At 46.0% G+C, this 520,987-nt stretch overlaps 7 protein-coding genes, 3 long non-coding RNA genes and 1 pseudogene across 26 annotated transcripts; 6 read left to right on the top strand and 5 right to left on the bottom strand.

Annotated features, from left to right (window-relative positions):
• The first annotated feature begins 2,730 nt into the window (after positions 1–2,730).
• On the top strand, positions 2,731–71,960 carry NOL6 (nucleolar protein 6). The gene is made up of 26 exons (XM_083402702.1): positions 2,731–2,951; positions 4,443–4,676; positions 6,302–6,418; positions 8,176–8,355; positions 9,421–9,589; positions 10,502–10,636; positions 12,036–12,199; positions 13,409–13,529; positions 17,713–17,771; positions 19,699–19,800; positions 21,875–21,990; positions 23,233–23,410; positions 25,553–25,675; positions 27,257–27,405; positions 29,859–29,934; positions 32,648–32,788; positions 38,829–38,946; positions 41,146–41,300; positions 43,743–43,906; positions 44,811–44,963; positions 46,615–46,712; positions 55,406–55,530; positions 57,169–57,258; positions 62,657–62,857; positions 69,151–69,252; positions 71,499–71,960. Exons 2-26 carry the CDS (start codon positions 4,443–4,445, stop codon positions 71,646–71,648), a joined length of 3,420 nt encoding a protein of 1,139 aa, XP_083258828.1. The 5' UTR covers positions 2,731–2,951; the 3' UTR covers positions 71,649–71,960.
• A 65,984-nt stretch (positions 71,961–137,944) lies between these two features.
• Positions 137,945–155,354, top strand: AQP3 (aquaporin 3 (Gill blood group)). Its single transcript, XM_083403176.1, has 6 exons — positions 137,945–138,152; positions 149,367–149,493; positions 150,114–150,251; positions 151,262–151,380; positions 151,909–152,126; positions 153,138–155,354. The coding sequence occupies exons 1-6, from the start codon at positions 138,045–138,047 to the stop codon at positions 153,322–153,324; spliced, it is 897 nt and encodes a 298-aa protein (XP_083259302.1). The 5' UTR covers positions 137,945–138,044; the 3' UTR covers positions 153,325–155,354.
• A 13,787-nt stretch (positions 155,355–169,141) lies between these two features.
• On the bottom strand, positions 169,142–170,859 carry LOC310659575 (WD repeat-containing protein 5-like; annotated as a pseudogene). Its single transcript has 2 exons — positions 170,366–170,859; positions 169,142–169,901 (listed from the first exon to the last, which is right to left on the bottom strand). The product of its transcript is annotated as a WD repeat-containing protein 5-like (transcript).
• A 15,852-nt stretch (positions 170,860–186,711) lies between these two features.
• Positions 186,712–188,244, bottom strand: LOC310659590. The gene is made up of 3 exons (XR_014502835.1): positions 188,089–188,244; positions 187,064–187,237; positions 186,712–187,015 (listed from the first exon to the last, which is right to left on the bottom strand). It is a non-coding gene; the product is annotated as an uncharacterized lncRNA (long non-coding RNA).
• A 4,454-nt stretch (positions 188,245–192,698) lies between these two features.
• LOC310660297 (protein hinderin-like) lies at positions 192,699–214,652 on the top strand (the record flags this gene model as incomplete). The annotated part of the gene is made up of 4 exons (XM_083404621.1): positions 192,699–192,912; positions 194,888–195,027; positions 204,044–204,138; positions 212,727–214,652. 4 exons carry the CDS (start codon positions 192,699–192,701, stop codon positions 212,878–212,880), a joined length of 603 nt encoding a protein of 200 aa, XP_083260747.1. The 3' UTR covers positions 212,881–214,652.
• Positions 214,653–220,550: 5,898 nt separating this feature from the next.
• TPGS2 (tubulin polyglutamylase complex subunit 2) lies at positions 220,551–297,791 on the top strand. 3 transcript variants are annotated; one of them, XR_014502800.1, is made up of 8 exons: positions 220,579–220,753; positions 221,681–221,760; positions 223,975–224,062; positions 224,925–225,056; positions 290,660–290,773; positions 292,919–293,500; positions 293,602–295,742; positions 297,124–297,791. XR_014502800.1 is itself a non-coding variant. In XM_083403134.1 (7 exons), the coding sequence occupies exons 1-7, from the start codon at positions 220,663–220,665 to the stop codon at positions 228,945–228,947; spliced, it is 906 nt and encodes a 301-aa protein (XP_083259260.1). In that variant the 5' UTR covers positions 220,551–220,662; the 3' UTR covers positions 228,948–229,320. The 3 variants fall into 3 exon arrangements, 1 of the variants encoding a protein (XP_083259260.1); XM_083403134.1 differs by lacking the exons at positions 290,660–290,773; positions 292,919–293,500; positions 293,602–295,742; positions 297,124–297,791 and adding exons at positions 225,265–225,378; positions 225,841–226,001; positions 228,708–229,320 and having other exon boundaries at positions 220,551–220,753; XR_014502801.1 differs by having other exon boundaries at positions 292,919–295,742.
• LOC310659520 (aquaporin-7-like) lies at positions 229,061–247,703 on the bottom strand. Of its 3 annotated transcripts, none has more exons than XM_083403194.1 (7): positions 247,448–247,703; positions 239,507–239,627; positions 236,982–237,108; positions 234,501–234,638; positions 234,133–234,251; positions 233,347–233,564; positions 229,061–231,046 (listed from the first exon to the last, which is right to left on the bottom strand). In XM_083403194.1, exons 2-7 carry the CDS (start codon positions 239,594–239,596, stop codon positions 230,881–230,883), a joined length of 858 nt encoding a protein of 285 aa, XP_083259320.1. In that variant the 5' UTR covers positions 239,597–239,627; positions 247,448–247,703; the 3' UTR covers positions 229,061–230,880. The 3 variants fall into 3 exon arrangements, with proteins under 3 accessions (XP_083259320.1, XP_083259321.1, XP_083259319.1); XM_083403195.1 differs by lacking the exon at positions 247,448–247,703 and adding an exon at positions 247,359–247,380; XM_083403193.1 differs by lacking the exon at positions 247,448–247,703 and adding an exon at positions 241,657–241,812.
• LOC310659369 (maestro heat-like repeat family member 5) lies at positions 248,148–283,131 on the top strand. Of its 4 annotated transcripts, none has more exons than XM_083402692.1 (27): positions 248,148–248,271; positions 249,642–250,012; positions 251,244–251,383; positions 252,985–253,095; positions 256,130–256,246; positions 257,195–257,305; positions 258,906–259,046; positions 259,566–259,685; positions 260,369–260,448; positions 261,170–261,305; positions 263,526–263,621; positions 264,460–264,564; positions 266,392–266,527; positions 267,398–267,516; positions 269,579–269,728; positions 269,862–270,016; positions 270,844–270,991; positions 271,372–271,553; positions 272,415–272,552; positions 273,897–274,011; positions 274,799–274,942; positions 275,435–275,611; positions 277,459–277,608; positions 278,735–278,860; positions 280,185–280,287; positions 281,080–281,145; positions 282,586–283,131. In XM_083402692.1, exons 1-27 carry the CDS (start codon positions 248,234–248,236, stop codon positions 282,744–282,746), a joined length of 3,636 nt encoding a protein of 1,211 aa, XP_083258818.1. In that variant the 5' UTR covers positions 248,148–248,233; the 3' UTR covers positions 282,747–283,131. The 4 variants fall into 4 exon arrangements, with proteins under 4 accessions (XP_083258818.1, XP_083258817.1, XP_083258820.1 ...); XM_083402691.1 differs by having other exon boundaries at positions 252,982–253,095; XM_083402694.1 differs by having other exon boundaries at positions 248,181–248,888.
• LOC310659581 lies at positions 285,755–287,422 on the bottom strand. Its single transcript, XR_014502824.1, has 2 exons — positions 287,112–287,422; positions 285,755–285,865 (listed from the first exon to the last, which is right to left on the bottom strand). It is a non-coding gene; the product is annotated as an uncharacterized lncRNA (long non-coding RNA).
• KIAA1328 lies at positions 287,549–515,710 on the top strand. 8 transcript variants are annotated; one of them, XM_083402907.1, is made up of 11 exons: positions 317,630–317,747; positions 320,280–320,315; positions 322,515–322,654; positions 330,140–330,234; positions 339,666–339,781; positions 397,029–397,156; positions 451,812–452,467; positions 457,534–457,638; positions 480,979–481,148; positions 487,182–487,290; positions 512,010–515,710. In XM_083402907.1, exons 1-11 carry the CDS (start codon positions 317,690–317,692, stop codon positions 512,218–512,220), a joined length of 1,824 nt encoding a protein of 607 aa, XP_083259033.1. In that variant the 5' UTR covers positions 317,630–317,689; the 3' UTR covers positions 512,221–515,710. The 8 variants fall into 8 exon arrangements, with proteins under 8 accessions (XP_083259036.1, XP_083259033.1, XP_083259034.1 ...); XM_083402908.1 differs by lacking the exon at positions 320,280–320,315 and having other exon boundaries at positions 317,640–317,747; XM_083402909.1 differs by lacking the exon at positions 320,280–320,315 and having other exon boundaries at positions 317,647–317,738.
• On the bottom strand, positions 297,308–317,516 carry LOC310659576. Of its 2 annotated transcripts, XR_014502817.1 has the most exons (5): positions 317,146–317,515; positions 312,720–313,269; positions 311,527–311,785; positions 306,406–306,560; positions 297,308–297,442 (listed from the first exon to the last, which is right to left on the bottom strand). It is a non-coding gene; the product is annotated as an uncharacterized lncRNA (long non-coding RNA). The 2 variants fall into 2 exon arrangements; XR_014502816.1 differs by lacking the exon at positions 306,406–306,560 and having other exon boundaries at positions 317,146–317,516.
• Positions 515,711–520,987: the final 5,277 nt, after the last annotated feature.

The raw sequence follows: 520,987 nt of genomic DNA, 5'->3' as shown, positions 1-520,987 counted from the left end.
CTCCCAATGAGTGTTTATTTTGCTATTGTGGTGTTGTTTTTGTGCTGGTTGTGCCTCCTACTCCCATCAGGTAGCTGATGGGTCTCAAACCCTCCATGAGTTAGGGACTTCCCCTGCATGCGAAGACAGGCTCCAACGGACTTGTCCAACGGTCAAAAATGGCGGATTCATAATGTGCTGTAGAGGGAACTAAGAGGCAGATGGGGATTGTAAACCTGGGAAGGAGGTAAACTTCTAGCAGAAGGAAAACTTTTATCCTAAATCTCTGCTGCCTTGTGGGATAGCTTTGGGAGAAGAAAAGGCTAAGAAGTAAACCCTATGCAAATCCAGAATGGAGTCCCCAAGACAGTGGGATGGCACCTTGTGCGCCTCCTTCTGGCAACTCCTGCAGCCAACAATGTCTAGGCAACACGATGACCATATACCGTATTTTTCACTCTATAAGACGCACCAGACCACAAGACACACCTAGTTTTTGGAGGAGGAAAACAAGGGAAAAAAAATTCTGAATCTCAGAAGCCAGAACAGCAAGCGGGATCGCTGTGCAGTAAAAGCAGCAATCACTCTTGCTGTTCTGGCTTCTGGGATAGCTGCACAGCCTGCATTCGCTCCATAAAACGCACACACATTTCCCTTTACTTTTTAGGAGGGAAAAAGTGAGTCTTATAGAGCAAAAAATACGGTACATACATAATAGACAATCTTTATAGAATTCCTTCAAATCATAACAAGTTCAAAATGAAATCTTTTGTCTCAAAGTCTCTGAAAATCTTTAAATGAAGCAAGGTACCAAACTTTGTAAAAGCTCTGTAAAGCTTTGTGTATTCAACAATGATGTCCAACACTGAACAGTAATTCCGGATATTGACTCCTGTTTCGTAGAATTCTTCATCAGCGTGGTGGGTGGATATAGAATGCTTCATAAACCCATCTTATTTCGAATGAATGTATATAAAGGAAAATTCTGTGGAACATTGCTCATGTCATAATGTAATCACTGCTCTGGTGCCAAACGTCTTGCTCCGCTTTCCTTTGGTTCAAAAAAGGAGAGGAGGATCTTGTGGTCTGGGCAGACCAGGACCTCCATGCACACTGCCCAGCCTTGCGCCTCAGGGAGTTCCCTTTGGTGCTGCTAGCACAGCAGTTTGACCCCGTCCCGGAGGCGCACTCCTTTGTCTTTTGAGACAGATGCAGCCACAAGGTGCCTCCTACCTTCTACCCACAATCCACTTTGAGATTGCCCCATGTTTCTAGTCCTCCATCCTTCCCGGCTGGAGAGGTTACCTCGTTCCCGTCAGGTTCCTAGTACAGTCGTACCTCGGATTACAGACACTTCAGGTGGTGCGTTTTTGGGTTGCACACCGCAAAGCTTACAAATAATAATAGTAATAACAACAATAATAATAATAATTAAGAAAACAACAACAACAACAATAATAATTGTTGTTGTTGTTTAGTCGTTTAGTCATGTCCGCCTCTTCGTAACCCCATGCACCAGAGCACGCCAGGCACTCCTGTCTTCCACTGCCTCCTGCAGTTTGGTCAAACTCATGCTGGTAGCTTTGAGAACATTGTCCAGCCATCTCATCCTCTGTCCCTGTTATGTATTGAAGTTCTCACCCTGGCCACCAGGAGTATCGTGTATATAGTTTTCACTCAGGTCCACGTCAGTTACTTTAGCCGGGAAACCCTGGGTTGTTGTTGCTACAATGTTGACAGCCAGCTGCCTATAAAAGCAGGCCGGCTGAGCTGTATGCTATTCAGTTCTGTTCCAGCTTACAAATAAAGAGCTGCTTTGGAGAAATCGCTGCGTCGTCTGCTATGTCTACCCACTATTTAACAGTCCCCTTCTCCTTGTGCCCTCCATCTTTCCCAACATTAGGGTCTTTTCCAGGGAGTCTTCTCTTCCCCTGAGGTGGCCAAAGTCTTGGAGCCTCAGCTTCACGATCTGTCCTTCCAGTGACCACTCAGGGCTGATTTCCTTCAGAATGGATACGTTTGATCTTCTTGCAGTCCATGGGACTCTCCAGAGTCTCCTCCAGCACCATAATTCAAAAGCATCAATTCTTCAGCGATCAGCCTTCTTTATGGTCCAGCTCTCACTTCCATACATCACTACTGGGGAAACCATAGCTTTTACTACACGGACCTTTGTTGGCAAGGTGATGTCTCTGCTTTTTAAGATGCTGTCTAGGTTAGTGATCCCCTTCATGGATCACTGCCTTGCCCTTTTGAAGGGGCTTGAATAACTCAGAGAAGCTATGAGCTATGCCAAGCAGGGCCACCCAAGATGGACAGGTCGTAGTGGAGAGTTTTGACCAAACGTGATCCACCTGAAGGAGGAACCAACAAGCCACTCCAGTATCCCTGCCAAGAAAACTTCATGGAAAAAGACAACAAGGAAAACCATAACTTTAACTATATGGACCTTTGTTGGCAAGGTGATGTCCCTGCTTTTTAAGATTAAGATTATTTTTAACAATAATAATAGCAACAGCAATAACCGCTCCTTTTAGGGTCTTCTGAACCTGGGCAGACCCTGCCGACGCCTCGTGCGACCCAATCACAGCAATACTAAAAGCATAATTTTTGCTACTGATTTCTGTCCTTTGCGGTGTGGAATGATCTCCTATGCGTACCCGGAATTCCTCCCGCAAGCAGCGAGATGGGCTCCTCTTCATCTTTTCTTATATCTCCGTTCCACAGAGCGGCGCGTCGATAGAGACCGCTGTTCGGAAGGCGCTAGGCGCGTGCGCGTCGACTGTGGGCGTGGCCTCGCGGCCAGCTTTGTTCCAATTGGATGGGGTTTCTTTCCTTTTTTGCCCTCCCTCCTGCGTTTGGGCTGTTTCGTCCAATCAGGAGCCACCCGGAAGTGAGCAGAGGCTGCTCCGGATTCCGCGTGGCTTTGCTTAGTTCCACCCACGTGGAATGCAGGAGGGACCAAGCAGAAGGTGGGTGCCGTGTAATGGGGGGGTTGCGCGTGATCCTGAGGGAGATCCTAAAGCTGTAGAATGGGAAGCAAGAACATTTTGTGTTGTCAGCCGCCCTGTGATCTTCGCGTAAAGGGCGGCGTGCAAAACTGATGAATAAAATAAATTAAGTAATTGAATAACGGAACTTAGACAGCAATCTAAGTGAAGAAGTCGGATAAAAAAATAGGATAACCTGTCCCTGGTTTACTTCGATGGCATTAAAGAGAGAGAGGAGGAAAAAATGATGTCGATTTAGTTTTTATATTGCTTATTATATTAAAACATGGCGTGCTCTGGTCCATGGGGTCACGAAGAGTCGGACACGACTAAACGATTAAACAACAACAACATATTAAAGCATATGTCTAAGGGGTTTACCGAAAACTGAAACAACAACAGACAAGATGAACAAAAATATTACAAAAATGCCCAGTTATGTAGCATTTGGGGTTCAATGTCACTTTTTCGTTGTAGAGAGTGTGAAAGTAGTCCCATAAGCAGTGCCGGATTTACGTACAGTGGTACCTCGGGTTACATACGCTTCAGGTTACAGACACTTCAGGTTACAGACTCCGCTAACCCAGAAATAAGTACCTCGGGTTAAAAACTTTGCTTCAGGATGAGAACAGAAATTGTGCTCCAGTGGTGCGGCAGAAGCGGGAGGCCCCATTAGCTAAAGTAGTGATTCAAGTTAATAACAGTTTCAGGTTAAGAACGGACCTCCAGAACGAATTAAGTACTTAACCCGAGGTACCACTGTATAAGCTAAACAAGCTATAGTTTGAGCCCCACTCTCTTGGGGGCCCCCCAAAAAATGTAAAGGGAAAAAAACCTGGATGTACGTTTCCAGAATATAAGATAAAAACAAATAAAATAAAACCTACATACAGCAACAGTGTTTTTGTGCTGTGTAGGCTCCTGTGTTGTAAGTAATGGGCCCTGCCTGCTAGCCTGCTCCCTAAAATATCACTGGTTTGCTCATTTCTATATTAATTGCTTTGATGAAATACGTATTTTGTTATGTACAAATGGCTTTAGCTACCTATTAGGTCCATAAATTACCATATAGCATATCTTCAACACAAAAAAAACTGCAACAATTTGTTGTTGACAGGGCAGCTGGACATATAAAGGGCCCCATTACCTTCAGTAGCTGAGGGCCTCATCAAACCTAAATCTGGCCCTGCCCATAAGGAAGATCTTCACTCCACATTCTTATCCGGGGACTGATCGCATTTATCTTGAGTAATGGCTATAGTAGTAGGTGTCCCCAGACCCATTCTCGTCTCTTTACCCATCCGTTGGGGAGTTGGAAGTATTCTGACAAGTCGATTCATGAAAACAATTCAATTCAATAAGGTCCTGCTTATTCAAACGAACTTCTTAGCAGGCTTGCACGGATAAATTAAAATAAAATGACACTGGGGTTACTTTCAAGGCTGATCTGTTTTCCCTTTGGCCTCTCTGCAGATGTCTGAAGATGCAGAGAGAGAAGCAGGCGTGGGAGACTCCGAGAGAGAATATGCGGAGGCTCTTGCTAAGGAAGGGAGACCACGAGGGAAGAAAAGGCCTCTTGCTGCTGAGGGCGTCCTGCAACCGGTGAAGCTTTGCAAGGCTGAACTATACAAGCCGCCCACCAACGAGGAGCTGACACGCCTGAAGGAAACAGAGAGCCTGTTTCACTCCAACCTTCTGCGCTTGCAGGTCAGGCTAACTTAGCAGGGTTAGTGCTTTTGTGGGCAGGTGTTGTAGAATCATAGAATCATAGAGTTGGAAGAGACCACAAGGGCCATCGAGTCCAACCCCCTGCCAAGCAGGAAACACCATCAGAGCACTCCTGACATATGGTTGTCAAGCCTCTGCTTAAAGACCTCCAAAGAAGGAGACTCCACCACACTCCTTGGCAGCAAATTCCACTGTCAAACAGCTCTTACTGTCAGGAAGTTCTTCCTAATGTTTAGGTGGAATCTTCTTTCTTGTAGTTTGGATCCATTGCTCCGTGTCCGCTTCTCTGGAGCAGCAGAAAACAACCTTTTCCCCTCCTCTATGTGACATCCTTTTATATATTTGAACATGGCTATCATATCACCCCTTAACCTCCTCTTCTCCAGGCTAAACATGCCCAGCTCCCTTAGCCGAGAAGGGAGAAGGGTTCCTGTAACTAATTATTTGTACTTGCAAGCACCTGCATGGCACCCAGAATTTTGCTTCAGTCTATGGGCTTTCCAATTCTTTCTGTGTGTTCAAAGAATCATTAACTTTCTCCTGTTCAGTGCTTCTAAGATCTTGCCTAGCACTGGCTCCAGTCACTTTCCAGACTCCTCTTTCTCCCTCGGTTCTCCAACTACGCTGTCTTACTGAGCTTCCTGCCCCATTTTGCTTAAATGCCCGGCTTCTAGTCCTCTCCTGTGAAGCTTTCTTTCTGCTGTTCTGTTTTACAGTTGAACCTCTACTCACGACCACAATCTGTTCCAGAGGCCCGTCCTTATGGCGAAGCGGGTTGCTGGTAGAAGCGCCATTGTGCGCAGGCGCATTCAGCGGCAGCCTGCTTCTGCGCATGTGCAGACAGCGACAGTTGCTTCAGCGCGTGTGCAAATCACGGCAAACCCGGTGTTTACTTCTGCGTTTGCTGTGGTTGCGACTTGTAACGGGCCAAAGTAGAGCGGGACATAAGTAGAGGTTCTACTGCACATCCTTTTCATTTCTTCTTAAGGTGTTCTTTCATTCCATCTTGTCTCACCATTAGTTATTGTTTGTTTTATATATTGTATTATGTAATGCCCGGTGGGAAACCCAGCCAGATGAGTGGGGTATAAATAATAAATTGTTGTTGTTGTTGTTATCATCATCATCATCATCATCATCTCACTTTTATAAAGGTAAAGGTACCCCTGCCCGTACGGGCCAGTCTTGCCAGACTCTAGGGTTGTGCGCCCATCTCACTCAAAGAGGCCGGGGGCCAGCGCTGTCCGGAGACACTTCCGGGTCACGTGGCCAGCGTGACAAGCTGCATCTGGCAAGCCAGCGCAGCACACGGAAACGCCGTTTACCTTCCCGCTGGTAAGCGGTCCCTATTTATCTACTTGCACCCGAAGGTGCTTTCGAACTGCTAGGTTGGCAGGCGCTGGGACCGAACGACTGGAGCGCACCCCGCTGCGGGGATTCGAACCGCCGACCTCTCAATCGGCAAGTCCTAGGTGCTGAGGCTTTAACCCACAGCGCCACCCGTGTCCCTATCTCACTTTTAGGTTGTTAGTAAAAGCAATGAAGTTGTATTTTTTTAAAGTGCTAATGTGGTGACTGGCGTCTCTCCTTTCTCCCCTGTGCAGATTGAGGAGCTTTTAAAAGAGGTGACTCTCAAGGAGAAGAGGAAGCAGAAAATCGACTCCTTCCTCCGCGAAATCAATGCCTTGCTGAGCACAGTCCCAGAGACCTCGCAGAGAGACGTATGTCCAAGATGCATGTAGTTTTACAACCCAATCTTATGCATGTTCACCCGGAAGTAATTCATGGGGCTCGCTCCCTAATAAGTGCATTTAGGATGGTGGCCTTTGTGCTTGAGGTGTAAACACTTGCTGCAATCCTAGCAGTTTTGTTTAAACCCAACAAACTGTGATGAATCCTAGCTGTGGTTTGTTTGAAACAAGCTAACTTCAGAGCACAGATCATGGAGCTGGCTTCTTTCAACACATCATACTTAAGATTAGCCGCGGTTTAGGGTATGGATGTAACATGGAACTGTAGCTCCTCAGAAGTAGGAGCTTCCAATCTCCTTGCTGCTACCCCAGTGGAGAAGGAGAGCTTAAACGTACATGTGTGCCTGCGGCAGCAGACTCATTTCCTTCACAGCAAACCATATTTTATCATGGTGTTCAAATGTGGCCACTGAAATGGACCCTAGTCCCAGCATTGTACATCATAACTGTTAGTGTCTTCTTCCCAAGGGTCTCTGGCAAAAAGAGGCTTTTCCTTTTTTTAAAAAAAATAATAATACTTTATTTAGAATTCAACAATAACAAAGGAAAAAACCACAGTAGTTGCTACATCAATTCATTACAATTAACCAATTTTAACAATATATAAATGGTACTAGAAAAATTACACAACATCACTTTTAACTTACTGAAGTTTTCATATTACACTTTTATCTCTTTATCTCCTTCTTAACATATAAAAAAGAGAAAGACCAAGAAAGGAGGCACAAAAAAAAGTGAAGAGGAAGAAGGGGGGGGGGAGGAAAAAAACGAAAAAAAAAACGAAACACATTTATTTTGCTTCCGATAAGACTCATTGTATTATTGTTTCTACAATTTTTTTCACACAGTTCCAAGATATTGTATTGCTTTATTTGTTTTCGTCAGATATCAAAAAACATTATATTTTTAGTTGTACAAGGATCGCTCTATTTCTGCCAGGAGATATTTGTTATTGTAACGCTTTTCCAAATACTCCTTAAAGATTTTACATTCTTTCTGTACTTTCTGTTTTGGACAACATCTAATTCTCCCTGTAATAATAATAATAATAATAATAATAATTAAAAATTTTATTTATATCCCGCCCTCCCCAGCCAAAGCCGGGCTCAGGGCGGCTAACAACAATAAAACAGTACAAAAGTACAGCACAAACAACACTCTAAAATCATTCATTATAAAATTAATTAATTCAAGCCACTGGCAACCATTGGGCCAGAGCTCCGCGAAGATTGCCGAGGGAGGGAGTCAGGCTGTGCCCTGGCCAAAGGCCTGGTGGAACAGTTCTGTCTTGCAGGCCCTGTGGAAAGATGTCAAGTCCCGCAGGGCCCTGGTCTCTTGTGACAGAGCGTTCCACCAGATCGGGGCCACGGCCGAAAAAGCCCTGGCTCTAGTTGAGGCCAGCCTAACCTCTCTGTGGCCCGGGACCTTCAAGATGTTTTTATTTGAAGACGGTAAGTTTCTCTGTGGGGCATACCAGGAGAGGCGGTCCCGTAGGTACGAGGGTCCTAGGCCGTATAGGGCCATCTGTAGATATTCTATCATTTGGACCTGCCACTCATTTATCGTAGGTGTTTCCTCCCTTTTCCAGTTTCTTGCAATTAAGATCCTGGCTGCCAAAAAGAGAGGCTTTTCCTAGCTCTGTTCACTGAGATCCTTTTTCACTGGCGGGTCCCATCCTGTACTCAGGGTGTGCTTTAACCTTTTTCTCCTACCCTGTCTCCTCCTAGATCACCAATCAGTCCTGGCTCCCCAGTGGAGTGAAGGTCCCTCTCCAGCAGCTTCCTTTCTGCGTCAAGGGCCACTTTCGCTTCCTTCCCCCTGCCGAGGTGAAAGTGGTGGGGAGTTACCTGCTGGGCACCTGCATCAAGCCCGAGGTCAATGTGGATGTGGCAGTGACGATGCCCAAGGTGAGTGGCACTGGCACAAGGGAGAGGCAGACCACGAGCTGCTTAGCTTCAGCATTGTCTTCATTCCACAGGGCCTAAATTTGCAATAGGTTTTGTGGTTTGTGTGTTTGTGTGTGTGTATGCCAACAATGGCATAATAATTTCTAGATTCAGGTAGGTAGCCATGTTGGTCTGACGCAGTCAAAATAAATAAAAAAATTGTCCGGTAGCACCTTAGCGACTAACTAAGTTTGTTCTGGGTATAAGCTTTTGTGTGCATGCACACTTCTTCAGATACCAAAAGCTTATACAGTGGTGCCATTTCAAGACGAAAAGAATCCGTTCCGCGAGTCTCTTAGTCTAGCGGTTTTTTCGTCTTGCGAAGCAACCCTATTAGCGGATTAGCGCTATTAGCAGTTTAGCGGCTATTAGCGGCTATTAAAGGCTTAAGGGATTAGCGGATTAGCTGCTAAAAGGCTATTAGCAGCTTAGTGCCTTAGAAAAAGGGGGTGGGGAGCGAACAAGAATCGCAAGACATTTTCGTCTTGCGAAGCAAGCCCATAGAGAAATTCGTCCTGTGAAGCGCATTGAAAAACGGAAAACCCTTTCGTCTAGCGGGTTTTCCGTCTTGCGAGGCATTCGTCTTGCGGGGCACCACTGTACCCAGAACAAACTTAGTTGGTCTTTAAGGTACTACTGGACAATTTTTTAATAATTATGTTGAAGGCAAGTTTCAAAAAAATGTTTTTGTAAAGGTATATATCTTATGAGGCAATCCTTCTTGCTGGCCCTATGGGGCAGTCTCCTTGCTAGCCCTAGTAGGACCAACTTGGCCAGTTAGCCCTGGTGATCATTTGATGTCTACTGACTAGGTCCCCCCCCCCCCCCCGCAAAAAAAAAATGACCGCTGAATTTTTGAATTTTATTGATATTGATGCTGCTTTTTATGTTGTACTTTATGCTGCTTTTAAGTCGCATTTTAATCAGTGTTTTCTTTTGCTGCCAGCCGCCCTGAGCCCGGTTTTTAAACTGGGAAGGGCAGGGTATAAATAAAAATTTATTGTTATTATTATTAATTGCTGTTAGGAGATCTTCCAGGACAAGGACCACCTAAACCAGCGCTACCACCGCAAGAGGGCTCTCTACCTGGCTTGCTTGGCTCAGCACCTGGCCAAGAAGAAGCTCTTCGGGGCCGTGAAGTTTGCCTACGTCAACGGCAACCACCTGAAGCCGGTCGTGCTCCTGCAGCCGCAAGGTGAGGGTGGCTTTCCGCCTGCTCCTTGATCCAGACCCCTTTCCTTTTTCTTGGTCTCCCTGTAATAGAGCACCAGGTTTGGGCAGAAAAATAAGTGATGGGTTCTGGTGGGCTGAGCAGGAGTGTGATGCTGCAATGTAAGAGGCAGGTGCAGTTTTCGATTGCATGAGGCTGCATCTTAAAGCGGGGCAGGCTAGGCTGAGAGGCAGTGAGCATCATGGCCAAGCAGGGATTCAAACCCAGGTCTCATAGGTCCTAGTTTGATGCTCCAACCACTACTCCACACTGTCTCTCTTACTTACATACCTCGCCCATCTCTGAATGGTCAGGCATGAATTCAGAAAACATTACACAAGTGCAAGACTATAATGGAATCATGAAATAAAACCACAAAGCTAACCAATGATGGGGACATGGGTGGTGCTGTGGGTTAAACCACTGAGCCTTGAGCTTGCCGATCAGAAGGTTGGCAGTTCGAATCCCTGCGATGGGGTGAGCTCCCGTTGCTCGGTCCCTGCTCCTGCCAACCTAGCAGTTCGAAAGCACGTCAAAGTGCAAGTAGATAAATAGGTACCGCTACGACGGGAAGGTAAACGGTGTTTCCGTGCGCTGCTCTGGTTCACCAGAAGCAGCTTAGTCCTGCTGGCCACATGACCCGGAAGCTGTACGCCGGCTCCCTCGGCCAATAAAGCGAGATGAGCGCCGCAACCCCAGAGTCGGCCACGACTGGACCTAATGGTCAGGGGCCCCTTTACCTTTTAACCAATGATGAAGTTAGCAGTGTAGCAGGAGGGGAGACGTCCAGTCCACCAATGGAGGGAGATGTTCTTAAAAGTCTTGTCCTGGGTGCCTTCTCCTTATCGATTCTCCTGGCTTGCCTTTTGCTCACCCTGCTTCGTGGGGTTTCCCCAGGGAAAGACATGAAGTTGGTGACTGTCCGCCTCTACGCCTGCCCTGCCCAGGGCGTCTTCAAGACCAGTCGCCTGCACCCCAGCAAGAACAACGTCCGCACGGCTTGGTTCACGGAGAAGCGCTCCCCTGTCGCAGGTATTGTTATTATTCTATACTTATTTATACACCGCCTTTCCCTGCTGATGGGGACTCAAGGAGACTTACACTGTGTGTAACGCTTCCGAGCACAATTCAAAGTGTTGGTGCTGGCCGTTAAAGCCCTAAACAGCCTTGGTCCAGAATACCTGAAGGAGTGTCTCCACCCCCATTGTTCTGCCTGGGCATTGAGGTCCAGCGCCGAGAGTCTTCTGGCGGTTCCCTCATTGCGAGAAGCAAAGCTACAGGGAACCAGGCAGAGGGCCTTCTCGGTGGTGGCGCCCGCCCTGTGAAACACCCTCCCATCAGATGTCAAAGAGATAAACAACTACCTGACATTTAGAAGACATCTGGAAGGCAGCCCTGTTCAGAGAAGTTTTTAATGTGTGACATTTTGATGTATTTCTCATCTTTGTTGGAAGCCGCCCAGAGTGACTGGGGAAACCCAGCCAGATGGGCGGGGTAAAAATAATAAATTATTATTATTATTATTACTGATCTACACGCATAAAACAAATTCACGCACAGGCGTCTTCCAAAAGCCCATCCCAAACCCAAGCCCCAAAAGTCCCATGGTGATCGGCAAATGGTAGCAGGGGCAGGATCGTGAAATCTGGAAGCCCCTAGTCATCAACCGGCTCATGGGCGGTGGATACAGATTCAGTCATTCTGACTCGAGGAACGAGGCAGTGGAGCAGCTCGGCAGCTGTATCCATGACTGAGCAGCCCTTTTTAGGATCCACTCTGCTCACCCCGAAAAGGGGGAGAGGCTAGAAAAGGTGCCCTAAACATAGTCTGCCTCCCTTTTTCCCTGACTGCATTACCGCGCCCAGTGGGGTCACCACCCATTGGTTGCAAAAGACAATTGAACTTTTTTTCAGTCTTCCTCAGCTACGAGTGATTGCAAAAGAAGAAGACGACAAATAAAATGGGAATAGCTAAAAACGTAGGAGAAAAAACAATCACCAAAAAAAGCAATTAAAGCAAGCCAGTTCCCATAAACCTATTGGAACAAAAATGTCTTCACCTGCCTGTGGAAGGAGAGCAAGGAAGAGGCCAATCTTGCTTCTCTAGGGAGGAAATTTTAAAAAATGTTTTTCTGGTTATTGCTGTTTTCCTTTTGTTCCCCCTGTGAACGATGCCATGGCCTTTGGCTTGCGCAATCAAGTTTATGAATGAATATATGAACCTTTGATGAACTTGTGTATTCCTGCCTAATAACCCCCCTTCTAAGCTATACAGAAAGTTAGCCAGAGTGTGTCCATTTTAGACTCGGATGTTGTGTTTCTGTTGTTGGGTTCTGGGCAGTTTTATGCCAGACAAGAAGGCCGCAGCTGACAGCGTCCGCCATATTTGTTCGACATGGACCAGTGGTGATCTCCTGTTCTGCCTTTCCTAGGAGCCTCGGAGCCACCGACGCCACACTACAACAACTCCATTTTGTGGGACCTGGTCCTGGAGTCCAGCCTGCTCTTCCTCTCGGAGGCAGCCCATGACTTCCAAGGCATGCGAGACGGGGTGTCTCTCCTCAAAGTGTGGCTGCGCCAACGTGGACTTCACCAGGTAACTGGGCCTGGGCACAATGGGGGGAGACCTGGGCCTCCTTGCTTCCTCACCCTTGAGCAGCCTGTCTGTTGTGACAAGACCGCGTTGTCAACTGCCCTGAGATCTACAGGTATCGGGCGGTATGCAAATTTAATAGATAAATATTTGGGGTTACAATCAAATATTTGGGGTTACAGTGGTGGTGCCTGTGGAAGTTGTAGTCCCAAGAATTCTGGAGGACACCCGGTTTGCAAAATCTGCTAAATGTTGTGATCCCTTTGCACTATGCTAAAAATGCTAAAAATGTCTCGAGCAGCTGCAGGCTATATTCCTAAACAGGACCGTCTTCACCCAGCTGGGTGCAAGGGGTGCGGGGCACCTGGATGCCAAATTCTGGGGGGCGCCCCTCAATTCTGGGGGGCGCCAGTGGAGGTGAAAAGCAATGGAGCGAAAGTCCCCACCCCCCTCCTCCGTTACTCTGTTGCAGTACTGCACCTAAGAGAGGGGTCTGCAACCTTTAAGACAAAAAGAGCCACTTGGACCCGTTTCTGAAGAAAAAAAACCTGGGAGCCGCAAAACCATTGCGACATTTAAAACAAATATATCTCCGGAGCTGCGATCTGACAGCGGGCGGGAAGGTGACGTCGGGACGGTGCGTGACTAACGCACGCACCGCCCCCATGCGACGTCATAGCCAGTACAGCGCCCGCCACAGTGGGGCGTGTCGGGGCGCACAATGGGCCTCCTCCCCTCGCTAGTATCCGCCCTTGAGCCGCGCCAAAGGTGCAAAAGGGCCACATGCGGCTCCGGAGCCGCGGGTTGCAGACCCCTGGCCTAAGATTTCAGATTAAAAATGCCACTGCTGGAATGAAAGGAGGACCACTTCCAGCCACGCTCTGAAGACTGGAGAAGAGATCCTCTTAAGAATATTAGGGGGGCAGGCAGGGGAAGCATGGCTTTGTTTTTTGCAGTCTTCTGGGGAAGAACTAGACCATGCGAAAAATGAACACAATATTTTAGCTGCGGTTCATTCCATTTCAGATTTGTATTCTTGTTGTAAAAAAGCATGCCTAGACAGTCTGTTCTTGTACCCATAACCTAGGTTTAAAGTGTCGTTTAGCTCCTAGCTTTCTAGCACTGGGTGGCTGGAGGATTTGGGAATCTGCAGCAGAAGAGCACCTTGTGCCAACTTTTGTGTATTGTCCATTTCTTCCCCTTCCCCCCCAGGGCCTTGGGTGCTTCAATGGCTTCATGGCTTCTATGCTGGTGGCGTATCTCTTGGAGAAGCACAAGATCAACAAAGTGATGAGTGGATACCAGGTGTTGAGGAACAGCCTTCAGTTCTTAGGTAAGCCCAGGGCGCTTTGGCTCTGAGGTGGGAGGTGCTTAGATCTGAGCTGGTTTGTGGGGCTCCCTGCCATTCCACCCTCAATCATAGACTGAGCCACCCATTTGGCAGAATAATACTACGATACGATACAATAATCTTTATTGTCATTGTCCCATACAGAACAATGACATTGAAAATCTACATCAGACATTCAGAAACCAAGAAGCCTGCTATCCCAGCCTGGTCAGCCCCTTAAAACTCTGGTACCCCATAATTAAATAGAATATACTCCCATAGAGGGTCCCATAGGGACGCGGGTGGCACTGTGGGTTAAAGCCTCAGTGCCTAGGGCTTGCCGATCGAAAGGTCGGCGGTTCGAATCCCCGCGGCGGGGTGCGCTCCCGTTGTTCGGTCCCAGCGCCTGCCAACCTAGCAGTTCGAAAGCACTCTCGGGTGCAAGTAGATAAATAGGGACCGCTTACTAGCGGGAAGGTAAATGGCGTTTCCGTGTGCGGCTCTGGCTCGCCAGAGCAGCGATGTCACGCTGGCCACGTGACCCGGAAGTGTCTTCGGACAGCGCTGGCCCTTGGCCTCTTTGAGTGAGATGGGCGCACAACCCTAGAGTCTGTCAAGACTGGCCCGTACGGGCAGGGGTACCTTTACCTTTACCTTTACTCCCATAGAGACTACCTTACACTGCGTTTAAAACCAAAATCACATTTGGATAGAAGCTGTTTCTCAGGCAGCTAGTCCTAGTCTTTATAACCCTGTAACTTCTTCCAGAAGGCAGAAGCCGAAAGAGATCATTTCTGGGGTGCGCACTATCCTGCGCTATCTCTGCAGCTTTCTTATGGCACCTGGAAGCGTAGATTTGATCCAAGGTGGGAAGAGTGCACCCAACTATTCTCTCTGCAGTCTCTCTGCACCCTGGACAGCATTGTTTTTTCCCTGACCGTGCAGCTCCCTTACCACACACACAGACCATAATAATAATAAGATCTCCCTTGATTTCAGGCTGGTGGCAGCAACGTAACAGCAATTTTGTACATTTCTCCTGGTAAGGTGTGTCCTGCATTTAGAAAGTGATCGTTATCAGGGAGAGGGCTAGAATCTGCTTTCTTCAATATGCTAGATTTCTACATGGAGGGAGTTTCTTACAAGGAGAAACAGTGAACGGCACAATTCCTTCCTCTGTAGTGACGCATTTTAGGAAGAACGTGACATCCTATGTCTTAGAATCGTAGAGTTGGAAGGGACCCAGGGAAACCATCTAGTCCAGCCTTCTTGAAAAGTGTCGTTTGGCTCTGAATCTCTTCTTCCCGCCCCCACCATTCCCTTGTGTTCCCCATTTTTGAGAGAGAGGGTGTTGCTTCTGCTTGAAGCTTGTGGGCCATCTATGCCTCTGTCCCCCCAAATTTATATACAGTGGTACCTCTGGTTGCATCGGGACGCGGGTGGCGCTATGGGTTAAACAGAGCCTAGGACTTCCCGATCAAAAGGTCGGCGGTTCAAATCTGTGACGGGGTGAGCTCCTGTTGCTCGGTCCCTGCTCCTGCCAACCTAGCAGTTCGAAAGCACGTCAAAGTGCAAGTAGATAAATAGGTCCCGCTCTGGCGGGAAGGTAAACGGCGTTTCCGTGTGCTGCTCTGGTTCGCCAGAAGCGGCTTAGTCTTGCTGGCCACATGACCCGGAAGCTGTATGCCGGCTCCCTCGGCCAGTAAAGCGAGATGAGCGCCGCAACCCCAGAGTTGGTCACAACTGGACCTAATGGTCAGGGGTCCCTTTACCTTTACCTTTTTACCTCTGGTTGTGAACGGGATCCGTTCCGGAGGCCTGTTCGCAACCTGAAAAGAACACAACCTGCGTGTGCACGGGTCGCAATTCGCCACTTCTGACGTCATTTTGCGCGTCTGCGCATGCGTGAGCGGCAAAACCCGGAAGTAACCCTTTCTGGTACTTCCGGTCACCGCGGGACACAACCTGAAAACCCACAACCTGAAGCAAACATAACATGAGGTATGACTGTACCTCACATGCATCTTTGTCTCCTTTAAACATTTTAAAAAATTGCAGTGATTTTTTAAAAAGGAGTGGGATAGGGATGTCTTCTAAAGGCTCTGCAACCAGGAAGTTTTCTTGGGGGAAGATTCCTTCATCCGCCTCTGTGCCAGATGCCCCATCCTTCATTCAGTACAAAAGCGTCCTCCATCTGCCCCCCTCGCTCCGCACCCCAGAGCCAAACGATGGGGTTCACTCCCGCAAGAACTTTCTGAGTGTAAGAGCTGTTCGACGGGAGAACGGACTACCATGGAAGGTGGTGGGCTGTCCTTCCTTGGAGGTTTTTAAGAGGTTGGATGGCCATTTGTCGGGGATGCTTTCGTCAAGATTTCTGCAGTGCAGCGGGTTAGACTAGATGGCCTTCAGGTACCCCTTCCAACTCTGCCATTCCACGATGGCTGCCAACTTGGATGGCTTTGAAAGGGCATTAGGCAAATTCGTGGGAGGATAAGGCAATGTTCTCCCTCCACTGCCAGCATTATACCTCTGAATGCCTGTTGTTGTTTGTTTGATTGAATTTTTAAATTAGTTTTTATTAAATATTACAAGAAAATAAATAGAAAAAGGAGATTAAAACAAAAATCCATGCATAACATTGTAAACACATTTGTGTACGTATTTTCCAAAATGCAGATTAGAATAGAAAGAAAGAAAAGATAAAAGAAAAGGGGAAAAAAAGAAATATGTTTCATAACCAATAATACCAAATTTATATTTTAAACATGACAAAATATAAATCCTAGTTAAAATATTATAAAAGACTTCCACCGCATTCACCACACGTCTCTTAATTTCTAGTTCACCTTTACTTCTGTTCTTCAGTCACTTCCTTTCCTTGAGTTCTTTCATAGTCCATCAAATCTTTGTATTCTTTATATTCTTCACAAGGTGATTGATTGAATTTATATACTGCCCTATACCTGGAGGCCTCAGGGCAATTCACAGAAAATATCAACATAAAAACCACAATGATCCCGGCTTCGGCTGAGGAGGGCGGGATATAAATAAAATTATTATTATTGTTGTTGTTATTATTATTAATATTATTATTATAATTATATAATCAAAACAAACCAACAACCCAAGAACCCCCCCCCCCCCCAAAAAAGAGAGCCACATTTTAAAAGGGCATAGGATGTCAATGACATCAACCAAAGGCCTGGTTAAAAAGCAACGCTTTTGCCTGGCGCCCAATGGTGTGTAATGAAGGCGCCAGGCGAACTTCCCCGGGGAGAGCATTCCACAGACGGGGAGCCACTACAGAGAAGACCCCGTTCTCGTGTTGCTACCCTCTGGACCTCTCGAGGAGGAGGCACACGAAGGAGGGCCTCAGAAGATGATCTCAGGGTCTGGGTAGGTTCATATGGAAACTGCAACTGCTCCTTCCCTCAAGACCTGCTTCTGAGCTTCCTGTTGGGACGTGTTGTTGGGTACCTTGAGGGCAGGATACGGCACTAGACTAGACACTAAGATCACACCTGTTTTCTTTTTTCTTTTTTTTTAAATAATATTTATTAGAAGTTTAAAAGTTACAGAAAATAAGCAAAAGAAAAAAAAAGAAAAAAGAGTCAATACATAAAAAGAGAACAAAAAAACCCACAATACATCAAAACACAAACAAAAACAATTAAAAACACATCCAATATTTATCCTTATCTTTCATTAACTTATTTCCTCGACCTCCTCACACCACCCTTTTTTGTATTCCAGTTATTAACTATATCAGCAAACCCTTTCCATCTTTCGCTGCTTTCTGTCATTTAATTATCTTAATTCGTTTTAACCTTATCTTACCATCAAAACCTTAAAAATTATTTATACTTAACTCCTTATAGTATTTCTACTAAAGTCATGTAATTTCATTCCAACATTTCCTAACATGCATCAATTTTACAATATTTCTCTAAATAGATTTTTAAATTTTTTCCAATCTTCTTCCACCGTCTCTTCTCCCTGGTCTCGGATTCTGTCAGATCACACCTGTTTTCAGCCTGAGAGGTTTGGGGTCAATCAGTGCCCATCTCCACTGCTATTTTGGTTCTCTGTAAAGGTGTCCTCTCCCTTTTCCACCCTCTGCAGTTTCACAATCTCTGAGCAACTGCATGATCTTTTTTCCCCACGTGTCTGTCTTCCTTCCTTCCAGCTGCCACAGACCTCAGTACATCTGGAATCAGCCTTTCAAAGGATGGAGTTTCCTCACTGGTAAGAGTGTGTGCTTTGGGGTACTTGGGATTCCTGGTTAGGGCAGAGGCGGTGGGGAGCTCAACCTCTGGTTTATTATGACAGCCGTATTCCACCTACCTTCCAAGGAGCTCAAGGTGCCTTGCATGGTTATCCCCTCAACCTTGTGAGGTTGTGCATTCACTTTCCCTGCTAGAAGCTGCTACCCCCCCTGCTTTTCAGCCCACGATGCCTTTTGAATCTCTATACTTTATCGAAAGGTTTTCAGTGAACAAATAAAAGGAATGGGGGGGAACGGGACCAAAACAACAAGTTGCTTAAAATGAATACAACACAATGTATAGGTATACACTATAAGTAAGTGTAATGGTTCTAGGGGTTGCTCGTGCGTAAGCTTGTCCCAACGTCTGGCTGGGTTGCCTGAGTGAACCTTTCCTGTCCGGGCAGCCACTCGCCCGTGACCGTCTCAGTCGCTGGCAGAATCCGTCAGTGGGCGTTTCTTAAACTTCTTCCAGCAAAGAAGTTCTTTGACACCAAGTCTCCTCGTACTCTCCCTGCGCGGAAGCCTTCTGCGCAAGGAGGGCGTAGGCAGCGGAGGACCCCTTCTCTCCCCGCTGGTCCCCGGCAAGGAGTCATGGGATCGCCTCGCCGATTCCCCCATCTCCCCCCCTTCTCCACTGGAGCTACGCTGATTCTCTCCCCCAGAAGATGGGCTGCCCCTCCCACTCCCGGGACGCTCTCTGGGATCCCTTCGGAGCTTGCTCTCTCCCTCGGACACTGATGGCAGTTCCCTGACAGTAAGGTTATCATCCATCGAGCATACAGTTATTAACATGTCACTAACACGTCACTATAGTTTTTCTAAATGCACTTGTACTGTCATCATATTTATCCATACACAATCTGTGTCCAAAAGCAATCCCTTTGTATAAGAGTTGTTGTATTTTCTATCTATTGATCAAAGAAAAGTAGTAGTAGTAATAACATAAATAATAATTATTATTAATAATAATATAATTTATTTATACCCCACCCATCTGGCTGGGTTTCCCCAGCCACTCTGGGCAGCTCCCAACAGAATATTAAAACACTATAAAACATCAGACATTAAAAACTTCCCTAAACAGGGCTGCCTTCAGATGTCTTCAGATGGGAGGGCATTCCACAGGGTGGGTGCCACCACCGAGAAGGCCCCCTGCCTTCTTCCCTGTAACTTCACTTCTCGCAGGGAGGGAACTGCCAGAAGACCCTCAGAGCTGGACCTCTGTTGTCTGGGCTGAATGATGGGGGTGGAGACACTCCTTCAGGTATAGATAGAAAGATTATCTTTCCAGTGAACCAGTATCAAGTCTTTTGGCAGACCTGAGGGTGCAAAGAGCCCATCTATGTTGACCAGGTGTCAAACCCCGTATCTGGGTGCACACGAAAGCTCATACCAATAACAAACTTTAGTCTCTAAGGTGCTACTGGAATGGAATTTTTTTATTTTTTCCCGTATAATGGGTATGTGGTTTAGAATAATATGATCATCTGGCATTTTTAATTTCTCCCCCAAAATTTATTTATACATCCCGATTCTTCTTTTCTCCAGAATTTTGCAGGCATCAGCCATTGCATAAACCTAAGTTTCAAAGGAGCATTTTCCTTGTTATGCCTTTTGAATCTCAGTTTTGTCCCCTTTGTCCGAGAGCCAGTGTGGTGTAGTAGTTTAGAGCGATAGACTCGTAATCTGGTGAACCGGGTTCGCTTCCCTGCTCCTCCACATGCAGCTGCTGGGTGACCTTGGGCCAGTCACACTTCTCTGAGGTCTCTCAGCCCCACTCACCTCACAGAGTGTTTGTTGTGGGGGAGGAAGGGAAAGGAGAATGTGAGCCGCTTTGAGACTTCTTCAGGTAGTGATAAAGTGGGATATCAAATCCAAACTCTTCTTCTTCTTCTCTTCCTCTAGCCTACCCTGGCGGACTTCCACGCAGCATTCCAGGTTGTCTTTGTGGACCCTTCTGGGTTGGTCAACCTGTGCGCAGACATGACGGCCTCCACATATAAGCAGGTAAATGAGGTCGTGGTTTGGCCCAGCTTTCCCCAACGTGGCACCCTCCAAATGTTTCCTATCAGCCCCAGCCAGTTCAGGTTTACTGAAGGAGAGGAGAGGAAGTTTCTCTGTAGAGCTAAAAGGCCTTGTTTCTAGCAGACGAAATTCATTGGAAAACCGTCCCTTGTATTCATGTCACTTATAACCAGCTCTTCGCGTTTGCATAATCCTGGAGTGAGAAACAGAATTAAAAATATAACAAAGCAATATTTCACCGAAATTGAACACCCTCAAAGGAAGAACGGTTGATAAAAACAAGGGTTTTTTTCAGTGATGGCAAAACTGATGGCAATGATAAGAGACATAAATTTAGAATCCTTTAAAGAATTCTGGAAACTCACTCTAATCTGTTTAAAAACTTATTTCCCCTATGCAAAGGCCAAAGCAGGGTTTGAAGCGTAAGAAAATAGCAGGATATATTAAGAAACGGGTTAAAGAGCATGAAATTAGATAAGACAGAACCTTAAAAAGCAATTTTATGTAATTTGAGTTAGAAATATTGATCTTGGGTGAGCGGAAGTCACTAGTTTTGTTGAATTGGAATGTAACTGTTGAGTAACAGATTTAACTTTCAATATGGAAAAATAATAAAATATATATAAGAAATTCAACCTAGTGTAAATACAAATGGCATGCCAGTGTTTTCACTGTTGTTGGAACTGCAGGCTTGTGGGAGAGGCTGAGAACGAGAGAGTGACTTGGGTGAACGGGGAATTCGAACCCTGGTTTCGTGTTATTGTCTACCTGCTGCTCTGCTTTGCTCTTTGCAAATGGACCAGGGAAGCGAACGAGCCAAGAGTGTTTGCACCGGCCGCTGGCGGGGTGGGTGGAGCGGTTTTGTAGGGTACCCCCAACCAAGATGAGTCGATGCCTCGAGAGAGAGAAGGAGGCAACTACCGTATTTTTCGCTCCATAAGACGCACCCGACCATAAGACGCACCTAGTTTTTAGGGGAGGAAAACCAGAAAAAAAATATTTTGAATCAAATGTTGTACTAAACTATTTAATAAGCAACCGGTATATCTGAATCATACAACCACGTAAAGTGAACAGCAGTCAACAGTGGCATTAAGAGATCACAGCCGTTCTCAACCTGTGGGTCCCCAGATGTTGTTGGACTACAACTCCCATCATCCCTCAACTCCCATCACCCCTGAGCTCTGGCCTTGCTAGCTAGGGGCGATGGGAGTTGTAGTTCAACAACATCTGGGGACCCACAGGTTGAGAACGGCTGAATTGCGGTATGTGAGGTGGGGCTTACCTGCCCCCCCCCCAATACAGTGGTGCCTCGCAAGACAAAATTAATTCGTTCCGCGAGTCTCTTCATCTAGCGGTTTTTCGTCTTGCGAAGCAACCCTATTAGCGGATTAGCGCTATTAGGGGTTTAGCGGCTATTAGCGGCTCTGGCTGTGGAGACATCCCTCAGCTCGTAACTGCAGCGGCAGTTTCCCCTTACATTGGTACCTCGGGTTAAGTACAGTGGTACCTCGGGTTACATACGCTACAGGTTACAGACTCCGCTAACCCAGAAATAGTACCTTGGCTTAAGAACTTTGCTTCAGGATGAGAACAGAAATCGTGCTCTGGCGGTGCAGCAGCAGTGGGAGGCCCCATTAGCTAAAGTGGTGCTTCAGGTTAAGAACAGTTTCAGGTTAAGTACAGACCTCCGGAACGAATTAAGTACTTAACCCGACGTACCACTGTACTTCATTCTTTCTGGAGGTCCATTCTTAACCTGAAATTGTTCTTAACCTGAAGCACCACTTTAGCTAATGGGGCCTGCCGCTGCGCTGCCAGAGCACAATTTCTGTTCTTATCCTGAAGCAAAGTTCTTAACCCGAGGTACTATTTCTGGGTTAGCGGAGTCTGTAACCTGAAACGTATGTAACCCGAGGTACCACTGTACTTTTTAGGAGGAAAAAAGTGTGTCTTATGGAGCGAAAAATACGGTACATTGTGGCCTGGAATTGACTCTTGGGGGTTGGCTTATCTCTCCGCTTGCCTAAATATGTGTAGTTTTGCTCTCTCTTAGATCCAGTTCGAAGCCAAGCACTCCATGGAGATTCTGGATGACAAAACGATGGATGGGTTCCATTTGCTGCTCATGACCCCCAAGCCTCTGATCCGAGCCTTTGACCACGTGTTCCAGTACGTTCTCTCCATGAGAATATGTCTTTCTTTCTTACGTTTACACACTACTTTTTCTTCGAAGGAGCACAAGGGGACTTGCCTGGTTCTTCTCTTCCTCCTCATTTCCTCTTTACAACAAGCGTGTGAGAGAAGTTGGGCTGAGATACGGTGACTGGCCGAAGGTCACCCAGTGAGTTTTGTGGCCGCATGACTATTCAAACCTCAAGCCTCCCAGGTCCTAGTCCATCACTCTTTTTTGAAAAAATGTATTTTACTAAAAACCAGAGCACTTGGGGGGGGGGGGGATAATTCAGATGGAAATTCCCAGGTGTCAAAAAAAAAAAAAAAAGGTTATTTATGTATGCCACTACGACTGCCTATGTTTTGTTAGCACAAAAATGGAAAACGAGCGAGGTCCCAACCGAAGAAGAATGGCAACGTAAACTGATGGAATTTGTGCAGCTTGCAGATCTAACTTACAGAATAAGAGAACAAGAATAACATTCGTTTAAAGAAGATTGGAAAATGTTTCTTGAATATATGGGGGGAATTGTGTACACTTGAAAACGTCGGCAGCATTAAGATAAATTCAACAGTTTTGATGGAAGTAATAATGGAATACTGAATGGTTTAGTTTATATAAAATATGCGGGGACTTACGCTATGCAAAATGAGCCATGGAAAGAGAATAAGGGAAGTCATTGATATTTTAAGGTTGTTTAAATGAATATTCTAAATTGTGAAACAAGATTTAATAAAAATTATATACAGTCATACCTCGGGTTACAGATGCTTCAGGTTGAGTTTTTTCAGGTTATGGACGCTCCAAAACCCGGAAGTACCAGAACGGCTTACTTCCGGGTTTCAGAGGTTGCGCATGCACAGAAGCGCCGAATCACAACCCGCGTGTGCGCAGATGCGCCGCTGCAGGTTGCAAACGTTGCAGGTTGCGAACGTGCATCCCACACGGATCACGTTCGCAACCCGAGCGTCCACTGTATAAAAAAAGAAAATAAGTAATACGTAACTAACTAAATAAATAAGAATTAATAATCTGACTTGACCCTATATATAAACATTCGAGAAATCGGTCGACTTGCTCATTCTGGGCTGCCAAATCCTGCCTTTTTTGGAGCAGAACTTGAGTTGGTTCAGCACCAGTAATTTATTTCTCCTCCACTGCTGTGTTTGCCCAGCCTGGGCACAGTTGCTTATTTGTGGACCCAGAAGTGACTGCATTTCTCTCTCCCGGTTCCTCAGCCTCAAGCACGTCTCCAAGCTGCAGGCGGCCTGCAGGAAGATGCAGCTGCTCAACGAGCTGATGGATCGCGGCGGGAATTATGTGGCGGCGACTCTGCCTTTCCTCATCGGCTTGCTGGAACGAGGGCTGTCTCGGAGGATCCTGCTGCTGACGCATGCGCTGCCCCAGACTCAACCAGTAAGTTTTATTTCAGACCGTGGTGGTGATGTTGATATTTATATTATATTTACATTCAAAACCTGACAGTACCAAATTATTGAAGGGTATTCACCCAAGCCAGACTAAACGTCTTTCCTTCTGCAGTGTTGGATGGCAGGTTGAGAGGAGTTTCCTACCAGGACAGACTTTGCTCGTGTGCTCAAGACGTTGATTCTATAAAACATATTTTGCTGCACTGTGCGAAATGTGAGCAAGCCAGGGCTGAACTGATATTACCCTTGCTGGTACCTTTCCCAGGAAAATCAGAGGCTCACTATGTCAGGTTCCTATTGGAAGACCGGACAAACTCTAGAACATTAGCAGGGGCGAAGTTTTTATTGGTGGTTGCAAGAACCAATGATCCCTATCCTTAAGTCTGAACAAAATGCTAGTTTAACCTGGAGGTAGGCTGTCTGAATTGTGCATTGCTTTGTAATGATTTGTTGGGTCTTTGGACCGTAATAAATATGATTGATTGATTGATTGATTGATTGATAGATATTTATTTAGACCCCGCCTTTTCACCTGGCAAGGACTCAAGGCGGCTTACAGATTAAATGAGAACAGCTCAAAACAGCTCAAAACATTTTGCGGTGGGGTGGGGGACAACTGAACATTCAGAAGATTATTAAAGGCATACCAGTGTACTGTTGGCACCTGTCTATCTAGGGAAACATTTATACACACAACAACCCTGTCAGGTGGATTAGGAAAAGAGAAAAGAGAGAGTTTCCGTGCGCTGCTCTGGTTTGCCAGAAGTGGCTTAGTCATGCTGGCCACATGACCTGGAAGCTGTACCCCGGTTCCCTCGGCCAGTAAAGCGAGATGAGTGCCGCAACCCCAGAGTCGGCCACAACTGGACCTAATGGTCAGGGGTCCCTTTACCTTTTACCTTCCAGGCCCTAGACCAGCACTCTAACCACTGTGCCACACTGGTTAACTGTGTGGTTAGCCTGCATATCTTTCCAGTGTGGGAGAGGTTTTACCCCAGCAATATATCTGTGCGAACAACATATATTTAAATATAGACGGTCATTCACCCTCGCTAGATTCAACATGCTTTACTGCAGGGCAGATATGTGGGTAAACCATTTGCGGAGCGAGTCTGCCCCGTGGCCTGATAGAGGTGGAAATCGTCTTTAATAATAATAATAATAATAATAATAATAATCTATTATTTGTACCCCGCCCATCTGGCTGGGTTTCCCCAGCCACTCTGGGCGGCTTCAAACAGAATATTAAAGTACAGAACCTATTAAATATTAAAAGCTTCCCTTTTACAAAGCTGCCTTCAGATGTCTTCTAAAAGTCTGGTAGTAGTTTGTCTCTTTGACATCTGGTGGGAGGGCGTTCCACAGGGCTGGTGCCACCACCGAGAAGGCCCTTTGCCTGGTTCCCTGTATCTTGGCCTCTCACAGCAAGGGAACCGCCAGAAGGCCCTCACCACTGGACCTCAGTGTCCGGGCAGAACGATGGGGGTGGAGATGCTCCTTCAGGTATACTGTCTTAATAATGGCTTACTATTAATAATAATACCTTTATTGTCATTGTATAGGCTGTACAATGAAATTAAACGAGCCTCCCTCCCCAAACACTCAATCTCTTATCAAACAACACACCACCTCGCAAGTCAATTTCGCGATGTTATTTATGTTATGTCTTGCTTCAATGTTGTTTTTATGAGGATATATGCTCGGTCTTTATTACCCCTGTTATACAGAAAATTCCAAGTGGGTTTGAACCTAAATGCTTAAAATCCCTGTTAGAGGACAAGGATCCAGAGATCACGCTAAGGGTGGCCAAATTTTGTGCCATAAAACTCCAGGAACAAGCTGTGCAATTACAAAGACTTAAGACCTCAGATGCAAATCCTAGATAATAACTTAGAATCTTAAGACCTAAACCACATTTCTAATTGCTGCCATATTCGTATTGTTTATTGTTCTATTTGATTGTTAATCCAAACTTAGTTCTATTGTGTTTTATGCTCGTTTGGTATGGTGTGTAAAACTGGTCTGGGACCATAATAATTATTTTAATCTTTTATATCCTTTTTATATCTTTTTTATATCTTTTTATATATTTCCATCTAATTTTGTTTCTCTCATCTTTTTCGCCCAGTGGCCAATTGACGCTGATCCCCCAAAACACAAAGACATCGGGTCCCTGTCATTTGGACTTCTGCTGAACCTTGAATTTGCAGGCAGCATCCTAGAGAGGGGACCTGGAGGAGACAGACCGGAGGTGAGACTGGAAGAGTTCTCTGGTCCCCATTATTGGGTGCCTAAGAGATTTTCTGGCTACGCTTTTGGCAAGCTAAGCTAAGCAGTTGGCTCCTTACCTCTCTCGCCCTGATCTGACCACTGTGATCCACACGACAGTCACCTCCAGACTGGATTATTGTAACTCAATCTACGTGGGGCTGCCCTTGAGACTGACCCAGAAACTCCAGTGGGTGCAGAATGCCGCTGCAAGACTCCTTACGGGGTCCTCGCCGTGGGATCCCATTCACCCAGTGCTATACCAGCTGCACTGGCTCCCAGCGGAGTACAGGATCAGGTTTAAGGTGCTGGTTTTAACCTTTAACCTTTAAAGCCCTATACGGCCTAGGACCCTCGTCCCACGGAGGATCTTATGGTCTTCAAACAAAAACATCTTGGAGGTCCCGGGCCACAGGGAGGTTAGGCTGGCCTCAACCAGAGCCAGTGCCTTTTTGGCTGTGGCCCCGATCTGGTGGAACTCTCTGTCACAAGGGACTAGGGCCCTGTGGGACTTGACATCTTTCCACAAGGCCTGCAAGACAGAGCTGTTCCACCAGGCCTTTGGCCAGGGCACAGCCTGACCCCCTCCTTTGGTAATCCTCACAGAACTCTAGCCCAGTGGTTGCCATTAATTTGATTTGAACTGATTTTATAATGAATGGATTTGAATGCTGTATTACTTTACTGTTGTTAGCCGCTCTGAGACCGGCTTTGGCTGGGGAGGGCGGGATATAAATGAAATATTATTATTATTATTATTATTATTAGGCACAACCCATTGGTGGTGAAAGTGCTCACTTTGATTTCATTGGGACTTTTTCAAGGCACATTATTCAGGAAAGAAACTTCCTTGTCCTGTTTTGCACACCTCTTTTTCTTGCTGAAAAAATGATATTTTGGACCCATGGAACTCTCCGCCACTGGAGATTCAGCAGGCAGCTTCTGTGCCAAATTTTAGCACCTGCTCAAAGCTTTTATATTCTGCCAGGCCTATGCAGGCGATTAAGTAGACATTCACAGTGGCTAATGGATGCCTGTTTTTAGATTTTTCATGGTTTTATTGTATTCTTTTATGTTTTTATTGCTGTAAACCACTTTTATGTATTTTTATGACATAGTGGTATACAATTTTTAAAAATAAATGAATTAAATAAACCTATTTAGGGCCGATTTTGCTTTCTTGCTAATTTCTGAAAAGTTAAAACTCTTTAAAGCAATTTATTTTTAAAGAATGATGGTCAGAATCACTTTCTTTTTTCTTCATCCTTTGCAAACAGGATTAGAGTTACCTGTGAAGACAAATTGGCACCTAATGCCCCATTTATATTTGTTTTAGTTCTGCTTTAATTGTTTGGCAATGGTTGAAAAACACAAACCAAACCCATAGAAGTTAACTTGTACTTGTATCTGTGCAAATCCAGGAATTGTGGACCTGGCCTGCAGAACTTTATGAGTATATAAAAAATGAATCAAATTATGTTCGTTTTACTATAAACAAAGCAAGCCTATGAGAAAGAGAGAGAAATGCCTTTCATTTCCCCTCTCTCGGGGTTTCATCCTGCAGGCGCTGGAGTTTCGGCAGTTTTGGGGGAAGCGATCGGAGCTGAGGCGTTTCCAAGATGGCGCCATCTGCGAGGCCGTTGTGTGGGACGCACCAAACATGAGCCAGAAGCGACTCATTTCTGAGCAGATCATTCGCCACCTCTTGCAGTTGTGAGTAGCATGCGGGGACTCGGTTTTGGGGGACCCAGAGAAGGCGAAAACAGGGGTTTGTGTGTGTAAGACCATTGGTCACTGGAACACAACCGGAGTGTTGCTGTTGGAGCACCTCTTCTTTCTCCAGGCAGATCAAGAGGAGAAGATGACTGCAAAGGTTGCAAGGTTTCTAGCTGGGGCAATCAGAATAAGGTCCACTATTTGACTGCTGATTCAGGACCCTAAACTGTGTTTTATATAATGGACTTTTTATTTTGTTCTGTGTATATCGCCATGTTTTTTGTGTCGCTATGGCCGACGGCTGACGCAAATAAAGCTTCATTCATACATTCTTTGGGGAGAAGCCAAAACGCTTGGAGATTTCTAACTTCGAAAAAAGACAGGTGGGCAGTGGACCTATAAAATTATGGACAGCATGGAGAGAGGAGATAGAGGAAAATATTTTGCATCTGCCATGCTTGTTAAGCACGTAAGAACAGGGGTCAGCAAACTTACTACGCCTCGGGCCGATGTCTCCAGTGCCGATTGTGCGGAGGGTGGGGGAGTGCGTGCACACACTCTATTTCCGGCGCACTTCCCTGTCGGAGGAGCACCAGAAATAACTTGTGCGCATGTGCACGGGCCTCCGACCCGGATGTGCACCGGAAATAACGCTTGCACATGCGCAAATAACGCTTGCGCATGTGCACAAGCTATTTCCGGTGCTCCTCTGACCCAGAAGTGGGCAGCCGCACAGTGCAGCGCTGGTAAGAGTGGGTGGCGGGGGTTGCTGCGGGCCAGATAAATGAGTCCCTCGGGCCTTATCCAGCCCACGGGCCTTAGCTTGGGGACCCCTGCATAAGAAGATCCTGCTGGTTAGGGTGAACAATAAATAATGATATCACCGGTAACTAGCCACGATGGAGGCAATGCACTGCCTCTGCGGTCAGAGGCAAGATGCTTCTGAATACCAGTTGCTGAAAAATGGAGGGAAGGGTGGTCTTGGGTTCAAGTTCTGCTTACAGGTTCCCACAGGTGGGAACAGGATGCTGAACTAGAGAGGCCATTGGCCCGTTCCAGCAGGCTCTACTTACTTTCTTACCACGTTCTCGTGTTACGAATGCAAAATATATTTCCTCGTTCTCCTCTTTTCATACTATTCATAAAACATAAAAGCGGGTGGCGCTGTGGTCTAAACCACTGAGCCTTTTGGGCTTGCCGATCAGAAGGTCAGCGGTTTGAAACCCTGTAATGGAGTGAGCTCCCATTGCTCCATCCCAGCTCCTGCCAACCTAGAAGTTCAAAAGCATACCAGTGCAAGTAGATAAATAAGTACCACTGCGGCGGGAAGGTAAACGGTGTTTCCGTGCACTCTGGTTTCCGTCACGGTGTCCCGTTGCTCCAGAAGCGGTTTAGTCATGCTGGCCACATGACCCGGAAAGCTGTCTGTGGACAAACGCCGGCTCCCTTGGCCTGAAAGTGAGATCAGTGCCGCAACCCCATAGTTGCCTTTGACTGGGCTTAACCGTCCGGGGTCCCTTGCCTTTACCTTTATCCTATACTACAGTCATACCTTGGGTTTACAGACGCTTCGGGTTGTGCATTTTCGGATTGCGCACCGCACCAAACCGAACCCAGAAGTACCAGAACAGGTTACTTCTGGGTTTCAGCACTCGTCCATGCGCAGAAGTGCTGAATCGCAACCCGTGTGTGCACAGATGCGGTGCTGCAGGTTGCGAACGTGCCTCCCGCACGGATCACGTTCGCAACACGAGCGTCCACTGTATCCATAATTTTATAGATCCACTAACTTCCCCCAAACTAGCCGTGGCAATGGAACAAAAGTTTTTTTCTGAAGCAGTGTACCATTAGTATCGGACAAACCACAGGGTGGGCCAGTTGCTTTGAGCGGCTGTACTCGGGGCTATTCTTCTAGAAAAGGAGGTGCCAGGACTCACCGCGAACGCCCCCTTTGTTTTATTATAATGGCGCCCACCTGAAAGGTGCTAGCACTGAGGTCCTGTAAGTTCTGGCGGGGAAAAAGCCCCGGCTGTACTCATAGGCTGTCCCCTGTTGGCAACAGGATACTGGGCCAAACGGTCTGAGCCCACCAAAGCAATTCAGGCGGCAGCCTTGGCTGGTCCCAGAGGAAGCTGGTCTCATTTTCCTGTGCCACCGCAACAGTTGCTGATGCCACCATCATCCTGTGAAGGCTGGTGAATTATCTGTCCTAACAGAACGTTGCGTAAAGAAACCCCCATGTTCTGCAGGCTCTCCTCACTGGGTACATTTATGACTTTTGTGGTTTCACCAGGCATTGAGCCCACGTAGGCTCTCCCAAGCTTTTATCGACGTCTTTGAAAAAGCATTAGAAACTTCGTTTAAAAAAAGAAAAGAGTCAATTAGAAGAAAGGAGCGCGTTCCCTGTTTAAAAGCCTTTCATGGTTTGGCACTCTCTTATCTCTCTGCAGACACATGGACATTCCGGAAACTTCCATCTGCTACACAGGTGCCCTGCTGGAGCCTGTGATCAAGATGGGGCGTGAAGTAAGCAGCCTCTTTCTCCTCTGTGAATTCATGTCCTTTGAAATGCGGTGGAACTTCCCCTTCCTCTCCTCTCCCCTTGTCCCCACCCCCAGGAAATCTGTTCCATAGGGCACAGGGAAAGCTGAGAAAGTCTGTTTTGGAAGCACAATGGCAAAGTATGTATTCATGTATGTATGTATGTACAGTCATACCTTGGGTTCCAGACGCTTCAGGTTGCGTTTTTTTGGGTTACGGAGCACCGAAACCCAGAAGTACAGTGGTGCCTCGCAAGATGAAATTAATCCGTTCCGCGAGTCTCTTCGTCTTGCGGTTTTTTCGTCTTGCAAAGCACAGCTATTAGCGGCTTAGTGGCTATTAACAGCTTAGCGGCTTTAAGAAAAAGGAAACAAACTCGCAAGAACCATGGGGAAATTCATCTTGTGGAACGACTCAAAAAACGGAAAACTCTTTCGTCTAGCGAGTTTTTCGTCTTGCGAGGCATTCGTCTTGCGGGGCACCACTGTACCGGAATGGGTTACTTCTGGGGGTTTTGGCGGTCGTGCATGCACAGAAGCGCTAAATCGCACTTTGCGCATGCGCAGAAGCGCCGAATCACAACCCATGCGTGCGCTGCTGCAGGTTGCGAACGCTGTGGGTTGCGAACGTGCATCCCACACGGATCACGTTCGCAACCCGAGCGTCCACTGTATGTATGGATGGATGTATTAAATGTGCATACTGACTTTCATCTGAAGATCACAGAGGGCTTCCCAACACAAAAATGCAACATGAAAACACAAAATACATAATGAAACAAAATTAAATTGATCACCCCCCCTCCTCAAACACTTTTAAAAAGCCATAGATTGTTGTGCCTTTCAAAAAATGGGAATGCAGGTTCCATTGATCGCCGCCTCCTCTGCCCTCTTACGTCACATCCGCACCGTATGTTTAAAGTGCATTGATACCACCTGTGCCTTCCCCCAAAGTATTCTGGGAGCTGTAGTTAAGGGTGTTGAGAGATGTTTAGCAGATTCCACAGAACTACAATTCCCAGAGTTCCCTGTGCAGAGAGACTGACTGTTACAGCACTATTGAGAATGGCAACTCTCAACTCTGTGTTGTTGTTGTTGTTTTCCTGGTGTCTGCCTTTTTTTGGTCAAGGACAGCTATGAGAGCAACTTCCCAGAATCACTAATTGCAGGGTAGTTCTCCTCGTGCCGTGGTCCTTATCCTGATCAGAGAGGCCCATGCAGCTGCTGTTTCAGGAAAACTCAGAAACCAGACATGTTAAATTCATTCACAGATTGAACATACAGTCGTACCTCTACTTTCGTATCCCTCTGGATACAGAATCTTGTGTACTTCTGGGTTTCGCCATGCGTGCATGCGCAGAAGCGCTCAATTGCGGCGTGCACAGAAGTGTGTCTCTATTTACGTAATTTTCAGGGTGCAAATGGACCCCTGGAATGAATTAAGTTCATATCTGGAGGGTCCACTGTATTCTCTAATTTGGTAGTTATCCTCCGGTAAAGGGCAGTGTCTATTGTGCCAAAATAAAAAGGTCTGGTAGTTATGTCACATGGCTGTGTCCAGGCTGGTCTGCAGGTGGCACCCTTCAGCTGCGATATTTCGGACGGGAGTGCGTTGCAATCTCCTTTAGATCTGCTTTCTTTAAGGGAGCGTCAAACCAACTGCCAAAATCCAGTTTCTCCTAAGAAACCCGTGGTCTCACGCTGCAAGCACGCATGGGAGACAGACTCTTTCCACATGTGTTGTGCATGGTCTCCCCACACATCTGGGCACTCCCTGTGGGACTGGCAGGCTTTTCCAGATCTCCCCCCCCCCAAAAAAAAGTGGAAGGGTGAGTTTCGGACTGTCTATTCCTGCCTATTCACACTTCTCCAGATTTTCCCCAGCCAAGAAATGCAGATTTTGTATGCCATGTTTTATATATTCATGTTCTCCCAACTAGGCCCTTTTGAAAGATATCCTGCTGCAGATTGAGAGGCACAGACAAGATGGATCTTTTGCTATGAGCTGGATGAATATAACTAGTCTTAAATGTTTTGGACTACAGCTCCTGCCTCCCCACCCTCAGCCAGCTATCTCTCTTTAATTTAGTAGCATGTAAGGGTCAGGATGCGGGTGGCGCTGTGGGTAAAAGCCTCAGCGCCTAGGGCTTGCCGATCGAAAGGTCGTCGGTTCGAATCCCCGCGGCGGGGTGCGCTCCCATTGTTCGGTCCCAGCGCCTGCCAACCTAGCAGTTCGAAAGCACTCCCGGGTGCAAGTAGATAAATAGGGACCGCTTACTAGCGGGAAGGTAAACGCCGTTTCCGTGTGCTGCGCTGGCTCGCCAGAGCAGCGATGTCACGCTGGCCACATGACCCGGAAGTGTCTGCGGACAGCGCTGGCCCCCGGCCTCTTGAGTGAGATGGGCGCACAACCCTAGAGTCTGTCAAGACTAGCCCCTACGGGCAGGGGTACCTTTACCTTTAAGGGTCAGGAGGGGACGCTGGTGGTGCTCTTTATTGGATGGATTTCCCCCCTAAATTGATTTCTGAATTCTGAATTTATTGTTATTCACATTTTATACTGTCTTTTATGCTATTTTTGTTGTTGCATCAATTAAGTGTTTTAAATTTGTTGTTAGCCACCCTGAGCCTGGTTTTCTGAACCGGGAAGGGCGGAGTATAAATAAAAAAAATAATATTATTATTATTGTCTTGAACAGCCGGCAGGTACTGGTGAGGAGGCCATGCTGAGTGTCGTCCGCTCGTACGACGACTTGAGCCGCAAGCTGTGGAAACTGGAGGGGCTGCCGCTGACGGTGACGTCCGTGCAGGGGGCTCACCCTGCCCTCCGGTACACTGATGTGAGTTTGAGTCCACGAAGGGGGGCTGTCGGAGGACATGCTCCGCCTGTTTAGACGGGTTTCCTGTGCCAGAATGCACGCTTCCGTGGCAACGGTTTTCGTGGCAGGGCAGATTGCGAGGGAGGCAGGTGCATAAGGAATATTGTGCATTAGGATTTGGCCACCCTGGGGGTGGGAATCTGTTGGGATACTGCCAGGGAGACGGGGGCTTCAGGCAGGCCCCCAGCTGGCTCTGGACAATCACCGGTCTCCCGTGGAACATCATGGAACTTTGAAGTGTCAGGCATAGCTCTAATGGCTTTAGCCCAAACGTAGCAGAGTTTTCCTGCACAGCGAAGAAGCCAGTTGAGGTGGAAATAACTAGTCAGCTAGACTCAGAGTAACTATTTACAGGATTTATTAAAAGGGAAAAAGAAACCAGCAGAGTTTCTGCATACAAAACAAAGCAAAATAAATCCTTTCTTTCTCTCTCTCTCTCAACCATACACAGCACTCCTACTCCTACCACACCCAACACACACTGTGCTAGCATTCCCAGATAACAGAGTTGAGTGCTGGTCGTTAACCAATCAGAGTAAGTAGTTTCTAGGTCAAGCAGACCTTGGCTTTCTGCCAAGAGTAAATTGACACTGCCTTGAGTTAATTGTGTGAAGCCAGAATCTGTAAGTTTCCATGAGAATCAATTAACAGAAACTGAACACCCCCTCACAGATTCTGCTGGACAATTAACATCAAATAACACCTATGTAGGAGATTATTTTTCCAGCAAACCTAAACTCTTGCACATTTGCTTGTTCTTTATCTTTGCCAATGGTTTAGTTAATACATCTGCTACATTTTCTTCACTTGATACATAAGTACATGTGATTATATTGTCTTGTACACAGCAACGTACATTTTGGTATTTTACAGAGATATGTTTGGAATGCGATTTGAAACCCTCTGTTTTACTTAAGGTTATACAAGCCTGATTATCAATATAAACTCGTACTGGTTCTCCACAATTTACATTTAAATCTGCTAACAAATGCTTGAAATAAATCACCTCGTTGCACAATTCACTCAATGCGGCGTACTCGGATTCCGTTGATGACACACTTACAATGTCTTGCTTGCGTGACCGCCAGCTGATTAAAGCTCCACTGACCATTAAGACTAGTCCTGTGACAGATTTTCTATCTGGCAAATTTCCCCAGTCACTATCACAGTAACATTTCAACATTTCATCCTCTGAAGAATTTAATTGTAACATATAGCCAATTGTCTGTTTGAGGTATCTCAGAACTTGTTTTACCCCTTTCCAGGCATTTAGTGTGGGTTTTGAGACCAATCTACTTAATATGCCTACGGCATAGCTAATATCAGGTCTGGACCACTGTGCTAGATACAATAAACTTCCAATTACAGAATGATATACATCAGGATGTTCAAATTCAGGACTCTCATCTATATGAAGTGTTTTTATGAAACCTGGATCCATAGGCACCACTGCCCCTTTGCAATCCTGCATCCTGTATGTAGTCAGTAGTTGTTTAACTTTGTTCTGCTGACTAATTAAGCAGCTGCCATCTTGGGCCCAGCACACTTCCAACCCTAGATATGTCCTAACCGGGCCTAAGTCTTTCATTTTGAATTTACTGGACAATTGCTTGGCAAACCTTTTAGTTTGTTTATCAGTTTTGCAAGCATACAATACATCATCTACATAAATCAGACAAAACTCTTGATCACTGCCTGTACCACGTACATAAACACAATTGTCAGCTGTACTTTGCTTGAAACCAAATGACACTAAGGCCTCATGGAAACATTTGTTCCAAGATCTTGCAGCCTGTTTGAGACCATATAGAGCTTTGTTTAATTTCAACACTCTATTGGAACCTGTTTCATAACCAGGCGGTTCGGCTAGATACAGGTCTTCTGATATTGATGCATGTAAATATGCAGTCTGGATATCAAAATGGTTTAACAGAAGTTTTCTCTTTGCTCCAAGCGTTAGAATCAACCTTACACTTTCCGCCTTAGCAGTAGGGGAAAAAAATCTCGTCATAATCTTTTCCAGGCCTCTGAGAGTATCCTTGAGCCACTAAACGAGCTTTGTATTTGTACTTTCCTGTCACCAGAGGTTTAAGTTTGTACACCCACCTGCAGCCTACAATCTTTGCCCCCTCAGGCGCTGCTACTGGTGTAAAGACCTTGTGCTCATTCAGAGAGGACATCTCTTCCTCCATTGCCTGTTTCCAGAGCTCTGCTTCCTCTTTTGGTAACTTTAACACCTCCTGAAAACTCTTAGGCTCTGCAATTACACTAAACACATTTGCAGTATCCGGAGAAAAACGCACCGGAGGCACTCCTTTGTTTTGTCTTTTAGATCTTCTGGGAGAAAATTTTTCTTCTGACCCACTTTCCTCCTCAGAACTACGACCTCTCTTTTGTTGCTTAGCAACTGGTCTCTGGCTAATTCCACTTTCTTGAGAGCTCTTATCTGAACTTTCCTCCCCCTCAGACTCTGATTCTCTATGTTTACCTTCAGAGTCATGAAGCTCCTGAGAAGGTTCAAACCAAACCTCAGTATTGGCATGTAGTCTCTCCCAGCCACTATGTTCACAAAAATTGGCATTCCTGGAGATCACAATGCCATTTGTCCCTTCAGCAAAGCGGAAACCTTTTCCCAGCTCCTGGTAACCCACAAACACTAACTGTTTGGTCTTAGGATCTCCCTTCTTTCTCATTTGTTTTGGAATTAATACCCAGGCTTTTGATCCAAACACATGCAAATGGTCAATTTTGGGTTTTTTGTGAAACAATTTAAAGTACGGAGTTGTACCTATTGTTTGATGAAAGAGCCTATTTTGGAGATAACACGCGGTGAGCATGCTCTCCCCCCAATAAGACATGGGCAAATCAGCATCATCAAGCATGGCAAACATCATATCTTGTAAAGATCTATGTTTTCGCTCTGCAACGCCATTCTCCTCTGGGGAAAAAGCGTTCGTTTTTCTATGCCCAATGCCACGCTTTTGTAACCAATCTCTAAAAGCATTTGACATAAATTCGCCACCTCTGTCCGTCTGAATCCTTTTGAGTTTAGTGGACAGAAATCTTTCCACAGATGCCACCCAGCCTTTAAACTTAGTGAACACATCACCCTTATTCTTCATGGGAAAAACCCAAGAGTAACGCGTGGCGTCATCCACAATTGTTAATGAAAAACGTGATCCACCCCTGCTTACAGGAAATGGACCAATTACGTCCATGTGAACCAGCTGTAGCGGTGACTCACTAACTCTGTCACTTCTGGGGTAAGAGACTCTGTGAGTTTTAACCTTTTTACAAACATTACAATCAAGGTACTTGTTACAACTCTTTAAATCACCCCCATCAGCCAATTCAGACATTTTTAGTACACTTTTCCAGCCAGCATGCCCCATTTTCCTATGCAATAAGTGCACACAGTTGTCATGTATAGCTTTGTTATTCACTGCAGGCTGAGATTTACTGACTACTGCTGCAACTTGAGATCCTGCTTTAAGCCAAAACAAGCCTCCCTCTGACTTAGCAGTGCCTAAAATCTCACCAGCCTTCTTAATAATGCAACTGTCTCCTTCAAAATGCACTTTAAACCCAGCTTTTAGCAAACAATCTACAGACATCAGATTGCTCCTTAATGAAGGTACATAAAGCACATTTTGCAGGCATTCACGAAGACAAGGAACAAAAACTGCACCCCCCGAAATCACTTCGGAAGTACTTCCGTCTGCTAGAGCCACCTGGCTGCGCTGTGCTGAGTTCTTGGAAACAAACAATTCATCTGAATTTACGATGTGCCGAGACGCTCCCGAATCGACCACCCAGACAACTTGTTTCTCATCAGCAATCTTGACCTCTGCGGTCACCAGCTGAGCCGACTGTTTTTGTTTGAAGAATTTCTTTTTACGCTGCTGCTGCTGCTGATCTCGTCTCTGCTCCTGCACCGGCCACTGAGACTTGACCAACTCCGGACATTGTCGTTTTAGATGTGCTGAAGACCCACATCGGAAACAACGCCTAACAGCAAACGCTGACTCCTCACCGGTACGCTGCTTTTGCGTCACCTCTGGCACGGCATGAGAACTCCTTCCAAACCGCCCGCCTGTAGAAGCCTCTGCAGCAAACGACCTTTCTTGCCTCTTCTGCCATTCTTCAATCAAACGCCCAGTAACATAGCTGACTGATAAATCACGCTCCTGTAAACCTTCTAGAGACAAAACTAAATTATCCCAGCTTTCCGGGAGAGAACTCAAAATAATAGCCACCTTCTCCTGCTGGTCTAACGCACAGTCTCTTTCCTGTAGCGCAGTAAACTTTAACTGTAAACTGTGTAGGTGTTCCTGCATTGTAACCCCAGGCTGTAACATTGCCTTGTACAATGCCTTGCGAATGAACAGCTTGGAAACCGCTGTCTCACGCACATGGAGTTCTTTAAGTGCTTGCCACACACCTCTAGCTGTCTTGATTCCCCTCACATACGGCAACTGGGAATCTTCCAGCCCCAAGACAATTGTGGCCCTTGCTCTTTGGTCTTTATCGAGGTCTCCATCATCAGGCTTTGCAGGAAACTTACTCACCACTTGCCAGAGACGATCCCTCTGCAGCACTGCCTGCATGCGTTCCGACCACAGCAAGTAATTGGAGTCATTCAGACGCTCAAAAGCCATCTGAACTGGTTGTGAGGCCATCTTGAGAGCGATGTCCCTGGAACCCGGAACCAGCTACTCACGACCACCAAGAGAGAGAACAGGAACCACAGCAACCAGCATTCACACGCTGCGTCTGTTGTCCTTGTGTCCACTGCGTCACCAGCTCACAACAGTCAGGAACCAGCCAGTGTCCATCTGCTGCACCAACAGGAACAACAACTTCTGGAACTACTGGAACCAACACCGTTGATGCTGACACCACCACAACTCAGGCTGGCAGCACAATACCCATAACCTCATGGAACTTTGAAGTGTCAGGCATAGCTCTAATGGCTTTAGCCCAAACGTAGCAGAGTTTTCCTGCACAGCGAAGAAGCCAGTTGAGGTGGAAATAACTAGTCAGCTAGACTCAGAATAACTATTTACAGGATTTATTAAAAGGGAAAAAGAAACCAGCAGAGTTTCTGCATACAAAACAAAGCAAAATAAATCCTTTCTTTCTCTCTCTCTCTCAACCATACACAGCACTCCTACTCCTACCACACCCAACACACACTGTGCTAGCATTCCCAGATAACAGAGTTGAGTGCTGGTCGTTAACCAATCAGAGTAAGTAGTTTCTAGGTCAAGCAGACCTTGGCTTTCTGCCAAGAGTAAATTGACACTGCCTTGAGTTAATTGTGTGAAGCCAGAATCTGTAAGTTTCCATGAGAATCAATTAACAGAAACTGAACAGAACAGCACCAGTCAGTTAGCAACACGAGCCTCAGATACGTTCCAAGACCCATGCTCAACCTTTCCGCAGAGGGTTTAATCATCCACGATGGAAAATTCAGACAGAGAGAGCATATTTACAGCTTTATTCAGCGTAGTCAGGAACAAAGGGAAAAACATGACTGCATCCCTTCGTCTCCAGCGAAAACAGGTGGAGACCAAAGGTGGCCAAAGTACTGGAGCCTCAGCTTCAGGATCTGTCCTTCCAGTGAGAGCTCAGGGCTGATTTCCTTCAGAATGGAGAGGTTTGATCTTCTTGCAGTCCATGGGACTCTCAAGATTCTCCTCCAGCACCAGAATTCAAAAGCATCCATTCTTCAGCAATCAGCCTTCTTTATGGTCCATTATTATTATTATCATCAGCCCCCGGTGAATTCTGCCTTTTAAATGTCTAACAAAGGTGTCCCAGAGAGCCATTGGCCACCCAGCATCCTTGCAGCCCCTTGCAATTGGAGACTGGGCATTTTCTGCCAGGGTGTGTGTGTGTGTGTGTGTGTGTACCCTGAGGATGTGCTGCTACCTTGAGATCATGCGTGGGTTCCCCTTTTTCTTGCTCCTCTTAACGTGCCTTCCTGGTTCTTTCTCAGGTCTTCCCTCCGGTGCCCGTGAAACCAGATTACGCCTACCACGCCAGGATCGAGGGCCGGGAGTCTCTTCTGCCCTTGGCAGAGAAGCCGTGCCCGGCGTATTTAGCACCAATGAAAGGCAAGGATGGGTAACGTGGGTGACACTGTCTCAAAGTGGGCAAGGGGCATTGTGAGTCCCCCTTACTGCTACTTCATTTTGTAGTAACCAAACAAACCCCTGTGTTGCAAAGAGAACGTCAGCAATGTCTAGGCAACGCAATGACCATGTACATACGCATTAGACAATCTTTTTTAAAAATCTTTTTTATTTTTAATGCAAAATTACAACAAAAATTACAAACATTAAATCCAAAATAAAACTATACAAACAAGAAAGAAAAACACAAAAAAGGAAAAAAGAAAGAAAAGCACACATCTACAAATAAAACCATATCTTCATTCTAATCTAGTTATTACATACATATACACATACTGATTTCCTTCTTTTGTTCTAAGACCTCAACAATTTTACTCTTTCTAAATTGTTGTGTCTAATGTAGATTACCTCTATCTTTATACTTTTTACATCGTTTTTCTTTAACCCTGCAAAGCATCATTCATTACATAGACAATCTTTATAGAATTCCTTCAAACCGTGACAGGTCCAAAATGAAATCTTTAGTCTCAAAGTCTCTGGAAATCTTTAAATGAAGTGAGGTATCAGACTGTGTAGTGTGACAGACAAGCTGTGAAGCTTTCTGTATTCAGCAGATATGGCGTCCAACACTGAACAGTGATTCCGGATATAGACTACTGTTCCATAGAATTCTTCATCAGCGTGGTGGGAGGATATAGAATTGCTTCATAAACCCATCTTATTTCAAATGAATGTATGTAAATGAAAATATCAAATGCTGTGGAACAGTGCTCATGTAATAATGGCACTGTTCCACAGCATTTAATATTTTCATTTACAGTGGTACCTCTGGTTGTGATCTGGATCCGTTCTGGAGCCCCGTTCGCAACCTGAAAGGAACGCAACCCGCATCTGCACGTGCGGGTCGCGATTTGCCGCTTCTGCGCTTGCGTGTGACGTCATTTTGCATGTCTGCGCATGCGTGAGCGGCAAAACCCAGAAGTAACCCTTTCCAGTACTTCGGGACGCAACCTGAAAAGACATATCCCGCAGCGTTCACAACCTGAGGTATAACTGTACATACATTCATTTAAAATGAATCAGAGAGCGGGAAGACCAAAATTTTAATAAGGAATGGGGAAAATTTATAACTTACCTTAAGAACCACTGTAAACAATTAAAATTGTTAGTAGGATTAGAATATCATTTGTAATCTATTGGTGAGTTTTGGACACAATGGCGAGGTAAAAGATTTGGATTATTATAAAAGATGCGAGAGGAAATGATTACAATAATAATAATTTATTATTTATACCCCACCCATCTGGCTGGGTTTCCCCAGCCACTCTGGGTGGCTTCCAACAAAATATTAAAATACAATAGTCCACCAGACATTAAAAGCATTCCTAAACAAGGCTGTGAAGGCAAGTTTATTTAGTCATTTATTCTACTTAATGAAAATGATGATGATAATAATAATAATAATAATAATTGTTTGTACCCCGTCTATCTGGCTGGGTCTCCCCATCTGCTCTGGGAGGCTTCCAACAAAGATTAAAAATACATTAAAATGTCACACATTAAAAACTTCCCTGAACAGGGCTGCCTTCAGATGTTTTCTAAAAGTCTGGTAGTTCTTCTTCTCTTTGACATCTGGTGGGAGGACGTTCCACAGGGCGGGCGCCACTACCGAGAAGGCCCTCTGCCTGGTTCCCTGTAACTTGGCTTCTCGCAGTGAGGGAACTGATTCACAATCGGACCCACAAAGGGGAGGAGGGGGAAGTCCGAGAAATTCCTTGGGATCTTGTTTTTATGTTGTAAGTTGGATAATGTGAATGGAAAGTTTCAGTTTGAAAAACCAAAGAAATGAATTGAAAAAAAGAGAAGAAGTTAGGTTATCCCTGTCCAGACTGGGGCGCAGCTGGGCCACCAACCGAAGCTGATGGAAGTCACCCCACGCTTCCAAGGCCACCTGGGCTTCTGGCAACAGCAAGGGGTCCAGGAGTAGCCACAAGCTACATACTTGCTCCTTCAGAGGAAGTGTAACCCCATCAACCTCCCGGCCATCTGCTCTAGGGAACACTGCTTCAGTCTTATCTGAATGGAGCCTTATCAGGATCTTCGCCTGCCCTCTTCCTGCTTCCACGCTGCTCCTTGTTCCTTCCGTTAACTCTTTTGCCTCCTCCTTCCCTCTTGCACCAGTGATCTGCCACATGGAGGGGAGCGGCCAGTGGCCTCAGAGCAAGGAAGCCATCCGGCGAGTCAAGGCCGCCTTCCAGCTGCGGCTGGCAGAACTTCTCCACCAGCAGCACCATCTGCTCTGCAGGGCTTCGCCCACCTACACGGACGTCTATAAGGTAAATGTGCCGGAGGGTGGGTGGGTTCGTGCACATTTGGCCCCCGCAGATACGCAGGAAGGTGGAAGCCGTTGCGTTGCGAAATATGACCAGGGGCCTGCTAGCTTGAGAGAGAAAGAGAGAGAGAGATGGGAAGCAGGACTCACTCCATCAGTTCCGCTGTGACAGGCCAGCTCCATCAAGTCTCCTTTCCTGTCACCTGGGGGCAGCCATGACATCCGGCTGCCTCGCTGGGAGAGATGGAAAGCAGAAGGCTCAGCCGGTCCACCAGGCTCCTCCTATGCCTGAACTATGCAAGCTGGCTGTTATAAGAACAAATGTTTATACATTCGTGCTTGAGTTTGATTTCTTCCTCTGCCCTCTTCGCACCTTTTCCCTTGTGTGTCGTGTTTCTTTAGAGCATAAGCCTGTGGGCATGGGCTAATGATAATAATAATTTATTATTTACCGTATTTTTTGCTCTATAAGACTCACTTTTCCCCTCCTCGAAAGTAAGGGGACATGTGTGTGCATCTTATGGGGCGAATAAAGGCTGCGCAGCTATCCCAGAAGCCAGAACAGCAAGAGGGATTGCTGCTTTTACTGTGCAGCGATCCCTCTTGCTGTTCTCGCTTCTGAGATTCAGAATATTTTTTTTCTTGTTTTCCTCCTCCAAAAACTAGGTGCGTCTTGTGGTCTGGTGCGTCTTATAGAGCGAAAAATACGGTATACGCCGCCCATCTGGCTGGATTTCCCCAGCCACTCTGGGTGGCTTACAACAGAATACAGTCATAGCTCGGGTTACAGACACTTGAGGTTGCGTTTTTTTGGGTTACGGACTGCCAAAATCCGGAAGTACCGGAATGGGTTACTTCTGGGTTTCGGCAGCCACGCATGCACAGAAGCGGCAAATCACAATCTGCATGTGCGCAGGCGCGCCGCTGTGGGTTGCGAACGTGCATCCCGCACAGATCACATTCACAACCCGAGCATCCACTGTATTAAAAACACAATAAAATATCAAACATTAAAAACTTCTCTGAACAGGGCTGCCTTCAGATGTCTTCCAAAAGTCAGATAGTTGTTTATTTCCTTGACATCTGGTGGGAGGGCATACCGCAGGGAATTCCGTTCAGGGCTTTAAAGGTCAGCTGAATTGTTTTAACGTCATTTTGGGAGCAGGGCTGAAGGTGTTCTCAATACACAGGTGTACAGGGCTGAGATTAAGGACTTCTGGCTTTCTGGTGTGCATCTCTCACGACCCTTGTGTAAAGTTCAACATCAGGTGCAGAAAGGCCACCTTACCCTGACTTTTTGGTGCAAATTGGTCTCTTGCCTCCTGCCTTTGCGCCCTAATTGTATTTATTTATTAAATTTGTATACCCATCATAGCTGTCAACTTTCCCTTTTCTTGCGAGGAATCCTATTTTGAGAAGGAAATGTCCCTTAAAAAAAGGGAAACGTTGACAGCTATGATACCCATAGGTCTCGGGGCAGTTCACAACATAAAATTACAATATAAAAAACACAGAAGACATAATAAAAACACAGAATATATAACAAAAACAAAAAGCAAAGACAACTCAATGATCTTCCCTTCCACAACACATTCATAAGCCGAAGGCCTGGTTGAAGGGGAATGTTTTTGCCTTGAACTGCTGCTGCTCCTGCAATTTTCTTTACTTTTGCACTTTTAATTTAACATTTCTAATTTACTGCACATGGCTCTGAATTGTGATGTTTTGTGGAACTCACCCTGGGGTCATTGGGTGAAGAGCAGGCTTTCGGCATGGACCCAAGGCTGAAGTTGAATGTTGGAAGATTCAGGACAAATAAATGAAAGTGCTTCTTCGCTCAGCACATAGTTAAACTGCGGAACTCCCTCCCACAGGAGGCAGTGATGATCACAAACTTAGATTAGGGAAATGTATGGAGAAGAAGGCCAGGAATGGCTGCTAGCCAGAGGCTGAATTAGCTAATTTGAACTAGAATACAAAAAAGGGAGGTGTGAGGAAGTCGAGGAAATAAGTAAATGAAAGATAAAGATATGGAATTTGGATGTGTTTTTAAATGTTTTTGTTTTTTCTTGTCTTGATGTACGGTTTTTCTTTCTATTTTTGATGTATTGTTTGTTAAAAAAAAATTTTATTGGTTTTCCCCCCCTCTCATACTTACTTTCTGTAACTATAAAACTTCTAATAAATATTATTATTATTTTTTTTTTTAAAAACAGAATGGCTGCTAGCCATGATGGCTGTGCCCTGCTCTCCAGGGTCAGAGGCATCAATGCTTCAGAATCCCGGTTGTTGGAAACTGCAGGATGGGAAGGGAGCTCTTGCGTTCGAATCCTGCTCGCTGGTTTCCCACAGGCATCGGGTTTGCCCCTGTGAGACCAGGATGCTGGGCTAATGAGCCATTGGCCTGATCCAAATAATTTCCCCTCCTCTTCCTCCTCTTTCTCAGGACGGCTATGTCTTCCGCCTCCAAGTGGCCTACCACCGAGAGCCCCAAATCCTGAAGGAGGTGGTCACCCCCACAGGCATGCTGAAACACGAGGTGACGGAAGAATCCGTGCAGCTGGAAGTGGAGATGCTGCACCTGCCGTTCTTGACCAGCTCACTTCACGGGTAAGCGGGGAGAGGTATCGCCTTCTGAGAATGATGCCTGAGAGACACAACAGCAGTGGTGTTCCCCTGAATCCCAATTGATGGGAATCACAAGGGCAGAGAGCATGGCTTGCGCAGTCCAGTCCTTCTTGCGGGCTTCCACAATGCACACTTAATAATAATAAATAAATAATTAATAATAATGCCATCCATCTATCTTGGGAGACAATGGAGGAATGTGCCTTTGGGGGTGAAGTCAAACTATTGGGAGGTTGCAGAGCCTGCTGTGGCTGTAGAGACCGATGTGGGAGAGACATGTTTTGTTGCAGCTGGGGCAGATTAAGGCGTCCAGTTGTCCATGGCATTTCTTCTCTCTGCATCCATCCCAGCGGTCAGTCCTCCTCTGGTCATTGCACCACCACCAGCAGCAGCAGCAGCAGCAACAACAAATTTATTACTTATAACCCGCCCACCTGGCTGGGTCTCCCCAGCCACTCTGGGTGGCTCCCAACAGAGTATTAAAAACACGATAAAACAGCAAACAATAAAAACTTCCCTAAACAGGGCTGCTTTCAGGTGTCTTCTAAAAGTCAGATAGTTGTTTATTTCCTTGACATCTGATGGGAGGGCATTCCACAGGGCGGGCGCCACCACCGTGAAGGCCCTCTGCATGGTTCCCTGTAACCTCGCTTCTTGCAGGGAGGGAACCGCCAGAAGGCCCTCGGAGCTGGACCTCAGTGTCTGGGCTGAACGATGGGGGTGGAGACGCTCCTGCAGGTATAGAGGGATTCCCACTTGGCAGAGTTGATGTCGCCAGTCATCATAATAATAGCTTTTTTTGTTTGCTTTCTGTTGCCTTCGGATTATGGTGACGTTGCCGGCAGATTTGGCAACGGGTCTCAAATTGTTTGCTTCCTCCCCGCAGCCTCCAGCAGCAACATTCTGCTTTCAGCGGCTGCTGCCGTCTCGCCAAGCGCTGGATCAGCGCTCAACTGCTGAGCGACAGCGTCTCGGAGGAATGCGTGGACTTACTGGTGGCCTCCCTCTTCCTGTCCCCAGCACCCTTCACTGTGCCCAGGTAAGGGCCCAGCCAGCAGGACACCTGCTTCACAGCCTCCTGAGTCTGTTACACTCCTTTTTAAATTGCTCCTTGGCCAGGTTTTGACGTCCCTTCCATGAATAGGAGCAGTCTACCTGTGAGTGCTGGGGGCACCACCACCTTGCGTTTATGGTGTTCCCAAAATATGAACCTACCCTGAACATGCTCCTTGCTGGATCAGACCCCACAGCACTTTTTATCCTAAAAGGCAACGGGTTCGACGGGATGACCCTTTGGTCATGTGGCTTAGGGCCCTCGTATTTACGGGACCATATGAATTACCATAGTTTAGAGGTCCCGGGCCCTAAGGAAGTCAGATTATCCTCCACCAGTGCCAGGGCCTTCTCAGTGATGGCTCCCACCTGGTGGAATGCTCTCTCCCATGAGACTAGGGCCCTTCAGGATTTAACCTCCCAAAGGGAAGGAAACTGCTGAAAAGGTTTGCTGACCCCTGGTCTAAACCACGGAGCCTCTTGATCAGAAGGTTGGTGGTTCAAATTCCCGCAACAGGGTGAGCTTCCATTGCTCTGTCCCAGCTCCTGCCAACCTAGCAGTTCGAAAGCACACCAGTGCAAGTAGATAAATAAGTGCTACTGCAATGGGAAGGTAAACGGCATTTCCGTGTGCTCTGGTTTCCGTCACGGTGTCCCGTTGCACCAGAAGCGGTTTAGTCCTGCTGGCCACATGACTCGCAAAGCTATCTGTGGACAAACGCCGGCTCCCTCGGCCTGAAAGCGAGATGAGCGCCGCAACCCCATAGTTGCCTTTGACTGGACTTAACTGTCCAGGGGTCCTTTATCTTTTTTTAAAAAACCTTTTAAGTCAGTTTTGTTTCAACAAACTTTCCCGGTTAGGTGAACAGACCTCCTCTGCCTGGGCTGTTCGTTTCGTGTTCTTTTTAAACATCTGCTGTTGGACTGCTTTTAAAATTATTCTATCTCTTTATAAGAATACAGTCATGCCTCATGTTACAGATGCTTCAGGTTGCGTCCTGCGGCAACCCGGAAGTACTGGAAAGGGTTACTTCCTGGTTTCGCTGCTCATGCATGTGCAGAAGCGCTAAATTGCACCGCGCACCTGAGCAGATACGGTGCTTCAGGTTGCGCTCTTTTCAGGCCGCAAATGGGCCTCCGGAACGGATCCCGTTCGCAACCAGAGGTACCACTGTGTGTCTTTCAGCTGGCTTGAGACCTGTATGTGAAATGAATATAATACACAATAAAGGTAAAGGGACCCCTGACCATTAGGTCCAGTCGTGGCCAACTCCGGGGTTGCAGCACTCATCTCTCTTTATTGGCTGAGGGAGCCAGCGTACAGCTTCCGGGTCATGTGGCCAGCATGACTAAGCCGCTTCTGGCAAACCAGAGCAGTGCACAGAAACGCCGTTTACCTTCCCGCGGGAGCGGTACCTATTTATCTACTTGCACTTTGACGTGCTTTTGAACTGCTAGGTTGACAGGGGCAGGGACCGAGCAACGGGAGCTCACCCCGTCGCAGGGATTCGAACCGCCGACCTTCTGATCGGCAAGTCCTAGGCTCTGTGGTTTAAGCCACAGTGCCACCCGCCTCCCTATAATACACAATACAGCTAGAATAATGCTTGCCTTTTGTGACTCTTCTCTCCCTGCAGCTCCCCACAAGTGGGATTCCTTCGGTTTCTTTTCCTGCTCACCACTTTTGACTGGAAGAACAGCCCCCTCATCGTCAACCTGAATGCCGAGCTGAACGGTGAGAGAGGTGGAGGGAGGGACAGTAGAAACCGAGGAGAGCCTTCAGGATCAGGCCAGTGGTTCCTCTTGTCCAGCACCCTGTTCTCACAGTGGCTGACGAGATGCCGGTGGGAAACCTGCAACAGGATCCGAGGACAAGAGCAACAATCTCTCCTTCAGTGGTTTCTAGCACCTGGCATCCATAGAATCATAGAATTATAATAAATAAATAAATAATAATAATAATAATAATAATAAAATAATAATAATAATATTTTTTTTATTTATACCCCGCCCTTCCCGGTTCAAAAACCGGGCTTAGGGCGGCTAACAACAAATTTAAAACAGCATAAAATACAATATAAAAACATGAATAACAATAAAATTCAAAAATCAAAAAGATAATCCCCAGGGCTAGCTGGCTGAATTGGTCCTACTTGGGCCAGTGAGGAGGCCTGAGGAGAATTAGCTATGGGGTCTCAGAGTGGGTGATCTTCATAAAAGGGGAGGGGGAGGGATGAGAAGGGAAATAAAAGATCAGGCTGAATTCAAATTAAAGGCCAGGTGGAACAGCTCTGTCTTACAGGCCTGATGGAAGGAGGTTAAATCCTGAAAGGCCCTGGTCTCCTGGGACAGAGCATTCCACCAGGTTGGAGCCATTACTGAAAAGGCCCTGGCCCTGGTGGAAGATAATCTGGCTTCCTTAGGGCCTGGGACCTCTAAACTATGGTTATTCATGGACCTTAAGGTCCTCTGCAGGCAGACCAGGAGAGGCGGTCCTGTCGATACGAGGGTCCCGTAGATACTTGTAGAGTTGGAAGGGACCAGTGGGGGGGGGGGATAATCTACTCCAACCCCTTGCAATGCATTTTGCAATGCCCAGTGTGAGTCTTGAATGCACAACCCTGAGATTAAGAGTCTCATGCTCTATCGACCCAGCTGTTCCATCATATTGTAAAATTAACAGGATGAAGAACTAATGCATAGCCTGGTCATGTAGAATCTTATTTGGAAGGGACGCTGAGGCCCATCTAGTTCAGAAGCATCTTTTCCTCTGACTGTGGAGGCAGAACTGAGGAGCCACTGATAGCCTTTCTTCCTCCATGAATTCGTCTTAACTGTCCTTTCAAGCCGTCCAAGTTGGTGGCTTCCTGTGGCAGTGAGTTCCATAGTTTAGGTGCTGCGTACTTCCTTTTATCTCTCCGGAATCTCCCAACTTCCAGCTTCCCCGAGTCTTCCTTTCCTTAGGGAAGCCTCTTCCATGCTGAGCATTCCCTGAGGTTTCCTTGCCATAGGGCTCGTCTTGAAGAGTTAAGAGGCCAAACCTCCCTTGTTAGGATTAGTACGATGATTTCCTGGTTTCCTTTTGCCTTCCTTCCAAGGAGGGCTTAGCAACCTGATCCCTGCGGTCCAGAAGCCAGGTGCTTTTGCAATTGCAATCCAGCTTGCCAAACCTCCCTGCTCCTTTTGTTGCAAAGAACATTCGACTTTGCTGTGTTAACATCGCCCTGAGCGTGCTAAATCGCTCTTTTCTTCTCGTTGTTTGGAACATGAGAAATGACTTGGCCGGGTCCTGCATTCCATCTCCTGCCAGTACCCCAGAGAGATGCCTCTGGGAGGTTGCAGGCAGAGCAGGAAAGGAGTTGCTCTCGTTGTTGGTGGCCCCAGAACCTGCTATTCAGAGGTATACTTCCCTTATATAAGGAGGTTTCATTTTCTTGCTGCGGTAATGGCGGCAGATAGACCTCCTCGTTGAATTTACCTTGGCTTTTTTCCTTCATATATATTTTTTTTAAGGGAGGATCTTGGAGTCCAGCAAGAGATGGGTTGAATTTCTCGTGGCTTTTTAAAGAGATGTCTGATTTGGCCACAGTGATACACGCCTTAATTGCTTCCTATTTGGATTACAATAACATGCTCTTCCTGGGCTGCCTTTAAAAAGTGCTACGAAACATCAACAGGCCCAAAGGGCTTCAGCCTGATGATTGATTGGGGCTGGTTATACGGAGCAGGCAACTTCCTTGTTACAACCATTCCAGTAGCTTGTTGTTGTGTAGTCGTTTAGTTGTGTCCGACTCTTTGTGACCCCCCTGGACCAGAGCACGCCAGGCACTCCTGTCTTCCACTGCCCCCGCAGTTTGGTCAAACTCATGCTGGTAGCTTCGAGAACACTGTCCCACCATCTCGTCCTCTGTCGTCCCCTTCTCCTTGGGCCCTCCATCTTTCCCAGCACCAGGGTCTTTTCCAGGGAGTCTTCTCTTCTCATGAGGTGGCCAAAGTCTTGGAGCCTCAGCTTCACGATCTGGCCTTCCAGTCAGCACTCAGGGCTGATTTCCTTCAGAATGGAGAGGTTTGATCTTCTTGCAGTCCATGGGACTCTCAAGAGTCTCCTCCAGCACCATAATTCAAAAGCGTCAATTCTTCGGCGATCAGCTTTCTTTATGGTCCAGCTCTCACTTCCATACATCACTACTGGGAAAACCATACCAGTCCTGTAGCTACCCATCTGTTTTTGGCTCCTCATTCATCTGCAAATCGGTTCCTGTAAGAACTGCCACCCCTTTCTGGCTAATTTAAATGCTGGAGGAACCTTTGCAAGGACACTGGCCAATTTAGACAGTTTCCGCATTCCTTGCAAAAATAAGATACTCAATCTTGGCTTTCTGTTGAGTTCTTTGCAAAGACATTTCCATCCTTAGTATTTTACCTTTCCCACCACCTGCTTCTGTCCACACACGGCTCACGAAACCAGTTAGCTCCCTCATTTAGAAGTCTTGTCTAGATAAGCTTGGTTTGCACCTAGTACCTATTTTTGACCATCATTCTTTTTTAAATGACATTAGTAAATGTCAACAGTTCAGAAACCGGGAGGGGGAGACCAGGCTGTCCACTGATTCAAAGGTCTAGTTGAAGGAGGTACAGTGGTACCTCGGGTTGCATACGCTTCACGTTTCAGACTCTGCTAACCCAGAAATAGTGCTTCAGGTTAAGAACTTTGCTTCAGGATGAGAACAGAAATCGTGCTCTAGTGGCACGGCGGCACAGGAGGCCCCATTAGCTTAAGTGGTGCTTCAGGTTAAGAACTGTTTCAGGTTAAGAACAGACCTCCAGAACGAATTAAGTACTTAACCGGAGGCACCACTGTATAATTCTCTGTCTGCTGACCCAAACCACCTCCTTATTCCAAGGCAAAAATAATTCCAACCCCATGGAGTTGAGACAACTTCTATCATTTACCTACTGTGCAGTTCTGCAATAGGCGTTCTGTTCGCTTGCCGAGTTTGAAAAGTAGCACATGCGTCGAAGCTCGTAAACGTCTCAAGAGTGAGTGCCTGTTATCTATAATATTTGGATCATTCAGCCTTGTGGAAACACAGATGGCTCATTAATGATATGGGAAGCAGATCTGAGCTTTGATGTGCCATATGTCATAAAGCCTCGCTTAAGACTGTCTCCACCAGAATTAAAGCTTTCCCATGACTGGTGCCTTCTCCCACTTAATCTCCGCTGCACATATAAAACACTCTCAGCATGCTTTTGGCAAGAGGGTGGAATGAAAACGCTGACATGTCAGAGATTTGTGAGGGCATCCCCAGATTTTGGACACAGGAACGCTAAGCAATAAGCCAGATAACAGGGTTCTCCTCTGCCAGTGCTGCCTTCCATGGGCACATTCCCCAAAGAACTGAAAATTTTAGCATGCGGACAGTAGACAATACCTTGCTTTACTGCCTAGCCACGGAAAACTGGGGGTCTGTTTGCTCTCGTTACAATACGATAATCTTTATTGTCATTGTCCCATACAGAACAACGAAATTGAAAAATCTACATAAGACATTCAAAAACCAACAAGCCTGCTATCCCAGCTATCCCAACCTGGTTAGCCCCCTAAAAACTCTGATACCCCATTTTAAAATTCAATATACTCCCACAAAGACTACCTTAAAGGTAAAGTGACCCCCTGACCATTAGGTCCAGTCGTGGCCGACTCTGGGGTTGCGGTGCTCATCTCGCTTTATTGGCGGAGGGAGCCGGCGTACAGCTTCCGGGTCATGTGGCCAGCATGACTAAGCCGCTTCTGGCGAACCAGAGCAGCGCATGGAAACGCCGTTTACCTTCCCGCCAGAGCGTTACCTATTTATCTACTTGCACATTGACGTATTTTCGAACTGCTAGGTTGGCAGGAGCAAGGACCGAACAACGGGAGCTCACCCCGTCGCGGGGATTTGAACCACCAACCTTCTGATTGGCAAGTCCTAGGCTCTGTGGTTTAACCGACAGCGCCACCCGTGTCCCTAAAGAGTACCTTACACTGTATTTAAAACCAAAATCACATTTGGATAGAAACTGTTTCTCAGGCGGCTAGTCCTAGTCTTTATAACCCTGTACCTTCTTCCAGAAGGCAGGAGCTGAAAGAGATAATTTCCGGGGTGCGCACTATCCTGCGCTATCTCTGCAGCTTTCTTATGGCACCTGGAAGCGTAGATTTGATCCAAGGTGGGAAGAGTGCACCCAGTTATTCTCTCCGCAGTCTTTACAACCCTGGACAGCATGGTTTTTCCCCTGACCGTGCAGCTCCCAAACCACACACAGAGACTTAAGAACGTAAGAAGGGCTGCAGGAACAGGCCAATGGCCCATCTAGTCCAGCATCCTTGATCCCACAGTGGCCAGTCAGATGTGTGTGGGAAATTCGCAAGCAGGATTCAAGCACAAGAGCAACTCTCCCCTGATGTGACTTCCAGCAACAGGTACAGTGGTACCTTGGTTCTCGGAACTCCATTCCAAAACCAAAACGTTCCAAAACCAAGGCGTGCTTTCCCATAGAAAGTAATGCAAAATGGATTAATCTGTTCGAAACGTTTAAAAACAACCCCTAAAACAGTAATTTAACAATTCACCTCTATTGTTGTTCTGTTAATGGTTCTCTTGGCCTTGCAGCTTTTATCCATTTCCGCAGTCACACAATCAATCAGTCGCTGAACTGGGTTCCACACAGTCACAAAAACAAAACCAAAAGCAACAAAAATGCAAAATTAATAGCAAAGACAGACAGACCTCAGCGTAGCACTTAGAATGGAAGCGTTGCACTCAAAACAGAGCATGTTTGGCTTCTGAAGAAAGATCGCAAATTGGAACACTTACTTCCGGGTTTGAAGGCAGGGGTCAGCAAACCTTTTCAGCAGGGGGCCGGTCCATTGTCCCTCAGACCTTGTGGGTATTGGCTATTTGCAGATTAGTTGCGCTGCAGAGAGCTTGCTGGGGAGACCACACATTACAAGGAATGCAAAATAACCTTTTGCCAGGTTTTAATAACAAAAACAAAAACTCCTTTTACATTAATTATAATATATCAGAGAGCTAGGTGCTTCTCTTTATATACTATACCCAACAGCTTAATTATCACACCTTAACAGCACCTGCTATACTGCTTCACAGCTGTAAAACTAGGTCACGTTATTTGCTCTGGCCCTTAAAGAAATACACATCTTGTGGAACAATAATGAACCTTCAAATTTAAAGAGACCATTCAACAGTGTGTGTGGGGATGTCGGACTATATTTTTTTTTGGGGGGGGGGGGGAAATGAACGAATTCCTATGCCCCACAAATAGCTCAGAGATGCATTTTAAATAAAAGCACAAATTCTACTCATGTAAAAACACCAGGCAGGCCCCACAAATAACCCAGACGTGCATTTTAAATAAAAGGGCACATTCTACTCATGTAAAAACACGCTGATTCCCAGACCATCTGTGGGCCGAATTGAGAAGGCGATTGGTCGGATCCTGCCCCCAGGCCTTAGTTTGCCTAACCCATGGACTAAGCTGTTCGAAAACCAAGGTACCACTGTACAGTGGTGCCCCGCAAGACGAATGCCTCACAAGACGGAAATCCCGCAAGACGAAAGGGTTTTCCGTCTGCAGAGGCGCTTCGCAAGACGAATTTCCCTATGGGCTTGCTTCGCAAGACGAAAAATGATGAAAAAATTTGAATTTTTTTTTTGCTCCAAAACCCCTTATTCTGAATCGCTAAGCTGCTAAAAGCATTTTAGCAGCAAAACCGCTAATCCCCCACCCCTAAAAAAGCCGTTTTTAGCCCTTAAAGTGCCAACAGCGCTAATAGCGCTACTCCGTCAATGGGCTTGCTTCGCAAGACGAAAAAACCGCAAGACGAAAAGACTCCCGGAACGGATTCTTTTCGTCTTGCGAGTCACCACTGTATTCAGAAGCATTGCCTCCTCTGGCTGTGTATGTTTTGACTAACTACAAGAGCGGAGCGTGTCCCCAGTTTTAACCCGAAATAAATGAATATTCCAAAGCAATATAGGACAGAATATTTCTATGCCTAATGAACAGTGTGGTCAAATGAGCAAATACTGGGCTCAGATAGGCAGCTTCATCTTCCATCGCCCGCCCCAACCTCTTCCAACCCCTTATTCAGACAATCCACTCTCTGCCTCTCCAGCAGCGTAGATCTGCTCCTGTAATCCGCCTCCACGAGCCTAATTGAGGGGCAGCTAGATGATGGGAAGAGAGTTGGTTTAATTTTTATCGTGGCATTTGGAGGAGAGTCTCTCTCTCTCTGCCTTGTGTGTTGATCAGAGGCTCAGGAAGCAGCATCACTGCCTTTTTTCAGATTTGCAGATCCTGAGGCAGACAGGAGCAAAGGTTATCTCGTTCACCTCCTGACTCAGAGAAGGATTGTCTCCTCTCGGTGCTCCAGAGCCTGACCTCTGCATGCATGAAACCAGAAGCCTGGGCACCATTTTGCTAGAGAGGCCTGCAGTCCAAATATTTCCTCGTGAAACAACTCGACAAGATTAATCCTCTCTTTTCTAGGAGCTTGTAATTGCCTGCCTTAAAGGACCATTAAAGTGTAGCACAGCAGGAACACCCCCCCACACACCTTATCTTGGTGCAGTACATTGTTGTTGTTTAGTCGTTTAGTCATGTCCAACTCTTCCTGACCCCATGGACCAGAGCAAGCCAGGCACTCCTGTCTTCCACTGTCTCCTGCAGTTTGGTCAAACTCATGCTGGTAGCTTCGAGAACACTGTCCCACCATCTTGTCCTCTGTCGTCCCCTTCTCCTTGTGCCCTCCATCTTTCCCAACATCAGGGTCTTTTCCAGGGAGTCTTCTCTTCTCATGAGGTGGCCAAAGTCTTGGAGCCTCAGCTTCAGGATCTGTCCTTCCAGTGAGCACTCAGGGCTGATTTCCTTCAGAATGGAGAGGTTTGATCTTCTTGCAGTCCATGGGACTCTCAAGAGTCTCCTCCAGGACCAGAATTCACAAGCATCCATTCTTTGGCAATCAGCCTTCTTTATGGTCCAGCTCTCACTTCCATACATCACTACTGGGAAAATCATAGCTTTAACTATACGGACCTTTGTTGGCAAGGTGATGTCTTTGCCTGCCTTAAAGGACCATTAAAGTGTAGCACAGCTCTCCTTATCTTGGTGCAGAGCAGAGCATCCTGAAAAAATTCAGCTTTCCTTTTTTTAAAAAATAAATCTATGTGGCAGGTTTCTAGCTCTCATGGCTGTGAAGATGTGTTTTCAAAGTGTGTGTGTGCAATAGGCAGCGAGGTGTCCAACTCAGATTTCTAGACCTTGGGTTGGAGTGGGGCTCAGTGCTCAGTTTTTCTCCATGTCTGGAAAAATCTGGATAAAGAATTCCGGTATGCAGATGTGATCTATTTGCACCTTTGATGCAGATTGCAGAATTCATCCTGTTCTCCAAAAATTCACTCCATTATTTTTTTTAAAAAAACTGCTTCATTTCCAAGATGAAAAGACCCTGGGTTGGCTGGTAGTGGGGCTCTGTAGGTTTCTTTTTTCGTCATATTAATTTTATTAAAAGTTTTCAGCATACAGTCATACCTCGGGTTGAATGTGCTTCATGTTGAGCGCATTTGAGTTGTTCTCCGCGGCAACCTGGAAGTAACAGAGCACGTTACTTCTGGGTTTTGCCGCATGCGCGGATGCACAGATCCTTGGAATCTTGTTTCTATGTGATATAAGGTAAAGGTAAAGGGACCCCTGACTATTAGGTCCAGTCGTGGCCGCCTCTGGGGTTGCGGCGCTCATCTCACTTTACTGGCCGAGGGAGCCGGCGTACAGCTTCCGGGTCATGTGGCCAGCATGACTAAGCCGCTTCTGGCGAACCAGAGCAGCGCACGGAAACGCCGTTTACCTTCCCGCCGGAGCAGTACCTATTTATCTACTTGCACTTTGAGGTGCTTTCGAACTGCTTGGTTGGCAGGAGCAGGGACCGAGCAATGGGAGCTCACCCCGTCACAGGGATTCAAACCGCCAACCTTCTTATCGGCAAATCCTAGGCTCTGTGGTTTAACCCACAGCGCCACCCTATGCGGTATATGTGACTGTAAAATTTTAATCTGAAAAGCCAAATAAGTACATTTATTAAAAAATAATAATAATCGTGACCTGGGAACACGAGGAACTGTCTAGTTTAGAATCTAGCCCTGTTAATGTCTACACTAGTAGACAGTTTCAGCTTCCCAGGCAGGGGACATGCCTGACCAGCCCTTCCTGAAGAGGCGGTGATTGAACCGGAGTCTTCCAGTGAGATGGTCCTTCTTGTCTCTTGTCTCTTGCATCGAGTGTTGAAAGGGCACCAGAGAAACTTTGTCCGCTTCCCCCTGTTACAGCGACTTCTGTTCTCTGACGCCGTGATGTTTTTGCATCCAGATGCAGATTACGTGGAGATCAGGAACCATTTTGTGGCCGCCCGGCCGCGCCTCCCCGTCATGTTCATCGCCACCCCCAGGGACCGCCGGGACTCGGTGTGGACCAAGGAGAAGCCTTCTGCCCAGGTGAGCTCAGCTGCAGCCTTTGTCCCCTGGTTGGCCAGGTCAAACCTTTCCTTCTCGGCCTGTTTCGATCTGTCCTCTCTCACTGAAGCCTTTTCAACACTGCTAAAATTGAACAGAGCAAAGGATGTTGGAGGTGGCAGTGCGTGGGTTCTCCCCAGTGCTTTTTATCTGGGGGGGCTGCAGGGGTATGCATACGCTTAAACATTTTGTGAATCTAAGCTTGGCCTCATTGAGGGGGCAGTATTTCACAATGAGTAAGAAAATGAGTGTATCCCTAAACATTTTTTTAGGAAAAGTAGCACTGGTTCTCCCCTTCCTCATCTTTTTTAAAAAAAATATATATAATTTTTTATTAGTTTTTTTAACATACCATTTTCAACAATAAGTAAACATACTTCTATATATTATACAATTTTTTTACACATCTGAATTTTTTTCCAATCTGTTCATTTAATATACATTTCTAGGTTAGGCTGACTGGTGCAAGGTCACCCATTGAGTTTCGTGACGGAGTGGAGATTTGAACCCTGATCTCACAGGTCCTAGTCTAGCCCAGTGGCTCCCAAGCTTTTTCAAGCCACTGCCCTCTTGGTTCTATAAACTCACGCCCAGTGCCCCCTGCCGCACCCTATAAAAAAAGCCTTTATTCATAATGGCACACCCCACTCAGGAAGGTAAAAGGTAAAGGTAAAGCGACCCCTGACCATTAGGTCCAGTTGTGGCTGACTGGGGTTGTGACACTCATCTCGCTTTATTGGCTGAGGCAGCCAGCGTTTGTCCACAGCTAGCTTCTGGGTCATGTGGCCAGCAGGACTAAGCTGCTTCTGGTGAACCAGAGCAGCACACAGAAACGCCTTACTGCCAGAGCGGTACCTATTTATCTACTTGCACTGGCATGCTTTCGAACTCCTCGGTTGGCAGGAGCAGGGACTGAGCAACGGGAGCTCACCCCGTTGCGGGGATTCGAACCGCTGACCTTCTGATCAGCAAGTCCTAGGCTCTGTGGTTTAACCCACAGTGCCACCCGCGTCCCACTCAGGAAGGTAGTAACACAATAAAATTCAAAACAGTAGCAGTTACACCTTCATTTGGAATCCAATTTAATTCAGCTTTTTAAATATTATTGTTTTATGGAAAGAATTTCCGTGATAAAGAAATAAAGCGGTACAGAGGAAAGGAGGGGGAAAAGAATAAAGATGTTAGACACACACACACACACACAATGTAGTTTCTTTAATTCAACTCGATGATCCAGTGCTATCAGCTTTTCAGAGTCTGATGGTCATTTACACCTCCTCCACCTCCTTGCCGCCTCCTTGCGTCTTGGCGCCCCTCTAGGTTATCCCCCGCCCCGCCACAGGACGGTACACCCCACGTTGGGAACCCTGCTCTGACCTCTCCACCACACTGGGCCTCTCCTTTTGAGGAAGGGTCTGGAGGCAAAGGCCGTCTGCCTCCGAATGTCCTTCTCTCTCCTGCAGAATCGAGCCAGGCCTTGCAAAGGTGGTGGTGGGGGGGTCCTTCCAGACACACCAGCTCTTGCCAAGTGCCCTCGTGTGCCCACCGGCGGCGCTGGCTGTGAACGGTTCTTAAAACCTCTCCCTCTCTTCTGCCTCTTCTTCTCACCCCCCCCACCAGGTCCTGCAGCGCCTCTTGGTTTTGGCTCAGGAATCTCTTCAGGTTTTGGAGAAGCAGCTCATGGACCCTCTGGGAAGCCAGGATGTGAAGGCAAGTTTATTTAGTCATTTATTCTATGTAATGAAAATAATAATAATAATAATTTATTATTTGTACCCTGCCCATCTGGCTGGGTCTCCCCAGCCACTCTGGGCAGCTTCCAACAAAGATTAAAAATACATTAAAATGTCATACATTAAAAACTTCCCTGAACAGGGCTGCCTTCAGACGTCTTCTAAATGTCTGGTAGTTGTTGTTCCACATGGCGGGCGCCACTACCGAGAAGGCCCTCTGTCTGGTTCCCTGTAGCTTTAAAACATTAGACATTGTAAAACATTAGACATAAAAAAATTCCTGATACAGGGCTGCCTTCAGATGTCTTCTAAATGTCAGGTAGTTGTTTATCTCTTTGACATCTGATGGGAGGGCGTTCCACAGGGCGGGTGCCACTACCAAGAAGGCCCTCGGCGCTGGACCTCAGTGTCCGGGCAGAACGATGGGGGTGGAGATGCTCCTTCGGGTATACTGGTATTGATTAATATAACACTGTGTCTGTCTGTCTATCTATCTATCTATCTATCATCTATCATTTATCTATCCATTAAATCATAGAATTGTAGAGTTGGTTGTCTATTCCAACCCCCTGCAATGCAGTCAACAAAATAGCCTATTCAAAACTGTTCTGTATGCTTGTTGGCAGACCTGGACCTGCCAAGGAGTGACAGACTTGATTGGGAGGGGGTTGGCCAGTGAAGCAAGCGGCAGGAGGGGCTGATAACCCTCCTAATGTTTAGTGAAAATCTACCCTCTTGTTGCTTGTCCATGAGATCTAGTCAGCAGAGAAGACGCCTTTGCCCTCTTCCATTCAGCCATTCAGGTTTCTGAACCCTCCCTCGTCCTTCTCTTTCCCATGGCAAACACACCCAGTTCCTTCAACCTTTCCTCTTGGGACTTGAGTTCCTCCTTTCATTTCATGTTTTTAAAGGTAAGTTTCTAGTCCTCGTGACAGAAGGTTTGTAAATGACTGAATAAGAGTCCCAGTAGAGGGCTTGGACGTGGGGCTTCAGTGCCTTGCAATAGCTGCTCCTGCTTCCCTGTCACTAACCAAGCCGGTTTAAATGCACCATGGATGCGTTAGCAGAGTTTCCTGCATTGCCAGGGGGGTTGGACTTGATGACCTTTGGTGTCCCTTCCAAATCTACGATTCTGTGTACCACGTTTTTCGCTCTATAGGACACACCGGACCATAGGAGGGGGAGAACAGGGGAAAAAAATTATCCCCCTCTCCGCTCAGCGCCCCTTCAGCGAAGCGGGAGGAGAAACGGAGCCCCTTCCAATTCTCCTCCCGCTTCGCTGAAGAGGCGCTGCGCAGAGAGGGAAAACTGTGCAGCGCCTCTCCAGCGAAGAGTGTGCACCGACCCCTCTCGCTCTCCAGGCTTCAGGCGGCTATCTGCAAGCCTTCAGAGCGCAGCGGGAACTCCTGCTGCGCTCCGAAGGCTTGCGGATAGCTGCCTGTAGCCCCTGGAGCGCAGCGGGAGTTCCCTGCGCTCCAGGGGCTTCAGGCGGCTTCAGCAAAAGCAACGCAAAGCCTCCGGAGCGCAGGGGGAGCTCTCCCTCTGCGCTTCGGAGGCTTCGCGTTGCTATCGCTGAAGCCAAGGAGCCTGCATTCGCTCCATAGGACGCACATACATTTCCCCTTCATTTTTGGAGGGGGAAATGTGCCTCCTACAGAGCGAAAAATACGGTAATTACTCAAAACGATTTTAAAACTGCAGAATGAAATGTCACAAGTCATCATTCTCTTCATCTTTCATAGTCGATTTGGTTTCCAAAGGGGCAGCTGTATCAGTTAGTCTCTGTGACTGCTGCAAATCAAAGACCATTTGTGGCTCCTTAAAACATTTAACAATTTTTTGTGACACAATTTTTTGAGGACTTGAGGCCACTTTGTCAGGTTGACGGTGGCTACGGAATTGAGTTTATCTTAGCTTTGCACATCTGTGGCTTTCGTCATCAAATTTCAATTCGTCATTTTTTGGGGGAGAGAACAAAGAGTCAATTCAGATTCCACCCCCAACCGGCTAAGTCTCTTCTGCTGTGTTGCCAGTTTGTTTTTGCAAAGCTCAGGCGTGTCACCATAGCTGCCCAGAGTACCGCACTCATGATGCATGATATTGCGCACGATACGGTTGTTGTAGAGCCGGGCGTTTTTGGAGGCCCACGTGAGAGTGACAACCACTTCCTGAAGCTGCCATGCCGTTGCAGCACCTCTTCCAGAGCTCTCTGTTGTTCTTATTTTGCGGTTTGCATTGCAAGCTGGTGAAAGTTGGTGTTGTGGGTTCCTCCTTGGCAGGGAGAAAGCTGGTGAGCAAACCCAAGAAACTCAACTCACGGTGATTCAGCATCTCTGCAGATGCAGAAGTGGGGCACTGTGCTTGCATGACTTTCAGCTGCTGAGATCTGATATTATATATATATATATATATATATATATATATATATATATATATATATAAAATTTTCCAAAAGACCAGCTTACTGCAGACATGGCCAGCTTGAGGCCTGCAAGCCAGAGGCATCTCCCACAACCCTCATAGCTTTATGTCCTGAATAACCATAGTTTAGAGGTCCCGGCCCTAAGGAAGTCAGACTATAATAATAATAATAATAATAATAATAATAATAATAATAATAATAATAATAATTTATTATTTATACCCCGCCCATCTGGCTGGGTTTCCCCAGCCACTCTGGGCGGCTTCCAAAATAATATTAAAATACTGTGATACATCAAACATTAAAAGCTTCCCTAAACAGGGCTGCCTTCAGATGTCTTCTAAAAGTCTGGTAGTTGTTGTTCTCTTTGACATCTGGTGGGAGGGCGTTCCACAGGGAGGGCGCCACTACCGAGAAGGCCCTCTGCCTGGTTCCCTGTAACTTGGCTTCTCGCAGTGAGGGAACCGCCAGAAGGCCCTCGGTGCTGGACCTCAGTGTCCGGGTAGAGCGATGGGGGTGGAGACGCTCCTTCAGGTATACTGGACCGAGGCCGTTTAGGGCTTTAAAGGTCAGCACCAACACTTTGAATTGTGCTCGGAAACGTACTGGGAGCCAATGTAGGTCTTTCAAGACCGGTGTTATATGGTCTCGGCGGCTGCTCCCAGTCACCAGTCTGGCCGCTGCATTCTGGATTAGTTGTAGTTTCCGGGTCACCTTCAAAGGTAGCCCCACGTAGAGCGCATTGCAGTAGTCCAAGCGGGAGATAACCAGAGCATGCACCACTCTGGCAAGGCAGTCCGTGGGCAGATAGGGTCTCAGCCTACGTACCAGATGGAGCTGGTACACAGCTGCCCTGGACACGGATTTAACCTGTGCCTCCATGGACAGCTGTGAGTCCAAAATGACTCCCAGGCTGCGCACCTGGTCCTTCAGGGGCACAGTTACCCCATTCAGGACCAGGGAATCCTCCACACCTGCCCGCCTCCTGTCCCCCAGAAACAGTACTTCTGTCTTGTCAGGATTCAATCTCAATCTCAATCTATCCTCCACCAGGGCTAGGGCCTTCTCAATGGTGGCTCCAACCTGATGGAATGCTCTGTCCCATGAAACTAGGGTCCTTCAGGATATAACCTCCTCCCGTTGGGCCTGTAAGACAGAGCTATTCCTCCTGGCCTTTAATTTGAATTCAGCCTGATCTTTTATTTCCCTTCTCTTCCCCCCCCCCTCCCCTTTTATGAAGATCACCCGCTCTGGAACCCCACAACTAATTCTCCCCTGGTTTCCTCGCTGGCCCAAGTAGGACCAATTCAGCCAGCTAGCCCTGGGGATTATCTAACTGATTTTTGAATTTTATTGTTATTCATGTTTTTATACTGTATTTTATGCTGCTTTTATAATTAAGTGGTTTAAAGTGTTTGAAATTTGTTATTAGCTCCCCTGAGCCTGGTTTTTGAACTGGGAAAGGAGGGGTACAAATAAAATTATTATTATTATTATTATTATTATTATTATTATTATTATTATCATCTGGAGATTATCTTCAGTCACAGTGCTAGGCATCACAGCACCGAGATCGGATCTAAAGCAGGGACGTTATCTTTAATTCGTTCCCTAGTGCTGGGCAAGTTAACCGTGGGACCCTCTAATCTCTCGCAGTGCCACGAAAAATAAACAAGCACCTGACTGTCAGCCACATGCAACCCAGTGAAGGTGCCCGGGTGCCAGGATGGTGCCTGACGTCTCCACCATCTGGAGGTTTATGTCCGAGGAACCCAAAAGTCGTCTGGTCCAAAAATGGCACCTAGGCATTCCGTTTTGGCGACTGTAACCCTGGTTTAGGGAGGCACCTGGCTTATATATTTGAGTTTCTTTCTTTTTTTTTATACATTTTTATTAATTTTTAACATATTAATTAACATTCATACAACAGAACTTCTCATCTTATACAATATTTTTTGGACTTCCATCAACACCTCTGATGATTTTCCGTACTTATCACTTATTATGCATTTCTTAATTTCATATTACCTTTAGATATCTTTAACTAATAATTCTCCTCATTATCTTTTTTTTTTTTTTTTACAATATTACTAATAATTCACCTTACAAAACTTCTTGCAAACCTACTAGCGTAATCTGTTCATCACAATTGCTTTTCAAATAGCCTGTAAATTTACTCCAGTCTTCTGAGAATCTCTGGTCCCGCAGGTTTCGAATCCTTCCTGTTAGTTTATCTAATTCTTTGTAGTCCATCAGTTTCATCCTCCGTTCTTCTTTCGTCGGTAATTCTTCTTGCTTCCAGTTTTGTACCAATAGTATTCTTGCTGCAGTCATTGCATAGAAAAACAACTTACAACCCTTTCTATTTATATCATCTCCTACAATGCCAAGTAAAAATGCTTTTGGTTTCTTAATAAATATATATTTCAACATGTTTTTTTCATCTCATTGTAAATCATTTCCCAGAAGTTTTTCACTTTTTTACATTCCCACCACATGTGATAAAATGTTCCTTCTTTTTCTTTACATTTCCAACATTTATTACTAACTTTATACATTTTAGCTAGTTTCACAGGCGTAATATACCATCTATACATCATTTTCACCACATTTTCTTTTAGGGCATTGCATGCAGTAAATTTTAACCCTTCTTTCCACAGTTTTCCCCAATCTTTTAACTGTATATTATACCCAAAATCTTTGGCCCAAGGTATCATAACCGACTTTACCTATATATCTGAGTTTGATACATATCTGCAGGAATCACAGCTCAGTCCGTCACTCTTGCATTGCTAACCAGAACGCGATGTGCAGCTGTGGTTTCTGAGACCCTGGTTGGGCCTGGGTGAGATGATGCTAGCTGGCAAAACTTCCTTCTCCCCATCCTTTGGGACTCGGCTCCACATTTCCCTTGCCGCTGAGCCCCATTTTGACGTGGCTTCCCCCTTGGCAGATGGTCTTCCGCCCTCCTCTGGACTTCTACGACGTCCTCATCCACCTGAACCCCAAGCAGATCCCGAGGCACCTGGAGGCAGTGGACCGACCAGCCAAGTCCTTCTTCCGGGGAACGTTGAAAAACGGTGCGGCTGTCAAAACCTTAGCTTTCCCGGTGGTGGATTACGACCCGGCTCAGCTGTACCTCCGAGAGCTGCAGGTAAGCAGGAGCTGGGAACAAATAACGCAAGCAGATGTTCCATGCTTACTATAATCATACAAAAGAGCTGCACCAAATTGTTATACGTTTGCCAGGACTGAGTTCGTATCAGAAGCATAGCTGTCAAGTGTCCCTTATTTGGCGGGACAGTCCCTTATCCCAGCGCCATGTCCTGCTGCTGTCCCTTATTGATGATGCCCCCTAAATTTCCCGGGTTTCAAAGGAAGCAGCTCCTCTCCCTCCCTCCCTGCCGGCCAGGGAGGAGGGAGGCTCCAGCTGTGTTGCTTGGCTGTGTTGCTCACCCAATAAGGAGTCTAGGAACGACTGGGGGGTGGAGCTTGCATGCCTTGTGCCAATCAAATTGGCCACCTTGCCTGGGGACTCGCCTTTGCTCAGCGCTTCCCAGCAGAGAGGTGACGGTGGTTTTCCTTGCTGCATCCCCTTTGCCGGGTTGCTGCGCTATGGGAACCACCACTTGAGGCTTCGTTTGGCTGCTGGTTGACTAAAATTTTGGCTGCTGATCCCTTATTTTCTAGGCTGCTGGTCTCTTATTTTCAAATCTGTAAGTTGACAACTATGATCAGAAGAGAGGGATCATACAAGCCTAGAGTTAGTAAGGGACAATGAGGATCATCTGGTCCAACCCTCCTGCAATGCAGAAATCTTTCACCCAGAGCGGAACTCGAACCCACCACCCTGTGATTTAGAGTCACATGCTCTACTGACTGAGCTATGTCTGGCCTGGAGTGCTTCTATATTCTGTTGGAAGCCGCCCAGAGTGGCTGGGGAAACCCAGCCAGATGAGTGGGGTATAAATAAATTATGATGATGATGATGATGATGATGATGTTTGGTGTGCCTGCTGGCCATCTCCTCCTGCAGGATACTCCATTCCGCCCCCATCCCCATGCAGTTTTCTCCTTCACAAGAGTTGGCCAGAGTTCTGTTGCCACTGAGCACCCTCAGCCTGGTTTTACTCAAGAGTAGACCTGTTGAAATGAATGGACCTTACTTGGTCATGTATTTTATTGGATGCACTCTGAGCAAAATTTAGTTGACTCTCGCCTTCAGTCCTTGTTGGGCTGCCTGGCACCTTCATTATACAGCTTCTGGGAAATACTAAATGCACCTTATTTAACATGGCTTTTGACTCTTGAGCTGTGTGTGGGTTTTTATTTGTTTAATGTTTTTTATTTTCAATGCAAAATTACAACAAAAATAAATCCAAAATAAAGCAGTACAAACAATCACGCTGCGGTTCCGAGCTAGTGGCCATGCCTGCCTGCTGTGGCAGCGAGTTCCGCAGTTTAACAGTTCAAAGGTTTCCTTTGCTCGCTGTAGTGGTTCTAGGGGTTGCTCGTGCATAAGCCGGTGCAAACACCTGGCTGGGTTGCCTAAGTGAACCTTTTCTGTCCGGACAGCCACTCACCTGTGGCTGTCTCAATCGCTGGCAGAATCCGTCAGTGGGCGTTTCTTAAACTTCTTCCAGCAAAGAAGCTCTTTGACGCCTAGTCCTCTCCTACTCTCTCTGTGCGAAAGCCTTCTGCGCAAGGAGGGCGTAGGCAGCGGAGGACCCCTACTCTCCCCGCTGGTTCCCGGCAAGGAGTCATGGGACCGCCTCGCCACTTCCCCCATCTGCCCCCCTTCTCCACTGGTGCTACGCTGATTCTCTTCCCCAGAAGATGGGCTGCCTCTCCCAATCCCAGGACGCTCTCTGGAATCCCTCTGGATCTTGCTCTCTCCCTCCGGCACTGATGGCAGTTCCCTGCACTCTGCCCTGAATTTTCCAATGCGCAGCTTCTTTGGATGTCCACGGATTCTGGTGTCACAAGGCAGGGAGGAGAACTTAACCCTCCCCACTTCTTCCCGTGCCGTGCTGAGCTTTACAAGTCTCTATCTGCAGCAGAAACCTAGGCAGAAACTTATAAACGTAAGCAGCAAAGCTGCTAGCTCTCTCGGCCGGGACGTAGATTGCTTAATGCAGGCCGCAAAGTTGCCTCAGAGGTGTTGCCGCTGCAAACTCCAGGAAAATAAGATAAAGAAGGAGGGATTCACCGTGCAGGCAAGCAGCAGCTGCTTCTGGAGAACCCAGTGACACCCGGGCCGTTCCCAGACCCAGCCAATTCTTCGACAATCTCCTTGCAACAGAGCGAGAGAACAGGTTCTGTCCTGATCTGTGTCTCCATTGACTCCTGGCAAAAGGGAAGTTTCCCAGGCAGCGCGTAACCCTTCCTTGTTATTATTATTTTTTAAAAGCATCTGGGTTTTGTTGCTTCAGCAACTTCTGAATCACGCTGCGGTTTTTAACAAGAAGGTTCAGAGTCCTGGCAGGGCAGAGAGCAATATTCCTCCTGACATTATTAGCACAAACAGCTTCATTCAGCAAGCGTCCGTCATGAGAAAAGGCGGGGGACCCGATTAGCACCCCGTATATTCCTCTGTTAAAGCTATGGTTTAGCCGTATAGTCAAAGCCATGGTTTTCCCAGTAGTGATGTACGGAAGTGAGAGCTGGACCATAAAGAAGGCTGATCGCCAAAGAATTGATGCTTTTGAATTCTGGTGCTGGAAGAGACTCAGTCCCATGGACTGCAAGAAGATCAAACCTCTCCATTCGGAAGGAAATCAGCCCTGAGTGCTCACTGGAGGGACAGATCCTGAAGCTGAGGCTCCAAGACTTTGGCCACCTCATGAGAAGAGAAGCCTCCCTGGAAAAGACCCTGATGTTGGGAAAGATGGAGGGCACAAGGAGAAGGGGACGACAGAGGATGACAGAGGACGAGATGGTGGGACAGTGTTCTAGAAGCTACAAAGATGAGTCTGACCAAACTGCGGGAGGCAGTGGAAGACAGGAGTGCCTGGCATGCTCTAGTCCATGAGGTCACGAAGAGTCGGACATGACTAAACGACTAAACAACAACTTATTCCCCTGTGCCCAGACATAAACCGTAATCTCTCAGGCTTATTAGTATAATAGCATCATCATCCGCGTTCGAGTTAATGCATTGAGGCAGAGGTTTTCAACCTGTGTGTCTCTGCAGCCTCCTCCCTTTCTCCCTATTCATATCAGCCATCCTTGCTGCACATCTGCAAATCTCTCTCTTGATCTTTCTCTCTCCATGCTTCTGGCCTGAGTCCTGCTGCTGCTGCTACTCCCACTTAAGTGCATTGTTGTTGCTGTTGTTTAGTCGTTTAGTCGTATCCGCCTCTTCTTGACCCCCTGGACCAGAGCACGCCAGGCCCTCCTGTCTTCCACTGCCTCCCACAGTTTGGTCAAACTCATGCTGGTAGCTTTGAGAACACTGTCCCACCATCTCGTCCTCTGTCATCCCCTTCTCCTTGTGCCCTCCATCTTTCCCAACACCAGGGTCTTTTCCAGGGAGTCTTCTCTTCTCATGAGGTGGCCAAAGTCTTGGAGCCTCAGCTTCAGGATCTGTCCTTCCAGTGAGCACTCAGAGCTGATTTCCATCAGAATGGTATGTGCATTACATCCTGTAATTAAACCCCACAGGGGAGCCGCAAAAAATATGCAGTTGGTCAAAGGCACCATGGGCTCAAAAGAGTTGGAAAGCCACTGCAATGTGCAGTGGTTTCCGTTGCACCCGGTCAACTGTTTCAGTTGCCCAAACTTAAACTTGGCCTCCCTCGCCCTCTGCAGGGGCAGCCCAGGATCGCCGCCTCTTTACGGTTAATCTGTGGAACTCACTCCCACAGGAGGCATGGGTTTTCAGTTTTCCCTTGAGGTGCCTGGGTGGCCACTGTGAGAGCAGGATGATGGACTAAATGGGGCATGGGCCTGATCTGGCTTTTCTTTTGCACGTGCATAGGCTCAGTTATTAATCAGGTCATGTGAGGTTAGTGGCTGAGCCAACGACCGTGCAGACTTAATATAGTATTAATTAGTTATTAATATATTAATAGCTTGCTGCATACAAATAAAATTATTTGTATACCAATGTTGCATTACACACACACAATTTACAGCAATAAAAACATAAACCCATACAATAGAACCATTTCAAAATTAAATAGCAGGCATCAGTTCATCACCGTGGAAGAGTGTACTCTTAATTGCCCTCATAGGCTTGGCAGAACAGAAACCGTTTCAGCAGGCATTTTTAGAGCTGGCACAGAAGGAATCTCTTGTGGCAGGGAGTTCCATGGGACTAGGACGGTGGTGCTAAAGGCTCGGTTTCTTGGTATCAAACGAACCTCGCCAACTCTGGGAACGATTTATTAATGAAAAGAAAAACTGGACCCAGAGGAGGGGTTTGATGGAAGCGAGACTTTGACACGACTGCAGTGGTATACTTTGAGGGTAGAGCTTAATAATAATAATAATAATAATAATAATAATAATAATAATAATTTTTATTTATACCCCACCCTCCCCAGCCAGAGGCGGGCTCAGGGCAGCTAACACCAGTAAAATTACAATAAAAACATAATGGGGGGGGCGAGAAAAAGAAAAAAGCAATTTAAAATACAGTTTAAAATGCAATTTCAGTTCCCCCTTCTTGTCCTTGTGCAGCAATAAAACTGCTAGCGCATTCGCAAAGCTAAGCAGGGTCCGGTATGGTTTCAAATTGGATGGGGGACTGTGTGTTGAGATCCCTGCTTTGCAGCGGGTTGGACTAGATGTTCCTTGGAGGGGGTGTCCCTTCCAACTGCAGTTCTATGATTCTGTGAGTGAACGTTACCCATTCATTTAAGTGGAAGGAAGAGTTATGGCAGCTTTCCCCAACCTTGTGCCATCCAAATGTTTTGTGTTACAATTCCTACAAGCCCCAGCCTGCAAAGCTGAGCTGAAGTTCAAAACATCCGGGGTGGGTTGGGGGAAATCACCCTCACAGTCTCTGAGCCCCTTGGGTGCATTATGCACAGCAATCTCATCTAGAAATCTGTTTCCTGCCTGCTTTGCAAAACAAGCAAGCAGTTTGCAGAGTCAGTTTACCAGCTGTTTTCCAGGGGTCGTTGTGACACAAGAGGGGCTCTCTGCGTGGCCTTGGGGCATCAGGGACTGCGCTGAGCTGTTTAGGAAAGAAGCTACTGGTCTCTCCTCTCACCTTAAAACAAAAACAAAATTCAACAGGAGCTCAGCTTTATTTTGTCCATGCAATGATGCATTAGCTTTATGTCAGGGTAGGTCTTTTTTTAATATATATATAATAATTTTTATTAATTTTAGTATATTAATTGTCATACATCCCACAAAACTTCACATCTTACACAATCTTTTTGGACTTCCATCAGCACCTCTGATGACCCACCATTCTTATTATTTCTTCTGCATTTCTTAAATTCATATTACCTTTAATTCTCTTAACTAACAATCCTCCTCTTTATCCATTTTTGCAATAATTCAAATAATTCACCTCGCAAAACGTCTTGCAAACCTACAAACGTAATCTGATCGTCACAATTACTTTTCAAATATTCCGTAAATTTACACCAGTCTTCTGTGAATCTCAGGGTGGGTCTTAACAGGGTAGGTCTTAACAGAGATAAAGATTGACCCGTGTGTGACCTTGATGGGCGTTGGGCAGATATATGGGTAGGTGATGTTGAGGCTTTGCTCAGTTCTAAACAGTTTAAGAGTCATTTGTTTATTTGCAACTGCTGAGGGCCAGCTTAAGTCTTATAGGAATGTATTGGCAACTTTCACCCAATCTCCATCTGTCAGTCTGACCCTCCTCTCAGTTTTCTCCCTAGCCAAAATGCGACAAAGAAGCCAAATTCAGGCTGCTCAGTCTCCCCCTGGGGCAGGAACGCATTCTTCCGCCGTGTCTCACAACAACCATCGCCTTTGAGCGCCTTATTTTTTGAGTTTCTGTGCAGTCTGCATATCACAGACCAGGTGTTAACTTGCAAGTGCCAGAGATAATCAACATACCTAAGATCTGGAATAAATCTCATAAACAACTTTTTATTTCTTCTTGGTTAAACCCAACCTGGTCATATCACAGGAACGAATAACATTACATAACCTAAAATGCGGCGAGGTGGAATGGCTTTGAGGACAACGCATCTGCATTGAGAATCCCTGGGAATAATTGGAACCGGTGATGCTTAGTTTGAGTTTTAAATTCGTTGCTCTCAGAGTCCTCTTTCTACACCTTATCGTGGTTTTTTATTGTTCCGTTGGTGGCATAAACATTCGTGATACGTTCTAACCGTGCAATTTTTGCAGAAGTGTTCGCTTGGCACCTCTGTATCAATGCAGGTTTAGATCGATGTTGTTCTTCCAAAACCATCAGCTTAACCCTGGTCTCTTCCAAACTTCTATCCTTTGCAGGAGGCATTCGGTGACCTGGCGATGTTTTTCTACGACAAGCATGGAGGAGAGGTGATGGGAGTCCTCTGGAAGCCTTCGGCCTTCGAGCCACAGCCTTTCAAGGTGAGGCAGTCTGAATCCTGGATTTGGACCGTGTGTATTTTTGTAACCTGGGTTCTGGGTCGCAGTTGCACAGGGCCCTCTGTGTGCAAGGCGCTGGGCAGCAAATAGAGGTGGTGAGAGAACGTTCTGCCTGCCAGAATGCTTAGGTAAAGGTAAAGGGACCCCTGACCATTAGGTTCAGTCGTGGCTGACTCTGGGGTTGCGGTGCTCATCTTGCTTTACTGGCCGAGGGAGCTGGCGTACAGCTTCCGGGTCATGTGGCCAGCATGACTAAGCCGCTTCTGGCAAACCAGAGCAGCACACGGCAATGCCATTTACCTTCCTGCCGGAGCGGTACCTATTTATCTACTTGCACTTTGATGTGCTTTCAAACTGCTAGGTTGGCAGGAGCAGGGACCGAGCAACGGGAGCTCACCCCGTCGCAGGGATTCGAACCGCCAACCTTCTGATCAGCAAGTCCTAGGCTCTGTGGTTTAACCCACAGCGCCATCCGCATCCCAGAATGCTTAGAGCTGATGTTAAGTGACACAGGGAGGGATGGCTCAGGGAGAGGCTTGCAGAGAAAAGGGGAATCTTGGCCGATGAGCGAGGGGGCTGCTGTTTTCACCCAGCGACATGGCGAAAGGTGCAGAGACCTTTTGGGTTGGAGGGGAGAAAGGATGTAAGAAGGGGATAGATGAGGAGCAAGCTGGAAGATAGAGAGAGAGAGAGCAGGTGCGAAAGAAGATGAGGAACGGGAAAGGCCAGAGCTGATTGATGAAGGGCTTGGCAGTGAGCTCACATAAGAAGCCACTTTGGAAGTGCAAGATGTATGGTAGCTGGAGGGAAAGGTGACTTGAGCAGAAGGTGGAGAATTCCTGGCCTTCAGCCAAAGGATAAATAAATCTACATGGCTGCTGCCTTGTAACTGCAACTGCTCGTGGGGATAAAAGAGTCAGAGGGTGTTGGAATTTGCATGGCTTGGCATGCCCAACTGGTTGCAGAACAGAGCCTCTAGCATGAAATCTGATGGAGCCGGCCAAAAAAACATGCAACCTTTCCCCCCCACCCACCCCAACACCACTATCCTTTTTTACTAGCAAAATACTGTATTTTTTGCTCCATAAGACACACCTGACGCACCTAGTTTTTAGAGGGGGAATGCAAGGAAAAAAATACTCTTTAAAGGGAGCGCTGAGCAGAGCCTGAATGCATCCCAAGCAGCACTCCCTTTCACGAGCCGAGTGGAGTGTGTGTGCTGCGCTTGCAGGCTTTTCCCCGAGAAGGGACAAGGGTAGCCCGCCATGGCTCTTGGGGGAAGGGACAGAGGGGCTAAGCCAGAAGCTAGAACAGCAAGAGGGAGTGCTGCGCAGCGCTCCCTCTCGCTGTTCTGGCTTATGGAATAGCAGCACAGCCTGCATTCGCTCCATAAGACGCACACACATTTACCCTTACTTTTTAGGAGGGAAAAAGTGCATCTTATAGAGCGAAAAATACGGTAAGTTCCTAGCCCTCATGGTGGCGGGTGCACCACACTGGCTGCCCCTGTGCTGTTGTGTATGCATTTTGTGCATCAGCTGGGGTGCTGTTGGCAGACAGATTTTGCTCAAATGGCTCAGACTGGCTTTCCGTTTCAGAAGCTAGCAAGGCCTAGGGAGTGGGGCTCAATTCAAGAATCATGCCAAACCATGGTTAAAGGAGAAACTCGAGTATGGTTTAGCAAACCATATCGCTTAGCAAAGGTTTCTTCCTCACTCTTCCAGAGTAACTGGAAACTTTTTGGACAGTTTTCCCACTAAAGCAACAGATTATTTATTGCAAAGCATGGACTCTATACCAGTAAGATAGAAACTGTATCAGACCATTTTAAATTGACCAAATAAGTAAAAAAAATGTATTTTTTCCTTACCTTTTGGCATTGTAAAGGCAAAGCTCTGCTCTATGCAAGTTGGTTTGGGGAAGAAATTCCAAGTACTGGGTGTCACCACTGAAAAGGTGGTGGTTTGGAAACAATGGTTTGTGCTAACCAAGGTTTGTTGCGGTACCTAAATGGGAAAAGCACACTCTCTGTACCTCTGGAGGCTCTTGTAGCACAGAAGTAGAAATGCTGATTGGATGGACGATAAAACCAGACAGACGAGCCGCAAACCATGGTTTGCCCACCTTTTCAGAACCTCGGTTCAGATTTTGGGTTCTAAACCCGGTTTTGTGTTTGGATTGAACTCACGGTCTGAACTCACTTATTATATCTGTTCTTTCCATCACAGGTGCTAAGCATGAAAGGAAGAATGATGTCCACCCTTGCCCCTGAGCCTCTGACAGTTCCCAATGTGGAGGCCATTTTGGAAGACTTCAAGATTTTGGGAGAAGGATTGGTCAAGTCAGTAGAGGCCCGGACAGAGAAATGGTCCATTTAGAACCTTTTGGAACTTTGTGCTGCATGTATAAACTATTGCCCAGGGTGTGTTCTCACCCGTAACTTTTTCCACTTAGAACTGTCTTATAAGAAAGGTATTTTTATTACATACAAACTTCTCTCGATCCTATTTCCTCCTGTAGACTCATCCAGTTTAGAGAAACTTGACCTCCCTAATAAAGGACTCTTGCTATTGTAGAAACTCTTATTAAATTCTCCTCCCGCCACCTTTCGAGGCCAAGGAAATAATTGGAACATTTCCCTTTATTCGTCCAGTGGAATTCTAATTAAAACATCACACCCTCTTAAAACCGTCAAGGTGTGAAATGCTGTTTTTTCCTCCAAAGCTTATTTTACTCTTGAGTTAGCACATACAGAACTCACTATGGGAGTGTTTTCTCTCCCAGGCATTAAATCGATTCATGATGCTTATACCTTAGAATCATAGAATTGGAAGGGTCTCCAAAGGTCATCAAGACCAACCCCCTGAAGTACAGGCTTCACAGCTGAAGAATCTCTGAAAACAAGCTTGCTCCCATTTTCCATGCCACAGCCCTTTAGCCTGCAGAAATAATAATAATAATAATAATAATAATAATAATAATAATAATAATAATATTTTATTTATACCCCGCCCTCCCCAGCCAAGACCGGGCTCAGGGCAGCTAACACGAGATATAAAACAATTGATTGAAATACAACTTAAAAACAAGATTAAAATACAGCATTAAAATGCAGCCTCATTTCAGTAGAAACTCAAATCAAAAACTTTTTTGGGGATGAAAACGTCAAGTCTTCACCAAGGCCAACTATCCAGACTGGTTCTACGTGGGCCAGAAAAAAGCCAGGGAAGTCCCCAAATAGGAGTTCCATCACAGAAGGAGAAAGGAAAAAGGAAAGAGGGGAAGGGGATCAAGTTGATTCCAAGCCAAAGGCCAGGTGGAACAACTCTGTCTTACAGGCCCTGCGGAAAGAAATCAGATCCTGCAGGGCCCTGGTCTCATGAGACAGAGCGTTCCACCAGGCCGGGGCCACTGTTGAAAAGGCCCTGGCTCTGGTTTAGGCTAATCTGACTTCCTTGGGGCCCGAGACCTCTAGGGTGTTGCTGTTTATGGACCATAAGGTCCTCCGTGGGGCATACCGGGAGAGGCGGTCCCGTAGGTATGAGGTGCAAATGCAATTGTACTCCTTTTTGCAAAGTTCATTTTGCCTCCTTCATTCTGATTTTCCTAGCTATGGTGGGGGTCAGCCACCACTGCATGCCCTCCTGAACTCCCTCCTGTTTCCTGTCCACCTTGAAAGCCATATCCACAGCCCTAAGGACTAGAAGCCTGTCTCCCACTTTTAAAATAGACAGAGGCTTTCAAGATTCAGAATGTTGTGCTGCTGTTAATTCATTTTAAAAAACCAAAACAAAACCCCAAGCTCTGCTTAGGAGCCACAGCACACTCATATTACAGCCTTGTGGTTGATATTTTTGCAACATGCTGCAGTTGCGACATCAGTTAATGCTTTGCGGTTCCACCACTGCATTAGTAGAAGATGAGTAGAAATGAGGAACGCTCAAGGGAGTTGGCTATGCTTAGCCTGGAAAAGAGAAGACTGAGAGAGTCGTCTCCAAATATCTTAAGGGCTGTCACACAGAAGACAGGGCAAGCGTGTTTTCTCCTGCTCCAGAGGCTAGGACCCGAACCGATGGATTAAAGTTACAAGGAAGAATATTCTGATTAAGCATCAGGAAGAACTTTCAGAGCTGTTCAACGGTAGACCATCAGCAGTGTCTAGGCAACACGATGACCATGTACATACGCTATAGACCATCTTTATAGAATTCCTTCATACCATAACAAGTCCAAAATGAAATCTTTAGTCTCAAAGTCTCTGAAAATCTTTAAATGAAGCGAGGTGCCAGACTTTGTACGATGAAAGACAAGCTGTGAAGCTTTGTGTATTCAGCAAATACGATGTCCAACACTGAACAGTGATTCCGGATACAGACTACTATTTCGTAGAATTCTTCGTCAGCGTGGTGGGAGGATATAGAATTGCTTCGTAAACCCATCTTATTTTAAATGAATGTATGTAAATGAAAATATCAATCAATCAATCAATCTTTATTACGGCCCAGAGACCCAACAAATCGTTACAAAGCAATGCACAATTCATACAGCCTACCTCCAGGTTAAACTAGAGACTTAAAGATGGGGATCATTGGTTCTTGCAACCACCGATAAAAACTTTGCCACTGCTAATGTTCTAGCGTTTGCCCAGTCTTCCAATAGGAACCTGACATAGTGAGCTTCTGATTTTCCCGGGAAAGGTACCAGCAAGGGTAATATCAGTTCAGCCCTGGCTTGCTCATATTTTGCACAGTGCAACAAAATATGTTTTATGACATCGATGTCTTGAGCACACGAGCAAAGTCTGTCCTGGTAGGAAACTCCTCTCAACCTGCCATCCAACACTGCAGAAGGAAAGACGTTTAGTCTGGCTTTGGTGCAAAGCCTTCGATAATTTGGTACTGTCAGGTTTTATTGTAAGATGTTAATTTAAAGACATGCCCATATTGTACTCTTACTGCCAGCGGACTACAGACTGCGTGTGATCGAGATCGCAGTCACTGTGTGCATTATCCCATAATCTTTGCTTTAACGTCTTTAGGGCGCCTTTGTAACCCAGGTAATACAGTTGGGAGGGTTACAGACCAATAAAAAAAGGTAAAGGTACCCCTGCCCGTACAGGCCAGTCGTGTCCGACTCTGGGGTTGCTCGCCCATCTCGCTTAAGAGGCCGGGGGCCAGCGCTGTCCGGAGACACTTCCGGGTCACGTGGCCAGCGTGACGAAGCTGCTCTGGCGAGCCAGCACCAGCGCAGCACACGGAAATGCTGTTTACCTTCCCCCCAGAGCGGTACCTATTTATCTACTTGCACTTGAGAGTGCTTTCGAACTGCTAGGAGGGCAGGAGCTGGGACCGAACGACGGGAGCTCACCCCACCGCAGGGATTCGAACCGCCGACCATACGATCGGCAAGTCCTAGGCGCTGAGGTTTTACCCACAGCGCCACCCGCGTCCCAATAAAAGACAGACCAATAGAGGTTTTCTGCCATGGTTCGCTGACAAACTCCTCATTGGTCAGGTGTTGGTACAAACCCTTCCCTAGATCAAACACTGAAATCCTGAGCCAAAATATCAAATGCTGTGAAACAGTGCTCATGTGATAACGTGGTCACTGCTGAATGGTAGAACAAACCAACTCAGAAGGTGGTTGACTTTCCTTCCTTGGGGGTTTAAAAGTTGGGTGGCCATTTATCACGGATTCTTTAGTTGTGATTCCTGGATTTCAGGGGGTTGGACTAGATGACCCTTGGGGTTCCCTGTCAACTCTTGTCCCTATGGGTCTCTAGAGGATTCTCCCAGGTCTTACTGCTGTCTTATCTTCCTGTTTCACCCACCCTGCCACGCAAAGCCTCCCTGCAGCCCATTTGCCCCAGTCTAGTTGCCCTGCCCTCAGTTATTTTGGCAAGGCAGGGGTGGTGAAGCTTTCTTAAGCCTGAGGGCCACCCCCAAATTCTGGGCAACCTTCTGGGTGGCCACATGCCCCTCGTGGGTGGGGCCAGAGACACAAGTGGGTGGAGGAACTAATAATAATAATAATAATAATAATAATAATTATAACAATAATTTTATTTATATCCCACCCTCCCTAGCCAAAGCCGGGCTCAGAGCAGCTAACAACAATAAAAGTAACACAGTTTACATAAAACCACAATCAATTAATTGAAATGCATTCTAAGATCAATTCATTCTAAAATCAATTCAAAATCAAATTAATGGCAATCGTTGGGCTAGAGTTCTATGAGGATTGCCGAAGGATGGGGTCAGACTGTGCCTTGGCCAAATCTTGCCTCGTTTTTACACTTGCACCCTCCCACCTCTGCGCTTCCACACAAGGTTTCCCAGACTTGCGTCTCTGGCTGTTTTTGGACTACAACTCCCATCATCCTTAGCTTGCAGGACCTGTGGTCGGGGTGATGGGAATTGTAGTCCCCAAATGGCTGGAGACCCAAGCTTGGGAAACCCTGATCTAGGTAAACAAGAGGCAGGAGTGGCGTTCCAGGACACATTTTCACCCAGGAAGAAAACAACTGGCGATGGGTGCAGAGCCTGGAAAGAGTTATGAGGGCCAGGCAGAGAGGCTCGGAGGGGTGCAATCAGTCCCTACATCTGAGATTCCTCTGTCCTGCATTCACACACAACCTGCCCTGGATATTTTTCTGCTGTATTGATGCATCAACATAACTCCCAGTGTTGCTGCTGCTTGAGGACACAGTGGCCCAATCCTGTATCCTTTTGCCTTGTGCAGAAAAGCGTGGCCAGGATCGTGCTCTTTTAAGCCCCTCCTTCCCAGTAAAACAAGACTGTGCCTGGTTTAAATATGCCCTGAGCGCAAACAGAAACTTGTTAAAACCCTTCCAAATATAACTTTTACTAACGCTTATAAATTTTTTAATGCCTATAGTTCACCGGGAGCAGGAAACGGCTTCCGTGTGGGAGGCGGCGTTTCTTTTGGATTTCTCCCGGGCTTTTGTTTTGCAGCATCTGGAAAGTGAAGAAAACGCTTGGGAACCGCAGGTGGCAAAATGGGCACTGGAAGATCCAAACTAGGCTGGCAAAGTCTCGCTTGAGCCACACACCCAACTGTGCTGGCTGAAGCTGATGGGAGTTGTAATCTGAAATATTGAGGGCACCAGGTTATATTATTATTATTATTTATTTATACATACATACATACATACATATCCCGCCCATCTGGCTGAGTTTCCCCAGCTACTCCGGGCAGCTTCCAATCGAGTGTTAAAAACAATACAGCATTAAATATTAAAAACTTCCCTAAACGGGGCTGCCTTCAGATGCCTTTTAAATATAAGATAGCTACTTATTTCCTTCACATCTGGTGGGAGGGCGTTCCACAGGGTGGGTGCCACCACCGAAAAGGCCCTCTGTCTGGTTCCCTGTAACCTCACTTCTCGCAATGAGGGAACCACCAGGTTGACAAAAGCAAGCCTAGTTCAGATCTCACCTCCGCCAAGACCTCAGCCGGTGGCCTTGGGTATCTCTGCCTCAAACCACCTGCAGCGTGAACATAGTAGGAAGGCTGACCGCTGTCTTTCACGAGGTTGTGGAAAGCATCTTGCATTCTACAACCCACAATTGCACTGGGGGGTAAAAAAAAGGAATCTCAGCCCTTAACTCGCATTTTCTCCAAACTAAAAACTCTCCAATGCTGAAGCCTTTGCTCGGAGGGATGTTGCTCCTTCCCATCGATCAGGTCGGTTGCCTTTTTCTCTCTCTTTTTGAATACATTTCATTAACATTCACAAAAAAGGAATACGGAAGTTAATATCCAGTGCCCTTTTTATCCAAAGCTAGAAAGCTAATTAAATAAAAACATGAGCCAAAAAAGGAGAGAGAGAAAGGAATATAGGGAAAGGATAAAGAGAACAGGGGGACGGCAGAAAAAAGATTCTTCACCTGTCAGCAGTATATAAAAAAAAAATTCAACACACCCACTCCATGAAAACACCCAATAAATCCGCTTTCTATAAACCATTGGTTGCCCTTTTATGAACTTTTCTCAATATCCTTTTTGGGGCGAGGCGACCAGAACCGGACAGAGTATTCCAAGTGAACTTGCACCATAAATTTGCATAACAGGAGCCACCCGGATCCTTGCCAATCCCTCCTTGGAGCCACCCAGCCTGTGAGAACAACTGGCAGGTGTGTAAGACCAGTAAGCCCATTTACTAAACCATCAATACGATGTCTTGCATATCACAGTGAAGAAAGGGAACGAAGATTGACTACACCCTTATTCTCTTAGTAATTAAGAGCTAAACCTGTTAAAAGCAAATCATCTTTGGAGGTCAACTCGAGCAGGAAACGCCGCCGTTCTCCTCCAGAAGGCTTTGAGATCTCCTGGCAAACATTGCCTCGACAGCCCCTTCGTTCCTCTCACAATGAGCGTGGTTTGCCTTGGCATGCCTTAATTGCCCGTCTCGCTTTTTCGGCCTGCGTTTCCTGACAGCTTTAATACCATCTCAGTGGATGAGGAAATGGGAGCAGTTGGTTTTGTTTGCAGGACTGGGAGTAGGGGGGTCATTTGGCGGCTCCCTGTCTTGAAAGGTTGAGCTCCACCCATGAAATGCCATGTGGGGACCAGAAAAGCAATCAAACCCCAACTCCAGGAAAAAAAAGGTATTGATTAATGTTCACCGGCTTTTATCCTCGTTTAACCCAGGGCTACTAGCTCTGCCTCTGCAGAAGAAGCACATTCTTAGGGCATCGAGGAGGCCGCCACAGAAATTTCCCATTGTTGGATTTTTAAAATTAATGGTCACAAATTGCTCTCAATTCCAAAATCCCAATAGAACAACTCTGCAACAAGGCAGGCTGACTGGCCTATCTCCACAAACAGCATAAGATTAGTTTTGAGCATCTGATTGAAGGCTTTGCAATTAGAAAAAAGCAGGAGGGAATTTTTCACATACAAATCTTCTTTGGCGATCCCTTGTAGCTGAGTAAGATTGTCTTCCATAAACACGGTTTGAACAATGAGTCTGTAAGTGACTGCAGAGGCCAATTCTGGACCCACACGTCCTTCCGTAGTGGGGACATGGGTTCCCAGGTGGGAGTTGATCACGGTGTGGATTTGCCAAGCGTGCCTTCCTCTTAGCATGTTTCTCCCTTGCGTCCTGAGTTTGAGTGTCTTCAAAGCCCATGACACCTTTGGTCAAGGCTGTTCTCCAACTGGAGCGCTCACAGGCCAGTGTTTCCCAGTTGTCAGTGTTTATACTACATTTTTAAAGATTTGCCTTGAGAAAGTCTTAAAACCTCTTTTGTTGACGATCAGCATTACGCTTTCCATTTTTAAGTTTGGAATAGAGTAGTTGCTTTGGAAGACGATCATCAGGCATCCGCACAACATGACCAGTCCAACGAAGTTGATGTTGAAGAATCATTGCTTCAACACTGGTGATCTTTGCTTCATCCAGTACAATGATATTAGTTCGCCTGTCTTCCCAAGTGATGTGCAAGATTTTTTTGGGAGGTATACAAAAACAAACATTGTTTTCCATCCTACTCTAGGTTTTGTTTTGTTTCAAAATAATAATACGTCATTACACGGTTTATTATTGCTTATGTTTTGAATTCAATCTGCATGGGGGCACCAAAATCTTTTAAGTGCTTAGGCAGGGGTCAGCAAACTTTTTCAGCAGGGAGCCGGTCCACTGACCCTCAGACCTTGTGGGGGGCCAGACTATATTTTTGGGGGGGAATGAATGAATTCCTATGCCCCACAAATAACCCAGAGATGCATTTTAAATAAAAGCACACATTCTACTCATGGAAAAACACGCTGGTTCCCGGACTGTCCATGGGCCAGATTTAGAAGGCGATTGGGCCGCATCCGGCCCCTGGGCCTTCGTTTGCCTACCCACGGCTTAGGGACTGGTTGGAGGCAGCAGTCCCTCTGAATATAAGTAGCTGGAAACCACTGGAGGGAAGAGGGCTTTTGTGGAGCTGGTCAGCATCGTAAGAAAAGATGCTGGCCTAGATGGGCATCCTGCAGGTGCTCATGATGTTCTTAGGCCTAGGTCTCATGAGTCTTGTGGTTCTGAGCAGACTCCTGCATGCGTGCCCAGGACAGAAAAATGCAGCAGGGTGTGGCGTGCGTCTGAGACACACTCAGGATACATTCCAAAAAGCTTCCGACTCTGGGGTGGATGGCGAGCTATGGAAAACGCTCTAAAATTGGGAAGGTGCGGAAATCGATGCACCAAAAGCCCACACAGAAAAACGGGCTGTGTACAACATGGGAGAGGTCCAGCTGGAAGCGTGCTCAGTGAAGATGAGAAACGATGCCAAGACTTGCCGGTTCAGAATTCAGCTTTTCAGGCAGGAGTCTTGCATAGCCTTACCCAGGAATCGCAGGAATGGAAGCTGGGACAGCTTGCATGGAAGCAGGTGCTCTGCTACAGACTTTTAGGAGAACCAGGTCGTCTTCAGGACACAGTTCATTGGCAAAGCAGGCGCTTTGCATGAGAAGGCTCCAAGTTCCCAATCCCTGGAGTTCTTTCTCTGCCTGAGACCTCTGCCAGGGAAATTAGGCAGTATTAGATGGGCAAACGGTATTCTTTCATATGCAGAATGAGAAATGTTTCCCAGGCTCAGCTGCTGACGGGTCGCCAACATGGATGGCATACCCTCCACCATTTCTCCTATGAAAATGATAAAGGTAAAGGGACCCCTGACCATTAGGTCCAGTCGCAGACGACTCTGGTGTAGCGGCGCTCATCTCGCTTTATTGGCCAAGGGAGCCGGCGTACAGCTTCCGGGTCATGTGGCCAGCATGACTAAGCCACTTCTGGCAAACCAGAGCAGCGCACGGAAATGCCGTTTACCTTCCCGCCGGAGCAGTACCTATTTATCTACTTGCACTGGTGTGCTTTTGAACTGCTAGGTTGGCAGGAGCAGGGACCAAGCAATGGGAGGAGAACCACCGACCTTCTGATCGGCAAGCCCTCGGCTCAGTAGTTTAACTCACAGCGCCACCTGCATCCCTCCTATGAAAATAGGGACATGCTATTCCTTTATAATAATACTAATTATTTATACCCCACCCATCTGACTAGATTGCAGCAGTCATTCTGGGCAGCTTCTAACATGCATAAAAACAGAAAATATTGAACATTTTTTAAAAACTTCCCCATACAGGGCTGCCTTCAGATGTCTTCTAAAGGTTGTATAATTGTATCTCCTTGGCTCGTGGGTTGCATAACTCCATGCCCCCAAATTTTTTCCCAAGGAAAATAGGGACGTCCTAAGGAAAAGCGGCCCATTCCGGGATCTAATCAGAATCTAGGAATGCTTCTGCAAATCTGGGATACTTGAGGGTCTGAGATGGCTTTAAAAGAAGTTTAGATAAGTTCATGGAAGACAAAGCTACCAGGGACTGCTAGCTGGGAGTCGCAGGTGTGCAGAGGGCTGTTGTGCTCATGTCTCGCTGGTTGGCTTTCCAGAAGAGGAATTTTATCAGCCGCTGTGAGAACAGGATGCTGGACTAGAGAGTCCTTGGCCTTATCCAGCAAGCTGTTTTGATGTTCTTATGAGACCAACATGGTGCCTTTTTATAAAGTTACTTTTTTATTTGCAGATTTTTTTTATTTGCAGTGGAAATCCAAGGAATAAAAATAAAATTACAGAAAAATAATTAATGTACCATATTGTATAATAATAATATACTACTCAAAAGCTATGGTTTTCCCAGTAGTGATGTATGGAAGTGAGAGCTGGACCATAAAGAAGGCTGACTGCCGAAGAATTGATGCTTTTGAATTCTGGTGCTGGAGGAAACTCTTGAGAGTCCCATGGACTGCAAGAAGATCAAACCTCTCCATTCTGAAGGAAATCAGCCCTGAGTGCTCACTGGAAGGACAGATCCTGAAGCTGAGGCTCCAATACTTTGGCCATCTCATGAGAAGAAAAAAGACCCTGATGTTGGGAAAGATGGAGGGCACAAGGAGAAGGGGATGATGGAGGACGAGATGGTTGGACAGTGTTCTCAAAGCTACCTGCATGAGTTTGACCAAACTGCAGGAGGCAGTGGAAGACAGGGGTGCCTGGCGTGCTCTGGTCCATGGGGTCACGAAGAGTCGGACACGACTAAACGACTAAAGAACAATCAAAAGGGGAAACCACCATTTGTTCACATTGCAGGCGCCAATAACCACCAGTCTTTTCCTGATGACCACTAAGCCTTTGAGCCCCTCCCACCAACTCAATGCCCCCTTGGTCATGAGGGGGGTTCCCTTTCCCCCCTTGAAACATCTGTAGAACAAAAAGAAGAAGTTGGGAAGACTGACGTCTTTCTCTACTTCCTCTTTCGTTTTTTTATACTTTTCAAGTTTATACATTTCGTTAGTTTTACAATCAATTTAACATTTCAAAATTTGACTTCTTTCCCCCTCTTTATGCGGTTCCTTAAATTTATACATTTTACTATCTTCTGCATATCCAAATTCATTTAATTTGCTCATTTAACTATCTACTTTAAATATATACTCTTATGAAACTGTAGGTTATTACAATAATCCTGCTAATGTTTGTTTCTGTTTGCAATTTATCTAGAAATATTCAATAAAGCATTTCTGTTCTTTTATAAAAAGTTTGTGAACTTGATTTCTTAATCATCCGGTAAGTTTCACCATTTCTGCATATTCCATATGCATATTGCACATTCTTTCAGCTCAAGCTCAAGGCTTCAGTTAATTCTGCTGGAGAAGACCTTCACATAAAATCCTTGGATTTTATGCTTGTGCTTTCACTTTTTACATTTCTCGATTATTATTAGCATTAGTAAGGTCCGTAAGGTTAAAGCTATGGTTTCCCCAGTAGTGATGTATGGAAGTGAGAGCTGGACCATAAAGAAGGCTGACTGCCGAAGAATTGATGCTTTTGAATTATGGTGCTGGAGGAGACTCTTGAGAGTCCCATGGACTGCAAGGAGATCAAACGTATCCATTCTTCAGGAAATCAGGGAACCAGGCAGAGGGCCTTCTCGGTAGTGGCACCCTCCCTGTGGAACGCCCTCCCAGCAGATGTCAAAGAGAACAACATCTAGCAGACTTTTAGAAGACATCTGAAGGCAGCCCTGTTTAGGGAAGCTTTTAATGTTTGATGTATTACAGTATTTTAATATTTTTTTGGAAGCAGCCCAGAGTGGCTGGGGAAGCCCAGCCAGATGGGCAGAGTATAAAGAATACGTTGTTGTTGTTGTTAAATGCTGGGCTCAGGCAGGTAGCTTCAACCTGCATCCTACCCGACCTCTTTGAGCCCTTGATTCAGCATCAGGCCTCAGACAAGCCACGCTCTCTGGAACCCCTAATCATATGCATGTTTGGGTTAATAGTGGGTGCTGTTTCTGAAAAGCCTGTCCTAGCAACTCTCAGCACTCTTAACCAGTTATACTTCCCAGGATGCTTTGGGGGAAGCTGTGGTTGTTTCAAGTAGTACGATACTGCTTTAAATGTGCAGTGCGGATGGGACCTCTGTTTCTCCAGCTGCAAACAGGCAGGTGCTTTTTCGAACCCCCCTCCCCTCCCCCCCCCGAGGCAAGGCAAGAAGCGACAGCCTTCCTCTCTTGCTTGACTTCATCATCCTCTCAGATGGCACAAACTCGTGGCACAAGCTGGGACTAGTCCTGGTTTATCTCACTGCTGGCGAAGGCTCCATTACATTTTCACTTTTGGGGATTGTTTTATGTAACGCCGCAGGTTTACGCCACGAGGTTGTGAGACCCGTTCCCTGCCTGTGTATGGGAGACTCAGCCAAACTGGCGAGGTGAGTCAGAGCGGGAAGAGTAAAAATGTAGGGCGTGTTGGTGAACGAGACAGAAAGCAAAGTCTAGAGAAACAGCTGGCATCTAGGACACAATGTGTCATTTAGGTTCAGTCTTGTCCATGTTCACCTGGATCAGGTCTTTCTTCTTCTTCTTCTTCTTCTTCTTCTTCTTCTTCTTCTTCTTCTTCTTCTTCTTCTTCTCCTCCTCCTCCTCCTCCTCCTCCTCCTCCTCCTCCTTTGGCGATCCCTCATAGCCGAGTAAGATTCTCTTCCATAAACATGGTTTGAACAACGAGTCCATAAGTGACCTTGGAGGCCAATTCTGGATCCACACGTCCTTCCACAGTGAAGACATGGGTTTCCGGGCGGGAGTTGATCTTGGTGTGGATTTGCCAAGTGTGCCTTCCTCTTAGCACATTTCTCCCTTGCGTCCTGAGTTTGAGTGTCTTCAAAGCCTAGGACACCTTTGGTAAAGGCTGTTCTCCAGTTGGAACGCTCGCAGGCAAGTGTTTCCCAATTGTTGGTGCTTATTCTACATTTTTAAAGATTTGCCTTGAGAGAGTCTTTAAACCTCTTTTGTTGACCACCAGCATGACGCTTTCCATTTTTAAGTTCGGAGTAGAGTAGTTGCTTTGGAAGACGATCATCAGGGATCCGTACAACATGACCAGTCCAACCAAGTTGATGTTGAAGAATCATTGCTTCAACACTGGTGATCTTTGCTTTTTCCAGTACACTGGTATTAGTTTGCCTGTCTTCCCAAGTGATGTGTAAAATTTTTTGGAGACAGCATTGGTGGAATCTTCCCATCAAATACAGCTGGACATCAGGGTAGGAGTGCACTATTAGGATGAAATTGCATTGCAGACCTGCTTCGAACAGCCGTTCCCTTTGCCCAGGGAATCCTGGGAACTGTAGTTCTATGAGGGGGATGTGCTGGAGATTTCTAGCTGGAAACAGAAAGGAACATCAGCCATATCAATTCCTATGAGGAAAGGTTGCAGTGCTTGGGACTTTTTAGTTTTGAGAAAAAGCGAGATAGTTTAGTTTAGAGAAAAGGAGCCGTGACAGAAGTTTATAAAATGATGCTTGACATGGAAAGAGTGGATAGTGAAAATGATAGGCAAAACAGCCCCCAAGAAAAACACAAATAGTAGTAGTAGTAGTAGTAGTAGTAATAATAATAATAATAATAATAATAATAATAATAATAATAATAAATTTATTTATACCCTGCCCATCTGGCTGGGTTTCCCCAGCTACTCTGGGCAGCTCCCAACATCATCACCATCATCATCATCATAAAGCTATGAAACATAAAACATTAAAAACTTCCCTAAACAGGGCTGCCTTCAGATGTCTTCTAAAAGTCAGATAGTTGTTTATCTCCTTGACATCTGCTGGGAGGGTGTTCCACAGGGTGGGGGCCACTACCAAGAAGGCCCTCTGCCTGGTTCCCTGTAGCTCCACAAAGAAAAACAGGCAACATTTCCCCCAAACAGGCAAACCTGTTGATCAAGAAAGCATGGGGGAAACCCCAACCCTCATTTTTTAAAAGGAAACATTGGAAGGGGAGATATTTGCCATGTTGCAGACCCCAAATATGGCATCTCATGTAAGGAAAGGGAGATGGCTAGGCTGGGAAATGAACTTTGCCTCAGAGAGACCTTGGAGAGCGTCTGGCAGTCAGATCAGGAGGCTAGATAGACCAATAAGCCTGGCTCTGCGAAAGGCAGCTTAATATATTGCTAGCAAGGTCACCGCGAGGGATTTCGTTTTGCTTCCTGCTGTGTTTTGATCTTTGTCTCCCTGGGCAAGACCCTTAACTTTGATCAGGAATGCCGTGGGAACGTCAGGTGCGTATTTATTAGCTTTTCACTTATTTATTTTGGTGCACGCCTGATTAGTTTTAAACGGCACTTGCCACCTCCGAATCCAAGCGTTGTTTAAATTGTAAGCCAGAAAGCCGATTAAAAGCAATTTTTAAAAAATAGCAACACTTTTTGAAGAGCGAGAAGATAAACAGAATATGCCATAAAAATTCCAGGAAGCTGCTTTTCTTTTTATTACAGTACCTCCTCCTACTGCAGCTTGTAAGTGAAATGCTGATTAATCTTTAACTATCCATGCTGCAAGGAGAAGGTTGGGTCCTGGAACTCAAACTGACCTGCATTAGAGAATGAAGTCCATATTTTCCTATCAGGAGGGAAAGGGATCCAGGCAGCAGCAAGAAATTGCACACTCCCACAATCACCACTGGACGCAGGTGGCGCTGTGGGTTAAACCACAGAGCCTAGGGCTTGCCGATCAGAAGGTTGGCGGTTCGAATCCCCGCGACGGGGTGAGCTCCCGTTGCTCAGTCCCTGCTCCTGCCAACCTAGCAGTTCGAAAGCACGCCAGTGCAAGTAGATTCATAGGTACCGCTCCAGCGGGAAGGTAAACGGCGTTTCCGTGCGCTGCTCTGGTTCGCCAGAAGTGGCTTAGTCATACTGGCCACATGACCCGGAAGCTGTACGCCGGCTCCCTCGGCCAATAAAGCAAAATGAGCGCTGCAACCCGAGTCGGTCACGACTGGACCTAATGATCAGGGGTCCCTTTACCTTACAATCACCACTTGTTCAGAAGATAAGTCTTCTGCCACCAAGGAAAAGCTCATGGGCTCTTGTCCCTTGCATGGCTCCATGCAGACTTCCAGGAGTGCAATCTGGTTCAGGACTTGGAAAGCATCTAAACATCTACCTGGAGTGTATTTGTCCCTGATAAAAAAACCTGATGCGCTATCCTTCTGCACAGCTGGCTGTGGATAATGGGATCTGCAGTCAAAAATGGGAAAGGTCTGTTGTAAACAAAAAATCTGCCCTTTTCCCTTATGGGGTATCCAAGAGCCCATATAGAGTCCTTACATAGGTTCCCTATTGGTAGGAGAAATAACAGAGGCCAACCAGAGAATATTGAGAAGAAAAGCAGCTAGTAAGCCTGATCTTTCTTGATCTGTTGCAACAGGGTCCTCACTCATCACATGCAAGAGGGAGGAGGAACCCAGAACAATGGTGAGCAAGCACTTATATAGACTTTTGAAATTGCCACCCTGTAGATCAAGACCTGAGCCAGACATCCTGGCGAGTGAAGTCAAATGGGCCTTAGAAAGCACGGCTAATAACAAGGCCAGTGGAAGTGATGATATTCCAGCTGAACTATTTAAAATTTTAAAAGATGATGCTGTTAAGGTGCTACACTCAATATGCCAGCAAGTTTGGAAAACTCAGCAGTGGCCAGAGGATTGGAGAAGGTCAGTCTACATCCCAATCCCAAAGAAGGGCAGTGCTAAAGAATGCTCCAACTACCGCACAATTGCACTCATTTCACACACTAGCAAGGTTATTGTTATGTACTGAGTTGAATAGGATCCAAACTGCAGCAGTCTGATTGGTCCTAGAACAATAGGATCCAAATCGCAGCAGTCTGATTGGTCCTAGAACAATAGGATTCAGAATGCATCAGTCTGATTGGTCCTAGAACAATGCAGCAGTCTGATTGGTTGGCAGGAACCACCCAATCATGCTCCAGATATAAGTGAATCCACAACCTGATTGGCTTACAGTAGAATTCCAGAATTAGCCAATCATGTGCAGCCCATTGTGTAAATAATGTATATAAAGCAGATACTTTGAGGGGACTTTCATTCATTCCTCCTCACCACTATGAGCTGAATAAAGAGCATGAAATCACTCTGCGACTCTGAGTATATTTCAGTTATGCTTATAATTCTACAAGGCAGGCTTAAGCAGTATGTGGACCGAGAACTCCCAGAAGTGCAAGCTGGATTTCGAAGGGGCAGAGGAACTAGAGACCAAATTGCAAACATGTGCTGGATTATGGAGAAAGCTAGAGAGTTCCAGAAAGACATCTACTTCTGCTTCATTGACTATGCAAAAGCCTTTGACTGTGTTGACCACAGCAAACTATGGCAAGTTCTTAAAGAAATGGGTGTGCCTGATCACCTCATCTGTCTCCTGAGAAATCTCTATGTGGGACAAGAAGCTACAGTTAGAACTGGATATGGAACAACTGATTGGTTCAAAATGGAGTTGCAATATGGCAACATCAGGAGAGACAAAGGTTCCTCAACCCTGTTTCAAATTATAATTGAGGAGGAATTAAAAAACCTTTTATTGAGGGTGAAAGAGGAGAGCGCAAAATATGGTCTGAAGCTCAACATCAAAAAAACAAAGATCATGGCCACTGGTCCCATCACCTCCTGGCAAATAGAAGGGGAGGAAATGGAGGCAGTGAGAGATTTTACTTGGGCTCCATGATCACTGCAGATGGTGACAGCAGTCACAAAATTAAAAGACGCCTGCTCCTTGGGAGAAAGGCAATGGCAAACCTAGACAGCATCTTAAAAAGTAGAGACATCACCTTGCTAACAAAGGTCCGTATAGTTAAAGCCATGGTTTTCCCAGTAGTGATGTATGGAAGTGAGAGCTGGAGTATAAAGAAGGCTGATCGCCGAAGAATTGATGCTTGTGCATTATGGTGCTGGAGGAGACTCTTGAGAGTCCCATGGACTGCAAGAAGATCAAACCTCTCCATTCTGAAGGAAATCAGCCCTGAGTGCTCACTGGAAGGACAGATCGTGAAGCTGAGGCTCCAATACTTTGGCCACCTCATGAGAAGAGAAGACTCCCTGGAAAAGACCCTGGGAAAGATCGAGGGCACAAGGAGAAGGGGACGACAGAGGATGAGATGGTTGGACAGTGTTCTCGAGGCTACAAACATGAGTCTGACCAAACTGCGGGAGGCAGTGGAAGACAGGAGTGCCTAGCGTGCTCTGGTCCATGGGGTCACGAAGAGTCGGACACGACTAAACGACTAAACAACAACAAGATCAAGACCATCCCCAGAAACATCATACATACATCTCAGGAGGGGTGTAACTCAAGACCCCCCCTCATACATCATACTTACATCACAGAAAGGGCTTTGATTACCTCCTGCCTGCCAGGTTACCTGTTTAATGGTCACTTGATTGGATACCCTGGGGAGCCTGGCCAGTCTTTTATAATGATAAATACTTAGTTCCTGAGCCAGGTCACAGGCTCACACCCTATTCATATCTTAAATGTGCGCTTAAGACAGGATTTGTGAGGAAAGAGACAATGGGGAGGTTTCCCACTTTGACCATGCAGAGAAATCAGCTGCTCAAAATGGTTTCAGGTCGTTCTTCCTGGGCTGATCTATGTATGTCCTTGGTTGGTACACTTATGAACATTTAACATATACCTAAGACCTCAGAATTACTATCACAGGTCTACCCGGAAGCATGCTCAGTGAACATGAGAAATGATGCCAAGTCACGCCAGTTCAGGATTCATGCTGGGAGCAGCTTTTCCGGCAGCAGTCTTGCCTATCCTTACCTGAGAATGGCAGGGATTGGAGCAGGGACCGCCTGCATGTAAGCAGACACCAAGGCGTCTTCAGGACACAGTTCATTGGCAAAGCAGTTGCTTTGCATGAGAAGGCTCCAAGTTCCCAGTCCCTGGCGTTCTTTCTCTGCCTGAGACCACTAGATGGGCAAACAGTATTCTTTCATATGCAGAATGAGAAATGTTTCTCAGGCTCAGCTGTTGATGGGTCGCCAACTTGGATGGCATACCTTCCCACCATTTTCCCTACGAAAATAGGGACGTGCTATTCCAGAACAATACAAATTTTATTATTTATACCCCACCCATCTGACTAGAGAGGGACACGGATGGTGCTGTGGTGTAAACCACAGAGCCTAGGACTTGCTGATCAGAAGGTCAGCGGTTCGAATCCCCGCGATGGGGAGAGCTCCCGTTGCTTGGTGCCTGCTCCTGCCAACCCTAGCAGTTCGAAAGCACATCAAAGTGCAAGTAGATAAATAGGTACCAGTCCGGCGGGAAGTAAACGGTGTTTCTGTGCACTGCTCTGGTTCACCAGAAGCGGCTTAGTCCTGCTGGCCACATGACCTGGAAGCTGTACACCGGCTCCCTCGGCCAATAAAGCGAGATGAGCGCCGCAACCCCAGAATCGGTCATGACTGGACTTAATGGTCAGGGGTCCATTTACCTTTACCTTTATATTTGACTAGATTGCAGCAGTCACTCTGGGCTAGCATATATAAACACATTAGAAACATTAAACAGTTTTTTAAAAAAACTTCCCTATACCAGGCTGCCTTCAGATGTCTTCTAAAAGTTGTATAGTTACTTATCTCTTTGGCTCAGGGGTTGCACAACTCCATATCCTCCAACAGTTCTCCGAGGAAAATAAAGACGTCCAAAGGAAAAACGAGACAAAACCTGATGTGCTAGCCTTCTGCACAGGTAGCTGTGGATAATGGGATCTGCAGTCAAAAACATCTGCAGGGCACTAGACTGAGGACTGCTTTAGGTTGTCCAATGCCCAAAGAGGGACGACGGAAACTCCACTGGATGCAAAAAGCCCTAACAGGATTTGAAATCTTTGGATATCTCCATTTGCCCATGGTCAAGGAGGGGTGAAATCTGGCTGGGGGAAAAGGTCACTACACCCTCCCCCAAAAACTTTTGGCACCCTGTGCAACATCAGTACACAATCTATGTTGTGCAGACTTGGGTCCTTTGCGATGCTATGAGAATGCTGGAGTGGAGTTCAGAGTTTGGGCATGGTCAGCAATATCTCAAGGGATTTAGACGGTGCACTAACTTCATTGGCACAACAAAAACGTGCTTCTTATTTTAATGTTTATCTTGTAATGAAAAGATTTGCAGGAACAGTGTGTTCCTTATTTCAGTCTGAGCAGCTGTGAAGATCAGGAGGTGATGGGGTGAGCAGTTAGTGGCTGAGAAGTGGAGTCTGCAAATGACAACTCAACAGAGTGTCTGTCCAGCAGAATTATCTCTTTTTAAATATATATTATTGGAATAGGAGAAATCAAGCTTGCTCCACCCTCCCTTTGAAGACAGCTATCAAATCATCTCTCACACTCCCCTTTTCCAGGCTAAACATCCCCAGCTCCTTCAACCATTCCTCATCGGGCTTGATTTCCAGACCCTTGATCATCATGGTTGCCCTCCTCTGCACACCATCCAGCTTGCACCATCCTTCTTAAATTGTGGCACCCAGAACTGGACACAGGACTCCAGGTGTGTTCTGACCAAGGCAGAATAAAGGTAAAGATAAAGGGACCCCTGACCATTAGGTCCAGTCATGGCCGACTCTGGGGTTGCGGCGCTCATCTAGCTTTATTGGCCGAGGGAGCTGGCGTACAGCTTCTGGGTCATGTGGCCAGCAGGACTAAGCCGCTTCTGGTGAACCAGAGCAATGCATGGAAATGCTGTTTATCTTCCCACTGGAGCGGTACCTATTTATCTACTTGCACTTTGACGTGCTTTTGAATTGCTAGGTTGGCAGGAGCAGGGACCGAGCAATGGGAGCTCACCCCGTCGTGGGGATTCAAACCGCTGACCTTCTGATCGGTTTGATCAGAGGCAGAATAGAGCGGGACTATTACCGTATTTTTCGCCCCATAGGGCTCACCGGCCCATAGGGTGCACCTAGTTTTTTGGGGGGGGGGAATAAAGGGGAAAAAATTATTCCCCCCCCAGGCGCGGGGCTGGGGGGGGGGAAGCCCGAGCTCCCCCCAACCCCAGCCTCCAGAACAGGCTGCTCTCTGCAAGCCGTGGGAGGGCTCCCGCAGCTTGCGCAGAGCTACCCGAAGCCCGGGGCGTGACTGCTCAGCGCGCCCCAGGCTTCGGGATGCAGGCAGCTCTCCGCAAGCCGTGGGAGCCCGGCGGGAACTCCCGTGGGCTCCCAAGGCTTGTGGATAGCTTCCTGAAGCCTGGAGAGCGAGGGGTCAGTGCGCACTGACCCCTCTCGCTCTCCAGGCTTCAGCGAAAGCCTGCATTCACCCCATAGGACGCACACACATTTCCCCTTCATTTTTGGAGGGGGAAAAGTGCGTCCTATAGTGCGAAAAATACTGTACTTCCCTTGATCTGGACTAGAGTTCTGTTGAGGCATCTTAGGATAGAATTAGCTTTACGACAGGGCTTCCTAGCCTGGTGGCCCTCCTCCAGTTTTGGACCACACCTTCCATCACCCCAGGTTCAGTCTGTCACTGACATCTCCAGGTAGGGCTGGGAGCGACTCCTTCCTGAAATCCTTCCAGTCAGTGCAGACAATACTGAACAAAAGGGACCAATGTTTCTATGGCGAAGCCTTTCTCTGATGCTGGTTTTCCATCTGCTAAACGTGGGAGCTTTATAAGAGCAGAAAGCTCTTACGAGCGAATTTCCATAAAACCTGCCCTGTTATTATTCCTCCTGCTTGCGTAAGAGGTGATGCTCAGCTAGGTTTTAATGCACGGAGGACCACGCCAGATGAATGGGGAGGAGGCAGCCAAAAAATGCAGTAAATTGCAAGAGTTCAAAGAGGGATGAAGGGGCGACGGTACTCGCCTCCCTAGACGATTCCCAGGACGCAGGTGTTGGATCCCTAAAAACTGAGCCCTTTGCAATCAGGACAGTGCATTTTTTAAAGGGCAGGCCGGATCCTGCGCACGCCAGATCACTGCGCTACCAGTGGTGACTTGCACAGAGCAATGAGCCATCAATCGTCGGGCCCTGCAGACAGAATGTCTGTATCACATCCCTGTTAAAGATCACGTTTCCCAAGGAAGGTGTTTTGTGCTTGTCCCCCCCCCCATTTTTAAAATTGATTTTCCACGTTTATAACAAGTATAACATAAAAAACACACAAAAGAAAACACATTACAATACTGAAAAGAAAAAAGAAACAAAAATATAAACACATATTACTTGTGAAACCCAATTTATCTTTCTTTGTTAACTGAATTCCTCGAATCCTGCCTGAGTTTCATTGCATCAGCTTGTAACAGCTCTCCAAAATCATCTTTCTAATAAAACAAACTCCTTCAATTTACTATCTTTTCTTTTCTTAATATTCTAAATCCATATTTCTTTACAATTCATTCAGTCGTAAGCCTATATGGTACTTTCAAGTGACTTCTAATTATTTTATATTACAACATTTGGCTACATAATCTTTAAATTTCTTCCAATCTTCTTGATATTCCTCTTCCTTCTGATCCCGGATTCTTCCAGTCAGGTTGGCCAGCTCCAAAAAGTCCAACATCTTCATCTGCCATTCTTCTACTGTTGGTATTTCTTGGGCTTTCCAATTTTTAGCTAGTAGCAGTCTTGCCGCTGTAGTGCTTCTTAGAGGCTTGGTGCTTCTTAGATGTGAAACACCGTCCCAGCACTGAGCAATCGGCCCCAAGTTCCCCCTTGCCTTCACTGGTAGGTCTACTCACGAGTAACAGTGCCAAGCTTGAAGCTTCTCCCAGCAGCTCAGGGTTCTTACTTACTGGTGGGGTGTGCTGGCAGGAAAGAGGCCCCTCTGGAATCTGCAGCCTGCAAGCTGCTCCTTTTCAACGCTTTGAAAGTAGCAGATATCTTTCTCTTGGGAAGGGCTACGTCACAGAATTTTATTTTGGGAGGGAGGGGGCTTTGTTTGTTTGTTTATATCCCACCTTTCCTCCAAGGTGCTCAAGATAATAATAATTATTATTATTATTATTATTATTATTTATTATTTATACCCCGCCCATCTGGCTGTGTTTCCCCAGCCACTCTGGGCGGCTTCCAACAAAACACTAAAATACAACAACCTATTAAAAATTAAAAGCTTCCCTAAACATATATAGGGGTGCGGGTGGCGCTGTGGGTTAAACCACAGAGCCTAGGATCAGAAGGTCGGCGGTTCTAATCCCCACGACGGGGTGAGCTCCCGTTGCTCGGTCCCAGCTCCTGCCAACCTAGCAGTTTGAAAGCACATCAAGTGCAAGTAGATAAATAGGTACCACTCCGGCGCGAAGGTAAATGGCATTTCCATGCGCCGCAACCCCAGAGTTGGCCACGACTGGACCTAACGGTCAGGGGTCCCTTTACCTTTAAACATATATAAATAAAATCGTAGATGGCACACATGGTTCTCCCCAGTCCTCATTTTATTCTCACAACAAACCCTGCTAAGTAGGTTAGGCGGTGAGAGTAAGTGTGTTATGTACTGAGTTGAATAGGATCCAAAAGGCAGCAGTCTGATTGGTCCTAGAACAACAGGATTCAGAATGCAGCAGTCTGATTGGTCCTAGAACAATAGGATTCAGAATGCAGCAGTCTGATTGGTCCACAGGAGCCACCCAGTCCAGCTCCAGGTGGAAGTGAATCCGCAACCTGATTGGCCTACAGGTGAATCCCGGAATTAGCCAATCATGTGGGGCCCATTGTGTAAATAATGTATATAAGGCAGACATTCTGGGGGAACTTCCATTCCTCCTCACCACTATGAGCTGAATAAAGAGCATGAAATCCACTCTCAACTCTAATTATATTTCTCAGTGCCTGGCCCAAGGTCATCTGGTGAGCTTCAGGGCCGAGGCAGGATCTGAACCCAGGTCCAAGTCCAGCGCTCTAACCACTGCTCTGCTCTGCACTGGCAATTCCACTGAGGATGCAGCCAGCCACCAGCAGTAACTCAGTGGTGGTGGCTGAGCAGTTAATGATAACAATGATAATATTAATTAATTTTTTCAAAGTCTATTTATTTTTATGCATTTGATTTATTTATTTGATGAGATTTATATACTTTTAAAGTTAAAAACAACAACGACAACAACCCTCCAGGTGGTTTATATAAAAAACTACAAAATATTTACCAGAGAATACTGATAAAATCAGCAGACTTTAAAAACATGTAGACAACAACTGGATTATTAAAATGTAGATAAAATCAACAGTTTGAAAAACAAATATGCAGAATAAATTTCATGTCTGGGTAGGCTTGCCAGAGCAAAAGAAGTTTTTAGCAGGCGTCAGCGATGGGACCTGCCTAATATTAATAAGCAGTTTAAATGAAACAGCAGAGGTGCAAGTAAAAAGAGTCTTAACAATGTTAAATCGGGGTTGTTCTGATTTAAATCCATCTTTGTGGAGAGAACATTGTGTGTGTGTGTGTGTGTGTTAAAAATTAAATTTTCTGTTTTACAATTTAGAGTATTCATTTAAACAATCTTAAAATATCAGTGACTTCCCTTCCTCTCTTTCCATGGTTCATTTTGTATAACATAAATCCCTGCCTATTTTACACGAACTAAACCATTCAGTATTCCATCAAAACTCATTTACACTGTTGAATTTATCTGAATGCTGCCAGCTTTTTCAAGAGCACATAATTCCCCCCCCCCCCATATATTCAACAAACATTTCCCAATCTTCTTTAAATGTATGTTCTTCTTGTTCTCTTATTCACCTGGAGTACTGTGTCCAGTTCTGGGCACCACAGTTCAAGAAGGACACTGACAAACTGGAACGTGTCCAGAGGAGGGCAACCAAAATGGTCAAAGGCCTGGAAACGATGCCTTATGAGGAACGGCTAAGGGAGCTGGGCATGTTTAGCCTGGAGAAGAGGAGGTTAAGGGGTGATATGATAGCCATGTTCAAATATATAAAAGGATGTCACATAGAGGAGGGAGAAAGGTTGTTTTCTGCTGCTCCAGAGAAGCGGACACGGAGCAATGGATCCAAACTACAAGCAAGAAGATTCCACCTAAACATTAGGAAGAACTTCCTGACAGTAAGAGCTGTTTGACAGTGGAATTTGCTGCCAAGGAGTGTGGTGGAGTCTCCTTCTTTGGAGGTCTTTAAGCAGAGGCTTGACAACCATATGTCAGGAGTGCTCTGATGGTGTTTCCTGCTTGGCAGGGGGTTGGACTCGATGGCCCTTGTGGTCTCTTCCAACTCTATGATTCTATGATTCTATGATTCTATGATTCTATATGTTAGGTCCACAAACTGCGCATATTCCATCTGTTTTAAGTTGCCATTCTTCTTTAGTTGGGGCCTCGCTCGTTTTCCATTTTTGGGCTAACAAAACATGAAAAGCCAGTGATCGCTGACGCCTGTTGGAACTGGAAGGCAGGGAGACCAACAGGAGATGGAACCAGAGATGACGTCAGGCGGAGCCAAATAATTCTAGATTTGTCCCCATCCTCAGGAAGGAGACTAAGGCGTAAAATTAAAAAAATCTGGGAAATGATATACAATGAGTTGAAGAAAATGTTCCAATTAACATTTGTAAAAAAAGCCTGAAGCATTCTGGTTAGGGATTGTAGGAAAAGACCTGCCAAGGAAACTGAAAAACATCTTTATGTATGCGACAACGGCGGCAAGACTCTTAATAGCACACAGATGGAAGAATGAGGAAATCCCGCCAAAGAACTGTGGCAAGAGAAACTGATGGACTATGCGGAATTGGTGAAACTGACACATAAACTACACTATAAGGACAACTGTGACTTTAAAGAAGAATGGGAACCTTTTACAAAGTATTTAAAGAAACAACAAAATGAACTGGATTCCTTGGCAGGTTTTGAATAAACACTCACAAACTTTTTAATTGGCAACATATACATAGATAAATTAAGGATCTTCACAATTTTAAAACATGCAGAGAATAACAAGTGCTGAAAAATCAGAGAGAGGAGCTGAGGGAAGTCTGGGGGGGTGGGAGGTTCTTTTTTCTTTTTGGGGGAGGAAAAAAAAAGGAAAGCGACTAAAGCAGCACTGAGACTTTGGAACTGCCTACCTCTTGATATCAGGTAGGTGCCTTCACTGTACTCCTTCCAGCGCCTGCTAAAGACATTCTTATTTAGATTAGCATTTAGAAAGCTGGTATGAGTTTTCATTTGCTTTGGTCTATTCTACTGCGGTTTTAACTTTCGGCATGTTGAAATTTATGGCCGCAAGTCTTCTAGTGATAATGGTATCGTTTTTGTGTGGTTTTTGACAGACTACTTTGAGGGTTTTGCCCCCCCCCCTTTACACTCAAGCAGTATATAATTTTTATGAAAGAAAATAAAAACAAATAAATAAGGAGGAGGAAAGGACAGCAAGTAAGTACTATGTTTTATCTTCAGACAAGTTAAAAGTATGGATCAATAGAGCGGCAAATTTTGGGCAAACTTTCTCCCAAATTTAGTACAACGATTTTCTAATTTTGCTTTTGAAAATGCTGCACTGTTGCCGTCTTTGTATAAAGAATGGTAATATTTTGGCATTAGTTAGTGAGAAAGCAGAGGGTGCTGAAAGAAAATTACAGTATATGAAGATGATGTATAGATGGTATATAACACCAGTGCAGCTAGGAGGAATGTATAAAACCAATTCAAATGTGTGTTGAAAGTGTAAAGAAAAGGAAGGGACTTTTTACCATATGTGGTTGGATTGTATTGAAATTAAAAAGTTTTGGGGAATGATATACAATGAATTGAAGAAAATGTTCCATCTAACATTTGTTAAAAAACCTGAAACATTTTTGTTAGGGATTATAGGGAAAGACCTGCAAGGAAATCAAAAAATATTTTCATGTATGTGACAACGGTGGCAAGAGTCTTAATAGCACAAGGATGGAAGAATGAGGAAATCCCAACTAAAGAACAGTGGCAAGAAAAACTGATGGACTATGCGGAACTGGAAAAATTGACATATAAGCTACGGGACAAGGATAACTGTGACTGTAAAGATGAATGGGAACCCTTTACAAAGTACCCAAAGAAGCAACAAAATGAACTGGACTCCTTGGCAGGTTTTAAATAAACACTCACAAACTTTTTATTGATAATAGCTAGTTAGATAAATTAAGGATCAATACAATTTTATAACATGCAGAGAATAATATTTGAATAACCAGAGAGAGGAGCTGAGGAAGTCCCGGGGGGGGGGTATTTTAGGGGGGGAAGGGGGGGAATGAAGGATCATATGTTTTTCGATAAAATGTCTTGTTGAAATTCCTAATAAAAAATATTTTTTAAAAAGAGAGAGAGAGAGAGAGAGAGAGCGAGAGAGAGCACAGGGTGTTTGGCAAAGATGGCACCCCCTTGCACACAGATCACATTTATACAGTGTTAAGCATGGTTTAGCCCATTAAAAAAAACCTAGGCTTAAGGATGCTTAACTCCATTCTCAACTGGGGCCAAGGTAATTTTTTTGCAAATTACTGCCCTACTGCACTCAGGAAGAATTATGCAGACATGCATAGGATTTAAAAGTAAGTATAAAGGGATGCTGTTCATGTGTCTTTTTGCAACAAATTGTTAGAATAGTTTAGATAACAATAAATAGTTTAAAGTTAAGCACAGCAAATTAAATATAAAAGCTGTTATTTGCAGAGGTATGTATTTTATCTTGCCAGCAGAGGAATCCCGACAACTGTTTTTGCTGCCCTTTCCTAATTCTGAACAGCTGTCGGGGTTAATCCACAAACACAAAAATGGGAGTTTGGAGGAGTTTAGTCTGGGTACTGAGCGCAGGGTGGATAGGTGGGGGCGCAACTTCAGAAAGCAAAAGGGGGAGAGGATTTGATGTGCCTGCCTCTGCCATCGCACTGGCTGAAAGCTTCAAATTAGACATTCTCTAAATAATATATAGCCACAGTCAATGTAGATCGCTTCCAGCAAGGAATGGTTGATTATGTCTGTTTCAGTTTCTCTCAGTTTCTAATTTTTCCAACCTTAATTTCACTTCTCCACATTTCTACTTCAGTTTGCAATTTATTTATTTTTTAAAACCATCCTGAAAATTCATTAGCTTTTTATTCAACATGTCTTATTCAACATCTTTATCAACGACTTGGATGATGGACTCAAGGGCATCCTGATCAAATTTGCAGATGACACCAAACTGGGAGGGGTGGCTAACACCCCAGAGGACAGGATCACACTTCAAAAAGACCTTGACAGATTAGAGAACTGGGCCAAAACAAACAAGATGAACTTTAACAGGGAGAAATGTAAAGTATTGCACTTGGGCAAAAAAAATGAGAGGCACAAATACAAGATGGGTGACACCTGGCTTGAGAGCAGTACATGTGAAAAGGATCTAGGAGTCTTGGTTGACCACAAACTTGACATGAGCCAACAGTGTGACGCGGCAGCTAAAAAAGCCAGTGAAATTCTGGGCTGCATCAATAGGAGTATAGCATCTAGATCAAGGGAAGTAATAGTGCCACTGTATTCTGCTCTGGTCAGACCTCACCTGGAGTACTGTGTCCAGTTCTGGGCACCACAGTTCAAGAAGGACACTGACAAACTGGAACGTGTCCACAGGAGGGCAACCAAAATGGTCAAAGGCCAGGAAACGATGCCTTATGAGGAACGGCTAAGGGCGCTGGGCATGTTTAGCCTGGAGAAGAGGAGGTTAAGGGGTGATAGGATAGCCATGTTCAAATATATAAAAGGATGTCACATAGAGGAGGGAGAAAGGTTGTTTTCTGCTGCTCCAGAGAAGCAGACACGGAGCAATGGATCCAAACTACAAGAAAGAAGATTCCACCTAAACATTAGGAAGAACTTCCTGACAGTAAGAGCCTTTCGACAGTGGAATTTGCTGCCAAGGAGTGTGGTGGAGTCTCCTTCTTTGGAGGTCTTTAAACAGAGGCTTGACAACCATATGTCAGGAGTGCTCTGATGGTGTTTCCTGCTTGGCAGGGGGTTGGACTCGATGGCCCTTGTGGTCTCTTCCAACTCTATGATTCTATGATTCTAGTGCAAAGTTCTCCTGAGATATACAGGTGTGTGTGCAATTTCACCTCATATACACATTTCTGGAAAGCCAGTCTCCCTAACATAATGCATTTTCCTATGCTATTTTCATGAATTTTTAGACATAATATATAGATTTTTGTACACATTATTTGAATGGAGAACTGCATTGAAAAATGTGTCAGTGCCATTACTTCTCCATAGATTAATGAATAGGTCCATAAATTTCTCCACTCCTTTCATAAAGGCACTTGGCTATGGATGCAGCCAGCCAGCTAAGAAGGAAAGTCACAATTCCCCTCTTATATAGGGCTGTCTCTCGGTATTAAATTATTTACGAAAAGTACAAGGCTTTGCATGAATAAGTTGCACATTCAGGTAAGGCCACATGGTTCATTCTGCTTGCATGAGAGCCCAGGAATAAACCTGTCTTTACAATCCCTTCTACATGGATTATATGTACGATCTATTGCACACACTTATTTGCTTCATTAACAGCACTTGTAAACTACTTTGCTATTACGAAACACTCAGCAGAGTGCAGAAAATACTATGAAAAGCAACCAGCAAGCAACGACAATTAAAAACCTGCAATTGGGCCTGTAGTTAAAATGGCCTAAAGAAAAATCAGAATAAGAGTGTCATTTGTTAGAATTTTTTCCCTTTGTTCGAATTCCCCGAATTCCTGCTTTTGTTTGTTTTTTTGTGCATTCGTACTAGCCTTCAGCTGCATTTTTATTTTAATAATATTGCTTGCTTTTTGTGTTGCTCACGGCTTAAAGGTAAAGGGACCCCTGACCGTTAGGTCCAGTCGTAGCCAACTCTTAGATTGCAGCGCTCATCTCGCTTTACTGGCCGAGGGAGCCGGTGTTTGTCCACAGACAGTTTTTCTGGGTCATGTTGCCAGCAGGACTAAGCTGCTTCTGGCGAACCAGAGCAGTGCACCGAAATGCCGTTTACCTTCCCGCTGGAGCAGTACCTATTTATCTGCTTGCACATGACGTGCTTTCGAACTGCTAGGTTGGCAGGAGCAGGGACCGAGCAACGGGAGCTCACCTCGTCACGGGGATTCGAACCGCCAACCTTTTGATCGGCAAGTCCTAGGCTCCGTGGTTTAACCCACAGCACCACCCGCGTCCCACTGCTCACTGCTTATAGATGCTTAAATATGAAGTGATTTTATAAATGCTTTAAAATAATCAAAGGCTGCAATGTGACATCAGTGAACCAGGCCTGACTTGGGAAGCGGAATAAAGGATCTTCAAGGTTGTGACATGTTGTGTATACCTTGTGTACTGGTTCCTTGGGAATAGTTGTTGCCTTCACGCCTGGTTTTGAGCACCTGGAGATGGCAGGGATTGAACCAGGCGACTTCTGGACACTGATGCTCAGCTAGTGAGCTAACCACAGAGCTTCCATCTGCACCATCTGCTTCATCTTGCCCTGAAAACTCGGAGCAAAGGGCAACCGTGGTTTCCTCTGTGCCTGATGAGTATTCTGGGGTGGCGAGGGCAGAGAGAGGCAGCACCTGCCTGCAGCAATCACCTTCCCTAAAGCATTTCTTCCCCCCTGGCTGAGGTGTCCTCTTTCAAATTATTTCCACGCTTTGCATAATGGCTCCACCAGCCACAAGGATGGGCTGTGACCTGCGCCTTATGTAACGGATTGTGCAATCCCGATTAGGTAATCACCAGGGGGTGGGGGTGGGGTTATATAATGAGCATTTGGTGAATTATCAAATTCAGCGTGAAACCAATCTCCCTCGGTATAGCCAGCAGTAATCTGCCTCTGCCTCTTTGGGGAGTGAGCGGACGAGATGAGAGAGGTCATTTTGCACAGGTGACGTCCCTTTGAAGAGCACGCAGGAACAGAGTCAGGCCGTTGGTCTGTGTAGCTCTGTATTGCTTGCAGTGACTAATGGCAGCTCCCCAGGGTTCAAAAATAGGGGAATTTCATGGAAAGGTTGCACTCCTGTTCAGGACATTCAATTCCTGCTCCTGGTTTTCCATTTTCCTCTCCAATGCTCAGACACCCATCTGCACCTTTGGAGATGGCTTCCTAAGGATGTTTTTGCCCACCACTTAAAGGTTAACCCGAGACTGCTAATTTTACAAAACTTGGAATTCCCCGGAGTATTCTGGTACCTCCTTTTTGCATGTGAGTGGTTCCATTTTGGCAATACATATGGACCGCCACTTGGAGAACTTTGGTTTACTATTTGAAGATATTGTTACACATCAGCCCAATCTCTGAGCAGTGCGATATTTCAAGGCTGCTGGGTGCTCAGGGTTCCCTTTTGAGAATGAGGCACAGCGGAGACTGTGGTGTCTTTATGATATATGGTTCATTTCATAGAATTATTTACACATACAGTGGTACCTCGGGTTAAGAACTTAATTCATTCCAGAGGTCTGTTCTGAACCTGAAACGGTTCTTAACCTGAGGTGTGCTTTCACTAATGGGGCCTCCTGCTGCCGCTGCGCTGCTGGCGTGCAATTTTCGTTCTTATCCTGGGGCAAAGTTCTTAACCTGGAGCAACCAAAGCGGTTAACGGAGTTTGTAACCCGAAACATCTGCAACCCGGAGTACCACTGTACATGTGCAAATGGCTTTAGATACCTATTAGATCCATAAATTACCATATAGCATATACAGTCATACCTAGGGTTACAGATGCTTCAGGTTGCGTTTTTCGGGTTACGGACTGCCAAAACCTGGAAGTACCAGAACAGGTTACTTCCAGGTTTTGGTGGTCATGCATGCGCAAAAGCACTAAATTGTGCTTTGTGCATGCGCAGAAGTGCTGAATCGCAACCCGTGTGTGCGCAGACGCGCCGCTGCGGGTTGCGAACCCTGCAGGTTGTGAATGTGCATCCCACACAGATCACATTCGCAACCCGAGCATCCACTGTATATACAACCTGAGCTGTATATACGATGGAGGGACTCACAGCAACACCCGCCAAGAGGGTCATTTTTCTCCCATAGCCACAGCCTTCGATTCAAGAAGAAACCAGGCTTTCCCCCTGACTTTCCAGCTTGCAGTTTTTCCCCTCTAGGTCACATCACAGCCAACTCGGCTCTCTAAACTCAAGCGTTGTCCTTCTATCTATCTAAGAGCTGGAGGAGGGGCCCTGCCTATTTTTCTTCTGGCAAAGATCCCCCTTTCCTTTGTTCTCTTAATGGCCCATCACCCAGGTGATTACCACATCCAGGAAGCCAACCTGGCTTGATTAGCTTTTAACATTTGCTAGGATTATAGGTGTCTGGCAGCCACAAACTCAAAACACTATGGTGAAACAGAGACAGTGATCTATCAGATAGGAAAAGTAGGGGCTGCCCCTAGTTAGTAGGGACTATTGTAGTCTGGGCTCAAGGTTTCTTTTTGCTTCCCCAACCAGTCATGTCTTGAACGTGTCTGGATGCAATCTCCAGAGAACTGTAGAATTGGAAGAAGAGAACTGTAGAATTGGAAGGGACCCCAGAGGTCAATGCAATTCTGGGCTGCATCAATAGGAGTTGTGATGGGATGAAGAGCTGCTTGTGTGTAAGTTGCAATCCCTCAGAGTTTGATCAGTTTCTCAAACCTCTGCCTGTGACGGAGCCCCTCCAGCATGGCTGCGTCAGTCGCTAGCAGAATCCGAAAGTGGTTGCTTTCGGAAACGTTTCCAACATAAAAGCTCCTTAACGGAAACACGTCTTCTGGACTCTCTGCGTGACAGTTTCCGGCGAGGAACGGGTGTCCCTATAGGAGGCTCTGAGACATCCCCACTGTTTTCACTGGAAACATCTCTGAGCCATTCCTCCGACTCTCCTTCCCTTGACATTCCTGTTCGCCCCCTACTGGTTCCCTCTTCAGGTGTTACGTCTCCCTCTACCTCAGAGAGCCTTTGCACCTCTGGTGCTGCCGATGGCAGTTCCCTGACATCCATCTCCCCTCCAGGGCCCCCTTCACCCCCTCCCGTCTCCTCCCCTACAGTTTGGGAGGAGGTAAAACCCCGGAAAGAACCTTCCTCATCGTCTGTGGTTTCGAACACCTTTCTCCACTTGTTGTGGTTCCTAGTCTCTCGGTACTCCTCGTCGTCTGAGTCCGTTCCTTCTTCCAACTCCGACCCCGCGAATCCTTCCAGTTCCTCTTCCTCGTCTGTGGTGCCGAAATACTCCCTCCTAAACCTTGCTGCCGGCTGTGGTTTCCTCGGGAATCTTTGGTGGAACGTTTCTGTCAAAACCTCGTCATTGACCTCCTCTGCTGTCACCCAAGTGTTTTCTGACTCCGGTTCCCCTTCCCACGCCACTAAATACTCCACCTGATTGCCCTTCCACCTGGAATCGAGGATTTCCGCTACATGGTTACTGCTCTCCCTCTCTTCCAAGACTGGTCCCCTGGTGTGCTCCCCTTCACCTCCCCCCTTGTACGGTGACAGTAACGACCTGTGGAACACTGGGTGCAATTTCATGTGGTTGGGTAACCGGAGTTTGAAAGCCACTGGGTTGACCTGCTGAATGACCTCAAAGGGTCCCAATCTCTTGGGTCTTAATTTCTTACAACCCCCTTTGAACGGCAACCCTTGGGTGGACAACCACACCTGATCCCCCACCCTTATGGTTTCACCTTCCCTTCTGTTCTTGTCGGCCTGCTTCTTATATTGTGCCTTGGCCCTTTCTAAGTTGAGCTGAAGCTGACGATGGATCGCTTCCATCTCTTCTACAAAATGTTCGGCCGCTGGGACGCTCCATCTCTCGCCTCCCTCCCCCGGGAATGCCCTGGGGTGACACCCGTAATTGGCCAAAAAGGGGCTCATCCCTGTGGACACATGCTCCGCATTGTTGTAGGCAAATTCTGCCAGCGCCAGCTTTTCGACCCAATCATTCCCTCTGTCATTGACATAACACCTCAGATATTGTTGGAGGATGCCATTTGCTCTTTCCGCCTGCCCGTTGGTTTCAGGGTGTCGGGCCGTCGAGAAATTGACTTCCACGTGCAGCAAGCTCATGAGCTTCCTCCAGAACCTGGAAGTAAATTGTTTCCCGCGGTCCGAGATAACCCTCAAGGGGGCGCCATGCAGCCGGAAGATGTGTTCTACAAACAACTTCGCTGTTTCTTCCGCTGTGACTGCATGTGAACATGCTACAAAGTGGCACATCTTAGTTAACAGGTCCACTACTACCATGATGGCCGTTTTCCCTTTGGATTTGGGCAGATCCGTCATAAAATCTATTGATACCGCCTCCCAAGGCCGTTCCGGCGTGGGTAGTGGTTCCAATAACCCTGCCGGCGCCCTTCTTTCCCCCTTGGCCCTCTGGCATTGGTCACACCCTCTTACATACTCCTTTACATCTTCCCTCACCTTGGGCCACCAAAATTCCCTGGTGACCATCCACATGGTCTTGTGTTGTCCAAAATGTCCCGCCGTGGGACTATCATGCAACTGCTTGAGTACCCTCCCTCTCAATTCACCTTCTGGTATATACAGTGCCCCTTTGTAATACAATGCCCCATTTCTTTCTTCAAAACCCTCCGGGCTCTCACCCTCTCCCCTGAGCCCTCTGAGCTTATTTTGGGCATATTCGTCAGTTTCCGTTTCTTCTACCAGCTCTCGTCTCCCCACCAGCGCCGCCCCACACACCCAGCGGTCCTCAGGAATGACATGTCTTTCTTCGCTTGCCCCCTCCCCTTCCAAGTACTCTGGTTTGCGTGAGAGAGCGTCCGCCCTGACGTTCTCTGGGCCTGGTACATAACAAATCTCGAAGTGGAATTTGGAAAATTCCTGTGCCCATCTCACTTGTCGTTGGTTGAGTACTCGAGCTGTTCTCCAATACTCCAAATTCTTGTGGTCGGTGCACACTTGCACCTTGTGTTGTGCCCCAATCAATAAATGTCTCCACCTCTGGAACGCTTCGTGAATGGCGAGTAGTTCCCTGTCATACACCGTGTAGTTCCGCTCGGACTTATTCAGCTTCCTCGAGAAAAAGGCACACGGTCTCCACTCCGACGTATTTCTTCCCGGCTGAAGAAGCACAGCCCCCACCGCTCTGTCTGACGCGTCTGTCTCCACTCTCATGGGCTTCTGTAGGTCCACATGCAGAAGTTGTTCTTCCGAAGCGAAAGCCCTTTTCAGTTCTTCAAAAGCTCTCTCCGCCTCCGCCGTCCAAACAAATTTCTTCTTGCTACTGAGGCAGTCGGTGATGGGCGCCGTCAAGTGTGCAAAATTCTTGATGAACTTCCGATAAAAGTTCCCAAATCCCAGGAATCTTTGCACATCCTTCTTGGTTTTCGGTGTCTTCCATTCCAGCACCGCCTGGACCTTGCCTGGATCCATGGCCAATCCTTGGTCTGACAGGCGGTACCCCAGGAATTCCACCTCCTTGGCATGAAACTGGCACTTCTCCAGTTTCACCCACAGCTGATTGGCTTGCAGCCGGCCCAACACTTCTCTCACGTCCCTCACATGCTGCTCCTCATTTTCCGAATACACCAACACGTCATCCAAAAAGGCCACACAATTCTTGTAGAGCAAAGGCCCCAGGACGTGGTTGATAAAACTTTGAAAACATGCGGAGCCGGCTTGGAGACCGAAGGGCATTACGAGGTATTCAAATGCTCCCAAAGGGGTGAACATGGTGGTCTTCCATTCATCCCCCTTCCTTATTCGTATCAGATTGTACGCCCCCCGCAGGTCCAGTTTTGTAAAAATCTTCCCCTTCCTCACCCTGGTCAGAATGTCATCAATTCGGGGCATAGGAAAGGCCAGGGGTTCCGACACGGCGTTTAGGGCCCTGAAATCCACTACAAGTCTCGGCTTATCTGTGTTTTTTTTGTCCACAAAAAACACTGGGCTGCCCCCCACCGCTCGGGACTCTCTGATAAAACCCCTCTTCAGGTTTTTGTCAATGAACTCCCTCAGCTCCTGCATCTCCCTGTCTGACATGGCGTACAGCTTGCCCACTGGGAGTTGAGCCCCAGGGAGTAGGTTGATTTGACAGTCAAAGGGTCTATGCGGCGGCAGTTTGTCCGCTTCCCTTTCGCTAAATACGTTGCTCAGATCTGCATATTGCGGAGGCACCTCCCCTTGCTTCATTACCTCCATCCCAGCTAGGGTGAGCTTGGCTCCCCCTGGATCCTTCCCCTGCTTGCAGTGTTCCAGGCAATGCGCTGACCCAAAGGAGACCACCCTCTGGTGCCAGCCCACTAAAGGATCGTGTAGTGCCAGCCAGCTCATCCCCAAAATTATGGGAGCTCCTCCCAAGGTGGCCACATTAAACGCTATCCTCTCGGTGTGCCTTGCCACCCTCATTATCATGGGGACTGTCTGTTAGTTCACTTCTCCTCCCAACAACTGTCTGCCGTCAATCGTGGTTACCTGCAGGGGTTTACTTAAGGGGAGGGTTTGTATCTGGTGCTCAGCTGCGAACTCCTTACTCATGAAATTACAGGAGCTGCCTGAGTCCAGAAGGGCCTTGACCTGTAGGGGGTGTCCGTTTGGCAGCTCTAGCAACACCTCTATCACTAGAGCAGGTCTGGGAGGTTCTGGTGAGGGCACTTTCACTGCTTTTGAGCCTGGCTGCTGTGCCCCGACGGCAGCCAGGCGTTGGCTTTTACTTGCTCCGTGCTTTCCTCCTCCTCTCCCCCAACAGCTCCTGCCATGCCTTGCCATTCCTTTCTCCGTGGACAGACTCTGGCAAAGTGTCCTGGCTGTTGGCAGAGATAGCATTTCTTCCCGCCCTTTCCCTCCTTCTTCCGCCCTTCACCGATGTTTGAAACTGTGCGCGCACGCGCTGTTCCCACTTCCATCGGCTCTGCCGGCGGGAAAGGCTGCTCTGGAATGTCTGGAATGCGGAGCTCCCTCCAACGTTCTCCTTTCCCCTCCCTCTTCTCCAAAGCCCGCGCTTCCTGGCGCGCTCCTATGGCTAGCGCGGCTTTAGTCAGCTGGTCCATAGACTCCGCTCTGGGGTTCCGGGACAGTTCATCTTTCACGGACGAAGACAGACCTTCTTCGAAAAGCATCTGAATGGGCTCAGTCGATAAGTCCCACCCCAATCTATGAATCAACATAGTGAACTCAGTCCAGTACTCACGGACAGTCCTGTTTCCCTGTTTGCAAGCCATTAACTGCCTTCGCACCCCTCCCTGCTCAATGTCACTGGAAAACATCAGGTCCATGGCACGAAAAAACTTCATCGCGTCCTTTAGGATCTCATTATTTGCTGCCATCAAGGGTCTAACCCAGTCCTTCGCCCCTGATTCGAGATGGCTAATTACAAAAGCCACTCGCGATTCCTCATCAGGGAAGTCATCAAATTGCAGATTGAGAGCATATTGCATCTCTGTCCTAAAGGCATGGTAGTTCCTGGGGTCCCCCCCAAATTTCTGCACCAATCCTGGCATCTTTCTGTTGAGTGGGGTGGCTTTCTCCTTCCCCCTTTCTGCATCCTGAGCCCTCCTCTCTTCCAGCCTCGCCGTCTGCAAGGCAAGCTGGATTTCCAACGCCCTGTACCTTTCCTCCAGGCTTGGACCTCCTCCAGCTGCCCCTCCGGTTCCTGCTGGTTCGCTCATGATGCCTCTCCCCGGCACAAGCTAGCTGTCGGTGACTTTCGGATTGCTGTGATGGGATGAAGAGCTGCTTGTGTGTAAATTGCAATCCCTCAGAGTTTGATCAGTTTCTCAAACCTCTGCCTGTGACGGAGCCCCTCCAGCATGGCTGCGTCAGTCGCTAGCAGAATCCGAAAGTGGTTGCTTTCGGAAACGTTTCCAACATAAAAGCTCCTTAACGGAAACACGTCTTCTGGACTCTCTGCGTGACAGTTTCCGGCGAGGAACGGGTGTCCCTATAGGAGGCTCTGAGACATCCCCACTGTTTTCACTGGAAACATCTCTGAGCCATTCCTCCGACTCTCCTTCCCTTGACATTCCTGTTCGCGCCCTACTGGTTCCCTCTTCAGGTGTTACGTCTCCCTCTACCTCAGAGAGCCTTTGCACCTCTGGTGCTGCCGATGGCAGTTCCCTGACAGGAGTATAGCATCTAGATCAGGGGAAGTAATAGTGCCACTGTATTCTGCTCTGGTCAGACCTCACCTGGAGTACTGTGTCCAGTTCTGGGCACCACAGTTCAAGAAGGACACTGACAAACTGGAACGTGTCCAGAGGAGGGCAACCAAAATGGTCAAAGGCCTGGAAACGATGCCTTATGAGGAACGGCTAAGGGAGCTGGGCATGTTTAGCCTGGAGAAGAGGAGGTTAAGGGGTGATATGATAGCCATGTTCAAATATATAAAAGGATGTCACATAGAGGAGGGAGAAAGGTTGTTTTCTGCTGCTCCAGAGAAGCGGACACGGAGCAATGGATCCAAACTACAAGAAAGAAGATTCCACCTAAACATTAGGAAGAACTTCCTGACAGTAAGAGCTGTTCGACAGTGGAATTTGCTGCCAAGGAGTGTGGTGGAGTCTCCTTCTTTGGAGGTCTTTAAGCAGAGGCTTGACAACCATATGTCAGGAGTGCTCTGATGGTGTTTCCTGCTTGGCAGGGGGTTGGACTCGATGGCCCTTGTGGTCTCTTCCAACTCTATGATTCTATGATTTTATGATTCTATCTACTCCAAGCACATTGCAAAGCAGGAATCCCAAGTTATCTGAGATCCCTAGGAAAGGCGGTACAATATCTGCCATCTTGCATTAATCATGCCATAATGTCAGGTGTGCTTTGCAGGAGCAAAGGTTTTCCAGGTTCGTTCTCTCTCTCTCTCTCGTGTCAATTTTACTATGAATCATATATTCTTAGTTTGTGCGGCAAGAGACATTTCATCACACAGCCATGTTTTCCAAACTTCTATTAAACTGTTAACTATTTATTTACTTAGTTACTTATTTTTAATATAATTTTTATTAATTCTTTTCTAATTGACAATTCAAAATATTCACTTAGGTAACCTTAATTCCCTTCCCTTCTTCTCTTTCCGTGGTTCATTTTGCATACCAAACATTCCTGTGTATTTTACATGAATATTGTGAGGATGTTAAAAATGTGGGAGATCAATTAAGAAATATTATTAAAAAAATACTTTACATGAACCAAACCATTCAGTATTCCATTCTTACATCCATCAAAACTGTTGAATTTATCTTAATGGTACCAGCGTTTTTAAATATGCAGAATTTTCACCCATATATTTAGTAAACATTTTCTCATCTTCTTTAAATGTGTATTCTTTCTATCTTTTTATTTATTTATTAATTCAAGTCGCACCGCACTGTCCTTATAAAAACACACACACATCGCTTGCATTTTGAAAAGCGAGTCCTTTGAGTTAAACCGCAAGATGGATTTGAAACTTCAGGAAGGCAGATTGCAATTAAACATTGAGGGGAAGTTCGTAACAGCCGACTTGACAATGGGGAAACTGTGCTAAGGGAGGCGTGCCATGCTGTCTCTGGAGAATTTCGAGGGAGCGGGTGGGCAAAGCCTGCATCTCCCAGGCATAAGGGAGCTGAAGATAATGAAAAAGATGCTGCGTGATAAAGTTTGAGCCCTACAGCTCAAATCTCAAAATTGCAAGCTGCTTTCTCTCAGCAACACCCATCCTTTTAATAGTGAACCAGGGCAGAGAGTGCCAACAAGAATGTTTTTGAAATATACTCAAGAGTGACTTTCATGCTCTTTATTCAGCTCATAGTGGTGAGGAGGAATGGAAGTTCCCCCAGAATGTCTGCTTTATATACATTATTTACACAATGGGCTCCATGTGATTGGCTAATTCCAGGATTCACCTGTAGGCCAATCAGGTTGCGGATTTACTTCCACCTGGAGCTGGATTGGTTGGCTCCTGTGGACCAATCAGACTGCTGCATTCTGGACCCTATTGTTCTGGGACCAATCAGACTGCTGCATTCTGAATCCTATTGTTCTAGGACCAATCAGACTGCTGCCTTTTGGATCCTATTCAACTCAGTACATAACAGTTTTGTTGTTGTTGTTTAGTTGTTTAGTCGTTTAGTCGTGTCCGACTCTTCATGACCCCCTGGACCAGAGCACGCCAGGCACTTCTGTCTTCCACTGTCTCCCGCAGTTTGGGAAAGGAGAATGCTAGCCGCTTTGAGACTCCTTCGGGTAGTGATAAAGAGGGATATCAAATCCAAACTTCTTCTTCTTCTTCTTCATATATATATGAACGCGATGATTCTGTGATTCTAAGTAGATTAGGCTTTCCTTAGCTTCTTAGCTTTTTTGTTGGCTTCATTTATATTTGTATTTTTATTTCCCCCTTCCTTATTGCATATCCCACCCTTAACTCAAGGAATTCAGGGAAATGCCTCTGCCTCTTCCCTCCCCTTTGAGTCGTCTGAGGGAGGATTGCCTGAGAGTTGGCGATGGGCCGAAGGCCACCCAGAGAGAAGTGGAGATTTGAGTGAGAGTCTCGCTGGCCCTCGTCCAACCCTCCTGCTAACCACTGCACCGCACTAGCTCCTCTGCTAACTCTGTAGCGCTGCCCTGGGAACTCCCCACCACTTGGTTTAGCGGGCAGAATGCAGAATATTGTTACTTTTCTCTAGGGCTGAAGTAGATAAGCCCATGGTGACTTCTCCAGTTTATATGACTATGATTTGTATTCCTCCACCCCAAATGTCTTCTGAGGGCATGCAGGTGTTGTACCTAAGCTAAACTCTGCCAGGGAAGGCTGCATGTGGGAGTCATCCAGTGAGGCAATTCCAGGGCCCACAGAGTGCTGAGTCAGACCTGGATCCCCGCAGGCATGGGCTGAGGAACATCAAGGCAAGGTCTTCTTCTGAGAGGCTGGTGCACTCCTTTACCTCCCTACAGCATCTCCCTCTGTTTCCTTCTGAGTCACTTTCTGCGGTTCTCTGACTCTGGGGAGATTTGGGTCAGGACAGTTATGCAGAGTGTGGCTCTCATAATCCAGCTCCTCAGTTTGGCCTCTCTCTTTGGGAATGTTAAGGACAGTAGGAAAGGATATACTGAAGAAGTATTATCCTTCTTTCACTCATGCTAGTAAGCAGAGCAGATTCCCTTCAGTATAGCTGGAAACTAGTTTGCAGATTCATTTGAATCTCTTAGATAAGATTACTCCTGGTGTCCCCTTTAATCCCTCTTAAAAGAATAAAGACACAAGAGTCTTTCCGAGTAAAGTAACAAAAAGTTTACTCACATTTCAGTTCACGATTTGATCCCTGAAAGGCAGGCTTGGCTTGGTAGTTACACAAAGAAACAGTGAGTTCATCTCACTTTTAATTCCTTACCACTATGGTTATGATTTGTGGGTTTCCCACTTAATTTTATTTTGATTTTAAATGTGATTCGAATGATGTTTTGAACTAATCGTTTGATTTTGTGTTTTTAATGTATTATATATTTGGTGTTAGCCGCCCTGAGCCTGGTCTCGGCCAAGGAGGGCGGGGTATAAATACATTTATTATTATTATTATTATTATTATTATGAGATGGAACTCATGTGCTGCTGGCAGAGAGCCAGCAGACAGCAAAATTTACATTAAGGTAATAAAATGGCTGCAGGAGAGCAGCATGGCAGCAAAAGAGAGAATAAGGCGAGAGAGAGACAGAAGCTAGACTGAGAAAATGGCTGCGTGACTTGGCTCTTTTATGGAGTCAGCCACAGCCGGGCGCATCTCCCAGGTCACATGCAGGGGGAGGAAGCTCAAGATCAGGGGAAGTTACACCGACTGGATGTCCCCCTGCCTGTGCCCACACTAGGCAAATAAGGAATGTTGCATTTGACTGCATCAATAGATTGCGTCCCACAGTCTCTTTCCTCCTGCATCTCTACCAACCTTCCGGGGTGCTAAGATCAGCGGTGGGGGCATTCTTGGGAGTCCCACCCACCTGTCCTCAGAAGTGTGCGCCCTACTTTCTGCAAAGTCAAACTGGGAGAATGCTCAAGAATTGGGCATTGCATGGAATGCACAAAGGCGCATGGCAAAGGCGCATGATATGAGGAAGAGCAAGGGTGGAGCTGCCTGTGGGGGAGCGTTCATCCTCCAGAGGCTCAGTGATGCCAATGGGAAGAGTCTGTGACTCGTCATGCTCTCTCCATCTGGGTCAGGTGCATCTGTGCCATCTTGGACACGTACACGTCCTAAGGGATGCTGGCTGCACCAAAACATCTTCAGGCCTCCACAGCTAAGGACCATCTGGAATGCTGCCTTTTGGTTCTCAGTCAAGGAGTCGGAGAGGATCACTAGGGTTAACTAGGGTTTGTCTTGGAAAGGAATCGTACTGAGAGCCAATGTAGGTCTTTCAAGATCAGTGTTATGTGGTCTTGGCAGCCGCTCCCATTCACCAGTCTAGCTGCCGCATTCTGGATTAATTGCAGTTTCCAAGTCACCTTCAAAGGTAGCCCCATGTAGAGCTCATTAAAGTAGTCCAAACGGGAGATAACCAGAGCATGCACCACTTTGGCGAGACAGTCCGCGGGCAGGTAGGGTCTCAGCCTGCGTACCAGATGGAGCTGGTAAGCAGCTGCCCTGGACACAGAATTGACCTGCGCCTCCATGGACAGCTGTGAGTCCAAAATGACCCCCAGGCTACACACCTGCTCCTTCAGGGGCACAGTTACCCCATTCAGGACCAGGGAGTCCTCCACACCTGCCCGTCTGTCTTGTCAGGATTCACCCTCAATCTGTTAGCTGCCATCCATCCTCAATGCCATCAGCCACAACTCAAGTTGGTCCTGTAGTATCTTGAGATACTGTTGGACATGTTTCAAACCAGCTTCAGTCCTCCTAGTCCAACACACCTGCTTACTCCTGCATCCATTGTGCTTTCACTGCAGGCTTGGGAAGTGGTGTACACAATCCATTTCTATCCTGTATCTATTTTATGAAATACTGCACTGAGTTTTGATGCATTTTCTCCCCAAACCGGCTTCAATCTGAATTGGGGAAAAGAACGGCCCAGCTGCACTTTGAAGCTGGGGATGCATACAGAGATTTTGACTTGATATACCAGCGAAGGTGCTTGGGGGTGATTTGCTGCTTTGCAAATGCAATGGCACGAAGAATGCTGCTGCGGTGTAATTGCAGCACCTAGCATATGCTCAGTGTAAATAAATGCTAATTAGTAATGGTTATGTTGACACAGCAGGCAATTATGCTGGTATAATGTCTAGGATCAGGATGTTAAGCAAAGCCTCTGGCTCTGTTCCAGCTGCCACTCTCACACAGTTAACACAGGCAGAAGGAACTACGGTGTGTCTCACACAAAGAGGTTGGAAAACCCCGCCGTGCAATTAATTGGGTGGGAAGGAGTCACGGAAGGGCCTGTCCTAGATCTGGTCCAGTTAAATTTTTTAAATCCAAATTGGCTCGGGGGAAGGAAGTGAGACTATCATCACCTGGATAAGTAGATGACCCAAAGCTGGAGAAATGATGCATTTCTGAAGGTCAGGCGGGACTAAGTGTCCCTGCAGCTGCAATAAACAGCTATGCATGAAATCCAGCAGAGACGAATCTGCGACTTGTTGCACAGAGGGCAGAAGGAACAAATGCACCTGTAGCAATGGAAGTCTATGCAGGATAACTGCCTGTGCATTGCTTCAAATGGGAGAGTCCAGCCTAGCGCTCACAAATTGGCATATGATAACCTTTCCCCTTTTGGTACTGCATGCTTTTCCTTATATCTCCACCAGTTATGGATTAGAAACTTATTTTTCTTGCATGCCAAGGCACCTGAGTCCCAAAGTTTGATTCTGATTTCCTTCAGAAGGCTGATTTCCTTCAGAATGGAGAGGTTTGATCTTCTTGCAGTCCATGGGACTCTCAGGAGTCTCCTCCAGCAGCATAATTCAAAAGCATCCATTCTTCGGCGATCAGCCTTCTTGATGGTCCAGCTCTCACTTCCATCCATCACTACTGGGATTTGTCACATAGGAAACTGCTTTATACCACCTGTGGCCCATCCAGCTCAGTACTGTCTACACGGACCGGCAGCATCTCTCCTGGGTTTTTCTGACAGATGAGCCTTTCCCAGCCCTTCCAGGAGAAGTTGGGGAACCTGTGACCTTCTGCCACTGAGCTATGCCACTTCCCCAAGTGCCAGAGGCCCCAGAGATTCCCCACCCATCAAAGGAGTGGGGAAGAGACTTGGAAACAGAGTCTCAGAGGCTTGGAAGGGGCGTGTGCTCCACTTTCCAGGTCCAGAGCTTCCATCCCTATCCCAGTTCTCTGTCAGCAGAAGACAGAAGTTGTAGGTGGAGGACCTGCTTTGCAGCTGCTACGAAGGTAATTGCAACCCTGGGCGGGCATGCACATTTGGGCAGGGCAAATGAGGCAGGTTTTTCATGACTGTCAGAACACACACTTCTGCCAGCACTTGGAAATGATAGCCATGAATGGGAACTTAAGATAAGGCTACAATCCAAAGCAGGCTTGCTTGAAAGCTAACTCCACCAGGACAAAAGAATGGGGGGGGGGGGATTATAATTTATTTGGGAGGCCATTGTAAGCAGATGAAAACATGGGCAGGATTTTAATCACACTCGTAAGGTAACAAAAACTGTGGACAGCATAGATGGATGAAAAATGTGTACAATGGATTGATATGCATTTGTAAATATTGAATATATGATTACATACTATACGCATACACATTACTTTACATTTACATTTACTCCTGAGAGTTGACTTCCCTCCTTCCTTCTTCTGGCTTTTTTATGTCGTCACTAAGTTTTTCGCTTTGTCTTTTTTGATTTTGTACATTGTTCTTATTCTTTTAACTTTATCCATACAATGTCTATATAAAAATAAATATTTCTGTATATACACGTCTTGTTGTTTGGCTGTATTCATTTACAGATACAATTAGTTACCTTGATTGTATTTTACATTTTAATTCATATTGTCATTAACATCCAATAAAGTTTTTTTTCAATTTCCCATTATGAGGTTTATTTCCATTCTACTGATTTCACTTTATGTGGATTTTTAATTGACTTTGTTATAAGTTTATATTTTCTAAAATCAAATAAAAATTGTTATTATTATATTATATTACCTTATTTTTTGCTCTATAAGACTCACTTTTTCCCTCCTAAAAAGTAAGGGGAAATGTGTGTGCATCTTATGGAGCGAATGCAGGCTGCACAGCTATCCCAGAAGCCAGAACAGCAAGAAGGATTGCTGCTTTCACTGCGCAGCCATCCCTCTTGCTGTTCTGGCTTCTGAGATTCAGAATATTTGTTTTCTTGTTTTCCTCCTCCAAAAACAAGGTGCGTCTTGTGGCCTGGTGCGTCTTATAGAGCGAAAAATGTGGTATATTATATTGTGCGTCTTGTGGCCTGGTGCGTCTTATAGAGCGAAAAATGTGGTATATTATATTATATTTTAGGGAAGCCCTGTTTAGGGAAGCTTTTAATGTTTGATGTATCACAGTATTTTAATATTCTTTTGGAAGCCGCCCAGAGTGGCTAGGGAAACCCAGCCAGATGGGCGGGGTATAAATAATAAATTATTATTATTATTATTATTATTATTATTATTATTATTATTATTATTATTATTTTATAATAAATAATGCCAACAAAGGTCCGTATAGTAAAAGCTATGGTTTTCCCAGTAGTGATGTATGGAAGTGAGAGCTGGACCATAAAGAAGGCTGATCGCCGAAGAATTGACACTTTTGAATTATGGTGCTGGAGAAGACTCTTGAGAGTCCCATGGACTGCAAGAAGATCAAATGCATCCATTCTTAAGGAAATCAGCCCTGAGTGCTCACTGGAAGGACAGATCGTGAAGCTGAGGCTCCAATACTTTGGCCATCTCATGAGAAGAGAAGACTCACTGGAAAAGACCCTGATGTTGGGAAAGATGGAGGGCACAAGGAGAAGGGGACGACAGAGGATGAGATGGTTAGACAGTGTTCTCGAAGCTACAAACATGAACCTGACCAAACTGCGGGTGGCAGTGGAAGACAGGAGTGCCTGGCGTGCTCTGGTCCATGGGGTCACGAAGAGTCGGACACGACTGAACGACTAAACAACAACAACATAATAAATAAATAAAGTAAATACAGTAAATACAGTAAATACAGTAAATATAAATAAATAGGACAAAATGGCTGTGTTGATGTGAAATGTATGGTGGCACAGCCCATTGCAGGCCTAAGGGACATTCTACTCCGTGCCTTCTACTGAGTCAGCCTATTGCTCCATCGAGCTCAGTCTTGTTGACACTGATTGGCAGAAACTTCCTGCTCACTCCAAGTAAAGAAGCATAATGCTTGCTTGTTTGCTCTGAGTGCCTCTGGGCTGCTTCCTCAGCTCCTTAATTGACACCTCTGACATTTTGGCAAGGAGGAACTTTTTTACGTTACAGCTCCACCTGTATTGCTCAACCAGACAAGATGGCAAGAAACTCATGACTGGGTCTCTATAGTTGTATAAGGGATCCATTGCATGACAGACCTACTGCTCTTGCTTGCAGACAAACTGCTTATTGTGCATACATTTGCACAAAGTTTGCGGGAGCACAGGCACTTCCAGACTCGTGCAGTTTTGCAGGTGGGAGTCAGTGCACACAGGCAAATTTGGATTGCACAGTTCACAGTCGAGTGTGAATTTCATGCTCTTTATTCAGCTTGTACTAGCAATGAATGAAACTTTCCCCAAAACGTCTAGCTGTATATACATTATTTACACAATGGGCCCTGCGTGATTGGCTAATTCCAGGCTGCTCCAGTAGGCCAATCAGGTTGCTGATTCACTTCATCCAGGAGCCTGATTGGCTGCTCCTGCAGGCCAATCAGGTCACTGATTCACTTCCACCTCGTGCTGGATTGGGTGGCTCCTGCGGACCAATCGACTGCTGCATTCTGGGTCCTATTGTTCTAGGATTCAGCTCAGTACGTAACAAGTCTGAATTTGCCAGAATGCGGCCAAATCTTACCCATAAAATGATGACAATCTGAAAGCAACCTTGTCTAGTTTGGCCCTAGTTGTGCAATGTAACATGATGTATAGATCGGTCGTTCCTGCCCTGTGCACCAAAATACATTTATTTAAGTCAGCATAGTGATTTATAGTAAGTCAGACTAGTCTTGAAGCTCAGCCTTGGAAGCAGGACTATGAGGTGAGGTGAGGCAGCTGCCTCAGGTGTCAGATCCTGACACTCTGAGGAGCATGATGCTCACTGCTCACTGCTGCCTGTTCCTCTTCTTCCTCCTTTTACTCCCCTGATGTCTTCAGTGGGGATGGGGGGGGGGCTGCAGAAGTGTTGGAGGGTTGTGATGGCTGGGAGGGGTGTCATTTTCTGTTTTGCATCAACCTGCAAAATGTCCTAGACCAGCTCTGAGTAGAATCCTCCTGGGAAGGGCATGCAAGGACCTCGAGGCTGTTTTCCAAGCCCGAATGTTCTCTGCCTCAAGGATAACATGGAATGGATGGAACAAAGGATACCTCTTATCACGAATTGCTAGCCAGATTGTGTTTTGTTTGCTCTGAGCACCTTGGCTTGAAAGTCTGGTCTTACTTGAGCATTTCTGACCTTCTTGAGGGAAAGAGACTAACTAGCTTAGGGAGACCCCCATCTCTGGGGCTGGGGAGACAGACTTCACCCCATATCCAAAATGAGGGCTCCTCCAGATAACCTGTTTATTGTGCATTCTTCTTGGTTTCCTTGCACAAAACTCATATGAGACTATGCTTGATCTTCTCTGAACATTCCCGAGATTATACCAATGAGTTGCATCCAGCCAGGGCTTATTTTCAGCCAGAACTTGCCGAACATTCCCCTCTAAGAGAACAAGGGTGGTGTTCATGGTGCATTCTGGCAACCCTTTTTCTAGAAAAATAGGTCTGTATCCAGCCTTCATATGACTCAAAGTAGATCAATTAAAATTAATGCCTTGAAATTAGTCATGCCCTACTTTCAATGGGTCTACTCTAAGCATGGCAAACCTTGGATGCAGCCCAATAGCACCCTAATTTACAGGAGTGTATTGGTTGCTGTATGTAGAGTGGAATGAAAATTTAAGATGCAAAGAATTATGACACCCAAATCTGACTCTTGCTGCTCTGACATTCAGTACACTCAGCATATATTTACAGATTTTTTTTGCTGATAGCAGGTTGAGTCATTTGCTCTAAACATGAGATTCCGCTCCCTGTCACATGAATACAGTAGTTGCAACCTTTCACCCACAGACCTGGACTCACGTCACACACTCCTCCAAGTTCTCCTGGGGACAGCAGAGCAGCTCCAAGCAGCCTGGAATTACGGGGATGCTTGATCCACCTTTAACTGTAGGACTGTTAGCTCAGCTCCTTCATCTGCATAATTGCATCAATCAAAAGCTCTCAATCGCAGGCCGTTGCATCGTCTGATTCACACTCCTGACCTGCCAGCCAACGGCATTCTGGGATTGCGACACCTCGGATGCTCCTGACGTGCCGTTCTGTTGGACTGACATGAAGTTGCCTGCTGGGCTGTTGAAATGATGTCAAAGATCCATCATGGCAGATGCCGTTGTGGCTGAAGATGACAGAGTTGTTTGACACCTGTATCATTCATCTTCCTGTGATCACGGAAGGAAGCAAATGGAGGGGCGGCTGGGTAATGCGTCATTCCATTGGGATCGATGAGGGAGATTAGGGATCATGATTTGGAGGAGCTCTCTAATTTTAGGAGGTGATGAAACCCGTCTCCTGCCTGACCCTCATTTTCTCATCCAACCTCCTTTTCCTCATTCATCAGCCCATTTGAAGTACAGGGTGGAACTCTAGCATCCCGGACATCCAGCTATACAGTGTCTGCTTAAAGACCTCCAAGCAAAGGAGAATCCAGCCACCTCCTGAGGCAGGCTGTTCCGCAGGTGAACAGTTCTTCCCATTTGGAGGTTTCTCTTCATGTTTCACCCAAACATATTCCTAGCAATTTCCACCCATTGCTCCTAGTCCTGCTAAGCAGGCCTGATTCATTTTGTCTCTCGTCTTGCTTGCATTTTTGATTTGGCACGTTTCTTTCATGCCTGCGACATCTCTATGCCATCTTCCATGCCCAGATCTCCCAAAGTGGTTGTTGTTATTGTTGTTGTTGTTTAGTCATTTAGTCATGTCCGACTCTTCATGACCCCCTGGACCAGAGCATGCCAGGCACTCCTGTCTCCCACTGCCTCCCGCAGTTTGGTCAAACTCATGTTCGTAACTTTGAGAACACTATCCCACCATCTCGTCCTCTGTCGTCCCCTTCTTGTTGTGCATCTTTCCCAGCATCAGGGTCTTTTCCAGGGAGTCTTCTCTTCTCATGAGGTGGCCAAAGTATTGGAGCCTCAGCTTCAGGATCTGTCCTCCCAGTGAGCACTCAGGGCTGATTTCCTTCAGAATGGATAGGCTTGATCTTCTTGCAGTCCATGGGACTCTCAAGAGTCTCCTCCAACACCAGAATTCAAAGTGGCATGCTACCCATAACAGACCTTACTGGGCCCTCCAGTGAGCTGGTTTTCAACCCCATTTTCTCATGCAAAAAGCACACAGGACTTTCAACAGAGGGCTGGTAATGTGCCAAGCAACACTACTTGGCGCTGGTAGAGATTAATGGGCAACGATGCTTTGCAACATAACACCTGAAGTTCAGGCTCTGTGTCTCTCTGTTTGTGAGTCTGTAATTTCTTTCTCTATGGGAACTTCCCTGTTGCTCCTATTTGCATATAATTAAGCTACTGCCCTAATAATAACAGAAGGAGGAATGGCCTCAGTTAACATCAGAAAACCCAACAGGATGCTGATATTTGGGAATACTGGCTGAGAAGGTATGTGTGCGCAAGAGAATAATAGAACCATACAATCAGAGAGTCATCTGCTCTGCACCAGTAGACTGAAGTCATGAGTACTATCTCATCAAATAAGTGTTTGCACAAATGATTGGCAGCAGTCTGGGAATCCAAGACAGATTATCCAATTGAAATTGAACAGGATAGCTAAATTGTTGCATGTGCAAACTAAAAAGGAACAGCAAGTTGGCCTTATTCATTATGGTCTAGAAAAAGTGGTTCCCAAACTTTTTTGGCCCCTCCCCCTGGTTCCACGACCTCATCCCCTGTGTCCCCCACCCTATAAAAAGCATTGTTCAGAATAGCGGTTTGCATGACCCACTAAAGAAATTAATAGCACAATAATATTCAAAATTAGATGGTTGAATCGATGCAACAAAATTGATGCACTCCCCTTACATGTGAAGATAGGCTTTGGTGGACTGCGCAGATGAGACCAAGAGTGGGTTCAGCAGTCAAGAAGGTGGTTTTTGCATGTGCTGCTGAGGGAAGTGAGGGGCAGGTGGAGTTTATCCACCTGGGAAGGTAGTCCATCTAGGAGAAGCAAAACTCCAGAGTGAAGTCCCTAAGGCAGTTGGATGGTGCCTTATATGCCTTCTTCCAGCAACTCCTGAAGCCAAGCTTGTGCCAAACGTCTTGCTCTGCTTTCCTTTGGACCACACCAACGAGGCCGAGAGGAAGGGGGTCTTGTCATCTGGGCAGCCCAGGACCTCCATATACACTGCCCAGACCTGTGCCCCAGTAAGGTCACTTTGGTGCTGCTTGTGAAGCGGTTTGACTTGACCCCTGGAGGCACACTCCATTGTCTCTTGAGACAGATGGGAACCAATCAAAACAATTGACGTGCACCACATTTTTCGCTCCATAAGACGCACCTGACCCTAAGATGCACCTAGTTTTTAGAGGAGGAAGACAAGAAAATAAATATTCTGAACAAAACAGTGGATGTATGATTTTTGTGGTTCATGCTGTGGATACAGACATGACATGTGATTTGACGGTGAGTTTGAGGTAGCCCAAAGCAAAAATCCTGAGGATTCATGTGGATCCGTGCTTTGTAACCACGTTTTTGCGCCATTGCAGCCCCACGAAACAGTGGATGTGTGATTTTTTGGTGCAGGCTGTAGCAATCTGATGGTGAATTTGGCTCCAGGGACCACGCATTTGCTCCATAAAACGCGCAGATATTTCCCCTTACTTTTTAGGAGGAAAAAAGTGCATCTTATGGAGCGAAAAATACAGTAATTCATTCAGCAAAAAACGATGATACCTTTGATACCAGCTTTTCAAAGTTTGATAGTCATTTACGACTCCAGCAACCCCCTGCTGCCCCCTTGCTTCTTAGCACCCCCAAGTAATCCCCCCCCCCCCAGGCAGTGGTACCACCAACTTTGGGAACCACCGCTGTAATTTTTCCTCGCAGGTGAGTTGCTCCATCCCAAAGTCCAACAAGTTTTGCTTCTTGGACTGAAATTTACAACATGGGAAACAAACTTTGAAGTTACACAGGAGTCTTCCTTAGACAGAGCTATTAAGAGCATTTTAAACAGGAATCAGAGATAAGAGGAACTCGGCAGAACTGAGGATTCTTTAAAGCAAAGGATTCGGGGGTGGGGAGGAATTAGCGTCATGTTAACTTAGTCTTTATTAGCTACATAATCTGATAGTGTGTGTGCAATCTCTCTATGTACTAAGAGTGGACAATGCATTGTAAAATAAAACTAAAAGAAATTGGATGTAAGTGGGTTATCGGGGTTGCCTTTTGTGGGAGCTGGGAAGGGCAGCTCTTCCTGTGTGCAGACGGGGTGGTGAAGTGAGCTATCTGCTTCGGCGGGGCGCATTTGGCACCCACGCAGTTTGTGCAAAGCAGTTACCAGCCTGTTCCCCGTGCATTTGTGTTTGTACGTGATGCGAGATTGGCAGGGTGGATTACCCGAATCTGCATTGCGAAAGCTGGGGAGCTCAGCCCTTTGTGTGTCGGAAAGATGGTTATCTCCTTGAGCGTCATGAATTGTGTAGGCCGACCTTGTTTGGATGGGTGTCCTTGCAAAAGACGGCAAGACGGAGGAAGAAAGAGGCAGGGAGATGTTTTGGAAGCAGCCAGGGATGACAGCAACATGGGTGACGGGAAGACCAGTTTTTTCACCTTGCATGGCGCATTAGGGTTGGAAGATTTAGGAGAGGTCTAAGAAAGAACGTTCTGCCTCCACAGTTGGAGGGAGCAATGCTTCTGAATGCCAGTTGCTGGAAGCCACACAAGGGAAGAAGGTTTTTGAACATAGTTCTGCTTCCAGGCTTCCCATAGGCGTCTGGGTGAAAATGAGATGCTGGACTAGGTGACCACTGGCTTGATCCAGCAGCTGGAAACGTCTTCTTATGCTATCCTAGAATTGTAGACTTGAAAGGGGCCTTCATTCAGTCCAACTCCCTGCAATCACAGCTGAAGCATCCCTGACAGATGGCCATCCAACCTTGGTTTAAAAACCCCCAATGAAGGAGAGTCTGCCACTTTCCAAAGTCAGCCATTTCACTGTCAAACAGCTCTTGGCATCAGAAAGTTCTTCCTAATGTTGAGTTGGAATCTCCTTCCTGGTCATTTTGTTTTTTCACAAGCATCTGGTTGGCCACTGTGAGAACAGGATGCTGGACTAGATGAGCCATTGGCCTGATCCAGCAGGCTCTTCTTATGCTTTGATAGAATGCTGTAGGTTTCCCAGGCATGTTATGGGTTAAAGCCCTGCTGGAAATAAAAACACGAGCAAGAAACTTTGCAACAGAACATCACAGATTGGCTCAATTTGTCATATACAGTATATAATTTTTATTAAATTTTCTGTTTTACAATTTAAAATACAACAACAACAACAATTTATTACTTCTGCCCCACCCATCTGGCTGGGTTTCCCCAGCCACTCTGGGCGGCTTCCAACAAGAGATTAAAAATACATTAAAACATCAGTTATTAAAAACTTCCCTAAACATGGCTGCCTTCAGATGTCTTCTACTCAAAGTTCACTCAACAGCTTCACTGCACTTTTCCATACAATTTCACAAATCTACTTTCATAATACATCCTTTTTTACATCCTTAAGATATCAGTGACTTCCCTTCTCCTCTTTCCATGGTTCCTTTTACATATCATAAATCCCTGCACATTTTACAAAAACTATACCATTCAGTATTCCATTATTGCATCCAGCAAAACTTATTTACACTGTTAAATTTATTTTTAATTTAAGAATTTTCTGCTGTACACAATTATTTCCCATATATTCAAATAACGTTTTCCAATCTTCTTTAAATGCATGTTCTTCTTTTATTCTGAATGTTGAGTCTGCAAGTTGTGCATATTCTGCCAACTCAAGTTGCCACTCTTCTTTGGTTGGCACCTCGCTCGCTTTCCATTTGTTCATTTTGAACTTGTTGGCATCCATGTGTCTCAAGAGGCAATGGAGTGCACCTCTGGGGGTGATGTCAAACCGCTAGAGAAACACAGCACTTGCTGTGGCTGAAGAGACCAGTAGCTTGTAACTGCTGCCTCCTATGTTGTTTTTGCAGCATTAGCAGCCCCAAAGTGACCTCTTGGGAGTGCAAGACTGGACAGTGTGTGTGGAGGTCCTGGGCTGCCCAGAGAACAACACCCTACCCAGCCTTGCTGATGTGGTCCAAAGGAAAGCAGAGCAAAACGTTGCCAGGTGTTGCCAGAAGGAGACAGACAAGGTGCCATCTAACCATCTTAGGTACTCGTCTCTGGATTTGTGCAGAGTTTACTCATTAGTCTTTTCTTCTCCCAAAGATGTTCTGCAACAGAGCAACAGAGCCGTCATTCCCATAGTGCTTAGTGGTGTGTCGCACCAGGGCACCGGCCTCTTAGGGGCGCCCCAGCAAGTGGGGGAGCTACGCGGCTTTGCCAGAGGCCTCCCCTTTCCCTGCACACCCACCAGCTGCACCCCGCCAGCCATAGGGCTGGCGGGTGTGCAGCTTGCCTCCCAAGCCTCCTGGCAGAGGCTTAGGATGGAAGCTGCGCCCCACCAACTATATGGCTGATGGGTGCGCAGCTTCCCTCCCAAGCCTCTGCGGGGATTGCTCTCCTGCAGAGGCATGGGGGAGAGTTGCGCACACACACCCATGGCTCACACTGCGCAGCTTTGCCCCCCCATCTGTGGTCATTTGGGGGCGCTGGGCAGATATTTGCACCCTGGCGTTGCATCTGCTAAAGACGGCCCTGGGCAGCAACATACAGGGGTCAAGCATACACTGGTCTCACTGGACAGTGATGCTGTCAGGGTAAGACTTGAAGGGCAGTGGTCCAGGGCCCCACTTACCAGAATGAGCTAGAAGACCCTCAAATGTCTAGAGCTGGCTTACACTCACCACATTTTGAAGTAAGTTTTTTTTTTAAAAAAATGAATTTAAATGGTAACAAGAATTTCACCTGTATGGTACTGCAAAAACCACAAATAGAAGTCCATTCATTCCTATACAATTCATTGCACCTTATATTCTTATTTCACCATCTAAGACTTCCCATCACCCCGATGTATCCAGCATTGTTATCATCCAGTAGTACAAATAATTATTGCTTTGTTCTACTTTTGTTGTCTTGTAAATCTTTTACCTCCTTTTGTTTTGTTTTTGGTTGTTATTAGGCACAGAAATCATTCAAATGCTGCCATAGATGTCACACCACGACTGCTTTTTTAATAAAAAAATATATTCCTTGAACATGTCCCATTTTTGAATAAATTAAACACAAAACAAAGCGAAGCGAAGTGAAATAAGTGATGAAATGCACTTGGCTATATAAGCATCCCTCTCCTTATCCTGAGTGCTCACTGGAAGGACAGATCGTGAAGCTGAGGCTCCAATACTTTGGCCACCTCATGAGAAGAGAAGACTCCCTGGAAAAGACCCTGATGTTGGGAAAGATGGAGGGCACAAGGAGAAGGGGGCGACAGAGGACGAGATGGTTGGACAGTGTTGTCGAAGCTACAAACATGAGTCTGACCAAACTGCGGGAGGCAGTGGAAGACAGGAGTGCCTGGCGTGCTCTGGTCCATGGGGTCACGAAGAGTTGGACACGACTAAATGACTAAACAACAACTCCTTATCGGGCCAGTATATCAATACACTAAAATGACAAAAATTGAAGGCTTCGAGCTCAGTAGACATCTGCATTCTTCTGGCCCCTACAAAGACCCAATGGGCTGTTCCCAGAGGGCCCTGCTGGTGGAAAAACATGACTGCAGAAAGGCAAGGAGGGACTACAATTCCTGGCCATCACTCCCCTTGGAGTTGGGAGCTTCCTGGGTGCCAGGGGATCTGAGACAGATACTGTGGCTCCCAGCCTGAGATTTGCTTTCAAGTCTATTGCACCCACCATGAGCCGTGAAGTTGTCGTGGAAGTTATCTAGGTCAGTTGCACAATGAAAAGTAAAGAAAGCTCTACAACACAAACACGATTGCCAAACCATGGCCTTTCATGGGCAGCGGGACCCTGATGAAATCTCAGGGCTTTGCTTGGGTAAGAGCACGACGACTCCTCTTCTGAGTCAGACCAAATGGTGTCTATCTGAGCAACCAGTACTGACGATAATCCCCCCAAATTTACCCCAAATCGTCACAACTTGTAAGGTTGCGGTTAGGCATCGGTTTTATGAATTGGTTGGTGGAGGGGCATGGGTTGGCTGTGCCTGCCCCTCCAATGCTGCTGCTGCAAGGGAATTCCGTTAAAGGAATCCAGGGGCTCGCCATGCTTTTGTCCGAACCCCTGTCCAGGGGCTAGGGCCACGCAAGGGCCCCTGGGAGCATTTGGGGAGAGGTGAGGCATGGTACCCAGCTCCATCTCTCTCCCCAAAATGTTTTCCCTTTCTGACTTCACGTGCGAGTGAATGTCAGTCTGTCCCTGTGCGAGGTCAGATAGTCGCAACCAATGCCTAAGCAACCACTCACATTTTTTGTATTTTAATAAAGTTGTGGCCAAAATTATGCCAAAAACCTTAAACAAAAAAATCTGTGTGAATTATGTTTTTATTGGGGTAGCTTGGGGACCTTGACATGCAACCAAACATAGATATTAAACCACACATTTGTTGTTGTTTGACCAAGCTGCAGGAGGCAGTGGAAGACAGGAGGGCCTGGCGTGCTCTTGTTCATGGGGTCACGAAGAGTTGGACACGACTAAACGACTCAACGACAATATTAAAAAAGGCATACAAATTCGCGCTGCTATTGTCCAATGTCCCAAATGCAGAATTAAGAAGTGTAAGGAAAGATAAGGGGAAATAAAGGGGAGGAAAGTGTTGAATTGGTTCTCCATGCCTGCTCTGGTCCAGCTAATGAGATAGATAGATAGATAGATGATAGATAGATAGATAGATAGATAGATAGATAGATAGATGATAGACAGACAGATAGTTAGATTTAATGCAAACAATTAGATGCAAATATGCATTTGATAAAGCAGAGACATCACCTTGCCAACAAAGGTCTGTATAGTTAAAGCTATGGTTTTCCCAGTAGTGATGTATGGAAGTGAGAGCTGGACCATAAAGAAGGCTGATCGCTGAAGAATTGATGCTTTTGAATTCTGGTGCTGGAGGAGACTCTTGAGAGTCCCATGGACTGCAAGAAGATCAAACCTATTCATTCTGAAGGAAATCAGCCCTGAGTGCTCACTGGAAAGGACAGATCCTGAAGCTGAGGCTCCAAGACTTTGGCCACCTCATGAGAAGAGAAGACTCCCTGGAAAAGACCCTGATGTTGGGAAAGATGGAGGGCACAAGGAGAAGGGAACGACGGAGGACGAGATGGTGGGACAGTGTTCTCGAAGCTACCAGCATGAGTTTGACCAAACTGCGGGAGGCAGTGGAAGACAGGAGTGCCTGGCGTGCTCTGGTCCAGGGGATCACGAAGAATTGGACACGACTAAATGGCTAAACAACCAACAACAGAGAAAAGCAGCTAACAGGGGACATGGACAGGAGTGCTTGGCATGCTCTGGTCCAGGGGGTCACAGAGAGTAGGGCACAACTAAACGACTAAACAACAACAACAAAATGCATTTGTTGTTCTCATCCTAAGTGACAGACTTCCAAAGTGCAAGCAGCCACAAGACGCATTCTGTGCTCCAAATAAGGAGCTTCAGTGCCTCTGCTTGGTCGCCTGGAGACAATTTCCAGTTGTCAGTGACGACCAGGTAAGCCCACTGCTAACAGGCTAAACTGAAAAACTGGGGTAACTCTCAGTGACACAACCCACTCACCTCTCTGCTGCTTCATGTATTCTTTAATGCGGAGTTTAACATATATTTTACACTTATATGGAATTTGTAATTATGGTATTTAGTTCTCTCGATATGTTCTAGAGCAGGCATGGCCAAACTTGGCCCTCCAGCTGTTTTGAGACTACAATTCCCATCATCCCTGACCACTGGATGATGGTAGTTGTAGTCCCAAAACATCAGGAGGGCCAAGTTTGGCCATGCCTGTTCTAGAGATTAATTCAGTATAATCCTGCACCATTGATCTAACTTGGAACACACAATTTGCACGTTTAAAGACATGGCCTCGTTTAACCTTGCTTAACTCTCCTGCTTGCTGTACTGCAAATCTGGCAGTGGTCTAGTCATGGGAATGCTAGCAAAACAGTCCTGCCCATTGCTACCTTTCACGCCTGGCCACAGCTCTTTGGAACTGATCCAGACTGCTAACCTGGGCTGTTACTTACAAAGGCTGAGAGTTTTTTCTCTCTCCGTTGGTAATGGAATCTCAACAATGCGCGAGACAATGCAACCAACCTCTTGTTGCTGTTTACTTAAGGTGTTCAGCTTTTCACTGGATATTACTGCATAATCTGGGGATCCTTGTCTCCGCAGAGGCTCCTGGAGATTATGTATCCTGCAAGAATCTCAGGTTTCATCTTGCAGTCGTACAAAGAGAGGGCATTTCCTTACCAAGCCTTCTGCAAAGCAAAAGTGTTTCTTTTCATGGTAGAAGGACTCTTCCTCCCATTCCACCATGTATGAAGCATAAAAGTGTGACCCATGTAGAGGTGGGGGAGGAAGAATAGAATAGTAGAGTTGGAAGGGACCCCAGGGTCATCTAGTCCACCCCCCCCCCGCAATGCAGGAACCACAGCTATCCTTGGCAGATGGCCATCCAACCTCTGTTTAAAAAACACCAGAAAGGGAAAGTCCACCAGCTTCCCAGGGAGTCTGTTCCACGGTTGAACAGCTCTTACCAGCAAAAGGTTCTCCCTAATGTTTCACTGGAATCTACTGTGGAAGGAAGTTCCATAGTTTAACTATGTGCGACGTGAAGAAGGTCTTTCTTTTAACTGTCCCGAATTTTCCAACCTTCAAGTTCCACGAGTTCTGGTGTTATGAAAGAGGGGGGGAAAACTTACCTCCCTCTGCTTTCTTCACTCCATCCATAATTTTATAAACTTCTACCATGTCCCCTGTTAGTTGCTTTTCTCTGTTGTTGTTGTTGTTTAGCCATTTAGTTGTGTCCGACTCTTTGTGGCCCCATGGACCAGAGCACGCCAGGCACTCCTGTCTTCCACTGCCTCCCGCAGTTTAGTCAAACACATGCTGGTACCTTAGCTTCGAGAACACTGTCCCACCATCTCGTCCTCTATCGTCCCCTTCTCCTTGTGCCCTCAATCTTTCCCAACATCAGGGTCTTTTCCAGGGAGTCTTCTCTTCTCATGAGGTGGCCAAAGTCTTGGAGCCTCAGCTTCACGATCTGTCCTTCCAGTGAGCACTCAGGGCTGATTCCTTCAGAATGGAGAGGTTTGATCTTCTTGCAGTCCATGGGACTCTCCAGAGTCTCCTTCAGCACCATAATTCAAAAGCATCAATTCTTCAGCGATTAGCCTTCTTTATGGTCCAGTTCTCACTTCCACCTGGAGCAGGAACAGGCAAGCCACTCCAGTATCCCTGCCAAGAAAACTCCATGGACAAAGACAACAGGCCTTTTCCCCTAGATAATAATAATAATAATAATAATAATAATAATAATAATAATAATTCCTAAATGCTGCAATCTTTCCTCATGGAGAGTTGCACCAACTCTTTGATCATTCTGATTGCTTGTTTCTGAACCTTTTCAAACTCTGCAATATCCCACTTGAGGCCTGGCCAGAAGATTGGAATCATCTCATCTGAGTTGCTCTCCCACCCACAAAACTGATATTTTTTAAAGGTTGACTTGTCAGGAAGGGTGAACAGCAGATCTAGTTGCCTCCCCTTTCCCTTCCAGGCCCATACTTCAGTGCCAAATAGCATTATGGTAAAAGGGGGAGAGATCACTGCAGATGGTTACAGCAGTCACGAAATTAAAAGACGCCTGCTTCTTGGGAGAAAAGCAATGACAAACCTAGACAGCATCTTAAAAAGCAGAGACATCACCTTGCCGACAAAGGTCCGTATAGTTAAAGCTATGGTTTTCCCAGTAGTGATGTATGGAAGTGAGAGCTGGACCATAAAGAAGGATGATCACCGAAAAACTAATGCTTTTGAATTATGGTGCTGGAGGAGACTCTTTAGAGTCCCATGGACTGCAAGAAGATCAAACCTATCCATTCTGAAGGAAATCAGCCCTGAGTGCTCACTGGAAGAACAGATCCTGAAGCTGAGGCTCCAAGACTTTGGCCCCCTCATGAGAAGAGAAGACTCCCTGGAAAAGACCCTGATGTTGGGAAAGATGGAGGGCACAAGGAGAAGGGGACGACAGAGGACGAGATGGTGGGACAGTGTTCTCGAAGCTACAAACATGAATCTGACCAAACTGCGGGTGGTAGTGGAAGACAGGAGTGCCTGGCGTGCTCTGGTCCAGGGGGTCACGAAGAGTCGGACACGACTAAACGACTAAACCACAACAACAACAAAAGGGGGAGAATGTTTGGTCACATGGTATAGAGATAATCTGCTATGCCAGGGGAAGCCAATGCAGTGTCCTTCAGATGTTGCTGGACTCCAACTCCCATCAGCCCCAGTCAGCATGGCCAGTAGGCATGGATGTTGGGAACTGTAGTCTGGAAACTTCTGGATTGGCTGTTCCTGGATGACACTCACACATGGTTCTCCCAAAATGGCAAAACCCATTTTAGATCCAGAGAGCAAACCCTCCAACACTTCTCAGATGAGGGACATTCTCTTCTACATCAGGAATCTTCTCCTATGTTTGATCTCCTGCACACAGAAACATAGACATCTGTCACCTTAAGCTAATTACGTCTCGGCTTAACCTACCTCACAAGTTAGTGGTAAAGAAAAAATGTGCAAAGGAAGGGATTGTGTACAACATCTTCGACACACAAATAGAATGAAATAAAATTTCAGCTGTAATGCAAACTGAGAATGATGGGGACTTCTGAGCAGACATGAAAAGGCTTGCGGCGTTAGGCTCAATTTACAATAAAGGAATAAACACTCCCCACATTTCCTAAGAAATGGCTCACTGCTGAAGCATTGCAATGAAAGAATTTAAAGTGGATTGGTGACCTCTTCCTTCAAAATTTCCTTCATTTGGTATTTCATTTCCAGTATTAACAGGACTCCATTTTTGCGCCTGGACACACACAAACCACTTTTAATTGTTCTCTGAGACGTGGAGGAAAAAGGAAAAGCGGGACATTCCGGGATCCAATCAGAAACTGGGATGGCTTCCATAATTCTGGGACTGTCCCTGGAAATCGGGACATGTGGAGGGTATGAGAGAGGTCACCAGGTCAGTGGGGTCATTACTACCAGATACACTGTTAAGAAATCTCACTGGGTAAGTTGTCATTATTGATCTCGTTTCCATCAGGAGCTGATTATAAGGTCGATGTCATGAGATGCAGGTAGGCAATCATCTGAATAAATGAAACAGGAAATGTGGAGGAAGCAGAGATGCTTCCAGGATAAGCTCACGTCCTGAAAGTTATCCTGAAGGTGGTGATGACTCAGTCATAGTGTCCTCATAGGAAAAGCCACCTTCTACTGAGTCAGGGCACTCATCCATCTAGCTCAGCGCTGTTTACACTGGCCGGCAGCCGTGTTTCAGGCAAGGGAAATTCCCAGCGCTAATTGGAGATGCAGGAGATTGAACCTGCAACCTTCTATATGCAAAACAGATGCTGTACCACTGAGCTTTCCTAAAGCGTGGAATAAGGAGGAGGAGGAGGAGATCGGCAAGCTGGAATGTGTGCAGAGGAGGGCGACCAAGATGATCAAAGAGAAAAACAACTACCAGACTTTTAGAAGACATCTGAAGGCAGCCCTGTTTAGGGAAGTTTTAAAATGTTTAATAGACTATTGTATTTTAAAATTCTGTTGGAAGCCGCCCAGAGTGGCTGGGGAAACCCAGCCAGATGGGTGGGGTAATAATAACATATCATTATCATCATCATCATCATCATCATCATCATCATCAAGGGTCTGGAAATCAAGCCTTATGAGGAACGATTGAGGGAGCTGGGTATGTTTAGCCAGGAAAAGAGGAGACTGAGAGGAGATACGATAGCCATCTTCTCATAACTCAAAGGTGGCCATGTGGAAGATGGAGCAAGGTGGCGTTCCCTTGCTCCAGAGGGCTGGACCCAAATCAATGGATTCACGCTACAAGAAAGGAGATTCCAACTCAACATCAGGAATAACTTTCTGACAGCAAGAGCTGTTCGACAGTGGAATGGACTCTCTTGGAAGCTGCTGAACTCTCCTTCCTTGGAGGTTTCTAAGCAGAGGTTGGATGGTCATCTGCCATGGATGCTTTCGTTGAGATTCCTACATTGCAGAGGGTTGGACTAGATGACCCTGGGGTCACAACCCTATCATTTTATAATTCGTAAGTCTAGCCATCACTCCAAGGATGGGAACTTGTCTATGATACACACCAGCTCAAATTTAGTTAGAGGTCTAGTGGTTTACGATTTAGTTCCTGCTGAGGTTCCTGTAACCAGGATAAGCTTGGGTCACCTATATTAATTTCAAGTTGTTCTTTCGATAGCAGTTTGTCATTAGCAAAAAAATTTTGGAGTCTGAATAAGTATTTCTCTCTTTCTCTCATGAAAGGATAATATCACACAAATGAAAAATCAAGTTGTTATTTCTGCAACATATAATTAAAAATCATCACCATCAACCTTCATTATGGTCCAGAGACCCAACAAATCGGTACAAAGCAATACACAATGCATACAACCTACCTCCAGGTTAAACAAGCATTTTGTTCAGAATATAGGGATCATTGGTTCTTGCAACCACCAATAAAAACTTTGCCACTGCTAATGTTCTAGCGTTTGTCCGGTCTTCCAATAGGAACCTGACATAGTGAGCCTCTGATTTTCTCGGGAAAGGTACCTGCAAGGGTAATATCAGTTCAGCCCTGGCTTGCTCATATTTTGCACAGTGCAACAAAAGATGCTTTATAGTTAAAAATAATAAAAATATTCAAGGGGAAAAGAAGGGAAAGAATGCGGCAGACTGGCCACAGTGTCACAACGTCAAATACTTGCAAGAGATGATAGGAATTGGGGAGATCAACACAGTTCCATGTCTGCATGAATGAGATCAGATTTTCTCAAGACACAGCTGCAGAACAACAAGAAAAGCTCTCAGACCTGGGGGAATTAGTCAGTACACAACACACTCAAAATATGGGTCAAGTGAATGTGTGGGTGAACCCTAACTGGCACCTCTTTAAGGCTCCCACTGGAAGCACCCTAAGACCCCATTACTCCACTGGGAACGACTTCCAAATAACCATGATGACAATTGCACCCTCCGACCCTCAGTTAACTCGGGTCAGCAGAATTTGGGTTCATGTAAGACGGAAATCCCAGTAGTGATGCACAGAAGTGAAAGCTGGACCATAAAAAAGGCTGATTGCTGAAGAATTGATGCTTTTGAATTATGGTGCTGGAGGAGACTCTTGAGAGTCCCATGGACTGCAAGAAGATCAAACGCATCCATTCTTAAGGAAATCAGCCCTGAGTGCTCACTGGAAGGACAGATCCTGAAGCTGAGGCTCCAATACTCATGAGAAGAGAAGACTCCTTGGAAAAGACCCTGATGTTGGGAAAGATGGAGGGCACAAGGAGAAGGGGACGACAGAGGAAGAGATGGTTGGATAGTGTTCTCGAAGCTACCAGCATGAGTTTGACCAAACTGCGGGAGGCAGTGGAAGACAGGAGTGCCTGGCATGCTCTGGTCCAGAGGGTCAGGAAGAGTCGGACACGACTAAACAACAACAAAAGAGGGAAATCTGTTCCAGACAGCGCTGGCTGGTCCTTAACTTTCCCAGTCTCTACGTTCCGGGCTTTGCTGTATTGGCAACATTTCAGCTGCCTCCTTTCCTGGGTAATAATAACATGAGTAACGGTGCTGAGTAATCTGCCAGTGCGTGGAGCAGGCAAGCACAGCAGATGTTGTGCAACCCTCCATATTGTATGCCGCAGGATGGGTGACGAACGGCGGTTTTCCTGCATGTCTTCACTGCAGTGATTAACGTACGCAACACCTCTTGTGCCACTGATCTAGTTTGGGCTAGATGAGGGTGAGTCACCCAACTCAGAGTTGCCCCAAGAGAGGTAGATTGCCCTGAGTCAGGCCAATGAAAACGGCAGCGTCTCTGCTCCTGGCAACCTAGGCAGGTTCCAACATGTGAATATGGCTTCTCGAAGAACTGGTCCATGCACCACTGGATTTCTCTGCACTGGATTACAGTGCAGTGCATTTCTCTGCACTTGTGGAACTCACTGCCACAAGGTATTGGGATGCCTACTAGCTTTCAGATAATGTGAAACAAAAGGACACAGTTACTTCTGACATACGTTAGAGACTATGGATAAAGGCACCTTCTGCCTTAGTTTCTGCAGAGATATCTAAATTGTGCACCTAGCATTGGTGAACGCCAGAATTTGATGCACTCCAGGGAGCAAAAACCGCCTTAAATGTTCAAGTCAATCATACCCTAAACCCACATTTTCTGAAGAATTCATTTTTTAAAATGTTGAAGCCTTTGTGGTTTTACAGCGTGAGATTTCAGAAGAACTGGAGATTCAGCAGCATTGGGAGCAGGACTTGAATAAGAGGAGATTTGTTTGTGACCACAGCTTGGGAGAAAGGCATTTGTATTTTAAACTAATTTTTATTCAGTAGCAGGTGGTGTGGTGGGAGCCATCACTCACCTAACCTCCTATTCGTCACATGTTGGGGTCCCAGCTATGTGCAGCCACGTGGGCGAGCCCCCCCCCCCCAAATTTTCAATATCCCATTGGGCCACCTCGCAGCCAAACAGCAGAGAAAGGCCAGACTAAATGGACGCTTTTTGGGATCTGACATCTTTCTTACATTCAGGTCCTCAAGCAAGTTTACATACATGCGCAGAAGATGCGCATTAAGTGTTCACCTTGATTTGCACTTCAGGGTGATGCCCTGACTTGCTTCAGGAAGAACTTTCTGAAGGCAAGAGCCTGTTATCAGTGGAACAGGCTCCTTTGGAAGGTAGTGGGCTCTTCTTCATGGAAGGTTTTTAAGCAGAGGTTGGGTGGCCACCTGCCATGGATGACCTGGTTGAGATTCCTGCATTGGAGTTGGGCTGGATGACGCTTCCAGCTCTACAATTCTATGATTTTATAGGTGCTCAGCAAAGTCAAGACCAACTTGCTGCTGCTTTGCATGTTGCTGATTTACAGTGATGAGCCACGGACGCCTTGGGCTGGATCAGGCCCTTAGTGAGTCAGAACTGGAGGCACGCAAGCACTGGATGCGTAACGGACAGCCGCCAAACTCCTCGAATGCTCATTCTTTGCGTAATTTCGTGGCTCAGTGCCACCTATGGGTCAACAGCCAAAATGAAAAAGCACACCTCTGTTGGGTAACGAAACATTCCTTCTTCTCCTGTCTTTTGCTCATCTCAACAAATCGTTTGAGACTCTCGACAGCTCTGAGAAATTCCAGCCTCAAAGAGAGAAAAGGCACCACAATTCCAAACCTGAAACTGGAAGTAGATGATCTGGAAAGGGCACACAAACCTCTAAGACCCATGCCAAAAGCCAACGCCCCTCCACGAGACATCACCGTGTGCTTTGCCTGATACAAAAAGAAAGATGAAATATGGATCAACCTCAGAAACTCAACCAACCTCTGATATGGAGAAAACTCCATCCAGGCCTTTCAGGATTTATCGCAAGAGACCCTGAACCAATAGAGGAAACCTATGCCCATGTATCCAATGCATAGCTGTCAAAGTTTCCCTTTTTTAAAGGGAAATTCCCTTATTCCGAATAGGATTCCTCGCAAGAAAAGGGAAAGTTGACAGCTGTGATCCAATGTCTTCAACAAGCAGGAATCAAGTACCGATGGGGCTTCCCCTTTCGCCTCATTGTAACAGCTGACACAACACAGCACACGGCCACCAACATACCTGAAGCCCTGCAACTACTGGAGAACCTCAGACTTAACCCTCCACCAGAATGGCAACCATCAGACCCACCGAACGACAACCAAGATGAAAATACAGTGAACAGGAGAAAGAAGAAACAACAGAAACGACATGACAACGCAAACCAAGACAGTCAAGTACCACTCACAGAACAGCCCTGCCGAACACACAACAAAAGACCATGAACCAACCTCAGCTAAACCCACACACCACAGATTGATAAACCTGCAACATCAACTACTGCAGGTTCAGTCAAATGTGATAAACAGCTGCCCAGTTTAGATCATCTGGTGCCAAAGTTTGAATTTCTAGCCAGAGACCATCAGAAGTCCTGCATGGGTCTTGAACCTGGAATTTTGGAAGCAGAGCCCATGTCACTTGCTCCTTGCAGTGACATGGCAGTTCCGTGGTAGATCACCTGCTTTGCTTGCTGAATGTCTCAGGTTCAGTCTCCTAGCCTCTCCAAGCAGGGATGGGAACATCCCTTGTCTAAAAACCAACCCTGTTGACTTGTCAGACTTGGCAGTTTCCTATGGTGAGAACATAACTAGGAATCTGCTGCAGAGGGCCAGAAATTGCAGCTGAGGCTCTCTGCCCTCTTATCCCAGACATATGGAAACCTGCTCCCAGCTCCGTACATGCACAGAGAAGTTCTTTATAATTAACCATTATGTTCTGGTACAGTCAAATGTTGGTTGTCGAACGTAATCCGTTCCGGAAGCCCGTCCATCTTCCGAAACGTTCGACAACCAAATTGCAGCTTCCAATTGGTTGCAAAAGCTTTCGCCATTATGTAGAAGCCGTGTCGGATGTTCAGCTTCCAAAAAACATTTGCAAACTGGAGCATTTACTTCCGGGTTTTCAGCATTTGGGAGACGAAAGGTTCCAAAATGAAGGTGTTTGGGAATTGAGGTTTGGTTGTATTCAAATGAGGCTCTGGGTCATAGTTCTCGGCTTAAATGATACAGAAAATAGCCAGGGGTTTAAGTTTCTGTTTCCTTCCTCTCTTTTTACATTGCTGTGCAACATCTTTCGAAATGACCAGGATGAAGGAATTGAGGGGGATGCTCATCAAATTTGCAGATGACACCAAACTGGGAGGGATAGCTAATGCCGCAAAATACAGATTCGGGGTACAAAATGACCTTAATGGATTGGTGAACTGGGCCCAAACTAACAAAATGCATTTCAACAGTGACAAATGTGAGGTTCTACACTTAAAACCAGCTGTGCAAATATAACATGAGAAGCATCTGGCTTGCCAATAGTGCATGTGGAAAGGATCTAGGGGTCTTGGTGGACCACAAGGTAAACATGAGCCAACAGTGTGATGTAGCAGCAAAAAAGCTAATGCTATTCTAGGCTGCATCAACAGAAGTATAGTGTCCAGATAAAGGGAAGTTATAGTACCTTGGTCAGACCTCACCTGTAGTACTGTGTCCAGTTCTGGGCACCACAATTGAAGAAGGATGTTGACAAGCTGGGATGTGTCTACAATTCTATGATTCTTTGATTAATTTGCACCCCCCATGAATCTGGTTTGTGATCCTGAACACTAAGGAAGATGACGCAGTCCTTTGAAAATGTGTCAGGCAGAAGGAGATAACTACCTGGAGCTACTGAGCATTTCAAGCAGAACTTTTCCAAAGAACAGAGCAAAAATTATTTATCCTGCTGCGGAAGAGGTAATAGAATCATATGATTGAAGACTTGGAAGGGACACAAAGGTAAGGTTACCAGATGTCCCTGTTTCCCAGGGACAGTCCCTGGATTCACAAATCAGTCCCCATACAAAATCCATTGAAGTTGAAAAGTGTCCCCGGATTCATTGTAAAAAATCTGGAACCTTACACAAAGGGCCATCTAGTTCAACTCCCTGCGAGGCAGAAATCACAACTAAGGAACCCCCAACAGCATTCTGCTGCCAAACAGCTCTGACAATCCATCTAGTCAGAATCTCCTTTCTTGCCTTTAATCCATTGGTTCGGGTCCAATCCTCAGGAGCAACAGAAAACAGGTTTGCTCCATCTTCCATATGACAGCCCTTTAGATATTCGAAGAGGGCTGTCGTGTCAACTATCAGTCTCCTCTTTTCCAGGCTAAACATACCCAGCTCTTTCAACCATTCCTCATCAGGCTTGGTTTCCAGACCCTTCACCACCTTGATCTCCCTCCTCTGCACACCTTCCAGCTTATCAATATCCTTCTTAAATTGTGGTGCCTGGAACTGGATGAAGGACTCCAGGTGGGGTCCGAACAAGACAGAATAGAGCAGCCACCAAGACCGTATAACACCGGTCCTGAAAGACCTACACTGGCTCCCAGTATGTTTCCGGGCACAATTCAAAGTGTTGGTGCTGACCTTGAAAGCCCTAAAGGCCTCGGCCCAGTATACCTGAAAGAGCGTCTCTACCCCCCATCGTTCTGCCCGGACACTGAGGTCCAGCTCCGAGGGCCTTCTGGCAGTTCCCTCGCTGCAAGAAGCAAAGCTACAGGGAACCAGGAGGAGGGCCTTCTCAGTAGTGGCACCTGCCCTGTGGAATGCCCTCCCACCAGCTGTCAAAGAGATAAACAACTACATGACATTTAGAAGACATCTGAAGGCAGCCCTTTTTAGGGAAGTTTTTAATGTGTGACATTTTAATGTATTTTTAATCTTTGTTGGAAGCTGCCCAGAGTGGCTGGGGAAGCCCAGCCAGATGGGCAGGGTATAAATATATTATTATTATTATTATTATTATTATTATTATTATTATCATCATCATTATTATTTCCCTTGATCTGGAGGGCGCCAGGTTGGCAAACACAGTGCCACTGGTGGAATGGGTTGAATCAGTTGGGTTGTGGTTTTAACTGCACATGAGTAATACTACTGGAGGGGGTGGAGCAGAGGAGCTAGCAAAACCGCCCACTCAGCCTTACGCTGTCAAGAAAAAAAGGAAGGAGGAGTGGGAGAAATTGCAGTTGAAGATAAGTTGGTGAGGGTGGAGTTTTTCAGGGGAGGTGTGTCCAGGATTCCTCTCCCTTTCTGCACGTTTATAAGGCGAGGCAGGTCTGCTCCAGAGCTACAGAGAGCCAAGCTTGGACAGCTGAGAGGGACTCTTGCTCAACTTGACACAGAAAGCGGAGAAGAGACCAGGCAGAGGTCATGGGACGGCAGAAGGACCTTCTCTCAGCCATCGGCTTGAGGCTGCGGATCAGGAATAGACTCATCCGTCAGGCCCTGGCTGAGTGTCTGGGAACCTTGATCCTGGTGGTAAGTGGATTTTGGGGGAGCAATGGGCTTGGGAGACAGGAGAAGTTTTGGATTTATTGTATTGCACAGATGTAAGAGCCCAGATTCAGCTTCTCAGAAAAGTTGCTGGATAGTTTGTTGAGTGGTGATTCTGTGTGGTTAAAAAGGGGTTGGCAGAAATTTTGCCTCTGCACAACTGCTTTTAATGGGATGTTTAGCAACAGAAATTTACCCTTTTTTGTGTCCTGGTGGAGGGGGTTGTCTTCAGAAACTAGGGAGGAATTGGAAATAAAACACTTTCAAAGGTCAAAATGTCTTGGAACAGGAAAGGTTTTGAGTTACACAGAACGGCAGCAAACAGGCTTGAAGCATTCTGTGTAATCTGAAAGCCTGCATGTTCACACAGCCAGCCAAATTGACTCTCCAAAAAGATAGAACTGCAGGCAAGTTTGCATTTTTTACAAGGTACGCTGTAATCTCTCCCCGCAGCACCTCAAGCCTATGAATTCACATGCAGAAATCTACAGTTAATATTCATAGGAGCAATGTCTCGTTTTCACAATAGCCTTGTAAGGTATGCCCTCCTCATAAAATCCCATTTCACAGATTGAGAACTGAGTCTAAGTGACTTTGCCAACCTGGTGCTCTCCAGAGGTTTTGGACTACAACTGTAACCAGCACAGACAGAGTTCAAAACAACTGGAGGCCACGAGGTTGGTAGAGGCAGTTTTAGGTGTGCACTTATACTGTGAAAGTGGCCGCCACTTTTTGAGGGTGCCAACACCAGCAGTAGCTCCTGGCTGAGCAAGCCTTCAGTGGCAAAATTACGCTTTGCTCTGCATCGTAAGCGAAAGAACCCCAAGTGCTTGCCCAGTTCGAAAGCACGTCAAAGTGCAAGTAGATAAATAGGTACCACTCTGGCGGGAAGGTAAACGGCATTTCCGTGTGCTGCTCTGGTTCGCCAGAAATGGCTTAGCCCTGCTGGCCACATGACCTGGAAGCTGTACGCCGGCTCCCTTGGCCAATAAAGCGAGATGAACGCCACAACCCCAGAGTCGGCCATAACTGGACTTAATGGTCAGGGGTCTCTTTATCTTTACCTATGTAAATCTCACATGTAACTTGCAATAGCCCAGCTTGGCTCTTTTCTTTTCCAAAATGCACGAGGCAGCTATACTGTCAGAACCTGCAACCCACCCCAAACCAAACAACCCCCCCAAAAAAATCTTAGGAACTGTAGTTTTTAAGGGTGCTGAGAAATGTAGCCCTGTGGAGAAATAAACTACAGTTCCTCACATTCTTGGGAGGGGGAAAGTGTGGTTTACATGTGCTTTAAGTGTACGGTGTATAAGTAGCCTGAAACACAGAATATCTATGGGTTGTTGTTTTTTTTAAAAAAACTTCTTTTAAGTTTGCCGCTGTGAAATAGGGAAATACCATTGCAGAAACGGCTCAGCAGTTTTTCAAGGCAAAGGCTCTCCAAGACTCTGAGCATCTGGGAGCTGTTGCTTAGCTGCATCCCTGTTTTAAAATCATAAAAAAAACCAGAGAAGTGGCTTCCAGATGACCTGCTCCTTGAGCATTCCTCCCGATTCGCTTGCCCAAAGTCTGCTGGGTAGAGAGGTGGTACGGCGTCAGCCGCTGATGGAGCATTTGTTCTGAAGTATTTGCAGGGAGGTTAGACATTGTTGCATTAAGTGAGCATCATCCTGTGCTTTCCAGTGCATTTCCCTCCCTTCCCTTCCCTCGTCTCCAAAAACCTTACCTTTTTGTGGGAATTGGACTTGTTTTGCTCAAATGGCACAACGTTAATTTGCTGGCAGGTGACTGAAAACCCACCCGAAAAGAGCGGCAGCCTGGAATTGTCTAGAGATGGGGATTCTGTGGAAATAGGTTGTCTGAAAACCCCCGATGTGTGTAGTTTGTGTGGTCAGTGCTGTTGGCTTTCCCTGTTGGGTGTGGTGGGTGTTTTCAGAGGTGTGTGTGTGTGTGTCTGACTTGCCATTGTCGACACAAATGTTCACAATTATCACAGCCCCAGTTGACTGCTGTGCCTCTCTGCTGGGAATGTGAGATTGGTCTGAATGGGTTTTACTTTGAGAGAAGGGATAGCTGGCCTAAGAATGCCTTACTTGCTGCTGGTACCTCGGCACTTAACTATTCAATTTATAGAAGGTCTAACATTGAGGAAGCTCTTTGATCGAACTCCTGGGATCTCTAGGAAGGGCTAGAAGAGATCTGAAACACTGGAGAGCTGCTGTCCATTTCAGCTTCAAATTCCTCCTTTCAGCTCGCTCTGTCCCCACCCTCCAATGTGCTGGAGGGTTGTCACACTCACCAAGCACTGATGCATACCTCATTCCAAAAGCTGGAGAGAGATTCCCAGCTATCAGGACCCTGCCATTCTCCCCCATCGGCCAGCTCCCACCAGCCACCGGGTATTATTCGGTAACAAGCCCTCCTGCACAGGAATGTCTGGTCAGAAGCGTTAAGAATAAAATTATCTTCCATCTACCCCTGGGCTGAATTCCTGAAGGCCAGAGGTCTTGGGCTGTTGTAGCACAACTCTGCGGTAGAACCCCTGTCATTTCACTGCGACCTGAGTATACCTTTTCCATCTTCTAGCTTCTTATTTTTCAACTCCATTGACAGCTCCCTTCTACCCCTCTCATTTTAGCCATCTATTACCGGCTGCAATCGATTTTCATCAGGCACCAGCTCTCACCACTGTACTGCACTGTCTTGTTGGAAACCCAGCCAGATGGGCAGGGTAGAAATAAATTATTATTATTATTATTACACCCATGCAAATCTGCCATCTTGTACATGGCAATTTACTGGATAACTTTTTAAAAACCCAAACCCAAGCAGACAGACCCCTGCCCCGCAAAGGTTACAATTTAAAGTTTCACAGATCAGACATGGGGAACGGAGGGAAGGATGGAAAAGGCAAGGGCTAACTAATGATTTCGTGAGAAGCCTTTAAAATGGCATTAAAGAGGGAAGTCACTGTGTATAATTTCTCTATATGTATGCCCAGACTTCAGAGGGAATGGGAGGAGCTGTGTGTTACGAGATCCTTCAGAGGGCTGGGAACGAGGAAGCGTTTTCAAAGTGTCTTGAAGATCATCTGATCCGTTCCCAAGTTCAGCTTTCGTGGCAGAACGCCAGAGAAGCCCTTATAGCATTTAGCTGAGGGAAAACCAGAGCTGTAAATTTAATTGATTTGAGCGAAATCCAAACCATGTCTCCTTAGTAGTAAATCTCTTTGAATTCAACCGTGGGGCTTACTTCCGGGTAAATGGGGTTAGGACCACAGCCTTCGCTGGCTACATTAATCAGTTAGGAAGACCTCTCCAGGGACTGAAAAGACACCTGGAGGAATTAGCCAAAAGATTCCCCTTCATAACGTATTGTTTTAAATGTAAATATTTATTTTTAAATTGCATTATTTTAAATGCAAGTGTTTATTAGGATGCATGAAAATGTGTGCAAATTTAATTATTGGACAGGCCAACCATAGCTGTCAACTTTCCCCTTTTTTTAAAGGAAAATTCCCTTATTCTGAATAGGATTCCTCGCAAGAAAAGGGAAAAGTTGACAGCTATGAATCCAACCCAAAGCAGTTTACTCTGAAGTAAGCCACACTCTGTTCAGTGGGGCTTCCTCCCAGAGAAGCATGCATAGGATTGCAATCTTAGACTGAAATCCTAGGAGGAGTTAGCACAACGAATGCACCAAATGAATGCAGATCCAATACAGATTTAAAAGCTGCCTTTCCTCCCACCCCCAAGTTCCCCCTCTATTTTCGTGGCTCCTTCACTCATTCACTTCACATCCACTTTGCCCCAGGCAGTGGTGATGATCTGCACCATGATGGCTGGTTGTGGGCTGGGACTGGGAAACCTTCTGGGCTGAGCCAGGAGCAACTTTCAGGCTGACCATTAGGTCCAGTCATGGCCGACTCTGGGGTTGCGGCGCTCATCTCGCTTTATTGGCCGAGGGAGCCGGCGTACAGCTTCCGGGTCATGTGGCCAGCATGACTAAGCCGCTTCTGGTGAACCAGAGCAGCGCACGGAAATGCCGTTTATCTTCCCACCGGTGTGGTACCTATTTATCTACTTGCACTTTTATGTGCTTTCGAACTGCTCGGTTGGCAGGAGCTGGGACTGAGCACCCTGTCGCGGGGATTCGAACCGCCGACTTTCTGATCAGCAAGTCCTAGACTCTGTGGTTTAATCCACAGCACCACCCACATCCTGAGCCTTTTATACCTTGGGCCAAAGTTCCTCCTCCTCCTCTGGGGGCCCAGCTTGGTGGGGCTGAGGAGCAGGAAGGGGGAAGAGGCTGGCCGTGGGGTGTGGCGCCCTGGGCCAAGCAGGAGGCCCCCATAGCTGCTTGTCTCGAGGAGCCATCAGGCCCCAGCTGCTCTCTTTATCAGCTCCTCGCAGGCAGCAGAACCAGGCACTGAGCACACAGTCCGGGAGACGCCCTGGAAGCTCACAGCCTGAGAGCCATTTTGCAGGGGCAAAACACACCCCACAGACCCATTTAGACCCATTGCACAGATGAGGGTGCAATGGGAGCCGTAAGGGAAATGTCCTGGGTGATGCAAACCCAGAGCTCCTCTCAACGAGCCCCAAAAGGGGGGGGGGGTGTCTAGGATTGGCAGGACTCTGGGGGAAGAGGGGCTGGAGTCTGGCTTGAAAGAGGGGGGCAGTGGTTTGTGGGGAACTGGGCCGGCCAGGAGGAAAGAGTCGGAGGCAGGGGAAGCTTCAAAGCTGGAGGAAGAGGAGGAGGAAGAAGAGGCCAGGGGCTTCCTCACCCCCTTCTGCATCTCAACTCTCTCAGAACCAGGAGAGGACTGAACAGGATTATTGGGGGTAAATTACCCTTGCAATTTCCACCCAGAGACAGGAGGCAAAGGGCTTCACTCGCAGTTCGTCTCAATACAAAAATCTCCAAATGGGTCCAAACTTCAATGCCTAAAACTCCTGGTAGAGGACAAGGATTTAGAGATCACACTCAGGGTGGCCAAATTCTGTGCGACTGCCATAAAACTCAGGGAACAAGCTGTCCTACCAAAATGATTAAGGTTTTAGTGATCAAGATTTAATATATATATTTTAATTGACGCTATAGCTGAATTGTCTCTGTTATACCCAATTGCAATTCAATGGATTCCTGTTGTGTTTTATTATTTCCCTGATATTGTCAGTGAGCCGGAACTGGTCTGTGGCCGTAATAATAAAGTTCAATTCAATTCAATACCTGGCTCTCGCTCTGGCATGGATTGTGGGAGGCGGGGAGGCGCTGAGTGCAAAGCGCTTTGCCTGCTGGAAACCCTCCTTAAGAAGCTGAGATTCTCCTCCACCACCAATGCAGAGAGACTTCTGAGTAAACGTGTAAAACTCTGTGTGGTAATCTCAACTGGGGTTTCTTAAAGTCGTAGTGAGAACTTCAGCTTTTTCTGCAGTGAGAACTTTCACTCCTGTACGCCTTAGGGAATTCCTGCTTCTCAGAAAACGCTTCCATCAGTGCCAGGTTTAATAAATTAATCTCAACACGCCCTGCAATCATTCAAGATCCATATCAAATCTTCATTAGAGCAAAGGAAGCCTGCAAAAGCCTGCAGGTGAAACAGTCCACACACACACACACCGCAACGCTCCAGGGATTTGCTTTCAACAGGGAAACAGCTTCCATCGGAGTGTTTTTAAATGAGTAATAATATATAAGGAGTGTGGAGCTACAGGAAGATGAACTTTAGCAGGGACTAGTAGGCTCCGAAACATCTGCACAAGAGGCAGTAACTGTTGGGCAAGGTCTCTCTACCTGGAGGGCTTGTTATCTACCTGCTGGTACACACCCATCCGGCTCGACAGGGCAGGGCAGTTGAGCACACAGCAGCCCCAATAAAATGGGACCCAAACCCCTGGAAGGAAAGAGAAAGTGGCCACTTCGAGAGTGGCATAAACTTGCAAAACAGCAGGGAGAAATGCCCCGTTGCAAAAGCCGCCTTGTTGCGTGAGGCCAAACCAGAGCGTTACGCACACAACGTGCAATTTTGTCGCCTTCTGCTGTGATCTTGATCTGGATGCAACTATGCTGGGTATTTGCATCAATAAGAAAGTTATAGAATCACAGATCTATAGAGTTGGAAGGGACCCTGATGATCATCTAGTCCAACCCCCTGCGATGATGATGATGATGATAATTTATTTATACCCCGCCCATCTGGCTGGGTTTCCCCAGCTACTCTGGGTGGCTTCCAACAGAATATTAAAATACAATAGTCTATTAAACATTAAAAGCTTCCCTAAACAGGGCTGCCTTCAGATGTCTTCTAAAAGTCTGGTAGTTGTTGTTCTCTTTGACATCTGGTGGGAGGGTGTTCCACAGGACGGGTGCCACTACCGAGAAGGCCCTCTGCCTGGTTCCCTGTAACTTGGCTTCTCGCAGGGAGGGAACCGCCAGAAGGCCCTCGGCGCTGGACCTCAGTGTCCGGGCAGAACGGACAGAACAACCCCTGACAGATGGGCCATCCAGCCTCTGTTTAAAATTGAATGTTTTTAAATGAACGCACCACCTTCCAAACGGGTCAGTTCCACTGTCGAACGGCCCTTGCCACCAGAAAGTTCCCCTCAATGTTTAATCGAAATCTCCTTCCTTGTCATTTGAATCCGTTGTTTGGGCAGCTGTGCCTGCGTGGGAACACCAGTGCAGCTCTCTGCAGGACTTGCTGTGCTGAATTGCAGCTGCATGGGTGCAGAACTTATGCATCAGCAGAACTTATGAGATTGCACCTCTCTGAGGGTCCTGTGCTGTGCAGCTGATCCCTAACCTCTTCTCCCCTCAAATCTTGGGGCGCTGGCCTGTTTGCATTGCCAGATGCTGTGCTTTGTTCTCTGGTGGCGAACACTATCCGCTTCTGAGCCAGATGCAGGGATAAAGTCCTGCCTGGAAGTCGCTTCTTAATCCGCCGCTCTCTTTTCCTGCCTTTGCTAAAGTGGTCCAGATCTTTTGTAGTGACATCTGGAAGAAAGTTTTTTTTAAAGGGGGGAAGAGAGTTCAAAGGTGGAAGGCAAACATCTGGGATTTCCCTCCCCACCAAAGCTGCTTGTCGTTAAGACAGTGATCTGAAGGTGGCTTCCTAACACGGAGGAAGTTGGAGGCAGCGATGCTTCCGAATGCCAGTTTCTGGAAACCACAAGAGGGGAAATTGAGCTCTTGTGCTTGGCTTGCAGGCATCTGGTTGGCTACTGTTGGAACAGGATACGATTGGCCTGATCCAGCAGGATCCTCTCCTTATGTTCTTATGATATGATTTACCGTATTTTTCGCTCTATAAGACGCACCAGACCACAAGACGCACCTAGGAAAACAAGAAAAAAAATATTCTGAATCTCAGAAGCCAGAACAGCAAGAGGGATCGCTGTGCAGTGAAAGCAGCAGCAATCCCTCTTGCTGTTCTGGCTTCTGGGATAGCTGCGCAGCCTGCATTCGCTCCATAAGACGCACACACATTTACCCTTACTTTTTAGGAGGGGAAAAGTGAGTCTTATAGAGCAAAAAATACGGTATCCCAGACTTGCTCTCACTCATGCCATTTGGACTTTTTACTGTGGTCACAGAGAGATTGAGGCATCTCATTCAAGAGCAGAGATTTGCGCGCGCGCGCGCGCACACACACAGAAAGAGAGAGAGAGAGAGAGAGAGAGAGAGAAGTTTTCTCTCCTCAATTTAGTCCCCAGATCCGATGCACTATGACAGCTTCAACTATCCTGGTGGTCTCCAGACCCTCCATCTGCCCTGATTTCCAGGGACAACCGTGGAATTACAGAAGCCATCTCTGTTTGTAATTTCATCCCCAAAAGTCCTGCTTTTCGATGTCCCTCTTTTCCCTGGAGAAATGTTGGAGAGGATGCTATCAGCCTCAGCCAGCCTGGCCACAGGAGCGGTAATCAAATACACCTGGAGGGCACAGGTTGGGGAAGATTGCATTGTGCAGGTGGCAGGCTTGGAAGGTTTTTCTTCCAACCCATCCTCTTCCAAAGGTTAAAGAAACTCGCAGTTGTACTCAAATCTGCTTACTTTAAAAGAGATTTTCTTTTAGCCAATCCGAAAAGGTTTGCGCTTCTGTTCACTTGCACCAAAGCCCCACCCCCTGAAATGACTTGAGCAGCATAGCAGCGCAGGAAGAACACAGGAAGCTGGCTTCTTCTGAGCTGCGCCATTTAGTTCAGTATTGTCTGCACGGACTGGCAGCAGTTATCTGGGCCATCGGGCAAGGTTTTCTCCCAGGCCTCTTTGGCGAAGCCAGGGATTAAGCCTGCGACCATCCGCATGCAAGGAAGAGGCTCTGCCACTGAACTATGGCCTTCTCCAGCTGCAACACACTGGCCACCAGCAGAGATTTGCAGAATATGTGCTGCATCCGTCACCGGTGGCAAGCAAAGCCCTCTTGTTCCAGGGCGCCAGCTTTTTAAACTTTAAGGTGAACTGATCTCCCACCTCCTCTTTGCGTGAAGGGATCTCCTCGCTAGGAGCTCAGAACCTCTGTTCCTTTAAATGTCAGCCTTTCGTGTTTTTATCTGGGTGTTTGTGACGGATGGCCTAGCTGACTGATTTTGGCAGGTTGGATTAGCATTAGCTGGTATTTGCTGTTGTTTACGCACCGCAACAAAGGAGAGCTGTGAACAGAGGAGGCTTGGCTGTTTTTCAAAAAGAGCAGCGCTGAAGAAAGGCTAACACAGACGGATCTGGCCCATGGGGCCGCTCTCCCTTGGGCAGTCCTCCTGTCAATCACCAGGGAGGGCTCATCCACACTTGCATGTGGCCCATGTTTTATTCTCTTTGTCCTGAATGAGAGGTTTTTCCTTCGCCTTGCCGCTTTCCCAGGGAAAACCCACTGCTGAATCGGAACAAATGTCAATCTTCAGAAAACCCGACTGATGTCTGTGATGATTCAGAAGTAAACAGTGGGCTTTCCTGGAGGAAATGGTGCAAATGAAAAACCTCTTGCATGGGAAAGTGGAATTGTGGATGAAGGAGAGCTGTCCTTTCTCTTCCTGATGCTTTTTACATGGAAAAACACTCTGATAAATTGTGCCCTAAATTGCGAAAATGGGTGGCAAACAATTTGGGGTGCCATTTAGACTTTGCACCCCAGGCTCCGTAAATCTCTGGGCTGACCCCCTACTCTGGGACAAAAGTTTCCTGTGTGCTTTTAGCATAGCTGTCAACCTCCCCCTTTTCTTGCGAGGAATCCTATTCAGAATAAGGGAATTTCCCTTTAAAAAAAGGGGAAACGTTGACAGCTATGGCTCTTAGCAACATTGGCCTCAGGAGGAAATAAGTTTCAAGAAATGCGGGGTTTTGTGGCCTGTCAGTCACTCCTTTTAATCTCCATCTCTCACCTTCCACTATGTGAGGCCGTTCTCTCATTCAAGGTCTCGGAGCCTCGAGATTTGACAAAAGCCTTGAGCAACTCCGACTGAGCCAGGTTTCATTGTTCAAAAGAATCCAGTTTTCCCGGAAGCTTTGAATCGGCCCCTGTTGCTGCGGTTAAGGCTGGTTTGCAAAGGGTGTTTGCGCTTCATGCTTCGTCACCTTGACCTCCCTCGCAGGGAAGTTGTGACTTTGGGCGATAACATTCTTTCTGGGCTAGTCGAACATACACACTGCAAAGACTTGTGTGTGTGTGTGTGTGTGTTTGTCCTATACTGATTCAGAGGTCATAGGACAAAGTTGAAGGACAAATAACCCTTCAGAGCTCTTTGTGTCCAACAAGGAGCAGAAAAACAGAGAGAGGGGGGGAACCACTTTGTCTGTTTAAGGAAGGGGAGGAACCCTAATCATAAAGGCAAACAGAGGACTGGCTTGCATAATGCAGAAATAAAAGTTCTTTTCTGTAGGCACGCTGATAAACTTATCCATTATGCTGTGCATACAGCGTACTTCAAAATCACTAAAGTCCACATTCTGTGCCAAGCTAATCGAAACTGTGCAGCAGGAAATGTGGAATTATGCAGCCTGTTGTGACTGAAGAAATTCAGCTCTTTTGCTTGGTTATTCTACTGTCCATCTTGAGATTTTTGGATTGAAGCTTTGCTAACATATATGGCATGTGTGCCAATCAGATGGCCGGATCCTGTGTCTCAAATATCATGCATATATTGTTTTATACCCAGCCGTTGATTCTGTTGTCAGCAGCTGTTGAAGCCCACCTGCCATGTGGGTTGTGCGATAATGTGGCAGAATGATAATTCATTCCAAGCTGAGTTAGGCTGCAGTTCTTGGATGTTCTGTGTTTCCCCCCTGGTGCTTTTAGTGGGACTGAGGATGCAACATTGTCTAGCCTCCCTGAAAGTAGAGACATTAAGCAGACATTCTTGTCTGATTTCCCCACAAACAAGTTAAGGTGAATGCTCAATACACAAGTATCTGGAAGTACCCTAGAATTTTTGGATTTCTGAAGATCTACATGATTCGTGGCTCAGCGGATTGACACAAATGTTTTTCTATTTCTGAATTGTGATATTTTGGAGGATATTTAAATCCATAGCTCTAGATCCAACCTACAGGCTACTAATCAAAACAACAAGATCAACAATATATTTAAATCCATGTGAGAGATCAACTTCTCTTATGGCACTTTTGTAGTGCATAGATGCAAAAGAGGAATCTTGGTTTGGTTTTGATTTTGAATCTTCAGCCTGCCTTCATTCCAAGTTTGCAAAAGTTGCGCTAGCCAGCAAACCACCAGCTAATTCAATAGACTGTCTTGCCCCACCTGCATGTTACAGGTGGGCTGTCCTTCCTTTATCATTTTTAAAACACCACTTATAAGCATTTTAAAAAACTAAACAAAAACAACAACTACACAAATTCCCCAATGAAATCAGAGCCAACAATTTACATTTTGAAAAACTGCTCCAGGACAGAAGGCATGAGTTAGTGACATCACTGCTTCCAGCCAATCAGTGCTGTGCACAACCAACTTCCGCTGTAAACACTCTAAACTGGGTTCTTCTAAGCTCAGTTTAGGATGGAAGGTTGTACACCTGAGAATGTGGTTAGTGAACATCTGCAGCAGGATCACCTCTTAGAATGCCTGAAGAATAGAAAAGGAAATCACTGGGTGCCTTTCATAAAGTAAAGTTATATTTTGGTGCTGCTAGAGGATGTGATCCACCAAACTGGGTTTGACCAGGATTTTTTTCCTCCTTTCAGGTGTTTGGTTGTGGTTCAGTGGCCCAGTCTATACTCAGCGGTGGAAAAAGCGGACAGTTCTTGACCATCAACCTGGCTTTTGGCTTTGCTGTGACTCTTGGAATTCTGATCGCTGGACAGATCTCTGGTATGTGCCTGAACTTTATGATAGGACACAGATTTGGCCACAGTTGACTAAGGACCTCCCATTGTAAAATTTAGGTCCGCCTGAATCTTACTGTCTGTGAGTAGGTATTCCCTTCGCCTTCCAGGAACTGAGAGCAGCACCTGAAGGCTGCAGCCATGGCTCACCTACTTGGGAGGAAACCTCACAGGATATGGACTTAGCATGGATTTATCTTATTCTAAAGCAGACATGCATTTAAATTTAAGTCATGTGTGATGAGAGAACTCTTGCGCAGTAGCTTACTTTGCATAATTGAGGCTGGGGTTTAAGTGGTTTAAATTAGACATAAATTAAACTTGCTCCAGCTTTGCATTACCCTGAAACAAACTTGTCCTCTTTCCAAGAAGCAACCTTTGCGTCAAGACTTTGACATGTTTAGTCATGTCACAAGAAGGATCCCTGATCCTTGGAGGGTTGCACCACCTACGAGATGTCCCCAGTAATATGAGCAGCCTTAGAACCATAGAATTGTACAGTTGGAGGGGTCACCTAGCCTAACTCCTTCTGCCGTGCAAAGCCCTCTCCATCTTATGCGTGCCTGGAAACAAAACAACCCCCGTAACCATGGCATTTTTCCACAGGTGCCCATTTGAACCCTGCTGTCACCTTCGCCATGTGCCTTATGGCCCGGGAACCTTGGCTCAAGTTGCCTATTTATTCCTTGGCACAAACCATCGGGGCATTCCTAGGAGCGGGCATCGTCTTCGGCTTGTACCATGGTAAGTGAGCAAGCGCATGGGTTGAGCATGTCTTCCCGAGCCTCTGGAACCTACCGTTCCTTCTGACTTAGATCTGGAATGGTAATGGGGACTAGAAATCAACACAGTTCCTTCTTAAGAGTTTTAGGACATGGCAGTTTAATTCAGGGCAGGAATTACCGTATTTTTCGCTCTATAAGATGCACCAGACCATAGGACGCACCTAGTTTTCGGAGGAGGAAAACAAGAAAAAAATATTCTGAATCCCAGAAGCCAGAACAGCAAGAGGGATCTCTGCTTTCACTGCGATCCCTCTTGCTGTTCTGGCTTCTGGGATAGCTGCGCAGCCTGCATTCGCTCCATAAGACTCACACACATTTCCCTTTACTTTTTAGGAGGGAAAAAGTGCCTCTTATAGAGCGAAAAATACGGTATTTTGCATCATTTCTCCTCTGGTCTGGTGGGGCTTCTCTTTCCTTTGGTGGGCAGGCAAAGTGAACAGTGTTTAGATCTTGGCCCTAGAGGGGGAATAACCCAGTTTCCATAGAACCGTACAGACCTCAACATTAGAATGAGGGAATCAAGAACAGCTGCAACTGAGCTGAAGGTCACATTGAGGTCCTGTTGCCTTTAATGTTGAGACTTTGCCTAGAGTCTCCCCAGTTAGTGCACTGGGATTCAGGGATGGGGAATTTCCTGTGGTCCTGTTGGATTCCAACTCCCACTAACCCCAGCTAGCCTGACCAAGGGATGATGGGAGTTGTAGTCCAACAACCTCTTGGGTGTCTGTGATTTTCCGGGTTTAAACATAGATGAATTTTTTTCCACAATAGCCAGCTTTGTTTCTTAAAAACAAATAATTTTTTTAAAAAACCAACCCTTTGGGGGAGCACATCCACACTGTATCCTATCTACTGATCTATCCCCCCTCAAGAGTAAGACTAATCTTCACCATATATTTATGATATAAAGAAACTGGGAATGGTGGCAAGGCTTTGATGAGATGTCTACTTTGTTTCCTTTTTTCCTAGATGCTATTTATGAGTTTGGTGGGAGCCAGCTATTAGTCACCGGTGCCAACGCCACCGCAGGGATATTTGCTACTTACCCTTCAAAGCACTTGACCCCCATCAATGGATTTTTTGACCAGGTAAGATTGGGAAAAAAGAATGGGGAAAAAAGGGACGCGGGTGGCGCTGTGGGTAAAAGCCTCAGCGCCTAGGGCTTGCCGATCGAAAGGTCGGCGGTTCGAATCCCCGCGGCGGGGTGCGCTCCCGTTGTTCGGTCCCAGCGCCTGCCAACCTAGCAGTTCGAAAGCACTCCTGGGTGCAAGTAGATAAATAGGGACCGCTTACTAGCGGGAAGGTAAACGGCGTTTCCGTGTGCGGCTCTGGCTCGCCAGAGCAGCGATGTCACGCTGGCCACGTGACCCGGAAGTGTCTCCGGACAGCGCTGGCCCCCGGCCTCTTGAGTGAGATGGGCGTACAACCCTAGAGTCTGTCAAGACTGGCCCGTACGGGCAGGGGTACCTTTACCTTTACCTTAAGAATGGGAGGGCTTTTGTAAGGCATTCCGAGCCAAAAGAGCCCAAATGCTGTAAGAAGTGCAACAGGGAGACATTTTGAGGTGGAGGAAAACCAGATTCTCATCTCTTCTTCCTTCCCCTTCCCCTTCTCAGTTCATCGGCACAGCAGCCCTGCTCGTGTGTGTCTTGGCTATTGTGGACCCCCACAACAACCCAGTCCCCAAAGGACTGGAGGCTTTCACCGTCGGCTTTGTCATCTTGGTCATTGGAACATCCATGGGCTTCAACTCTGGATATGCCGTCAACCCGGCTCGAGACTTTGGACCCCGTCTCTTCACTGCCATCGCTGGCTGGGGCTCAGAGGTTTTCACGTAAGTTGATGTGCCTTCACAGTAGATCATGGGTGGTCCTCCAGAGGTTGCTAGACTACACCTCCTACCACCCCTGGCCTTGCCCATGGTAGCTTAGGCACGTAAGAGCTGGAGGGCTGGTTCTTCATCCTTGCAGAAAATGTCACCAACAGGACTTGTGTTTGTTTTTATTTAAATTTTCATTCATGAGCAGGGAGCTCGTAATAATGAACTCTGCCTTGGGAACATCACAACTGCTATGTTACAAAGGCTGGTGTTTTGGAGGAGCTATCACATAAATAGGTGCCCTCTAGCCATTTCAGACTCCAGCTCCGATCAGACCCACCTAGCATAGCCAGCGGTCAAGGACGATGGGAATTGTAGTCCACAACTTTGGGGAGGCATCTGAAGCTCAAGCATTTTCAGTGGTTTGGGTTGCTTTTTTTAACTGGGACACGCTGGAGACTTTTATGGGTGGCTTTTGGACTTTGACCCGCCTTCCTAAAATTTGGAGGAGCCTTTAATGATGGAAAGTTAGTGTCTGAGGCTCAATATCCCTGTCAAGACATAGTCCTGGTCTATGCGCCTAGGTAGGATCTGAGGACAATTTAATTGCAAGCAAGGCCTTGGCTGACCTCCTGAGAGATATTTTTGAGGTTGACACCATCCATGGAGTCTCACGTACCAGCTGCCATTGTGAGAGGGAGGAGTTTGGGATTGCTCCATGATGGATGGTTGAGTTATAGAGTGATATTTCCCAATTTTTTGAAAACGTGGAGACATGAAGCTAAATTCCAGGTGTCCTTGGACCTCAGGTCTACTTTTAGGGGGAAAACTGAATTACTAATAGGAGAGGTTGTCACTGGATGGGGAGTGCTTCCTGGGATGGGACAGGCAGTCTCTTCTGAGAGGAGAAATGGGCCTTGAAGCAATTTTGGATAGAATAAAGAGGAGAAGCACACAACCCAGACATGCCAGATTGGCCGACCTTCCTATCTCACCCATCTATTTCCTTGTGTTTGCCTCTCACAGGACTGGCCGGGGCTGGTGGTGGATCCCCATCGTGGCTCCTTTCCTCGGAGCCACAGCTGGCGTGCTGGTCTACCAGCTGATGATCGGTTGCCATGACGAACCGCCTCAGCACCACCTTCACCAACACGAATGCGACGAGGAGGAAGCCGTCAAGCTGTCCAAGGTGAAGCAGAGGGACAATGTTTGAGGCTCCCTGCAGAAGCACGACCACCCCTTGGTGTGCCAATGGACTTTTTTTTGTTACAAAAACCAACCAAAAAACCCAAAAAAAAAAATAAACAAAGGACTGATAGAACCAAAAAGAAGAGAGCAAGACACACAGTTAGGAATTTCTTCTCCTTACACCCATCCCCCCCTACTTTGCCTCTGCTTTCCCCAATTGCTACGCCACCCTTGGTTCATTTGCTTTACAAAGTATGCTGTAAGCTTGAGGATTTGGGGGCTCACTCTGGCTGCACTGGGGAACAGTGTGCGCCACGGAAGTCATCATAGCTGTCAACTTTCAGATTTGAAAATAAGGGATCAGCAGCCTCACCTGTCCCGGGGATAGTCTACGCGATAGCTAACAATCTGGGATAGCAGCGGGAAACGGCGCTGGAATAAGGGAATTTCCCACAAAAAGAGGGAAGGTTGACAGCTATGGAAGTCATTAAAGCGTTAAGGCCTTCGAAGCCTGAATCCTACTTTTCCCAAGTACCAACAACTCCAAACCTCACTCTTGGCTCCCTGACACCCCCTTGCATGCAAGCATCTTGCCAAAGGGGAACACATTTGATGCGGGAACACCTATCTAAATAGTTTTGGGGTGACCAGGTGGGTTAGAGTTAGGAAAAGTATTATGCCATTGCTGCCTATTCCTCCACGGGACAAATCTCTGCAGGGCTGGTGTCATCTCCTGGCTGCCAAGGTGGGGTTACGGGCCTTGCCTGGCCAATCTTTTCCTCAGAACAAGCTATAGCAGAGGAAAGATTTTACGGGCAGGAGTGATTTCGAGCTCCTTTTAGGGATGGGCATGAGAAACCACTGCCTGGAACGTCAACGGAATAAAAAAGACGAGGCGTTGGAAGAACCTGAAGGAAATGTTGGTTTTTATAGGGTGCAAGATTCATCACAGAGGCTCTTTGCTGCATCAAGCTTTGTAAATATAAAGATGTAACGCCTTGTTATGTTCTGTCGCAGCGTCCGGGCTTTGAAAAATGTGTGTGTGTGTTAGAGAGAGAGCATGTAAATTGAGTTTTTACTTCAGGGTGTCTTTTATATATATATATATATCAATGCCCCTTTACACATATCCCTAGTTAGCGAGTTTTCAGCTCCATTCATGCCGGCTACAATTCTACACACTTGAAATCAAGAAGCATAAAGGCCCTTCACTCTCTTGTGGTCTTTTATTGCGATAAACACTAATTCCACCCTAGGCACTCGTTGCAGAAAATGTTGGGATAAAATGGCGCCTGGAACGGTGCTGAATTTATGGCGGTGCCGGCAGTTTCCTCGCACAGGGAGCTGAGCCGAGAGCCCACAAAATAACAATAAATAAATAACAAATTATTGTGAAAATAATAATTTGGGGGGGGGGCGCTGCCAAATTTTGTCCTCGCTCAGGGCACCATATTGCCAAAGTCCGCCCCCGCCAGGAACCTAGAAAGCCAGGAAGCTTGGTCCATCCGCCAATTGTCTGCACTGATTGGCAGCAGCCTTCCAGGACACATTCCCAGCCTTAGCCGGAGATGCCAGGATTCGAACCTGATTCCTACGTGACTCCACTTAGCATTCGTGCCTATGACACAGAGGCATCCCCCGCAGGACCCAACATGGGAGACCTTCTCCGTTTAGCAAAGCAGAGCGGTATTACCTGTTAGGTACACTTTTGGGATGCTCAGAACTGGGCTTCGTCTCACCCTAAGGCTGTTGTTTTGTTGCATGACTCCAATTTATAAGGCAACCAGGTGTCGCTAAAATTTTCTCAATTGTGATTTTAAATAATGCACGGCATTCCTTGGATCGGAACATCGCCCCTCTTGCGGGAGGAATTCCTTCCTGTAAGGAAGGGTAAAAAAACATCAGGCGTGTGCTTCCCACCCAACCCGATTTGATGCATAGCTGCAGTCCGCCGTGTTGCTCCAATAGAATTTGTAATGTCTACACAATTTGTAATGTATTTCCAATTTGTCTTTGTTTTTTTTTAATAAAAATAAATGCAAATATAAATTGTCTCATTACAGTCTTCGGGGTTTCCTTTTTCAGTTGGTCAGTAATAAAAGTTGGTGGAAAATGCAAAAATAAAAAAATAATGCCCAGCAGATTTAAAAACAAAAAACAAACAGACCTGTGCTACTAGATCCCAGAGGCCTGGTGAGATCAACTGATTGGCAGATAGATTGCTGCTTTCTTAGGGTTGCCATATGCCCTCTTTTTCCAGGACACACCTTCTTTTTCGGGAGTAAAATTTCTGTCCGGGTGGATTTTTAAAATTGTCTCTGGCTTTGCTTTTTGGATGAGATTTAGACATAACTGGTGGTTAAAGACTTGCTCTCCTCTTCTTTTCTCCTAACCACTTCAGCAATATATCACAGCTTATATAGCCTACTTATAGTAGGGGTATTTAAAATGAGAGTCATCTTAGCATCCTCATTTTTGCTCTTCAAAACATGGCAACCCTAGCTTTCATAGAACTGTAGAGTTGGAAGGGACCACAAGGGTCATCTAGTCCAACCCCCTGCAATGAAGGAATATTTTCCCCAACGTGGGGCTCGAACCCATGACTCTGAGATTAAGAGTCTCATGCTGCACCGACTGAGCCAAAGGCTCTGATTGGAATGGGCCTGGTGAGCTTCATTTGAGAAAGCATTCCTTGGGAAAGGTGCCACCACAAAGAAGGCCCTGCCTCTGGTAGAAATCAATTCAGTTTTAGAAGCGGATGAAGTGGGTCTCCCTAAGAGAAGGGCCAGAAGGAAGGAGGTGGCCAAACCATGGCTGTGTAAGAGGGGAAAGAAACACTTTATCCATGTCTGGAAGTCCAGTGGTTCATGAGTCAGGCTGCAAGGGAATGACAATGAGACTAAATTGCACAGAGTGCCTAGGTCCTAAACCTCTCAAATGTGTGTCTATACCCGGGAGCCTTCTCTGCACAGAGTGTGGTGTTCTTGTGCATGGAAGATGCAGTCTGAGATGGGATTGTGCATTTTGCAAACAAAACAGCTCTGTGCCACTGCAAAAAAAAATCCCATCGCCTCGAACCATAGGCTACACTACCTGTTGCTGTTGGAGTACTGTTGTGCTCCTGCATAACTGTAATCTCACATAGCCCATGCAAAAAAGATCCCAGGCTGTTCCACCCCTTAGGCTCACAGACCAAGCCTTCTGCTTGCTGGCATTGATAAATTGCCTCTTGCCCAGGCAGGAGATTAGAAAATGGCTGTGCTCCTGGCTTCCCCACACCCTGTTGGAAATGAGTCAAGGCTTTTCCCCCTGACAACGCTGAACTGGAATTTCATATGCTGCATCAGTACCTTTCCCTATTGATATTAATTATAGCAATAGTAATATTGTCTTGGTTATTCTTAAATCACCCTGGTGCATTGTAATGGTTCTAGGGCTTGCTCGTGCGTAAGTTGCCGCCACTCCTGGCTAGGTTACCTGGTTGAACCCTTTCTGTCTGGACAGCCTCAAGTTCCGTGGCTGCCTCAGTCACTGGCAGAATCCGTCAGTGGGCGTTTCTTGAACCTTTTCCAGCATAAAAGCTGTTTGACGCCCAGTCTCCTCCTACTCTCCCTGCGCGGAAGTTTTCTGCGCAGGGAGGGTGTGGGCAGCGGAGTACCTGTACTCTCTCCGCTGGTCTCCGGCAAGGAGTCCTGGAGCCACCTCTCCGATTCCCCCATCTGCCCCCCTTCTCCACTGGTGTTACGCTGATTTCCTTCCCCAGCGGATGGGCTGCCTCTCTCCCTACTGGGACCCTCTCCGGCATCCCTCTGGAGCCTTCTCTCCGCCTCCAGCTCCGATGGCAGTTCCCTGACATGTGTTATCCCGGGTGTGTGGACTGGGGAAAAGGACATGAGATATTGTCCTGGGCAGAGACATTACAAGTTGCAGGAACGAGCACTGTCCCTTGTCTTGAAATAACTTGCTTAGAGATTAATTTTATTTTCTCTTGGAAGAAGATTCCTCCCAACTCATGAGAGAATTATTTATAGCAGTGTTTCCCAAACTTTATTGCACCCCCTTAGTTCCACAAACGTGCCCCCAGTTCTCCCTACCCTATAGGTAAAAAAAAGAGTAAAGGACCCCTGGATGGCTAAGTCCAATCAAATTTGACTATGGGGTGTGGCGTTCATCTCGCTTTTCAAGCCGAGGGAGCTGGTGTTTGTCCACAGACAGCTTTCCGGGTCATGTGGCCAGCAGGACTAAACCACTTCTGGCACACAGAGGACCGTGATGAATGCCAGAGCACACGGAAATGCCGTTTACCTTCCCGTCACAGCAGAACCTGTTTATCTACTTGCACTGGTGTGCTTTCAATCTGCTAGGTTGGCAGAAGCTGGGACAGAGCAATGGGAGCCTACCCCGTTGCACAGATTCGAACTGCTGACCGTGCGATCGGCAAGCCCAAGAGGCTCAGTGGTTTAGGCCACAGCGCCATGCCCCTACCCTACAAAAAGCATTCTTCAGAATAGTGCTTTGCTTGACCCACTAAGGGAGAGAATCGCACAAAGAAATTCAAAACGGACGCAATCAATTTCACAGTTACCCAAAATCCAATTAAAACTATGTAGCTCAATTCATTTTCCCAGAAGTGATGTATGGAAGTGAGAGACCACAAAGAAGGCTGATTGCTGAAGAATTGATGCTTTTTTAATTCTGGTGCTGGAGGAGACTCTTGAGAGTCCCATGGACTGCAAGAAGATCAAACCTCTCCATTCTGAAGGAAATCAGCCCTGAGTGCTCACTGGAAGGACAGATCCTGAAGCTGAGGCTCCAAGACTCTGGCCACCTCATGAGAAGAGAAGACTCCCTGGAAAAGATTGGGAAAGATTGAAGGCACAAGGAGAAGGGGACTCAGAGGATGAGGTGGTTGGACAGTGTTCTTGAAGTTACCAACATGAGTTTGACCAAACTGCGGGAGGCAGTGGAAGACAGGAGTGCCTGGCGTGCTCTGGTCCAGGGGGACACGAAGAGTCGGACACGACTAAACAACAAGAAGCTCAATTCATTCGACTCAACAATTCATTTGACTCAACAAGCTCAATTCATTTTATGAACTTGACCCAGTGATCCTAACTTTTCAAAGTCTGGTAGTCATTGACACCTTCAGCGTCCCCCCGACATCCTTTTTCCTATTAGCACCCCACCCACAGGTAACCCCACACCCCACCTCGGGGGGCAGGACTGATTTATAGGTTTCCTTGTTTTCTCTTGGCTGATGTGCCTCTCCCAGTGGTGGGAAAGTTTCTACCTTGATTCCTTGCATGCGTGGGAGAGGCAGGGCGAGGGACTGTCAAGGACGGAGCACTTTCAGATTATTAAACCTTTCAGCGTCTTTCTGGGTTTTTCATTTCCCTGTCAGGCTCTCTGCAAGACAGGACGGGCTTGTTTCAAGTTGGCTCGGAAAGGCTGTATTTCATATCCCTTTCGACGCAGTCACTGGGAACATAGATTCATACATATACGGACAGACATATATCCATAGAAACTCTTGTGCCTTTGAAAAGACGGCTGGGAGGGTTGGTGGTTGAGAGGGAGGGAGGCTTCCTTCATCTTGCAGATCTCAGCATAGCAAGCAACGCACCTGGAAAACACAGGTGTGGCTACCTGCCCCCAAGGCTCTTTGCAATTTAAATCTCAGACTCTCCATTTCACTGGGGTGTGTGAATAGCTAGATAGTTGGACTGCCAGGCAGACTACAGCGCAACCAGGCATAAGCATCCTGCTCTCTACTGCAAAGTGAGACAGGTATTTTACACTGAGTGAGAGATAGTTGTGCTTAAACCAGGGATTGCCAAAGCGGTGCTGGTGGGTGCCAGAGTGCCCATCAGTTCCAACAGTGGATGCAGACGGTAGCCACTGTGGCTAGTAGCCATTGGTAGTCTCTCCTTCTTGAATTTAATCCTCTTTCAAAGCCACCCAAATTGGTGGCCACCTCTTCCTCCTGCAGCAGTGAGTTCCATAGTTTGACTAGGCTGTCTCATGTCTGGTTTATTGAGTTAAATTGATGGTCCATCCAGCTCAGAGCTCAGCCACATTTCCACCTGGAAAGCATGGGTCAGAGTGTTCCCCCTTTGCCCCTCTCTTTCCCAGGAAAGACTTGCTCTTTAGCTCTGCAATGGAGCAAACATCAATCCAGAGAAAACCCAAACTGCTGTTTGCTCTGATTGAGCACTAGAGAACAATTTCCCCCGGTGGGAAGCAATGGGACAACAGGAAGTATTGCCTACACCACCCTTTGCCAGCCAGATGCTCTCTCTAGACTACAACTCCAAGCACCCAGCAAAGCCATATGATACCAAATCCGATGGGAGCATGGTCATGTTGGCTTGGGCTGACTGGGAGTTGTAGCCCAAAAACATTAGCAGGGCACCAAATTGGGAGTGGCTGGCCTACACCAACTGGGTGTAGGGAAGAGGTTTTTTGCAGCCCTGACTGGAGATGCTGGGGATTTACAAGGCCTTTATATACTTCTGAGAAGCCCCAAATGAACATTGCAAGGCAAAACAGAAGCTTGCCAGTCTACACTTTTTTTGTGAGCTATGACTCCTCACCATTCATAGGCACAATTGGTCAAGTGACAGGGCAAGGCCACCTTGTACTTCCTTTCCTTCAATTTGTCTCTTGGGCTTTAAGCTTGCCAGCCATTGTACGCACACATGTTGGCACGAGGGCCCTTCCAAGCTGCCCTAACCATCCGCCTTAATCTAAGACAATGATGGAGGTAAAGGTAAAGGTAAAGGTAAAGGTAAAGGTAAAGGACCATTAGGTCCAGTCGCGGCTGACTCTGGGGTTGCGGCGCTCATCTCGCTTTATTGGCCGAGGGAGCCGGCATACAGCTTCTGGGTCATGTGGCCAGCAAGACTAAGCCGCTTCTGGCAAACCAGAGCAGCGCACGGAAACACCGTTTACCTTCCCGCCGGAGTGGTACCTATTTATCTACTTGCACTTTGACGTGCTTTCGAACTGCTAGGTTGGCAGGAGCAGGGACCGAGCAACGGGAGCTCACCCCGTCATTGCGGGGATTCGAACTGCCGACCTTCTGATCGGCAAGTCCTAGGCTCTGTGGTTTAACCCACAGCGCCACCTGCGTCCCTAATGATGGAGGTGGGGGCGCCTATATTTGACCTGCACCAGAACCAGGGGCGACCCCCAAACTAGCTAGGGAGATAGCTTGCTGTAGCTTTTAGCACCTCCGGGAGCGGCCAACTTGGTTGTGGTCGAATCAGCATCTGTTCAGGGCTGCCCCAGTCGCCCGGCGACTTGCCATAACAACTTCATGGTGAGTTCCGGCACCTATTTTTCTTGGGGGGAAAGCACTGGGAATAATACTCACAAGTAGCTGTGGGGAGGATACCTCGCAGAAAAAGCAACTGGTAGCTGAAGGGCTAAGCCCTCCTATCCCTCCCATACCAGTTTCTCTTTTGCAAATCGCTTCCTCCCGAGGCAGCTTTGCAATAGACAAGAGACGACCTGGCTAATGTTACACCCCCGTGCTTTTGTCCGTTTGATGACCCCTGGGAATGCAGAAGTCATTGACTATTGCTGAACACAGTATTTCCCATAGTGTGCTAAGCTTGCATGCTGAGCAGCACATCCACACTCAGATTTGGGCATTTCATCATCTGTCGAGGAGGAGTACTTGGGTAATTGCCTGGGAAATGCCTCTGCTGTCCAAAAATACTCTCTGGACAAAGAAGACCAATTACTATTACTATTATTATTAAAGCTTTTTCTTGGACTAGCTCGTTTTCCGGGTGGGGGGAACATTGTGTGTGGAGGAAAATTCAGCCCTGGCTGGCAAAATGCAAAAGAGCTCAGGGCTCCTGACCGTTTAATTGCTGTGTAGAAGAGAGACAGCCAACCCAGCTATCAGTTGTAGAACAGATGTCTTCTACAACCACTGCCTGAAGCAGCAATGCTACTGAATGCCGGTTGCTGGAAGCCACATGAGGGAAGAGGGCTTTTGCACAAAGTCCTGCTTCCAGGCTTCCCATACGCATCTGGCTGAGAAGGCCTCTCCTCCTCCCAGAGGGGAGGGGTTGTGAGCGGGAGAAGCTTCCAATGGGGGGAGGGGCGTGTACGGCTCCCTGCCCCTGATTGCTTCAGCTGCCGCGGTCAAGCCTTCCAGCCGGCCAATAGAGCTGGCTGGTGGGCGGGGCTAAATGCATTTAAACAGCGCTCAGCTCCCAGCCTGTTCCTGATTTCTTCGGATCTCCCTCCCTTTTAGCTCAGCTTCTTTTTGCGTATTGACCTTCCTATGGACCTGTGGTTGCTTGCCTTGGTTGCTCAAGGGGCCTGGTAGGACTTTTTTATCCATTTGGCAAATTGGCACCAGCCTCTTGGTTTTTCGCCTACCTCATAGCAATTCGTCACAACTTTCTGGTATCGGTGGTTAGGCATTGGAATATGTGTGCTGTGTTGGAGGATTGGGTATGGGCCATCATCTACCTCTCCTCTTTTGGGTATTCCGTTAAAGGAATCCGGTGGTCATGGATCCTGTCCGATGCCCTGCTGGTGGCTTGGGCCACGGCACGACCCCCGGTGACGTCATGGGGGAGCTTCCAGTTGTATTTGCATCAACAAGCTCCTCCCATTGGTTGTTAACCCTGATATGACTCCTGTGGAGTCTTGTATTGTTGTTTCATCCAATGCCTAAGCCAATACTACTCACAACCAATAAAAGTTGTGGCCTAATTTTGCCCATTAACCTAAAATAATGTGTTTTTGTGTCTTATTATACTCCTATGAGGGTGGCGGGTCCTCGACTCACAATGAGATGCTGGACTCACCACAATGAGGTGACCACTGGCTTGATCCAGCAGCTGGAAACTACTTCTTATGCTATCCTAGAATTGTAGACTTGAAAGGGGCCTTCATTTAGTCCAACTCCCTGCAATCAACAGCTGAAGCATCCCTGACAGATGGCCATCCAACCTTGGTTTAAAAACCCCCAATGAATGAGAGTCTGCCATTTTCCAAAGTCAGCCATTCCACTGTCAAACAGCTCTCGGCATCAGAAAGTTCTTCCTAATGTTGAGTTGGAATCTCCTTCCTGGTCATTTGAATCCACTGTTCTGGGTCCTACCCTCTGGAGCAGGAGAAAACAAGCTTGTTCTTTCTTCCATATGACAGCCTAAGGGATATTTGAAGATGCCAAACATATCGTTATTAACAACATTATTATTATATTAAATATCACCTCTCCATTTTCTCCTCTCTAGGCTGAAATTACCCAACTCTCTCAACTGTTCTTCATAAGGCTTGGTTATGCAGCCCAAAGTGGTGCAGTTTTGCCACTTAAAGCAGAACTTGCCCCTTGTCTTCCTGACTCCTCACTCTGTGATTTGATGATTAAGCGCCTCTGCGGAAGCTAATAAAGCAAAAATTACAGACGCAAAACCAGGTCAAGGTTGCAAGGGGCCTCCCTGTTGGGAAGCTCATCAAAATCCTATAGCAAAAGAAAGGAACTGGCAGCACAGTTGGCGTATTAAGGCATTTCAAAGCCAAGAGAGAGCAAGCTAGAAGATAGCAAGGCATCCTCAATATATATCTCTGTGTTTTTATATTGTAAACTGCCCCATGATCCTTAGATGAAGGTCAGTATTGTTGGCATCCGTCTGTCTCAAGACACGATGGAGTTCACTTTTCAGCTGAAAACGCTGACAGCATTAAGATAAATTCAACAGTGTGAACAAGTTTTGATGGAAGCAATACTGGAATACTGAATGGTATAGTTTTTGTAAAATAAATGAACCATGGAAAGAAAAGAAGGGAAGTCACTGAGATCTTGAGGATGTAAAATTAGAATTTTAAATTGTAAAACAAACATAATAAAAATAATATACAAAAAAAGACACAATGGAGTTCACCTCTGGGGGTGAGGTCGAATCACTGGAGAATCGCAGCGCCTGTTGTGGCGGCAGAAACTGGTAACTTGTAGCTCCTGCCTTCCATATTGTTTTTGCTGCGGTAGTAGCACCGAGGTGCCTCTCTTGGTCACAAGCCTGGACACTGAATATGGAAGTCCTGGGATGCCCAGACCACAAGACCCCAAGACCTCTTGGCCACGCTGATGTGGTCCAAAGGAAAGCCAAGAAATACATTCTGCACCAGCTAGGCTGCAGGAGTTGCTGGAAGGAGGTGTACAAGGCGCCATCCAACCATCTTAGGGACTCCATTCCGGATTTCCATAGGATTTTCTCCTTAGCCTTCTGGGTTTCCCAGAAGAGGCCTTTGGTTGGCCACTGTGAGACCAGGATGCTGAGCTAGATAGGCCACTGGCCTGATCCAGCAGGCCCCTCTTCCATTCTTATGCACTTAGTTCCCATTAAACTGGAACAATGGAAGTTACCAGTAAGTCACACAGTCTAGCTTAACCTCCCTTGATTTCAGAGGGAACTGCGTGCACCTAGCTCCTTCCCAAGGCAACCCATAACCGGTGTGTCCTATGACTCAAGCCATCTCTGCTTCTTTAATCCCTCACTCACAATGCTGAAGCCGCAACTGATGCAATTTCAGATTTCCTCATCCAGAGTCCTCCTTGCTGTCCTTTCTTGAGCCCTTTACAACCCTTTTCCCTTTGTTGACACACTTTTTTTTTCTGGGAAGATCCGTGACTCACACAACAACCCCATTTCCGGGGATCAGGAGCTGCAAGGCTCTTTCACATTCTCATCCTCAGTATCTTTCACGACCGGAATTGAGAATGACTGCAGGTCAATGACCTTGATCTTTCGCTGGAGAGCAAAAAAGCCGAGCCAAATTGTTTTGGTCAAAGAGGATGTTCAGCAGAAGCGCTAAGGTCTCAGCATTTCTTTGCTGGTGAGTCCTCAGTACAGTGGTACCTTGGGATGCGGACGGGATCCATTCCAGAGCCCCGTTCGCATCCTGAACAGAACGTAAGAAGCGACTGTGCATCTGTGCATGCGTGGGTCACGGGTCGCCGCTTCCGCGCATGCGAGTGAAGTCATTTTGACTGTCTGCACATGCGTGAGCAGCGAAACTCGGAAGTAATGTAGAGCTTCAGTATGCTGATGGCAACATAGTGTGCGCACGCTCAGAGGATGACCTCCAAACCATCCTAAATATCTTTGCAGAAGCTTACGAAAAGCTTGGCCTATCACTTAACATCCAAAAAAACCAAAGTGCTGTACCAACAAGTACAAAATAACCCCTCTGCAGCACCACAAATCCAACTCAATGGTGTAACGTTGGAAAATGTTGATCACTTCTCCTACCCAGGCAGTTATCTTTCCACAATGGCCAGCAATGATGCCAAAATCCAGCATCGCCTGAGCTCTGCGAGTACGACTTTCTCCCAATTGAAGCACTAAGTGTTTAAGGACCAGGACATTCACAGGAAAACCAAAATTTTTGTTTACAAAGCTGTTGTACTACCAACCTTACTATATGCTTGTGAAACATGGACCACTTATAAACGCCATCTCCAACTCCTCAAAAGATTCCATCAACAGTATCTCCAAAAAATTTTACACATCACTTGGAAAGACAGGCAAACTAATATCAGTGTACTGGAAGAAGCAAAGATCACCAGTGTTGAAGCAATGATTCTTCAACATCAACTTTGTTGGACTGGTCATGTTGTGAGGATGCCTGATGATCATCTTCCAAAGCAACTACTCTATTCCGAACTTAAAAATGGAAAGCGTAATGGTCAACAAAAGAGGTTTAAAGACTGTCTCAAGGCAAATCTTAAAAAATGTAGTATAAACACCAACAACTTGGAAACACTGGCCTGCGAGCGCTCCAGTTGGAGAACAGCCTTTACCAAAGGTGTCATGGACTTTGAGGACACTCGAACTCAGGATGCAAGGGAGAAACGTGCTAAGAGGAAGGCACGCTTGGCTGGAGAAGGCTAATAATAATAATAATTTATTATTCCTACCCCACCCATCTAGCTGGGTTTCCACAGCCACTCTGGGCAGCTCCCGACAGAATATTAAAACACGGTAGACCATCAAACATTAAAAACCTCCCCAAACAGGGCTGCCTTCAGATGTCTTCTAAAAGTCAGATAGTTGTTTATTTCCTTGACAAGGTTTATTGCCTTTCCAAAGGCAAGGCTAACAAAGAGAAGAGGTTCTGGGAAGGCAGAGAGAGTGAGAATGGATGGGCAGTGTTGATAGAAGAGAAACAGTTTTAGGAAACAACCATAAGATGCAATTTATTGGGCATTTCCCACTCTTTCTCAAGGATTTGGGGCAGGCTGCAATCCCGTCTGTCTCTTATCTTCTAAGGTTCCACGTTACAAGACTTCATTGCATAATATCTTGGTTTTGAGAATCCTCCCTTCCTGTCACTCAGACGGATTTCCATCGCAGCCTACACCCAACTTTCCCTCCTTTGAGGGATTAAAGAACTATTGCATTCATGGGATCAAAGGCCTGGGGGTGAGGGCCGCTGGAACTCACCTCGTTGACCAATTCCCAGTTCCAAAATCGCTGTGACACGCTCACTTCCAGGAACTCCTTTGAAGAAGTTCAAAGAGTCATGCTCTCTGCTCATACCTTTCTGCCACGGTGGGTAATGCGTGTGATGCACAAATGGTTTCCTCCACACACTCATCAAGTGACTAAATGATGCAATCCCCCCTCCCCCCGCTTTATCCTGCCGGATCAGAGTAATCTGACCTTTGCCGTGTTTCACCAGAGCTTGTTTTCGCTCACCAGGAGTCTTGGAAGAGGGCTAGAATCATAGAATCATAGAGTTGGAAGAGACCACAAGGGCCATCGAGTCCAACCCCCTGCCAAGCAGGAAACACCATCAGAGCACTCCTGACATATGGTTGTCAAGCCTCTGCTTAAAGACCTCCAAAGAAGGAGACTCCACCACACTCCTTGGCAGCAAATTCCACTGTCGAACAGCTCTTACTGTCAGGAAGTTCTTCCTAATGTTTAGGTGGAATCTTCTTTCTTGTAGTTTGGATCCATTGCTCCGTGTCCGCTTCTCTGGAGCAGCAGAAAATAACCTTTCTCCCTCCTCTATGTGACATCCTTTTATATATTTGAACATGGCTATCATATCACCCCTTAACCTCCTCTTCTCCAGGCTAAACATGCCCAGCTCCCTTAGCCGTTCCTCATAAGGCATCGTTTCCAGGCCTTTGACCATTTTGGTTGCCCTCCTCTGGACACGTTCCAGTTTGTCAGTGTCCTTCTTGAACTGTGGTGCCCAGAACTGGACACAGTACTCCAGGTGAGGTCTGACCAGAGCAGAATACAGTGGCACTATAACTTCCCTTGATCTAGATGCTATGCTCCTATTGATGCAGCCCAGAATTGCATTGGCTTTTTTAGCTGCCGCGTCACACTGTTGGCTCATGTCAAGTTTGTGGTCAACCAAGACTCCTAGTTCCTTTTCACATGTACTGCTCTCAAGCCAGGTGTCACTCATCTTGTATTTGTGCCTCTCATTTTTTTTTGCCCAAGTGCAATACTTTACATTTCTCCCTGTTAAAATTCATCTTGTTTGTTTTGGCCCAGTTCTCTAATCTGTCAAGGTCGTTTTGAAGTGTGATCCTGTCCTCTGGGGTGTTAGCCACCCCTTCCAGTTTGGTGTCATCTGCAAATTTGATCAGGATGCCCTTGAGTCCATCATCCAAGTTGTTGATAAAGATGTTGAATAAGACCGGGCCCAAGACAGAACCCTGTGGCACCCCACTAGTCACTCTTCTCCAGGATGAAGAGGAACCATTGATGAGCACCCTTTGGGTTCGGTCAGTCAGCCAGTTACAAATCCACTGAGTGGTAGCATAGTCAAGACCACATTTTACCAGCTTCTTTACAAGAATATCATGGGGCACCTTGTCAAATGCCTTGCTGAAATCAAGGTAGGCTACATCCACTGTGTTCCCTTCATCTACCAGGCTTGTAATTCTGTCAAAAAACGAGATCAGGTTAGTCTGACATGACTTATTTTTCAGAAATCCATGCTGACTATTGGTGATCACAGCATTCCTTTCTAGGTGCTCACAGGCTAGAGAGCCTTCATTTGATGCTGGACTTTACAGAAACATCAGAGGTGCCGCTAATGTCCTGTCCACCCAGCTGCCCAACAGCCTCCTGAACTGAGCTGGCTGAGGAAGGTGCTCATAGAGTCACAGAACTGGAGCCTAGAAGGGCCCCCCAAGGCTCATGTAGTCTAGGGTTGCCATATTTCAAAAAGTGAAAATTCGAACACAAAAGTGGTTGAGCTTCTTTCCCCTAAAGTATACTGTCGACACAGGTTGCCGTACGTCTGTTGCCATTTTTAGTGATTTCCACCCGGACACTGCTTTCAACTGAAGTATTTTGGCTGTGTCTGGGAAATTCCGGACGTATCGCTGCCCTAAAAATGCCCTGCAGTGCTGTGCAGGAACCACAGGCAAAGAATCCCTGACAGGTGGTCACCCAGCTCCTGTTTAGAAGCCCTGGGTAACAGTCCACCACCTTCTGGAAGAAGAAGAAGGAGAAGAAGAAGAAGAAGAAGAAGAAGAAGAAGAAGAGGAGGAGGAGGAGGAGGAAGAGGAAGAGGAGGAGGAGTAGTTTGGATTTGATATCCCACTTTATCACTACCTGAAGTAGTCTCAAAGCGACTAACATTCTCCTTTCCCTTCCTCCCCCACAACAAACACTCTGTGAGGTGAGTGGGGCTGAGAGACTTCAGAAAAGTGTGACTAGCCCAAGGTCACCCAGCAGCTGCATGTGGAGAAGCGGGGAAGCGAACCCGGTTCACCAGATTACGAGTCTACCGCTCTTAACCACTACACCACACTGGAGTCCATTCCACTGTCAAACAGCTCTTACCCACTGGCGGATGAAAGTGGGGGCAGGGGAGTGCCCTCCCAGGTGCCATCCCGGGGGGATGACATTGAGGCTGCCCCCTCGGGATGTGCGCGGCTCGCCGTGCACCCTGGGATGCGCGCCACATGCCACACATGTCCCGCGCTGCGTGCCACGCCCCCGTGGGTTGTGCAACACGCCCCCTGGGATGCATGCCACGCCCCTGCACGTTCACCACTCTAGGTGCTGGAGCATGGAGCTCCGCCACTGCTCTGACCACCAGAAAGTTCTTCCTAATGTCCCCCCCCCAAAAAAAAAACCCCCCACCTTTAACCATATGGTAAAATATTGATAAGGGCAGAGGAGAGGGAAGAAAGGGTAGAAAAGGAATATACCAATGTGGAAGTGGGGGGGGGGAGAGAATAAAGCCATACCATTAGCAAATACGAGCTCATACAAGGCTTCCAAGATAAAAAAGTGTTTTGTTTTGTTTTTTTCACACTATAATAACTGTAGAAAGTTTGTGAAATTTGGAGAATATATATTTTTTAAGTAAAAACAAACAAAAAGCCGCAAGCAAGGACTTTGGAGGACAGGGGTGAACTGGTAATTTGGGGTGGGGTGGAAAGCTTGAATAGGTTTTTACTGTCAAATAACATCTATTGGAGAGCGTGATGAACAGAAGGACAAAGAAAGGGTGATTTAATCACAGGTTCTGGAAACTTGGGAAGAGAAGAGGCGCAAGGCAAAAGAACACTTGTTTGGTCATGTTAAAAAAATTGCCTTTAATAATTAGGCACCATGGCTCTTCTATTTAAAGTTTTATGAACTAGGGCCTACCTGCCTGGCTCTTTTTTCTTTTTCTTTTAAAATATTAACATATCCAGATTCTTTCTAAGTTTATGACTTGGCGGTGGTTGCTGTTAGCAGACAGAGTTCCCTCCAAGCAATAAGGATGACATCTTATTCTCAAAGGAGAGAATAGTTAATGGCTTCCCAGTAGGAAAAGCCACCAAATCATCAAAGAAAACAGAAGCTTTTTATTATCCCCCCCCCCCCCAAAGAACTATATTTGCCCAGTTTGGAGACTAGCCAAAGAGAGAAGTTTTTTGGACCAAGACTAGGAGACACCATCTTCTCAAAGGTTGCTTTGCTTCCTGGCAAATGGGACTTCAAAAAACACAAACACAAAATACCCCCATGTTTTCCAGACAGCCCCCAGCAGTCTCTGAAGTGATGCTGAAAGCATTTTAGCAGTCATTCTTCCAAAGTTTAATTGTTTTGTCATTTTCTAGAGCTGCTGAGGCAATGATGTTCTCTGTCGGATGCCATGCTGTAGAAATCACAACATCTGTATGCCCCGGCAGCTGCTGTACGGTCTCTTGTACAGTTTGGAGGTTCCAAATGTAGACCAGGTTGTCCTCTGAACCAGACGTGATCCACTTTCTACCAGTTACGGAAAAGCTGGCAAAGATGCAGTACTTCTTGTTCTTGTGGCCTTTACGCACTTTCCCTTGCTGCAGTCCCAAAGCTTAAGAGTGCAGTCCAATGTTGCTGCTAGAATATATTTGCCACTGGGAGAGGACTTCACAAAAGACACAGAGGGGTTGTCATCATCAACCAGCGTTTTAAAACACTGTCCTGATGCTGTATCCCAGATTCAGCAGAGGCCATCATAGCTGCTGGACACTATCAAGGAGCCATCATGGTTAAAATGCACCGCTGAAACCGGGTCAGAATGGGCTGGCAGGGTTTTTTGGAATTTCCTGGTTTTGATGTCCTGTGCAATGATTCTTCAGCATCAACTTCGTTGGACTGGTCATGTTGTGCGGATGCCTGATGATCGTTTCCAAAGCAACTACTCTATTCCAAACTTAAAAATGGAAAGAGTAATGCTGGTGGTCAACAAAAGAGGTTTAAAGACTGTCTCAAGGCAAATCTAAAAAAATGTAGTATAAACACTGACACCTGGGAAACACTGGCCTGCGAGTGCTCCAGTTGGAGAACAGCCTTTACCAAAGGTGTCCTGGGCTTTGAAGACACTCGAACTCAGGATGCAAGGGAGAAACATGCTAGGAGGAAGGCACGCTTGGCAAATCCACACCGTGATCAACTCCCGCCCGGAAACCAATGTCCCCACTGTGGAAGGACGTGTGGATCCGGAATTGGCCTCCACAGTCACTTATGGACTCATTGTTAAAACTGTGTTTATGGAAGACAATCTTACTCAGCTACGAGGGATCGCCAAAGAAGAAGATCCTCAACACTTGCATCAAACGATCCTGAGACAATGAGGTTGGATTGTGGGTTGGACTTGCAGCAGAAGACGCAGTTGCTGTGCCCCTTCAGGGTTTTCAAGCATTTCCCTGTGCTCACATCCCAAATTTTGAGAGTTTTGTCATCTGAGGCAGATTCAAGAAGGTTCGAATCAGATGACCAAGCGACATCAGAGATTCCCAGCTTGTGGCCAGATATGGTCTTCTCAAATTTGCCGTCATAGGTGCCCCAGATTTTTATAAGCTTATCAGCTGGGGAACTGGCCTGCCACTCCCCATTGGACTGAAATTCACTGATGAGACAGCTTTTGTGTGTCCTGCCAGTATGAACTTCAGGGCATAGTTTGGTTTTACAGAGACAGGCTTGCTCTGATTGGTTGAAGAGGAGGGTGTTGATGGTGTTTTGGCTGATTCTGAATCTGGCTTCTTCTCTTCCATTGCCATGGCTGTGAAAACTAGCAAGCCAGGAAGGATCTAGGCCCTTGAAGGGATGGAAGAGCAGGGCAATTCAAAGAAGGGAGTCTCCTACTTAAGGCATGGCTAGAGGCTCTACTTTCTCCTCTTCCTCCTCCTCTGCCACCGCCGCCTTCACCTGCACACCTGCGCACCTGCTACCAGTTCTTCCTAATGTTAAGTCAGAATCTCCTTTCATGTTTTTTGAATTCATGGGTTTGGGTCTTCCCCTTTGGAGCAGCAGAAAATAAGCTTGCGCCATCTTCCATGTGACAGCCCTTGAGATATTTGAAGGTGGTCATCATGTCAACTCTCAGCCTCCTCTCCTCCAGGCTAAATATCTGCAGCTCCTTCAACTGTTCTTCCTAAGTCTTGGTTTCTAGACCCTTGAACCTCTTGGTCACCCTCCTCTGCATACATCCGGCTTGTCAATATCATCCTTAAAATGGGATGCTCAGAACTGAACACAGGACTCCAGGTTTGGTCTGACCAAGGCAGAATAGAGTGGGACTATTACTTCCCTTAACCTGGATGCTATACCTCTGTTGACGTATCCTAGAATTGTATTAGCTTTTTTTTTGTTGCTGCATCATCCTGTTGATTCATGTTAAGCTTGTCGTCTATTAAGACCCCTAAATCCTTTTCACATGGACTACTGTCAAGGTGTTCCCCATCCTATATTTGTGTTGAAGGAATCCTGGATGATAATCCTGGGTGACTTCAGCGGTCACACTGAGGTAAACACCAACAACTAGAAAACTCTGGTCTGCGAGTCCTCCAATTGGAGAACAGCCTTTACCAAAGGTGTCATGGGTTTTGAAGACGCTTGAACTCAGGACAAAAGGGAGAACTGCGGTAAGAGGAAGGCATGCTTAGCAAACTCTCACCATGATCAACTCCCACTCAGAAACCTATGTCCCCACCGTGGAAGGATGTGCAGATTCAGAATTGGCCTCCACAGTCACTTACGGACTCACTTTTAAAAACCGTGTTTATGGAAGACAATCTTACTCGGCTACGAGGGATCACCAAAGAAGATAGAAGCAGCAGGAGCTGCTGAATCAGATGAGGATATCACGGCCTCTATGGTGACAAGGGGATTGTCTGTCATTATCATCTGACGTATGCAGAGAACAGGACATAGCTTTGACTTGGTCTTTGCTCCTAGGCCAAACTGGTGGAGCCTGGACTCACGGCAGCAATTCCTCTCTGCAAGAGTGTGGGACCAATTCAGATGGTCCACCCTCAGAATCTTATGGATCCTGACGGATTCCTGAATGCTCTGGGGGGCTTCCAAGTGGACAGAGCTGTGATCTACATGATTTCTGTGTATACACAGTACCCTTGGAACTGAACCCCCATGTAAGACGCAATTGTACAGTAATAAATAATCTGAATGTTCTCCCTTGCCAACACTTTGCTCAGTTTCGAAACGGATGCTGCTTCAGTCTGATTGCCCCATCTCTCTCTACAGCCTGCATGGAGACAGATTCTGCAAGAAGAGCGTGCCACAAAACTCCAAGACGCTCTGCTTTCAAGGGATGTGACTCTGTCAAAGGATGCCCCTGGAACTTCCTCCTGTTTTCAGCAGGAGCAGCGAGTGCAGATGTTAAAACATCCCAGGTTTGGCACACAACGAGCCTGCCTTTGCCAACTCCGCGTTGTGCTTTTTCTGGTTCAGTCCTGTTTCTTCTGGTTCAATCCGCCTTGAGACAATTGCTTCATTGTGCCGCCTCTAACAGGCTGAGCTGGCGAAAAGATTGTGCCACACACACGCACGCACAGGAGTCAGGGTGTGTGTTGGCAGACTGAGGTAACCAGTTCCACTAGGCAGGATGTATGCTTTCAAGACTTAGGGAGGACCAGCTCCCCCCTCCAAAAACCGAAGGCAGATGAGCTGAAAGCAGAGGAGTCTGAAGGGAAAGGGTGAGGGGACGGAAGGAGGAAGCCAGTTTCATCCAGTTGAATACTCGGAAAAACTCATAAATAACTCATAGAGGCGCTTGAGTCATTGCGGTTCTGCCCTCCAGACGTGCTAGTTGGGTCCTGCACAGATGCTTGGAGGAGAAAAAAAAATCTCTAATTTTGAGAAAGGTGTGTGTGTGTGTTTGTGTTAGGAGTGGGGGAGAAATTCGTTCAAAGGCAAACCTCCCTAATTCACACTTTCTGAAACCATTTGCAAACCAAATCACAGTCCTCCTTCGAAACAGTGATGTGTGCTGAAATGCACATACTAGAGGGAAGTCTGCGCGTATCAGTGAAAATCTCACACAAAAATTCATCATATTGGAGGAAACGGCTTGCAAAGAGGCACACACTACTTTAAACTGCGTAAAAATGTGCCTGTTGGGAAAAATTCACACTAAAATGCTAGTCAGTGTTTACGGGAATTCAGGAAATCGTTGCGGAAATGTGGAGAACTGGATTTAAGATTGGAAGAATGAGGAGACCCGCTCCTGTTAGGTCTCATGGAAGGTGCTTCTTTCACACTGGGAAGGGATGGGAGAAGACTGCTGGGTGACTGACTGAGACACCTGTATCGGTGGGTGGTGCCTAATTGGTCAGGATGCAAGTGGCAATTCATTGTGTCAGCCTTTGGTGGGGCACGGCAAGTGCCGTTGTACATTCTGTGCAGGGGTCCTGAGCAGGGCCGTATTGAGGTTGGATGAGGCCCTAAGCCAGGGGTCAGCAACCTTTTTCATGCGGTCCACCCACCCAGGTCAACATGGCACTCTGAGACAGCTCTTAGCTGTGTTTCCCAACACTGTCAAGATGACCTGAGTATGTGGTGACCTGCAGCTATGCATACGGAAGAGATAATGAACCAATGGCACTCATGCAGGCACTGACCTGCTTTCTTTGCAGCCTGGGTGGGACTGAGAGCCAGACACCTGTCAGTGGCCTTTGGGAGAACTTGCACACCCTGGAATGTCGCTTGCTTGACAACCATGATCCAAGCTGAGGATCCATAGAGTAGAATGGTAGAGGTAGAAGGGAAGGGTAGAGTTGCTACTTAAATTTGTTAGTCGCTTAATTTTGCCCAGGGCAACCAAAAGCGGCTTACAACCAACCAACCAACCAAACAAACAGACAATAAACTTCACATAGGTACAAGAGGAATGAGAAATACATTAAAAACATTCCACATCTAAAAGGTCACAGATAGTTAAAGACCAAAGGCCTGGTTATAGAGGATTTTCAACTACAGGAATACAAAGATTCGGGTAGGTAGCCGTGTTGGTCTGACACAGTCAAATCAAATTAAAAAATTGTCCAGTAGCAACTTAGAGACCAACTAAGTTTGTTCTGGGTATAAGCTATTGTGTGCATGCACACTTCTTCAGATACTCTGAAACAGAAGTCACCAGACCCTAATATATAGTGCGAGGGTGGGGGATTTCTCAGAAGGATAGTAGGAGATGGGTGATCGACTCAATGGGAATAGTAAACCTGTTGACGACTGTTAATGACTGCAATCAGTCCTGCAGGAAAAAGCAAGGGATAGTATACAGAGGACCAAATTTAGCTTTAGCATGTGTAATGAGACAAGAATCCAATATTTCAGAGTACAGTGGTACCTTGGGTTACATACGCTTCAGGTTACATATGCCTCAGGTTACAGACTCCGCTAACCCAGAAATATTACTTTGGGCTAAGAACTTTGCTTCAGGATGAGAACAGAAATCGTGCAGTGGCGGCACAGCAGCAGCAGGAGGTCCCATTAGTTAAAGTGGTACCTCAGGTTAAGAACAGTTTCAGGTTAAGAATGGACCTCCGGAACAAATTAAGTTCTTAACCCGAGGTACAACTGTATCTGAAGAAGCGTGCATGCACACAAAAGCTTATACCCAGAACAAACCTAGTTGGTCTCTAAGGTGCTACTGGACAATTTTAATTTTTTATTTATTTATTAGGAATACAAAGATTACTGTCAAATTTCTTTTTATCAAAACTAAAAGGCTAATCTACATAAGAACACAAAGCAAGCAGAGAGAGAGAAAGAGAGAGAGAGAGAGAGAGAAGATAAAGGACGAAGGAAAAAAATAGGAAGAAGGAAAAAGAACAGAAAAAGAGAGCTTTTAATTCTTTGTCAGCTACTGTATATATAGAAATTAGTCAACACAGCCACTCCAAAATAACACCCCGTGAAACCGCTTTCTATAAACCAACATTATCTCCAATCCTCAAACCCAAACATCATGAGTTCATTTTCTTTTTCACACAAAAAGTCCATAAGAAGTTTCCAGTCTTTAGAAAATGTTGACAATGGCTTTTCTCTGATTAAAGTTGTCAGCTTCAACATCTCAGCTCAATCCAGTCACTTTAACAGCCCTTCCTCCATTGCTACTAATGATACGTCTTTCCATCTTTGTGCATAGAAAAGTCTTCAACTTTCAATGTTGTCAGGAGGCAATGGAATGGCAGATGTTAGGGCAAGGTGTTCCCCACGGTGTACGGATGCCTTTGCTCGTCAGCCAATTTGGCACCTTTCCCCCATAGCTTGCAGCGCAATAGAAAACCCATTATTTATTATCTCTCAAATAAAAAAATTCTTTCCATGGACCTTTTTAGTCAGCTGCCATTGGAATACTCCCATTTCCTACCTTGGGGTTTTCTTGATGAGCTTCCAAATATGCCTCCTTTTCTGCTGCAAGAAAAGGTTGTTTCTGATGATCACTATTTAGCGCAAGTGTTTATTTCATAGAATCATAGAATCATAGAGAGTTGGAAGAGACCACAAGGGCCATCGAGTCCAACCCCCTGCCAAGCAGGAAACACCATCAGAGCACTCCTGACATATGGTTGTCAAGCCTCTGCTTAAAGACCTCCAAAGAAGGAGACTCCACCACACTCCTTGGCAGCAAATCCCACTGTCGAACAGCTCTTACTGTCAGGAAGTTCTTCCTAATGTTTAGGTGGAATCTTCTTTCTTGTAGTTTGGATCCATTGCTCCGTGTCCGCTTCTCTGGAGCAGCAGAAAACAACCTTTCTCCCTCCTCCATGTGACATCCCTTCATATATTTGAACATGGCTATCATATCACCCCTTAACCTCCTCTTCTCCAGGCTAAACATGCCCAGCTCCCTTAGCCGTTCCTCATAAGGCATTGTTTCCAGGCCTTTGACCATTTTGGTTGCCCTCCTCTGGACACGTTCCAGTTTGTCAATGTCCTTCTTGAACTGTGGTGCCCAGAACTGGACACAGTACTCCAGGTGAGGTCTGACCAGAGCAGAATACAGTGGCACTATTACTTCCCTTGATCTAGATGCTATACTCCTATTGATGCAGCCCAGAATTGCATTGGCTTTTTTAGCTGCCGCGTCACACTGTTGGCTCATGTCAAGTTTGTGGTCAACCAAGACTCCTAGATCCTTTTCACATGTACTGCTCTCAAGCCAGGTGTCACTCATCTTGTATTTGTGCCTCTCATTTTTTTGCCCAAGTGCAATACTTTACATTTCTCCCTGTTAAAATTCATCTTGTTTGTTTTGGCCCAGTTCTCTAATCTGTCAAGGTCGTTTTGAAGTGTGATCCTGTCCTCTGGGGTGTTAGCCACCCCTCCCAGTTTGGTGTCATCTGCAAATTTGATCAGGATGCCCTTGAGTCCATCATCCATCATTTATTGCATCAATATCCCACCTTACCTTCCTGAAAAGGTTATGGCTTCATCTTTCTTCCTCTCTCCTTGGTACCCTACTGGGGCACTTCGCTAATCAGGTCAAAGCTCCTAACATCACCCATGCTGTGCTCCTCTCCTTTTTTTGGTGAAAATGTCCTAGTTTCTGAGCCAGCTTAGCTGCACTGGCAACAAGCCTGTCCACCAGCCAGGATCCAGCAAGGGAAAGGAAGGGAAATGCTTCCTTACGACCAGGTCTAAATTCCTCCAGCCATTTGCATTCCAGGAGGACTTTACTTCTGAGCATGATTTGAGAGATGCTGTCTTCCGGAGAGCTCCTTCTTGAAGGTCAAAAGATGTCAGAAGGCCACTCAACAGTAACTTGGAGAAGAGCTTTCAGCATGGCTGCCCTTGTTCCATGGAACTGCATTAATGGTGAGCAACAACAGGGAGACACTATCCGTTCCACCTTAAAAGGGAGCAGGATGTTTGTGTCACAGCCTGCGCATTTCCTGTCTCACAGGATGTTTCTGTTGTGTCTTTGCTTTCATTTCTTTCTCTCTGCCGGAACTCTCAAGCAGGCAGTCATGTTTTTCTTTGTTCTGACCAACGCTGAATAAACTTCTATATAATGCTCTCCTGACTGCATCTTTCGCTGTGTGCATATCTGCTGATAGAGTGTGCATCAGTTCTGGAATGTGGCAAGCTATTTCTGGAGCTCATGTCGCTAATTGCTGATACTGCATGTCTACGGGAGATCAATGGACGTCCAGAGACGATGTGGTGTTATGATGGACTTTGTCTCCCTGGCAGTATCCCAACACTATCTGCACATTCCACTGACAACCAAAGACATTTTATAGAATTGTAGAATTATAAAGTTGGGAGAGACCCTAGCTCTGCCCTCAGAAGAAGAAAGAAAGAAGACCTTCCTCCCTTTTGCGACCTATCTTTAGAGAAGGCCATCTATTGACAAGGTTGGTCAGTCCATGGGTACATAGGAATAAATGGCAACCGTTTACCTATAGAAGCAAAAATTGAGGTGTAGCTAGACCTGCTGTTTCTCCCTGGAGACCACAGTTATTAAGATATATTTTCCCATGGTGGTGTGGCAGTTGTGAGGAAACACTGTTTTCCAATTGCTGAAACCACACAGGGAATTATCCTGCCAAGATGAAATGCCTTTAAGTCTCACTGAGTTCAAAAAGGGACTTAGTCAGCTGTTCAGATCCCTCTCAAGAGGCGAATTCATGGGTGCTGCTTGGATTTTCCATCTCAAGTACCCAAAAGTCTTGGGCTGGCTCCCCACTCCACCTCGCTAATAGACGACTGCATAAAATCCCTGTAAATATTGGCATATTTCCAATGACTTCTGCTTCAGCTCATATTCCCACCGGATACATTTCAGTTCCCTGTAACCTTTTGTTGTCGGTGGTTTAGCAATTTCGCTGGAACTGAGGAGCAAGTGGGTGGGTCGAACACAGCACCAGTCATGTCATATGCCTCACAGATTAAATTAAATTTCCCAGGCATCAATGAACGTCTTTAATTAGTGGCTCAGAAATTCAAAACAATAATTTATCCCAATCTGTTGATCTTGGTGTGTGTGCGCCTTACTTGGGCGTGATGTTGGAAAGTGCTTTTCTTCAGAAATGACGCATTGCCGTAACTTGTTGAAAGTTCCATCTGGCTGGATTGCTTAGTGCTGGGCTGCTGATAGCAAGCCTCCAGCTTCACAGCTGCTAATCCCATGGACCCAATGCAGGGTGAAAGAAAGAGACAGCCTACTAAATTGCTCTTGGTGGATCGCGTCACAGATACTCAAAGGGAGGAAGGGATTCCCTGTTCCTTCTTAGAATTCTCCTTGTGACGTTGTTTGCAGGCATGCACTTTGGATATGAAAAATCACTTCTCATCTAGTATGGGACGTGTTTATTCATTGGAAAGAACCCTGCGGACTCTCGCTACCAGCTACAACCAACACCTCCCTCTGGTGCAATCTGTTCAGGCAAAGAGTAGAGGTAAAGGGACCCCTGACCATTAGGTCCAGTCATGGCCGACTCTGGGGTTGCGGTGCTCATCTTGCTTTATTGGCCAAGGGAGCCGGCATACAGCTTCCGGGTCATGTGGCCAGCATGACTGAGCCGCTTCTGGCGAACCAGAGCAGCGCATGGAAATGCCGTTTACCTTCCCGCCGGAGTGGTACCTATTTATCTACTTGCACTTTGACGTGCTTTTGAACTGCTGGGTTGGCAGGAGCAGGGACAGAGCAATGGGAAAACTGCCAACCTTCTGATCGGCAAGTCCTAGGCTCTGTGGTTTAAAGAGTAGAAGTCACCAAACGGATATAATCAACTCTAAACTATTTTTAAAACTTGAGGTGTGACTGTATGCTAATAGGGATTGTTCTATGTATTTTCATAGAAATAAAGTTTATTTAAAAAATAAAGTTAAGAAGAACTAAAAAAACAAACAAACACTGGTTTCCTTCTTAAGCTGCTTGTGGCTAGGCAGGAACTAGTTCAACCCAATCATTGCTCTTCAGCTACACGTAGAATTGCAACTGGATTTGTACACTATTGGAAGTATTGTGCTTTTTCTTTGACGATATTCCACTATAGTCCAATGGAAAGGACATCTCTGCTGCGTGTCGGGGGGGGGGGGCATTTGCTGTTCAACATGCATCCATTATAACCATCCTATGACCCCTGTTTTTATTTTTCTAAACTGATCTTTGAATTATCAGTAAAATGCTTTCAGAATGGAATACAGTGCTATAACACCCTACTGCTAGAAAGTTAATGCATTGTGGTGAATACTTTTATAATGCTATACCACAATAATGCAGTCGCCTTATGGTGTTTTAGACATTTTGCTTTTAAAACAATGTTTTGGTCAGAATTAAAAGATCAATGACAAGAGCAAAAAATGTGGCCACAGAATGGTATGCACCACAAAGGCTTATAAAGACTGTGTGCTGAGCTGTGATAGGTTAGCTTCCCTAATTGTCACTGCTTGTGTTAAAACCCCACCCTTTAAAAACGATGGAAGAGATATGTGAAAGGTTGGCAACATCAACTCCACCGCGTGGGAATCCCAGGCGGATGACGGCAGTGCCTGGAGACAGGCAGTCGGGTCATGTATCCACAGCAGTGACCAGAAGAGGAATGACCGCTGGGAGGAGCAAAGAGAGAAGAAATGCCCTGGTGCATCTGAAACAGCACAACCAGACCCCTTCATCTGCCCCAGCTGCAGCAAAACATGTCTCTTCTGTATCGGTCTCTACAGCCACAGCAGGCGCTGTAACTCCAATGGTTGGACTTCACCCTTCAAGGGTGTCTCTTGAGACAAAGAGATGCCAACAAAGTGCAAAGGAGGATTCCGTATTTTCCCATGAAAATGAGGAAATGGGCCCCGACTCAGATGCCGCTGGAACTCTCAAACTGCTGGGGAATTTGAGAGTGAGAAACAGTCCTAAAACAGGCCACAAAACAACACTCAGCCATTCCTAAAAAACATCCCTGTTGTTCTTCTCTGTTTTGCCCAGAGCGCTTTCAACAATGCCGTCCGTGTGCCAGGTTTGAATGCCAAAGGCTCCCAGGGAGAGGTACTCCTGGCTGTTGTTTCCCCGCAAGGAAGCTCCGTTTATATAAAAGCTGGTCACAGCTAGATGCTTGCAAGGCACGTTGATCCAGACTGATGAGGGTTGGTTGGCACCGGACTGGGAAGCTGTCACAGAAGTTTGTCTCACTCTGGCAATGCTCCTACACCAAGGCGCTTCGGTTGCATTCCTTTCTTCTGCTACCTTCCCTCTGCTCTTGTCACTCTGCCAGCAAGTAGGAACATAAAGAGAGAGCCTGGCTGCATCACACCAAGCCCTTGCCTACCCTGGGATCCTGTTTCCCATAGTGGTGGCACACAGAGAAGGGCCTCAGAGGATGATCCTAGAGTCTGGGTCGGTATATATGGGGAGAGGTGGCAGTGGCATAGCATGCGTTGCCAGTGCCCAGGGCCACACAGAGGAGGCGTGGGAAGGAGGGAAATGGATGGGATACACACGCACGTTCAATTGCCTAACGGCGTCCACGTCACCCAGAAGATCGCAGCCAAAGAGATAAGGAGAGTCGTTCCGTTGTCTGGAGATATCATTTCCTGGTTCACATGGAGAAGCCGTTTTCAACAGAGCCCAGCAATGGAAGCGTGCAGCTGTATTGAGGCAACATCGGGGTTGGAGTTTTGCACCTCTAACAAATTTGCACCTGGGGCAACCACCCCTGTGCCCTCCATGCTATGCCACTGAGAGGAGGTCCTTGAGGTATGGTGGTCCTGAGCTGTTTCTGAATGCTTCTGAATGACAGTTGCTGGACACCACAGGAGCGGGGCGTTGCTCTTGTGCTCGCATCCTGCTTGCAGCCTTCCCATGGGCACCTGGTTGTTCACTGTGAAAATAAGATGTTGGACTTGACAGGACACTGTCCCGATCCAGAAAACTCTTATTCTGTTCTTATTTTGGGAAATCTGAAGGCAATTACAGTGTTGAGATTTCAAACGATGGCCACAACATACCGTATTTTTTGTTCCATAAGACACACTTTTTTCTTCCTAAAAAGTGGAAATGTCTGTGCATCTTATGGAGTGAATGTGTGGTCCCTGGAGCTGAATTGACCAGGGGCAAAAAGCAGATCGTGCTTTTCTTTTCTTTTCAGAAAGAGGGAAGGGGGTGTTGAAACAAAGCTGCTGAGCAGCTGATCAGCAAGCGATTGGGAGGGGAGACTCTAGCGATAAAGGAGGCTGCGTGGGAGGGGGGGAGGTAAAGACAGCAAACTTGCAAGGAGAGGAGGCAGGAAGATTAAAGCAATGAGGAGAGAAATTAGAAGGAGCAGCAAAAAATTGCTCCAGCTAAGGAAAAGACACTATGGCAAACAAGAGGGAAGGGGGTGTTGAAATAAAGCCGCTGGGCAGCTGATCGGCAAGGGATCGGGAGGGACATAAGGGACTCTAAAGATAAAGGAGGCTGCGCTGCCTGGGAGGGGGGAGGTAAAAGCCCATGGATCCTCAGGATTTTTGCATTGGGTCACCCCAAATTCACCATCAGACCACATAGCATGTCTGTGGCCACAGCATGAACCACATAAATAACACATCCACTGTTTCATTCAGAATATTTTTTTCTTCTTGTTTTCCTCCTCTAAGAACTAGGTGCGTCTTATGGTCAGGTGCGTCTTATGGAGCGAAAAATAATTTGGGTGGAAAGCACCTGCAAATCATCATTTCTGTATCTGTGGCTAGGAAGAGGTGAGGAATATTGTTCCTTGTGTGCTATATTGCTCCCTGTATAATTCTGCCCTTTGTTGATGGATTGGGATAAATACACCACATAGCAAGATTCCATGTTCGTCTTAGTGAATGGATCAGACAGAATTTCAGTGTACAACATGGAGGGGGTGGGTCCTGTTTGCTGGGGACCTCCTGTGGCAAAATGTACTTCTGTGCTGTTTGTATTTTACTGATGGCTGATGGTTTCTAAATTCGACTGGCTGGCTGACTGACCTGCTTTGCATGCCAAAAACCAGAGCTCCAGTCTGCAGGCAGGGCTGGGAAATTCTGAAATTATGGAGAGCTGCTACCAGCCAGGGTTGACAAAACTGAGCTACCTGGTCTAACTCTGTGTAAGTCAGTATTCTATGCTCCTCCAGAGATGCCTGGCTTTGCCAACCACACAATCCTTGTGGAGCCATGGGTCTCCAGGATCTGAAATAGATCCCTGGCTGTGCATGGAAGGCTTAGCAGAATTTACGGTGGACATTTTGAACCCACTGAATCATTTCCAGAGGGGATCAGCCTTGGGCAACTTGTGAGGCTTGATTCTTAGCCTCAGTTCTTCCGATCTGTAAAATGGAGCCTCAAAAAATTCATGGGAAGGAGGGTGAGAAAAGGGTGGTGAAATATCCTATATTTTGAACCTTCTATGTGTAGTGGCTGGCATAAATCACCTCTAATGCCTTCGGTTTGGGAGAAATATTTGGTTGACTATGAAGGAGAGCCAGTTCACAGTCCTTTGGAGAGGAATATGAGCCTTTAATTATTCTGATTCTACAAAGATGATTTATGTGCAAAGCTTTCCAGGCACACCTATAACTTGGTTATTATTATTCCTGGCTGCTCTTTTGGATTTTCTTTTTAAGGCAAGGGTTTAATTGCATGTAATAGGGTGGATTGTGAACAGCCCGATAGACATCTGTCATGAGCAATTTGGGCGTGGTAGATCTTGCCTCCGGCAGGGATGATAGATTAGGTGCTGTTTTGCACTACCAGGCTCTACCTCTTTCATGTTTATTAATATCTATTTCTATTTATTAAAATATTTCTCTACCCCCTTTCATTGCCAACAACAAGGCTGGTGTACATGAAAGCAGACGTAGAATAAAATTACAACTCAGCTGCTAGGTCAATGGAAAGCTCAGTTTAAAAAAATAAAATGGCGGTACAAGTTGCAGCACAAGCAGCAAGTGCTGACTGCCACAATTCAGAGAGGAGGCGGTTCTACAGAGAGGGCAGGACTCCAACTCTAAGATTCTATGCACAATTTGTGGCCCATCAGACTAAATACAGCTTACTAGCTACATCTGGCATGTTTTTGAACATCTGCATGGAACTGCTGAGGGGGGTTATCTGGAGATTTGGGGGGGCAGTGTCATCAGTATGATGATATACAACTCAATCCTTTTTCTTCAAATTCAAGGGAGGCTACAGAAGTTCTGAAAATGCCCTGGGGTCTGTGATAGGCTGGAATTGCTGTTGGCCAGGGGCTGAGCCAATGAGAGGTTAGACGCTCATCTTGAGATGGATTACTATCATCTTCTCACCTTGTGGTGTGATTTCTGCCGTTATCATCCTCCCTTGATCATCCTTAAATACTTGCTTTGGGTCTAACTTAGATTTAATGTATAATACCACTCCTCTTTCCTTTATCTGAGGTTATAAATTCCATTCCAAATCTTTTATTTATCAACACTTTTCTATGTCTTTTAGCCACATGAGTTTCTTGCAGGCAAACTATATCCAAATTTTGTTTTAAGATTGCATGTTCACTTTTATTCCTTTTCGTTTTACTATTTAAAACATTTACATTCCAAATTAATATCTTGAGAGCAGCCATTCTGATATTTATCTTTTAATTAGAATCTTGTTTCTCTCTTCTTGAATACCTGTAATAATTTTGGACGTTTCCTCTTCATCACCTCCTGTTGCTCCCTGTTCCCCTACCATTGGTTTAGCTTTTCCTCTTTTTAATATATCCTCCAAAACTTCTGTGCCTTGTCCACATCTCTGCATCTCTGTTTCTTATTTTTGTATGTAAAAGAAATTCCTTTTTGGACTTCTCGTCTATAAGGTATTTTATTGTTTCTCAAAAGCGTCTGTTAGAAAGTTATAATTTATACATTTTTCTTAAGAAGACAGGCTGGAATTTCCTTCCTCCAGTTTGTAATCTGTTTTGGTAGTTGGTTTGTATTATTCTGTCTTTAATTGATCTTGAATTAAAAATCACCAAACAGTCTCCTGGTAATTTCCTAATCTTTGCAAAATTTAACATGATAGATCCTGTCAATTGAACCATCCAGCTCCTCCTATATTCCTAACCATTCAGACAATGTGTTAATTAAATACTTTTACATTCTCCTCCTCTTCCTCTGGGACTCCTCTAAAAAGTAAAATCATCTCCCACTGCTTCATTTCCTAAGCCGCTATTGCATCCTGCATTACTTGTTTCCTGAGTGGCACAGGCAGGTATGAGCTTAAGATTAAAACTGGCCAGGAAACACAAGGGTGTTTCAAAGAGGAACTGTATCAATCAATCAATCAATCGGTCTCAGAGTCCTAAATATTCTGAACCTTAATTTGCAGCAGACTGACAATGTATAGTCAAATTGACAGATATTACTGAAAATGATTGAAGCATGTAGCTGTCTCAAGACTTCTGGAATCTGTCAGACCCCTTCCCAGCGCCCAATGTTTTCCCTTTCCTTTTTTTTCTTGGAGGAATTTAGGTATACTCTCTCTATGCAGGCACGTGTAAGGGATGCTACCCTTCTGAGTGTGATCAGCTCTCCATTGGATGGAGGGGACAGGGAAGAGAAAATCATCATATAAAAACAATGGCATTTGGAAAGGGAAAAGTTGAAGCGAAAAGGTTGATTCCTAGAGAGAAAGGCAGACCACACAGAAAGCAATGTCTAGAATCTTCATTAAGTTCTCTACAAGTGCTCTCAATTCAAATGGAAGCCCAGCTGCCCTGCAGCTGCTCTTTATGGCACTAGGAAAGCAAGAAGCACTGCTCCTGCTTGCCTGCCTTTTCTGAAGACCTCCTTCTGGGCATGCCAATTCTCGGTCTCACTGCCTTGCCATGTTGTTTTTTAGCATGGACAGGAGATGTTGGCTGGGTACAATCTTTGGATTGATCCGACCGCCGCAGCGTCTAAATAGCTCTTCGCTGGCCGCCACCGCAGCGTTTGACACAGCCACATCCAAGTCACCCTGAAGGTCCAGGAGAGCTGCAATGGAAGAAGGAACATGAGAACCACAGGAGAGTCCTCCTGGATCAGGCCAATGTCCTGTGTCCTGTTCTCACAATGGACAACCAGGTGCGCCCACAGAAGAGCCCGGTTCCAGGACTGGCCGTTTTTTGATGCGGATATGGGGAGAATTGACACACACGGATCCTTCCCCCCCCCCTTACCATTGGCTCTGCTGGCTTTGACTGATGGGAGTTGTAGTCCAACAAGATCTGGAGGGGGCTGATGTACAGGACAGGAGAATTGCAAAGCAATGGGGTTGCAATGGCAAAGAAAAGCAGCCTGGGAAGTGAACTGGGCTCCCTGGGTAACACGTGCCATTTTAGGGGGTGAAATATGTTTAAAATATGTTTTTGGGTGTGAGGAATTAAAATTGGCTATTATTTTTGTGACTGAACAACATTTAGCATGGTAAGTCTATGTCTGATGAAGAAGCAGAAAAAACTGCTTTCGGAAAAACCCAAGAATTTTAACTTCTGAAGATGTAAGGTAATTACGTTAATACGGAAATAAAAATAACTAAGTTCCTAGCAATCATTTGTAATGATTTCTATGCAATTTTACACTCATTTCAATGACCAAGCAAAAGCAAATCATATGCATTTCACCCAAACAACATCTGAATTTCCAGGTCATGTTACAACTTTTTAGCACCCCTCACTTTCTGAATTTGAAAGCTGAAAAATTCAGCATGCCCTACTGTGACAATTCATTTCGTCTTGGCATTGCTAGGTAAATTAATGCCAGGTGTGAGAGAGAAAGAAACACAGTTTCTGTTCAAGTCCAAGTGTACAGAAACAAAACTTTTGTTGTTAGGTCTAATCCAACTATATTATACTTTGCCAATGCAATTTCTTGCCCAGCACAAACTCATCAGATTTCCCGTCCTGTTAGTGGCTAGAAGTTATATAATCAATCAATGCCAAACGAAGTCAGATTTGGTGGGAACCTGCAGGCTGTGTGTTTATTTCTTAATTATGTCAAAAACATCCACCACAATGTTAGCATAGTCCAGGCTTTCTCAACCTCGGCCCTCCAGATGTTTTGAGACTACAATTCCCAGCATTCCTGACCACTGGTCCTGCTAGCTAGGGATCATGGGAGTTGTAGGCCAAAAACATCTGGAGGGCCGAGGTTGAGGAAGCCTGGCATGGCCCATTGGCTTGGCAGTGCCTCATGAAATGGGCACCAAATGAGTCAACTTTTCATACTCTTTTTCTGCCCAAGGTGGCAATGCATGGTTCTCTCTCCTCCCCATTTCATCCTCATAATGTAGTTTACACCGAGAGACTGTGACTGACCCCATGAGTTTCCTGGCTGAGTGGGGATCTGAACCCTAGGTCTCCCAGCGCCTGGTCAGACTCTCTAGCCACTGCACCACACTGCCTCTTCTCGATCCAGCAAAGGTCAGACATGCAGGGAAGCAGCTCTCCTCACCGCAGTGGCCCATCAGATGCACAGCTAGAGCTACTCCACAATTCTCCTGCAGGATCCATTGGCCTGGCAGGTTGCAGCTTGTAATGCATACGGGTCTCTAGCCAGGGCTCACAGTTGTGGCAGTGCCTGAGTAGTTTGGGGTTGGGATCTATCTATCTCTCTCTCTCTCTCTCTCTCTCTCTCTATCTATCATCTGTCTAACGTTTTGTGTAATGTGACCTTTTAAAATAAATAGAATTTTGCATGCAGTTTAGACCAATGTGTACTTGTCTTCAAAGGATTTATTCTAATACAATGCATTTCCGTATGTTATTTACACTAATATATTCATTTTCTAGACACTTTTAGCTTGCGCAATCCTTTTTGTACACACTGTTTGGCTGGGAAATGGCATTGAAAAACTCAAGGATGTGTGAATTTCAAAGGCGGCTTATGTTTCCGTTCTCATATTGTTTCAAGAAGCCTGGATTTGATAGCTTTGGCTTTAAATGTGAACTGCTCTGAATCTCTCCCTCATCCCCTAGAAGGCGTGGGCTGCCTGAGGAGGTTGGTGGGGCCCCATTTGCCCGAATAGACAGACCTCTGCTAACTGAGAGCTGGCTGCGGCCTTAGCAAGAAACAGTCCAAAAAGCCACACCTACCTTGGCCACTTTGGAGATGTCGGTGTAGAAGATGGCGGGCCCAGGGATGAAGAAGTCTTCTCGGAACCATTTGACCACGTTGCCTTTCGTGTTCTTATGCCTCATCTCCACCTTCTTAGCTAAACAGGGTCAGGGATGGGGATATGCAGGCAAAAGAACACAGAATTAGTGCTCCCTGCACAAAACCCACAAAAAGATTCTCAATTTCACCTCAAAACGTATAATTCAGAAGTGGGAAAGGTTCAGAAGGGGGCAACCAAAAGGACTGGGGTGATTGTGGAGCTCTATGGGCACAGCATTTGGGGGATTTTCTGTTTAGAAAAATGGCGAGGAAAAGGAGACACAATGTATGGCAAGGGGAAAGTGGAGAAAGAGAAAGCTTTCTCTCTCTCCCTCCTAACACGAAAACTCCTGGACCTCCAAAGAAACTGAAGTTTCAGGATGGTCCTTCTTCTTGCAGTGCACAGTTAAACTTTGGAACTCCCTGCCACAGGAGGCGTTGATGGCCACGGACCAAGATGGCTTTCAAAGAGTGTTAGGAAAATTCATGGAAGAGAAGGCTACCCATAGCTATTAGCCAGGATGGCTATACTCGGCCTCCACAGTCAGAGGCAGCAAAGCACAGGAGAAGAAAGAGCTCTTGAGTTCGAATTCTGCTTGCTGGTTTCCCACAGGCATCTGGTCAACCCTGTGGGAACAGGAGGCTGGACTGGGTGGGCCACTGGTCTGATCCAGAAGGCTTTTCTTGTGTTCTTCAGCAGTGAATCCCTCCCCTCAGACTGACCACTCGTCTCTGGCCAATGGGCTGTTTGCGTTAGGCAAATGCTGGCACGAATTCTGACCCTCCTGAGCTCCCATCAACCCCAGCAGCAGCCAGCCAGCCAGCATGGGCTCAGGGATGATGGGAGTTGGAGCAGCCTCTGGAGGGTTACAGATCTCCCACCCTGCCCTTTCCCAGCACCCCCCTCACCCATTTTGGCTATCATGATGTAATGGAGATGGTACAAGGCCTCTGCTGACTGCAGGCCAATCTCCTTCACGTTGTCTGCGAGGTGAAGGGACAACAGCGCCACCAGCTGTCCAAGAAGGGGGAAATCCTGTGATATCTAGAAGGTGGAGAGACAGAGAGAGAGAGAGAGAGAGAGAGAGAGATGCATGCATGCATACTCAGCCCTCGTCCCACAGAGCCCAGCAAGAGAAAACCGTCTGGCCTGCTTTCAGTCGGCAAAGGTGGCAGAGGGGCGCAGGGCAAGAGACCCATGCTTAGGTGGCCCACCCAAGGCTTGCCCCAGGGCTTTTCCCCCAGCCAGAACTCACTGGGACTCAGTTCTGGCACCTCTCAGGTGGGCGCTATTGTCATTATAAGAGAATGAGGGAGGTGAGTTCATGGTGAGTCCTGGCACCTCTTTTTTTAGAAAAACAGCACTGGCTGGCACCTTCCCCAGGGACACCGCTTTGGGGAGCAGGGGAAAATTCATTTGGTTCACACCTGAACTTTCCAAAGCAATACGCCAACCAAGACACAGGTTTTCCTTCAAAATCCATTCATAAAAGCAACATGCTTGAATCCTGGGTAGACCAAGTCTCTTTTTACCTGTCTAGTTTCTGGTACCCCTGGATACATCTTGGCAGCTAGAGGCCCAAATATATTCTAGGGCTGGGCGTGCCTTTTACCAGCTTGGTCTGGTTTGCAAACTGTGGCTCTTCCTAGACAGGGACAGCCTGACCACTGTAGTCCATATTTTGGGAACCTCAAAGCTAGATTACTGCAATGTATTCGGGGGGGGGCAGCCCTTGGATCTGCTTCACAAGCTCCACCTCGTGCAGAATGCTGCAGCCAGATTGCTGGTGGGGGCCTCGGGCTGAGAAAATGGGACACTATTGTTAAAACAGCTTCACTGGCAGCCCATCTATTTCTGAGGCAGCTTCAAGGTCCTTCTATTCATTTACAAAGCCCTGACCATCTGAGGTCCAGGCTGCCTCAGGACGTCAGGAACTCGTATATCCCAGCTTGATCGCTGAGAACATCTATGGGAGCATTGTTAAACCAGAGGGAAAGGGGGAGAGATGCTGAATCAATTTAACACCCTGGCTGAAATTTCCCAAGAGGCATCCCTCTGTCTGAAGTTGGAAATAGCAAGATGAACTAAATGGGTTTCTTGGCGAACCCAGCAAAGCGATTCTTCTGTTCTTATGATCTACGTAGGTCAGGAAGGGAATTTCCACACACAACCCTCATATTCCCTCGAGGGTTAGACCGATTAGCCTGATTCTGCCCTGGGATAAGCTTCCAGAAGGGTTTTTCCTGTGGGATCGGTGCTGATTAGTACCATTATTATTGTACAGTGGTAGCTTGGGTTAAGAACTTAATTCATTCTGGAGGTCCATTCTTAACCTGAAACTGTTCTTACCTGAGGTACCACTTTAGCTATTGGGGCCTCCCGCTGCCGCCGTGTCATCACTGCGTAATTTCTGTTCTCATCCTGAAGCTAAGTTCTTAACCTGAGGTACTATTTTTGGGTTAGGGGAGTCTGTAACCTGAAGCGTCTGTAACCTGAGGTACCACTGTATTCACTTATGGAACTTTTAATTTTATTATTCATTTTATTGCATTGTTTTATTTATTATTTAATTTTATTATTCATTTTATTATTCATTTTATTATTCATTTTAAAGCCTTTTGCCAAAGACCCATTTGTGATATCTAATCGGAATGATCTGTTTTTGTATTCCTGTGTTTTTATATTGTAAACCACCCTGTGATCCTCAGATGAAGAGCGGTATAGAAATATAATACATTTTTTAAAAATCAAATATGAAATTGCAGCGTTAAGCCTTGGTCACTCATATCAAAGTCCAAATGCTCGGAAACATATTTCATTAGAAAGCTGGTGCTCTTGACAGCTCTTTCGCGCTCATAGATTTTTGTGGAGTCAATCCAGCCATTTGTGTGCTGCGGGAGAGAAATAATTGCCATCACATGGAAGGACAACCATTAATCCGGGTTTGCAAATTCACAAAGCTTCGGCTACTGGCTGGATCAATCATGCCGGGACCATAGAGGGGACAAATTGCCAAAAGGGGTTGTTTTGTAAAGGAGAAAGTTTGCTGAAATTTGTTCTACTTCATTATTATTATTATTATTGTTATTGTTATTATATACCCCACCTTTTCCCCTCGAGGCAGCTTACAAACAAAATAAGAACAACTTGAGATACAGAAAAAAGAAGCCATTAAATGAAACACATTGAACATTAATAGAATTAGAAATGAATTGGCTCTTGGTTTGTTTTTGTTTTATTGTGTATTTTGTGTTCTCATTTGTATTTTCATGTTGTGAGCTGCCCTGTGATCTGTCATTTGTGGGTTTGTGTGTGTGATAATTACAATAACACAACATACACCTCACCACAGCCAAAGTCCTGGAAGGCAGGAAGCATCCTTAGACCAAGCCCAGCCATTGATCCACCAACCTTGGTGTTGGCCACAGGTAATGATGATGGGCAGTTGGTCCTTCGGGGTTTTAGACAGAGAGTCTTTTCCCAGCCCCACCTGGAAATGCTGAGGATTGAACCAGGGACCTTGAGCATGCAAAGCAGAAGCTCCACCCCTGAGCCACGGCCCTTCCCTTAAATTTTATGAAATTGAGATTGAATCAAAATCACAAGGCAACATAAAGCCATACTGATCCTAAGCCTATTTCTAATCCTTACCCTAACACTAACCCAACCCTAAAATTAACCCTAAGCCTAACCCAGAAATGGTCTTGTTAGAGAGTAAAATTCATGTTAAATTGCTGTTTTAGGGGTTGTTTTTAAAAGTCTGGAAGTGATTAATCCATTTTGCATTACTTTCTATGGGAAAGTGCTTCTTGGTTTTGGAACGCTTTGGTTTTAGAACAGACTTCCATAATGGATTAAGTTTGAGAACCAAGGTACCACTGTAATACCCCATTTGGTCCTAAGTGTGGAGTCAGTTTACACGACAGTCTACAACCCTTCGGTGGATGAAGCCAGAGACCCTGCCCTAGGGCACAGTCTGAAGGCATGTGGTGCAAGGACCTTGGCGGAGTTCAGGAGGTCTGTTCTGTGCTGAGAGAACAAACAACAGGAGTCCGTGGGAAAATGAGAGCCATACCTTCCTGGTTTTCTGGAATTGGAAGAGGAGCTCTGCCACGATGAGCTCGATGAAGCGCAGGAGGTCCTCAAGCCGGGTCCCAAGAGCCATCTGCCCGTAGCAAAGCATGATGGTGATACTGGCATTCCTCTCCCCTGTATTCTGGAGGGAAAGGGTGGGGAAAGTGAGTTTGGGGCAACACACTCCTGGGTTTGATTTTTCTTGGCTCCTTTGAACAAATCACAGTGAATATTAACCATTGTCTGGGGCGTTTGAAGTAACACTTGATGGACATTAACTGAAAATGGAAGGAAAAGGTTCTGATCTCCTTTCAGCTGGGGTGGAGAAGTGGAGAGTCGGGGGCACACGACCCCAAGGCCCCCTCAGGTTATGGAACTGTTAGATCCACACACAGTTTCTATGCCTTTGTAATAATCCGCCTTATTTACAAATATATGGAGCTAAACACAGAGAGTGATACTCATCTATGCTTTGCTTCAAGTAGACCGGTTGAAATGAATGAGCGCAACTTAGTCATGTTCATTAAATTCAATGGGTCTACTCCTAAACATAGTGGAATGTGGCCAGGAGGCGCTCCCATAAGGCAGATGTACCCTTGTCCAAGAGCAACTTTGGATGTACCCCATTTTTAAAGCTGATTGCAGCTGAAACCTCTCCCCTCTTTCTCTCTGCCTCTCCCAACCTGCCGACTGCCTTCTCTCTTGGGTTTTGCTCCCTCCCCTCAGTTGCAGCCTGGGCCTGCACACATGTGTTGTTGTTGTAGTTTATTCGTTTTGTTGTGTCCAACTCTTCGTGACCCCCTGGGCCAGAGCACGCCAGGCACTCCTGTCTTCCACTGCCTCCCACAGTTTGGCCAAACTCATGTTGGTAGCTTCGAGAACACTGTCCCACCATCTCGTCCTCTGTCGTCCCCTTCTCCTTGTGCCCTCCATCTTTCCCAACATCAGGGTCTTCTCCAGGGAGTCTTCTCTCCTCATGAGGTGGCCAAAGTCTTGGAGCCTCAGCTTCACGATCTGTCCTTCCAGTGAGCACTCAGGGCTGATTTCCTTCAGAATGGAGAGGTTTGATCTTCTTGCAGTCCATGGGACTCTCAAGAGTCTCCTCCAGCACCAGAATTCAAGAGCATCAATTCTTCAGCGATCAGCCTTCTTTATGGTCCAGCTCTCACTTCCATACGTCACTAATGGGAAAACCATAGCTTTAACTATACGGATCTTTTTTGGCAAAGTGATGTCTCTGCTGTTCGTACAGCTGTACGAACAGCCAAACGGGAGGGACAGCACCATGTGGGCGTTGTTTTGACTCCTCTCACGACCCGTAGCTCAGAAGCCACACCGCAAAGACTTTCGGGAATCGCAGTCCTCCTTTTCATTCTGTTTCATTCGGTGGCCGTTCTGTATAGGGGGAGGAATCAAGAGCAGGCACTACGACTCCCAGAAGGCAATGGGAGAGCCGGCTCCTCCTCCTCCTCCTCCTCCCTTTCTCCCCTCGCCCGTTCTGGGTCCTCCCCATTGGCCGGCTCCTCCGACTCCGTATCTGGGCGAACCCCGGTCCCTGTTAACCAATGGAAACCGAGAGTCGGCGCGCGGGGCGTGGCTGGGCGGAGGGACGTTGGAGTTTGCGGTTGTTTCAAATGGCGACGTGGCTGCTCGTTGGAGTAAGGACCGTCTTTTTACCTCAGGAGGAGCTCGCGGCCGTGTCAGCTGGGAAGTGTCGGGAGGAGAATGAAAAGCGAGGGGGGGGGGGGAGCTAATTTGACGGCGGGCCGATAATAAACGTTGGCAAAGGCTGCCGTGGTTTCTGAGCATGTGCAGAGAGCCGCCTCCGTTGCCTCAGGAAAGACGCCCCGCCGCGTGGCGAGCCAGGCCCGGGGGTTACAGGGGAAGCCCCCACTCCCAGGGCGGGGGGACCTTGGCCTGCCAGCCTCTCCCTCTCTCGCCCCTCGCCCTACTCTGCAGGGTTGTTGTGAGGGGCTGGGGAGCGTCGCTTGAGGGAAAGAGCGAGTGCTAAACAGGGCTGCTTAGTGTTCTAGTACAAATGCTAGTGCAAGACCACATAACACCAGTCTTGAAAGACCTACACTGGCTTCCAGTATGTTTCTGAGCACAATTCAAAGTGTTGGTGTTGACCTTTAAAGCCCCAAACGACCTCGGTCCAGTATACCTGAAGGAGCGTCTCCACCCCCATCATCCAGCCCGGACACTGTGGTCCAGCACTGAGGGCCTTCTGGCAATTCCCTCGCTGCGAGAAGCCAAGTTACAGGGAACCAGGCAGAGGGCCTTCTCGGTAGTGGCGCCCTTCCTATGGAATGCCCTCCCACCTGATGTCAAAGGAAATAAACAACTATCTGACTTTTAGAAGACATCTGAAGGCAGCCTAGTTTAGGGATTTTAGTGTTTTGTTGGAAGCTGCCCAGAGTGGCTGGGGAAACCCAGCCAGATGGGCAGGGTATAAATAATAAATTATTATTATTAGTCTATAATAGCTACTTCGAAGTATCCATTCAGTTGGCAGCCAGCCTTTAGGTACTCCTCATAGATCTAGAGCAGGCATGTCCAACCAGTGGATCGCCATCTACTGGTACATCCCCAGCTGATCCTGGTAGATCACGGGACCCTTATTGATTGTGGGATTAAATAAAGTTTACTGAAAGTTAACAAATAAAAGCTCAACAACTCTGGGCAATCCATCCACCCCACACACACTCCTCATCTCTCCAATGACAATAGGTAGATCACTGCCAGATTTTTTATACTGGGAGTAGATCACAGTCTCTTGGGAGTTGGACGTGCCTGAGCTAGAGAAATGGCTTAATGCTGCCATTTAGCAACATTTGATCTCTAGCTGCTCATATTTACATGTTTATTTGCTTACATTTAGCCTTCTCTTCCATCATGGAGCCCAAAGTAGCGTGCATGCGCATGCGGTTCTCAGGCAGTCTCCCACCCAGCACTAACCAGACCTAGACCTGTTCAGCTTCCCAAAGGTGGTGGCATCATGTTCCTTCTGGCCCTATCCTGGGAGTAGATCAAACAGTGAATAATTTCATTGTACCCACTGACTTCCTGACAAATTAGATGTGGGCTTTTGAGTTTCATTTGCCTACCTAGCCAACTCCCAGTTGGCCCTTCCTTACTCAGAGGTATCAGAGAAGATAAGACAGAGTTTTGTTGGCCTGCTTTGGCTTGCTTTTGTATTCTGCCTGTTTTTACTGATAAAGAAATACTTAATGGATAATTTTAACACCTTAACCCAACTGACAGCAAGTCTAACTTGTGCTCTCTGCTCCCATGATTATTAATTTTTTGTCAGACCCAGGAATGATTCTCTTTTGTGTGAAAATGTGTTCTCTGTATTTGCCCTTAGAAGTAGAAGTTAGTGCCATGTCAAGAAATGCATTTCTTGAAGGTGCAGTGTTCTTGGTGTTGGCAAGGTTATCCTTGGGCCTTCCCAAGTCTGGGTTGGTTTGTTTTTGTTCATTAAGAGTTTTTTCCTGGGCTCCTTAAGCACCTTTTCTTCTTTTTTCTTTTTTTGGTGCTGCTTTCATTTCCTCTTTGTGGGAAGCTTCAGTGTGGGAGGTGCTTTGTAAGAACAATTCAAAGTTTTCCTGATCTTGTCTGTTCAATTTCTAGGTATTTCCACAGAGCAAAATTTTAGAGCAAGACACCTGCTGAAAGGTCAGAAAGCGGAGGTGAAAGCAAAGGCGCCTGTAGCTGCTGCTCCTGCTCCAATGGATGCCTGGAAAAGTGCAGGCCAAGCGCCTGGGCAGCAGGTCAGTACGGAGAAGGGCAAATGAAACCAGAACTCTTGAGGCTGCAATCTGTGGCAGATTTAACCTGCAAGTCCATTCAACTCAGCAGGACTGTTAGTTCACCCCGTCATGTTAGCTCACCCACTCTATATAATGCTAATGATAAACCAATTAGTCCTCTACTTCTTCTTTTCCCTGAAGCCGATTTGTCTTACAGGGCAAATTGGAAAGTGTGAAAGCCCTTGTTTCCAAAGAGGAACTGTTGCCCAATTGCTGTGTCATAAATCAAGATGTGATTTGATTGGGTGGTGCAAATGAAAAGTACAGCATTATTTCAGAAAAGAACTGATATCTCAATTTGTTTTTATTGTTTTGTTTCCCACCCTATCCCACCCAAGGGTTGAGGGTGAGCAGCAGGTATTACAAATGAAACATGTCTCTCTAAAGGGCTCATGCTCGAAACGGAAGAGATAAAACAACCAAGAAGCAAGTCTAAGGCATCTAGGCATCTTTCTGTCTTTCTTTTATTGTGTTTCCATGCTGACTTTGGATGAGGGGGCAAAACAAATATTGCAGGCTAGTAACTTTTTGACTTATTTGTAAGGCTGACAGAAGAAGTACCCTTCTCCCATTGCGTACAAATTGGATGCAGCAGGATGTAGAACTACTGCTGCTACATCCTTGTTGAGCTCCTCTTGTCCTGGCAAGAGTACAGCTATGGGGCTGTAGGATCGCGCTATACTAGTTATTAGAGGGTTGAGTTGTTGTCACGTCACCAGAGAAATGGATGGCTGTTTTTAACTCTTGCACAAAGCAGAGACACAAATGCCTAGACAAGGGCAGGGATCTATGGAATGCCCATGCTTATACAGTGGTACCTCGGGTTACATACGCTTCAGGTTACATATGCTTCAGGTTACAGACTCTGCTAACCCAAAAAGGACAAGGAGAAGGGGACGACAGAGGACGAGATGGTTGGACAGTGTTCTCGAAGCTACAAACATGAGTCTGACCAAACTGCGGGAGGCAGTGGAAGACAGAAGTGCCTGGCGTGCTCTGGTCCAGGGGGTCACGAAGAGTCGGACACGACTAAACGACTAAACAACAACAAACCCAAAGATAGTGCTTCAGGTTAAGAACTTTGCTTCAGGATGAGAACAGAAATCGTGCTCCGGCAGCGGCAACAGGAGGCCCCATTTGCTTAAGTGGTGCTTCAGGTTAAGAACAGTTTCAGGTTAAGAACAGACCTCCGGAACTAATTAAGTACTTGTCAGGGGTTCAGGAGCAGAGGCACAGGAGAGGGAGGAAATAGAGAGCGAGGGGGAGGAGTCCGAAGGAAATGTCAGCGATGACAGCAGTCCGAGGTCTCTGAGTCTTTCCAGTGAATCGGAAGATTCACAGAAAGAGGCCCCCATGGTCAGGGCAAGGGGGGTGCCGAGGGGGACACCCCAGGAAGAAGGGGCCAGGGGGGACTCAGAGAGCAGCAGTTGGAAATCCAGACCAGCGTCCACACCAGAGTGCAGTAGAGTGGAGGAGTCCCAGGCATCGGGATCAGGCAGCGCGCTGCCAGCGGGAGGACATGAGGCAGGAGTGGCCACGCCTCCATCGGAGAGCGAGGAAATGGTCGAGAGGAAGGTGGAAGGCTGCGCGCGCGCGCCAAGTTCAAATGTACAGGAGGGTGCAGCAGTTGGCAGCCCGGATAGGGAGCCAGGTCCTATAGCCCGCCGAAGAGAGAGGGAGGAGTCAGGGGGGTCCACGTCTGCGTCGGAGGAATCCAGGAAGGAAGGGACCCCGGGGGGTAGCAGGACCCAGAGGAGAAAGGAGAGACGGAAGAGGTGGAGTAAGGCTAGAGTCTTAAACTGGTGTACAGGGGGCGGAGATTCAGATGGAGCTTCGCCGGTCTAGACCCTAGACGTAGAGCTGGGGCGCTGATGCTTGGAAATGGAAACTATATTTCAATAAAGACTTTGATACATTACTACCGGCTAGCGTTGGTCCTCTGTGAGCTGGGACCAGGAGCCAGCTCTGACAGTAAGCTCCATCTCATTAAAAGTTTTGGCACCAAGAACCTCGCAACGTGAGTCGACGCAGCGAGGGCAGAGGAGTGGTGCTTCAAGAGCTCACACAGATCAGGCAAGATGACTGCAGAACAGCAACTGACAGAACTGCGAAATGCAGTGACTCAACTCAACGCGGAGGTACTGGCCTCTAAGAAAAGGGAAGAGGAAATGGATGCCGCCTGCAGAGATCTCCGAGCCAGGTTGGAAGTGCTTTCTTCACTGGGGCAACCAGGACCCAAGTCAGAGGGCATTGGACTGGGGAGAAGGGGAGGCAGTCTGGTATCTCATTTCGACGGGAGTTTACAGCAGTACCCCAACTTCCGAGCAGACCTGCTGTTTGCGCTGGATCTGCTAGAAAAAGACTTTAGAGATGAGCGAGAGAAAGTGGGGTTTATCTTGTCCCATTTGCATGGGGAGGCCAAAACATGGCTGAGGAATTTATGGAGAGATAATGATCCGGCGCTCCAAGATGCGAAGGCTTTCATTAAAGCGATGGATTCGTGTTTTTTATCAAAGATAGACATCGATATTGCCAGAAGAGACATACACGGGCTTAAACAAGGCAGAGCCAGTGTGAGGCAGTACCATGCACGCTTTTTTGGCTTAGTCCATGCGCTGGGATGGGAGAAAGATTCTGCTCCAGTGAGAGACCTCTTTTGGGAAGGCTTGAATGCAGATGTGAAAGCTGAGATTGCAAGGGGGGAGAGACCAAAGAACACTCAGCAAGTGGTCCAGAGGGCGCTGGAAATTGGGGTGCGTCTGGAAGAACGTCCTTGGTACAGAGAAGAAGGACGTTGGGGACGGGCGCCAGGCAGAGCACCTCCCCTCTCTCCCAAAGATGCAGCGCGTGCGCAATCCACACCCTCGCAGGGAGGGGGAGAAGAACCAATGGAGATTGGAGGTGCTAGGGCTCAGTCAGCTACCAGAGCCCTAACACCGGGAGCAGTCAAAACGAAGCCTCCTAGAGGGAACAGGAAGTGCTACATCTGCGACAGTGCTCAGCACATGGCGAAAGAGTGTCCCCAGAGGCTCCATAAGCACACTGCAGCCTCTGCAACAGTCACAGACGCAAGTCAACAGAGAGCACCACAGCAGGGAAACGACGGAGTCTGGCTGGAGGAAGAGGCACTGGGGTCCAGCCAGACAAGTCAATGAAGCAATCCCCAGCAATTTTGCAGCCCACAGACCCCCTCCCACCCAAACCAGTGGTGCAGCTTACAGCGTCACTCCAAATGCCCAATGGACTCACGATAGAAGTGCCAATCACCATTGACTCTGGTAGTAACGCAGACTTTATAGGACTGGATTTTATTCAACAGCACAACATAGCACTACTGCCAGCCACGCTGCCTCTACAGGTTGTCACGGTGGATGGCAGGGAATTGCTGGGGGGGCAAGTGGTGCAGCAAACGCCTCCCATGGTGATGCAAATTGGGAATCACCGAGAAGTCATCAGCTTCAATGTCACCCGCTTGTCGGACACGCCTGTAGTATTGGGCATGAGTTGGCTGCACAGGCACAGCCCAGCTTTGGCGTGGTACCAGCGCCAACTGACCTTCGGTTCCTCTTACTGTGCGGAACATTGCATCCTGCCTAGCCCGGAAGGGGAAGAGGATGACCAGCAGCTGCAATTAGGAACGCTGCAAGCAGTGCCACTCAAGTACGCAGCGTTTTTGGAGGTTTTCTGCGAGAAAGAAGCGGACAAGCTGCCTCCCCACAGGCCCTATGACTGCAAGATTGACCTCCTGCCAGGGGCGACGCTGCCAACCGGGAAACTGTATTCCATGTCTGAAGACGAGCTGCAAGAACTCAGGGAGTTCATAGACCTCAACTTGAAACGCGGCTTCATCCGAGAGTCGAAGGCAGTGGGGGGCAGTCCTGTATTCTTTGTGAAGAAGAAGGACACGCCCCAAAAGAGGCTTGTAGTGGACTTCAGGATCTTAAATTCCAAGACCAAGCCCACGGCCTTTCCAATGCCCAAAATAGACGACCTGCTCGCAACGGTAAGGAAAGGATGCGTTTTCACGAAGTTGGACCTGCGAGGGGCGTACAACCTGATTCGCATACGGGAGGGCGACGAATGGAAGACTGCCATGTTCACGCCCCTGGGCACCTATGAATACAGAGTTATGCCTTTTGGATTACAAAATGGCTCTCACTGTTTTCAAGCCTTCATGCATCACGTACTGGCGGGTCTTCTCTACAAGAAGTGCGTCTGCTTCCTGGACGACATCCTGATTTTCTCGGAATCAGAGGAGACCCACGAGAGAGACGTCAAGGAAGTTCTGCAGAGACTGCAGGAGCATAGGCTGTACGCCAAGCTGGAAAAGTGCCAGTTCGACAGGAAGGAGGTAGATTTCCTGGGCTACAAGTTGTCGGACAAGGGGCTCGCCATGGACAGCGCCAAGGTTCGCGCAGTGTTGGACTGGAAGAGCCCGCGCAACCGGAAGGAGGTCCAGCGGTTTGTGGGTTTCGCCAACTTTTACCGCAAGTTCATCAAGGGGTTCGCGATGCAGACAGCGGCCATTACAGACACGCTCAGCTCCAAGAAGAAGAAGTTCATCTGGACGGAGCAAGCGGAGCAGTCCTTTCAGAACCTCAAGCGTCTCTTCTCCTCCGAAGAGCAGCTACTGCACGTGAATCCCAGCAGACCGATGAGAGTTGAAACGGACGCCTCAGACAGAGCCGTGGGAGCTGTACTGTTGCAGCAGGACCCGCATGGGGACTGGAGACCGTGCGCCTTCTACTCTCGAAAGCTCAGCAAGTCAGAGCAGAACTACACCATCTGGGACAGGGAGTTGCTGGCCATTCATGCAGCATTCAAGGCGTGGCGGCACTTCCTCATCGGAGCCAAACACACAGTGCAGGTTCGCACGGACCATAAGAACCTGGAGTACTGGCGCATGGCAAGGTTCCTGAACCAGCGGCACATACGATGGGCGGAGTTCTTTGCAGATTTCGACTTCCGGATAGAGTACATCCCAGGCGACAACAACATCATGGCAGATGCACTGTCCAGAAAGCCGCAATACCTCGAAGAGGCGGCACCAGCAGCGGCCAAGCACATTTTCGCACCGGAAGCGTGGGCGTGCGCTTCAGCAACCGTGGACCTGGATGCTGTCCGTCGAGCGCTGCAGGAAGACCCCTTTGCACGAGCCAAGATGGAGGAGGTGCACAAGGGCACGGCGAAGGACGACGAGTTCCAGATACGCGAGGGATTGCTCATCCGCAGAGGGGCCCTCTACGTACCGGGAGAGGACCTCCGCGCGAAAGTACTGCAGCAGTTGCACGACGCACCCACCGCCGGGCACTTTGGCAAAGAGAAGACGGCAGAATTAGTAGCCAGAGATTTTTGGTGGCCCAAGATGCGGGTGGACGTCGCGGATTACGTCTCGAGGTGCGACACCTGCCAAAGGGCCAAGTCAGTGCACAAACCTCCGGCGGGACTGCTCGAACCGCTGCAGACACCGAGCGCACCGTGGGAGAGGGTGGCCCTGGACTTTGTCACGGATTTACCCAGCTCGAGGGGCAAGACGGCAGTGCTAGTGGTGGTGGACATGTTCACCAAAATGGCCCACTTCATTCCGTGCGCGAAGGTGGCCACGGCGGAACAGACCGCCAAACTGTTCATAGACCACGTCTTCAGGGTGCACGGTCTGCCACGGTCTATCTTGTCCGACAGGGGGCGACAGTTCATCTCGAACTTCTGGCAGAAGCTGATGGGTTTCCTGAACGTCAAGATCAACCTAGCGTCGGCGAGACACCCGCAGACCAACGGACAAGCGGAGCGCGTCAACGCCATCATGCAGCAGTACCTGAGATGCTATGCAAATCAGCAGCCGGCAACATGGGTAGACTACCTGCCGCTCGCTGAGTTCGCCTACAACAACACGAAGCACGTGTCCACGGGGGTGACACCGTTCTTCGCCAACAACGGGAGGCATCCCAGAACCTTCCCGGGATTAGAGAGACTGGGGGAGGGGGAGCCACAGGCGGCGGAAGTCTTAGCGTCAGAATTGCAGGAAGTTCACGAACAACTTCGGAGGCAGTTAGAACTAGCAAAGCACGCATACAAACTGCAGGCTGACAAGCACAGAAGGGTTGGGGAGGACATACAGGTGGGAGACTGGGTTTGGTTAGCAGCTCAGGCAGTGCCGACCAGATCATTAGCGAAGAAGAAACTCGGACATAGGCAGCTAGGACCTTACCAAGTCAAGGCACAGATCAATCCAGTGGCCTTCCGGTTGACACTTCCGGAGGGATCCAGAATGCACCCAGTGTTCCATAGGTCAGTGCTCACGCCCTACAAGGCACCTCACCGATTTCAGGCGCAGGGCACGGCACCAGACCCGTATAGGGAGACGCCCACAAGGAGGGGGTCGCCAAGAGGGGAACCCATCAACCAGGTCACAGAGATTTTAGACTCGAGATGGGGGGAAGAGGGAGTAGAATATTTTCTAGCCAGCGAAGGTACCCCGGCCAGCGCCAACCGTTGGGTGCCGGACTACGCTTTGGACGAGCCTCTTCTCAAGGAAGAGTTTCATGCCTTGTTCCCGCAAAGGCCCATGCCAGCCGAGTATTTCGACGACTGGCTTTTCACACCCAAACTTTCAGCCAGCACGTTCCAGGGGTTCACCTCGGACGAAGAGCCGGCACTAGAAACACGTTCTCCGGAGGGATCGCCCTCGGGGTCTGCCTCAGAACCCTCTTATTGGTGGGACGAGCGACCAGAGGAGCAGTGGCGCAGGAAGTGGCTGAGGGGCCCTTGGCAGGCAACGTCCCCAGAGGGTACCGGGGGAGAGACGGACATGGAAGTGTTAGAGGAGGACCCTGGGTTCGAGCACGGCGGCACAGAGATGGAAGCAGACGAAATCGAGGTCGGCGAGAGCATGCAGGACGAGCCGGACTTATCGGGATGGATGCACGCAGAGGGGGACGAACTGTATCCGGCATTCACCCCCATAACGACGGAGCACCCAGCACCCACACCTGAAGGAGGGGAGGGGGGAAGGGGGGGCTTCGAGGGGGGGATGGATGTCAGGGGTTCAGGAGCAGAGGCACAGGAGAGGGAGGAAATAGAGAGCGAGGGGGAGGAGTCCGAAGGAAATGTCAGCGATGACAGCAGTCCGAGGTCTCTGAGTCTTTCCAGTGAATCGGAAGATTCACAGAAAGAGGCCCCCATGGTCAGGGCAAGGGGGGTGCCGAGGGGGACACCCCAGGAAGAAGGGGCCAGGGGGGACTCAGAGAGCAGCAGTTGGAAATCCGGACCAGCGTCCACACCAGAGTGCAGTAGAGGGGAGGAGTCCCAGGCATCGGGATCAGGCAGCGCGCTGCCAGCGGGAGGACATGAGGCAGGAGTGGCCACGCCTCCATCGGAGAGCGAGGAAACGGTCGAGAGGAAGGTGGAAGGCTGCGCGCGCGCACCAAGTTCAAATGTACAGGAGGGTGCAGCAGTTGGCAGCCCGGATAGGGAGCCAGGTCCTAAAGCCCGCCGAAGAGAGAGGGAGGAGTCAGGGGGGTCCACGTCTGCGTCGGAGGAATCCAGGAAGGAAGGGACCCCGGGGGGTAGCAGGACCCAGAGGAGAAAGGAAAGACGGAAAAGGTGGAGTAAGGCTAGAGTCTTAAACTGGTGTACAGGGGGCGGAGATTCAGATGGAGCTTCGCCGGTCTAGACCCTAGACGTAGAGCTGGGGCGCTGAGGCTTGGAAATGGAAACTATACTTCAATAAAGACTTTGATACATTACTACCGGCTAGCGTTGGTCCTCTGTGAGCTGGGACCAGGAGCCAGCTCTGACAGTACTTAACCCGAGGTACCACTGTATGCATGTCTGTATTGTGTACCTTATGTATGTGTTTGTGTTGAAACAGTTTTTAAAATTTAAGCTCCAACAGGTTAGCAGTAGCGGCTGGTGCAAGGTGTGGCAGGTTGTACATTGGGACCTTCTCTGCAAAGATTCTTCCCGAACCTCTAAACCACCGCTTTGTTCAAGCATTAGTCATTAATTACTCTTGGATTTCATCTCTGCGTAGTCCAGTAATTTCTAGTTCATTCTCAGTATTTTTGTTCTGCTGCTGTGTTATTCACTTTGGAGAAAGGTGCTGAAGAAAGGTGCTATTACACGACTGAAATTGAGAATATAATGGAAGACTCCCAACTCAGCTCTCTGAAGGTGCACATTGTATTAGCTGTGGAAATTCAAGACTTAGCTGTTACATGCATGCCGAGAGCTGAAGGGAACTGAGCATTTATGTAGCATGAAATGCCCTCTGGCGGACAAGGAGTGCAAAGTTAGCCAGTTCTTACAGTAAGGGAGGATGACCAAAGCACTGGCAGTGACATTTTCATTGCTGTAGTAACCTGAGGTTTTCAGTTTCCTTTGGTCCCTGCACAGTAGGAAAGGGGGGTTGTTATGGCAGGCACATTAGTTCTATCGACTGTGAGGGTTTTAGAGCTCCTTTTAAGTCTTTGAGCAGCATCAGTTTTGACCGAGCCGTCGAATGCATGTTGAATTGTGAACTGCACCGGATTGATAGTGAATTCTGAAATAACCACAGAGGGGGAAAACTCAAGCATTTTAAATCTTGAATAGCATTTATTGAAATGATAAACTGTTTTTTTATTGTAAGCATTTCCCCCATACTACTGCATTTAGCAAGGTAGCCTTTAACATTCACACATATTGTATTGATAGTTATATGATATATTCATAGGTTGACTTTTGTACAGTTTTGTCAATAGCACCTTGGGCACAGCAGTCTTTTGCTCCTGGAAAAACTGCATTGTCAACCAATTAATAAATAACATCATTAATAAGGATTAAAAAGGGGGCAAATTGGTTGGTTTTTTATTGTTTAAAAACTTGTGTTCTCTTTAGTTCTTAATTCACCTGGGGCCGAATATACAGCCTGTGGCTTTATTGTAGATTCAGAAACATGTTAATGATTGCTTTTTAAAATGCTGGTTTTAATTTTCAGGTCCCTGACAAAGTAGGAATGAAGAGTGCTTCTCTAAAGGATTTATGTCCTGAAGACAAGAGGCACTTGGCAAACTTAATTAAGGAGCTTGCAAGGTGAGGATAAACTGTCTGATAATGCATCAGGTTTAGGATGAGACTCTTTCCTTTTTTATAAATATTTTATTAATTTCCAAATATAACAAAAATAAAACAACATCAATACAAATTCAGTATCAAACAAAAAAGTTGACTTCCCCCTAGTCCCTTCCTTGGTTCCAATGTTTATCAACATACCACATGTCCACTGTAAAATAAAAACTATTAAAATTATTGTTCATTCATAATGTAATTTACAAGTAGTCCTAGAACCCTGCCAATGTATTAACCTGTGTACATTTCTTCTGTATATATGCAATAAAGTCCTTCCATTCTTCCTTAAATTCGTTGCCATCTCTTTCTCTTAGTTTCATTGTCATTTTCGCCATTTCAGCATATTCCATTAATTTAACTTGCCAATCTACTTTGGTTGGGACACCTTCTTTGCAATGTTTTGCAAGCAATACTCGTGTGGCTGCAGTCTCATACATAAGTTCTTTTGTTATCTAGGTATATCTACTCCTGTAATTCCTAGTAGGAATGCTTCTGGTATTTTGACAAAAGTTATTTTATACATTTTTTCATTTCATTATAAATCATTTCCCAATAGTTTTTTTACTATTTTACATTCCCCCTACATATGAAAAAACATCCCTTCCGTTGTTTTACATTTCCAACACTTATTTTCTTTAGATTTGTACATTTTTGCTAATTTGACTACAGTTAGATAAAATCTATACATCATTTTCATATAATTTTCTTTAATCGCTACACATGCTGTAGATTTAATCCCACTCTTCCATAGTTTTTCCCATTCCTCCATCTGAATATTGTGTCCCACATCTTGTGCCCATTTAATCATGACTAAGATGAGACTCTTTCCAATTACTGTTATGAAATTTAAGCATTCATGTTTATTAAAAGCATATGACCACTCCTTGCTGGCACAGGTATGATCAAGTAGGGCATGGAGCAGTTGTCTGCCTCTCTGTTTCAAGAGACTGCTGCTGTTTAAGGAAGGCCTTCAAAGGGTTTCCTACAAAATTTGTCCCCATTGTGTCATGGATGGCCTGAAAAGTTGTGCCCTATCTCACTTTGTTGCTTTCCCCCAAGCACCTACAAGTTCTTGCTTTGGACTAACATGGGGTTAACATGGGGGGTTAATTCTTGCTTTGGACTAACATACTAACATGGGGCCTCTGTGTGAAACCAGCACCCATGTGGTCCTGAGAGCACACTCCCTCCCAAAGGATCTTTAGTGGGAGTCACACAGAGCGCTGTCCTTAATGTGTGTATCTGAACCCTCCCAAACGACAAAGGTGAGTCCACATGAAAATAATATAAAAAATAAGAAATTTATTATAAAGGTAGTTTTATCAAGGAGAAGGGGACGACAAAGGACAAGATGGTTGGACAGTGTTCTCGAAGCTACAAACATGAGTCTGACCAAACTGCGGGAGACAGTGGAAGACAGAAGTGCCTGGCATGTTCTGGTCCAGGGGGTCACGAAGAGTCGGACACGACTAAACAACAAAGTTTTATCAACAAAGTGCAGCAGCATACACACAATTCTAGGCATATATAAAAGCAATATTCTAACTTTCTAAAATAAGCATTCTAAATAAGGGTCCAAATTAAACAGGGGAGGTTAATTAGAAAGATAGTCACAAGTTAGTTCTCTTGGCACCTGCTGGAGTGCTCCTGAAACTGTGAGTGTGCACACCTGTGAGTGTGCAGGTGATCTGACCTGAGGTTGCCTGACTCATCCTGGAAGTGCCGCCATTCTGTCTAATTTGTATTTTCAGTTCTACGGCATTCCCAGTTGGTTGAAGGAACCTGGCACCAGAATCTTAAAGCGGAGGCGTCAGGACCTTTTGCTTACTAATTATCCCATAGCCATTGTTGCAACCTAGCTTACTGAGGAGGAGTGAATTGTTATGTATCTTCCTGACCTAGCTGGCAAGAAGGTCAGGGATAGCCAGAGGAACTGTGTCTTTCCCCATTTAAACTGTCCCAGACTCTCCCGAAGGGAGAATTGCCCTGTGCTTGGATCCTGCTTGCGAGTTTCCCACAGGCATCAGGCCAGCCCCTGTGAGAGCAGGATACCGCACTAGATGGGCTGTTGGCTGGATCCGGCAGAACTCTTCTGATGTCCTTATGCCCAGAGGGATTCCAAATGAGCAAACCAATCAGTGGGCCATTTCTTCTCTTGCACGATGACCTCCTTCCTCAAGAAGTTCCAGAGCATGAAGAAGGGCAGAGCCCAGGTGAGGGAGACCAGAAGCAGAGTCTGAAAGGGCCTCAGTGCGTCCTTGGAGCAATCTGTGGCGCTGCAGTCTCTGGCCTGCTGTTCCCTGGGGGCTCCTCCTCTGGAACAGGCCAGGACACCTGTCAAGGAGCTGTAGGGGGCGAGCACAGGCCGTTCATGGGGCAGGATAGAACAAGAGGCATAAAATGGAATTAGCTTTTATGTGCAGCAAGCAACAACACATCCCAGTTCCTCTGGCTTGATTTGCTCCAGCTGGAGACTGAAACAGACCTCAGAAAATCACTCTGGACGCTTCCCAAGCAGACGGAGACTGAGGCGAGGCGGTGGGCTCATCCTCTGAGCCTGCCTGGCCTGTCGCTCAGCAACTGCAGGTCTGTCCTCAAAAGGGATGTCAGGGGGGAGGAGAGCCAGGAGGACTGGGACTGCCCAGCCGCTGAGCAGCAGATGCAGTCTCCAATACATAAAATTCCAATAGATAATAAATTTTCCTTTCTTTTTCCTACTTTCCATCCCATTTTCCATGGTGTTTCTTTATTCTATCATATTGCTGCACCCCAACTTCACTCTTTTGTATCATAGCAAAAATACAATCATCTCCAATTATTTCCATTGCTCATAGTTCAAATCCTGCTCGCGAATTTGTGATATTATAATATTTCTTCAAATAGTCCTAAAAATGCTTCCATTAAACATAAATCAGTCATGGTTAAGTTCTCTTATTTTAGCTGCCAGCTTTGTTGATCCATTCTTTGCTTATCCATTCTTTTCTGCTGGGAACTTCTTCATTGTTCCATTTCTGTGCATAGAGAATCCTAGCTGCTGTAGTTACATACACAAATAACCATCTTTTTTTGAACTTCTAGCCCTATAACCCCAAAAGCTTCAGTTTTGTTTTGTTTTCTTCATTTGAGGGGTATAGTCAATCTGAACAGAAAAAAGTCATATATCGTTCCCCCAAATTCCTCGTTTTCATTCAGGTCCACCACACTTTCTCATCCTGGTCTTCTTTTATCTTCTTCCAGCTGCCCATGATTGTGAAGGAGATTTACAGACATCTCCACAGGATCGCAGACGAGTGGCCACCTCACATCAAGACTGCAGTGTGCAACCTCGTCTCAAAACGGAAGAACTCAGTGGTAGACATCCTTCTGGAATGCTCTCTGGAATGTGAAGAGTAAGGGACTCTAAGAGATGAGTCATTAATCCCGCTAATATTATTTTTATTTTATTTTTTAAATTGCTCTAATCCTAATGTACACCAAGCCCACCTGGTGGCACGCCAACCAGGTGAGTTACTGATGGATATATCCATCTTGCTTGCAAATCTCAGGGCGTCTCAGATGCCCTGCATAACCTGCGATCCACCAAGCCAGGCCACAGCCCATCAGCCACGGATGGAGATTTCCCAACTCTGGGGCATCTCCCAGGTTTTTCAAGTAGAGCTGCCAACTTTTTGTCCCCTGGAAACTGCTTGCTCTGCAGGAATGAGGCTTTCTTCCACGCTGTGAAAAGCAGTACACAGTGTGGATCAAATTTCTGTTCAAGATTCAGGTGGAAGCCATGCCAGGTTTCCCACACACACACCTGGACAGTTGGGAGGGATGGGGAACAAATTCAGTTCCAAAACAAAAACAGCAGATGTAGACTGAGGCAAGGGGTGGGCTCCTCTGAGCCTGCCTGGCCTGTCACTCAGCAACGTGCAGGTCTCTCCTCAAGAGGGATGTCAGCGGGGAGGAGAGCCAGCATGACTGGGAGTGCCCAGCCACTGAGTAGCAGATGAAATCTCTGTCCATGTCTGCGCTCACACTGAGACTCTCAACCTCAGGTCTTGTCCTGGAAGAGCCTCCTTCTTCTGAACCCTCCTTGATGGCTCAAACCTCTTGCTTCAAGCGCCTCCCAGCTCCTCCCTTCCCCAGGGTTTAGGGGTCATCGTCTGAGGTCCCCCTGGCTAGGCGGTGCCCACCACTCTTACTCATCCAGCCAGTCCCTGACATTACCCTACGGACCCCACTAGCCCTCTGTCCTGATTTCCCAATTGGTCTCTGCTCGTGACCTTCGTTCCTCCAACTACATCACCCTCCAAGGATTTCGTACCCACACAGTCACACCCTCAATGCCCTTAGAGGACCTAGAGCCTTCCCACCTTCTTCCCAAAGCTAAGGAGGCCTTGTGCCTCCTTCCCAAATCCCAGCACCTCACTTGTCTACCTTTGGGAAGGCAGCATGAGGGCCGGGGTGTGTGTGTGTCAAATTTTGGCCTCGCTCCCCACTCCCACAGTGTGCAGCAGGTTCCATGATGAACTACTCTTGTGGCCCACTTGATATGAAAAATTGGAGCACCATAATTTAGATGTTGTATATTTCTGCTCTGGTGCCTCTGCGTGAGGGGTGGATTACAAATACTTCCAGTGAATAAATGATGCATTTTAATGTATTTTGGCGTTTAATGAAGCCAAGAACTGTATCACTAGATTCAAAGGAGTCAAAATGCAAGGCATCTTTGCATTGTGAGCTGCACATGAGTCTGGGAGGTGTGGTCTGGTCAGAATCCACAAATACTGATATTTAAACCACCCCTATTATTATCTGGGATGGAAGGATCTGTCCAAATTGGTTCTCTCAGTGTCTCATTTCTCCACTCTTCGATTCAGTTCCACACATTTTGCAGCAATCATCAAATCTTTTTTTTAAAAAAAATGCTCATGAAAATTGATCATAATTTTAGTGCAAATTTCTCCTGATAAACATGTTTTTGCGAGCAAATCCCACTAATGTAGCATATTTATGCATTTTTTAAAATGCACACTTTCCCCAATATGTGCATTTATGCAAACACATATTGTATGAGTACATCGCAAAAATCATACCTGTGCGAATTTTAAAAGACAGCAGTATTTTGTTTCAAATATTCTTTCTGAAAGTGTAGATTTGATAGGTTTGTCTTTCTTTAAAATGATTTTTATTAAGTTTCCATTTACTGAATTACCAGATTACACATATCATACCAATTAGTCCAAATTATATCAGTCCACATCATAAAGTCCAAATATTTTCCGGATTATAAATTTTTGTGGGGGATACCCATGCTTCTCAATTGGCTGGAGTTCATACATCTATATTTCTGCTGCTTTCCTGATGTTTTCCAGTCCCATCTTCTCAACTCTTTGTCATTACTCATTTTCCTTTTCTGTCACCTCCGAGTTCTCTCCACAAGTGGGTTGAAAGAAACAGTTTATATCTCTGTGTGGGCTTTTGTAATGCTCTCTCGTAGATCTCTCACAGAAATCCAATAATCAGGACATTCGTTCGAGCAGACACGCTCGGTCTAAATGTCCGCTCATTAACTTTCGAGACCCGCTGCATCATAAATTAGTCCTCCAGGAGGGTAGCCTTTTAAGTTTTACGATCCCAAGCTGATAACCGGTCCACGGCTTTTCCTCCCTAGACCCTATATCCTGCAGCGAAGGTCTGCCTGTCCATATCGAGTCCGATTTCTTACTGCGTCACAGAGACTCTTTTCTTTTCCAAATCTTTCACAGAATAAAACCTTCAATTCATATTTTTTCCCTACACAGTTCATTTTTAAACCCTTTTGCAAATTAGTCATTGAGACGGTTCTTTAAGGGGGAGGGTTGTTAAATTAATCACATGAAAAAGTAGAAAGTCTTCCCCCCCCCTTTCCGTTCTGTTCCTCGTACCAAAATGTCTACCATTCTCTGATGTTATCTCTGTTCCTTCTGTCCCATTCCCAGTGGTAAAATTATTAGCAGGTCAAAACAGAGACAGTTCTTTAAAGGGGAGGGTTGTTAAATTAATCACATAAGAAAGTAAAAGGTCTCTCCCCCCCCCCTTTCCGTTCCACCTACCAACATGTCTGCGATTCTCTGATGTTATCTCTATTCCTTCCGTCCCAATCTTCTTCATCTCAGTGGTAAAATAATTAGCAGATAAAAACACTCCTGACCTCTCTTGAAGCATGTGCGTTTACTTTCTCCAATTGTTTCTTCTTTTTAAGCAACGCAACCAGATTCGCTCCTGAAAGTAGCTTCCAGGAGTTCCAAGCCTGTTCGAGGGTTTTCCACCCTGTGCCTCACCCCCTCCTTCAGTTGATCTCGGGGGTGATTTATGGCATCCGCGGGTGAGTACAGCGTCTTCCCCTTCCCAGGGAGACTGATTTTACTCCCATAATCAGCCTCTAATTACCTCGTACAAGCTGGATAGATGGTATTGTCGGCCATCTTCGAAGGTGCCCCTAGCGGCCCCCCCTTGATAGGTTTGTCTTTCAGTGCTTACGCAATCAGATTTATTGTCCATCCCTCATGATCACTGATTGCAATAAAGAAAATGACATAATTGACACACATCATTTTCCTTAGGCTTCATATCGCCACATATCTCAAATATTGATGGCACTGAAGGAATTCAGCCACACAGTTGTAGCTAGGAAGAATGAGAAGCTTGAGGTAAGGGAGGCAAATGAAAAAGGAGCATTGCAAGAGTGTAGGTCAGCCATCCCCAACCTGGTGCCCCTTCCCCACCCATGTGTTTGAACTGGAACTCCCATCAGCCCCAAACAGCATGGCCAATGGTTAGACACGATGGGAGTTGTAGCACAACAATATCTGAAGGGCACCAGGTTGAGAAGATCCTGGCAGATTGGGTCCTTAGCTGCTGTTTACATTCACACCAAAGCATATGAAACAGCCTCTGGGTTCCTATTATCTAGAAAAACAGAGCTGCGTTGAAAGAGAATGAATCCTGCCCCAGGGTTCTGTCTTGGGCCTGTTGTTGATCACCTGTTTTTAAATAAATGCCTTGGACGAAGGAAATTGAGGGGATGCTCAACAAATTTGCAGATGACACCAAACTGGGAAGGGTAGTCAATGCCGCAAAAGACAGAATCGGGATTCAAGATGACCTCAACAGATTGGAGAACAAGGCCCAAACTTACAAAACGAAATACAGTAGGGACAAATGTCAGGTTCTACATTTAGGCAGGAAGAACCAGATGCACAAATATAGGATGGGAGACACATGACTTGCCAGGAGTTTCCTGGAGGGGAAAAATGAATCTTGTAAGTCTGCACAACAACTCCACGACTTACTAATATTTTCCCAACTGCTAAAAGGTCCCAACTGAATGGTGACTTCTTCCTACTGCACTTAAGGTTTCCAAACACACTTTTCTCAATCTTTCCGTCCAGAATATGGTCGAGAGGAATGCCTGTATCATCCTTGGCTGTGGGAAAATGGCATTTGGGGCACAGCCAGAAGACCTGTGGTCATTGTGACAGAAGTCCTCTTCCAGTTCCGTAGCGTCAGGAAGGTATGGCTCTCATTTCCCCATGGACTCCTGTTGTTTGTTCTCTCGATTATACCATATTGGCCCAGATATATGCCACATCCGCAGATAAGCCACACCTTTAAAATTCGGGGGGGGGGGGAGACATATATAAGCTGCTCCCTTAAAATTGGAGAGAAAAAGAAAAGAGTCAATTAGATTCAGGGAATAAAATACCGGTAGTGTTTTTCTTTTTTATCATATACCAAGCAACCGCTGGTGCTGGACCCCCGAGCGCGCTTGGTGTGGTGGTGGCAGAGATGGTGTCTCGAGTTCTCTCTTTTTTTTTATTTGCTAATATTTTTATTCATTTTCCACAAAAGAAGAAAACAAACAAACCATTTTTTATACAATCCACATTTTATCACACATTCATCTCTTTTTTTGACTTCCCTCAGCTCCTCTGCCGATCTTTCGTTTGCCTCAATATTATTAACGCATTTCTTAACTTAGTATTGCCTTTAGATATCTCCTTCCCTCCTCTTATTTTCTTTTTAACAATATTCCTCTGTTTTTCACAGAGTCTCTTGAAAACCAACAAACGTTATCTGTTCATCACATATGCCTTTCAGATAATCTGTAAATCTTCCCCAGTCCTCGATGAACTTTTGGTCTCGTTGATACTGAATCTTCCCTGTTAGTTTGTCCAATTCTGCATAATCAGTCAATTTCAGTCTCCAGGTGTCTCTAGTTCTCTGACATGCTGTGTGCTTCCCCCACAACAGGAAGTTATAAAAGAGAAGCCACTGGGGTCTTTCTCTGTTTCCGTCCTCCGCCAAGCCATGGACACAATCACCCACAAGACGTAAGTACGGGGAAGTACTTATAGTCTCCCTACAGCATGTCACTGCCCCACCTATTTCTGGCACCTCCCTTGCTGCTGGGTGCATGTTGTACCAGGACTTACCCATAATTATGCTCCACAGCTGCTGAATTAGCACTTTTCCTGTGAGTTTTGGATAATTTCCTCTCCCCCTTCTTTCTCTTTCCTCTTCAGTGCCTTGCGACCACCCATAGACTCAGCTCAGGTCAGAGCTAGTGAAGAGAAGCATACGGAAAATATTCTCACTGCTATCCCTAAAGCTGACGCTCAAAGCTGGGACCACCATGCGAGCACCAGAGAGCCAGGTGACTGGACCTTCTGTTTCTAGGGATCTGAATGGAGGAAAATGGGACTGCCAGATTAAAGGATTTGAGGGCAAAGAGTCTGAGCCATGAAATAATGCTTCCAGAGACACTTGGCCAGGCTTCCTCAAACTCGGCCCTCCAGATGTTTTTGGCCTACAACTCCCATTATCCCTAGCTAGCAGGACCAGTGGTCAGGGATGATGGGAATTGTAGTCTCAAAACATCTGGAGGGCCAAGTTTGAGGAAGCCTGCAACTTCATCCATCACAACAGGAAGTTATTGAAGAGGAGCCACTGGGGTCTTTCTCCAGCGAAATCCTTTGCCAAGCCTTAGAGACCATCACATGCATGACCTAAGTACAGGGAGGTACATCTCAGTCCCCCTACAGCTTGTCACTGCCCCACCTATTCCTGGCAGGGTGCTGCTTCCCTTGCTCGTTCCTCAAACAGAAGCTGGCTGCTATGAATGCACAACCTCACTGTCTATCTCCACACACGTCAGTTGACTGCAAGGGATTCCTGCAAGGAATCATAGATTGGATGCTGCTTGCATGTGTGTATATTTGTTTGTGGTTGTTTTATTTTTGTTCCTTTTGTTGAAAATTTAATAAAAATTTAATACAAATATATTTAAATTTTAGAGCCTTTTTTTGACACAAACACATATATACACAATTCAGACATGCATATAAACATGAGCATTCCTTAGATCCCAGCCCCTGTCTAGGTATTTGTGTCTCTGCTTTGTGCAAGAGTTAAAAACAGCCATCCATTTCTCTGGTGACGTGACAACAACTCAACCCTCTAATAACTTCTATAGTGTGATCCTACAGCACAGGGCCCCAGCCCCATAGCTGTACTCTTGCCAGGACAAGGAGAGCTCAACAAGGTTGCAGCAGCAGTACTTCTCCTTCATCCTGCTGCTTCCATTTTGTACACAAAGGGGAGAAGGGTAATTCTTCAGCTAGCCTTACAAATACTGTGGTACTTTGGGTTAAGAACTTAATTCAGTTTGGAAGTCCATTCTTAATGTGAAACTGTTCTTAACCTGAGGTACCACTTTAGCTAATGGGGCCTCCCACTGCCGCCGCCACGCGATTTCTGTTCTCATTGTGAAGCAAAGTTCTTAACCCGAGGTACTATTTCTGGATTAGCAGAGTCTGTAACCTGAAGCATCTGTAACCCGGGGTACCTCTGTAAGTCAAAAAGTTACTAGCCTGCAATATTTGTTTTGCCCCCTCCTCCAAAATCAGCATGGAAACACAATAAAAAGTGCCTTCTTCCATGATGGATGGTGGAGGAGAGACACTCTGATAGTCCACTGTGTTTTTGTGCTGACTCTGGATGAGATAAGGTTACTCTTCCTTTATAGCTAGCCAAGAAATCAAGTGAGCTGGCTGCTCAGTCACCTGCATGAAAATCCTGGTTGCCTGTGGCTACTAGGCAAGTCATCAAATACAAGGCAGCCTTCAGTGATTTTAGAACTGATCCCTTTCATCTTTTGAGTCTTCAAACCCATGAATGTCTCCACCCCCTTAGATGCCACTTTAAATTGCCCAAAGGCTAACAACACAATGCTTTTCCCCCCTCTGAAGAGCTTGCCATTTCTTGCCAACAGAGGCCTGTGAAACAGATCACAAAGAATGAACAAAGTGTGTGTATCTCTTCTATGTGATGCCTCTTCAAGAGAATGACTGGGAGTTGTGGCTAGACATTACCAAGAAAACATCCCCTTCTGGGTCCAGCTACTCCTTTCAAAGTAGTATTCAAAAACTAATAAAATTATTAGCTCTGCACTGTATGTTGTTGTGTAAGTGATGCATTACTCCAATATAGGAGCTGCACACAGACCAGAAGGGTGGCTACACCACACCAGAAATGGCTGGCAGCTCTTTAAGCCATGGAGAAAACTTTGCTAAAGGACATACAGAGCAAAATGAGAGGCATGGCATGGCCATGAGTGAGAGGAGGGGAGGAGGGCGTAAGGCTGAGGCTACTAACGGCTTGTTTCAATGCAATCTCAACCATGCCAGTAGGTCATTCTGCTTTCACCAAAGCTAGGTTACCACAGTCTGCTTCTCTATGTTCTGGCGTTTGCTGGTACTTTGTGCAGAGAACAGCACAGTAAACAGCTTGGCTTCCTCTTCACCTTGACATCTGAGGTGGAATAAGGCAGCTGAAGCAGCATCGCAAAACAAGAAGGATTTACCAAGCCACCAAGATCCACAGGATTCAGGCAAAAATGCCCCTTCTTTCGCTTCTGAGGTTATACAATAAACTCGCAGAAAGAATCCCACAAGAGAACGGAGAAGATACAGGCAAAAAACAATTCACCGCAGTTCCTGCACTTACTCCCTGGGAAGGTTTGCCTGGTGACAACATTTATAACCTTTCAGCACCAGGCTAATGGGGAGGGGATTCCGTGGATGCCACAAGAACCACAACTGGTGACCCCAGATGTATCTTCTCCTAGGAACTGAATGAAATGGGATTGTAATGCTTACTGCTGTTACAGCCAATCTGCCCCCTCCCAGCCCCAAATAGGGGGAGCAGAAGGACATGCCTCTTTTTGACAAATCTCTCCAGAGTTTTGGTTTCATTTGCCCTTCTCCGTACTGACCTGCTGCCCAGGCGCTTGGCCTGCACTTTTCCAGGCATCCATTGGAGCAGGAGCAGCAGCTACAGGCACCTTTGCTTTCACCTCCACTTTCTGACCTTTCAGCAGGTGTCTTGCTCTAAAATTCCTCTCTGTGGAAATACCTAGAGATTGAACAGAGAAGATCAGGAAAACTTTGAGTTGTTCTTACAAAGCACCTCCTACACTGAAGCTTCCCACAAAAAGAGGATATGAAAACAGCAAACCCCTCCCCCCAAAAAGTTTAGGCAGCAGCCCAGCCCAAGAAAAACTCTTCATGAACAAAAACAAACAAACCCACACTTGAGAAGGCCCAATTATAATCCTGCCCAACACCAAGCACCCTGCACCTTGGACTTCTTTCTGGCTTTGAAGGGCCCAGCCAGCACCCAAGAACTGGGTGGGTGGCAGCAATTAGCACGATTAGTCTCTGGTGCTGACAAAAAATATTTATCATGGGAGCAGAGAGCACATTGGACTTGCTGTCAGCTGTGCTATCTTGTTAAAATTATCCATGAAATATTTTTTTTCCTCAGTAAAAACAGAATATAAAAGCAGGTCAAAGCAGGCTAACAAAACTCTGCCTCACCTTCTCTGATACTTCTGAGTAAGGAAGGGCCAACAGGGAGTTGGCTAGGCAGGCAAATGAAACTCAAAAGCCCGGATCTAATTCGTCAGTGCGTACAATGATATTATTCAATGTTTGATCTACTCCCAGGGTAGGACCAGAAGGAACATGATGCCACCACCTTTGGGAAGCTGAGCAGGTCTAGGTCTGGTTAGTGCTGGGTGGGAGACTGCCTGAGAACCGCATGTGCATGCACGCTACTTTGGGCTCCATAATGGAAGAGAAGGCTAAATGTAAGCAAATAAACATGTAAATATGAGCAGCTAGAGATCAAATGTTGCTAAATGGCAGCTTTAAGCTATTTCTCTAGCTCAGGCACATCCAACTCCCAAGAGACTGTGATCTACTCCCAGTATAAAAAAACTGTCAGTGATCTACCTATTGTCATTGGAGAGATGAGGAGTGGGGGGTGTGTGTGGATGAATTGCCCATAGTTGTTGAGCTTTTATTTGTTAACTTTCAGTAAACTTTATTTAATCCCACAATCAATAAGGGTCCCGTGATCTACCAGGATCAGCTGGGGATGTACCGGTAGATTGTGATCTACTGGTTGGACATGCCTGCTCTAGCTTATGAGGAGTACCTAAAGGCTGGCTGCCAACCTGTGAAAATGAGATAAAAAGGTAAAGGTAAAGGTACCCCTGCCCGTACGGGCCAGTCTTGACAGACTCTAGGGTTGTGTGCCCATCTCACTCAAAGAGGCCGGGGGCCAGCGCTGTCCGAAGACACTTCCGGGTCACGTGGCCAGCGTGACATCGCTGCTCTGGTGAGCCAGAGCCGCACACGGAAATGCCGTTTACCTTCCCGCTAGTAAGCGGTCCCTATTTATCTACTTGCACCCGAGATGCTTTCGAACTGCTAGGTTGGCAGGCGCTGGGACCGAACAACGGGAGCGCACCCCGCCGCGGGGATTCGAACCACCGACCTTTCGATCTGAAAGCCCTAGGCACTAAGGCTTTAACCCACAGCGCCACCCGTGTCCCTTGAAAATGAGATGGTGGTACCTAAAATCACGCCATTATTTTTCCAGCCTCCCTAAAGGACTTGAAAAGGTTGTATCCCTAAGTTATCAATTGAACCCTTTTACTTCTAGCCCTCTCCCCAAAGTTACAAACAGACCCCCAATCTCATTTTAACCCATTGCTCCAAAGTCGCCAAGATAAGAGTGCATGTGCCGTATGCACAGAGTGAATCTGAATCAGGTCCTGGCCCAATTCACTACCCAACAAGTCAAGTTAAATTTGGCAACCATTCAAAGATCATACCTAGAGCTCCTCTTCATCAGAAACTGAGTGCAATTTTATTCAAGGAAAGCAAGGGCAAAAGGTTTGTTCCATTCCACATTTTACAGTCTGAATATTCTTCTGCATAAAAACTGAAAGTTCAGAAGCAGTGGAAAACACTGACCGAGAGACTACCAAAGCCAGCATTTCTGTAAATCCACTTTGTTATTACTCTTAAACGGGCCTCATTTAAAAGGTTGACTTTTATTAAAGACCCTGTAACTAGCTCAATCACGGAGATAATGAGCCACATTTATTTGTATTAGCCTTGATTATAAAAGCAACTCCTGGAGGCTATACACTCAACGCATGCTCCTCAGACTCTTATTATGGACACACAGAGAGTAAGCTTTACATTCACACATTTTTTAAAAAAGCTAGCTGGGGCTCTTACAAGCAGGTACTGGTATTTGGGGGATCAGGAGAGAAATCTGGGTAAACTGCACCCGCAAGACCATACCATGGGACCCTTCCCTGTTGGACCATCCAGACTGCCATCAGACTGCAAATCTTAGCAGTCATTTATTAACTCATGGTAGTTTCAATTAAAGATTCAGGTAGGTAGGCAGGCAGGCAGGCGTGTTGGTCTGTCGTAGTCATAATAAATAACAAGATGAAAGATTTAAAAGATATATATTAAAAGATATCAAAAAATAACTCCCTTAAGAGAATCAAGTCTTTTTGTCTTAAAAGAGTCTTTAAAAGAATCTTTCCCCCAATTTTTTTTTAATAATTCCAGTAGCACCTTAAAGACCAACTAAGTATAAGCTTTCTAGGTATGAGCTTTTGTGTGTATACACACTTCTTCAGACACTCTGAATTACCAAACTTAAAACTATGGAGAGACCTGGTCTGAATAGAGATATTGGATTCAAGTACCATTACAGTGTTACCTTGAGTTACAAATACCTCAGGTTACAAAAGCTTCAGGTTACAAACTCCGCTAACCTGGAAGAGTTACCTTGTGTTGAGAACTTTGCCACAGGATGAGAATGGAAATCATGTGCCAGTGGTGCAGCGGCAAGAGACCCCATTAGCAAAAGCATGCTTCTAGTTAAGAATAGTTTCAGGTTAAGAATGGACCTCTGGAACAAATTAAGTTTGTAACTAGAGGTACCACTATATACATGCTAAAGCTAATTTTGGTCATCTATCCCTTTAAAGGACGTGGATGGCGCTGTGGTCTAAACCACTGAGCCTCTTGGGCTTGCCGATCAGAAGGTCGGCGGTTTGAATCCCCGCAACTGGGTGAGCTCCCATTCTTCGGTCCCAGTTCCTGTCAACCTAGCAGTTCGAAAACACGCCAAAAAGTGCAAGTAGATAAATAGGTACCGCTCCAGTGGGAAGGTAAACGGTGTTTCCATGTGTTGCTCTGGTTTTGGTGTTTTGTTGTGCTGGAAGCGGATTAGTCATGCTGGCCACATGACCCAGAAAAACTGCCTGCGTACCAAAGCCGGCTGCCTTGGCCTGTAAAGCAAGATGAGTGCTGCAACCCCAGAGTCGTCTGCGACTGTCAGGGGTCCTTTACCTTTTTTATCCCTTTAAAAATCTCTTGCCCTTCCCTGTGGAACCAACAGTCATCAACAGTTATAAAGTTGTAGCAACCTGTGCTTCAGAGTATCTGAAGACGCACAAAAGCTCATACCTAGAAAGCTTATACTTAGTTGGTCTTTAAGGTGCTACTCTTTTAAGCTGGAGATGCAAGATGTGTGCCCCTCCCCCAGACCCTTAAAGATGTTAGAATCATAGAACTGCAGAGTTGGAAGGAATCCTAAGGGTCATCTAGCCCAGCCCCCTGAAATGCAGGAAAATGAAGGTGGCCCTTATGAGGCTCAAACCTGCAACCTTGGCATTATCAGCACCACGCTCTAACCAACCGAGCTACCTAGTGCAGGATAGCCTTCTTTTGCAGAACTGTGATGCAAAGTCTCTAAAACCACTAACTTTGCCTCTGGGAGCCTGGAGGTCTGAGCCTCCATTTCTAGCTTGATACAGAAGTAGGACAATTTCCTGCTGCGAGTGGGACGCCTAATTCTGCTGCCAAGGATCCAAAGGACACTAGGAGGGAGTGACAAATAGGCTATGGGTCTGTTTTGCAGGGTCACGAGACATGGGGTCACTTGGTGAAGGGAAGAGGCTATGGAGGCAGACGATATCATAAACAGGACACCTCGAGGGCCGTGCAATATACGTCTCCCCACCACCAGCCCCGTCTTCCCCATGACGGCAGCCAGCAAAGTTACCAAAACTTCCACCAAGGGAACCACAAACAAAAGCTGAAATCAGCTGCAGTAGCTCAGAGTTGACGGGGGAAGCCGGAAGCCCCGAGTTCAAGTCTCCCTTCAGCGCGACTATCAGGGTTGCTACGCTGAGCATTGAATGGAGACTTCGAAGGAGCTATAGGGGAATTTAACATACTAGCACTTGTACTAGAACACGAAGCAGCCCTGTTTAGCACTCGCTCTTTCCCTCAAGCGACGCTCCCCGGCCCCTCACAACAACCCTGCAGAGTAGGGCGAGGGGCGAGAGAGAGAGAGAGAGGCTGGCAGGCCAAGGTCCCCCCGCCCTGGGAGTGGGGGCTTCCCCCGTAACCCCCGGGCCTGGCTCCCCACTCGACGGGGCTTGTTTCCTGAGGCAACGGAGGCGGCTCTCTGCACATGCTCAGGAAACACCGCAGCCTTTGCCACCGTTTATTATCGGCCCGCCGTCAAATTAGCTCCGCTCCCCCCGCTTTTCCTTCTCCTCCCGACACTTCCCACCCGACACCGCCGCGAATCCCTCCTGAGGTAAAAAGACGGCCCTCACTCCTACAAGCAGCCACAACCGCCGCCTTGAAGCAACCGCCAACGCCAACGTCCCTCCGCCCAGCCACGCCCCCGCGCCCGACTCTCGGCTCCCATTGGCTTTTGGGAATCGGGGTTTGCCCAGATACGGAGTCGGAGGAGCCGGCCAATGGGAAGGGCTCGGAACGGGCGGGGGGAGAAAGGGAAGAGGAGGTGGTGGAACCGGCTCTCCCGTTGCCTTCTGGGAGTCGTAGTGCCTGCTCTCCATTCCTTTCCCCCTACAGAACGGCTATCGAAAGGAACTGAATGAAACGGAGACTGCGATTCCCAAAAGCCACCGCGGCGGGGCTTCTGAGCTACGGGTCGCGAGAAGGGGCAAAACGCGCTCACCAGGTGCTGTCCGCCCCCCTTTGGCTGCGCGTACAGGTGTGCAGGCACAGGTGGTCAGGGGCTGATGTGGGAGGGAGGAGGAAGAGGATGGAGGAGAAGGCCCTGCGCAGCGTCAGCAGCTCCAGCAGCACCAAGCCCTACCTGGAGAAGCTCACCCTGGGGGTGACCCGCATCCTAGGTAAGGTGGAGGTGGCATCCCTGGTTGGCATGGAAACGGCCAAGGGATGGAGCCGCAAAGAGCCTTTCTTGCTCATTGCATGGTGCTTCCTTCCCCCTCACAACAGTCCTGTGAGGGAGGCCAGGCTGACTGACTGCATCTCCCAAGGAATTCTTGGCGAAGTGGGTTTTTATTTGTTTATCGGTGAAATAAGAGCGGCTGAAGACCTATAAGGAGTGGGGAATGGGACAAACCATCCTAGAGGAATGGTCCTACTGCAGCTAGCGAACCAGGCAAAGCTGGTAAAAGGCACTGCTAGCTCAGTGACACTTTCCATTAGCTCTGGCTAACATTGGATGAATGTTTAGTTTAGTGTGATGCAAATGAGCCACAGTTTATCTCAGGCACACACATTTATCCCCCACCTTCCCCAACCTCCTTTCCCCTCAAGACGGGGAGCCTGGTGGGGGGCGGAGCGGGGGTGAACTAAATGACCTAACAGGATTTCCCCCATCTTTTACCTCTGATGCTTCAAAGGGATCCCAAAGGGTGGGCCCCCCTATTTGTCCTCTTCCATTTTCCACGCAAAAGCTTAAGATCTGCCTGCTTGATACCTTCCAAACACCGTGTGCTGTGCAAAAGGGCAGATTATAAAATTTGTAAGTAAATCAATCAGCATGGACAACAACTCTCATCTCCCCTCATTGTTGGCCATTCTTGTTGGGAACTCCAGCAGCAACATCTGGAGGACTCCATGTGGATTCCCCCACACTATGCTATTCCTCCTCCCTCCCAATTCCTTTTCCTTTCATGCTGTGGCTCTTTAAGGTTGCAAGCCTAGAGGCAGAGGGACTGTCTGGTTTATATTCATCTGCAAACTGCTTTGGGGGAATCTTTCTGGTTGAAGAGCAGTACAAGTATTGTTTACACTGATTACTCTTTTTACAGAAGCTTCTCCAGGAGTTACTGAGGTGACGTTTGTGGAGAAGGTGCCAGCCGAACGCCATGCCATTGTTTCATGGGAACAGGTAAGGCTGGCTATTATTTATGCATATTGCCTCTCCTCGCCCACCGTGCTCGAGTCGGCTTTTGCAGTATTATTAGTTTGGATTTTACATAGAGACGATCAGAACAGAGCACCTGGAGGTGAGGTCGTTTTTTTAAATGGGACTGCATGCAAAGCTGCCCTCTGGTAGCAGAGCAGGTTCAGCTCGCTGGATGTGAAACTATTGGTAGTAAATGAGTTTGTAGTTTGTCCCTTTGGCACTAGGTGGCACCATCCTTCCTGGCTTTCCCGTCTCGCCCTCGCCAACCTGGTGCCCTCCAGCTCTTCTGGGAGAAGTGGGCAGAGCAATGACTGCAATCTTTATCTTTGTGAAGTAGTCTACTTTCTACACACTTTCACACACCCTTCTCTGTCCTTCATCCTGGCAAGCGAGAAGTCTAATAAGCTCCAGGACATAGTCAAGCCAGGCAAAAACACTCGAGGAAGTTGTGAAGCTAGATGGCTGAGCAAATATGGGTTTGGGAGAATCTTAAGGGCCAGGCGGCGAGACCAACTTGGCTACTCTTCTGGCACTGATTTCAAGTTGTTCATTCTAAGGCAATGCTTCTCAAACTTTTTTCCCTGGGCCACACTTTCAGAATAAAAACAAGAATTCTTTTAGTTATAAGAAATACGTTGGAAAACAAAAAGAAACAACTCCAGCAGTGCTTGATTTACAACGCAGAAAACAACTACTTTATAGTATGATCATTCATGGGGCACCCAAAAAGCTTAAAACAATGCAGCTACGTAAGAGCACAAATCATTCCAAAAATATAATTATAAGCAAGCCTCTTACGTATTTTAAGTACGTTTACAAACACAGTGAGAGGTGTAAACTTGCTTTTGCCAGATAATGTTACTGATATTAGGTCTAATTTGAGACAAACTCTCATATGCCTATCAACACAAAGAAAGCTTTCTCTTTTCTGATGTTTCATATTTGTTAGAGTTCAAAATCCCTGTTCCGAACAACAGGTCGTGGAGAGCTATAGAATAATAGCCAATGCTCCTGAAAAGAAGCATGCATGCAGTTTCTGGCAATATTCCCAAAAATTATTTTTATACTATATTATACTGAAATGTTTAAATGTTGTTGTTTTTTTATTCTCCCCGCCACACTTGCCATTCTCCCCTGCCACCCCCTTTGAGAAACACTACTCTCAGGGGTGTTGGACATGTCCCCACCAATTATTCTCCCTCTGTTAAATTGGGCTGTAATGATGAACAGAAGAAGTGGGGGAATCTCACCTGCTGTTGGGTCCTGCTTTGAAGAGCACCCTCCGTGTGTGCGACGCACCCTTCCTCTCGATGCTGCCGCTCTGATAGCTGTTAGTTTAGGAGGCACGAGTTTTCAGGGCATGTAATCCAGGGCAGCAGAGAACCGGACATAGCAATGACATCAGGCAGCAGGCAGGCAGCTCAAGAAGAGGAGCAACGCAAACCTGGACAGAGCTGGCTCTGCGGATGCAAAGTTATAGATGCAGCAGGGCAAGGGGTCAGTCTTGACATAGGCCGACAAGAATGCTGAGGGGGAGAGATGATAGGGCTCTCAGACAACAGCTGGATACTGCAGGCCTGTTTCTGTCCATCGGGGCCAAGCAAAGTATAGGAGAAAGAGAAATGCTGGCAGCAGTATAACGGACAAGAGGGCCAGCTGCACATCAAGGCTAGTTTGTTTATTAAATTTGTACACTGCCCTACACAACATAAAACCACAGTATGAAAAGCACAAAATACAAGTTAAAAATAAAAACAAGAACAAGAACAAACCAATAACAACCTCTCTTGTTTGCAGGCTAGCACACTCCACAAAGCAAGGATGCCCTCCAGATGTTGGGAAAGGATTGTAGTTTAATGGTAGAACATCTGCATTACATGCAGAAAGTCCCAGGTTCCATCTCCATCATTTGCAGGTAGAGAGCTTCCCTACCTGAAACCATGCAGAGCATCTGAACCCTGGAGAGAATGGTGAACTAGGTGGCCCAACAGTCTGGCTGAGCATAAGGCAGCTTCCTATGTCCCAGTGTTGCAGTACTCCAACTCCCATCCCCCCTGATCCTTGCCCATGCTGCCTGGCGCCCATGGGAGTTGGAGTCCAACCATATCTAGACGGGGCCACACTGGCAATTCCTGCCACAGAGGCAGCAGCTGCTGCTTGATTCTCTTTTTCTCCTGCCCTCGCCTCTCCTTGCAGAAGAATGCCTGCGTCTTGCCCGAGGATTTAAAGAATTTCTACCTGATGACGGATGGCTTCCACATGACTTGGAGTGTAAAGTTTGACGGTAAGAATAAAAAGCTTGGGTCCAATTTACTCACAAGGTCACCTTCTTCACTCAGCCACTTTGATCTGCGGAACTGACACCATTACAAATACCCCATACTGCTTATTTTGCATATGTAATAAATCAGTATTTTAGTGCAGCAGAGCCCACACTTTAGAACTCCCTGCTTATTGACAACAGGCAGGTACCTTCGCTGTACTCTTTTTGGCACCCGCTAAAAATATTATTATTCTGGTAAGCCTATCCAGTCACAAAGAAGTATGGCATGTATTTTAATCCAGTTTTTAGCTAATCATTAATTTTAATTCTGTTTTGTTTTGGTTTTGTTCCTGTTTTTGCGGGGTATGTTGTGTTTGTACCTTGTGTTTTTATGCTGTGAACTGCACTAGGATCCTCATGATGGGCAGTATACAAATAAATAAGTAACATTTGAATGCTTTTAAATAGCTGTTATTAACTTTTTGTTGATCATTTTATCGATAAGCGCTCTGAGAGTTTTACTCACAGTCAAACAGTATATAAATGCTATGAAACACACACAAAATAAACACATTCTGATGAACAATTGCATTCACACACCCATTTCCTCTGCTTCAGTTGTGTTCTGTCTTTATTTTTGGGGAAGGGGGGAATGAAACGGGAGCTGTTCCGCAGCAGAAAGATTCCTATTTCAGCAGCAGCACTCTGCGTGCTGCCAATCCCATCTTTGCTGCTGTGATGGTTAGGGGCTTGCTTTTTGCAAAAAGCAAGCAAGCAAGCTGAGATTCTTCTTCAAAGGGCAGCATGTTCTGTGAGCCTTCTGTGCTCCTACAGAATAGTGCCATCCATGCCAGCAACCTAGTAATGGGTGCCTTTTTTCCAGACAACCCGATGCCCCTTGGCTCGATGACCATCAACAGCATCTCCAAGCTAAACCGAGTCAGAGCGTCACCCGTCTACGCCTTGCCCAATGCCCCCACGCTGGCTGACTTGGAGGACACCGACGATGAAGAAGGTACTGCCCCACCTCACCCCTTTGTCCATGGGAGACTTCAGTCCTCCTCTCTGCCCCACCTGCTACCCCCCAAAAAAGTTTCCGTGACCTTATACACAAGCCCCACCGACGCCCAGCTTCTCAAGCTCTGCCTGGTTTGAGTATTCCTTGTCCTGCACCCCATGAGAATGCCTGCCTGCCTCACTCAGCCTTTTCTTTCTCCCCAAAGGTAACGGGGGTCAGCCAGAGAAACCTCACTTGGACTCACGGAGCCTGGTGTTTGAGCTGGACCCGTGCGGAGGGAATGGGAAGGTCTGCCTTGTGTACAAGAACACCAAGCCGGGTATGTTGTGTGATACCAGAAGCCCAAGAGCTGCCTGCACAAATCAGCCCCATCTGCAAACCCCAGTTAGCTTTTGCCTTATCTCCCACATCTCCGTTTTGGACTACTGTACCTAGCACCATACAGTTGTGCTGGCTGAGACTGATGGGCTTTGTAGTCCAGAACATCCGGAGGGTACCAGGTTAACAAAGGCTGTTGTCTATGATGGCCTGTGATGAAGTCTTCCTGAAGCAAGCTATGCCTGGCTTTCATAATTTGTCATTATTATTATTATTATATATTAAAATTTGTATACCCCCTCAGAGGATGAATTTCCCTTGGAAATGCCTTTACCCTTTCTAGAAAGCACTGAGGCCCAGATCATCATCCGTAGGCCTCATAGTTCCTTATTAAAACCCCCTGAGAGGTGGGGCGGTCCGTTCTTCTCATCCTGCGGCCTAATAGTTTTTCTCTCACTTCCAGTTGTCACCCCGGATTCCGAGATCTGGTTTCTGGACCGAGCTCTCTACTGGCATTTCCTCACCAAAACCTTCACTGCTTACTACCGGCTCCTGATCACCCACTTGGGGCTGCCGCATTGGCAGTATGCCTTCACCAGCTACGGCATCAGCCCCCAGGCTAAGGTGAGAGAACGACAAATGGCCTGTCCCTTTTCCTAGGGTCTGACGCTCCTCCTGATTCTGCCTTCGCAAAAGCCCTGCGAAGGTCAGGCTTAGAGTGAGTGATTGGCCCAAGAGTAAGTGATTGGCCCAAGGTCACCCAGTGAGCTTCATGGCCAAACGGGAATTTGAACCCAAGTGTCCCAGGCCCTAGACCGACCTTCTAATCCAGTGTGTCTCAAACTTGGGACCCCAGCTGTTGTCTGGACTGAAGTTTGCTAAACACTGCTCTTACCACTATGCCACACCACCTCTACACTGATTGGCTGCTACTCTCCAGAGACTTGTAGAATCAGAAGGGATTTCTGGCTGGCATGTCAGGTGTTGTTGAGACCCTGGTCTTCTTGTGTAATGGTCAAGTGAGCCGGGACATCAGTAGGACTGTTCCTAGGTGGCTTCCCTGACCTGTGAAGCCCTGGTGGGAATCTTATAGCAAGCTTGACTGGGCACAGGTACAGGTGTATATGCCTCTGAACCCTGACTCTCTCAGCCCTTCTGGGAGACCCCAAGGATTGAACTCTGTATCCAACACACACACACTGACACCGAAGCACGACTCTTCCCTCAAATACACCATGCAACATGGTTTTAGGATTACCATGCGGTGGTGTGATCTCTCTCCTGCAGCTCTGTGCCAAGAAAGTCTTGCCAAAGGGTAATAATAATATTTTAGCAGATCATCCAGGGATTAAATTGGGGATCTGCTCCATCCCAAGCAGACCCCCTTCTGTCCCTGAGCCCATCTGGCTGCATTCCTGTCTGAGGCCTCTAGTCCCATGGCCGGCAGATAACAAGCCAGAAGCCAGGCCTTGAGACACCCCCACCCTTCCATCACTCACCTTCCTTCTCTGCCGCGTGCAGCATTATTTTTATCGCCAATTTTGATAGTTATTAGATGGGCAATTTGCCTTGACAGGCAGGGCTCAGAGGCTAGAGTCCTCCTCTGCGTCATGACAGCCTTTGGACCAGAGAGCCACACCTCTTTGGGATCCTGAGTTCCCTGGCTTACCTTTCTTTTACCTGGCTTACCTTTCTTTTTTTGCTTTATGTGTCTCTTGTAGGCAAATTATATCAAGATTTTGTTTGAGAATTATATGTTCCTCCCTGTTTCTCTTTGTTTTATTGTTCAATCCATTCACATTCCAATTCAGTATTTTAAGGTTTGCCATTATCAACTTCTCTCAAGATAGGTCTACCTCCTGCTGCACCTTTTCCTTCTTCTTGTGCAAGCCGTTCCATTGCCTGCCTTTGCTTTTCCAGAGGGGTATTCCCATACCTATCTGTTTCTTGTCTTTCTAAGACTCTGCCTTGTTTCTCAAAAAAATTGTGTTCCTGCATTTCTGTTGTAAGTCTATACCTTATGCCTTTGTATATAAATGAGAGTCCCTCTGGAAACTCCCATTTGTATTGTATGTCTGCTTTTTTTAGGGCGGTTGTCAGGAACTTATATTTCTGTCTTCCGATTCTCAATTTAAAAGGAATTTCTTTAAATATCTCAACCCTGTTATCACCAACCCTTAGACCGGTTTCAAATCCCTTCTGGAGAACTGTTTCCTTTATTCTTCTAGTTATGAAAGTAACCAGTCTCCAGGCTGCTGTGTCCCTCTTTTTCTCCTATTTCTGACGTGGTAACAGGTCTGTATAGCCTCCTCCACCCACTCCTCTCTTTCTCCTAACCATTCGGCTAAGATTTTTTGCTAAATGTTTCTCTAGTCTCTGGTTTTCCTCTTGCTCTGGTAAATTGCATATTTCACCGTATTCTCATTTTGTCTCATTTGTGTCATAAGAACAGCATCTTCTAATAGAGCCAGTCTACCCACAACCCCAACCACAGCCTCTTTACACACTTGCTCCATTTGTTCAGAGATTTTCTTAAATTCAGCCAATTTCTCCTCAAGTTCTTTAACCTTTACACCCATTCTTTCTATCTGCTGTGACAGCTGAGCTGCACTATCCTCTTAATACTCATTTTCTGAAATAGCTCCTGCATCTGTAATCCAAAATCCTTCCTCTGTTGAGCAAATTGCTCCATTACAAAGTCTGCCAAATCTGGTTTAGGATCTGTTTTTTTTCAGAGGTCTCTTCCTGCGTTGAGCCTCTTCTATCTGCTTCCCCCACCCCTCCGGCTTGCTTAGCTTTCTCAGGCATTCTCAAAACAAAGTTTTTACTCCCAAGGTCACAGTTCAATATTTCTCTCAATATATCCTTCTCTGCCATGTGCAGCATTTTTTTTATTGCCAATTTTGATAGCAGCGTTATCAGATGGGCAATTTGCCTTGACAGGCAGGGCTCGGAGGCTAGAGTCTTCCTCTGCGTCAGGATGGCCCTTGAACCGAAGAGCCACGCCTCTTTGGGATCCTGAGTTCCCTGGTTTACCTTTCTTTTACCTGCCCTGCATCTCCCAATGAGAGACTCCCTTCACTTCCTTGTGCCATGCCAAACTTCGTAAACTTCTATCGTGCTGCCTATTACTTGCCTTTTTTCCTGACCATAAAGTCCTAACCTCGGCCACCTTCCTCCATAGGGGAGTCACTCCACCTCTTGATAATTTTGGTTGCCCTTTAATTAACTCTTTTCAACATCCTTCTCGAGATGAGACGACCAGAACCATATGCCTACCCTGCAGTGATTGCCGTTTGCTGCTCCTCACTTTCCCTTCTCCTCTTCCAGCAATGGTTCAACATGTACAAGCCCATCACCGTCAACACGGAGCAGCTCTCTGAGGAGGCCGATTCCTTTGTGAACAAGCTGGACCCAAACAAGGTCTTCCGCAGCAAAAGCAAAACGCCGGTGATGAAGAAGAAGCTGCCGTCCCAGACGCCCTCCTCCCAGAAGGGCCAGGCGGGGACAGCCCCTAAGAATCCGCAGCAGGCCGGAAGCTCCTCAAGGAGACGGGAACCCCAGCCCTGACTGACCTTTGCCCTTTGACCCTGCACCGCCCCACCGTGGCTTCGGTCCACTGCCCCACCCCCGAGAAAAGGCCTCCTAGTTTGTGGCTGGTGGAGCATCGAATGGGACCAAGATGTATTTATCTAAAAGTATTTATTTAAAAGGCTTTAGGCTCTGGCTGAATTTCCTTTGTGCCAAACGCGACCAGTGGGCTCAGGTTCGACATGGTCCTTCCTTGGAGTGAACGTTGCTAATAATATTGCTAATAATTATTATTATTTATACCCTGCCCGTCCGGCTGGGTTTCCCCAGTCACTCTGGAAGGCTTAGAGCACATATAAAAATATAATGAAACACCAAACATTAAAAGCTTCCTGATACAGGGCTGCCTTCACATGTCTTCTAAAAGTTGTGTAGTTCTTTATTTCCTTTGACATCTGATGGGAGGGCATTCCATAGGAAGGGCGCCACTACCGAGAAGGCCCTCTGCCTGGTTCCCTGTAACCTCACTTCTTGCAGTGAGGGAACCACCAGAGACCTTAAAGAGGAGGACCCAAGTGTCCGGGCTGAGTAATGGGGGTGGAGACGCTCCTTCAGGTATACTAAGCCTGTCTAGGGATCATAATGCAATGGCTGGCTAAGGGGGATTCCTCCTGGGAATCCCCTTTCCTGTCTAGATTGAGCAGATAAAGTGCACAAAGGGTGGGGGAAAGCAACCCTCCCCTGGGAAGCATCCTTTGAGCAACCTTTCTATGGCACTGATGGGAGTTGTAGTCCAAAACAGCTAGAAGTGCACCAGGCTGAGAGCCGATCACTTTTCAAGTCATAAACCAAACCACACGTGAATTGTGTCCCAATCATCCTTGGCATGGCATCAGATGAAAGAAACACAATCTGCAATTTGAGCGATTGCGGATAAGAGAGTTTGGCAGTTTGATGTTTGCCACTGGGACCATCTAGGGAAGGGGGCAGCCATTGTATGCAGGTGGCCCTAGTTCGTTTGCGAACATCTCTAGTTAAAGGGAAAAGGGTCTGGGAAGGATCTCTGCTGGAGGATCTAGTGGCCGTGTCCCCAGTCAGGATTGTGGGCTACAGCTCCCGTAATCCCCCAACCTTTGACCATGCAGACCTGCACAGACGGCATCCAGCAACACCTGGGAGGTTCTGCGTTGCCAAACTCTGCCTTGGGATGATATTTTCTTACAATCAGAATTGTAGAGTTGGAAGGGAGCCACGGGTCATCTAGTCCAACCCCTACAATGCAGGAATATCAACTAAAGCATCCATGACACAGGGCCCTCCAAGGAAGGAGAGCTTGCAACCTCCCAGGTTTTGAAGAATTTGAATTTGTTTGAAGAGTTAAATGGTAGTCACAGGAAGAGGGTGTTTCTGTGTCTTACAGCAGTGCTTCACCTTAAACCAGAGAGCAGGCAGATGCAGCCAGGAGTCTTATGCCTGATTGTACGTCATAGCCAAGCCTAGAAATTCTCCTGCATCTTTCCACAATTGTTGCACATAGTTCACAAATTGCACCTGTATAACTGAGTGCACCGGCGGAGGGTGGTTGGGGCTACTTCTGTCTACAAGGAAAAAGTTGGGTCAACCAGTCTATAATAACTGAAAGTACTGAAATGATGGTGTATTTTTCAAGGGCAGCGTCTCACAGCACACCCCTTGAGCATCCCTGCCTAAAGGGATTTTTGCAAGGCTCTTACGTGAGCCCTGACATGCAGCTCACTGGCAGCAGCTGAGTGAGAAGAGCACAGGGCAGGCAGGAACCTACACCTTCCAGCCTTCCCTTATTTATCCCCTAAAAAAGTGCCCTCTGTTTATTAGCTAAGAACATAGATTGATATCTGTTTGCATGCTCTTGGGCACTGTGGCCACAGCAGACAGCTTTCAGCTTTCTGTCCCAAGTCCCAAATTCAGCTTCCGGTTGACGGGAGTCCAGATTTCACAGTCGCTGCTCAACGTTCTCGTCGCCCTCGCAGTCTGGCTTCCTGCTCCCATCCAGCCGAGGGCGATTGTGAAAGTCAATGAAGATGTTGTAGATGAAAATTCCAAGGAGGCTTCCCAACATCGGTGCGACCACTGGGACCCACCACCAATTATTTGATGCGCTGGGGGGTGGGGAAGAGAGAAAAGCTGGTTTTATTCGGTTCTAGCAGAAGCCATGCTGGAGGAGACTCTTGAGAGTCCCATGGCCTGCAAGAAGATCATACCTCTCCATTCTTAAGGAAATCAGCCCTGAGTGCTCACTGGAAGGACAGATCCTGAAGCTGAGGCTCCAAGACTTTGGCCACCTAATGAGAAGAGAAGACTCCCTGGAAAAGACCCTGATGCTGGGAAAGATGGAGGGCACAAGGAGAAGGGGACGACAGAGGACAAGATTGTGGGACAGTGTTCTCGAAGCTACCAGCAGGAGTTTGACCAAGCTGTGGGAGGCAGTGGAAGAAAGGAGTGCCTGGCGTGCTCTGGTCTATGGAGTCACGAAGAATCGGACACAACTAAACAACAACAACGAGAAGCCAAGAGCAGAAATTGAGCTCAGCTGCTTCTTTGACAGCACCACTGGAGATCACATGGTTCTTTGTAGACCTGGTGGCAGTATTCAAAAGAATCTGGTCCAGGGATGGGCAAGCTGTGTTCCTCTTGTTGCTGGATGGTGACTACAAGTGACAACCATTTTGAGCAGACCCCCTTCCTGACCCCCATGGGTGTCGGTGGAGCACTCATAAGCCCGTCCTGCCCCAATTTGGGGCCTCTTCCAAGTCGGGAGCAGTGTGTGTGTTTGCGCGCGTGCGTGATCATGCATCTATCGGACCCACACAAAATGGTTTCTGCCAGTATCTTCCCCATCCTTGAACTGGACCATCACTTGCCTGTACTGGACTTCAATTACGTCCATCACAAATCAGCCTTCCTTTAATGCAAGAGTGGCCCCTCTAGAGATTGTTGGGGTGCAACTCCCATCATACGTGTCTGAGCTGTCTCCAAGGGCAGCCCCAAGTGAAGCGTGTCACAGCAATCCAGTCTGGAAGTTACCAGAGCATGGAGCACAATGGCCAAGGCATATTTGTCCCAAAGGGGTTCCAGCTGAGCTAGGGGAAAGGGAGAGCACTCCTTGCCATCAAGACCACCTGAGCCTCTGCTGACGGTGTTGAATCCAGCTGTACCCCCAAGCTGCTCCTTTGGGTGGGGCAATCTCATCCAGATCTGGCAGTCTCCCACTCTGCATCCCCAATTACACGAAACAGGATTCAGATTCAGTTTATTGGCCCATACTGCTTCCAAGCATTGCATCAAGTTCAGGAGACCTGTTTCCACCCGCAGCTCTTTTATACTCTCATTTTGTACTTTTAAAAGGGGGGAATCCTAGGTATACCACCTTGAATTCCTTGGAGAGGAGGTAGGGTGCACATCAAAAGCCCATTCAAAAGCACTCTTACTCCAGTCCTTAACAAATGGGATAGCTCAATGCACGACCTAACTTCTCTCACCTAACGTTGGGCGAGGAGGTTCAGACCTACCTTCGCATCCACAAGAGCTATCAACCAATTTGTTTCAATTAATCTATATTTAAATAAGTGGTTGTTGCCCACCCTGCACCTAACGGGCAGAGGAAACCAGGAATAATAAGAAAAAAAGGTTCAGTAATCAAATTTAATCAATCCATGCAAATAAGGGAGGCAGAAATGGTGGGGATCTGCAGTATTCACCTAGGAGTCACCTGCCTTGTGAGTAGCACATGTGAACAAGATCTAGGCGTCTTAGTAGACCACAAGCTTAACATGAGTCAATGGTGATGCAGCAGCAAAGAAGGCTAATGCTATTCTAGGCTGCATCAACAGAAGTATAGTGTCCCGATCACAGGAATAGTACCACTCTATTCTGCCTTGGTCAGACCACACCTGGAGTACTTTGTCCAATTCTGGGCACCACAATTTAAGGAGGATATTGACAAGCTGAAATGTGTGCAGAAGGTCATCAAGGGTCTGGAAACCAAGCCTTGTGAGGAATGGTTGAAGGAACTGGGTACGTTTAACCTGGGAAAGGAGACTGGGAGGTGATATGATAGCCATCTTTTAATATCTAAAAGGCTGTCACAGGGAAGATGGACCTATCTTGGTTTCGCCTGCTCTGCACCGTAGGACATGAACCAGTGGCTTCAAGTTACAAGAAAGGAGATTCCAATGAAATCTTAGGAAGAACTTTCTGACAGTAAGAGCTGTTCAGCAGTAGAACAAACTCCCTCAGAAGGTGGTGGACTCTCCTTCCTTGGAGGTTTTCAAGCAGAGGTTGGCTGGCCACCTGTCCTGGATGTTTTAGTTGAGATTCCTACATTGCAGGGGGGTGGATTAGATGACGCTCAGGGTCGCTTCCCACTCCTATGATGCTGTGGTAGAGAAAAGGAACTCACTTGAAGACCTCCAGCCCCCATCCAGCAACGGCTGTGAAGATCCTTGGTGGCAAGTCTCTGGAAGGGTTAATGGCATAGCCGGTGTTCATCCCCAAGGAGATGCCGATGACCGCAACCAGCAGCCCAACACTCAAGGCATGGGTGCCTGGAAGAGCACCCGCATTCTTCAGGTCGTTGATGGCGAGGATTCCAATCAATAGCACAGCTGTAGTGATGAACTGCGGGGATGAGGCCAGGAGGGAAGGAAGGAAGGAAGGATGAAATAAAAGATGGCAGCCCAGAGGCAGAAGAGGCCTCTCCAAAACAAGGTGGGGGAAAGTCCGGTGTGGGGACCAGTGGGGAACAGTTATTACAACCCCTTTCCCTTGCTTGCTTACTTCTTAACCCACCTGAGACAGACAACAAAATGGCGTCCCCCTTCCCTGCCAGGGAAGAAGCGGTGAAGGAAAAAGGCAGGTGGATCCTGCTGACTGAGGCGATCACCTCACCTAGCCTCATGGCTGGGCCGACCCTGTCTTAACCCCCTGCATTCTGAAGACTGATTGGGTACATTTGTCTCTTAAGGAGGAGTCCCGTATGAGGACAATGGTCAAAGCTGTCCGTGTCTATGATCTAGAAGCCATAGAATGACTCCCTATGAAATAGTTGTGTTTTAACTGCTTTCCCTATTAATCCTACTGTTTAATTCTTTTAGCAAACCACTCTGGGGTTGTTTTTTAAAATATATAACAAGAAGTATATAACTTTAATGAACTAAATAAATAAAGTCAATCCTGGTGCACCAACCTCATTTATAAATCCGCCCAAAGTTGACATGTACGGAGACGGATAGGTGGCAAAGATGTTTGCTGTGCCAGTGGGTCCTCCAACAGTAAGAGTCCCCCCAGTATAATCCATCAGGGCCTCTGAAAGGGAAGCAACCAGATTACACAGTTCAACAGCAAAAGCACACGTTGGAGAGGCTACAAGTGGAATTTCTGATCAAACCACTCTGCCCTTGCATGGACCAACAGAGTGTGTGTGTGTATGTGTGTTTATGAGAGAGAAGGGTGTGCGTGTGTCACTGAAACAAGTACAAATTCAGGTAGTTCTTCTTTCTCCCCAGCTATTCTAGTGGCTTTGTGAGGGGTTGGGGGTCAAGGGAAGTAGCATACCATAATACAGTGTAAACGTCGTAGCAGAAGCCAAGAAGGATCCCACGAACTGCCCAATCACATACGCCGGAAGCTTGTACCATGGCAGATTCCCCACGACACAGTTTGCAAATGTAATTGCTGCGTTCATGTGAGCACCTTCCAGGGGCAAAAGAAATGGCAGGAACATGAGAGTAAATGATGATAATAGTGATAGTAGTAGCAATAATACCATTTGCAAGCCACCCCTCCACCTTGCCAATTCTTAGAAGGGCTATCTTTGCAAAAACACAAACACAACAAAGACCAATTCTGAGAGCGTTTGCTAAAAACACAACATAGGGAAATGCTAAGTGATGGGAAAGCAAAAGGAGAGCCTTCTCTTTTTTGGCTGTTTTCCTTTTCATTTAGATTAGTTTGTTTTTTATGGTATCGTATGCTGAAAATGTTCAATAAAAAATAAAACAATGAAAAAAAAGCAAAACAAGCCATTTCCCCACTTCCATTCCACACCCTCAGCTGCTGGAGGCAAGTCTCAGCAAAGTGGTCCCCAGATTATGGAAGTTGTTCTACACATCATGGAGTGGGTGTTGGGATCTGCTTCTTAATCCTGAGAACCGTGGTTCTGTGAGTGTAGAGATGGCCTCAATGTTGCGTCAAGGCTGAATCTGTGCGTTTCTAGATCTCCGGTGTGTGGAAGTTCTCCGTATCCTTTACAGAAATCAGTATAAAGCAAGGATGTCACACAAAGATGAAAACAGCTTTCCTCAAGCTTGTGCCCCGATTATGGGTGCCCAATGGCAACCGCGACATAACGTGACATTTGACATTGTCTACTTCCAGTTTCTACTGGAAGTCGCTTCCAATACTTCGTAGGGCCTTTGAGGTTGCGTCGGAGCCTCACAGTGTGGGTGCTGAGCACCCACACACAAAAACTGTGAGTGCCCTGACACCCAAGGCCCCCTAGAATTGGCACCAGTGCTCATGCCCTCCAGTGCTTTGGGTCTACAGCTGTATAAACAACTAAGAATGTAAGAAGAACCCTGCTGGATCACTGGATCCTTGGCTGTCTAGTCCAGCACCCTCTTTCACAGTGACCAATCAGGTGCTCCTGTGGGAAGCCCAAAATCAGGAGGACCTGAGTGCAAGGGCACACCCTCCTTGCAGTTTCCAGCAACTGCTGTTCAGAAGCATTGCTTCCTCCAGCTGTGGAGGCAGCACATAACCATCATGACAAGTAGCTGTTAACGGAGAAATCTGAGGGCTCCTTTGGACAAAAAACAAGGACACCAGCCAGGAATACCAGAGCAAAACAACAGCCAGTAGGCTTGGTCGTTATTGAAGACTGTCGCTACAGGACTCCCACCTGCCACAAGGTGGAACAAGATGGAAGCCCAAAACAAAAGAGAACCCAAACTTTTATTAGCTGCTAATCCCCATGTCACACCCCCCCCCACTACATCACTCATACATCACGGTTACATCATGAAAGGGGAGGTCTGGTGGCAGAAATCTGAGCATCCTGAACCCTGCCCCATGGTTCCCCTTGCCCTCCACCAAACACCCATTAAATGTAACAAAAAAATATTTACATTTCCCTGTTTCCCAGCCAAGTTAATCACACCCTTTTGTCTTCATCTGGGTTTCTTATTTCTGGAATGGCTACCTGTCTGGCACTCAGGTATCAGGATGCCAGGGATCAGCACTCAGGCAGAGGGGCTGCTGAGTAGCTGAGCTCACATGTCTATATGAATTTCTGAAGTTTTCCCTGTGAGCCAGTACACAGATACATTTATCAGGGAATTGTTACCTTTGGTATTGTGCAGCAGAGGCCCTTTGAATAGATAGGAAGAAACTGTGATGAAGTGTTTTGTGGGGACAAGTCACAAAAGTCACAAAAGTGATGGTGCTGGTTTTGGTAGTGGGCTGCATGTGCATGATATCTTCTGGAGGGGCAACCCCCCCCAACCTATACATACATTCCTGCAACATAGCCATTGATTGCCCTCTTGTCCTCCATGAACTTGTCTAATGCTCTCTTGCAGCCATCTATGTTGGTGGCCTTCACTGCCTCCGGGGGGGGGGGGGTCGGGGTGTGTGTGGGAGGGGGGAGGGAGGAAAAATGGGGGGGGGGGACAAGGATAATATGTTTTTGGATAATATGTCTTGTTATAATTTTGAATAAAAAACAAAAAACCCAAAAAACGTTTCTCTATCTGCTTTCTCCTGGGCTAGGTTTTGTAATCTAAAACCTCTGGAGGGCAGCAGGTTGGGAAAGCCTGCAGTAAAACCATCCCGGCAGAAAATGTTATGAAACACAGAACCTCTCTGGAACAGCAAAAGGAAAGAAAGAGAAGCACTAAGATAATATAGAAATCAACCTTTTAGAAACCAGCAAGGGGGGAGGGATTAAAGCAATTTGTGTCCAGATCTAAACGGATTGAAACTGCACAGTTGATATTAAAAGGGAGATCTTCCAGGCACATTATCTACCAGACTCACCTGAGATTCCACCAGCTACGTGAATTCCCAACATGACACCGAATCCAAATCCCAGATTGATGCTCAGAAAGTCCCCAAAGCTATTCTTTCCTATTACCACCTGGGCAACAGAGCCCTGTCCAATAACCTGTGGAGGAAGGGGGAAGAAGAGAGACCCGTATGTGTCAAGGTATCCATCGTCATGGTAGCAGGACAACATCACCCGTGCAAAGATCACTGGTGTTGAAGCGAGCACAATTCAAAGTGTTGGTGCTGACCTTTAAAGCCCTAAACGGCCTCGGTCCTGTATACCTGAAGGAGCGTCTCCACCCCCATCATTCAGCCCGGACACTGAGATCCAGCGCCGAGGGCCTTCTGGCGGTTCCCTCATTGCGAGAAGTAAGGTTACAGGGACCAGGCAGAGGGCCTTCTCGGTGGTGGTGCCTGCCCTGTGGAACGCCCTCCCAGCAGATGTCAAGGCAATAAACAACTATTTTACTTTTAAAAGACAACTGAAGGCAGCCCTCTTTAGGGAAGTTTTTAATGTCTGATGCTGTATTGTTTTTAATATTCAGTTGGAAGCTGCCCAGAGGGCTGGGGAAACCCAGCCAGATGGGTGGGGTATAAATAATAAATTATTATTATTATTATTTTCAGCTTCAGCTTCATTTGACTGGTCAAGTTGTACTGATGCCTGATTATTGCCTTCCAAAGCAACTATATTCACAATGTAAGAAAGGAAAGTGAAATACTGGTGGTCAACAGAAGAGGTTTAAAGACACTCTCAAAGCAAATCTTTAAAAATGTAGTATAAGCACTGATAACTGGGAAACACTGGCCTGCACTCCAGTTGGAGAACAGCCTTTACCAAAGGTGTCATGGGCTTTGAAGACGCTCGAACTCAGGACAAAAGGGAGAAAAGTGCTAAGAGGAAGGCATGCTTGGCAAACTCTCACCAGGATCAATTGCTGCCCGGAAACCTATGTCTCCACTGTGGAAGGACGTGTGGATCCAGAATTGGCCTCCAAGGTCACTTAGGGACTCACTGTTAAAACCGTGTTCATGGAAGCTACGAGGGATCACCAAAGAAGAGCTCTAACCCACTGAGCTGTCCAGGCTGACGTCAATGGATGACATTTACAGACCACCGTTTCTTCCAAAGAGCTCAAGGCCGTGGACATGCTTCTCCTCCTCATCCCCACAACACTCCCGTAAGGCTGAGAGACTGGCCTGACGTCACCCAATGAGCTTCGTGGCTGAGTGCGGATGTGAATCCTGGTCTCCTGTGTCAAAAGCATATTATTTTGCTTCCAGATTCTAATGCCACTATCCCTGCCTAATCCCAAAGTGTCTAATACTGAATTTAATAGCGATGATAATGGATTAAACATCCCTTGCAATAATAATACTATATTTTTAGCCGGTTAGATGCTTAGAAAAATAAAAATAGCATTGCATGAGCTGTTCTTGAAGAAATGTTCCCCATTAAGTTGGGCGTAATGGTGCTTTTATCAGATGCTTCCTCAAAAACATGAGACAATGGGTTCCAATCCATAACTAATTAATACAACCAGATACCTAATGCAAATTGAAGTTCAGTATAAAATGTCCTCCCCCGTTTTCTCCCATAATATCATCTTTGAGTCGGGTTGTTGTTTGCTATTCCAAATATACTGTTTAGCATATGAAAGGTTCGCTGATCTTCAGGTGGATCACTAAACATGGTTAATGAGCTCAGGTGCTCAGGTCGGCGGGTCACAGCCTGTGTGTGGGAGACATTGATCCTTCGTGTCCAGAACAAGGGGTGGAGATGACTGTTGCTGACTCTGTATGCCTTTAAAGCACCTTTGAAGCCTATCCTTTCCCTCAAAGAATTCTGGGCCCTGTAGTTTGCCCCTCACAAAGTGACCAGCAACCTTTAACAAACTACAGTACAGCGGTAACTCGGGTTACAGATGCTTCAGGTTACAGACTCCGCTAACTCAGAAATAGTACCTCAGGTTAAGAACTTTGCTTCAGGATGAGAACAGAAATTGTGCGGTGGCGCCGCGGCAGTTGCAGCGGGAGGCCCCATGAGCTAAAGTGGTACCTCAGGTTAAGAACAGTTTCAGGTTAAGAACGGACCTCCAGAACGAATTAAGTTCTTAACCCAAGGTACCACTGTATCCAGAATTCTTTGAGCGGAGGGGAATGTTCTTTGAATGTGCTTTAAATATATAGCTGGCACACACAACACTGCAGTGTTCAGAAGAGCCCCGAGGCAGGATCAGACCTAACAGATGCATTTTTGCACACACACTGACAGACTGGAGAATCGTATCTCAGAATTTAGATATGTGCACATTTTGAGGGATGCCTGTTTTGGTTCTGCTAATGTTTTGCAAACTTGATGAAGTCTGGTTCTGATGCAGATTGGGTCCCCTTCCTGTCCCCTTCCTCATCCACACACATCACTTTTTCAGGAACAAGAAGGGGGAGTGCATGCCCCAGCCTTTGCCACCCCCTCCTCGAATGACCCCTGCACCCCCCACCCCTGTCCTGCTCACCATCAGGATGAAGGTGGACAGAGCCTCTGCCAGTCCCTGTCGGATGGTTTCATTTCGGATCGTCAGCCAGCCGATGACTTTCTTCAGCATCTTGGTCTCCGACAGGCAGGAGATTCAGTCCCTGTTGGGAAGGCAGATGTCATAACTCCTGGTGGCACATTCTGAAGAGAGTCATTGTCCTCTCCTCCCCAGCCCTGACTGATGCCTGGTTAAAGGGTAACAAGGCAATTAAGCAGCAGCCTGCAATCTGCAATCTGTTCTCTCCGCCCTTCCTTCCTTCCTTCTTGCATAAAATTGTAGCGTTGGAAGGAACCACGAGGCTCATCCAGTGCAGAAAACTTTTGCTGGACGTGGAGCTCAAGCCCACGGCCCTGAGATTAAGAGTCTCGGGCTCTGCCGCAAGAAAGGATTTATTTATACTAGATCTAGGTTTCAAACGGAAGTGTTTGAAAGGAAAGTGAAACTACTGAAAGCTGCATACAGCATACTATTAGAATGGGAGATGAAAGATGAGGAAGGAGATGAGGAGTGGCTTCGTTCTACGGTGAAACATCTTTTACTGTCAGAAAATCCTTCCTAATGTTTAGCTGGAATCTCTATTTGTATACTTAGAATCCATCAGTTTCTGATACGTGGTGTTTTCTTTTTAGGTCCACGTGAAAATTCATCAGCATTGTAGTGTGAATTTCTCCTAATACACACACTTTTGCAAAGCATCTTTCCCTAAGACAACAAATTTGTGTATGTTAGTTCCACTAATATATGCATTTCTGTGCACACTTCACCCTGGCCTGTGCATTTTTGTAATTGGCTGGAAAACTGCCATATGAAATTCTAAGAAGTGTGGATTTTGAAGGACAGCTGTGCTCTGCTTTGCGTTTTGTTTCCAAGACTGTGGATGGGGCAGATTCTCCTTTAAATGTGAATTCCTCCCCATTTCTGTGTATGTGTATATTTGCAGGAACTTGTCTGTGCTTTATACAGAATAAAGTTCTATCACTTCTGCACCCAGCAAATCCAGGTTAAAAACATAGCATTAATATTTATGGAAGTCCACTAGGGGGCAGTGCGATAGAAAACAGCAAGCACTTTCTCTGAAGCGGTGGATTACCTGATGAAGACCACCTTGTCTATCATGGGCATTCAGTTTCAGAAGATTTGTTCCTTCTTTGCATAGTATTTGCATTGCTAATTCTAGAGTTCTGGATTGTTCTTGCTCCTTATTAAATAGTATCCATCTTAATTCCCTCTGCACCCACCCTGCTCAAAGTTTTATCACTGATTTATGATGGACATAAACACTTCAAAAGCTGCATGCTGCTTTCTGGCTGGGAAAAAAAAAATGTTTACTATGCACAGAGCAAAGTAACAATGCTAGCCAATGGCAGGAGGGAGCAAAAGTCCAGACCCAGAAATACACACACACATACACACACGATAAGGGCATCCCTGGGTTTCCCTTTATCTAATCTCACAGCTTTTGGAAGGACCATGTTTTGTGCGCATGCAGGAGCCAGGCCCTGTGACCAAGACTGGGGCCTTCCTAAGTTTGTGCTGAAGACGCAAGGTGCGGCCTCACAGGTGAGGCCAATTGGTAACTCACAGCACCTGGTGGCAAGAGCCAGGAAGGGATATAAGGTCAGCATTTCCCTTCAGCTCTTTGCCACAGCAACACGTTCCCTGCCTTGCTGTGTTTTAACTCCTTGCTCCCTGGACCCCTGATTTCGTGATTCCTTGCTCCTCGGACCCCTGACTTCGTGACTCCTTTCTGACCCTCGGACTCTTGGCTTCTGGACTCCTGTTCCTGCTCCCACCCCACCATCTTGCCCCCGGTCCCAATGTCCCCAGCCGGGACTTCAATCGCCTGTGAACCGGACCATGACAGGATGGCCCTCTGTCATGGATGCTTTAGCTGAGATTCCTGCATTGCCGGGGTTGGACTAGATGACCCTGAAGGTCCCTTCCGACTCACAATTCCCTGATTCTATGAGCAAAGGAGAAGAACTTTCCTCTGACGCTACCCCACATGAAACAACTCCTATCTGTCCCTGCCAGCCGTCCCTACAGCCTTCCGTCGGTCGAGGCTTCATCTGAGCTACCCTGAGCTCTTCTCCCTAGGAGGGAGGTTGGGCAGAGAATGAGTAACTTACCCAGGTGACACACAAGGCGAGCATTTTGGCCAGAGATGGAATTGAATCTCCCCCGTCTAAATCCGTTCCTCTTTATCATGGTGCTGCCAGACCAGCTCAACCCAGATGTCTCCTGTTAAGTTGTGGGTGAACATATCAGACGACGCAGCGATTCTTCAAACAGCTCTTGTTTATTCACAGGCCAAAACGGAACTGGGCTGAAGGGTTCAGTCATCCTGCTTATACAGTGGTGCCCCGCAAGATGAATGCCTCGCAAGACGGAAAACCCGCTAGACGAAAGGGTTTTCCGTTTTGGAGGTGCTTCGCAGGACGAATTTCTCTATGGGCTTGCTTCGCAAGTCGAAAATGTCTTGCGATTCCTGAGGGTTTTTTTCCGCTCCCCACCCCCTTTTTCTAAGGTACTAAGCTGCTAATAGCCTTTTAGCAGCTAATCCGCTAATCCCTTAAGCCTTTAATAGCCGCTAATAGCAGCTAAACCGCTAATAGCGCTAATCCGCTAATGGGCTTGCTTCGCAAGACGAAAAAACCGCTAGACGAAGAGACTCACGGAACGGATTCTTTTCGTCTTGCGAGGCACCACTGTATAGAGCTCCAGTACAACGTAACTGTAACCATTTTCTAAAACTATCCAATCACTGAAAGCCACTTTCGATCCCTTATTTGCATAACTATCTACAGTATCCCCCTGCTGGCCCAGGGTGAGAACTTCAGTGCATAACATCTCCTCCTTGCTTCTTCCCTCTCAGCTTCCTCCTCCCCAAGTCCCAGCACCACTTTGACTCCCGTGGGGCTGGAAGGGACCCAAAGGCCATCTACTCCAGCCCCACCTGCAATGCATTTCCTCCCTCCAACAAATCACTCTGGCCAGCTTTTCTGGTTACGTTCACCTGGGGGGGGGGGGGAGAAAATGACTTCTCGTGCTTCAAAGTTCAATAGGGAGAAGAGACATCGCCGAGTTGCCAGTCCTCTGAAACAGCAGGGCTTGAGCAGATCTCTTCGACGTCCGAAGTGCCGGAACAGAGCCCAGGTTCCATCTGTCATAAGGTCTATTACGGGCTGGCGCTGAAGTCACAGTGGCCTCTGCCAAAGCTGGGTTCTTTTTACAAGCCATTGAGGTTACCTACCCAGAAGCTTGAGCAGTTATAACTATTTTTTAAATGTTATTTTATTGTTTCAATATTTTAAACATACAGTGGTGCCCCGCAAGACAAAATTAATTCATTCTGCGAGTTTTTTCGTTCTACGAGTTTTTTCGTCTTGTGAAGCACCAATGTGTATTGACGGTTTCCCATAGGAATGCATTGGCGGTTTAAAAAAAAAAGGCGCAAGATGTTTCGTCTTGCGAAGCAAGCCCATAGGGAAATCCGTCTTGTGAAGCAACTCAGAAAACGGAAAACTCTTTCGTCTTGCGAGTTTTTCGTCTTCCGAGGCATTCGTTTTGCGGGGCACCACTGTATACAGTCATACCTCGGGTTACAGACGCTTCAGGTTGCGTTTTTTCAGGTTACGGACCACCGAAACTCGGAAGTACCGGAACGGGTTACTTCCGGGTTTTGGCGGTTGCGCATGCACAGAAGTGCTAAATCATGCTTTGCGCATGCGCAGAAGTGCCGAATCGCCGAATCACAACCCGCGCAGCTGTGGGTTGCAAATGCTGCAGGTTGCAAACGTGTGTCCCGCACAGATCACGTTCGCAACCTGAGCATCCACTGTATAGCCAAAACACAATGTTGTCTTTTCTCTTAATTTTTGTCAACTTCCCACCCTGTTTTCCATGGAGATGATGTTTTTCTCCTGCTGTACCCCTTCTAGCTGTTAAATCATAATCACAATATTATAATCTAATTACTTCTGCTGCTCATAGCTCAAATTCTGCTCACGAGTTCAGCATACTATAATGTGAAAAAAGCCTATTCTTCCACAAAACACTCATCATTAGATTCTCTTAATTTTTCTGATAATTTTGCCAGTTCTGCATAGTCCATTATCTTACTTATCCATTCTTTGGAACTTCTTTTCCCTTCCATTTCTGTGCATACAGAATCTAAGCTGCTGTTGTTACATATAGAAACAACTTTAACTAATTATCGTTAATAGCAGGTCACCACAACCAAAAACTGCAGTATCTAGTTCACCATTGCAATGATAAACCCTAAAAATATAACTGAGACAAGACGATTTAAGGAAAATTCACCAGAAACTATTCACTTTGGTTGTTGTCAATGGCTGTGGACATGCCGTAACATTACAGCACATGACTCCCCCCCCCCCAAATCATGGGAACTGTAGGTTACCCCTAAACACAGTGCTATAGGTCCCAGTGCAAAACATGACTGGCTTGTCGTAAAGATCACTGCGTGCAAAAACTTGCAATGCCAGAAAATGATGTTGAGCCTAATATTTACCCTGGAATCCCAACCACCTTTCCCAGAACAATGTACGACACCCTGGACACAGCTATACAGCTCCAAATACAACGTTTTATTTTATTTTAAATATATTTTTAAATTAATTTTTCATTAATAACCAAAATGAGCCACATTATTACAATATCAAATCATGCCAAATCATAATACAATTCATAAAGCCAATTATACATTCCAAATTAAACAAATTGGGTGACTTCCCATGTTCTGATCATCCGGAGATCGTTATTCCTAAATCCTGCACAGAATCTCATATATAATCCAAATACACCAATTCCGATCTTGATCCTTTCTTCTGTTTTTGCAGCCACTGGTGTAATGACTTCACTCATATTCAAAAAATCCTTCTCCATTAACTTGCAAGAGGGATTTAACACCTGACGTTTTCTGTGTAAATTATTTTTCCTTTGTACTCCCTTTCCTGTTATAATCCATTGTCCTTCTTGCGGGTTGTCTCCCTTGAAGAGCTGTTTTTCCAAACTGCGTCAGAGCCATCGCCATCTTGTTTATCGGGGCCAAAAGTCTACTGGCATCAGGCCATGGCGCAGGGCTGACATCCAGCTCTTTGTTCTTTAATCTTCCCTTCATTTTTAACAAGCTGATGTCTCACCAAAGCAATTTTAAATCCAAATTAATGCTCTCTGTAGGAGACAGTGCCACAAAACCTCACAGTATTTTACAGTCTTTCGTTTGAAGAACTCCATAGGTAGATTCTAAAGTTCTTGTAAAGTCCCTGTTGCATTCCATTTACAATTGTAATCCAATAGTAAATTCAATCCATTAATAGTTTCTTGGTTCATCTTCAGTGAAGGTTTGCCGGATCATAAATCAGCAAATATAATGTAAATAAAGTATATATATAATGGGAGTAGAGAGCACATTGGACTTGCTGTCAGCTGTGTTATCTTGTTAAAATTATCCATGACAATATTTTTGTTAAGTAAAAACAGAATATAAAAGCAGGTCAAAGTAGGCCAACATCCTCTGCCTCACCTTCTCTGATACGTCTAAGTAAGGAAGGGTTGATTGGGAGTTGGCTAGGCAGGCAAATGAAACTCAAAAGCCCGCATCTAATTTGTCAGGAAGTCAGTGGGTACAATGAAATTATTCAGTTTGATCTAGAATCATAGAATCATAGAGTTGGAAGAGACCACAAGGGCCATCGAGTCCAACCCCCTGCCAAGCAGGAAACACCATCAGAGCACTCCTGACATATGGTTGTCAAGCCTCTGCTTAAAGACCTCCAAAGAAGGAGACTCCACCACACTCCTTGGCAGCAAATTCCACTGTCGAACAGCTCTTACTGTCAGGAAGTTCTTCCTAATGCTTAGGTGGAATCTTCTTTCTTGTAGTTTGGATCCATTGCTCCGTGTCCGCTTCTCTGGAGCAGCAGAAAACAACCTTTCTCCCTCGTCTAGGTGACATCCTTTTATATATTTGAACATGGCTATCATATCACCCCTTAACCTCCTCTTCTCCAGGCTAAACATGCCCAGCTCCCTCAGCCGTTCCTCATAAGGCATCGTTTCCAGGCCTTTGACCATTTTGGTTGCCCTCCTCTGGACACATTCCAGGCTAGGGCCAGAAGGAACATGATGCCACCACCTTTGGGAAGCTGAGCAGGTCTAGGTCTGGTTAGTGCTGGGTGGGAGACTGCCTGAGAACCACAGGTGCATGCACGCTACTTTGGGCTCCATGATGGAAGAGAAGGCTAAATGTAAGCAAATAAACATGTAAATATGCGCAGCTAGAAATCAAATGTTGCTAAATGACAGCTTTAAGCCATTTCTCTAGCTCTATGAGGTGCACCTAAAGGCTGGCTGCCAACCTGTGAAAATGAGATGGTGGTGCCTAAAAGCACGCCATGATTTTTCCAGCCCCCCTAAAGGACCTGAAAAGGTTGTATCCCTAAGCTATCATTTGAACTCTTTCACTTCTAGCCCTCTCCCCAAAGTTACAAACAGATCCCCAATCTCATTTTAACCCGTTGCTCCAAAGTCGTTACAATAAGTTGTTCTCCGCACACCATCTCTTCTAGATGCTGAAAGGAAAGATCTTATTCTGCTCCCATGGCCAGAGGGGGACAACCAAACAGAGACTAAAATCTAGTTGGAAAGATTTAGTTTAAATACATCAGCCGAAGACCTATGTATGCAAATTAGTTCAAAAAAGTTGTGAGCATATTAGTACCAAACAGAAATCAACAGCAGATTATATATACATGAATCTTGGGAAAGAATGAAGTATATGTGGATGACAGTAAGGGACAGCATATGCAGATAATGATTACATGGAAAACAAAACAGCACCTGTTTATGCAATTACCGTATTTTTCGCTCTATAAGACGCAGCAGACCATAAGACGCACCCAGTTTTTGGAGGAGGAAAACAAGAAAAAAATATTCTGAATCTCAGAAGCCAGAACAACAAGAGGGATCGCTGCACATTGAAAGCAGCAATCCCTCTTGCTGTTCTGGCTTCTGGGATAGCTGCGCAGCCTGCATTCGCTCCATAAGACGCACACACATTTCCCCTTACCTTTTAGGAGGGAAAAAGTGAGTCTTATAGAGCAAAAAATACGGTACTTGCATATACTGTTCCTTATACAGTACACTACTCCCTTCCTCATGATTCATTTATATACAATATGCTGTTGTTCTCTCTTTGATATCATTACGCTCACATCGTTCATGAACTAAAATCCATTCACTCATCTCAAGCGATGCTCCCCGGCCCCTCACAACAACCCTGCAGAGTAGGGCAAGGGGCGAGAGAGAGAGAGAGGCTGGCAGGCCAAGGTCCCCCCGCCCTGGGAGTGGGGGCTTCCCCCGTAACCCCCGGGCCTGGCTCCGCACTTGGCGGGGCTTGTTTCCTGAGGCAACGGAGGCGGCTCTCTGCACATGCTCAGGAACCACCGCAGCCTTTGCCACCGTTTATCACCGGCCCGCCGTCAAATTACGATACAATACAATCATCTTTCTTGTCATTCTCCCATACAGAACGAAACTGAAAAAATCTACATAAGACATTAAAAAACCAACAAGCCTGTTATCCCAGCTATCCCAACCTGGTTAGCCCCATTTTTAAATACAATATACTCCCATAGAGACTCCTTGCACTGCATTTAAAACCAAAATCGCATTTGGATAGAAACTGTTTCTCAGGCAGCTAGTCCTAGTCTTTATAACCCTGGACCATTTCCGCCCCCTGCTTTTCCTTCTCATCTCACCATCCCCTGACCTCGAGTCCCTCCTGAGGTAAAGATACAGCCCTTACTCCAACAAGCAGCCACATCTGCCATCTTGAAACAACCGCCACTCCCAGCGTCCATCTGACCTGTCCCGCCCCACATGCCTGACTCTGACCTCCGATTGGCTGATGGGGCCCGGGCTTTGCCCAGATACGGCGCAAGCAAAGTGTTGTCGGAGGAGCCGGCCAATGGGGAGGACTTGGAACGGGCGGGGGGAGAAAGCGAGGAGGAGGGTGTGGAGCCGGCTCTCCCATTGCCTTCTGGGAGCCGTAGTGCCTGCTCTCCATTCCTCCCCCTACAGAAGGGCCTAAATGGAGGCAGTGAGAGATTTTACTTTCTTGGGTTCCATGGTCACTGCAGATGGTGACAGCAGTCACGAAATTAAAAGACGCCTGTACCTTGGGAGAAAGGCGATGGCAAACCTAGACAGCATCTTAAAAAGCAGAGACATCACCTTGCCAACAAAGGTCCGTAAAGTTAAAGCTATGGTTTTCCCAGTAGTGATGTATGGAAGTGAGAGCTGGACCATAAAGAAGGCTGATCGCCGAAGAATGGATGCTTTTGAATTCTGGTGCTGGAGGAGACTCTAGAGAGTCCCATGGACTGCAAGAAGATCAAACCTCTCCATTCTGAAGGAAATCAGCCCTGAGTGCTCACTGGAAGGACAGATCGTGAAGCTGAGGCTCCAAGACTTTGGCCACCTCATGAGAAGAGAAGACTCCCTGGAAAAGACCCTGATGTTGGGGAAGATGGAGGGCACAAGAAGAAGGGGACGACAGAGGACGAGATGGTTGGACAGTGTTGTCGGAGCTACCAGCATGAGTTTGACCAAACTGCGGGAGGCAGTGGAAGACAGGAGTGCCTGGTGTGCTTTGGTCTGTGGGGTCACGAAGAGTAAGACATGACTAAACGACTAAACAACAACAATAACACACAGTTGTAATTCAACCAGTGTTTAATTGCTTTTTAATTGTTGATTTTCCCGCCTGGCCCCAATATTTTTAGCTTGTCTTATTTTCATCCGTGAGCTGCCTTGAGTCCCTGTCAGGAAAATAAATATGTGATCATTCTAATAATAAATTCAAGCAAGGCATTTTTCATCCCTATATACAATGCTGGCAAGAGAGGAAGGCCACCCATAACTTAGAGTGCGGAGGTGAAACAAGCATATGATCCTCGGATGAAGGGTGTCATAGAAATTTGATGAATTTATTTTACTTTAATAAATATAATAATGATATTGCCTTGACCTGCTTGGCCAAAAAATCTCACATGGCTTTTGGATTCAGCAAAACCCAGGGGGACCGCAGTGAAACTGGAAGGCCACACCTGCACACACCTGGCCCATTGTCCCAGGCCAGGTGAGCAAGAGGTCTCCTTTCCACTGACATCCTTGCACTCCTGATGTTGCCATAAATAATGCTGTGACCTCATGTCTCCAGGGGCTTGGGGGCCCCTAGCAACGCTGGTGAGGAGGAGCCACATTATCAGAGAGTTTTTATTTCCTTTTGCCCCCTGAAGATTACAGATCACAAAGAGGCGAAGGAGAATATCAGGTAAAATAACTCCTGCTCATTCAAACTGGCTGTTATTGAACTGCCCTGGATTCTTTTTTCTTTCTTTCTTTCTTTCTTTCTTTTTTTTTTTTTTTTTGAGGAAGGGTGGTGTATTTTATTCCCTAAAGGAATGAAATAAATTGTGGGGTTAGCCAAATAACAGCCCATCATGATAGTGAGATTCCATAAAGTTTGGATTCCATTTGCTCCAGGAGTTGCCGTCGCTTAGCCCCAGAATGTGTTTTCAGCCCTAAAGAATCTCAGTCTTAGGACAGGGGAACTAATGAAGGCGAGGAGGCCTCTGAACATATGCAAAGTGCCTTTCCTTTCACCACTTGAGTTGCAGCAAGCAGTTCCTACCCCTTGTTGCACACCAACCCAACCACCTTCTTCTAGCTGCCACCGGGGAGGGAGAAAATTCCTCCAGCCTGACGCTCTGCAACTACGGGAGACGCAAGACCCTCTTGGGGTGTCGATGCTGTGAACCTCTCCATTGTAGCCTCAGGTTGCATAGATGTGTAAATAAACCATAGATCCTCAAGACATCACAGTCTCCGCTGCCCCTCAATCCCAAAAGGAAGCACAAACCCTGGGTGAATGCCAGGAACCTGTGGAATCTCGCACCACGGACATTGGGTTGGCGTGCAGCAATAGGGAGGGATTGCTTGCTGCCCCTCAAGTGGTGAAAGGAGGGGGGGTCCAAAGGGGTTCCAAATGAGCAAACCAACCAGGGGGCCATTTCCTCTCTTGCAGGATGACCTCTTTCCTGAAGAAGCTCCGGGGCCTGAAAAAGAAGGACCAGGAAAGTAATGAAAACATCCAGGAGAACAACCAGGGGCAGCGGGACAAGCTGGAGGCCCCGTCATCTAGTCTGCAACAAAGTGCCGCCCACGACCCGGCTGGCCGGAGAACCTCCCAACTCTTGCCCATGCTGGTGAAACCTTCCCAGTCACCTGCGGAGGCCAGAAGGAAATCTCAGGCCGCTCCGGTAGTCTTCCCAGAGCTGGTCCAGCGCCAGACCAGCACTGTTCAGCCAGTCAGCAGCAGGCAGGACTCCAGGCAGCAGCGGCACTTGCCCCTGGGGAAAAAGAAGAGCCCTGAGGATTCTGGGCCAGTGTTCCCAGGTGAGTAGGCAGAACCAGATCCCTTTCGGGTTCCCCTTGGCAAGGCCTGCATCATCCGAGGCCGGGTCTCTCTTGGTTTCCTGTATCTCTGGGTGCAAGTCCCACCCACCCCACCCCTCCATGTGTAACATGGAGCAGGGACTTCCGGGTGGTTGCCCCTGTTTTGTTCTGCATTGCTGGGGGTTGGACTAGGTGACCCCACAGGCCTCTTCAAACACTACAGTTCTATGATCCCTGTTCAGTTATGGCATGCATCCGCTATCTGCACTTTCCAGAAACTGCCAAAGACCATTTTCCCCAGTGTGATGAAAGGAGACGAAGTCAACACAGCGCTAAGCAGATTGCTACATTAGCTCAGACATTTCTGCTTTCCTGGCGGGACAACCTACCTGCTCCCTCCCCCTGCATGCTTTGTTCAGGGAGTTCGCCTGCCTATCGCTGAGCCAATTAGGGGGTGCTTGGGGGGCATATGGGGAGAAGAGAGGGTGGGGGAAGCCCAATCGTGCTAGCAGAAGTCCAGGGTGCATGGAACGTACACACAGGCTCCAGGCCACAACATGTGGGAAGTGCCTTGTAATTCTGGATATACAGGAGTTTACAGTGAAGAGCAACGGCTAAGTAGTACTAGGAGCCGTGGGGAGCTCTTTCATTAGGAGGTCCCTGGTGAAGGCTGGAAATGACCCTCAGCCACCCCAGAAAGACCCCTCCCCTGAAAGTTGACACCAGTATGATAGACACCAGTTGGTGCCATTTGAACCATGCAGAGATGACACGGTACGGTCACCCTTTGGGGCTGCCATTGCCGGTCCGAGGAACTGAGCGGATGCGGCAGTTCTGTGGCCCCTTCCCCACGACCTGCTTCCTGAACCTTCGTCCGGATCTGTTTGCCAAAGTTTGTGGGGATGTTGAATGAGGTCCGCGACTGAGCGCTCGTTCCAATTCATTCGCAGGGAGATGAGACAATGTCGCGCCAAGCAAATGCTAGCTCCCACTTTCCATTCTAGTTTCCCTGTCACTTTTCCCACCACGAAAAATGTCCGATTTGGGGTCGGTTGGGGAGCGAGAAGTAGGTTCGTTGTGCAAGTTGCTTTAACCGAGCGACCTGACTCTGCCGACGTGCCATTGAATCCCATCTGCAAGGAGCAACTGGACAAAGAACTGACCTTTGCGTCTCGTCTGCCTCATTTACTCACCTCTCTCTCTCTCTCTCTCTCTCTCTCTCTTCCTCAAGAACTCTCAGATGAGAAATTTGGATACTTGTGGGCGGGTAAAAAGATGCTGAGAGGAAGATCACTCAGGGAAACTTTGGAGATGATGGATGAGCGGGAAATCTTGGACACCATCCTCAAACACCTCCAGCCAGCTCCCCAGGTGCGTGTGATGCAGGGTAGAGTTGATTTAAATCAATTTAAATCACGATTCAAGTCACTAGTCAGTAAGATTTCATTATGGGAATAATAAATATTCAGAGTTGTTTTTTTACAGTTATATAAAAAACTACTGATTTGGTTATACTGTTAAAAATGCATAGACAGATAATTATGAAATTATTTTGAGGTTTAATAAGTTAACTGTGTATATTTGGACAACTTTTCTGCTGTAGTTTATTTTAAGGAGAAAAATAATCATTTAATAACAATTTAAACAATTTATTTATCTAAAACAATAACATTATAGCATATGCATCCATGTTTGTTAACTGATGTTAAACAATTTTTTTTTAAAAAAAAGAAACTTACACTGAGTTTTAGCACATATGAAAAACGTAAAACAAATCCTTATTTCCTCAGGAATAGCCTTGGACTATAATGCAACCAAAATAGAAAACTATCTTTAGAAAGATTTTTCCTCCAAAAGCATTTTATTTTAAAAATACAATTTAATTTTTTAAAAATCTGATTTAAATCAAAGAAATCCTATTCAAATATTTAGAAATCTTTTTTTTTTTTTTTAATTATATCATTGATTTTTATCCCCCCTGGTCTGATGTTGTGCAGCGTGAACCAGGATTCCTCAGCCTGATGCCCTCTAGATGTCCTGGACCATATGCTGGCTGGGGCTGGTGGGTGCATGTCGAGGGCTTCATGTTGAGGGCAACGGCCATGAACTGTCGGGAGCCCATCTTGGAGGAAGGTCCTATTGCAGATCCAAGAGATGACTTTCCCCTGGGGAGAGGTTGGTGAGAAGGAGTGGGGACCGCCAGCCTGGGTGGCTTGAAAAGAGGACCAGGCAAACTTGGGGAAGCAGACAAGGCTATCAGTGCAGTATATGTAGACAGGAAGAGGAACCAATCAATAAAATATATTTGGGAAGGTGACTTTGACCCCAAGAAATGTTGCATGTTTTTTTCTTTAACTTGGGCATTGCAACTGATGGTTCCCGATATCTGGGAACATTTCAGAACCTGATATTGTGCAGTGAATGTTTTTGTCACTGTATTGTGCCAAATATGGCCAATATTTCTCAAGAGCAGTTAATTCGCCAGGCCTGTGCATTCGGCAGAGCAGGCAAGCAAATACTTTATGCAACTGAAAATTTAATAAATAATAATACTGGGGGTGGTATTGTTTCTGTTTGTTATTACGGTATGTATTTTTGTGTTTTTATGTTGTAAACCGCCCTGTGATCTTTGGATGAAGTGCAGTACAGAAATTGAATAAATAATTATAAAAACAATAGCCACAAATGCCCATGTTCTGTTGGTTCATGGCAGGAAACAAAGTGCTTTAAATGAATGGTGTTTCTCACAGTACAGAGGCTTTATTTCATCTTTTTTGGGAGTGTTACTTAAAAAAACAAAGAATTGACTGCAATAGATTTAACTCCAAATGATTTTTGCAAGAAGTCTCTTTCTAGGCATGCATATTTTTTAAAGAGAAGACAAGTGGCAAATAAATGGCAACTGTTCTCTAGACAGAAAGAATGACACTTTTCTTAATTTTATTCCCTTTTCTTTCCGACTTTAAAAGCAGACCTCCAGTGTCCACAGAAAATCGACTATCTTGTCCCAGGATTCAGCTGCCTCAAACCTGAGAGCAGCAGTCCCTGGCCAGCAAAAGACCTCTAAGTCAGGACATGAGAAGGTAAGTCCTGAGTATCGTAGATGACACCGGGTGGGGTGGGGTGGGCAGCATACAATCTGAGGAAAGAAGAACAGAGTTTTACTTTCGTTCTTAGCACAGGCCTTGTACATAGCAGGGAGACACACTGAACAAAACATTCAGAGGCAAAGCTCCCTCAGAACTACCAAGCCAATCAGAGTGCAGGCTTCCTCAGTCAGCGTCAGCAAGCAAAACCTCCACCTTTCCCTCTTTTGTTTATTTGGCTTGAGCATGAACACAGTTCACCTGGAAGGACCTCCTCTTGGAAGGGTGAATTTCCAGCAAAGCATTTTCTTCAAGGAGTGTGGGAGGTCATCCCCCCCCCCCCCCACTCCTGCTTAGCACACTCAGGCCCTGAGGGACAAGCTAGAGAGGGCCGTAAAAATCTGGTCTCCAGCTATTTTTGAACTACAATTCCCATCGTCCCTGACCACTGGTCCTGCTAGCTAGGGGTGATGGGAGCTGTAGTCCAAAAACAGCTGGAGACCCAAGTTTGGGAAACCCTGATCTAATGCTAATATTTTTTTTTTTATAAATATTTTTTATTCACTTTCCAATAAACATTTTTTCCAGATTTAACATTTGTTTTGTCATAAACATCTTTTTTGACTTCCATCAGCCTATCTGAGAATTCTCCATACTCTCACTACGTCTCACATTTCTTACATTTATATTGCACATTATATCTCTTAATCTTAACCTTTCTTTTTAAACAACATTTCTATCAGTCTTTTTCACAAAGCTTCTTGAAAGCCAACAAGCGTTAGTTGCTCCTCACATTCAGTTTTGATATATTCTGTAAATTTACTCCAGTCCTCGGAAAATCTCTGATCACGTTGGTTCCTTATTTTTCCAGTCAATTTGTCCATCTCTGCATACTCCATCAATTTCATTCTCCATTCTTCCTTGGTCGGCATTTCTTCCTGCTTCCATTTCTGGGCCATCAAAATTCTTGCTGCTGTCACTGCATATCTAAACTGTTTCACATCTTTCTTACTAATTTCGTTCCCTACTATCCCAAGTAGAAATGCTTCTGGTTTCTTGATAAATGTATATTTCAACATTTTCTTCATCTCATTATAAATCATTTCCCAAAAGCATTTCACTTTTTTACATTCCCACCACATGTGGTAAAATGTTCCCTCTTTTTCTTTACATTTCCAACATTTGTTACAAATTTTATACATCTTACCAAGTTTCACTGGTGTTACGTACCATCTATACATCATTTTCATTACGTTTTCTTTTATTGTAGTACATGCAGTGAATTTCATTCCCTCCTCCCACAATTTTATCCATTGATCGAACTGAATATTATATCCGAAATCTTTGGCCCACTGGATCATAACCGATTTCACTTCCTCATCTTTCGTATGCCACTCAAGCAATAATTTATACATTTTTGACAGAACTTTAACATCATTATTCAAAATTTCCTGCTGAAACCTCGATTGCTTTTCTTGGAAACCTCTTTCCCACAATGTCTTTTTAAACATCGCATTTATCTGGTGGTAATGCAGCCAATCATATACATTTTCCTTAACTTCTTCATATGGTTTTAGTTTCCATTTATTACCTTCTTTCACCATCAAATTCTCATATGTAATCCAGTTCCCTGATTTGTTGCTGTATTCTTTCCTCAGTTTGTTGCTGTATTCTTTCAATTATTTCTTGGTCGATGTTTTTAGCCATTATTTTGGTCTTTTTCCTATTTAATTTGAAACCAGACACCTTACCAAACTGTTCTATCTCTTCCAACACCTCTTTTATACTTTGCTCAGGATCCTCAATAGTTAAAACCAAGTCATCAGCAAAGGCTTTTACCTTGTATTCATTACATCCTATTGTTACACCTTTTACATTTCCATTGTCTCTTATTGATCTCAAAAACACTTCCAGGACCGAGATGAACAATAACGGAGACAAAGGACACCCTTGTCTTGTACCCTTAGTTATGGCAATATTTTCAGTGATAACGTTATTCACAATCAGCTTCGCTCTTTGGTCTGAATATATTGCCTTTATACCATTCAGAAAAGGATCTAATGCTAATATTTTAAGAAGCTTTGAACAAGGGTTCTGTGGGGGAACCAAGACCATTCATGGGGCATGAGGGTGCTTCTAATGTCTGGTGCAGACGGAACTCCGGTTTCTTCTGAACTCGAGGGTCCACAGCAATTGGCTCCCCCTTCCCCCCTTTGGGAAAAGAGAGGGGGCAGAGCGTTTGGCAGGTTGGCCAACTCTGCCTCTTCTGGCTGCCCCCGCAGGGAATACAAGGAGCTCATCTGAACGCAACCTGCTGCTCAGGTTTTCTCTCTCTCGTGGCAACCAAGAACTGTGCTGTAGGTGGGGTGCCAGAAAAGAGAACACCCTCTCCCAATTTCAGTCATGCAGGGTGGGTGGGGAGACCCATGAGAGGCTGGGGGTGCAGGTACTAGTTTTCTTAAAAAGCGGGAAGAACCTAGGCTTAGTGCATCTAAAACAAAAGTGTGTCGTAAGAACAAAAGAGGAGCCTGCTGGGTAAGACCAGTGGCCTGCACAGTCCAGCATCCTTATCTCACAGTGGCCAACCAGATGCCATGGGAAACTTGAAAGCAGAATTCGAACACAGAGGCCTTCCCCCTTCCTGTGGTTTCCAGCAACTGGGATTCAGAAGCATCCTGCCTTCAGCAGTGGAGGCAGAGCAATTAGGACATGTTGAACTTTTCAACTTTCAAATTCCTCAAATGAGGGGTACTAAAGAGTTGTAGCATGACTTGGGAATTCAGAAGATATTGTGGTTAAATTTATATCATTTAGTTTTGTGCGGTAAGTAAACTGTGTGTCAAATTGCATACAATTCGTTAAAACAATTGTCTAGTACTTGCAATCTATTATTATTAATATTAATATTATATTTAGGATTACCTGACATTTTCAGAAGCTAAAATTGGAATTCTTTGGTTTTTGAAAAGCAGTTTATGTAACTGGTGGGGTCTCCTCACTGTGACTCACCAAAACCTTCCCCAACCCTTAGAATGTCCTCTATAGATACTACGGACTCAAACTACGGGATTCCAGGAACAAAGAAACAGTCCACCAATACTTGCACCTGCTTCTAAAGTTGCCTCTTGAAGAGGAAACAGTCAGAGAGGTGAGTGAATTCCTGTGTTTCCATAAAGTCCCAGGCAGTGCTACACAGTTTTGACAAATGTACACGTTTTCGCCAGCAGATCCCACTAATAGAGCACATTTATGTACATTTTTTAAAATGCAACACTTTCCCCCAAAATACGCATTTATTCAAACATTGGTTGGACGACTGCATCACAAAATGACCTTTGCAAATTTTGAAAGATAGCAATGTTTTGTTTCAAATATTGTTTCTGAAAGTGCAGATTGACGTGTCTTATGAGAATTATAAGGTCTAAGATGTAAAATAAATGTACCAAGCAAACACATACATAAATATATAAACCACATGTCTGAAACAGTACAGGAAAAAGTCCTGAAACCATTTTGTCTTTCCCAAACTGACCTCAAATGTTTCTCTGCAAGGAGGGAGGAAATGAGAAAAACCTCCCCATTGTCTCTTTGCTCACAAATCCTGCCTTAAAGGCACATTTAATATATGATTAGGGTGAGCCTGTGACCTGGACTCAAGAATTAAGTAGTTATCATCACAAAAGAATAGCCAGGCTGTCCAGGTAAACCCATTAACAGCCAGGTAACCCCACCAACAGGTTTTGTGTCAGGTTTTGATTCTGTTGTAGATCTCCCCTTCTCTGATGTATGTATGATGTATTGGGGGGGGGGCGGGTCTTGGGCTCCAGGGTGGGCAAATTCAAAATGTCTATATAAGGGCTTGCATGTCATTGTTGGGGGTACCTCCTGCTTCCTGCTTGTGGTTGTGAGCACCCTGTTGCAAAAGTTAATAAAAATCAGGCTTACTAGCTGCTTTGCTTCTCAAGATTCTCTGGTTGGCCTCTGTTATTTTCTCCTACCAATAGGGAACCTACAAAAGGACTCTATGGGCTCTTGGGTACCCCATAAGGGAAAAGGAGCAGTTTTTTCCTTATAACACGTGCCTCATTCTCCCTAGGGAATTTCTGAGGCTGTCGGTGTGGCTTCATACTGCCATTTATCTCAGATGCTGATGGCGCTGCGTGATTTCGGCCATGCAGTCATTACAAGGAAGATTGAGATGTCTGAGGTAAGGGTGTCAAATGAGGAAAGAGCACTGCAAAAGTGTAGGTCAGCCACCCCCAACCTGGTGCCCCTTCCCCATCTGTGTGTTTTGAACTGGAACTCCCATCAGCCCCAGACAGCATGGCCAACGGTTAGACACGATGGGAGTTGTAGCACAACAATATTTGAAGGGCACCAGGTTGAGAAGATCCTGATAGATTGGGTCCTTAGCTGCTATTTACATCCACACCAAAGCATACGAAACAGCCTCTGGGTTCCTGTTATCTAGAACAGGCATCCCCAAACTCGGCCCTCCAGATGTTTTGGGACTCATGTTTTTAGGTTGTTTGTCAGATGGTTGGCTGGCATTTCTTCAATAGTGGAAGCTAATTTTGGTGGGAGGGGGGTTGTCTCTGGTTACCATAGACGATAGAATCACAGAGTTGTAGAGTTGGAAGGGACCCCAGGGGTCATCTAGTCCAACCCCCAGCAATGCAGGAATCTCAGCTAAAGCATCCCTGACAGATGCTCCTCCAACCTCCGACGAAGGTGAGTCCACAACCTCCCGAGGGAGAGTGTTCCGCTGTCAGAAAGTTTTGAATGAAAAGCCTTTTAGAGTTTGGAAGAGGAGACACCTCTCCAACTGAGGAGAGGGAGCAAAACCCAAGAGAGAAGGCAGTCGGCAGGCTGGGAGAGGCAGAGAGAAAGAGGGGAAGAGGTTTCAGCTGCAATCAGCTTTAAAAAATGGCGTACATCACGGGGCAGGGGAGCTGTCAAAGTTGCTCTTGGACAAGGGTACATCTGCCTTATGGGAGTGCCTGCTGGCCACATTCCACTAAGTTTTAGAGTAGACCCATTGAATTTAATGAACATGACTAAGTTGCGTTCAAAAGAATTGATGCTTTTGAATTCTGGTGCTGGAGGAGACTCTTGAGAGTCCCATGGACTGCAAGAAGATCCAACCTCTCCATTCTGAAGGAAATCAGCCCTGAGTGCTCACTGGAAGGACAGATCGTGAAGCTGAGGCTCCAAGACTTTGGCCACCTCCTGAGAAGAGAAGACTCCCTGGAAAAGACCCTGATGTTGGGAAAGATGGAGGGCACAAGGAGAAGGGGACAACAGAGGACGAGATGGTTGGATAGTGTCTTCGAAGCTACAAACATGAGTCTGACCAAACTGCAGGAGGCAGTGGAAGACAGAAGTGCCTGGTGTGCTCTGGTCCAGGGGGTCATGAAGAGTCAGACACAATTAAACAACTAAACAACAACAACAAAGTTGAGCTCATTCATTTCAACCGGTCTACTTGAAGCAAAGCATAGATGAGTATCACTCTCTGTGTTTAGCTCCATATATTTGTAAATAAGGCGGATTATTACAAAGGCATAGAAACTGCGTGTGGATCTAACAGTTCCATAACCTGAGGGGGCCTTGGGGTCGTGTGCCCCCAACTCTCCACTTCTCCAACCCAGCTGGAAGGAGATCAGAACCTTTTCCTTCCATCAAGTGTTACTTCAAATGCCCCAAACGATGGTTAATATTCACTGTGATTTGTTCAAAGGAGCCAAGAAAAATGAAACCCAGGAGTGTGTTGCCCCAAACTCACTTTCCCCCCTCTTTCCCTCCAGAATACAGGGGAGAGGAATGCCAGTATCACCATCATGCTTTGCTACGGGCAGATGGCTCTTGGGACCCGGCCTGAGGACCTCCTGCGCTTCATCGAGCTCATTGTGGCAGAGCTCCTCTTCCAATTCCAGAACACCAGGAAGGTATGGCTCTCATTTTCCCACGGACTCCTGTTGTTTGTTCTCTCGGCACTGAGCAGACCTCCTGAACTCCGTCAAGGTCCTTGCACCACATGCCTTCAGACTGTGCCCTAGGGCAGAGTCTCTGGCTTCATCCACCGAAGGGTTGTAGACTGGGGTGTAAACTGACTCCACACGTAGGACCAAATGGGGTATTACAGTGGTACCTTGGTTCTCAAACTTAATCCATTATGGAAGTCCGTTCTAAAACCAAAGCATTCCAAAACCAAGAAGCGCTTTCCCATAGAAAGTAATGCAAAGTGGATTAATCAGTTCCTGAATTTTAAAAACAACCCCTACAACAGCAATTTAACATGAATTTTACTCTCTAACAAGACCATTTCTGGATTAGGCTTAGGGTTAATTTTAGGATTGGGTTGGTGTTAGGGTAAGGATTAGAAATAGGGTTAGGGTCAGTGTGGCTTTATGTTGCCTTGTGATTTTGATCCAATCTCAATTTTATAAAATCCCTTCTCCTTTTAGGACGAGGCTCTGAAAAAGGGCTTTATGAAGGCAGCCATTTTAACAACCAAGGCGCTTGTGCAAGCGAATGTGGGACATGTCATCTTCCCGCACAAAGCGGAGGTCACCATCTGCATCATTGTGAGTAAAGAAAAAAGAAAAAACTAGGGGAATCTCCTGGGGGGTTTTTCCAGAGCATTTTTTTAAATAGCTGTGTAGGTCTAGCTCTGGTAAAATATCAGGGTTGCAAGTTCTAACCATCTGGCCCCAAACAATTTCTAGGTGGTCATGTTCTGCTCCAGCTCAAGTTTCCAAACCCTCTTGCAAGGCAGCCCTCCATTGTGGCAACCTCAGCAGGATGTCACCAGCGCCTAAGGAAAAGAGGCTAGGTTCTCCCAGGAGGAGAGGGCTGTCGATGGCGCCTAGCCATGATTGCTATGTTCTACCTCCACAGCGGAAGGAAGGCAGGCTTCTGAACATCAGTTGCTGGAAGCCACAGGCGGGGAGAGGGCTCTTGGGCTCATGGTCTGCTCCCTGGTTTCTCACTGCTGTGAGAACCGGATCCTGGACTAGATGGGCCCTTGGCCTGGTCCAGAAGGCTGATCTTATGTTCTTATGAGGTAGAGCTCTGTCCAGGTGAAAGATGGATCTGATTCCCAGATCCAGGAAGCCCACTCTTCTCCCCTAGGAGGACCCACTTGCCAATTGCAAAGGTGGTGTCCAGTGGGCTGGGCTGGAGAGAGAGCACAATTCAGGGCTTGGTGTGGTGGAGGCAGCGATGGTGCCTCCAGGTCTCTGACGTGCTGTGTGCTTCCCCACAACAGGAAGTCATCGAAGAGGAGCCGCTGGGATCTTTCTCCATTTCTGTCCTGCACCACGCCATCATCACCATCAGCTGCATGACGTAAGTACAGGGGGTACTTCTCAGTCTCAGCTTGTCCCTGCCCCACCTATTCCCGGAAACTACAACTAATCCAGAATGCGGCAGCTAGACTGGTGACTGGGAGCGGCCGCCGAGACCATATAACACCGGTCTTGAAAGACCTACATTGGCTCCCAGTACGTTTCCGAGCACAATTCAAAGCGTTGGTGCTGACCTTTAAAGCCCTAAACGGCCTCGGTCCAGTATATCTGAAGGAGCGTCTCCACCCCCATCGTTCTGCCTGGACACTGAGGTCCAGCTCCGAGGGCCTTCTGGCGGCTCCCTCACTGCGAGAGGCCAAGTTACAGGGAACCAGGCAGAGGGCCTTCTCGGGAGTGGCGCCCGCCCTGTGGAACGCCCTCCCATCAGATGTCAAAGCGATAAACAACTTCCTGACATTCAGAAGACATCTGAAGGCAGCCCTGTTCAGGGAAGTTTTTAATATGTGACATTTTAGTGTATTTTTCATCTTTGTTGGAAGCCGCCCAGAGTGGCTGGGGAAACCCAGCCAGATGGGCGGGGTACAAATAATAAAAAAATATTATTATTATTATTATTATTATTATTATTATTATTATTATTATTCCTGGCCCTGCCCTTGCCATACCCTGACATTGTACCCCTTGGCCAGACACACTGCATATTTCCTCACCAGGAACTGCTGGGCGCTGATCATTCCCTCTCCTTCCTCTTTCCTCTTCAGTGCCGTGAGACCACCTATGGACTCCATGCTTCGGTCTGAGCTAGTTAAGAAAAGCATCAAGAAGGTGTTTTCGTTGCCGTCCTTGAAACTTACAAAACTCAAAGCCGGGAGTCCCACGCAATCATCACAGAGCCAGGTGACTGGACCTTCTGCTTCTAGGGATATGAATGGAGGAAAATGGGGTTGCCAGGTTAAAGGATTTGAGGGCAAAGACTCTGAGCTGTGTAAGCTACAGATAATGCTACCGCAGACACTTGGCCCATCACAATGATGTAACAACCAGAGACTTTGGGTGTGTATTTTTGATTTTAATCATGTTTCAATATTAACTGCATTTAACCTTTGGCTAGAATGCATCCCACAAATGATTCCTGCATGCCTGCATTTTGTGATTCTCATGCCTCCCTCCTACGCAGCATTTAATTTTGTTTGCTTGTTTGTTTATATGCTGCCCATCTGACTGGGTTACTCCAGCCACTCTGGGCGGCTTCCAACAAATTAAAACACAGCAAGACGTCAAATATTTAAAACTTCCCTATGCAGGGCTGCCTTCAGATGTCTTCAGAAGGAAGTATAATTATGTATCTCTCGGACATCTGATAGGAGGGCGTTCCACGGGGTGGGCCCCACCACCGAGAAGGCCCTCTGCCTGCTTCCCTGTAACCTCCCTTCTTGCAGTGAGGCAGCTGCCACAAGGCCTTCTCATTAAACAACAACAACAACAGCCCGCTCTGAACATTTGATTGCTATGGCAACTGAGGTTAAAGTACAATTGTTAGGGCCAAATGGGTTGGGACACCCCAAGGAAGTTGAGCCCAGTGTGGAGTCCTGTATCTTTTGCAGTCCTGTATCTTTTGCAGATGACACCAAACTGGGAGGGGTGGCTAACACCCCAGAAGACAGGATCACACTTCAAAACGACCTTGACAGATTAGAGAACTGGGCCAAAACAAACAAGATGAATTTTAACAGGGAGAAATGTAAAGTATTGCACTTGGGCAAAAAAAATGAGAGGCACAAATACAAGATGGGTGACACCTGGCTTGAGAGCAGTACATGTGAAAAGGATCTAGGAGTCTTGGTTGACCACAAACTTAACATGAGCCAACAGTGTGACGCGGCAGCTAAAAAAGCCAATGCAATTCTGGGCTGCATCAATAGGAGTATAGCATCTAGATCAAGGGAAGTTATAGTGCCACTGTATTCTGCTCTGGTCAGACCTCACCTGGAGTACTGTGTCCAGTTCTGGGCACCACAGTTCAAGAAGGACACTGACAAACTGGAACGTGTCCAGAGGAGGGCAACCAAAATGGTCAAAGGCCTGGAAACAATGCCTTATGAGGATCGGCTAAGGGAGCTGGGCATGTTTAGCCTGGAGAAGAGGAGGTTAAGGGGTGATATGATAGCCATGTTCAAATATATAAAAGGATGTCACATAGAGGAGGGAGAAAGGTTGTTTTATGCTGCTCCAGAGAAGCGGACACGGAGCAATGGATCCAAACTACAAGAAAGAAGATTCCACCTAAACATTAGGAAGAACTTCCTGACAGTAAGAGCTGTTTGACAGTGGAATTTGCTGCCAAGGAGTGTGGTGGAGTCTCCTTCTTTGGAGGTCTTTAAGCAGAGGCTTGACAACCATATGTCAGGAGTGCTCTGATGGTGTTTCCTGCTTGGCAGGGGGTTGGACTCGATGACCCTTGTGGTCTCTTCCAACTCTATGATTCTATGATTCTATGATTCTATCTTTATATCCCATGACCTGTAACCTTTCTTGATGTATGTCAAAGAATGTTTGATGTTTATGACTCTTTGAGCGCTGTGTTAGAATCCCTGCATAAGCTTTGTTACGAATTTGCTGGGTAGCTGGTGGTCAAGGCTGCCCTATTGCAATAGCCCTGATATACTGAAGCTTGCTGTGATTCTCTTGATTCTGCGTGCCATTCAAAAGGTGTTCCCTCACCTGGGCAATGGACAGGTGGTATAGAAATAAAGTCTTACCACAACAGCCCCCCCCCATGGCTCTGTCCCTCTTTTCTCATTCTGGCTACGGGCTGCAAAAGTACTTTTCTTTCTTTATAAAGAAATAGAGTTGAAGAATGTGTGCTTCTCCAGATGTGCTGCCATTGGCCCCAGTCAGCACAGATCCACAGAATCGTGACAGGTGGCCATCCAACCTCTGCTTAAAAACCTCCAAGGAAGGAGGGGGCTGTTGAACTCGCATCTTGCTTGTGGGTTTCCCACTGGGTCATCTGGTTGGCCCCTGTGGAAAGTTGATGCTGGACTAGAAGGCTCCAGAGCACATGGGATTTCCACGGGGGTCTTCAGCTTTTCACTGCTTTTGCTTCTCTCCTTTCAGGACTTTTATCAGCAGACGGTCAACGCCTGCCTCAACATGCTCACCAGCTTGCTGTCGGAGGCCCCCTCTCTGGAGGCGCTGCAGGATATACTAGTGGTAAGGGAGCCCCCAAGATGTCAGAGCAGGGGGAAGCAACAGATCCTGTTGATATGATTGCATGGGGGGCATCTGTGGCCAAGTCATGGTTGTGATTGCTGATGGTGAACTGGGCCTCTGTTCTGCTAGGAATGCTTGTGCAAGGCACTCATCCGTTTCCTTTCAAAGATATGTCCTCTGCTGATGGCATTAGGGGAAGGGCCGTGGCTCAGGGGTAGAGCTTCTGTTTTGCATGCTCAAGGTCCCAGGTTCAATCCTCAGCATCTCCAGGTGGGGCTGGGAAAAGACTCTCTGTCTAAAACCCCAAAGGGCCAACTGCCCATCATTACCTGTGGCCAACACCAAGGTTGGTGGATCAATGGCTGGGCTTGGTGAGGTATATGTTGTGTTATTGTAATTATCACACACACAAACCCACAAATGACAGATCACAGTGCAGTTCACAACATGAAAATACAAAACGAGGACACAATACACAATAAAAGAAAAACAAACCAAGAGCCAATTCATTTCTAATTCTATTAATGTTCAATGTGTTTCATTTAATGGCTTCTTTTTTCTATATCTCAAGTTGTTCTTATTTTGTTTGTAAGCTGCCTCGAGGGGAAAAGGTGGGGTAAATAATAATAATAATAATAATAATAATAATAATAATAATAATAATGAAGTAGAACAAATTGCAGCAAACTTTCTCCTTTACAAAACAACCCCTTTTTGCAATTTGTCCCCTCTATGGTCCCGGGATGAATGATCCAGCCAGTAGCCGAAGCTTTGTGAATTTGCAAACCTGGATTAATGGTTGTCCTTCCATGTGATGACGATGATTTCTCTCCCGCAGCACACAAATGGCTGGATTGACTCCACAAAAATCTATGAGCGTGAAAGAGCTGTCAAGAGCACCAGCTTTCTAATGAAATATGTTTCCGAGCATTTGGACTTTGATGTGAGTGACCAAGGCTTGACGCTGCAATTTCAGATATATATTTTTTAATGTATTAAATTTCTATACTGCTCTTCATCTGAGGATCACAGGGTGGTTTACAATATAAAAACACAGGAATACAATAACAGATCATTCCGATTAGATATCGCAAATGGGTCTCTGGCAATAGGCTTTTCGTTTTCGTTTTTAACTTGTTTTTAACTTGTTTTTAACTTGTCAGATTTTCTCCGGAAAGGGTAAGTCTAGATTCAGTGAAGGTAGGTTACAGGGTGGGATACAGGCTAGCATTTATACTGACACATTTCACATTTATGCTGTGTAAGACACTGTGGTGTAGTAGTTAGAGTGTTGGTCTGAGACCTGGGAGAGACCCGGGTTCAAATTCCCCCGCTCAGCAGTGACTCATTGAGTGTCACCTTGTGGGCCTGTGACTGCCTCTTGGCCTGACCTACCTCTCGGGATTGTTGTGGGGATTAAATGAGGAGGAGGAGGAGGAGGACCACGTTGAGCTCCCTGGAGAAAAAGCTGAGAGGTAAATGCAATAAAATAAATAATAAAATTAAAAGTTCCATATGTTGCGTGCCTTGAGGGAAGTGATTCATAAGTGCATACAATAATAATGGTACTAATCAGCACCGATCCCACAGGAAAAACCCTTCTGGAAGCTTATCCCAGGGCAGAATCAGGCTAATCGGTCTAACCCTAGAGGGAATATGAGGGTTGTGTGTGGAAATTCCCTTCCTGACCTACGTAGATCATAAGAACAGAAGAATCGCTTTGCTGGGTTCACCAAGAAACCCATTTAGTTCATCTTGCTATTTCCAACTTCAGACAGAGGGATGCCTCTTGGGAAATTTCAGCCAGGGTGTTAAATTGATTCAGCATCTCTCCCCCTTTCCCTCTGGTTTAACAATACTCCAATAGCTGTTCTCAGCGATCAAGCTGGGATATACGAGTTCCTGACGTCCTGAGGCAGCCTGGACCTCAGATGGTCAGGGCTTTGTAAATGAATAGAAGGACCTTGAAGCTGCCTCAGAAATAGATGGGCTGCCAGTGAAGCTGTTTTAACAGTGGTGTCCCATGTGCTCAGCCCGAGGCCCCCACCAGCAATCTGGCCGCAGCATTCTGCATGAGCTGGAGCCTGTGAAGCAGATCCAAGGGCAGCCCCAACCCCCCAGGATACATTGCAGTAATCTAGCCTTGAGGGTCCCAAAATATGGACTGCAGTGGTCAGGCTATGCCCATCTAGGAAGAGCCACAGTTTGCAAACCAGACCAAGCTGGTAAAAGGCACGCCTAGCCCTAGAAGATATTTGGGCTGCCAAGATGTATCCAGAAACTATAGACAGGTAAAAAGAGACTTGGTCTACCCAGGATTCAAGCATGTTGCTTTTATGAATGGATTTTGAAGGAAAACCTGTGTCTTGGTTGGCGTATTGCTTTGGAAAGTTCAGGTGTGAACCAGATGAATTTTCCCCTGCTCCCCAAAGCGGTGTGGCATGGCCATCCCAGGGGAAGGTGCCAGCCAGTGCTGTTTTCCATGAACTCACCTCCCTCATTCTCTTATAATGGCAATAGCGCCCACCTGAGAGGTGCCAGAACTGAGTCCCAGTGAGTTCTGGCAGGGGAAAAAGCCCTGGGGCAAGCCTTGGGTGGGCCACCTAAGCACGGGTCTCTTGCCCTGCGCCCCTCTGCCACCTTTGCTGCCTGAAAGCAGGCCAGACGGTTTTCTCTTGCTGGGCTCTGTGGGACGAGGGCTGAGTATGCATGCCTCTCTCTCTCTCTCTCTCTCTCTCTCTCTCTCTCTCTCTCTCTCTCCACCTTCTAGATATCCCAGGATTTCCCCCTTCTTGGACAGCTGGTGGCGCTGTTGTCCCTTCACCTTGCAGACAACGTGAAGGAGATTGGCCTGCAGTCAGCAGAGGCCTTGTACCATCTCCATTACATCATGATAGCCAAAATGGGTGAGGGGGGTGCTGGGAAACGGCGTGTTTCTTGCAAGCCGCAGGGTGGGAGATCTGTAGCCCTCCAGAGGCTGCTCCAACTCCCATCATCCCTGAGTGTTGCCCATGCTGGCTGGCTGCTGCTGGGGTTGATGGGAGCTCAGGAGGGCCAGAATTCGTGCCAGCACTGGCCTAACGCAAACAGCCCTTTGGCCAGAGACGAGTGGTCAGTCTGAGGGGAGGGATTCACTGCTGAAGAACACAAGAAAAGCCTTCTGGATCAGACCAGTGGCCCACCCAGTCCAGCCTCCTGTTCCCACAGGGTTGACCAGATGCCTGTGGGAAACCAGCAAGCAGAATTCGAACTCAAGAGCTCTTTCTTCTCCTGTGCTTTGCCGCCTCTGACCGTGGAGGCAGAGCATAGCCATCCTGGCTAATAGCCATGGGTAGCCTTCTCTTCCATGAATTTTCCTAACAGTCTTTGAAAGCCATCTTGGTCTGTGGCCATCAACGCCTCCTGTGGCAGGGAGTTCCAAAATTTAACTGAGCACTACAAGAAGAAGGACCATCCTGAAACTTCAGTTTCTTTGGAGGTCCCGGAGTTCTCGTGTTAGGAGGCAGAGAGAGAAAGCTTTCTCTCTCTCCACTTTCCCCTTGCCATGCATTGTGTCTCCTTTTCCTCGCCGTTTTTCTAAACAGAAAATCCCCCAAATGCTGTGCCCATAGAGCTCCACAATCACCCCAGTCCTTTTGGTTGCTCCCTTCTGAACCTTTCCCAGTTCTGAATTATATGTTTTGAGGTGAAATTGAGAATCTTTTTGTGGGTTTTGTGCAGGGAGCACTAATGCTGTGTTCTTTTGCCTGCATATCCCCATCCCTGACCCTGTTTAGCTAAGAAGGTGGAGATGAGGCATAAGAACAGGAAAGGCAACGTGGTCAAATGGTTCCGAGAAGACTTCTTCATCCCTGGGCCCGCCATCTTCTACACCGACATCTCCAAAGTGGCCAAGGTAGGTGTGGCTTTTTGGACTGTTTCTTGCTAAGGCCGCAGCCAGCTCTCAGTTAGCAGAGGTCCGTCCATTCGGGCAAATGGGGCCCCACCAACCTCCTCAGGAAGCCCACGCCTTCTAGGGGATGAGGGAGAGATTCAGAGCAGTTCACATTTAAAGCAAAGCTATCAAATCAGACTTATTGAAACAATATGAGAACGGAAACATAACCCGCCTTTGAAATTCACACATCCTTGAATTTTTCAATGCCATTTCCCGGCCAAACAGTGTGTACAAAAAGGATTGCGCAAGCTAAAAGTGTCCAGAAAATGAATATATTAGTGTAAATAACATATGGAAATATATTTTATTAGAATAACTCTTTTGAAGCCAAGTGCCCGTTGGTCTAAATTGCATGCCAAATTCTACTTACAGTGGACGCTCGGGTTGCAAACGTGATCCGTGCAGGATGCACGCTCACAACCCGCACCGTTCGCAACCTGCGTCTGTGCACGCACGGTTTGCGATTCAGCACTTCTGCGCGTGCACAAAGCGGTACTTCCGGGTTTCGGTGGTCCGCAACCCGAAAAAATGCAACCTGAAGTGGCTGTAACCCGAGGTATGACTGTATTTTAAAAGGTCACATCACACAAAACGTTAGACAGATGATAGAGAGAGAGAGAGATAGAGAGAGAGAGAGGTAGATCCCAACCCCAAACTACTCAGGCACTGCCACAACTGTATGCCCTGGCTAGAGACCCATATGCATTACAAGCTGCAACCTGCCAGGCCAATGGATCCTGCAGGAGAATTGTGGAGTAGCCCTAGCTGTGCATCTGATGGGCCACTGCGGTGAGGAGAGCTGCTTCCCTGCATGTCTGACCTTTGCTGGATCGAGAAGAGGCAGTGTGGTGCAGTGGCTAGAGAGTCTGACCAGGCGCTGGGAGACCTAGGGTTCAGATCCTCACTCAGCCAGGAAAAATGGGGAGGAGGGAGAACCATGCATTGCCACCTTGGGCAGAAAAAGAGTATGAAAAGTTGACTCATTTGGAGGGCCGAGGTTGAGGATGCCTGGACTATGCTAACATTGTGGTGGATGTTTTTGACGTATATTAAGAAATAAACACACAGCCTGCAGGTTCCCACCTAATTTGACTTCATTTGGCATTGATTTATTATTTAACTGATATCCACCATTACTCGCCCTCTCTGTTTCTGCAAGAACAGTTATCTTATTTTCTAGTCTGACTTTAGATTGTACCTCTTCATGTTCCAATGTCATAACCAGTTTTAGATGTGGATTAAAATAGCAAGGCGTCACCTGACTCTTAGTTTTGTTTGTTGTGAAATCTTTCAATTACTTAAATAAACATTTAAATAGAATCAGAATTGGAGAGTTGGAAGGGACCCAACTCTCTGCTCTGGTCAGACCTCACCTGCAGTACTGTGTCCAGTTCTGGGCACCACAGTTCAAGAAGGACACTGACAAACTGGAACGTGTCCAGAGGAGGGCAACCAAAATGGTCAAAGGCCTAGAAACGATGCCTTATGAGGAACAGCTAAGGGAGCTGGGCATGTTTAGCCTGGAGAAGAGGAGGTTAAGGGGTGATATGATAGCCATGTTCAAATATATAAAAGGATGTCACATAGAGGAGGGAGAAAGGTTGTTTTCTGCTGCTCCAGAGAAGCGGAAACGGAGCAATGGATCCAAACTACAAGAAAGAAGATTCCACCTAAACATTAGGAAGAACTCCCTGACAGTAAGAGCTGTTCGACAGTGGAATTTGCTGCCAAGGAGTGTGGTGGAGTCTCCTTCTTTGGAGGTCTTTAAGCAGAGGCTTGACAACCATATGTCAGGAGTGCTCTGATGGTGTTTTCTGCTTGGCAGGGGGTAGGACTCGATGGCCCTTGTGGTCTCTTCCAACTCTATGATTCTATGATGCTATGACCCTGAGGGTCATCTAGTTCAACTATCCGCAAGGCAGAGTGGATGTGTCTTTCACTTGGTTTGTCCCTTGGACTACCGAAAAGTGGTCAGATGCGGAGCAGAAGAAAACTCCCTCGTCTTTCTTCTTTGTGCCAGGCTTTTGGGGAGCACCTCACGCCCAGCCAGATCAACGAAGTCGTGTTGAAGGCGATTGACAACCTGACAGTGGAAGACAGAGCCATCTCTCAGGCTGCAGGGAAGCTGCTGAGTTCCTTCCTTGAGGAATGCGGGATGGACATGGAAGATGTAAGGCTGAAAACGGAGGCAGGGGGAAGCAGGTTTCCTCTAAATTAAACATTCTCTTCAGGTGTAGAATTAGCTTGTTTCTAGGGAGGTTCACCACACTTTCTCATCCTGGTCTTCTTTTATCTTCATCCAGCTGCCCATCGTTGTGAAGGAGATTTACAACCATCTCCACAGAATCCCAGACACTCGCACGAAGGATGAGACACTCACAGCTGTAGTCAACCTTGCTGCGAAGCGCCTGAACCCGGTCGTAGATAGCCTGTTGGACTGCTCACTGGAGTGTGATGAGTAAGGGCCTCTAAGAGATGAATGTGATACGGGGGGGGATATATCCATCTTGCTTGCAAATCTCAGGGCGTCTCAGATGCCCTGCATAACCTGCGATCCACCAAGCCAGGCCACAGCCCATCAGCCACGGATGGTGATTTCCCAACTCTGTGGCATCTCCCAGGTTTCTGAAGTAGAGCTGCCAACTTTTTGCCCTCGGGAAGCTGCTTCCTCTGTGGGAATGAGGCTTTCATCCATGCTGTGAAAAGCAGTACCCACTGTGGCTCAAACCTCTGTTCAAGATACAGGTGGAAGCCATGCCAGGTTTTCCACTCACACACCTTCTGGACAGTTGCGAGACACAGGGAACAAATTCAGTTTGGGTCACTTTTAAGTGAGAGCTTACATCATTTGCAGTTTCCATAACAAGAACTATCATATTTCAAAATTCACACTATTCTGAATTTTTCAATGCAGTTCTCCAGTCAAGTAGTACACACACACACACACACACACACACACACACACAAAAGTAGGCACACAAATGCATGAACTGGTGGAAATAACATATAGAAAGACATAAAATTAGAGATTGATTGATTTGCAAAAGGTGTTTAAGAGGCAAAACTGGATATGAAAATCTGCAGAGTTTTCATGATGTGGAAATGGGGAGAGCTGAATTTAAGTGGGCTTTCTTCGTTTATTTTTCAGTTTCATACTGAGTTACATATCAAAAAGGGGAATAGTAGTTTCTTTCTTTGCTAATGCACGTGCGATATGAAGCAAATACAAGCCTGACTTTTTTTAAGAAAAGGAAAAAGGGAAAATTCTGTTTTGAAAAATTGCAGAAGTGCTGCAGCCATCTGGAAGGCCTTGGTCTCCGATCCGTACTCCAGCATCAAGCTGCTGAGACCCCTCCTGAAAAGGCTGCAGGACGAAGACCCCAACACAGAGGTCACGTACAGGCGGCGCAGCACTTCCCAAATGCCAATAGCGGTACGAAACCCCTCCGTTTCTCTCTCCTGGGTGGTCCTTGAATGGGAGCTGGGTGGGGCTGGGGGCTTCTGGCTGGGGGGGGGGCGTTGCATCTTAATAACTGGCCTCTGGGGTTCCTAGTAGTCCATCGCTCTGGGGGGTCTCCTGGAGCCCAGCCCTGGCTCAGGGGCAGAACACCTGCTTTGTGTGCAGAAGGGCCCAGCATCTCCATGTCGGGGTGTCCCTCTCCTGGAACCCTGGACAGCCACCGCTAGTCAGTGTAGACAATACTGAGTGAGATGGACCCAGGGGTCTGAGTCGCGTCCTGCATAGAGAGTTGGGAGATCTGGATCTGATGATGTCCTCTGCTGAATGCTGTTCTCCTGTTCTTGTCCCTCCAGGCTACCAACGCTCTGTGTCTGATCCTGTCGCTCCCTGAGGCTTCGGATGTGCTGCAGAACAAGTTCCCCCAGCTGCTGCTTGCCCTTATCACTCAGATCTATTTTCTTTTCGGGACGAGCAGAAGAGTTTCGAGGGGAACAAGTCTCATGCCGGAGCCCCCTGCGCATCTCCAGCCGCTGGCGTAAGGGGCCTGCTCATGGATATGGGGTAGCCCTCCCTTCTCTCTCTGGGCGCTTGCAAGCCTGACCGTAGCAGTGATGGCTCAGCCCTCCCCCAAGAGATAGGCTTCACTTGGACATGGAGGTTCTGCTTCGGTTGGGTAGCTAAGAGACCCAGGCTTCCCCAACCCCTGTGCTCTTCAGTCGTTTTGGACCACAACTCCCATGAGCCCCAGCCAGGACAACTGTGGCGAAGATGGGGGTTGTTGTAGTTCCAAACATCTAAAGGACATTAGGATGGAAAGGATGTTGGAGACTCTCCCTCACGATGGGCTGATTTTGGTGTGGCGCGACTCACGTGTCATGAAACCTTAAGTCTCCATCGCAGCCGGAAGGTTGCAGCTTGTGCTGGAAACATGTGAGAGGCTGCGGGGGCTGGTGGCTGTGGCTGGATCCATCAGGCCAAGCAGCTCAAGGCTGGAAGATGTCAAGGACCTAAAACTCCCCAGATGAAGCTACCCAGACCTTGTGATCATCATCGGAGGCCCCTCTTCATGTGCCCCTTCCACGAGAAGTCCGGAGGGTGGCAACACAAGAAGGGGCCTTTTCTGTGGTGGCTCCCCATTAGTGGGATGCTCTCCCCAGGGAGGCTTGCCTGGTGCCAGGCCAAAATGTTCCTCTTCAGTCTGGCCATTGGCCAGTGTTTGTGTGGGGGAGAGGAGTTACTTGTTTGGTTTGTTCATCTTTTTATTTTTTATTTTATGCTTTTTATCTTCTGTTTTTGTGTTGTGATCTGCCCTGAGATCTATGGGTGAAGGGCAGTATACAATTTTTTTTTAATGGATAAATAAATATAATATTCTTAATTCTTTCACTCGATTCAGGACCACTGTGCAAGCTCTGAAAAACCTTATTGGATGTGGCGGCTACGTCAAAGAATACAACATTTTGGGGGTGCAAAGGTGCTGGGAGATGCTGTCAAACCCAGAAAGCTTTTTCGATGGCATTCGTCTTCTGACCAGGTAAGATGGTGAAAAGGACTGGCAGGTGAGGCACGAAGAGCAGCCCACCAAGGCCTGCTTTCTGGGAAATGGGGATAAACTTATTATTTATTTCAGAAAATGTATACGCTGTTTGATTGTAATAAACAAACTTCAAAGCGGTTAAAAAGAAAAGATAGGAAAATATTGATTAGAAAAACTGACAACAATAATTTGAGACTTTTGAAAAGTTAAAATAACAATAGACTAAAACCGGATTAACATTTGCACCAGCTTTCTAAACATCTGGGTAGGCTTGTCTAAACAAGAACGTTCTTAGCAGGTGCCCAAAAGAGTACAGTGAAGGCGCCTGTTTGATATCAATAGGCAGGGAGTTCCAAAGTTTAGGTGCTGACACACTAAATGCAGAGCAGGCATTCTGTGGTGCCTGAAAGGGTGCCAGTTCCACCAATTGAAGAAGAAGAAGAAGAGTTTGGACTTGATATTCTGCCTTTCACTCCCCTTAAGGAGTCTCAAAGCGGCTAACATTCTCCTTTCCCTTCCTCCCCCACAACAAACACTCTGTGAGGTGAGTGGGGCTGAGAGACTTCAGAGAAGTGTGACTAGCCCAAGGTCACCCAGCAGCTGCATGTCGAGTGGGTGCATATGGGGTAATGGAGTAATGAACCTTCCCCTTCCCCACTGAAAACTCTGCTGGCTATTGAGATTTATTTGCAAGAAACCGCCCTGCACTCTCAAGCATCCTTCCTCGACAGAGAGGGCTAGATAGGACTTGGGATACGACTTGGGTGAAATTGGAGAGGAGCAGAGGGTAGGGACGGGGGCAACCCGATCAGGTGGGCGGGGTGCAAGTAATGAATTATTATTATTATTATTATTATTATTTAAAAGATATTTATTGAGATTTCAGCATATTACAAAAATTAGAAAGGATAAAAAAGAATAAAAAGAAAAAGAAAATACAAAATAGAAACAGTTAAAAACAAATCAGTCTTTCCATATCTTATCTTTCATTTACTTGTTTCCCTGACCTCCTCACACCTCCCTTTCTTGTATTCCAGTTCAGTTGGTTAATTCAGCAAATCCTTTCCCTCTTTGATTTTATCTTAATCTTTTATCTTAATATATTATAGCTTTAAATTATCACCCGTTAACAATCCATTTTTACATATTCCTTAACATTGCTGCTAAAACCCCCCCACTTAACTTCAATCCAGCATCATTCTAACATTCATTAATTTTGCAGTGAATTATTATTATTATTATTATTATTATTATTATTATTATTATTATTATTGAATACTTAGTTGTTCTTCCTGCCAGCTTCAGGCTTGTGCATCCTTTGTGTCTGATTTTGTGTTTCAGGACCTTGTTCACCTTCTCCAAAGTGCACCTCAGAACGACTTTCAAACAGGCCAATGCCTACTTGCGCCGCCCTGACGTAAAGGAGAGGACGGTCGGGATGGCCTTCTTCACGGAGGTGAGAGTCGGAAACGGGGAACGCCTGCAGGCGCTCCTGCTTCGCAACAACCGCTCCCAGGCAGGCAAGGAAAGCAGAGGGTGTGAGAAGGTCTCCTGAGCCACCATTGATGGCTGGCAGGCCTGCACTCTGCCTGAGGCGGCAATTTGTGCAGCCCTTATAAATGAGATGAGGGCAGTGAGCATTAACTAACTCCTTGCACTTTGCTCCCCCTTTCTTCCTGCCCAGGGGGGCCCTGCCCTCTGCCTGCCCCTCAGAACCAGCATGGCACACAGGGCTTTAGTGGCCACAGCCTCTTCTCGTCCTCACCTGCTTTTCAGCAGCCTCTACAACAGCGTTTCTCAACCTGTGGGTCCCCAGATGTCGTTGGACTACAACTCCCACCATCCCTAGCTAGCAAGGCCAGAGCTCAGGGATGATGGGAGTTGTAGTCCAACAACATCTGGGGACCCACAGGTTGAGAACCGCTGCTCTACCAGGGAGGAGGCCAGCAGCAGTGACCATGGAGATGCCATGGAGGGGCAACCAGAGGCCCCCTCACAGCCGCCATTGTCATTGGGCACAAGCTCTGGCTCATCCGCCTCCCCTGGCAGCTCTGGCAGGGAAAACAGGGACATTCCGGGATTAAATCAGAAGCCGGTTGGCATTCGTAATTCCGGGGCTGTCCCTGGAAAATCAGGACACTTGGAGGGTATGGGGTACCGGACTTCGGTTTCCGCGGCAGAGATTTTCCCCTGCCCTCCCTACGTTCTTTGGCCTTGCACACATCAAGTGTTTTCTTCCGCAGCTCCTTTTCCACTCAGAGATAGGCTTGTTCTTCGTGAAGCAAGACATTATGGACGTCCTGAAGGAGTGGATGGGGCAAGCCAGCCCCCTCATGCAGCTCTTCAGCATCCGAGGACTGGGCTACATGATGCAGCACCAGCTGGAGGTAAGAGATTGGTGGCGGGGGGGGGCACATTAAGAAGCGGTGTACAAATTAACCCCACAATGCTTTGAGGGAGCCATATCAGCCTTTCAATGAGGCTGTTCAAATGAGATTCCTTTGTTCTGCTGCAGCCTTATTCTCAGGTGCAGATCAGCACAGGAAGGAAGCTGCCTTAAAGAGAGTCAAGCCAATGGTCTGGCTGCCCACACTGACCGGCAGCAGCTCCCCAAGGTTTCAAGAGTCTCTCCCAACCCTGCGTGGAGATGCCAGGACCTGAACCCGGGACCTTCTGCATGCAAAGCAGATGCTCCAGCTCTGGTCTCTTCCCCTATTGGAGGCCCCACCCTGCACAACGACTCATGAGAGAGCACCCGCTTGGGTTGTTTACTTTTGTGTAATGCTTACGCTGTGGCTTTTTGGGCGCAAACTGCGTCTGCGTGCACTGACTTCTCTGCAGTGACCGTGTTCCCTCACCTGCTTCCTTGCTTCCTTCAGGAAGAGTCCTTGAATCCCTTCATCTCGCCCCTGATCAACTGCGCTTACAATCCGGACAAGAGTATTGCTAAAGAGTCCATTAAGTGCCTGCAACTCATGTTCCACCACTTGGAGGGGGAGGAATACAGCATGGCCGGCTGCAGCCTTTACCCTCAACTCTTGAAACATTTCAATGATGTAAGTCAACAAGCCTACTCGAAATGGGCTTCATCATGCCCTGGTGCTTCCCAAACATTTGGGGGGGGGGGGCTGCCCCTTTGGTTCCATAGCCTCATCCCCAGTGCCCCCGACGCTATGAAAAGAATCACAGTGGTACCTTGGTTCTCAAACTTAATCCGTTCCGTAGTCGGTTCCAAAACTAAAGCGTTTCAAAACCAAGGTGCGCTTTCCCATAGAAAGTAATGCAAAATGGATTAATCCATTCCAGACTTTTAAAAACAACCCCTAAAACAGCAAGTTAACATGAATTTTACTCTCTAACAAGACCACTGATCCATAAAATGAAAGCAATAATCAATGTACCGTACTAAAAAATAAATAAGACAGTATTGTAGATGATAAAAATTAAAATATTTTTTTTTCTTACCTGCACTGATGATAGTCATTGTTTGGATGGGGGACTTTTATCCATTTCCACAGTCACACCATCAATCTATCAGTAGCTGAACTGGGTTCCACACAGTCACAAAAACTAACCAAAAAAGCCTCCAAAACAAAAATGCAAAATAAATAGTAAAAACAAAAGCGCCAAATACAGTGGTACCTTGGTTCTCGAACTTTAATCCGTTCTGGAAGTCCATTTGACTTCTGAAATGTTCGAAAACCATGGCGTGGCTTCTGATTCGTGCAAGCGCCCTGAAAAAAATAGCCGACAGCCGCATCGGATGTTCGGCTTCCGAAAAACGTTCAAAAACTGGACACTTATACTTCCAAGTTTTTGGCATTTGGGAACCAAGGCATTTGAGTACCAAGTTGTTTGAGAACCAAGTTACCACTGTATTCAGAATAGAGGTTTGCACGATCCACTAAGGAAGATGATAACACAAAATCGAAATTCCTTTTTATCTCCTTTCCTTCCTTCCTTCCATCTTCTTCTGTCTTTTCCTTTTGTTTTCCTTGGTGTCCTCTGCTCAGGGCCATTGATTCTTGGGCTCTTTGGGCATGGTCAATGGGGGAGGGGGGCAACTTCCCCTTCAATCAAGTAAATAAATAAAAATACTTAATTCACTGACCAATCGCATCACAGATAGCTTGGTTCTTCTGCCACACACCCCCTCCCCAACATAAATACTGCCCCACCTACATAAATCCTGGCTACGCCCATGTTGGGCTCCAAGGAAGGTGATGGCTTGTTGGTGACGGACCCTGAGTGAGAGACAGGGAAGGGACGAGGCTGGGAGGGTTGACCTCTTTCCTGGTGAGACAAGGGTTAAGAGCTGCCCTTGAGAGAAGCCTCTGCATTTCTGTTTCGCTTTCTCTTTTATTTAGATCAGTTTCTTTCCTTATATTATGGAAAAGCCTTAATAAAGACTTATGGGGAAAATTGAAGATAATAACACAGTGAAATTCAGAACACCAGCTGTGCCAGCTTGCCCCCACGATTGAGGGGGCTGGCGCTGTGCAACATGCGCATGTCATGCACACATGCCACGTCATGTGCCGCACGCACGCCGCATTTATACCTCAGGCCCCCCTCTTTCACCCCCCCACAAGTGATCCCACCGGCCTAATCTGCAAGACTTCTTGCTTCACCTGCACTTCAGGTGACTCTGTCTGCCAGCAGGTGATGCTGGCAGAACTTTAGATGCACCAGGATGAACTCAGTCCGTTAAGCTCCTTGACGGTGGTGGGCAAAGGCCCCCGGGGTTGGTCCCCTGTGTGTGGGCCCAGCTAACACCCTCAAACAACCAGACCCACAGTGAACGAGAAGCGTTTGCTCAGCTAAACTCCCTGAAACCTGTGAGACGGGTTTGCCCTGCACAGCACTTGGGACTGACTGGCGTTCTCCTCCTCTCTCTCCTCAGGAGGACAATGAGCTCAGGCTCAGCTCCATCGTTCTTTTCGGGATGCTGTTGAGGGGCGTGAAGGAAGAGCACAGAAACAGGGTGGAGGACATCGTCATCAGGAGCCTCGTCCCCCTGATAATCCAGCTGACCGACCCTGTGAGCGGAGAGGTGAGTTGAGGCTGGAAGGGCCAGTCTGGGCATCGCCTGGCCCCTTTGGCAAACTCCTTCTCCCTGGCAACTGTCGCACGCAGCTGGAACGCAGAGCAATGTTTCTCTGCCTGTGGAAACCCCTTACGATACCAATGCTGGGTGGTCCTCGAAGCATCTGTTGCAGCTGAGGAACTCTCCCCTTTCCTGGGAATTTCAACACGAGGAGCGTTGCTCTGCGTGTTGCAGCAGGGCTTGGAGAATCATCACCGGTGCCCCACAGATCAAGTAATGCGTGGACTGGTCTTGAATGGGTGGGCCTTGATTGTGCTTGGGGTCTGAGTCATCACCATACCTGAGGTTAAAAAGGGATTTTTCTGTCCGGGTCAGAAGAGTTAGAGATCCTGGGGTCTCCCCCCCCCCTTTCTCCTTACTCAAGTCACTTGTTCTGCAGATACCATGCTGTGGTTGGGATTGCTCTGCAAAAGGTTGGAACCGTCAGAGTCATCGAACCACAGAATCAGAGTTGGAAGGGATCCCAGGGTCCTCTAGTTCAACCCCTGCAATGCAGGAATCTCAACTCAAGCATCCTTGACAGATGGTCCTCCAATCTCTGCTTAAAAACCTTCCGTGAAAGAGAGGCCACCACCTTCCAAGGAAGTCGGTTCTGGAAGTCTTGTGATCCACGCTGTTTAGCTTTAAGGAGTGGAAGCCCTGCAGGGTTGGTTTCAAAACCTGGTCATTCGACACTATTTGAAACATCAAGGTTTGAGTTTTTGGGTTTGGAAGCTAAGCCTTGACACCTCTGCTGTCACTGTGATCAGCTGACTAGGCCGGCCTGGTGGAGGTTCATTTAGCAGCCAGTAACCAGAGGGAGGGTCTTTTTCAGGGTGGCTCCTCTATGGAAGCACTTCCCTTCTGAGTGCAGGTGAGCCCCAACATTAGTGGCGTTTTGATGCTTGTTAAAAACCAAGGTGAGCTCTCAGGGTTTAATTCCCAGTGGGCTAGTTGTGTTTTTAACTCTATCTGGATTACTGTCTGCATTTTATTTGCATTGCGGCCTCAATGCAGATATGTATATTTTCAAAGCTGCTGCAAGCCTAAGGCTTGATGTGAAGTAAAATGTCACCCCTCCTTTCAATTCTAGGAGTGTCGATTTGTCCTTAACACCATTGTCACCTTCCTGAAACTGGGGGAGCTGCCCTTTGACATCTTTGAGTCTGTGCAGCAAGACAGACTCTACTACAGATTCTCAGTTATCTGCAAGTACATTGTGAGTAAAATTAACATGGTCAACTCTTCCCCCCAGACTCTTTCACCAGTTTCCTTCAGAGGAGAAGAAATTTCCTCACCATTTCTTAAGTTTGGGACTCACTTACTTTCCTCCCAAACTGTGTGTGTTTGGTGTGGGCACTGGGAGTGGCAGGCTTATTTTATTCTACTGCCTGGCTACTATTTTGTATCCACCGCAATGCCCCAGATCACGGCTTGGGTGAGAAAGTGGAAGAATATCTAGATGAAATTCTGCAAAATAGACTCTTGAGAAATGGTGTATGGGGTGTGTGTGTGTTGATTTTTCTTAGAAAGATTGTGTGCAACAGCTGCAGCACTCCCAGCTGCTCCTTCCTCTCTCCCTCTGCTAAATTAACCCCCCAGTTTTATGCCATTGTGGTGTATTGATGTGCATCTCCCTGGATTAGCTGTGGCTGCAGACCCTCCAAGTGTCCCTATTCTCCAGGGACGTCCTTGTTTTAGAGAAGCCATGCTGGTTTCTGGTTTGAGCCCGGAATGTCCCACTTTTCCTTAGGATGTCCCTATTTTCATTGGAGAAATGATGGAGGGTATGGAGTTATCCTACCTCTGAGGCATCTGAAGGCAATCCTGTATAGGGAAGTTTTTTTAACGTTTATTGTTTTATTATGGTTTTATGTGTGTTGAAAGGTGCCCAAAGTGGCTGGGGCAACCCACTAAGGTGGGTGGGGTATAAATAGTAAAATTATCATTATGGATTGGTACGTCCCTATTTTCATCAGAGAAATGTTGGAGGGTATGTGGCTGCAGTATCTGCTTCTCATCTCCCTGTGTCTGTATCTGTGGCATCAGCTGGCCGCAGCCACCGGCTTGCCCTTGCCTTCTCCATCACAGATGTCTTCTAAGACATTTTGTCACTATTATCTATATGTAGCACAGCCGCAAACAGAGGCCCAGCAACACTGTCACATCCAGAGTTATGCTATGGAACTCAATGCCACAAGACGCACAGCTGGCCACTAGCTTGGATGGCTTTAAAATAAGACTGGACAAATTCATGGAGGGTGGCTCTGCTCTGATGGCTCTGCTCTGCCTCCATAGTTCTGCCAACTAAACCAACTAAAATTTTCTGTGCTCTTAATACTTGGGCAATGAGTATGATTCTGTATTAATATAAAGTCAGTAGTATTACTGTGGGTGGCCAATTCGGAAATAATTAGGTTATACTTTTCAAGTATTGTTTGGCCACCACGAGGGATAGAAATGCGTGAAGAAGCTGGAGTTTTACAAAAGACTAATCTGGCACCTCGGTTGCCTTCCTGTCCACTCCCCCCTCCCCGCACCAGTTGTGGAGATACAGGCAGAGGTTGCCGGACATGCTCACGCAGATGATGGAATACCTAAAGAGCAGGAACCCTGCACATCGCGAGGCGGCGACCATATTGATAGGTAAATGAAAACAAGGCTCTTGAGAGGAAAGAGGGTTTCAGGGCATGAGCCAGAAGTGGGATTTCAGCTGGGAAACCTGGAGGCTGAGAGGCAGGGATGCAACTCCATGTGTCATGAACTGCCTGACTCTGTCCAAAGGAGAGCGCTAAAGGGAGGCTGCACCCAGAAAGTCAGGCTCTTCTCTGTTGTTGTTGTTGTTTACCCAACCCATGCCCCAAGGTGGGTTACCACTTTTAAATACAGGCAGCGACTGGTTTGTTGCAATTGGTGCACCATGCACACTGGAAGTGGCCTGAAAACGTCACCAAAACATCATTAAGATGTCACTAAAAGGGCAAAGCAAGGGTCGAATGGGGGTGGGGTACGGCAGGGCACACAAGGGTGGGGTGGAATGCTTTACGTGGCCTCCACCAACGTGTGTGGGGGTCTGGAACATAACTCCCACGCAAAACGAGGATTGCCTGCATTAAAACAGAGATGCCCCCCTCAACCTTTTTGTGCCTGGTGCAATCCCCCCAGTAGCCTCCACTACGCCATACTATTTCCCCTGTATGGAATCCTGAAGAGCCCCTGTCAGCCGGTGTAGACAGTCGTGAGCTGGACAGACCAATGCTTTGACCCAGCTTCAGTCAGCTTCCTACGATTAAACCAGCAAATTGTTAAAGTGATCCAGAAGTTGTTAGCCCCTTCTATAGAGTACCAGCAGCCTCTGTGCCTCAGGTCTGATGAATGTTTTTAAGCTGGACAAAGTATCAAATGCAGGAACTGATCATTTTCTATTGATCTGTCTAGCGTGCAATGCACAGTATATGAAACCCGATTTGGTGAGCACCAAGCAAATTGATGACATTTATCTGGGTGAGTAAGGATCAAACCGGCTCTTTTACTTGCAGGGATATTTTCATCACAGGACTACTTTTTCCAATCTCATTAATCCCAGATTATCTCACTTTAGTTACTATCAGCCCCTGCAGTCTCCTTTCCCTTCTGGATTGTGATTCCCATGTTCTTCTAGCCACTAACATGACGGGAAATCTGTCGAGTTTGTGCTGGGCAAGAAATTGCATTGGCAAAGTATAATATAGTTGGATTAGACCTAACAACAAAAGTTTTGTTTCTGTGCACTTGGACTTCAACAGAAACAGTGTTTGTTTCTCTCTCTAACACCTGGCATTAATTTACCTAGCAATGCCAAGGCGAAATGAATTGTCACAGTAGGGCGTGCTGAATTTTTCAGCTTTCAAATTCAGAAAGTGAGGGGCGCTAAAAAATTGTAACATAACTTGGGAATTCAAATGATGTTTGGGTGAAATGAATATGGTTTAGTTTTGCTTGGTAAGTGAATGTGTGTAAAATTGCATAGAAATCATTAAAAATGATTGCTAAGGATTTGCAGCTATTTTTATTTCAGTATTAATGTAATTACTTTACATTTTCAGAAGTTAAAATTCTTGGGTTTTTCCGAAAGCAGTTTTTTCTGCTTCTTCATCAGACATAGACTTACCATTCTAAATGTTGTTCAGTCACAAAAATAATAGCAGATTTTAATTCCTCACACCCAAAAACATATTTTAAACATATTTCACTCCCTAAAATGGCACGTGTTACCCAGGGAGCCCAGTTCACTTCCCAGGCTGCTTTTCTTTGCCATTGCAACCCCATTGCTTTGCAATTCTCCTGTCCTGTACATCAGCCCCCTCCAGATCTTGTTGGACTACAACTCCCATCAGCCAGAGCCAGCAGAGCCAATGGTAAGTGGGGGGGGGGGGTTCCGTGTGTGTCAATTCCCCTCATCTCCGCATTAAAAAACGGCCAGTCCTGGAAACCTCTTCCACGTAAACAATACTACAATACTGAGCTCGGCAACTCAATGGGCCTAACTCTGTTCCAGGCAGCTCCTTCTGTCCTTATCATGAGGGGCATTTGCTCCTGGCAAGATGTAGCCCTGTCCCTCTTTTGAATTTATCTCTTTAAGTATCTCTATGTGATTTATAACCAGCTTACAAGAGGAGAGAGCGATGGCCACCAACTTGGATGGCTTTGAGAGATGAGTGGAGGAGAGGTTATCAATGGCTCCTTGCCACAATGGCTCTGCTCTGCCTCCACAGTTGGAGGCAGAAATGCTTCTGAGCACCAGTTACGGGAAACCACAGGAGGGAACCGGGCTCTTCTGCTCAGGTCCCACTTATGGGTTTCCTGTGGGCGCACCTGGTTGTCCATTGTGAGAACAGGACACAGGACATTGGCCTGATCCAGGAGGACTCTGCTGTGGTTCTCATGTTCCTTCTTCCATTGCAGCTCTCCTGGACCTTCAGGGTGACTTGGATGTGGCTGTGTCAAATGCTGCGGTGGCGGCCAGCGAGGAGCTATTTAGACGCTGCGGTGGTCGGATCAATCCAAAGATTGTACCCAGCCAACATCTCCTGTCCATGCTAAAAAACAACATGGCAAGGCAGTGAGACCGAGAATTGGCATGCCCAGAAGGAGGTCTTCAGAAAAGGCAGGCAAGCAGGAGCAGTGCTCCTTGCTTTCCTAGTGCCATAAAGAGCAGCTGCAGGGCAGCTGGGCTTCCATTTGAATTGAGAGCACTTGTAGAGAACTTAATGAAGATTCTAGACATTGCTTTCTGTGTGGTCTGCCTTTCTCTCTAGGAATCAACCTTTTCGCTTCAACTTTTCCCTTTCCAAATGCCATTGTTTTTATATGATCATTTTCTCTCCCCTGTCCCCTCCATCCAATGGAGAGCTGATCACACTCAGAAAGGTAGGATCCCTTACACATGCCTGCATACACAGAGTATAGCCTAATGGGCAGGGGGACCTTCCTCCAAGAAAAAAAGGAAAAGAAGACATTTGGGGCTGGGAAGGGGTCTTGAGACAGCTACATGCTTCAGTCATTTTCAGTAATATCTGTCTATTTGACTATACATTGTCAGTCTGCTCCAAATTAAGGTTCAGAATATTCAGGACTCTTAAGACCTCTTGATTGGTTGGTTGGTTGATTGATTGAAACAGTTCCTCTTTGAAACACCCTTGTGTTTTCCTGGCCAGTTTTAATCTTAATCTCATACCTGTCTGTGTCACTCAGGAAGCAAGCTGGGATGCAATAGCGGTTTTGGAAATGAAGCAGCGGCAGATAGATAGATAGATAAACTTTATTCACATTAGCCAACGGTCATAGCAAGAAAAAACAAGCAATATGTACAAATAAAAAGACAGCAATGGGTAAAAAGGGCAATCAAATGACCAAGATTATCATTCAGATAGTGGCCCTTAATCTCATAGCACCCTTGATAAACCTAGCCACCTTTGCTGTTGTCTGATCATTTTGATCTGATAAAAGAAAGAACAATGTGGGCGGCCTGGGATGGTAAGAGTGGGGTAATGATTTAAGCAGCGGGAGATGATTTTACTTTTTAGAGGAGTCCCAGAGGAAGAGGAGGAGAATGTAAAAGAGTATTTAACACATTGTCTGAATGGTTAGGAACATAGGAGGGGGAGCTGGATGGTTCAATTGACAAGATCTATCATGTTAAATCCAATTTTGCAAAGATTAGGAAATTGCCAGGAGACTGTTTGGTGATTTTTAATTCAAGATCAATTAAAGACAGAATAATACAAACCAACTACCAAAACAGATTACAAATTAGAGGAAATAATATTATCATTCTGAAGGAAATTCCAGCCCACCTTCTTAAAAAATGCACAAATTATAAATTTCTAACAGACGCCCCGAGAAACGATAAAATACTTTATAGATGGGAAGTCTGAGAAGGAATTTCTTTTACATACAAAAATAAGAAACAGAGATGCAGAGATGTGGATGAGGCACAGAAGTTTTGGAGGAGATCTAAAAGTTAGGAAAAGCTAAACCTTAGGAATAGCTAAATCAATGGTAGGGGAACAGGGAGCAACAGGAGGTGAGTAAGAGGAAACGTCCGAATATATTACAGGTATTCAAGAAGAATTAAGAGAGATACAAGATTCGAATTAAAAGATAAATATCAGAATGGCTGATCTTAAGATATTAACTTGGAATGTAAATGGTTTAGATACTAAAACAAAAAGGAATAAAATTAAACATGTAATATTAAAACAAAATTTGGATATAGTTTGCCTACAAGAAACTTGTGTGGCTGAAAGACATAGAAAAGTATTGATAAATAAAAATTTGGAATGGAATTTATAACGCTTGATAAAACAAAGAAAAGAAGAGTGGTATTATACATTATATCTATGTTAGACCTGAAACAAGTATTTAAGAATGATAAGGGAAGATGATAGTGGTACAAATCACATCACAAAGTGAGATTATAGTAATTGGAATTTATGCTCCAAAGAAAAAAAGATTAGGGAAGGTAAGAAAAAGGAGATCTTGGAAGAATTGATTAGGAATGAAAAAGAGCTAATTAGTAAACCAGGAAAGGAAACAGCAAAGCAAGCAGTTATAATAATAATAATAATAATAATAATAATAATAATAATAATAATAAATTTTATTTATACCCCGCCCTCCCCAGCCAAAGCTGGGCTCAGGGCGGCTAACAACAAGCCAAACAACCCAACATTCTAAAAACTTTCCACCATAAAATCAATCAAAACAAATTGATGGCAACCAGCAGGCAAGACCCTGTGCAGATTGCCAGAGGAGGGGGTCAGGCTGCGCCCTGACCAAAGGCCTGGTGGAACAGCTCTGTTTTACAGGCCCTGCGGAAAGATGTGAAGTCCCGCAGGGCCCTAGTCTCTTGTGACAGAGTGTTCCACCAGATTGGTGCCACAGCCGAGAAAGCCCTGGCTCTAGTTGAGGCCAGCCTAACCTCTCTGAGGCCTGGGACCTTCAGGATGTTTTTATTTGCAGACCGTATATTCAATTATAATAAATCAAGAAGTGGAGTGGAAAATAAAAAGGATGAAACAGAAGAATTTTGAACATGCCAACAAACCAGGGAAGTTTTTGGCATGGCAATTAAATAAAAAACAGGCAAAAAATTCAATAAATAAATTAAATGTAGAAGGAAAGATTATTGATAATCTGAGAGACATTAGAAAACAATTTGTAAAATATTTTACAGACCTAATCCGAGCTGGTCTGGGGAAAAAACCCTGAAATCGAAGGATATTTACGACAAAATAAATTACCACAAATTCCAATAGGAAAATTAGCTTTGTTAAATGCTCCAATAAATGTCTCTGAGGTTTTGGACGCAATTATGTAATAAAGCAAAGGCAGGGAAATCACCAGGACCTGATAGCCTGACAGCAAAATATTACAAACCCCCCCCCCCCTGAATTCTCTGGCACAACCATAGCAAAATGTAATGAATGAAATTCTAAATGTAGGTAAGGTACCAGAGACATTAAAAGAGGCTTTTATTACATTAATCCCGAAGCTTGAAGCAGATTTATTATTCATTAGGAAGTATAGGCAGATCTCGTTATTAAACGATTACAAAATATTTGCAAACATATTTGCAAAGAGAATGAATTCATCAGAAATAGTACATCATGATCAAGCCGGATTCCTTCCAGGACATCAGATGAAGGACAACATAAGGAATATAACTGATGTTATAGAGTACCTGGAAGTGAGAAATGAAAAACAAGTTGCCTTGATGTGCATTGACGCTGAAAGGCATTTGATAATATATCTTAGGCATTTATGAATAAGGTACTAGAAAGATGAAGTTCGGGGAGATGTTTAGAAGGGGAGTAGATGCTATCTGGGACGCAGGTGGCGCTGTGGGTTAAACCACAGAGCCTAGGACTTGCTGATCAGAAGGTCAGCGGTTCGAATCCCCGCGACGGGGTGAGCTCCTGTTGCTCGGTCCCTGCTCCTGCCAACCTAGCAGTTCGAAAGCACATCAAAGTGCAAGTAGATAAATAGGTACCGCTCCAGTGGGAAGGTAAATGGCGTTTCCGTGCGCTGCTCTGGTTTGCTAGAAGCAGCTTAGTCATGCTGGCCACATGACCCGGAAGCTGTACGCCGGCTCCCTCAGCCAATAAAGCGAGATGAGCGCCGCAACCCCAGAGTCGTCCGCGACTGGACCTAACGGTCAGGGGTCCCTTTACCTTTACCTTAGATGCTATCTATTCAGAACAACAAGCAAGATTAATTGTGGACTATGCTATTACACGCCAGTGCCTGGCGTGCTTTGGTCCATGGGGTCACGAAGAGTCGGACACGACTGAACGACTAAACAACAACAACATGCTATTACTGAAAAGTGTAAGATATTGAAAGAAACAAGATAAGGTTGCCCCTTATCATCATTATTGTTTATTTTAGTTTATTCTAGAGGTCCCGGTGAGGAATATAAGAGCAAAAGAAACCGTCAGAAGAATAAAAGTAGGAAATAAAGCATATAAATTGAAAGCATTTGCGGATGACCTTGCAATAACAGTTGAAAATCCTAAAAATTCATTACCGAAAGTATTAGGGAAAAAACAGGAATTTGGACAGGTATCGGGTTTAAAACTGAATAAAAACAAGACCAAGCTCTTAGTGAAAACTGTTACGGAGCAGGATAAAAAGGAGTTACAAAAGATGAAACAGACAAATATACATCAAAAGGTTAAATATTTGGGAACAGGTTGACAACTAAGAATGTTAATATATTTAAAGATAACCTGGAAAAAGATAAAAAGGAATTTAGAAATTTGGTGTGGTGGGCAGGCGGTCCCTGCCTCTCAGCCTGGCCTCCCTCACAGGGCTGTTGTGAGGGGGGAGGAAGCGCCATGCAAGGAGCAAGAGAGGGAAGAAAGGCTCTTTGCGGCTCCATCCCTTGGCCGTTTCCATGGCAACCAGGGATGCCACCTCCACCTTACCTAGGATGCGGGTCACCCCCAGGGTGAGCTTCTCCAGGTAGGGCTTGGTGCTGCTGGAGCTGCTCACGCTGCGCAGGGCCTTCTCCTCCATCCTCTTCCTCCTCCCTCCCGCATCAGTCCCTGACCACCTGCACCTGTACACCTGTACGCGCAGCCAAACGGGTGGGAGATCACTGGATTAACGTCTTTTGCCTCTTCTCGCATCCCGTAGCTCAGACGCCGCGCCGCGGTGCTTTTGGGGAAACGCGGTCCTCCGTTTCATTGAGTTCCATTCGGCGGCCGTTCTGTAGGGGGAAAGGAATGGAGAGCCGGCACTACGACTCCCAGAAGGCAATGGGAGAGCCGGCTCCACCTCCTCCTCGACCCTTTCCTCCCCCCTCCCGTTTCGAGTCCTCCCCATTGGCCGGCTCCTCCGACTCCGTATTTGGGCGAACCCCGGTCGCCGTCAGCCAATGGGAGCCGAGAGTCGGGCGCGGGGGGCGTGGCTGGGCGGAGAGACGTTGGTATTGGCGGTTGCTTCAAGGCGGCGGTTGTGGCTGCTCGTAGGAGTAAGGACCGTCTCTTTACCTCAGGAGGGGCTCGCGGCGTTGTCGGGTGGGAAGTGTCGGGAGGAGAAGGAAAAGCGGGGGGGGGGGGGAAGGATAATTTGACGGCGGGCCGATGATAAAAGGTGGCAAAGGCTGCCGTGGTTCCTGAGCATGTGCAGAGAGCCGCCTCCGTTGCCTCAGGAAAGACGCCCTGCCGCGTGGGGAGCCAGGCCCGGGGGTTACGGGGGAAGCCCCCACTCCCAGGGCGGGGTGACCTTGGCCTGCCAGCCTCTCTCTCTCTCGCCCCTCGCCCTACTCTGCAGGGCTGTTGTGAGGGGCCGGGAAGCGTCGCTTGAGGGAAAGAGCGAGTGCTAAACAGGGCTGCTTCGTGTTCTAGTACAAATGCTGTTGCCATTAGTTAAATTCCCCTATAGCTCCTTCGAAGTCTCCATTCAGTGCTCAGCGTAGCAACCCTAATAGTCGCGCTGAAGGGAGACTTGAACTCGGGGCTTCCCGGCTTCCCCCGTCAACTCTGAGCTGCTGCAGCTGATTCCAGCTTTTGTTTGTGGTTCCCTTTGATGGAAGTTTCAGTAACTTTGCTGGCTGCCGTCATGGGGAAGACGGGGCTGGTGGTGGGGAGACGTATATTGCATGGCCCTTGAGGTTTCTGTATGTCTTGGGGGACCTGTCCTGTTTATATTGTCTGCCTCCATAGCTTCCCCGCTTCACCAAGTGACCCTGCAAAACAGACCCATAGCCTATTCGTCACTCCCTCCTAGCGTCCTTTCCATCCTTGGCACCAGAATTAGACGTCCCACTCCAGCAGGATATTGTCATACTTCTGTATAGAGCTAGAAATGGAGGCTCAGACCTCCAGGCTCCCAGAGGCAAAGTGAGTTGGATCTTGGAGACCTCCTATCGCAGTTCTACAAAAGGCTGCCATCCTGCACTAGTTACCTTGGTTAGAGTGTGGTGCTGATAATGCTAAGCTTGCAGGTTTGATCCTCATAAGGACCACCTTCATTTCAGGGGGCTGGGCTAGATGACCCTTAGGATTCCTTCCAGCTCTGCAGTTCTGATTCTAACATCTTCAAGGCTCTAAGGGGGGCACACATCTTGCATCTCCAGCTTAAAAGAGCTGGATGAGCAGCTTACGATAACTCCATATGGTCATATTCTTGGTGCACGTAACTCTTCCTGCACCACCTTCCCCCAAGGGGGTCTTTAGCAGTGACTACTGACCTGCACTGACAACTGACCTGGACCCTGTGTTATATAATGACTTGGGTGGAGTGGGGATTGCAGAAGACAGTTTGGAGTGGGGAAGAGCCAAATGAGAATTTGTCCCAGGTGAGCTTATGAGGAGGGCCTTGCTGTCTTACCCCTTTCTCTGATGTGGCCTGCTGACATGGCCGCCTGGGATTGGTATGCTTGGAAGGGGAGGAGCTCCATTTAGTGAGTTTGTAGTGAATTTTGACTTTTTGGGGGGAGGAGTGAGGGAAAGAGAATGAAGGTAACAATATTCTTTGTTTCTCAAGTGATGGTGGGAGTGTATCTCTATCACAAAGAGGCCATTATAATTACATATAATTTGCAGCTAATCACCAGGGTGGTGTTTTATGCATTTCACATTATTTCCAGAAAATGCATTAACAACGTACAGGCCCTTCAGACAGTGTTCAATAAAAAAATCAAAGCTTGCTATTAAATGGCTGGAATTGGATCCCAGGAAACATGTCTCTTGTCACACATTCCATTTAGAACTGCAACATTTTCTGGTAGTGAAAAGTCCAAGGGAATGCATATGTGGTTAGTGCAACATGTGCAAAACTGACACTACAAATTGTCTGTCGGCTTGTTAGAATTAATCCATATCAACACAATTACTCCATTGTCTCTTGAGACAGACAGATGCCAACAGCAACATCAGTGGATTGACAACTGAATATTGAGGGTTAAGTTGCAGTCCTAGCTGCAAGGAGAACAGCAAACAGGTGTCTGGATTATACTCTAAGGCAGGCATGGCCAAATGTGGCCCTCCAGATGTTTTGGGACTACAACTCCTATCATCCCTAGCTAACAGGACCAGTGGTCAGGGATGATGGGGACTGTACTCGCAAAATACCTGGAGGGCCAAGTTTGGCCATGCCTGCCTAAGGTGTCTGGAATGCCTTTCTTCATAACAACACTCGAATAAGATAAACAACTTGTTCTTAATAAATATGACAAATAAACACACTGAAATCATGTTCCATTTTATTTGAGGCACTGGATAAATTTATGATAGCTTCCTCTGCTTCTGTACAGGAACTAAAGAGGCCAGAATCAATGTGAGCTGATAAGATGATGTAAATTTGTGCTGGGCTCGCATTTCAAGGGATTGAACAGATGAATGTTTCCCCACTGTTGGGTTGGATAGAGGCTTGACATCCAAAAGTGAGATCTCTAATCTGAACCAGGTAGATGAGAGTAAGTTGGCTCAAGAAGCTAAAAGCTATTAAAAAATTTAATTTTAAATGTATTGGCAGAAGATAAGTGAATGGATTTTAGTTCATGAAGAATGTGAGCAAAAAGCAAGCAAGCAAGCAAGCTGAGATTCTTCTTCAAAGGGCACCATGTTCTGCGAGCCTTCTGTGCTCCTACAGAATTGTGGCATCCATGCCAGCAACTTAGTAATGGCTGCCTTTCTTCCAGACAACCTGATGCCCCTTGGCTGCATGACCATCAATAGCATCTCCTAGCTAAACCAAGCCAGAGGATTGGCCGTCTATGCCTTGCCCAATGCCCCTACGCTGGCTGACACTGACAATGAAGGAGGTACTGCCCCACCTCACCCCTTTGTCCATGGGAGACCTCGGTTCTCCTCTCCGCCCCCCTTACCCCACCAAAAGTTTCCATGACCTTATACACAAGCCCCGCTGACGCCCAGCTTCTCAAGCTCTGCCTGGTTTGAGTATTCCTTGCCCTGCACCCGATGAGAATGCCTGCCTGCCTCACTCAGCCTTTTCTTTCTCCCCAAAGGTAACAGTGGTCAGCCAGAGAAACCTTACTTAGACTTGCGGAGCCTGGTGTTTGAGCTGGACCCGTGTGGAGGGAATGGGAAGGTCTGCCTTGTGTACAAGAACACCAAGCTGGGTCTTTTTGTCTTTGTGGAAGATGTTTGGGACTACTGTTCCTAGCACCATAACGTTGTGCTGGCTGAGAGTGATGGACTTTGTAGTCCAGAAAATCTGGAGGACACCAGGTTGACAAAGGCTGTCATCTATGGTGGCCTGTGAGTAAGTTTTCCTGAAGAGCAATCTATGCTTTTTTGCTGTTGTTGTTGTTGTTAATATTACAGTAGTACCTCGGGTTAAATAAGCTTCAGGTTACAGATTCCGCTAACCCAGAAATAGTACCTCTGGTTAAGAACTTGGCTTCAGGATGAGAACAGAAATCGTGCTCCGGCGGCGCAGCAGCAGCAGGCGGCCCCATTAGCTAAAGTGGTGCTTCAGGTTAAGAACAGTTTCAGGTTAAGAACGGACCTCCAGCACGAATTAAGTACTTAACCCGAGGTACCACTGAATTATTAAAATTTGTATACCGCCCTTCATCCACAGATCTCAGGGCAGATCACTACATAAAATTACTATATATATCTATATATGCATAATAAAAACAAGAAGCGAACATCCCCCTCACCCAGCACATTTAGAAAGGTATCTGAGATCACTCAGCCAAAGGCTTGGTTGAAGAGGAACGTTTTCACCTGGCACCTAAAAGATAGGTAGTGAAGGTGCCAGGCGAGCCTTCCTGGGGAGGGCCTTTCACAAACAGGGAGCCACAGCAGAAAAGGCCTGTTCTTGTGTAGCCGCTCTCCGGACGTCTCGTGGAGGAGGCACCTGAAGAAGGGCCTCAGAGGATCAATTTCCTTTGGAAATAAATGCCTTTATCCTTTGTAGAAAGCACTGAGGCCCAGATCGTCATCCCTAGGCCTCGGAGTTCCTTATTAAAACCCCCCGAGAGGTGGGGCGGTCCATTCTTCTCATCCTGTGGCCTAATAGTGATTGGCCCAAGGTCACCCAGTGAGCTTCATGGTGAAACGGGAATTTGAACCCCAGCCTCCCAGGCCCTAGACTGACCTTCTAATCCAGTGTGTCTCAAACTTGGGTCCCCAGCTGTTGTCTGGACCCAGGGTTGAGAAACACTGCTCTTACCACTATGCCACACCACCTCTACACTGACTGGCTGCTGCTCTCCAGAGCTTCAGGTGGCATGGTGGGGGTCTCTCCCAGCCCTCCTTGGAGATACCAGTGGGGATTTGCATGCAACATAAATGCTCTCCCCTCTGAACAAATCCGTCCATTCCCTTGCTCTGTTATGCATCACTCCCACTTTCCCAGAGAGGCATTAAGACACTGACTCTCCAGGTTTTGGGGGGCAGCAGCTGTTCTCAGCCCCACTTGGAGATCCCCAGGGACTGAACTCTGCATCCAACGCACACACTCAGACACTCAAGCATGATTCTTCCCTTAGATAAACCGTGCAACATGAGTTTAGGATATTACCAGGCTGTGGTGTGATATCTCTTCTGCAGCTCTATGCCAAGAAAGCCTTGCAAAGGGTAATAATAATAATAATAATAATAATAATAATAATAATAATAATTTAGTAGGTCATCCAGGGATTGAATTAGGGATCTGCTCCATCCCAAGCAGACCCCCTTCTGTCCCTGAGCCCATCTAGTTGGATTCCTGTCTGAGGCCTCTGGTCCCACGGGCAGCAGATAACAAGCCAGGAGGCAGGCCTGGAGACACCCCCACCCTTCCATCGCCCACCTTCCTTCTCTGCCGTGTGCAGCATTTTTTAAATTGCCAATTTTGATAGTTACCAGACGGACAATTTGACAGACAGGGCTAGGAGCCTAAAGTCCTCTGCGTCAGGATGGCCTTTACGTTCCATAGCCATGCTTGTTTGGGATCCTTTGAGTTCCTTGGTTTACCTTTCTTTTACCCGTCCTGCATCTCCCAACAGGATACTCCCTTCACTTCCTCTGTGCCATGCCAAACTTCATAAACTTCTATCGTGCTGCCTCTTACTTGCCTTTTCTCCTGACCAAAAAGTCCTAACCTCAGCCACCTTCCTTCATAGGGGATTCGCTCCACCCCCTTGATATTTTGGTTGCCCTTTAATTAACTTTTCCCAACATCCTTCTCAAGACGAGGCGACCAGAACCACACGCCAACCTTGCAGTGATTGCTGTTTGCTGCTCCTCACTTTACCTTCTCCTCTTCCAGCAAGGTTCAACACGTACAAGCCCATCCACTGTCAACACGGAGCAGCTCTCTGAGGAGGCCGATTCCTTCGTGAACAGGCTGGACCCAAACAAGATCTTCCTGACATTGCACAGCAACACCTTAGTCACGTGGGTCTCCCTTGCTGATTCCAGTATCCTTCTGGTCAAGATCAGACCCGGAGGCAGGGATAGTATTCAAACAACGACTAAACCTGCCTCCTCAGTAATGGCATGGTCTGGACTTAGCGTAACTCCTCTTGCTGCCCATGATAACTGAGATCGGATGTCCCAGGACACCCGCCCCCCCGTGGAACATGCCCCAGCCATTCTGTTGGCTGGGGCCCACTCCCAGGCAGCCCTGACCCTCTCCCCTTAAGATTAAAACTATACCTATCCACAACCCAACACCCACTCACTCCCAACAGAGAAAGAAGCACACAAACAAAAGAACACACCAAAAAAGCACAATTTAAAAAGCCACAGATAAAATATAATTTAAAAACTATTTTTAGTTTTACAGGAGCCCTCTCTGCCGAGTAGCAGCTGCAGTCCTTGTGAAGCCTGTCAGCCCCCCCCCCCCAAGCCAGGTGAAGAGAGGCAGGTCAGGGCAGGGCCCTCAGGCTCCTGGCAGGCAGTCCTGGGTGGCAGCAGCAGTCCTTTCTAGGGCCTGTGAGGTCCCCCAAGCCAGGTGGAGAGAGGCAGGGCAGGGCCCTCAGGCTCCTGGCAGGCACTCCTGGGTGGCAGCAGCAGCAGTCCTTTCTAGGGCCTGTCAGGCACCCCCAAGCCTGATGGAGAGAGGCAGAGTAAAGCTACTTTCTGGGTGCAGCCTCCCTTTAGCGCTCTCCTTTGGACAGAGTCAGGCAGTGCATGACACATGGAGTTGCATCCCTGCCTCTCAGCCTCCAGGTTTTCCAGCTGAAATCCCACTTCTGGCTCATGCCCTAACCCCCCTTTCATCTTAAGAGCTTTGTTTTCAATTACCTATCAATACAGCCGCTGTCTCCCAATGTTCAGGCCTGGTGCTCCTCAGCAACTCTGTGAGCTCCCTTAAGGTTGCTGGCAGTTTCTGGTTGTATCTTGACACCTGGAGACGGGAGTGGACAGAAAGGCAACTAAGGTGCCAGATTAGTCTTTCTGCTGCTGACCAGTATAGGCAACCCTGAGATAGCCAGACCATTGGCCTGACTCTCTTTAAGGCAGCTTCCTGCCTATGCTGGTCTGCACCTGAGAATAAGATTGCAGCAGAATAAGGGAATCTCCTTTCAACTGGCTCATTGAAAGACAAAGCGTTGTTAGGTTAATTTGTATACCGCTTCATAATGTGGCCCTTGCCACCAATTTCTTACCATCAGCGGGTCCTGTAGCATATGGCTTAGTCCTCGCATGCCACCAGCCACTTGGAGAGTGTGCACAATGTTCTCTCTGCTGCAGAGGCGGCCGATCTCCCGGTGAAAAAGGCGCTGAGAAAGAAAACACTTGATGGGGTGCAAAGCAAAGAAAGTGCCATGAAAATCAAAGTTCACTACCCCATACCCTCCAAGTTTGTCCTGATTTTCCAGGGACAGTCCCAGAATTATGAAAGCCTACCGGCTTCTGATTTAATCCCGGAATGTCCCTGTTTTCCTTGCCAGAGCTGCCGCCACCGAGCTCGGGGAGGAGGATGAGTCAGAGCTTGTCCTCAATGATAGTGGCGGCTGTGAGGGGGCCTCTAGTTGCCCCTCCGTGGCATCTCTGTGTCCACTGCTGTTGGCCTTCCCCCTTGGGCAACTTGTAGAGCAGCGGTTCTCAACCTGTGGGTCCCCAGATGTTGTTGGACTACAACTCCCATCATCCCTGAGCTCTGGCCTTGCTAGCCAGGGATGATGGGAGTTGTAGTCCAACGACATCTGAGGACCCACAGGTTGGGAAAGGCTGTTGTAGAGGCTGCTGGAAAGCAGGTGAGGACGAGAAGAGGCTGTGGCCACTAAAGCCCTGTGTGCCATGCTGGCTCTGAGGGGCAGGCAGAGGGCAGGGCCCCCCGGGCGGGAACAAAGGGGAAGCAAAGCGCAAGGAGTTAGTTTAATGCACACTGCCCTCAACTCTTATCTAAGGCCTGTAGAAATTGCTGCCTCAGGCAGAGTGGAGGCCTGCCAGCCATCAATGGTGGCGCAGGAGACCTTCTTATATCCTCCGGTTTCCTTGCCTGCCTGGGTGCAGTTGTTTCAAAGCAGGCGCACCTGCAGGTGTTCCCCGTTTCCGACTTTCACCTCTGTGAAGAAAGCCATCCCAATTGCTCTTTCCTTGGCGTCAGGGCGGCGTATGTAGGAACGTGCCTGTTTGAAAAATGGTTGGAGGTGTGGTTTAGCTCAGCACGCGGACTGACCAAGTGGGCAGTGACGGCTTCCTATTGACTGCAGGATAGGAAGCCATTACCGCTCGCTTGGTCAGTCCCCGCACGGAGCTAAACCGGCGTGCTGCTCCAGTTTCTCCGCATGGGGACTGACTTCTAGGACGCAGCCACAGCTTCCTATTGGCTGCAGGAAGCTGCAGACGCTCCCCCCCCGCCGTGGCTCCGAAAGCCAGCGGGGAAAGAGCGGCGGGCGTGGGCGCATGTGCACAGGTGTGCGTGCTCACGTGGGCGATCTGGCCCACCGGCGGAAAAGTTTGCTGACCCCAGGTTTAGTTGGTAGATTATTCTACGGTCCTGTTATAAGAATAATAAACGATCATAAAGTGAATTATAAAGTCCCTCAAAAAACTCCCTCAAGGTTCGTCTGCTGACTTTACATTTGTTGCATCGTTGTATCTATACACTTGTACTGTGTCACTAAGTTTTTACTGAAATCTCACGTATCTGGGGGGCCACTAGGGGCGCCTTGGAAGATGGCCGACAATACCATCTATCCAGCTTGTATGAGGTAATTAGAGGCTGATTATGGGGAGTAAAATCAGTCTCCCTCATCATCCCTGGGAAGGGGAAGACACTGTACTCACCCGCGGATGCCATAAATCACCCCCGATTTCGACTGAAGGAGGGGGTGAGGCACAGGGTGGAAAGCCCTCGAACAGGCTCGGAACTCCCAGAAGCTACTTTCAGGAGCGAATCTGGTTGCATTGCTTAAAAAGAAGAAACAATTGGAGAAAGTAAATGCACATGCTTCAAGAGAGGTCAGGAGTGTTTTTATCTGCTAATTATTTTACCACTGAGATGAAGAAGATTGGGATGGAAGGAATAGAGATAACATCAGAGAATCGCAGACAGGTTGGTAGGTGGAACAGAAAGGAATGGAAGGGGGGGGAAGACTTTTTACTTTCTTACGTGATTAATTTAATAACCCCTCCCCCCCTTAAAGAACTGTCTCTGTTTTGATCTGCTAATAATTTTACCACTGAGAATGGGACGGAAGGAACAGAGATAACATCAGAGAATGGTAGACATTTTAGTACGAGGAACGGAACGGAAAGGGGGGGGGAAAGACTTGCTACTTTTTCATGTGATTACTTTAACAACCCTCCCCCTTAAAGAACCGCCTCAACGACTAATTTGAAAGAGAGATAAAAAATGAACTGTGTAGGGAAAAAATAATATGAATTGAAGGTTTTATTCTGTGAAAGATTTGGAAAAGAGTCTCTGTGACGCAGTAAGAAATCGGACTCGATATGGACAGGCAGACCTTTGCTGCAGGATATAAGGTCTAGGGAGGAAAAGCCGCGGGTCGGTTATCAGCTTGGGATCGTAAAACTTGAAAGGCTACTCTCCTGGAGGACTAATTTATGAGGCAGCGGGTCTGGAAAGTTAACGAGCAGATATTTAGACTGTATTTCATCGGAGTGACAAGATGGCGCGTCTGCTCGAACGAATGTCCTGATTATTGGATTTCTGTGAGAGATCTACGAGAGAGCATTACAAAAGCCCACACAGAGATATAAACTGTTTCTTTCAACCCACTTGTGGAGGGAACTCGGAGGTGACAGAAAAGGAAAATGAGTAACGACAAAGAGTTGAGAAGATGGGACTGGAAAACATCAGGAAAGCAGCAGCAATATAGATGTATGGACTCCGGCCAATCGAGAAACATGGGTATCCCCCACAAAAATTTATAATCCGGAAAACACTTGGACTTTATGATGTGGATTGATATAATTTGGACTAATTGGTATGATATGTGTAATCTGGTAATTCGGTAAATGGAAACTGAATAAAAATCATTTTTTAAAAAAGAAATCTCAGGTATCTGTATTACTGTATCTGTTACCTTCTGTATCTTTACTTTTCAATGCTGACAAAAAATTGTGTATTTCTTTATTTGTACCAATGTATCTGCAAAACTTTGATACTAATAAGAAATGTCATAGTTGTCCGTGGCTATACAGTGCCATCTGCAAAGTCTACAGTACACACACACACACACCAATTCACAAGTTGAATGACTTTATTCAAAACAAGGCTATACAATCACACTTATATATTCAAAGTACCGGGAAATACCCAAAATCCTGTCTTCATTTCCTCTCTTATTGATCTGCTCCAGGCATCACTCAAAGTCTTCCTGCAAAATCAGAAAAACAAACAATACATAGCCATCAATAAACATGGGAAAAACAGGAATCTGCCTAAATCCTTTTGTATACACTGTCTACACCATAGAAATCAAGTATCCACAAATGCTACCATTAACAACTATTTGCCCTTCTGATTTACCTGTAAATCCCTCATGCCGCACCTAGTCTGCCGTCCTCTGTTTTTTTCCACTTGGTCATTCTTCTGTATGGAAAATGAAAGGTATAAATGTCTGAGTTTTCTTTTGTTTGGGTTGCTCCTCCGCTGAGCAGGGACCCTGATGCGACAAATCTTTTATTTGCAATAAAAGATCAGGCTTAATTGCCGCCTTGCTTTAATATTGTTTTTGTATCTATTTGTTACTGCTGACCGGTAAGAGCCTCAAAACGCACTTTACATGGTGTTCCTTTCCTCTACAAGAATTGGGACTATATTAAAGGGAATTTCCTCTTTTAACAGTCCCAAAAGGTTGACTTGACAATGCAACTCAATATAATATTTATACACAAGAGTACAATTAAACATGAAAAAGGACCAATCATTTTTTTAAACAAAGCATTTGTCAGGGAAGAGTTAGAAGTTTTCAGTTTATCAGAGGGAGAAAGCATTCCCCAAGGGGGGAGGGAGAGCAGTGAATCTAATAGAAGGGAGCAAGAGGAACAACAGGGAGGGACTGGCTGTTCACAGGAAAGGCAAGGGTTCAGTTCTAGCTCAGATTCGGAGGAGAGGAGATACAGGCCAGCTCTAGCCAGGAGGTTAGAAAAAAGAGCGGGAAAACGAAGGGAGAGGCGCCTTCGCCATTTTGAGGGTGGCTGGTCATGGAGAAGCAGAGCTCAGAAGGTATCTGAAAGAAGTGACTCTGAGGAAGAATAGTTAAAGTTAAGAACCGTTTATAAGATTGTTTTGTTAATACGCAATAAAAAGTTTTATAAAGAACAAGAAGCATTTGTGTGGTGATCTGAAGAGGACAACGACCAGTCCTGACAGAATACCTTCTGCTCTGCGCCTCTTCACTATACGTAAAGAAGGAGAAGCCAAAATGGAGGGAGCTGTGGCGCCAGTTGGGCAAGGAGAAACCCCAGCGCTCCAGCTAACATTACAGGACTTATGGCAGCAGAATTTACAGTTGAAAAGTCAAATCGACATACTATCAGCAGCACTGGGAGAACATAGAACCATGCTGCAAGCGACGTGTGGCAATAGAGTGAGTAAAACATTTACTATACATCCACGTAGCTTCAAGGGAGAAAGCTCTGAATACATGGCTTTCAAGACAGAAATTTCTTACATAATTGAGATAAAGGATAAAGAATTTCAATCTGAGCAAGAGAAGGTTGCTTATGTGATTAATTTCTTGGAAGGGAGGGCTAAGGACTGTGTTATACCCCTAATATCTCGAAGGGATGCCGCCCTAGGAAATCTACAAAGGTTTCTGCAGTATCTAGACACGATTTTCTTAGACCCTGCGCATGAAGTAACCACAGCTAGGCAGCTGTTGAGAATGAGACAAGGAAAAGACACTGTGGGAGTTTATTGGTCCAACTTTAGTTTGCTGGTGCAGAAATTAAAATGGGATCTGAATTCCCCAACAGTTGCAGCCCTTTTTAGGGAAGGACTGAATAATGAGATTTTAGACCAATTGGCCCAAATGCCAGAACCTAGTTCCTTGGACTCTCTGGTCCGAACGTGCCTGCAATTGAGCCTACGCGTGGAACGGAGGGCTAGTGAAAAGAAGGAACAATGGCAACCACGGTGGCGGGAAAACAATATTATTGAAAGTACAGAGAGCAGAGCGGGCAACATGCGAGGACGAGAGTGGCCAGAGCCCATGGAATTAGGAGCAGCCAGACGCCTCCCAGTTACTACCTCTTCCATGGTAAGAGGAAATGCAGGGAGAGGAAGAGACATGAGGCGTTGCTTCGTCTGTGGAAAACCAGGGCATCTAGCACGACAATGTCGCAATCGTAAAGGATGGGAGTCTCTATCTGGAGCAGACATGGGAGAAGACAATTGCCCAAAGGAACTGCATCAGGGAAACGAATGTCCCCGGCTGGAAATGGGAGCTTGCAGCCGGGTGGAGAAGCAATAGAAGGCTCTCACGCAGAACCACCTATCCCAGGACTAACGGTGAAGGTGCAACTACAACTACCCAATGGACACAGGGTCCAGGTAGAGGCGCTGTTAGACTCAGGAGCGTCAGCAGATTTCATAGACCAGAAATTGGTACAGGAACACAAAATCGCTTTGTTACCTTTGAATTTCCCACTGCGAGTGAAAACAATTGACGGCAGACCGCTACTGTCAGGAGAAGTGACTTATGAGACTCCACCAATGAGAATGGATATGGGTCATCACTCAGAGACCAGGGCATTTCATGTGACCAAACTAGCTGGACACCCGATGGTGCTGGGCATGAGTTGGCTCAATCGTCACAATCCGGTGATTGCCTGGCATCAAAGGTCTTTGGTTTTTGGTTCGATCTATTGTATGACACATTGTTTGGGGCAAAAGGGAAAAATCTCAGTGGAAGTAATGGGAACAGAGGTAGAAGGGAAGTTGATGGGGAATGAAAGTGAGATTCCGTCACAATATATTGCTTATCGGGATGTTTTTTGTGAAAAAGAAGCGGATAAACTTCCACCACATAGGCCCTATGATTGTAAGATAGATCTAGTCCCTGGGGCACAGTTGCCACCAAGCAAGATATATGCCATGTCGGAAGTAGAATCTGCAGCATTGAGGGAGTTCCTGCAAAAGAATTTGCAGAGAGGTTTTATTAGAGAGTCCACAGCCTCGGGGGGTGCTCCCGTCTTTTTTGTCAAAAAGAAAGGGGAGGAAGGAGCACCGAGATTAGTATGTGACTTCAGAATCCTTAACAGCCAAATGAAGCCTCGCGTGTGCCCACTGCCACGTATAGATGACCTCTTAGAGAGAGTAAGGTCAGCCAAAGTCTTTACCAAGCTTGATCTACGAGGAGCATATAATCTGATAAGGGTCAGAGAAGGGGATGAGTGGAAAACCAGTTTTTGTACTAAGTATGGTGCATTTGAATTCTTGGTAATGCCTTTTGGCTTGCAAAATGGCTCAGGGGTATTTCAAACTTTCATCAACCACGTCTTAGCAGGTATACTGGATCAGTTCTGTGTCTCTTATTTAGATGACCTCTTAATATATAGTGAAAGCATGGAGGAACACGTAAAACATGTCACACAGGTGTTAGAAAGATTGAGGACCAACAGGTTATATGTGAAGTTAGAGAAGTGTAAGTTCCATACACAAAAGGTGGAGTTCCTGGGATATTGCATTTCCCACAAAGGGGTGCACATGGACCCCAGTAAAGTTCAGGCAGTGGTGGAATGGGAGGCACCTAAGACTAAGAAAGATCTACAGAGGTTTTTAGGATTTGCTAATTTCTATCGTAAATTCATAGGTAATTATTCCAAAATCACAACGCCACTGACTGATTGTCTAAGAGGCAAGGTGCCATTCAGATGGTCTGAGGAAGCACAGAAGGCCTTTGATAAACTAAAGGCGGTGTTTGCTTCAGAAAAATATCTTATGCACCTAGATCCAAGTAAACGTATGAAGGTAGAAACTGATGCCTCTGATAGGGCTGTTGGGGCCATTCTGCTGCAACAGGACAAGGAAGGGGACTGGAGACCCTGTGCCTTCTACTCTAGAAAATTAAATCAATCGGAACAAAACTACACCATATTTGATAAGGAACTTTTAGCTGTGCATGCTGCCTTTAAAGTGTGGAGACATTTTTTGGAAGGGGCGTCACATCAGGTGGTGGTACAAACAGATCATAAGAATTTAGAGTATTGGAGAACTGCTAGACAGCTAAACCAAAGGCAAATTAGGTGGGCGGAGTTTTTTGCTGGGTTTAATTTTAGGATTGAGTATATACCTGGGCATCAAAATGTTCGTGCAGATGCGCTATCGCGCAAACCTGAGTATATGGAAGGGGAAGCACCTCCCAAGTTGCGAGAAATGCTGAGATCGGATCAGTGGGGGTGTGCAGCCGTAGTAGTGGACGGCAGGGAATTCCAGCGATTGACAGTAACAGATGAGTTTGCACAAAAGAAAATGGAGGAACTGAGAAAAGGTAGAGGGGAAGAGGAAGGTTTCAAAGAAAAAGATGGATTGTTGTACAGGAGAGGGGTGCTGTATGTACCTGCAGGTGAATTAAGAGGTAAAGTGTTGAGGCAACATCATGATAACCCAACTGCAGGACATTTTGGTAGAGAAAAGACCCTGTATCAGATCACACGACAGTTCTGGTGGCCAAAGTTGAGGGAGGAGGTAACACAATATGTAAGAGGTTGTGAAGTATGTCAACGAGCCAAGGCACCCAGAGCAGCTCCCGCAGGGTTGTTGCAACCTATGCCCACGCCGGGAAGGCCTTGGGATGTGGTGTCTATGGATTTTATAACGGATCTACCGTCATCCCATAGGCAAACAGTGATCTTTGTGGTGGTTGACATGCTAACCAAGATGGCACATTTCATACCATGTACCAAAATTCCGACCGCACAGGAAACTGCAAAGATGTTTTTAGATAATATTTTTAGGTTGCATGGTTTGCCATCACAAATCATTTCAGATAGAGGGGCCCAATTTACATCACAATTTTGGAAGAGGTTAATGCAGTTACTAGATGTGGAGCTAAGCCTTACGTCGGCGAGACACCCGCAAACCAATGGGGAAGCTGAAAGAACGAATGCAACACTACAACAATATCTGAGGTGTTATGCTGGTTATCAGCAGAGCGGGTGGTTAGAGAAGTTGAGTCTAGCAGAGTTTGCGTATAATAATGCAATGCATGTGTCTACGGGCAGAGCCCCATTTGTGGCAAACTATGGCTTGCACCCAAGGGCATTCCCAGGTCAAGAGGAGCAGTTAGCAGTACCAGCAGCAGAACAAATGATAGAGGAGTTGAGGTGCATTCATGAGATATTGAAAGAGGATTTGGAAGAAGCTAAAGAGGCTTACAAGAGAGCTGCAGACAGGCACCGGCGAGTTGGGGAAGAAATCCAAGTAGGGAGCTGGGTATGGCTGTCTACCAAGGGACTACCAATACGAGGGAGGTGTAAAAAGCTAGAACCAAGGAGATTGGGACCTTTCCAAGTAAAGGCTCAAATTAACCCAGTCGCTTTCAAGCTTCATTTACCTGAAAATATGAGAATACACCCTGTATTTCATAGATCTTTATTGTCAGTGTTTGTACCAGCACATAAGTATCAAATTTCAAGGGAACCACCTCCTTTTCCCACCATGATGGGGGAAGAGGAGGCTGAAGTGGAAGAGATATTAGACTCGAGAATAAGTAGGAGGAAATTACAGTATTTGGTTGCATGGAAAGGGTTAGATGAGTCTGAGAACTCATGGGAACCAGCAGAAAAAATTAACGTTCCAGAATTGCAGAGAGAATTTCATAGAAAATATCCCCACAAGCCAAAACCCCATAACTGGCATCTTCAAGAAATTTTTGAAAAGACAGATAGCGAGGAAGAAGAGTTCAGAGGGTTCGGTCCTTCAGAAACAGAGGAGAGCGAGAAGGAGGAAGGGGGGCTTAGGGGAGGGGGTGATGTCAGGGAAGAGTTAGAAGTTTTCAGTTTATCAGAGGGAGAAAGCATTCCCCAAGGGGGGAGGGAGAGCAGTGAATCTAATAGAAGGGAGCAAGAGGAACAACAGGGAGGGACTGGCTGTTCACAGGAAAGGCAAGGGTTCAGTTCTAGCTCAGATTCGGAGGAGAGGAGATACAGGCCAGCTCTAGCCAGGAGGTTAGAAAAAAGAGCGGGAAAACGAAGGGAGAGGCGCCTTCGCCATTTTGAGGGTGGCTGGTCATGGAGAAGCAGAGCTCAGAAGGTATCTGAAAGAAGTGACTCTGAGGAAGAATAGTTAAAGTTAAGAACCGTTTATAAGATTGTTTTGTTAATACGCAATAAAAAGTTTTATAAAGAACAAGAAGCATTTGTGTGGTGATCTGAAGAGGACAACGACCAGTCCTGACAGCATTTCACATTTGCAAATTAACAAATGCAATTTTAAAAAATCAATCCAAAAAATATTCAACCAGTTGTTAAATTGGAACCCTCCTGTGGTTTCCTGCAAGTCGTATTCAGAAGCATTGCTGCCTCCAACTATGGATCTAGATTCAGGTAGGTAGCCATGCTGGTCTGACGCTGTAGAAATAGAAAAAATATTTGGCAATCTTCGCGGAGCTCTGGCCCAATGGTTGCCATCGGTTTAATTTGACTTAATTTTATAATGAATGATTTTAGAGTGTTGTACTGTTTTATTGTTGTTAGCTGCCCTGAGCCCAGCTTCGGCTGGGGAGGGCGGGATATAAATAAAATTTATTATTATTAAAATATTGTCCAGTAGCACCTTAGAGACCAACTAGGTTTGTTCTTGGTATGAGCTTTCATGCGCATGCGTATCTGAAGAAGTGTGCATGCACACGAAAACTCATACCAAGAAAAATCTAGCTGGTCTCTAAGGTGCTACTGGTCAATGCTTTTTGTTTTTTATATATATTCCAACTATGGAGGCAGAGCAGAGCCATCAGAGCAGAGCCACCCTCCATGAATTTGTCCAATCTTATATTAAAGCCATCCAAGCTAGTGGCCAGCTGTGCGTCTTGTGGCAGTGAGTTCCATAGCATAACTGTGGATGTGGCAGTGTTGCTGGGCCTCTGTTTGCGGCTGTGCTACACATAGATAATAGTGACAAAATGTCTTAGAAGACATCTGTGATGGAGAAGGCAAGGGCAAGCTGGTGGCTGTGGCTGGCTGATGCCACAGATACAGACACAGGGAGATGAGAAGGCAGGTGCTGCAGCCACATACCCTCCAACATTTCTCTGATGAAAACAGGGATGCTCCATTCCATAATGAGAATCTCCGCAGCCAGTTATTTCCTCTCAGCCTAACCTGCCTTGCAGGGTCGTTGTGATGACAAAATGTGGGAGAAGATAATGACGTGCACCATCTTGGGCTCCTCAGAGCAAAGGTGGGATATCAATCTAATGAACAAAAATGCTCCAGGGCTACTTTTTTATTGCATTTTTATCCTACCTTTTTCTCCAAGGAGGCCAAGGTGGCATAGATGGTTCTCTCCGTCCTCATTCAATCCCCACAACAGCCCTGTGAGGGAGGCCAGGCTGACAGGCACCCCCCCGGCCTGGTCACATAGTGAACTTCAAGGCCAAGTGAGGATTCAAACTCTGGTCTCCCAAGTCTCAGTCAACACTCTAGCCACTGTACCACACTGCCTCTCCTTTGAACCTGCTATGGCATGAAATGCTGCCTGGACCATCTCATATTTTGGACCTGACCTTCGGGACACTTCCTCCCCCCCCCAACTAGCTACCTTTGCTTGGAGGAAAAAACCTGCTACTTTCCCCGCTGGATGACTGGCCCTTTCCATAAAGGAGATCTGTATTTTTGTATTAAGGCTGGAACGATATGATTTTAGGCGTGAACCCTAGGAGAGAGCACCGGAGACTGTTTTGCAGGGAGCCCAGGAGGATGAACTAAATGACCTAACAGGATTTCCCCCATCTTTTACCGTTGATGCTTCAAAGGGCTCCCTAAGGGTGGGGCCCCCTACCTGTCCTCTTTTAATGTTAACATCATGGGGTTGTGGTTAGAAATTGTTTTTGATTGTATTACCACTATTCTCCACAGTATTTCTTTCAAAATCCATAGCGTATCTATGCTACTGGCAGATTGGTTCGGTTCTGAAAAGTGGGTGAAATCCTTTTTATAGGATGCTTAAATCTCCAAGCATTTTTTAAATAAAAGTTTTCACTGCTGGGAAAACCATAGCTTTAACTATACGAACCTTTGTTGGCAAGGTGATGTCTTTGCTTTTTCAGATGCTGTCTAGGTTTGTCATTGCTTTTCTCCCAAGAAGCAGGTATCTTTTAATTTTGTGACTGCTGTCACCATCTGCAGTGATCATGGAACCCAAGAAAGTAAAATCTCTCACTGCCTCCATTTCTTGCCCTTCTGTTTGCCAGGAGGTGATGGGACCAGTGGCCATGATCTTAGTTTTTTTGATGTTGAGCTTCAGACCATATTTTGCGCTCTCCTCTGTCACCTTCATTAAAAGGTTCTTTTAATTCCTCCTCACTTTCTGCCATCAAGGTAGTTTCAACTGCATATCTGAGGTTGTTGATATTTCTTCCGGTGATCTTAATTCCGGCTTGGGATTCATCCAGCCCAGCCTTTTGCATGATGAATTCTGCATACAAGTTAAATAAGCAGGGAGACAATATACAGTCTCAATTTTGAACCAATCAGTACTTCCATATCCAGTTCTAACTGTAGCTTCTTGTTCTACATAGAGATTTCTCAGAAGACAGATGAGGTGATCAGGCACTCGCATTTCTTTAAGAACTTGCCATAGTTTGCTGTGGTCGACACAGTCAAAGGCTTTTGGGTGGTCAATGAAACAGAAGAAGATGTTTTTCTGGAACTCTCTAGCTTTCTCCATAATGCAGCACGTATTTGGAATTTGGTCTCTGGTTCCTCTGCCCCTTTGAAATCCAGCTTGCACTTCTGGGAGTTCTCGGTCCGCCTGCCTTGTAGATTTTTAAGCATAACCTTGTGTGTGAAATGAGCGCAATTGTGCGGTAGTTGGAGCAGTCTTTGGCACTGCCCTTCTTTCGGATTGGGATGTAGACTGATCTCCAATCCTCTGGCCACTGCTGAGTTTTCCAAATTTGCTGGCATATTGAGTATAGAACCATAACAGCATCATATCTTAAAATTTTAAATAGTTCAGCTCACATTTTGCTTGCCTTCTCTCCCCCCCTATTTGTAAGGCCTCGTTGGACAGTCACATCTTTATAGGTACTGTATATGCATTTTAGCAACCCCATAATTTAAATATATCTCCTCATAACAAACAGGGGAAAGCTCATGAGTTCAATCAACCAACCTGCATCACACACACCTGGGGAAGTGGATGTGGGTGTTGGAGGATGGTGTCTAAAATTTCCCTCTCATCCATCATCTCCAAAGTTTCTCTGAATGTTCTTCCTCCCAGGATCTTCCTACCCATCAACAATTCCCCGAAGTTTTCATCTGAGAGTTCTTAAGAGAGAGAGAGAGAGAGGAGTAAATAAGGCGGATGCGAGGGAAAGGTACTGTATTTTTCCGTGTATAACATGTCCCTATGTATAAGACGCCCCCTATTTTTGGGTACTCAATATTTAGAAAATAGGGGGAAATTGCCAAGACTTGTTAAGCTTTTTTTGAGGGGGGGGGGATTGCCCAGGGTTGTTGCTGAGCTTTTTTTTTGGGGGGGTAGCCATTAATTGCACTGCTTGATTGTCACAGCAGCAGCCAATCAACAACAGCCCTTTCCACAACAAAGAAATCACCGCTGGAAATCTCCTCCTGGAGGCTACAACCAACCGCCTGTCCCCCCTCAGCACTACCCATGTATAAGAGGAACCCCAATCTGACACATGATTTTTGGGGTAGAAAACTGAATAACTGCGTGTCCAGTACACTCCCTCTGCGCAAAACTTCTGCTGTGTTTCTCAGCGCAGGCTTTAGTCAGGAGCTACCTTAAGCAGTATGCAGAGTCGCAGCGTTGCCTCCGTATGAGAAAGAGTAAGCAAGAGTCCACAAGCTGTTCTTCTCTCTTTAACAGCGTTTATTTACAAGCAATAAATCCGTCAGAACTTGGAGACGTTCTCTGTGCTGTGTCTCAGCGTAAAAACTGAAAGTAAGTCACAAAGAACTGACGCAGCTTCCCAAACGAAGCTCCACCCCCAGATACAGGACACCATTAGGGGACACCATACTCCACACCCCCTCTTGCCCTGCATCTGGAGGGAAACAAGCAACACAGCTTACCCCAAACACAGACCTTCACAGAACTCGCCATGACGCTGGAAGTTCAATGGTTTTGTAAAACCATTAGCGAGGTTCTTGGCTGAGGGACAGTATTTCAGCGCAACTAATCCCTCTTGAACACTCTGACACACATTCTGGAAATGAATGTCTAGATGCTTGGTCCTGGCCTTAAATTGCCCAGATTCTGCCAATTTGAGGCAAGGCTGATTGTCTTCGTAAACGACAGGCAAACAGTTCTGCCCGCAGATCTCTTGAACCAAACACACATAGAACTCCAGCTCTCTGCAAACCTCAGAAAGTGCACTGAACTCAAATTCTTCCTCATCTGAGTCAAACTGCTCTGAAAGAACATCTGGGTTCCCATGCAGTTTCCACCCACTTTGCTCACAGAACTCAGCATTACTGCTAATAAACAGCCGAGACTGATTGCCACTTGGATATGCGAAACGCCAAGCCTTGGACCCAGGTTCATACCCTACAAAGATCATCTTCTCTTGGTTCACCCTTTCTGCGATTGTCCTTTGGAATGAGGACCCATGCCTCACAGCCAAAAACACGCAAGAAATCCACCTTGGGCTTCTTACCGTGCAGCAGAAAATAGGGCGTGTCGCCTACACCTGCATTGAATACTCTGTTCTGTACAAAGGCCGCACATTTATAACTCTCGGCCCAAAAGCACTGTGGCAGGCCTGCGTCAAACAGCATTGCAGCCACAGCCTCTTGCAGTGTTCTGTTCTTATGCTCAGCAACACCATTCTGTTGAGGACTGTGCAGTGCTGTTAGCCTGTGACTAATTTCCTTCTGTTGGAAGAAATTCTGCAGTGCAGACCCAGTGAATTCTGCCCCTCTATCACTTTGGAAGGACACCAATCTCATGGAAAATCTTAACTCTACGGCTGTGATCCAATCTTTCATCAATGCAGCAGCCTCACTCTTGTGTCGGATTGTAAAAATCCATGAGTTTTTCGAAAAATCATCAATCAGCAACAGAATGTGTTTGGATTCACCCAAAGACGCTACCTGCATGGGGCCACACAAATCTGCATGGACTAGCTCAAAGGGCCTGCTGGTCTTTCTAGTGCAGGGATCTGCAACCCGCGGCTCTGGAGCCGCATGTGGCTCTTTTACACCTTTGCCGCGGCTCCGGGGCGGATACTAGCGAGGGGAGGAGGCGCATTGTGTGCCCCGACACTCCCCACTGTGGTGGGCACTGTACTGGCTGTGACGTCGCATGGGGGCGGTGCATGCGTTAGTCACACAACGTCCCGACGTCACCTTCCCGCCCGCTGTCAGATCGCAGCTCCGGAGATATATTTGTTTTAAATGTCGCAGTGGTTTTGCGGCTCTCAGTTTTTTTCCCTTCGGAAACCGGTCCAAGTGGCTCTTTTTGTCTTAAAGGTTGCAGATCCCTGTTCTAGTGGATCTAGGATATGTGCATGTGGTTACCTTAGATTGTTTACAGGCTCTGCAATCTAAGAACTTGTCACATCCCTTAAACTTACACCCCTCGGTATTTTCAGGGGCCTTTTTAACGTAGGACCACCCTGTGTGGGAAAATCTCCTGTGCCAAAGATGTACACAACCATTGTGTGGTGGCACATTTGCGCACTGCACTTGTGCCTCTTCAGGGGGTTCAGCAACAGCAACATTAGCAATAGGCATCTCCACCATGAACAGCCTATCTTTGCACTCAGTACTGTATAGCTTCTTCCCATCCCTGAAAACAGAACACGTTATTTGCAAACTTTACACTGAAGCCATCAGCTACAAGAGCGGACACACTTAAAAGACAGTTGGTGATCTCAGGAACCACAAAAGCTTGGACTTCATGATCTAGAAAAGAACAATACAAAATGCCAGTCTCAGTTAACTGTCTCTTCGATCCATCAGCCAATGACACATATCGTCCACTTTTCACAGACTTGCAATTTCGAAGAAGCCCACCAGATGGCACTAGAGTGTGAGTCGCTCCATTGTCCAAGATAAAAGAGAGAGTGGCTGATTGTTGACATTCCAACGTTGCCATGGAAACACTTCCGCCCCCACTAGGGCCTCTGCCGGTGTTCTCAAGCTTCGCTGTCTGAGAACCGTGGCTTATCTGCTTTCTCTGCTGGCTGACCTTGCATTCCTGAGCCTCTGCAGAACAGCTCTCACAGCGAAAACAACTCTTGGAGACTTTGGCTTTAACAGAGCTCTTACAGCTGCTGTCTGCACCACCATTCCTGGGTGCCCAGCTTCCTGAGGAACAGCTTGCCACTGCTTTCCTCCCAGCTCTCTGCCTCTCTCCCTGTTCATTGCACAGATGTGTTGAAGCATAGGAACAGCTTCCAGGAACGTTGCCTTCAGCTCTAGCTGGGCTCCTTTCAGCCCCCACTGGGCTCACAGTCCCCTCTCGGTCTTTGGCTCCCATTGTGGCTACAAACGCCTTCTCCAGTGCCTGCCAAGCAACCCGGGACTCCTTAATGCCCTCTACATGAGGCAAAAGCCAAGCATCCACACTTGCTTTTAGTATGCCCAGCACCCACTGCTCCTTTTCCAGAGCTGCAGCCACGTCTGTCTCTGTGATGGCCTGGGAATCTGATTCAGAGGCTGAACCTGAAGAATCCCAGCCTGCCCCTCTATCACTATCAGGGCCGGCTGAGCCAGGGCAGGGGCTTGAATCTGAAGGGCCCGCACCTGTGCCGGATCCTCAGGAGCAGACACCAGATGAATCCACTCTGGCTCCGGAGGTGATTGAGGACCCATTGCTTGTAGGTGCTCCTCTCCCAGCCCTGTCAGGGGAAGCTGAGGTTGCCTCTGGGTCCAGTAACCCTCCAGCCTCTCCTGAGCTGCAGAGGCTCAGGGCAGAGAGGCGGAGGGAACTAAGTTCTCTCAGGAGGAGTGCTCGCCTTAAGGCCAGGAGAGGCGAGTCACCTGTGGGCCGGGACCCCCCTAGGCCCCAGAGGAGATAAAGGCCAGTCAGCCCAGTCCCAGGTTGTGGGAGCAACATCGCTGGAAACCTGTTCCTGCCAGCACTCTGACCTGCTCTTCCGGAGTTCCTGATCACGCCCAGCTTCTTGCCTTGGACCCCGCTTCACCCTTGACAGACAGCCTCCAGACCCTCGACCCAGGACCTGACTCAGACCATGCCAGGGACCAGCACAGCTTCACTAGCTTTCCCAGCAGCTTGAGGTAGTGGAGGATGCATGCAAGACCAGAGCTGTTCTCCCAGCAGCCAGTACTTCATTCTGACGGACCACTCATCCCAGTTGGGGCCAGTTAGCTTCCCAAAGGGCACGTTAAAAGCCTCTTGAGCCTGCGCCATTTCCCCCCGGGGCTTATAAGCTTTACTCATGCTTCTGCCAGCTGGTCCTCTGAAGATGTAGTCTGCTGCAAGCTCCTGCTTCACCAGCGAACTCAGGACTGCCCCCTTCTCAGGCAGGAGTTCAAAGCTGGCCTCTTTCCTTGTGGTCTCTTCTCACACCCGGCAAAAGAAATGTTACTTCCCATAACCTGTGAATAACTGCGTGTCCAGTACACTCCCTCTGCGCAAAACTTCTGCTGTGTTTCTCAGCGCAGGCTTTAGTCAGGAGCTACCTTAAGCAGTATGCAGAGTCGCAGCGTTGCCTCCGTGTGAGAAAGAGTAAGCAAGAGTCCACAAGCTGTTCTTCTCTCTTTAACAGCGTTTATTTACAAGCAATAAATCCATCAGAACTTGGAGACATTCTCTGTGCCGGAGCACAAAACACACGCTCTGTGTCTCAGTGTAAAAACTGAAAGTAACTCACAGACAAAGAACTGACGCAGCTTCCTGAACGAAGCTCCACCCCCAGATACAGGACACCACTAGGGGTTAACCCTTTAACCACCATACTCCACAAAAACCTCATCTTATACACGAAAAAACAGAACAAGTTCTTTGTCAGAGGGCTTCTTGACTGTTGCGATGAGTGGATGCATGCTGTATCTTAACAGGGATCATAGAACTGTAGCATCTGAAGGGACCTGCGGGGCCACCTAGTCCAATCCTCAGCAATGCAGAAGAGGGCCAGCCACCCAGAAGTCCCTGCTCCATGTTACACGTCTCTTTAAAAAGGAGGTGCGCGGTGGGTGGGAATTGTGCCCAGAGGTCAAGGAAACCAAGAGAGACCCCAGCCTTGTATGACGCAGGCCTTGCCGCAGGGAACCCGAAAGGGATCTGGTTCTGCCTACTCACCTGGGAACACTGGCCCAGAATCCTTGGGGCTCTTCTTTTTCAGCAGGGGCAAGTGCCGCTGCTGCCTGGAGTCTGGCCTTCTGTTGACCGGCTGAAGGGTGCTGGTCTGGCGCTGTACCAGCTCTGGGAAGACTACTGGCTCCACCTTGTTATTTCAGGCCACAGTGTGAATCTCTGGTCTCCCCAGCACTTATTATTCTTATTAAAAGGGAACACAAATGCCAAACTAAAACTGTATCTTTCGCTCCATAAGATGCACCTAGTTTTTGGAGGAGGAAAACAAGAAAAAAAAAATGTTCGGAACGAAACAGTGGATATATGATTTTTGTGGTTCATGCTGTGGCCACAGACATGTGATTTGACGGTGAGTTTGGTGTAGCCCAATGCAAAAATCCTGAGGATCCTTTTGGATCCATGCTTTGTAACCACATTTTTGTGCCATTGTGGCCCCACGCAACAGTGGATGCGTGATTTTTTTGGTGCAGGCTGTAGCCATGGACATGCTATAATAATAATAATAATAATAATAATAATAATAATAATAATAATAATAATATTTTTTTATTTATACCCAGCCCTTCCTGGTTCAGAAAACCGGGCTCAGGGCGGCTAACAACAAAATTAAAACACTTAATTTATGCAACAACAACAAAAAAGCATAAAATACAGTATGAAACATGAATAACAATAAATTCAGAATTCAAAAATCAATTTAGGGGGGAAATCCATCCAATAAACATTAGATGATCACCAGGGCTAGCTAGCTAAATTAGTCCTACTTGGGCCAGTGAGGAGACCAGGGGAGAATTAGGTGTGGGATCCCAGAGCAGGTAATCTTCATAAAAAGGGGAGAGGGAGGGAAGGAAGGGGAATAAAAGATCAGTTCAAATTGAAAGCAAGGCAGAATAGCTCTGTCTTACAGGCCCTGCAGAAGGAGGTTAAATCCTGCAGGGCCCTGGTCTCATGGGACAGAGCATTCCAACAGGTCACAGCCATCACTGAGAAGGCCCTGGCCCTGGTAGATGATAATCTGACTTCCTTAGGGCCCGGGACCTCTAAACTATGTTTATTCAGGGGTGGGGTGGGTGGGGTTTTGTGCCCAGAGATAAAAGGAAACCAAGAGAGACACCAGCCTCGTATGATGCAGGCCTTGAAAAGAGGAACCCGAAAGGGATCTGGTTCTGCCTACTCACCTGGGAACACTGGCCCAGAATGCTTTTCATCTGGTCTGCTGCTGACCCGCTGAACTGTACTGGCCTGGTGCTGTAGTAACTCAGGGAAAACAACTGGCTGGACTTGGTTCTTCCTCCAGGCCTCTGCACGTGCTTGAGGAGGTTTCACCAGCACTGGCAAGAGTTGGTATGTTCTTTCGGCAGCAGGGTCCTGGGCGACACTCTCTTGTAAATTAACTGGATAAACTTTTGATGAACCTTTCTTCTTCTTCTTCAAGAAGAAAGCCATCCTGCAAGAGGGGAAATGGGCCGCTGGTTGGTTAGCTCACTTGGAGCCCCTTTGGACATAAGGGCATCTGAAGAGCAACTCAGCAAAAAGAACTCGCCATCAGGTCTGGATAAGTAACTAGCTTGACTCTAGACCCAGGTCTTTTAACGTAACCAGGTCTGCTAATGACTCTTAGCATCGCATCGCAGTTGGCCATAGATGAACGATATTCCACTTTACGTCCTTTACTCCAGAAACAGATTCGGAAACGATAAACAGGATTTTCAAGGGGGCAGACGTACCCTGCAAAGGAAGAGATATTAATAGTCTACAACTCATCCCGCACCTCAACATCGGAGGAAGAACAGGTTTTACAGCTAGGACTGGGTTTTGTGCCCAAGCCTCATTATAATGCCTTTCGCACCACAGCAGAAAGTGTGTAAAAGCTCATGCACAATATCAAGCTACGTTGTATGTTTGGATCTAATGATCAGCCTTTATAGCAATTTAAACCCGAATCTTCCTCCATTCCACCTAATTCCAACCCATCTATCACACTGTTCCACCAATTGGTGCTCTGTGATCTAGACAAACTTGAAAAGAGGGGCCCTAGAGTACAGGACAATTTAACTGAGTCTCAACATAACTGTTAGAATGACTGAGTCCAGGGTGTCTTACATTGTCCTGGGCAAAGGTGGTTGGGATTTCAGGGTAAATATAAGGCTCAACATCTTCTGGCACCGCAAGTTTTTGCATGCAGTGATCTCTAGGATAAGCCAGTCATGTGTTTAGGTTTAAACTACAGTTCCCATGATTCTTGGGGGGGGGAGGGGGGTCATGTGCTGTAATGTTATGGCATGTACGCAGCCACTAACAATAACCAAAGTGAATAGTTTCTGGTGAATTTTCCTTAAATTGTCTTGTCTCAATTTAGGGTTTATCATTGCAAGGTGAGCTAGATACTGCAGTTTTTGGTTGTGGTGACCTGCGCTCAGTTATAATTAGTTAAAGTTGTTTCTGTATGTAACAATAGCAGCTAGGATTCTATATGTGCAGAAATGGGAGTTGGAGTACTGCAACACTGGGACATAGGAAGCTGCCTTATGCTCAGCCAGACTGTTGGGCCACCTAGTTCACCATTGTCTCCAGGGTTCCAGGTAGGGAAGCTCTCTACCTGCAAATGATGGAGATGGAACCTGGGACTTTCTGCGTGTAATGCAGATGTTCTACCATTAAACTACAATCCTTTCCCAACATCTGGAGGGCATCCTTGCTTTGTGGAGTGTGCTAGCCTGCAAACAAGAGAGGTTGTTATTGGTTTGTTCTTCTTGTTTTTATTTTTAACTTGTATTTTGTGCTTTTCATACTGTGGTTTTATGTTGTGTAGGGCAGTGTACAAATTTAATAAACAAACAAGCCTTGATGTGCAGCTGGCCCTCTTGTCCGTTATACTGCTGCCAGCATTTCTCTTTCTCCTATACTTTGCTTGGCCCCGATGGACAGAAACAGGCCTGCAGTATCCAGCTGTTGTCTGAGAGCCCTATCATCTCTCCCCCTCAGCATTCTTGTCGGCCTATGTCAAGACTGACCCCTTGCCCTGCTGCATCTATAACTTTGCATCCGCAGAGCCAGCTCTGTCCAGGTTTGCGTTGCTCCTCTTCTTGAGCTGCCTGCCTGCTGCCTGATGTCATTGCTATGTCCGGTTCTCTGCTGCCCTGGATTACATGCCCTGAAAACTCGTGCCTCCTAAACTAACAGCTATCAGAGCGGCAGCATCGAGAGGAAGGGTGCGTCGCACACACGGAGGGTGCTCTTCAAAGCAGGACCCAACAGCAGGTGAGATTCCCCCATTTCTTCTGTTCATCATTACAGCCCAATTTAACAGAGGGAGAATAATTGGTGGGGACATGTCCAACACCCCTGAGAGTAGTGTTTCTCAAAGGGGGTGGCAGGGGAGAATGGCAAGTGTGGTGGGGAGAATAAAAAACAACAACCATTTAAACATTCCAGTATAGTATAGTATAAAAATAATTTTGGGGAATATTGCCAGAAACTGCATGCATGCTTCTTTTCAGGAGCATTGGCTATTATTCTACAGTTCTCCATGACCTGTTGTTGCGAAGAGGGATTTTGAACTCTAACAAATATGTAACATCAGAAAAGTGAAAGCTTTCTTTCTGTTGATAGGCATATGTTTGTCTCAAATTAGACCTAGTATCAGTAACATTACAAGACAAAAGCAAGCTCACACCTCTAACTGAGTTTGTAAACGTACAACCAAACAAAGCTTTCCAAAGATCTCTGAAGGAAGGGAGGGCTTGTCCCTGACAAACCTCTAGTAGCAGGGAGTTCCACAGGGCTCGGCTTGTCACACTAAAGGGTACATCCCGAGTGAAGACTAGATGAAACTGGGGGTGCTGGGAACCACCAGAGATTCTCAGGGCTTGAAGAACCAGGATTCAGGAAGGCCCTGAGATAATTTGGGCCCTAGTAGTTGAGGGCTTTTCTTTGATTCTGATTCCAAGAGCCTTCTTCCCCTCGGGGTTCCCTTGGGGGTTCCCCAGCTTGTGCCTCCCACCACTTCTCTGCATCCAGCCGGTCCATGACACCACTGCATTACAGCTTCCATCAGCTTCAAATCTCCCAGAGGTCACTGGTTTTGGGGAAGACGGAATTAGAGGAAGAAAGTCGCTGCACAGCACACGGTGTTTGGAAGCTATCAAGCAGGCAGATCTTAGGTTTCTGCATGGAAAATAGAAGAGGACAGATAGGGGGCCCCACCCTTAGGGAGCCCTTTGAAGCATCAAAGGTAAAAGATGGGGGAAATCCTATTAGGTCATTTAGTTCATCCCCCTGGGCTCCCTGCAAAACAGTCTCCGGTGCTCTATTATGGGGTTCACACCTAAAATCATTTAGTTCCAGCCTTAATACGAAAATGCAGATCTCCTTTATGGAAAGGGCCAGTCATCCAGCGGGGCCTTCCTCCTCCGCACCACTGCCACGGGAGCATTTCACAAGCCGGCAAATTATAAACAGAATAAATTTGGTTCTCCTGAGATCAAAGGGAACACAGGCAGGACGGGGGACGGAGGTTGCACAAAGGTTTCGAGGGATGAGCGAGCGGCAGTTTTTGAAGGGGCCTGAACCAAATCCTAGATCAAACGGGAAATTCTGCCTTAAAAGCCTGGATGTTAGATTAGAAATATCCCAAGGGCAAAACAGAAGATTACACTATTAAAAGAGCCATGTACACTTTGGAGAAGGCAGTCCTTTAAAAAGAAGAAAAAGTAGCAGGTATTTTTCCTCCAAGCAAAGGTAACTTATTTTGGGGGGCAAGTGTGCCGAAGGTCAGGTCCAAAACATCAGACGGTCCAGGCAGGATTTTATGCCATAGCAAGGTCAAAGGAGAGGCAGTGTGGTGCAGTGGCTAGAGTGTTGACTGAGACTTGGGAGACCAGAGTTTGAATCCCCACTTGGCCATGAAGTTCACTAGGTGACTGGGGGTGGGTGGGTGTCAGTCAGTGCCTGTCTAACCTACCTCACAGTGTTGTTGCGGTGATTACGGTAAATGAGGAGGGAGAGAACCATCTATGCCATATTGGGTTCCTTGGAGGTAAACTTGTAATAAAAATGCAATAAAATAAGTAGCCCTGGCACATTTTTGTTCATACATTTATTTCCCACTTTTGCGCAAGATGTTGAACGTCATTATCTTCTCCCACATTTTGTCATCACAACGACCCTGCGAGGCAGGTTAGGCTGAGAGGAAATAACTGGCTGCGGAGATTCTCAAGCCCGGAAGGAAGCTAGGTTGATAGCAGAGAGCCACTTTAGGAGGGAGTCCTACTGCAATGGGCCCCACAAAACAGGAAAGGGTTGCCAAGGGAAAACCAGAAGGAAAAGTCTTGAGGGAAAGGAGGTTGGGGAAGGTGGGGGAGGGGAGAAGAATTTACCTCACAGGGTTGTTGTGAGGAGAAATATAGGTCAGCCTGGCCTCCCTCACAGGGCTGTTGTGAGGGAAAATATAGGAAAATATAGGTCAGCCTGGCCTCCCTCACAGGGCTGTTTTGAGGGGGAAGCGCCATGCAATGAGCAAGAGAGGGAAGAAAGGCTCTTTGCGGCTCCATCCCTTGGCCGTTTCCATGCCAACCAGGGATGCCACCTCCACCTCCACCTTACCTAGGATGCGGGTCACCCCCAGGGTGAGCTTCTCCAGGTAGAGCTTGGTGCTGCTGGAGCTGCTGACGCTGCGCAGGGCCTTCTCCTCCATCCTCTTCCTCCTCCCTCCCGCATCAGTCCCTGACCACCTGCGCCTGCACACCTGTACGAACAGCCAAAGGGGGGCGGACAGCACCTGGTGAGCGCGTTTTGCCCCTTCTCGCGACCCGTAGCTCAGAAGCCCCGCCGCGGTGGCTTTTGGGAATCGCAGTCCTCCCTTTCATTCAGTTCCTTTCGATCGCCGTTCTGTAGGGGGAAAGGAATGGAGAGGCGGCACTACGACTCCCAGAAGGCAATGGGAGAGCCGACTCCACCACCTCCTCCTCCTCCTCCCTTTCTCTCCCCCGTCCGTTCCGAGTCCTCCCCATTGGCCGGCTCCTACGACAGCGCGTCACTTGCGCCGTATCTGGGCAAAGCCCGGGTTCCGTAAGCCAATGGGAGGTCAGAGTCGAGCGTGGGGGGCGTGGCAGGGCGGGGGGACGCTGGGAGTGGCGGTTGTTTCAAGATGGCGGATGTGGCCGCGGGGCCGGGGCCGGAAGCAGCTGCTCGTTGGAGTAAGGACCGTATCCTTCCCTCAGGAGGGGCTCGCGGGGGGGGGGGGCGTGGCGGGAGGAGAAGGAAAAGCGGGGGGGGGGGCTAATTTGACGGCGGGTCGATGATAAACGGTGGCAAAGGCTGCCGTGGTTCCTGAGCATGTGCAGAGAGCCGCCTCCGTTCCCTCAGGAAAGACGCCCCGCCGAGTGCGGAGCCAGGCCCGGGGGTTACGGTGAAGCCCCCACTCCCAGGGCGGGGGGACCTTGGCCTGCCAGCCTCTCTCTCCCTCTCCCCTCGCCCTACTCTGCAGGGTTGTTGTGAGGGGCCGGGGAGCGTCGCTTGAGGCGCCCTGGCGTCCGCAGGGAAAGAGCAGGTTGGAAATGTCGCTGCTTCATGTTCTAGTACAAATGCTGCTGCCAGTATGTTAAATTCCCCTATAGCTCCTTCGAAGTCTCCATTCAGTGCACAGCGTAGCCACCCTAATGGTCGCGCTGAAGGGAGACTTGAACTCGGGGCTTCCCCCGTCAACTCTGAGCTGCTGCAGCTGAAGTTTTGGTAACTTTGCTGGCTGCCGGCATGGGGAAGACGGGGCTGGTGAAGGGGAGACGTATATTGCATGGCCCTTGAGGTTTCTGTATGTCTTGGGGGACATGTCCTGTCTATGATATCGTCTGCCTCCATAGCCTCTCCCCTTCAGCAAGTGACCCTGCAAAACAGACCCATAGCCTATTTGTCACTCCCTCCTAAGTGTCCTTTCGATCCTTGGCAGCAGAATTAGGTGTCCCACTTGCAGCAGAAACGACTGATTGTCCCGGCCACCAAATTGTCATACATATAGAGCTAGTAATGGAGGCTCAGACCTCCAGGCTCTCAGAGGCAAAGTTAGTGGTTCTTAGAGACTTTGCATCACAGTTCTGCAAAAGAAGGCTATCCTGCACTAGGTAGCTCGGTTGGTTAGAGCGTGGTGCTGATAATGCCAAGGTTGCAGGTTTGATCCTCATAAGGGCCACCTTCAATTTCCTGCGTTTCAGGGGGCTGGGCTAGATGACCCTTAGGATTCCTTCCAACTCTGCAGTTCTATGATTCTAACATTTTCAAGGCTTTAACAGTGCGGGGGGCACACATCTTGCACCTCCAGCTTAAAAGAGTTAGATGAGCATCTTACGATAACACGATATGGCCACATTCTGAGTGCATGTAACTGATGAGAAAATGAGACTCTAATCTGCTGGGGTGGATGAGATTAAGTGGGCCCATGAAGCTAGAATCTATTTCAAAAATATAATTTTAAACATATTGGCAGAAGGTAAGTGAATGGATTTTAGTTCATGAACGATGTGAGCTTAAAGATATCAAAGAGAGATCAACAGCATATTGTATGTAAATGAATCATGAGGAAGGGAGCAGTGTACCCTATAAGGAACAGTATATGCAAGTAATTGCATAAACGTGCTATTTTGTTTTCCATGTAATCATTATCTGCATATATTGTTCCTTTCTCTCATTATTCGGATATACTGTCCTCTTCCCCAGAATTCATTTATATATAATCTGTTGTTGATTTCTGTTTGGTATTATAATGCTTACATCTTTTATGAACTAACTTGCATACATAGGTCTTCGGCTGATGTATTTACACTAAATCTTTCCAAATGGATTTTAGTCTCCATTTGGTTGCTCCCCTCTGGCCCACTAAGAACTTCCTTTCAGCATCTAGAAGAGATGATGTGCAGGGAACAACTTATTGGATGTAACATGCTGCCAATAGTTGGCAATGGGCTGTTATTAACTTAATTGAATCCACCATGGGTGACTGCTAAAGATATGCAGTCTGATGGCAATCTGGATGATACAACAGGGAAGGGTTCCAGATTATGGTCTTGACTAGGGTGCAGTTTACCCAGATTTCTCTCCTGATCATCAAATACCAGTACCTGCTTATAAGAGCCCCAGATAGCTTTTTAAAAAATGTGTGAGTGTAAAGCTCAGTTTCTCTGTGTCCATAATCAGAGTCTGAGGAGCATGCATTGAATGTATAGCCTCCAGGAGTTGCTTTTATAATCAAGGCTAATACAAATAAATGTGGCTCATTATCTCTCTGATTGAGCTAGTCTTTAATAAAAGACAACCTTTTAAATGAGGTCTCTTTAAGAGTAATAACAAAGTGGATTTACAGAAATGTCTGCTTTGGTAGTCTCCTGGTCAGTTGTCCGCTGCTTCTGAACTTAATCTATTTTGATGCAGAAGATTTTTCAGACTACAGTGGTACCTTGGTTTCCAAACAGTCTGGTTTGTGTACGTTTTGGAATAGAAACACGTCAAACCTGGAAGTGTGTGTCCCGGTTTGCGAACTTTTTTTTTTGGATTACACACAAGGTTTTTTTGGAGGCCCCATTGGCGAAAGCGTGCCTTGGGTTACAACCTGTTTGGGTTTACTAACGGACCTCTGGAATGGCTTATGGTTGTAAACCAAGGTACCACTGTATAATATTTTCAGAGTGTAAAATGTAGAATGGAACAAACCTTTTGCCCTTTCTTTCCTTGAATGAAATTGCATTCAGTTTCTGACGAAGAGCAGCCACCTGTCTATGTCCCAGGTATGATCTTTGAATGGTTGCCACATTTAGCTTGACTTGTTGGGTAGTGAATTGGGCCAGGACCTGATTCGGATTCACTCTGTGCATATGGCACATGCACTCTTATCTCGGCAACTTTGGAGCAACGGGTTATAAAATAAGATTGGGGTTCTGTTTGTAACTTTGGGGAGAGGGCTAGAAGTAAAAGAGTTCAAATGATAACTTAGGGATACAACTGTTTCAGATCCTTTAGGGGGGCTGGAAAAATCATGGCGTGCTTTTAGGCACCATCATCTCATTTTCACAGGTTGGCAGCCAGCCTTTAGGTGCTCCTCCTAGAGTTAGAGAAATGGCTCAAAGCTGCCATTTAGCAACATTTGATCTCTAGCTGCTCATATTTACATGTTTATTTACTTGCAATTGACCTTCTCTTCCATCATGGAGCCCAAGGTAGCATGCATGCACCTGTGGTTCTCAGGCAGTCTCTAACCAGCACTAACCAGACCTAGACCTGCTCAGCTTCCGATAGGTCATGGCATCATGTTCCTTCTGGCCCTACCCTGGGAGTATATAGATCAAACTGAATAATTTCATTGTATGCACTGACTTCCTGATGAATTAGAGCTGGCTCTGAGTTTCATTTGCCTGCCTAGCCAACTCCCAATTGGCCCTTCCTTACTTAGAGGTATCAGAGAAGGTGAGGCAGAGTTTTGTTTAGCCTGCTTTGACCTGCTTTTATATTCTGACTGTTTTTACTGAAAAAGAAAAGAAAAAAATTCCCTGGATAATTTCAACAGCTTAACCCAGCTGACAGCAACTCCAACATGCTCTCTGCTCTGATGAAACATATTTTTGTCTGCCCCAGAGACAATTCCTGTTTGTGTGAAAATGTGTTTTCTGTATTGACCCTTAGAAGTTGAAGTTAGTGCCGTGTCAAGAAACATATGTCTCTTGAAGGTAGATGAATTTTCTATGCCTTAATTTTCTCCATGTTTCATATCCAAGAAGTTCTCTTCTGCAGGCAGATGATTCAGTAGATCAGCCCTGGTTGATCAGCTTGCAGTCTCTTTGTATTGTGCTGATTGCTGCCACCCACCCACTTCTTGGGTGCTGGCTGGGCCCTTCAAAGCCAGAGGGAAGCTTGGCTATGCCAAAGCAGCCACCCCACATTGCTATCTAGTGAATTACATACTATAGGGGGATGCGGGTGGCGCTGTGGGTTAAACCACAGAAGCTAGGACTTGCCGATCAGAAGGTCGGCGGTTTGAATCCCCGCAAAGTGGTGAGCTCCCGTTGCTCGGTCCCTGCTCCTGCCCACCTAGCAGTTTGAAAGCACATCAAAGTGCAAGTAGATAAATAGGTACCGCTCTGGCGGGAAGGTAAACGGCATTTCCGTGCGCTGCTCTGGTTCGCCAGAAGTGGCTTAGTCATGCTGGCCACATGACCCGGAAGCTGTACGCCGGCTCCCTCGGCCAATAAAGTGAGATGAGCGCTGCAACCCCAGAGTCGGCCGCGACTGGACCTAATGGTCAGGGGTCCCTTTACCTTTACGTTTACATACTATAGGATGTTCGAGCCCCAAATGACAGAAGTAAGGGAACTTTCTCCAATTGCCTTGTGAAGAGTATAGGAACAAGGCAGCAAACATTAGTCTTGTCCTCCTCTCTACTCCTCTCCCTGGTCTTTGGTTCTGTGTTGTGATTGTCAACTTCATAATTGTAAAATAAATGGTAGGGAGAAGGATAAGCTAGTTGCTCATGGAATTATAAAACTTTATTAAGTACCTCCAAACCCATTAAACATCTGTTTGGTATACAGAATAATTGAGCTTATTCTTATAAAAATGTTGAGAATAGTCAGGCAGCTGATATGATAACTGGGGTCTATAAAAAGACTATTAATCTTTGGTCTGTGGTGTAACCATGCAGGAGTCTTTGAACCAAGCATTCGGCCCCTGTTTCCTGACGGCAAGAGGAAGTCCAAGGTGCAGGGTTCTTGGTGTTGGGCAGGGTTATCCTTGGGCCTTCTCAAGTCTGGGCTGGTTTGTTTTTGTTCATAAAGAGTTTTTCCTTGGGCTGGGCTGCTGCTTAAGCTGTTTTGTGGTGGGGTGGGGGAGGGTGCTGTTTTCATTTCCTCTTTTTTTGTGGGAAGCTTCAGTGTGGGAGGTGCTTTGTAAGAACAAGTTGGAAGTTTTCCTGATCTTGCCTTTTCAATCTCTAGGAATTTCCACAGAGAGGAATTTTAGAGCAAGACACCTGCTGAAAGATCAGAAAGCGGAAGTGAAGGCAAAGGTGCCTGCAGCTGCTGCTCCTGCCCCAATGGATGCCTGGAAAAGCGCAGGCCAAGCGCCTGGGCAGCAGGTTAGTACAGAGAAGAGCAAATGAAACCAGAACTCTTGAGGCTGCAATCTGTGGCAGAGGTAACCTGGAAGTCCATTCAACTCAGCAGGACAGAGTAAACCTGTGGAGGATGACAATGTGAAGTTTACTTAATGTTTTATTTATTTATGACATTTATATTCTGCCTTTCTACCAAGGCATCCAGGGCGGTTTACAATGTTAAAATACTGAAACAAATGAGATATAGTGTAAACGTGGTCTCGGATGGTGGCAGCGATGGCAGTCCAATTGGATGCAGACTTTTGATGCAGACTTTTTCTGCTTCCCTTGCTCTCTTCTTATTCTCACACAGCTGAAAAGTGGCTGTTTGTATCTGGCTTAGAAGCCTTTCCTCTCTTCTTTTTTTGTGCAATCATTGTGGCATTCAAGGTGCCAGGATAAAGTAATTGTGCAGGCCTTGAAAAATCTTCCTTGTCCAGGCATCTGAAATTTTACTTCAGCATTTGTAACTGTGGCTAGATTAACGCTTGCAAGCCTGGGGCCAGAATGGAGCAAGTAGGACCAGTTCCTGTCACAGTGCCTAAGGATTAAAAGCTTCTTTTAGGGAGTCAAAACTCTGGATACACCTCCCGTCATTGCCTGTTCTTGCAGCTGTGTATAGTGTTGTGACAGATGAGCTGCCTTTCAGCATGAGCAGGCAGCTGCAAGGGATTTGTCAAAAAGAGGCATGACCTCCTGCTCCTCTTATTTGGGGCTGGAAGGCAACCGGGGGGGTGGTGGGGTGGTGGTAGATTGGCTGGCAAGGTGTCCCAGTGCTTCTTTTTGGAGATTTGCTGCCTCCTCCCAGCAAGTCTCTCTTCTCTTTGGGGCAAAGACAAGCTTCTTCAGTGATCAGCATCCACATTCTCTGTTGAGAAGCTTCCCTTTATTGGGCCAGACATTGGTTCACCAAGGCTGCTATCTTCCACCAGCTGTGGCTGTCTTGGGCAGTGGTTCTCAAACCTTTTTCTCTGGGCAACACTTTCAGAATAAAAAATTGCTTGCAACACACACACACACACACGTGTGTGTGTGTGTTTTGCTAATAAGAAATATATTGGAAAACAAAAAGAAACAAGTAGCAGTGCTGGATTTATAACATAGCCAGCCATGTACTCTACCCAGCAAGTCACCATCCCTCTAGTAGAATGTTTTTGCAAAGAGCAGAACTGCCTTCTCCTCGTGGGCAGAACCATGGCTGTGTGAGAGATTGAGGCGGAGAGTTAAAGATCGTCCCTTCAGACAGCAGCAGTTTATGCCTGCAGTGTGAGCAGTACTCCTTTCGAATACATTACAATGTCACTAAAGTGGAAGACGTAAACTTCAGTTGTATAGGAGCTGCTGTAAATGTGCATCCTTACGCTGCCTTTATTGAATTTATAGCTATGACTAATGGGCCTCTGTCTAAAGAAGCAATAGTGGGTTATAAAACAACAAAGCAGGGATCACAGAAAGAGAATATTACATGTTAGCTCACCCCCTCCAATGATGATGATTATAATAACATAGTATATATGAGTTTAAAAACCTGGAGCAACTAAACCAATTAGTCATCTAGTTCTTCTTTTCCCTGAGGCTGATCTGTCTTACAGGGCAAATTGGAAAGTGTGAAAGCCCTTGTTTCCAAAGAGGAACTGTTGCCCAATTGCTGCCCAGCTGGGCTGGTGTAGCTGAGTCATAAATCAAGATGTGATTTGATTGGGGGGTACAAACGAAAAGTACAGCACTATTTCAGAAAAGAACTGATATTTCAATTTATTTTTACTGTTTCCCCCCCCCCACCCTATCCCACCCAAGGGTTGAGGGTGTGTAGCAGGTATTTTATCTGTAACATGTCTCTCTAAGGGACAAATAGAAGAAGATGCCTTTACCCCGGTATGGCTCCCCTTTATCATATCACAGCCCAACAAGATAACGACGAGAATCCACCAACAGCATACGAATCAATATTGGTAACCTGATTCAAAAACATCTACGCACCCCACTCACACATGAAAACAAAGTTCACCACAGCCAATCACAAACAAGCAACAACACCCTAGGCCAGGGGTCAGCAAACTTTTTCAGCAGGGGGCCGGTCCACTGTCCCTCAGACCTTGTGGGGGGCCAGACTATATTTTGAAGGGAAAAAATGAACGCATTCCTATGCCCCACAAATAACCCAGAGATGCATTTTAAATAAAAGGGCGCATTCTACTCATGTAAAAACACGGTGATTGCTGGACCGTCTGTGGGCCAGATTTAGAAGGCGATTGGGCTAGATCTGGCCCCCGGGCCTTAGTTTGCCTACCCATGCCCTAGGCCAACCCCAACTTTACTCACCACCAAAGGAACACAAGCAAATAGCAATGAGAACCTGCACAAATGAGGCTGACACAAAACCCCACACATACATTAAGTAAAACAGAAAGACTGCCACCCGACCCCCACCCGCTATGGCCCCTCCACCTCTTCCCCCCTTCCTAATGTAACACAAATGTCTCAACAAATGAAGCTGATCTGTAGAAAATGTAACTTAAAAAGGAGATATTGCACATACTTTTGTAAACCAAGAAATCTTTAATAAAAAAATACATTTTAAATAAAACAACCCAAAGAGATAAAAGGTCTAAGCATCTAGGCTGGAGGTGCTGTAGGGGTCAATCCCAGTCCGTCCGTCCTTCCTTCCTTCCTTCCGTGTGTCTGTTGCCTAATAGAAAAAAACATTTCTGTGTATTTAGAAAACTGCAGATGATTAAAAGACTTTCAGGTGCATAGACTCATAGGATTATAGAGTTGGAAGGCACCACAAGAGTCATCTAATCTTGTTTGTTGTTGTTTAGTCGTTTAGTCGTGTCCGACTCTTCGTGACCCTCTGGACCAAAGCACGCCAGGCACTCCTGTCTTCCACTACCTCCCGCAGTTTGGTCAGACTCATGTTTGTAGCTTCGAGAACACTCTCCAACCATCTCGTCCTCTGTCGTCCCCTTCTCCTTGTGCCCTCCATCTTTCTCAACATCAGGGTCTTTTCCAGGGAGTCTTCTCTTCTCATGAGTTGGCCAAAGTATTGGAGCCTCAGCTTCACGATCTTCCCTTCCAGTGAGCACTCAGGGCTGATTTCCTTCTGAATGGAGAGGTTTGATCTTCTTGCAGTCCATGGGACTCTCAAGAGTCTCCTCCAGCACCATAATTCAAAAGCATCAATTCTTTGGCGATCAGCCTTCTTTATGGTTCGGCTCTCACTTCCATACATCACTACTGGGAAAACCATGGCTTTAACTATACGGACCTTTGTTGGCAAGGTGATGTCTCTGCTTTTTAAGATGCTGTCTAAGTTTGCCATTGCCTTTCTCCCAAGGAGCAGTCGTCTTTTAATTTCGTGACTGCTGTCACCATCTGCAGTGATCATGGAGCCCAAGAAAGTTAAATCTCTCACTGCATCCATTTCTTCCCCTTCTATTTGCCAGGAGGTGATGGGCCCAGTGGCCATGATCTTCGTTTTTTTGATGTTGAGCTTGAGACCATATTTTGTGCTCTCCTCTTTCACCCTCATTAAAAGGTTCTTTAAATCCTCCTCACTTTCTCCCATCAAGGTTGTGTCATCTGCACATCTGAGGTTGTTGGTATTTCTTCTGGCGATCTTAATTCCGGCTTGGGATTCATCCAGCCCAGCCTTTCGCATGATGAATTCTGCATATAAGTTAAATAAGCAGGGAGACAGTATACAGCCTTGCCGTATTAGATTAGCATCTAATCTAACCCCCTGCAATTCTGGAGTCTCTTGCCCAATGTGAGGCTCCATCTCACAACCATGAGGTTAAGTGTCTCATGCTCTACCTGCTGCGTTCAACAATGTTCCTCCAAAAATAAATACAGAAACAGCAGTAAGCATTACAATCCCATTTCATCCAGTTCCTAGGAGAAGGAGGTACATCTGGGGTCACCAGTTGTGGTTCTTGTGGCATCCACGGAATCCCCTCCTCACTAGCCTGGTGCTGCAAGGTTGTTAATGTTGTCACCAGGCAGACCTTCCTGGAGAGTAAGTGCAGGAACTGTGGTGAATTGTTTTTTGCCTGTATCTTCTCCGTTCTCGTGCGGGATTCTTTCTGAGAGTTTATTGCATAACCTCAGAAGCGAAAGAAGGGGCATTTCTGCCTGAATCCTGTGGATCTTGGTGGCTTGGTAAATCCTTCTTGTTTTGCGATGCTGCTTCAGCTGCCTGATTCCACCTCAAATGTCAAGGTGAAGAGGAAGCCAAGCTGTTTACTGTGCTGTTCTCTGCACAAAGTACCAGCAAACGCCAGAACATAGAGAAGCAGACTGTGCTAACCTAGCTTTGGTCAGTGCAGAATGACCTACTGGCATGGTTGAGATTGCATAAACAAGCAGTTAGTAGCCTCAGCCTTATGCCCTCCTCCCCTCCTCTCACTCATGGCAATGCCATGCCTCTCATTCTGCTCTGTACGTCCTTTAGCAAAGTTCTCTCCATGGCTTAAAGAGCTGCCAGCCATTTCTGGCTTGGCTTAACCAACCTTCTGGTCTGTGTGCTGCTCCTATATTGGAGTAATGCATCACTTACACTCACATCACTTACACAACAACATACAATGCAGAGCTGTGCGTGTAATATTGCAAACTTTACAACAACCCTGTATGTATTAGTCCCTATATTGTGAATGGAGTGGGGTTTGAGACGTGGGTTTTGAAGGTTGCCAGCTGAATTTGTGGCTGAGATGGGATTTGGTTCTCCCCTGGATCTGTGCGCCGGTTGTGTTACTGATTCTCTCTTCAGACGATCTCCTTATTCCATGCTATATCTCCATCATTTCGCCCCTGCTTAGCTGTTCGGTTGCTGCCACCGGCTTTCAGGGAGTGCCCTCCCTTTCCCAACGGCTTGTTAAGACTTAAATGTGTTCTCTCAATGTGCATTTTTTTAAAAAAATTATGACTTCCTCTTGATACCTAGGCAGATAATCTGCCAGTCATATATTTCATGCTGGTGAATTAGTGAATATCGTTGGGAGTGCAGTGTTCCCCAGTGTGTTTTGGGACAGTCCTGCAAACCAGGCTTTCCTTCATGTTTTTCATGATTTTGAAAAAGCTGCTCCTTTAAAAGGCCTATGCATAGTGTCCACCAAGGATACGTGTTGCAGAAATTACTTGACTCAGGGTACCTGCACATGTAGGGAGTGAGCCCGTGCCTTTGGAACTAGTCATCCTTTTTTGAGAAGTGCGGAGAAAGTTTTCACAGATGTAACCTGCAGCTGTTAACTTGAAGTGCTTTGAGTGAAAAGCTTGTTTAAATTAAACACAAATCAAAAGGTTTGAATGAAGCTCTTTTAATGCCTGGGGTTGTGAGAAACATCACTCGATACAGGTTGATCGCTTCTATCCATTTCAAAGAGGGCTTAAAATAATAATTTTATTAGCTTTTGAAGACTTCTTTGAAAGGAGTAGCTGGACCCAGAAGGGCATGTTTTCTTGGTAAAGTCTAGCCACAACTCCCAGTCATGCTCTTGAAGAGGCATCACATAGAAGAGATACACACCCTTTGTTCATTCTTTGTGATCTGTGCTACAGGCCTCTGTTGGCAAGAAATGGCAAGCTCTTCAGAGGGGGAAAAAGCATTGTGTTGTTAGCCTTTGGCCAATTTAAAGTGGCACCTAAGGGGATGGAGACTTTCATGGGTTTGAAGACTCAAAAGATGAAAGGGATCAGTTCTAAAATCACTGAAGACTGCCTTGTATTTGCTGACTTGCCTAGTAGCCACAGGCAACCAGGATTTTCATGCAGGTGACTGAGCAGCCAGCTCACTTGATTTCTTGGCTAACTGTAAAGGAAGAGTAGTCTTATCTCATCCAGAGTCAGCACAAAAAACACAGTGGACTATCAGAGTGTCTCTCCTCCACCATCCATCACGGAAGAAGGCACTTTTTATTGTGTTTCCATGCTGACTTTGGAGAAGGGGGCAAAACAAATATTGCAGGCTAGTAACTTTTTGACTTATTTGTAAGGCTGACAGAAGAAGTACCCTTCTCCCCTTTGCATACAAAGTGGATGCAGCAGGATGAAGGAGAACTACTGCTGCTGCAACCTTGTTGAGCTCCCCTTGTCCTGGCAAGAGTACAGCTATGGGGCTGGGGCCCTGTGCTGTAGGATCACACTATAGGAGTTATTAGAGGGTTGAGTTGTTGTCACGTCACCAGAAAAATGGGTGGTTGTTTTTAACTCTTGCACAAAGCAGAGACACAAATGCCTAGACAAGGGCTGGGATCTGAGGAATACCCATGCTTATATGCATGTCTGTATTGTGTATGCATGTGTTTGTGTTGAAACTATTTTTAAAACTTAAGCTCCGCTGAGTTTGCTCCAGCAGGTTAGCAGTAGCGGTAGAAACTGGTGTGATTGTGCAAGGTGTGGCAGGTTGTACATTGGGACCTTCTCTGCAAAGATCCTTCCTGAACCTCTAAACCACCACTTTGTTCAAGCATTAGTCATTAATTACTCTTGGATTTCATCTCTGCGTAGTCCAGTAATTTCTAGTTCATTCTCAGTATTTTTGTTCTGCTGCTGTGTTATTCACTTTGGAGAAAGGTGCTGAAGAAAGGTGCTATTACACGACTGAAATTGAGAATATAATGGAAGACTCCCAACTCAGCTCTCTGAAGGGGCACATTGTATTAGCTGTGGAAATTCAAGACTTAGCTGTTACATGCATGCAGAGAGCTGAAGGGAGCTGAGCATTTATGTAGCATGAAATGCCCTCTGGCGGACAAGGAGTGCAAAGTTAGCCAGTTCTTACAGTAAGGGAGGATGACCAAAGCACTGGCAGTGACATTTTCATTGCTGCAGTAACCTGAGGTTTTCAGTTTCCTTTGGTCCCAGCACAGTAGCAAAGTGGGGTTGAACTAAATGCCGAATTCTGAAATAACCACAGAGGAAACAAATTCAAGCATTTTAAATCTTGAATAGTACTTATTGAAATGATAAACAATTTCCCTCCTATTATTATGACTTGTGTTTAACAAGGTTGCCTTTAACATTCACACATCATATTGTATTGATAGTTATATGATATATTCATGGGTTGACTTTTGTACACTTTTCTCAATAGCACCTTGGGCAGAGCAATCTTTTTCTCCTGAAACAACTGCATTGTCAACCAATTAATAAATAAAATCATTAATAAGGATTACAGAATGGGTAAATTGGCTGCACTCTCCTTCCCCCACCCCCTTTCGAACTTTTCCCTCCAGCTGGAGCTTATCTTTAGAAGCACAATTTAATGGCGAATCCTCCAGCACACAATTTGGGAAATTATCCTACTGGTTGATTTTTTATTGTTTAAAAACTTGTGTTCTCTTCAGTTCTTAATTCATCTGGGGCTGAATATGCAGCCTCTGGTGCTTGAAATACTTTTATTGTAGATTCAGAAACACTTCTTCCATGTTAATGATTGCTTTTTAAAATGCTGATTTTAATTTTCAGGTCCCTGACAAAGGAGGAATGAAGAGTGCTTCTCTAAAGGATTTATGTCCTGAAGACAAGAGGCGCATAGCAAACTTAATTAAGGAGCTTGCAAGGTGAGGATAAACTGTCTGATAATGCATCAGGTTTAGGATGAGACTCTCTTTCCAATTACTGTTATGAAATTTAAGCGTTCATGTTTATTAAAAGCATACAGTGGTACCTCGGGTTAAGAACTTTATTCCTTCTGGAGGTCCATTCTTAACATGAAACTGTTCTTGACCTGAGGTACCACTTTACCTAATGGGGCCTCATTCTGCCACTCTGCAATTTCTGTTCTCATCCTGAAGCAAAGTTCTATTTCTGGGTTAGCAGAGTCTGTAACCTGAAGCGTCTGTAACCCGAAGCGTCTGTAACCCAAGGTACCACTGTATTATCACTCCTTTCTGCACAGGTATGATCAAGAAAGGCATGGAGCAGTTGTCTGCCTTTGTTGCAAGAGACTGCTGCTGTTGTAAGGAAGGTCTTCAAAGCGTTTCCTCCAAAAGTTTTCCTCGTCGTGTCATGGATGTCCTGAAAAATTGTGCCCTATCTCACTTTGCTGTCCCCCCTCAAGCACCTACAAGTTCTTGCTTTGGACTGTGACATACTAACATGGGGCCTGATAGGCATGTGTGTTTGGAGGCTTTGTGTGAAACCAGCACCCATGTGGTCCTGAGAGCACACTCCTTCCAAAAGGATCTTTAGTGGGAGTCACACAGAGTGCTGTCCTTAATGTGTGTATCTGAACCCTCTCAAACGACAAAGGTGGGTCCACATGGAAATAATATAAAACATAAGGAATTTATTATAAAGATAGTTTTAACAACAAAGTGCAGCAGCATACACTCACAATTCTAAGCACATATAAAAGCAATATTCTAACTTTCTAAAATAAGTGTTCTAAATAATTAGAATTAATTAGAAAGATACGTCACAAGTTCGTTCTCTTGGCACCTGCTGGAGTGCTCCTGAAACTGTGAGTGTGCACACCTGTGAGTGTGCAGCTGATCTGACTTGAGGTTGCCTGACTCATTTTGGAAGTGCCATTGCTCTTTCTAGTTTGTATTTTCAGTTCTACGGGATTCCCAGTTGGTTGAAGGAACCTGGCACAAGAATCTTAAAGCAGAGACGTCAGGATTTCAAAACCTGCTCCTGGTGCCCTTTTGCTTATTAATTATCTCATTGCCATTGTTGCAACCTAGCTTCCTGAGGAGGAGTGAACTTTTATGCATTCTTGTGACCTAGCTCTCTATCAGGGATAGAGACATCAGTTACAACACTGTACATCAGCTTACAAGACGGCAGGAGGGTCGTTTCCTATGGCCATCCACTTCAGCCAAACCTGTCTTTGGTTCACTCCTGGACACAAATTGGGGGCAACAGCAAAAGCCTTGTTGCTGCTGTTTGTGTGGCTGTTACTTGCACTGCCCCTTTAATAATCCAGCTGTCTAGTACTGGCTTTGCAGGTGCACTCTAGATAAAGGTAAAGGTACCCCTGCCCATACGGGCCAGTCTTGCCAGACTCTAGGGTTGCGCGCCCATCTCACTCAAGAGGCCGGGGGCCAGCGCTGTCCACAGACACTTCCGGGTCATGTGGCCAGCGTGACAAGCTGCATCTGGCAAGCCAGCGCAGCACACAGAACGCCGTTTACCTTCCCGCTGGTAAGCAGTCCCTATTTATCTACTTGCACCCGGGGGTGCTTTCGAACTGCTAGGTTGGCAGGCGCTGGGACCGAACGATGGGAGCGCACCCCGCCGCGGGGATTCGAACCGCCGACCATGTGATCGGCAAGTCCTAGGCGCTGAGGTTTTACCCACAGCGCCACCCGTGTCCCACCCGCACTCTAGATAGTCTCTGCTTTCTGCCATCTAAGCTATGGTAAAAGGCTGGAACATGTGCTGCTGGAATTGATTTAAGGATTAAATAAGGTGGGCTGTATGTTGGCTGTCTAGTGTCCGGAAGCAGTGCTAATAAGCCTTGCACATGCTTCTCTAGCTCCCTCTGCTCTGCCAATCCCACTGCCTACTTCAGTTATGTTATATTCAGTTATATTCATCATTTTCCTAGTTTAAGCTCAACATGCACCAGTTCCCTGAGGCCTTGAAGCTGGAGTCAGTTGGGGATAACATGTATTGTTATCCAGATTTGTCATTTTATATAGCATCATCCTACAATGGGGATGTTTTGTTAGCTTTGGTTGTAACCAGAGCTAGAGAATGCGTTTCTTGTTGAAAAGCTTTAACCTCCTTTGAGTCATTATGAGGTTCTTGTTCTTCCCACGAGTCTGTGATCACTGCTCTCCTATTAACGTAAGAATGGAAAACAAGGAAAACAAGGTTTGCATGTGTTTGCATATTTGTTTGTGTTCCCTCCTGTATAGCTTGTGGGCAGAATGTGATATTTGGGTACTGAGAATGAACTGGGTGAAGTTATGGGAGAGGAGATTATAATTACTTTCTACCCCTGCGTTTTTGAGCATTCCCTCACAAAGTGGCTTATGATAAAAATTGCTAAGCGAAACAGTTGGACAAAACAGTAATATGTCTGTTGGTCACCTAATAGTCATGATGAGAATCAAGTCATGCTGGGAACAATGGGGGGATTGTATTTTCATTGTCCTCTATCTGAGTATTTTTGGGGATAATTGGCTGATAGCTATCACAGACTGAGATCTAGCCTTGTTGGACTTAAGGCCTAGCGGAGTTTGGCATATCTTATCTTTTTATCTCCAGCAGAATGAACCACAGGGAGCAACCACTAAGAGTTGACCCACTTCAATCCTTCTCTGTTTGTCCTTGAGATGATGCCCTTGTCAGATGCTTTCATTTGCAAGAAACCATATTTTGTCCAGTAGTGAACTCTGAAAACCAACTGTGGCAAAACATGTATTGTGCATACTGTAGTTCATTTACAGGATATCAAACCTGGTCCTGCAAGCTTCTGATTTTGTCCCTTAGTGTGTGAAGAAGGGTTGCGGGAATGCATGCAAGTCAGCCGCTTGTTCACGAAATGGCAAACCATGGTTTGTTATGTCAGAACTGGGCAGAGGTTCCAAAATGGTTGTGGTTCAGTTGTGAAAGATCTTAGGTGTAATCATTAGCATTTATGTTGGTGTTAAATTTATTTCAAACTGGGTTATTTTTTGAAGAGATGTTAAGGGATTATTTTTTTTAATCCTCATTTAAATAAATATATATGCTTTCCCTCTTGTTTTTTAAGGAACACATTTTTTTTTAAATCTCCTCTGTATACATACATTAACTCATTTGAGAACAAGATTCTTTTTAAGTCTTGGATGCTGTGAGTCCCGTCCACCCCCTCCCCCCCCCCCGGGGCCAACTTGATAATTCTACCTTCCATTTCTTGGAAGAAAAATAGAAAGTTGCAGCAACATTAATTCTGAAAAGTAAAATGAGCGTAACACTCTCTTATACTTGGTTTTCCTTTTATTTTTAAACCTAATCATATTTTAATGGATATAATTAAAAAGACCTCTTCACCGTAATGAGGGAGTTAAGCTTTAGTTTCTTTCACCTCCAGTCTTTTAATGCTTGCCATAATTTTCTTCTCTCTTTGGAAAAGATGGAAAGGTTCTTTCCCCCCATTACTATTAACCAGTACTGGTGTAATTCCTAGTAGGCATACTCATTTTTTTCTGTTTTGAACTGTGCATTGTAGATTGACTGCCATACTCTGATTTCTTAGACTAATGCTTTGATCAGCAGGAGTTATTTTACACCTTGGTTCTTCACTTGATTTATTTGTTGCTTTTCCTTTTATCTTGCCCTATATTGCCAAAGGGCAGTCCCAGGGTAGGGGACATTAAAACTGAAACAACACATTATAAATATCAGGCAAGAAAGATCAAACCATGCCAGAATAACAAAATGGACTCAAATCCACTAATCAGTCAGGCGCTAATGAAAACTGCTATGTGTTGGTGTCAGCTGTTACTCAGAAGGGAGGCAACTGTACAGTTGGGGCACCACCACCAAAAAGGCTCTTCCCCTGTGTTGCTGCATAGCAAATTTCAGCAACAGAGCCTTCCCAGAAGATACAAATGAACAGGAAACAACACTTCTTGAGGTATCCCGGTCCCAAGTTGTCACTGGGCTTTATAAGTCATCTTAAGCACCTTGAATTTGGCCCTGTAATATTTTGGCAGCCTGTATAACAGTCTACCTGCCTCATTTCCATACAGATAACCAAATAATCCTCTCATGTCACCAGTGGTGTTTAAGAAAATAACCTGCTTGCCTTGCTGTGTCAAATCGGAAGTCTGTATACAGTGGTGCCTCGCAAGACTAAATTAATTCGTTCCGCGAGTCTCTTCGTCTAGCGTTTTTTTCGTCTTGCGAAGCAACCCTATTAGCGGCTTAGCGCTATTAGCGGTTTAGCGGCTATTAGCGGCTATTAAAGGCTTAAGGGATTAGCGGATTAGCTGCTAAAAGGCTATTAGCGGTTTAGCGGCTTAGAAAAAGGGGTTGGGGAGCGGAAAAAAATCCTCAAGACTCGCAAGACATTTTCGTCTTGCGAAGCAAGCCAATAGGGAAATTCGTCCTGCGAAGCGCATTGAAAAACGGAAAACTCTTTCGTCTAGCGGGTTTTCCGTCTTGAAAGGCATTTGTCTTGCGGGGTACCACTGTAGTCTGAATTATAGAATCACAGAGTTGGCAAGGACCTCGAGGGTCATCTAGTCCAACCCCCTGCAATGCAGAAATTTCAACTAAAGCATCCATGACAAGTGGCCATCCAACCTCTGCTGAGTTCTTACCAGCAGCTTAGCATGACTGTTGTTTTCTTCTCATTCCTGTAACACACCGTCCACTTTGCAGAGTAAGCAGGCCAGTTCTGTATTGTTCACCTTGCGCACTTGCTGGCCTATGCAGAAGCTCCTGTGTGGAGCTGCTTGCTAATTAATTAATTAATTAATTAAGGAGTGTTTATTTATACCTTGTCTACTAACCGAAGTGCTCAAGGTAGCTTACAATATATTTTTAAACACAATAAAATAGACAGTGATACAAAAGTCACAACAGCAGGGCAAAGGTATACATAGGTTTCCCCTTCTTGTTCTCCAATAATAATAATAATAATAATAAATATTTATACCCCGCCCAACTGGCTGGGTTTCCCCAGCCACTCTGGGCAGCTCTGATGTTCCAACCAAAGCTCCATTCTGTGGCTGAGTCTCCTGGTCTTCAATTGTCTGTTGAAGCAGCTAGATTCATAGCTGTCAACTTTTCCCTTTTCTTGTGAGGAATCCTATTCAGAATAAGGGAATTTCCCTTAAAAAAAGGGAAACATTGACAGCTATGGCTAGATCAGAGCATTCCAAATTTCGTGTTCACGACACACTTTTAAGACATGCATCGTTTCATGGCACAGTAATTCAGTTTTACTAGCAAACCCGAGGTTATACTAACCCCTTTCCAGCCCCAGGAGGAGGGGGCATTCACACAACACATCTACACACTGTGCCTGACACACTAATGTGTTGCAACAGACCGTTTGGAAAGCTCTGAGCTAGATGTTAGCCCCGCACAGGCAAGGACTTCTTTCCCTTAGCCATTTTCCACACAAAGGTTCAAATGTTGTAAATCTCAAGTGTGTATCTGTTCAAGAAAGCTTCTTAAGGAAATATTGAGTCTGCACCCTGATAAGAAATGCAGGGGTCTAAATGTTGAAACATAATGTCTCCTCTATGACGCCTTTCATATCATTGTGCAAAGCTTTCACCAGCTTTTGTTTTGCCAGGTATCGCTTTTTCATAGCAGGAGACCTTTCCTGTTACTCCTTCAAATCCTTAATTAAGAGAATTCTGCTTTCGCGTGCTAGTTAAGAATTTGGAGGTAGCTCACTGTTAATGAGTGGAAACGAGCCTCTCCTCACATCTGCTCCTTGTTTTGGACTTTCTAAATGATGGGGGAACCCGATGTCTAGGGACTTGCGTTTGAAAAATAAGTCTTGCCACAGGCGAAAGACAGCCAGAACTGTTTCTCTGTAACCAGGCCTTTGGCTGATTAACCAATCTGTGTCTTTTTAAATGTGTTTGTAGGAGGGTTATTGGTTTGTTTTTGTCTTTTCTGTTATGCATTTTGTTTCTCATTTTGCATTTTTATGTTGTAAGCCGCCTTTTGATCTTTGGATGAAGGGCAGTATACAAATTCAATAAATGAATGAATAAATACACAAACTGATGGACAAATTAATTTGATCCCGAGCTGCATTTTGTATGTTTTTGCTCAGGGAGGAGGTTGTGGCAGTGGTATTCTTCGCCTGAATGCTAGCTGGAGGATAATAGCAGCAGGGGTGTGTAGTCATACTTAATGGTTGACTATTGCAGGAAACAGGTCATTGGACGAGGTGGTCTTTTCTTTTGATAGCAAGGACTCATGTTAACCTGACCTGGTGACCTCAGCTGAGCTCCATCCACCTAGGGAGGGCAACCAAAATGGTCAAAGGCCTGGAAACGATGCCTTATGAGGATCGGCTAAGGGAGCTGGGCATGTTTAGCCTGGAGAAGAGGAGGTTAAGGGGGGATATGATAGCCATGTTCAAATATATAAAAGGATGTCACATAGAGGAGGGAGAAAGGTTGTTTTCTGCTGCTCCAGAGAAGCGGACACGGAGCAATGGATACAAACTACAAGAAAGAAGATTCCACCTAAACATGAGGAAGAACTTCCTGACAGTAAGAGCTGTTTGACAGTGGAATTTGCTGCCAAGGAGTGTGGTGGAGTCTCCTTCTTTGGAGGTCTTTAAGCAGAGGCTTGACAACCATATGTCAGGAGTGCTCTGATGGTGTTTCCTGCTTGGCAGGGGGTTGGACTCGATGACCCTTGTGGTCTCTTCCAACTCTATGATTCTATGATTCTATGAAATCCCCAGGTGTCATGTCAAAGCAGCACCCTCATCCATGATCCATGATCATGACCATGATCAGTATAGCGTTAAATCTCTTGTTTGGTCAGTGCAGGGATTTCTGTTTGTGCAAGAGAATATTCCCTCCCTCTCCTCCCCACATGCTCTGCAACCCTCTGGAGCAGATTTGGGCAGGTTGTGGAATATGCGTCGGGGGAAGAAAATACCATTGTACACATGGAAATCCTTGCATTGATGCAACGCGGTAGTTGAATAATGCCCTAAGCCTTTACTTATTTGCTCATTAATTATTTGCATTTATAGCTCACTCTTCCCCAAATGGTTCCAGGTTGGGTTACAAAAATATACCATTTAAAACAAGTCCAGTGCACCGTTGAAATAATAAAATGAAAACCACTAGTTTTTCCAAAGGATAACGCAAGTAAGTTGCATCATGCTTGTGCTCCTGTCACACTATAGCAAGTAACATGTAGAACAATATGTTCTGGGGAGATGAATCGGAAGTGGAAGTGCAGCAAGTGAGCCAAAGTTTCTGTTTAGCTTCCAGTGATTTCCTTCCTGACAGACCCAGAAATAATTTTTGGCATTTCCACCATGAGGCATAAAGCACTAAAGTACACAGTAATCTCCAGCAGGTCTTGAATAGGCCTTGACATAAATCTGACATAATCTGACAAAGCATGTGTATCCATTTTCTCTGCTGTCTTTTTGGTCACCTGTGAGTAATTGTATCTTCTAAGGCTTATCTTCTTTGCAAGGGCTGCCCCCCTCCCTGGCCAAACACACACACACACACGCTCTGTGATGCTGCTCCCCCCCCCCAACATTTGGAGGAACACTTTCTCCAGTTGTGCAAATGAGCTAGAGTTGTGGCAGCACACATTGGTATAGTACTAGATGCAGATGTTAGTAGTGGAAGCCAAGGCTGTGCCTTATATACAGACACCTGTCGGTATCTGGTTTTGAGGCTCATAACAGCTCATGAAAAAGACACAGATTTGTTTTCTTGCTTATTATATTTCACATTCCTTTGTTTGTCAGTCTGATCGCCAACATGGCTTTTCATGGTATCCTCAGCCAGTTTATCAGTGTTGGGGGATTTTTTATTTCATACACAGAAGAACCTCCCTCCCTCCCCCAGTAACATCAGTTTAAATATTTGACAGCACGTTATCAACACTTGGATTTATAAAAAAGCTGAGATCACAAAATAAAGCAGCACCACAGTTACGGTCCTTAAGGACTCAATCCTCTGGTCCCTGGGGGAGAGAGTCAGGGACCAGCAGAGTTTGCAGAATCCCCTCTCTACAGGTGAGGGAGGAAATGGAGAGGGAGATCTGCAGACAGAGCAGGAGGTCCGCCCTTGGGTCATGCATGGGGCCACCGTTGCCTAGACCTTCCTCCATGATATGTAATGTGGACCAGCCTTCACCAGCCTGTTGCTCACCAGGTATTTTAGGCTGCAACTCATAGTCATAGTTCAAAACAGCTAGAGGGCACCAGGTTGGTGGAGGCTGGTGTAGAGAGTACTGTATTTTTCGCTTTATAAGATGCACTTTTTTCCTCCTAAAAAGTAAGGGGAAATGTGTGTGCATCTTATGGAGCGAATGCAGGCTGCGCAGCTATCGCTGAAGCCAGCAGAGCAAGAGGGAGAGCTGCGCAACGCCTCCTGTTGTGGTGGCTTCACAGCGATGCACGATGAGGGACCGAAGGGAGCCCTTATGGAGCCCCTTCCGTCCCTCATCCTGCTTTGCTGGGAAGCCAGCAGATCAAGAGGCGCTGAGCAGCTCTCCCTCTTGCTCTGCTGGCTTCAGCAGAGCGGTGCAGCGCCTCTTCAGCGAAGCTGGAGGAGGAAAGGAAGGGGCTCCAATAAGGGCTCCCTTCCTTTCCTCCTCCCGCTTCGCTGAAGAGTGTTGCTTCGTCTCGCCCGCCTCCTCCGATCCCCCCAGCAGGGACAACGCTGCTAGGTGGCCAGCAGATCCAGTTTCCCCAAAGGGGCAGACAGACCGGTGGCTCCTTAGCCTGATCCTCCCTCCTCCTTCCTCTTCAACAACATTTGATTCAGAATATTTTTTTTTCTTGTTTTCCTCCTCTAAAAACTAGGTGTGCCTTATGGTCAGGTGCGTCTTATAGAGTGAAAAATACGGTATTTTATGAGGTGGGAAACTTTCAGACATTTGATTCTCCACCTGCCGCTGGAAATGATACGCTCCAACAGCAGATAAGACCCTGAGACTTTTGCTCCTCAGTCAAAGCAAGTCCCACCTCTGCCAGTGGGCTCAGTGTTTGGTCTTGGTCAAGTCACTTTCTCAGCCTTCATTCCCCGTTGGTAAAACAGCAATAATAATGACTCACTTTGTATGGCGGCTGGTGAGATTGAAAGCAATAAAAGGAATCGGCTGCTCTGCTGATGACAGGAGCTATGTAAATGAGCAGAAGCAGCAGTAGTAAATCTATCCACACATTTCTCCCTCCCCCCCGATGTTTCGGAGCGAGATTGGGGTGGGTGGGGGAAGAAGTTGCCCCGAAGCCTAAGGCTGGCCCTGATCAGAAGCTTTCCCCGCTTGTGTTCATGCATAATATTTGTCTGATAGCGTGTGTGTTCTTTCATTCTTTCAGGGTGAGTGAGGAAAAAGAGGTGACAGAGGAGCGCCTGAAAGCTGAGCAGGAGTCGTTTGAGAAGAAGATCAGACAACTTGAGGAACAGAACGAACTCATCATCAAAGAAAGGGAAGATATCCTTTTTTTATTTAAGAGCGGGGTGGGGGGTGGGGGGGAGTAAAACACAGAGTTGCTGCCTGGAATAAAAAGCAAACCGGAGAGAAATAATTGTCCTAATTTATAGCCGGGCATAAATCTCCATGTGCTGCCATTCAGAAGCAATCGGAGGTGACTTGCCAGCATGCACTTCTGGCTCATTTGAGCTTGAAAGTGCCACCCAGCTGTTCCCAGGATGTTGCTTTGCTGTGAAATAGATATTTGTCAACTTAAAAACAACGAAACAGAATTTGTGCGTTAGTAAAATATAGACTTCTCCCTCCCACCTCTCTTGCTTAATCTTGCTCCAGCAGTTTCACGGATGGCTAATGCAGGCTTCCAGAGATATCACCCCGCACTTTGCCTGCATTGTGTACCTGGATGTTGCCGGGTGCCAGGAATGGTGGCCCTGGCATGGTCCTCACCTGGAGCAAATGGCACACGATTGGATCAATGCAAGGTGGGCTTTGAGGTGGCCTGCCTCTCCTTTTTGGAAAACATTGAATAGGCAGAAGGGTCCTCAGTCACCAAAACCACTGGGCAGGGTTCAACTAGTGACTTTCCTCAGTAGAAACTGTGTTCAAGGACTTCTGCCTGCACAATGGGCCTTTCTCCCCTCTCCTTCCTTCATCCCCCCTGAAATTGGTTCTGTGGGGGTAGGAGAACCTCCAGAACAGCATGCAGGGGGCAGGGAGGAGAAGGGGGGGGGGTGTTGGTTGCCCTGATGGAATGATTGCCTTAGCATGACTGAATTCCTCCCTTTATCTCTGAAAACCCCATTGAAACAAACAGGATTACGGTATTTGAAATTCCAACATAGTCGTCTGTTACAAGACTTGCACAACAGTGAGATGACTTGGGCTGAATGATTCAGAATAAAATTGCTGGCGACTGCAAGAGACAGTGATCTCAGGTAGGGTAGGGTGCGCATGCCCAAATTAAAAAGAGGATGTTGGTCAGGCATTGACCCTTGGCAGGGGCCAGGCCCTTGGCAGACAGGAGTGTCTGACCTACCACTGTGGGTTCATTTCTTAACCAGAGCTAAGAGTGCTAATGCTAATCTGTCAGTTTGACTGACTGACTGATGGTTTGATCGCGGTGTGAAAAACAGAACAAGAGGTACCTGGGCAGGGGGGTGGGGTACCAAATGGCACAGTGTCATTTCCCACCTTGCAGCCAGATTGGGTGCAAATGTAGGGCTTGCTGCGTGTGCTTCTGTAATGTGGGGTGGGATTTGGGAAGGGTAGGGGCAGTGAGTAAAGCAGAACATTGTTCCGGTATCCTTGGTAGACCTTAGTGTCCAAGCGGGAAGCTGGGAATCTCCCGCTGCCACCCCCGATCCCCCTGGACAGCTTGTTGCTTGGCCTGGGAAGTTCATTGGTTCCAACTCCATAGCTTGATCTGGGATATCACCTGATGGGACAGGCAGGGCTGCAGCTCCTGAAGGATTCAGAAATGACACAGCCCTCCCAGTGATGCCACATGCACCTGCCTTATGCGTGTTCAAAAGTTAATGGAAATATCACACTTGTAAATCTCTCTCCTTTCCCCCCTCCCCACTGCAAGGTGTGAGTAAGGAAAATCCCCGCACCTTGCAGAGAAGAAGGCAGTGATGCTTCTGAATACCAGTTCCTGGAAACCTCAAGAGGGGAGAGTGTTCTTGTGCTCAGGTCCTGCCTGTTGATTCCCCACAGGGATCTCTTTGGCTCCTCTGAGAACAGGACGCTGGACTAGATGGGCCATTGGCTTGATCCTCTCATTCCAGTTAAACAGCTATTCTTCTAGGGTATATTACTTGCGTTGACAATGCCTGTTCTCGGAATTATAATGTTGCATTGACCACACACACAGCTTCAAACAAACAAATATCCCCCAGTAGAGAGATCATTGCTTGTAGAATTATTTGATGAGAGGGCAAAACACCTGATGCCACATTGCAGCCCCCCATTTTGGACTCACAGCTGTCCATGGAGGCGCAGGTCAATTCTGTGTCCAGGGCAGCTGTCTACCAGCTCCATCTGGTACGCAGGCTGAGACCCTACCTGCCCGCAGACTGTCTCGCCAGAGTGGAGCCTGCTCTGGTTATCTCCCGCTTAGACTATTGCAATGCACTCTACGTGGGGCTACCTTTGAAGGTGACCCAGAAACTACAACTAATCCAGAATGCGGCAGCTAGACTGGTGACTGGGAGCGGCCGCAGAGACCACATAACACCAGTCTTGAAAGACCTACATTGGCTCCCAGTACGTTTCTGAGCACAAATCAAAGTGTTGGAGCTGACCTTTAAACCCCTAAACGGCCTCTGCCCAGTATACCTGAAGGAGTGTCTCCACCCCCATCATTCTACCCGGATACTGAGGTCCAATGCCGAGGGCTTTCTGGCGGCTCCCTCACTGCGAGGAGCCAAGTTACTGGGAACCAGGCAGGGGGACTTCTCGGTAGTGGCAACCGCCCTGTGGAACACCCTCCCACGAGATGTCAAAGAGAACAACAACTACCAGACTTTTAGAAGACATCTGAAGGCAGCCCTGTTTAGGGAAGCTTTCAATGTTTGATATATTATGGTATTTTAATGTTTTGTTGGAAGCCGTCAGAGTGGCTGGGGAGGCCCAGCCAGATGGGCAGGGTATAAATAATATATTATTTATTTAACTGTGTGATTGGGTATTAGGGGGCTGAGCCTTGATGCTTTTAGAACAGAGTTTGAAACTTCGTACTTATTTGCTGTGTTCATAGTTCCTTCAGCGGCGCATTGTTCTAGGCATCAAGTTTTGCATATGCTTATGGATGTGAGGTGGGATGCACACTCCGGGGGGCATTCTTTCTCCTTTGGCGCATTTCTGCACGCGTAACTTCCATTAATGCTAATGAGTGCTACTGAGCTATCGAGAAGGAAATATATCCCTTTGGGTTTTTGTTTTTACCTTTATTGGCGAGAGACTATTCGAGCATAAATACTTCTTTCAGGAGAAGTCTGGCAAAGATGGCAGAAGGTTAATACATGCGATTTTACACTACATAAAACTCTATAAAAACTAGAAACATAAAACAAGGACATAATTTAAAACAATATAATTTTAACTACGCGAACACTTATCCATCATACATGAATGATTCAAAATCCTTCACATACCTCTGATCAGTTAATTTCAGTTCTCTTGAAGTCTGCTCAGTGGCCAAGGAACTGTGTAAATGACTTATCAATCTGGAATACAAATGCTTGGTCTTCTGCAAAGAAGGGGAGGAAACTGGGTGCTGTGTTGGAATGTGGGAAGGCACCTGTTCGGGACATGCTTAAAACAAATATGGGATGGACACATAGGTGATGCGCCTCCCACCCCCTGACACTTTTATGAAGCTGTTAAATTTGTGTTAGACATCTGGGGGTGTGCAGGCAGTTTCCAAGGTGCATTTCTTTTTATGAACACACACTTCCTGACTTCGTTTCTTTACACTGGGCACCCCAGAAGTAGCCAGAAGAAGCATTTATTTTAATGGCTGAAAAAGCCCCTAACACTTCATAGAATTGGAACGATTCACAGAATCATAAGAGTTGGTGTTGACATTAGGGGCCATCTGGTTCTACTGCAATTGGGTACCATATCTTCGATAGTCTATTGTTGTGTGCTGATGTTATGCTTGCATGTTTTTAAATGCGAGCTTCTATCCTCTAGCTGCGGGGATGGTTGAAAACACTGTGGTGATTTGGCATTGTTTGCTGTACGGTAACATTGGTTGGGGGTGAAAATAAGTAGGGAAATCATTAACCAGCTCAAGAGAAAGGGTTATCCCTCAGGTAGAAGGGGATTTTGTGGAGCACATTTGTCTCAGCAACTCTTTTCCTATGCCTTGGGATAATTTTAATAGGCTTTCTTAGAGGAGTGATATATAATATTTCTGAGAAATATTGGGTTGTGCCCAGCTGAGATTTTCTCTGACTAGACCCATTGATATCAATGGACCGAAATTAGTAATGCCTCTCGATTTAGATGACTCTGAGCATGACTGACAATGGCTACAGCCCCATGAAGGTAAGTAAAGAGGAACTTCAGAAGCCAAGTTCTGATGCGAAGAGTATTTTTCCACTGACGTCAGAGAAGGTTGCAGCCGGTCAGCATTGCCAGGGAAGCGTAGATGAAGCAGATCCAGTTTTAATCAAGATTGCAAACAATCGTAAGGGGAGTTCATGGCTCGTGATGGTTGTGCTGTGCTGCCCCCACTTCTAAGTAATTTCTGTCATCTTAGCCTTAGTGGGACATTGTGTTGAACCAGTCTTGGCTCTTGACTTCTGAAGATAATGGAACAAATGAACAGCTTTGAGCATATAAGATTTGTAAACATAGTCTGTTCCTTTTAGGGGCTTGAGGTGCCTGGGAATGCTCTTCATGGATGGGTAAGAGATTTATGTGCCTTAGGTTTTGGTGGTGTTTGCGCGTACGCATGTATGCAAAACCGAGGTGTGTGACTGTCGCTGATGGTCACAAGAGAGACCTAAGTTGGTGTGTATATGGGTGCATGCTGTGTCTATTTATGACAATCACTTTAGCTATGCTGTATATTTATAAAACACATTCGTTACTTTTTCATACAAGACGCACAGAGTGATGTACAGAAAGTTATAAAAGCACATTTCAATAATACAAAAAGTAAAAGAAAAAAAATCAGCAGTGAGCAGAAATAAAAAGGAAGATGATGATGAACAATGCTCAGTTCATAAGCAAAGAAATAATTCTGGCACTCTTTATTACCTTACCCACCATCTTGAAGTGTGGAATGAGCTCTGTTTTCAGAAGGGGCCTTGAACAATACAGAGTCTTGAGTTGGTTATTTCAGGATCCCATGTAATGCTATGCAGGTGGCTGTGTGTGTTTGCTTGCTGATGGCAATGTGCTTAAAATGGACCTTGTCTTTGTGTTATGACCTTTGTCAATCATGCCTTTGATCATCTCTTTAATGGCCTAAGGCAGAGACGAGAGGCATACAAGCTACATGCAGTTCCTTTGCAGTTGGGCAGGGCTGCTCTCATACCCAGAGTTCTTTTTCCTGCAGTCCGTAGCATTTGTGGAACTCTTGAGAATCCTAGTATTTACAAAAAGATAAAAAATATGTCTCCGCGCAGAAATTAAAATTGAATATGTGTTTATGAACATTTCTGGTGGGTTCTCCAGTTTGGGAAAAGTTACCTTCCAATAGCGTAGAGCAACATTAGCTTGAGTTGGCATGCAGTGCTGTGCTTGGCCTGGCTGGACATTAATGATCCGAAATTGCATACCAACTTCCATCTCTTAGTTAGCCAGGCAGGTGCATGATTGATAGTTTTGGTAGTGGTTTAGCACCCGGTTACAGTCACTGCCAGTACTTAATAGCCTTGTGTCTCTACAAAGGGCAAAACAGACATTTGTAGCCTTGCCACATGGCTCAGAATTTGGCCCTTCTGGCACACGGAACACAAGTAATCCGAGAATATCCTTGAATCAGTATTGCTGGTTGAGGTATTTAATGTACTGTTCTGGTTCAGGTTCTAGAATGCCCTGTTTTGCAATCTGTGTTAAACAACGGCTTAATTCACACCAGCCCTTTGTTCCTCCTTTGCTCCTGACTGTGTCAGGTGGGTGAAGGTACAAGCTGGATGTGTGAACATGGGCTCATAGTTTGTTTCTCTCCAAACAAACCATGAATGGAGCCAAGTTTCTGGAGGAAGCAAGCCATGAGACTGGGTTCACTAGACTCTTGATTTGTTTCCTTTCCCACACACCACAGTCAGGGGAAAATTGCTAGTGTGCATTAAACCATAGTTTATTTTAAAAGTGTGGTTTAAAGTTGCATGTGAACTGAGGTCACTGTTTGCCACATGGCTCTGAATATCACTATGTAATAATAATTGTGAAGGGAAAGGAATGTAATATTTCTTCCGGCCTCGGTCCAGTATACCTGAAGGAGCACCTCCACCTCCATTGTTCTGCCCAGACACTGAGGTCCAGCGCCGAGGGCCTTCTGGTGGTTCCCTCACTACGAGAAGCCAAGTTACAGGGAACCAGGCAGAGGGCCTTCTCAGTAGTGGCACCCATCCTGTGGAACGCCCTCCCACCAGATGTCAAAGAGAAAAACAACTACCAGACTTTTAGAAGACGTCTGAAGGCAGCCCTGTTTAGGGAAGTTTTTAATGTTTAATAGGTTATTGTATTTTAGTGTTCTGTTGGAAGCCGCCCAGAGTGGCTGGGGAAACCCAGTCAGATGGGCGGGGTATAAATAATAAATTATTATTATTATTATTATACCTTCGTGGACTCTGTGCACATTGGACCTTTCAGCTGCCAAAACTAGGCTTCACAAATTATGGGTAAGGAATGTATTGCGTAATTCTGAACCAATTCACTCTCTTTTCTCTGGAAAGAGACGGTTAGTTGAAGAATGGAGAAAAAGAGCCGATAATTCCTGAGTACCCAGCCTTTGAAGATGGTGCCCATAGTGAGCATCTTGGCTCCCCACTAGTAAAGGTTTCCAAACAGTCATTATGGCCTAATGGATAAAAGCTCAGCTTATTAAAAACTCCCTGAATATTTATATGCTCAACCATAATGGTGGCATCAGTTAAATAATATATGTATTTAGCAACTTGTTAAATGTAGAAGGCGTAGTCAAGGGCTGTTGGGTAAATAACACATGCCCTGAAATTTTTATGAACTCCTAAACTAACATCAAGGAAGACCGGCATTAAAATAATGCTAAGTGTTTAAATTTATCAAAGCTCAGAAATGCTCTTGAAGACACTTTCGGTCTTAATTCACTTGGTTTAGTTTGTCCCTTGAAATACTGGACGCTTATGAGAACAAAGGCAGAGTGGGTTGCTCGTGGTTGTGGAAGCTAGGATTAACAGGGTGTCCTTAAAGAATGACATTTTGCCCCTAATGCCAGCTCTGTGGGATTAAACCTCAAAGCGGTGTCATCACAGAAGCTCATGGCAATCCCGAATGGGCTGTCTTGTCATGCAGAGTGGCACCCTGCCAAACTTTCATGTCCAGGCAGTGACTCTGGCCCCTATTAAATCCATAGCCCTGTCTGTGACAGTTGCCAAGACCCACAGTTTTTTGCAGAGGCATCACTCCTCTTGCATTGCCACTGCTTATGGAAGTTCGAATTCTTTCCTGGATTGCAGGCACTTCTGGCGCGGAGTCTTCCTTTGCTTGTGGCACCCAGTGTTAGTTGTGTTAGAGGCAGATTTTGTGAGTTCTTGTAGTGGGGCAAATTGGACCAGGTGGCTCTCCAACCACCCGAAGTGTGAGCTGGAGGATTTTCTGGGCTAAGAATCCTTTATTGTCTGCTCTGGCTTTTAGGGGCTTGGCTAAACAGCTGATCGTGGGTGGTGCATAATGGCTAAGAGCTGAGAAGTACCAGGTTAAAATGCTAGCTCAGCGTGGACTTGCCGGGTAGTCCAAGACAAGACACACACCACTAATGTTGACTTGCCTTTCGAGAGTTGTTGCAAGGATTATATTGGGTGTGGGGAATCCAAAATCACTATATAAATCAAACTACTGTTTAAATGGGACGCGGGTGGCGCTGTTGGTTAAAGCCTCAGCGCCTAGGGCTTGCCGATTGAAAGGTCGGCGGTTCGAATCCCCACGGCAGGGTGCGCTCCCATTGTTCGGTCCCAGCGCCTGCCAACCTAGCAGTTCGAAAGCACTCTCAGGTGCAAGTAGATAAATAGGGACCGCGTACTAGCGGGAAGGTAAACGGCGTTTCCGTGTGCGGCTCTGGCTCGCCAGAGCAGCGATATCACGCTGGCCACGTGACCCGGAAGTGTCTTCAGACAGCGCTGGCCCCCGGCCTCTTTGAGTGAGATGGGCGCACAACCCTAGAGTCTGTCAAGACTGGCCCGTATGGGCAGGGGTACCTTTACCTTTACTGTTTAAATACATACTGTTTCCTATGGGGTACGTTTTCCAATAAGTTTGTATTTACATCTTAAGTAATGTGGCATACTCAGAGCTACTGGGGTGGGGCAAGTTAAAAATTAAGCACCTAAATGAATAGCCAGTCCAGATTTTGGGGAGGCCGGGGAGAGAAAAAAGAAATAATAGCCTAGCTGTGATTTCTCTGAACAAGTTGTTCCTTGCTCAAGGATTGTCTGCACTGGCTCCTGATACAGAAATACTTTCTGGGGAGTCTCAGCAATATAGTGTTCCCTCATTAGTTTAAGAAATTGTTTAGTGCTCATTTAGAAATGGATGAGTTCCAACTCTCAAAAGGTTTCAGGCTGCATGTGGCAGATTCCCCTGTCCACGCAGCGAGCGAGCTGCTTTGAACATGCAACTTGCTGTGTGGAAACAGACACCGCAGTGATAATTTTACAGTGGGCCCTGGCGTTGTGGATGTTCTGTGCACACGGGTTGCATTTCTGAGTTATGGTCTGCTTGCTGACACTTGGACCCAAGAGAAGGCCAAGATTGAGGTCTCCTAAATGGAGGCACAAGTGGTAAATGAGATCATTAATTGCTGGAGCCTGCACTGTAGCAAATTGACTAGAAATGTGGATTCAGAGAAATTGATATACTTTATTGCTCCTACCGAAATGAATTCCCCTGTCTCTCCTGCCCCCTCGGCAGTAATGAGCACGTTGGGCCAGCCCTGTGATTGGCGTTGCTGCCTTACTGAACTGTTTTGCAAAGTTTTAAACATTTCTTGCATGATTAAATGCACTTTCAATAAATCAATCTCATAATAATTGTTGTTCAGGAGAGTTCATTATTCAGTTTAGTCTTTTAAATGACTGTTCTTCTTTAAAGGATTTTCCTGACGTAATAATGGCTTCAGCTAAATCCATTTGCCATACTCTGGCTTGTAATTACTTTAGATTTGAAGAATAAAATGAATGGCTTTATTATTAATCAGCAGCAAATTTGTCTTACTGTTTTTAACCTTAGAATGGCCTTCACTTGTAAAGTAGTTTCGGTGATTCAGATGGCAGAACACTTTTTTATCCCTTCTCTTCCCTTTTGGATAAAAGGATTTATTTGGTGAAAGCAATTGGTATCCTTTTTTTTTTGCAAGCCATTTATCACAATGATTGTAACCATGCAGTGGTGAACAAATTAGCTTCCACCACCCGCTTGGTGTCTCAATGGCTTCTTGTCTGGCCTTTTGTGCTTCCTTCAGGTTGTACATTTGTCGTGACCTGAGCTGTCTGCTGTGACTTCACTGGGCCAACTCTGGATAAAAAAGTAGAGTAAGTTTAAGAACCCAAGCAAAGAACTCTGCATCCCATACTATCTATTTTAATAGGATTCAACCAAGTACATGGTTTTGAAATTCAGATATTTATTGGATTTCCACATTTTTTTCTTTTATATTGTTAAAAATGCCATTCATTTCGCAGCCAACGTCCACTAAAAGCGACGGCTTCCTCCAAATTCTGAACCCCAAAGACAGGAAAAAGAGGTTGTGTAAGTGCAAAGAAGGATAGACCTCCAACTTGATGAAAGCTGTCTCAAAGAAAAATAATAGAGGAAACAGAAGAATAGAAAGTTCACAGGAGGAGAAGAGGGTAAAGGAGGGAGGCCAACTCAAAGGTATCAGAGTCTCAGCTTTGAAACATCAGCAATATTTTGCCAGTTTGCAAGTGTGCATATCTAGAATATTGTATTGACTCTCACGTCAAGATCCATCACATCCTCTTCTCAGTAAGAGGAATGGCACACATTTTTGCAATGTAGTGTTAGCTCTTTTGTCAGGCAGCTGGTTTTTGGAAGGTTGGGATATGTTCAGAAAGCTCAACTGAGTTGGAATGGCTTGTTTCGCTTTCTCCCTCTACTGAACCTCCCCTAGACTTGATGTTTCTGGCTTTTCTGCTCACTGGGTGTTGTCATCTCCCAATCTGCCATCTGTCCTTTTCTAAAAAATGTCCCCTCCTTTTGTTGGCAAGTTTTTTAATGTCCTTCCCATCTCTTCCTCCGCGGTCCCCTACTGTCAACCCTCCTTTTAAGCGAAATGTAGGGAATTTCGCAGGGTGACGAGTTTTGTGTTTTCTCATTGCAAAGTTGACTGTCACAGTTTTAGTCCTCATAGTTTCAGTCCTCTCAACTGGCTTGATTTGGGGTATAAGGAAGGGTCAGTTAAATAATTCTTTGGACCACAACATCCCTTCATCCCTTTCCCCAAAGCCATGCACTTTTGCAGACCTTTCTCAAACTCTTGCTTTTGCCTGGCTGGGTTCAGGAAACATGAGTGTGTTCTACTGTCTATAGAATTTTTGCTGTGGTGAGTAGCTGCACATTAGAAAATTAGTATTATGATTTTTTTGTTGAAACTGTTTTGCCTAAGATCCTTCACATCTTAAGTGTCCTCCATTTCATATTTGTTTCAGTTTTGCTAATTGCTTGAAAACCATGACAATATCATATGTTTCCAGTTGCCTTGAAACTTCAGCAATCCCATAACACAGCTTTGCATTATTGTCATCGGCACAAGAACTTTGCTTCTGTCTTGCAGTCTAATTTTGGTTGCTGCTGAAATTGCCTGGTTTGCATGTCCTAGTAAGCCATAATTCCAAACGAGCTGTGGCTTACCATGCCTGCTGCTCAAATCATGCTTTCCCCGTCTTCCCTTTTCTGACACAGGAGGAAAAAAAGTTTGTTGGCTTAACATTATGTGTGAACTAGCCCTTGTGGTTGGGTTCTGTCCAAAAAAGGTTTGTTCTTGGCTTCCTCTCATGGTTTGTTTGGAGAGAAACTAAGCATGCGTGCTGGTTCACATGCAGTGATAAGCTAATCCTCTGGTTTGGTTCTTTCAAAGGGAGGAGTGGGGTTGGTGCAATTTGAGCAGTGAGTACCAGCATGCTCTTTGTTCACAGTACACCATAGTTTGTACCTGCAGTTTATGATAATGTGTGAACCAGGCCCGGTGGCTGCTCAAATTTCTCTTTAGAGCTAAACTCCTAGTTGGCAGCCCTATCACCATGTCCCTGAAGGAATAAGCAGTTCAATGTGGAATGAGTCCTGATATAGTATTAGTTTTTTAAGTGCTACTTTCCCCCCTAATCTCAGAACAGAGAGGGCAGAATTACACAGTTGGGCAGATCCTCACAGATTATAAATAAAATCTGATGTAGGTAATCTAAACGTGAAACTTATTTTTGTATGTCACTCCTCAAAAACCAAGATGGAGATCCAGAGGTGCTAAAGTTCATTAGGTTGGATTGTCTCATCAAGATTATGAGTATCTTTAAAGAACTGTACTGGCGATCATAATCAAGAAGATCCCACAATTGTCTCATTTTGTTGGAAGCCTTTAAAAAAGTCTAGACTTTGCTATCAGTTTGTTATGTTTGTCCATTTTTACCAAATCTTCCTTTGGAAGGATACTCACCCTAAAATGATGAAGGACAGCTTGATTATTTCCTCCCCACATGCAGGTTCAGCCAGAGCTGTGCCTTTATTGAATGCTCCTAGACCTTTGACAGCATAGTTCCAACAACAACAGAAGCTACTCAGCTTTAAGGACTTACTCTGTTCAAACAGAAGGAGGAATTACCCTGAGCAGCAGATTAGCTACTCTGCACAGGGCAGCGTTGCAAAAAACAAAAATCTGGGGTAGAGGAATGAGATGAATTATATATCCAGGGGTTAATTTAGCATGGGACAGAGAATTTGGTCTTGAGACAATGAAGCCACCAAACTGAAAACCATACCTATGGGCAAGCCAAGGGTTAGGGAGAGGGTCCTAACTTAGAGCTCAGGAATCCTTTCCCCAGCGCTTGGGTGAACATCTCTTGCATACAGTTTTTGCTTGAGTGAATTCTGCTGTGGCAGAGCTGAATTCTTTGAGCGTGGTGTTGGATGGAAAACGGCCCTCATCATCACAATAGAAGTGCCAAGTTTAGACTTCTCTCATAAGTTTCCGTTTGGGCTGCAATATTAAAAATGATAAGAGGCTTGTTGCAACCCACCCCTCCAGTGATGTTTGGAAGGACAGTTTGAAGATGAGTAGTAGGCCAACTTTCCATCACTGATCACGGTTATTTTTTGGTCATAATTTGGGTTCCAACTCCAAGCATGGGAAAGACCCCAAGATTCACGATTGTTTTGAAGGGAATGGAGCAAGTGGCCAGACCAAAACCTACAGTCTCTATATGGATCCGGTCAGGTTCAACATCCCAGCCAGTTGCCCTTGGCACCTTAGCTTGGTGTCTGGGTTATGCTTTGCTTGGAGCAGGCCTCTATTTTATGTTGGAGAAGTGACTCTTAAGTTTTCAGAGCTTCCCTTTGAAATGCAGGTGTGTTATAAATTTCATGGAAAGCATAGCTCTTTTTGGGACAGGAGAAATACCCCTGGGTTAAAATGCAGGAAGTGCAGTTGTAGCAATAAAGATTATGTTGCTGATGAGTTCCCCTCCAGGCCCCATGGCAGTAATACCTCTATATTTTGTCTTTAAGGAAAACTGCTGAGAGGCAATAATTTTTTTTTGTATGTGTCCCATTTTCATTAATGCCGGGTAATTGATGGAGTTGCAGTGACTTGTAACAGTGATGAGTTCTAAACATAAGAATGCACTCCTTCCTAATAAGTGAGCACTGCTGGGCTTTAAAAGCGTACTAAATCAGTTGCTTTAGTGTGAATTTATTAGTTTTTTTCAGCATTAGCTTTAATAGTAGTTATTTACATAAGCGTACATCCCATTAACCGCCATCAGGGCTGGAAAACATGCTGAACTGTTCATATTTTCATATAATTATTGAACATAATGGTTTCATTTGCATTTCTAAACAGTGATGTTTCTGTCAAGCTTGGAAATAGTGGCTTTACGCAGTCCCTATTTCACATCCACTTATTTGACATCGTTAAATTTTATGCTAATGTGCTTCCCTAGAATATCATCAGTAGGACAGATGTTTGTGCTTTAATATACAAATCAGAGATGCTTTGCCTTCCTCGATCCCTCCCCAAACTGCAAAGGATTTTTTTTTAAATAAAAAAAAACTCCTCTTGGCACTTTTTAGATGTAGTTTGTGTCACTCCAAATAGCTGTGAGAAGTAAAAAAAAACTCCAGTCCTGACCTCAGCCGCTGCTCTGAAATGTTCTGACACCTACTTTCCTTGCAGGAGCGTGAGATGCAACCTTTCTTCCCCATGGAGGAGAGTCTCTACAGAGAGAATTATTTTTCTTTGCACGATAATTTTTGGAAGGGTATAAAGCAAGCCACTATATGCAGAGGTCAGCAGATTTATCAGAAGTGATGAAATGAGGGAAGGTAGCTGTTTGGCAGCATTGAAGCTCTGGATAAGATGATGCCAGAGCCCTGACCCTCTGTGTGTGTGTGTGTGTGTGTGTGTGTGTGTTTGTGCACATGCACATGCAAGGAAGAAAGTCAAAGGACTTGCCCCTCGGAGTTAGACAAGTCAAAAGCCAAAGCAGGAGAATGCCATGATAAATTCCCCGATGCGTTCCGGTCCTTTCCCGCCCTATCAGACCCAGGGCTCATTTTTAATACGAACTGGTGGTGTATTGAAATTTGTCTTGTCTTGGTGGTATTTAATTGCTATAGCTTCTTGAGGGGCAGCTAATATGCATTGGGATGTTGCTGCCTGATGCGAGAGTGGGAAGTCGTTTTTGAAGAATGGCAGTGGGGCTGGTCACCTCGCCCTTCCCTGAGGTTTGTGGTACTGTTATGAGAAAGGCAGAGGGCTTCAGGAGGAGGCAGTGGAGGCTGGAGTTTCTCCCTCTTCCCATGCCCATCTCTTGCATGAGAGTTCTGAAACCAAACACAGTCATTCTGAAGCTCCGTGATTGTGGGTTCTAGGTTGATGATCCGGCAACACAGTTTGCAATCTCAGAGGAAGTGGCAGGTTGGCTGCTTTGGGGCAGCAGCAATCCTCCGCTTTTCCTCCCCAGCACTGAACTCTCTTCTGTCCCCTTAGGACCCCTTATTTTATCTCTGGGGGGCCTTACAACCTAATATTTGGACCCCAGGTTTGGACCTGGAGGCTGAGAGGGAGGGTGTGTCAGAATGAAAATGAATTGATACTGATTTATTTATATTAGTTACTTTGTATTAATGCAACATTTTTATATGTAACTGTGTATTGTGTTTTTGTAATATTTTGTTTAAGATGCCTGTTCTTGCTTCAGGGTTGTTTTTTGTGTCCAACTCTTAGGGATTTTTAAATATATATATATTAAGCAGTATAGAACTTACGTGATCAAGTCAAATAATCATTTGCAAGCCTTGGATGGGCCACCCTGCAAATTAAGGGGAGGGGGTGCACAGCAGCTCCAGAAATGGGCTTAAAATCATCCTTCCTGGCTGAGTTTCAGGTTCTTCTGAGCAGTAGACAAAAGAAAAGGGAGGGGGAAGGTTGGGAAAGAGAGAGAAAAATACTAAAGTGGGATGTGAGGGGAGAGAGGAAAAGAAAGAGGGGGGAAATAAGGTGGGAGAAAGGAAGGTGGGAAGAGATTGAAAGGGCATGGAGATAAGGAGAAAGAGACAAGAAAGAAGAAAGAAGGAGAGAATAAAGGAAGCAATAGAATGGAAGACTGAAGGGAATTATAGGACGCTCCCAGATTAGCTTGATATGTCAAGAAGAGGAAAGGCTACTGTTGTTTTTTATACAGCATATATTTACTGTGTTTGCCCTCCCAACAATCCTGTGTCGTTATTTCCTAGTTCCTACACTTGGGGTCTGTGGCTGGAGGAGATAGACTTCATGTCAGAGGCAGAACCTAAATCCAAGCCCAGTGCTATTCTCTGTCCTCACATGGTGCTATGGCTTAAATCTTCAGCTTCCCTTAGAATATCCCTGGCATGTTTGGAAAAGAGACAATGTTAGCGTGCCAAGTTGCAGCAAAGCAGGAAGGGGTGGCTCTAAAGTGTTCCCCATCCCGACACCTCACGTTTGTGAGAATGCTGTGCACCCAAGTTCATGCTGCTGCCTTTGGGAATTCATCTTTTAAAATACCGTATTGGCAGACCTGCTGCAACTTCCACTGCAAATGGCTTTTCCTTTTTTGGTAGGACCCTCCTCAAAGCAAACTTGGAGTTCTTCACTCTGTGGGGCAGCAAACAAATAACTACTTTTGGAATTGCTTGGAGTTGCTGCGATCTTCCATGGCAAAGACATTAATTGCCTTGTACTTTATTTCCAACTTAAAACAATATTTAAAAAAAAATAGTAAAAAAGAAGATGATGTGCTCTTATTTGGCAATCCTTACTGTTACCTTATGCCACATAAAACTTTGGGGAACACAGGGAGTCATTGGGGTGTATAAAGAAAAGCAAAACCCACAGGTTATCTGTTTGTTCCTGAGATCCTGGAGAGTAGACTGTGGATTCGTAGGCATGCCTTCTGGTTTTTATATATGTTGCAATAAAATGGTGAGGAATGATAAATGTTAACATCCTTTAAATCATTCCTTTAACCTTAAACTGAATATCACTGGTGCCATGCGACAGGCACTGGAACAGAAATGTTCAGGTGGGACTTGGCGGTGCCCGGCAGCGCAAGTGTGACAGCTTAAATACCAACGTGATTTAAATGTGAGCAGTCTGAAGGTTGCATTTTGAGGACTAAGAATAAAACAATTTCGGCCTATTCAAATGTGAATGTTGATGAGCCAGGAGAATGTAAGGAAGAGCTAGCTGTCCGGGGGCCTCCTCTTGCCTGGGCGTACGCAGGTGCAGGAAGAGAAGGCAGCTGGCATGTTGGACGAGGCTTCCACACTACGAATTTAACCTTGCCAAAAGATTTGGATTCAGAAGCCTGATTGTCCAGCCAAGGTGACTGCTGCTGCTATCTGAGATATCTAACTCAAGCCAAGGGCATCAACTGACCTGCTAAGTCTGTCCTCGCTTTGTATAGCCCAGCCAGATAGCTTTCCTCAGCTGTGCCAAGATAGTTTCATTCCTGGTGGACGGGTGCTCCCTAGGAAATATCCTATCACACGCTTAATGTTTTAAGGGGACATGGAGAGGTGACTGAAAATTATGTTGCTGGATGTGCTGTGGTCTTGGATATGGAACGGTCTGCATTTTGTAACTGGAAGGGAAATTCTGTTGGGGCTCTGGAAGTTACGGTGAATGCTGTGCGTGGCCAAGTGATAAGGGACTGCTGCCCAATTTGTGTGTTCAGCAGCACCTGTGCAACTTGATTGTGTTTGATTTCAGTAATGGAAAAGGAGGAATATGATCTGGCACACTTCCTGACAAAGAACAGAACTCATGTGTGAGTTGCTTTCCTTGGTGGGTGAATATTTTGCTCTTTGGTATCTTATCACAGGAACTGAAAAGGTGTGTAGGAATTAGTGAACACCAAGGTGGTTGGGGTCAATTCTACAATATGTTCTTTAGAAGTCCTGTAGAGGATTCATTTCAACATATGTTTGCATAGCCGAGGTGTGCTTCAAACATCTAACAAAGTAGACCATTGGCAGGCAAGCTGGTAAGTCTGCGTTGGCTCCTAGAGTGATAACTTGGTAAGTGAAGCATATTTATACAAGTTTGCCTAGGTGGCATGCTTCTGTCATCTAAAAGAACTTGGATTTTCTGGTCGAAGTATTTGTGGTTATTTAGCACATAAATAACCTGTCATAAAAGCTGGCTTTGTGAAGCCCTATCAAGACACCATTAATCTTAGCTCAGTGGTGGCGCATGTGCTTTGCATGTCGAAGATCCCAGGTTCAGCTGTGTTTGGCTAGAAGGGTTTAGTTAGCAGGCAGTGGGAATGACTTCTGCGCCAGACCCTTGAGTGGTGCTCCAGGCAAAGGAGTCAATACCAGGATAGATGTACTGATGGTCTGACTTGGTAGAAGTTAGCTTTGTGTTGTGAGTGCTGGAACTAGCTCTCAATTAGCTCAGCACACTCTTTGAATCCTCAGCAGACCAGTTTTCATGCTATGTGGCATGGTTGTAGCCTGCCTTAGTCATGGTAATGGCCAACTCTACGGTCATATGTCAAGCAACTTGAGAATATAGCACACCGAGTCTTGACACTGAAAGGAAACTTCTTTCCTTGTTGCAATTTGATTTGGAAATACAAAAATTTGATTTGGAAATACAAAAATTCAACAAGTGCCTAGCTCCTGGTGCAAACCGTGTGGAGAGTTATTTTATATTTAAACCCCCCTCTCTCTTTGTTCTTGAACTTTAATAGAAATGTACTCTACTGCTGTGGCGTCTGATTTTCCGTATGTTCATCATGTAAAGATTCTGGGCACTGTCAGTTCTGGTCTGCCTGGAATAGCTTTTAAATTAAGTGTCCTCAAACTTCTATTTCCATAATGCAAGAGAACTCCTCTCTGCTAAAAGCTAGGTTTGATAAAGGCTGCTGCTGAATTGTGGGGATGAAAATTCAAACTTTACTGTAAATAGCTAGAGAAGAGAGTTAGTTCTCTGAATACTTTGCTGTAACTGAGTTAAAGCACTGATAATTGCGTGAAGTGGAAGAGTAGGGCTCTGTGTCCTCTCTCTTCCATTGTCCCTTGAGTTTCCTGTCCACAAGGCTCTCCACTAGTTGAGGGCATGCCTATAGCCTACATTTGGCTCCCTCTGTGCGTGGGAACTCTGAGGCCTCAGTTTACCCACTTGGCTTCTCAGGATGTTTCATTGGGTGTAGCTACCAAGGGACGCGGAGTGGTGCTGTGGGTAAAACCTCAGCGCCTAGGACTTGCCGATCGCATGGTCGGCGGTTCGAATCCCCGCGGCGGGGTGCACTCCCGTCGCTCGGTCCCAGCGCCTGCCAACCTAGCAGTTCGAACGCACCCCCGGGTGCAAGTAGATAAATAGGGACCGCTTACTAGCGGGAAGGTAAACGGCGTTCCCTGTGCTGCGCTGGCTCGCCAGATGCAGCTTGTCACGCTGGCCACGTGACCCGGAAGTGTCTGTGGACAGCGCTGGCTCCCGGCCTCTAGAGTGAGATGAGCGCACAACCCTAGAGTCTGTCAAGACTGGCCCGTACGGGCAGGGGTACCTTTACCTTTTTACCAAGTATACCTACTTCTCTGCAGTGACAGAAGTGAGGTCACAGGAGAAGGACCAGGGCTCTTTTCACATGCCTACGAAGGAAAACACCGCTCTCTGATTTTGTCCATAATTCACATGGCTCATGTGGATTTTGTGCTTGGTTCTCAGGCATTCTCTGAGTGGCAAGATAGCCTACACATATTGGTTGTGGGCATGGACCTGGGAGGCTTGCCCTCTTCATCACTGTTCCCTGTACGACACTCCCATGCCAAAGGTGTGGATGTGTTTTTACTAATCTGTACATGAAATACAGTGAGTGGAGGTATTTAAAGGAAGGCAAAAAGGCCAGCTGATGGGCCCGAAACAGAGATAGATTGGAAGCCTTTAGGTGAGTGATTGGAAAGGTGTAAAGGAAACAGCCTGCCAGTGGCTGGGATGTATTTCCTATTCAAAACAGTTGAGTGCCCCATAAAAGTTAAATACCGCTGAGAAAATTGGTTGTTTATCTAAACAGAATGTATGGTTTAGTAAGAAGAGGTATTTATGGTTTCCAAGATGAATCAGACCTTTTTTTCTTGTGTGTGTGTGTATATTATCCCCACCTCAGTGGCCCTGTTTTGGGCAGTCTGTTCCTTTGGACACTGCAACTCTGCCAGGTTTTGGAATGCTGTATATCGATTACTGGATTTCATTTGTATAGACGTCAAAAACATAGGTATGTACATCAGAATAAAACAGAGAAGTGTACCAAGCTATGTATTGAAGCTGCTTATTTTGGAGGGGGATAACATGCCTCTTGATGCGGTTTTCTTTTGGGTCCAGTTACTGGGATTGCCCCTGAAGTGGATTGCTAGTTCATCTGCAACTTGTCCATGTGTCTGTGGGATAACTTCAGGCAGTCAATAATTATGCCAGATATTAGGTTGAATTTATCCATTGTGCCACCATGAACATTTGTGCAGAGTAGTTTAAACCCCACACATTACTTTCCCGAGGGACTAGTGCTGGCGTAGTTGGGGTGTCTTTGCTAGCCATTGAATGCAGCAATACAGAGGAGTTAGTGCTATTGAACTGTGTGTTTGGCAAACTTTACAGCTAATCACCACTCTTCTCCCTGAATTTCCAAAGCACTTGCTGTCGTGCGTGAATGGCTTTATTTCATTTGGTGTCATCCCAAAGTTTTAAACAGATGTTCGAAATGCAGCTAATTTGGCAGTAATAGACTTGGATTGCTAGTGCAGTAGCTTTCAATGTATTGTATACCAAGTTTCCTACTGTGCTCCCTTAAATCCTCCAGCACAATAAAAAGTGAGCACTAAAACTGCTGCTCAATTGGAAATTCTTGTTGCCTGTTCTCACACGTGATGGAGCTTGAAGGTTTGGGGGCTGCTTTAATTGTGTATTGTAGGCATTTAGGGTTCTTCCCAATGGTCTGAATTAACTTGTAGAAAGTGGAATCAGCTTTGTATTTTTCTTGTGGGGCTCAGAAAAAAGGGAGAAGGCTTCAGCCGAAATAATGATGCACTTTTGTCATGGAAATGGGAAGATATCACAAAACTGGGCTTATGGGAAGGTTATTTAACTCTTTCGGTTGAGAGTAGTAGATTCCCCATCCCATCAAGTAAAGGAGAATATTGCCTCTCAATTCCTTTTCTACAGTTGGGATATTAGTGTTGGGTAGAAGGCAAAATTAGTGATTGGTAGCCTTTCGCCTGCCTAGGCCATTCTGAGGAGTGGAGCCCATCTGCTGCCTTCCACAGCAAGATGGAAGAAGCCGAAAGGAGATGATGTATGTCAGAGCAGTTCAAACCATTTCCCTGTTTATTCACGCTTTGCCTCGATCATGTGAGTTGGGAACAGTGGGGTTGGTCCCCAGCCGCAGTTCTCCATTTGGTCTCAGCTTTGAATGCTAGAGCATGGATTGTGTATGTTCAAGTTTTCATCCCTTCCTGGACTGGTGTCCTGGGAAGCACATTGCAGCAGCCAGATCGGGATATGGGATTACTCCTGTGGTGCGGAGTTCAGTAAATCTGCTCCTCCCGCAGGGAGTGCCTCACTGGATTTTACCCCAGGGGAACCTGGTCTGCAAAATGGAGTTGTGGCTGTTGCAGAAATGGAGTCAAGCAATTACGGATTTACTTGTACAGCGAGAGGTTTAAAAGTAGGCACAACACCCACCCACACGTCACACATACACGTAACAGAGTTCCCTTTTCCTCCTTAGTTGCACATGATATTAAAAGTGCACAAATAGCTGGAGACCAGGGAGGGTAGCAGCAGCCACCTCTGTATTCAGTTTAGCAAAGAACAGCAACATCAACTATTAAACTCTGAGCATTAAGTAAAAGCCATTGGTGCTTATTGGGCTATTAGAATGTAAGGTCTGACCTGCTGGTTCACACTGAAGGTTCCGTTTTGTTCCACTCTCTTGTCCTAACAGAGGCTGGCCATATGTCTTTGGGGAAAAAGAGACAAGCATCTTCTCTTGCATTGTCCCCAGCACCTGGTGTTTAGAGGCATGTTGATTCTGAACTTGCCACTTAGCTATCATGTCGATCTTCAGTATTTCAAAACCATGAGATAAGTTTGGAGAACACAAACCTGGGGATTCTTGTTGGCTCTGGCCCTGCGCTGTTCCACCGTGGTTCTGTTCCCTTCTTGTGTGGTATGTCATGGTTTGGATTGTGTTCAACATTTTTGCTTACTTTTTTTTTTTTTTTACATAAGGGCCACAAAGGGTCCAATAGCACAGATTGTCGAGGTTGTGGCTTTACCCAGGATACTTTGTGACCTCATGAAACCGGCAGATTTGAAAATGGGAACTTTGCTGGTTTACAGATGATAGAATCATAGAATTGTAGAGTTGGAAGATGACCCAAGGGTCATCTAGTCCTACCCCCTGCAATGCAGGAATCTCAGCTAAAGCATCCCTGACAGATGGCCATCCAACCTCTACTTAAAAACCTCCAAGGAAATAGAGGCCTATGTATGTTTACTCCAGAAGTAACTCATACTGAATCCAGAGGGACTTTTCCCTAGTAAGTGCTTAGGAATGAACCCTTTCTGCTTATACAAGTGTCTACTCAGAAGTAAGTCCCTTTGAGTTCAGTGAGTCTTACTTCCAGGTAAATGAGTGTGAAGTTGCAGCTTTAAGCCTCCACACTATACTAGCTCTTTGTGTGACTGTTGGTTGGGTGCTTTTTCCCCTTTTTGTGTGACTACAGATCTCACAGAAATGCTTCAGAGGTCATGTGCTTCTCACACTTAGCGTTAATTAAATCAATTTAGGTTTGCAAATGACTGACAATCTTCCAAATCAAAGGTACTGTTAATTCAAGATTTATCCATATGCAATTTAGACTATCCTATCTTGGATTTCTCTTTCAAGTTTCCATCACTACATTGCTTAAATGTATCCATATGGCAGCCTTATCTTACTGAGCACAGTTCTTTAATGATCTCCTAATTAGACAAATATCATTAGAGATGAAGATACTGTATGAACCAGGCTTTATGGCCTGATCGTAAAAAGAATCCAATAAACAGGCATACTTATCCAAATTTATGTTAAAATGGCATCAAAGGGCTTGCTTAAAATCATATTAAGGGGTAACGAAGTTTGGAATGGTTCCGGGTTTTGACATCAAGTAAGGAACAGAGTTAAAGTCAATATGCTTTTCCTCAGCAGAGTGGGACATGAAGGGTAATGAGCAAACTTGTATGTATTGGTTGTCTAGCTTCTATGGCTTTTAGTTTTTGCTAGATTAAACCCCTATGAATGGCGCATGTTTAGCCAAAACAGGTGATATATGCAAGGCGTAAGCATCTCCGATAGGTTCATCATGTTTGCAGCTGTTGAGGTGCAGTGGTTAAGATGGCGAGCCCTGAACCAGAAAACCCTAATTTCAGACATTGCCTTGACCAGGAGGTGAGTTCAGGTGACCCAGTGCCTCTCTGCTTCCCCTTCCAGAGCTTACTTTGTTGAAATGCACACACTCTGTCTCGGGAGTGGGCTGCATTTTTCTGCCTGAGTGTTGCATGCTAGGACAACATTACCAGGGCTGGATGCTAGATGTGGACTGAACCAGATGCAAACGTGCGTGACTCTTGCCTCTCTATAGTAAGTTGTATTGTATGTACAGCCGAGCTCACGCACGTTCCATCCAGACGAACAGAAAGGCATTGCCACAGCTGAGCACTTGAGGAGGGGTTGGAGGAAGGCTGGCAAATGGTGTGGCCCAGGATGAATCCCTAAGGCCATATAGAGAAGCTAGGAGGGCCATACTCTGTCCTAGGTTCTGAAACATAGCTAGCCCTGCTGTAGCACAATATTAGTATTTAATTTACATTCTTGATTTTAAAACCACACTTCATCAGTTGCAGATGTGAGGACAGTTTACAAAACACCAAACAGAACAAGTCATTAAAGCAGTGAAAATTATTCTTGCGTTGCAGGGGGGTGGACATAATAATAATAATATAATAATAATAATAAAAATAAATAATTTTATTTATATTCCGCCCTCCCCAGCCGAAGCCAGGCTCAGGGTGGCTAACAACAATAAAGATCCCTTGCAAGTCTGCTATTCTCTGAAAATTGCAACCTCTACAACACAACTGTCATTATTCCATAACCATGAAGAAATGCAGGAGCAGTTCAGAATAACACCCATTCCACCAAAAGCATGGCTGAAAATTTCTTAACCTGGAATCGGATGCCCAGTCATGTTGCTGCTTTCTGTGCTTCGAGGCAGATAGAGTTCCACAGTTGGGGCTGTGCTCTAAGGCAGCCTTTCTCAACCTGTGGGTCCCCAGATGTTGTTGAACTACAACTCCCATCACCCCTTAGCTAGCAAGGCCAGAGCTCAGGGATGATGGGAGTTCTAGTCCAACAACATCTGGGGACCCACAGGTTGAGAAAGGCTTCTCTAGGGAAAGGCTCCTGTATTGCCACAAAGTGAGCCGTACCTCAACAAGGAGCCCTCACCCCCTGCTCCAATCTCAGGGCACAGATAAGACCCCCAGCACTTGAGCAAAGCAGCCCTTAAGATTCTGTAGCCCAAGTTGTAAGCAGCTTGTTAATGTAGACACTAACATTGGCCAAGTCTGTGTCCCAGTTTGAACACCCATGTTTCAAAATTCAGATTCCTTATACAATAGCATGCATGTCTTTCCTAGTTTCGTCAGCCATGGTTGATTTGCTGCAGGGGGGAAAACTCTGCATCTTAAAACCCACTGGTTAACTGCTAGAGATGCGTGATACCAGAGTTACTGAAAGTGTTCCGGTCAAAACTTTGCCTGGTTTTAGAAGCAGTTTGAGGTTCTCCTCTCCAATACGGAAGCTGCCTCTGGAGCAAGTGTTCCATTTTTTTCTCAGCATGTTTCCCTGTTGACAGCAAGCCTGCTAAAACCCCAAGCGGCTTTTAACATTTTGGGGCCATCTAGCACTGCCAAATCTAGCTGTGTGATGTCACTGTTACTAAGAAGCAGGGCTATTTTTCATACAGAAGCTGTAGTCAAGTGGGGCTGTGAACAGCAGCAAACCTGTATAAAAATGGCAAGCTTTTTTGGGGTGTGTGTGTGTGTTGATATGGGAAATGTTTCTGCCACCTGCAAACCCTTTTCTTCTGCAAAAAAAAAAAAAAAAAAAAAAAAAAGTTGGCTGGAGAACATCCGTCTCAGTCCTCGAAATAACTCGTTTATTATATTCATCTTTAAGATAAAATGCTGTAAAAGATACAGTATGTGCTCTGCAGCTCTTCAAATGTTCATTTTTGCAGTTTTGTTCTACATTGAAGCAGTGATACAGGATTAAGTCTTACATGTTTAATTCTCCTTAGCTTTTTGATGTCTGTCAATAAAGCTGACAACCCTAACATTATTGCCTCAAAAGCGACGGAATATGTGTTAAATGTTTTGAAAGAAGCCTCCTTAGAATATCTCATTGGAACACCTGAGAACATACAATAATTTATATTCTGCAAATATATTTTATGGCAATAATCCTGAGCTTATCAGAAGGCACCTTCACACATCTTTAATTTCTGTAACTAGTTGTAATAATTTCCCTGGGACCAGTCTGAAAATAGACATTTCATTGGTTAATATCCCAGCTTTGCAGGTCATATTGATTTAGGTTTTGCTATCACTTTTTTGTGATCTGGACAAGCATACATAAACATGAAATTATAGATATTAAATTTTATTTCCATTTTTATATTATGTAACTTTGCTTGGGTTATTAGTCTCTCCTATCAAAGAAACTTGATATGTCACATAACTTTTCAGACTTTGTCCCAAGCGATACAAATATTTTCGAAAAGCGGTTTTTTAAAAAGCAAATTGTAATTTGTTTTAAACTATTTTGAATTGCTGTTAACTCCCTTTTCTCAGAGTGTTAACTATTTGTCCATTTAGTTTAAGTTGCAGTTTTAATTACAGCTCGGACAGAGCTAAGCAAATGCCCCCTATACATGATTTTGAAGGTGCCAGGGAACTCCAGGGAAAATCTCGTGGAACAAAGGAGTTGCAGTATTCCTCAGCAACCTTGCCCAAACTCTGGGGAGCTCTCCAGCCCAAATGGCTGCAAACCTGTGCAAAAGACCCTTTCACGTACACCCTGTTTACCCTTTTTCCAGCCTCTACTTTTTAAATATGTATATAAAAGAGGCCTTTGTCTTAGGGTAAAGCCAGAAACTTTCATCTCCAAAACCTCAACGTAAAATGCAAATTAGATGCTGGTACTATTTGGCCTTTTTTTCAGGTAAGGGTCCTATATTATAAAAGATGCAATTGGAATTAGCAGTTTGGTTGGAATTTGCAGAAAAGCTTTGGTTGGAATTAGCAGAAATCTGCCTTCTGGATTCTGTGCTGATTCTTAGGAGGACTTTCGATTTATTGCCCTATTTAAAAACTTCTTGGTATCCATCCCAAATAACTAAAAGCAGCAGTTTTATTCCTTAGATGAGGAGAGCTATTTGCCTCCATTTTCCTTTCATGTATCTTATGACTTACGGTTCCTCCTCCTTTTTCTTCATGCTGAACAAGTTCTAAGCAAGCCACTACTAGCTTGGGTTGCTTTCTCATTTGCTGTCTCATATGAGTGCCAAAAACACTTCCCTGGAAGAACGAGCCTCTCATTGTGGAAGAAGGATGTAGCAGATATTCTTACAGATGCTGTGATGCACATTTCACCTTGGTGGATACTGTCCCTTAGAAACGTTCTACCCTGCATTGTGCCAGGACGTGTTCAGGATAGTATATCATCAAGTTCAGTGTTCTGACATTTGGAGAGATCTCCACTATCGGTGGTAGCAGAAAACACAGTTAAGTAGCTAGGAGGACATTGTCAACTAAAACTTAACTCAGTTTATGTAGATTTTTGTCTATAACCTACCGTATTTTTTGCTCTATAAGACTCACTTTTTCCCTCCTAAAAAGTAAGGGGAAATGTGTGTGCGTCTTATGGAGTGAATGCAGGCTGCGCAGCTGTCCCAGAAGCCAGAACAGCAAGAGGAATTGCTGCTTTCACTGCGTAGCGATCCCTCTTGCTGTTCTGGCTTCTGAGATTCAGAATATTTCTTTTCTTGTTTTCCTCCTCCAAAAACTAGGTGCGTCTTATGGTCTGGTGCGTCTTATAGAGCGAAAAATACGGTACCTTTGGCATTGTCTCAACACTATTGTTGTGATCTTACGGTAAGTTCCATGGAAGTAAGCAAGGCCTTTTTTGTTTTGTTTTAAACAGCTGAGCACCGTTCTAGCTGACATAGTTGTGGAGGGAAAAAGAAGAAATCACCAGAGGAGCCCTGATTTTGGGAAAGGATTTAGGAAATGATGGCTCAGGGCACTAAATCTCATGGCACAAGGCACTTAATATCTCCCCTTTGTTCCCATCTCATGGTCTCTTGCTTGGTTCCCCACCACCACTAGTAATTAGCGCCCCTAGCCTTTAAAAATAAATCAGAACTTTTCAGCAAGAATACAAAATGTCAACCAGATACTGAATCCCCTGTTTTTCATAATGTTAATTTCATTTTCGCTCCTTTAGCTTGAGTGATATTTCAATTAATTTAATCTTATTCCAGTTCCCAGTCTGCCTGGGTTGGATTTCCATCATCTCACCGCACTTGCTAGCTTACTTCCTATATCTGTGTTGCAGCAACCTCTGGATGCAGAGCATGACATTGGCTTGTTTGTTTAGACATCACACCAAACCAGGGTTAGCAGAAACCCGCACCCAACACCCGCCCCCCCCGCCCCCTGCTTACCAGGCAATGGCTTACCAGTTTAATTCAGCTATCACAGCAAACCATATTTCATTTTTTAAAGGAGTATGTTGTAAAACCTGGGCTTTGACTCTGCTCCTCAGCCCTGCTGTTGAAGGACTGACGTCTCTCGAATTCTAGATATAATTATATACATGTGAATTCCTTATGCCAGTTCCCTTTGTGCACTGGAACAAAAGAGAGTCGAGAGGAGGCATGGGAGCAGCATTCTGTGTTCCTGACTGTGTGGTTGGAGCAATGCGTTTCGGCCTGAGAGGTGGGAAGGAAAGCTCATTCCCATTCCACTTTAGACAAGATGCTGTCGGCAGCAGCTTGTTTCCTTTTAAATCTTTTCCACTTTCTATCTTACAAAGACATTTTTCCCACTGACATTGCTATTGGAAACCACATTAGGCTCTCATATTTTTGCTGTTCTCCTGTACTTTAGCCCTACACCTCAATAAATATAAAGACAATTCCCTTCTCCTTCTCATAGGCCCAGCAGGTATTCTGAGTTCGTTCTTCTCTTTTTCTTAATCGTGTTTAGGTCCATAAATTCTCCAGATGCCTCTGTTGTATTAACCCGTCTAACATGATTTTATGAATATTGGTACAGATGTTCTCCCTAGCTTTTGTCTTTTGATTTCCTGGATTTCCCCCGCCCTCCCAGCACCAGCTTTAATCTCTCTCTGGAGCAGTAAGATATTTTCTGTAAGTAGGTTTATGTACTGGACGCTGATTCTTCGCATAACCGAAGGGAATCCAGAAAATCAAATCTTGTCGTTTGAAGCAGGATCTTATTCCACTTCAGTTTAAACATCTGTTTGAGTCTATAGGCTGTGATGTTTTAAAGAAATCTTTCATTCAGACAAGGCATAACATCCTGGCTGGTTATTGCCTAGTGGAGATGCGTTAAACTGAATTTAGACAGATTTCTTTCTAAATGGATGGTGAGCTGTCAGTGAGAAAACTTTTATTTGGCATAGAAGAGTGAGGGGAGCTCTTTCTGTTGGACCCGGGCAACAGTTTGTTGTAGGTTAGTGCCTGAAAAAAAAATATTGCAGTGTCTGCTTGAAGCAGCGGTGCTAACGTGCAAGAAATGAGAGCATGTTAAAGGTTTGTCAGCAAAGACAAAAAAATGGAATAGCAATAACTAGAATTCCTCTTACTCTAATGAATATCCAAAAGAAGAAGAGTGAGACTGATTGGGGTCCAGAAATTTGGCCTTTAGATGTATTTTACTTTTGAATCTCGTGGTCATATTTGCACTGTGCCTCTTACAGGAACATAGGAAGCTGGCTTATATAAAGTCAAACCATTGGGCCCTGTAGCTCAATATTGTCTGCATTGGCTGGCAGCAGCTCTCCGGGGTTTCGGAAAGGAGTGTCCTTTCCCTGCCCTACCTGCAGATACAGTGGTACCTCGGGTTAAGTACTTAATTCGTTCCGGAGGTCCGTACTTAACCTGAAGCACAACTTTAGCTAATGGGGCCTCCTGCTGCCGCCGCGCCGCCGGAGCGCAATTTCTGGTCTCAACGTGAAGCAAAGTTCTTAACCTGAAGCACTATTTCGGGGTTAGCGGAGTATGTAACCTGAAGCGTATGTAACCTGAAGTGTATGTAACTTGAGGTACCACTGTACTAGGGAATGAACCAGGTACCTTCTGCATACAAAAAGCCATTACCCTACCACTGTGCTGTGGGTCTTTTCCCTTCTTGTGTGCTAGGTCCTTGTCTGTATTAAAGTAGCTTCATCCACATTTTCAAGAATTCTTCATTGTAGTCCTGTAAGGAGGGTCAGTATTATCAACCCTACAGTGCAGATAGGCAAGGTGGCTGCTTGCCCAGTGAACTAATGGTAGAGCCAGGTTTTTTTAAAAACTATGAATGTCCCAGTTGAGAGCTTGCTGACCTACACCCCCAGTCCTGTGCATGCTTCCCCAAAAGTCCAGGTATTTGACTCTCATTAGTCGTGTTTATGGTTGCCCTCTGCCCAGCCCACTGATTCCTATATGATGTGAGCACAGAACTCCGCTTCCTTGATTTCAGGCTTTTGTGGAAGGCCTATAAAGTGCTTTGCTGCTTTTGCTTTCTGTAAAGGGAGAGACACCCCCATGTTTCTGGGGTTTTTTTCGGGGGGGGGGGGGAAACCAACACAGAGACAAAGAAAACCGTTCTGTCTCCCCTCACATTGTCTGCATTTTACGAGCACTCGAGGAGTCGGGTGGGATCTTTGTGCTGGGCAACGGCAGCGGAAGCCCAGGGAATTATGCACCCTGTGCACTCAAAATAGGATCATGCATAGCAATGGGCTTAAGCTCTAGGAAGGCTGACTTTGGTTGAACAGTGGAGAGCTTGTGCTGTGTGCCACACGTTTCCCTTCGGCTGCATCTTGGCAGTTGAATTTCCTTTGTGCGTTCAGCAGCCTCTGTGCAGTTGTCTGGTTGTGATAACTTGTCTGTTTTCCTGGCAACGCCGGCGTGCCTTTCAGCCAGAGATGTTCTGGCCTGTTAGACTGGAGAACCAGCATGTGGTTTTGCTTGTCTGTGCGCCGCTTTTGCCAAATCAAAGCACATTTATAGAATAAAACGCAAATTACGAAGTGCAGACTAGGATAACAGAAGCTGAACAGATTTCACAGCATCACTCTTTTCAGAGACAAAACTTTTAAAGTAGTTCTAATCTTAAGAAATCCTTTCTCTCCTCCCATGCCCCCAGAAGCCTCATTTGGGAATGATTCCTCTTTTAAAAGCAATGTGTGTACCCTACAGTAATGCACAAATGCTTTCTTTAGTGGATTATTTATTTATTTATTGCATTTATGTACCTTTAGTGGCTTATCAGAGGACATTATCTTCTCATGGTTGACATGATTTGTGGCCGGCAGCGATGTGCTTTTTTGATCACTGCACATTTCTTAACAAATAGCATAGAATAATATAATCTAGAAGCCCATTTGTCATTCTAATGGAATCAAGACTGCAGTCCAGCATAACTATATCTGCTTAAACCCTAGTGAACTTGGTGGGACTATGGGCTTCTATTGAAGATCAAGCACTAAAACCTTGGCTTGGGCTGCCGCCACCCTGCCTCTTTCTGCAAGGGCTTTGCTAGCAGTGCCACAATACAGATTTTTCAGTCTGGTGCAAATTAATATGAAGGCACAGACTTTTCTTCTATTGGCCTTGATCTCAGGTCATTTTTGTGAAAGGTTGATTTAAAGAGGCTAAAATTTTAACCCTGGAGTGACCCAAATCTCACCACCCCTGGCCATTGGCTGTGTTAGCTTAGGGCTAATGGAATCCAACCACATACAGAGGTTCACAGGTTCCCCACTCCTGCTTTAACCTGACAGAAAACAGATGGCCGAGATCAGGGGGGACGGAGGACTTGCAAATCCTACGACAAAATCTGAATTTTTCAAAAGACAATAGCCAACGCTTCCTGCAGCTGGAGTTCTGCTATTGAAAGGTTTGGACACGAGATGGCAGCATCATACAGTGTGTGCTCTGCCCATCCCAATAGATATGAGAGATGTTTCTTTCTCTAGATGCGTTTTGGGTCGCCAGGAAAAATTGGGAAGATGAATCCAGGTCCAGAGAGGACCAGGGGCTTCACCCTATTTCATGAAATGGATATTGTGTTTGAATATACAGGCGCACACACCTGTTTCACGCTGGGAAACATTTTTCTTCTAAGCGGAACCTTTTTATTCTGGGCCAAAGAGGGCTGAGCTCTCCTGTTTTGCGTTTTTGTTTGTGAGGGTTCATCTGCAGCCCAGACTGCAAATCTCTCATCTCTTTTCCCTCCTGTACCCACAGTACAAAATGTCATTTGGAGGGGGAGAAAAATTAGTCCTAATGTAGCGGCAAAACTGTTGCCTGGAGAGTGTGCCTGCTGAGAGGCAGAGACAATTTGAAAACAGTAATAAGTTTCTCTTGATATGATTATCTTTCCTGTGCTTTAAAGGGGGAGAATGGAGAGAACACTGTTTGTTCCTAATGGGAATGCCCTTGAAAGAACAAGTAGGGGAAATCAGGGGATGAGGAGAGGAAAAAGAATGATAAAATATATAGTGTGTGGTTAAGTTTTCAGATGTGCAGAACAGAATCAGCTCCAGCTTGGACTGAAAGAATTAGGGCTTGGGGTGCTGCTAGGTCCATACCATGTTTCGGTGGGTTCGTAAGCTACCTGGGGCAGGTGGTGGTAAGCATCACTCATTAAAATGTTGAGCTGGGTCTGTCTTTTCCCTTAGCTGGTTGGCAAAAGTGCACTGTTATACCTGCTGCTCACTGTATCCATCACTACACTGTGAATAGTCGCCAGCTTCCTTTGCAACGTTGTGCATATGGATATATATGTGTGCATGCACAATATAATAAAAAAGGTGGCCGCTAGAACAAGGACACCAATAGCAATTGTAAACTGCAGAGGAGGAGCGCATGGCACAATTGAGATGGAAGAACTTAAAAAGAGAAGAAGCCTGCTTGCTTTTGGACTTTTTTGTTGCTATGTGTCCAACACTAGATAGAAAGTGTGGTCTACCTATTGCATTGCACAGGGAGCAAATTTGTTCCCTTGAGGCTTAGGTTCCTGGTTTGGAGAAGCTGAGAAGGAAGTGTCGCAACACATGTCTAGATACTACTTGAGAGGAGTCAATAGTCAGTGGTCATGCTGTATCTTGGCACCTGTGACATGGCAAAATGTTGTTGTGTGCCTCTCTGGAAGTGATTTTAGGTCCTAGGTAGAAGGTTGAGAGCCAGGACCGACAAAGGTAGCTTTCTCTGAAATGCTATTTGTTTTGTGTGCATGAGTAGGCAGATACAGCTGAGTAGTCTCACTGTATGGGTGAAATCATGGTTTGGATTTGTTAGGCACTGGGGAACATTTTGGGGACAAGCTGGGCCTGTAGAAGAGGCACAGGCTCCATTGGAGCCAGGATGTAACCAGACTTAAAATCAGAAAGGTGACAGAGCAGCTTTCAAACTGACTGCTGGGGGAAAGCTGAGAGCACCATGGAGCATCAGGTTTGGAGCAAATAACACCCCAGGGATGTATGAGAGAATATTTATGGTGGTCCAAATGAGAGGTAGAAGTAAGCACTGAGTATGCAGGGGCTTTCAGTAGCAATTCAAAGGGGCCTTAGCACTGTAGTGTTACATGTCCACGCCAAAGACATTTGGAGAGAGAAACAGTGTGTAGGTGTTTATATGCTAATGCTAGAAAACTGCAAGCCAGGATGGGCAAGCTGGAGTGCTTGGAGAGCACAGATATGGTGGGCATAATTGAATCCTGGTGAACTGAGCCAGTGGGACATGTTTATCTCGGGATACATACTCTGTAGGAAAAACGGGGATGGTGTACAATGGTGTTGCTTTGAATGTCAAAAAGGGCACAGAGTCCAGCAATCTAGAAACCCCCAAAGGGAGAGGCTCCACCACAGAATCGTGGGTAGTGAATTACTTCATTATTTAATAATGCAGTACTGAGAACCTGACCAAAATACCCAGGGAGATCTTGATATGGAAGATGAGATAAAGGAGAGGCATCTAAAACATGCAGTAATAAGTGACTTCAACTACCCTCAGATAGACTTGAGTGCGTGTTCCAGTCGTGAGCAAGAGCTGAAATTCCTGTCTTGCAGGGGGTGGGCCTAGATGATCCTCAGGGTCCCTTCCAACTCTACAGTTCTATGATTCTTGGATTCCAGATGTATTTAATGACATAAAACCGTTGGTCATAGAACCACAAGCAGAGGGCTAACAACCTTGGAGTAAAACTTAAGTGGTGCCCAGGACCTAGCATGAGATGCAAGCGTTGTTGGACCAGTTGGGAACAGTGTCCCATAGTGCTACCAAATCCAACATAGATGCAGTTGCTAAGAAAATCCAACATGTCACATTTGACTTCAAAAGAGGAGGCTTTCCCAAACTGAGGGGATTGGTAAAAATGAAGTTGAAAGGCAAAGTTCAACCCAGACCAAGAAGCCCCGTGAGAAGAAAGAAGGGAATGAAGGATGCCAACAAAGGCAACACCAGGGCCTTCTCCACTTGGACTGCACCCCCCACCCAGACAAACTTTACATTAAATATCTCATATATACTAGCATTTTAAAGTTGTAAACCATTTTGGTGCCCTGGCAGAAGGCTGGCTTATATATGCAGCAAATAAATGAGTTTATGTTAAAGTGGTTAATGAGCAGAAAAGATGCTTCAATTTGTTAGGCAGCTGTGGAAAGGATCTTAAGGCCTTGACAGGTACCTGAGGTGGCAGCCTCTTAGGGAAACAGGATCAAAGCGGGAAACAGGATTAATGGTTAGAACCAGCTCTTTAAATTGGGCCCGCAAACTGAGAGCCAGTGCAGCTGAGAAGCCACTGGCATAACATGGCCAAACTGCCCAGTTCCAGTTAATAATTTTGGGGGCTCTGCTCTTCACCAACTGCAGTTTCGAGACCATTTTAATAGGTGGCCCCATGTACAAAACATTGCAATTAGGTTTCTGTTTATTTTTTCCTCTACCCAGCACACCATCTAAAGTCAGTCTACAGCTTTGTGAATATCAAAACTACATGGTTTACTTCTGCTTACCACCAACGATGGAATCTTGGTGTTTCGCCTAGTTTGAAGAGTGGGTCTGGGCAGCAGCTGGATATTATAGTTCAAGAATGGGGAACCAACCATTGTTCATCCCAGAATTCCTAGGTGTGGCCTGAAACCTGTATAGTGGAGCCTCATTGGAACGTGTGCTAGCTTCCATCTGCATTGCATCTTAGGGCTGTGACTCAGTACAGACTTCTACACCAGCCAACTCCCCTCGCGCTGATACGAAGAGTTCTGGAGGACTCAAAAGCTTCCAGTCATTTGTGACATTTTGGTTCTCCCAGTAATAAGAATTTCGGAGTTTTTTTCTTACACGCCAACATGGCTTAGAATCCTGGATTTTTGCAGTACCAAATGGATTCATAATTTTAAACTGGGCATCCTTAAGATAGCTTAGCCATGATGGTTCAAGGGATAAACAGCAACACAGCTTTCCTGTTCCTTTGTGTGAGACAGGTGAAGGCATCGCACGCCCCCTGTGCTGACTGTCCCTCTGCTAATTAGCTGATGCTTTGACATTTGAGGCTTTATCAACTGTGTTAGCATCATAAATTTCTGTCCCTTTTGATTTAAAATATGAATCGAGCTCTTGACTTTGTTCCCACTGGAGAAGGGGCTGCCTGCCTCCTGGAATGAGACTAAAGCAGAGTTGAAGGAGACTGAAGGTACAGATGCAAGCATCCCTTCCCCCACCAGCCAATAAAAGAGAGAATAATTTCAGATAAGCTCAGCAATTTTGAGGCATTTCTTTGTTTGTACTGTATATTCCCAGTGCTTCAGCCATCACTACTGTCAGGGATGTGCTGTAACGGTAGGTAATAAATGCCCTGAAATTACTGAGATTATCTCTGGGCTCCTTTTATAACTTATATCTTTTTTTTGGTATGGGTTTTTTACATGAAAACTCTCTTGACTAGCGAGTCCCTGGCAAATCCCTGGGTATCTCGCATGGTCTATTGCATTAGAGCAAGTCTGATGTATTATTCAAGCAAATCACTAATAAAAGATTTAAACCTTTCCCTATTTTTTTTTTCCAGCCGTAGTGGCTTCTTATTAGATTGCCAACTCTAATGCAAACAATACTGTGTTGTCCTTCTGTCCTCCATTTGTAACAGGGGAGGCAAAGACTTGTGCGCAGATCTCTTGAGTGAGGGAGAAGGGGGTGGGTGGGCAGGATCACTGTCATCCTGAGTATTTGCCCTGGGGACCAGGAAGTGTGCAAAAGCATCACAGGGTGGGGATTAGTAGCTCCTCAAGTTTGAGAGGGTGTGAGACTGCCGGCTTCCCTTGCATAGAGACGGAGGCTCTTGAGTTGCTGCCTTAAGGGGCACGAACAATTCAATGACCCCTTGATGGTGCCTTCATAGCCGGCTTTCCCCATAGGATATGCAAGTTGCCTGCTGAGCATCAGATGCCTTTCTTGGATGCTAAATGCAGAACTTAAGGCATCTGTTGAGATTTGACTCAATTACAGCTCTTTTCAATCAAGAATCCTTAATTTAAATCCAAATGAAGGAAGTCACGCAAACCTTTCTCTGTAAGACATTCCCCCCCCCCTTTTTAAAAAAGAACATCTCCTGGTGACTTGGATTTTCTTTCAAGCTTTGACTTTGCATGTAACTTCAAAATCATTTCTCCCTCACATATTTCAAAATCTTTTTTTAAAAAATCAAAAATCTATATGCCCAAATTCTGTGGAAAGAAAAGCCCACTTCTGCAACCTGTATAAATTGAGGAGGCACGCAGAATTTCCCCCTTAATTGGCATAATTTATTCTGCTTCTGTTGGTCTTGGGATGGGCAGCGCAGTTATGGCACAGTACCATGTGCCTAATACCAGATCCACTCTTGTACCTGAAGTTAAAGTAGTACTCAGGTGTCTGCTCTGCTCAGCTGGGGAGGGAAGCACTGGCAGGCTAATCCCTCCAGAAAGGGGATGTGCAGCAACATCTTTACTGTGGTACCTTGGTTCTCGAACTTAATCCGTTCTGGGAGTCCATTCGACTCCCAAAACCATTCAAAAACTAAGGCACCGCTTCTGATTGACTGCAGGAGCTTACTGCACTTAAGCAGAAGCCGCGTTGGACGTTCGGCTTCCCAAAAACGTTGGCAAACCAGAACACTTCCAGTTTTGCGGCATTTGTTCGACAACTAATCCGTTTGAGAACCAAGGTACCACTGTACTAGATGAATGCTATCCTGAGTGAACTTCAGGGCTTTTAGTTAGCTCAGGCTGGGCTTTTTCTTTGAACTCGCACCATCTCTTTGAACATTTTAGTTTTAGGCAACTAAAACAAGCTGTGTCAATTGTTATTTGGCTGCCGTAGAGAAGGCTGTCATGTACTGAATCAGGTCCCTCCCACCTAGCAAGGGCACAAGAACTGCCTTCCATGGTAAGGTTCAAGCATTTCCTTTTCAAGAGCAGCCAGATGTTTTTGCAAGTCCACAAGCAAGGGCTGACTATTCCCTCCCAGCCTCCGGCTCTCCAGGGTTCTGGATAAGGAGGGGTTGTGACAGATTAAACAGGAAGATCCTTTAGCTGAAGATGCAATGGGGCCTAGATCCATCCCCGTTGAACTAGGACCCCTTGCCCATAGTGTCAGGGCATTCCTGAAACAAAGTTGGTTAGTCCCTCAAATTAGAAGATGGTGTGGAAGTTGGCTAGCTTGTCTACCTGAAAACAATAGGAATCAGAAGCGGAGGGACTGTTGCCCTTGTTTATCAACTCCATGGAAAACTAGAAGTTTTAAAACTGCCTGCGTCTATGCCTTAATATTTGGCTAGTGATTGCTGGCCTGCGGTGTCTGAAATGAGGTTTGATTAACCTTATTAACTGGAGAAAGAAAATGGCTTTATGGAGGACCATGCTTGTTCTGTGTAGGTGTATCTGGGCTTCCTCTGGCTTCCTCACACAATTCAAGGCTCCTTTTGTGCCGCCTGCAGAAAGAGCAGTTAATCTTCATGCAAGGCACAGTTGGGTTTCTTTATAAAATACTTTAAAAATAAAAATAAAAAAGGAGCTTTTAAGACTATCAGCTGCATTTGCAATTACCTCTGACTGGCCAGCTTGATAGAGCTAAGCAACAGGGAAAGAAGAATTCTCCAGCTTGGAAAATTGCTGAGCGGGAGAACAGGTGTAAAAATGTTCTGCTGGATGGGTTTGGGTAAGATCCACACAACTTTGGCTCCCAGGAAGGTGAGGCGCAAGGGAAGCCAAGAGAAGTATGTTGGTGAACCATTGGCAAAAACTGCACGAAGTGTGTGCTAGGATTTTTTTTTGTGGGGGGGGGGGGAGAAGAGGGAGAAGCGGAATCCTTTTTCCTCCCTGCTTCTGTACAGCCTTATCAGTGTCCAATGAATATTGTTCTGCAAGCATATTTCTTATTTCATGCTTCATTTTCTCTTCTCCCAGAGCAAGAGGTGCAATAAAGCACTTTGCCTTATAAGCACCTGGGGATATGGTGTCAAAAGGAATATTTGCTTTTGCCGTAGCTATAGAAAAAAACCCTGAGCTTAACTAAGGTATATTCCCCCTCTTTTTTATCCTAACCTGTTTGTGACGAAGGAGTGTAAAATAAAAGAACAGTAAAAAATAAATAAAAGAAGAAGACGAAAAAGCTGATGTGTCACACCCTAGCTTTTTATTTATTCTTCATTTTTTTTACTCTTCTCCATGGATAGATGGATGGGCTTTTTTTGGCGGGGGGGGGGGGGAGTCTCTGTCCAATCTCGACTTGAGAGGAGACATGAGGAAATGGAGAAGAAGAGAGGAGAGAAGCTAAAGTAACAAGGGAAGAATATATTTAGATGCAATTAATAAGTACTTAGGGCTAGTTTCAACAGGGCACGTGGGTTGCTGCAACAGCCACTTTGGAAAATTCCCCACAGGAGTCACTGACAAGATTGGCATGGGCCATGGCTGTGAACTTTTAACATGCCACAGTGCATAAGTCACCTCGATGAATCCCTCGGTCCATTCGCAGGCTCTGTCTTCATGTTTTCCGACATCTCTACACCCATGAAGGCCTATCATTATTCTAACCAATCTAATTCTAATTCTTACGGCACCTTAAAGATTAAACAATTTATTATGGCATAAGCTTTTGTGGACACAAGCCGACTACACGAGATGCAGCTTAATGGGCAGGATTTAGTGCAAAGACTCAGATTCATAGAATTGTGGAGCTGAAAGGGCCCCAAAATCTAATCTAGCCCACTGCAGTGCAACTTCTACTAGCGCGGTTCCCCCATGTCCTCACGCTGTGCTCCCCAAAATTTGCACGGGGGTCGGGAAAAGCCCCAGAACAGTGCATGGAGGAAGGAGAGTGGGAATTGTTCTGGCTGCAAAGCTGGAATGCTTGCGCTGATGGAATGATTGCCATAGTGCTGTGTTGAATTCCGATCGTTGATTATTTCTGATACTAGAGACTAACATGGAAACCCCTCTGGGGGTAGAAACACAAGAAAACATGAATCTGAGATTTTGAGGATTTACCAGTTGTACAGATCCAGTTAATTTATTTGTCTCCCTAACTTTTGCAACTTTCTTTATTGTTTTTGCCATCCTGAAAGTCTTTGATTGGGCAAGAAATAAAGTTAACAAGAAATTCATTGTCTACATCCCCTCTTATCCATAGATTTCATTGATGTTGGCATCTGAGCAGTTTCTTGTTGCCAAAGAGAGAAGCCAGCATCCTGTTTTTAAAAAGTGTCCCGTCTTTGGCAATGAGAACATCACATTAGTACAACTACTGATGGGGTGTGCAACATACATTACATATTTTTTGTGTTTTTAAATTGTAAAACGCCCAGTGATCCTCAAATGAAGGGCAGTATAGAAAACAGATAGATAAATAAATTCATTTTCCCAGTGCTTTATTTTTTCCATGAAGATTTTTTTGTCCCCATTTTGTGAGTTCATTAGAAACAATGGATGGGTGCCAATTGCAAGTACAATACTGGGCAAGCTTGGCAGTTTCAGCATTTTTAGCTTTGTTTGCTAAATACAAGTAAAATAAACATGCTAAATTAGATCACTCTCCAGGGCATCAGAACATTTTATAATGCAAATTAGCTGATTCAAACTACCTAGAAAATTTTCTGGGGGAAAAAAAATCTGATTCAGAATTTTCTGTACTGGCCCGTGCCAAAGCAACCTCCTCCACCTGCAAAAGTACTTCTTACTCCTATTGCATTGCTTGTCTGGTGGGTAAAAATGCAAAAAATGGTGTAGAGGGCCAGTTTCTATTCTAGTGTGCTGTACCCTATTTTACCGAATAGGCTACAGTGCTCTACATTTCCCTCCGCATAACCCCAAGATGAATTTTGATTGCATTTGGAAAGGTCAGTGTTTGCACTTAAGCCTTGCCTTGAGTGTCCTTCAGACTCCAGACAGTTGGACTGGAGGAAAATAAAATCCAAGTGAATGGTGGTTTTCAGAGCACAAATATTTGCAAACGGGTTTCCTCATCCTGGGAAGTTTGCTTTTGCTTACAGACTTAAATAGATCCCATCAGTAAGAGTGAATGCTTCATCTCCCCCTCTCACAGAAGAAGGGAAAATTAACACATTCCCTCATGAAGCCAGGGAAACGTGGAAGAAGCTAGTAACAGATGTATGTGGTTTATTCCCTTATGGGCGTATCCGAGTTTCTCCTCTTTGCCACAAATGGGTATGGCGTTGAGATGCTCCAGAACTCCCTATGTCTGGGGTGTGGAACCAGAGGCTCTTATGATGTTGGATTTCAAAGCCCATCAGCACCAGCTGGCATGGCCGATGGTGTAGGGTCGATGGGAGGCAAGGTATGGCAACATCTGTAGGTCTCCCCATCTTTGCTTTAAATAAAACTGCAGAATATGCACTATGAATCTTTGCTTTGCCTTTGTGACACTCTAGGAAAGCTCAAACTAGTTGTCTGTTGGCCCAGAGAGGCTTGCTGTGACATAGATTGAAAACTCCTGTATTTTAGGTAAGGATGCCGCGGTGGCAAAGGGAGCATGTTGATGCTTACCATTTTTTCCCCTTTTTAAAAGAAGGACCACTTCGCTCAGCAGCTCTGCAGGGGACCGAGCAAGAAGATGCAGGCTGGTGGTGTGAACCTGTACTCACTGTAGGAGCTGTTTGACAAAGAGATAAGCTGGTTTGAAAAATGACAGCATCTGCTGCGTTCCTTGGGGTTTTTCAAGGACACATGGAGAAGCATTTGCCATGGTTGCATTAGGTGCTATAAATCCATCTCTGGGTAGAAAAGGAGAAGGGGATCCCTGTTTTCAGACTGTGGCTCAAGGAACCCAGGAGTTCCTCAGTCATTAACAGATTTCTTTGAAATATGGTGGGCCTGCCACTCCATGTAATGGCACAGCTTCTGGGGATGTTCTAGAGCAGGTATTTCCAACTTTATCAGACCCAGGACCCACTTCTAATCCAATCGTGTGTTTGGGGACCCATTTCTTAACCTTTTACCATATATTTGCATGGTGGCAGCGCTCCTGTTGGAAGACACCTTGGATTGGGCTGTGACCTGCTATAGGTCCTGCCCCACCGCTAGGAGACCTGTATTGTAGAGCACGCATGTATCTTGCGCAAGGCAGCAGTGAAGCAGATTTGGGCTTGCTCCCCATTGTGTGCTCTTTACAATGTGCTCCAGAATACTCTGAGATTTGTGGAGTTTTCACCAAGGCAGTAAAGCAGTACGGGGATGAGGAGCAAGGAAAAAAAAATACATGGAAAATTTCCTCATTGTAGACATTTGAAAATCATTGAGCTACAGAAGAACCCTCTTCAATTAGAGTAGAAATCTACCTCGTCCAGCTTTCTTTCTCCCATAGTGGCCAACCAGACATTTTATGTTACATGGGTCAGGCCAGAGCAAGATCCTGTGAGTTGGGTCATAAGAGCTCCTCCAGTTCTGGGATTTGCTTCTGCTTGGTTTTCATTCTGGTAGTATAGTTTTGGATATGGCAGTCAGTTTGTCATTTCCCTTCCACCTGAATTCCAGTCCAACAAACCTAGACAGTGAACAGCCGTACTCTTGATTCTGCAAGTGGAATGCGGAGTTTCCTCTTTGTGCTGGAAGGTACAGAATACCGCATGAGAAAGGGCTCGCAGCTCTTGTCGAGGGACCCTCATTTTGGCTCAAAGACCCCCTCGCGTTGCCCCATCTCCAGACCTCAAGTGAGACTTTTTCTTCATGTGTTTGTGTTCCCAGCCCTCCTCCTGGCGAAGATGGCCTCCGCTTTGTAAATTGCTGTGCTGCCGGCTTTTGTCTAAGCTACAGCTGGAGAGCCTGCGGAAGCTTAGAAAGGTCTTGGCACTCTCATTCATTATTGCGGAATGTGGATTTGAGGGCTCGCCTGTGCCGGTTTCGTTTCAACTCCCGACGCTTTTTGCGGGAAGCTTGGCCAAAGCGAGCGCTCGCCTTAATGTCATTCAAAAGCCTCATAGTAAACACGTCATGTGGTTAACCTTTAATGCGGAGTAACATTTAAAATAAAGAGTTTGCATCTTTAACTGCTAAATTACTACATAAATATTTAGGTTAGGCGCAAATAGGAATGCAGCATTATTTATGGGCCCACGTTTCCTTGGCATTTTCAGAGGCACGCTCATTGTGCTCCTAAACAAATGCAGTGGGAAGAGGTGCCTTATGAAAACGGCCTGCTGATTCCAGAGCTTTGCAAACCTGCAGAGAGAGAGTTGAGCCTTTCTCTGCCATCCTTACTCAGTCTCTTATTTTGCATTTCTACTAGGATAACTTAAAATAGACACATATGAAGCTGCTTTTTCTCATTTGCACTTGCAGGTCACTTTCCACTTGTTGGCACCAAATTGTAGTGCCTATTGGGATGTTTTTAAATCTCTATTTGAGATGCTTTTGCTGGTAGCCTGTGCCATTCATTGTGGTTTCTCTTGTATAGAAAGAGGAGAAAGCAGAGTCAGTTGCATTAAATGTCATTGAAATCTGGGAAACTCTTGTGTTGACTTGAACTTTGCTCTCACCTACCTCCTTCACCCATTCTGCTTCGCCTCAGATCTCCAAAGCTATTTCTACTCCTTCCAACCTCCAGCTAGTTGTCTTTGTTTTGATTTTGGGTTTTTTATATTGCAATTTTATGATATAAACTGCCCTGAGATTTACAGGCATAGGGTGCTATACAAATGTAATAAATAACAGTAGTAATAATAAATCGCCTGCTGGTCTGTTTAATTATCTCTTTCTGGGCCAGACCATTTCAGATTGCTAATGGCTTGGTGATCCTTCATCCCTCCCTACAACATGAAACTACTTTTTACATGAATGTCAGGTGAAAGCTAGTCTAGAACCTTCTTTGTGGCACCTTAGTTCTGTAGGTATAAATAGCATTTTATTTGTGAGAGCATTTAGACATTTGACCCGTTACCCTGGAGAAGGGGGCCTGGTTCAGGGTTTAAACATATACTTAATGACTATACCATGATTATGGGCCAGAGATGGTGTCAAGAGACTGAATAGAACTCTTTCTCTTGTAGTTGTAGAATCGAGACCACCCAATTAGATTAATTGACTGTTAGTTCAGAAAAGACAAAAGTTACTGTCGTGTTCTGCATCTCTCAGTTACTACGCATATTGGCCAATTAGAACCACCACCTTCAGAGACAGTTTGTATGCCGGTTGTTTAGGACAAAGTGTGGTGCACAACTATTGCCTTCAGTCCGTGCTTGTTGGAAATGGACGTCTGGCCATTGTTGGGAAGTGCGTGCCGGATTAGATGGACTTGATATGACCTGGCAGGCCTCTTCATTAGCCTTGCTTTCGTCAAGGACTCTGCACACTGGGCTCAGTGTCTTCCCAAACTCATTATGGTATGGAACTGACCACTCCGGAGTAAGTTGCTTGAATACCCTGACCTTAGAAGGCTCCCGATGGCAGAGAACTCCTTGTCTCGCTTTTCTCCTTTTTTAAAAAAAATTTACCAGCTTCTGAGTGTTAAAACAAAACAAAGCTGGAAACCAGAAGATGTCTTGGGACTGCGGTGCTAATGGTTCTGCCTCTTCCTTTCTCAACCTGCTATAACTCGGAGACAGGAACCCTGGTGAGACCGAGGGAAGCTGCTGTCGTCCGTCTTCAGGTTTCCCTCTACAGAGAAGTAAGTGTTCCTCCAAAGCGACGTCTGACAGCCTGAGTTATAGGGAACATTTCAGCGTCTACTCTTTGTACGGAAGAAGGCAATTTATTCGCAGTAGCAGCAGCAGCAGCCGCCGCCTCTTCTTCCTCCGCCTCCACACCCTCTTTTCATGCAGTGTTACTTGAGAAGTTGGCATTGTAAATGATGTAGCAATGTGCATGTATTAATGAGGGGTATAATAGGCTTCGGCGGAACTGGCCGATAAGATGTGTTAATCTTGTATATTAAATAGTCCTACAACAATGAACCTTATAATGAGGTTGTTATTAAATCTTTTCTTTGCTGGCTTTGATTCAGGACAACTGGCGTTCTTCGGTTTGGCACATTCTTAAGGCTGGGTTTTTTTCAGAGGCGGAAGTAGGGAAATGGCCTTAACTAGGTTTGGCACATGGGATGGTAATGTGAGGCTTTTTCTCTCTCTGTGCATTCTCTGTCTTGTTGGCAGCGAGTGCTAACGCCCCCCCCCCTCGCAGAGGATTTGTCAGTATGACCTCGACTCCCGTCTCAGCGCTGTGGCTCTCTCCCTACCCTCCCAACCCCATCACAAGCGCTGTAAACAGATTGTGTTCTAATAAGGTTAGAAAAGCTGTCAAAATAGCTGCCGTTTTGAAAGAGGAAATTGCAGCATACTCAAGCGAATGCCGTGCTGGATGGTCCTAATGAGAGCAGTCCGGAGACAGTTAGCTTTGTGGTACCTCTGAAAGGGCAGGACTTCTTGGCTCGTATGGGCACCCTTGTTTAGCTGCAGCTGTGCTCTGCACCGTACGAGTGTCTGATTTGTCTCAATCGGAAAGACTTTTCTAGGTGCTTAGAAGTGAGGCAATAACATCAGCCTCGTGAAAAATGTGCCCAGATTATTATAATTTTTGGTGTGTGTGTGTATACATACAAGCACATGCAGGGGTAAGTGTTTGTAAGAGACTGCCAAATATAACTATCCTTTCTAAGGCTAACTGTAGTGTCCCATTTGCCTTCTCTGGAGTATGGCTTGGCTTTCTTCCCCCACACTCATTTCTGCAGCCCATACTGTGTTCTGGGTGACATGGGCTAATGGGAGTGAGGGCCAAGGGCACATTGTTCAGCACCACTGCAGAAGATCTGTCCCGTACTTGGATGCTAGACCACTTAGGAACCCTGTATACACATCTTTCACCTTCCTGGAGGGAAGGTGGAATATGAATGTCATAATTGGTTGCACAAAAATGTGAAAAAGCTGGTGATTGGCTGATGTTCTTTAGCGAGGGAAGAGCCCTGATAATTGATGGGCGCCTTTCCTCATTTTTCACCTTGCAGTTTTTGGCGAATTGAATTAGCTGATGTGACTTCAAGGCAGTCTCTTGCGAGAAGATGCAACTGAATGCAAGATGGTGGGCGGTTTGGGCAGCAAGCTTAAGGTGAAGGATTCTTACCCTTGCCTCTTATTTCTAAGGAGAGGGTTTTGATTATCATAGCTTCAAAAGGGCTTCCATTGTCATACATTACACCGAAATCATCTTTGGCAAACATCTATCAAAATTCCTGCAAGAAATTGATTCTGTGTTGAAGAGTATAGGCAGCTACTCAGTGAAGTGAAAAAGAGAGAGAATCTGCTCTAGTTTCAATCTCATTTTTTCTCCTTGGTCCATGTGGAAAGATTTATGTGCATAAATTCATTGAGAACCAGGATGGTAGTTTCCATCTAGGAAGCCTCAAATGCCAGGGCCCTTTTCCAACTTCATTCATGTTGCAAGTTTTTAGTATATCCATGTTCCTTCCCAGAAATAAGTGGGTTATAGCATCAAAGAGGTACCACTTTCTACTAACCATGCAGAGCACAACCTTTCCCCTGCAGTGACTAGGCAGGAGACTAGCGTGACTAGTCCTGCACAGTGCCCTCTTGTCTTGCTCACTTGCTAGTAGTCTTCTTGCTCAGTGGCAAAACTATGTGCTTTTCATGTAGAATATTCTACATTCAATCTCTGTTGAAGGATCTTAGGCAGCAGGGCTACCACCTGAGGCTTTGAAGACCTCCTATCAGAGGAAACATTGCTTGGTGAAACAGATCAATGAACTCTCTAAGTGTAAGGCAGTTTCACATGTCCCTTTATTCTGTCCTCCCCACACCTGGTGTCCTCCATGTGTTTTGTGCTATGACTCACATCAGCCCCAGCCAGGATGGCCATTGGCCTTTTGCCAGCTTTGGTTGGTGCACCAACTGCGGCTGGTCCTGGACTAGGTAGAGTCTGGCCATAGTGATTCATGCATTGGTAACCAGGAGGCTTGACTGCTGCCATGCAATCTGTGTAGGGCTGCCTCAGAAGCTGGTCTGGAAGCTGCAGGTGGGGCACAATGCAATAGCATGGCAGTGTGGGGCAACCTATAGGAAACACCTTGCATTTACTGGCTGGCAAGCCAGATTCTAGGTGCTTATATTGACATACAAAGCCTGAAGTAGCTAGATAACTGGCCAAGTGTCTTCTGCCATATAGACCTGCCTTTTATTTGAGATCTCTTGGGGTTACTGTCTTGGCAGCAATGCGGGAGAGAACATTCTCAGGACAAGCCCTCAATTTCTGGAATTTCCTCCTCTGCCAAAACAGGCTGGTGCCAACTATTGTGAGTTTTCAGTTCCTGCTGCAGACCTATTTATTTACCTAGGCATTTGGGCGATTTACTTCTGTGTTGTTGTTTTTTAAAAGTGTTCTATTTCCATTCCCTTTTTATTATACACTAATGTTCCCTCCCCCATAACCTGCTATAGGATGCCTTTTTGTTAACACTTTAAATCTATATATAAATGAAACATGTGGAGGGCACCAGTTGGGGAAGGATGCTGTCCTCTAGTTCTCTATTGCCATGGCATCCAGGATATGAGGTCCATCCCATAACTGCTGCCAATTCTTAGATCCATTGCATCCCCGTTTCTTAAGTGAATGCTCTCATCAAATTGCAGAACCAACCCAGGTAGATGAATTCAAATAGTCATGGATGAATGCCATTAATGTAAATTGGAAGTATCATTATCTGCTGAGAACTTCCAAAGATAAATATGTGAATCTAGAAATATGCAGGTGTGTGTTTGGAGACAAAGAGGATTTTTCAAAGCGAGAGCCTCAGCCTTCACTTGGCTGAAGAGCAGGCATCTTGCTTTCGTGATGGTGAAAATAGCCTTGAGAGCATCTAGGTGAATATTCTGTCCCTTCTCTCTCCCTCTCCCCCTTTTCTCTCTCTGGGTGTGTGGGTAAGTAAAGCAATGCTGGTGGAATTAAGCAGGAATTCCAGTGCTCAAAGCTGGAGTGCTATGCTTAATTTCTTTCACCTTGCCATGTTTGTCTAGCAGCAGGAAAAATGGAAGGTCAGCTGTGCCATTTGCCAAGTAGCAGTTGCTCTATGGAAGCAGTTGAGTAACAAATCTTTTAGCATTTCTATTGCCACCACAATGCTGTAATTTTTTCTGTGCTGCAAAACATGGCTCCATGCTATGATTGTTGAGACCCGGCGCTTGCTCTGTCTTTTGGTCCCTTACCACCTTAAGCAGAAAAGGTAACGTCTTTGCATATGCTCAGAATGCTCAGTTTTCATAGCTCATAGTCCTAGTTTTAGTTTTCATATTTTCATAGCTCATAGTCCTAGTTTTAGTTCAGTGTGCACAGCCCTAGAAAGAACTGCCCCAAAGCTCCTATGGGTTGGTCTCGGATAGATTTGCGGTGGATCTGGGTTTGGATCTTGTTCTACAAACCGAGTCATTGGATGGCCTTGGTTTCCTCTGTCAACCTCCAAACATCATGTGCAGAACAGGGAATGTCTTGACAACAAAGCAACTGCAAGGATGGATGAGAGAGGGCCTGTGAAGCCTAGATACAAAAGGCAGCTTTTCTTCTTCTGCCAGTAGTAGTGCCCCCTCCTTTCTCCTTGGGGTTGCATGCAGTTTGTAGTGCCAGCATGGCCAAATCACAGCCTCAGAGTATGCTGCTTTTTGTGCTCAAAGACAGGTATTGTCTTCTCATGGTCAGCTGTCTGAACTGGGTGAGAGAAGAAAGCTCACCTCTCAAGGAAAGGACTGGACTGAGTTGAGGAGCATTCACACTGCCTACTTTGCCCCAGCAAGGCAAGTTGCCCAAAGTGAAGGAAGCCCACCCTGAAAGGCTGGCTGAAATGTAGGGGCAAGTGAGGGGCAGGGGCTCAGCCTCTGTCCTCCCTTGCCTCTTCTTAGTAAGCAACGTGTGACTTCCTCTCTCACTATTTCTGCCTCCATGACTTCCACCCATGCTATGCACCCGTCCGTCTTCCTGAAGTGCCTCCTTTAATTTCAGCGGTACAGAGCCTCATTTTTTGTTCTAATGGAAACCAGTTCAAGCTGGAGTCAAAAAGAACCAAAATGGACTGATCCGCCACTTAGAAAGAAGTGGATCACCATCAACACCACTGAGTAGAAATTCACGGCAGAAACATATCTCAGTAAGCACAGGTTCCTGGGGTGAACAATCTGTTCGAATTAATGGGGTGCCTAGGAAGAAATTTGGGAGACTAAATCCTGACTTAGTGCCTGCGCGTGAGGAGTGGTGTGCAAACGACCCAGAAGTGAACTGGCCAGTATAGAAGTCGTGTGCCTATAGAGTCACTGTTGATTATTCTGCTTGGAAAGTCTGTCTGAAGATGCAGCTCATGTCAAAACAACCATTTCAGGTTCTCTCCCTGCACATTTAAGACTCCTTCTGCTGAGGGCCATCAGGAATGTTGGGCTGCCGTGATATCCCCCACAGCGGCCACTAAGGGGAGCCTTCGGTCCATATTTTGTCTCCATGGCACTGACCAATGCTTTTGTCAGCTTTGCAGATGCACATATGGTAGAATATTATCATTTTATGGGTACAATTATGAGCAATTTGATAGAAAATGACAGCTAAATTATGCAGCGTTCTCTATATTTGTTTTAATCTTGCACTTTAAATATGTAAAGGGGAGGGGGGAAGTAGTACACCTATTTCTTTGTGTTTGGAAGATTTAGCCTCTCGCTTACTTCTCTCTGTTCCACCCCCACCCCCCTCCACTTGCTATAGCTTGGGTTGAGTTTACTTTGTGTGTGTGCATTGCAAATGGAACACGTTTTCTCCCACAAATCCTATATCGTTAGGAAAACTTGTATCCTGTTCAACGATGAAGGCAGCACATCCCCACCACTCCAAGGGCCCCTGACTGATCCTTGTTGAAGGAGCTCTGATTACTGGCAGGTGAGCCAATGGAAGCACCCAAAGCCAAGACGGATTTTGCAAGAGCATCTCTATAGGCCCAGGTGTAGTTTCTGCTGACTTTCTTGTTCAGGCTCTGGAGGACCTTAACCTGTGCAGAATGTAAACAGAGAGCAAAGTCTTGCCATCGGTAACCGGCAAGTCTTGGGACCACCATACCCTTCTAATCATCACTGCAGCACCTAGAGCTCAACTCAGCTTGAATTTAAAGAACTCTGGTTAAATGTACAGTGGTACCTCGGGTTAAGAACTTAATTCGTTCTGGAGGTCTGTTCTTAACCTGAAACTGTTTTTAACCTGAAGCACCACTTTAGCTAATGGGGCCTCCTGCTGCCGCAGCGCCACTGCTGCATGATTTCTGTTCTCATCCTGAAGCAAAGTTCTTAACCCGAGGCAATATTTCTGGGTTAGTGGAGTCTGTAACCTGAAGTGTATGTAACCTGAAGCGTATGTAACCCGAGGTACCACTGTATAGAAACAGTGCTTTCTGTTCTTTTCCGTCTTCCAAGGTCCAACTAAATACTGTGTCAAAATGATTGGAAATTGCGATTGAATTTCTTTCTGTGTTATATACAAGCAACTTAGCTGTTGCCTGTGTATGTATGAAGCTGACTTGCAAAGAGTCAAGCCATTGCCTGTTCTGGCCAATTCTGTGTTCTCTAACTGGCAGTGGCTGTCCAGAGCCAAAGGGAAAAAGCTATTTCTCAGCACCAGTTGCCTGAGATGCTTCTTAGGCGGAGCTGCCAAGGATTGAACATGGGATCTTGTACGCCCAAAACATGTGTTCTGCAGTTGGGGTGTGATCCTGTGTGAGAGAGAAAATCCAGCCATCTTCTGTCTGCATCCATCCTTGCTGAGTTTCCTCTGTTTCTGCCTTTTAGCTTTCTGAACAACTGTTGCTATTCAGCCCAGGTGGACAACCTGCAGTTAGCCAAGCCCCAGGGCAGCATGGAAAATATCACCATATCTATGTTGCTAAACAGAACAGGGATTGTGAATTTAAGGTATATCAGGAGAGCTGGGGAGAGGCCTTTATCTTCCCTCCCAGCACTTATGATGTATCCAAGATTGGTGCTTCACACTGCAGCATGGAGGTGGCCATCTTTGGGACATTGCGAATGTTGGGAGGGAAGCCTCCACTCCTGCCTTTTTGGGAAATGCGGCCAGGGATATGGAGTGGGAGAACGTACTGCCCTCAGGGCCAGCCCCAGATGCCCCTACTGACCAGAAGCATTCTTACAAGAGGGTACCATTGTGATGGTTCCTCCCCTGCCCAAGGATGTCGCATTGTTCTCTTCTGGTTCCAGAAAACTCCAGCTCAGAAGTCCAGATTCAGGCTTGCTCACTCTCCTTGATCTTTTGGCGACTTTCGATACTGTTGACCAGGGGTCAGCAAACTTTTTCAGCAGGGGGCCGGTCCACTGTCCTTCAGACCTTGTGGGGGGGCTGGACTATTTTTTTGGGGGGGGGAATGAAGGAATTCCTGTGCCCCACAAATAACCCAGAGATGCATTTTAAATAAACACACACATTCTACTCATGTAAAAATACCAGGCAGGCCCCACAAATAAACCAGAGGTGCATTTTAAATAAAAGGACACATTCTACTCATGTAGAAACACGCTGATTCCCGGACCGTCCGCGGGCCGGATTGAGAAGGTGATTGGGCCGGATCCAGCCCCCGGGCCTTAGTTTGCCCATGCTATTGACAATTCTGGAGCATTTCAGGGAAGTGGGTGTTGGGGGCATTGTGCTTCAGTGGCTCCACTGCTACTTCCAAGGCCATTTCCAGAAAATAGTTACGTGAGGCTATTATTTGGCACCATAGGAGTTCATTCATTCATTCTATTTGGATGCCACTTTTATATATACACAGAGAGAGAGAGAGAGAGAGAGAGAGACAGACAGACAGACAGACAATGCTCAAAGCAGCTTACACCACAAAAACAACTCTATAATAACATAGCATAACAATCACAAATAAAATAACATACAAAAAACACATGTTCCCATACTAGAACTATAACAACAAATATAACAGCAAATATAACAACAAATATAACAGCAAATATAACAAGGGAGCTTCTCAGTTTCACCCTCATCCTCAAAGCACCCTTCCCGCGATGTTGCTCACATCCTGAGATACTCTGTGGGGTTCCACAGGATTCCATCTTGTTCCCCATGGTATTTGACATCTATATGAAGCCCTGGAGATGCACCAGGAAGTTTGGAGTGTAGTGTCATCAATATGTTTAGCACCACTCGTTCCTCTGGGTGATCAATCCCAGGGAGTTATTGGGAATTCACGACTGCGTGTCTCATGTGATGCTGTCCCTAGATATTAATGAGCAAAGTCACAGGATCATAGAATTGCAGAGTTGGAAGGGACCCGAGGGTCATCTAGTCCAACCCCCTGCAATGCAAGAACCTCAACTAAAGCATCCATGACAGGTGGCCTGTCCTGTGAGTGGATGCAGGTACTCAGGATTGGTGACATGATTGTGCCCCTGTTGGCAAATAAAGGCAATAGAGAGTGATTTTGAGTGAGGGTGAGTTAATGTAAAAGCAAACACTTTTGTAAGGAACATTAAGGAAAGGGAAGTGGCTTTGGCAGTGTCAAGCAAAACCATGAGAAATGGTGACCAGAGTTTGGTACAGCCATTCCAGGGATTCAAGAGTTTTCTTTGGAAACCTGGGCACAGTTAAAAAAAGAAGAAGGCTTGAACAACCATTTTGCCTTCATGCAAAAGTGAATAGGTTGCAGTGACTAATTTGAATTTTCCTTCAGTAATTTGGTTTGGAAGCAGTCTCTGCAATCTTGTGATTCTCTACTGCCCTCTGTGTTTTTGGTGGTGGTTTAAATATGTTATTTTCAACAGCATCTTGGCAAACAAATTCAGATTGCTAAAGGAGCAATGGCATGTAAATCTCCCTTCGGTAGTTCATGAAATTTCCATCTTGTTTGTGGAAATAAATCATATCGGCAATTTTGACCGATGTAAGGAGCTTAGTGTTTTTCATTGCTTTTAAAATCAATTTTAGCAACTACTGCGCAGGTGGCATGGGTGGAGATGGAAGGATTAGTTTTCCAAACAACTCATTCAGCTGATTAGGAGGCTGCATCTTTAAGTTACTGTGGCCTTATTGATGCCAGATGGGAGCAGAAAACATTTGAATTTGATATCCTGGCTGCGCCAGCTGAAAGCTGGGAATCTTTCCCTTTGTTTGGAGTGCTGGTGCCTTTTTTCTTTAAGGCAGGTAACCTCCTCGTGGCTCATTTGTATGCACCATGTGCCATCCCAGCTCACTTCAAAGTGTAATCAAGTCATGAACTAATTATGATACCATATTCCCAAAGAATGTAAATTTAATTTCCTTTCAAACACAATGGGAATGTATTAGCCATTCCTTTATATGAAAGCTATACTGTTCAACAATAGAATGACAACACTTCAAACAGAAGTGAGTGGCTTAACTTCTGCAGGCGTGGTGACCTTTTCCCTTCTCTTTTCACACTTGCACCTTGGTTTAATTGACTGGCTAACTGCTTGCTAGCATTAAGCTATTCAAATCTCCAGTTCCTAGCTTTTCGCTGGACAGGAATGGGATACATTTCTGCCCTGCGCCTCTCCTTTTATGTTTCTGCAGCCCGCTTTGCTGAACACCCCAATTCTCCAGAGGACATTGACTTTCCTGGAGTTCACAGCTTGAGCAGAACCTTTTCTTTATTAAAGAAGGGCCTTGTGGGAAGTTTCCTAGCAGGTCCTTCGCTTGCTTGAGCTAAATAGTCCACATAAGCTCCGCAGTATTAGAACACGAGAAGTAAAGTTGTTCATAAAACATTTTATTACTTTCTGTCTTTGCCGCACCTTCAGATTTTAGCTAATAAACTCCGCAGGGAAGTTGCTTGGCTTTACCCTTTTCCTCAGCCATAATTCAGGCAGGCACCCCCGTGGTCATTGTTTCTGGGCTTCCGAAAGTGCACACAGCATGTGCCAGGTGGTGTGTGATGTTTGGGACTGTCTGGTCTAGGGAAGCGATCAGAGCTTCTCGGAGCTTGTGCATCATTTAAACCCACGTTTGCTCTCTGTTTATGTATTTCGCGACAGCTTGCATGAAAACTCTTCCACAAATTTGGAAAAAGTAAAACTCTTTGTTGCTTGGAGGATGTGTTTTGTCATTACTGGACAAGTGAATTCTTGGAGTACTAAGCCTAGACCATTGAAAAGAGAAAAACAGTTCATCAGATATTTTGGTGGGTTTGGACGTGGGAGAACCCAGGTTTAAATCCTTCTCTGTCCAGAAGTGTTTTGGGCATCATATTCAATAGCCATTGGCACTAAGAAGACAACTGCAAGGAGACTAGCCAAATTTACACGAATCTCCTGAGCATCCCTAAGGTTGAAATTATGGGTAATCTGACAAGCCCCCTCCCTGTCTCCCACAATCAGAGCTTCCAGGCTAGGTCAGCTTCTCTTACTATGAGCAACAAAAGCTTCTGGCTGTTTATTTCCACTGACTCTCCCAGCTGAAGCATGCTTAGTTACTCATATTGAGTTTGAGAATATACCCTCTAGTGAACTAGACATTTATTCCACAGTTACGAAAGCTGCCGTGATACAATGCTTTGGGAACATACGGCATCACTCTGTGTTACACCCCCCCCCCAAATAATGCAGTTATGTTTCTAAGCCTTCTGTGATATCACAACTACTCAGTCTATGGCTAGGAAGATCTCACAAGTTAACTTCCTGCGTTTCACTTCTGCTTTTGTCAGGTTGCTTTATTTGCGGTGATTTTGGTGGGACGTAATGGAAATGCTGCTTCCCCCCCCTGGAAAATATACAGTAAGTTTCATAGGGGAAGCAAAGGAGAGCAATACTGTACAGAGTAAAATGTTGCATTTCTTTAAAAATACTAAAAAAAATATATCAGGGAAAATGTTGGAAGTGCAAGGTCTAATGAAACAATTCCTGCACAAGGCCTTCTCTGCTGTATAGGATGCTTTTGTAATTTCTCTGGTGTGATATGGAGGTGCAAAAAGCAAAGCAGCAGTCAGTCCTGTTGGTTTTTCTTGTCCTAGTGGGAAGGACCCCCTAACTAAGTAACAATGAACTCAAGGAACACAATTGTTCCTTGTGCATGTGGGAGGTGCTCAAAAGCTGAGCAGGTAGAACGAACAGCAAGAGTTTGATAATGATGAGATTGGCTGCTTCTTATATTTTGCCACGCAACTCAGATTTAAATGAATTTTCCTGCCATTTGTCTTCAAATGCAGACATTTAACTCTTGGGCTGTATAAACGAACAGGCTTTTTCAAGAGTAAAATTCATGCCCTGCGTCCAGGCTAATATGTTCACCTACTATAAAGATTACTACCGATGGTTACAGCTGGCATAAAAATTCCTTTTATATACATCATCACTGGCAAAGACTCGGGAGACCACCACAAATCATTTCAGACTTTGTGTGTGTGTGTGTGTGCAGCGACAAAACACACTGAACTATAAAACTGCCTGAGCTCCACGTCTGTTGGCTCAGAAATGCAATTAGCTTTTTTAAAACCTTGCTTGTGCCATCCTTTTGTTTCAAGCCAAGCAAAGGTGTTTGGAAGGGCTCAATTTTTCGGACTGATTTCAAGGAGGTTCCCATGTGTGCCCACTTGGATCAAATGGAAAACCCTTTTGGGGCTTCCTTGCCACATTTTTGGAGGAAATAAACCAGGAAGAGGAAACGTCCACAACAGAGGTGGGGAGTTTCTTTCAGCTACATTCTGGGGGCCACATTTTGAGCCTGGGATCCAGCAGTGTTGGTGGGAGCAATGCATAAAATAGATGAGGCCACCCACCCATCTACACACTCCTGTGCTCACTTCCACCGCCCCTCAACACTTAAAGGTAAAGGGACCCCTGACCATTAGGTCCAGTTGTGGCCGACTCTGGGGTTGCAGCGCTCATCTCACTTTATTGGCTGAGGGAGCCGGCGTACAGCTTCCGGGTCATGTGGCCAGCATGACTAAGCCACTTCTGGCGAACCAGAGCAGTGCACGGAAACACCGTTTACCTTCCTGCTGGAGTGGTACCTATTTAACTACTTGTACTTCATGCTTTTGAACTGCTAGGTTGGCAGGAGCAGGGACCAAGCAACGGGAGCTCACCCCTCACGGGGATTTGAACCGCTGACCTTCTGATCAGCAAGTCCTAGGCTCTGGTTTAACCCACAGTGCCACCCGCATCCCACAACACTTAGGCTTGGATGAAAGCATGGGGGCAGTTTGAAGATCATGCTAGCCCGTTTCCCCCCAGCTAGAGACCTACACAAAGATTGCTCCCTGCACAGGAACTGGGCTTGAAAACAGACCTGCTGAAACCGACAGGGCTTTTTCCAACCGGTGTTGTTATGGTGGTGGTGTTGATGAATGTTGCAGGGCAGGAGAAGGGAAAAGTTAACTCTTCCCACATGAGTTTAAACTCCCCCCCCATTAAACATTACTTTAATGTTTTACTTACATTAAAGTAAGCTTCCATTGGCACCAATAGAAGTTCTTTTTTTTTTTAAGGAGCCTAATTTTTATGGAGGGCAAGAAGGGGAGGGCCCTATTGGCCATATCCGTGTCTCTTCCCCACGTCTCCCTAGACTACAAGAAGTATGGGATTTCCCCATCTGTTCCTTGCATTGTCAGACCGCACAAGGAGAAGCAAGAGTGCACTTGGGAAGGGGATGAGGGTGACACCCCAAATCTAGGTAGCCATAGTTTTTTGCCACCTCCTGGCAAGCTTCTCTGCCCTTTTTGAGCCTCCAGAAAGAAGCCCTCCAACTGCAGTTGAGCGGCTCCCTTCTTCTGTAGTTACCTGTTTTGCTGGATTTCTGTATGTATGAAAGCACTGTTTGGTTCGGTGCATAGACACAAACTAGAGGTTGCCAACCCAGGCAGCTGCAGAATAAGGGAACCACGTGCCTGCTGCTTTGACAGGCTTCTCTGACTGTGGGTATTGGACAGCCCAGGCTGGTCTTGTCGTATATCTTGTGATAAGGAGGGGCAGGAACCCAGAGGAGGTGCCGGGGCAGTGGATGTGAGCAGAACAAGGAGAGGGGGAGTTGATTACAACCACTGTAGCCCCTAAAAATGGCATTTGTGTGACCATCTCAGACAAGAAGTTACTTCTTGATCTCTGATTCATTCGCTTGCCTCCTGAAAACTTGGTTGAGCCAACTCTTAGCCATTTTAGGGTTGACAACAAAGGACAATAAGCTCCTAACCAATTCTTTTTGTTGATGCTTGGCTTCCATCAGTGCCGTTTTTCTAGAAAAAGAGGGGCCAGGATTCACCATGAACACCTCCCTCTTTCTCTTAGAATGGCAATGGCGCCCACCTAAGAGGTGCCAGAACTCAGTTCCAGCTGAAAAACAACCCTGGCTTTCATAACTGTTTCAGTATTTGTTTATGGGGCCTTAGCTTTGACGTTAACATCAGTGTTTTTATTGGGGATTATTATGTATTTTAATGTGAGTTTTGGGGTGTGTGATGGGGATGTTGTGAGTAACCTTGAGTTCCTTTGGAAACTGAACAGTGTGTTTGTGTCCTATTTAAAATAACAAATAGTTTATTTGATGGGTAACCTCGGCCACCATTTTCAACAGTACACACACACACTACTTGGATCGTAGGAAAAAGTTAAAGCAAGTCCGTGCTGTTTGCGGGCTAGAAAGGGTGTGTGTGTGTGTTTGCTCCCTTACCAGTGGCATCTTGTTAAAGCCTTTATTTGGAGGACTCTGGACAGCGAGCCCTCGCCCTGTCTGTATGCATAATTAAAAGCAGAGAGGTGGGGAGGGGAAAGTGTGTGGGGGGGGAGAGACGCTAAGGAAATGGTTTACCATGTTAAATGAGCAAGGGACGGAATCGCACAGTGACAGGTGAAGAGCCGATTCATCTCCTCCTGGAATTTCAATGCTGCAAGCAAGGCAGGGCGCTTTTGCTAATATCCTTGCAAATGCCACAGTTTGCTGCGTCTCTAGATCACTGTCCAAAACTTGTCGTCGGTCTCTGAAAGGCCTGCCAGGCTGCGCCTGCATATGAGCCATGGGGAGTTTGCGAAAGGCTTTGCGTTTGGGATTGTAGTCAGGCAAATTGATGACCATGCCGGCCGCTCTTGAATAAATCATCCACACTTACCTCGTTTGCATCTCTGAGCTCATTCTGCCTGTTTTTATCACCACCGTCTCTGTCTCCGTCTCCGGTCTCCCTTGCTTTCTTTTGTTGAATTATGATGTCCCACCCACCCTGCACTTTGCATCCACTTTCTGCGAACCAGAGAGCAGCCAAGATGGTGGCAGAAATGTCTGAACAGTTTGTTGCCATTTATACCCCCACTGTTCAATCACATTTCCATGATAAGTTACAATAAAATTAAGGGGGGGGGGGGGGAGAGACATGCCTTTGAATAAAAACAACAGATTTGTAGAAGCATTGTAAGAATGTAAGACCTGAGTCAGGATGGAACAAATCAGCATAGATTAGAAGCCTGGGAGTCTGAAAAGGCCTTTGTCTGGCATTGGAATAACATTAAATTAGGTGCCTGGTGTGTTTTGGGGGGGGGAACATTCCAAAGTCAAGGTGCCACCACCGAAAAGTTTCTGCTAAGTATTAACCTGCTGGACCAATGGCAGAGACACCTGTAAAAGAACTTCTGATGACAAGTGATCCTTCACCTACCCTGGTTTTGAGCCGTGGAGGGCTTTAGTAGTCAGAACCAGCACTTTGAATTAGGCCCGGAAAGAAACCGGGAGCCAGTGTAGTTTACAAAGTGTGACTATAATATGATCTTATATATTGGATGGGAGTATGTATAGTTGAGGGTGTGCTGTCAGTAGTCGGAATTTCAGCACATTTCCCTGATGGAATTGTTTGCTCTGCACATGTGGCAGGCCAAAAAAGAGTTATTCTGGGAGGATTGGCACCCTGGTCAGTATCCCATGAAACAGAGTGCCACTGTGTAGGTGCCAACTTGCCTTTTAGCGTTTCGTTATGGTGACATTTGTTCACAAGGAGCGAGAACTACTCCCCCAAACCCCCTGGTCCTGCAGGAATTGGGTGCAAACCTAACAGCGCAGCAAAACATCTCCTGTTGCTCCCCTACTATAACAGCAGGCACCTCTGAACACAAATAGTTTAGGATTGCCCATGACTCACATCTTGTTTTTTACACAAAACAAGGTGTTGATGTTGATTGAAGAATTGGCTTGCTGCTTTGCTAGCACAACTGTCCTTAAAAATGGGCTTGCTGTCTACTCTGTTGTTAATTGCTATTACTATACTTCCTGTTTTTAATTTCATCGTTTTTAAAAAAGGTAACATTGGATCCTGGTTTTCTGGGATAAAAGCCAGTGGGGAGAACAGCCCATTCACCATTCACATTTGTAGAAACATATTGTTAAAGGTTCCGATAATTTCATTGAAAGTTAATTTAATTGCTTCACAAGAACAATTGTCTAGTTTTGTTTCTGTAATCAGGATGCTGATGATTACATCATCTTGTTTTTTTGTTTAAAGGGAATGCTTAAAAGAGTGTTCATTATTCGACTAGGCAAACACCCAATGTTGGTGTGTTGGAGTCATGGAAAGATTGGGCACCAGAAACTGGTGGCTTGTGGGAGAATGAGCATGTTGTGCAAAGCCCTGTAGAGGGAAGATTTGTATAAATGAAGGCAATCTCTACATGGCCCAAATTGCAAGGCAAAACTCAGTAATATTTGGCCCATGTAGCCGGGTTCTTGCATTTAGTCAGGAATCTAGATGAAAGGAGATGAATATTTTGTTTATGTAGTTATAACTTATTCTCCCTAGACATTCTGAAAGAGTCCATCTTCTTGCTGTATGGCTCATGTATTTTGCTCTGATTTCTTACCTGGACAGCTAAATCAGATTTGCACAGAATAATGTGTTTGACTTCATTTCTCCCTCCCTCCTTCCCACTCCCTCATCCATGAGAAATGTTTTTGTCCTTAACTTGCTATCTCACCTCTGCAGCAGCAATACAGAGAGTGCCAGGAACTTTTGAGCCTTTATCAGAAGTATCTCTCGGAGCAGCAAGAAAAGCTCACATACTCTCTTTCGGAGCTTGAGGCTGCCAAGCAGAAGGAGCAGCAGGTAAGTGCCTCATCTCTTCCAACAGCATTGTTTCCTTTTGGATGGTTGCTATTCGTCATCCTATTGAAATGGCACCTGCAGCCATGGGGCTCCAACAGCAAACGTTGGAGCATTTAAACCTGCTGTGCTTCCCTAAAGGTGGCGAGTCCTCCAGGCACCCTTCCCTTCCCTTCTCGTGGGGCCTAGAGGTGAGAAACCCCAGCTGAAAGGCATCTCTGGATCAGCAGCGCAGTGAAATCATTGATCATAGCTCGATGTGTGCTTTGCTTTCCAACACACAAAGAACGTTTCGTTTTTCCTCCCTGCCTTCTTCCTGGAACCAAGCCCAATAAGAGAGCATATCATATAAAACAATGGAGAAAACATAAAAAAACCACAAGAATAGATTAAAACAGAAGATGAAAGAGCAGTGATCCAGCAACTGTAAAACAGTAGTCCAACTATGGAAGGGTGTGGTGAGGACAGGGAGGGACTACCTTCCATAAAGGCCACTGACCAGGGTAACATATCCCAGCTCCTCCAGAAATGCCACATAGAACAGAGGAGGTACTGGTGACTGTCAGGCAGAAAGAGAAAGAAAGAAAGAAAGAAAGAAAGAAAGAAAGAAAGAAAGAAAATCTGGATTTTCCTATTGAACTAGGACCTATGGACTGCTCCCCACCCCCCATGGCGTAGAACTTCTGCCAAGTCCAAGGGCCGCCAGCCTTTTTGGGCCAGTGGGGCACATTTGCAGCCCTAGCTCCTGAAGGCAGATGGCAGCCCCTGCAGGGGGCAGGGTACTGAACCAGCAAAAAGTACTGGAGCTGGTTATAAGCTCTGGACTTGAGCAATTTAAGTCCAGTTACAAACTAAGAGCACAGCAACGAAGGAGGGAGGAATCCCATTCTCCCGGGAATGAACCTACCCAGATATTCCCTCTAAGCCTCCTGACAGATAGTCTCCATCAGTTTGATTGTCACACCCTCCTTGAAAGACCTCGCTGGACTGTTTGCCCTTCTGATACTCTGTTGGCTGTCCTTCTCCTCTCCTCAAAAGGCAGCTGGGCCTCAGGGCTCTCTTTCGTTGTCCTTCTCCTTCGCACCACTGCAGTGAATGGGAAGGACCTTTTCTACAAGAACCAGCATCCCTTCATCCCAGCTCTCTTTCTGTTGGATGCTTGCTGCCCTACCCGCTTTTTAAGATAAAGCAGCTGCCGCTGGAAAGCCTAGTACGTCCTCTATGTGAGCTGTAGTCTGGAGCCAGCAGGAGCCCCCAACACCTCTTGGGGTTTGGGGAGCACCATTCTCAAGACTAGTGTGGAGGTGGAACCAGCCAGGGGCCAGTTACAGTAACCACCTGCCATTAAACATGGGAAAGACTTTGCATGGTGCCTAAAAGATAGTAAAAAAACACATGTCAGGTGCCTACATCAGAAAGGAAGTTCTGCAATTTGGGTGTCACCTCAGACAAGGGTCTTAGTCTTTGTTCTCCAACAGCTTTATGGAAGCATACAGAGGAGATTTACTGTGATGTGAACATCATATAAAAATATACTTTTAAATGTCCCCCCCCCACACTTTGGGAGAAGAATGGCATAAGGTGAGTTTAGTCAAAGGTGTATGGTCTTACTCTTGCAGTAGTTGTTTCCCTGAATAAAACAAGTCATGTTGCTAAAGCTTTTGGAGCATCGACTGTACCCAAGTCAGAATTTCAATTTCAAAAGGCTCTGTGGCGCTTCAGAGTCTCGTGCAAGAGTTTTCTCTGTTGTTTCAGAAGAACAGTAATCTTAGGACCTCAGGGGCATGCATCTGTGAATCAACCCATGTTCTTTGCAGCAGCCCGAAGACTGCAAGTGCTGTGGTACCTTGGGGGTGTTTGTCTCACTGGTATTGCTTTATGACCTGATTTCATTGGATCCACGAATGAGTGGACAGGTGGCCTTTTAACACTGAAGAATACAGCTGTGACCTTCTGCAATACTTTGGCGAATGGCAGACTTTGAAAAGGTAGAGGCTGCTATCAGTCCTTGTTCGGTCTCTCTTCCCAGATTTGCGACACTGTCCAATTCCTTCCTTCTTCCGCATTCTCCCAACTTCCAAATGCAGTGGATAATCTCAGTTCTAAGAGAGAATAAACGAACACAGAGCGCACTAAGTTTCTGTGGCATATGAACATAGGAAGCGGCCTTATTCCTCTAGCTCAGTATTATCTACAGTGATATATTTCTGCAGTTTCTGGATATGATTCTTCTTTGTAACTTGACCAGAATTGTCTGCTTTCTCATCCTGTTCTTGGTGCTGCTATTTCCCCCAAAACCTTCTTGTCTGTGACTACTTACCACTCTCAGCTCTGCATGGTCTGCCAAGGACACAAGGCTTGTGGCCAGCTGGGTTTTCATGGCATAGATTCATCTAGTAGCTCAGTACCATGTTGCCATCCTTGATGGATCCATGAATGTCAAATTCTTCTTTTAAAGCCATCTGAGCGATGACGAAAACAGTGCCTGATATTGTTAGAGGCACTGGGATTGAGAAGGAACTTTGCAGGAACCCTGCATCCCGTCCAAACTGTGAATCCAGCGAGCTCTTGGTTCAGCTCCGCTGGGTCGTCTCTGGGATGCGGAAGAACCTTTTCTCAGAGGGTGGAGTCCCAGCGGCCTTCGGCTGACAGCCTGGCGTTCCATTCTGAGCATCTGTCTTGGCAAGAACCCCACAAACTTACTGGGGAAAATGGTGCTGTGATGATTTAAGACGGAGCCCTCGTGGAGTCAATAATCAGTAGCTGAAACGTGGCGCTTCCTTTTTTGTGTGTGAGATAAAGTTAATTCCATTTGAAAAGATACTTAAGGTGACATGAATTGAATTATTCAAACCGGCTTTCTCAGCATTAACTCTAGGTTAATATCTCATGATGCCTCTGGTTTCATTATAGGAGTTTTAAGTACATAACTTTTTATAATAAATTCAATACTGAGGAGCTGGGCTGAAATTGGTTTACTTTCTAGCGAGCCATAAAAAAGCAGCATTAATTGTAAAGTGAATATTGAAGTGGTCACTGAAGTTGACTCAGACAGATGCAGAGATAGCCCTTGTGATGAGATATGTGGAGCAATAAGTTTCTGCCCTGACATTAATAGAAAATACCATCTATATTAAAATGTAGTTAAATCGCTTTCATCAAGAAAGATTTTAGACAGTCTCTCAGCTACTCCCAAATGCACTTTCTTTGCTGCTTTTCATGAAGCTTTACTTGGATGTAAAGAAAATTGCCCTTGTTCTAGGTAATCAGCTCTGACCTAATTATACAGTCCTTGCTTCGCTGCCATCTCAAACAGTGGAAAGAATCCAATTTATTTTGGCGAGAAATTGTGGAAATGCTTTGCAACTTAGAGGACCTGTGCTTCATTGCTCCATTGCCGAATGAACCTCTGCACGGGGGCTGTTTTGAACCTCTCCCGTGGCAGAAAGGGCAAAATTATTTGCCAGGCCACCCCTTTTTCATATTAATCCATTTGTTTGTGAGCACAGCTGGCGGCACTTTGGTTTCTTACTTTTAATGTTCACTACATCTGCAAATCCCTTGTCTTTTGGGTTTGTTGGCAATTGTTCGTGGCTGAACTGGAAATAGGAAAAGCTAGTAGAGCGGTTCTGCACTCTCCAAAATGTAGTAGGTTTGTTTTTTAATCATGGACTAGTACTCTTGAAGGAGTTGCCTAGAGGCTTGGGAAGAGCCTTTCTCCATGGGACTCTATAGGGGTGCAAAGGCCAGAGCTCGAAGAGAACAAGCTGCCCCAGGAACATAGGAGGCTGCCTTTTGCTGAGTTAGACCACTGACCCACCTAGCTCAGTATTGTCTGGAACAGGCATGGCCAAACTTGGCCCTCCAGCTGTTTTGGGACTACAACTCCCCTCATCCCTAGCTAACAGGACCAGTGGTCAAGGATGACCTAACCTGGGGAGAAAACAGCAAAGACCTTATGAAGAGAGCACAGCAGAGGTTATATTTTCTGAGAATCCTCCGGAAAAACAATCTCTCAAAGGACCTGTTGATGGCATTTTACCATTGTACTGTGGAGAGTGTATTAACTTCTGGTCTGTGTGTATGGTTTGGGAGCTGCACGGCCAGGGAAAAAACAAGGCTGTCCAGGGTTGTAAAGACTGCAGAGAGAATAATTGGGTGCACTCTTCCCACCTTAGATCAAATCTATGCTGTCAGGTGCCATAAGAAAGCTGCAGAGATAGCGCAGGATGGTACACACCCCGAAAATGATCTCTTTCGGCTTTTGCCTTCTGGAAGAAGGTATAAGGTTATAAAGACCAGGACTAGCCGCCTGAGAAACAGTTTCTACGCAAATGCAATTCTGGTTCTAAATGAAGCATAAGGAGTCTCTATAGTATATTGTATTTTAAAATGGGGTTTCAGAGTTTTTAGGGGTTTTTGAATGTTTTATGTAGATTTTCAGTTTCATTGTTCTGTATGGGACAATGACAATAAAGATATCGTATATCAAATAATGAGAATTGTAATCCCGAAACATCAGGAGGGCTGAGTTTGGGGGTGCCTGGTCTGGAAGGTTTCAGGAAGGGAGTCTTTCCCATGCCTATCTGAAGGTACCAAGGATTGGATCTGGATCTGGGATCTTCTGTACTCAAAGCAGATGGTCTACTGCTATACAGTGGCCCTTCATTCCAGATGGAAAGGATAAACATATGAGGAGCGCTTGAAGGAGCTAGATCTGTTTAGCATGGAAAAGAGGAGACAGAGGAGATTAGATAGCCATCTTCAAATATCTTGTCACATGGAAGATGGAACATGCTTGTTTTCTCTTGCTCTTGAGGGTAGGACTTGAACCAGTGGCTTCAAGTTACAAGAAAGGAGATTCTGACTAAACATACAGAAAACCTTTCTGATAGTAAGAGCTGTTCGACAGTGGAACAGATTCCCACAAGAGGTGGTGGACTCTTCTTCCTTGGAGGCTTTTAAGCAGAGGTTGGATGGCCATCTGTCAGGGATGCTTTAGCTGAGATTCCTGCATTGCAGCAGGTTGGACTCTAAAATTCTATGAAAATTGGAAGTCACCACCAGACAGAAGGGTTACTGGAGACCACAGAGCTCTTGAATCCCAGGTGTGATTGTTTTTGGATGTTTGGTTTTTATCAAACCTGAGAAACCAGCTTTTGCCAAGATATCAATCAGTATCAGCTTTCTTCCAAACTACCTTGAGGAGTGAACCTTCCCCCCGCCCAATCCAGACGTGGAGCACTAAACAGCACCAAACAATCCTTCAAATATAATTTAGTCCTTGGGGTACTTGTTTTGAGCAGCTGCTTTGCAAAATTGCACGTTTTCTTGCATACGTGGATGGGTGCCTCAATCCGTTTCAAGTTTCATCCTGAGATCAGAGGGTAATAGCAAATGGGGCTATTTCACTGGAGAGGATCCTGTATAAAAGGGACACTCAACCACCTGATCGAGATTTGCCAGCCCAGCTGGGCTCTGAGAGGAATATTTCTATATGTACATTGCCGGCATCCTGTTATCTATCCAACTAATAAGCAGAAGCTGTATATGAGATTTCCAGATTATGTGACTGTTGTAAAGCTGACTGTCACCATTCCTTTTGTGAGCATCCGTCTTTATGTCTGCTAAATGGGTGTGAGTGTGTGATACTCTTTTCTTTGTAAAGTTCTTTAGCTTAGTGGTAAAAAGTTGCTAAAAATGGAGTGAGTCCAAATCTTTTCATGTGCTCTTTGTTCTGCTCTTCCACTAAAGACACCTGCTTCTGATTATGGTCAGAGGCAGATCTTGGACTCTATAGAAAGGTGACCCCATCCCCGCTGTGGACTCTCCCCCCCCCCCCCGCAAATTTTGAATTTCCGTGCGATTTTGCTTAAGGTTCTGCTGTGTTTAATTGTGACTTCCAGATTCTGTTTTGAGTGAAGCTGGGTGAATAACTGGAATGTGTGTGTGTGTGTGAAGTGTTGTTGGGTTTTCCCCATATACAGTACATAAAATCCATAACAGGATAGCCTTTAAATTTTCTGTGAAACTGTCCTTCTTTAAATATGTTATTATCTTTCTTCTTGTAAATATTTTGTCAGTATACATGCTGATTGCAGCAAAACAAAAGATAGGCCTGTGTCGCAAAGAACAGAGTCTACATTAGGCAACAGGAGAAGAACGGAGGCAAAGTTACCAAGGGATAAATGCAAGTAAAAACAGTAATACATGTTAAGTTGGTTTCACTTGCAAATGGAGGCTGAGATCCCAACAGTGGTTTGTTGTTGTTTTTTTGGATCAAGAATCTTTGTTCATACTTGAAGCTCCCACCATACTGCCTGCTATTTAAGTAGCCGCTAACCCACTCTTGACCAGTGGTATATGAAGCAACAGAGCTTGTTTGTAAGCATACTTAAAAAATGTAAGGCAACGGTATGGATTACCATTTAGCCAATTTGTATTTATCATAGTTTGTCTGTTTTGCAGCTGCATCCTCAAACTCCAGTTAATAAGCTTCTGACATCTTACTTCCATCATTGCTGTCTCAGTAGTGTTGTATTTCCATGGCTTTAATAACTCAATGTAGACTGAAAGGATAATACTGAAGGAATTGACTGAGCTAATTAGACCCTGATTTGTCTTGCTGTCCACAGCATGACACATATTCTTGACATAAATAGGATAAGGCAGTCTGGTTATCCTTTACCATTAGCCACCTGCAAATAGTTCACCTGGCACGCAGACCCAGGGAAGGGGAAGTATACCAGGGGATTGCCAACTGATCCCAATTCCAAATATGGCAGGGTCTTGGATCTCTCTGCGTGTAAATCAGATCCCGGCCATTGGCAGTCTTTCTGCCACTTGAACGCTCTGTCCTTGGAAGTAAGCAAGTCACACTAATTACCCTGGAAAAATCTTTCTTTTGGAAGTCTTTTCAATATTTCCAGTACCAATTCAGTCTGAGAAAGTTCAATAGAATGAAGAAGGTCTTCAGTACGCCAATAGAGATGGTGCCTGCCTGATCTTCAAGGGGAGGGAATTCAAAAGGGAAGGTGGCATAACACTAAATGCCCAACGTTCCACATTGTGTGGAACAGACCTCTTGATAAGACGGTATCTGCAGGAAGCCCTCGCCTGCAGAGCACAGCGACCAACTGGATGCATAAGAGGTGACATGATCTTTCAGGTATCCTGGCCCCAAGCTGTGTAGGAATTTATGCGGCTTGAATTTAGCCCGGTAGCTCATTGGCAGCCTCTGTAATTCTTTCAACAGTGGAGTAACGTGTGATATTCTGTCCCAGTGAACTGTTGAGCTGCCACATTTTGCACCAGCTGCAGCTTCTGGGCCAACCTCACCGGCAGCCCCACATAGAGCACATTGCAGTAATCCTGCCTGGAGGTTACCAGTGCATGGACTACAGTGATCAGACTATCCTAGGCCAGAAATGGCTGCAGTTGTTTTAGCAGATGAAGCTGGTAGAAGGCACACCAATCCACTAAGGTCTCCTGTGAGGAGATTTCACCCCTCCCATATCCAAGAATCTCCTGAGGAGTCTGCTGATTCTGTAGAGAGGAGGAGGCGTGTTCTGCTCTCTACTTATTCTGGTCCAGCACCACATCAAAGAGTCGATCAGTGAGTGGGTCAGTCAGTCAGTCACAGAGAGAGAGACTGAGTGTTAGAGATTGTGTGTTTAGATAAGGTCGCTGCTAAGAGCAGCTGCAGACACTCAGTGCGGTTTAGCATTCATTTATGCTTAGGCTCATTTAGCTCTGTATATACTTGTATAATAGTTGTAGATAGAATAAAGAAGATATTCTACAGAGCTGCTCTCCGAGTTGTTTATATACTCTGCTAGACTCTGCTGGACTCTGCTGTACTCTGCTGTGTGACGACTGTCTACTTGTGGAAGTGAATCCGGTGCTCACAACTCTAAGCTGTGAGTCCACAGCACTTTGACCTGTTCCTGTGCAGAAGGTGGTCTCTGGAAGTGCTACCCAGCTCCCCTGGCCCAGTCGGGGCTGAAGTGGATGAGTCCAGTTAGTGGCACTGGCTCAAGGGCGATGCTGACATCCTGCGCCTCTAGTGACAGAGATGGTTCCAGGAACACTTTCAGACTATGAACCTGTTGTTTTAGGGGTGCACGACCCCATCCAAAGCAGGCAGTTGACCAATATCCCAGACTTAGGAACTATCCCCCACAGTGCCTCCATCTTGCCAACCCACCACCAGTCCCAAGCACTTGTCCAGGTCTTGAAGACTCTCCTGATTCAGATGTTATAGAAGGATGTACCCTCAACATACTGATGGCATCTTATCCCGAATTTCCTAATGACTTCATTGGCTTTGTAATGGCTTTGTATAAATGTTAAAAAGCACATGGAACCGGTTGATGCCCTGTGGCATCCCATAGCACATTGCTGGGGTCCAAAGACCATCACTCAATGTTGTTCTCTGAAACTAACCCTGGAGATAGGATCAGAACCATTGTAAAACAGTGCTTCCGTTACCCATCCCACTAAGTTGGCTCAGAAGGAGACCACGGTTAACGGCATCGAAAAGCTGCTGAGAGATCAAGTAAGAATAACAGCTCCGTACTTCCCCTTCTCCTTCTCCTGATAAAGGTCAACCATCAGAGCAGCCAAGACTGATTCAGTCCCATAACTAGGCCTGAACACAGATTGACATGGGCTTCACCCAAGAGTACCTGCAGTTGTTATGCCGTGGTTTCTTCCAGTTCCAGTACAGTGGTATCTCTGGTTGCGAATGGGAACCGTTCCGGAGGCCCGTTTGCAACATGAAAAGAGTGCAACCCGCAGCAGCGCGTCTGGGCATGCGCAGGTTTCAATTCACCGCTTCTGCGCATGATGTCATTTTGCGCTTCTGTGCATGCGCGAGCGGCAAAACCCAGAAGTAACCCTTTCCAGTACTTCCGGGTCGCTGCAGGACGTAACCTGAAAGAACGTAACATGAAGCGGATGTAACGTAAGGTATGACTGTCGTCTTATCTGCCCTCTGATGCTTTTTAAGTGGGCTTTCGTTATCTGAGGAGCACTTGTGAGGAAACAGTGGTCCTCCAGATGTTCTTTGAACTCCCATCAACCCCAGCCAGGATGACCAGTGCTCAGGGATGATGGGGGTTCTTGTTCAGCAACATCTGGAGGACCGCAGGTTTTCCTCTCCAGCTTTAGGGTCTCAAGACAAGCTCCATATGTCTGATCTGCAAGGTCTTCCTTGAGGGCTTCCCCTGGGCATCTGGTTAGTCACTTTGAAAACAGGATGCTTGTCTGGATTGGGCCACTGGCGTGATCCAGCAGGACTGTTCTTATGTTCTTATTCTGTTCTTCTGAGGACCTTCCCTTCACCTCTGCTCACTCGTGCTAAAATAAATTATTATAATGCATTGGGACTGAAAGAACAGGAAGAGCAGCCGCCACAACCAGCCTCTGAGTTGTAAGAATTTCCATTTCAGTCTCTTCCTAACGACACATCTGAGTACGGAATCTACAATGTTAGTCTCTATTTTCAAACCTGTAGGAATTTGCCTAACACTTAAACGTTGCGGAGCAATCAAGTCTGATAGCAGCAGGCTAAATATCAGTTTCTGAAAATAAATTTTATACAAACGTATTCTCCAGACAATTTGACTTTTAAATGTTTAAAAGTGACATCTTTATGCAAGCGAACACTGGCTGAGGCAATAGCTACAAAACCTGGACATTTCCCCTGCATCCTTGTGCTTTTCACAATAACCTGTAAAAAGCACAGCTGGCTACAATGCAGCCTTTTACTGTTTTCCCTTGGAATAATTTACTGCTCTTCTGACCTATAAACAGATAGCCATTACTGTGACTTAGCACCACAAAACATTCTGGACACATGCTCGGAGGTGATGCGTGCTTTTAAATATTGCATGTGTGAAAGCTTTTATAACCAGTTCTTTGTGAAATGGAAACATTACATTTCCTTAAGCAATGTTGTGTACCTTTAAGCACCAAACAGAAACATTCTTCTTGTCCCAGGCCTTTGACCAATTAAAGCATCTATTGCCTTTTAAACTTTTTTTAGGGGGTATTGTTTTTGTTTGTTACTATATGTATTTTTGTGTAGTATAATAATAATAATAATAGTTATTGTTATTGAAATTATTATTATTTTGAGCAGGTGATTTGTTGCCACAAGGTTTCCATGCTAGTCTTTCCCATTGAACGAAGAACCACCCAATTTTGGCTTTTATGAGGGTTGATTAAACTTAGAATCTCAACGCTTGATGCTTGGTTGATCTCAGTGGCTGACCCATTTTTCAACCAACCCCCACTCAAAAAAACAAAACAGAAAACATGCAGTGAGGTTGAAGAATACGCATTTGCTGCTGAAGGTTTCTGCATCATCCATTGTCGTTACTGTGGGACTGTGGTAATGGGAACCACCTGTCTGTTATGTGGTTCATTGCGCCCCATCTACCCTTTAAAACAGCCTTTCTCAACCTGTGGGTCCCCAGGTGTTGTTGGACTACAACTCCCATCACCCCTAGCTAGCAAGGTCAGAGCTCAGGGACGATGGGAGTTGTAGTCCAGCAACATCTGGGGACCCACAGGTTGAGAACCGCTGCTTTAAAAGCTTATTGAGAGGCTTGGATATAATTGAATTATGTGTCGCAGAGGCCAAGTTTTCTGCAGAGAAGCTATGTGCAAATAAAAAAATGAATAGAGGACGTGCCCTCCTCCAGTCCAAACTGGGACTGTTGCAGGGAGAGGTGGCCTTACCCTTTGTCCTCCCGGACTTCATTCTAATGGGGCCATGTTGCCTCCTTTTTGAATTTGGTCCCTTTTCTCGCTGAACTTGGGAAGGTAGAAATGGCATGTAGAGTAGACTTCTCGGGCGGCTGTTTATTAAGTTCATCGCTTGTCCTGCTTGTTCGAGGAGGACTGTGCTTCTCCCACAAGCAGAGAGAGTGTTCCTTGCTTTCTGTTTACAAAGCACCAGCTCTTGGAGGAATGAAAGGAGAACCTATTTCAGCCCCATGCATTGGTGCCGAGCATGTGCTGGCAGCACCCACTGAAGGGAGTAGGGAATAAATGGCTGGTAAAAGGAGATGGGCGTACAGAGGACTGTCCTCAGAAACCTGAATCGTTTTGAAGATAATTGATGCAATTGTAGATGAGAGAGCAAATCCCTGGGTGTATTTCTTTTCTGGACTCCATTAGGAAAGGAAATTGGACGCTGTGCTGCTTGTAATCCCTTAGCAGTGGGTTCTTCAGTTTCAATCTCTTTTAGAATGAGAAGGAACACGTCCAGTCACCTATTCCAATCATCTGACATGATGGAATTCCTTGCTACAAGTTAGGGAAATGGTTACTGGCTTAGATGGCGCCCAAAGGGAATTACACAAATTCCTGGAGGAAAGGTCTATCAGTGGCTATTAGCCCACAGTGCCTAATAGCAACCTCCAGGTTCAGACAGTGTTTCTCTGAATATCAGGTTCTGCGGAACAAGCGACTTGAGGATGCCAGGAGGGGGAAGTCTGTTGTCTTCATAGCAGAAGTTAAGTATCTGGTCTCTGTCGAAAACAGACGGCTGGATTAGATGAGCCTGAGATCTGCTCTTAGGCTCTCAAGGCCGGAGTTCATATGCTATTGGATACCTATCCTGCATAATAGACCTTTCAGAATGTATTCCCTTTAATTCCCAGATCAATATGAACATTTTCATAAGAGATGTGTCTTTTGTTTTGTCTGTCTGTTCCCTTGTCAGTCCATGCTTAAAATCAGGCATTGACGAGGCCAGACTCATCTCTGCAGGGAGGACATCATTTAATGTGGGCCCACCACTCGAAAGGTCCTGTTTTGTTTTGTTTTATTTTGTCTTCACCAGCCACACAGTTTTGTCTAGGATCTCACTTTGGAAGTTTCCTTTTGGGAATGAATTTCAAAATACGTCTTAAATAAGAAAGGCGCCCAGTTAGAACTTCTACTCATTTGAACTGGTTCCAAACACGCTAAAGAGTCTATCAAAATCATAGGAGCTTTCACATTTAAAAAAAGAATATGACATTGATTTTAGGTGAGTATTTTTGTTGCCTGTTTTTGTTAGGAGGATGTCATAATTATTTCAAGTGGAATGGCCATTTTTAGTCGTGGATGAAGATCATATTTATTTCCATGCTTTACATTTCTTCTTCCTTTAAAACACGATACTACCACCTTAGCTGTAGCAATACTGCGTACTATCGCATTGCGATCGGTGACAGGTGTAACAGCCTTCTGGTGGATGAGGGGACTTTTGGTTTTATTTTCACTAAGACGAGGTCGGGCAGCACAACCGATCCAGGCATGTTGTACCTGATTAAAATGCATCAGTTAACATTTACAATGAGATTTCACACACTTTTTAATAACTTTTCTTTCTCTCTTTCTCTATCAAGTTCCATGCTGGCTGCCTTTTTAGGCAGATGATGATTTATGGAAAGTGATCTTGGTGTTTATTTGAACAACCAAATGCAATAAATCTGCTAGCCATTTCAAGGGAAAGTTTATTAATGCAGGGCATTATTCTGTTCAATATCGTGTTGTCTTTAAAATTAAGCAGAGCATTAGTAATAATGAAACTGGCTTAAATCAATACAGTCTTGGTATGAAACCTTTTGCATGGGTGGGGGTGAATTGAGCAGTATGCAATGTAACAGTGGCATTTATAACTCGGCAGAAAAGAAAAGACCTCCAAGTGAAACTGTTTCTGTTGAATCTCTGTCTGCAATTTTGTGTTTGGTCGATTTGAGTGTTTGCGTCTGTGGTGTTCTTACAAAACTTCTAGGACTTAGAAACGCAACACGTAAATAATCAGTCTAAGCTGTGATTTATGTGGTATGGGTTTTGCTTCTGGTATGGGTTTTGCTTGCAAACAGAAACTCCAGGGTACGATTTGGTGTGAGAATATGTTTGCACGAAGAACCAGCTATGCTGAGGACTATGTTAATTAACATAGTCCTCAAGTTCAGTTGTTGTGTTTCCCACATACACATAGGTGCACGATAGACAGTGTCATAAACATGGAAATCAGTTCCAGTATACACTACGATCAGAGCATGTTTATGTAATGGGCTCAAGGCTTTTGGTAGCCACCAGGAGCAGCTGAAGATCCAAACCCTAGAATGCCAGATGTTTCATACGTAGAATATATAAGGGGTGTGTGTATATGTGTGTGTGTGTGAGAATTGTGGGGGGTTGGACCAGATGACCTTTCAGCTCTATGATTCTATGAAAATGCTTTGGGAAGTCGTTTGCTGTGTGCACTCAGAGTAACACACATTAGCACATCCATTTGCATTTCAGCCATCTTTGTGCACACAAGAACATACATTTCTTAGGACTGATTTCAGTGGTTTATTTAAGTGTGCAAATGGTAAGGAAGGAAACGTTGGTATGCAGTATTAAACTATTCCTTGCTTTTCACTAACTGTGCGCTAGACCACAATAAAAGTGCTGTGAGAAAGGTTGAGTGCATCCACCACACTACACTTGCCAGAGCAGAGGAGCCCCTTAAAACCTCGATTCCCTGGTTCTCTGCGAGTGGACAAGTAGGATTGCACCAGAATCCCTTAAAGGTAAAGGTAAAGGGACCCCTGACCATTAGTTCCAGTCGTGGCTGTTTCTGGGGTTGCGGAGCTCATCTCGCTTTATTGGCTGAGGGAGCTGGTGTACAGCTTCCAGGTCATGGGCCAGCATACTAAGCCGCTTCTGGCGAACCAGAGCAGCACATGGAAACGCCGTTTACCTTCCCGCTGGAGCGATACCTATTTATCTACTTGCACTTTGACGTTCTTTCGAACTGCTAGGTGGGCAGGAGCAGGGACCGAGCAACGGGAGCTCACCCCGTCGTGGGGATTCGAACCGCCGACCTTCTGATCAGCAAGTCCTAGGTTCTGTGGTTTAACCCACAGCGCCACCCACATCCCTCCAGAATCCCTTAGTGTAGCCCATATTAAGCTGGGGAAATCCAGGGGAATCTTATTGGTCTAGCAAACACAGTCCTATCTCTGATCCCTCTCTGACTGCGTAAAAGTAAAGGTGTGAGCTTTGGGAGTCAGTGTGGACCAGGGTATTTTATAGATGCAGAGACTATGGTTGCCCTTCATTCTAAGGGGAGATTTTATTCTTGGTCAGTGCCATTTGCACAAGAACAAGGAATATCCAATCCACCATTTGGATCTATGCAGTTGTTGCAGGAATTCTTTTATTGGTTATATTTCCAATTTTGTACCTCGTTTGAAAGGAGAGTGATTTTTCCTAATTATGTACAATAGGGGAGAGAGAATGTTGTTGCTACTTAAAATTCATTTACCCCATCATACTCCTCATGCCCACACATGTTGGCACGCATGCTAGCTAAATGTGTATATATATGTGTGTGTGTATATGTGTGTATATATACGGATATGTGCACACATATGTTCATATCATAAGGAGCAGCACACACAGATATGCAACCCTTAAAAAAAGGCATAGGCAAACTCGGCCCTCCAGATGTTTTGGGACTACAACTCCCATCATCCCTAGCTAACAGGACCAGTGGTCAGGGATGATGGGAGTTGCAGTCTCAAAACATCTGGAGGGCTGAGTTTGCCTATGCCTGCTTAAAAACCCCAGAAAGTGTTAAAAATCCTCCAAAACATCTCACAATTTATTCCTATATTTTCACTCTCAGACCCAGTGTATTTCTTATGCTGAAGAGTGTCTGTTTCCTTACAGGCAACACTACATGTCCTGCCAACTGCATATATTTCCACAGAGGATTGTAATATAGGTTGGTCTTAATATCACAAGCCTGTAGAATATACCACCCTCCCTTCCCCATAGATATCCCCTCTACATGTGATAAACGTTTTTGGATTTCTAGCGGGGAAGAGTAGTATTCTCTGGCTCCATTTCTTTTCTGGTCCAAATTACTCAAACGTTTATGCAAGCATAAACCAGGAAAAATGTAATCTGGTACATATGGGAAGTTGAGCCCCATGAACACAGAATGCCCATAATATTGAGATGTCAGCAGGGGAGATGGATGAGTGACAAGCGTTGTGGCTGGTGAATTCATTGCCTTTCTTTCATTCCAGGAGACATTGAAATGTAATGAAACTTAAACATTTTTAAACAATGCCCCGATTAAAATTTAATAGCAATGAAAATGAACAATATTCTTACAGGTTAGAAATAGTCTTCATTATTCTTTTAAAAGTTCATATCATAAGGAGCAGCATAGTTAATAAGCGCCCTGAATATTTTTTCATATTATGTACACTGTTCAGCTAGAAATTTAACAAGGATTTTTAATGAAATGATGGCAGAAATCGCAGTTTTATTGCATCCCTTTGCAGAATATCTCCTGTGAGACTAAGCTAGAGAGAGTCCAATATTAATGACTTTTCATAGGAGCTGAGCAATAAGTTATGGGGAGCTTATAAAGATGATAATTTTAGGCTGCTGTTTGGATAGCTAAACAGCCTTTTGGAGAATTGCTGCTTAATAGACACATCATGGGAATTAAAGACATTTGGATGTTAATTTGTATACATATTCTGCTATAGGACCGCAAAGAGATTCGTTTTTACAGATACTTTTGTTTGCTAGTCTACAGAGAGAGGAGACGAGAATTCATTTGCTGGAGAATTTCTGTCAACCGAGGGCTTAAGAGGACCTTGAGAGTTGTCAAAGGGCCCATGTTCATCCCCCTTTCCCCCCATCTCGCTTTTTTTAATAAGAATTGAAGAGTGTGCCATGTGATCCTAGCATGGTTTTGTTCTCATTAAAATTTAAAGAAATTGTTATTTTGGGAAATGAGAATTATGGTTGGGGAATGAGCACCAACAATATTTACAGAAGTGCCACTGCCAGCAATCTAACATGCAGCGTTGACTTAGATCATGCCATCTTTTGCCCACTTTGCAAATATATTTTAGTATATTGCCACACACCTATAAAAATAAGTGAATGTCTACGGAGCTGATCTGATCCTGCAACCAGCATTTTTCAAAAACCCTTTACGTGTTCCAATTTCCTATATTTTAAATGCAGATGTTCATCAAACTTTTAATACCAGGGGGAGGCCTTGCTTGAAACCTGCTTCAGAGTGAAGCACTGGGTGGCAATAAACTTAATTCTGGCTTTTATCTTTCTTGGTTCCACCTCGAAGCTTTTAAATATAACATTTTTGAAGTAAGACTTTCTTTTGTGTTAGTCATTTCTATGAACACCTGTGAACTGTTGAGTTTAATTGGCCTGCAGCTGGGGCTGATTGTTGGAATATTGTTGGGGAGGGGGGTAGCCAGCTGATTGGCTGTCTTCATATTGTGTATCATTATCTCTCCATTCAGGTTGGGATTTTTTTTATTATTATTAAAAAATGCAGGTTATGATGAAGGTTTATGGATTAGAACCTTAAAATAGGAAATGGAAGGCTTTGCCTCTGAGTTGAGATTGGTTCGACATCAACAGCATGTTGATCATCTCAAGAGCAACGCCAACTGCCTTGATGAGCAACTTGTCAGAGGTCTACAAGGCTTTTTGAAAAGGGGGCAACTTCCTGGAATTGCGAGTCAGTTCGTCTTTCTGATGGCAGAACGCGACACTTTCACTCTCTTGCATTTTGCAAGGAAGCTGAGGGTTCTGCATGGGGGCTGTCACAAAGGAAATGTCTCCCCAAACTCCTCTTGCACATTCATCTGTAGGGTTTGGATCTCTCTGCTTTTTTAGCAGCTCTTTGTATGTCACGTTGCTTGCCTCGGAGCCATGGCATTCACTTCTGCGCAGATACGCTCCAACTGCAGTTACACTGATTGGCTTCGAAACACTCCCATGCTAATAGGGTGCTAGGTTTCAGAGCTGTATATCAGTGCTCCCACCCCCCTAGAAAAATAGATGCCGAACTCACCATGAAGTTGTTACTGTAAATGCCACGCTTTTCAACAACAACAAAAAGAGCTGCTGGTACTTTGAGTACCCTCTGGGGGTGGAAATAGCTGGCTGTATCCTGTTTGTATGGATGCGTTCCGCATGTTCAGAGCATGGGGCGGGGAGAAGCCTAAGCGCCAATCAGCTTGCAGTGATCTCCTGCGATGCAAGACAATTTCAATAAGCTTACTGAAATTTGTCTTGCCTCGCTGGAGATCACTGTAAGCTGATTGGCGCTTCGGCTTCTCCTCACCCCATGCTCTGAACAGGCCAGTAAGTACTACTGAACTTGGAGATGGCATCTTCTCTGCACACCCTCCCAGCAGTCTCTGCTGAAGAAATACCCTGGATTGCCACGCGTAGGGTTGCCATACACCTGGGATTTCCCGGACATCCGGTTTTGGGGGGCCATAACCCCTGCATAGTGAATTTTTGCATTTTGGAATAAATATCTGGGTTTGGGGGAGGTTATTTTTCTGTTTTTGGCTTTTTTGTGGGGCACATGCATTCTCAGAAGGTGCTGTACACTAGAACAGGAAGCAGGAATCAGGTGTCCTGGAGTGACCTGCTGGGGGTCGCACTAGGCCTGGTGTTGTTCCTGGCTGCCACCAGGCCTTACGTGGCCTGGGGCTGTGCTAGGCACTGTGCCAGTCCCGGTGGCTACTAGGCCTTGCGTGACCTTCCCGGGACCACTCAGCCTCCCATTGTGAGCAGGAGGCTGAAAACGGCTAAGGTAAGAGAAGGGAGGGAAGAAGGGGGTAACGGGCAGGTGAGGAAGGGGTTAGCGGTAGAGAGGGGGCAAGCAAAGGAGATTCGGTATGGTGGGGTGTGTGTCCCGATGGTGGGGTGTGTGTCCCGATGGTGGGGTGTGTGTCCGGGTTTTTGATCCCTGGAGTAAGGCAACCCTAGCCACGAGCTGATTGGGGCTTTCACTGCTTTATATACCGTGGGTCAAGAGGTGTGTGTCCTTTGGGTGTGTTCCAAATCGCCTCATTGGCTTCCATCCACCGGAGCCCAGCAACCTTCCAGCAGTGTGAAGCTATGAAGAAGCAAAGGCAGAACCTCTACAGAAGCCTACGAGGGCTCTGTGGTCATGACCTGAAGCATGAATGCTTTGCTTGTGTTCATGCCTGAAGCCCTCTCAGATTGCACCTGCAGCAATTGTAAGCTGGCTGGACCATTAAAAGAGAAGGTAAGAGGATTGGAAGAATGATTTTCTGCAATTCATCTCATTAAGGAAGATGAGAACTTATTCGTGATATTTTTTGGTGTGCCGTCTATTTAAATGGAGGCTAGAGGGCAATGCTGTCAGGTGGATTCAAAAGTGGTTGGAAAACCATGCCCCAAAAGTGTTCGTTAGCTATTCCTCAACCAACTGGAAGGAGGTTTCAGGTGCAGTGCTTCAGCGCTCTGTGCTGGGGCCAGTACTCCTCAACTTATTTATTGAGGACTCAGATCAGGGAACTTTTTTGGACCCTAGGGCAGCATTCCTTTCCGTGCAACTCTCCAACCACAATATAGCAGTAGTAGGCAGGTCCATGGGTGTGGAGCAGCAAATCTGTAGGTTACCTTTTTGTGATAGGCTGCTTTCAACACACACTCAAATACCCCTCCCTATCCAGGCAAGCAAGAGGCATGATCAAAGTTCAAGGGCACATTCCAGCCAGGTGAAAACACTCTGGGTGCAAAGCCAGGCCAGGGGAGAGTTCCAAGGGCCAGACAGAGAAGACATGAGGGCCACATTTAGACCTCTCACCCCAGATGCCACACTCTGTCTTAGATGAAGGGGGGAGAGGCTATTGCAATTTTAGGCTGCATTAAAAGAACTGGAGGGGCAGGATTCAGCTAGCTAGTCCCACTAGTGGAAGGCCACCCTAGGACTTCCAGTGATGCAACAGGACTTTCTCTCCTCTCTGCATCCTTCCCTCCTTGAAATTGGCTTGGGAGGTTGGGAGAAACCCCAGACCAGAGCACAGGGGAAGGAGCTGGGAGTGGTTCATTCTGGCAAGCTGAAATGCCACATATTGCTACACTGAATTCCTCCCATAATTTCCAAGTCATGAGAAGTAATAGTCGTACCTCGGCTCCTGAATGGTTTGGGAGTCGATAATGTTTTGGCTCCTGAACGATCGAAAACAGGAAGTGAGTGTTCTGGTTTTCGAACGTTCTTTTGGAAGCCTAAAGGGGCTTCCGCGGCTTTTGATTGGCTGCAGGAAATTCCTGCAGCCAATCAGAAGCCTCACTTTAGAAGTCAGGCGGACTTCCGGAAGGGACCCTGTCCGACTTCCGAGGTACGACTGTAGTTATACTTCAGTGCAGTAGTCGGATCTCATCTGGGGGATTTTGTCCAGTTCTGCACTTTAAGAGGGACGTGGACAAAATGAAACGGTTGAGAGTAGAGCAACAAAGATGGTCAAGGGTATGGAAAAAGCCAAGTGCTATGAGAAAAAGTTGATGGAACTGGGTGAGTTGAGCTTGAAGAAGAAAAGGGTCATTGATTTCCCTCCTTTGCAGTTTTCTTTTGCATCTTCTCTTGCTGGTCCTGTGGGCATTCTGGGCAGTGTATGTAAACTTGGAGCTCAGAGTAGGAGATCTCCATTCTCTTCTAACCTCAGCAGGGAGTGTAAGATTGCATGCGGTAATGAGACATTCCCCTTGGGATTCTCCTGAACAATGCAGCTGTTGTAGGACATGCATGCACACACCTGGTCTCCCTTGAGTCTTTGGCTTGGCCTCTTTGTACCCACCTGTGGCAGAAGGTGCGTGAGGCTGACAAAGTTTAGTTCCCTCCCAGCCTTGAGCTCAGGATGAATGCAAATTTCAGTTGCTTGCTCCACCCTCCCGCTTCCATTTTCTGCCCCTCGTGTGCAGTCGTCGTCATTTTGCATCCTTCCTCATGGAATTTCTCTCTCTCTACAATAATCCACCAGCAAGGGGGCATGCTAAGATATGCTTTATATTTCAGTCAGGGAATTGCTCCCATAAGCGATTCTGGCATCCTAGATGCTGATGAAAATGTAATTGTGAAATGTGTTAACACATGCAGTTTGGTTTCCGACAAACTCTGCTCTCTAGAGTCATTGGAAAACCTGGGCTTGGGTTGTAGATGAAACTAACTGTATTTAGTCAACATTTTACCTCTGCTCCATTTTACTGTTTTTCTAGGCAAAGAGACTCAGTCTTTGAAACAGCGCAGTATGCCTGGTCCCTCAGTCTTAGGCTGAAACTGCACATTGTATGTGATATTGGAAATGCAGAATCTCCATGTTGAATTCCACTGAATGTCACTGAAATTGTCCCCACCCCAAGTGCTGAATTCAACTCCTTTCCCCGGTGACATCGTAACATCCATTCTTTCTGATTAAGCTGATAAAAAGATCCAACTTCCATGGGAGTTGGTTGTGGAGAATGTGTGTCACATGTAGACAATTCCAGTTCCCTTTGAACCTTATTTAGCTGAGAAAATATAGGCAAAAATGGAGCAATCTTCTGCCTTGGGGTAAGATCTTGGGCCTGTCAGTGATGTGGGTTAGTTGGTTGGAGCTGAGGGTGGTGATGGAAGCACATGATGGCACTAGAAGCATGTTTCTGGTACTTGCAGAGAAGCAGGGAAGGGTTCAAGATCAAGATGCCCTGTGTCATGGGTAATGCATCCTTCTGGTCTCAGTCCTTTGCATGTAAAGAGTACCTGAACACCACAGCTACATCCAAAGAAGGCATCACATTGGTACAAGGAGGGCTCTCCTCTCCCTGCACCCCCTCAAATCTGTTTGGGAAGAGCAATGGAGGAAAGAATCATAGAATCATAGAGTTGGAAGAGACCACAAGGGCCATCGAGTCCAACCCCCTGCCAAGCAGGAAACACCATCAGAGCACTCCTGACATATGGTTGTCAAGCCTCTGCTTAAAGACCTCCAAAGAAGGAGACTCCACCATAGAATCAAGTCCCATTGTTTCTAACAGGATGGCTTTGTCAGATACAGCCTGGTGTGTGCATTGCTCAGCTAGAGGAAAGCCTGCAGAAATCAGAAAATGTTGGTGCTTTCTTTGTTTTCAGATGATGCATGAATGTGCCCCAGCTGGCGCCATCCTAGAAGGGTATTTCTTCCTATTTATGAGAGGTAGGGGTTGGCTAAGGTTTTTTAGACATACTTGCCTCAAAACTCCTCATTGCATTAAAACTGCTACCTGATCAACCAGAGCAGTTTTTTTGTATGTCCCCAGTTTGTAATTGATGAATTTATGAATGACTTGACTCAATGTTGCAGCCCCAGCACAAATGGTTATAGCCTCTTCTGTTCAGGTCCTGAATATTTCTTCCTCTCTCGTTCTCATTCTCCCTCTCCTCTCTGTCATTGGGCTATTCTAACTGAACAGGGACGGTGGCTTTTTAATGAGATTTAGGTCTGTGCCTATTGGAAAGATTGTGTCTTAATGAATTTCCTTCTGTCTGAATATCTTGGTAAGAAGACCAGATTTTCTCCCTTTTCTCTTAAAGCTATTAATTGTGGCGAGCTCTATTTGCAAACGGGGCTGTTCTGTGACAGAAACCCACCGCCCGGTGGTCTGGGGAAGGTTTCTGGAAAGTGTTGAAAGATAACATTGTTTGTAACAATTGAGACAAATGCTTTTCCTTTGTGTTGAGGAAGGCTCATTTAGCAGAATCCCGGGCAGCCAAGTTGTTGAACATTTTACAATAGTTTTATTTACCTTTTTTTTTTTTTTTTTGGTGTGCCTAGTAAAGCAAATTGTTAGAAGAGTAAGCATAACGTGGGTTTTTATGCCATTAAGCACCCTGTAGCAGCCACCGTGGAAAAAATGGTTGCTTGGAGAATGGCATTCTGTTAATGATGGCATCGTGAGGGGAGATGCATTGCTGAGCAAGGTGCTTCTGTTGCAGTAGCAGAAATATCTGGATCCTGAATTAATCAAAGGCTCTGGACTGTAATGTCATTATGAATAATCAGAACATTTCAGCCCGAGGCTTGGCCCATCATTTTGGCAAGAACTGAACTCCGTCAGATTCGATTGAAGTTGTGCCAGTCTTCCTTGGCAAATCTGATTGATGCGATCTCTTTCCTCGCCATTAATTTGAACCGCCAGACAGTGCACAGCTACGCTTTGGCCATCACAGGCATTGAGATGAATTCATTTTGATTGCATCTGCTTGAGACTTGGGGAAACATGAAAATCCAGTTGCCATTATCATTGTCTGCTCCTTTTCTCCATGTGCACGCGAAGAATTCTGCATGTCTTAAGCGAAGACCCATGTGACATTGACTGAAAAGCGTTGCACGTGATTGGCATGTGTATATTCTGTTCGTCCTTCCACCTTACAAAAATTCCAGGATTGGAAAAACTTTTCTGTGCTAACTGCTTTGCAGACAATCATGCCTCCTTTCTCTTACCCTTGCAAAGCAGGAAATAAAATGCCACAGTTTCCTCAGAGGCCTTGTTTTAGTGCACATTTTCAGCCTTCATTGAGTTGTCAGTCCTCTCTACACCCCAATACAAATGAAGAGTTTGAGGATCTTTTGTGCTCCGCAGACTGAAACAAGTAATAAACCGTTTATGTAATCATCCTAATCACGAATCTCGGCCAAAAATGTCATAAAACCCTGCTGAGTACAATGATCTCAATGCTTTTTTTTTACAGCATGTAGAAAACATATATTATGAATATGGTCTGTTGTTTCTTGCTTAGGTTATTAACATTCCCCCATCCAAGGTTTTCAACTTTCCTCTCCTTCAATACATTCACATTGGCATCTTCTTTTGTTGTTAAACCATCCCCAATGCAAAATGAATTAATGTTCCAAAATTGTGGGCTGGGTTTTTTTTCTGCTTTCTTGGTTTTGTGAGTGTTGACAATATTTTGTTGTTTAGAAAATGATTTGAGCAAATCATCTTATTTGCAGGAATCTGTTTTGGCAGCCGCCCAGAATATCTTTTAATGGGTTGAAGACATTAAGAAACTATCATACCTTGGCGTAATTGGATGCTGATTATACCATTTTTAAAATTTTAATTTTGAAAGCTTTTGATCTAGTCTCATTGTTTAAAACCAGGGATTTTGTAGGTGAAATCAGACTGTGTAGGATTGTGGAGGCACCTGAGTATTCTTAGACAACTCCACAAATCTGAAAAAGAAAGTATCTTGGGGGTTTCTGTGGGCAATTTATTATCTCTTGGCTTATCTTAATATGTGGAAGAGTTGTGAGAATAAAATGAGAACTCTGTGTCCACTGTCCACTCTTAGATCCCTGGAGGAAAGGTGGAAGACAATTGTGGGGAAAATTAAGTAGATCTGATGTTGCATGAATCATAAGCAAGTTGGTTTTATGTGTATATTTATTTATATTGAAATGTATGTGTACTGCACATCTGAGAATCTCATCTAATATGGAACTTGACATGCTCCCATTTATATTTATCATTTAAATGTGAATTATAATTCTGGCTCGCCAAGTGCTCTGAAATATTTTCCCCTTATCAGTCTCTTTGTGTGCTTTTCTTTTGTTTTTGCAAGCTGTTTGGCAGCTAACTAGAATTACCATTTTGCAGAATGGGGACGGAGGCAGACTTGTTCAAATCCACACAATGAATGAATCTGTGGCAAGAGCCTCTCTTGAACCCAAGTCCCCTCCTGGACACGGGGCCAGCTCTGTCCACCAGCCTGCACAGGTTCTGATCAGCAGCATGCAGATAGTAACGAGCTGGAAACAAGAATTGGTGTTAGTATATAGCAGTTCTGAAAACAGAGCTCTCCAGTGTGAATCGTTCTGTTATCCTGCTGACAGCAATTGTTTGCACATCCTGGGAGCAAAATTCAGATGGAGATATTGATGTGGCAGAACACATCCGCATTTCCATATGAAATGCTGGGCTCCTAGTGTTCTGACTAGGTGTTCTTGATGAACTGAAATAAATACATATTGTCTTCGCATGTTGGGACAAGCAACTAAAAAATGAATCTCTGTGGGTTTGTGGTTTTTTTAATCCCCACTGGTACATGGTATGAGACGTTGCTTGCTTTAATGTCTAGCTCAAGCTGGTGTGAGGGATGGGTGCGGGGGGAAGGCATTATCTTCCAGTAATGCAAAAATTCCCAATGGGCAGGGCTGCCGTTATTCTCTAAACTGTGTGTTTACTTATGCTGTATCGCTTTGGAAATGCAGCAAATTGAAGCCTCTCTGAAGCAGGTGGAGCCTGTGTTCCCGTTAGCAAAGTCTTGCTGTAAGTGGCAAATTAGAAAATACAAAGCAGCTGAAGAGATCACAGAATTGTAAAGTTGGAAGGGATCCCTCAAGGGACATTTAGACCAACCCTCTCCGATGCAGGAATCTTGACGAGAGCATCCATGATGGACGGCTGGCTCTGTATGCCTGGCTCCATGAAGGGCATGCGCTAAAATAGCAAGCAAGTGGCGCCTTTTAAGGAATTTCAGAAAGTCAAGCATCCGAGGGGTAATAGAGTTGACCTCTCATTTCAGAAATCAGGAGCGAGCACCTCCGAGCCTTTGCTTCCAAACTTTATTTAAAGCTCTTGCTTAGCAATCAGTTTCCATAAGGGGAGGGATTTGTGCTTCGTGGAAGATAGGTTGTACAATTGCAGAGAAGATCTCTCCCTGCCTAACCCCGAGCTCTTCTCTTCCTCCAAGAGATAGGAGGCACTTCTTTAAAGTGAGAAATGCAGAAATTTCAGATCACAGACGGCTGTGGCTGAATTGCACTCACGTCACTGATGCTGAAAACCTAGACACATTTCCTGTGTCCTTGCACAATGGAATTGCAAGATAGCGTTTTTAATTTTCTCCTTATAAGCAGACATTAAGGACTCTGTGCTAAAAGAACCAGGTTGTGCAGTTTGAGGTAAATTAGGCAAAGCACTGAAACTAGTATCAGTTGATTGGATTTGCATACCTATAACCTAGGGATAAAGGAGAAATTCATTGCTCACGTCTGAAGGCAAAGCTACCTAATTTGCACTTCTCGGAACAATATGCAAACTGAAGCAGAGCTATCTCTTTGGAATCTGAACTTTTCTGAATTTTGTGAGGCAGTTCTCCAACCAAATGATGTGTACAAAAATGGGTATACAGTGGTACCTTGGTTCTTGAACTCAATCCGTTTGACTCCCAAAACTGTTCGAAAACCAAGACACGGCTGCAGGAGCTTTGGGTGTTTGGCTTCCAAAAAAATGTTTGCAAACCAGAACACTTACTTGCTGGTTTGTGGCATTGGGGAGCCAAAACGTACGAGTACCAAGGTGTTTGAGAACCAAGGTATGACTGTATTCTGGAAGAGGGTGGGCAATAATTAGTGAAAAGAATATAGAAAAATGCATTGTGGTAGGGGAAATTGTTTACAGAAATACATGTTTTAGGAGAAATGCATACACAAATGTATATGAATTTTCATGTGGACGTTTTTTCCTTTAAAAAAGGTCTCAACTGATGTGGGAATGGTGTGTGAACTGAACTTAAGGCTGGAAAAATGACAAATGGAAGAAACCAGAATTGACAGATTGTCCATCTCTACTGTAACCTGACTGGAAATACGTTTATTTAGGATGGTTGTGACACTTTTAGATATATTACTTGTTAAGGGGTGGATGTTGGGATGAACTAATAAGGAAACAGAGTTTTGGCAACATGTGAATCCTGCATTGACTTAAATATCTAAGCGTGTATGTAGAAACCTTTTGCTCGTGTGGTCCTTATAGAAGATAACAATGTTTAATGAAAAGTTGGAAATGACAAGTTTTATTTAGAAGTTGTAAGGTACTCTTAGCTTCTTTGTTGAAAAATTACATTGTATAGTGTGGGGATAGAGTTGTCTTGACTAAATAGCAAAGACAAATCACTTAATCCTTTGGAAAATCACATTAAACACACCGTCTGAATCAAGAGATGCACATAGATCAACAGCAGTACCCTCAGAGAATGCCCTTTTGGTGAGCTCTAATTTAAGATCCAATTAAACCCCCACTTTTAATCTGCAATTAATGAATTCATCAATTAATTGTATCAATTGATAAATGCTTTCTTCTCTTACTTATTAGTTTATGGTGTCTAAGATACAAAATAGGTAAAGTTGGCACCATTAATTTTCTTCTTCTGTTGGTGGACGAAAGGGGAACTCATTGTTGTAGCAAGTATTCTGAAAGGGGGAAATGTTTAGCGCTCCTCCCAGGCCAATGTGATGCTGCAGCTGGTGTGTTGGGGGCAGCTTCAAAGGGTGGCCTCTAAAAATCACTTGGTTGGCTCCACAAAACCTGTGGGCTGGTAACAATACATTAAATTGAATTTTTTTTTAAATCAAAATCAAAATTAAATTTAGCCATACTGAAATTGTAGCGTTCAGCTAATGTTTAGCATTTTCTAGCGATCTTATTTTAAATTCCAGTGTTGGTCTAAATTGGAGGATCCATTTCTCCAAGTTGTTTGTTGTCAGGCTTTGGTGAATGTCCAGGGGACATTTCTCTAGGCACTTGTCTTCTTCCGTACCATTACTAAGGGAGCATCACATCCCTCAGGAAGGATGTTGACAAGCTGGAACATGCACAGTGGAGGGCAAAAAAAGGTCTGGAAGCCAAGCCTAATGAAGAACGGTTGAAGGAGCTGGGTATGTTAAGAGGAGACTGAGAAGAGATATTATAGCCGTCTTCAAATATCTCAAAGGCTGTCATGTGGAAGAGGGAACATGCTTGTTTTCTCTTGCTCTGGGGGGTAGGACTTGAACTACCATATTTTTCGCTCTATAAGACACACTTTTCCCCTCCTAAAAAGTAAGGGGAAATGTGTGCGCGTCTTATGGAGCGAATGCAGGTGGGAGGCTCTGCTCAGCGCTCTCTTTAAAGAGCGGCATGGAGCGTGTGTGTGGCTCTTGGGGGCTTTTCCCCGAGGAGGGAGAAGGGCTGCCCTCCTCCCTCCTCCGGAAAAGCCCCCAAGAGCCGCACACACACTCTGTGCGCTCTTTAAAGGGAGTGTGGGACTTGGGGGATGAAGGCTCCCCTTGCCCAGGAGAGGCTGCGCGTGGCTAAACAAGAAGTCAGGACAGGGATGCACTGCGATCCCTCTCGCTGTCCTGGCTTCTGGCTTAGCTGCGCGATGCCTCCGCAGGGCACAGGGAGCCTTCATCCCGCTGCCCTGCGGAGGCTTCGCGCGGCTACCCCTGGCTTTCGCGTTAGATGGGGGAAGGGACAGAGTGCATGGCTCTGTCCCTTCCCCCACCTCCCAGAAAAGCCCCCCAAGAGCCACACTCCCTTTAAAGAGCGCACAGCTCTTGCGGGAGGTGGGGGGAAAGCCAGGAGGCTTGCTTTCACTGAAGCCAGGAGGGCAAGAGGGATCAGTGCGCACCGATCCCGCTTGGTCTCCTGGCTTCAGGGATAGCCCCGCAAGGCCTCCTGAGCGAAGATGGAGGAGCGCTCCCTCTTAGCTCAGGATGCTTTGCGTTGCTTTTTTATTTCTTGTTTTCCTCCCCTAAAAACTAGGTGCGTCTTATGGTCTGGTGCTTCTAATAGAGCGAAAAAATACCGTATGAGAAAGGATATCCTGACCAAACATCAGGAAGAACTTTATGACAGTAAGAGGTGTTCGCCAGTGGAACTGTCTGCCTTGGGAGGAAGTGAACTCTCCTTCCTTGGAGGTTTTTTAGCAGAGGTTGGATGGCCATCTGTCATGTATGAGCTAGCTATGATCTTTCAGTATGAGGTATGAAGGCAGTTCAGTGTGCTGTCAGGATAGGTCCCGTACGAACACTATACATATTCTGATTGCGGGCTACTACAAACTTGCAATTGCCGCAGGATAAAAGAATCAAAAAACCATGATTGTGGTTATTTGGGGGGGGGGGCGTGTTTCCTCACTTTATTCTGGTTTTCTTTATTTGACGCAATTGTGCAAAATGAAGAACCCAACCTCTTTGAGTTTTTGTTTGTTTGCTTGCTTTGTGAAATAAATACACTTTCCTTTTTTAAAAATATAATTTTTATTGGTTTTTACATATGTTTTCCAAATATAACATCTCATCTTATACAGTATAACAAACCTTTGGCTATCACAGCCTAGGACTTTCATCAACCTTGACTAATGGATTCCTAACGTTCTTTCCAATTTTGCATTTTATTTTAATAATTATTGCTATAAAATCCAAATCCTAAATAAACTCCTTTTTAGTACTTTTACATAATAATTCATATAATTCTCCTTACAAAACTTCTTGCAACCCTACAAGCAATGTCAATTGATTATAATTGTCTTTCAAATGTATCATAAATTTCTTCCAATCTTTCAGGAAAGTCTGGTCTTTGCTGGTTCCGAATTTCCCCAGTTAATTTCGCCAACTTGGCATAGTCCATCACATTCCAGCCTCAGTCTGCTTCCATGCTCGTCTTTACCTGCAGGAAGTCATACAGTCATAAGGTAAAGGTAAAGGGACCCCTGACCATTAGGTCCAGTCGTGACTGACTCTGGGGTTGCGGCGCTCATCTCTCTTTATTGGCCGAGGGAGCCAGCGTACAGCTTCCGGGTCATGTGGCCAGCATGTCTAAGCCGCTTCTGGCGAACCAGAGCAGCGCACGGAAACGCCGTTTACCTTCCCGCCGGAGCGGTACCTATTTATCTACTTGCACTTTGATGTACTTTTGAACTGCTAGGTTGGCAGGAGCAGGGACCGAGGAACGGGAGCTCACCTCGTTGCGGGGATTCGAACCGCCGACCTTCTGTTCGGCAAGTCCAAGGCTCTGTGGTTTAACCCACAGCGCCACCCACATCCCCATACAGTCATACCTGAGGATAAATATGCTTTAGCAATCCGCAACTCGCCCGGCTATGACCATCCCATCTGAATAGCCATTATCTCGTCCTTTTGTAATGGAGAATTGCTGAGCCTTTGTCTGCGGATCTTAGAAGGACTCTAACTCTCCTAACTTTCAAGTAGTTGTGAGTATGTCAGTTAGTTAGACTATGCAATGTTCTTATTTTTCTTGCCTGAAAACCTCAAGCGATGTGCCTGCTAATTTAGCATGTTTTTCTTATGTTCTTTTTAAAATAAATTTTAAAGAAAGAAACTGTTTTAGTTTGTGTGCCTTTCTGGGGGAATAGCTAATCCTAGCCTTACGCTTGGTTGCGCTCTACCATATAATTTCTGCCTGCAAGCCTGTGGATACAACTTGTGGGGTGGGGAGAACCAGTAATAATTGGGACACAACCTTCTCCCTGGGCTGTGGCTTGGAGTTCCCCCGGACATAGGGAGTGGTGGCAGCCTTACCGGCGTTATTTTGTCCTGTTTCTGTAAAACGTAATCTTGCCTGCCAGCCCTGCTCAGGAAACCTGATCTGGCGGGAGAGCAAAGACAGGTGAGGGTGGAGCGAGCGGCTGGGGGCGAAATTACCACATGGCGACTCAGAAGTAACGGAGCGCGTTACTTCTGGGTTTCGATGCTTGCGCATGCACAGACGGTCAAAATGACGTCATTTGCATGCACGGAAGCGGCGAAACGCAACCCGCGCATGCGCAGACGTGCAGTCACATCTTACGTTCTGTTCAGGATGTGAACGGGGCTCCGGAATGGATCCCGTTCGCATCCTGAGGTACCAGTGTACGGAAGAGCAGGCATGGCAAGACTGCGCTCACTTTCAGTGGTTGGCTCGCTGTGATCTCTCTTCGCAGAACCAAAGGGGTGAGGAGAGAGGGTATCATGTGGGATTGCCAGTAAGCCAGTTTGGAGTGAGGGCCCAATCTTTAACCCTTCGTTGTCCTCTTAAAATGCCCACAGGAAGGAGGATAGTTCTGTTGCCAACCAACCACACTCGCTTAATGGGACCTTTCCCCCCACTCCGAATTCAGATGCAGACGCTGGAGCGTTTAGCCTTTGTGCTGACCACCTTCCCAGAGGCATCTGGTATCACTGCAGGAAACAGAGTGATGGGGTTGGTTTGATCCAGTAAGGAAACTGCTTACTGTTGTTGCTAGCCAGGGACAAGAACAAACAGAGACCAAAGAGTTGTTATCCCAGTTTCATGGATTCTGTAGCCAGGCCTTGTTGGGACAACCCCAAGGCTCAGTGCTGTGGTGGTATCTGCACTTGCTTTTCCGTTGCTTTACAGGACTGCTTCAGGGACAGCCCATCTAGCTGAAGTTGCATTTGACTTTTATGTTAAGGATCCCTTTGTGCTTTGAATTTCAACAGCAATTTTAATTCATATCTGGCCAGAACCTGACATTTAATTCACCAGCCAGACTGCATTTTTAATGATCAATTTAGAAATGCCTTTTCTGATGTAAAGTTGCAGATAATTGGCATTAGCGGATTCTTTGCCAGGGTTGTTGATCACCCACTGCTCCACTGACTTTGATGAAACCTCAGAGTACTTAGCACCTCTGAAATTCAGGCCATGAAATAAGAAATAAGAACTTGTGTGCTTGCTGGGGAGAAAAAAAGCTCATGTCACAGTGTGATCAAGACTTTCCGGTGCGGTTGGTGTGGGCAGTGATGACTAACTAAGAATGTGCTGAAATTAACTGGACAGTCTTTTGGTCTTCCACCTCTTTGGGGTCAGCAAACTATTTCAGCAGGGGGCCTGTCCACTGTCCCTCAAACCTTGCGGGGGGCGGGCGGACTATATTTTGAGGGGGAAAATGAACGAATTCCTATGCCCCACAAATAACCCGGAGATGCATTTTAAATAAAAGCACACATTCTACTCATGTAGAAACACCAGGCAGGCCCCACAAATAACCCAGAGATGCATTTTAAATAAAAGCGCACATTCTACTCATGTAAAAACACACTGATTCCCAGACCGTCCGTGGGCCGGATTGAGAAGGCGATTGGGCCGGATCCGGTCCTTAGGTTGCCTACCCCTGCCCTACACAGAAGTAACATTCAGGTGGCAATTCCATACTCGACAATCCAGGAGTGACCCCTGGGACAGAGTGGGATTTACCTCTTGAGTAAACAGGTAGGACTGCGCTGTCGTGGTTGAAATTGTTTCTGATCATCCTTCTGAGTGATCATCCTTCTGAGAGGTTTTGCTGAGACCACCCAGTTCTTTGTTCAATGTGTTCAGCAGTGCTAAAACTGCTATGTTTGTTAAAAGATTATTTAGCACTACTAGCAAAAAACACACACACCAGCCTATTAACTGTGCTCTGATCCTTCGTCAGCTGACCATACCTGCCCTAACAGCTGCCTTCACATAAGCAAATCTATCAGACAGCGTTGTGGCATCATTTCATAGTCTTATGTGTTTCCTGGTTGGCTGTGGCCATCCATGCCACTGATCCAAGACAAAGTGTTCGAATTCCCTGTTAGTGATAACCATCATATAGCCAAATCTGATTGGCTTTGTAGCATGATGACATCACCCTATTCACTATATGAGCCCCGATCCTCGAGCTGCCAGTATGTCTTCTCCAGGAAGAAAAAGAAACAGGTGGCCAAGTTGGTAGCATCAGACAAACTTTTAAAAAGGCGAATGATTTCACAAATTCTGTTTAGGAGAATTTCTCTCCCACTGAAATGGCAGGGTTTGACCCGAGAAATGAAATTTGTTTTATTCAGTAAAATGTTGGCCCCCCCTTTTTAAAAAAGCTTACCAAGTTCCAAGTTTTATTGCGGCAAAAGCCAGTAACACTAAACACCACAAAATCAGACAAGAAGAATTCAACGTAAAAGCTTACGTTGTATTTTCATAATTATACAGCACTGCAAGGAAAGTTCCCATTCTTGCCCCTTTTGGTGCTTCAAACTTTCCCTTTGACCACACCTGAACCTTTGAAGATGTAATTGCATTACCTACCTCACAGGGTTGTTGTGAGAACAAGCTGGGCGGGATGTGTGGAGAAGCAGGTGTACCGCCTTGAATACCTGCATGGAGGTGTGTAAATGAGGGTAAACCATACACAACACGTGTCTGTCCTTGTGGCTCGTTGGAAGTTGAAACTGCTTCACATGTACTATTAGGTTGTCGTCTTTATGAGGATATATGTTTGACTTTTATTACACCTGTTTTGCAAAAGTCTAGGAAAGAATCGGAATACCATAGTCTAAAACTACTGCTAGAGGACAAGAAGCCCAAGACTACATTAAATATAGCTAAATTCTGTGCGTCTGCAATCAATCGTAGGAAGCAAGTGGTATCCCATAATGCCCAATCCCCTAAATGTTAGTTACAGGGGGCACGCTAACAATTTTAATTTTTATATTTAAATCCTTGTCATTGTCATATTGCCCCTTGTATTTCTGATATTTTTTATGATTTGTGATATTGTGTGTGTTGAAGCTGGTCTGTGACCGTATTAATAAATTCATTCATTCATTACCTACCTCACAGGGTTGTTGTGAGAACAAGCTGGGCAGGATGTGTGGAGAAGCAGGTGTACCGCCTTGAATACCTGCATGGAGGTGTGTAAATGTCACGATGGAGCCTTTTCCATTGCAGGCAATATATACAGTATATACAGGTGAAACTCGAAAAAATAGAATATCGTGGAAAAGTTCATTTATTTCAGTAATTCAACTTAAAATATATGAGATAGACTCATGACATGCAAAGCGAGATATGTCAAGCCTTTGTTTGTTATAATTGTGATGATCATGGCATACAGCTGATGAAAATTTACAATCTCAGACTATTTAACAAATAAAGGCTTGACATATCTCGCTTTGCATGTCATGAGTCTATCTCATATATTAGTTTCACCTTTTAAATTTAATTACTGAAATAAATGAACTTTTCCATGATATTCTAATTTTTCGAGTTTCACCTGTATATATTCCTAGAAATCCAGGCAGATAACAATGGCTGCTTCTATTCTGAGTAGTTCCAATTTTGCAGGCAGCCTTGCAACATCATGTAGTTCCTCACAGGGAAAACCTCTGTGACAGACTTTATTTGGAAGAAGCTGCTGCTTTTTGATATGTGGTGTTTGCTCAGCTTTCCCTCTCTTTGTTCTTCTCTTGTTCAGGAGGGCATTTGCATGAAAACAAGTTCTTTGTTTCTTAAGAGTTCATCTGCTCCTGCTGCTTATTTTCCCACCCGACTGTAATCCTCTGGTTTGTGACATCTCAATTGGTGGCTGTGAAAATGATTATGATGTCAAAGGGGGAATTATGACTTCAGGTGAGAAAGAAGCAGCAGGTGCAGGTGAACTCGAGAAAGAAGCAGAGCTTGTTTTCATTGAGGTGTCCTTTTAACACAAAGGAACCAGGGAGGATGCTTCCTTGCTTGCTCAGTCTTGTAAAATGCCTCAGCTTATAAAGTATGCACCCCTTTCAGGGGATGCTCTTTTGGCTTAAATTAGTTTCTTTTTAATGTAGACGGACCCCAGTTTTCTCCTGAGTTTCATTGGTGCTAAAATCACAACCTAGTCATGACCTGGTCAGTTTGAGAAGATGTGGCCATATTTTTCCTGCCAACCTAGCAGTTCGAAAGCATGTCAAAGTACAAGTAGATAAATAGGTACTGCTCCGGCGGGAAGGTAAACGGCGTTTCTGTGCGCTGCTCTGGTTCGCCAGAAGCGGCTTAGTCATGCTGGCCACATAACCCGGAAGCTGTACTCCGGCTCCCTCAGCCAATAAGGCGAGATGAGCGCCGCAACCCCAGAGTCGGTCACGACTGGACCTAACAGTCAGGGGTCCCTTTACCTTTACCTTTAACCATATTTTGTCTAGAGTAGGCTGAGGCTGTGCGTACTTTAACATCCTGTCAAACCATAACATCTTCTCTGCACTAATCGGTTTATTCAGGGAAGTTAACAGGTAGCGTTAAATCTTAGGAAAACACCGCCAAGCCTGCATTCAGCTATGACCTGGTTGCTGCCCAGGTTCACAAATGTTTAAATTCATGTGCACTGTGCAAAAATGGGGTTTTAAAAAAAAACTTCAAGAAAAAAGTTGCATTTGAGCATTATCTTAGATTTTATTTCTAATAGTTGGGAGAGAGTGCCCATTGTTATGTAGCCAGAATAGAAGCACCCACATAGAAGGTGGAGGTCCTGGCAAGCTTGAGGGAAGTTGAAGGCCCACAGAAATATATATTTAAATAATCTGGTCATCCAGATGCATATAGGGAAGCTCATAAGCAGAACCTGTGCTTTGGAATGGCTTAAGCATAAGAATGTACAATAATATCCATACATATAATAAGAATGTAACAGTGTCATTACTCTGTAGTTCGCTTGGCCACAGACAGGTGGCGATGTGAACTACAGCATGATGAGAAGCAGTGGATTGCTGGCCAAGGAAGCTACAAAGGGGAGAGCCAGAAAAGATGGCAGGAGCCCCTCCATGGCCACCCTGATCCACTTGACTCCTCTTCCTCTCTGCCCCAGAGCTCTAGTCAAGCTGGCACTGCTACTGGTCAACTTCTTCCTCCCTGGCCAGTTTGGGGATCTGCTGCTTCTACTTCTTTAACTGATTAGGATGAAGAGTTGGCCTGGTCAGAAGAGCAGCACAGGGAAGATGAAAGTGGCCAGCCAGTCTGCCACTTTTTAAGATAAGCATGCACTTGCCAGAGTGGCGCATGCTCTGGTTATCTCCCGCTTGGACTACTGCAATGCGCTGTATGTGGGGCTACCTTTGAAGGCGACCCGGGAACTGCAATTAATCCAGAATGCGGCAGCTAGACTGGGGACTGGGAGTGGCCACCGAGACCACATAACACTGGTCCTGAGAGATCTGCATTGGCTCCCAGTACGTTTCCGAGCACAATTCAAAGTGTTGGTGCTGACCTTTAAAGGCCTAAACGGCCTCAGTCCTGTATACCTGAAGGAGTGTCTCCACCCACGTCATTCAGACCGGACACTGAGATCCAGCGCTGAGGGCCTTCTGGCGGTTCCCTCACTGCGAGAAGCCAAGTTACAGGCAACCAGGCAGAGGGCCTTCTCGGTAGTGGCGCCCGCCCTGTGGAACGCCCTCCCTTCAGATGTGAAGGAAATAAGCAGCTATCTTATCTTTAAAAGACATCTGAAGGCAGCCCTGTTTAGGGAAGTTTTTAATATTTAATGCTGTATTGTTTTTAACACTCGATTGGGAGCCGCCCAGAGTGGCTGGGGAAACTCAGCCAGATGTGCGGGGTATAAATAATAAATTATTATTATTAAGAGTGAGCCAGGTTAAGGCAGTAGTGGCAGAACTCCAGGCTGACCAACCACCAGTTCCGGCCTCCTTCTTGCAGTGCTCCTGCTTCTGGGCTGACTCTTCATCCCGCTTGGCTTGGTGGGAAGCTCTAAGGGATTATTGGATTGTGGGGTTTGGTGAGGTGGTGAGGCAATAGGTTGGGTTGGTGAGCAAAGGAATTAGTGGGTGAGTGCTGCTTGTTTCCCCAATATACAGGATTGTTGTTGTTTAGTTGTTTAGTCGTTTAGTCATGTCCGACTCTTTGTGACCCCATGGACCAGAGCACGCCAGGCACTCCTGTCTTCCACTGCCTCCCGCAGTTTGGTCAAACTCATGCTGGTAGCTTCGAGAACACTGCCCAACCATCTCATCCTCTGTCGTCCCCTTCTCCTTGTGCCCTCCATCTTTCTCAACATCAGGGTCTTTTCCAGGGAGTCTTCTCTTCTCATGAGGTGGCCAAAGTCTTGGAGCCTCAGCTTCAGGATCTGTCCTTCCAGTGAGCACTCAGGGCTGATTTCCTCCAGAATGGATTGGTTTGATCTTCTTGCGGTCCATGGGACTTTCAAGAGTCTCCTCCAGCACCAGAATTCAAAAGCAGCAATTCTTCGGCAATCAGTCTTCTTTATGGTCCAGCTCCCACTTCCATACATCACTACTGGGAAAACCATGGCTTTAACTATATGGACCTTTGTTGGCAAGGTGATGTCTCTGCTTTTTAAGATGCTGCCTAGGTTTGCCATTGCTTTTCTCCCAAGGAGCAGTCGTCTTTTAATTTCGTGACTGCTGTCACCATCTGCAGTGATCATTGAGCCAAAGAAAGTCAAACCTCTCACTGCCTCCATTTCTTCCCCTTCTATTTGCCAGGAGGTGATGGGCCCAGTGGCCAAAAAAACCAAAACCAAAAACAAAGAGCAATATACAGGATAGAAGCTGCAATTAAAAATCAATGGACACAATTATGTAAGAGCATAAATTACCCACCCCCATTATACAAAGCTGTAGGAAACAAACTTCCCCATCAGGCCTAGCAATCCAAATAAACAACAGCAGGGGGAGGATGTTAACTCTGACACCCTTAAAACTGTCACCGCTTAGTAAAACTGCCAAAGTTTTCTGAAGAACTGCTGAGTTCTGCACAGAAGGCGCCAGGAAACCTTCTCTGGGTAGAGTCCTCTATAGACAGCCAGGAGTGGGTGGTGCGTCATCCTCTTCGCTTCTGGTGGAGGAGGGGGGAACTGTGGAGGGCCTTCAAAGATGAACTCAAAGCCTGAATAGACTCATGGGAAAATGTGGACTTCAAGTACTGTGTTCCAAGGCACAGAAGGATTCATAGGTTAATTAATACGTTGACTTGGTCTGGATAAAGACTGGCAGAAGTGAAAACGAACAAGGACCTACATGATTTCTTCTGAATGTCTGGAACCCTGTTAGTAACCTCGCTACTGAATTCTGCAGCTGCTGAAGTTGGCATACTGCCTTCAAGGGAAGCCCCATGTGCAATGCATTGCAACAGCCTCTTAATAATTGTACTCTTGCCTCCTCTGTCCACCAATGGGTACATAGCGACACTCTGCCTCTGAACCAGGAAATTCTGCTTAGCTGGCAGTAGTCGATAGAGAGCTGTAGACCTAATTCCGCGAGTTAGTCTCATCCCCTTCTAAAGCCCTTTCCACTTTTTCTGATAATTCACTCTATACATTAACTATGTCTTGTGGAGTACCACTTCCTTTTGCTGGTCATATATTTACTGCCCATCAGTGCAATTGGATGACTTTGAGTTCTAGTGCCATTGATGATATAAGTATGCAAGTACTTATCTCTCGCCACTTTTTCCACTCCTTTCCCCTTTCCCCTGCCTTTATTTTCCCCGAACTCAGAACAGATGCTGTTGCACACCCTCTAGAGCAGCGGTTCTCAACCTGTGGGTCCCCAGGTTGTTGGACTACAACTTCCATCATCCCTGAGCTCTGGCCTTGCTAGCTAGGGGTGATGGGAGTTGTAGTCCAACAACATCTGGGGACCCACAGGTTGAGAAAGGCTGCCTAGATGCTTCAACTCCTTGATCATTTTGATTTTCCTTTCCTAGACCTTTTCCAGCTCTGTGGTCCTTTTTTTGTGTGTGTGGCCAGAACTCTCCCCAGTATTCCAAAGGCAGCCACATCATAGATTTTATAGAAAGCCACTGTGGTGTCAGTAGTTTTATCTTCAGTCCATTTCCTGATAGCCCCCGCACTGGAGTTTGCTTCTCTTGTTTCCACTGCTGCACTGTGAGTTGAGTTGATTGCTTCATTGTGGTGTTTACCATGACCGCAAGTGATTTTTCCTGGTGAGTTATTGCCAGGAAACCATCATTATGGTTAGGATATCTTAGGACTGCCTGTTTTAAATAGTGCAGCGACAGTGTGTGTAAAAGGACTGCAGCGACAATGCCGCAAACAGGCCTGTTAAAATATATCACTATGTTCCTTCTAGATCTAGAGATCCACTTTTTATTTTTATTTTTTGGTTAGAGCCTGTATTCTCCTGAAGCCTTATTGTTTAAAGGCACTGCACAGGATTTCTCCTTGCCTGCAATTGGAGTCCTGGGAAGATAAGTAGCCCACATTGTACCATAGTCATTTGTCTGCTGTGTGCTGAATGGAAGGAAAAAGCTATTTGCATAGCTGGCTTCCCAGGTGTGAAGAACAGCTTGCAAGGTCTTGTGTTTTTTAGGTAAATTGTTGGTTGACCTTGCTGTTGGCTCCTGGGTAGATCTTTATTAAAAGAGTTGTGGTTCTAAAGACACCACCAAGCCATGCCTTCTGACTTTGTATCTTAATGGTTGTCCCATTGTACTGCAGACTTTTTCTTTATAGCCAGCCAGGTTTCCAACTACGCCTGCTTAATATTTTCTTTTCCGCCTTCCATGTGCACAGTTTATTTTGTAGTTTAATTTATTTAACAAAATTTCGATACAGTCGTACCTTGGAAGTTAAACGGAATCCGTTCCGGAAGTCCATTTGACTTCCAAAACGTTTGGAAATCAAATCACAACTTCTGATTGGCTGCAGCCTCACTTCTGGGTTTGCAGCCTTCGGGAGCCAAAACGTCCGAGTTTTAGGGCGTTCAGGATCCAAAGTACGACTGTACCGCGTACTAGAGCAACATATCTCTGTGTGGTTTCTGATAATTTTTTCTGGACTAGCTGCTGGCTACTGTTTTGGTGGAGCCCAGAAGTGCTATATGGGATCTACTCACTTTGAGTCTCTGTGCCCAGCAGCACAGACTATCTTTAGAGAATCTGGTTAGATTTTGTCACTCCTCCCTCACTGAACTTTTGAAAGCTTCCTTAGCTTAATATTTAGCTATTTTATTTATTTAAATATTTATAACACTCACTTTAATAAAGTATATCAAGGTGGCGTACAGCATACAAAATAAGAAAACCAGTCCCCATTGAGATTTATCTTCTCTTCCCCCACCCCTTCAATCTGCACTCATTAATTCAGGTGTCTCCTGAAGGAGGGTTAGCATTAGGCAATCGAATTATGGAATAACCATTCACCTGGATATGTTTTTGACGCAGGCAAAGCTGAAAACAGAGCCACTCACTTGCTGATGCTTGTGACGGATTCAAAGAATTATCCCAAGTGAGTGTCACTTAGTGCCTGCCCTTTTCCACGAGAGCTTCATGTTGTACTCATCCTTCTTATAAATTTGCAAGTTCACATTACTCTAGGAAATGCCACAGCAGCAGGAAACTATTAATCTTATCAAGCATCACAGAGTAGAAACTGATTGAGAAGATGGGATGTCTTTGCCATATCTTGGCTACAGCCTGAGGTTGAGTGTGGCCATCACGCAACTAGCTGTTCCTTCCTCAGAAGGGAGTGAGCACAAGACATTAAGGAAAAAAGCTTCTGTGTTCTGATGGCATTTTATGATGAAATAACTGCTTCACACCAAAGGCTTCTTTTGCTGTTCTTTTTAACGTTTTTGTGTCTTATTTTAAAGCCATCGTTTTCAAGACTGTAGCTTTGCTCACTGATCAGTTCATATATATATATATATAATTATTAAATAGCTCAAAGGGCTTTAAATATCCCAGAGTGATATTAATTAGTTGACTCTCCAGTCACTAAGGCTTGTCAGAGCTCAGTTTGAAGTTCAGCTTGGAGAAATTTGGCAAACAAAATAATACAAAGGTTCCAGACCCATAATTACCCGTCAAGTGAATGTGACAAAAGCTTATGCTCCCCCCCCCCAAAGAAAAATCTAAAGTGAGGATCAAACACTTTGGGGAGGGCACTTCTCAACAACTTTTTGAAGATGATCCTTCTGGCGATCCTTTGCTGATATGGATTGTCTTGAAAGTGGGCATGTGTTTTAGCCCATGCAGAGTGAAAGCAATTGGTAACCCTGTTTTCTAGGATCACAGATACGACGGAGGTATTGCCCTTCCTCTGGGTTGGCTTTGTTTGCCTGAGTAACACTGCTGTGTAGCAAAATCTGATACACTCCTAAGTGCCATTATGGTATCTCATTCCAGTTGGCTGGAGCCCTCTATGTGATTAAACAGGAAAGAAAAAGGCACAAAAGTTTGAAGGGGGAAATGGTGCTGAAGTAGCAGCGGCAGAGAATGGGGAAATGGTGGGGTCAAAAGCCCCGAATGTTAAGGGATTATGTAGGAAATCTCTTGGCCTTTGGATACCTCAGTTTTTGGCCCAAAAATGAAACGGGCAAACATTTGGCATGTCCCGTATAATTTGTTTTCAAAGGCTCTTAAATCTAATTACAGAGTAATTGTGTCCGTTGCAATTACATCTGTGGCATGGAATCATTTCCAGTATAGATCCTCAAAATAGTACAAGATTCATGTGAGCCTGTGTATCTAGATGCACTAGCAGGTCTGGTGACACCCTTAGCGACCTGACCAGTGGTTAGGCATGATGGGAAATGGAGTCCAACAACACCTGAAGGGGACCAGGATTGGAAAAATGTGGTCCATGAGTTGGTGAGAGGCTGCTTTTCTCTGGAGCATCATCTCTGCAGATCTGGAGGTACTTGTGGACTGCTTGATTCTTGGGTGCCATCTGGGGCTGGAAGTGCCTTTTCCTAACTACATGTGACAAACCAGTTGAATGCTTTCCTGAGCACTACTATGGGACTACTATGATCTGCAACAACCTCTGGGTTGAACTTCAGCGGTGTATTATCCATGGAGCTGCTTCTGAAGAGGATTTGGAAACGACAAATGTTCTAGACTGTTGCTGTGAGATTGCAGACCTAGCACTAACTGAAGTCAACCCATCTCCCCTACCCCACAGAAATCACTGGTTTTATTTGTAATTTCTCAAGCTCAGTCTATGTGCTCTCTAGATGCTTTAGAATATAACTCCCATCACCATTAACCATGGCGTCTGCAACTGAAGGGAGCTGCAGCCGAAAACATCTGGAAGGCACCAGGTTGGGGAAGGCTAGCTTAGGTTCTGCTTATCCAAGGGGCCCCTCTATGCTCTCTGTCACTTGCCTTGCACCTAAATTGAAATCAGTGGTTCTTTACCCAAAAGTCTTCTCTAGGGAACTATCTTCCTAGGTTTTTTGTTTGTTGAGTCACTTAGTCGTGTCCGACTCTTCGTGACCCCCTGGACCAGAGCACTCCAGGCACTCCTGTCTTCCACTGCCCCCCGCAGTTTGGTCAAACTCATGTTGGTCGCTTCGAGAACGCTGTCCCACCATCTCGTCCTCTGTCGTCCCCTTCTCCTTGTGCCCTCCATCTTTCCCAACATCAGGGTCTTTTCCAGGGAGGCTTCTCTTCTCATGAGGTGGCCAAAGTCTTGGAGCCTCAGCTTCAGGATCTGTCCTTCCAGTGAGCACTCAGGGATGGTTTCCTGAAGAATGGATCGGTTTGATCTTCTTGCCGTCCACGGGACCCTTCTTCCTAGGTAGGCTTGGCTAACTCCCTCTTCATTTTTAGGAGGGGTGCTATTATTTCTCAGGAGCACCTTAATTGTTGATTGCTATAAAATATAAAAAGTAACCACATCAAATACCTTCTCTAAAACTCATGTGTGTTTTTAAAAAACTGATAACGTATCTGAGTGTAGATGAACCTCTCCCTGCCCCAAATGGGGCCCGTGGGTTTAAGCTTTGAGCTTCCTGCAGTGGGAGAAGCAACTGGGGACCCTCTCTTAAATCTCAAAAATTAGTTCCCATTTTTATTCACAAATTCTGAACACAATGCAGCAAATAGGCTGGCATAAACAGTGTGGAGTTGTTGCACGTTGCTTATGTGTCCCCTGGATTCTTGGGCCTGCTTGATATTATTGACCATCATGAGAATGCATCAGAAAAGAGACACACTCACCTTTTTCAAAAGCCGAAACTTCTGTGTAACTTTTTTGTCAGGTCATGATCATGATGAGCCAGGCTGCCTTTCAAGCACCACACTGACAGGTCGACCTCTCTGCAGTCCTTGTTGTCATTCCTTGGCATGATTGTCATTTGAGGGGCAGACTAGAGGTCATCCCACCAGAGCCACGGGGGCGCCGCCAGCTAGCCTCAGGAATGCTCCCTACAAATGTAGGATCAAAAGGGCAGCCACATGAAAATTGCTGCTTGCTCTTATACTTTTTTATGAATTATCACCCAGGGACCTGGATCATTAGCAAAATCCAAATGCTCTTCTGCAAGGACATTGCCCTGCTTGAGTCTACTCACTTGGGGCCACCTTTGCTAGAGAGCCGGGGAATTCTTCAGCTTTGCGGGATGCCTCTGTTATGGAAATATCCTTCCTCATTTACCTGTTTCGCTAAAACAATCTCTCTTGCATATGGTGATGCTTTTTAAAAGCCTTTGGTCTTTTTGGCACAGCTTCTGACTCTGATTCTTTTTCAGCAAAGACACGCTAGATCTATAGCCAAAAAGGGTCTGCAGGGGACGCCTCGCATTTGAGCAAGTTCAGTTATCTTTTTGACAGCATTCTTTCAGTGCTTGCCATCTGCCACTGAGAACGGAACTGGGAAATGGACACCAACTTGAGGTGTGTTTGCATCTCTTTTTCCAAGTATCAGTAGCTAACTCCTTAAGTCTCAGCAGTGGAGTGCTGTTCAGGCTTGCATGCACACTAACATAATGCCGTTACACTTCGATCCAGAAAGGAGGGACGATGCTTTTTCGAAAGGGTTCTTGATCTTCCAGCAGTAATATCTATTAGAAGTAATATCTATAGGCGGTGTCAGGGAACTGCCATCAGAGCTGGAGGCGGAGAGAAGGCTCCAGAGGGATGCCGGAGAGGGTTCCAGTAGGGAGAGAGGCAGCCCATCCGCTGGGGAAGGAAATCAGCGTAACACCAGTGGAGAAGGGGGGCAGATGGGGGAATCGGAGAGGAGGCTCCAGGACTCCTCGCTGGAGACCAGCGGAGAGAGTACGGGTACTCTGCTGCCCACATCCTCCCTGCGCAGAACACTTCCGCGCAGGGAGAGTAGGAGGAGACTGAGCTTTTATGCTGGAAGAGGTTCAAGAAACGCCCACTGACGGATTCTGCCAGCGACTGAGGCAGCCATGAAACTTGAGGCTGTCCAGACAGAAAGGGTTCAACCAGGTAACCTAGCCAGGAATGGCGGCAACTTACGCAAGAGCAACCCCTAGAACCATTACAGGTGGCAACCATTTTAGGCACGTCCAAATGACGTGTGATTGCTGGCGCGTGGGCCATAGCTGTCAACGTTTCCCTTTTTTAAAGGGAAATTCCCTTATTCCGAATAGGATTCCTTGCAAGAAAAGGGAAAAGTTGACAGCTATGGCGTGGGTCCTTATGGACCCGGACGAAGGAAGAAGGAAGGCAGGGTGTGATACACAGGGACCGGGAGCAGAACCACCGTGCGAAATGGCCGTTGCCTGTACTACAAACTCTCAGAGGCACTAAATACCAGCCCTGTCATATCAACCAAATTTATTAAACGTCGTTGCAAATGTTGGTGTGCTGTAGTAACGTAAAATGGTCTGTGACATTGCTAGTGTGCTTTTCCTCTTTGACCCTAGATGGGCATTGCTGCAGTTTCTGGGGTGCAAATTGAGGGTGCCAGTCTTCTCGAGTTCCTGGAAGCCAAGAGTCCCTATTTCTGTGCTTCTTTTGGCACAGGGATATGCTGCCCCATATCTTAAGCTTCTCTAAATCCAGCATCTCCAGTGCGCGAAGAGGGAGTGTGAAGAGTCTACAGCAAGGGGTATTCTCTTACGGGAGTGTTAACGAATGCTCTGTTCCATTGACCCACTTGTCCAAGTGTGATTCCCACCTGTTACAAAAACTTTTTAATTTCTATCAAAAGAGCTCAGGAGTGTTACTAAGCTTTGAACGTGTAGGAGGAAAATGTGTGGAGAAATTCAGCTACATGAAATTTACTAGAAATTTAGCCTGGAGAAGAGGAGGTTAAGGGGTGATATGATAGCCATGTTCAAATATATAAAAGGATGTCACATAGAGGAGGGAGAAAGGTTGTTTTCTGCTGCTCCAGAGAAGCGGACACGGAGCAATGGATCCAAACTACAAGAAAGAAGATTCCACCTAAACATTAGGAAGAACTTCCTGACAGTAAGAGCTGTTTGACAGTGGAATTTGCTGCCAAGGAGTGTGGTGGAGTCTCCTTCTTTGGAGGTCTTTAAGCAGAGGCTTGACAACCATATGTCAGGAGTGCTCTGATGGTGTTTCCTGCTTGGCAGGGGGTTGGACTCGATGGCCCTTGTGGTCTCTTCCGACTCTATGATTCTATGATCAGATCCCTAATGTGTGACACTTGTGAAATGGCACACTGCTAGTTAGACTTGTTTGCCCTCCTCCCTTTGTTTTCTAGTGAAATATGTTGAGAAAATAATGTTTTCTGAGTCTTGCTTTCTTTAAAGCTAGACATCTTTGCTCTGATCTCAACCTTCTTTTCTTGTTAGACCATAGGAAGCATCATTCTGATCTGTTGCAAAAATTTGTGTAGGTTCGCTTTTAAATGTGTTCTGAAATTGCTATCTGGGAAATGATGTTAAAGAAAGTACAGAAGTGTAACAGTGAGGGGTAACTGGAAATGCCGAGGCCAAGATGTGATGAAACTTGCATGAATTCCATTGTGAGTTTGTTTAATTGCTGTTAGCAGCTAGTTGACAGCTCAGCTGCTGTGGACCAAGGAAAGGATGCCTTGAAGATGCTAAAGGGGGACAATCCTAGTCATTCTGATGTGCGGGAAAAATGAAGGAAACACAATTTCCAGAAGAGCAGCTGTGTGTGTTTGTATCAACAAAATGATATAGCTGCTGTGTGCCTTGGAGACCAGCTGGTTTGCTGTGGCAAACTCTTGTCTGGGCAACCATGCACTGCACCAGTGTGAAGAATAAAAGACCAAAACAACTTCTGAAAAAATGCTTTGAACAATCTAAAGGAAAACACAGAATGACTAAAAACCAAGGCGTCTGTGTTGGTTGTGGCATTGGTAGTAGCTGGGGAATTGCCCCCTTTGAAGGAATGAATGCAAATTAGTTTGCCAGTAGCGCTCAGCATTAGAGGAGCTTTGCAGGCATTTCAGAATCGGGAGGAAACTCACTCAAATCTGTTTAGTTGAGATGATGAACTATTAATGGAAGACACAAACAAGCTTCAAACTCCCTGTGCTTATTCCATTTCTGTCTTCACCACCCACTTCCCAGGCCCCAAATAAATATCAACCGGAACTTAATAGAAAGGTAGCTGTGAGGTCAGGAGAGGAAGATGCCAAAGAATATCCAGCTTATTGGAAGTTCTGAGCCCAAAATGCACACTGAGCGATGAAGGGAGCAGATGGAACCATTAGATGACATAACATTGGGAAGGGTAAGCAAATAGTGCTTTTCAGTTGGAGTGGAGCAGCGAAAACCGGACAAAATCAACAAGACGAAATGGTAAAGGCAAACGTGTCCGCCCTGGTGTTTGGTTGCTTTTCCATGTCTTCTGCCCTCCCAGACAGATCTTCTGTCTTCCTTACAGCTTAAGCTACATTCACACAAACAGTTGTTTTTGAGCTGTTCTGTTCAGGCTGAGAAAAACGAGACAAGAGCAAAAGTATGGGGTTCAGTGAAGAGGAATATGAACCATCATATGCAAATATTTCCAAAATCTTATTCTGCTGTTTTCTGAGCACCTCTGTCTAAATAGTTTTTCCTCTTTAAAGGAAAACTGTAATTCATGAATTTTTGTTCTCTATTCGTCAATGAATCACTCTCCACGAAACTTCCCAAAAGCAGTGAGCAGGTTTACTGCTCCAAATCCAATACGGGTGCACACTGGAGCAAGCATCTCCTCTTAAAAGGCTTGCTTATAAAAAAGGTATTACATAGGCTCCAAATAGACAGTAGAGATAAGGCTTGTCAGATATGCAACAAGAGGGCGTTGCAAGTGGGGAGGTGCCACCACCTAGAAGGCCCATTTCCTGTTGGTCTGAAACGGATGGGATGGGATCTCCAGGAGACCATCTCTTGCCGAGTGCTATGATTGGTTGAGTATCAAAGGGGTGTGTCTTGGGAGCAAGGTCCCTCCTAGTTGGGGTGAAAGTGGGGAATTTTTCTAAGCTGGCACTGGAAAGAATGCAATGAACACTCCAGAGGGTGCAGAATGCCGCGGCGAGACTCCATACGGGGTCTTCGCTGCGGGATCACATTCATCCAGTGCTATACCAGCTGCACTGGCTCCTGATGGAGTACAGGATGAGGTTTAAGGTGCTGGTTTTAACATTTAAAGCCCTATACGGCCTAGGACCCTCGTACCTACGGGACTGCCTCTCCTGGTATGCCCCACGGAGGACCTTACGGTCTGCATATAATAACATCATGGAGATTCCAGGCCTCAGGGAGATTAGGCTGGCCTCGACCTGAGCCAGGGCCTTTTTGGCCTTGGCCCCGGCCTGGTTGAACGCTCTGCCACAAGAGATCAGGGCCCTGTAGGATTTGACACCTTTCCGCAAGGCCTGCAAGACTGAGTTGTTCCGCCAGGCCTTTGGTCAGGGCTCAGTCTGACTCCCCTTCTCTTTTTGTATAAGAACAAGTATGAAACAAGACTCCCAGCAGTCTGACAGGCCCATATAAGAACAGCGTAAACAGTTGGGCCTGTTCCCAACTCTAATCCTGCGGAAAGCCATCTAATTAGATTTTAATTTGATCCTGACTTGTTTTTAGGAGGTAATTTAATTATTGTTTGATTTTATACCAAGGTTATATATTTGATGTTAGCCGCCCTGAGCCTGGTTTCAGCCGGGGAGGATGGGATACAAATAAAAGATTATTATTATTATTATTATTATTAATTAATGAAAGTGCTTGCTTGCTCTCAATAGGCAGGGAGTTTCAAAGTGCAGATGCTGCTACACCATGTGATTGAGTTTTTATAAATGTGGAACGGGTATTATGTGTGTTTGCAGGTGGGATACCTGGTGTCTCCATTTTAAGAAAGGAGCCTGAGTTGAATGAAAAGAATTCTGCCGGAAAGATGTGGTGCTTCCGTTTATAGAGGAGACCGTACACTAACCTAATGGTCTGATCTGCTCCAAGGTGTTGTTGTTGTTTAGTCGTTTAGTCGTGTCCGACTCTTTGTGACCTCATGGACCAGAGCACGCCAGGCACTCCTGTCTTCCACTGCCTCCCACAGTTTGGTCAAACTCATGCTGGTAGCTTCAAGAACACTGTCCCACCATCTTGTCCTCTGTCGTCCCCTTCTCCTTGTGCCCTCCATCTTTCCCAACATTAGGGTCTCTTCCCGGGAGTCTTCTCTTCTCATGAGGTGGCCAAAATATTGGAGCCTCAGCTTCAGGATCTGTCCTTCCAGTGAGCACTCAAGGCTGATTTCCTTCAGAATGGAGAGGTTTGATCTTCTTGTAGTCGATGGGACTCTCAAGAGTCTCCTCCAGCACCAGAATTCAGAAGCATCAATTCTTCGGCAATCAACCTTCTTTATGGTCCAGCTCTCACTTCCATACATCACTACTGGGAAAACCATAGCTTTAACTAAACGGACCTTTGTTGGCAAGGTGATATCTCTGCTTTTTAAGATGCTGCTCCAAGGTAGCTTTGTCTATATATTTGAGAGGATGCTGCATCGGCCCAAGCCTTGTGAGCTATTTGCCTGTGGATGGGGATGTCAAACCTAGTGGCCTTCTGGCTTCAGGTAAAGCGGACTGTGACAGTCTGAGCACCTCCACCTTACGAGAAAGTTCATGAATTTAAAATATTGCAGCTCATGACTGAATACATGTTGTGCACCTGTCTCCTTGAGTACACAACAGCAAGGACTATAATTTTCCCCAAACCTGTATTGTTTCTCAAAGAAGAAATGTTGGCATTTTCCCCCCTCCAGCAGGGGTGAAAGGGTCTAGCTTTTAAACAACGCTCCGTGCTTTCTATCACTCTTTTGCTTCATTTTAAATTGGGCAAACCTTTCGGTGCAATTTATCCCAGATATATACCCTTTTAAGATGCTTTTTGGGTTTTTGTTTTTTAAAGAAGAAGCTTGCAGCTAAAGACTTGCGCATTTTAAATTCAGTGCTTGTAAGTGGCGATATGAAATCCCTAAGGCAGGCCGAAATAACTGATATTAAAACCTTGCAAATGTGTGTGTTTGCTGCATTCTGTTGTTTTTCTTATTCCGACGGCGGAGCAAAGCCTCTGCGGCTGATGGGCGGGAGGGGAACTGGGGTGGGGAGGTGCAGGTTAGGAAGGGGGGGCGATGCAAACCTCCGGGGCCCATTAGACTTAACTTGTTTACTGCATTGATATCTATATGTTAAATGACAAGAGAGTTCAGATTATTGAATAATTTAAAATTCAGCTCTAATTGGTGTCATATGACCTGGAAAAGGCCATGGATGACGCCAGGAGCATGCTGTGAAACGCTAATAAATAATTCATAAATGAGATCATTCATTTGCCTGGATGTCTTGTTAAATGCAGAAGTTTGTAAGTAATAACGGATGATATAACACCTGTAAGTATTTAGTTCATATGCTGGAAGGTAATCTACCTTGATGATCTTCTAGCAGAAAGCTGCCAGAGTGTGTGAGTTAATTGCGCTGGGGAGAATGCACTCCATTTATTCGGGATGGGGCTTTGGCAAAGATTAGCTTGCAGCTGTTGCATTTTGCATTCCCGATCAGCCAGCCGACGGCTCGGCGCTCGCAGGCCCCCGGACTTAGCGATGCAGCCCGCCGTTCGCCTGCCCTTCTTTTGCGTGAACTCCAAATGCACTGGGAAATGGCGGCAACCTGATCTGCTCACAAATAGTATTGTTTCTGAAATATTTATCTAGGTCTTGCACCGCCGAGCCCTCTGTAAAACAAAGGGCAGGAGTGGTGGGGAGGTGAAATTGAAGTCAGAGCCGCTCTGTTATTTTTTTATTTATTTCCGTCGTCGTTGCATGTTGATAAAGCCGGCAGCATGCTGAATTCTAATTTCTGCACCAAGCACTGTCAAGGGAATGTTTTTGTTGTGTGAGAGAGGTCTATGCCATGGCTGACAGGAAAGGCAAAATATCAGCGGTCTGGTTTTCCGTGTGGCACTCGAGGTTGGTATCACTGCATGCGCATCATTGTGCTCTCAGAGAGGGAGCCCTCCTTTCGTTTTGCCTCTCCCGAGGCAACATATATACTCCAGTATAAGCCGACCTGAATATAAGCCGAGGCACCTAATTTTAGCACAAAAATCTGGGGAAACTTATTGACTCGAGGATAAGCCAGTTCACCACACCACAAACCTGGTGATGGTGGCAGCGGCGGAGGAAGAACAAGCAGCCGTTTGGGGCTGCTTTTGGGCTGCTCGTCCCTCCGCCGCCACCTCTGCCACTCGCAAGAGCAGGCATAGGAGCCGTGGCTGTGAGAGACGCAGCGCAGCGTCTCTCCCAACCGCAGCTCCTGTGCCTGCCCTTGCGAGAGGCGGGCAGCGGCGGTGTGACCAGCAGCGAGAAAGGGCTCCTTTCAGGCCTCTCGTCCCTCCGCCGCCTGCCTCACTTGAGTATAAGCCGAGGGGGGCTTTTTCAGCATTAAAAATGTGCTGAAAATGTCGGCTTATACTCGAGTATATACAGTAGGAAACTGCCTTTATATGGAGTCATAGCACCGGTCCACCTAGTTCAGTATTATGCAAAGAGCTCCTCTCTGGAATTTCAAGGGTGGCCCTACCTGGAGAGGGTTGGGATTGAACTTGGAGCCTTTGCATGAAAAGCAAATGCTGTATCACAAAAGTACTGGACTTTCCTTTCCGCATAGGGCGGAAAGCCAACTTTATACCACCTTCCCGGTTGGAAAGGGGGCCATGTCTTCTGAAATGCTACAGTAAAGGTAAAGGGACCCCTGACCATTAGGTCCAGTCGTGACCGATTCTGGGGTTGCGGCGCTCATCTCGCTTTATTGGCCAAGGGAGCCAGCGTACAGCTTCCGGGTCATGTGGCCAGCATGACTAAGCCGCTTCTAGTGAACCAGAGCAGTGCACGGAAACGCCGTTTACCTTCCCGCCGGAGCGGTACCTATTTATCTACTTGCACTTTGACGTGCTTTCTAACTGCTAGGTTGGCAGGAGAAATGCTACAGTACCAAGCCTCTAATAACGAAGCATACCCAGCGGCCCTTAAGGAGCCCACCAAGCTAGCCATGCTGCCACGAGGAGAGTGGGATGCTGCACCGAGAGACCCCAGCCTCTCTCCTGTGATGTCCTGATGTCCCACAAGTCTTGAAGAGGGGGCATTCTTGCTTCAGACACAGGCCACCTGGGAAGGTTGGGGCATCGTGAGAGAAACGCATGCCACATCTGAAACCTTGTGCAAAAGCAAGTGCCCGCTGCCCTATCTTTCAAATCTGCAGCATGAAGAAATTGTGGAGTTGCATGGTTCCCCCCACCCATGAGCCTTATACGTAAAGAGGACGCCTCTGCCTCTTCCTTGGTCTCTGTGAAACAGAGAGGACCCAGGTGTGTGTGCAAGGAGAGAGGTGCAGGTGAGCATTAGGATGGGATGAGAAGAGCTAAGCAAACCCAAAACTTGGGTTCTGGGACCTTTCAAACACCTATTGTTTTTTGAGGCCCTTGGGTCAGATGGCTTTTAAGGTATGGAGGCCTTTCGAGGTCATGGGCAACACAAATGAATGCTCAGAGCGCTGCAGAGATTTTCTCTCCCCCCCCCCCCGAGAAGCCAATAATGCTCACTGAGCATCAAGAGTCAAGGCCAGTAACTGATTTGAAGAGGAATGGGTATAGTAATTCTTAGGCAGGAGTTTGTTTCCTAAAACATAAGTTGGCCCCTGCATCTTTCAAGTGTTGTCTCACCCTTAAAGGCACCTTCCCATATATGTGGTGGGAGTGTCTGTTGTTTTTAAGATTTCTGAGCTTGATTTTTTCCACTGTCATCTTGTACCCAATTCAGTGTTAGCCCTGTTGTTGATGGGAAACAGTATCAATCCAAATGCCAAGCATAAAGAATTGATGGTCTTTCGTATGTGAACAGCGAGACAAATAGTTGCTTCCCATTGGGAAAAAGCAGTTTCCTCCCACCACGGAAACTGGGACCCAATATGTGTGGATATAGCACCTACAAGAAATATGATTTTATCTCCATATGGTCTCAATTTATATTGTTTATTAATAATAGTACAGTAAACTCCCCCCTCCCCGTTACAGCAGCCACTATGGGGAAACTATTTTAATGCTTTAGTTTGATGTATACCCTGTGGATATGAACTAAAATTGTAATATAAAAGATTCTCCAAGTCTGTTTTGATGCCGTGTGGATGTTTGCATGCAAGACTTAACAGTTGTCTTGGAAGACACCACTTTGTGTTTGATAACTGTTTTTAAATTTTTCAATAAAGTTTGTAAAAAACAACAATAACCTAAGTTGAAAACCGTTCTCAGTGTCACCGCAGAAGCCATTTTGAAAACGGGTGTCTTGCACCCTTGGGCCTCTGTTGGAAATATCCTTAGCATAGGAGGTTAAAACAATTAATGACAGCATATTGCTCTTACAATAATTATTTTAAAGCAGAAAGCAGGCAGCCATCACATAAGCTGTGGATTCTGCTTTGGCAGAGATTTGTTCTCCGTTGCCGTAAGAGATTCCTTGTAAGCCACACGTCTTCACTCCTGCCGATCGCTCTGTGCTAAACGAGAACAATGCGGCGTTGTTACTATTACCTTCTCATTGTCTCTCCCCCCTTGCCTTTCTTTTTTGTATGGCACACTTGAAATACAGCAATCACCATCATACATCATTCATGAGCAACAATGGCACTTTATCTCCTGCTAAGAAAATAGGCAACTAACCTTTTTACATGGTTATCTGCCTTATTTATCTTGGGGTATTAATATCGGCAATCTCTGTCCCATCTAGGTGCTTTGTAATGATTAATCTTAGACTTTTTTTTTTGTAATGGAGATTTCAGTAAAAGATTGGGCAATAAAAGGAATGAGTCTGAATGCCAGATATCTTTCACTTAAGTTTTAATTCTGCATATTCTTCTAAGTAAATTCTTTCCTAATAACTCTTTCAACAAAAGATTGGCATAACTATCTTGATAGCTTAACAGCAGCCTGTTGCGCAGTGTCAGAAATGCACCTGGCAATGAGGGACAACAAAAATGCTTCCCTTGGAGAGGAGGATAAAGGCAGGCAAGGCTAACTTAGACTTTGAATAGTGCTTGAGAAAGAAGTAATAGTTTCTTCTTGACTTTCTCCGACACTTGCCAAAACGTGGAGTTTGGACTGAGTGCCCGGCTACATACTGTAGCACAGGAGCTGCACTTAATAGGAGCTTATTGCCATTTTTGACTTCTTGGCAAAGCACCCCGGAGAGAGCCAGAGCTCCGTGGTGGGACAACCACGCTGTGCACAGAGTGCACCATGTTCAATCTCAATTCAATTCAAGCAACTCCAATTCACAGCAAGTGAACATAAAGGCCTCTGCTAGGAATCCTGGAGTGCCACTACCAGTCAGAGCAGACAGTGCGGGACTAGATACTGTGGCACATCAGGTTACAGACGCTTCAGGTTACATACACTTCAGGTTACAGACTCCGCTAACCCAGAAATAGTACTTCGGGTTAAGAACTTTGCTTCAGGATGAGAACAGAAATCCTTCTCCGGCGGCGCAGTGGCAGCAGGAGGACCTATTAGCTAAAGTGGTGCTTCAGGTTAAGAACAGTTTCAAGTTAAGAATGGACCTCCGGAATGAATTAAGTACTTAACCTGAGGTACCACTGTATATATAAAAAAGGTAAAGGACCTCTGAACGGGTCAATTCCAGTCAAAGGTGACTATGGGGTTGCGACGCTCATCTGGTTTTCAGGCCAAGGCAGTCAGAGTTTGTCCACAGACAGCTTTCCAGGTCTTGTGGCCAGCAATGACTAAACCACTTCTGGCACAACGGAACACCGAGATGGAAACCAGAGCGCATGGAAACGCCGATTGCAGCAGTACCTATTTATCTACTTGCACTGGGCTGCTTTCAAACTGCTAGGTTGGCAGGAGTTGGGACAGAGCAACGGGAGCTCACCCCGTCGCAGGGATTCGAACCGCCGACCTTCTGATTGGCAAGCCCAAGAGGCTCAGTGGTTTAGACCACAGTACCCAATGCTGAGCCAAACCACGCCTTTAGCATGAAAGAGAAAACAGTGTTCCTCCTCCTCTGGTCGCCCTGCTACTGTGAACCAAGCCATGGTTTGACTTAGCAATGAATTTGAACCCAGACTCATGGTTTGTCTCACCCCAGGCAAACCCTGAGTAGTAAGCCATAAAACAAGCCTAGGCTACAGATAGAGACTGGAATGGGCCCATGTTCAAAACCACCCTCATCCATAAAGACCCTGGTGATCTATCTCCCAGGGTTATTGGGGTGTGGAGGAGATAGAAACCTATGTCCTGAGCTCATTGGACAAAGGAAACGCTACAAATCTGAAAAAGGGGCCTTAAACCGCTCAGGTCCACCTCTTTCCATGTGAACATACCCGGACCCTGAGATCATCTTCTGAGGCCCTTCTCTGTGTGCCTCCTGCACATGAGGTCCAAAAGGTGGCAACAGAAGAACAGGCCTTCTCTGTGGTGGCACCCCATTTGTGGACAGCTCTCCCCAGGGAGGTTCTCTTGGCACCTTCATTGTATTCTTTTAGATGCTGGGCGAAAATGTTCATCTTCAACCAGGCCTTTGACTGATTAATGTCCTACAGCCGTTTAAATGTGTTGGTGGGTGTTATTGTTTTGTTTTACTTATTTTTGTCCTGTATTTTATTCTGTGAACCGCCCTGAGATCTTACGATGAAGGAGGTACATTCCCCTGAGGAAGTGTAATCCTTGAGCATTGTGAGAAATGTTCTTTGCCTCTAGGAAGCTGATAATTCGGGCCATGTGGGTCAACCAGGTTCAGTGGCTGTCCATGGTTTCAGACAGGGAGTCATTCCCAGCCCTTCCACTTCTGAGAACATTCCCTTTGGGTGTGTTTGTTGCTATAAGTTGTGATAGAGAAGGGGCTGTCAGGCTGTTGTTACACTCAGTTTCAGAACAACGTTTTAAGGTTTTCCTGTCCATACTCTCCATGAAAACATTCTTGCTGTCTTTGCAGACTTTGGATTCTGTGCTTAAACACACTTAAAGGTTGGGAAATTTCTTACACAAATCCAGTCTGAAACAGTTTTGGTCCAATATTGTTCCTGAAATAAATGTTCAGATTTAAAGAGCGCTTTGAACATCTATTGCAAGCCTTGGGGATGGCTCATTCAATGCAGTTGTTTAACTTCAGTGAACTATGGTGCAAGAGTTCTCTATGGTACATATTGGGATTTTTAGTGCCCGTTAACATACATGAACTATGGGCCCAGTCGGGTCGCCTTCGCTCCCCACATTTTGGATTGGGTCAACAAATGCAAATTAACGTGTCTTTCTAGCTCCGGAGTTTTATCAGTCTCTCATCACCAGCCCAACTTAATTGGAAAAAGAAATCACTTATGTGGTAGGATTTAAACGTGTTTTGTAGTTGAATGACAGCTTTTGATGTAGAACCGTATTTTACAGGAAGTGGTCTAGTTCTTTATCAGTGTTTCTGTAAGGATATTTCAAAAACTCTCATCAAATTTCCAACAGTAAGTAATATCCCATTCAGCGCAAGGTGAAATGTTTTACATCAAATCCCCTGCTGTGTAATGGCCAATCAGACAGTATTTATAGTGGCTGAATGGATTTCTTGGCTCTGTATTCAAAATTAAACATTTTCAGACATTAACATTTAATGCTTTTTTGCCACACTTCAAGTTGATTTTATGTAACCCTAGATACTCGCAACTCCTTGATAGGCTGAAGTACCTTGTTTATGCCCCAAATCCTGCAGGCAGTGGTTTTTATATTTATTGTACCTGTGTAGACGGAATTAAATTGCAGATTTGATAGCATATTCCTCTCTTCCACTTGAAACCCATTTTCTGTTGAGTTGCGTTAGGTGTCGATCATCAAACCGCTGCAAGTTTACTGGTGCTGGTACAAGTTTTCAACGCTGTGAGCCAGCGATGAGAACTAGAATAGAAACAATTAAACATATTTTAAATGGAAATTTAAAAAAGTAAAGTGGGTTGGTTTCTGTTTTTGCCTTTCTCTTGTAGATGTCCAACCACAGAAGCCTTTGTCAACCTCTGTCATCTTCGGAACTGGACGGATCCTACCTTAGCATTGCTCAATCACAGGCCTTATACAAGAACAACAGAATGGCACGTGGAAGCCCTACCCACATGCCTTGCAGGAACAGTCATGCCCATCGAGCTGCAGCCCAGGGTCATCGGCAAGAAGATCGGAACGAGTTCATGATGGGCAATGGGTTGCATGGTAAGTGCAACAACGTGGTCTCGCCAACGAGGCAAAAGTTGTCTCCCCACAAGAAAGCAACTCCTGCCGCGGAGCAGAGGAGAAACAGCTGTCCCCTTCAGACTTGCTCTTTCCACAAGAAACCGGGCAGCTCGGATCATGGTTCTTTCCAAGAGGGCTGCCACGTTCCAAAAATGCACTCCGGACCACATTGTGAATCCTTTGTGTGTTGCTCGTGCCCGTCGCATACTCCTGGACTGAACGGCAGCACGGACTTGAGACCAAAAGAAATGGAGCGTGGTAAAAGGTTGTCGGAAGAAAGGAGGAAGCAGCTGCTGCTTCAGAAGATGGAGCTGGAAATCGAGAAAGAACGCCTCCAGAATCTGTTAGCCAAGCAGGAGGCAAAGCTGCTGCTTCAGCAACAGCAGCTCCACCAATCCAGGCTTGACTACAATCGGTGAGTTTGGGGAGGAGTATCGGAAATGGGCTTCTGCTCGAGTTCTGTCGGGGTTTATGGAAGGCGGGTGGGTCTGTTGACATCTTTCTTAGGCCGATATCTGGTGCTGGGTTAGATGAGCATTTCTTAAATTCCTCTTCAGGCCACGGAAGAACTCATAAAACACAACAAGCTTTCTAATTTACCAAAAGACATTAGTTCCACAAAGATGTGTGATCTGCCTTAATCATCTGCAGTGTCATGGGAACAATTTGGTTAAAGCTACATTGCAAATGGCTCAGATACTGTGGTAGTTTAGCATTTGCAATGATGGCATCCAGGAATACGATGCATTGCGAGCCTCTTTGAGATTCTGAGCTCCATCAGGCTCGTTCTGCGTGGGGGATTAATGCTGCTGATCTAAAAAGAGGATGTCGCTGTACTTCAGCGAACTCCCACTCTCTGGTGCCCATAAGCAAACATCCTGTGCCCAACTGCAAGGTCTCAGAGAGTTGCTTCAGCCATTTAAGGCAGACTTTAGCAGTTGCTTCCTTCTGTTTGCCCCATCACTACTATTAAGCATGACAAAAGATTGAAGGCAGTTCAAAGCTAGTTGAAACATGGGAGCTGGGAGTTGCACTGGGGAAGCATAGAAGCGATCCGGATGTGCAAGTAGAGATCAATTGAGAAGGGTTGGTGGGTGACTTCTAGCTGCCCCGTAGAGAGCAGGGGTAGACAACTGACTTGTGGATTGAACTTCACACCATGTACCCAGCTGGCTCTGACCTGACATGATTTCTAATCTCTGCCTGAGTTATTCGGAGAGGTTCCACGTTTTATGTAGTAGTTACATTTGCTGTGGGTATGCTGATGTTATACTGGTTTTCCCCACAGCAAATTCTTAAGATGTGAATGACAGGCATGCATGCCTAAACACCTGCCTACCCTCACCTGAGAGCCCTGATTTGTGTTGTGGTTTCCCAGTGCATGTATATGGATGTTGAAGGACGCACATCTGTCATTCACACTTTAAGCATTTGCGGCAGAAAACACCAGCACGCCCACAGCAAACACAATTGCCACTCATAGCACAGAGCTACTCTTGAGTTGGGTACTTGAGTGTGAGGCAGAAAGGGGAAGACATCTCAGAGGTGCTAGAAGATTATTTATCACCCGATGTGTTTCGAGTATTATAGCATTTCCTCAAGGGAGGTTTTGATTTCAAAGAGGTACCAAAACCGACTTCCATACCATCTCATCACAAAATAACCTGCATTCGATGGCTTCCTTCCTTTTCTTTACTTTTTTGTGTGAGATAAGCTTGTAATTCATGTGTTTTGGAAGCTTGGTTGTACTGAGGCCTCTGAGACTTCAAGACATGGAACCATCGTATTTTTCAAGCTTATCTCCATAACAGTCTAGCATAGAATTTTGTTTGGGAGGATGGAGAAGTACAATGGCAATAAATCTCAAAAACCAAGGAGAAATAGTATTGTGAACTGCATAGTGTGTCCCCTTACTTTAAACACTAACTTGAGATCTTTAAGACAAATTATGTTCACAGAGGTCCACCACTTTTGACTTCTCTTACAAGCCAGACATTGTAATTGCCACCATCTCCTTGCCTCCTGCAAGTCGTGTGTGTGTGTGTGTGTGTGGACTTGTAGCCATTTGTGTCCTATTGTCCCAATCCACTGAAGAGCCCTTTTGGTTGTTGCCAGAAAAATACCTGGGTTACAGCGATGTGTAATAGGGCCTTCTTGGTGGTGGCCCTCTGACTGTGGAATGATCTTTCCCTCGATGTTAGGCAGGTGCTGAGAATGGTTCCTTTTCAATACCAGGTGAAAATAAGCCATTTCCAGCAGGCCTATGAATATTCAGCAGTAACTTTATATTGAGATTGACAGATGGTGGTGGATGTCGTATGCAAAATGGATTGTGGGTCTTAGATGTTTTAATTATTCTTTTAGTCACTTTTCGTAGTTTTGTGGCCTGCCTCGTGCTCATTTCATGAGCAAGGGCAGGATACAAAATTTGCAAATAAGATAAATTGTGCAGGCTTTGCTGATTCTCACCATTTGTGCCGCCTTCAGAAGCCTTGTGGGAAATGAAACAATACTCAGCCTCTCGTTCTCTAGACATAGGCCAAGAAAAGTCTTTCTCAACTCATCTTAGTTTCTTTCATGTGAGGTGCTGGGACCTCACATTATATCAAGGGTTGTCACATGGAGGATGCTTTCTTCTGCTCTGGAGGGTAGGACTCAAACCGATAGCTTCAAATTACAAGAAAGTAGATTCTAACTAAACACTTGGAAGAACTGACAGTAAGAGCTGTTTGGCAGTGGAATGGTCTTCCTTGGGAGTTTGTGGACTCTTCTTCCTTGGATATTTTTAAGCAGATGTTGGATGGCCATCTGTCATGGATGCTTTAATTGAGATACCTGCATTGCAGGGGGTTGGACTAGATGACCCTGGGGTCCCTTCCAACTCTACATTTCTTTGATTCTATGACCTTCTGCAATCAAAACAAATTCATTACCGTTGAGCTGAGGAGTCTACCATGCCATTTAATATGACATGATTCCCCCCCTATGATTTCTCCATCTGCGGAGTTATCTGTTGAATTCCTTCAAGGGGTTTGTTCTAGTCTCAGGTTGGAGTGAAAGGTGGTGACTTGGCCAAGCCTGACCAGTTATTTTTCGTAGTTAAGCATCTCCAGCTACTTCAGTGGCTCTTTTCATGACTCCCTTTGCAGTAGCTGTCTATGTTTTCATGAGTGGGCATCATGCAAAAAATGGAGCATCTCTCTCCCCACACTCCTAAACCCATTTGGAATTGAAATCAGACCATGCTTGAGTTTAAGGCAGTCCTTGATCCCTCTTTAGGAATCCTCTTCCACAGAGTAGTGTGCTTGCTAGATGAACTAGGCAGGGCCAAAGGACACAGCCATGCTCTTTTCCTCCATGCAAGTATAAGCATGTAGAGGAGGCTGCCCGAAGGGGCACTCTGCCCTCTTCCCCTTCCCAAACTTAACTTGGGGAGCGGGAGCAGCAGAGGATAGGGGACTCCAGACACCAATAAATACATAAAAGCTCAGGATGAGGTCCCATTCTGTGTCAATGGCCAGCAAGGACAGAGTAGCTCCCAAGGTTCCCTCCCTGATCTCTTCTTTTGTCTGTAAGATGCTGTTCAAAAGCAAGCTGTGTTGCTTTGGCTGTTAAAATGCCTGTTTGATCAGAGGCAATCAGAGCTGTGTACTTTAGAAGACTACTGGGGTCACAAACAAAGGTGAAGAACTAAGTAGGAGCAGATGGATTTTTAATGATCAAATATCTTTAATCCATGCATATGTTCCTGCTAATGGAGGAAGAAAAGGAAGGCCTGAAGTCTGTGCGAGGCAATGTTGTTGTTTTGAAAGTCGTTCTCGGAGTGCTCTGTGGGGCATCCACTGCCCAACGACGGGACTCTTAAATGCCTCTGCAATTACGCTTTTCTTATTGTGTATCCTCACATCTGCTGCATCCAGCTTCTGCTGAGAAGATTGCACGTTCTGTAAAGTGCTGGTTGGCAGAAAAGCTGCAAAAGGAAGACCAGAGGCATCCTTTACTGTCTCCGCTCTGCTCCTTCCCATGTATTGATTAATTTAAGCTCATGGAGGATAGATGGGTCTCTCAACAGTATTAGCCATGATAGCTAAATACAACCTCCATCTTTGGAGGCATGAAAACTTTTTGCTTTTTCTTTTAAGGTTTTGCTAGGCAGTCACGACTTTCAGCCCCACTAAAGTGCACCAATACAACCTAAATGCCTGCAGAGACTAGCTGAGAAACGCAACATTTTTCTTTTCCTTTTGGCAAAACCCAGCTCCCCAGCTTGTCTCGATGCTCTCTGTTTGTGTGTGTGCTAGCTAGCTAGTTGTAAACAGAGGCTTGTATCCAGAGTAGTGCTGCCACTTGCACAATGAAACCGTCCCCCCTCTCCTCCCCCTAAATCTGTTGTGGGTTTCCAGAGCAGATTTGGGGAGGGTGTGGGGCAAGGAGCTGGGGAAAGTTCCATTGCACAAGCATAAACCCTAAAGAAACGAGAGCACAGCTGCCAGCGCCCATGATAGCAGTAATGGTGTCGGAAGAAGAGCCTTGTAGCTGAACCGGCTAAAAATCCACATAGTTCAGCACCCTGTTTTCCACACTGGCCAGCCAGGTGCCTCTGAGATGCCCACAACACACAAGACATGAAGTCAATAGTTCTCCTTCCTTTTTTAAAAAACAAACAAACCCAGAGATGCATTTTAAATAAAAGAACACTTTCTACTCATGTAAAAACACACTGATTCCTAGACCACCTGCGGGCCGGATTTAGAAGGTGATTGGACCTTAGTTTGCCTACCCATGCTCTAGTTAATAATGGCAAGTTCAACACGTTCTTACCTAAATCATCTCACCCTCTTTAAAGCCATCTAACCTATTCGTGGCCTCAGTTGCACGTTCCATAAATTGCTATTTCTGTTAAAAAATTGTATTTTCTCTTCTGGGTTAAATTTATCAGGGTGGACGGATGGAAAAAACCCATTATTCTGCCTGGAATGTTGCTGTATGAATGGAGCTGGCATTCTTTGCAACTTTGCCCAACTGGCAATACATTTGCGGAACTCGCTGGTCGCAATTTCAAAATTTTGAGGACTTTTGAAATTCAGAATTCAAAAGCCCGCTTCCAAGGCCCTCATCCAGTGACTCCTTGAGCAATTGAGAGATCTGGTGGGCAAGCACATCACTGCTTTTGACCTCAGTACCTGGCACTGCTGCTTTGTGACTGCCCCCTCCATAGAAAACAATGTAGGATTCTAATAAATCTAAGGGGTTTTTTTTTTGGCTTGGAGGCCGATGGCTCATGCCTAGGCGTGTCTATTCAAACATAAGTCCTGTTGACGTCAATGGCACTTACTTCCAGTTAAGTGTGGGTAGGATTGCAGTTTAAGTGTTTAATTTACTTGCTGTGTAAAGGGGGAGAGGAAGAGAAGGGGCGAAAGTTTGGCTGCTCAGCACCGTGCATGTTTACCGTGATATGTGGCTCTTCTCTCTCCACCCCAGGTTTAAAGGCCAGCCTCCTAATTCGGAAGAACTGCTCATTGATGAACTGCTGATGAGACCAGGCGGCTTGGCCCCAGTGATGAATGGCACTTGTGGGGGCCTCAGGTAATACCGTGGTCTTGTGCTCCTCTGTTAAGCACTTTCATGTGTCAGTATATTTTATGATTTGTCTAAAGGGCTTTACAGAATGCTAAAAAACATATTTTCTTTCACCTCTTCCTCCCTTCTCTCGGATTAAATGCTTCAAGCCAGAAAGAATGGAAGTAACATCATGGGATGACAATATAGTCAATAAAGACGGTGGGGTGGCGGGTGCAGAGACCTGGACCTGGGCTTCTGTCCTTGAAAGTAGACCTTGAGCCTGCATTAAAGGCAGTCACTTAGGGGCTCTCAGATGAAGCTCAGAGGTGAAGCAGGATCAGGCCAGGGCATCAAAGAAGCCAGGAAACCAACCAAGGCAAGGTTTGAAACAGACGTTTATTGGAGACGGCAAGCTTAAGAGAGAGGTTTGGAAGTGGTTGACATGGCACAAAGCCAGGAGGGAGAGAGGGCCCCAAAACAGGCAGCAAACAGGGTGACACTGGCGTTGAAATTCAGCAGAGGTGCTCCGAAAAAGTGTCCCCTGGCAACCTTTCTAGTTTGACCCAGGTCTGTAGTTCTTCAAGTGCAGAAGCAGAGTTCTGTACAGAAGTGCTAATAATCACCGGGGGGGGGGGGGGCAGAGGGCGCCTCCTTGAGCCCTACCCTAGGATGGGCTGAGTTGCACAGGGTCTGCCTATCTCTCCGTTAATTAATGCAAATGCGGAACTCCTTATAACAAGTGCCTGCACCGGGAGAGACAGGAGCAATCACCGGGCAGCACTCACTGTGTTTTTCTCATTGGGTGTCATGTGCTTTCATAGCCAAGCTTTTCAATGTTCTCTTTCTGTGTTTGAACACTACGCTTCTCCAGTTCTGGGGCTGTGATTGTAGCCAGCATTGATTTCTGAATCATCCCTCGAGGGCTGCCTCGACCTTTGCTGCAGCAACAAATGCAGGGAAAAGTTCCCTTCTAAGTTTGGGCTTCGAGACAGGGCTGAGGGACAACCCTGCAAAGGTCTCGATTCTCCAGGCAGGTGGAGGGCAGGATTGAACGCAATTTGGTTTGCTTCTGAGTAAACTTGCATCAGAGTGTGCTGCCCACACCATCATTTTGCCTTCAAAACAAAGCCAGTTGTACTGAACTTGGCTTTTTAGTGCTGTGTTCAGATCCGCATGTCTGACTTTGCTTCCTTGTCTTGAAGGTAGTGCCTTCAGTTTCCATTGGTGACTGTTGTCTGACCAATGATCAAATCTGCTTACAAACTCAGTTCCACAATTGGATGTGTTAGCTTTTCTGTTCCTTATGGATAGGGTTTTCCTCCTTTCTCATGCAGGAAATCTTCCCTGTGCAGATAGATAATGTGTCGCTTCATCATAGAGGTGACCATAAACGGACTTATCTGTGTTTGATTTTGTCCAAAACACAGTACAGTAACCTCAACGTACATGGAGGTTCTGGGGATAGCGCATAAAACCAAAATCGCATATACCGTATTTTTCGCTCCATAAGACACACTTTTTTCCTCCCAAAAAGTAAGGGGAAATATGAGTGTGTCTTATGGAGCGAATGGTGCTTCGTAGGAGAGGCGCTGTGCAGAAAGGGAGAGGCAAAGCCCCTCTCCTGCATAGCAGGAGGAGGAATGGAGCCCCTTCTGTTCCTCCTCCCGCTTAGCTGAAGGGGCGCTGCACAGCTCTCTTTCTCGGCACAGCACCCCTTCAGCGAAGTGCCTATCCTGGAAGCGGAAGGAGGAAAAGAAGGGGCTCTGTCTGTTCCTCCTCCCGCTTCGCTGAAGGGGCGCTGCTCAGAGACAGTGGCCAGCACTGTGGCCAGACAGTGGCCAGCTTGATGCCTGTGGGAAGCCCACAAGCAGTACATGAGCCTCATACCACCTCTAAAAACTAGGTGCGTCTTATGGTTGGGTGCGTCTTATAGAGTGAAAAATACGGCAGTTAAAATACTTTCCCCCAGATGCCCATCTCCTTTCCACCCTTTTTATTTATTTATTTTTAAATTGTCGCATGCATAAAGCTGAATGTGTGCAAGTTAAATGCACATAATCTGCAAGTTACCTGTATGTAATGCTTAGAAAACACAAGTATCAAACTGTTTCCACTCTTCTAGCGAATCTGCCCTCAGCATCTGCAGGTCTTTTGCTAGTAGCAACAGCCCTCCTATATCGAGAGGGGAGAGATAACATAGGGTGTGAGAGAAACAAGACGTAGAGATTCTATGGGACTGTCTGTCCATCTTTATGTCTCACTTTTCTGATGGAGACATGCAGTAATCTTATAGCATTAGTGTGCAATTGCGCATTCCCGAGTCTCTCTGCCAGCCGGTCGTGAAGTTTGGCAGCAAGACATCGGAAAGTTTGCTTCCTGTATTCATTCATCAGTTCTGCAAAGGTTACCAGATGAATGCGCCCTAAATAATTTAATCTAATGTAAAGCCAGAGGAGGCTAAGACGACAAGTCCATTTGTCTCCTTTATGCATTTGAATATGGAAGTGATGTTTGCTTCAGTCTCTGAAAAGGGTGCATGTGATTATTGGGGCTGGAGAATGATGCTGTGCAGCTGGACTGTGTCATTGAAATGCCAAAGACTTTTCTTTCTTTTTTTGCTATTTGAAAAACAAAACACAGAAATAATCAAGAAAAGAAGTTATCTCTACCTTTTGGTTGACATGAACTCCTGGGGTAAAAACTTGAATGTTAATTCTCAGCTAAGCAAGGCTCCACTTAAAAGGAGGAATTTTTTTGTTTGTGCTGTTCTTTGTTTTGCTTTTTTTTTAAAAAAAAAAGGGTTAAAAGTATTCAAAATATTAAACTTGCTCAAGCGAGACATTAGAGTTTCGAAAGAAAATAAATGATACAATCAACACCCGAAAAACATATTTTTTTTATAATTAACTGCTCATTTTGACTTAATTATCTACAATTACCAAATCTAATTGCAATTTATTTTCTATTATCTGTGGGAAGAATAGCAGGCAAGGGGACGTGCCTGCCGGGCGATGTGCACAAGGGCAAGAGGAAAGGTCCCAAGAACATGCAGGCCTCTCAGTGGGGACCCCAGAGGCAGGCAGGTGCGGAGGGTGGTAGGGCTCAGCATTTGGAAGGCAAAAGGGCCTTTGTGTGGAGAGAGGCATCTCGTTGCCTCTCGGAGAGCATCTTTCTAAAGCTATATTATTATTATTATTATTTATTTATACCCCGCCCATCTGGCTGGGTTTCCCCAGCCATTCTGGGCGGCTTCCAACAAAATATTAAAATACAATAGTCCACCAAACATTAAAAGCTTCCCTAAACAGGGCTGCCTTCAGATGTCTTCTAAAAGTCTGGTAGTTGTTTTTCTCTTTGACATCTGGTGGGAGGGTGTTCCACAGGGCGGATGCCACTACCGAGAAGGCCCTCTGCCTGGTTCCCTGTAACTTGGCTTCTCGCAGTGAGGGAACTGCCAGAAGGCCCTCGGAGCTGGACCTCAGTGTCCGGGCAGAATGATGGGGGTGGAGACGCTCCTTTGGGTATACTGGACCGAGGCCTTTAGGGCTTTCAAGGTCAGCACCAACACTTTGAATTGTGCTCGGAAACGTACTGGGAGCCAATGTAGGTCTTTCAAGACCGGTGTTATGTGGTCTCAGTGGCCGCTCCCAGTCAGCAGTCTAGCTGCTGCATTCTTGATTAGTTGTAGTTTCCGGGTCACCTTCAAAGGTAGCCCCACGTAGAGTGCATTGCAATAGTCTAAGCGGGAGATAACCAGAGCATGCGCCACTCTGGTGAGACAGTCCGCAAGCAGGTAGGGTCTCAGCCTGCGTACCAGATGGAGCTGCTAGACAGCTGCCCTGGGCACAGACTTGACCTGTGCCTCCATGGACAGCTGTGAGTCCAAAATGACTCCCAGGCTGTGCACCTGGTCCTTCAGGGGCACAGTTACCCCATTCTGGACCAGGGAGTCCTCCACACCCGCCTGCCTCCTGTCCCTGCAAAACAGTACTTCTGTCTTGTCAGGATTCAACCTCAAGCTACCCAGAGGGAGACTTCTGCGGGCAAGTCTGATTTCAGTTTCACGTCAAGCCGTTTGTTTGCAAAAGCTGAGACCTGCCCCACCCATTTGATCTTCTTCATTTACTTTTGTCATGGGATCATTTTGTTCTTTCTCCAGTTAACCAATCAACCAACCAGCTTTAATCAATGTTGCCCATTCCATCTATGTCTGAATATCTCACAGTGAGATTGGGGGCGGATAATGATTTGGAAGCCTGCTTCTTTCCTTGATGCAGCCAGGTTAGCCAGCCTTGGAGCACAGCCTCTCCTAACCTGCTGCCTTCCAGACATTTTGGACTACAAAACCCATCTGCCACAGCCAGCATGGCCATTTGGGGGGGGCACAAAGTTGAGGAAAGCTTCTTTACAGCATAAGTGGGGAACCCCACATCCAGGGGCCAAATGTGGTCCTCAAGCTTCTTCCCAGGCCACCCCTTCTCCCATACTTTTCACCCTCCTTAAGTATTTTTACCTGACTGGCACGTGTCCTTGAACCTCCTTTAATATCTCTTATTTATTGGGATGGAGAACAGTAAGGTAGGTTGGGTGGTGCATATATAGACACTAGCCTACTGTGCAAAGGTAAAATCTACACTCATGGCCCGCCCACTTTTGAAGATGCTCCTCCCGCCACTGGCATGTGGTTCCTGGAAGGTTGCCTAGTAGGAAGTGCAGGCCTTGGGCTGAAAAAGATCTTCCACCCCAGCTTTTGAGGAATAGTTCTTGCGTATTTCTCAGAGTTTGAAGAAATGCCTCATTCAGAGGCATCGATCCATTTAGCTCAGTTCTGTGCTGTCTTGACTGGCGGCAGCTTAGAGTCTCGGGGCAGAGATTTTTCTCCTCTCCTGTTTCCAAAGGGGGGCATGAAAAGCATTTCTTTTGCCACTAAACTACTGTCTCTCCGAACTTCTTAGCTCAGGGTCCATCTGTTGACTTTGAAGACCTATGCCAGAAATGTATTTCCTGGCCATTAGCCCTTTTAAGATCAGCAGCAGCCTTGCTAGATCAGGTCACAGATCAGAGTTTAGTCCTGTGTTCCACTATGGCCATCATAGTGCCCAACGTCCCACCAACATCCACATTTAGTGCTGCTCATAATATCAACAGGACTTTTCCCACAACTGTAAGAGCTAAAAACTCTTTTCAAAAGCTTTAGTTCTCTTGAGGCCAAATCCTATGAGCATCTCGGGTTCTATTCTTGCATGGCAAAGGGCGGTGGCAGTGGCGGGGGAGCTGTGGAGTGGCCGACACTTCTTACCAGAAGGCAGCTTTCTACCACCCCACATCACAGAAACTGCATCTGCTAACGGCCTGCGCCTGTTCGTTCTTATGCAATTGCTCTGCAAGGCCCCGGTTGCAAGAGGCCCTTGAAAATGTTGTCTAAAGCAGAACCACATCCAATTGTATATCTTAAAAAAAGGAAAAATCCATCTCCCCAATGCAGATGGTCTGTTACATGCTGAAGTACCCACTCTGTGAGTATTCAGTAAGTTCAATACGCCCAGCACCTGCTTTTGTGCACACTCCTGACATCTGGGAGAGGTGATTTTTTTCCCAGGCAATCTACTCTTTATCTTGATTTTTGAATATGAATACCTTTGCACTGGGAAGGAAAACGGGGTGGGAGAAGAGATCAGCTGTTTACCTGAGTACCACGCAGGCAGAGGCTGCGCTAACAATGAAATGGTGCATAATTACGTCTCGCACTTCAGAGATCTCAGCCTTGTGATATTCCCATTTTTCCTCGGACCCAAAGACCTTGGCTGCACACCTCATGGTTGGTCATGTCAATAGGGGTAGAAACCATGGGGCGGGGGAGAAGGGCTTATTCTGTACAAGCCATGTTCACCCCTGTTGAATTTCCTTGGGCAGTCAATGAGATTTTACATGCTTCTTCAGGTTTTTTTGCACAGCTGATTGCCATGTTTGACTCTAGGAAAGCTTCCTTCCCCAGGGTGGGTCACCTAGTACCTGTGAGGTATAAAATACACTGTATAATTTGGAGTGTCTTGGATTTAAATCTTTACGCAAGTGTGGAGATTACTGGGTCACTGTGAAACTGACCGCGCACAGCTCGGCTTAGTGTGCTTCATGAACCCCCTTCTCTGTGCAGCATTCTCCTCCAACTACTGGTATCCCACACTTTTTCTCCTCCCTAGATCCGGAGATTTCCTATCCAATCATTGTAGCTATCCTTATTTGGATGTTCAAAGCATAGTGTTCATCACTGCAGCTTTTGGGAGTTGATATCTGCTGAAAGAGATACTCAGCATTGCACCGTAGATATCAATACTCACTCTTACTTCTGCAGGCGCTGCCTTTGGAAGGGAGAGAGCGAAAGGGGTTGGCTGGTCCTAAACTTCCCATCTAACTTGGAGCCACTCAGAGATGGCGCTATTTCGACTTATCCTGGGGAGTGTAGAATGGTCTCTGGACCGGGAGCAGGGGAAGAAATCTCTAACGAGAATTTGTGCCCTGCCCCATTTTGCAGCCTCTTTTTAACATGCTACTTTTGATAGTTTGCCGCTTTAGAAACTTTGGAGACTGAGATGCTTTCCTTCTGCACCTCTTTAAAGACCGCCACATCTTCAAAAACAAATGAGAAATGCTCCACCATTTATTTTGTGAATGAGACAAATTGTGTTGTGCTTCCCTTAAGTTTTAGACTGCACCTATGCCCCTGCTGTCCCCAGCACAGGTGTGCACATCTCACAACTAAACAAAGCATAAGGAAAAGGTGTTTTTTCCTCTCCTATGACCATGCGAGGCTGTCCCTCAAAGCACATTGCATAGGAATAGGATATTATGCCAATTGTGCTCAGTGGGACCTACTGCCACACTGAGAGCAGTGCTTTGTCAACCAGGAACTCCTTTCTATAGCCTAGTTTTTCTGCTAGAACTGTGCTATGTTGAGAGACCCTTCCCATGCATAATTGTTCTTCTTAGAGGAGTTCCTTCTCTCTCCCCCCCCCCCCCGGATTATTTGCACCACCTAAATGTTCTCATTTTGGGTATATTGAGGCTCCATCTCACTCCGGAGTGTGATTTCCCCTCTGATATTTTTAGTTAGCTGGAAATGTCAGTTGCAGAATTTCATAGCACTTTCCCTCTCTTTGAATGTGCGTTGTTATGGTGATTATTCTGGGAAGGGATGTCGGATCGTTCAGATTTTGTTTATGGTATAGCTGTTCTGAATGTCTGGTAAGAGAAGAGGGTGTGGTGATGCTGGTGGCAGAGGGAATTATTTCTGCCGCTTGTTAAAAACACATTATCGGCAGTTCTTTTATAGCTGAACTTTAGAGGGTGTGTATTTTATACTCACTTTACTCTACCTGTTGTTTCCTAATTTAATCAAGGCTGTCAAATGCAAATGGATGCCTGCCTGCAGCTCCTCTTGCTTTCCCCAGAGGTGTAACTATACCCCCCAACCTTCCTGAGCAGCAGCCCCCCCCTTCTCCCCTGGGCTGGAGATCCTCCCCCCAATTTTCCATATGCAGTTCCACCTTGTGGCTCTGCTATTTTACTCTCGGGGCCACCTGTCAATTCTTTTCAATCATGACACACATCAAATCCTGCTATTTCGGCTCTGGGTCTCTTGAGAAGTAGCTGCCAGTTGTGCCAGCATTCAGCTGAGGCCGCCAAACTCTACTCTTGTGTGTTGTCTCTGGAGGTGAATTTAATAACACCTTGAACCACCTCGTTGGCTTCATGAATTTACTTGAGTGCAACTTGCTTGCGCTCCCCCTTCCCTGACTTCCTTCTCAGCGGTTTTAAACTGGCATTTTGACAGCCTCAAATGAACCCCTTTTGCAAATTGTTTGCAGGCTTTTTCCTCTCTCCCCTTCTTTAGTTAAGCAGAAATTTTAGCTAACCCGCTTGTCACTATCTCTTCTAACAGCCCGGCATACTTGCCGGTGCCAGATTGGTTTATGTTGATGCTTGTAGCTTTTGGAGAGGAGAAAAACAGAGTGGGAGCCACTTATTTGGTCAATGAAATGTCCCTTAACAGATCTGCACAAAAGTGCAAATGCTGACTTATCGGTAGATACAAATCTGACTTGTCAATAAGTGCTGTATCTCTGCAACAGATGGATGCCATTGCCCATTGTTGCATAACAGATGTCTATATAGTGGATTTATCCCATTACAGCCACAAATAGGCTCAGCAACTAGCGGCCTTTAGCAAAGGGAGGCATTTGCTCTTCAAAGCCTTATGTGGAACTGCTTTCTCCAAATTTGCATTATTTGCAATCTGGGATGGACTCTTTTCAAATTCTCAAGTGGGCCCACTTCAGTTCCTTGGGAGTCAGAGTCAGACCTTTAGTTACCAACCCTGTAGCAACCTGTGTACACAGTAACTTCTGCAGCTGGTCACCCAGCTAAAAGGGGAGTGAGCATATTACATAGGTAATATGACTGCATCTTCTGGAAGGTTGGCCCAATTTGGGCAAAGTTTTTAAGGCTGCAGCAATCAACGTTGACAGTGACCAGATTGCTCATCCATCTAGCAAGGTCTGACCTGTTTGCAAGGTGAAGATCGAAGAAGACCCTAATAGCAAGACCTCTGCCTTTGCTTCTTGAGCATTGGTGCTGAAGCTTGGATCAGCCACTGTCTTCTTGGCCTGATCAGATAGGGCTGGAGAGATCCCACCAGGCAGTTCACCCATTGCCTCAGTTCACCCATCCTCTGGCACCATTTCCAGCTAAAGGGCCACTTTCCCTTTTGTGCAACTTCACGAGGACAACATGCCAGTGATGGGCAAGGCCAGAGACAAAGGGGAGCAGAGCATTTAAAGTGAGTTTTACCTTGGTACACTTGGCTTGCTTCTGCCAGCACTCACACTGCCCTCTCAGTCCTGCACCAGCTCAAGCAGAGTTCAAGGATGCTTTGCAGCCAAGCAAAAGCACTTGAGGGATGGTGAGGCCTTGGGAAGGTTCCTAAAATCACAGACTTGGAAGGGACCCCAGGGGTCATCAAGTCCAACCCCTTTCGATGCTGGTATCTCAGCTAAAGCAGCCATGACAGATGGCCATCCAACCTCTGCTTGAAAACTTCCAAGGAAGGAGAGTCCACAACCTCCCGAGGGTGACCATTCTGCTGTCTAATAACTCTTATTGTCAGAAAATTCTTCCTGGTGTTTAGTCGGAATCTCCTTTGTTCCAACTTGAAGCCATTGCTTTGTGTCCTACCCTCCAAAGCAGGAGAAAACAAGCTTGCTCCCTCTTCCATGTGACAGCCCTTCAGATATTTGAAGATGGCTCTCATATCTCCTCTTAGTCTCCTGTTTTCCAGGTTAAACATACCCAGCTCCTTCAACTGTTCCTCATCAGGCTTGGTTTCCAGACCCTTGATCATCTTGGTCTCTCTCCTCTGTGCACCTTCCAGCTTCCAGAGGAGGGCAACCAAAATGGTCAAAGGCCTGGAAACGATGCCTTATGAGGAACAGCTGAGGGAGCTGGGCATGTTTAGCCTGGAGAAGAGGAGGTTAAGAGGTGATATGATAGCCATGTTCAAATATATAAAAGGATGTCACATAGAGGAGGGAGAAAGGTTGTTTTCTGCTGCTCCAGAGAAGCGGACACGGAGCAATGGATCCAAACTACAAGAAAGAAGATTCCACCTAAACATTAGGAAGAACTTCCTGACAGTAAGAGCTGTTCGACAGTGGAATTTGCTGCCAAGGAGTGTGGTGGAGTCTCCTTCTTTGGAGGTCTTTAAGCAGAGGCTTGACAACCATATGTCAGGAGTGCTCTGATGGTGTTTCCTGTTTGGCAGGGGGTTGGACTCGATGGCCCTTGTGGTCTCTTCCAACTCAATGATTCTATGATTGTCAACATCCTTTTTAAATTGCGGTGCCCAGAACTGGACACAGTATACCAGGTGTGGTCTGACGAAAGCAAAATAGCCTAAGGAATCATCCGAGTGAGAGAGATTTGGAGGGTCATATTAGGCCCCTAGACCTGATGTTCTCTATCTCTCCTTGCTTTAGCATGTCCCTGAAATCTTAGAGGATGGCAAGCTTGCCCCCATGGGCACCTTAACGTTATGATTGCCTGAACCAACCGGAGCATGTTGCTGCTTGTGTTTAGATTTGGGGCAGGAACAACCAGCGTCTTGAATGAAACCGATTGCTCTTGATTCTCACCTACAACTTGCCGTGCTCATTTAATTCTTGTTTCCCTGCTCGGGAGCAAGGCTGCTTTCAACAAAACAGAGGTGTCTTTAAAATATTCAGCGGAATGAACAAAGCCTCCCTCTCCCACTGTTTCTGTCCTTCACTAGACCATCAGCTCCGTGTTTTCCTCTTTTTGCCACCTTGATCACAACTGTGCTCCAGGACATGAAGTGCTGTGTGCAAGGCAATGCCCAGCCACTTGCAGATACAGAGACTTCAAAGGCTCCTCTCGAAGACTTTGGGTGCACCCAAAGCTACTTAGGCTGGAGTGGTTGTTTAATTTCATTTTTCACTGTGCCCCACCTACCATTTTTGACCCAGGTTACTCCTGCAGGGATCTTTCCTGGAGTGCCTTGGTGCTTTGAATTGAGCTCAGCAGCTTTCCATTGGTGCCAAGCCTTTTCCAAACTGTCCATTATGCTTACAAGAGTGCTAATTTTTTTCCCAGAGCCACACAGAGAAAATGTTAGATTCAGCTTGGCTGATTTGTTCTTCACACTGCTCCCATGGTGAAGAGGATTGATTTTTGTGTTTCTTTTGATGTTTGGCTTGCTTTCCTTTGGAATGCAATGCTTTGGGCCTTAATCCTTTAACCTTGAATCTGAGCGCCACGGCTTCACGAGGGATAAGGCTTTTTTCCTCTCTCTTTTTTTTGATGGAGGAATGGACTACCCGTTTGTTATATCGGATCAGCTGGGAGTGGTGATGTAAAACAAGATGGATCTTCAAACAGTTTATTTTTCTGCTATTAAAGGCCTTGTAATTGGGAGTGAGGTTTAGGGAGAAGTGGCTGAGAGACTGAATTGTGTATCAGGAGGTCCCTGGTTCAAATCTCACCTCTGCCATAAACTCACCAGGTTGTGGGGTTGTTGTTGTTGTTGTTTTGTTAGGCTAGGCACACTCAGCCTCTGCCTAATTTCTGGGGATGACAATAATACTGACCCACCTTACAACACAGACAGGGCATTTGTGACCATCCAAATGCCCTGGAGCCCATCTCCAGTTCCAGCAAAGTGTGACCAGTGCTCAGAGATGATGGGAATTGCAACTGGGAGGCTGCAGGTTCCCCATCAATGACATCGTGTAGGGTGATTGCAAAGATTTCACCAAGATTATGTGAATATTTTTTTTGGGGGGGGGGGGACATCAATGCTCTATAGAAATGCATACAGTCGTACGTTGTATTCGAACAGCCTAGATCTTGAATGTTTTGGCTCCCGAATGATTGAAACCTGGAAGTGACTGTTCTGGTTTTTGAACGTTCTTTTGGAAGCCGAATGTCCGGCGGAGCTTCCGCTGCTTCTGATTGGCTGCAGGAGCTTCCTGCAGCCAATCAGAAGCTGTGCTTTTGTTTTCGAACACTTTGGAAGTCAAACGGACTTCCGGAATGGATTCCGTTCGACTTCCAAGGAATCCATTCGACTTGTTACTGTAGCAGTAACAAAGGAAAAGTGGAACGCCAGTTGCTGTTTCCATCACTGACACATTTCTGTCAACCCTCTTCTTCATTTATATATATATTTTATTTTTGCCTGTTTGTTTGTTTATATACCACCCTTTGTCAAAAGACTACCGGGTGATTTACAACATAGAACACAAATGCCAACAGATAACATGAAAACCAAAGCAGTTATAGTAACACAAGTTTAATAAGATAACACATAATAGAATATAGATTCTCATAAAATACCGATTCCCTCTACAACAATAGCCTAAAAGTAAAGGAGAAGAAAATCATTGGCCTGGTATCAAAAATACCAAAGCACAAAAACCAGTCCATAGATATATCCTTCAAGCTGGCTTGAAGCTTATTAAAAACAGCCATAAAATGTTATAAATAAAATACAGTGTGATAGTTGAAATATAATATAGTAATTGCTGATAACAAGCCAACAAGCAGCATATGGCACCAGTAAAATATCCAAAAATAGATCCAGAGTTGTCAAAACTTAATTCTGAGGATTGTCAAAGGCTTAGCAGAAAGGGGGGCTTTTTACAGATAGCCGGGAGGTTTCAGCAGAGAGCCTGGCTCGATCTCCCTTGAAGGGTTCCGCAACATGGGTGCCTTCCTAGAGCCTACTAAGGAAGGCAGAGGGCTCAAAAATCTCTCTCCATGGCAGGTTGGCTTTCCCATGGACCATGGAACAATACACCCGGAGTGTCCTTCTAAGGTGGGGGAGGGTTGCCATCAATTTTGGATCCCCTGACTCTAGATCCCCACAGATCCCCTGAACCTTATCTCTCGCCAGCTCTAGACATAGTGAAAAGCTCACACCTTCTGCCCTGGGCAGCAGCACAAATCAGCAAGACTTGGGATGCAGCTGTGGGTCTGCTTCTCCGTTCGAACCCAACCCCACTTTGGGTCATTTTGTTGGGGAACAGACTCGGGCTGGGATGAACTTTGCAACTTGCTCAGCCAGCACAGATTCACAGATTGCTCAGCTGAAGATTCACAACCTCGCCTTGCCTCGACCTCTGCTTCTTCTGAACCGGTCGTTCTCCCGCGGGCAGATGAGGGGCAGCTACCTGATGGGCGCGCATTGCATTTGGCCCAAAGGTTGGCAGTTGCAGACCTCTCTTGCCTAGGGCAAAGCTGTTGGGCCCTTGCCCACTCGCTCAGGCTGTAGCTGCTGCAGAGACGGGTCTGCCATCAGCGCTAATAGCAAGCTTGTTTGATCCCGTGCTCCCGATGTGCACAGCCTGTCATCTTCCCTGGCCAGCTGCGAACGCTGGTTTTTGGATAAGGGTCCCCAAAGCTCAGCAAGTTATGGAAATGGGTCCATGGCAGCTGATGGACAAACGTGGAGGGGAGGGGGGCACCCCGCTAATGCTTCTCAGAGGGCAGCGTTTGTGGCAGCAGCTGCTCTTCCTCCCTGCCCAGCATCAAGAATGGCTCTGTGGGCAGCAGGAAGAGTCTGGAGTGCTGGATTTTTATAGGATCATTAATTATACGTTATAAGGCAGCTAAGCATGGCATTCGTAGTGTGATGAATTTCATTATGAATGGCCTTTTCATATTCTTCATCTCATTATATTCAGTCCTTGTGACCTAGAGTTTAGCTAAAGTTATTGTTCGGGTTAACTTTCATTTAGCAGGCGTCCTAATTTTAGAAGCCGTATGATCTTTAGATTTTATGGAGAGACAGTGTACTTATGGGTGTGTGTTTTGCAAGATCTCCTCTTGGCAGGTGTGTGTGTGTGTGTGTGTTTGTAACAATTCCAACCTGTTCAGAGAAGGGATTTAGGCTGGTCTTGATTTGCTCAAAGGTCTTCACTGCCTTATCCCCTGGGTAGCCTCATCCACCTGAACAGATTCAGCTATCATCTCTATGCCAATGACTTTTAAATCCATCGCTCCGCTTTGTCTCTCGTACAACAGTCTCTCTGAAACATAATCTTGGTTGTCTAGCCAACAGCTCAACCTTAATCTTGCTAAAAAGGAGCTCCTTATTTTTCTTCCTTAAAGGGGAAACTTTGGTGCTGGCACAGTTACATTCCCTCTTTGTTATATGGGCTTCTGAGTTGAGGTGGAAGCGCTGCTGCTCCCTTTCCTCCACTTTCTAGCCAACTTTCTTCCAACTTTCCTGGTGAGATTCTCTGAAATAACTGCACCCATGCCCTGTTCATCTCCTTGCTTGGCTCTGATCAGCTTCTCCTCCCTCCTAGTTGTCTTTCACACTCCTCTTCCCTATTCAATGTGTGGCTGGGGTTCAGATAGAAGTCTGTGAACGTGGCTCCATGCAGCGAAGGAACCTCAAGTGGCTTTAGCAACCAGGGGGTTTGGCAGATGCTGCACCCACCTATGGAGAGTCCCCTTCAAAACTTCCCTAAATACCTTTGACTGGCTCCATGCCTTCGCCCTGGTTGCCGTATTTGGCTTCTTGGACTTGGAGCAGTCGAAAGCAACTGTGTTCCTGGAGGGACATCAGCCTATCAGGCAGCTGGTGGTGGCACTGAAAGGCCTTTGGCTCTCTTCATTGTCCAGTAGCTATCAGAATAGCCAGCTGCTACAGCCACCCAGTGTCTTCTCAGTACGTGAAGCCTCATATATGGACTCCCGTGTGAAGCAAGGCTTTTGAAAGTACTTTGGCAATTAAGATGGGAGACTTCCATTTCTATTTTGTATTGTTCATTGCTGCTGGTTCCATTGAGACTGTGCATCGAAGCCTTGCATGAAACGCCAAATGTCAGGAGTACTTTGAATGTTCTGCAGTATAAATTGCTTGCATCTACTGGAACCCTAGAAACTGAGTTGGTTCCACACGGGTAAGGGTCTGTCCTCACTTATTTTATTTATTTTTATTTATTTATTGAATTTACATACCACCCTATACCCAGAGGTCTCAGGGCGGTTTACAGAACCATTTATAGTGGGCATAGTTGCTATTTTTTAAGTTTATTTTTTTGGCATGTAGCCACATGACAGGGTCATTCAGCTAGGGTTCCAGAATAATGAACCCAAAGAACCACTTTTTCTTATACCACAAAAAATCCAACTTTTGTAAAAGATCCAGAATGGGTCCTCAATATTTTCAGTATTTGTGTGAAGTATGCTCTGCCAGGGGGCAGAGGGGAAGGCGTGTGAGCACAAACCCGAGGCTCAAAGCAGCTAGTCCTCATTGTGCGCAACTGTGGTTTAGCACTGTGTCCAGACGAGGCCACTTTCAGGAAGCATAGCCCTTTGGACGGCCCATGAAACTGTTTAATCTGGACCTTAAAAATGCCTGCTCGAAAGTGCTCCTTGTTCTTATGAGCTGCGTTCCCCCCACTCCAAAATAACGCAGCAGCGTCCTAGAGAACGAGAAACAGCTTCAGAAGTTGGGATTTGGTCAGAAACTTTGTTTGGAAGAGGATGTTCTGTCAACCCTTGCAGTGTTTTCGCTCACCAAGAGCCGGGCAGGTTTTTCCAGATACGTGGGCGCTGCATTTGAAGGATTGTTTTTATACCTGTGACTTGGCATTTACATGGCTTTCTTTTGTGAAGGCTGACAGCCCTGCTCGCTGGAGCGACAGCTGCCCTACTCCGCTCCGTACGAAAGGCCACGTGCAGATTCCTGGCATATTGTCCCGCTTAAAGCTTGCCAGGCCTGACTTCAACATGAATCTCTGCAGAGCTCTAAGCCGGGGGAGGTCCCCCACCCCAGCCCACCGCTCGCCCGCCCTCTTTACCGACTGAGATTTATTTTCCATGGGTGGGGAAGGAGGGGAGAGGATAATTTCTAATCATTTTGCTGTTTATTAGAGCAGCCAATTAAGGCCGGAATTTGCAAAGGGGAGGATCAAAACACGCCATTATTTATTTATTTACTGCAGCAAAATTAGGAGCAAGGCTTCGGAGAGGATACGCTGGTGTCAGTTTAAAGACCCGTTTAATTCCTTATTTCTTCAAGGGGTGTTCTGCTGGCGAAGGCTTTTGGCTACGTGCGTGGGTTGCGAAAGAGGCAGAGGGGCCAGTTCTGTTCTGCAAGCCACACGTAAGCTTAGCGTGCGGGTTTCTCAGCCAGATGCCGCCGATAAGCAAACACACAGAGCAACATGAGCCGAGGCCTCGCCGAGTTGGAGGCAAACATGTGTCTGGGCTGTGCCGCTTCAAAGCTCGGCTGAGTGTCCACATGTTGGAATGTTACTTCCTTATTAAAAAAAAAAGCCCTTGCACATAGAAAGCTAGCATATCAGGGAGAGAGCTTCAGGGCCGGTCTTCTTCCTGTCATCCAGTTTCCTATGTGTGAGGGTTGCCTCCCCCATTGAGGAGCGTTCAGTCGTGTTGCGCCCCAACATGCAATCTGGGTTATCCTCCCTCAGTGAAAACCAAGCCAGGGCGATTAGTTGGTGGATGACAGATTTGCAAAAGGAAATATCGGGGTGAGGAAGGAAGTAGCCCCATTTGCTTGCTGTTTGTGAACTGTTTCCCGAGGTGCTCTAGCTTCTCCAGGAGATCATTTCTCAACACACAACCTGCATGCTACAAGAGACAATGTGCATCTCTGACTGGGCCATTTCTGCCATTGCCGATGTCGCAGGACAGGGCTTGGTCCTGGGAGAAAGAAGTGTCTGCATCTAGTAGTTTTCTTAATGTGGTCACTCACCTTGTTTGTTCTGGGGAGGAATCTATTCTTGGAAGAGGTTAATAAAGAGACCGCTTCCAGTTCCAGCTGTGCTGCAAGTTCTCCTGTGCACAGATTTTATACTGGTGCCTCTGTTTAGGTTCTGCATTGGTGCTTTGTTGGTGCCTTCTTTGCAGGACTCAACTGAAACCCTGTTCAAGCATTCCCTTTCCATTCACAGTTCTATTTTGGTAGAGACTTTTAATTGTGGGTTTGATTCATGGGTTCAATTCCCATGTTGGGCGAAAGATTTATGCATTGCGCAGGGATGGACTAGATGACCCTCGTGGTCCCTCCCAACACTACAATTCTAGGATTTTATGACTTGCACAAGCCCCGTTCCTTCTGGTGTTGTTACCTTCTCCCCTTCCAAGAAGCTGGCAGGCAGAGTTCTGAAGTAGAAAACCTCCTAAATTTGTGGAGACTTCTCACATGATTTTGAATCCTGATTATGCTTTGGTCATAAGTGTCCTCTTTCAGTTATTTAGCTCCACCAATAGCGTCCTTTGTAGCTAACCAAGCTAGCTGCTTTATAGCAGTGGATCATCTACCGCAGGGGTCGGCAACGTGTGGCCCATGGGCCAAAGCGACCCAAGGAGGCCATTTAACTGGTCCATGAGCCGCCCCAGAACCGAACCACCCACTTGGCAAGTCCCGGCGCATTGCGCTAAACCAGCGTGGCGCGTGGACTCTCTTCCATGGCTCCGGAAACAGCTTCTTCACATGTTTGGATTTGAAGAAGAGTTTGGATTTGATATCCCGCCTTTCACTCCCCTTCAGAAGTCTCAAAGCGGCTAACATTCTCCTTTCCCTTCCTCCCCCACAACAAACACTCTGTGAGGTGAGTGGGGCTGAGAGACTTCAAAGAAGTGTAACTGGCCCAAGGTCACCCAGCAGCTGCATGTGGAGGAGTGGAGACGCGAACCCGGTTCCCCAGATTACGAGACTACCGCTCTTAACCACTACACCACACTGTCCTCTTGGGCACATGTCCATGGCACTGGAAAACACTTCTGTGCATGCCCAGACACCAAAAATCACTTCTGCTCAGGCATGATTTTGGTGTCTGGGCATGCGCAGAAGCGATTTCTGAGGCCGTGGACATGCAGAGACGCGGTTTCCGGTGTTGTGCTGCGCTGGGCCGCCCCATGGAGGATCTCCATGGGAGTGATCCGGCCCAAGCAAGGTAAACCCTGCCGACCCCTGATCTACCTCCTGGGAACGTAATCATAGACCAGGTCTCAAAACCATGACAAATGTGGCAGACAGTTCCATTAGTCTAACTTTACTCCTAGCAATTTCTAAAAAATGATACAAAGCAACCACATGAGGCCGAAATAGGGACTAGAGGGCCAACAGGTCAGCCTAACCCTTTTCTTTCACCACCATCTCGGGGGCTTTTCCCCTCCAGGAAAAAGGGTAGCTTTGACGACGACTGGGTGGTTCTGAGTGGGCAAATAGAAGCGAAAAGGTTGTAGTCAACTGCTTCTGCAATCCCTCTTGTTTTCAGTTTCCATGAAGCTGAATGACTCTGAACGTGTAGTGCATTGTTGTCTCCTCTTTGGGAAAAGAGTTTAATGGTGGTGCTACTGCTTCCCCTCCCCAGAGTGAAAAGATTTGGGACTGGTGGAGAATGCTCTCTACCTGTAGGCTACAGACTCTGCAAAGGCCTGCATGCGTTCATGAAAACTGGTGGCCTCCCTCTGCAAAGGTCTCAGTGGGGCCTCTCCTGTCTGAGGACCAGATGAAACCCACCCTCACGCTGCTCAAACCATGGTCTCCCCTTGGGGTAAAGGCTTGAGTTCTGTGGAAAGTCGGCACTCAAATTTAGGAATGCAGACTCATCCCTGGAATTCTTCCACCACATTTCAGCTCCTTTTCAGCTTAACAAAGAGAGATGTTCAGGAAGGGCAGAGTGGCAAGCAATTCTTTAGTTTATGGGGACTTAATCTGTCATCCCCGGATGAATCACCGGACATCTATTTCAGCATAGTTGCTTATACTTTCAAAAAGAGGGCGGGGGGGGGGGACTGAGCCTCTGCAGCCATCACACCTGACAGCATTTGATGACCGGAAACATCACGGTGCAGCCAATTAAGAGCAGGAGGTGAGCCCAAGCAAGGCAATCTGTCAGTTTGTCGGTGGTTAAGCTCCCAAGCCTGCGGTCTCAGCTGGGGTGCAGAAGGCTAAAACTGCACCGGCCATCTGTTGAATAATCAATATTGGAGGGCCTCTGTTGCTGCCCTTGCGCTTGTCGGCTTCCAAACGCTTTGCTGGCTTAATGTTCTCTGGATACCTCTGATCAGCCCTGCAAAATGTATGACTAGATCAGGGTTCAGTGAAAGGTGAGTCTCCAAATTCAGAATTCATGGCCGGGAAGCAGCCAGCCGAGCGCTGAATGCTGAGCAGGAGCCCGGCAGGAGCTTTTGGGTGTTGGTGGTAAGTGTTGCTCTGAGGCCAGGGGGAAGAGAAGCATCCTTCTCGCTGCTTGGTTAGCTTAGCACATCGCTAGTCCCGTAAAATTCCTTCTGTGGGCCAGGGCTGCCATTATGCCGAATTGATTCATCAGGCTATGCTGTTCTGAAACAAGTTAAATTTCATCATACTTGACTTGACTTAATTTAAAAATGAATTTAGCTACCTCTGAGCAGACATTGGTTTTAGTGTTTTGAAGAAGTGACATTTTCCCCCCTCCGCTAAAGCAGACTAATGAAGCCGTATTAGTGCCCTAACTTGAGCAGTATATAAAGATTAGTAAATAAGACCCCATTAAAAATACTTATAATGTAAGCAACATGGGTCCCAGTAGCCTTCCTAATGTCCATTAATGCTTATTCTGAGGATCAGAGCTCATTTTACTGAGCCATTTAGTCAAACCGTGCGATTATTTAGAAAGTTAATTCATGCATACTAAAATCGAGCTTAAGTAATGCAGAGGGTAGGAGGTAAAACTCTATGGAGATGATAGTCCTTTTTGTTATTTAATGATCAGCCATAATTAACTTGCAAATTTGAAATAATTAGAACAAATTAAAGGTATTTAACTTTGCCTCCCTAAAGAAAAATTCAAATTGCACCAAATGCGGCTTTAAATTATTCAAGTCTCAGAGGTCTGTGCTGGGTTTTCTCTCTCTCCCCCCCCCTTCCCCCCACAATGCCTTTTTCTATGACGAGAATACCAATCTGCTTTTTGTCAGAAAGCATCCTATCAAGCGATTGTTCTTTGTGTCTAATAAATGACAGCTATTCTTCTTGGTAAAAGTATTTTAGTCTCTGAAGACTACATCAGCATTTCCGTGGCATTTTAATTCAATAAAACAAAAGGTTAACGTTTCTCCCCCACTTCTCGCCCCCCTCTCCCCGCCCCACTACTTCTTAAAGAAAGCAAATCCCAGCAAGCGTTCCGTGGGTCCTGAATGGCATTTTGAAATATCCCACTCCAGCTCAAAAGTGGGGGGGATCCCTGGCATTGGGGAGCTAAAGTAAGTCAAGTTCCAGGTGGCCCATCTTGCTTCGACAGTGTTTAGGTGAATCTTGTGGTGGTGGAGAATCGTTTCATATTTGAGTCTCTCTCCCTGCGTTTTCCCCATAGGGTTGCCCTATGTCTTTAACTCGTTGGCATATTGTTCAGCGGCTTCATTACAACTAGAAATGATAAATGCCTTCCTGGCAGTGATCACGAGTGGAACCTCTGTAGGGAAGGCCATGAATCTATCTATGTGCCTACTACGAAAGGAAACCTCTTTGAACATTGGAAACCCCCTTATGTTGTCAAGACGGTTGGTTCATGCAACTCAGTGTTTAGACAATATTCCGACTGGGAAAAAGCTCCACGAGATCTTCAACCAGCGCAACTCTTTGGAATAGAGAGCAGGGAACATACTGACAGTAAGAGCTGTTCGACAGTGGAATTTGCTGCCAAGGAGTGTGGCGGAGTCTCCTTCTTTGGAGGTCTTTAAGCAGAGGCTTGACAACCATATGTCAGGAGTGCTTTGATGGTGTTTCCTGCTTGGCAGGGGGTTGGACTCGATGGCCCTTGTGGTCTCTTCCAACTCTATGATTCTATGATTCTACTGTGCGGCTGGGTCAAACATACCTTAGAGAGAGTGTGTTCTCAGCCAGTTACAATAAACTGCTACTGTAGGTAAAAAATCTATAGGAAGCTCCCAGGCCTATGAAGATGTAGATCTGAGTAGGGATAGAATAGGAGGAACAGGGGGCCATTCTAATCTTTTGGCAATCAGGGCATGACTGCGGGCGAAACGAGACACTGTAATGCTAGTTGTGTGATTGTAATAAATGTTGGTAAAGCATGAGACCCTTAATTCCAGAGTTGTGGGTTCGAGCCACAACTTTTGTTGGACAAAAGATTCCTTCCTTGCAGAAGGTTGGGCTAGATGGCCCCCATGACCCCTTCCAAATCTACATTTCTAGGATTCTATGATTTCTACATCCATCATTTTTGTTAGGTAAATAGCAGCTGGGGTGGGGCGCACAGCAGATTCTGGGTCACATGGAGTGGAAAGGGGAAATTTAGCACTACTTCCGCAGCCCCAAGGCTATTCAGACTTTCACTAGCCACCGTTATGTAGCCTTGAATGTGTGTGTTTGCATTTGGACGCTTGTCTTCACACTGAGTTTGGTCCTGTGTCACCGAACTGGCCTGCCCATGAGGCAAGGTGAGGCGACTGCTTTGGGCGGCAGGATCCACAGGGGCGGCAGATCTGGCCTCCAAGGAACGAATCGCCTGCTGCTGCTGCTGCAGCCGTACCAGTGGCAGCTATAGGGCACATCCTTGGCAGACCTGTCCACATGTTGCCTCCACAGCAACCTCTCATTTAATAGGAGGCACTGCTGTTCTTCTCCCATCCCCTCTCCCCCATTATGGATCTTGTTTCTACCCTGCTTATCCCTGAAATAGAACTTCTCTCCCCTCTTCTTTCCTGGTGGTGGGAGCACATTTTTTGATTCAGCCTCAGGAGCTGAAATGCCTTGGACCAGCCCTGACTGCGCATGTGAGCAAGAGTGATGCTAGCAGCTTTCGGTGGGCTAGCATGACTTGGTTTAAAACGATGGGTTTTTTGCTTTCGTCGTAAGCCGCCTTGAGCACATAGAGCAATAGGATGTATACAACTGAGTTAAGTTCCTTCAGGCTCCTGGCACCTGACAAAGTTACACAGGGGGGAAAAAATTCCCCCCTCCATCTCCTTGCAAGCTAAGCTGATAGTGGGGTGCAACAGAAGGAGGCAGGGATGCTGTTATGCATGCTTAACCTTTGGTTGGTTTCATTCGGGACTGATAATTTGGAGGATGAGCCAAAGCTCAGGTGGGAAAAGAGGTGCTTGAAAGACAGGAGAGAGGTGGGAAAATAAAACTGACCAAAGGATTCCTCAAAGTGATAGACACCCTTCACTGCTAACTGGGTGGGGTGGGAACATGACTTGACTCCAGTCGACGCATAACCTAGATTGGAAAAGGCTGGTGGCTGTGTTGAAAGAGCTTTCATCAGCCTACTGTTTCAGCAAAAGACTTCTTCTCGTTTTGAGGCATTACGGCGTTGACGCCTTGAAATCCTTACTCAATATTAATCCTTCTCTTTCTTAGCTCCTGGTTTTTTCAGGCTTTCACTTGCATTAAGAGCTGAAGGGTCAGACCCCAAGGCCTTGTTAGCAGAGCTTGCTATGCTGTACATTTTTTTTATTTCTTTTCCATCCTGTCCTTTAAAATTAGCAATTTAATTTTTTCCCTCTCTCTGGCACTTGCAGTGCTACTCAACCCTGAAAGTAATATTCCATCCTAGAGGTAACCTTGGCTTGTCAAGAGAAGCCATTTGAGTGTTCCAGCAAAGTAACTTCCTCCCACTAATTTTGCAAGTCAAAGGTCGCCCTCTTCAGAAAACAGGGCTATCAATTCTAATTAAATCTTTACCCTGGAAACCCAGAAGGCGCCCAAATAACGACTGGCTTCTTAAATATCTTTTAAACGATGCTAATTGTGCTGAAACTCCTGGGTGAAAGAGAGCTCCTCCAATCTTTTCATTGCACTGGAAACGCTTTTTAACGTTTTCCCAGGAGACAACTGGGATACCTATTCAGGCCCATAAAGGTAAAGGTACCCCTGCCCGTACGGGCCAGTCGTGTCCGACTCTAGGGTTGTGTGCTCATCTCACTTAAGAGGCCGGGAGCCAGCGCTGTCCGGAGACACTTCCGGGTCACGTGGCCAGCGTGACAAAGCTGCTCTGGCGAGCCGGCACCAGCGCAGCACACGGAAACGCCGTTTACCTTCCCGCTATAAAGCGGTACCTATTTATCTACTTGCACTCAGTGGTGCTTTTGAACTGCTAGGTGGGCAGGAGCTGGGACCGAAAGATGGGAGCTCACACTGCCGCGGGGATTCGAACCGCTGACCATGCGATCGGCAAGTCCTAGGCGCTGAGGTTTTACCCACAGCGCCACCCGCGTCCCTATTCAGGCCCATATCTTAGAGTAATCTCAGGGGGGGGGCATACTCCTTATTCCTGTGCACCACACCTGGAGTTAGGGCAGGTGTTGGTCTACATAGTACGTTCCAGCAGTATGATCTTGAAGTCTTGTCTCTCCTTCTAATAGTGAACTCAGCTGCTGATTGTTGACGGGTTTGTCACCAAAACAGGGTCACTGAGAAAGAAGATGGGAGCTATCAGCATGCTCACAGGAACCCAAAGGCTTGCAGGAGTACAAAATAGCCCCCTCTAATAATAATAATAATAATAATAATAATAATAATAATAATAATAGTAACAGGAGCTAAGTACTTCGAACCAGCCTGCAAGTAGCCATTCACCTGGTTCCCACTGGAAGGTAAAATTAGCATCCAGGTATTCAAGAGTGCGTACAAGTAAAATTTTCTGGTCTTGCAGCACTTCATTTGTCTGGAAGGTAAGGGAGCTGTTTTGGTGGGTCAAATATATTTTAATGCTTTTATATGCTATTATACTGTTAGCTTGAAAGAGAGTGAGGGAGAAGACCGAAATGTGACACCCATGTTCTTTTCCCCTCTTGCAGTTCTCCGAAGCTCAGCTGTGAAGATTGCCTTTCAAAAACTTCAGCTTCTGGGAGAGGCTGCAACACACCAGGAAGCAGCGGAGGGAAGAAAAGTGTTGGCTTCAGTGCCCATGCAGACGATGAATGCTTTGGAGTGCACACAAAGAAGGAGACTGTCAGACCGAGAAGAGGTGAGGTGCACCCCGATATCCCCAAAGGCCAAGTCACCCGCACCATCCAGCAAACCTTCACCACATCCTCTACTGTCTTTGGTGCTCCTGCACCTTCCTGTGCTGTATTATTTATTTAATATATTTACATGCAGTTTCATAATTGAAACAGTATCTTAAAGCAGATTACAAAATAACATGTACATACAACATATCTTCCTATATACATAGAAATGTAAGGCTGTCATCATGCAGGATTTTTTAGTGCTGCATCCCAATCCTGGATTTGCTTGAAGTAGGGCATGGGAGAGGAGTAAAAACAGAGGGAGCAGCACAATAGGATAGGTAAGTAATGGTTTTAAATAACAGCAGAGGTTTGAATAAAGCAGGCATGGAGGGAGGAATCGGTGATTTTAAACAATGGGCAGGTGTTTGAGAAGAGTTGCACTTTAAAACAAGGCTTCAGTACAGCGAGAAAGGATTTTGAAAAAGCTCTGTTGTGTTAGCTTTTTGTTTTAACTTCTGTGCTATACCCATCTCTGCTATTTTTCCTTGTTAAAACTAGCTTGTTTGATTATTTGTTTTGAAACAGTTCTCAGTGCCCCTCCATTCCTGCTTTACTCAGACTTCTGCCAATGTATGAGCCCAGCGAAAAGGTAGAGACACTGAACGAAAAAACTTAGCTGTTTTAAATGTCACCATCTTCCATTCTTCAGTTGCCCCATGTAAGAGATAAAGGATGCAGAGCCCTCAGAAATTCCATACTACTTTCTCACAATGTATTTCATACCTGGCACCATGTGATGTCTTCAACATGAAGTTCCAGGTTCCACGTAGTAACTTAGAAGATTATTCTATTAATAAGCATGCATGCACCCATCGCATCCATTGAGTGAGCGTAACATTTGCCAGAGTGGATTGTAGGACATTAAGTTAACAAGATGCTCCTCCCACTGGATAGGAGATTTTTTTTCAGGGCGAGTAGCCATCCCGCCACCTGCCACCCCAAATTTGCCATGCCCGTGGCTGGGTTGGCACAGTCAAATTGTTCTCTGTGTGAATGCATTTAACATGCACAGCTTCTGTAAATAGCTGCCGCGGGGAGTGTTTTCTTGAAATGCCAAAAACAAAGCAGGTTCAGATAGGTGATTTCTTGCCACAGCCATGGCTAAGAGAGTATTAAACTTTCCTTCTTAATTTCCCTCAATCCTGAGCTTGCTCGGCCTTTACCTGTGGCTTCCATAACTAAATTGTGTTGCTGTGCTTCCTTCCTTTGCTATCTTTTAACTAACAGTTCAGTTATGTCATAAACGTTAAGAGCTTCTGAGTCAGTCTTCTCAGCAGATGGCCCAGTAATCTCAGAGTGAGCCTTAATCTACCTTTTAATATAATTCTTCTGCACAGGTGAATGTCAGGGTAAAATGAACAGAGATCGTCATTGTCATTGTTAGTTTTATTTATATCCCTCCCTTCATCCTCGGTAGCAGACAACAATTCATAAAATGCACACATCAACACAAAGGTCCTTAAAAATTGTCTCAATTGTTTTTATATATGAAATCGTGTTAATGGTTTTGGGATCATAGAGTTGGAAGGGACCCTGAGGGTCATCTAGTCCAACCCCCTGCAATGCAGCTTTCCCTTATGGGGATCAAACCTGCAACCTTGGTGTTATCGGCACCATGCTCTTACCAGCTGAGCTATCCATGAATCTATATACAAAATAGTTAATATGTATTTTCTGTGGATGTTATTAGCATCCATGTTCTTGATTGTGAAATAGCTCCGAAATTGAATCACAGAATTGTAGAGTTGGAAGGGGCCGTGAGAGTCAACTATTCCAACCCCTGCAGTGCAGAAAGCAAGTATTAGGAATAGCATGTATCCTTCCCTGAGCCCTTGAGATAGGGCAGGAAGGAATCTGATTGAAAACTTAATAGTTGCCATGCCAGCCCAGTAGTACAAAAGCACAGAAAATGGTTGCCTGATGGGGATGGGAGATTTGCTTTAATTTCAAGCAAAAAGAAATCAGCGTTCGTGTCTGACTTTTCATCTCCCTCTACAGCCGGAAACGCAGAATTTTCTAGCCCAAGGACTCCTTTATAGCCCGCATCTGTTCTGCTCTTCACTTAGTGTGTCCACTTAAGGAGTGGGCCAAAGCACTCTTTCTCTCGAAGCAAAGGGGAAAGAAATTGGAGCAGTCTTGTGCTTGGCTGCAGAGCCTAACATAATCTTTGCTTCGCTTATGAGCTGGCTTTGCCCACCCCCACCCCCCTTCTCTCTCTCTCTTTCCTTTCCTTTCCTTTTAAACTTGTCAACGAGTTTGCGATTTGTGTCAGCAGAAAAATAAAAAGAAAGGCAGAATGTGGTTCAGCTCTCCTAGGAACAAACAACCTGTGTTATTGGTTAAGACCGCGTCCGCATTAAAAAAGCATTCGCGGCGAAGAAACTTTTGAAAGGGTATCATCAGAGGGGGACCCGAACAGAGGGTGAGGTTAATCTCTTCCAAGGCTCAGCTACAAAAGTTGGAAGCCGGCAAAGGGCTTGTGTCCAAAAGAAATCAATTTCTAATTTGAAACAAAATCATTTTTGACTAACAGGAGTTCAGGACCCATTACTTTTGCTGTATAGTCTGCTGACATTTCAGCTCTTTCTGTGGCGCGCAATGAATTCTAATAGTCATCTCATAACGTTGCTACACCAATCAATTTAAGCGAGAGAAAGCCGTTACAATTCTGTGAAGTTTTCAGGGGCAATTTTCACTGATGGATTTCTTTTTTTCTTTTTTCTTTTGCCCTTTTTTCCCTTTTCCTTTCCTTTCCTTTTTTTAAACCATCATTATTTCATTTCTTTCTTTTCCCCACCCTCCCCTCCTTCCTTTAAATGCCTCATAATAAAATTGATGGCCACTTCCCCCATTGTTCTTAGGACTTTTCCGTGGGCTTCCCCAAGAATGAAAAACGCCTTGAGGAGTTTGACCCTGTCCTCTGGCACTCCATGCTCCCCTCTTTGTTTCCCTGCAGGTTTCTCTCTCTTTTTTTAGCAATTTGGTGGGGGGAAATTACAGGCTGATAAGCGCTGGCTTGGCAGTCAAGTGATTTGTAGTAATTAACAGATTGCCTCCCTCACCTGCATTAGGATGCTGGCCATTGAAGGCTCTGGGCTCAGAGCACAGGGCACTGCAGTTGCAGAGCTTCTCTCAATTTCAGAAGAACTTGGTTGGGTCTCCCCAAATGCCCAGGGCTAGCAGGTCTCCGAGGTTTGTGTGGCGGAGTCTGTGGGACCCAAGGCTGATCCACCGGAAGGGAGCAGCGATTTATGGGGTTTTGTGCCTCCAATGAGACAGGAGGCAGGGCTGGAGGAGGAGGCGATGCCTGAGATGAGGGTCCAGTAGAATCCCCTTCCCCGCTATACTCCCAGGAAGAGGAAGGGCTTAAAAAGACAGGCTCAGTGGCATCTTCTGTGTAGGGGAAGTCGAAGGTTGCTTGTGCGTGCTCCATCAGACGAAGGTACTTAATTTTGGGTAGAGGCGTGGTCACGCTGCTGCTTGGAGCATCAGTCTGAGGACATGATGCCAGCTCCTTAAGTCTCCAGAAGCGTTTCTGCGTGTTCTGTGCACCTTAGAAGCCACTGTAAGTGAACGCTTTGTCAATAAAGGATTCAACCGCTGGCTGTTTGTCCTCCTCGGGCTGCGTGTGCTTAGTACACCAGGGCTCCTTTAATTTACTAGAGCAGAAATCCCTGAGCTTTTTTGGCCACTGCTCCTGTTCTTCCATAATCTCATCCCCTGTGCCCCCTTCCCCACGCTATAAAAGGCATTATTCAGAATAGCTGTTTGCACGACCCACTAAGGAAGATAATAACGCAGTAAAATTCAAAATGTTAACAATTAATTGCACATTTATTCAAAATCCAATTAAAACTATTTAGTTTAATTAATTTTTTAAAACGATGAACTTAATCCAGTAACACCAGCTTTTCAAAGTCTGGTCATTTACAGTTCCAGCGCCCCCTCCCCCTCCCCCCGCGACACCTTTTCTTCTTAACACCCCCTGCTGCCCCTTTACCTCTTTAGCACCCCCTAGGTCATCCCACCACCCTCTAAGGGGCAGTACTGCACACTTTGGTGACCACTTTACTCTTGCCACTACCACGTGGAACCAGCCACTGTAGTAGAAAGTCCCATTTCCTGCACTGTCTACAGGAGTAGGACATCAAAGCCTACTTTAAATTAGCCTATGTGTTGGGCTGCCCACCAGTTTTTGCTTAAAAAAACAAAACTCCAGTCTTGTAAGGCACTCCCAAACAGCAAGACCACTTTGCCAGTATAATGCAATGCCTTTGCACCCTCCTTAATGGGGAATCATATGCAAATGATGGAACTGGTCCAGCTCCTTTATATTTGTGGACGCTGTTTACATTTATCTCTTGTAGCACATTTCATGACCAGAAAACTAGGTACATACTCTTATTTATTTCTAGGATGGCTTTGCATGGAAGCTATTTAGGTTAAAGTTAGGCTGAGGTGTTTCCTTTCTTGGTCCTCTATTGTGGCAACCAGCTTCAAAATCAAGTTTAAACTTCATAACCAGAAGCAACAGGAGAAAGGGTTTGCACAATTATGCTTTAGAGCAGTTTCCAATTAGCTCTTTAATGCAAACCCCCTGTTTTTCAAAAGCCAATCCACAGACACCCTACTTTTGAAAAAATTGATACCTCTTTTGAAGTATTCGTTATGTGAATGTTGCCGCAGCCCCGCTGGGTGGGTTACATGGACCCCCAATTAGAAACCACTGCTTTAGAGAGTATTGTCCTACAGTTGTCATCTGGAGATTATAATCAAACTATTGAAATGAAATAACTTCAGTCCCTTGATGCCTAGCTTAATTCTCTTCCAAGTCATTGTAGTTGCCTCGGGAACTCCACCAACTATTGATAACAGCACTGTGAATGTCAAAGACAGCTGGTCCACAAATCATAAGAAACTGTAATTCTGAGGCAGACCATTGTTCCGCCTAGATCAGTATTTACATTTACATCTGAAACTCTGGACGGCTTTGGCCAGGAGCTTTTCCTCACCCTACTTAGAAAAATACCAGGGATTGACTTTGGACATTCTGCATGCAAATAAATGTGCTCAGTCTTCCCCACAATCTCACTAATAAGGAAAATAATTCTGGCCTCTCCTCCCCCTCCAAAAAAGGGGGAGGAGGGAAAGGTGTGACCCTGAAGAAGGTCCAGTCCCGAACATCTCCAGCTAGTTCTGAGCAAGGCCCTTTTTGCTCATTCCCTCTCCTGAGAGCCCAGCTTTTACTGTGATGTACCACAGCTCTTAATTAAAGCGTCCAAATTAAGTATGTACAAACCTGGTTCCCAGAGAAAACATCTCTTTCAGACCCTTTCTAGGCAAGTTATTGCCTTATTTCACATGTTTTCTATATGTGCTTTGTGAACATATTCTGATGTCTTCTAGTCTTCTATATACAGAATATGCTTCTCAAAGAAAGTGGTCCCTTCCTCCATTCATGTTCCCTGTGGGTTGATTTCAAGATTGGTTTCTACGCTGCAGATGTCCAGCTAATACGAGGCTTTGGCATTGCAAAAGAAATGAGTCTGCCTCAGAATTAAAGCAGAATGTAGAGGAGACAGTTCTTTGTGCTTTTGAGAATAACTGTGCATATTTAAAATTGCACTGAGAATTCTCTACTGGTTTCCGGAGAATGCTGGTGATCTGGGGATGACGTTTGCCAGGATTGGCTGGATGATCACTAGGGGATGGGAACCAGTCACTTGCTAAAACCACAGCGCTGACACAAAGTCTGTTGTGGGTGGTGTATTATGCAATTATGACTCCAGGCGGCCCTGAAAATATATATTCCATTCCATACCTGTCAAGAGTAACGACTCCTATGGCTGCCGATTCACCATATAGAAAGTTCCCTGAGGAATAGCACGGCACTTGGGCCCTGCGTTCTGAAATAATGCAAGAAAGGCTGTCCAAAACTTTTTCGGCCTCTAATGCCCATCGTAATTGTCTTCCATCGTGTTCTGCAGGGATGAGTTCAGCCTCCCGGAAGGATGCCGCTACATCCCCCGGACTGACAGGCAGCAGAAAAGAGCTTGTAACTGCGGCCACCTCCCCAATCCAGCATGACACCTCACGGTAAGATGACTGGTAATCTCTGGTTTAAGATTCCTCAGACGCAACCATCAAATTCGCCCAGATACGAGGGGAAGCAGCTGAGTTTCTGTGATATTTCATGTTTTGCTCAAGCTGGATAATATAAACTTAGAACTGCCATATCCTGTGACATTTATAGTAAGCCTTAAATTGCTTGTTAGAATAAGAAATGCAGGAATATGCCAAGTTCTAATGCTTTAATTTTTACTTAGAGCCTGAGAGGGGGGAAGTATTTTTAAGTTATAAGTCCTGACACATTTAATACATTTGTAAATAATTTAAAGGGATGGTGTTCGCTGTGTTTAGACCTTTCTTTCCCTTCAAAGTCCACTTTAAGTTTTTTAATCCTCCCAGTGTCATTGCCCTCGCTCCCACCAAATTGCACCACATTTTATCGTGATGTGTTTCTTTTAAGCCATTTTATACAAATGTTATTTTGCTGTTTAACGGCAAGCAACAAAATCACATTAAGTCAGCAGTTCTGATAAGTCACCTTCAGAAACCTTAAATGGCAATATTGCTCTTGTGAAGAACTACAGAAGGATAAAAGCAGAGTTGTTTTTCTTCTGGGCTAATAAGGTTAATAACAGCAATTGCCTTTACTTTGGTCTTCTCAACGCTGAGAATGTATTATATGAAAATCTCAGCCCGGTTTGAAAACGAATCCTAGCTTTGGACATCAAATGGTCAGCTTAAAATGGGGGGTGCTGATGGCAAGAGACGTGGGCACTTCCAGTTTGGAGCAGGGACCCTTTGACCCAGCGTGTTTGCTACGTTATTCTGCCTCTTTGCAAATCTGGAAACAGACTAGAGCGTTGGTGCTCCAGCCTTCTCTTTGGACATAAATTACTTGCCAGTTTTAAATCATGGCTTACCATTACATCTGCCCAACCCAACTTTCTTTCCTCCTAGACTGGGGTTTCCACTGCTGTTTTAAACCCTGGTTTCAAATCCTGTTCAGCATTGGTGCACATGTAACACTAGACTGTGCTTATGGCTGGCAAGGTAATTCAGGGGTGTGTAACCTGGTTCCTTAAAGCCATTGAAGCAGGTGTCCATTGAATTGATACATGTCAAGGAGTTCCACACATGTGGCCACCACCATTGAGAAGGGCCTGTTCTCTCAAGGTGCAGGCTTCTGAAAAACTTAACTCCTGGGAGAGTTCAGGAACTCAAAATTCGAGCAACTGTTCCAGAGCCCGTTTTTAAACCATACTGTGCTGGGCCCTCGCGTTGGGCCAAAATGGATTCAAGTTTTGTAGTATCTGAAAACCCCCCTCGCCTTTATAAAATCAGCTTCCCTGTTAGTGTTTTTAATGCACAGCCTATTGACTTTGCATATTGCTGGATTCTGTCTTGTGAAAGAAGACTTAAAACAGAGCATGTTAACATAGATTGTAAAGGGCTTCAGTAGTGGAACGTCTCTGAAGAGGTGTACCTGTTCGGTCATCCCATCCAGTTTTTGCACAGAATGGCTGAGCATTCAAGCATTTTAGGAGTAGGTTAAAGGCTCTGACTGACAAACTTGCACAACAGAAACTTACTTTTTCTTTGATCAAGAGGGTGATTGAAAGGGTAAGTATCTTCTGGAGAATCCACGACTCCTTCCTTCATGAACGATGCAAAAGGTTATTTCGCCAACCTAGATCCAAAGAGCCCTGTAGGCTTGGAACGCTTTCCTATTTGTCCCTTTTGGCTGCATACATTGGTGCCAATACTATAGCAAGGGGTCCCCCCAGTCCTTGACTGTTCATTGATTGGCTCTCTTTTCATGCTTGTATCAGGATCCATTGTGGCCATGCATTGTCTGAAAAACTTCCCTGATGTGATGCCTGCTTGACAATCTGCTTGTAGCTTGCCCGGGTTTCAGCTGTGCAAAGCATTCTTGAAGTGCTGACAACCAGCCGATCCTTGGTGCTTGCAGAAAGCCCAACGCTGCAATTTGAAGCCCCACACACCTGCTGATAGCTGGGTCTTCAAAGCACCTTGCAAGGGGCTCTGCAACCCCTTTTGGGCCCAGTCGCAGCATTCCCTGGCATGGCAAAAATGGCGGTGGGCCAAATGTGGCATTCCTGACCCCTGCCGTAGACTACGAGATGTGCTAGATTTGAAACTTTCATTTCAGCACAAAATATGTCACCGTAGCTCCTAATGTCTACCCATATATAGGCAGGATCCTTCTGGGGTCTTGAGTACCAGTGTGCTTTTCTCCTTCTGTCTGTCCACCTTGGGTCATCCCCCATCAGGAGAGGGAACACACTGTGCTGCAGTCCTGAAAACATATGTGGCCAGGACACAGAACTTTTCTCCACCGTCTTCTCCTGGTTGGGTAGATTACTCTGGTACTGGTGCTGATGATGAAGGAGAGAGGTTTGTTTTTGGTTTTTGCTTCATAGCAGGTAAAAGTTGAGTGCTGAGCTTCTATCTTACCCTTGAACCCATTCCTACTTTCTCGGCCAGGGGGAGAGAGAGCTGGAGGAATTCAGAGCCCAGCTGATGACCTCATGGCCTGCTATCCTGTCCAACTACATTCTTGTGTTTAAATTGCTTTCAGACCTTTCTACATCTTGTGCTAAATAATAATAATAACAACAATAAATGGTTGTCCAGTGTGGTGCCTGCTCTTCCCGAATCTTCTCTTCCTTCCCTTTGAGTGTGCTTTTTCTTTCTCCCTTCTCACCCCCCCCCCCCGCCCCTTTTGGTGCAGCGTGTTAGTATAATTGACCAGGTTAAAGAGCCCTGTTTTGCTTTCCCTTACTCATGGGCTTCTCTAATTGAAAATGGTAAATGGACAAGTATTTCTGTGGGAGACCTAAACCCAATCCTATTCTTCATCCACGAAACCTGCTTGGGCAGCAGGTCAGTCTCAATTTATCACTGAATGGGTTATAAGCTTAGATTGCAGGTTTAACTAACTAAATTAATCAATATGGAGAATTATAGCTGCTGGTGTGCCACTAAAGTTAAAGATCTGTCAGCATGTTTGTTAGAATCCACAGTTAACGGTTTAACCCTAATGGTTTGCTTTGTTTGGGGCTGAAACTTGCTGAACAAAACTTGAGCCTTAACAGGAGGGCTGCGGGGCGGGGGAGAAGGAGAGCGGCAGGCAGAAAACCAATTGAGTTTGCAGTATATGTAATTACTTCTGGCTATTTAAACTTCTTGCAAGTAGAGCCAAGCCAGGTTTCATGCAAAGCGTTGGCAAGCATCAGCGACAGAAGCTGCCTTCGCTTTCGTAGGGATTGATTCTTAATATAAGAAAGTAAGAAGAACCTGCTGGATCAGGCCAGTGGCCAATCTAGTCCAGCACCGTGTTCTCACTGTGGCCGTGTGGGAATCCGTCAAGCAGGATTCAAGCACAAGAGAGGGTCAGGGAAGAGCAGGTTGGGGAGATGGAGAGAGGAGCTTGGTCTCCCAAACAGAGGAGGGACAAAGCAAAAGGAATGGATTTGTATAGTCATAGCTCAGGTTATAGACGATTCAGATTGCGTTTTTTCAGGTTGTGGACCGCCGAAACCCGGAAGTATCAGAACAGGTTACTTCCGGGTTTCGGTGGCCGTGCATGCATAGAAGCACTAAAACGCGCTGTGTGCATGCGCAGAAGCGCGGAATTGCAATCCGCACATGCGCAGACGCGGGTTGCGAACGCTGCTGGTTAGGAGCATGCATCCCGCATGGATCGCGTTCGCAACCCGAGCGTCCACTGTACGGTACAGTATCCTGGGCTGCCCAGCATCCTGGGCTGGATCAGGCCAATGGCCTATCTGGTCCAGCATCCTGGTCTCACAGTGACCAAATAAATGCCTTAAAAGAAGCATTGGAAGGAGGGAGGAGAAGACAGGTGGGTCCCCACAGCCACTGGCAGGTTTCCATCACTCAGAGTGATGCAGCCTGTGCTCTCAACTTAGTGCTCCCTGCATTACTAGCACCAGTATCCCAGTAGCAGATGTGCAGAGTCACTTTCTGCTCTGGCTGTTTGCTTCACAAGTGTTTATGGCATGCACGCACTGTTTTACCTCCTTCCCCCATTTCTTTAATTTTCTGTGGCCAGGTAATCACTGCTGGTAATTTTTGGGATAAGAGGGTCTGGAGGAACAAATCCCCCAGCCCCACCCACCTAAATCCCTTTCCATTTTCCTCTCCTCTCCTGAGACTGATTTGGGAAGGCAAGCAGAAATCAGAAATAATTGAGGGGAGCCGGGCAGGGCGATGTCAAAGCAAAAGATGCAGATCTGTGAGAAGTCAGCCGTACCTGTTGAACCGCCCTGTGGGGAATGGAAAAGAAAGGAGCAGCCTGGGTGAGCTGTCATCGTCCAGCTCCCAGTGGTGGCCTCTTCTTCCCTCCTTCCCTTCCCCAGCTGTCACCACGGTGGTGCCATCTTGCCCAGAAGGGAAAGGAGAAGCAGTAGCTACAACTTCTTCTAAATCACCTTCCCCAACTTAGTGCCCTCTAGATGGTTTGGACTACATCTCCCATCAGCCATCACATGCTGTTCCAAACCATGGGCGGGCAAACTAAGGTCTGTGGGCTGGATCAGGCCCAATTGCTTTCTGGATCCAGCCCATGGATGGTCCGGGAATCACTGCGTGGACCACCAGTGCGCACATTCTTTCCCTCTCCCTCACACGGTGGCAACACCTCCTTCCTCCCTCCTCCTGGCTTCTCCCCACCCTGCCTAGAGGAGGAAGGGGGCTGGGCTTTGTGGGTGCCAGCAGCAGTGGCGCTCGAGCGGCCGCCATTTTAAGCAGCCCCTCTCCGGAGGCCTTTCATGCGCCGCTCATTGTCCTGCCAACGCTAGCCCCTGCCCCTCGCAAGACACAGGTAAGCAGCCACCGGGGCTTGTGGTGCTCTTGCATCATTTTTTTCCTTCAAAATATAGTCCGGCCCCCACAAGGTCTGAGGGATAGTGGACCAGCCTCCCGCTGAAAAAGTTTGCTGACCCCTGTTCTAAACAGTTGACTTTCTCATTTTACAGTGGCAAGCCACTTTTTATGGTTACTTTTGTAATGATCTTTGTCAAACTACTTACCGTATTTTTTGCTCTATAAGACTCACTTTTTCCCTCCTAAAAAGTAAGGGGAAATGTGTGTGTGTGTCTTATGGAGCGAATGCAGGCTGCGCAGCTATCCCAGAAGCCAGAACAGCAAGAGGGATTGCTGCTTTCACTGTGCAACGATCCCTCTTGCTGCTCTGGCTTCTGGGATTCAGAATATTTGTTTTCTTGTTTTCCTCCTCCAAAAACTAGGTGCGTCTTCTGGTCTGGTGCATCTTATAGAGTGAAAAATACAGTATGTCATGGTCCTACGCAGTGGCCACAATAGGGCAGTGATGGGGAGCACATCTTCTGCCTGGTCTTGCCTCTGGGCACATCTGCTTCACTGCCACGGCCTGGCCAGTGGTGTCCCTCAAGGATGGAGAAGTCAAGCTGCTGGTGTCCCACTCCTGAGGAGTATTAAGTCATAGTTGAATGTCTTAGGCGTATGAGAGCAAACAACTGAAACAGAATAAAAGTAAGCTGCTGCCTTCCCCTCCGATTTTCGGCCCCCGTGACTCCCGCATCATCTTTTGCCATCCCAGACCAAATGGATTGGCCAATATCAGGCATCCGGGGCCTGGAGTGGCAGGATTCCTCCTGCGGTTTGCCTGCCTTCCCCCTGACCGAAAGTTTTATCTTTGCAGTCAACTTGGCTCACGTTGCAATGAAGAGCCCGTCCTTGCACATTCCTGTAGCGCACATATTAAGTAATAACTCAGAGACACTATCGTTGGAGAGATCCGCAACGGCTGCATCCTTTGGAGTTTTTAGAAAAACAAATTACGTTGTGCAAATTTGTGTTTGGGGGCTGTTAGGAGGAATGGCATGATTTGCCCAGCACATCTCCGATCAGGTAGATGTGCATTTGGGGACTTTTAAACAAATTAATATTTGATGTAAAATGCAATGCCCAGAGCTGTATATTGAATAAGTCCACAGTGCCGTATTATCACGCTGGATCCTTTGAACTGAACGCTTTCTAGTAAATAAAAATATGAATTAGCTGTGCCTAGAACGGCAACTGCTTTTGAGATTTCGGCGTCTCGGGGAACTGTTTTCTGCTTTTTGACATGGCTTCTTGCATTCTTCAGACATCTTTCGTTAAGAGGAAACTTCAGGAGAAGTGCCCTTTCTCAGTCAAAATTTTAATATTAAAGGGGGAGGGGTGATCTAATTTCTAAACGTTTTGAGGAGAAAAGATTTGTGAGGGGGAAGATGGTGAATTAAGTTCTGAATAGGGGAGGAGATAAGTCCCCCCCCCTTTTTTTTCCCTTAGGAGAACTAACATCATGAAAAGTCCAATATAGTTCCGTATGCGAGTGATAAAAGCAGACATTGGCAAATTAATCTCTCTTATTCACTGTGTAGGTTGTTAATTGTTCTCTCTGCTTGCTGTCGATATAATGTGAAATTTTCATTCCCCCCATTCAAGATGGGGAAAAGTTGTGGCTGAAAATGTTAACATTTGCATTTTTATTTGTTGATTTATTTAAAGGACAGCCTCTCTTACAGCAATCCATCACTCAGTGACACCCCAAATATGAATAATGTATTGTAGACTTGCGGTTACAATGTGTAATAAGTGCCAGAGACAGTAGGAGAATGTTAACTATGTTGCAAATGTAATATTTATCGACTCGTAGTTTATTGCTTTGGAGGTTCAATAATACTGACCATAGGACATTAATACTGCTTATCCTGATTTTAGCCGGCAACCTCTGTATGCAGAAATAAGCTATCTATCTTGCGCTCGCAAAATAAATATGGAATTTACAGCACTTTGTAAATGGTGCATTATAGGGTGCTTGTGGTTCTTTGTAGAAATCCGAGCGTCCACACCTCCCTTGCTGCCACCACCTTAACTTGTGCCATGATCCCATTTCAGGAAGAAAACCCAAATGGTCAGTAGCTTCTTGATGGCCCCTTTTCCTCAAAGGTTTCCTGTGGAAATGAATTCGTTTATGTTGATACACAGCCACAAACCAATAGAAATGGACAGTGGCACCCCAGATCTCTGGTCCAGACCCACAGGAGAACTTCCTGGTGGATTGTTCCCCAAATGGGAAACTGCCTGTAACTTTTGCTAGGAAATGGTGTGATGATGAGGGATTGTATCGGATTTTTCAAGCAAACTAGCCCAAGTCCTTGCCCGTTATTCGAAGATCTATGGGTGGTCTGCATTCAAAAGTTTCATGTCGGGCAACCCAACAGCTCCCAAAGTTTGCGATCTGGATTTAGACAAGTTCATGGTGCCTTCACTTATTTCGTAGCTTATTCAAGTTGCAGAGAATAAAATACACCACTAGCCATGCCCAACCACCTAAAGTTCCTATTTGGAGCTGGCATGGCCTGTAGTTTCCTGACGGTGGCACACTGGCACAACTCAGCCAACCCTTTTTCATGCACCTTAACCCGGCAGTTTTCAAACTGCTGGTTGGGTTTCCTTAGTGAGATCATAAGTAATGGGATTACTTACCTTCCCTGAGGGAGGTTTGCACAGTCATCCCTGGCAGTGAGTTCCTTCGGTCACCATAGGAAGTGCAGAATGAGTTCTCTATTCCCTCACACTGGTGGGTGAAAGAGAAAGAGGCCTAGATTTGCCCGAGTGTGAAAGGGTGCTTTGCAACGAGAGCACATGATGGACAAGTTGCAAGTCAAAAAGGGTTCGCTGGGGAAAGAGAGAGAGAGTTTGAAACTCCTGCCTTTTCAGTGCCTCCAGTTTCTAAGGCAAAAGATTCTGCAAGCCCTGCAAACAGTTTGCTCCTCTGCTGCTGAGCTGCTCTTAAATTTAAGATGTCCTTTGAATGTTTCACTAAAGCCTCTCTCCATGGTGCAAAGCCATTGCTGCTTGTGCCGTTTTCAGGGCACCCGTTGATGTTTCCTCTTCATCCTTCCAAGATCATCTTAAATATTTGATTTTTATTCTGCTTTTCTCTTTGAATTTCTGCCCTTTCGTTGTCTCCATCTGACTGTATAAGTGCCCTCATTATTTATGTATCATATTTATGTACTGTTTTTCCTGTAGCTCAAAGCAATTAACAATTCCACGTAAATCACACCAAATAAATATAAAGATACAGAATACAATATAAAATGCAGGCCCTGTGAGCAGAAACAGGTTTTTTGTTTTTTGGGAAAAAATTAGGTTAAAACAAGCTAGAATGAAGATCAGAGCGGTTACCCTATCACTCATCAAAGGCCTCTCTCATTAAGGACTGCTTTTATGTTCTCCAGACTTTCACTGATGGTGCTCCATATAAAGATGGAACCCAGAGCACAATGTTCCTTCCTGTACCTAGATCTTAATAGGTGGTCTGGAAAGGAAGAAGATAAGCATAGGAAACTTCCTTGTACCCGGTCAGTCCTTTCACTGTCTGACAGCAGCTCCTAGGATTTCAGGGAGAAGTGTTTCCTGGCTCAGCCTTGGGGTTGCTGGGGATTGGATCGGGGGTCCTGTGGTGTGCAGCCATGCTTTTCTCCCAGTCAAAGCTTCTCAAGGGAAGCCATGCATAGTCCCAGTGGCGTAGCGTGGGGGGTGCAGGGGGGGCCAGCTGCACCAGGTGCAACATATGGGGGGGCGCGCTCGCACTCGCAGCTCTCTACCCCTACCTGGCTCACTCACTCTCTCTCACTGCAGTGCTGGGTGTGCAAATCCGATCCGAGCCGCCAACTGTGGAGGGGAGGGTGCCAGGCGTGCGGTGCGGTGCGGAGAGAGAGCGAGGGACTATCTGGGGGAGGGACAGTGCAGCGGGGGGGGGGGCGCAAATTACTTGCCTTGCCCCGGGTGCTGACAACCCACGCTACGCCACTGCATAGTCCACAAGATTACCGAGGCATAAATGAAAGTCGCCAGATCATTCTTCCAGGCCAGAGATGCAGCCAGCTTGTCTGATAGACAGAAGGTGTTCGTGGCTACAGCTGCCACCTGATTCTTCCGGGAGCAAAGATGGGTGAGCAAGTTCTTCCAGTCACAAGGCTAGCCAGGCATTGCAACACTATAAAATTTGAACCATCCATGTCTTGCAAGCGGGGAGGGCCAACGGTCCTATTCTGATGAGCCTGGCATTTCAAAGGGAGCCTAGTTCTCCATTAAAATCACTCCACATACAATTAGTCCGCATCAGAAATGGTGGTGGTGCTGTCCCTCATGGAAGCTGTTTCAAGAAAAAATGCGAGTCACCCTTTAGACCAGCCTTTCTCAACCTGTAGGTCCCCAGATGTTGTTGGACTACAACTCCCATCACCCCTAGCTAGCAAGGCCATCATCAGGGATGATGGGAGTTGTAGTCCAACAACATCTGGGGACCCACAGGTTGAGAACCGCTGCTTTAGACAGCATTTGCAGGCTTCCAACACCATTAACTTCCACATGTAACGGAGACTGGTATTTGAACCTCGCCCCATTCGATCCTTCGAATCAGGGTCAAATAAACCAAGAGTGGACTGGAGTGATGGTGAGGGAGTCGCATGCAGTGTTGGCACGTTGTTGGAGCATGGGTGCAAGGTGTGCATACAGCATTTTCTAAGCTTGAGCTTTTCTGAAAAGGCTCCCTTCGAAAATCACAAAGCACTAAGGTATGAACCCTCCCAGCAAGAGATTTCCTGGTCTCCTTCAATGAGAGAAGGAAGCATTCTGCAGGCAGTGCTGCAAACCTCCTTTGGACCATTCAGAACTGTTCATAAACCCATGGCTGGCTTAGGAAATAAAATTAGCTCTCGCTCTCCTTGTAATGTGACCTGAAACTCCACAAGTCTACAGGGAGCGGCCAGCATGAAAATCCAGCCTCCATTTATAAGGCAACAAGAAGCCATGATGTTCCATGTGGGCAATTAAGGCTTTGGAATAGATCGGGCACAGTGTAGCAAGGTGCCTTTTGTGTTTAAGATGGCAACTTGCTCATCCCAGGGGCCACCCACCATTGCCAGCTTGACGCAACGGATTGTGTCCATTGCCGAGAATGTGAAATCCTGCCAGGAACGCCCTGACTCCCAGTGCAAATGGATTAATGTTAATTAGCAACTGTCGGCTGTAATTGTCACCCTCATTAAAATACAGAATTATGTATTTCTTAGTTATAAATAACCTTTCTAATTGTACTTGATGTATGCCAGTTTAATCAAATAGTACACTTGCTTGCAGGCAGATATTTGCATTAATCTAGCATTGGATCGTTGAGTCTTTTTGATCATCTCTTTTTCCAAACTTTGCTGGTGTGTGGTTGGAAGGAGAGGTGGGAGGGGAGAGCTCTCTTTCAGCTACTTGTCCTTTAAACTTTTTTTTTCCATTTTTTTTCTCCGCTATTCAGCTATGCGACTCTGATAGGATTTTATATTAAAATGAGTGGATGTGTCTTCTGGGATTGTTGAGTGCAACTGAAACCTTGTCAATTTTTGAAGTAGTTTGGCAAGGTTTCCGTCACTCAGTGGTGTGACAATAAGTTGATTACGGTTTTGAAACTAAGAATAAGCCGGGGAAAATAAAGTGCAAATCACATTAGAGAGCTGGCTTAACTCTTTTTAGGGCTGCTTCTTTGGAAGAGCTGCATTGTTCGATGTCGGGCTCGGAGATTCTCCCGCGCCACTTTCCCCAGGTCCAAATTGTATCTAATCCTGTGGTGGGTTTAACACGCCAAATGCAGAACTTCTCAGATTTTATTACAGGGCTTGGGGAAGGATCCAGGATTCTTGTCACCAAGGCAGGTTGAATGAGTTATAGAGCAGTGGATAGAGTCAGGGAGCAGAATGGTCCCAGAAACATTAATGGACAGAAAAAAAGATGGCGGACAAGCTGGAAGGAGCAGGGATGGGTGTTTCTTAGTGAAGAGCCGCAAGGAGCTCTAGGGCTAAGTTCACTGGCCATTTGCATTCCTTTTCTTGATAACTCTGGTGGTTTGTTAAAGGTAAAGGTACCCCTGCCCGTACGGGCCAGTCTTGACAGACTCTAGGGTTGTGCGCCCATCTCACTCAAGAGGCCGGAGGCCAGCGCTGTCCGGAGACACTTCCGGGTCACGTGGGCAGCCTGACATCGCTGCTGTGGCGAGCCACAGCCGCACTCGGAAACGCCGTTTACCTTCCCGCTAGTAAGCGGTCCCTATTTATCTACTTGCACCCGGGGGTGCTTTCGAACTGCTAGGTTGGCAGGCGCTGGGACCACGCGACGGGAGCGCACCCCGCCACGGGGATTCGAACCGCCGACCTTTCGATCGGCAAGCCCTAGGCGCTGAGGCTTTTACCCACAGTGCCACCCGCGTCCCCCGTTTGTTAACCCCTCAGAAATGGAGCAACTCTGAAACAAGCATCTTACATGATTGTCTTCCCCTGTGCATGTTCCTGTTGGCTTAAGCAGTGCTACAGTGCCCCCCCCCCCAAAAAAGTTTTAAAAATAAAAAAAAAGGCAGAGTTCCTCTTTTGCATCTGTTGTAATGATTTGACACGGCATTGGAAAACGATTCGGCACGTACCCCCGAATTGTCGCAGGCTTTTTACTTTTCTGGGACTCCCCTTCAGTGACTCTCAAAGCAGATTATGAATCACATCGATCCCTTTCCCTCAGTTGTGCCCCCGTATCTCTTTCCATGCCCACAGTTGCTCTTATATCACTGCATGTTCTTACGCTGAGCCCAGATAAGGGCCTAAAATGGGCCTTGTCTCCACTTCCAGGTCTGAAGATAAAAGGTGCATGAAACAGCCATGTTGGAGGATTGTAGAGGGGCAGAAACTGAACTTACCTGGAGAAAATATTATTATTAAGCTGTTACATGAACAAATCAGTTGTTGCAAAACGCACATCTGCAGTGCCCTGCAAAATCCATATGTTGCTTTCCCTGCACTGACGCCAAGCATCCAACCATCCACTTTAAGTATAGTATAGTTCTGGTCATTCATTTTATATTTGTTTCAACAGGAGAAGCCCTTTATCTAGTTAATGCTCACCTACCTCTAGCAGCAGGGACGCTGGTGGTGCTGTGGGTTAAACCACAGAGCCTAGGACTTGCCAATCAGAAGGTCTGCGGTTTGAATCCCCGCGATGGGGTGAGCTCCCATTGCTCGGTCCCAGCTCCTGCCAACCTAGCAGTTCGAAAGCACGTCAAAGTGCAAGTAGATAAATAGGTACCGCTCTGGCGGGAAGGTAAACAGCGTTTCCGTGTGCTGCACTGGTTCGCCAGAAGCGGCTTAGTCATGCTGGCCACATGACCCGGAAGCTGTATGCCGGCTCCCTAGGCCAATAAAGCGAGATGAGCGCGCAACCCCAGAGTTGTCCGCGACTGAACCTAATGGTCAGGGGTACCTTTACCTCTAGCAGCATGTCTGAAATCCAGAGAACAATGTTAACATTTTAAACCTTAGACTGAATGGTATGGTGTGGGTTGCCTTGTGTATGTTCCAAGTGTGAACTGCCCATGCTTTCATTCCTTCCTATCTTTTGCTGTCTTGATGCATCATTCTACACCCACCCACACCATTTATCACATTATCGTTTTTCTTTAAGCTGAATGCATCCATTTCCCCCACAAGATGCCTCTGCCATTTCCCCCTAAATCTGACACCCTGCTCAAAACTTTCACCCAATGAGTACATTTCTCAGACCATGCGATTTCAGGTCGTGTCAAATATTGGTTGGCAATTGCTACGAAGGGTGCATGTTCACTCAAATGAAAACTGCAGCCAGTCTTGACTCCCCAGTGTAGTCAAGTATACCTTATTCCATGTGTTTCATCAGTCACACTTTACCTGTATGCATGTAAACGTGTAAACCAGGTCTCAGTTTCATAAGTTGCCTTGTCTGTCTCCTAGTTTTGCAGGATGAGGTGGCAGATTTAGGAAGGGATGGAGTGGCCCATGCTACTTCAGACTACAGAGGTGGAATAAGGATATGTTTTTGGAAAATATGTTTTGTTATAACTTTGAATAAAAAAAAAATATTATTATTTTAACAAAAACTGATCCATTCAAAAGTATGTATTCTGACGAGGATTACAAACTCAAATAGAGATTACAAATTCTAACAGAGATTACAAACTCAAACTCATGAAGATATGTATAGCACAATAATTCATTACAGAATTAGAGATAAGAGCTGATAAGTAGAGACAAGTTCATGTGAGTCCATAGTCATATTCAACATGAAGGTCTTAGTTTCAATCATTGAGCAGAAGTCAATTATGGATCAGAGACCAGGACAGGGCAGTCTAGACTTGGCTTTGGGGGCGTGAATTGATGACGGTTGCTGCTGTTCCGGTTCTCCGAAATATTTTTGCTCGTGCTAGGGCAGGAACCAAAGCAAGATCTATCTGCACATTCATAGTAAGCCATTAACTGTGGTTTACCTTGACGTGTAACCTGGGTCTCACTCGCTCTCGCTCTCCCTCTCTCCCTCCCCATATAACACATAGAGAGAGGCAGTGGTTGTGTGTTGCATTTTGGCAGTCTCTGCATGATGCCTGTTCTGGATTTGGGTGTTTCCAATACTGCATTACATCCACTGTACCATAGCTGTTCTTTTTCCTCTCCTCTCCTCACCCCTTCTCATTAACTAAGGTGGCTTGATGTATTTTTTGTGCTTGCTAATTTAATACAAAACACCGCACAAGCCAGTCCCCCCCCCCCCCGAGACTGAAAGGAAAGGGATTGAAAGTTGGTTATTTGGGTGGATTTGGAACAGATTTTATTATTTGCACAAATAACATGCGTTTTCCTGGCACTGCTGTTGCTTCTGCGGTTTCTGCTTGATGCTGAATTACCTGTGTTCTTTTCCTCAGCTCCTTTGCTTCTTTCCGTCTTATAAACTTGGCAAGATTTTGATGCATGCATGCCTAGAATAGTTAGCAAGAGTAACTTGTTAAGGTGTGCGTGTGTGTGAAATTTGTTCTTTTTTCTCTGCAGGGTCAATGAATAGAAACACCAACCTCCAAAAAGCCCCTTATTTCCTTTGGGGCTTTCTTAAAAGTCTTCTTCCTCCTTTTTTTTTTAAGAAGAGGTTTTCAAACCCTCTAATGCTATTGTACTTTTTAACTTTCATTTTTGCTTCGTCTGCATTGAATCATCTTTTACTACTTAAAACCAAAATTGGGTTTATTGAAACATTTCAATTTTGATTATTTTTTTAATAAAGATGTCGCCATCTAACTTAATGAAATCACTGGGATGAAATGAGTAAAAGTTTGAAGAATGTAATAAGCTTGGAGCCCTGCAGATTTTATTAAATGTGTAGCAGACAGAACGCGGGCACATTTCAGCGGTGTGTTTTCTTCCCCCTTATGTGCTGTCTTGGATCAATAGGGTGTGAAAAACATGCCTTGTCAGAAATGACCTTTGCACTGTTAGACTGACTCTCTTTCGGGCGATTTTCCAGCAGGATGAGTTCTGCCTACACCTCACATTGCCAGGAGTTCTCTCTTTGTGCGCGTTTGGAACTCGATTCCTGCCCCTCTCCCGCTGTTTTGGGCAAAGGGTTGGGGGCTGCATTCTAATCCCATTCCCCTGCAGTTGGACACAGCAAATGCATTTTGCAGACGGCGCGTGTGTCTGTCAATCTCATTTCAGCGGCATCATAACTTATGAGCGGCACTGCAATTTATTAGCCCAGAGATCTTCTCACTTGAGGAAATAAAACGCTGCCTGCATGATACAGTGTTTGTCAGCAAACCTTTTTAAATGATGGGATTTGTAGGGATCCAGAGCTTCTGGATTCCTACAAATTCCATCATTTAAAAAGGTTTGCTGACTAACACTGTATCATGCAGGCAGCGTTTTATCCAGAAGGTCATCACGTGCAACTTCCTGCAATTATTATTTTATTGCTCCATTTCTATATCACTTAATACCAAAGCAGGCTTTTAAGCAGTTTACAACATATCAATTCTCTTGCAGGACCCTTCATTTGTCCCCAAAATCACTTCACTGTTCCATAAGTCCCAAGAGGTAGTCCCTCTGCCATTTTCTCCAAAACCTTCATCTTCCCAGAAAAAGCATTGGTGCACCTTAGATGTCTATTTCTGTCTCGATAGGACTTTGTGTTTCTGGATGTTGGGGGCATTGTTTGTTTCCAAGGGGGTAGGGGGCACGTCTAGGCAGGTTTCTTCTATCTCATTATCACACTGGCTTAAAAACACTGTATGGTGCTGGGCAGTGGCGTAGCGTGGGGGGTACAGGGGGGGCCGGCCGCACCGGGCGCAACATCTGGGGGGGGGGGTGCTCGCACTCGCAGCTCTCTGCCCCTACCTGGCTCACTCACTCTCTCTCACTGCAGTGCTGGCTGTGCGAATCTGATCCGAGCCGCCGGGTCGCCGCCCACTGTGGAGGGGAGGGTGCCAGGCGTGCGGTGCGGTGCGGAGAGAGAGCGAGGGACTATCTGGGGGAGGGACGGTGCAGCGCGGGGGGGGTGCAAATTACTTGCCTTGCCCCGGGTTAGGGGGCGCAAATTACTTGCCTTGCCCCGGGTGCTGACAACCCACGCTATGCCACTGGTGCTGGGGAAGTCTCCACCTCCTGGGGGGCTTACAGCGCATCCTCTAAGGGGTGTTTCCACCTTGGAAACCTCAGTTGATGTTTCCGCTCACTGGAAAACTGTTGGTCAACCATGCGGGCGTCCCCACTTTTCCAAGCCGTGGGAGATCAAATCCTTGGCATGTGCAGGGGCAGCGTTCAGAGAAAAGGTATCACAGAGCACAGACCAAACATGGCTTTCTGTTCCGGAATCCTGCCCTGGATGTGAAGTTCCAGGACTGCCCTCCAGGAGCCCCTGGGAGTAGAAATCTGCAGTGAGAAATTTCCATTTTTCCTTCTGTTTATCCCATAAATTATTTCTCTCGTTCTCGCTGTGCACTTAAACCTCCAAGACGTTTCTTCCCCCCCGTAACATGGCATTGTTACTTCACTGTATCTGTGAACATTTTAATTTCACGGCCTGCAGCCTTCGCAGTCTTTTGTTCTCTCTTCCTATGGGCACGGAAGGGTCACATTCATTTTGGATTGGCTTGAGTCATGTTTTCTTGAGTCATGTTTTCTTGGAGGCCTCCGTATGTCAGAAATGTGGAGCTAACACTCTTTGCTAATTAAATGGGTCTTTGGGGCAGCTGGGTGGGGAAATTTACCTCCAGGCCAGCATTGACTCTCCAACTTCAGAACCATAGAAGTTTACAATTGGGAAGTTGGCCTCTTTCTCATTCCAGCTTGGGGTGAGCCTACGTGAAATGTTGGTGCAAAGCAAGTAAGACATATTCCAAAAATGTATTCCTATTCCACACACACACCCCAAAATGGGGGGCGGCGGGAATGCTGATAATAGGCTTTATGAAGACGGTGACATGGGGACCCCCCCCCCAACATCCTGTTCTTGTTTTGCATTCCTCTCTGTTGAGGGAGTGTTCAATTAAAAGCTTACGCTGTTAATTGTACTGCAGTTGTTCTGGATGGCGGGGGGCTCACACTGCGCCACCCCCACCCCCACCCCGGCCACCACCAGTATCCCGTGACATTTCATTTATAGCTGGAGCCTTCTTAAAAGCACTGAATTTGTGCCTTACACCCAAAGACGCCTGCGTGTAGGTGCTAGAGTTATCTGGTTGCGCCCTGGCAAACTGGGTACTGGGTCAGGGTTACCAGACACCCCCGGTTTCTGGGGACAGTCCCCAGATTTGCAAATCTGTCCCCGGACAAATTTTGTCCCTGGAATGTCCCCAGATTTGCAACTGGTAGCGCAGTTGGCTCTGGCTGGCTTCAGGAGCTGCTCGCTGCCTCCGCCACTGCCAAGGGGGAACCAGGGACATCCAGCGGTACAGATCTCCTGCCCCCTTTGTTTTGACAGATCAGGGGAGGCTCGGGAGTCATGGGTGGGCGGCAAGCCATTGCCCAGTTTTTAAAAAACTTTGCGCATTTATGTTTCACAGGGTGTGAAAGAAGGGCTTTGCACCTTTGTACAATATGCATGTGTGCTTGGGCCCAGGTCTTTTGCCTCACCATCCCCACTACTGACTCCCTGTTGCTACTCAGCTTCAAAAAAAAAAAAAAAAAAAAAAGTGTTCTCGGATTCATTGAAAAACATATGGTAACCATATACTGGATTCGATAAGTCTTTGGTCTGATTCAGCCGGCTCTTTTTATTTTCTAGACCTTTTGCCATGGAGAAGGTGCACGTGGAGCTTAGCTTGGCATGCGTATTGTACCCTTCTGGGCTGTGTTCAAGCCAATAGATTGTGTGTGGATCCTGCCCTGCGGCGTAGTGGGGGAAATTGATTGTTGGGATGGGCTAGGAAACAGGTGAGAGGGAAGAATTTGGGGGAAGTATAATGAGAGGAGTTGCATGGAGAAGAGTTGCTGAGACTGAACCAGGGCAAGAGGAAGCCCAGAACATCCAGGAGCCAAAAGTATATAGAGGCAAAGAGACGCAGACCCGGGGGGATTTGCGAACAGTTAACATCATTGTCTTCCTGGAAGAACACTCTGCACAGTAGGAGAGAGAGTGTTTGAGGGACATAAGGACATGCATCCAATTTCTTCAACCTTTCCACCTAAAACAAATAGAAGGATCCTGGAAATATGAGGCATGAATGGATACATTGGGATCAAATATGGATCTACTGGATATGCTAGGCAGGGAATTCTGAGATAGGTAATTGTGTGAAGGTCCTCTAGATCCCACGCCTTCCCTCCTATCCTGAGGTTGTTTAACCGATCATGGAGGCTTCTAAACCTCAGGGTTGTAGATAGCTCCCTGTGTGTAAGCTTCATCTACCTAATCACATGCTTTTGTTCAATTTACGCTAAACATAGAGTGACTTGGTTATTATTAGGATACATAATCTGTTTTTAAAAGCGTGGACTTCATGTGTGTTTCCCCAAATCTGAACTTTCAAACAAAGTGTTTCTGAATTATTGATGCCAAATGCATGTTTCCGTAATGCAGCCGTGTAAATGGGATTGAATGCCCATCCAGAGGTGCCCAGAGCTCTCCAAAGTGCATGCTAATAAGCAGAAAGAAAACATCGCTGCGGCGCTGGAAGATTTACAAAGCAAGAGTTTGTTGTCTTGATTCATGTAGTTCTGTCAACTTGCATCTGGGCTTCTTCTTTCAAAGTACCACTTTGGTGAGCGGCTGAAGAGTACACAACACTTTCTCCCTTTCATTCCAGCCCGAGTTGGAGAGAATTGGAGAAGTACTGCTCTTTTTTGTCAGCCCTGAACCTCTTATCAAACAGCTTCATTGAGGGACCTGTTATCAGGTCATTCCCTGGCGCTATGGAAGAGATCATTCATTGGCACATCCAATCATTGCCTCGTTGTACCACCTGTGTGTTGGTGTGGATGGGCTGCCTTTCAGCAGCCAAGACTGAGCTCAGCAAAGCGATGGAGCCAATCACCTGTGCTTCCATTTTAATCTGATTTTGTGCTAACTTCTTTAAGTGTTGGAAGCTGCTGCTGCAGGTGGTGGCCAAGTATGTGTTGCACACTCATTCTTTTGCAAACTTCTGCAGTATCCCTTTATTGCACAGATCACTTTCTCTGCCTTGCTCCAAACGCTCCAGCAGAGCTGAGCCTCTTTTCAGCCAAGGCCTCTCACGTTGAAGCATTTGCCCCGTAACCACACCAAACGCTGCTTTTTCGGGTTCACAAGACTGCAACACTAATATCAAAATTGGCTCTTCCCTCTCCGGTGCCTGCGAAAGACAGTTGTCTCCGATGGCATTGTTACAAGCCTCGATTTTATTGCCAGTGACCCCACGGGCGGCAAGCCTGTGAGAGCTGCGCGTCAGGTTTTACAGTGGGCTGTGATGTATTATGCTTCAGTGGTGCCATAGATTAAAATTGGTCATCAGTTTGTGATGCTGTACAACCACAAAAGAATCTGATGCTGTTTGGCCTCAGAAAAGTGAGAGAGAGAGAGAAAGAGAACAGAGTTGTGCATTGCCGAGACTGTTCTAGGGCACGCGGGGAGTTTGGTCCTCATCTCTGGGCACTGAAATCCCAAAGGAAGCGATGATAAATAGGCAGCCGCTCAGAGGAGATATCGCCAGGCTAGGAAGGGTTGATGTATGGGGAGCGATAAAATACGTCTAGCCTGCGAAACAGTGATTGGGAGAGGCGCAGTAACAGCCTTCAGGTGTCGAGGGGTGTTAATGCTGGGAGCTAAAGGGAGGGATAGTGCACTGTGTGCTTAACTGAGTCGTAAGGATTGATCTTGGTTGTGGGAAGGAAAGCACTTGGATTTGGTTCCCCCAACACTTTTATATCCATCTCTTGTTTCCACTGCCTGTTTCCCCCCATCTCTTGTGTTCTCTCTGCCACTGCCAAATATTAACAATATACACAACACCATAAAGCTGGTGGTTCCTCATATATTTTGCACTGGCGCCTCTACAGATAGAAGAATTCCCTTTGGATCTTTTAGGGGGAAGTTGAGATTGCTGCTTTTTTGATCCTGGTGGTGGTGCAGCTGGTGACTTTGAACCTCTTTCTGGGATCACTTCTGGCCTTACACTGAAGGGAAACATGGTTGAGTCTTGCAGGCCATTGTCCATGTATTTTATCATAGAATAGACTCATAAAACCTTAGAGGTGGAAGGTGTCCCAATGGTCATCTAGTCCAACTCCCTGCCACGCAGGAATCCCAGCTAAAGTATCCATGACAGATGGCCATCCAACCTCAGTTAGAGTCCACCACCTCTCATGGGAGTCTGCTCCACTGCCGAACTGCTCTTACTGTCAGAAAGTTTTTCCGAATGCTTAGTCAGAATCTCCTTTCTTGTAACTTGAAGCCATTGGATTGTGTCCTTCCTTCCAGAGCAGGAGAAAACACACGTGCTCCCTCTCCCCTGTGACAGCCCTTGAGATATTTGAAGAGGGTTATCATATCTCCTCTCAGTCTCCTCTTTTCCACGCTAAACATACCCAGCTCCTTCAACCGTTCCTCATCAGGCTTGGTTTCCAGACCCTTGATCATCTTGGTCGCCCTCCTCTGTACACATTCCAGCTGGCCAATACCTTTCTTGTATTGTGGTGCCCACAACTGGACACAGGACTCCAGGTGTGGTCTGACCAAGGCAGAATAGAGTGGTACTATGACTTCTCTTGATCTGGACACTAGACTTCTGCTGATGTATTTTATGACTTTAAAAAAAATCGGGAGGAGGAGCAAGGTTAAAATGTGAGTATCTATGAGGCTGGGGCCCAGTTCTGATGAAGGGTGGTAAAGCAGTATGCGTTCCCATACATTTTCTTTTAACCCTTTCTCATAGAAAATTATCATGTCACAAAGGGGACCCTTTGATGCTAATTTTCAGTGTGCAGGGAGAAATGTGTGTGTGAGAGAGAGCATTCAGTCACATGATCCTCTGGCACAGCCCAGGTGCAGAATCAGCACCTTAGTGAGGAACTAGAATTTAGCAGGTAATGAGTGACTAGTGCAGTTGGCTTTTGGTTTTTTACCTGTTATTATTATTAAATGCAAGAGCTGCCTCTGAATATCGATGACACCACTTGCTGCTTTCCAGCTAAACCTTGATGCCCCCTTCTTGACACACAGCACAAGAGCTCTCAAGGGTTGAATCACAGCCACTGGTGTGAAGAAGAAGAAGGCAGGTTGAAACATGCTGAAGGCATGACCAGCCTCATATAAGCAGCATGCTTGAGCCTCATTCATGCATGAAGGGGTTAATTCCACAGAGTAGCCTTGAATCTTGGCTTCCAGAATTCCAACACAATCATAGTGGCAATTGAGATACTGGTGGCTTCATGGGCCATGAAATAGCCTGTGTACCAGCCTCTGAAAACTGGACTCACGTATGTGTCATTTTATTTATAAACTCACTTCTTTAATCATTCTATCTCTCTTTCCAAAGTCACAATTGGGTCTTGATGTTGGGAAAACTTGTACTCTTCCTCCTGAAGCAAGACATCAGTTATGAAATATCTCAGAAAGAGGATGGTGGCAAGATAGGTGCCGTCTTTTAAAGCCCTGCCCTGATTTTCATTTGGTGGAAGAGGTAGAAAACATATTTTGAGGACGCCATGTTCTTTCCTCTCCCAGACTTTCCACACTGGGACGTCTGTGGCTTTGAATCATCCCCCTTGACTGAAACATGTGATTTAAGCAACCAAAGCTTTGGCTTCCTGCTCTGTAAAACCGGCACACACTATCATAAGCGTTTTATTATCTGTAATTAATGTTTGTAAAGTACTTGGGAGCTGAAGGTGTGTTAGAAGTACAAAGCCGCATTATATCAGTCGGAAAGCCTGCTTGAATCCAAAGGCAATTCGTGTACCACTAATAAATCACTTGGAGGTTTATTTTTATGTTTCCACTCAAATTTCTGACATAAACCTTTTTATTTCATTGGGAACATGCGCTTAAATAAAAGCAAACCTCTACAGTTACTAATCTCCGATGCCATATTGCGCGAACGTTTTGTTGAAATGCCATCACCTTTTCAAAGAACCAGAGCTGTGTGTTTTCTAGACATTTATGGTTGAAGAATAAATTTTCAGAGACTGTAAATGAAAAGATATCGCTGAACATGATGATCAAATAATATCTGACACTGCTTGTTTAAGGAAATATACATATATCTTACTGCCGGAGCATTTATGACGCCAATAAATCTCATTACTTTTGCCTAGTGATAGAATTCTTACTGACTCCACCAAATATCAGATTGGCTTGAAATTGTGCCGTTTTCTGCATACTGGAGCAAAATCATTTTATTATTTAAGCCAGGTGGTGCAAGACGAAAATATAATGCAGCTAAATATACGGGTTGGGTGTTTTTTTTTTAAATATAAAAAACTATTGTACTGTGTTCATGAAGCATCACATTATGCTGACACTTAGTGACGGAAATGCATCCAAAATACAGCGTCATATTCCCCAAATATCAATATATTCATTGTGAGTTGAAGCTGTTTCAGATAAATGTACAAACGATGTGTCTGGCTGCACTTTCATAATAGTAAGTTTGTGCAGTTTTCCACTGGTTAGCTGTCGAAAAATGCTTGAAGCGTTTCTGTGCAGACTTCATTCCCACCCATCCCCTACACACATACCAGTATTTAGAATCATAGAGTTGGAAGAGACCACAAGGGCCATCGAGTCCAACCCCCTGCCAAGCAGGAAACACCATCAGAGCACTCCTGATATATGGTTGTCAAGCCTCTGCTTAAAGACCTCCAAAGAAGGAGACTCCACCACACTCCTTGGCAGCAAATTCCACTGTCGAACGGCTCTTACTGTCAGGAAGTTCTTCCTAATGTTTAGGTGGAATCTTCTTTTTAATCTTTCTTTTTAAAAACCTCTTCTGTTCTTCCTCTCCCATCATCTCCTCAGCCAGCCTGCTGCACATGGAGCAGAACTTAGTACGAGAGGCTGGTGTCCTTTAAAATTTCTCCCAGCCAATGCAGTTTCCAAAAGAGGGCAGGGGGAAGGATCTAATTGGCTCACACACATGGGGTGCGTGGCCAGCTGGGTAGAACTTGCTCCATGGACCAACACCATCTTCCCAGTGGAGCCACAGTTCCATGGGAGGAGATATAGCTCTGTTGGTTAGAGCGTGGTGCTGTTAACACAAAGGTTGCAGGTTCAATCCCTAGTAGTGTCCAAACTTTTTTTTGAAAGAGGGCAAGATTTGATGAAGTGAAGGGCCATGGGGGCCGACCAAAGGGCCAACCAAGTAGTTGAGCTTTTATATGATTTTACCCCAAAGTTGAGGGACGCGGGTGACCAACTGTGGGGTTGCGGCGCTCATCTTGCTTTATTGGCCGAGGGAGCCAACGTACAGCTTCCGGGTCATGTGGCCAGCATGACTAAGCCGCTTCTGGCGAACCAGAGCAGCGCACAGAAATGCTGTTTACTTCCCTGCCGGAGCAGTACCTATTTATCTACTTGCACTTTGACGTGCTTTCGAACTGCTAGGTTGGCAGGAGCAGGGACCGAGCAACGGGAGCTCACCCCGTCGCGGGGATTCGAACCACCAACCTTCTGATCGGCAAGTCCTAGGCTCTGTGGTTTAACCCACAGCGCCACCTGCGTCCCATTTAGGAGCAGGTGTCCTGTTCTAAATCAGAGGCTTGTGCTAGAAAATTCACAACTTGGTCCCTTTCAAAACCACAGTGCTAACTGCAGTAGCAGCTGCTGTATTCAATATATGGTCAAGTTTCATTCTGAGGGAGATCCATTTTGGAGCCAGAGCATCTTGGCAGTTTCCCTTTAAAAATATTTCCTTAGAAATAAGCATGGAGGAAATTGGCTCGGTGAGCTCCGTCGCCTGCAGCCAGATGCTGTCTGATGGCACCTCAACAGGCCAGGACAAACTGTATTATCGGGGGATTAACCACTAAATAGCCGAAAGGAGAGGTCTCTCCATCAGATAAGGTCGTTTGAGCGGAGCGAGTTTGCTTTCTTGCATATAGAGCCCTGATGTCAAATAGACTGATTTCCAATGCCTGGTCTTTTAAATAATCTTTGCTGCATTTGCTGCTCTTGTAATCTGCCAAATCATTTAATTTTCCCGATAGCTGAAATGCTGTAAAACTTAGATAAACTTACAGCAGAAATTAACTCCAAGTTGGCTTGCAGCTGAAACACAGGCATGGCGTGCTAGCTTGGCCTGCGCGTGACTTTTTCTCTTCTCTCTTCCCCCGCAAACTAATCCTCGGTTTGAAAGGATACATCCAGACTACTATTTGTGCTTGACAGAATTGCATGAGGAGATGATGCAGCCTTTGCCGTATTCTGTGACTGCCACTGGTGGAAGTTGCAGCAGGTGGGCAGAGGCTGGAGGAGAAGTCATTTCTGGGGTTTCTCATGCAAAGCTGAATCCTTAAGAGATGCAAGTGTGTTCAAAGCCATTGCTGTGCCTCTCCCTGGTCTTCTACTGCCCATTTCTGTTGCCAGTTTCAGTGGATCTTTGCACTTCTCTGCAGCCTGAAAGTGTTAAGCATCAGGGTAACAACTTTCCATTGGGCAGTGATATCTGAGACCACTGACAAACTTCTACCCACCTCTGTGCTTGTTCCTAGTATCATAGAATCATTGTAGAGTTGGACGAGATCCCAAGGATCATCTCTTGCTACTCCCTGTAATGCAGGAATCGCAGCAAAAAAATCCCTGGCCACCCAAGCTCTGTTTAAAAACCTCCAAGGAGGGAGATTCCACCACCTTCCAAGGGAGTCCAATCCACTGTCAAACATGTTTTATCATCAGAAAGTCTTTCCTAATGCTAAGTTGGAATCTCCTTTCTTGTGACTTGAATCCATTGGTTCAGGCCCTGGTCTCTGGAGAAGGAGAAAACAAGCTTGCTGCATCTTCTACCTGACAGCCTTTAAGATGTCATCTCATCTCAGTCTTCTGTTCTCCATGCTAAGCATCCCCAGCTCCCTCAGCTATTCCTTGGTTTCCAGACCCTTGGTCCTCTTGGTCACTCTCCCCCGCACACATTACAGCTTGTCAATGTTCTTCCTTTATTGTGGCATCCAGAACTGTATTCTAGGTGTGGTCTGACCAAGGCCAAATGGAGTGGGACTATTAATTCCCTTGATCTGGACACTAGACTTCTGCTGATGCAGCCTGGAATTGCCGATGCATCACACTTTTGACTCACGTTAAACTTCTGGTCTACTAAGACCTCTAGAACATTGTGTGTTTAATAGAGTCTCTCCTGTCCTCTCTCCTTCCAGGTACGAGTCCTCTCTCTTTGACCTGGTGGAAGCAATGAGCCCAGGGCTTCAGCATCACTACAGCGAAACCCGCAACCAGAGCCAAGTGCTTGTGCCTCAGAGCAGGAGGTGGAGGAAGCCTGGGTGGAACCAGAGCCCGACTTGTGCCATGAATGGGACCATGGCTGAGCTAGAGGAGAGCCGCATTCTGGAGGACATCTTTTTCATTTGAGGGGCCCAGCGGTTGCAGCCTTTCCCTCCGGGTGGACCCAAGGACCTGTCTTCCCTTTCTAACATGGGCATGTTTACACATCGGGATATTGCTTTTAAATTATTTGATTGACGAATGATTGTCTCCTTAACTCCCCCCAAACCTTAGAAAAAACTTAACACGATAGTTCCCCTGTCCCAATTCCTGAATCATGTCTAAAAAGCATCCTTTCAAGCAGACTGACCGAAGTGTAAGCAGGACATTTCTGGGCTCTTTCTCTGCACGGTTACAAGGTAATAATTTTTAAAGGAAAAGAAATTCATGCCATTGTGGAAGGGATTAGTATTTCATTATTGATTTATTTTTTTAGCTGTGAAAACCAGTTTCCCAGAGCTTCATTGCTTGCTCATACACAAAAGCACATTCCAACTTTTATCATTTTTTCCAAGTAGCCTGTTAAAATCGAGGGTGCTACCTATATATTTAGCTAATGAATTTCCAGCACCGTCTGTCGGATTCTGTGTTGTGCCATTTAACGGGGGTGGGGGTTGAAGATGGGTAACCGGCAGCCTTATCTTAACACTAATGGACATTTCTCAGTTAATGAATCTCTTACGAAATAAGCCTCTCCCTCCGTTTTTCTTTAAGGGTGTATTGGACATAGAATATCTACTGAGAGAGCATGCCCCTTACAGCTAAGCTGTGTGAACAAAACCAGGCATTTTGACAGCCCAACCTGCTGGTTTTTTCCCACTCCTCCATGCTGAAAAGTGCTACAGGGTGAGACCAGCTCATGGAGTGTTATCTCTGAGGTCACCCCACCCCCCTTTTTTTTCTATTTTTAACCCCCTACCCATTCCTGGGTGTTGTAAATAAAGGCAAATCAGTAATTCATCCCATTTGCCGCATGTGACGTGCATTCCTCCTTCTGGCTTTAATCATTTGTGCCATATCTTATTTTGTTTTTAAAATATGCTCCTCCACCCCCACCCCGGAAAAGCTGCATGTTCAGTTATTTAAAGAAATGTGCAGGATTAGTTGAAACGGCTGCGGATTGCAGGAATCAACAATCACATGCAGTGTTCGCATTTTAGCAGAACAGAAGCCACAGGCATGAATTTATGGGAGCCCGACTCTGAAACTCCCCTTTCTGCAGCTCAAAGGTGGTGCAAGAGGAAATTGTGCACCTTCTTCTTGCGTGTACTGCAAAGGGAGACGGACAGCTTTAGGCAGGGCGGACGTCAGTTCTGACATGCTCCTTCTTTCCCTTCTTCCCCCGGCCTTTGCCTTCCTCTCTGCTTATGTCCTTGAGGTGGGCTGGGAAGCTGCTATTTTCCCCCCAAGTTTGCAGGAGGGTCCCTTATCCATTGCCTTACTTCTGCAAGCGGAGGGACGTCTCAGCGCCCCGTATCAGATCACAAGGTGACGTTCCCCATGGGGATTAGCACAGGTTCTAGCTTTTTTGGTGTGCTGCTTTTAGGAAAGTTGAAGGGAGCCTGAAGTTCTTCCACCGACCCAAGGATCAGGTATGCACTATAGGAAGAAATGAACAGGTCCAAGTAGGAAACACTGAGCTCTTTAAAAATGCTGCAGATTTAGGGCTTCCTCCAGTGTCGCAGTAATGTGCGGATCGTTTGATTCCTTGAATGCTGGCCTTTAGCATTCAGGAACGGGGCACCTTGCGGACTTTTTGCTGCTGTTTCTGCCGCATCATCACTGTCTCTAGTTTCACTAGGCAAGATGGTCTTTAGGGCTGCATATCGCTGCCTTCCAGCTCAGATCATGACCTCTTTATTATATTTCTGTCATTTGAGCACAGCGATTCATATTAACATAGGAGCTACCCAAAAACAGGAGAACCAATGCAACATAAAATAACAGGATTTCTTCCTAAGCTCTCTCTCTCTCCCCCTCTCCTTTTTAGACAGTCCCTCTTCAGGAATGAATTCAATAATTTACCCTTTTAATTTCTAGCCTTCTCTTGTTTGCCTGGTTGCCCCTCTGCTTGCCTTTTTAAGATGCCACTATCAACCTTAAGCGGTGCCTTCAGATTTACATTCCAGAGCTCTCCCTGTCAGAGTGATTTTTTTTGTCTCCAGTTCTTAGCCAGTGCCAATATTTAACCTCTTTTAATATTGAATCTAGGATTTTCGATAAAGCTCTTGATAAACAGGTCGGATTAATGCTGTTGATTTTTGTGTCAAATTGTACCTTGGTCATCAATGTCTTTTGAAAGGACCATTGTCAAGGGTTCAACTTCAAACTCTTATCCATAATGGCTAAAATTCAACCATAGGAAAAAAACCTGTCTCTGAGGCACTTTATAAAAAAATATTTAAAATAAAAGGACTAAGAGGGTCCAAGAGGGTTAGTTGCACAGTTGGGCCAAGCGCTCCAAATTCAATTGTTCAAAAGTTCTTGCAGTCAGTTAGGGTGGCTGCCATTTTAGTGTACAGATGGCATCTCATGGGATTCAGTGGACACACTGCATCAATGCTTGCCTTTGTGCACATGTGAGCAGCATCAACCGGGAACGTTGTACATTGTCCAATCAATCTGCATAACCTGCATAAGTGAGGATACCCACCAAGACGTCAGTTGGTGAATGTGGCTAAGCAAGGGACAATGCATGAAGGCTGGGCAAGGTGAAATGCTTTGTCTGCACATTTCCCAGCATAATTTGGAGACTCTGCACATGGACAGCACAATATGGAAAATGCCCCATTCAGGCGCCGTAGTGTCTTCACGTTCACTACGCCGACTGCTTCATATGTACATCCTCCGCTCAACTTGCAATCCTTTCTGGAAGCCAATGGCATTTTGTCACAAGGCTTTATAAAGCCGAAGTTATTAAAAAAATATTTACAGCTTCAGAGGAAAACTGGGTGGGGGAAAATCAGTGGCTGTCAAAGACCAAAATCAGGGGTTGCGGGTAGAAATTGTTTTTTTCTGTCTGCTCAAGCAATAGAAGAGAATCAAAACTTAAACTAGCCCAGGAAGTGCTCCATAGCTGTCAACTTTTCCCTTTTCTTGCGAATAATCCTATTCGGAATAAGGGAATTTCCCTTTAAAAAAGGGAAACGTTGACAGCTATGTGCTGTCCATGTGCAGTTTTTTTCCTGTAGCTGAAAGCACGAACCAGAAACAGCAAAGTGCAAGGGGGAGGACTCTGTCCAAGATTTACTCCACGTAAACCTTGCTGGGTGGAATCAGAATGGTCCTGGAGCAGCTGTTCCTGTGCTGTCCGGCTCTTCATGCGTTGAGTCTTGCTTCTGCCACAATGGCCTGTTGTTGTTGTTGTTGTTGCCGTCGTCGTCTTTGTCTCTCTCCAACACACATGTGCACTTTGTAAGAAATGGATCTGTAAAAACAATCACCCCTCCCCACCCACCCTCCAAAATACTTCTTGGGTTATGTTTGGTAAGTACTACCTGAAACTTGATTGGATCTTTAAAAATAAACACATGCAATGTTTTAATTTAATAAATTATCAAGGTGGATTTCCCCCTTTCTTATCTGTCTCGTTTCTTTATTTCTCGCCTCGTTTTGTGAGTTGGCATGTCGTGCGGAATTTGTGGATGTTTCTCCCCCTCGCTTTGTGTTGAAGCACACACGTCCAGGCAGAGGAAAGTTGGCAGGGACTCTGGACTGGTTTTTTTAAAAAAGAAAGAAAATGTTTCATCCTCTTTGTTGGGCCCCCAACTGACAAACACCCCAAACAACGCGCTGGGCCGAGCAACGTTGGAAACGACGGAGGCAAAAGTTGCTTTTCTTGAGATGCAAGCATTCAAAGCCCATCTCCGTTTTGTGTGTTATATCTGTCCAGGCAGCAGATGATAGCCTGATAAAGTTAAGGGTCCTTCAAAGCGAAAGAGCAGGAGGGTGTAAGCGGATGGGGGAAGCTGCCTAAATGGGATTGCAAAGCAGCTGGCTTTCCCGAGTGACAGGACAAGAAAACGCCAGAGGCAATGTTGTGAATCAGGGCTGGTTCACAAATGCACCCTCATCATTACTTGGCGATAGCTACGATTCTAGGAATTCTTCCAAGGATTGAGCCATCAGGAGACCCTTGTGGGACAGAGATACCCTTGGGAGATCCTCTCCTTTGGGAGGGGAAGTGGTTTGGTCCTCTCCGGGACGCGGGTGGCACTGTGGTCTAAACCAAAGAACCTAGGGCTTGCCAATCAGAAGGTCGGCGGTTCAACTCCCCGCGACGGGGTGAGCTCCCATTGCTCAGTCCCTGCTCCTGCCAACCTAGCAGTTCAAAAGCACATTAAGCACAAGTAGATAAATAGGTACGGCTCCGGCAGGAAGGTAAACAGCGTTTCCGTGTGCTGCTCTGGTTTGCCAGAAGCGGCTTAGTCATGCTGGCCACAGGACCCAGAAGCTGTACGCCGGCTCCCTTGGCCAGTAAAGTGAGATGAGCGCCGCAACCCCAGAGTCGGCCATGACTGCACGTAACGGTCAGGGGTCCCTTTACCTTTACCTTGGTCCTCTCCAGCTGCTGATGACAGTCCTGTTTACGCAGTCTTTTATAGGACTAGCCTTGGTATTTATAATAGTGACCCTGATGCTTCCAGCACCTGCCATGTCTCCTTTGATCCATCATCAAGGATCATCCTGGTTCCTGCGGGCACACATAGAATTATAGAACTGTAGAGTTGGAAGGAACGCCAAGAGTCATCTAGTAAACCCCCGCAATGCAGGAATCTCAGCTAAAGCACCCATGATAGATGGCCATCCAACCTCTGCTTAAAAACCTCCAAGGAAGGAGAGTCCACAGCCTCTCGAGGGCGACCATTGCACTATCAAACATGCAGAGACAGATGTCCTTCTTGGTGCCCACATGGTCTTCTGATGCTGAAATTTGACTTGGAAGAAGCATTCAGCTGTTAATAGAATTGGAGGTTTTTAAGCAGAGGTCGGATGGTCATCTGCAGTGCAGTGACCATTGGGAATCCCTTCTAACTCTCCAATTCTGTGTCTCATGAGAGATTGTGCCACATTTAACGTGGCAGCTAGTTTTGCCCAGAAAGGGAGGGACATCCTCTCCTCCCTCCTTCCCCCCCGATCACTGGGATGCACGTCTGAGCCGCCTGCTGAGGGTGCAGTAAACTTACCCGGAGCTATATTGATTTAAGACTGTTCACTTTTGTATATATAACTTTGGAAAATGGTAAACTATATTAATTTGCTGTGTTTTTCCAAAGGAAAATTATTTATCGGGAGGCCTTCTTAGCTCGAGTGCTCGGGGCCTTAAATCATCATAATAAATTTGCGCTATTCAGGCTTTCTTACATTGTAATAAATTTGTTTTAAACATGAATGAGAAGATCCATGATTTCTTTAATATACTGTTATGTATTTCCTTTCAAAATGACATGGCTCACTACATCAAGCCAGAGAAATAATAGCGGGAGATTTACAGTACTTAAAGATAACTTTGCCTGGGATTGTGACATGTTAACCAACTCCCCAGACGGGGAGCTGCTCCTTCCCACATGCCCTCTGCAGTCTTAAACTTTGAGCAGTATGCTGGGGGGGGGGGGCTCCACTTGGTGAGGCTGGATGTCTGCTGCACTGTTGGTATTCCAAAAATATTCCCCACCTGCCTTTCCATTGCCGTTCGCAGCACTCTAAGCCGCCTGAAGCTCTCTCGAAAAGATTTTCCCTTGCCGCTCATTTTGCCTGGAACTCCAACACAGCCCTTCTCAAACATCTGATCTTTATTCCTTTCTTCCAGGGATGCATACCTCTATTCTTCATTTGTCGTTCCCAGGGTGGCTTACAAAAACACGGGGTGGGAATGAATCTTTAAAAATGCAAAAAGCGGCGAAGTCATGCAAAACCCACGCACTCCACCCAAAATACAGTAGATCATTGCATTAAAGGCCTGTGTTGTTTTCCGGTGCTTTTTCCTGGAACTGAAATGACAACATGCCAGACGAGCCTCCCAGGATGCAGCATTTCAGAGCTGGGGTGCCACCACTGAGAAGGCACCCAGTTGCGACCTGCTGTGTTTCAAGATCAGGGATTAGACACATTCATGGAAGAGAGGGCAATTGGTGGATTCTAGCCAGAATGGCTACGCTCGCTGTTATATGCTGATGTGGTTGCTCGAGAGCAAAGAGGCAAGACTCCAACCTGTCTTTTCCAGGCTTTATTAACTGTACAAAACTATTTACAGTGCAGAGCGCCGCAAGTCCATGTCTGCTCAGTCGCTGGCAGAATCTGGGAGTGGGCGTTCCTTATAGCTTCCCCAGCTTAACAGTTGTGTGACCCCCATCCTTCTCTTCTCCTCTCTGTGCGCAAACCTACTGCGCAGAGTGGGCGTTGGCAAAGGGGGACTTGCTTCCCCTCCGCTCTCCCTAGCATCTTCTGATCTCTGCGCCCCTTCCCCACTGGGGGCAGGGCTTCCCTCCTCGCCAGAGGAAGAACTGCTTCGCAAGATCTTCGGGGGCTCCCTCTAACACAACTGCCCTTCCACCTCTCGCCTCTGAGCTGATGGCAGTTCCCTGACCCTCTGCTTCCACAGTCGGAGGCAGAAATGCTTCCGAATGCCAGTTGCTGGAAACCACAGGTGCTCAAATCCTGCAATCAGTTTTGCCACAGGGATCCAGCAGGATCCTCTTATGTTCTTATCAAGGTCTTTGCATATGGGACGGCACTGGTGGAGACAGGCAGTACCCTGGAATCCAGCAATGGGCCAGGAAATCAGTGCATCTGGCAAAACGCCAGCATGATCTGATCATGATCCCTGTTCCCAGTCCGCAATCGAGTGCAGATCTTTGCACAAAACATAACTTTCTGTGAATGCTTTGGCACAACCCCAGCACGGCACAGTCTTGAGCACGTGCAACTCCCAGCTTGATCACATTGATCCATTTCCCCTCATGCCTCTGGGTTTCCCTAATCACAGAGAAATCCTACATGTTCTCATCTCCTCTTCAGACAAGCACCTAAGATGTGGATTGCATAGGGTGGAGGACAGGACTATCGGGGAACTTGATGGCGTCCCATTGAGCACAGCTCCACACCGTCTAAATTGCATGGAGAAAACGAAGCCGAAATTGGGGTTCAGTAGCTTGGAGAATGCCGCGCACGTTTGATCTGGACCTCAAATAAATTTTATTACTATTCTTGTTTTGGCCTTGACAGGTACAATGCGATCCTCTGTGTCTCAGGGCCTCACTTCGCACGCCATCCGCTAAGCTGTCATGATGAAAACCTGACAGCCAGAAACACCTGCTTGACCTTTAAGTCATAAACCCCTCATGCTTAAACAGAACATATTTATCTGCAGGGCGGTGTGAAGGTTGCGGTCGGTGGTGGGCTGGGCTGACGTCTGGGGAGGTTTTGAGCTCCCATTCTGGAGTTCACAGGATCCGGTTTTGGAGCGCGTCCATGAAAAAGGAGGGGTAGGGTTGACATATTTCAGAAAGTGAAAATCCAGACACAAAAGTTGTTGAGGGTTGGTTTGTTTGCAAGATCTCAAGACGGCAACAGATCTGGGCTGCCATTTGCTTGGACACCACTTTTTGACGGACGCATCACATATCGCAGCCCAGCGTAGGAGTGGATCTGAATCCCTGCAATTAACTTGGAGCCAAAGCCCTACTCAGTCTGGATTCCTGTTCCCCATAGTGGCCAAGCCAGTGCATCTGGGTGGTCTACAAGTAGCAGGGCATCAACGGACCCCGCTGCTTGCGTTCCCAAGCAACCTGAGCTCCCTCCATTGTCTCTGCTGCCCCAAACCAGCTCCATCAGATCTCTTCCGTTTGTTACCTGTGGGCAGAGAGGAAGCAAGAAGTCCGTTCCATCACCTTTGCAGGAGGACCAGCTTCACCAGGCACCTCCTGCCCCAAAGCTGTGCCATGGGAACAACTGTTTAGAGACTGGTGCCTGTGCTTCTGCAGAACCGACACATTTGCAAGTGACGCATAATTCTCGTTCTGTGCTTGCGAGGAATAAGTCCTTCCAGGTGTTGGTTTCTGGTCTTTGGAACTCCCTGCCCATTGGAATTAGGCAGACACCTCTGCCGTGTTTTCAGCCCCTGCTAAAAACTTTAAGTAACATTTCACAGGGGATTTCAGATTTTTTCTTCTAAACAGCTGATTTTATTTTTAGCCTAACTTTATTTTAATGGCTGGGTGTTGGGTTTTTTTTGTAGTTCTAATGTATGTTTTATATTCTTTGTAGACCACTGCAGCAGTTCTCAACCTGTGGGTCCCCAGATGTTGTTGGACTACAACTCCCATCATCCCTGAGCTCTGGCCTTGCTAGCTAGGGGTGATGGGAGTTGTAGTTCAACAACATCTGGGGACCCACAGGTTGAGAAAGGCTGGCTTAGAGGCATTGATGATTAGGCAGTACCATACCCTCCAACATTTCTCCAATAAAAATAGGGACACCCCCCATTCCATAATCACAATTTTACTATTTATACCCCACACATCTTACTGGGTTGCCTCAGCCACTGTGGGCAGCTTCCAACATAATAAAACATTAAAAAACATTAAAAAAACCCCTTCCCTATACAGGATTGCCTTCAGATGGCTCGGGGGTCAGATAACTCCATACCCTCCAACATTTCTCCAATGGAAACAGGGGCAGCCTAAGGGAAAGTGGGACATTCTGCGATCAAATCAGAAATTGGGACGGCTTCTCTAAATCAGGGCTGTCCTTGGAAAAGAGGGACGCTTGGAGGGTCTGCAATAGATGAATGCTGTTAAATAAAACTATATAAATGTTCAGATCTGCCTTCATACGAAAATAAATGTGCCCCTGA

Source organism: Podarcis tiliguerta, assembly GCF_965153285.1.
Source record: "Podarcis tiliguerta genome assembly, chromosome: 11".
In the NCBI taxonomy this organism is placed as follows: Eukaryota; Metazoa; Chordata; class Lepidosauria; order Squamata; family Lacertidae; genus Podarcis; species Podarcis tiliguerta.
This window is presented reverse-complemented; position numbering and strand designations above follow the sequence as displayed.

What these genes read in the sequence shown, in the direction of transcription:
- TPGS2 (XM_083403134.1), top strand. Translation starts at nt 220,663, where the DNA reads ATGGAGGAGAAGGCCCTGCGCAGCGTCAGCAGCTCCAGCAGCACCAAG. An exon ending in GGACACCGACGATGAAGAAG is followed by an intron (nt 225,057 to 225,264) that starts GTACTGCCCCAC and finishes TTCTCCCCAAAG; the next exon opens with GTAACGGGGGTCAGCCAGAG. An exon ending in GTACAAGAACACCAAGCCGG is followed by an intron (nt 225,379 to 225,840) that starts GTATGTTGTGTG and finishes TCTCACTTCCAG; the next exon opens with TTGTCACCCCGGATTCCGAG.
- NOL6 (XM_083402702.1), top strand. Translation starts at nt 4,443, where the DNA reads ATGTCTGAAGATGCAGAGAGAGAAGCAGGCGTGGGAGACTCCGAGAGA. An exon ending in CCAACCTTCTGCGCTTGCAG is followed by an intron (nt 4,677 to 6,301) that starts GTCAGGCTAACT and finishes TCCCCTGTGCAG; the next exon opens with ATTGAGGAGCTTTTAAAAGA. An exon ending in GCCTTTGACCACGTGTTCCA is followed by an intron (nt 21,991 to 23,232) that starts GTACGTTCTCTC and finishes CCGGTTCCTCAG; the next exon opens with CCTCAAGCACGTCTCCAAGC.
- LOC310659520 (XM_083403194.1), bottom strand. Translation starts at nt 239,596, where the DNA reads ATGCTGAAGAAAGTCATCGGCTGGCTGACGATCCGAAATGAAACCATC. An exon ending in TGTCCACCTTCATCCTGATG is followed by an intron (nt 237,109 to 239,506) that starts GTGAGCAGGACA and finishes CTTCCTCCACAG; the next exon opens with GTTATTGGACAGGGCTCTGT. An exon ending in CGTAGCTGGTGGAATCTCAG is followed by an intron (nt 234,639 to 236,981) that starts GTGAGTCTGGTA and finishes TGCCCCTGGAAG; the next exon opens with GTGCTCACATGAACGCAGCA.
- KIAA1328 (XM_083402907.1), top strand. Translation starts at nt 317,690, where the DNA reads ATGGCGGATGTGGCCGCGGGGCCGGGGCCGGAAGCAGCTGCTCGTTGG. An exon ending in TGCTCGTTGGAGTAAGGACC is followed by an intron (nt 317,748 to 320,279) that starts GTATCCTTCCCT and finishes AATTGCATTCAG; the next exon opens with TTTCTGACGAAGAGCAGCCA. An exon ending in ATCCAGCATGACACCTCACG is followed by an intron (nt 487,291 to 512,009) that starts GTAAGATGACTG and finishes CTCTCCTTCCAG; the next exon opens with GTACGAGTCCTCTCTCTTTG.
- LOC310659369 (XM_083402691.1), top strand. Translation starts at nt 248,234, where the DNA reads ATGACTAAACGACTAAACAACAACAATAACACACAGTT. An exon ending in CGCAATCATCACAGAGCCAG is followed by an intron (nt 261,306 to 263,525) that starts GTGACTGGACCT and finishes CTCTCCTTTCAG; the next exon opens with GACTTTTATCAGCAGACGGT. An exon ending in GGATGGCCTTCTTCACGGAG is followed by an intron (nt 274,012 to 274,798) that starts GTGAGAGTCGGA and finishes TTTCTTCCGCAG; the next exon opens with CTCCTTTTCCACTCAGAGAT.
- AQP3 (XM_083403176.1), top strand. Translation starts at nt 138,045, where the DNA reads ATGGGACGGCAGAAGGACCTTCTCTCAGCCATCGGCTTGAGGCTGCGG. An exon ending in GATCGCTGGACAGATCTCTG is followed by an intron (nt 149,494 to 150,113) that starts GTATGTGCCTGA and finishes ATTTTTCCACAG; the next exon opens with GTGCCCATTTGAACCCTGCT. An exon ending in CGTCTTCGGCTTGTACCATG is followed by an intron (nt 150,252 to 151,261) that starts GTAAGTGAGCAA and finishes CTTTTTTCCTAG; the next exon opens with ATGCTATTTATGAGTTTGGT.